Consider the following 491,479-nt stretch of genomic DNA (forward strand, 5'->3'; position numbering starts at 1 on the left):
GTAGACTCTCCCGAAAGCACCTCTGTATGTTATTACGACAAAGACATACGTTGCATTTATAAAAATACAATACACATCTAATTATCCTTTCGACTACAACACAACTCAAAATCAGTAAGTGTGATCTTTACATCAGAAGGGTAACACTATCGAGAATATGAAATCAAGACGACTGTCTTCACAAGCAACTGACTGGAACCGTCGACATAGTATTAATTCGTCAATTTGAAATCACTTAATGCAATCTCGGACTGAAAATTATTCATTTATCTTGATTAGCAGTCGTCCATATATGACCTCAGATCCTAAGGGGGGGAGGGGATCTGATATAACGTGATGATTTGTGTGTATAATGAAATATACTGAGAATAAAATATTCCGTGACAACATTTCACCATTTAAGAGTATGTCGATAGAGAGCTGTCATATTGTTGGAATTAACGGATTCTGAATAGTGTTGCCCTTGCTATTTTTCTAATGTTTTAAATATTAATTTTATTTCAACTAAATAAATGTGTTTCAAGTAAAAAAAAAAAACAAATTTATTATTCAGAATTACATGTGCGAATTATTTTTCGTTTATTGCTCAGATAAACTAACCTATAATACGGTTAGGTAGTTTTAACGGTTCCACCCGACGGTATTGTTACAAAAAAATAGAATATTTACAAATTCATTCGTAACCCGCAGCTCAGTGTCGTATGAAATAGTTGCCATTACGCAATATAATATTATAATCTCTGGACATACACAATATTTTCATTACCAACGGTAAAATATTCACAAATATGTCACAAATGCCAAATTTAGTTTTCCAGGTTTTACAAAAAAAAATGTCAATTATTTAAAATATAATATTTAAGTATTACTTTTTCCACATAATTTAAAAATAATCAGCGAAGCTATTCTATAAACAAGGCGGCTATCGGCGGTAGCTTATCATATTTAAGTATTGAGGCGGTTAATTGTTACAATAAGTTAACCGTCTAAACTTCCCCCCTCTTCGCTGTGTTCACAGTTTAACGGTTAACTTATTGTAACAATAATAATAATACCTCAATATGTATATAAATATGATAAACTACCATCGATACCGCCTTGTGTATAGAATAGACCCACAGGAATTGTTTTGTATGATTCAGGGATATCTTTTACTCCCAATTATGTTGATGACTATTAAATTAATATACCTCCACACAGTGGCGAAGGGTTATGGTAGACCATGGAGATCAGACATAAATAGTGGACAATAAACTTTGTCAGTCATGCTAGTCATTGTACTAAGAATACAATCTTAATTGACGATGGTATTGGTTAGTTTTAAAAATTCAATTGAACCCTGTCTAATGGCTTAATTACATTGGCAGACGTGCAGACCCAACCCGATCCAACGATCCACGCCAACCGTTGTCGCCAACGTGTTTACACTATTTGCAATTACACGCAACGATTCAATCGCGTTGTCCTTGCTTTTGATTGGTTTAAAATAAACATAGTGTTGCTATTATTAAAAATATAGGTTGACCGAAAACTAGATATTTCTTAGATTGGTGGCTACACTGAACGCATTCCCGCGCAATTTTACGTCAAAAAAATTGAGCTGTCAGCTGTCAAACCTAGCGAGCATGTTAAAATTTACGCAGCCGTTTGACATTTATAGAAAGTTTGTATACTTATTGTTAATTTACATCATGAATAACTGGGCGAGCTTGAATCTGCAAACCAATTGAGTAATTCGAATATCGAAATCGAATAATCCAAAGACTAATTTATTGTAGCGAGTATGGCTATATTTCAACTGGCTCAGGTGGTCAGGACTCGCCGTAAACGAAAACACTGGGTCAAAAGTTGGCTAACTGAAGAACAGCGTGATTGCCATTGAATATAGCGGGTTTTTTACGTTCCACACTATATCTTTGGCGTGTATTAATTCGACGAGGACTGTGTCCTCGGTGATACTCCATATATATTTTTTGAGTTTTCGCCATCTTGTAGTTGTTCAATTGAAATCGACCAGTAGAATGAAATGAACCACCGTTTGCATGACTTGCGAGCAGGCGCGTATTCGGCTATTTTCATACGCTTTCGCACGATGGAATAATAGAAAATTTTCCACTTTCGTCCCGATCGCTCACGATCCTTGAAAACCATAGAGAATAGAGTTTGACAGTCGTGGCAGACGATCGGGCCAGACGCAATCTGCCAATGGAATTTGGGCTTTAAGCAAACCACAATGGATATTAGATAAAATATTCTTCCATCTATTATGATTTAGTTTAGACAGGGTTTAATTGAATTTTAAAAACTAACCAACATCATCTACAATTTGTATTCTTAGTTCGATGAAAACAAATAAGTATGGCTGATAAAGTGTGCATTATTTTTATCGGATCTCCACAGCCTAGGCTCCCACCTTTCACCACCGCACCCGCCTCTGCATTTGTGTTGATTACATTAGATTCAATTATAAACCGATCCTGTTCATTATTAAATAAATTATGTAACGAATAAATACTACAATTTGTGTTTTATTTCAATTAATATTTATGTTTAATATATTAACGGAGGTCCAGTTTTCATTGTCGTCTATAGAATTTGGCATTTGACAGATAAAATATATTTGTACAACCGGCAACGATTTGATATATTATATATTTATCTCAACACATTTATTCGATGATAGTAGAATCACAATGTAATAGGGTATAAATTATCAAATGTGACAACTGTTAGGTACGTTTCATATTTTTAAAGAAATCTACAAACTTGAATGAAAATATAATCAATGTTACATAAATTGTTAATCATCAAACGTCATTCAAATAATCAATCGATCGATCGATATTATTTTATTATATGCAATATTCTACAGCTCAATATGAGCATTTAATATGATACAAATCAAAATCATTTGACATACACTTGCGTCTCACTTCACCGTCGAGATATATAAGGAGGACTTGTGCACGCTTTCGCCGCTCTAGCGCAAGAAGAGAACATCAGATAAAACTCAATAATTCGAAATTATGAATTTTACCAATTCGAATTAACAATGTTGTTATTCATTCCAATTGAATCGTTATTTGACCTGTCTCTTTCATCTTAGAAACTAGACATTTTAATATCTTATAATCGCTGATTGTGTGTTATGACAGCAATGAAAGTACAAAAGCAATTTCATTTTAGCGACAAACTTTCGGCAAAAGCTAGCACACGTCCATTGTCAAGTCATAATTAGTGAATTACATAACTGATAGTCCAAACATTGAAAATAAACAAAGCCTTCGTTTAAATAACCCCTTAATTCCAAACACGAGTCATAATAACAATTATTGATTCCAAATTATCTTTCACCAAGAAAGACCAACGATTTGTAAAACCTTTGGACTTTACAAGTTAAGATTAAGAACATAAAAAGGTGGAAAAATTAATAACGCTATTGACATGATTTTTTTTACGCCCTTGTATATAGCCGTTGTATCTATGATTTAACAAACAAACTGTTGGTCTTATTTGGAATTTTTTCATGGTATAAACTCGATACTGTATTGAAATTAATCTTCATTATTCAGTCTTGCGTTAAGTGTTACAATTTTTCGCACACGCTGATTTTACCGTAATTGGTCATTCATAATTTGTGAAAAACTAAGACTCCATCTTTTATTGTTACCATTATATTAACTGACAATACAAGCACTTTTAAATCACATTCCAAATTGTTAAATGTCTTTACAATTTTTTGCCATTTTCTTCTAATAATATGGACAATGTCATTAGCTATTAAATGATTTTTTTAACTTGAAATTTATATTATACAAAGCAACAGCGTTGCAGATTATACATTTTGAAAACAGAATACTATAACATTTTTACATGATGTATCTAGGCTTCATGTAACACATGCCTCTTTCCTTCGAAAATACTGTTTTGCGAACTCATTTCACAATAAGAAATCCAGAGCTTGTCTGTGTTTGGCAGATGCATAGATGCACAAAGCATATTTCTACAAAAACATAACATTCCATAATGAATAAAATCACAGATAACAATGTAAAGAAAGATGCATCACAGTGAAATTAACGTATGCTTAGATTCCGTTAGAAAAAACGAGTTTGCAGAGTCGTAACTATTTTCTAAGATGCCTAACGATAGAAAAACTATCCGTATAAAAGTTTGAAATCAAAAATGATAATTCATTACTACTGTTTAGTACATTTTGAATCATTGTGGTAGAGTAAAACCATATAATTCTAAATTTATCATAATTCAGTGTTCCAAATTTTGACCTAATGAGGTTTTACTGTACATTGAATTGAAGAAAAAAACAAATGAACATGAATACATATTACGAACACAACGGAGTGAAGCGGCATCCATATTTATCAATGCTATTCTTTAATGCTGTTTGTTTATACACCAAATCATGTTAACAAGAAACGTTGTGTAAACTAACAGAGAAACGTATATCATCTTGTCTCACAAGTCAAATATATTATAAACGTTACAAATGGACAGTTTTATTCATTCACAATTGCGAAACTGGGTTACAAACGCAATCTGTTAGTAAAACCTTTATTGTAAGTTTTAAATTAAGTTGCATTACACAGACAGTGTAAACATTTCAATATTCACGTTTACGTAATTATCTACGTTATATGGTGTGTAAAAATGCAATTTTTTCTAATTAATTTTTACCTTTTAAATTAGTTGCTATAGAAGCAAAAACAAACAGTATCGACATTTAAATTCAGCTTTGTCGCAGACAGTCGATCGGTAAACAGCTGTACGAATTGCACGCTTCGCAGGGTTGTGTTCTTTACACAATTTTTTTAAATCGTAATACGGTTAAGTTTGCACCCTGTCGAATTGAATACAGACTCTGTTTGGGTCGTGGTATCAGTATTATGTACGGGAGGGGGGTTTGTTAGCAGCCTGGAACAACTGGTAGAAGGGCATCAGGTGATCGGCGGTGTCGTGAGAGCGACTGATGACAGAGTCTAGTTGGAGGCGGCAGTCACCTGTGACGAGTTCGTCAATTTCTGTTCTCCCGTTACCTGCTTGCAGTATTCGCTCAAATGCCTTACCTGGAAGGTAAACAAAGAATTATTTAAGTTCTTCATGATATTAGACTTTGTTAACTCTGCTCTACAGCATGAAAAGGAGGCTGTATAAGTTACTAAAACTAATAATTAAATTGGAAAAATCACAAATAGCACTGCACACGCAGAGTAATACTCCTTGATTCATAGTGAACTAATATTGATATTATGTAAACTAAATACAATACGCCGTGATTTTCGCTATAGCGTCACCTACTAAATTTTGAGTTGTGAACATATGACCATTACATGTAGTCGCTAAGCTCTCATTGTCATGAAATATCGTACTGCTAAAATTACAGTAAACTTATCGCCCGTTTACCGTGTATGGATTTACTGCTGACAGGATGTATTATCGCGGTCATAACAAGAAAATGAACGAGTAAACACGTATTATCGTGCAAATTGCATTCCATGCATGGACTAAAAAAGTTCAGCGGCTTCTGAATTTTTATGCAATAGAACGATAGTGGCGAACCTGCCGGAAAAATATGAACTACACCGTGCATAGCATTTTGATGTTTACCAATTGTCCCAATCAAATAGCACCGCACCCTACAATGATAGCAATTACGCTTAAAGAATGAGATTAGTGAGACAGTCAGCACTTTTACAAGTAAACTGTTATTAATCATGATAGTTTAATTTAAACACTGTTGGTGCCAGTCAATGACATTAATATGGACGAAGCATCTAGAAAATAAAATGACACTCACTTTGTGTCGGGTCTGCTGGATGGCGAAATTCATATTTTAATATCAGTATCCTACGCTCAAATGAACATTCTGCTTGCAAGCGGTCTGGCGACACCGCTGGGTCTGCCCATACAAAATTTCTGACTGTCAAGTTTCGACTCCATCGTTATTATTGTGTTACAAAATGCCAATGTGCCTAGTTAAAAATTGTAAAAAAATCTACTTAACCCTTTCCCGGCGACCGTATTCCAGTAGGATACAGCTAGTACGTAACACATGGGCGACCGTATAGCAGTCAGATACGCAAACCTTGACCTGTGGATAACGCAAGAAATATTTTTCATGCGGCATTGAGAATTTTATTAAAAAATAGCCCGATCCATCCGCCTACTTCCACCTATTTAACTTTGTCAAAAATATGTTGTTTTAATTTCATAAACATCGATCTTTCGAACCCTCTCGATCTATTGAGATTCGCCGGTATGATTGCATCAGTTCAAATCTACGCGGTATTTTTCAGCGCCTGCGCACTAGGTATACAAAATATTTTCATTCGAGTTGAGTGTGCGCCGAGTGATTTATCGTGTCAAGTTGAATATTCACCGCGATCTTTACAACACCATGTTTGCGGGAATAAAATACAACCAAAAAACCGAACCTGTGTTGTCGAAATATTTATAAATATGTACTTGAACTTGTGTTCTGGATTATGTCATTTATTTTTATTACTCATGGTCATGTCGTCATGTGTCACCCCAATTGTTTGAAAGTCATAAATCGAGCTCATTATTGAAAGTCGTAAATATGTCGTAAAGATACGTCCACACGGAATGAAAAAATATAATATATTATTATATTTTAGTTAGGACGATTGCGAGTTTTACCAATAAATTACGAACTACTATGAAGGAATATATAAAACGTATAAATAAACGTAAGTATAAAAAAAAACACACGGGTATACAACATAATATAAAATGTAAATCATGGAATATTGACTCTTCAACTATATTACATATTATCTTTGTATGCAATTTAATGTTTATAAAATTTTAAAACCTCTCGCAATAAATGTTTTTATAGCACTTTTACAAGCACGCAGCAGATTTTACAAAATAAATATTGTTTTTTTTATAAAACATAAAACGACAATCACTAACATAACACAATGCTCAATAAAACTGAAAAGTTTAATCTAGTAAAAATCCAAATTACACTAAAAAAAGAACATAAGGAATTATTACCATATTTCAACCACTGTGGACTCAACTTTACGCGACCCATAAAACTTGTAATAATATGCGACACAATAAAAGCTATTATTTTCAATATTTTTAACGGCATTTTTAAGTGTTTCTAACATGACTAAAATAAAATTAGTGTCAGTGATTTATTTCTTTTCATAGGCGCACAATCTCAATGACGCGTTTTTACGTCACAAACATGGCTGCGTATTTTTTCGGTACAAGGGACTATGGACGATTTTATTCAAGTATTCACAGCTAAATTCAACAATCGATTCTATTTTTTAGTGTGGCACTTCGAACCTTATGTATCTAGGCATGATAACAGTAATACCAGCTATTTTTAATTGCCGTATTTATCATAATATAGCGAAGCATAGCATTTAGAAAAATGGTACCGCAGAGAGAGCCCCTTTCATATTGAAACTGACGCGGCGGCCGGGTTAACACTCCAAGAAAGATGGGATATCACTTTGCATGTGTTAGTATTATTTATTATTTATAAAATGCCATTTTAAGATATTGATGAATGTTTATTCAATGCAATTGAATGACAGGAACCATTGGACAGTCAGTCGCCTGTGATTCGCTGGGCTCACTTGCGTCTAATCTCCGAGAAGTCGTAAGTAACCGAGAATCTGTTTCTAACGCGATGAGTCATGACACTAATACGCCATTACAATAAAGGTTATATTATTATAAATTCTCGAAGCTTGTATCGCATAATGGAAACGGATACGTCAATGGTCACGTGACATCTACCTATACATCTGTGAATGACTTTCATGCACAATTTCTCGTGCGCGCCGGGTATGAAGTGAGTCGTCCATTTAATATGTCATTGGTGCCAGTAAATCCATATACGTGCAGGTGCAAATCCAAAAAAATTAATATAAACAATATTCATAATAAATTGTAGTATCGCACCAAGCATACATCTGATGCTTCTGGCAAACTTTTTGGAGAGTAACGATTTTAGGTCCAGATTAGGTCGACATACATTTCTTGATGTAGAACTGCAGTCAAAAACGAGTATTAAAATACACAAACCTCTGTAGGATTAGCATGATTATTAGAGTTAGCAGGTAATGAGGAATGTCTGCTCCGGGCCCCACCCTGGGACTGGGACTTCAAGCTAGTGGATTGCTCCATTCTGGACATTCTGTGAAAAATAACATGAAGACATTTTAGAAAATGTAGAAATATCAAAATTGGATTGCATTATACATTCGTAGGTCAAACGACATCTTTGCAAAGTCGAGTGTTATCTTCTCATATGTTTCATTTAAAAAATGATGGTTTATCATATTAATACATTTGAAATTTTTATCATAATTTAATGATTATACATCTCTATCTGTTATGTGAGGTTGTGGTGTAACAAACATTTAAGCATTCTTCAAACTTATGTTTCTTGGAGCTTTGGTTGGCGTGCACAGGAGTGTGCATGATGCAACAGCATTTTTAACTTCTTTTCAGAGCTTTTCCTCCCAAAATATCTATTCAGAATTGAGGTTTAGAGCTTTTTTTAGTCCAATTTACTCTACTCGACTAATCACCTTTTCAAAATCCCCTCGGGATATTCGGGACTTTTTTTCCGTCCATACTGTCCCCACACCCCCCTGAAACATTATTCCCCTCGTCGTCAGATTTAGTTTTCGTTTTCAATTTTCAACTACCAGTTATATCAGTGGCTTCTAAAATTCCAGGACTTCATGAAAAGCCTTTACCGGTTTAGAGAACTTTTCGCTTGTCACCGCAAACTTTTAGAAAGCCGATTTTTCAACTTCATTTGGTTTATGATAACTTGATGATAACTGAAGGTCGAGCAGTCCTTTATAAAAACTGAACGACCGACCTCTTCCCTGCCTCCTGCGCAGTGTCACCCATACTATAATTATAGTAGTTGTACTATAATTTTGGCCTGCGCCCGCGTATGGGTACGATATACAAGTCTGAAAATACTATAATTTTTAAATTTCGGAAAAAATACATGAAACATGAAAGTAAAGTTTGCTTGAGAGAGCTAAAAAAAAAGCTCTCGACCGTGAGTCAAAACGGAATTACTTAACTTTGCCTGTAAGAACTTTTTAAAAAAAAAACTCTTGTTAATTACCTTAAGTGTAATTTTTGTAAGAATTTGCTCTATAAAAAACTTTGGTGACAAAAATATGGCAAAACTGCCCATGCGTGATTGGATGGCCACGCTTCGCATTACATTCCCTAGTTAAATTAAAGTATTGTCACCTTTCTTCGGCTGTGAGTGGGGGCGCTAAGGAGGCGAAGCACTCTGCGCAGACACGAACGGGACTGTACAACTGTTCGTTAGGAAGAGGCGTTGTGTTTTCAGAACACTCGGCGCAGAAAATCCGCCCGCAACTTCTGGAAATAAAATAGAAACAAACAGTTAATAATTACCACTTATGGAGTGTTTAATCTACGAAAAATAGGTTATGATAGGAATCCTTGTCATTCAAAACCGGTGTTTTGGGAATTGTTTCCTAGGACAATCCTAGCACAATTTCTCATTCGTTACATTACACAATGTAAAATGACTGAAAAGGGTTCGATATATGTTGCAGGAGGTTAGGTTATTAGAGCATCATTATGTCAATTATCTACTACTCCAATGAAGAGGGTTAAATTCTGGTCGTTGGACTATCATGCCGTGGGTCTCAGGTTCGAATCCTGAGTCTGGCAAGTACACAATATATTGTTTTTCAATTTGTGTGTGAGTCAGGGTATGGACCTATTAGGTTGAGCAAGTGGCTGACATCCATTTCTCGTAAAAAAAAAAAAAATCTGTTAATACAAACCTCTACTATGTGGAGGCCCATATGATCCTATTAGGATCGGACATGGTCGAAAAAAAAAAAAAAAAAAAAAATTATCTAAGGCAGAGGTGAGCTATTTTTTACCAATGGTGGTGACGACTCCTTACTATGCGATTACCTAGTGCTTACGTTAAAAATATCAGTGACTTGATAGCAAAAGATTATTTGTCATTTAATGTTTAACTTGACTTATAAAGATTTAATTTCTCGTAATCGGTAAATTGTAATTAGTGATTGAAAAAAATAATACAGTAGAACCTCGCTTATCTTGACTAATTGGGGACGAAGATAATCCGGACGATTCCGCTTAATTGGGCCAAATCTCAAAGAATGGAAACTAAACTAAGGAACCAACTGTAATTTGGATCGCTTAATTGGGACAGTAAATATGCGAAACAATGGTAAAGTACGAAAATTCCTACTTTTTTGTCGAGAATTTTTACAATGTTAATGAAACTGGCCTCAATTATTGTGCAATGAGGACATGTTGTAAATTCCTCTTGTTAATACTAAGGAGTTTTACACAACAAATAACAACTTACCATGTTACAATAACAAAAGACAGATTACACTACTTGATGCATTTTTGCAGAATTAAATTCTTATGTACCTAAGTACTTATTATTTTATTGTAGAATTTATTATTCACCTGCCTATTTGTATAGAAATAAATAATTTTTTTCGAAAGAAAAATTAAATGGACCAAAATGCGAAAAGCCTCAATTACATTTAGCGAGTGAGCTGACAAGCTGCTAGCCGGCGAGTTTAAAAGCGGGCGAGTCAGCTAGTGTGATAGTGATGATGAGACACAAAACTTTCCACTCGCTCGGTAGCCAACAAGCTAGCGAGTTGAAATCATGTATAGTTTCATAATTTGCTTGTACTCCAACTACTAGTTCACTAGCAACTATGACACACGGCTAGTTAACTAGCTAACAAGCCCACACGCCAGCGAGTAGTGAGTAAAGAAGCCCGGCTTTCAACTCTTCTTGTAGATTGTTTATAATCTGCTAGTTAGCTAGTTGGATGACTACACTGGGTGACTTTACTAGCAGATAGTTAATTCGCCGGCTAGTGGCTTGTAAACTCGTTGAATGTCATCGAGCCTTTAATCCCGATGCGTCCCAATTACCAGAATCGACTGTATTCTTATAATCTCACGAAATTGGTGATCAAAAAGAAATCCAGATACATAATCAAAAACCCCGGTAACCGTCGTTCTAATGTATTTACTTCTGTGTTAAAAATACACCATCGACGTCACCATCTGTTTATTCAAATCTAGCTGCGAGAATAATTTTGTTGTGTTAAAAGTGAGAAAATTGTAACGATTGCATCTAAATCGGTGCTTCAGTGCTAACTTCAGAGTAAATACTGTGCATGGAAGATTTGAAATTTGAAACTGAATAATTTTACAAACAATATTTAACAAAGAAGTGATACGTGGTCAAAGCATTATTAATAAAAACCTATGAAGTACTAGTCAAGAGTTTAATTCATTATTTAACATAACTGGTATACATACGAGTGATATAATTCTAATCAATGACATCTGTTACGAATCAGTACAGTACAGCTTCTGTAAATATCTTATTAATAATTTGTAAATTCCGAAATTCCAAATTAGTTGTTTTAAGTAAAACTTTTTGTCAGTTAATTCGTAATTTATAATGTGAAATTTCGATCCCATTACGTGACCATGGAATTCCATAAAAAAAAACACAGAAGATTATGAATATAAGCCATTTATGCTTTAAAATCATCACGTTATGTGCTGTCATGGTAAGCTATCGATACGGGAAAAAAAATGTGTAATTAATAATACAGTAAAACCTCATTAATACGAATTCCACGGTACCGAAAATCGAAAAAAAAATTCGAATTACAAATTATTATGGTATGGGAGAAAAATATTAAAATTTAGAATTTTTTTTTTTTTTGATTTTCATCAATATCACTTACGATCATAGATGTGCCTACCAAATTTCCGGTTCGGTGTGGGTTAATGGGTCATAAAATGTCAGGATTATATTTATTACCTTCTTAAAATAAGTAATTTATGATGTCACAATTTTTAATGACTGGCTCATGAAATAGTGTACTTTATTACGATTAATTGAATATTTTTATATGAAAATAATGTTCAAGGGACTTTTTTTTGTGAAAATTTCGAATTACAGCGAATTTCGAATTATCCGTGTTCTTATTACTGTAGTCGTTTTTTTTGTATTGAAAATATGCTCCCATCCCGTAGCACATTAAACACGATTGTCAGTTAGTAAAATCTGCCGAAATCGCCAGAACAATGTGGTCACCTGATGCACACCGCGTTACATCATGAACCACACAAGTCAGTGAATGTTTTTTACATTTTCGACGCATGTCAAAATCATGTGTTCTTTGTTTTTAGTGGTTTCCTATTATTATCTATATCAGCGCATCTATTCTATACACAAGACTGCTTTCGGCCGCTACGGCAGCTATCTAGGGTAGGTATGTTTCGAAGTATTAACACTTATTGTAACAATTACAATAAGTTAGTCGTCTAAACAGTTAAAACTGTCTTATCTCGCTCTAAAATTTACCACAGCCAAAAGAGGTGCTGTTAAAACATAGCACTTATTGTAACAATTACAACTAACTTATTGTAATTGTTACAATAAGTGCTAATACTTCGATAGAAACCTATCCTAGATAGCTACCATAGCGGCCGAAAGCAGTCTGGTGTATAGAATAGATGCGCTGGTGTTTCCGTCTATTATCTATGGTCGGCTGGTTGAGTTCTGTTTAAAATATTATCTATGGATGCAATATCGCAAGTTATTTTAACGTAAGCACACGTAGAAACTGTTAAAATTAATTGAAATTACCATTAATAAATGAATAATAATTCAAAGTACTAATAAATTAGAGTTGGCATCTTCCATAATTGAAATTATAGAGATAGTGATCATTCAAAATATTCTGCGGAATGACGAAACCATAGACTAAATTTGTCGCCATGACAGCGCATAACGTGATGATAATGTATTTGACGCATTACTGTTATTTGAATTATGCACTGATGTGAAGTTAGCATATTATATTATAGAGGGCTCGCACATCAGAACTCGCCGCATGCGTCTTACGACGAATTCGTCGATGTGACGTCATCGTAAACCAAGAAACAAATGTTATCAAATGGAGCTTCGCAGATTGGCCGATGCAACTGCAACTCTGCGACATTCGTCTAGTTGCATTGGCCAAAGCCTGCATGTCGATGTCCGGCCAATATCGACTCCGCGCATGCATACAGCTGCAGAATCGGGCGAATCGGCCATTTCTCTCCAGACTGTCGCTGCGTTTGGTAGAGCTAGAGCTAGCAGCGCTAGGCAGATGTGCGAGGTTGTGATCGTGCAACATTCGCCGGCAGTCTCGAAGGTTTTAATTTATGGCCGTCAGGCACACAAGGCGAGTTGTGATGTGCGAGCCGGCATAGTGATACATAATATTATAATTTTATATTATAACATTATATTAAAATTACCGTAAATACACCCTACGACTGATATCAGTAACATCAATTAGTATGCCAAGATTCCTGATTGAAAATTTATTAAAATATACACGACGTGTTCTATGTGTGGAAAAAAAACAATAATGCAATGCAATATTATATGCAAGCCAAAATTGTATTTAGGATTGCACAAACTTTTCGCACCTGCAATGGTGCTTGCGCTTGCCGAGCCAGAAGTGTGTTGCGCAGCGCGTACAGCGTGACACGGCGTGGTCGGGCACCCACAGCACGCCATTGCGGGTCATGCCCTCCGGCCACGCGCCTCCTCCGCCTCCCCCCTCTCCCGTAACGGACGACGACGATTCGGAAGGCGGGTAATAGTCCTGCAACACGAGCAAATCATTAGAATTGATACTCACAAATTGGCTGCGTTGATACAAAAATCAAATAACTCTTCTAGGATACGCCAATATGATAAAGCTACATTCGGAGATATCACCCTTGTATGTTTATTTTTTCAAAACCAATACAGCATAATTCTAATTTAGATTCGTGCAATCTGTAATTTTAAAATTTGTAATTCTAAATTATTTTTTCATCGAGAGTACAAAAAATATTTTATAATATAAGTAAAAATTTGATATAACGAGCCGCGGTAAAAGTAGTGCTACGGATATCTAGTGACGAAATTTCGAAATATACAAATAAACACATTTTATTGAAAATCGAATTTTTAAAATGTACAACTTACAAAACTTACTATTTTTTTATTTTATTATATTTGTTTAATTGTTAAACACCACAACAGGCCGTGAAGCCTAATTACATTGGCAAAATTCCCAAGTTTGAGGAATTTACATATTGGATTATGTAAATATATTTTGACCTTACCGGCATCGAGCCCGGACCTCCCGGATTGAAGGCCACTGCACGACGAGAGCAGCCAAAATGATTATTTAAATCATTGAAATGTAAGTCATTGAAGGTGTAGATATTAGAAGTAAATTTTTTTCTATTTATTTCATTTAATTTTAAAAAGATACATTTAAAAAAAAAAAAAACGTGAGCTTCAGTGTTGTCAGTTAATAAATTGTAACACTACATTCCGTCTTAAGATTGGTAAATAGCACATTTATTTTCTATACACCCATTGTGAAAAATTTTTAATTTTTAAAATTGTATTCATTTTGTAATTCGTAATTCGATTTTTTTTTAAATCAGTACCTTCAGTTTAAAATTAATTTTAGTCTTTTTTTGTATTGAATTGTAACTTATTGAAGCTGAAATATTTTATTTAAAATTAAAAGGCGATATCTCCAATGTTGCCGAGATAAATAATATTCTATTAAAAGACAGTTTATTATAACAACCATATTATTTTTCATGCATAGGAAACCATGAGCAGTCAAAACGGATGATATTGCCTACGGATAAAAATCGACAATATCATGCATTTTTATAATTATACCCACAGACAACAAACATAGGTTCGTTTGCAAAAATGTGACCAAACCATTCGTCCAATCATCATGACAATAACAAAGATTTCATGGGTCCAGCCAACGGTAAACAAAAAAATAAATCAACAAAACAAAAACAAACACAGAACAATATACAAAACAATAACAACACGGCGATTTAAAGCAGTGAGTTTAAAAATGAACAATCATGACCTAATAAATTTCTGTCCAAAAATATTGGATTTCTGCTTGCGGGATCTTAGGGGTATGGGCTCACACTTTGAGATATGCCAGATTGAAAATTAGCACTTTATCGACCGCTCCCGCCAATGTGGCGTGTTATTATAGCCAAGCGTTACGAATCACAGACGCCATGTTTAGTAACGTGCAGAAACTTTGCTATATGAAAAATGAATTCAATATTTACTAGAAAGATTTATCAACACACAAACCAACATATTATTTTTTAATCACATAAAATGTCAAATCGTTTGCGTTGAATAATTCTAAGTATCATTTTGATAGTTGTAACAGAAAACTATACATAGCCGATTGGGCGCCAAGTGAAAGAAAGCGAAGCATTATTGTTTGAACACGTATATGCAGTCCACAATAGCAATTGTAACAGTTTTCCTCTGTAATTACTATCTAGGCATTAGAAAAAATCGCATCTGCTCATATTCAAGGTTAAATTGTTCCACTATAGTATATAATATTATAGTGGATAAAAACCTATTTAAATATTGTGAAATATATCGCTAGGTTCAAAAGTTGTACACGTAATTTAAATTGAAATTTGCCAATTTTAATCAAATATTGGAGGAATGTATTTGGCATTGTGAAGATACTTGCGATATGTATTGCATTAATAATAGGTAATATTTAAAATGAGCCATAGTAATTTTTATAAATATAAACTGTGTATTCATGCATGAGTTTTTGAAACAAAATGACACAGACGAAGAGAGTATTGTATACTGGATAATGAAGCCATATTGGATATTAAAGCCATCTATACCCATTAGTAACAAAAACAGAACCATAAATAATATGAATGTTGCCACAATAAATAATAAACATGGTAATGGGACGATTGACACAATAGGTCAGAAAAGGGAAAAAAAACAAAGCGAAAAGAAAAAACAAACAAGTAAATAATAAAATATATATAATGTTAACACCAAAAAGATGTCGCCATGTTATTATTATTCACCGAAAGCGAAGATTATAACAGCCAACAGATCGGCAGATTTTTCTGAATATAACATAAAACATCTGCCCCCTTTTAAAATTTGAAATATTTGTTTTTGTTAATGTCGATGAGATGATGGATGACGTGGATAGATTATTGATTTATTATTGCCTATTGATGATTTGGTTTGTCCCATTATATTTGTGGTTTGCAAACTAACCCAGTAGTTGTCTATGGAGGCCTGCCGCCTAAAATTTTCCATGTACGAGTCGTCAAAGTTTGCCATGGAGCTGCGCGCGGCGGCGGCCATTGCCGGATTGTTCCAATCGAACGGGGAATCGACGGATTCCGGGGAATTATCCTGATTAGAAGTACCCTCCTGCAAATAATTCTTCAAATTTATATTTATTTTTCCTTCGGCCGTTGATAATGTACCCTTTTCTGTCATGTCAAATCTTTTAAACTATTTTTCACATTAGTTTTATTCACAAATATTTAACGATTTCGAACTGAGCATATCTTAAGCCTAGCGCATATATAATTACTTGTGGCTTAGTGGAACAGCTACAAGTCAAAATATGTACATGTTCACTCCATTGCCAAGGGATAACATATCAGCATTTAATGTCATGGGTCACTTTTCAATGTGTGTTTACACCCAGAGTATAGACTTGATAGTTAGAGCAAATGGCTAATATCCATTTCTGGTAAATAACATCCACTCTTCAGATCGAACATGGTGATGTAATGTAATATAATATGTTTGACGTAGCGATGCTGTATGTGCGAACTTATCATACGAACAGTACGAGGAATGTAATCTATATTGTGTAGCAACCACAGCGGCTGTGGTTAATGTTTTCGAGTCTGCGTGTGGATGTAAAACACGATTTCATTTACGATTTTTAAAATACTATCCGATTTCGTTTTTGTAAAATATAAAAACCGTTCACAGTGACTAAAATATAATTTATAATAAAAAACATTCAATTTAAAAATAAACAGTGCATTCATTCACCAGAAGAAGAGAAAAATGAGCAAACAGGAAGCGGTGAAAATGAACAAGGTGAAAACAAAATGGTAGCAGGGAATGGATGCACATTCAAACAATCGACCAATTTTATTAACGGTTTTTAGAAATGGTCGACATTCCTCAACATTCTCTGCTACACCAGTAGATTTATCAAGTCTGTATCAGAGCTATATCTTTAGATCTCTAGTTATATTAGTTTAGAATAGATTTGATGTAAGTTTGTTAAAATAATAAAGAGGATGAATATCGATAATTATACAACGTTACAATATGAATTAAATGCACCCTTGATTTTACATATACAATTATAGTAACATCAACATAATTCGTAATTTATTGTAATTCGAATTTTGCTATATTAAATTCAAATTAAAAACATAACTTGTTTTTTAATTCTACTATTCACTTTCAAAATGAGACTGAAATTAATTTATTTGGAGACACGTTAACATGGTAATCATTCATCACTATTTGTACTTGAAAAAGTATAATAGGAAGCAATACTTAATTATTATCCGTAGATGAAATTTCAATGCAATTAAATTATATAATTTTTGGATATTGTCGATAGAGTTCATTCTGGAAAGATTATGAATCTTCCACGATGCCAAGAATTGCCATGACAACTAAACCAGAGATCGAACGTTCTCAGATGTGAGGTCTGAAAAGGTTGAACTAATGCACAATGTCGTAAAATAGAAGAAAAAAAATATTGGAAACATACATTCTGGGCTAAAAAGGAAGAAGATTTAATGGAAATTTAAAACGGATACTAACTGTGTGATCCGGGGTAAGGCGCGCTGTCCGGCATGCTCTTTGTAAAAGTTCTACTCTGGCCGAGTGCAAGTCTCGCATCAATTTCTCTTCTCTCATCTGAAAACAATCGTATACAAACGTATTACTATTAATAATCACCATTGTAATGTTATGAGTATTGTTAGTATCGACAGTATGAACAATGTGAGGAAGGACGCAAGGACGGTCTACTGGAGGACACCAGCAGAGAGGACTGAGAGTCGTGCAATGGTTCAATTTAGCGCAATAATTTATTTAGAGTGGCTACACTGAGTAGGGTGGAATGGCATTTATCCTCAGCGTCTTCCCCATTTCCACAGCTCCCATTATCGGCTTATTTGCAGAATAATTACTGTTGACAAGGCTTCCGTCATTCGCAGCTATTTACGATCTGTAACCGTACACGTGTATCGAACATAGATCCAATATAGATTCTCAGTGTTTATAATAACTGAACTTAAACTGCCAAATGAATCATAATAAAATACCTTGTGGTCTAAAATGATCTGGTGCAGTCTGTGTTGTACGGGGCTCTGTGGACAGACCAGTCCATCCACAGGGTCCAGGCTTCCCCCGGCACTCTCCGCTAAGCTGCTATTGCCGCATTGTCTACTACAATCAAAAACAGACAAAAGGTCAATATGCAAATAAACATGTACAGAAGTCACAGATTTTGTGGGCATACATATTCATGATTAAAGATAACTTAAATTTGCAAGAAATAAACTTATTCAAAAATTGTACCATCTTTGTGACCGTAATATTTTTGTTTTAAGTCGGTGAAAATAATTTTCAACTATAGGTGCGACGAAATTTCAGACTGGCTGGCAATCGGAGAGCGAAAGTCGAGCTGTGAATACGTCAATTTGTTTTGTAATGGCGACAGGGGAATTAATTCTTAAACCGTGTAAAGATGACTAAAAAACGTAATCCATTTACTTGAAAAAGAAAACATGTCAATGAATATATTATTATTATTATTAATAATAGAACAATAAACATAACATTAAATGGAGGCATGTTGACTTTTTATGACAAATTATGTTTTGTTCTGCACGCGTCATTTGCACATTCTTCGCGTCGCGCAGTCATGATCGTTTTAGACCGTGCCCCAGCTGAAGTATAGCCTTCATAACAAATAAATATTCTCAACCGCGTTATCTAGCTAAGTTTTATGCAAGTCAGCCGATTTTAAATAGAGTGGGGTTGTGTGGAGTACTCCAAATCCATGGATTTTAAGTCCACAAACTGGAGTCTGCTGTATTTAAACATACTTCAAAACGATTATAATAGAGTTTGAACATGTAAACGGCGATTCAATTGATATTTGATATTTTACTCGTCTAGTTGCCAGAATGAGTCCGTTAACTACATTGGAATCATTGTAATGATAATAAATTTTTTCAGATGGTTCTTAAAAGACAATGCAAAACTGTGTTGTCCTTCGCTCCTATATTATTTTAGTGACTAAATTGATAATGCATATTGGCCAGAATCCGATGGATAGAGATTCGAATCCTGGGTAATGGGTGTGTTTCCAAATTTTGTATTTACATCTACATGTAAATAACACAATACGTATTAAACAGGTCAATCAGATGACTGTGCGATATGTTTGACTATTACACCGGCCAAAGCTTGACTTTTATTATCTACTGGTCGATTGACTCAGGCGACCGATTGCCTGCAGAATTTTGGCTCGTTAATGGAGCATCTGCATTGAATGTGTTTTTTTTTAGAATTATCAATAATGCGTCGATTAGATTGAGCTACTTTACGAGCTGTTTGTTGGCGAATTTACAATCTGCCTGTAAAGTCGCCCAGTGTTATCATTGAACAAGCTAACAAACAGATTGTAAACAATATACAGAGAAAAGTTGAAAGCCGGTCAACTTTACACGCAACACGCCGGCGTGTGGGACTACTGCGTCTGCGCAGTAGAGCGTAATACCAACCTCCCGGTAAAAAAACGAACTAAGTTCTGTCAAAATAGTCACTGGCTTGTGGCTTCTCAGCGAATGGAAAGTTTTGTGTCATCATCACAATCGCAGTAGCTGAATCGCCCGCTTTTAAATTCGCCGACAAACAGCTCGTAAAGCAGCTCAATGTAATTGACGCTTATCCATGTCCTTGCTTTTTCGTACAAGGTGGTTGATAGTAATTTTGAACAATAACAAACACCGAGGCTTTGAGTAAAACACATACATAAATATTGTGTCCTCACCGTGAATCAAATCGAGAATTCTCAGGTGGAAAGCCAGCGGCTTACGTACTGCACCACGAGAGCCGCACCGCATTGAATGTGATTGAAATATTGTCAATCTCCAAAATATTTCAGTAAAAAAAGCAACTGTCGCGAGATCCATTTAAGAAACGCTGCATCAGGGTAAAAATTAAAAAGTTGATTGAAGACACCTCCTATGGCCGGCTAATATTTTCATGTACAAAATATAGACAATCAAACTTTAATAACCTGTGAACGCAATCTGAGACTCTCCTGCAGTGGTGTGGGTGGTGAGGCCAACCCAATCTTTCGTGATGGTGCTGAAGGTCGCAAGCGCATCCCCTCCAGCTGTCATCCCCTTCAGTGCACCTCGCTGCTCCGACACCCCCCATCAGGGACGCTCTGTCCAAAGGTTTGTCGGGGATGCCGTCCGCAGGTGCTGAACAGGATGCTGGCGCTGAACGACCGTGCCACCGACCCATGCCGTTTGAGGCTGCGACAAAGAATTAGGATATTAATTAACCAATAACGTTTGAAACAATCACAGAACGTTTCGTTTAGTTTATGACTTAATGACAGTCAGGTCATAAAATACTAGAAATAACAAGTCCGCTGAGTGACCTCAAATATTATCAAAATTGATTGCATGTTTTGTTTACAAACTTTAATGTATATTACGATACAGACAAAACTATTGAACTATGTGTTTAAATTTATCCAAATTTTTCCACACTCGACAATTGTACTTTCTTACAGCCACATCTGGAAGGTAACCTACTTTCCTTATTATTGTGTTCCCTGAAAACAATATCATCTAATTCTATTAGAATGGAAATTTTAAAATCAATGTGTGTCATGGACGTAATAGATTGGTTGAGTACGTGATTTCTATTCGGGTTCCGCAAAGTGTATCAAGGAATTCAGGAGAATTCACAAAAGAAACGTGTGTACAGCGCATGCATGGCAAAAGTGAATCTACTCGATTACAGGGGGCGGAATGAACAAATGGTTTTCATTAAAATAATGCAACATAAGTTTCAATCAGCGATATCTATCTGTTATTGTTAAAATTTACATTGTTGCCGCGTTGGGCATTTGAGTTTTTTACACTGTTGGCAGGCTGACCTTTTTTTTTCATTCATGTTGAATATGAAGATGATTATCAAACAAAACATGAGTTTTAATCAGCGATTTCTGTGAGCGCTGAGTTTTTGCATAGTTGGCCAGGTGACGCGAATAAGGTAAGACATGTAAGACACGTAGAAAGTATGTTCCCTAAAATTTTCATTTTTGCTGCAGCCTTCGTGACGCAATGACCGGTGGTATTATTGAAGCAGTGAGGGTTTTACTAGAAAGCTGATTTTCATAAGGTATGATGTGAATTATTATACAGGTACAAGTAACATATCATTAACCAGAGCACTTGAATTCATTCAATCCTCAGAACTTAAAAATTATATTTTAATAACTCTACTGCATTGTCATCCCGTGTGGTTAGGCAGGTATGAGGTGGTATATTCATTGGGGTCGGCAAATTAAGGACAGTATGCGAAAAATACAACCTTTTATGGTAGAGTTGATTCTGTCAAAGTGACAAATGATTCGCCAGTTAATCTAAAAGACAGAAGTAAAATTCACCTCCGGCAGACTGTGTCCGGTGGTATGCCCTGAGCGGTGAATTTGGGCACAGTGTCATATCGGAGTGTGTCAATAAATCATCCGCCATATTGGTGCAGGCCGGCAGCGGGGGGAAATGCTCAAAATGGCCTCCGCCATCAGACCGCTGCCTCCGGTGGACGGGGACAAATGACCCGGCGGGCGGCAAACAACTCCGCTTCTCCACCATATTCTGTTGCTGTTGTTCAAGACGGTTGGCAGCTGATTCCTCAGATATTAGATTGCCTGGAAGTAGACGGGATACAGTATTATCGATCTGTGTTTGAATATTGGGAATAGCTGGGGTAGCATTTACCTCAATGCAGAATGTTTGGTACTTCCAGTTGAACTTATTCAGAACTAATTGTCGCTTGTGCATTGCTTGCGTTATAACGGTAATGAATTATGGTACCTTAAGAAAACTCAAAGCAACCATACTCGCTCCAAGAATGAATGCTTGTGGTGGAAATATACAAGAGTGAAAACCATGCAACTTCTTGTTACTCTATCGGCACATAAGCCGTAAGAGAACATCGATATACTAAATACTAAAAAATCATAACTGAATGATAGAAAAAAAAAAATAGGTAATATAAAAATAATAATCTATCGAAAGCTGTTATGTTTTTCTGGTCGGCTATTGACCACTTAACTTGGAACTTGTGTGCACTCACTGGAAAAGGTAAGGATTTGACATACTACGAATGTCTAGTCAATTGGATTTCGGCATCCTGAAAAGCCACTAAAACCATTCCCAGGGCATATGACATAAATATCTTTATTACAAAGTTTATGCTGCATTCTCACATGGTGAGTTTTGCCGTTCAACTGTACAGTTGAAAGGTAACTGATGGGTTGAGATCCTTTCTTTTCTTGCCGATTCAACAGCGAATCATCATTCGAGTCAACTGGTTACCGAGGCAAGTAACCAAGGTGATAACAACTTGCGACAACATGTCAAACTTGTCTTGACTTGCACACATTGTTTGACACTATTTTAGTTAATAAATAAGGTGTTTTATTTCATTTTCAGCAATTAATAGTTGCTTTAGTTTGTCATTTATAATAACAGAAATTACAAAGCACACAAACTAACAAATTCACTCAACGTCATCTTAATTACAACTTTCGATTCAACTTGTATTGATACGTGGGAACAATCCTTTCGATTACTTGTTCGACATTAAACATTTACACAGACAATTGAATGACAAAAATAGCCACGTGAGAATGCAGTGTTACAGGTCATTATTTATTTTCAAGCTATCTAGAGCACTCGCTCCCCTGAGTATTCTTTGAAATTATCGAAGATAAGCAAAACAACAAACTCACCGATTTCTGTCTCAAGCAAAATAGCTGCCGTATCGTTGAGTCCTCCATTCTGCACCGAATCGAACCGCTGCCTTCTCGTACTCCTCACAGCAATACCGCCTACATCAGCACCAGAATTATTCAACTCGGCCCCCAAATCCACGCACCCGCTGCTCGAATCGGTCTGCTGACTACACTCGGAGATACTCCGCCACGTGAGGCTTTCATTTCTCACTCTACCGACACTGACGGAATCACCGGACTCTGAAAAGTTACCGTCCAAAAAGACAGCAGCGTCTTCTGTAGGAGTTAATCCTAACACTACGCCGCCGGATTTGAAGGCGACTGCGCCCGTGACGATTCTGGCCGGCCGTTCTTCAAGGTAATCGGCGGGTGATGATGGACTATCGTCAGGTATCGTCTCGATAGCTTGCTCCGCGTATTCTGTATTTGGTCCATCGATCTGATCTGGCGAATCGAGTAATAATCTGTCTTCGTTAACTAATGGCGTATTACCGTTTTCATAAATACCGTTACTGTCTAGTTTGTTAATTATATCAGCTTCGTAATCATCTTCGCTCTTATTGTTCGAGTTCGGATCTATCGATGAGCCATTATGTGTAGGAACTATGTTACCGTTAGCTTTCGGTGAATAACCGTTCAGGACCTGTTTTGGTATCATTGTATTAATTAGCGAGTCACTTGTGTTTAGTAAGTTCTGCATTTGGATATAGTTTGTTTGCCCGTTTGGCGTGGCGCCTTTTCCGTTGGTGACCGGCTGGTGTTGCTGCTGGCCGAGGATGCTGTCGGAGTCGACGCTGTCGTCCGAGTACTCATCTAAGAGTTGCTGATGATGGTCGGACGAAATGTTGTTGGCCGGTTGGCCGTTCGTGCCAGGGACACTCAGCGAATTGAGTTTTCTGTAATTGTTAATGGGGACTAAATAAATTTTATTAGTTGGTGATCGATTTCTCCAAATTAAAGTGATTTTAGAAATAATATTTTGCATCTGGCTTTGACGCCATGAGTTGCTTGTTCAAATCCTGTGTCTTACAACAATCGACTCGTCATTTTTTCATCATCCAGAGCAAAGAACCAATGTACATAATTATTGTGAGCCACCAATATACAGAAAATAGAAAATACTAATTGTATTAGAACAGTTGATAGCGATTTTATAATGATTTTAGTATAGTTGATTTGGCACTAGAGAAAAATTAATATTTTTTGCATCAGCTGTGATAAAAAAAATGGATACTCACAGAGGGTCAACGGATATACTGGGGTCACTCGATCTCCGCCCGTAGTTTGTGAAATCTGGTTCAGAATGAGACAGAAGATCTCCGTATGACCTGGTCTTTGTCATGCCACCTGGACACACAGCAAAACACAGCAATTAAGGATAATATGTAATAAAATAGTCTGCAAATAGCCTCAAATGGAAATGGGCAGGATACATAGCTCGAACTCCAGTCCACATCCAGTGGTACCCAAGAGGTAGAAGACGTCTAAAGCGGGGTAACTTATTAGCAAGCCGTAACTGTAACTGTTCCAGATGCTGTAGCCAACTCTAGGTGCAAAATAATTTATTATTAAGCCAGCTAACTAATTATTTGGCATCCTAATGCTAGTAAAACTAGTTACTGTATCTGCAACAGTCACAGTAATGGCTTGCTAATGAGTACCCGCCATAATATGTAGCAGCCGGAGTGATGTGATAGTTAAATTATGTGGAAGTATGTGGTATTGAAGTATTAGTCACATAACCGAGAAGAATGAAATCAACTTAGAGAGGTTCTGATCCAAAATTGGAATGAAGTTATTTGATTGGTTTTCCTCTGTAACAACCATCATTTTCCAGTGTCACTATTTTATAAGATTTAGACTTACCGTATGAAGGCTGTGAATGAAGCGTTGGCGTGTGATTAGAGGTGGGGGCGGAGGGAGCCGGCGGCTGCAAGGGTGCTGGGGTGTCAGGGGCGGCTCCCAAATAAACTGCCGCCCAGACCACTAGAGCACGAGCTGAGTGGGCCGGGTACAATACCTAGAAACAAACAAAAACATAATATTATCAATTAATAATCCTCAATAGATTAATTAATTCTCAGGCATAAACAACTGAAGATGCCTCTTATCAAAATTTTTTGTTGAAAAATAGCCAAATTCGTGTGACATCATAACGTCTCTGTTCTGGCAGAACACACTAACTGGAGAATACTAGTTTTGAGTAATTTAACTTTGAAGTTGTTAAAATGTTTGAAATAATGGACTATCATGTCAGTTTATTAAGTAATCGTAAAAAGGATGACTTTAAAATAAAGACTGTTTATTTATTAAGAAGGTTTCCAGTTGGTAAAGTTTGAAATAAGGAACATTTTGGTACTAACTCAATATGTCATTTTTTCGAATTAGTGTTTTCTGCCAGAACAGTGACGATAATATATGCTAAGTGGAAAAAGTTGCCAGAGCGGATTATGTGACTCGAAGACATAATACATGATGAGGCCCGATGAGGGAGAAAATCTTTTACGGGAATATTAAAAACTACATACTATTTTAGGAGCTGAGAATTAAAAAGAACCAAGTTGAGAAAATCGACTTCAAAGCTAAATATGAGATTGTAAATTTAACGTAACTGTTTTTAGCATTCTGTAAATGACGTCTGGTTCTCAAATGATACACCTTAGTTATTCCCAGAAAAAATATTGATATTTCGTTTTAGATCTGTGTATGGAATAATATTTTATACATGATAGTTCATGTGATGTAATCCAATGCTGGGAATAAAATGCCTGTCACTTTTCACACGGTTGAATTCTTTTACAAGCATAAAGTATGTGGTGGTGTGAATGAAAACTGCTACCCTAATTTGTACTCCCTTTAGGGTTTCCATGGAAATAAGCCGAACCGAATGGTTTATGACGGTCTCACCTTACGCCGAAACCGTTTATTGCCGTAATAAAACTTGTCGAGTGTTCACCCACTAAACTTCGGATTTGTATATACGGGCGCCGCCGTGTTCCATTATGCTCTATGCAAATAACGGTGTTTGTACATGCGCGCCTATTTGAAACAAGTATTCCTTATATTAAAACAGAAAAATATTTTTTCTCTATGGTCAGTTTTTGATGTCTATGGGCACTTAACTGTCAAATAAATGACAATTTCTCACATTTTGCCACTAGATATCCCTAGTGGTCCATATATTTTGAACTCGCTATTACATTTACTTTCATATTATTTCTTTTATTTTTCGATTAATACTACATTATGGCCGGATAATCCGAATGCCGAATAAACGTTATTGAATAAATAATCATTACAATATAAACAAATGAAAGTAAATGGTTATCGTGATAGTATACCTACCTACCATATAATTATTATGCATAAATCGATTCCAGCATAATCATGTGAATTGAGTTGTTCAAAATATTATATTACTTGTATTTATTTGATTTCATGAATCTGCGTCTGATGTGTATTTACTAACGAGACTCTTAAATTTGAAAGCGTCGCCTCTTTTACGAAATTTGCGGCATTGTAGATTAGCTTTATCTACGAAAGCAAAGTTTACTACCTATAAATAAAGCATTCATGATTGAATAAAATAAGCACCAATTATAGAATCAATTGTAAAATAGATAGTACCATTAGACAATAATCAAAATAATACACTGAATCATAATGAAATACGGAAGAAAACAAGAACCTATGACAATTATCAACAAACGCGGGCTGTCAGTTGCGATCTGTCAAAAATGGACTCTGCCGAATTTAGCAATCGGTTTCGCTAAACTTATGGTAGAGGGGCATTAGGTGTTCGGGGGAACGCAATTATACGGGCGTATTATATATCTGGCGTAAAATCGCATTCGAAAATTTTGGATGAACACCCTATTAGCTCCCCAATTATTCGATTCCTTCATCTTATTGTCATGCAGCGAACATACCTCTTCCTTGTTAGGCTCGTAGAGATGATTTAGATAAGCTGGTCCTCGCAAGAATTGCCATACGCTGAAAGTTCTCTCGGCCACTCTCTGCACGGTTCTTTCTCGTCTGCTGTTGCACAGGAACGTGCCGAAGAGGCAAGAGTACGCGTGCTGTGCCAGTTTTATCTGAAAGCATTCAAATATTATGTTAGGTAGGAAGTTATTTCTAGATTTAATAAAAAAAAAATAGTCTTTGTCATTTCGATAGACGGATCGGTATAATACATATTGATTTCAATTGATTTATAATACGAGGGTGGGTCAATAAGTCCTTAGAAAAGCCGACAGGTGGCGCGACTAGTACTGTAAGCGGTTTGTTTTCATGCAGCGGCACTACCGATTCAGTATGCTGCGAAGTTTCAATCAGATTGGTCGGGTTTTTGTGTGTTTCTCGTACATTTAAAAAAAAAATTTGCTTGTGGAAAATGGAAAAATGGAAAATGGAGAAAATTGAGTTTAGAGCTGTTATTAAACATTTTAATATAAAAGGGTTAACAGCAAACGAAATAAAAAATGAGTTGGATTTAGTTCACGGCATATCTGCTCCTTCACTTGCAACTATTTATAACTGGTTAAATGAATTTAAACGTGGTCGTACATCAACAAAGGATGAACCACGCTCAGGACGTCCTGTAGAGGTGACTACACCAGAAATGATCAATAAAATCCACGATATGGTGTTAAGTGACCGAAGATTAAAGTTGAGTGAGATAATTGAGGTTACAGGGATCTCAAAAGGTAGCGTCATTTCTATTTTACATGACAAATTGGGCATGAAAAATATTTCTGCAAGATGGGTGCCGCGTTTGCTCACAGTCGACAATAAACGCAATAGGGTGGTGGCCTCTAAAGCCCTGTTGTCGCTCATGCAACGCAATCCGGATGAATTTTTTCGTCGCTTTGTGACTGTAGATGAAACATGGATACACCACTATACTCCCGAGATGAAAGAACAGTCAAAGCAGTGGATTGCGAAGGCAAACCATGTCCAAAGAAGGCGAAAACCGTAAAATCAGCTGGTAAGGTTACGGCTACTGTATTTTGGGATGCACGTGAAATTATTTTCGTTGACTATTTGGAAAAAGGAAAAACAATAACAGGGGATTATTATGCATCTTTATTGGACCAGCTAAAAAACAAAATTGAAGAAAAACGGCCTCATTTAAACAGGAAAAAAATCCTCTTTCATCAGGACAATGCCCGTGTTCACACATGTTTACGATCAATGGCTAAAATTGAAGAATTGAAGTTCGAATTGGTCGACCACCCACCGTATTCGCCAGATTTAGCCCCCAGTGACTTTTTCCTTTTCCCAAACTTAAAAAAATGGCTAAGTGGACAACGTTTTTTTTCAAATGAAGAAGTCATCGATCGGACAAATGCTTATTTTGAGGACCTTCCGAAAACTTATTTTTCTGACGGTTTAAAAAAAATTGAGAAACGTCTAACCAAGTGTATTGAGCTCCAAGGAGATTATGTTGAGAAATAAAAAAAAAATACAAAAATAAAAACTGTTTTAATGCTTTTTTCTAAGGAATTATTGACCCACCCTCGTATTACAATGAGAATTGGTTTACTTACTAAATATGCTTGTGAGAATTCAAAACTGCACGGGTACTGGACCAATATTTGATGGACGCAATCCAGCCATTGCAAAAACACCGGACATCTGTAAGAATTACACAACAAAGTTACAAGGTATCAAAGTATGTTATATTATTAAACAGTTTTGTAATTTTAGATGGTAATTTTAGTACCTTTCGTTGACGTTGTCAGCGCCGACAGTGTGTCCGCACCTGTCGGCGAACTTGTGGCCGAAATCTAGCCACTCTCGTTCAACTAGTACTCGGAAACCCTGCAATAACAAAAGAAAATATTCAATAATGTGGACAATTGTAAACAACTAAAGAATTTGGACTCTAGATAGAAGAAGTCTACGCACTTCACATAAAAATTTTTGAAGGCAATTCGATTTTCGAATCCAACGATTATACATGTTATGGTATTGGTAATAAGTTCAGTATTTTCTTCTTCTATTGGCAGTCCTAAAAGCAAAATGGCGACACACGATTGGATTTAAAATCTGTTTGTTTACATAACCTACATACGCATTTCTCAGTGTTATATATGATTATTCATTTTAAAAATAATTATTAATGCATTGCTTTTGACGCTTACATAAAATTGACAAGGAACCCCATTTAAATTTTATACTGAGATGTTTGCTTTGATAAGGCAATATGTGGGATGTGTGAAATGTCACAAATATACACTATCCAATCCTATGAATTTAAGGCCATGCATTAGTTGAGACACGGTCTAAAAAGATCGTCGCTAGGCGATGCGCGGTTTGCGGGTCGCGGGTGCAAATGAGGCATGTCAAACCAAATATTATTTGTCTTATAAATCCAACATGTGTCCATTTAATGTTCTGTTTATTGTTTTATCAGTAAAATATATTCATTGACATGTTTTCTTTTTAAAGTAAATGGGTAACGTTTTAAGTCATCTTTACACGATTTAGGAATTATTACGGCCGTCGCCATCACGAAACAAAATGACGTCCTTCCAGCTCTACATGCTCTCTCAGAATGGGAGCGAGTGCAAAATTTCGTCGCGCCTATGGTAGAAAATTATTTGGCGTTTCACTGATGAATCACCTTAAGTATTCAAGGGTTATTTTTGCAATATTCGCACATAAAATAATGTAATTGACTAATTGGGCGAATCTGAAATTATAGTGAAATGACGTAGTGGAAGTGTGAAGTTCTCTACATATTATGAAACTGTGATATGAAGTCACTTGTAGCTAATTAAATCAGTACACAAGAAGTCCTATTTTTTGAATCGGATTGAGGAACTTATCAAGTTCTAAGGATGTACGTGGTGAAGAACTAATGACTAAAAAGAGTGGAAGGAGTTTGGTCTGCATCCAGCAGTGAGTCGACCATGGCTGACTCAGATGATGACAACCGAAGCAGGGATTTGACAACAATTAAACAAATCGCTACTTTTAAAAACAGGTGTAGTAATAATGAGGGTCTTCACAAACCTCGCATGTCCTGTAGTAGGGATCCAGAAGGAGTTGTGCCGTGGCCACGATCTGCGGGGTTCTGTCCCACCCGTCCGAGCAGTGGACCAGAGTTGGCCGCGCGGCCACATGGACGGCACGCGCCACGAGACACGCAGCCCTCAGAAGTCCACCGACCGCTTGCAACCAGAGAGATCGCTCCAGGACAGAGTGCCAACTGGAATGGAAGAAAATACATTTTAAATAGCTAGAACGAGCAATACAAAGTTTTTGGTTAGCTTTAGAAAAAATACCATTATGTAAAGCATTTTAGCCCTAATTTTAAGCCAACATCTTTGGCAGTTTACGTTAATGATTTTTTGTGATTATTCTTCTAAATATTCTAAATAATGGTTTCGGTGTATTTGGCTACAACAATCAATGTACATTAAATAATTAACTCAGCCTGTCCTTTTATAGTTGTTATAGGTATACTCATATCTTCCTCTTCATCAGCTTCAAACTGTCACTCCAGCAAAAGCAACACTATGTTCTTCAGCTTGTAGGATCTCATTGAAATTACATTTTGCTTATGTATTCCATGCTTGACATTTCACCACACTTCTACTTGTCTTAGTCATCTACACAACAACAATTATAATAATGCTCCTTCAGGCCCTTGCGCCTATACCAATAAAAAATACTATAGACGAAGAGGTGTTGCGCGGGACGCGGTGTGTGATTTCTGGCGAGAATACGTCGCTTAACGCACTTCGGCCACGAGTGCCTCGATCCGCTTATTTTGATGGGCAAATTTGTGATGTATGTTTATCTCAGTTATCAGTCAGTAATTACTAAGCTGGAGCCTTGTCAGTCCCCCATCCGGGGCATCTTAGCACTCTCGAGGTTATGAGGTTGTTCAAAAATTATGTAGTAATTTTCATTGAGGTATATAATATTGAGTCACAGAAAGTTTTTAAAGGCTTCTGAAAACTTAGATTGAACAAAATAAAACACTCCTACTCACTTGGCATGATCTGGTGGTTCTGCGGCTAGTGCCCTCAAAGCCTGGAAGCTTTTCCTCACGCTGTGGATGTTAGGTAAGCACATGAACTGGATCTCAGCGCAAGGGTAATACTGCGGACACTCGCATCCGCCTCCTCTAGCTCTGTTGGTGACCGCCGACGTGTATGATCTGGCGTCCACGATGAGGACTTTTGGACCGGCTCTGGAGCCGGGGCCTGAAGTGGTGACGGTGTTGGCGGAGGCCGTGGGCCCGCGGTCGAAGTTGCAGGCCGCCCACATCGAAGCGATGAGTTGCTCGTCTTCGTTGGAACGCCAGCCTAGCCAACCGACTTCCGGTTGAGAGCATCTGGCGATCACAGCTCCATTGCCTCTATGCCTAAGTAAAAGAAATAGAACATAGATATAGAATCAGAGAAAATAGTATTCAATGGGATGCTTTCTATTTTGAGTGAAAGCATAGAGTTTCAAATAATGTTTTTGTGATTATCATACTGACGTGACGTGCTACCGTTAAGTTAGGCATATCTTTATTGACAGTGACACATCTGACAAAATTCACAAGTAGGAAAACTTTAAAATGGTCTGGTCAAATTGCAATTACAATTTATATACATATTCGTCTAGATTTATCTGTCTGTAATGAAGCGCAACACAGCACAGCACACGCGTAGACACACACACACACTATCTATTGACAAGAATGTTGACGGACGGCACTGCCACATGATAATTTTTTCATAAGTAAATCAAAAAACGAAATAGTTATTTAATATTATTATGATGGAGTAGGTATAAAAAAAATTTACTATTGTCTGACAACAAGAAATCGGCGATAACAGTAAGTCGCTGTAATCACATGTAGAAGTCTTCTAGTGATGTACTTGTTATGGCGGCAACGGGTGCTAGAGCCTTTTTTAAATAATTTATCAGCTCTTCTTTTAGATACTACTCTTTTTCTTCTTCGCAATAAATCAAGAGTTTACTAATAATAATTCTAACATCACTCTCCTGATCGTTTTAGATATATTTTTATTATAAAAAGCTTCAAAGTATTGATACACCCCTGGGGCGTTGGTCTTCCACTAACGTCCTCCATGGAACAACTGCAAGACCTAAGCATATTGTAACCTCATCGAATAGTCACTTGAGTAAACGAACCGTATGCCCAAATTCCTTGATTGGTTAAAACGATTATTTTCACGAAAGCCCTAGTAAGGAGTATAAATGACGACGAATGCGTATGGCCTTAAGACGATACATCAGTGAAACGGCAAATAGTTTTCAACTATAGGCGCGACGAAATTTTGGACTCGCTGGCATTCGGAGAGAGAACGTCGAGGTGTGGATACGTCAATTTGTATCGTGATGGCGACAGGGGTATTAATTCTTAAATCGTGTAAAGATGACTAAAAACGTTACCCATTTATTTGAAAAAGAAAACATGTCAATGAATATATTATTATTGTTACTAAAAGAACAATAAACAGAACATTAAATGGACGCATGTTGGATTTATATGACAAATTATATTTCGTTCGGCATGCGTCATTTGCACCCGCGACCCGCAATCCGCGTATCGCCTAGCCACAATCTTTTTAGACCGTGCCTCAACTGAGGTATAGCCTTAATGTAACCAAATTATATAAATTAGAATGTAAGCCTGTATTTTACGTATAAATAATTATAAGTAATAGTGTGTAAGGATAGATTGGAAATGTTCTTAAGAGTATACAATGCGTATGTGTAATTCTTAGGAGAGAGTTATAGTGTTGTCATGTGGCTTAAAATAAAACAAAGGGGAGGAGGGGGAAACTTCGCCAGCGATTGACGCTGAATAGTCAGTCGGAAATTGTCAAGCGGACCCGAAGTCACAGTCTGTACAACGCCACATTTGCGGGACAGTTTTTCTCATTTTAATTTGGCGTCTATCTGTCGATCACGCGGTATCTCTCGACAAGTGATTGTTAATTATTGTGTTCGATAACACAAACCATAGGCTTCAACGGAAGACCCTTGGCCCCCAACTCACGATTGTTTAAAAATAACTCTGACTCTCTCCGATTACGATAAAACATGTTCTGTAAACTATTTTCTGTTGTACACAAGTGTAATCAATAAACAAGAAACAATATATAACTGCGCTAGTGCACAAAATCCCATCTTAAATTACTGTCGACATACTGTGTACCTGCTCCGATCCCGAGAAAAAATCTTGATAATACAAGCATTTATATTTTTTTTTACTTTAATCTTTAATAACCACACTACTGAGCTAGCAACATAAAGTGTCTGTGTATTAGCATGTATATTGACAGATCCGTACACCACGGTAGCGTAAATTGAAACGATACATTTGGGGGCGTTCGTCATTTGAAAAGTGTGATTAGCTGCACTGGACGGGATTGTTAGTTCACGATTCTAACACGTGGACAAGAAGTTCTTGTTCGACAGTCGGTAAGTACATTATTTCTTCAATATATCGATCGACCCATATGTTTAATACTTCCTATCACGCACTAAAAAAACTTCCAACAGTTTTAATTTGGTGGGCAAGTTAAACAACATGTTATGTGACAATATTCACAAGCATGTTAATTAAAATACATCAAAATGCATTCAGTCATCGTAAAGGAGTTAGCTTCCCAACAAACTGATTAAACGTGTTTGTTGTTTATGATTTTCAAAAACCTTTTTCTTCTTCCTCGTAGCCACTGTCAGAGGATCGTGATCATAGATTTACGGAATTTTGGATGATCTCGACGTTCTCTTTTACTTGGTACACTGCCCAAAACAATAAACCTTTCAAGTCTTTCTGCGGCTCGAAAGGATTGCATAGTACCATGATGCAGGCAAATTTAAAAGCTGATCTCGCTGATAGATGTACAGCTAGTTGTAGTATATAAAAGCTTTATTGTTTCCTAAATATAATCGGTTGATAATATTGATATCTTGCCTCCACACAACGGCCGGTATTCTTCTGGAGCTCCTGAACTTGGCAACAGTTTCCAGTTCATCGTCGGAAACGCAGGCGGGAACCAGAAGAAGAGGCGGGTAGGAGGGGCACAGTCGGAATTCGGAATTCGCACACGACACCCTCCACGCTCCGTGCAGGTCAAACTGGAGACGGGAAACCTAAAAAGACAAATTAAAATGTTTTATCACGATGTGGAAATATAAGAAATAATTGGTTGAATTTGTCATGGTCGAGAGATAATTCGATATTAACATCTCGCCCATCGACTTACTAATGAAACGTCGTAAATGTTTGGTGTTCTTATTAAAGTGAAATATTCTTATGCGCACCCTAGAGGAATTGCAATGATTAAAATGAATATGGCTGATATGCAATGACTAAAAATCGTCATAACCGATTCTGAAAACAAAATATGACCATGGTAGATATTCATGGTCAGCTTCGAACTACCAACCATTCGATTGATTGTATTGAAGCATGCTATTAATTCCAAATGTGAATTTTTGAGAACAGTTTATAAAAACTATCAATCTCGCGATGACCAGAATAGCGTAATTGGCATCGTACATGCCTGTTAATTGAAAGGTTTAAAAGTCCTGATTGCTGCCAACACTTTATTTTTCAAATTTCATTTACGATGACTAAAAAAATTTTACTTCAAAAGTGACAGAGTAAACACCGACGATTGAATAAAATAAAACATTACCTCTCTCTTAAAATCGGCAAGAGGATCTTGATTCAGCTGTGCGAACAGTCTCCTGGCGACTTCGGCTCCTCCAGGCTCGGCAGCCCACGCGTGGTAAGGGAAGGCAAATAGCTCCTCAAGTTGCGACGGGGGCTGGATGGCTGTCTCGATGCGCCGGAGCCATTCTGCACAGCGCTCCCCGCTCGCAAATGTGCATCTGAAAACAAAATTCATATTAAATAAGGTCACATGCAAAACAAATTACATATTAGTTAGTTTACATACCTGTTTTTAATTATATTTAACTAACAATGTTTTTAAAAACAAAATAAAGTTCAAAATTTATAAAAATCCATTTTCATGGTAGAACATTGGTTGGCATGAGTTAACACTGCTGCAGAAAGTCACGCACGCGACATGACAACAGAATCAATTACTGTGCAAAATCAAAAAGATTCTTAATTTAAGCGGCGAATGCTGACAATGAACCCATGGCTGTCACTTCGACAGCAATCCGCCATGTTGGAGTTTCGTACAAATCTTTATGTGTGTACGTGATATCAATGATTCCATTCCCTATTCGACGGTTAAATAGCTAATAGTGATTTGTGTCATTATATCAGTGTTTCAAAAATTTTACCCAAAGGCTTTGAAATATACTGGATCGCGGCAATGTTACAGTTAAAAATGGAAGCAACGTGACTGACCTTAAGCTCCTAGCGTCTTTACACATGATGTGAAGATAAAAAATGTCTCTGATGTCGGCGCTCTCCACCAGCATGAGGGGGATGATGGTGGCGGCACCCTGCGCCCCTCGGTGGTACACCCTGTAGTTCGAGAGGGCTAGGACGCCATCTTGGGTGCGGCCCAGATACTGCAAATCGACAACATTACAGTCTAATAGCTTTAGAACAAGTTAAACAGTATAGGTGACAGCGTACACTCTTGTAGGACACCAGTGACAAAATGATGTCCCCTCACTGATTTCGTTTAGATACAGGTTAGCTATAAGTTGTGTTGGTGTAATAAATTTCTAGATGTTTTACTTTGTCGAGTGAATTTTTGTAACCAACACAAAAATAATGTATAAATTATCAACTGCTTAATCCGCAAACCAGCCAACTGCACTTTTGACCAAAAGTGAATTTTTGATGGCATTTTGTTATAAAGCATGTTTTCTATGCTCACACAAAAATTCAAATTACCAGTAAATATTGCGTTATCATTCTTCAAACAAAACAGCCAACTAACTGCAGGTGGCAAATTTCCAATATCATAAATGGAACAACCCACTCTTTAAATACATTTTCTTTATAATATATAAAAGAGAAGCTAAAATAGTGTATTAATTCATAATGCATCTTAATTGTAAAAAAAAATTTCCATCTGCCTTATGGAATCGTTAAATTCCGCTCCACAGTGAAATTATTGTTTTTTTTTCCTTTCTGAACAATTTCCCCAAATGGAGTTCAATATGTATGGGTAAACCCACGATAGCCGCGTGGCTTAAGCACTGGCGTATAGTGTCGTGGGTCCCAGGTTCGAATCCTGGACCTGGCCAGTACACATGTTGTTTTTCAATTTGTGTATGAGTAGGAGTATGGACATAATAGGTTGAGCAAGTGACTGACATCCATTTCTTGTAAATACAAAATGTGTTAATACAAACCTCCACCCTGTGGAGGCCCATATGAATGATCTTATTAGGATAGGACATGGTCGAAAAAAAAAAAAACATCCAGGCTTCTTTGTACTATGGCAGCGGTGGCAAAAATCACAAAACCTGCCGTAATTGAAAAATTCTGCTGGCATGCGAAAGAATTATTGAAGTTTAAAGTGGAGAATGACTGCCCAAGATTGCGTATGAACCTCAATCTCAAATTTCAGAGGCCAATCAACCTGATTTTTTTAAAACTGATATATGTCTTGACAATTATTTTCAGACGTAAAATTTAAAAAAAAAACACAACCTGGATTTTGGGATGTCCGATCCTAATAAAATCATATGGACCTCCGCAGAGTGGAGGTTTGTATTGACAGTTTTTTTTTAAATTAAAATTTAAAAATCCAAAATACCGATATTTTCGGTACACGTATAATATTATTTTTTCATTACTTACTACTGTATTGTATGTTAAATTAAGTTGTATGCTGCCAAAACGCAAATATACTAACTGGAAACCAACAAAAGTTAAATAAAATTAAAACAAAATCCCTCAAATATACTAAATAAAGAATTGTGGAGATAAATTAACATATTTCGAAAAAGAAAACATTCATGGCAAATATTTCCAATTATTCTATAACTATTGATACAACGTTTATAGAACATCCAACGAATGTTGAATTTCAGAGATTTTTCTGTACCCGGGACTTATAATATTTGTAAAAATTAGCAGTTCTAAAATATTATGATCTATACATATTTACAAAGGTCAACATAATAAATGTAGGTAGGTACTTTAGGTTGCTATAAAATAATGTTTTAAATATATTTCAATAGTTATGTTTATCTGCTGTTATTTATGTACTTCTTTTTTCTGTATTATGTCTTGACGAATACTGGTAGGTATTCAATAAGAAATACCGAAATATCGGTATTCATTCGGTATTGTAATCCCTAACCTAAACATAAAGTGATCTACGACCCCTGTACTGAAACAATTTATGTTGAAAGATACTCCACAAATGCTCAAAACATTGTTGAAACCAAAACCACGCCGCATAATCAGTTGTTTTTTCTCCCAGGATGTAACCAACCTGCCATTGGTGATGTCAGTTGGGAGAGAGAAGGCTATGTTCTATTCCATTTATGAAGACAGACCCACCGGCATAAGAGTATTAACTAGAAGAAGCGCGGCAGTTGGAGAGAGGGGAGGTGCGTGCTAAATGGTGACAAATTGAAATGCCTGGATCCTTTCTGCCCCCGCTATGCCTCTTCGTGTAAGTATTCATACGCCGATTGATTTCCAGCAGTGAAAAAATAGACAAATAAAATTGCTTTATCTACCTGAACAGCTTCCCCGCATATAGGCACAAAAGGGACCGCCAGACACGGCTCTTCTGCTTCCAGCTCTTTCTTGGGGAACAACTCTGCCGCTCTTAGATGGCAAAGTGAGTTGTGATCCTGGGGTGGAGACGCGGGTCTTGGTTGGTTCTCCAGAGGCTGGGCGACGATGGATGGAGGGCCCCCACACTCACTCATGAGTAGTGAGGATGTGAGTGAGATTGCTGAGGCTGAAGATGGCAGCCCCACGTTGGGCGCCAGACTAGGCGCCGCGGGAGACCCGTTGGTTGACGCTCTGGACGGTGTTGACATGGCTGCTATCTGGAAAGAAGAAGAGAATGATTTGGTTAATTTCATGTCACAATTTAAGGATTGAGGTGCACTGAGCATGTCGGTGAGATAATTATCATATAACAAGAAAAAATATAAAATCTGTAAATCTGGTCCCAGTTTTGACTATATCTAGAGCTAGAGGTAAGTAGTCGTATTATGATGATTCTGTATGGTAACGAAGATTCCAGAGCCTTAGAAAATTTTATAAGTATTTAATGGGTTGGCGCAATTAAGTGTAGTGGCTGATTTTGACATTCTGTTATACTAGATTAGAGACTGTTATTTGTGATAGTTTATTTAAATAATCTAAATAATGTTATAGGTAGGTACCTAAAGCTTTTATGCTTGCTATATAATTAATGTAAGGCGTTTTTATCTTAGTGTAGATCTGGTAAATAAATACCACAGCAATAAATGCTATTATTGCTACAAATGCAATGCGAAATGACTTGCAAATAATTGAAATATTGAAAATTTAGTAGCCTTCATTCATATCATATTTAGGCTCTGTCTAATTCAGTGATGGGCAACTTTGGAAAATAAATACCAAAAACGTGTAATTAATTATTTGATTAGATTATTTTTACAAAATAATAAACCCTTATTCATACGTCGACATAAGTATTATAAAAAAATATTTCCGGGTCCGCAGGTTGCCCATCGCTGGGTCTAGTTAGAAAAAAGTTGTCTTCAACGTTATAATCACAAAAAAAAAAAAATGGCAGTGCCACCTGTCAACATTCTTGGATGTGGCGTTATGGTAGTAGTGCACTGTAGCATCTGTCAAACTGTTATGACAGTATCATATTATCATTTGTTTTTTTACGACCTAGTTAAAATAAACGATTCCCTTTCATTTTCGTGTCAGTTTATTTTCAAATTTAGAACATGCTTTCATGTGCACGTTTTCTCTCACCTTGACTCTTTTAAAATACGTCTTCTCCCTGTCTCGCTCTCTCCTACACATCTGCACAATGTTTTTTCTCATGCGTTACAGACAGACAGATACATATTGTAATACTGTGATTATGCCATTGCGAAATTCTCACAAGGCACGTGTACAAAAGAAATTAATGTAATAAACTATTTCTTTTATTCAATGAAGAACACACAAGATTTATTACACACTAGAAAAAATCCTTTTGTAGAAAAAATACGACACCTGTATCTGCTGGATTCGCGCCAGTATGCTTTTCCAATTAAGCTACGGCTATCTTACTAAATTACGACGAATTAAGCTAGTAGCGGTTACATGAAATGCTTATCGAATTTTTCCTACAAAATGATTTTTTCTAGTGTGTATATGCATGAGATGTTTTCAAATTATGTATATTCAGAAAATAATATATTAAAAAGAACACACACAATAAAAAGCAAAAGGCCATGCAGTCGCCTATCTAGAACGTCACAGTACATTCGCGATGGCAACACCGATTCAGCCTCGTTCAAGAAAATCAAAATAACAATGAAATAGGGAATTTATTATTCGCATTGCCCAACTGCCATTATGCTGTTGCACAGGGGAATAAATTTATTATTAAAAAAATTGCAAATTGCCGCGGCAATCAGAGCGGAAAGTCTGCGAGGGGCAAGACGGCGCCCGTTGCATAAATGAACACTGTTCGCAGGTACAGGGGTCTCGTCTCGCAAGATCCGGTATTTTGACATTCATCGAACACGCATCGGATCGGGATTCGGTCAAAAAATACAGAATTGAAAATCGAAAAATGAACATTTATTATTAATTTGTAACACAGGAGACATGATCGTCCGTCCACCTGTCCCGATCAATATATTGCCAGCAGACGAAAAACAAAGCTATAATTTGATGATAGTATTAATACTTTCGACCGAAGGTACTTGATGGAATTTGAATTTAAATTCTAATGGATTCAAGCTCTGTACTATTTAAATGGAATAATAGTACAGAGCTTGAATCCATTAGAATTTAAAGCTATAATTATTTCAACTGAAGGGTTTCTTTTATCATATCACAACTTGTTTACTTTATTGTTGCTGCATTATTCAGAAATCGATCAAAAGAAAAACATCTTTTATTGTGTTAACTGACATTCATGGTGGAAATGCATTGTATTATCAATTTAAATCAATCGCAAATTTTATAGTACTGATTCTGCTTTTATTAAATATAAAATGTCCCTCTGAGGCGGACGAAACTGGTCCAGCGCATCTATTTATATATACAAGGCTGCTATCGAGGGTAGTTTATCATATTTACGTATTGAGTATTATAATTCTTACAATAAATTAGTCGTTTAAACTGTCAAAACTGTCTATCTCGCTCGAAAAGTTAAGACAGCCAATAGAGGTGATGTTAAAACATAGCACTTAATCTAACAATTACAACTAACTTATTGTAAAATTATAACACCTCAACACATAAATATGATAAACTACTCTCGATAGCCGCCGATAGCAGCCTCGTGTCTATAGAATAGATGCGCAGTTATATTTAAATTATTAATTATTCAAAATTGTAAAGGGAACCTCTAATCCGCATCATCAAAATAATGTTATTGATGTAGAAATTATAATTGTAATGTAATGAAATAGTGAAGAATAATTTTCATAAATATCAAAATATAGTATGTAATAGTTTTTGTAATAATCTTGTAAATCTATCCACGCGTGTTAGTTATCCGCGGCGGTAAACCGTGTACATGGGCCTCCAAAGCAGATTCGAGGTAATTACAGGCAACATTTGTTTTATGAGAAATGGCTGTTGGCCAATCAACCAATCCATTAGGTTCTTGCTGTAGAATCCAGACTACAAATATATGTTAACATATCAACCTGACGTATTGTTTTATTGAGACATTTTGATTCAAACCAGCTCCCATATAGATAGGTGTCGTCAAATACGAAGTCCGAAACGCTCTATCTATCTATTATTAATCCCAACTACTGACAATTAGTAAAGTAAATATTCATGAAGTCGTCTTCAATATCCTCGATTCGAAATTGAAAATTCATAAAATTCGAAAAGTACTAAAAATTCGAATTAAGAGCAACCCTAACAACGAGAACGTCTTCGCAAGATGGAGTTTTTCCAGTTTAATCTCACGCGAGACGAAATAAAATACAGAGTTTTTAATCGCAGTCAGGCACTAGATTAGATGTTTCAATTAATTGGTGAATACAATTTATGAACGAAATGAATCATAATAATTACTAATATGGAAAAATTAACAATACGATTTGCATATTATTTTCATATGTGAGCCATGGAGCAAAACCAATAATCCATATTGCCTACTACTAATTGAAATTCGGTTCAACAAGCCCCAAAGTTAATAATTATTACTGCTGCACATACGATATAAGAAATATTACTATATTATACCTGTATAATATTGTCTAAAACCATTTATCAAACCAGTGGTCTCCAACCAGGGGCGGGTCACTCTGGTGATTCCGCTGGAGTTCGCAAATACTAGAGTAAAAAGGTTTAATTTTTGACACTACAGCCCAGAGTGGACCTTGGCCGCCCCAAGCACTCGTAAGTCTCTTTTTAGGCCCAATCAAACTATCTAAATCATGATCCTCTTGTAGGTAGTCCGTTTTAGTTGTTAATCCATACGTGTCACGTGGCCGGTCCATCAATGAAGTCGGGTTTTGGTAAATCTGACGACGTCTGGCTCATCAAAGAGATTGTAGAGCCCGTGTTTATAACGATGTCATCAGATGCCATCTGCGCAGAATGAGATGAAGATATATCCTATATTTTCGTATAATAAGTAAATAGAATGTAATTCATGAGTAATCTTGAAGTGATGTACCTATTTTATAATGAATACAATATGTGTTTTTGGATTCAGAGCAGGGGGTTTCGATTCGATAGGTTTCGCGAATGGGTAACAAACAACCCCTGTAAAACTAAGTCAAGGTAAGTCCGCACTGCGGAGTTCCACAGTTACGTATGCTCCGCCGTCTCGGAGCGGAAACGGTCATGTGCCATTTCCGTCACCGGGTAATTTAAATCCGATGGAATAGAATTACATTTCTTATTTCGAAAATAAGACATGTGGCGCCAGGCGGAGCGGATTATTACTAGACTAACCGGATTACGCGTGTTCGCGAAGGCTCTCATTGTCTGTGTTCTGTTATGCGATACATTTCTTTACCCCAAAATGCCAAGGTCGCTGAAAAAACCGTAGCAGAAAATAATAATAATAAATTGTATTACTTGTCAATTTAGTTTCGTTTTATCCTTTATTTTACCTACATATGGATGAGTGTCATATCCACAGAAGGTGTGCCCCACAATTTACAAACATCTTACGAAGGTTTGTATTTCGTTCATAATTTGAACACCTCTACACCTTGTAGTGACTTTCGTAAATGTCGTAAAAAAGTCGTAAATGTTTTATAAAGACATACCTACTAGGTACATACTATTCCATTTTTAATATATTATGTACAATAATAATGAACAGTGTTGTGTTGCAAGGAACATAAAAAAAAGAAAAACACTGCTGTTCTTAGACAATAAATACAGATACTGCTGTTGAATATGAAAATAAATAGATAAATAAATATTTATACAGCAGAGAAATTAGTATTAAATAAATTTAATAATGGGAATTAATTGTTTTAAAAATATTATCTTGATAAGCATATTATGTTATACATTAACATGTCAAATTAAGTACAATAAAAAAAATATTTCAAAATAATTGATATTACGACTCAACAATTAACTTATTTTTGATTGTCAGAATCACCAATTTCTATAGAAGCCACCTGGCAATACAAAATGAATTCAATTAAATGTATTTTGTATTACCGGTTTACAATTTAGAATAAAATAAACAAAACGATTTAAAATACCACAAAATGTTAATTTGTCAACAGTAATTTTATTGTAGAAAGCAGTTCTTTTATTAAGTCAAAATGGCATTACAATAATTATTATAAAATGTTAATGCATGTAATAAAATTTATACTTACGAGAATTCTATAGGAAAATAATAGTTATTGCTTTATGTTATGACTGTTATGAGTATACTGCAAATCTGTCATAATAAATTAGTCTATATGTAGTGTTACACCCCCGTATTGTCCCCATTTGGGGATGTCTCTGTGTATTTGGAGAGGCCCGAGTCGGTATCAAATCCAACAAATAGTAAAGCGCTGATTACGAAAATAAATAATAATAATAGAGCCGAGCCGGCAATGCCGTAGATTATGACCGTTGAAAATATTGCAACGCTTTCGTTGAAAGCAAAACACAAGATGGCGGGCAGAACGCTGCATCAGCCAAATCGCGAACACGTACATTTCGTCCTCCGTAAAATAAATTATTAAAAATGTAACTATTATATAATATTAACTTAAATATACTTTGCCGTTTCCAAAACAATTCCGGTGTGTTATTTGTTCACCTCCAAATCCTAAAATCCAGACGAAAAACCATACTAAAAATAAAAGTGACAGCTTGTTTTTCACTTTCGAAAATGGGGGGAAATGATAGTAGGTACATTCAATGATTTGTATCAGTTATAAAGAGTAATTGTATATACATGTTTATATAGGGGCATTCAAGAGATAATCGATAGGGTGCATAATAATGTTATGTCGTGCTAGTTCGAACAATTATAGTGCAATAACATATGTCTCGATACTGATTTCCCTCTGATTTTTGACAGATGTAAATGCCTGGGTGTACATATCACATCATATGGCAATCTCTATGAATAGCTGGAGCAACATTCGACTCGATGCGGAATGTCTGGGAATCACGGCTGCACTCGATTACAACAGAATGACGCTTGTAATCTGGTGATGATGCACTTTATGAAGGCTCATATCAAACCAATAACGAGCTTCGAAAATATATGTTTATTGCACATGCTAAGAGTTTAAATGAAATGACAAGAGGGTGGACAACATATCAGCTTAATAAACATAATTCCGATAGGTTATAACTATATATTATATATTATGTGTGAGTGTCCTACGAAAATGAAACACACATTATAGACGTGCAATAGTGTGTTGCAACTTTCAAATACACCAAAATTGAATGAGAGTAAGTGCATAAACCGAGGGCAGTTGTCAGAACAAAGGACAAGCGTACTCTTCACACTTGTTTAAGCTTATTCTATGTTCTTCTCCACTCGATATCGATTGCCAGTTACTCCACACCCGTTAGATATTTCAGTTCCAATTATTTCCTTGGGCTTGGGGTGGACTATGTATGAGACATCTTAACATATTGATAGTGCAGCTAAATACCATCCACATGGTGTGCTGGTATGGCCTGGGAAAAATGCACGACTGACAATGATTCTTGGTGTCCATATGCTCAACTCAAACCAAAGACCGGACATGGAATATAATGGTACAAACTGTATAAACGTTCGAATTTTGAAATGCAACATGCAATGAATTCCATGTAGGTAACTCCGAATACATCATTTAAAAATTGCCAGTCATCTAAATATGTCTTTCATAAATCACAATGCATACTTGTACAATAATTCAGTATCTTGTCCTTGAAAAGAACGTATGTAATATGACGTATTCTATTTTCGAAATGTCATACTCACATACCTACTCGTTATGTTCATGTGTCCGTTATATACTATATTATCTTATCCATCGAAGTTGACATCGCCATTCATCGTCGTGTTAGGTTAGGTTTGTTTACAATGTGTTTGCATAGCTGTCAAAGTGACACGCCGCTGCCGGCATATTGCGAGAAGTGGGTAAACGTAGTGACACCATCCTGCCGGTATCAAAATAATATTATTTTACTATGCGACAAGCTATAATAATACTCATGTAACGTCTACCTGTTGCATTGTCGCGATGTACGTTTATTATAACATCATCAACCTCGATCTATCCGCTGCTAGATGAAGTGTCTCCAAGCAAATTCCATTACTATCGTCCATGAGCGTTGCGCATCGCTACGTGCTTCCACATAACTTATTTATTTCGTTGACCTAGCGACCTCTATGTTTGTCTACCCTCTTGGGTAACAAACAATACATGACTTGGTTTGTCCAGCGTTTGTCTCTTCTTCGAGCAACCTGCCCTACCCATTTTTAATTCGGGATTTTAGCCAACTCTATTATATACCGTATGATTTTAAGCCACGACGGCTAAAGTAGAGACTGTGATTGAGAATTATCGAGAAATCATGAATGATATTTTCGAGAATTCTAGAAATTAAGTCGAGAAGTCACAAGCTCTAGACCTAAATGCTCAAACCAATGAGATTTGATTTTGTCGCTGCGCTTATGGAGACGTTCTTGGTAACGAAAATCGTACATTGGCCCACCGTAAGTTTGGGCAAACCCGATAAAAAATCTTATTGGTTGAAAACCACTCTATACTAATCAGGCAATACCTCATTGGCTTCATACCAATATGCCGACCAATGAATGGCTCCAAATACTTTCAAACAATCAGAATCTGTATGCATAAAATCTACGTGAATTTAGCTAAAGCCTATTCCTATAAGTATATAGTAAATCAATGGATCAAACATTAATATAAGTAGGTACCTACGTGGTCAAAATTGCGAAATTGCAACGCAAACAAGATTATTATTTTGTCAATGGCTATTGATTTAAAATATATATATATAATTATTTACCAAGTAACCATAATGAAAATGACAAACAACACTAATAAGCAAAAATATTTTTACCAGCATAAAAGATTTTGTATGTACACATTATTTCAACAGCTGCTAAAAATACGGCCGTGTTGCTTTTTTGTCAAGTGCGTTAACCCATATTAGAACGAATATTATTTTGCAAAGAAACAAATTTCTATGACATATTTTTACGATGACAGTGTTGCTATAAATCACTATTAAAACATCAATATGACAAGGTTGTCTTTAACATTATTTATAAGTTTTTTCAACAGCTGTTATAACACATCAATAATATGTAAGAATGATATTCAGGGGTGTGTTTACTTAAAACTTAAAACACACAATTTTCACAGTGATATTACGAATCGAAACTAGACGCCTTTGGATAAAAAAAAACTTTCAGGACTCTAAAACCTATACGTTGGACACGGCTAGCTCATTTAGTCGTGAATTTTTTGATGCCTCGGACAGTGACGTCACGTGGGGTAGGCGGGCAAAGCATTGCTTAGGGTGGAAAATGAAAGAACACATTTAATATGAATATCTTAGCGCTTGTCCAGATGACTCGTCTCGTCGCGATACGCGGAAGGTATATGTGGACGTCTCAATGAGGTCGTATGTACCTGGAATGCGCGAGTTTTTACGCGCGAGTCAAATCGCAAAAACGCGTTTATAAAAAATCCCGTCAACCCATCCTATTTGTCTATTGTAATACTCAATGGCAATTAATCGCGGAGGCAAACTCTTCACAATGGGTCTCCAAAACTACCGGAGCCTCATAGCTACCTGCATGCACTTAAAAACACAGCTGTTTGAGTTGTATGTTTCGTGGAAATAATCTAATATTCAGTAAATAATGTGTGTGATAATTTTTGATGCATTTTTAAGATAGCCGAAAATAAATATTAAAATGGGTAGATAGTAGATACGAGGGTGGGTCAATAATTCCTTAGAAAAAAGCATTAAAACAGTTTTTATTTTTGTATTTTTTTTTTATTTCTCAACATAATCTCCTTGGAGCTCAATACACTTGGTTAGACGTTTCTCAATTTTTTTTAAACCGTCAGAAAAATAAGTTTTCGGAAGGTCCTCAAAATAAGCATTTGTCTGATCGACGACTTCTTCATTTGAAAAAAAACGTTGTCCACTTAGCCATTTTTTTAAGTTTGGGAAAAGGAAAAAGTTACTGGGGGCTAAATCTGGCGAATACGGTGGGTGGTCGACCAATTCGAACTTCAATTCTTCAATTTTAGCCATTGATCGTAAACATGTGTGAACACGGGCATTGTCCTGATGAAAGAGGATTTTTTTCCTGTTTAAATGAGGCCGTTTTTCTTCAATTTCGTTTTTTAGCTGGTCCAATAAAAATGCATAATAATCCCCTGTTATTGTTTTTCCTTTTTCCAAATAGTCAACGAAAATAATTCCACGTGCATCCCAAAATACAGTAGCCATAACCTTACCAGCTGATTTTACGGTTTTCGCCTTCTTTGGACATGGTTCGCCTTTCGCAATCCACTGCTTTGACTGTTCTTTCGTCTCGGGAGTATAGTGGTGTATCCATGTTTCATCTACAGTCACAAAGCGACGAAAAAATTCATCCGGATTGCGTTGCATGAGCGACAACAGGGCTTTAGAGGCCACCACCCTATTGCGTTTATTGTCGACTGTGAGCAAACGCGGCACCCATCTTGCAGAAACTTTTTTCATGCCCAATTTGTCATGTAAAATAGAAATGACGCTACCTTTTGAGATCCCTGTAACCTCAATTATCTCACTCAACTTTAATCTTCGGTCACTTAACACCATATCGTGGATTTTATTGATCATTTCTGGTGTAGTCACCTCTACAGGACGTCCTGAGCGTGGTTCATCCTTTGTTGATGTACGACCACGTTTAAATTCATTTAACCAGTTATAAATAGTTGCAAGTGAAGGAGCAGATATGCCGTGAACTAAATCCAACTCATTTTTTATTTCCTTTGCTGTTAACCCTTTTATATTAAAATGTTTAATAACAGCTCTAAACTCAATTTTCTCCATTTTTGTAAACAAGCAAATTTTTTTTTTAAATGTACGAAAATAAAAAACAACAACCCGACCAATCTGATTGAAACTTCGCAGCATACTAAATCGGTAGTGCCGCTGCATGAAAACAAACCGCTTACAGTACTAGTCGCGCCACCTGTCGGCTTTTCTAAGGACTTATTGACCCACCCTCGTATGTATGCACCTAAGAAATTTGCATACAATTCAAGACTAAAAATGAAAGTGGATGACATTCTCAGTCTGCCTCAGCTGCACTTTGACTAGGAAAATCTCTGGCCTTGAATTGCAATATGTTAGGTTAACCAACTCCCTAGCAGTTGTGTAATTGTAATAAATAATAGTCATATTAGAAGAATATTATAACCCCTTACGAGGAATTAAATTATCCTAAAGGGAAGACTTTACATATTATGCATAGTACCTACTAGTGCCCGATAATAAGTTAATAACATACCTACCACAAATCAACAGTCGCGTTTCGTGTCTCGTACATGCCGCCATCTTGGAAAATGGCAGTCGATTTTTATCTCACTAATGGTTTTAGAAATATCGATAAATCAATAAAAATTGAGGATAATTGAAAAAAAACACATATTCTCAACACGAATAATGTTGTCGCATCTGTAAGCTCTCACATATAAGCTCGCCTCGTCTGCCGCAAAGCCAGGAACAGGAACCTTCTTCTCCATATGAAGATCGCGCACATCTACCTAGCGACAGTCCACGTAACATCTCGAAACGTATAGATATTTGGATGCGGCGAGGCGGTATAGGAATGACCAATTCGTAGACGTGTGTATTCGTTCTGGCGTCTTCGACTCGATGCATACGATTTGTTGATAGCAGCACTAGATGTTTTTTTTTCAAACTAAAAAGTCGCATTCGACCATCCGATTCCATTTGGCAACGTGTGTTTTGTGAATAACGATGACGTCACATCGACGTATTCGACACGTTGCAGACGAGACGAGTTTTGATGTGCGAGCCGGCTTACGGTTGCAGCAGAACATTGTAACCCACACTACTTTCAATTATTATTATCCAAGAAGTTAAATTTTTGTGTGTTTTATATATCGACGAACTGCAAAACTTAAAATTTGATGAATTATATAATTTGACTGAGAAATCTATCTCCATAATTGGTTTGTTAACGTAAAAAAATCCATTATAAGTATAAATTTAAAATCAAAATGTCGGATCATTGAATGACAATATTGGCTGATATCGCATGCCTACAGTCTAAAACTCTACATAGTGAAAACAAAAATGTCGTGAACTGTCAGAAAGGTTAATCGAATTCAAAAATCGAACGAAAAATGCAAACGGAGAATGTGGCCAGCAAATAAAAATATAAAATCTTTTATTCAATGCTTACGTGTGTTTATGTAAATTAGACTACGTGTCATCGGCATATATGAATGCTAAAATACTTTAAAAGTTCGGTATATAAAATTTAAAACTATACGAAAAACCAGTATTTTATATTACATAGTCTTCTGATGTGAGAATTTTGTCAACCTTTTTTATTGATCGAGTTAGCAATTATTTGTAGAATTCTAAAATTAAAATATAAATTATATTTTATTGTACAGGATGGCTTATTAGTTGATATGTATTTCGGTTGTCATACCTTTTCAAGACTACAAACACAATTCACAGAACAGAATATAATAAAAAGAATTCCGATAGGCTATATATATACCAACAAAGTACACTTTGAAGCAGGGTTTTGAATGTGTGAGTATCCTACGAAAATGAACCACACATTATAGACATGCGTCTGTGTAATACACCAATATTAAATGAGCGTCAATGCATAGACCGAGAGAAGTTGTCAGTATTCGACGTAGGTATGACATATTCTTGACAAGTGTTTAAATTTATCACGTATGCTTCCTTACTCGAGATCGGTTGCCTTCTTCTCCTTACCCGTTATGCCAGCGCTCCATTGGCGAGCCAAAAGTCCGAGTACAATAAATCGTCCGATTTGTCTATGCTCTGCTACTGATCAACGAACGAATAAAAAAGTAGAGCCGTCAAAAGTGAAAAGTTACGATTCTCGTAATGTCTTCTGATAATCCTATAATTTTGTGTGATTTATATGTAAGACTTGCATAAAATAATATAGCAGTGAAAACAACACAAGTTTTACGTTTTCTTTTATGAATTTCATAATTACAAATAAAAAAAAATAATTGGTAAATCTCTCATTTTATAATGTGTAAATTAACAAATTAATCAATGAAAGTGGTTAAAACAATTACAGATTTTTTTCGGTCCGAATGATTGCGTGAATTTGCATAGTGATCGACTGACGAAGTCTGACAATTCGGAGAGTAAAATATCAAACATGTTTGAAATCCAAAGAGCCTGGTCTGCGGATTAAAAAGTCCGCAGATCTGGGGTGCTCCACGCGAAAAAAAAGTCCGAAGCCTGTAAATCGTCTGACTTGCGTGGAGCGCATAGGTATTTCAGTTCCCATTATTTCTGATTTCCCTGACACAAAGATATACGATTTCACGAAAAACGACGATATCACCCTCTCTCTCTTATGGACCTTATGGTAATATAATAATACTTATCAGTGGCCATATTAAATGAAAAAATGATGGTGGAGAACAAAACACCAGGATGTAGAAGAGCTGAAAGACTCTTTCAGCAGTGGTTTGATGCTGACCGAATAATGGTGAAATACAATAGTCGAATTTGCTGTCAAAATTGAAAGGTTGTAAAATCCCAAACAATTTGGATTATGGAAAGAAAGTGCCTTATATATTATTTCTGTTATGGCATTTAAAATTATTTAAAACGCACCAAGCATGGTTAGGTTGGTAACTCCACAAATATTAATATCTGTCAGTCGTCATACCGATTTTCTTATATACGCCATTTTTATGTGCATCGTGATTACTTATTCGAGTGAAGTTATAAACGATTTTATACAACTTTTACACGATTTGTCAATTAAATAATAATAATGTAGTATTATTGGCTGCTTTCATAAGCCTTGTAAATGACAAACAAATGTCATAGCAGTAGTGTGAAGTTCTCTGCAAATGAACATGCAATGCGAAGTCACTTGTAGCTATTTTCACGTGTGGAACAGGAGTCTTTTTTTTTGCTTCAATTTCTTACATTGAGGTTCTAATATCTTCGTATCGTGGACAAACTGTATTTATATACATGTATGGACAAATATATTTAGTTGGGCCAATTAGGGTTGCCCTCATCCCAATGTTTCCAACCTACCTATAATCCACGTTATTGCCGCAAGTCCAGGTCATCGTATTCGTAGACCACGACCGGGTCAACTTGATACAGTGTGACCGTCGTCCAAGCAATTCAATTCGAGTCTCATTAAGAAGTCAGACAATTAGACCACCTATCAAGCCGTGTTACCGGCACATGGTGTCTCATACAAACTTGTCATCATCGTTTATAATTATAAAATTTAATTAAATCAATCAAATCACAACAAATTACATTGTAAGGCCACATATTTTATAATGTCATTATCGCATAAGTAAAATAGCGCCGCAGGCGACTTTTTACTGTTAAGAGTAAATGTGTGGTGTGTATTTATTTCACTTGCCTGATTCATCCACCTCACCGGGGCCCATCCTAAGTCTGGGTCCCCAAGCTTGAGCCCTGTCAGCCCTCTTCTTATGGGGGCCATGATTCAGATATAGGGTTGGGTTATATATGCGAAAATTAATATGTTAAGTAGTCATATTTATTTACCAATAATAAGTCAATGCTCCACTGTTACACAAATAACGAAAGAAAACAATAATTCATTTTAAATATTTAAAAAATACATGAGTATTGCTGAAAATGCGAAGAGAAATCAATCGGTGTTGCAATTGAATATACGGTGCAACCGTTTGACCGCACCCGAGGCAGTCAAAATACGTAACATTCCGAATTATTTATAAGAAACGCGTAGACACGCCTAGTGAATATTAACCATCTATCGTCTGTGGTCTGGCACGTGCAGAACAAAACATCGACACGTGTTGTAGTGTTCTTTGACTTTTGGAGAGAGAAAAGTAAAAGTAAAATTCTTACGCCGACAGGTGACAGAAAACGTGCAGTGCCCGCTCTGCTTTCATTTCGAGCAAAGAGAGTGCACGCATTTAGAAAATAAAATGGTGTTCAATACACCTTGTGATTTACCTGTCACAGTTAGGGATTGCAATACTGAATGAAAATGCCAATACCGGTTTTTCGGTATTTTTTATTGAATACCGGTATTTCTTAAACATTAAAAAAACAGAAGTAGGTGCATGTCAATAAATATAGCTATTAAAATCTCTTTAAAATATTATTTTAGGTATAGCAAAAACCTACATACTAACCTACATTTATGTTGACATTTAAAAATATGTATTGGTCATAATTGTAGAACTAGTAATTTTTTTTACAAATAATTTGAATATAAAGATAATTTTAACTAAAACTCCTCAAAAGTTCATCAAGTGCAAATAAGCTTCATAAATTCAACGCTTGCACCGTCATCAATAATTATAGAATAATTGAACATTTTTGTCACGGATGTTTTCTATTTTGAAATAATATTATGATAATTCATCGCGAAAATTACTTATATAAATATATTTCATGAAATTTGTTTTATTTTTTCACCTCTGTTGGATTCACTCAATATATTTGCATTTTAGCAGAATATAACCTCAAAAACGTAAACGAATGTGCGCTTTCTTAATACCGGAAATTTCGGTATTTTGAATTTTTAAAACCGGTATTTCAGTATTGATGAATACTGGAATACCGGTATTGTAATCCCTAGTCACAGAATAGAAAAATATATTGCTATGACATCTACCGTTAATTCTGTTCAGAAATAGTAACTCAATTTGGAAAGCGCTTCAGAGAGTATTAAGAGCCATTAGTAAAAATTTGTCGCAATCAAGTATGACGCCTATATCATAGTGGTCCATGTGCATGGGCGCGAAACTCGGGAGATGCAGGTTCGATAAATAACCACATTGTAAAATAGTCAATAGATTATCTAATTAATGTAAGTGTGAACGTGTTTAATAGTCCTTTCTTAAAACAGGTAAAACACAACCCAAAGATATTTCAAGTCCGTGGAAGTAAATCTTTATATTATTTAAGTAAACAAAAATATATGATGTTAATGAAACTACGCCATTTTTGTGTGAAGGGAAGAGATATGTCAACACTATACATTCTCCCTGCTTCTCATGATTTAGTTAGGAGTTGCAAAGGTTCAATTTCAATTAGTTAGTTACGGGCAATGTTAATAATGTCATTGGTTACGGGTATCAAGCCGTAAACAGTTAACAATCAACATACTACATGTCTTTATAACGTATACAATGCGAGGTTTTACCACGAAAACACCAATTAAAAGAACAAAATAATTCAAATTAATTACAAGATAAAAAGAACTTTTTATATACTTAAAACGTTTTTAAATTTTCTGTTGAATCATATAAACTTGACTTGACTAGCTTAAACGATCATAGAATATTGAAATGTCATATTGACATTTCATTTTAATTTTCATAGTAACGCACGTATATATTAATAATTTAGTTGCTAGGACCATCCGCTTAGCAACCAATAATGGTGTCAATTGTGTCAATGTCTTTTCATACAAAACAGAAATAACTAAAAATGAATTCAATTCTACTTAAAGATGGCTAAAAGTATTAAAAAAAGCATTGGCATCGTGTTCCGATACATTCTAAAAGTTTCAAATGTCTAGCTAGTCGGGAAATTAGTTAAAAATCGATTGCAAGATTTGTACTGGACAAAGAACCACCGGACAAATAAGAATATGAGCTAAGAAAAACGTTGTAATAAAAAATGGCTTCTCGGATAAAAAGAATATTATATAATACCTAGATAACGAAATATCGTTAATTTAAACAAGAGCCAGACAAGGCCTTTGTTAGATCGATAATGAAGGGAGAAAGGTAAGTACCCAAATGTATTTAATTTTATGCAAATATAATTCAAGACAGGAACCAAAGTCAAACAAAAGAATTTAGACGGCTAACGAAGACATCTTTTCCGTTCATAATATTTATAGATACGTACTGAAGGTGAATTCGGTTTAAATTTTAGATAATTATAAAGGGGTACCTAATTATATTTGGACCCGAGACGCGCGGTGGGTTAAGAGTAGGGATTCCAATCCCGGGATCCCGAGCTATTTTCGATACATATGAATCCCGGGATTGATAAAACATAATCCCGAAACTTTCAAGATTGATTTTTTTTATCAATATTTATGGAAAATAAAATAAAAACGAAAATATAACAGAAAAAAACTTTTAATAACAAATAACTACATTAGAAATAAACTGAGTTTGAATGAAGTTTGATTTATACCCATGTGTAAGTTGCCGATTCATTTTATGTTTTACATAAATTAATAAAAATGAGAAAGATTGGAAAAAACAATGCTTCGCACGTTTAACGAAGTAATTCCACCATGATCTCATACGTTTTACGGCAGTTTCATATTTGGCTAATTAGATTTATGAAGCGGAAAGGCCATAAATACACCATGATTTGCTTTACTATTTTAAATCTCGCTAACCCATTCATACGTCTTTACTATCAGAAACAGCAATCTCATATTATTATTATTTATATTACAATATTCTTTACTCCATTAAACTTATGTATTTCCAAGATTGAAAGTATACAATAGTAACAATAAATGTCTTATTAAATTATACTAGATTTATTTTTGACCGATTTTATCAATGTTATTTGTAAATATAAATTTTTTATATTAACAATGGAACAAAATTCCAATCCCGGGACCAGTCCCGGGATTGTCAAATTGTAATCCCGAAATCCCGGGATCAGAATTTTGGCTCGGGATTGGATTCCCCAGTTACGAGCAAAACGCACGCGTGAGCAATATGTGCATGTGATGGGGACGAGCGACAATGCGACACCACATCGCATGACCATAAAGTTTTAATTGAATTTAAAAACTCGTTGTTTGTATAGTGTGTCGAAGAGTTTCGGCTAATTCAGAATGGATTCATAATAATATTATCTTTTTATAATAAGCGACAAATAAAAACACGGAGAACACAAAGATTTCGGAAAGATTTTAGTTCACATTTTGTTATACAGTTGTCTAAATATTTTAAATACATTCATCGTATAAAAAAGATTGGTATACGCTTGAGGTGTTTTATAAATCTGCACTGGCATAATACTGCCCACACAAGCAAAAGGCAGTTATTTGCCTAAGTCACATTTTTAGATAATGAGACGTTCACGTTTATTCAACTTTTCTTCAGAATGTTTCCAATAATGTGGATGAATCTTATGACTTATGGTTTAGGCAAAAAACCACTATATTTTCAATCGATGCTGTGTTTTTGCTTATGAATCTCGTTATACTGTCTTTTTGTTTAGAAATTCTGCAGTTTTCATGAAAAAAACGAAAAACAATATGTCGATTTTTATACTTACTGAAATTAATTTTATACTGCTTTTGACTTTATGTCAAATGGTTCAGAATTTCACGTAGAGCATTATCCGTACTAGCTCAGTTTGTGATGATTTTTAGAAAATTTTCTTTCTTTCTTAAGGGGGGACATGCTCAGCGTAGGTCAAAATGGACCTTTTGTTCTATTTTCAAAGCATGATCCTGGACATTCCTTAAACGTTGTAGATAATCCATTTATATAATTTTGAAGCCTTATTATCCTTTATATTTATTTTAAACATTTGATGACTGCATAACGTATTTTTATTACATAAAACAGTATTTTTTTAAACCTCTCGCTCTAATGTTTTAGAATATAGTCATATTTCAGTACATAAAATGTGCAGTGGTGTTAAGATTTTTTACATTTATTAATTTTTAAACGCATTTATAAAACCATCAGTATAATTTATATCGACATTATTATAGTGAAATATTTACGATAAAAAATTATATTGATAATCTCTGTGATTCCAAATTTGACAAGAATTGGGCATTTTATTATTCAAAAAATGGGCAAGATTAACACATTTGAAGATAATTCTAAAGATACTGATTATAAGCTATGTCTTTGACCATTCAAGTGTGATAAACATCCTACGAATAATGATTGCTTTATAATAATTATTGACCTAAGGTAGTGTTTTTTTAAATACGCCATTTCTTTTGGCATTCCCCAGTGGTTAAGCTACAACATACGGCTCCATTTTGCTCCATTTTGACCCACGCTGAGCACGTCCGCCCTTAAGGGTATAGATCTCAGAACACAAACATATTGCGTACAAATGTCCGACAAAATAGTGTACACTACTTTGTCTGCTGTTGGTGATTAGTTTTTTCATGTTAACCAAACCAAACCATAACAGATGGACGAATATTTTTAGACTATTATCTATTATGGCAGGGTTTGGTTTAAGTTTAAAAACTAAATAATTGTCTGCAATTTGTAGTCTTACTTAAATGAAAACAAACACGTATTACTGATAAAGTTTAGTGAGCACGATTCACGTTGGATCTTAACAGCCTACCTCCACCCTTCGCCACTGAGTGGGGGAAAGGTAACACTATATAGATACATGAAAACAGCGTAAAAATGCACAATTAAATAAATACAATAAAATTCATAAAAAATAACAAAAAAAAACCTTTTGTGACAGCTTCCTGCTGACTTCATCAGCGAACATGGAGTTGCTTCTCTTCCTTCCGCCGAACTCTCCAGCTAACTCCAGCTCTAGCTCCAATTCAAGTTCGAGATCCATGTCCAGATGGACGAAATCCTCACCTGGGTCAGCCACAGCACGCGACACACCACACTCGTTTAATGCTGGCATATTTTTTTATATTTTAATTTATTTAACTATTTTTTTGTTCACTAACTATTATTTGATGTTGTAGTAAATATATTCCGATTTACACTTACACTCTACAGACTCGTCATCCGCCAAAGGACTAAGCCTTTGGTTCATATTAAATATGGATATATGACAATATTGTATTACTTATTTATTATCTAAGTAAAATTCTGCTAAATAATGTGAAATAACAAAACCATTATAGGTATATATATTATTTTTTCCTCACGAGACTTAAGATTGTTTTTTTTTTATATCAATCATTATTGAAAACATATGGAATTAATTTGATACAGGTAATCGACTTATACGAGAAAGGTATTCAAAGCTGATCCAGAGTTCCGCAATACTTATTCCAGAATGAACGAGGGTGACAAGGAGAAAGAATGAAGCTTTAGAAAAACACATTTTTCAGTTTTATTAGAAAGTTAAATCTACTTTTAATACATTTATGGTTAAATCCTTTAGTACTTTAAATGGATTTTGATGTATTTAACGTAATATAGAGATGTCTTATGGTTATTGTCAAATGACATGCTGTTTAGCTGTGGGGCTAATTAAAACTGTGAAGGTTTTTTAAGCGCATCAGATGAAATATTAAACGTATGGGTTGAAATATTGAAGAAATATAGCATTTTTTTTGACCATGTCCGTTTCTAATACTTGTAAAATCATATGTGCCTCCACAGAGTGGAGATTTGTATTAAACCAAGGCCTGAACAAAAAAGGAACCACAAGTGCGAGTGAGTACGCATTCGGCACGATTATAAATATCCGCACTATGCGTTAGAGTAAGACAGAATTACTACGGCTGAATTAAATATTTTTTGGAAACGTCGCCGGTAAATATAGATTTGACTGATTACATTCTGACATTTATTGCTGACATTTATTGTTTTTGTCTTAAATATAAAGTTAGTGGTGATTATTTTCAGTTGTTTTATTAGAACATACTAATATGGTTAACTATGTTGTGTTTAAATTTGGTAGCCGTGCTGAGAAGCAACACGATGGTATAACGTTGCATAATTAAGTTGATAATAATAAAATCGAGGCAAGAAACAAGGCTTCATTTTGCCGAACAATAAGCGCTCTTTATATATCATTTTTGATTTGTTTTTACGAGAAATGGATATAAACCACTTGCTCAACCTATTAGGTCCATACTCTGACTCAAGACACATATTTAAAAACAATACGTTACCACCATACAATATCAGACCCATGATTCGAACCTGGAACCCATGGTATTGTAATCCGACGCGTAACCCGCTTGGCCATCATGGGTTTTGTAAATAACACACGATTGAAAGATATTATGAAAAAGCCCGACACACTACATTCGAAACTAACCATTAAATACCATATTTAGGGGGGTGTAAATGTCGTCTAATTTATTTAAATTAAACTAATAATCACAAACGGACGTCATAAATTAGTCATGTTGATTCTGTTCTTTATGCGGGTTAGAAAATTGAAGGATTGTACACACAGATAAAAGATATTTTTTGACAGCATAAGTAAATTATTGTTTAAACGGTTGTTGAGCGAACTCGGCCACTTTTTCTGATGTCAACTTCATCCACAGAGCGGAAATAAATGGCAACGATTAATTTTATCGTTTTTCCAAGATTTAATTGGCAAATTGAGTCGAATTACCGATTTTATAAAGTTGCCAATTCGAACCAGGCATTTTAAAGCATTCCATCGCATCTATTCTATACCTACACAAGGCTGCTATCGATTGTAGTTTATCATATTTATGTATTGAGGCGGTTAATTATTGTTACAATAAGTTAACCGTCTGAACTGTCAAAAAGTGCTATGTTTTAACGGCACCTCTCTTGTCTGTGTTAACTTTTAGTTAAGAGCGAGATACAGTTTTTGACAGTTTAGAATGCCAACTTATTGCCAATATATAATAACTCAATACATAAATATCGACTGTGTTTAGGAAAAAGGGAGTAACCCACGATTTTTCGAAAAGTGCTTTTATTAGATATTAACAATGGATACAACTAAATACACGTTCTATAAAAAGGAAGTAAGCCGCAAATGCCGAATTATTATCTAAATTCAGGTTTTAATTGAGATTAATTAAGTTTTAATTTAAGGAAAAAAGCATTTACCCTCAATTTTAATGATTTTTCTATAATAACTTATTTAATTATTATTAGATCGAAAATATATTGCACCAAATTATCAATAATCATGCACCCAATGTCTGTGCCTAATTTAAAAAAAAATATTAAACTAAAATCATTCAAAAAACTTTTTTTCCCTCCTGTGAATTTTGTTATGTGTGGGTTACGCCTTTTTTCCTAAACACGGTCGATATGATAAACTACCCTCGATAGCCGCCGATTGCAGCCTTGTGTATAGAATAGATGCGCAGGAATAATATCGGAACGAATTCAGGAACGCGCTTTGCATTATCATAAATTGACTATTTCGTACTATGAAAGAGAATTCCGTCCAGAAACCGTTTTAACCCTTGACAAATTTCGCCCAAAACCAAATTCGAGAACTTTCCAGCCCAAAATGAATATCGTCACCTGAATACTACAACTAGATAACTCTGATTTGGTCATTGTTAGGAAAATGAAATTTAAACTTTACTTGATTAACATAAATTTAGGCTACAATTATTATTGAAAATAAAAATGCAAAATTGTGCTCGTCTAATTAGGAACAATTAAAAAATGTTCAATTGTATGAAAAAATATTGTAGATATATTATTATTTTATTTATTTAATGCATTTGTGGTTTTAAAGTTATCTAATAATTTCAAACACAAAATTAATAGAGTTCCCATTAACTTCTGACTTACCTAGTTATATCATTTTGTAGAGAATGAAATAATGTAGAATTATATTCAATAACTATCTCAAAAACAGTGAAAATAAAGTTTTCTAGTTGTGGTATTGAGGTGACGATAATACATATTTATTTACCCAGTCATTTTTTTTTTTGTTATTTCATTTTTGTCGGATGTTTCGGTATCGATGAAAACCGGGATTCCGGTTTTTATAATACCGGCATCGCGATCCTTGGTTACGATGATCGGCACGATTTCTACAGACAACAATATTTTATCAATATTTTGCTGACTCTAAGCGATAGTGCCCATAGAACGCGTCGAGCGGGCGAAGTCGGCGTATGAAGCGTTTATTCATAACCATAATCACACGTCTCTTGCCGCGCATTACCCTTCACCTATGTAATAAGCGGCCCAAGCAGCACAAAATAATTATTATTACAGCGTCTCTCATAACAAAGCAATAAAAATATTATATTATTTCGGAGCTTGTAATTAATATTTACGACGACATTATTCAACCAGCGAAATATAGGACACGGAATAAAATTAAACAATGACTTCTCTGTTATTAAATAATGACTTCTCGCCCGTCGAACGACGACGCTTCGAGCAGCGTGATTTTGGTAGCCGTGTTCAATGAATGGACTTCTTTGTATTTTCATTAAATCGCATCGCCGAGAAGCGAAAAACGGTGACTCATGCGGCAGGCGGGGCACAAGGCATCGTCAAGTTTAGTGTGCGCTGGCGTATTTGATTACGTTGTATTTTCGATGATTTACGCGCCACTTGTAGAAATTTTGCGCGAGCGCCGCACTCGCTGCGTCAATGGGCTTTATGCCAAACTGTTTGAAACTCCTGCCCTAAAGAGGCCGACTTATAATTATTATGATACTGTTTTTTCCCACAGTACGATGAGTGAACGAGTAAGTGATACTTAATTAAAGCCCATGTGTTTCAATTCGGTATCAAAATATCGTAGTGAGCGAGTAAGATGATAAGTATATTATTGTATTCAGATGTCATGGAGTAGGTACAAATAGCATTCACGCGAAGACAATCTTCCCACATTACATTGTGATTACTGATTATACAGTGACATTACAAATTTATTTGTTTTTATTGTATGGCATCTGGTGCATGTTCGTACCCATCACGTCATGTGGCTATTTTTGAAGACGTTCGACTATGCACTCTACAACAAACCTCTTTGATACAATGTTACTATAAATAAATCGTATAGACATCAGTAAAAATAATAATACCCTTACATTTTATTAGTGAACTAAGATGCTCTTTTAAAAATAATGAAATATAATATCTCCGTACATCAAGACATAATAAATATGTAAGTCTGGCCACAGAGTCGCATAAATATAATTTTATTAGACTATACAGTAATATACTATATCATTTTAATAGACCTAGATGTGTAGCAATCAGGTGAAAGATGTCATAAGCCCTGTCCACATTCGGGCTTTTTTTGGTTCGCTAGATGAATGCACCAGTGCATGCACAGCCTGCGCTTTACCTGCTTCAAACCGGTTTCAAAATGGGCGTTTTCGCGATGAAAGTGCATCTTTTCAATATCACGCCAGTGTTGCCAACCGAATGATTCCGAAATATAAGCTAAAAATACTGAAGGATTAAACGAGAAATAATGTTCTCTGTAGGTGCTAAAGTTTTTTTCAAAATAATCGAAATACGGGAAGCAGACGTGAAAATTTCAAAACTATTTTACGTAAAAGTGTAGATAGGCTTTCAACCTATTAGTGTAAATTAAACTATCGCGACAATAACTGCTTAAACACGAAAGTGCTGACTGCCTCCCAATTTCACAAGCATTAGTGAACGCGTTTACTTTCGTTGTGTGGTGCCATTTGACAGGTTCGGACGGGTTGTGAAAATCGCTAAACGTCAAAATGCTCTGCGCGGTGTAGTTCGTATTATTTCCGTTCGTTGCACCACTATATTTCTATTGCACATGCACAGATATGGAGCAAGTTGCAACCATCGCGTGGGAATTCAGAAGCCGCTAATACGTGTTTACACGTGCATTTTCTTTATCATCTAATAGTCTTATACGCGGAGTAAATGAGAATTCTACCATTTTTGTTAGTATTGACCTGTGCGTACCTGATAACCATCCGAGAAAGCAGGAGCATCAGTTGTTTATTTTGCCAAGGTGCAGAACTAACCTGCCATTGGTGATGCCAATTGGAACTGCAATAACTCTGTTCAGCCAAATCGCTTCGGATGTCGATATATTCCACCTACGCGAGGATGAGTAGGTATAGGTGGGCATTGTTTTATAAATCTTAAAATATGGTCTACTTTGCTCATTCGGTGTTCTTCCTTGAAACTAATTTATAATTTTTGTATTTACAACTTTTTTTTTACTATTTATTTGTTTTAACGCCTTATAATTTGTAAAGTTCACTATAAGTAAAAATAAATAAAATTTTATTGATTGATTGACTGATAAAATGCTGAAAAAAGCATGCGGAAATCTGCTGCGTTAAAACCAGAATTAAAAAGTTGAAGTGAAGTGGAAGATGAAACGATCGAAATGTAGACAACTATTAATTGGAAAACCGTTAGCATCTGCCTCGAGGCTGACAGAAGGCAGATTAAAACGGATACTAATAATGCAGAGTGAGAAGAAAGAAAAAAAAACGATGAACTGAAGATTGATTGCAAATGTAAAAAAATAACGTAATTAAAAACGCGATATTTAATCAACGCAAATAAAAAAATACTGATACACTTATCAGAATGTTTTTTCAAAACACCTGACGGGACAAATTAATTTTTTTGATAAATTGTGCGCGAAATTAGCATATCTATCTGGTAGCAATAAAATACACACATTAAATGCAATCACCACATACTTATCTATCGGAGGTGACAATGGAAGGTCACCTCCAGGCGAAATTCGTGATTATGCAATATAGTCAAGTGTTTGATATAAAACAAACATCGGATGGAAGTACCAATAATGCTGTGCACATATCTGCTTCTTTAAGTGCAGTCTCCTCTGCGAAGGTTGGCAAACGTCAAGGTTATCTTCGCGTTTAACGAAGCTGTGATACTGTGAATCCGTGTCCTTGGCAATATGCGAATGCATCATGCGTTTTTTGGTGAGCCAGTGACGTATCAGATTAATAATTGAAAAAAAAGTATGGGTTACCACGTGATACGTATTTCTAGATAGAGGTTAGGCAGTGTAGATTCGATATAATTAGAGCACACTAAACTTTGTCGTTCATACTTATTTATTTTTAGTGAACTAAGAATATAAATTGCAAATTATGGTTTAGTTTTTAAAATTCAATTAAACCCCGCTTAGACCAAACCATAATAGTCAAAGTAGGCTGTGGAGATTCGACAAAAATAGTGCACACTTCTTCAGTCATACTTATTTGTTTTCATAGAATAAAAGAATAGATACATAATATTATAGATGGTGTTGGTTAGTTTTTTTTAATTCATAAACCAAGCCACAATAGATAATAGTCAAACAATATTCGTATATCTATAAATTATCTAAAATTATGCCATAAAACATACATTAATTGAATTTCAGTAATTACTATCCAACATTCTCTACAATCAATAACTACTATTAGTTAAATGAAAACAAATACGTATGACTGACAAAGTTTAGTGTGCACTATTTATGTTGGATCTTAAAAGCCTACCTCCACCCTTCGCCACCGATAGATGGACGATCAGGGATTGGCAACGCTCCTCAAGTGCAGCGGCGTTGTTGCACGACACAGACGAGGAGTTCGCTTCGCCAATTAGTTTGAACAACTTGAAACACATCCCTATGTTTCAGTCTGAGTGTAAAAAATCATCATCACCGGCAACACTACTGTTATTCATTGAATTGGATATTACATAGTAAAAGTCCATTATAATGGTACTCAATTGAACAAAAAACTTTGTTTTAAAACCAACGTATGTTGCACTCAATGGTGGTTCATCACATAAGATTTTTTTATATGGGGGGGTCCAAACCAGTCGGCACTTTACGCCTTGACTAGCAACAGCTGGAGAAAGAGAACGGAAGACCGACCCGAATGGAAGTGTCTGGTTGTGACGGCTAATGCCTACCCAGGGCTGTGCCGCAGGAAAAGACGAAGCATTTGATCCAGAAAAACTGTGTAAATAACAATCATTTCGCGTAGGTAACAAAAACCCATTAATGATAGCTTTCACTCTGTGGAGGCCAATATCTTCGACTTAGGAGGGAACATGGCTGATTACCTTTAAATGTATTAGGTGTGCGACGTACCCTGAAATCAACTGATACATTCGCAATCAAATTGATTCGTGGGGGGAAAATTTAAAATAAAAAAAAAAAACGAAACGGCAAACAAACAAACGAAACAAATATAGCACCAGATCGTTTGGCAAAAGCACACGAAATCTGATGCCAAAAAAAAGAAATAATATTGGAGGAGGCGGTAAGAGATAATATAAAGGAAAGTCCAGAAGACCATAATGAATTAGGGACAAAGAGAAGATGCTGAGTAAACAAATTTGGTTGTTTTCGTTATTTGGGAGTAGGTACTTCTTTCTGCGTAAATCAAAAATAACACTGATTCCAACGACATCAAAACTTCTTCGACATTGGACGGAAATAGTCATGCAGTCAGACATGAGGAAGACATCACTTCATCAAAGCCATGCAGAACAAAAAAAAGTGCTTCATTAGAGAGTATGGTATGACAGACCTTCACCTTCAAATCCACTCGTATTCAAATCAAATTCTTCCGGATGAACAGTTTTTAAATACCAACAATTTTACTGATTTTGAAACAAAGTTTTTGTTAATACAATATTATTAATTGAACATACATAACTTGAAAACACCTCAGATATACCCACTAGAAAAAAAACATATTTGAAAAAAAATACGAAACTCGACGGGATTTGAACCCGTATAACCGCGGGTATAATTGGTGTCGCGCGAATAGTCTATGTGTGTTTCATTTTCGTAGGACACTCACACATTCAAAACCCTGCTTCAAATGTAGTGTATTGGGGGTATAGACTATCTGCATGGCCCCCACATCCTGAATCGGGCCCCCAGGCCAAGATCTTTGGCGGCCCCCCTACCTATCGCTAAGGATAAAGGCAGTGTGACGCTCTACACTAGCGTTTTCCAAATGGTGCGTCACGCGGTAAAATTAATGTGTATATTTAATGTTTTTTGTATATTTTGATACATCCATTTGAATTATGGAGTTGTCGAGTACAGGATACACAATTAAAATAATCGTACAACCACATAATTTTAAATAATAATATTATTGAAGGAAACTAGCGAAAACTTTTTTTACTATTAAAGCAAATTTGTGATGTGTATGTATCTCAATTACTGGTCGAATCGCCTCGCCGGGCCCCTCCTGAGCCCGGGCCCCCAAGCTAGAGCCTTGTCAGCTCCCCCCCCTCGTGGGGGCCATGCCTATCTGAATTATATTTGTTAATGTTCTGTGAGCTGAAGATTGACAATGAAATAGTGTGACAGTCAGGGCCTACTTAAAGTTGGACATGCCTGCGCATAGTATTATTTCTCTTTATTTTCTCAGTGTCAACTCGTTGTACTTAGTGATTGCAATAGGTACCGAATGAACATATCAATACCGATATTTCGGTATTTCCTATTGAATACCGGTATTCGTCAAAACATATAGAAAAAAAAGAAGTAGGTACCTATTAATAAATATAACTATTAAAATATATTTAAAACACTATTATTATAGCAACCTAAAAGTGCCTACCTTCCATTGGCGGCTTAATCCGGAAAAAACTAGCATGTCAATTTTGAATATATTATTTTAATTTGCCTTTTCGTTGTATACTGAAAAGACGTATTGCAAATTGACTTTTTATACATTATAGAATAAGTGCTAGAAATTGTTATAGGTAAGTACCTACTTACCCTTCAAAAAATGTCCGTTTTTCATAACGCCAACCCATCGTTAACCGAAATTGCACACAACGCGTTATAATTTTTTGTAAATTAGGTCCACTTTTCTTTCTTCGCTTTTTGAAAAATCATCAATCACACGATTATAAAAATTGTCTATTTTTCCCACATATTTTTTTTCAATACTGAGCATTGCAAGAGCGGTCAGTCTATCCTGGCCCTATTGCGTAGAAAGGTTTTTATTATTTTGAGAGTGGAAAAACATCTTTCACTTTCAACTGTTGTCATTGGTATGACGCAAATAAATTGGAGAACTTTGATCGACTCGGAAAATGTTTCGTTGAAATTATTGCTGAGTAAAAAATGTAGAAGAGAAACTGCACTATTAGCGCCATGCAAATCATCTCGTTGATAAAACACCAATAATTCATTTTTTAACTTGATTATGTTTATTTCTTCAAACAGTTTTACCAAATTTACTTGACGTGTGGGAAAATTATTTTTGAAATCAGTGTAATTTTCTTTATTGAACAAATCGGATATAATGAGATGATCGTTGGATGCGAATCGTGCTTCCATTTCCATTATAATTGTATCACAGACTTCAATTGCTACTGCGTGCGTACTAACTGCTTCACAAAAATGTTATAAATCACTAAAAACCAAACGTTGTGTGTATATGCAATAACTGCACCAAAAACTGCTTACATATGATTAAAATAACCAAAGGCATTCGTCAAAACCTGTCAACGAATCCGAACCAGTCAGTCAGTGTTATCATTCTGTTTCATTTAATTAGGTGAAAAAATCTTTTGTCTCACACTCGGGCATTGCCGATATTACAGTAATTCGTGCACCGTTACAAGCTTCGATCTCGTATTTTGTATTATATCGATCTCTGTCTTATGTATGAGAAACGAGATAGAAAATTTTATAAAAATATTCAATTTGGGTCAATTTTCAGACTGCCGGCGAACACAATATTTTTGTTCGGGGAATTATCGCCCAAACAAAAAAAAAAGCCCAATAGACTGGGTCGACACAATATCGCGCGCCCTATAATTTCAAATCCACCGATTATTATTAATATTATTATATATGACGTTGCACATATTATTAATATTATTATGTCGATTGTAAGGTATTTATTTTGGCAGGTCAATGACCGAATGACCTAAGCAGGGAGCCGCCAGTGCTACCTTCATTAATTTATTATGTTGATTATGAGAACAATCTCTCTCAAATTCAACGTTTGTTCAACTATCAACGTTGGATCAATAGTTATAGAATAATTGGAAATATTTGCCACGAATGTTTTCTTTTTCAAAATATGTTAATCCATCGCGACAATTCTGTAAGTATATTCGAGGGATTTTGTTTTAATGTTATTAAACTTTTTTTGGTTTCAGTCAACATATTTGCATTTTGGAAGCATCAAACTTATATACCAAATTTAATATAGAATACAAGTAGTAAGAAAAGAATACATAATGAAAAAATAACATATGCGTGCGTGTATGCTTTCTTAAGGCCATACCTCAGTTGAGACACGGTCTAACTAAAAAGATCGTCGCTAGACGATGCGCGGATTGCGGGTCGCGGGTGCAAATGAGTGTTTTAAGTCATCTTTACACGATTTAAGAATTATTACGGCCGTCGCCATCACGAAGCAAAATGACGTGCTTCCAGCTCTACATTCTCTCTCCGAATGGGAGCGAGTGCAAAATTTCGTCGCGCCTATGGTTGAAAATTATTTGTCGTTTCACTGATGAATCACATTAATACGAAAATACCGGTAGTTTATTTTATTTTTGAAACCGGTATTGCAATCCCTAGTTGTACTATGAACGAATGCACAGAACTTTCATTGGATTATTTCGCGCACAGAAACAAAACATTTCGGCTAATTTTGAATTGTTCAACAAAGAAAAAGACATACTTAATATATTAATTATTATTGTCTTAACCTCGGGCGACATTGTGAGCGAACGGATAAATACATATTATAAATATTAACAGGAAATGACTTGGAAATATAATGAATAGTAATTATAATAGGTAAAGTGATTGTCATACTATATTCTAGTACTTCCGTCACTGTGAAAATTTTACCCGCGAACAAACTGGTTACCAGTTCGACTTCCTTATCATATCAGAAATCTACCATTTCTACTTGCTATGTTTTATCTATCTGCCATGGTATGCAGTTTATTACTTTATCACGACAGAGGAATGTCATATGACATATCTACATAATTATTATTTCATATACAAAAAAACAACTGATTACGTGATAAGATAATGATATTATAATATCTTGAAATTTCAGTCGAGATAAAATATGGGCCAACACTTTGTTGTGATCTGAGCAAAGCCTTTCGATAAATTGATGGTGGACTTGGCGCATCATCAACACACAACTAATCGGAAGTGGGTTGCCGCCGTCTGGGTGAGGCTGTAAAAAATTCTCGAGTGAGGATAAATATGTGATAAACTTAAGACACGTATTAATATTGTTAATTTTAATTGTTAATGTCCCTCCCCGGCACACATATACGTTTTTTCCAAACATACAGTGGCGAATGGAGATAACCAAATATCTGACTCCAGATCATTACACCAGTCAATTTGTGACTGGTCATGGTGGATTCGCTGGCAAGCTCTTCGAGCTTGGACTTGTAAGCCGTCCGACATGTCCATGCGGAGGGGAAATACAGGATGCCAACCACATCCTATGGGAGTGTCTGAGTATGTGCTCCGAACGGGAGGAAATGCTCAGGTCGGTCCAACCAGCTGTTGGACCCATCGGCCCGTCCGACCTGGTTGCTACTAAGGCCAATTATCTTGCTTTCAAAAAATTTGCGGCGTCTTACTACGGGCGTGAAGATCTCTTCACATAAATTTTGCTGCCTGTATGATTAGCTTCGTTCTTTAATTTAATAAACAAGTAGGTTCATTTTCTTTTTAGTAATTTCCATGTGCTTTTTCTCTCCCTGGCACTTTGCATTAGAGTAAACTCAGTAAACTCAGTCAGAGCTCACTTTGAGCGTAGCAATCTAAGTCTTGGGCATCTTCTCCCAGGACACTCCCAGGCCAATTCTTAGATGCTTCACATCACCAATTGATGGGTCCCGTGATACTCTCGATTAAGACCGAGGGTGGTACGGGGCGGGTTTGGTGGAGGGACTTTAACTTCAATGTTAATGTCCCTCTGTGGCGGACGAAACGCTATTTAAATTAATAATACAATGCATTTCCACCATGAATTGACAGGCAACACCATAAATAGAACGTACCTATTATAATATATCCTATTTTCAATAGCGACATCTGTGTCGTAACATTAAAGTTTGTCACATAAAGGATACGTGCATTTGGTAAATTTTCAGGACATTCTATGTATTATGGACATACTACAATATTTCGCGGGTACACTGGACCTCACTTTCTTTCTAGAGTCAGTCTTAAGAACCGAGATGCATAGTTGCAAATAATCGGTCCCGCGCGGCTCCGTTCGGGACGAAATGTGAGCAATTAAAATATTCATTATGTCGCAATACAGCGCTGTGGAAGGCGGCCGTGGATAATACACGGCTGTACAGACACGGCGGGTGGAGGAGGGTGTATCGTATACTACAATATTTCTTCCGTTTTATGACATGACAGGAATACATACACATTATCTGGCTTCAAAGCCTTGGTCCATGGCGACTGGTTTTCACATCTTAAGGGGGGACATGCTCGTCGAAGGTCAAAATTGAGTTTTTATTGTATTTTCAAACCATGATCCTGGACACTCCTTAAACGTTCTAGATAATCTATTTATATAATTTTGAAGCCTTACTATCCTTTATAGTTATTTTAAACATTTGATGACTGCATAAAGTATTTTTGTTACATAAAATAGTATTCTTTTAAACCTCTCGCTCTAATGTTTTAGAATATAGTCGTATTTCGGTACATAACTGTGCAGTGGTGTTAAGATTTTTTACATTTATTAATTTTTAAACGCATTTATAAAACCATTAGTATAATTTATTACGAGATAATTTTTGTAAAATATTCACGATAAAAAATTATATTGATAATCTCTGTGATCCCAAATTTGACAAGAATTAGACATTTTATTATTCAAAAAATCGGCAAGATTAACACTTTTGAAGATAATTCTAAAGATATTTATTATAAGCTATGTCTTTGACCATTCAAGTGTGATAAACATCCTACGAATAATGATTGCTTTATAATAATTATTGACCTAAGAATAAGGCAGTGTTTTTTTGAAATACGCCATTTCTTTTATCATTCCCCAGCGGTTAAGCTACAACATACGGCCGAAGCCATAAATTGACAAACTATAATTGAAGTAGGGAGTAAAATTATGTTAACGCGCGTGTTTGAACATGTACCTAACCGAATTTTTTTTTATTTTTTTTTAAACGGTACATGTTCAAACACGCGCGTCAATATCATTTTACTCCCTACTTCAAGTATAGTTTATCAATTTATGGCTACGGCCGTATGTTGTAGCTTAACCACTAGGGAATGACAAAAGAAATGGCGTATTTCAAAAAAACACTACCTTATTCTTAGGTCAATAATTATTATAAAGCAATCATTATTCATAAGATGTTTATCACACTTGAATGGTCAAAGACATAGCTTATAATAAATATCTTTAGAATCATCTTCAAATGTGTTAATCTTGCCGATTTTTTGAATAATAAAATGCCTAATTCTTGTCAAATTTGGGATCACAGAGATTATCAATATAATTTTTTATCGTGAATATTTTACAAAAATTATCTCGTAATAAATTATACTAATGGTTTTATAAATGCGTTTAAAAATTAATAAATGTAAAAAATCTTAACACCACTGCACAGTTATGTACCGAAATACGACTATATTCTAAAACATTAGAGCGAGAGGTTTAAAAGAATACTATTTTATGTAACAAAAATACTTTATGCAGTCATCAAATGTTTAAAATAACTATAAAGGATAATAAGGCTTCAAAATTATATAAATAGATTATCTACAACGTTTAAGGAGTGTCCAGGATCATGGTTTGAAAATACAATAAAAACTCAATTTTGACCTTCGACGAGCATGTCCCCCCTTAACAATCTGTTTTACACACCGACTTCATCAATTTTTACAATTTCGTTCATTATTAACGGTGTTAACTTTCAAGTTGTTAGTGGAAAAACATCGTATTAATTGAGTCAGCATTTACTTGGTAGAATTCCACTTTATTTTATAATATAATTTATATTATATTATATGGACATTGTTTAACTCATTTAGTGCTAACACCGCGACTGGCGCGTATGGAGCAGTTGGCCGTTAGATATAATTAACGTGTTATTTAAATGTGGCAATTAAAAGGTCAGCAGTGATTGTGTTAATAATAATCAGGACCCGTTTCGTCCGCTTCAGTGGGATAGTGTTAATCAATACAAAATAATGCTCATTCAATATTAAAGACACATTGTTTATTTAATACATAGAAAAAAATAGAGGAAATTCCAAGAAATTCTCTATTCAAAAATATTAATTAAAATTCAAAAATATTTCTAGCATATTAGGTAGTACGACATGTTTTTGTAATTAAAATAAATTACAAGGTAAATATTAATACAATGTAAATATTATTATTACCTAGAAGTATTTAAAAAAAAAAAAGGTAGATATGTACCTCAGTATTCGATAAGCCACTCGTGACTTGGTGCGTTTTACCTGCTGTGGTGATATTAATAATTTATCTTCTCAGGTCTCGACCGCGCAATCGTGACCGGATAATGGTACAAGGTCGCCAGGCCTCACTGGATGCGCTTCGACCTTCAACCTCTGCAATCAACCAGCGCCCGCCTGATCATTCTCACCGCGAAGGCCCCCGTTTGAGTTTTAATTCAAACACCTATTTCCACAACGGGCGAATTTAATTATGACAATAATCATCATAACCAATCGAAAATATCGAGGATTGTGAAACGGAGTTGGGCGGAATGTCGAAAGGAATCAACTCGAAGTAATCGCATTTCAGATAACGATATGATACAAACAAAAAATGGATATTTCCATTCTGCCATTAAACATTATGCATTATGTCATTAAACCATATAAAACAGTGATTATTTTTTATAGTTTTTTTTTCAGATTTTCTTCAATACAATTTAAGATTATGTTATAAAATATAGTCTTATGTGCTCTATCGACACATTTTAATCGTTGCAAACCACTTTCCATCATAATTAAGAAATATTGTCCAACTTTTCTTTGACTTTTTCCATATTTTCAATATAAAATATTTTTTAATTAGGGGGAGGGGTAATTTTGGACTGGCCGGCAGACACCCTTGGTTCGTTCCTGATAACGCTCGAAAATTAATCAATGAAATCCATTAATAGCTAAGTTGACGTATAATAATCTATATTGACGCCAACGATGGCCGAACGGCATACGCGTCGGTTTATATAATGTGGTGGGTCTAGTTGGGTATTTCCCGAGAAAATCTCAATCTTGAGATTCGGGATTTCCCGAAATGATGTAATTTTGAATTCTCGAGATTCGGGATTTCCAGAAAAGACTTCTCGATATCAGGAAATTTAAAAAAACCTGTAAAAATCCTGAAATCAATGTAAAAACAGACAAATTCGACAAAAAATATGTTTGGAGACAAACAAAATAGATGTAGAAAAACAAAAATCAAAACATTATTTATTAAAATAGAATTTCAGAACACAGACTGTCAATCGCTGTGTCTGACAGTCGAGTAAGCTTTTGAGACACAAAATTCCCCGATGTTGCAAACATTGCGCTCATTTTGAGTTGACGTTGGCTTAATTGTGTTAAATGTCTGTCTTTGAAGTTTTGTGTTTTCTGTCCACTTTTTTCATATAGAAAATCGTTTTTTCAATAAATATTTGATAATAAAGAAATCCCGAATCCCGAGAAAAGATTCTCGAGATCCGGATTTCCTGAAATGTTAAAAAATTCAATTCTCGGGATTCGGGATGGAAAATCTCGAAAATTTCTCGAGAATTCCCGAAACCAAACTCTAGTCGTGGGTAGGTTTGGATTATTGTCGTTCTGTCAAATACACATATTGTTTTTCAATTTGTGTTTGGAGAGTGTGGGCCAAATAGCTTGAGCAAGTGGCCAACATCCATTTATCGTACAAACAAAAAAATGTTATAACAAACCTCCACTCTGTGGAGTGTGATCTTATTAGGATCGGATATGGTCAAAAAATTTAATCTAAGATCATTTTGTAATTTACACACGTACAAATTTCCGGACACGAATATTAGGTACCGGAGTGGAGCAACTCCCAAAAGGGTCCGCTCCAACCCTGTGTTTTCAACACTTTTACTCAATACAGTCCGTTAAAAATTATAAAATTACCAAATTGGCCCTTCTTTCAAATATGTTGTGCACCACTGATCTAAGCACGCTCTACCGGTAAAACAAATCTGTCTAATAAGCGAAATTAGAAAAAAAATGTAAAAAAAGCCATTATGCAAATACCTCAATAAATAGTTGACTTTGAATACATAATTGTTGGATAATAATATTTGTATGCAAATATGTGCGCGCGCAAGAAGAGGTGATCAAACGACCCAATCCTGCAATCACATAGTTCAGATTCCAATGTCATTTTACCGAACCGACGGTATTTCGTGTGCTAAAAAAACTATTTGCATATTTATTGCGAGAGGTCGGTAAAACAATATGCAAATACACTATGTAAACTTGTAAACGGACAGAATAGAATTCAGATAGGCTATACCCATGGCCCCTACAAGGGGGGGGGGGGGGGGGGGTGACAGGACTCCAGCCTGGGGGCCCGGCGTTACAGGTCAAACAGTGAAGTGAGATAAACAAACATCACAAATTTTCTCTAACAGTAAAAAAAGTCGCTACGATGCAACTTGCTGTCATATAATATTATGATTTTATGTTATAATTATTTTTAGTATGTTTCCTGAATAAAATAAAAATGGTTATTTATCCAATATGGCGAAGGGTCGCATGTTACTTGACTACAACAGAAGGGAGTCGCAATCAGTGCTTCGTAATAAGATGATGACGAGTGCCGAGCACTCAATAATTCAAGTGAATTTATTTAAAAATACAAAAAAAACATTAATAATTACAAGATAAAAAGAACTTTTTATATACAACGTTTTTAAATTTTCTGTTGAATTATTATGCTCAATATGCTCAAACTTGTACTTGATTTATGAAGTAAATAAAAAACAAACAAACAAATATAGAATACTGAAATGTCATTTTGACATTTCATTTTGATTTCCATAGTAACGCACGTATATATTAATAATTTTGTTGCTAGGACTAACCACTTAGCAACCGATAATAGTGGATAGGATTACGGACTTCTTCCGAAATAACTTTTCATACAAAACAGAATTAATTGAAAATGAATTCAATTCTATTTAAAGATGGCTAAAAGTATTAAAAGAATGCATTGGCATCGTCTTCTGATATATAAGTATTCTAAAAGTTTCAATGTCTAGCTAGTCGGGAAGTTAGTTAAAAATCGATTGCAAGATTTGTACTGGATAAACAACCACCGTACAAAATAAGAATACGAGCTAAGAAAAACGTTGTAAAAATACTCTTCATTTCACCTCGTGGAACCGCGGGGTTCCGCGTAACACTATAAACTGTGTTCTACAGATCACACTGCCCTTAACCCCAGCGATAGGTAGGGGGGGCATGCATCTTGATTTGTAGACCCGCTTCTGGATGTGGGGCCCATGGGCATCTTTATTCTAGCAATACGTACGTGTCACTCACTAAAGTCAGTGTGTTAATTCGTTAAACGCCTGTGAATGTTTACACAGCTGATTTTAACCGGCTATGATAATTTGTATATCCTGGTTTAGTATTATTTCATATATTATATAAAATTTTATTTGATTTTCATATTTTAAATTAAATTTGATTGTTCAAGGACAGCTAAATTCACGATTATTCAAACAAATACAAATTAGACGTTTAGGACAAAAGAACACAGGTTTCGAAAGTATAGAAAATGCGATGTTTATGTTAAATTTGGCTGGAGAAGTAGATATGGACCTGATGTATGAATAATTCAATTCGCTGAAAACTTGATGCGATTGATTCGAAAGACTCAGATGCACAGAAATTGCATCAGATAGTCAAGTTATTCCCGAAAAAAGAGAATAAAAATATTTGCAAGCCAATTTAATTTATTTTGAGTACACCAACATTTATTTGCGATAATATCGAACGGGTATATTCTCAGATGAATTTAAAATGGTCAGATGCAAGAAAAATATGTTCTATCGGGTTGATTGGAAATTGGAATCACTTGTTCAATTTAACATGATAAACTCACGTGCTGAATTTTATCAATACATTAAGCAGCAGAAAGAAATTCTTCAGGAATTAAAAAGGCGAATGTCAGTTAAATAGTTTTGAAGATTTTGCTGTGTCATTTATGATTGATATTATAGAAATAAACAATAGAAATATTCAATCCTGCGATTTTAGGGTGTCTTGCTTTTTGCTCCTAAATCCCGATTATTTTTTAATTTCACACGGTAAAAATCCTGATTTGGTAAAATAATCAACGCTGACGTTTTTGTCCATTCTAATATTGATGACGTATAAGACGATCCCTTGAAATCAATTTATAACATAGAAACAGTTCCATAATATTATAAACAATCCAAAACTATGCACCATGATTTTTTTAAGATTTAATTGTCAGTCTGTTCAGTTTCACTAATATACAAATATATATATAGGTGCAGATTATTTCCTAGATAAATGCATCACTGTACGTTTATTTGAATTCTGTAAGTTAAATATAAACACCATTGCATGCAGCATGCAAATACTATGCGCATTATAAATTCTCGGAAGATTAAAATAATATACAAATAAATACAGACAGTATAAATATTGAATGTCATTACATGCATGTTTTATCGCGTCTTCTTACTGGGAAAATAACTCATTATTGTTTTAAGTTTCATGACAAAATAAAATTGCAATAAGTACACAGAGTAGTATTAAATTTCAGTCATTTTATCTGGTTGCTTATCTAATGCTAAAAAATCATTTTCGTGGTAATTGAAGGATCGATATAGATATCTCAATGACCACGAAACTAAGAATATTTCGAATGCCATATGGTGAATTCTTAGTAGAACATGATGATAGTTGCATATTTAAATAAATGGTAATAATTTAGACGAAAAAGTCAGAATGATTATTTGCGAGAAAATTTGGTATAATATTCCAACCTTTAAATGATTTTTTTTAATTAGTTTACGAAATCGAAAAATGTTAAATTTAAATTTAACACCATAGGGTAAGATATTGTGTGTTTTACAAACCGATTAAAAATGCTATAGGTATATATATGGCAGAAAAAACGCACAAGCCGACAACGCCGCTTGCCATCTTATTTTTTGCTAGACACAAGAGTGAAATGATATAACCAGTGTTATGAAAAAAAAATCGACAAGAGCATTGTATACATTTTTTATAGTTTGTTGTGACTGCTTCGTCCGTAACAGATAAGTGGAGGTATATATAAAAAAAAAATCACGCTTCGTCGAGCTAATATTGACAGTTCATGCCGACATCACACTAGACTTGCATAATCGAGAGAATGAAATAAATTCTGATTGATAATAATAAATTCAGAATCTTTACTAGCACCAGCACTAGCGATGAGAGATCATAACTAATCTTAAAAAACAGATAGGAATTTGTGGCGGATGCTGGTCGAGTCAGAAATGAGGATTGGGTAGGTGAATGGAATATTACATCTTTCAGAGTCAGGAGTTCATGACTGAGGATAGCAGTAGCGAATGGTGGAGGTAGGCTGTTAAGATCCGCCATAAATAGTGCACATTAAACTTTATTAGTCATACGTATTTGTTTTTATTGAACTTAGATGTTATTGGTTAGTTTTTCAAAATCAATTATACCCTGCCTAAACCAAACCATAACAGTATTGGTATATTTTGGGCGATACGACAAAATTGAGCACACTTTTCATTCATAATTATTATTGTTTTACATAATATTACACGTATTGCAGGTTCATTTTTTTTTTAAATTCATTAAGTCCCGTCTAAACCAAACTATTAATAGATGCAAAAAAATATTCTATCTATAAAATATTAAAAGTTATATATGGTTTAATTGCATAATTTTAATATTTTATGGATATACGAGTATTTTTTAACAATTATTTATTATGGCTAGGTTTTCGCAGGGTTAACTTGAAATTTAAAAACTAACCAACACCATCTGTAGATTGTAGTCTAAAACAAATACGTATGACAGTCAAAGTTTGGTGTCCACTATTTATGTCGAATATTAACAGCCCACCTCCACCCTTCGCCACTGGATGATAGTGCCCCGGATAATTTGGCCGTCGAACATACCTCTTAATTAGTTAACCCCACGTGAAGAAGTGACACGGGCCCGGTTTGACCACGTGCTACGAATGCATCAAGATAATCTCAACCTCCAAAATCCATAAAAAATGAATATGTTATGTCGTATTCCGACAGTTAAAATTATCCCGGGATACGAACTGTCAGGCGTAATCTTTGTTAACGCGGGTTAACTGATTTAGAGCGAAATAGGGTACGACAATTATTACATATTGTGAATTGAGATTTTATAACTTAAAACTAATTTCCGACACTAGCGCAATGATCGCTGCCTCAAGTCCATATATTAGATATGCATGCACGAAGATCAACACAGATAGATGTGGTTCACAAGGCTTATTCGCTTATCACGGTGTTATTAACTATTGTAGATAACCGTTTGTATATTATGGAATTCCCCTGAGTAATATCCGTGTTATTTTGGATTAAGAAAAATAACGGAAACGTGTTTAACTAGTTAGAATAGCCCGGATTCAAGAGTCATAAAAGGCTACTAATTAAATACCACACAGAGTCAGATGTTGGTGAAACCTGGTAATACAAAAGTAAACTAGCGAGCGAGAGATTCTAATTAAATTAATTATTAATGTATCTATTATTTTTAAAATACTGTCACTAAAACAGATAAATGCACGACCCTGTCACCAGATCCTATGATGTGTGAAGGCCGCAATCGCAACGATGAGTGTACAATAAAACTCACAGCAGAGCAGAAATAAATATAAAATAATTCCAAGCGTTTCGATTTATTTAAATTTGCATTGAAAACTGTCAAGGTCAGATAACAAATACATTTATTTATTAATGATGTGCATCACATTATTTACCGATGCATCGATGCAATATCGTTCACTGCAAGCAGGAAGTAAATACCTACGGCATTTTCCTGAATAATATTATTTTTGAATATAGTTATTCATAATGTTATGTTTATTTATGGGTTATCTGCAAGTTTATCTGTATTAACTGAATCACCGCAGTGTACCTAGTGGTTCGTTTTCCTCCTTTGTAAAGTTAGTTCATTTCTTATAATGACGAAACTGTCCAATTTCAAGTAAGCTGTGGGCGACTACGTAGTATGAAAGATCATTGATCTACTACAGCAGACATGGGCCCCACATGCCGAAGCGGGCCCCCAGGCTAGGATCTTTGGCGGCCCCCCCTACCTATCGCTAAGGATAAAGGTAGTGCGACGCTCTACAGTAGCGTTTTCCAAACGGTGTACGCGGTAAAATTAATGTGTACATTTAGTGACTTTTTGTATATTTTAATTTTTAATACATCCATTTGAATTATGGACGTGTCGAGTACACAATTAAAAATTGTATTGTACAATCACATATTTTTAAATAATAATACATTTTTGCTGTTAAAGCTAATTTGTGATGTGTGTTTACCTCACTTATCTGGTCGATTAGCCACGCCGGGCCCCCAGGCTAGAGCCCTGTCAGACCCCCCCTTGTGGGGGCCATGACAGTAGATATCAGTGACATTCTTCAACTTGAACAAACGTATTATAGTATATTGAGGTGTTGCAAATTAAACAACACTCAATATGAGGCCTCAGTGCCAGCGTTCGGCGCAGCGTTAAGCGTTGTGCGCAACACAAACGTATAACCGTATAAATGTATAACCAAAAAAATACATTGTCTACGAACATTTTCACACACGGTTATACGTTTGAGTTGAGCAAAACGCTCAACGCTGCGCCGAACGCTGCCACCCACGACGTACACACAAATTCCCAATCGTCTTGAAAATTATAAGCTTTGGACGTCATATGGGCACTCAGTCCACTTACCGTCAAATTATTATTGTACTGTGCAAAGAGCGTACTGCGCAACGGTAAAGAGAAACTACGCCTCAGTTTAACACTTCAAGTGACACGAAAGCTTTTGTGTCATAAGCGAATTAATTCGCGAGATCTTCGTCGACGTCATCATGTAAATTTTCAAAACAATATTGTTTTAGTGTGAAAATGTTGACGAATAATTAATATAGAAACGTGTCAATTTGGTAAGGCTCGACTTGCAACTGTGTTTTTTTCTTAAATAAGAGAAAAGACCCTTTCCACAGTGTTTTTCCATCGAATTTTTGAGTTTTCGCGCCCTTCCTTGAAATTGTTACCGTAGGCTGATCTCTATCTGAAAACGGGACAACGGGATAGGCTACCTAAAAACGGGACGTATGGTAACGATAGAGTATATTTCTATATAGGGAATCCAATCCCGAGCCAAAATTCTGATCCCGGGATTTCGGGATTACAATTTGACAATCCCGGGACTGGTTCCGGGATTGGCATTTTTATATTCACAAATTACATTGATAAAATCGGTCAAAAATAAATCTAGTATAATTTATACTATTTAAGACATTTATTGTTAATATTGAATACGTTCAATCTTGGAAATACATAAGTTTAATGGAGTTAATAATATTGTAATATAAATAATACTGTGAATTTAATATGAGATTGCTGTTTCTGATAGTAAAGACTTAATGAATGGGTTAGCGAGATTTAAAACAGTAACGCAAATCATGGTGTACTTATGGCCTTTCCGCTTCATAAATCTAATTAGTCAGCCAAATATGAAACTGCCGTAAAACGTATGAGATCATGGTGGAATTACTTTGTTAATAGTGCTTAGCATTGTTTTTTTGTAATCTATCTCATTTTTATTAATTTATGTGAAAAAATAAAATGAATCGGCAACTTACACATGGGTATAAATCAAACTTCATTCAAAATCAGTTTATTTTTTAATGTAGTTATTTGTTATTAAAAGTATTTTTCTGTTATATTTTATTTTCCATAAAAATTGATAAAAAAAAATCAATTCCGAAAGTTTCGGGATTATGTTTATCAATCCCGGGATTCATAGGTATCGAAAATAGCTCGGGATCCCGGGATTGGAATCCCTATTTCTATACAATATCCTGCCACGTAGGCGCCAGTCCAATCGATACGTCATTATGACATCCAATCTTTAAATTTCAATCAATGAATGCTAGGCAATTATTGTAGACTTGTATACATAGTAAGTTATATAACAGGTAGGTTAGTAAGGCATTGCCGCATGTACTTATCACAGGCGCCTGCAAAAAATAGCCCGAGTCGCAATAATTGATCATTCAACATTTGACATTGAAACGACCCCGGAGCCGCGATATATGAGATTTGCGAATAACTCGAAATTTTAATACACAAACACAACATAATATTATATTATGAACAAATAATAACAAAATCAAAACGATTGCATATTATATCGTCCCTGTTGTACACTAACTGGAGAATACTAGTTTTGAGTAATTTGACTTTGAAGTTGTTAAAATGTTTGAAATGGTCTATCATGTGAGTTTTTCAAGTAATCGTAAAAAGGATGACTTTAAAATAAAGACTGTATACGAGGCTGCTTTCGGTCCGCTACGGCAGCTGAATAGGGTAGGAAAGTATCAAATTATTAAGAGCGTATTTCAGTGAAACGGAAAATAATTTTCAACAGTAGGTGCGACGAAATTTGTCACTAGTCGCCAATCGGAGACAGACAGGGAGGTGTACGCATGTCGATTTGTTTTGTCATGGCGTTGGATGAAAATATTCTTAAATCGTGTAAAGATGACTAAAAAAACTGTACGTATGTAGGTTATAAAAGAAAACAAGTCAATGAATATACTATTATTATTAGTAATATAACAATAAACATAACATTAAATGGACGCATGTTGGATTTTTATGACAAGTTACATTTCGTTCGGCACGCGTTATTTTCAACTGAAGTATAGCCTTAACAGTTATTGTGACAATTACAATAATTTAGTTATAATTGTTACAATAAGTACTATGTTCAGCACCTCTCTTAGCTGTGATAAATTATAGACTGAGATAGACAGTTTTGACAGTTCAGACGGTTAACTTATTGTAATTGTTACAATAAGTGTTAATTATTCGATACTTTCCTACCCTATTTAGCTGCCGTAGCGGACCGAAAGCAGGCTTGTGTATATAATAGACCCGCAGAAATACCTAACGGGTTTGGAGTAGACTATATGCTTCATAACTTTGCACTCCGGCTCTAGGATGAAAATGGTGAAATATATTCTAAAAATATTTTTTTACATATATTATCTATTTATTTCTACATAATATATTAATACAAGTGAATGTCATTTGATCTAATTTTATGTGACGTAATCAGGCAAAAAGGCGTATCAGTGTAGTCAAAAGTGCAAATTTATAAAACGTATACCTACTCTAAAAGGCAACCGATCTCGAATTTGAAAGAATATGGAATAAACTTAAACACGTGTCAAGAATACATCATTCTAAGCTTATCCTTCGTTCTGACAACTGCTCTCGGTTTATGCACTGACGCTCGTTCAATATTGGTGTATTTGAAAGTTGCAACACACGATTGTACGTACATGTGTGTTCATATCCGTAGGACACTCACACAATATTCAAAACCCTGTTTCAAAATGCAGTATATTGGGGTATAGTGAGAAAACGCACCATGTGGACAAGGCTAACTTAGCCTTAGCTCGTTCGGCGTACTTCCATGTTATTTAATCTAATAAAACGCAATTTGCTTTTTTTTTTTGTAGTATTTATTCCACTTTTAATCAATAAATTAGGACCGGTTTCGTCCGCCTCAGAGGGACAATTTCAACTGGATACATTTTTTTAAAAACAATATTTATCAAACAAAATCCAAAGCGACAGAAATAATATAATAATAGTGGATTTTGTTTGATATTGTTTAAAAAAAATGTTTTCAGTTGAAATTGTCCCTCTGAGGCGGACGAAACCGGTCCTAATTTATTGATTAAAAGTGGAATAAGTACTAAAAAAAAAAAAAAAATTGCGTTTTACTAAATTAAACAACAATACAATGCAGTTCCACCATGAATAATTGACAGTTAACAAAATAAAACTACTTCTATGTATCTACTTTACATATTATATATTATATTCAGTTTTTATACTATTTCTTTGTTTGTCGTGTCATGTTGTGAACGTCTTGAATTTGTAAATAAGTAAATTTGAATTTAAAAAAACAGTTGAAAGAATTTACAGTCATATAATTAATTTTGAAGTCAATTAAACAACTCGGTCACCTGTGCGCACTTGAATATGTTGAATCCTCGGCACATCAGTTAAATTCGTGGTGAAATAAACTTACGGCAAGACGTCATGTCGTCTGTATCAGTAAGTGACGTCGTGAGAGAAATTCAAAGTTATTCATAAGCCGTTCTCAATATTACAGACATACAATACATTATTAAGTACGTACCTATCTACATACAGGTAAATTAAAGGTATAATGTGAAATGCAAATTGAAACAAGTCCAATTTTGGCAAAGATGTCCAACGGGGAGGGGCACACCAAGAGGTGGACGGTCACGCGACGGTGGAACACCAGCGTGGCACGAAGTCACGAGACTTAAATATAGAAGACAAATGTATCATCCGATCAAAAAGGGTTAGGTAGCGACATAGAGTCATCGACAAACCCACGGATAAACAAGATACGAGGATAAACAACATTGTTCACCTTGGTAACTTAATTGGTGTTTTAATCGTATTATTTTGGAGCCTTATAACGGGTCTCCCATACATAACTCGTCGTACGTTTTTGGGTATTTTCATACATTCGTTAAAAATTAACAATGAGTAGGTATGTATTTTATTGGTTTTCTGACGTCAATCAGTGGCGAAGGTTGGACGTAGGCTGTTTAGATTCAACATAAATAGTGCACACTAAACGTTGTCAGATATACTTATTTGTTTTCATTAAACTAAGAACACAATTTGAAGACGGTGCTGGTTAGTTTTTAAAATTCAATTAAACCCTGCCTTAACCAAACCATAATGGTAAAGGTAATTGTGGACACTTTTTCACTCATATTTATTATTTTACAAATGGTGTTTGGTTAGTTTTTCAAAATTCATAAGGCCTAATCAAACCATAATCGATTAAAAATATTCTTCCATCTACAAAATATCTAAAATTATTCCATTAAATAAACTTAATAAACCATACATAAACGAATATTTTCTTAGTATTATCTACTATAGCTTGGATTACAATGTTTAATTGAATTTAAAAAAAAAAACTAACAAACACTACTTATACAATGTAGTCATAGTTCAATGAAAACAAATACGGTTGACTGACAATGTTTAGTGTGCACTATTTATGTCGGATTTTGACAGCCTATGTCCACCGTTCGCCAATGTATAGTGGAATGTCATGCACCAAAGTAGAAGTGTGAAATTCTCTTCAAATGGACCACCTGTAGCGCGAAGTCACTTGTAGCAAACTTAATCAAAGGTCTAATTTTTGCTTACTTCAATTTCAACCATTTATCTCAATAAAAAAAGTTTTTTTTTCAAGGTCTAATCTAGATAAAGGACAATTTTTGTTATTATTCGTATGTAGTGTGGATCGATAGATTTAATAACGGAAATGTAAAAATAAATGTCTACAGGAGAAGGAGTATCAAAAGACGCATAGATAAGCGATGTCCTTGCGCGCAATGGACAGTCGCGATTGACTCCCGCGAATCGATTCGGCGAGTCAGCTGACGACGTAAACAAGGCGCGACCACGTGACGACGCCGCTCGAAACAATAACAAAGCCCCGGAGCCGACGAATGAACTGGCCCCACGCAAGTGCAATTACTGTAAACGCGTAAACATAATTATGCATCAAAATCGTCCATATATATATATATATGTTACGCCGAATGTGCGAAATTGACTATTACATGAAATGGGCTAAATTTTGCCTAAATCATGAAAAATGCAAGCCCGTTGCCTTATTCATGAATTAGACAAAATATCTGGTGAGTGCGTGAATTCGCCAGTAATTTTTCTGCCTTGTTCATGCATTGGACAAATTAGATAGTAGCGCTACGGTGGTATTTTTTGCAACTAAACTAAATGTGTGAAATGCTCGTGGATTGGTCAAAATGTACGTATATTATCTATGGTCAAAATAGATGGTCGCGCTACGGTGGTGTTTTTTGCAACTAATCAAACTAACCAAATGTGTCAAATGTCATTGATATAAAAATATACCAATCAATAACTACAATGACGTTCATATCCATTTACTATGCGCAAAAAAACTAGAACTATAATAAGATAACGGATGAATTTTATTAAAAGGTATTTTCGCGATTTGATTCGTGCTTGGGTATCGATCGTGCAATGGTCGATTGTATGTTTTTGATAGTTTGTTGACACTTGTTAGCTAACCTCAAAATGGACATTCAGTTGAATAATTCAGAATTTCAAAACCTAACCTAACCTAATAATAATAATATTATATTATGTCCAATTATAACTAATAAAACCATCCGTATTAAATTTACTTTTTCTACTGTCATGTTGACAGTTTAAGAATTCCATGCCCTGGCGAATTCATGTACTCGGCAGAAAATTTACCTAATTCATGAATAAGGCAACAGGCTTGACTATTACATGAATTAGCCAAAATTTAACCCATTTTATGTAATAGTCAATTTCGCACATTTGGCGTAACATATATATATATTATAATATGTACAAAGTGGATAATAAATTAATTTATTGTATTGCACTAATAAAAGTTAAAAACGGAGAGATGAGGCTTTTAATATGTGGATGTATAGTATATAGACGCATCCTCATAATCAGAGCGTCGGAGCGAACATCGGAGGAGGAGCACGGAGCAGTGGAGCAATGGGGTTTTACCCAGAGCACCGAAAATTTGTAGTACCTACTCCGCTTCTACGGGTGTTTTTTATTATTAAATTTTCGTCCTAAAATACAATGAAAATATTATAATATTACACTTAGCAACACTGGAATTTCTTTTAATGTGTTAACTGTCAACGTCATGGTAAAAATGTATTGTATTATTGATTTAATTTAATAAAGCACATTTTTTTGTACTTATTCCACTTTAACAATAAATCTGGAGCGGTTACGTCCGCCTCATAGGGACATTTATTTTACAACACAAAGTTGAAGTTGTAAAGCGGAATAAGTACTAAAAATAAATCAATAAAACAATTAAATTATTTGAAATACGGCAACACTGCCGAGTGACTTATTTTGACAAATAATGAAAGACGATTTGCTGACGGTAAATTTGTTTAATAGAATTATTAATGACAATGACGATTATTTTAAAACTACTTCGCTATTTTTAAACATTAATATACCTACATACAATAGCTATTAAAACTTTTTACCCGGAGCGGAGCAGACCCTGGAGCGGAGCTGGAGCAAGTATTAGGTCCCGGAGCGGAGCAACTAAAAAACGGGCCCGCTTCAACCCTCTGCAGTCAAAATTCCTTGGCTGACCGGGTGACAAATTTAATGTTGACGTCCTCAAACGAATGGAAAATGACCGAGAAGTCCAGCGTAGTATCAAAACCAGAAGACCACAGTACCTCGGCCATGTTATGAGGACAAAAGTACAGCATTCATTATCTTGTCATCCAAGTAAAGATCAATGGTAAACGTGGCAGAGGCAGAGTACGATGCCTCCTACGACGAAGAACCTCCGTAATTTGGTATGAGTGTGGAGTACAGTGTTGCCATCTTTTCAAAGTGAAATTATAGTACAGAGCCTCCAAAATTATAGTATTTGGGGAGAAAATATAGTACGCGTTGTCATCTGTTGAAAATGTGTAGGTTTTTTGTTTCTCAGAAAAGAAATAACGGAGAATTTGAGAAACTCCGAGACCCCTATTTATTTAATTCTTGAATTCATGAATTTTTCATGAAATTGAATTAATGTTCGTATGTTCGCATAATAATATATGGTCATCTCTTTCCGATAGAAAGCTCACGGCGAACTGTGCCACAGTGAAATGTTTTACGTACAATTTACATATTAAAAAAACAACATCGATTTTTCTTTGTAATTACGATATAATATGTATGTAATTATATAATATTATGTACTAGCGTACATTTTGTCTGAAACGCAATACGCGAGCCGGCAGGCTGGGCATAGATCGTTATGCAATATTCGTAACAATGCCCGATCCAATGTCCGTCTGCGGACCATTCTGAAAAGAGTCTCAATAGGACAATGGACACTGAAAAAAAGAAAACTGGACGTCCATTAAGGCGAAGCCACCACTAATCGTCAAGAGACGCAGCATTAAGTAATTAATCATTATCAATAGGGAGGAAAATAACGAAGATTCTAAGCTAGAAATATACAGATAAGTAATAAATCGTTTAATTGAATCAATGCTTAACGCTCGATTTTGCATCCATTTTGCTTCCGGGCGGGGCAAATGGATTTACACAAAGGGAGTATTATTTTGTCATCCTTTTGAACCCTCCCTTTACGATGCTAATACATTCCATCTGTTCCGGCGGTGTCACTTTGTTTACCGTACGAGATTGACAATATTACAGTAAGTAAAAGTGGCTATTTTGGCAACATACATTATTTGGTATCTGTTTTATCTAGAAAATGATCAAAAATAATCAAACCTAATTATAATCATACGAGGATTTATATACATACTTACAGCCTGCAAGTCAGATTCTATCTTGATCTCATCGCTTACTCTCATAACTCGTATCACAATAATTGAGTATGTCTATCTTTGTCTATATATGTAATTTTAGATCTATCTCTTTTGTTCGTAATGTAATGTGACGCTCTGTTTGTAATGAATGTGGATTTATAATTATTTATGACAAGGTGTAATAATGGACGACCTAAATGCAAAAATAGGCCAACCCAGACAAGACGAATACTTAGCTACGACATCAAACGGGTATGGAGAAAGAAACCAGATAGGCCAGAGATTAACACTTTGGAGGAGGCCTTCACCCGAAGAGGGGTTCTTACAAACCAAACAAACTAATTACATACCATTATTCAATTTATAAACATTATCTAATAGTATTATATACAAAAATTAAAAATCTTAATATATATATATGTATTATACAAAAAATATAAAAAAATAATAATTAATATTATATAAACTAGAAAATAAGTAGATAATACAACCATAGATATATATATATACACAATAGATATATTCATAGGTTATATATATATTCATTAGATATAGTCATTTTAACTGTCATTTACTTTTGTTTGTAAGAAATAAAAAGGCTTTTTATTTATTTATTTATATGACAAGGTGAATGAAATCCAATGGACATCCATCAATTATTATATGTATTTACCGGACAATGTTATCGATTTTGAAAATTATAACATTTTAATTATTATATAACATTGATGATTTTGGGAATAGCTAAAATACGAAGATGACGAAGTGCATATTAACTGAAATAATTGCAGTCTAATGGTCTGGGTAACCTAAGGTTACATTACTGATTACAGTAACGGGTGTGTTTTAAGGGTGGATTGTTGTCAGTTATTACCCCAATACAGTTATCTCCCTCAGCCTTAAAAAGCGCCGTATTTAACTAGAACTAAAATACCGCCCCCTGCTATTAATATTCTCAAATTGTATGCATATATATAAAATCATCGTATTGTATGTTCTTCTAAGATACATACATTACGCATTAAATATATTATACACGCTTATTTAACGCATGTCTAGATGTTATATAAGGGAATAGAATAAGCAGATTTTTCTAGCGATGCAGGCGAAAACATACAATTTTCACGAAACCTAAATAGTTGTAATTATTTTTATCGAAAATTTAAGTGGGCCTGAGTGGTGGATGATCTACAATTCTACCTAATCACGGGTCCAAAATAATACAACAAAGAAAACCATCAGAGGGGTCTCGCTCACTCTGTGTATAGGATTAGTAAAAACAGCGCAATTAAATGGAATAAAAACAGTTTTTAGTTGCTGTGTATGAATTAATTATTAATATAACTTGTATTTTTTAAGCTTATTATGAAGACTTCGAAGCGATGTGAATGGACCGCCATACGTCGTAATATAATATTATTGATCCCTAAAACGTCATAAGACTCGTAAGCGCAAAGTGCAAGAATCGATCTTCGGACACTGGCCTATTAATAGTAATACTAGTCGTTATTACAGAGCGATAATGGCGTGCAACCCGGTGTCATTTGTAACACTTTATGGATGTTATAATTATTGTTTTATAAGACTGGTCTATCGGTTAGTATTTTCTGTAGAAACACATTTTTTTCTTCATATTACAACATGTGTTTCGTTAACATAGTAAACATTAGTACACCTTTCAGTACGAACATTATTACTAGGGATTAATAAATAAATTAGGATTTTCTCTAATGCAATGATACTCAACCTTTTTTTTCTTCGGGCCAAATACATATATTTGTAAAGTAACGCGGGCCGCATCACTACTGATGTAACGAAAAAAATCATGAAACCCCCCTTTTTTTACAAAACATTGAGATTTTAAAAATTATGCGTGTTTTTTAAATTAATCGTGTGCAATAGCAACACTCTTATACCAGATCTGATGTGGACCATAATGACAATCCTCTTCGGGTGTCACTATCTGTGCGTCAAAGTCGAAACGAATCTCAAGATATACGAAATTCCTGATAATAAATGTGTTTCGGGCCGCACATAAAAGCTTAAAGGGCCGCAGGTTGAGTATCGCTGCTCTAATGTAACCACAGCTATGTTTATGACAGCTTTTTTCTAATTTATTAATTGGGCGACTTTTTACAAATACATAAAAAAATTAACCGCAAATACTCCGAATTTTTATGTACACATTCCTCAAGATTGTTCCATAAAAAGCCATAATACAGCAGTGGTAATTGATAATGTTTATTATGTGACCGAAATACGTGTCAAATAATTGTATCAAAAGTATCTCGATTTTATAGGTATCTAAGTAAATTCTGAGATGTAAGGAAAGAGTCTCTATTGACAATTTACCCACGCATCGTGAAATAAGGAATACCGCTTTGTCGCGAGATCGAATCTATATGTATTATTTTTTAACTTAAACTCCAATGGACGACAGATAGTTCTGAGTTGGAATTTGATTTCCAGGAACGGTGCAGTAACTGATAACGAATTAAACATACACTTAATTTTAGAAGGGGGCCAGGAGGGTGGTAGAATATTTCTCCTAGCCCACAAAACAAGCAAAATGGCGGGATTCGCGTCTGAGGACCCAATAATAAATAAACCCAATAGTAAATCGCCCCACATGCATTGACGATGCACTTGGTAACATTGCCCATGTGTGTTTAGATCAGATCATAGAGGTATTAAATATAAAGAGGGGCAACGAATCTGAATGAAGCAGGCCAACAATATCCGACAACTTACGAGAAATAGCGACCCGATAAAAAAAATGCAGGGCATCACGGAGGATTTACTTTGGTCATTATAACGTAATCATATGATATAATGTTAATGTGGAAATCTTGCCGCAAATTGATTACCAGCCTGCCTCACTATACTTTCCCCCCATACTTGCCTGCTTCACCATACTTTTATTTAACCTGCCGCCCCTAGGATCAGATGGATTTAGCCACACAGTAGATTAATAAGGTAGAAAAATACGAAAGTCAGTCAACATAGCCAAAGACTTTGAAGTTAGTTTTGGTCCGATGACTTTATGACAGTCGGGTCTTTATATCGTCTCTGTTCTGGCAGAACACACTAACTGGAGAATACTAGTTTTGAGTAATTTGACTTTGAAGTTGTTAAAATGTTTGAAATGGTCTATCATGTGAGTTTATTAAGTAATCGTAAAAAGGATGACTTTAAAATAAAGACTGTTTATTTATTAAGGTTTCCAGACGGTAAAGTTTGAAATAAGGAACATTTTGGTACTAACTCAATATGTAATTTTTTCGAATTAGTGTCTTCTGCCAGAACAATGACGATATGATGGTTTATTACCACGTTTTTCTCAGCTCGTATTCTTGTTTGTCCGGTGGTTGTTTATCCAGTACAAATCTTGAGATCGATTTTTAACAAACTTCCCGACTAGCTAGACATTTGAAACTTTTAGAATATATCAGAACACGATGCCAATGCATTATTTTAATACTTTTAGCCATCTTTAAGTAGAATTGAATTCATTTTCAGTTAATTCTGTTTTGTATGAAAACTTATTTCGGAAGAAATCCGTAAAAAGTAAAATACTATTATTGGTTGCTAAGGGATGGTCCTAGCAACAAAATTATTAATATATACGTGCGTTACTATGGAAATCAATATGAAATGTCAAAATGACATTTCAGTATTCTATAATATTTATTCAGTACCTATTTCTATCAAGTACAAAAAAAAGTATTTATTAATACATATAAATGTCAAGTTTATATGATTTAACAGAAAATTTAAAAACGTGGTAAGTATATAAAAAGTTCTTTTTATCTTGTAATTATTTATTAAATAGAGACAATCCCGATTTTTGTATTTATTCAGAGTTCACAGAAATTAATCAATAATAACAGTGAATACTTTAAACGGTACACGAATATAGATTGACAAGAAAAGATGACTCGCTCGACCAAATAACCAGATGAACTTGCCAAAGAATTAGTTCAGTTCAGGTCGGTATCATATTTGATTACTAGATAACCACACTTACGTAACACTAGAAACGAAACTCGATAGTATAAGAAGGTGGTTAGTTTCAAAATAGAGGACCTGTATGATCAAAAGGGTCAGAGCTAATCAGACTAAGCTGACTGGCTGTAAGACTGTGAGATAAAAAAATACTGAGTTAACATAGGGTTAAATCCTGATCCGTCTACATAGCGCTTGCGGCGTCCAGTCAATATACCGAGTGTCCTCAAATATTATCAATATTCAATGCTACTACAACAACACCAGAAGAACAACCTTTTCCCTATTTTTGTGTTACTGGATTTAGCAAATGGCATAACACGGATACTCATAACCTGTAGGGATACATCCCCACGGCGGAAGTAAACATTACAAAATTATTCATCGTGAAGCGAAAGGGGTGATATACCTTTCAGGTAGTGCAAGTGATTAATACCGGTTGCTAAGTAGATTTCACGTACCTACGTTAAAAGAAAACTGAATCATAAAATAATAAAATCAATCAATCAAACGAGAAAGAGTTCCCTACTGCCGTCATCACGATATGATTATATTGTTGCAAGAAAACCCACGCCTAAACAAAAAACCTACACAGTTAAAAAAAAATATAATATGAATAATGCATGTCGTGATTGAGTTTAAAACCTGTAGGCTTTGAAGTATAAACAAGCTTTCGACACACTGTGGTCAAAAATTTTATTAGCTAAATATAAAAATATTACATTTTTATATAAATTCAATTCAATTTATTTATTTTACATATTGTGGACATTACAAATTATAAGTTTAAAACGTTCACAACATGATATGAAACATTATTATAAAGAAGAAAGAAAAAGAAAAGTAATAAAAGGGATAAAAATGAAAATATAAAAAGAGAACATAATATAAACATACAAACGCAGTGAAAATACAAGGGAGACCCTATTTTAAGAATTTATAAAATAGCGTCCACCTAAACTTCCCTCACGCAAGTGGAATATATCAACACCCGAAGCAATCTGGTTGAACATAGTTATCGCCCTCCCAATTGGCATTACCAGTGGCAGGTTGGTTCTGCACCTTGGGAGAATGAACAACTGATGCTTCCTATTTCTAAGATAGTTATCAGGGACACACAGGAGGTCAACACTGCCCAGAATGGCAGAGTTCTCATTTATACTTCGTATAAGTCGAAAAAAAACGTAGCTAAATAAAAAATTCTCTTCAAATTGATTCCCGATACGGCCAAACGTACCGAACGGTCATGATATACCAGTACGAAGGGTGGAAATAGGCTGTTAAGATCCGACATAAATAGTCCACAATGAACTTTGTCAGTCATACGTAGGTATATTATGTTTTTATTAAACGAAGTCTACGATGTTCAGATGGTGTTTGTTATGTTTTTTAAACTCAATTAAATACTGCGAAACCAAACCATAATAGATAATAGTGGAAAAATAATCGTCTATCTATAAAATATCTAAAATTATGCCATTGATACATAATTTAGGACATTTTATGGATAGAATAATATTTTTTATCTACTATGGTTTGATTTAGGTAAGGATTAATGAATTTAAAAAACTAACCAACAATTTATTTTATTTTGTTAACTGTCAATTCATGGTGGAACAGCATTGTATTGTTGTTTAATTTAATAAAACGCAATTTTTTTTGTAGTACTTATTCCACTTTTAATCAATAAATTAGGATTGGTTTCGTCCGCCTCAGAGGGACATTTTCAACTGTTGAAAATGTCCCTCTGAGGCGGACGAAACCGGTCCTAATTTATTTATTTAAAAATGGAATAAGTACTACAAAAAAATGCGTTTTATTAAATTAAACAACAACTAACCAACAACATGATGTGTAATGTAATATGTATTCTTAATCGTTCGTTAAAATCTTCGTTCAATAAAAACAAATACGAATGACTGACAAAGTTTAATGTGCACTATGTCTATGTCGAATCTTATCGGCCTACTTCCACCCTTCGCTACTGTAATATACCTACTCTGATTTTTAGACATTCCTTCCGCAGCACTGCCAGAAATCTGTACGCTGGCAAGTAAAAAGTTGAGAAACTAGAATGCCCACAAGCAGGTAATGAATGAATCGACGTCAAACAATAATTCCCAATACCACAATAACAATAGACAATATCTGCATGTCTAAAATAAACTGTCCGATTGAACGATAAAAATTTTCCGTGCCATTCTATACACGGATTCATCATCTCTCTCACACCCGCTCAGTGCATCGCAGTCGAAAGAAACTATGAATCAAAAGTAGTAATTCCTCATTGTGTTGATTTTAACAATGGGCGACCTAGGTGTGGATGTGTGCGTTTGTCTACAGCTCGTCCAATGCAAAGTAGATAGGCATTTACTATTGCATTTCATAGAGCCGTAACTTACTATATCCACTTCCTGCCGTAGGGGTTTATTAAGATCAAAATGACGTTAGTCGATGTCATATTCATGTCAGGCGAGTTTATGAAATCTGTATTACAATAGTATTTCCGTAAGGTAGCGGATGTCATATTCATATCAGGCAGGTGTGTGAAATTTGTATTACGATACAATTTCAGCAAGGTAGCAGCGCGGCAGGCGAATTTTTCACTAACAATACACATAACTTGTTCAGAATACGTTATAAACCGGCGAACGAGAGCAATTAAGGACTTTAAAGGTCATTGAATTGAATTCAATTTCTTTATTTTACATATTGTGGACACTACAAATTATAAGTTCACAACATGACATGAAACATTATTATAAAGAAGAAAGAAAAAGAAAAGTAATATATTGGATATAAATGAAAATATAAAAAGAGAACATAATATAAACATACAAACGCAGTGAAAATGCAATTATACATTCATAGTAGTTCAAAGAAATACACAGAGTTTGCTAGGGAGACCCTATTTTAAGAATTTATAAAATAGCGTCCACCTAAACTCACCTCACGCAAGTGGAATATATCAACACCCGAAGCAATTTGGTTAAACATAGTTATCGCCATAAAACATCCAGTAAATAGGTTAGGTTAGCACTAACTTAGCAGAACCTCGGAAGCACGGTTGTCAGAAAATTTCGGCGTGATTATTATGGTGCAGATTGCTTAACTGGTAGAGCACATTGGCTAGAATCCGACGAAACCACTTGGAAACAATATCTTTTACGAATAGTTAAATAATAAAAACATAAAATTTGTTTCTGGGGTGTTCGAAATCTGTTAGGGGTGTTTTTGTAGAAAAATATTTTTAATAATACTTATCGTCGGCTTAACTAGAAAACTGCATATCTACAGTTTAGCAAAATGTTCAGGAGAGCATAAAAACTGAATAAAATCGAACGCAATTTTTTTGTAGTACTTATTCACTTTTAATCAATCGATTAGGACCGGTTTCGTCCGCCTCAGAGGGACATTTTCAACTCTGAGTTGTGAGTCCCTCTGAGGCGGACAAAACCGGTCCTAATCTATTGATTAAAAGTGGAATAAGTACCTACTACAAAAAAAAAATGCGTTTTATTAAATAAAAACAACAATACAATGCAGTTCTACCATGAATTGACAGTTAACAAAATAAAAGAAAAAAAATATGAATAAAATCAGTTTTAACCTATATCGTAGTTGTCGATAAGAACAAAATTCTCTACAAAATAGCGTTCTTAACCTTTTTCGACCAAATACGTAGATAAGCAGTTTTCTAGTTAAGTCGAAGTTATGTATGTTTGCTGAAGAATGTTACATTCTTAAATCTTGCGTGTTAACAAACTCAATAAATCTAAAATCGTTCTAAAATTGCTGTTAAATGTTGTAAAAATTTGCATTGTTCTCTCGATTTCTGTAAATTGAATTATGATGTTATTATTTCTTAAAAATAATTTAAATAAATCAAATCGGCCGTAAACAATGTCATATATCAAAAATACGGAGAGGAAAAAAAACTAAAATAAAAAAGATGCAGGCGTCACGAGAAAAACGACTGTAGGATGACGTGTGTATGCGTTATTTATTATTCTTTGTCGTCATCCCATGACGTTAATGCAGGTATTGTCTATAGAAGCGGTTGCCAACTAGCTGTACGCGTACAACTGGCTGTTTGCAATATATGACAATACGTGACAACGTAGAACAAGCAACCGACAAGATTGGATAGAGCTTGAGGAGCCCTTCATCCAGCAATGGAATGAAATGGGCTGATGATAATGACAGACAGCAGCGTTCATCAAAATGTAATGTTGTTACAAATAATAAATGTTTATAAATGAAATCTGTGGTTACCTACCACAAGTAAGAGATTCGACCATACGACTGGCCCGATCGAGAATCGTCACTGCAAATATTTCTATTAAATAGCCCGGATCCAATTCCACGACCCACGACTATGGTGAAAGATTGCCTCGAAGGCGTTAGCCCGTGAGCTAAGTTATTGCTGTCATGTTGACGTTTACCTACCTTTTTAATATTAATAATAGTCACCGGACATTATTCATTTTAACGAAACAAAAATAAAAATTTGCTAGTAAATACAATCTCCAATAGTTTGCGGAAAAATTTTAAGTTTGAACATAATATGAATAAAGACTGTTTTAGTCCACCGAGCTGAACAATATATCGATACCCGAATTGAACAACTCATAAAACCTTGTTCCAAGATAATGGCGTTTGAATTTTTTGCAGTATTTCTCATTTTAATTTTAAAGCCTTGATTTCGTTGAAAGTGTATGTTTTTTTATATTTAATTTAGTGGAATTCATCAATACACAATGAAATTGTACATTTTAATAAGGAATTAACCAATAAATTTGATTATATAACGGAATTACTAATTAATCTCAGAAAGGGTTACGATTTTATGACACATTGAAGACATTTTTGACTATTTTTTTTTGCTGAATTACAAAGAGAAGACTTTTTTACATCGAATGACATTCTTAACTCAAAACCTTTAAATTTTGAGTTGTTCCACTATTGAACTGTAGTATCGATATATTTTAGTGGTTAAAATAGATACATGTAATTGTTATGAATGATTATGAATCAAACACAGCAAACATACTGACTAATATGACTAATGAGAATCCAATTGATATCTGAATTGTTTGTTGTAATAATTGTTATTGCTATCAAAGGTCGATAATTTATTGCGCATGAGAATCGTCCATTTATTTGTACGTAAGGCCGGTAACCTGATCCGTTTGGTGATCTTTTACGTAAAACATTTTATAAAATCTTTTAATATAAATTTTATCAAATATGTCCCATAAAAGAACTTTTATAAAAGTTACCTAACAAACAACACGATTTTACTTTTTATCAAAGATTAGAATATGGCAGTGTTGTCAGATGTAACTTTCACAATTCAGTAGATTGATGTTATTTTTTATAAAAATTGATAATTTTTCAAAATGGACACAACCCAAAGCCCTGAACCATTTTTTGTGTGCGCTCGCGCCTGGTTAAATATCTTATTTGTGGGGTTACTGCCAAAAGTTGGTAATACCTAAGTCTCGAAATCATGTTATGGAGTAATTGCAATTTTAAGTTTGACATACCCTCTGAAATCAGGCATAATGCTAATGTCTTTGTGCTTTATGGATATGTTATATATATCGGACTGTCTTACTTACATATTTATAGACATATAATCAGTTGTTAACTCTAAATACCTAAATTATCGACTTACAAACTTTTGGCAGCAACCAACGATAATATATTCTAAGGCACGGTATTTTAAAGGCGCTGTTGTCAGCTGTTGTAATTAAATTTGGTAGTACGAATTAATAAAAAGGTTGATAACCTCTAGTAGCTAGTATATCGCGGCTAACCGTACCGAATGCAAATGTGACATGCGTTGATAATAACAATTATTAAACAGAATGTCTACCTGCCAGGTGACATTAGGTAGAAAGTTACAATGGGCGATAAGACAATAACGAAATAAATTCGTACGCCACATTTGCCGGATGCGATACAGGAAATAAGTACCCACCTAGACTCGATATGTATATATTATACAATTTATTATAATATTTCGCTATTGTAAAATCTTGCGCCTACTGCCAGGTTTAAAGTGAGTTAAACATTAAAAATGTAAACACCGTGGCCGAGATAATAAAAATTCGTGTTAATAAGTACGAAATTCTCAAGATATGGAGAGTCGTTATTTCATAGTCCTGTCATTTTGTTTGTAATTGACAAATATTTCGCGCGCATTTTTTACATAATATGTAAAATAATATTATTATTATAGTCAGTTGTAATCTCAGAGCAGTGTTGCCATCTTTTCAAAGTGGAATTATAGTACAGAGCCTCCAAAATTATAGTATTTAGGGAAAAAATATAGTACGTATTATCATCTGTTGAAAATATATAGGTTTTTTGTTTCTCAGAAAAAAATAACGGAGAATTTGAGAAACTCCGAGACCCCCCTTTTTATTTAGGTACCTCTTCCGACCAAAAATGCTTACCGAAGAATTTAGGAAATTTCATTTTAAACCAGTCAAGGGTTTTTTTACGTTTTTCGATCAATTTTTGTTCCTAGTTCTCCAAATCTTCTTATATTACGCAATTATAGTACTTTGCACCAATTTATAGAACGAAAATATCGAAATTTTAGTACTTTTTACATATTTTTTCCGATATTCAAAATTATAGTATTTTTGGCGTATTATATCTGTTTTATATCGTACATAGTACGCGGACCAAAATTATAGTACAACTAGTATACTTATAGTACGGTTGGCAACACTGTCTCAGAGTAATAATATAAAGAGAGTGGGTATTGTTCGGTCAAGAAGCCTCTCGCGTATAACGCACAGTAGAAACTCAAATTTTATTATTATTAGCTTAACTACGAAACCTTATACTACCATGTTGCTTCTCAGTGCCTACAGCTATTAAATTTAAGCACCCATGGTTAACCTTATTTTATACTATATTAACTAAAAATAATTTACCACTAATTTGATATTTAACACAAAAACAATAAATAAAAAACACGTGCTCGCAGTTAAATGAATGTAATCATTGAAATCAATATTTACTGCCGATGTTTACAAAAAATATTTAATTCAGCCGTATAAATTCTATCTTACTCTAAAGCATATTGCGGAGATATAAGGGTGTCGAATGCTTTCTCATTTGCACTTATGGTTCGTTTTTGTTCATTTTAGTTGAAATACATACAAATCGCATAATTATACTGCGAAAATTGCATATCTTCGACGATCGTACTGCGACAATTAAGGTCAGACTTCGGTAGAAATCATCGCCTAATCTAACTAAAGGCTGTATTCGAAAGCGTATCTTCGTCCAGCCCGTTGCACGCGAAAGTGTAGCCGAAGAGCCAGAAATGTCGATCCCAAGAAGATCGCAGCAACTTGGCTTCTCATACGGATCTTTATGGCGAATTTTGCATAAAGACCTTCACCTAGACCAGGGGGGGCAAACTTTTTGGATGGAGGGCCAAATTCAATAATTCAAAGTGAGCAGCGGGCCGCAAGTAAAATACCATTTTTAGATAATAAACATTATTTATTATCACGAAAAATAAACATTACAAAAAAATTAATGAGAAGAATGAAACTGTTGGCCATTTTTTAACATTTTTTTTTAAATTTAGGTGTTAATTTTGTAGTTGATATTCTCAAAACTGCTTTTAAATGGGCATCGGAGATATTTGATCGTAAAGAATTTTTATTGAGGTTCATGATCGAAAATTGTTGTCCACATATATAGGTTGATCCAACAATAACGAAAATATTTCTTGCATAATCTTTAAGTTGGTCGAATTTGTCTGAATTAAGGGCATTGTAAAATTTGGAGATTTCTTCACGACGATGCAATTCTCTTAAATCAGTGTCACACTGCAAATCAATAATCTCAAGTTGTAGCTCTGTCGGTACACTATCAATATCTATTGAAAATGGATCGCGTACTATTGCTAAACAAATTTTAATCTATTGTCAATATTTTTTAAAAAATTATAAAAAAGTTATTCGTAGTCAGAAGTACAATTAATGATGGCGGGCCGCAAAAAAATACCCGGCGGGCCGCAGTTTGCCCTCCCCTGACCTAGACCCAGATCCAGCTCATGCAAGAATGTAAAGCCAATTAATGATAGGTAGCATCGTAGGTTCGCCGTTTGGGTCTTTAAAGACCAGATAACCTATGACAATTTAAGTAACATCATCATCTTTAGTGATAGGGAATATTTTCATCTCAATGGGTACGTTAGGTAAGAATAATTGCCGTATTTTGGCGAGGAAACCACGAGTGATTCAAGAGGCTGTTACATGCTGCGAGAGATACTGTTTGGTGCAGTTATTGGGTGCTACGGTCCGCTATAGGCAAATGATAACCGACTTCCCGGAATTGGAGAATTTCGATTTGTAAAACATGGGGTTTCAACAAGATGGGGCGACATGACATCGGGATCGTGAAACACTGTCTTTATTACGTATTTAATATACGCCATTTAATTTCAATACTTAGCGACTTTGGTCATCAAAAGAGCGATTTGACACCGTTGGATTTATTTTTGTGGTGTTACGTGAAAGAACAATTCGCAAACTCCTGATGCGCTAAAGCAGGGTTTCCCAAACTTTTCTGCAATGGAACACTTCGCAAACCCGGAAATTTTAACGGAACACTTAGTTTATTTTGTAGGTTATTTATTAGCACAGCTAACCGTTCTGCCAATTTTGGCAACTGTCGTTAAACTGACAAGCCTTGTCAGCCGGTCAGTTAAAAACAATATACCCCATCTTTTTCATACGCACGATGTGAGAAAAGATGGTCGTCCGCCTGTATCTAGATCATGGCCCCCACATCCCGAAGCGGACCCCCAGGCTAGGATCTTTGGCGGGCCCCCTACTTATCGCTAATGTTAAAGGCAATGTGACGATCTACAGTTGCATATTCCAGTGTTCGAGGTAAAATTAAGGGTATTTTTAGCGATTTTTTTGTATTTTGAATACACCCACTTTTATGTTGATACGTGCAATTATGGACATGTCAAATATTGACAATAATCAAAAATTGTAAGTATGGCAAAACCACATAATATTATAAAATTTTAGTAGACATTTTTTTACTATTCCTGCATGTTTGTGATGTGTGTTTATCTCACATGGCTGGTCGATTTCTCACGCCGGGCCCCCCGTAAGCCCAGGCCCCCAGGCTAGAGGCCTGTCAGCCCCCCTTTGGGAGCCATGACATATCTAGATACTTGACGTCATAAACATCAGTGGAGATTGATCATCACTCGCCTTTCAATATGAAGTAGAATCTTTAATTACTTTAGTTTTACTTATTTTACTTTTACTTAGTAGAAGATCTTTAAATATGTTGCAGTGTATAAAACCTTTCCAAATGGTCGCGGAACACCTATTCAGGTTCGGCGGAACATAGTTTGGAAACCCCTGCGCTAAAGAATAACATCCGTAACGTTACGACCGAAATGTCATCAAATATTACTTTAAGCGGATCTTGAGTTGCAAGATGGCCTGGGAGGTCATTTTAATGATATTGTACAGATTGAAATTAATATACATATTCACAAAAAATCACCGATATGTCTTTAACACTTGTAATGGTACGTATGTGGTAATGTGAAAATTGTTTTTAACTAATTATCCGTCACCTCTAATTATTTAATTTTCTGCACAAGTGAAGAAGCCGGTCTATAAAATAACGAATTTAGAATAATTATCAGTCGATAAAATTTCACCTCTAAATATAAAATAACATTTTTTAATTAAATGACAAAATTTTAAGCCAAGGTGAAAAAAATATGATAACCTATTTGCCTCAGAGTCGGACAACCCGCTTCAATACTGCTGAAATCAATACACCGGACTTACCTATCTGAGTATAATATAATTATCATTTCGTTTTGACGTAGGGCATTAATAATTTAACACATTTTTCTCACAGTTTAAAAATAAATTAATCGATTAACGTTAGGTCGCAAAAAATGCAAGAGTCATTTTATTTATACATTTTATGAATATTATTATGTAACAGACAGGATCGATAGAAAAGTATTGAAATATCGGTCAAAAAGCAAAGTTGATGGATCTATTTGCGTGGTCAAGGTGAAAGGTTATTTTTTAGGAGATATACTCATATGTCAGATGAACGACGGTCACTTTAGGTCGGTCCTGGGGCCTTATGTTACAACTTGCTAGTCCCAGTCGCCCGGTCGACGTGAAGTCATATGACATCATTGTGAAGTACTACCGGAGTGATGATAGCATTCGAGAAATTAACGCTGCTCAAACACTGGCATTGTCCCCATACACAAATAGGTGTTTCAGCATGTTTAGGCCGTGTGCGTTGGGCGGCTTGCCTCGACCGTGTATTGGCTTACGTCACAATTACGTCATGTCGTCGGGTGACTTAATGTCACAAGTTAGAACATAAGGCCCCTGAACTGGGATTTTCGTGTCGGGTATCACCGCTCCTGGGTAATGAGATCCGATATAATATGGTAACCATGACCCCCACATCCTGAAGCGGGCCCCCAGGCTAGGATCTTTGACGGCCCCCCTACCTATCGCTAAAGATAAAGGCAGTGTGACGCTCTACAGTATAGTTTTCCAAATGGTGTACGCGGTAAAATTAATGTGTACCTACCTATATTTAGTGTTTTTGTATATTTAAATTCATCTATTTGAATTATGGAGTTGTCGAGTATCGATACACAATCAAAAATTGTATCGTACAACTACATAATTTTAAATAATACTAATATTGAAGATAAATAGCGCCGCAGGCGACTTTCTTTTTACTGTTCGAGAGAATTTGTGATGTGGTCGATTCGCCACGCTGGGCCCAAAGGCTAGAGCCCTGTCAGCCCCCCCCCCCCCCTATGTGGGGACCATGATGGTAACGATTAAGGAATGTAAGGTGGGTGTTTGCTTCAGAAGGAAGAAAAATGCATCTTATCCAATTACTTGCGATCAGCAACTATAGTATTTATTGACGCATGCAACAATTGACTACTGCGCTGAATGTAGATTAATAGCGCCAGTACACGTGCATGGATTTACTTGCACCAATAATGTGTATTTTAAACTATCGCGATAATAACTGTTTACACGTAAAGAGCTGACTGTCTCGCCAATCTCGTTCTTCAAGAATAAGCGAGACACCATGTTATTTTATGGTACTATTATTGACATGTCGTCAAAACCGATTTACCTAAAAACGAGGTGTAATTCGTTTTTTTACCGGCAGGTTCGCCACTAACGTTCTACTGCGCAGACACAGATATCGTATATCCCAATAATTGTTGCGTGAAACTTCAGAAGCTTCTGAAATTTTTAAATCCATGCAAGCAATCTTGCAATTTGCACCATAATACGTGTTTACACGTACATTTTTTGTTATGGTCGCGATAGTACGTAGGTACTGTCAGCAGTAAATCTATGCATGTGTAAGCGGGGTATAAATGAATATTCAACCGATTGCGATTAGCTATTTCAGTGGTTATTTTTCAAAACTGGACATGTCCACTATTCACTACTCAAAGATAAATGAACTTTTCAAATAACAACACAGAGCGAAAACACGCACGCGACAACAATCATACTTGGTCATGTGATTCAATACAGTCCCGCCATTATCCGATAGTGACGTGTCCCTATTTGAATGTCAACCTACTTTTTGAAACCGCTTTTCAATATGAAATTGGTGTTTTGTGGCTATTTTTGAAAGTCAACAAAGTGTGTATGAGGTTATAGAATGATATTCCGATAATAACTCATTTTCGGCATATATGGGACATGTCTAGTTTTGAAAGATAATCACTGATTTATTTATGTATGCTACAATTGAATAGTGTTTGACTGTCACATGTCTGCGGTCTCGTAGCGTTGGCTCATTGCATTCCAGTATGTGGCTTGCGTTCCTTACCTCATAAGGTAATGTCCGAATTCATTCGCCCCTATATAGCTATGCACGCAGTTCGATTGGCGTTTGTTTGAACCTTGTCAAGGTTTGAGTTATATAACATAATATAAAAAAAAAATGCTTATAAGTACCAAAGGGGTAGTTGTTGAGTTGCGAGTTTTGCTCTCTGAAACACGGACACAATAACGCAAAACCTACAAAGAAAATGCGCAATTAAAACTTTTAATTAATAAAAAAAATGATTATGAAAACAATTTTGAAAGCGTTTTTTGCTAGTAAACAGGAAACAAAGCGGTACCGGCTGGCTTCCCACGTGCCGGACACGTGCCCCGCGCACAGGTGAGTGATAATTAGCAAGTAACTAGTCTACAAGTTACGCACTCCATTCGACATTGTAACTGAATGAATGTCATCGAAGTATTAATTTGTAAATAATCGATGTAAAATCAACACAACGATCAACAGAGGATAAGCTACATTATAACGCAAAAAAACCGTAGCATTTCAATAGTATTGTCTATTCGGCGGACATCGAATCAAAACAAACAAATAATATAATATAAATATGTATAGAAAAAGGATATAATATGACGTTTAACATAGAAAAAATCAACGAGGTAATCGTATAAGTACATATTTAGCCTACACTTATTTATATTTGACGTCCCATCATAATATTATCATCACATGGAATGGACAGTGCAAAAACAAGGGTAGGTATCGGTACATCGTCACCCCAATACTGCAACTAGATAACTTGATTTTCACTGTTTATGGGATAGCTATTGAATATGATTCTACATTTCCTTCTCTAGAAAATGATAAAACTAGGTACTTAAGTCGGAAGTTAATGGGAACTGTTTTTGTGTTTGAAATTATTAGATACCTAACTTTAAAACCATAGATGGATTAAATAAATAAAATAATATACCTATCTACAATATTTTTTAATACAATTGAAAAATATTTAAGTAATTGTTCCCAATTCATCACAATTTTGCATTTTTATTTTAAATAATAATATTATAGCCTCGATTTATGTTATGAAGTTTAAATTTAATTTTCTCAACAATGACCAAATCAGAGTTATCTAGCTATAGTATCGAGGTGATGATATTATTTATTTTGAGATATCTTCTTCTTATTGTACCATCCCCTAGCGGAGGTCGGCCACCATCAAGGCGATCTTAGATTTGTCATCTGCTACCCGGAACAGTTCAGTGGAGCTGCACTCGTACAAATTACGGAGGTTCTTGAGCCACGAAATGCGGCGCCGTCCTCTGCTACGCTTACCATTGATCTTTCCTTGAATGACAAGTTGGGTATTGCTGTACTTTTGTCCTCTCATAATGCGGCCGAGGTACTGTAGTTTCCTGGTTTTGATACTACGCAGAACTTCTCGGTCATTTCCCATTCGATTGAGAACTTCAACATTTGTCACCCGGTCAGTCCAAGTTGAGATATCTACCCAACATTATTTTACAATATTGTTTCCAATTTAAATTTTGTGCTATTTTAAGCTTTGTCAAAAAAAAAAAAAAAACAAAATTCTAACGTACTTATAACGTTACGTATAGCATAACAATAAATGTGATTTTTACAACGTTTTTATTAGGTCGTATTCTTATTTGTCCGGTACAAATCTTGCAATCGATTTTTAATTAACTTCCCGACTAGCCAGATATTTGAAACTTTTAGAATATACCAGAACACGATGCCAATGCAAATTAAATTCATTTTCAGTTAATTCTGTTTTGTATGAAAAGTTATTTCGGAAGAAATCCGTAATCCAATCCACTATTATTGGTTGCTAGGAAATTATTAATAAATATACGTGCGTTACTATGGAAAACAATATGAGTGTCAAAATGACATTTCAGTATTATTTCTATCAAGTACCTACATTATTTTTTTGATCGTTTAAGCTAGTCAAGTCAAGTTTATATGATTAACAGAAAATTTAAAAATGTTCTTTTTATCTTGTACTTAATTACTTTATTTTAATATATCTCTCTGTTTATTGGTTACATTGATTGAGTGAATTAAGTTCGGCTTTATATGAATAAAAAAAAATCAATTGACAAATTTAGCAACCGCATGTGTACTCTCAAATTATCAATTTATTCTCCGGCTGAATTGGCACTTGGAATAGACGACCTTGTATCACTTAATTCCGAAAATTTGGCCTGCCATTTGTTTGATTTAATTCACCAGTCAATAATTATTTATATGTTTTTATTTCGTTTTCACCTACACACGCCGGAACGCGATCGGCCTCGCAACGTCACTAAACTTGCATGGTGCGATGAACTCGGGGAGAAGATGAAGCAGCAACCTCGGAGAGGCCTCACTGATAATAATGCATCGGGTACAAATAAACGGTTCCATGACAAAACAGAACAGGGACAAAACAAAACAGTGACAAAACAGAACAACGATAAATATAACTACGACCTTTCAGGAAAAATATAAATTTCATATTGAAATTATCCTATCTCTATTATGTTGACAGATTTTCAAAACGCAATAATAAATCAAATTATATACCTAAAGAAAGCCTCAAATAAACGGGACTTAAATCTGTGTTGCCGTCAAGCTTAGGATATCTCATCTTAATCAATTTAATATGTTCAAAATGATTGGGTGACTAGGTACAACGAAATAATGACCTAACCTAACCTAACCTAACCTAAATATATTCCACAAAAAATAATGTTTCATTTTTCCCCTGGCCGTTCTGTTTTGTCCGGTTACCCAAATAAAGACATGTGATGGGTTTTAATTCGTTTAGCGTTTCCCACGTGAAACACAAAAAAAATCACCATAAAGATTCTACGAACGTCACAGAATCTCTGACCAGCTTCGCAATAATGCCACACGGTTACTCAAATAAATTAGAAAGGTTGAACGTCGAGAGTAACACGATCTATAGCAGAGATTCTCAAAGATATTTATTAGTAATATAACAATAAACATAATATTAAATGGACGCAAGTTTTTTATGACAAATTATATTTCGTTCGGCACGCGTCATTTGCACAATCCGCGCCTAGCCACGATCTTTTTAGACCATGCCTCAACTGAGGTATAGCCTTAATGTTGATCAACACCTGAAACTGAACGTTTGCCAACAGGTAAAGAGAGGGTAGTCGAACAAGTAAGAACATTACAATTAATTCTACGTACGTTTATTTTGTTATTGTAAAATATATAAACAGACCACAGAAAATTTAACCAACAAATTCGTGCCGCTGACCGACATTCTGAGATGTAAATAAAAACATGTTTACAAAATGGCAACATTAGGAACGGATAATATTTTTGTTTGTAATTAATAATTATTGTTTGTGTTTGTTTACCTTGGGCAAAAGTCATTAAAATAAAAGTATTGAAAGTTATTGAACCCAATACAAAAAAAAACGTAATTTAATCCAAATACTCAATTTGAAGAATTTATATTATTAATAATTATAGATCTCCTTCAGTTTATCGTTATTTTTGAACGTCTGTCAACCTGTGAACTCTTTAATTATTTGCATATAATAAATAATATATATTGTGCAGTATGGTCCCCAGTGGCGAAGGGTGGAGGTAGGCTGTTAAGATCCGCCATAAACAGTGCACATTAAACTTTTTCAGACATGCATATTTGTTTTCATTGAAATAAGACTACAATTTACAGATAGTGTTGGTTAGTTTTTAAAATTCAATTAAACCCTGAGAAACCAAGCCATAATAGATAATAGTCAAAAAATACATGTCTATCTACAAAATATCTAAAATTATGCAATTAAATCATACATAACTGTGAATATTTTATAAATAGAATAATATTTTTTATTTATTTTAGTTTGGTTTAGTCAGGGCTTAATGAATTAAAAAAAATAACCAACAATATGTGTAATATGTATTTTTAATCCAACGAAAACGAATAACTATGAATGAAAAAGTGTGCACAATTTTGTCGTATTGCCCAAATTAGACCAAAACTATTATGGTTTCGTTTAGGCATAGTTTAATTTATTTTTAAAAACTAACTAACACCATCTGTAAATTGTAGTCTTAGTTCAATAAAAACAAATACATATGACTAAAAAAGTTTAGTGTGCACTATTTATAGCGAATTTTAACAGCCTACCTCCACCCTTCGCCACTGATGGTCCCAGACACCAAAAGACCATGAAATTCATTTGAGATTACGATGAATTCGCAAATCATATTTCCTTGTAGTTCTTGACTTTCTGTCAGGATCACTATTTGTAATTAGCTTGTCGGTATTTTAATTTGGTGTAACGTCCAAGTACAAAGCTTAATTTTATATTGATATACCTACAATTGATTAAAAAACGCAGAACTGTTTTTATGGTTGTGTTAGGCCCGTTTCAGACGGGACACCGGTCTCGATATACATTGTGGACATAACAAATCTAAATTCAAGACGTACACAACATGAGATTTACATTATAAGTCAAACATTACCCTCACAAGAGAGAAGAGAATATAGAAAAAGAAATATATATATATAATAACAATAATAATAAAAAAAAAAATCAAAACATACTTAAGTACAATTTAATACAGAAAAAAATAATTTTTGAGAACGAAAAACATACAATTTTAAACAGAAAAATACAGTTTCAAAAACAAAATGCAAAGTACATCACTGAAAATGTCTATGTCTTTAGGGAGCGCATTTACTAGTCTTGCACCCCTAGCTAATGGTGCCTGATAGGCTTGACACGAGGAAACGGTTCCAATCCAGAATAAATCATGGCTGCGACCACGTAGGTAATTGACAGGCGCATGGAAATTCAAATTCATTAGGACACCAGGATTGGAAATCATCCCTCGCGATAACAGGCAAAAGTGTTTTTACAGCAGAAGAGACCGACGAGATTCAAGAGAGTGAACACCAGAGCTAATGACTCAACTACATTCTCAGGCCGCCGATACACTTGTTTTTATTACCGCAGCCAGTTTTATGTTCTAATTTATAACGCGAAATTATGCGTTGACTCATTAGCTCTGCGCGTTCATAAACATAATACAAATGCCCCTTTATTCGAATACAAAGACCTGCTATATTATATCGAGCGCGACACCGGTGTCCCGTCTGAAACGGGCCTTATTGTATGAATAATTTGTACACTGTATTAAATTTTTAGGATGTATATTATATTTAGATAATATTATATGTGAATTTAGTAGATATTTAATAGTTTTACGTAATTGTCGGACAAACACAGTAAGTATGCGAGGAACGATTATTCAATTTGGATGTTTTTTGAACTGCGTGATTGAAAGGTTTGATATCGACTAATCATTATATCTAATACAATGAAACATGATAAGTTCGAGTGACGAATATTTAATTATCGTCTGAGATATGTACCTAGTTAGTTGTATTTTATGTTGATATGTTACTATATCACATGCCAAGAAGGAAGTCGCTCAAAACGAAGCCCCGGGCGTATTTTGTTTTTGATCAGAAGGGAAATTGAAATGTGTTTAGAAAAATACAGGTATCGTAATACTGGGTTGACTTGAATAATAAACGATTTTAATTTACCTTTCACCCACATAAAAAAAATGATAGCATAGCCAGTGAGTACTTTCACCGCCTATCTAATTAGTAACCGCTATCACGATAACGAATTTCACACAGGTAACATGTTCACTTTAAATGTAGAATTTATTCAAATGAGCACAATATTATCGTGTAGTCAAAATTTAAACAGCAAATCACAACTAAAATAATAAAAAAGGCAATACCTTCCAACTGACATTTCTGGTATTCTGACAAGGCTTATCATGGAACATGAATGGAAATCACAACAGGGATTCTATCATTGGAAATACACAAACGTAGATTCTTTAAATTAACCGACCCGCACTGCACTCGGTCTTAATTGGGCGTATCACGATGCCCTACGTTTGGGAGTCTGGGAAGCATCAGAAGTTTCTACACATGTGAATATCTCAGGAGCAGACACACAAGACTAAGGTCGCCACACACTCAAAGTATGATTAATAAATATATAGTATTAAAAAAAAAATACTGACAAACAAGACTAAAGAGACTGAAGAGATATTTACAGCCGCAATTTTTTTTTTAAGTAATAAAATTACCTTTTGTGGCGACTAACTCGGACGGCCCAATGAGCATCTCTTCTCTTTCCGTACACATTTTCCGACGTACATTCTAGGTGTTCTCCCAAGGAGCAAAAATAACCTGCCATTGGTGATGCCAATTGGGAGGTCAATAACTCTGTTCAACAAAATCACTAACGGATGTTGATATACTCCACCTACGTGAGGATGAGTATAGATGGGCGTTGTTTTATAAATTATTAAAATACGGTCCACTTAGCTCATTCGGTATGCTTCCGTGTTTTATAATTTTTGTACCTTTTACTTTACTTTTCATACATACTGTTTTTGTGATACTGCATATATTTAGGTATTTATTTTTTACACTGTTTAATACGAGGGTGGGTCAATAATTCCTTAGAAAAAAGCATTAAAAAAGTTTTTATTTTTGTATTTTTTTTTTATTTCTCAACATAATCTCCTTGGAGCTCAATACACTTGGTTAGACGTTTCTCAATTTTTTTTAAACCGTCAGAAAAATAAGTTTTCGGAAGGTCCTCAAAATAAGCATTTGTCCGATCGATGACTTCTTCATTTGAAAAAAAACGTTGTCCACTTAGCCATTTTTTTAAGTTTGGGAAAAGGAAAAAGTCACTGGGGGCTAAATCTGGCGAATACGGTGGGTGGTCGACCAATTCGAACTTCAATTCTTCAATTTTAACCATTGATCGTAAACATGTGTGAACACGGGCATTGTCCTGATGAAAGAGAATTTTTTTCCTGTTTAAATGAGGCCGTTTTTCTTCAATTTTGTTTTTTAGCTGGTCCAATAAAGATGCATAATAATCCCCTGTTATTGTTTTTCCTTTTTCCAAATAGCCAACGAAAATAATTCCACGTGCATCCCAAAATACAGTAGCCATAACCTTACCAGCTGATTTTACGGTTTTCGCCTTCTTTGGACATGGTTCGCCTTTCGCAATCCACTGCTTTGACTGTTCTTTCGTCTCGGGAGTATAGTGGTGTAGCCATGTTTCATCTACAGTCACAAAGCGACGAAAAAATTCATCCCGATTGCGTTGCATGAGCGACAACAGGGCTTTAGAGGCCACCACCCTATTGCGTTTGTTGTCGACTATGAGCAAACGCGGCACCCATCTTGCAGAACTTTTTTCATGCCCAATTTGTCATGTAAAATAGAAATGACCTTTTGAGATCCCTGTAACCTCAATTATCTCACTCAACTTTAATCTTCGGTCACTTAACACCATATCGTGGATTTTATTGATCATTTCTGGTGTAGTCACCTCTACAGGACGTCCTGAGCGTGGTTCATCCTTTGTTGATGTACGACCACGTTTAAATTCATTTAACCAGTTATAAATAGTTGCAAGTGAAGGAGCAGATATGTCGTGAACTAAATCCAACTCATTTTTTATTTCCTTTGCTGTTAACCCTTTTATATTAAAATGTTTAATAACAGCTCTAAACTCAATTTTCTCCATTTTTTGTAAACACGCAATTTTTTTTTTTTAAATGTACGAGAAACACACAACAACCCGACCAATCTGATTGAAACTTAGCAGCATACTGAATCGGTAGTGCCGCTGCATGAAAACAAACCGCTTTTAGTACTAGTCGCGCCACCTGTCGGCTTTTCTAAGGACTTATTGACCCACCCTCGTACTATTACTTTGTTTTTAAATGTCACGATGTGAACGTCTTAAATTTATAATTTGTAATGTTCACCGTATGTACAAATAAATAAATTTGAAATTTGAAACCTAAGTTTTCATTTCAATAATAACTAGTATCTATCATCGTTCCAGTTTCTCTCGCGTACATAATTAACTACTTTTATTTAGTAACGGTTTGTTTCTTGCCACCCTGTTGGCCGGTAAGTATAACGCAGTAAAAAAAAACATATTATATATCATCATCATCATCATCTAGAATCTATCCACTGCTGGATGAAGGCCTCTTCAAGTTGCTTCCACTTCTCTCGGTCCTGTGCATTGCGTTGCCACGTACTTCCGCAGAACTTTATCATTTCATCGATCCAGCGGCCTCTAGGTCTACCTTGTGGACGTTTTGTACTTCTTGGATACCACTGGATGACTAGATTTGTCCAACGATTGTCTCTTCTTCGAGCTATGTGTCCAGCCCATCTCCATTTGAGGCTTTTAATAAACTCTATTACATCGCAAACCCTTGTCTGCTTCCTTATCCACTCATTCCTCTTTTTGTCCTTTCGCGTTATGCCCAGCATGCACCTCTCCATACCACGTTGTGCTACTCTAAGTTTCTGGATCTCTCTTTTACTTAGGGTCCATGTTTCACACGCATATGTCATCACGGGAAGCACACACTGGTTGAACACTTTGCGCTTTAGGCACAGTGGAAGGTCACTTTTGAAGACATTATTCAGGCGGCCAAAAGCACTCCAGCCTAGCTTTACTCTGCGAACAATTTCATCAAATATACATCCATCTATAGATACTTGTTGTCCCAGATAGATGTAGCTTTTCACCTGTTCGAGCTGAGTGCCATTGATGAGGATCTCTTTTTGGCCTGCAAAGCAGTTGAACATGACTTTCGTCTTTGTTACATTTATTTTCAAACCTACTTTGTTGCTTACTTCAGCGAGTTCCTGCATTCTGCATTGGAGGTCTTCTGAGTCTTGCGAGAAAATTACTATGTCATCGGCAAAGCGCAGATGACTCAGGTATTCTCCATTTATGGGGATCCCTTTGTCATTCCAGTCAAGTTGCCTGAATAAGTCTTCAAGGGTAGCTGTAAATAGTTTAGGTGAGATTGTATCACCTTGTCGGACTCCTTTGCTGATAGGAAATCTGCGCGATGGTTTATGGAGATTTACAGATGCTGTTGCGCTACTGTATATATTATTGAAAATATTTATATAGCGTCCAGGGATTCCTTGTTTTCTGAGTGCGTCGAGTATTGAACATTTCTTTATCGAATCAAACGCCTTCTCATAGTCTATAAAACCCATGCATAGTGGCAGTTTGTATTCCTGGTACCGCTCTATGATTTCTCTGACGACTTGGATATGGTCCATAGTGCTGTATCCTCCTCTAAATCCGGCTTGTTCTCTCGGTTGGTTCTCGTCTAGTACATTTTGCAGACGGTTTGAGAGAATTTTTGTGAACGTCTTGTAGAGAATAGGGAGTAGACTTATTGGACGATAATTTGCTAGGTCTTCTCTGTCACCTTTTTTGTGAAGAATGACAATGCTGGCATTTTTCCATACCTCTGGGACATCCTCTTTGCATATGCAGGCTGTGAACAATAGTGCAAGTACTTCATTTGCATCCTTTCCTGCTTTTTTGAGGATATCTATCGTTAAACCGTCTTCCCCGGGGGCTTTCCCACTTTTCATGTAATTTAAAGCATGGGTTACTTCCCAGGATGTAATTTCGGGAGTATGGTCTTCCGAATTTCCATTTCTCTGAAGATCTAAGTCTATAGTCGTATTGTCAGTGTCATCACTGTAGAGATCGCTGTAGAACTCTTCAACTCGGCTTAACAAGTGTTCCCAATTTCTGACGATAGAACCATCTTTTGCTTTTAGTGCTGTCATTTGACGTTTTCCTATCGACAAGCATTGCTTGTTTTTGTTTAAACTTCTGCCTGCTTTCACAATTGCTTGTATGAGGTTTACATTGAATTTACGAAGGTCTTCTCTAATCTTCCTTCGGAGGGTTTTGCAAAGTGATGAAAACTCCATATCGTTTTGCGCCTGTCTATCGCTCTTGGTTTTCCTTCTCTGCTCCATAAGATTCAATGTTGCCTTCGAAAGCTTGGTGGAAGGTGTAACTTCTGAGCTTTTTACGCCTGTTTTTTCTGCACATTGTAGAATAATATTCGTTATATCCTCCGCGTTGGATAGGGAAACGGTTTCGTTCTCATCTAAGAAAGCCGATAGTGCATTTTTGAGTTCATTTTGGAATTCAGTATTGTTCTGCAGGTATACGCGAGCATTTGACTTCTTCTGCAGTTTGGATCTTTCTGATTTGACGTTCAATCTTATCTTACATCTCACCATCCGGTGATCACTGCCGGTGTTAAACTGATTGATCACCTTACAGTTTAAAAATGTATATTTTCTGTCAGTGAGGATGTAATCGATTTCGCTGGTCCTTCCTGTCGGGCTTCTCCACGTCCAATTACGTGTAGGTTTATGTTGAAAACAGGAATTCATGATGTGAAGATTGTTGGTTTCAGCAAACTCCACAAGCATGTCCCCTCTACCATCCCTTGAGCCATGTCCGAAATGTCCGACCGCTACGTCATCTCTTTGGTATGATCCAATACGTGCATTGAAATCTCCCATTATGATGTTGAAGTGGCATTTACTTTTATTTTTCAAGGATGTTATTTCCTCGTAAAACTCTTCCACTTTTTCATCAGGATAGCTCTGTGTCGGAGCATATACTTGCAAAATCTGAATGCGGTACCTAGCATTGATTTTAAGTATCACGCTTGCGACCCTGTCAGAAATGCAGTTGAACTCGACTATGCGGTCCCTCCAGGCTTTGTTGACAACAAATCCAACACCGCTCGTGCGTCCTTCATCGGTTCCTTTGGAGTACAGCACATGCGGCATATTATATATACATTGAGGAAATTATGTATTTAAAAAAAATGTTTGCGAAATTTAAGGAAAACAAGTCGAATTATATGAATCGGCAGGACGACTCCGAACATGGCCACGCCGCCGTGGGTTTACGGTTCTACAGTAAATCGCGAGTGAGTAATGCTTTTATAATTTCGTCCGTGGGACTTGCCGAACGCGCGAGCGATCGACTTTTTTAGAATATGGTAATTATAACATTCGGGTTGTGGGATGCCGATTTGGAATGTAGATATCTGATTCATTCATTATGTACGCGGCAATAGTAAATTGTTCCACGTTGTAATGAAATATTTAATAAACATGAGAAAAAATGTAATCTCGCAGCTGGCGTGGAATAAAATAAAGGTAATTCATGTAGGTATATCTGCAACTGGATGAATATCGCATAGGACATAGGGCATAGATGATCCTTCAATTACTTTCAATCCTTAACTACTTGTTTGCTGTCACGTATCTATGTCCGCCCGACTGTTACCAATTCATAGATCCAGCGGCTTTGAGGGCGTCCCCGTAGGCGTTTAGTTTCATTAGCGGTCAAATAATCTAACTCGAAGATATTCTATCGGTGCCTCACTAGCGACCCTTTAGCTCTTAGTATATTTTATGCTATGACTATTTCTCTTTGCAAGCTATTGACTAACGAGCCACCCGTTTGCAATGTGCGAACAGAGAAGTATTTTTTTTTTAAATTTTATGTACGAATGTCGGCACTGGATTTCATGCATTTTCACAAAGACTGAATCACATTCGAGTTCATCCATAGACTCCATTGAAATTATATCGATGTCACTATTTGGTTACGCTGTGATTAATTTATTTCACTAAATACATATTTGTGGTCATCTGCGGAATCTGCTGCCTGCAAGAATAATCCAAGTGCTCTCTTCCGCATCACCAGCGCAATTTGCGGTAAGAAATGTCCAGTGGTCACTGCATTACGCAACTCTGACGGAGTGACAGTCACCGAACCTGTAAAGGTCCAGGAGCTATGGCGCCAACATTTCAGTGATGTCCTGAATCGCCCACCTCCATTGCATCCCTTCGATATTCCGTCGGAGTTCACTGCCCTCGGAATCACTACTGCATCGGGATTCTGCGAAGATCCTCCGACAACTGCTGAAGTTTAAGAGGCTGTCAAAAGACTGAAGCGCAGGAAAGCTCCTGGAGATGATGGCATCCATGCAGAATTTCTGCTCTGCGGACTGAGCGCTGTATTGCCGTCCTTGTGTGACCTTCTGCACGAGGTGTGGGAAAGGGAGCAGTGCCCCAAAGCCTGGAGGGATGGTACCGTTGTTACTCTGCACAAAAAAGGTAACCCACAAGACTGTAATAATTACAGAGGAATCACTCTCCTCAGCGTTCCCGGGAAGGTGTTGGCGCAGATTCTCCTGTACAGGATTAGAAGTCCCATGCTGGACGTTTTGCGTGCGCAGCAGAGTGGATTTGTCCCGGGGAAGTCCTGATCAGAGCATATTTCAACTCTCCGAAGCCTTCTGCAACAGTACCAAGAGATGAATATACCTGTCGCCTGCTGCTTCGTGGACTATGAAAAGGCATTTGACAGTCCTCATCGTGAATCTCTGTGGCAAATTCTGCTAGGATATGGTGTCCCACGGAAACTGGTCGCCGTGATAAGTGCTCTCTACACCAATACAGAGTGTCGCGTGAGAGCAGCCGGAACATCCTCTGACCTCTTTGAAATCACGTCAGGAGTCAAGCAAGGATGTGTACTTGCGCCCTTTCTTTTTATCATCATGATGGATTTCATAATGCGTAAGACGGTTTGCCCCGACAGTGGGATACGCCTACATCATGATGACACAAGCGATCTATGCGAAGAAAGACTGTGCGACTTGGAGTATGCAGACGACGCAGTCGTGTTTGACTCGACGATCGAGAGGTTGGAGGTGACCGTGAACAGGCTAGCCGCGAACTCGATGCGTGTGGGTCTTCATCTGAATGCCGCCAAGACCAAATCCATGTGCAGTGCTGCTTGCATCGACGCCGACACTCCTCTGCGGGTTTCTGGTCTGCCCGTCGAGCTGGTGTCCAGATTCAAGTACTTGGGTGCCACGGTTGCCGATGATGGTGGTATTTCTAGTGAGCTTGGAATCCGCATGGGTGTGGCGGGCTCTGCGTTCAACCAACTTGGAGTCGCATGGAGGTCAAGGCTGTATTCTGTGAGGACCAAATGTCGTTTGTTTAACGCGTGCGTGCTACCTGTGCTCCTGTATGGCTGTGAGACATGGCATCTTACTAAGCTTCAAGAGTCACGGCTTTTGAGCTTTGAGAATCGATGTCTCCGCAGAATCTTAGGGGTACATTGGTACGACCGCGTTACAAATATCCGAGTTCGTGAGCAGACACAACAGCCTTCGGTGATTGAAGTTATCACGAAGAGACGATTCCCGTGGCTGGGACATGTATTCCGGATGCCGCCAAAGAGTGCGGCACTTCGTACCCTTGTGGCACAGCCTCAAGGGTTCCGTCGCCGTGGCCGGCCCTCCCTCACCCTGCAGCGATGCTACAAAAGCGACCTACGTGCTGCAGGTCTGACATGGCGGGAGGCACAGGAGTTGGCGATGGACCGAGGGAAGTGGCGCCACAACTTGTGCTTGCCCTATGCCCCAATGTTGGGACGTGACAGGGTGAAAGAAGAAGAAGAAGAAAGAGTGTTGTACATGAAGCACCCTCAAAAGTGAACACTGCAGAATATGTCAAAGATATTTGACGATTTTTATAAATCAGCATTATTGTAAAACAGGCGAAGTTTTTTTTTTAATCATATATCATAATATTAAAAATTTGGCAGTACAGCTGTATATAAGTTAGGACAATACTGACCCATATAATTGAACGGAGATTTTCAAATCGACCCTTATTACAACGTGGATAGAGCTAATTTTTTAACCACTTACATTTGCATAAATAATTATCTGTCTCAGGCCGACGAATATTGTATGAGAACGCTAGTATATCGATAGCTACAACCCAAAAGAGGGTAAGTAACATTTTGGTGATTTTGAGTTAAATATGAGGTTAGGATTACAAGAAAAAATATCTACAGACTAGCAATGATTGCAAACAGAGTTAAGATTTTCCAATTTAAGCGTGTAAGTGTAAGTAACCACAAAAGTAACGTAACAAAATTAAAACGATTATAATAAACAATAAATATAACAGAAATAAAAAAAAACACGATTATTAATAATTAATAATCAAAAAAATCGTGTTTTCTTTGTGAATGTATTTTTTCTTGGACAGCCAAAAGGAATTAAATGATTTAAAAAATCTTTTAAATAAATAAATAAAGACAACATACTTCAAAACAATATTATTCTACCATAAATAAAAGCAGAACAAACTCTTGAAAAAGAAACGAATTTTTTGCTCTCCCGAGTCATTTGTCACTAACGCCTTTTTGGCTTGGAAAGTCGATATTATGAAAGTCGATTAACTTTTACACACCACATCCATTTAATACGACGTTTGTGACATTAATCAGATATTGTGGTTATTAAATTATTCTTTACATGTCTGGTAAATTGTGAACAATCGTTTACTATACGAGATAGGCCAGTCAGGATAGAAGATTGAAAAACTGTAACGTAACGACGTTAACAGTGTTAACACATTGCATTAGCAAGTGGGTTCGTTGACTTGGCTAAAAATTTTAAACATTATTTGACCCTCTCTGCGTTTGCACTATCTCACATACAAAATGACATCGCGTGACCCACAAATTTAATATACAGTCACGCCTACTTAGTTTCATTTGCCAAAATTTTAAATCAAGATATTATCAGAATAATATCAAGAGGGTATACAAACACCAAATTCGTTATCTAAAAAAACACTAAAAAAATACACATATTTATACTTAATAAAATTATGTAACATAACATTATTCTTTAATTAAAAAAATAAATAAAAATCAGTGTGTGGTGAGCATTCGCGACAGAGGCGAAAGATTTTGATAATTTCTCTATTATCTGAGACGCTATCAATTCGCATGTTTTTGCGGCTGATTTGAACGTTATTACGCGAGGCGTAATGTAGTTTCTGACAGTAATCGGGAATTCTAATTGTTTCGGCTTTAGAATGACCTGGGCCCCGGGTTCGAATCCCGGATCTGGAATATTGTTTTTCAACGTGTGTTTTGGACCCAAAGTATGGACCTGATAAGTTGAGCTAGTGGCTAACGTCCATTTTTCGTAGAAACAAAGATCTGTTAATAGAACTCCCACTGTGTGGACGCCCTTTTGATCCACTAGAATCGAAGATGGAGAACATGGTATTTCGGTTATACCTACTATACCTACATCAGCGGTCAGAAGTCACTCTACCGCACATAAAAATGGATCAAACCACACTCGGTCTTAATCTGGCTTTTCACGGGACCCTACGTTTGGTGTTAGGCATCATTTTATAACGATTGGGAATGTGTCAGGAGCAGTCACCCAAGACTAAGGTCACCATGCACTCAAATGTGCTTTGACTAAATTTACAATTGTGTTTTCCCATATCCAGTTAATTCTGTTTTTTGTCTTGACGCATTATCCCCAGCGCATGAGATTTTTTTCACAGGTGCATGCGCTGCTTATAAACAAATAATTTACCTCTCCATGTGTATTGATCAACGATTATTGAATAATATTATCATAATATCGATAATCTTGATAGAGTACCTAGTAGTTTTTTTTTTAATTGATGAGATTGGGTAAATAATCGAATTATATCTGACGGCACGTGTAACGATAAAAAAAAACAAAAATACACCTCATGCTTGTAAAACCAGGTAAAACAAGTCACGAAAACTATTGATATTTAACTATTGCATTGAACTATTGATATTTAACTATTGCATATTTAATTGGGTAAATATTTTTTGACTGAGTTTTGTACCTATGCACCTATGCACGGGTGATTAGTAGAACAAGTCAAAGTTTGAAATCGTCTTTGGTAAGTAATTGATAATGAAATATCTACACTAGTGATTTATGTCGGATTTTTCTACGTTATGACAACTTTAGATAATATAAAATTTTCGTACTATAAAATTAGATATATTTTTATGCCAATCACCTTTTCAGACTCTTAAATTAATAATTATTATATTTGCGTAGATCAAGGAGGGATTTTTTGTATACCATTTAATGCAAACGGGTACAAAAAAGGGAGGGGGGAGGTTTCGGTTCGGACCCCTCCCAAGAACGAAAAAATACAAATTATCTAATAGAATATTACTGCATCTTCCTCTTCAGACCGAATCTCATGACTAAGGATCGTGACCCGGATCGTTTGGTTGTCAAACAGCCTTCTCAAAGGGTCGTCCTACTCCTTTCGCCATTTTACGACACGCAAGGCCTGTGGCAACTGCAAGACTAGTGGCATTCATGGATTATTGTTGCAACCGATTACAATATATCACCAGGCTACACTCTTTAGAGGTGTATTTAAGCGTCAATTACATTGAGCTTCTTTATGAGCTGTTTGTTGGCGAATTCAAAAGCGGGCGATTCAGATACTGCGATTTGATGATTACACACAAAACTTTCCATTCGCTGAGAAGCCACAAGCCAGCGACTATTTTGACAGAACGTAGTTCGTTTTTTTACCGGGAGGTTGCTACTGCCCTCTACTGCGCATACGCAGTAGGCCCACACGCCGGCGTGTAGCGTGTAAAGTTGACCGGCTTTCAACTTTTCTCGGTAGAGTGTTTACAATCTGCTTGTTAGCTTGTTCGATGATTACACTGGGCGACTTTACAAGGCAGATTATAAATTCGCCAACGAACAGCTCGTAAAGAAGCTCAATATAATTGACGCTTTAGACCAAGCGAGCGAATGTTCATTCTTCCCCCACTCCTCGCCAAAACGCGTTTACGTCGAGAGAATTTCGCTGGAGTGGGAGAAGAACGAACATTCGCTCGCTTGGTCTAAATCAGGCTTAAGAAAACCACTAGAACGACAATAATCAATTCGCATTCACGATTGTATTGTATTTCAAGGTTCAGCTGACGTGTAAACGCAGCTTAATACTAACCAAATATACAATGATATTTCAAAACTTTTAGCGGTACATAATAATATATAAGCACATATAATATTCTATAGACTCAGCCTTCAGAATGTACTAAGTAAACATGCTTATTTACTTCTAAGAAAATTAGCAAAACTGGTTTCGCACTGGTTACTACGAGAATGTCCATATAAATCGCAAAATATATATTAAGACATAATTATATGAAAACAAACGTTTACTCACGCTCGTTCGTATATATATATATATATATATATTACGAAGATATATAGGTATATAATACACAATTAATATGTCAAGGTGTTTAATTGTATAGGTATGGTACATACCGTTTGTCCTCACATAAGTGGAATAATATGTCAATGTCCAAAAGCATTTTTTTAATCATCTCACAGACAATGATGATTGAATATCGGATGGAAGGAAATTATATTATAACTAAAAATATAGCAACACACACTACTAAGACAATGACCAATGCGTTATCGTTATAATATACACGTAATAGGTACCTAGTATGAACACATCAAAGCAATTTGTTCTATCATATTCCGCCAAACTAAAGATTTTCGACAGCACCAGCACCCTAAAGAATTCTATAAGTATATCCATAATCCATTGCAAATATTCCGGAAAGAACACATGGCGGATCATAATATTATGTTTTAGTGGCCGTCAATGAATTAAAAAAAAAACTAAACAACTGAACAAAACCAAACCAATCATGTCTTGAAGGCAGTGTTGCCATCTTTTCAAAGTGGAATTATAGTACAGAGCTTACAAAATTATAGTATTTGGGGGGAAAATATAGTACGCGTTGTCATCTGTTGAAAATATAAAGGTTTTTTGTTTGTCAGGAAAAAAATAACGTAAAATTTGAGAAGCTCCGAGACCCTTTTTTATTTAGGTACCTTTCCGATCAAAAATGCTTACCGAAGAATTCAAGAAATTTCATTTTAAACCAAAGTCAAGGGATTTTTTTACGTTTTTCGAGCATTTTTTTCCCAAGCTCTCCTAATCTTCTTATATTGCGAAATTATAGTACTTTGCACCAATTTATCGAACGGAAATATCGAAATTTTAGTACTTTTTACATATTTTTTTCCATATTCAAAATTATAGTATTTTGGGCGTACTATACCTGTTTTATATCGTATATAGTACGCGGACCAAAATTATAGTACAAATACTATACACTGCTTGAAGGCGAGATCACGATAAAAATACCAATATGATTTTCATAAAACATATGTGTTCTCTGATTTGTTCTGTAATTGTTTCGCTGCTACAACCACACAACACCACTAGGCCTCTGTTGTAGTGGTGAAATTAAGAAAAAGAGTGCACTATTTATTAAAAAAAATGGTATTATGGAAGGTAAGTGCAGGGGATTCTGGAGAATGGGCATAGAAAAAGACAAATCCACCAGTATTGGTGGTTAAATATCTCCCATTTTCTCATCTTATCAAATACGCGCGCAATTGGATGCGTCAGTGGCGTGGGGTGGAGGTAGGCTGTTAAGATTCGACATAAATAATGCAGACTAAACATTGTCAATTATACGTATTGATTGTCATTGAACTAAGACTACAATTATTTGCAGTTGCCATTAAAACATACATAATTTTGGATAGTTTATAGATAAAAAAATCTTTTTTATATACATTATGGTCTGACTTGGGCAGAGCAGAGAAAAAAGCTAACCAACATTATTTATATAATGATATGTATACTGAAAAGCGTGCACTATTGTTGTCGGATCGCCCATAGCACATGGTTTGGTTTACGTAGGATTTAATTGATTAAAACAAACTAACTAACACTATCTGCAAATTGTAGTCTTATGCGTCAATTACATTTACTACTTTACGAGCTGCCTGTTGGCGAATTTATAATCTGCCTGTAAAGTCGCCCAGTGTCATCATCGAACAAGCTAACAAGCAGATTGTAAACAATCTACCGAGAAAAGTTGAAAGCCGGTAAACTTAACACTCTACACGCCGGCGTGTGGGCCTACTGCGTCTGCGCAGTAGAGCGTAGTAGCGACCTGCTGGTAAAAAACGAACTACGTTCTATCAAAATAGTCGCTAGCTTGTTGGCTTCTCAGTGAATGGAAAGTTTTGTGTGTCATCATCACAATCGCAGTAGCTGACTCGCCCGCTTTTAAATTTGCCAACAAACAGCTAAACAAATACGTATGTATGACAAAGTTTAGTGTGCACTATTTATGTCGGATCGTAACAGCCTACCTCGACCTTTCGCCATTGACCTAAGTATTAAAGATGTATTTATATATTTTTCTTTCGATATGATGGCCCTACTCGGAAGGCAACCCGCTTTATATTATTTTTGTGCTACATTAATTCAACAAAACAGCAAAGCAATGCGAACTAGGCATTAGTGATAGGTGTATCGTAAACAGTTTGCATTGAAGCAAAGCACTAAGAGGTAATATCGGAGAAAAATCCATTTTTATGATCATTGGTTAAGTTTTAACGACTCGATTCGATCATTGAACTGCATATCGATTAGATTGCACATTATAAAATAAACATCCGACTGTCTATAAAATTTTATTGCTTTTTAATTAGAAATAAAATTACTTTGGGATTACAAAAAAGATGTATCTCATAATTTATAGCGGATAATGTTGCAATCTTTTTTTTATAATGAGAAAAGATCAAGCGAAATATGCAAACCTCTTTCTAAAATCTAAATAGACAGAGCATCTATGAAAATTAAGTTGTCACCAAGGCTAATAGCTTTAAGTTTGGTGACATGTAAATTGTACATAAAACATTTCATCGTGGCACAGTTCGCCGTGAGCTTTCTTATCGGAGAGAGATGACCGTACACTATACGGTCTCCAATATGAACATTAATTTTTAATGCCAAAATTCAAGAATGAAAACCTAACCTAACCTAACAAATAATCTAGTATATCGGCTATTTTCATAATTTGTTTGCTGCTGGCTTCCTGTAAAAGTGTAAGCCGTCTAAATCCGTGTTTTATTTAGACATGAATTTTATGTCAGTACTATACGACCCAAAGAGGTTGGACTGTCTTTAATATACGGTCATATATTTCACGGTGAAGACAGTACTGTAATACAGCAAACTGCATACGTACAAGTTTCCGGAGACGTTAAATTTCCCCGCAATGCAGATTCATTTGTACCAAACTTCAAGCAGTCAAAAGCCGCAAAAATTTAACACAATTTTAGATAATGAATGTGATAAGTTATCACTGATAACCGGTCGCCGTAGACCAAGGTTTTAAAGTCGGGGTCTGGCATTACTGTATGACGGTCAGGTTATAAACCCCAAAACCATGAAACACAAAGCGCGTCGAGTGTCCTCAAATATTACCAACGTTGAATGCGCGTTTCGTTTACGTGACAAATTTTTAACGCATATTATGATACATACGTAACTAACTACTCGCTCGCTCCACCATAAGGTTGTATTTAAATTGATGCAGGGTCCAAACAATCGATTTACTCACAAGTATATTTTTTTTAATAGATACAATAACATCCGAAACGACCCGGAAGTAGGTAAAACGAAGCGCCTTTTGCATGGATGCAGGCATGCAACCTCGAGTAAAGAAATCTTAAATATATCTTCCGACACCCTCCCTCACCACAATGTGATTATGACGCTCTTGGTATACGTATTATCGTCAGGAATGGTAGAATACATCACGCATCATCAAATGACCATTCTTGGTCTAGGTTCAAATCAATCACAGTTCAAAACAAAGATAACAGAATATGCGATAATATTATACGACAAAAATGATAAAACTATTATAAACAAATAAATTGTTATTTATGTGATGTAATATTTTAAAAGTTTGTATTTTATAGCGTTCAAAATGTTTATTTACTTGCCATTTACGGAGGCTTTTGAATCCCTACATTATTAATATTAGGGCTTCTAATGTTTGATTCGTCCGTAAAGAAGGCATATTATGCATAGTTGCTAATTATTCGTCAATATTCATATAAGTAGGTACTATTATTTAAATATATTCACAAAAAAAACTGAGATTCATTCATAATACTAAAAGAATACAAAACGTCGTGCATTTCGGCATACATACATACCTAGCACTTGTCGAGAAGGCGCGTCAAAACTCGCGCGCATTCCAAGTACATGTGACCTCATTGAGCCGTCCAAATGTAATCGCCGCGAGTCACTACTTTTATTCAAACATATTCGCAAAAAAACTGACATTCGTTCATAATACTAAGAGAATACAAAACGTCGTGCATTTCGGTATAGGTACATGCATACTTAGGACTTGTTGAGAAGGCGCGTCAAAATTCGCGTACAAACATGTGACCTCATTGAGCCGTCCACATGTAATCGCCGCGAGTCACTTCTCGCGCGCGGTCGAAATACAGGTGACCTCATTGAGCTGTCCACATGTACTCGCGCCGTATGGCGGCGAGACACGAGAGATCTGGACGAGCTCTAAACGGTGCTAAGGGCGTACTTCGATTAGACCAGAGACGATACATCGTTTGAAAGTTACGGTAAGGAAACGTAAATACGTTGGAAAGATGGCCTATGCCCTGCACTATAAAAAAACTGCCAAAATGTCAACCATGTCAAAATCACTTCCACACTTCTAAAACACTTAATATCCCGTGAATCAATCTGGTAATGTATATATACAATAACAGACGGTAATGTATAAATACTTGATACAAAACTCGAATAATTACAGGCTGACTGCCGCACAAAAGCAAGAAAACTACCGGAAGCGGAAGAAAGCTGTAGAAAAGGGACACAGGCGGAAGAAAAATTCTACAACAGTCAACATATTGCTGTCTTTAATTCGCCCTTCCTTCACAGAAACGGCTATAATTGAACACCCGTAAAAATAGATCGCCAACATTAAATTTGTCAGCGTGACGTTTTACATAAACTGTAAATACTGTTAAGCCGTAGTTTTTGAGCCTTGGTGTTTTAAAATCTTTACTTGGCAATTTATAATAATTAAAATAAACATATGGTATTCATTTATACCCCCCCCCCCCCTCGCGGCTGGTGCGTACTAAACTTTGTCAGTGATACTTCTTATTTGTTTACATTGAACTAAGAATACAAATTGTAGACAGTACATATTGGTTAATTTAACTTTCGCGCGGAGAATGTTCCGCGTTGACACCGATAATACCCCGTATTCGGATTTCGAGTTAACAGCTGTCAAAACTGCATATAAAAAGGTGTAGAGACAATTATACTGATTGAGAACCGATTTCACTCTCACCTTTAAAAACTACAAAGGTATGTTGCCATATGTTAGTTTCGGGGACCGAACAAAATGTCAAATTGTGGAGAAGACAACTAAGAAACATAATATTACATATTACTTACTATCGTGGAGTTCTGTTATCTAAATCTAAATAACAGCGTAATCACGAGAGTAAATAACATAGAATAATTAAACGTAATTTTACATCGTATGTGTGGTCTCTCAACTGTCAAATTATTATATTCGCGGAGGAAAGAGATTGTAGTGATCTTAATTAAATATTTTTTAATAATTTTAGAATGAACACAGGTACCTACATAATATAGAAAAAACATCAGATATTAAATTTGGATAAACCTTATAAAACATGTGGTTGCTGGGTAAAAGTTTATATCGATATTCGATTTAAATGCCAATGTGTGTAAATAATTGTTCACTTTTTGTGTATCGTAAATTTTGTCACATGCAAGCAAAATAAATAGATATTTTAATTTGTAGAAATAGCATTGAGAAAATTATTTTTAAGAAATCTTAGTAAAATTACTTATTCAAAACATTGAATATAACCCACTTAATTGTACATAAATAATATAAAAGAAATAAAAAAAGATACACCGATTAACTTCTAAGCAAGAGTATTTTAAAAACGGGTTATTTCAAAACCGATTACCTATCTCAGCTCCGAACAAACTGACATAAGCACTTTTACCCGAAAACTTAAGAAATATTGTTGACTTTATTGTCAAAATTTGAAGGACACCTACTCAACATGCATGGAATAGTTATGTATCCTACATGAGTCGGTACCTTAATTACTGACATTTGCCAACCTTGGAGCAATTATGCGAAATCAAGCCCCAGTCAGTTCAAAATAATTGTACCTATAATTAATTTTCTAATAATATATTGTATATTTTTGAGACTGTCCCAATTTATAATATTATATTTATATTATATTATAGTACAAATTAATCGGCTTGATTTAATATCACGACACCGGTCCTGATCTTTATCAAATTTAGATTTACATTTTTATCAATAACATACTTTACGTTTATGTGCATTTTACTTGCACAACAATATTATAAGTCGATACCAGCAAGTTAATTCCATCTGAATAAATGAATAAGTAAACGATTGTATTATTGATTTACTATACAGCATTTTTTCAGTATTTACTTTGAGTTAAAACCATTTTTACATACCGTTAAGTAGACACTATGTACATATTTTATTTTAGATTTTAAACGGTCAGAATATTCCTTTTCTGACCTAAATATTGTACACTTAGGAACACTTCACGTAAATTATAATTTAAACCACACTGTATTAATCGAATAACTCCACAACAACACGGAATTAACATCACTTGTCAAGTATTGAAAACTTGGCAAAAATATTGGATTAAAAAAAAAACGACGCCTGATATCGAAGAGCGTCGCCGCGAAATAAAATAGACACCTCGTGGCGTCGGACACAGCCTCCCGAAGAAAATTAAGGCTTTAGAATGACGTATTAAAGACAACCGTCTCACCGGATTAAAGAACGCGTATTATATTACATTTTTAAGCAATCAGTCATTCAAACACTGTATTTAATTGTAAAGGGTAAATCGGTGAGATTGGAACACCGGTGGTTTTCATTCAGTAAAACGTTGTAACTCGTTTGAGGTTAGGAAGCGTGCAAAAAACGCGTAAGTCGAGATGCGTCCTTTCGTCGGCATGGCGGTACACCCACTGACGTGGAATTCTGTTTTTAGCGGAGGAGGGAAACGGCGCGGCGTACGCGATTGTAACGGAGGAGGGAGAGGTAGGTATCGTGCAGTGCAAGGCAACTCGCAGTATCTGATAGTAATAAAAAAATGAAGGAAGTAATGAATTTATTATGATTGTATTGTAAGTCAGATTCTATGAACGACGCAAGGAGACGAGAGATAGGGAACTTTGGAGGTGGCGTACGTGTGCTCCATCCAGGATAGGAAGACAAATTAGTATTTCCTCGACTCATAACTCCCAAGCATTCGTTGTTGACAACTTACTGCTATTGGCAAATATAAATTTCGTAAAGAATAAGAAAATAAGCGAGTTTTTTAAATGTCTAGATTCTAGAAACTAGGACTTTCAATTTTTTTTTTATTATTTTGGTTATCGAAATTTTAAAGAAAAGACCTTCCTACATCCATGTTCGATCCTAATAACATCATATGGGCCTCCACGTGGTGGAGGTTTGTATTAACAGATTTTGTTTTTACGAGAAATGGATGTCCGCCACTAGCTCAACCTATTAGGTCCAAACACAAATTGAAAAACAATATGTGTATTTGTCATACCCAGGATTCGAACCTGGGACCCACGACGCAATAGGCCGACGCTTAAGCCGCGCGGCCATCGTCGGAATGGCATTATTAAATCAAAACCTTGAAATTTTGTGTTGTTTCCCTATGTCTATCGTGTCTTTTTCGTCACAATTTTCTCTCCAGATCTTTTTTTTTCTGCCTACAAAACGAATTTTCTTTTCCGACTCACTCGCAGAGGATTCTTTCTCGTGTCAGTCATCATCACAAAACGGATTAATTAGATATAAACATGTCAATGGGTTTCATGGTGATTAGAATTTTTTATGATTTTATTAAAACCCTAGACTTATTTCTATTAGATTAGGATGCTAAGAGACGTGAAATTTAACATTTGCAACACGTGACACACGATAATGAATATTATGATGCCTACAGATGAAACAATTAAAAATAACATACCTATACTTTAGCCACGTGTTTAAGTTTATGCCATATGTCTGCACACACGAGATTTACATTTGTACAGCCATCGGTAACCTAACCCACTTCCCTTATGTTTGCAATCTCTAGTACTATCCTACCTATCTAAACGCAATGTTTTATTTTATCATATAATGTATACTCTTTTCAAAAATATAGTATTTTCGAAATAAAAAAATAGTCTTTTGGTATACCTACTTAGGAGTCATTTATATTTGGTGTCACACCTATTATACAGAGGGAGTGTGATATTATGATGTGATGATTTTTGGGAGATAGGGGGAATGTCATGTCGCAAAAACAACCCTTATTACGCTAATATTGATATTTATTAGTATGGTATTGGCATAATTAAAATACAGGTTAGCGTCGTCAGCCTGTGTGCCAAAAACAGGCCTGATTGCAAAAAGTCCGCCATCCCTGCGGCAGAGGCACTACCACAGCCGAGCCTACTTTACTACCCACAACGCCGACGAGCGGCGGGTATCAGTGTTGCCAGGCGGGGAAAGAAAAGAAGCTGATTGACAGAAAAAAAGTGCTAGATCTCGTCGAGGAATTAAAAAAAAATACACAAAATAGGTTTTCTCCCCCACCTGTCCGGATTCGTCAACATCGCAAATTTCTTGGATTCGATAACATTGTGCACCTTGATCTCTTAGGTTGTTTTTTGCATACGATGTATGCATCTGAGTGTCCTCATTTAATTCTACATACTTTTGGATAATATGGTATGTTGCAGACTGCAGGCAACTCCGGGTGACCTATCGCACAAGAAGTCCAACTATCGAAACTGTTGATTTTTTGCGCAAGTGCAATTCCCGGATCGGTGCATATTATCTTTTTTGTGAAATATCTTTAAAAAGGTAAAATATAATTTTATGTTTTACGTCCTCGATGGCCGAGGAGCTTAGCTTAGTTTGGAGTCAGATTATCGACCTAATAGGTTGAGAAAAGTGGCTAACATCGATTACTCCGAAAAACGAAAGCTGTTAATACAAACCTCCACCCTGTGGAGGCCCATATGTTCCAATTAGCATCAGACAAGGTCACAAGAAAAAATCAATAAAATACTTCAGACGAAAATTCAAGTCTGGTAAACACCTGTTTTAAGATTTTTTTTCAGTTACCTACCACATCCTACAGAGGCACCATTCGTTATTGATACGTGGAGAAATATACCCAGTAATTTTATTTATCACACCAACAAAAAAAATGTAGTTTTATGAAGACTTAACGCTAAATGCCAGATGCGATTTTTGCGCGTTAGTTGACTAGGTACTCAAAAAGGTTAGCTATGGGATGAAAGACGACAACCTGGCAACGCTGGCTGGAACTACGAGAATTGTACACGTCAGAAGCGCCGGCGTCTACCCCCCTGCAAAAAGTTCCACCGCCTTGCCCTGCAACCCTCCCGCCCCCCTGCGTCGCGCGCCCCACGGAAAGGAAAAATCTAGACTGCGAGGGAAAATTCGAGGCCGGCTGTCTTCCATTGTGGATGTGGAACGTAGTTACAGGCCCATATTAATAGCGCCGTAGTAAATCGACGGCCGTAGCGAGTAGGGAATGTGTTTATCTATGCAAGAATAGATTAATTGATAGTTATTTCGGATAGATTGAGAAGGATGCTAATCTTATATTATATAAAACATTCATATTATTGGAACACATCGAAAGCGTACATTGTCGCGGCGAAATCGCTCACCCGGAAAGTGAAGGACGTAGGTTCGAGTCCCACTCAGTCTAAATAATTATCTAAGACTAGCCTGGGGTCTAGCGTGGCGGGTCGACGAGCTAAGTGAGATAAACACCACATCCGGCTCTCGTGGCGCAGTGCGTAAGGCGCTGGCCTTCGGCCCAAGAGTTCTGGGTTTGATTCCCGGTGAGGACACAATATTTATGTGTTTTTCCCGAAGCCTAGGTCTTTATAAATGTTCAAAATTACCAACAACCACCTTGTACGAAAAAGCAAGGACCTAGTTATTAATGATTCTACAAAAAATATATGGCGAGGGGTCCCATGTTAATTGGCAAACACAAAAAGGGGTCGCGATCAGTGCTTCATACGATGATGGCGAGTGCCGAATAATAATTAAAATAGATTTATTTAAAAATACAAAACAAGCTAAAAATACACGGAATACCATTTGGGAAACACTACCCTTAACATTAGTGATAGGGGGCCTGCCACAGATCCTTTAAAGGGCCCCGCCTAGGGATGTGGGGCACAGAGTAATGATACATAGAGAGCGCCTATTTTAGGCAAAATGAAGCCGTGTTTCTTGCGTATAACGCACAATAGAACCTCGATTTTATTATTATCAATACCGGTACGGCTACCAAATTTCAACACAACATAGTTAACTATATTATGTTCCGCTAAAATAACTAAAAATAATTACCACTAACTTTACATTAACCACAAAAACAATAAATTTCAGCAACACGTGCTCGCAGTTTTTAAATGAATGTACCTAATCAGTCAAATCCATTTTTACCGGCGATGCATACACAAAATATTTAATTCAGCCGTAGAAATTCTATCTTACCTATAAGCGTGCCGAATGATTACTCACTCGCACTTATGGTTCGTTTTTGTTCAAGCCTTGATGTGGGGCCATGCATTTTGTCATAATACAACGTGTAAATTAACCTTACAACCCCTTACAGTTACACATTCTTAGTGAGTATTAAAATGATATGAGACAGAATAATGAATGGCAATAAAACTTCGCATATGGGGAAAATGTGAAATTTAGCAGTCGGGAGGCATATGAGGAAATTACGTGGTTCAGAGGAAAACTCTTATCGCTTTTGAAACTAAGAAAAATCCGAAAAAAATAACTTTTTTCTCGGTTAAGTATGCGTTTTGGCCTGTAAAACTGAAACTCGATATCTTGTTTTAGTTTAGAGAAGTTTAGACTGAGCTTACATTCTCCAACCTCTTCCATGAATACATTTATTTTGTGAATTATTAGCAAGTGCATATACGTTATAACTAAGTAATCCCGACACCGGGTAGTAACTAATGAACCTAATTGATATTTTAATTTAAAATACAAAAGCCGACTGTCAAAATGAGCGCAATTTGTGAAGCGCTTCAGATATGTAAAGACTTCTAGTTAATGTCGGCGCAATTCGATAAGTACATAAATAACGTAGTTGGCAGAGCACAATAGCGCGAATCCAGTGAACGCGAGTTCGACCCCGCTGGGCGTTGTATTTTGGTTATTTTAAAATGTTGGTACGACTCTGATGGGCGAACAATGTAATAAGAATGGATACTGCCGAATCTGCGAGAGGAATCCAGGATACCAGACAGGACAGTCGGAGGTCTAGACTCCAGCGGTTGGACGGTGTCAAAAAAGGTGCTAGAGCGGCCGGCGCAGGCGTCTGGAGAACACTGTCACAAGATAGGGTGAAATAGAGGAAGCTGGTGGAGTAGGCTAGCACCTGCCCAGGGTTGATAGGTCACCGATGATGATATGAGCCTAGTGATAGCCGGCGACTACTTTCGCGCAAAACACACAATAAAAAAGCAGACAGGATGCTTGCTGCTTTTTGTTGATTTTTTCCAAATCAATCAGATAGATAACGGTTAGATGTGGGCGTGCATTCATTTACTCGCACCTCACCCCACCACTCCACCGCTGCTATCCGATTCGATAATAAGTTTCGTTTTAACTTGGGAATGAATATCGATGTATTGAAACACTACTAAATTCGTACATACTACAAATAGATATTACTTGCGAATCTGTAACGCAAAACTATTATTGAAAAATAATAAACATTTTTTCACAAAAAGCATGAACATTATTATTCTAAAAAAAGAAAGAAAACATAAAAAAACAATCAACGAGTGTTACGCAGGTTTTCTCTCTGGGTGAAGTTTTCTTGTTACGTTTTTTGCGAAATAATTATTTTTAGATTTTTTTTGTTCCCTTGTTTTGTTTTGTTTTAAAGAAGACCTTCAACATTCGTTGGTTTACGTCAACAATTGATTGAATAACACAAAAATATTGATTTCATAATATTATTTTGAAATAAATATCACAACAATTATCTTTGGGTAGGTACCTACCAGAGAGCCAGTGTATCGAATGTACAAAAATAAAACTTTTTGAAAAACGTAAGTTAAAATTTTCCAGCCTCTTTCTGCTTCTTGGTTTTAGGAATTACAGGTTTCCGTTATGAACGTAATCAAAAAGGTAACTTGGCTCTGTAATACAAAGAAAAAGAAGAATACAAAGATGTAATACATCGAATTTTCGTTTAGTTGTCAAATGTTCATAAGTACCTAAGGGTATGTATTCGTTTGTTTTTATACCCACCATCACGTAATAATATTAAACAATTCATGGACCCACTAAGAGCCCTATGCAGAATCCAAGATTTCGATCCTAAGGATAAGTTGCCGAAAAACATGACTTAACTATAGAGTATAGAGTTAAGGAATCCTTAATCATAGACTTATTTTGTTATGAACACGCCCCCTTCTGTATTACCATTTACCACTGACAGCTGCTGTCAAAATAAATTCGCATGTCTATAAAACAGTCCATACACTCAAATTCATTGAACAATGTATCTCAATATGGATATTGATAGTGTTAATTCGTTTGGCATGTACTTGCAGAATATTATTTTACTTTTATACGCCAGCCCGAAGAAATACAAGATGCCAGGTGATAGAATGACACTTGACACTAGTGTTACCATGTTAAAATAATATCTTGCGGTGCCTGTGGAATCACGTATAATGACTTATAACGGAAACATAAGAGTATTATAATTAAATATTAATATATATTTATAGTTATTGCATTTATAAAATTTTTGTCATTGTTTAACAATTATAAAATAATTTACCTAAACTATAGGAAAAAGAATTTTTAAATATGGTATTATTTTCAATAGAAATGATCTTAACTAAGGACAATGTTTTCTGCATAGTGTTTACTGCTAAGGAAATTTTAGTTATGACAAATGTTTCTGCATTCCGCTCCAAGTATATTGATTCATTTAGAAATTCTAAATAAGACATTGATTATGGCTACCTCACGGAACTGTTTACCATGGCGTTCCATTGGTCCACTTGAGGTTAGTCAGATGTCAGTTTAAGAGGCAGTACATTAAACCCGTGCCCCTATTACCTTGTAAATAAACTTATAAAAACATGACATGCTTGCACTCGAAAGAGAAAGTATTCCAATGAATATTGTCGTGCTTCGTGATTCTGCAGCAGGACACCCACATGTCGTCCTGTTCGAGCATCACCGCAAACCACGGTACAGTGGGTAAGCAACGAGCCCTGAACAAAAATTAAGTGCGAGTAAGAAAGCATTCGGCATGCATATAATCTTTGCAATATGCGTTAGAGTAAGATAGAAGACATATTATGAATAATCGAATTGAAACCAGAAGTGAAGCCTGTAAATAATATTGGGTTGACTTATGTGGTTTGGGCAAAATCGGGAGTATGTGTTGCTAAAATATATTGTTTTTTGAGAGAAATATAAGGTTATTGATAAATATTTTTAGTTAATTTGGTAGAAAATATGGCTGACTGTAGGTATGTAGTATAACTTCGGTAGCTGTTCTGAGAAGATATAGTGGCGAAGGGTGGAGGTAGGTCGTCACACTAAAATTTGTCGTCATACTTATTTGTTTTAATTGAATTAAAAAAAAACTAACAAACACTATCTCCACATTATAGTCTTAGGACGCAGACACACGGCATTGCAGTCGACGTGCGTCGACGCAGGGCCGTATAGTATACGATCATCTCTTTCCGATAAAAAGCTCACGGCGAACTGTGCCAAGGTGAAATGTTTTACGTATAATTTACATGTAACTAGAGTTGGGTTTCGGGAATTTCCCGAGGGGGAATTCTCGAGATTATCCATCCTGAATCTCGAGAATTGAAATTTTTAACATATCTTTATTATCAAATATTAATTGAAAAAAAAAACGATTTTCTATATGAAGAAAGTGGACAGAAAACACAAAACGTTCAAAGACTGATCGGGGCATTTAACACAATTAAGCCAACGTCGACTCAAAATGAGCGCAATTTTTGCAACATCAGGGAATTTTGTAAGATCTAAAAAGCGTACGCGATTGTCAGACGCAGCGATTGACATTTTGTGTTTTTTGAAATTCCACTTAATTCCACTTAAATTCCACAAGTAATGTTTTGAATTATATTTGTTTTCCTACTTCTATTTTGTCTGTCTTCTTACATAGATTAAAAAAAAAATATTTTTTTTGAATTTGTCTGTTTTTACACTGATTTTAGGATTTTTAAAGGTTTTTTTTTTTAAATTTTCCGATATCTCGAGAATTCTTTTCTGGAAATACCCAACTCTACATGTAACCATATCTATCGTATTATTGCTCTGAGGTAAATACTATTGCACAAGCAGTGTTGTGAATCGAAATTCAGCGGTGCCTAGTATCACCAATGTGGAAGGGCTCTTACGTTATGTTAGTCAGTTAGTGTTATCCGGCTATGTAATATGTACCTCAAATGCCTTTCATTTTTTTTAAATAACAAAAATAAGCAATTACTTATGTTTGGTTGCCCAAAAAAAATCAGCACTGGAATGCCGCATACCGAACAAGTATGTATTGCGTAACATATCAGTCAATACGGCAAGTACCCACGAGCATTATTAGAAAGTAAATATTTTGTGTGTCAGACAGTATCGAATTTTACCGCCGAAATTAAAACTATACTTATTACGTATTACTATTATTTCACACGCGGAAGTCTAATATGTAGAACCGAGCAGACAATCTTATATAACACATGTGGGAAGAAGAAACGCTGAACAACAGTTTAATCGTATTTTCTATTTAGAGTAGATTTCAAGCCAACGAATAAAATAAGTCAATACGTATCGTTTGTAGTTGTGGTTACTAATGTATATTGTATGCAGTGTTGCCATCTTTTTCTATGGTGATTATAGTACAAAGACGTACAAATTATAGTATTTCTGAAAAAAATATAGTACAGGAACATTTTTCGTCTTGAATCCCTTAAAATTATAGTATTTTGGCATATTTGGCGTAAAACTATAGTATTTTATATTTTTCGCCAAATCAAAATTATAGTATTGTACTATTATTATAGTACGGTTGGCAACACTGATGGTATGGGATATTTACAGACATCGGTCAACGGCAAGTCGTATCAGTCTAATCAAGATTAGATCTGTGATTAGATCAACTCGAAGTTATATAATATTGTTATCAATTCTATTAAATTTATATTATACCTACATGCATGACCCCCACAACATGAAGCGGGCCCCTAGGCCAGGATGTTGAGGGCGGCCCCCCCTACCTATCGCAAAGGTTAATGGTAGTGTGATGTTCTACAGTAACATTCCCCAACTGGCATTCCGTGTATTTGAGCGATTTTCTATATTTTTAAATAAATCGGTATCATTTTTCGAACCACTGATCGCGACCCCCTCTTGCGGTAGCTAAGTAACATTCGACCCTTCTATATTGGATAAATAGCCATTTTTATTATTCAGGAAACACTAAAAATAATCATAATATAAAATGATACAGGTGAATTAACATGTAGTTATATTTTAATATAACAAATTTCGGGTGTGTTTATCTCACAACTAGTCGACCCGCCACGCCGGGCCCCCAGGCTAGAGCCCTGTCAGCCCCCCCTATGTGGGGGCCATGCCTACAGGTTGTCTGGAATTATTACGTTTTCAATCAGCTCGCGACGAACCATAACGCAAAACGTAAAAACGTAGGTGGAAAATCCTTTTATGCAGTTAATATGACCAGAAAAACCTTAAGCGGTGTGATTTTTGGACGCCATCTTGGTATTTTATAGACTTCCATAATTGAAAAATGCCAGGTTTAATTTCGAATTGACCATAAAATATACGTCTAACCCTAACCTGAAAATCAACCAACTCAGACGGTAATTATTAGATATAGAGTAAAAAAAAAAGCAATCATGTATTAAATATAATACCTATGCACGCTGATCCAATACGATACTACATCACTCAACATCAGTAACAAAGTCTAATAATGATGTGTCAGACGTCAGTGTTGCAATACGATATTATTATTGACATGTTTGCATTGGTGGCGAGAAAATGTCGAGCGAAGGTGTCCTTATCGCGTTCGCTCTCGAATTCAGAGTTGCCAACTTTGCGCTTTTTTGCCAGATCTAGCATTTTTTTTAAAAATAGAACTTTGACTGTTGACACCGCAAATAAAATGATAATTGATAACATATTGAATGTAAATTCCTACACCAGATTTGATTAACATACACATAATGAAAATGTGGTGTTGAGGATTTAATTTAACTAATACAAATGCACTTGTAATCAACTCGAATTAATCAGTTTCAAAGTTAAATATGTAATTACATATTCTACACAACAGCTTTCAACTTTCTGTAAATGAGGTAGGTAGGTCTACTAATAACACGATCCTTTAATGCTAGTCCACGAAAAAAAAATGTACTTATGTTTTTTTGTGTTTGAAGTGGTACAAGTCAAGCCAAAACATTCAAATTATATACGGTTAGGTATTCTTATTCATCCGCCATATCCGCCCCTTAGCTAGAGCATATGGACACCACGCGGCTCCTACCATGAATCCCTATCGCCGGAATCCGTTTGCCTTGAAGAACTGTCAAGCCAGGTCTAGGTTCTCATCTGGCATCCGCAGCACGTGGTTGAGCTAGGTTCAACGTCGCTTCTTCACTCTCACCGCGATGACAGGCTGCTTGGTGCGTTCTTTCATCTCTTCGAATATCCAGAATCCGTCGCAAAATATATGTTTTCGAAGCTCAGTATATGGTTGCATTGAGCCTTCGTAAAATGCCATGATTCGCTATCGTAACGCAACACCGCCAAAATGCAAGCGCCGAATAGGCGAATACAAAATTAATGGAAACTGGCTTACCCTACTTGGTGAATTTTGATTTCGAATACTTGGGATATCTTTCTCGTGTTTCTCCGTTAGACTCCAGCGTATCTATTATAAACGCAATCTACTGCTATCGGCGGCTATCGAGTATTTTATCATATTTATGTATTGAGGTATTATAATTGTTACAGTAAAACTGTAAAAACTGTCTATCTTAATAAAATAAAAATTAACACAGACGAGGTGCTGTTAAAACATAACATAACCGCCTCAGTAAATAAATATGATAAACTAAACTCAATAACCGCCGATACAGCTTTGTGTATGGAATGGATGCGCAGGTTCCATACCGATTCGTCTAGAAAACTTTCAACAATGGCGTTTGGCAACATTGGCCAGCATAATAAAGAAGTCGTTCATTTGTTACAAGTGGGTCAACAGACTTTTCGCTAATGACCGACTGCATTTCATTAGTCCCTTTGGTTCGTACTACAATGTGCATAACACGCATGTCAAAAGTAGGCGTAGGTATGTATTTTCTGTACGATACCTGTGATTCTAAATTCTTTATAATTCCTTAGTGAGAAGCCGGCTTGAGAGTGGGTCGATTGTTTGGGCCCCGCATCAGTTGAAATATGACCTTATGGTGGAGCGAGTTCAAAAGAAATTTTTGAGACTCCTTTATTTGAGGTTATATGGGTTATATGGATACTATCCGTGGCTTTATCCAACTGACTTTCTCTTAGGTATGCTTACATACTGTAGTCTAAGTGCTAGAAGATATCAATATTTGGCCACGTATTTTTTTCGACTTACACGTGGTGTGAATGAGAACTCTGCCATTCTTGGTAGTATTGACTTGTGTGTCCCTGATAACTATCTTAGAAATCGGGAGCATCAGTTGTTTGTTCTCCCGAGGAGCAGAACTAACCTGCCATTGGTGATACCAATTGGGAGGGCAATAACTCTGTTCAACCAAATCGCTTCGGATGTTGATATATTCCTTCTACGTGAGGATGAATATAGGTGGACGTTATTTTATAAATTCTTAAAATAGGGTCTGCTTAAATCATCCGGTGTACTTCCTTGTACCTATATAATTTTTTGTATTTACACATTTATACTGTGGAATAACTTAATACTGATCTATCTCTTTTGTTATGTACCTATTATTTTTATAATAATATTTCGTTGTTTCTAAATGTCATGTTGTGAACGTCTTAAACTTATAATTTGCAATGTCCACAATATGTAAAATAAATGAATAGAATTGAAAAAAATGAATTGAATTGACACAAATAATAGGCACACTGATAATAATTGTAAGTTTTGATTAAGGCCATGCATTAGTTGAGGCACGGTCTAAAAAGATCGTTGCTAGGTGATGCGCGGACTGCGGGTCGCGGGTGCAAATGACACCTGTCAAACGAAATATTATTTTTCATATAAATCCAACATACGTTCATTTTATGTTCTGTTTATTGTTCTATTAGTAACAATAATAATATATTCATTGACATGTTTTCTTTTTAAAGTAAATGGGTAACGTTTTTAGTCATCTTTACACGATTTTAGAATTAATTGCCCCGTCGCCATCACGCAGCAAAGTGACGTGCTTCTGGCTCGAGATTCTCTCAGTGAATGGCAGCGAGTCCAAAATTTCGTCGCGCCTACAGTTGGAAATTATTTGGCGTTTCACTGATGCGTCACCTTAATGACGCTGGCAGTGGCAAAGACTCCTTACTTTTAAAGCCTACCTGAATAAATTTTATAGTCCATTTCATCAGAAGAGAGAACAAGGGGTATCGATGCGTAATAAATATAATACAATAGTTGTAGCAATATATACTCGTGCGGCGTTCAAAGGCTGTAATAACCCGTACGTAAATTTATTATGTTTCTGTACGCAGTATCGTGACATCTAATGGTAAATTACAGTAACAGATCCGAAAACTGCATTAAATTTGAAGGCTTTTCATTACCAGCCTTCATAAATAATTTTAAACAAGTTATTTCTACACCGTCAAATCATATTTATCTATTAAGTATGTTTTTTATTCAGGTGTTGAACATACATAATTTGAAAACATCTCACGCATAAACCATAAACATAACTTATAAAAAAAAAATACGACACCTGTCGGCACGTGAACCTGTAACCGCTGGATTCGCGCAGTGTGCTTTTCCAATTATTAAGCTACGGTGTATTTTTTCTAAAAAGGATTTTTTCTAGTGGGTATACCTATATATATGCATGTTATATTTTCAAATTATGTATGTTGAATATAATAAATTATAGAATGTTACATTCTCAAATTTTGTGATTTATTCGTTGAACAAAAGAATTAGTTTAGAGACTTGCCTTATCTTTAATAAACTAACCAACGCCATTATATTATCTTAATTCTAGTCATCTAGTGCAGTGGTCGGAAACCTTTTGATAGACTGGGTAAAAAAATCAAATTTGAAATAAATATTTGGTTAGTGGGTAAAAGTTCTAAACAAATTTTTAATATAAAAAAAAAAAAATCTTTTGATAAAATAAAAAAATATATAGATTCAAACATTTCATTTGAGAAAATGTTTGCTCACAAGAATATGTTGAACCAAATGTTGGTAATAGAGCAAATGCAATTTTTTAAGCATGAAAATTTTTGCGGTAATGACGCCCAGCATAATGGTATTACAGTCATGTGATCGTATTCTGTGTTTTCAAGATGTTGGCGAAGATATTTAAATTTATCAGTCCATTTGAACTGAACATTTGAATTCAATGTATTCTAGTTCCAGATTATTTATTCCAAGATATTCAAAATATTTAAGCTTAAGCTCTCGTTAAGGTCTCATCCGGTTTTATAATAAAGCTAAACATTGGAACATACGTCTTCAAATCATCAAATCTCGCGTCAAATTCCGTTTTTATAGTGCTGATATAGGTATTTTACAATTATCTTCAAATCTACATCTTCAACGCCTTCGTGTGTTTTTCAAATACAGATAATTTCAAACAAAAACCTTTCCAACACATTTTCATATTTACTTGGTGGATAACTCAAAATGTTTTAGTGGGTAATTCAATTACCCGCGGGTAGTCGGTTGCCGACCACTGACTGATCTAGTGTGTACCCATTCATCAGCAGTAACATTATGTTAATATTATTATTTTCGTATATCCGGTAATTGTGTAATTGACAATTTATTATTATTACTTACCTATGTACTATGACCCCCATATCATTCGTATTTCTAAAAGTAACTTATCGACTCTGGCACCTTGGTCATTCTGGCGCCATGTCGGGAACCGTCGAGTTAATTATTATGTAGCAGGTACGATTGAATGACTTACCTGAAACAAACAAAGAAAGAAAATATTACACAGTGATAAAGAAAAAATCAATGTAGGTACATAGTAAACACGTGCAATAGAAGTGATTTTTTTTACTTAGGTAAACATTTTTAATAACAAACACAAGCGACGAAATAATAAATCGCCGGATCACCCTCGCCAACAGATGCTATTTTAGTCTTCAAATGCTTCTAAAGAACGAGGCACTCTCAAGGAAAACCAAAACAACATTATATAAAACTCTCCTGCGCCCAGAATTAAACATATGGATCAGAATGCTGGGCACTCAGCAAACAGGATGAGAGAAATATGGTTATATTATTTTGAAAGAAGAGTTTTGAGAAGAATTTTTGGGGGTGTTCAAGAAAGTGGCAAGGTACAAGTATTAACGAGTAGCTGTACACACTTTATAAGGGCGAAAAGATCACGTGGCATATGAAAATGCAGAGACTGCTCTGGATCGGCCACGTGCATACAATGCCGGAGGATATACCAGCTAGGGATTGCAATACCGAATGAAAATGTCAATACCGATTTTTCGGTATTTCTTAAACATTAAAAAAACCGAAGTAGGTGCTTATCAATAAATATAGCTGTTAAAATCTTTTTAAAATATAATTTTATAGCAAAAACCTACATACGAGGGTGGGTCAATAAGTCCTTAGAAAAGCCGACAGGTGGCGCGACTAGTACTGTAAGCGGTTTGTTTTCATGCAGCGGCACTACCGATTCAGTATGCTGCGAAGTTTCAATCAGATTGGTCGGGTTGTTGTGTGTTTCTCGTACATTTAAAAAAAAATTTGCTTGTGGAAAATGGAAAAATGAAAAATGGAGAAAATTGAGTTTAGAGCTGTTATTAAACATTTTAATATAAAAGGGTTAACAGCAAAGGAAATAAAAAATGAGTTGGATTAAGTTCACGGCATATCTGCTCCTTCACTTGCAACTATTTATAACTGGTTAAATGAATTTAAACGTGGTCGTACATCAACAAAGGATGAACCACGCCCAGGACGTCCTGTAGAGGTGACTACACCAGAAATGATCAATAAAATCCACGAAATGGTGTTAAGTGACCGAAGATTAAAGTTGAGTGAGATAATTGAGGTTACAGGGATCTCAAAAGGTAGCGTCATTTCTATTTTACATGACAAATTGGGCATGAAAAATATTTCTGCAAGATGGGTGCCACGTTTGCTCACAGTCGACAATAAACGCAATAGGGTGGTGGCCTCTAAAGCCCTGTTGTCGCTCATGCAACGCAATCCGGATGAATTTTTTCATCGCTTTGTGACTGTAGATGAAACATGGACACACCACTATACTCCCGAGACGAAAGAACAGTCAAAGCAGTGGATTGCGAAGGCAAACCATGTCCAAAGAAGGCGAAAACCGTAAAATCAGCTGGTAAGGTTATGGCTACTGTATTTTGGGATGCACGTGAAATTATTTTCGTTGACTATTTGGAAAAAGGAAAAACAATAACAGGGGATTATTATGCATCTTTACTGGACCAGCTAAAAAACAAAATTGAAGAAAAACGGCTTCATTTAAACAGGAAAAAAATCCTCTTTCATCAGGACAATGCCCGTGTTCACACATGTTTACGATCAATGGCTAAAATTGAAGAATTGAAGTTCGAATTGGTCGACCACCCACCGTATTCGCCAGATTTAGCCCCCAGTGACTTTTTCCTTTTCCCAAACTTAAAAAAATGGCTAAGTGGACAACGTTTTTTTTCAAATGAAGAAGTCATCGATCGGACAAATGCTTATTTTGAGGACCTTCCGAAAATTTATTTTTCTGACGGTTTAAAAAAAATTGAGAAACGTCTAACCAAGTGTATTGAGCTCCAAGGAGATTATGTTGAGAAATAAAAAAAAAATACAAAAATAAAAACTGTTTTAATCCTTTTTTCTAAGGAATTATTGACCCACCCTCGTACCTACATTTATTATGTTGACATTAAAAAATATGTACTAATAATTTTAACTGAAGCCCTCAAAAGTTCATCAAGTGCAAATAAGTCCCGGCTGCAGGCAAAACTTCTTAAATTCAACGCTTGTACAGTTATCAATAATTATAGAATAATTGAACATTTTTGTCACGGATGTTTTCGGGTTCGAAATAATATTAAGTATGATAATTCATCGCGACAATTACTTATATAAATATATGTGATGCAATTTGTTTAATTATTTTTTCACCTCTGTTGGATTCACTCAATATATTTGCATTTTAGCAACACATAGCTTATAATTCATTTTCAAAAACGCAAATGAGTGTACTTTCTTAATACCGAAAATTCCGGTATTTTGGATTTTTAAAACCGGTATTTCGGTATTGATAAATACTGGAATACCGGTATTGAAATCCCTAATACCAGCATGACGGACTATGCACACTACCCCCGAGGGCAAGAGAAGACCTGGACGGCCGAAATTTAGATGGTTGGACTGCGCCACAGGAGATTTAATAAAGCTCAATGAAGAAGTTTTTGAAGGAGGCCAAGATCCGCCAAGGGTTGTAGTGCCATATGATGATCAATTGTTATAATACTAAACATCGTCACGGTCAATTGTGCACGTCACTCTTGTCACCGCACTGTAAACCATAGGTGTTAAGCCTTTTAAATTCGCTGGGCCACATTCGAGTGAAGAGAAATTGTCTGGAGCTTTTTAACTTAGAACATTAAATAGGAATAAGTATGATCTTAAAAACAAGAACTACCTTAAATTCTAATGGATTTAAGCTTTGTACTATTCCATTTAAATCCATTAGAATTTAAATGCAAATTCCACCAAGTACCTTCGGTCGATAGTATTAATATTAAAAACTGGCTTCTTGGGCTAGGCATGGTGTAAGTAAACCATTTTTATCTAGACTTCACTCAGAAAGTAAACTCTTCAGTTATAGTTATATCATGTCTTGTTATTCGTGATCGATGCGTTGGACATGCTTTGTGTATACAATTTAAGGCTATACTTTCGCTGAGGCATAGTCTAAAAAGATCGTGACTATGCGACGCCCAGATTATGCAAACGATGCGTGACAAACAATACATAATTTTTCACAAAAATTCAACATGCGTCCATTTAATGTTATGTTTATTGTTATATCAATAATCATAATAATATATTCGTTGACATGTTTTCTTTGTCGAGTAAATGGGTAACGTTTTTCAGTCATCATTAAACGATGTAAGAATATATTCCTCTGACACCATCACAAAACAAATTGACGTGCTCGCAGCCTGACTATCGCTCTCTGATTGGCAACGAGTGCGAAATTACGTCCCACCTATTGTTGAAAATTATTTGCCGTTTCGCTGATGTATGCTCTTAAGTGTCAACCGGCGATTTTTGTCATTGTTCAAATTTCACGCGTGAACATCGAGCAATTTACGCGGTTGCCAACCTCTGAGCTATTTTTAATCAAACGATTATTCATTCATAAAACTAGCTCTAGTCACAAAATCAGGAAAAGGTTTTGGATTCGCGCATGCGCAAATAAATATGTCAAACTGTTCCAAAACAGCTTATTATCGATGCTCGCCATGTAGTTAGTGGAAACCGAGCTTGAGTAATAACTGGAATTGTTTTCCTTGCATGTAAATATTATATTTACATGTCAAATTGTATTGTTATCTCGAAAGTATGCGATAAGAGACAACATTGTGAAGCAAAACAAACGTTGCAATAATTGGAATGAGTATACGTCAGTTTACAGTGAGTATGTTACTATTATGTACCTAATTATGCCGCGTAAACAATAATGCAAAATACCAACGGTTACTTGGAAACTAAACATTGTAAGTAACATTGGGAGCATACGGACATACGATGTTTAGAATAATTATTGTCTACATTCTGTACCTTGAAGGTAAAAAGTTGTACATCACATTTTACAAATCGCTTAGAAAAATAACTGATGATTGCGACTAGTATCCAGCCCTTCCAAGGAAGAAGGCAGTAACTCGCAAAATTTGTGAAATAGAGTTATGAATACCATCCGTTAGGTAATTTTGAAAGCTATATATTCTGTTCGCTTTAAAATCAGAATTATCACTAAAATACCGTTCAAATCCTTAGTGAAAAAATGGACATCTGCTAAAATAATACAAATTTCTTAGCAAAAAGCCAGTAATTTATTGCATTTTTTTTATTGCCTATTTATTGCAGTTATTTCTTGTTTATTATTACTTTATTAGTATTTTTACATCTTACTAATAAAAATTATCACCGTTTTTTATTAATTCACAGTACTAAAGTTGGAAAAAAAACCACATTATGTCATTTATCTCGAAAGTGTGTGAGAGTCAGTTACTGCCTTCTTCCTTAGAAAGGCAGTATAATCTGCATGAAATAGCCTTTTCCATTACGGCATCGTAACAATAAAATTTGCGATCATATTTCGCAAACCACACGACGTGTATTAAATACAGCTGACCCCTATTGCGACCCCGGTGAGTGCGAATTCCTTATATCGCGATAGATTTATTTGTCGTATACGTATTTTGACATAATATGCCATGTAGACTCAGTACAAATTTATAAGACGGTTTTGTGTAGCTTTTTGTTCTCAAAAATAATAGTTTGAACTAAAAGATTATATACAATAAAATTTAATTAAAATAACTGATAATACTGACTATTTATATCGGCCAATGGGTATCCATATAAAACAAATTCTATCGGATAACAAATATTATGTTGATGTTATTGACCGTCTTAAATATTAAATTCACCTCTACCCAATGATTGTTATTCGACAGTTTCAATAAATTTTACATAATTAATGAAGACAACATATTTATTGGAAATAACTTTTATTCTATGTTGACGACTATTTTGTGTGTTTCCTTAATTGGTTCTACAATCCGGTGTGGATCATGGCAGCCTCACGAAGAAGTTTCGTAACATTTTTTTAAGAGAACTGAATGTTAGCCACTTGCTCGATATATTACGTCAATGCTCTGTATTAAAACACACATTCAAAAACAATATGTGAATTTTGTCAGACCCTGGATTTGAACCAGAGACACTCAGCCTATCAAGCGAATACGTTACCACTCGGCTGTTACGGGAAAGGCAGATCATGATATCGCGTTGTGTCGCTAAGCATTATGCGAAAGGATAAATAGCTCAAAAAAGGGACAAGCCTTATCATCAAATGGTAAGATATAGAAAAAAATCAAAGTGGTGTAAACCTATAAACCGCTGAATTGACGAGATAGTGACCTCCTGCGAAACTAAGCGGCAATACAACGCGCAGAATCGAGATGTATGGAATCAAGGCAGCGAGGTCTCCATCCTCAGGATTAATGAATATTTGAAAGAAATGAAATATGCAAGCAAACTATTGGAAGATTCACAAAAAATAACAATAATTTGAACGCGAGATAATTTTAACATAAATTATATGCACGAAGCACTAACAGAGCGAAAATAATCCATATAAAATTCGCGATTATACACTGTACGTACCAATAAAACATTTTTATTGTGAGAATAAAATATTCCGTGAGAATATTATACAGAAATCGATCATTTTTAACGAAATTGATTTCTATCAAACATTAAAAAATGTGACTTAAATATTTTGTGACTCATTAATAATACCGAAAATCCTATGAAGCCATTTATCGATAACCCATTAGCAGACTGTAAGTCGTCTTTGTTTTTTGGTGCCGTCTACCATCAAAGATTTGCCACCAACTCGCAGAAGGTACATCTCCCTGTCCCGCAACAGTCGTACCAGATCCTCAACGCACTGGACATTTAAACATTAAGGTTTCGTAACCGAGAGGATCTCCTTCTACCTTCCCAGGGAACTAATGGGAACTGAAATACCTAACGGGTAAGGAAAAGCAGGCAACCGATCTCGAGTACGGAAGATTACGGGATAGATTTAAACACGTGTCAAGAATACGTCATACGTCGAATACTAACAACAGCTTTCGGTTTATGCATTGGCGCTCATTTAATATTGTTGTATTACACACATTATTGCACGTCTATAATGGGTGGTTCATTTTCATAGGACACTCACATATTCAAAACCCTTCGTCAAAATTTACTGTATTGGTATATAGCCTATCGGAATTCTATTTATTATCTGTTATGTGTATATTCCCCTGCATTATGAGTTGGAATAAATCATACTTCTTGATTGCAGCTGTAAGTGTTCTCTTGTCTGATTGACTCGATCTTAAAACCCCCTCATCGCTAAAGTAGTCACCCCAGAATATCACCATGGTAAGCCGAAATAGACACATCAGTCTTCTTATAGTCGATTCCTTTAACGTCCAGGATTCGTCTCCGTAGACCAGGACGGGGATGGTGTAGCATCTGATTGCCCTCCATCGGGCCCCAGACCCAGAGCTATGTCTAGATTGCAGACGAGAAGTTTCATTTTTTCGAAATTGATTGCAAGTATATAATTTACTTTCGTGAAAAGTGGACATCCGGCCTCATTTTATTGAGGTACAGAAATAGCCTAACTTTGAAAAGTTAATAAGATAAGAGGCGATATAAGGTATGTACATATAAAATAACTTAAATTATTGATAAGATAACACACTGATAAGAGTATTATTGTGTATTTTTATAAATAAATAAATAAGTAAGATAATGTTGCCGAGATAAGCAACAACCACACAGAAAAAAGAATTATTGTTGTTTGTATCACACCTGTATCAACATACAGGTATTAAAAAGTATACACAAATAGATAAAAATCGGCGCCAAATATAAGACGATTATGCATTGATAAAGATAAACATTTTTCTGTCAGATTAATTTTGTATGTAATTCGAACAGACACTTTATTAGCCCGGTCGCACATGGAAAGTCGTCACGATATCAACACGTCGAATTTGTCGATGTGATTTTTTTCTTCTAGATGCCTTTATGGATACCTCACATTTACTATCGAGGTTTATTTAAGGACTTTGCCACGCAAACTACTCTAATTGATGCTAGTCAAATGAAAATTGTGCAGGCTGAGAGAATATGCCTTATTGAAAACTATTATTTTACCCGCATCGGGTATTGCTAATTTGAATTAGGCCAGGACCTATGAATCCGCCTTGTAAAAACCCTGGAAAATTCTTTGTAGCGCAAGGCGGTGGTGATTCTGATGAATATTTTGTCGTATTCATTGGAAACTGAGGACTGCGATTTGTAGCCGAGTTTTTCCCGTGGTAAAAGAAATGTCGCATAGGACTGATATCCTGAGCATACCTACTTATCCTATCTTATATGACTGCAGTCACTGGATCTAAAAGGCATGAATCATCATTACATGTCACCATTTATTATTTGTTGTCATTCATAAAACGCATGTAACTTAATGTGCGTCCGTACATATCGATATCGTACACGATCCTAATAAGATCATAATATGGGTTTGCATTATAAACAGATTTAGTTTTTAAGAGAAATGGATGTCAGTCACTTGCTCAACCAATTAGGTCCATACTCTGACTCTTACACAAATTGAAGAACAATATGTGAACTTGCCAGAGCCAGGTTTCGACCCAGGGACCCACGACGCTATAGGCCGAGGCTTAAACCGCCGACATTAATGCGTAAAAAAAAACATTTGCACGTCACGTATAATAAATTTCGCTCGACATGGTGCTATGGTGGAATAGCAAAATGTCGCATTGGCGCATGTGCAGAAGTTGTTTTTCATTAGTTTCGGGTAACCGCGTGACGTCGGCGTCCCAGCATGATCTCGCAAGTACGCGCGGGAAGAGTTGTGACATTGCGCCCGGTTTTAATTTTTGCCTGATATAAGAATGTTACGATTTGATTTGATTAGCGACAGACAAAACATCCTGAGTGTCGGAAGCTTTAAATATGGGGGGAGGGGGGGGGGGGGTGCACATCACGGAAGATGGCTATGGGAATGGCTGAATAGGAATGGCTGGAGCAACTTTCTGAGTGTCTGGTACTCACACACTGTACTCGCAGAAAATCAAATGCCGCCACTGAGCATCGAGAACAGACGTTTGCGGATGATACTGGGAAGTTATACGAGCTACGGGGTTATGGCATGAATTAAAGACGCAAGAGGACAGGCGAGCGACAGGGATTCTTGAAATGTCGTATGGTGTCCATATGCTAAAATTAAGGGGCGGGCATGATTAAAGAAAACGAAGATTTCACGCGGACCGAGTCGCGAACGATCGCTAGTAAAAATATACGTATTAATTATAAAAGAGTTTCAGAAAAAATGTCTCATTGTATTTTAACTAAGGGGGTATTTGCAAAAAAGTATGTACCAACACAGATACGAGATTTCGCATTAACACCGCGTTGGCATGCCGACGTTGTGGCGCCCAACGTAGGGCTTCGCAACTTAACATGAACTTAGAATATCGCTCGCCGACACTGAAACGGGAAAATAAATACATCATGCCTACAGTGTGAATACTTTAAAAGAAGTCTATTTCTTAGATGGCTTTTCCTTAAGGCCATGCATTAGTTGAGACACGGTCTAAAAAGATCGTCGCTAGGCGATGCGCGGTTTGCGGGTCGCGGGTGCAAATGAGGCATGTCAAACCAAATATTATTTGTCTTATAAATCCAACATGTCTCCATTTAATGTTCTTTTTATTGTTTTATCAGTGACAATAATAATATATTCATTGACATGTTTTCTTTTTAAAGTAAATGGGTAACGTTTTAAGTCATCTTTACACGATTTAGGAATTATTACGGCCGTCGCCATCACGAAGCAAAATGACGTCCTTCCAGCTCTACATGCTCTCTCAGAATGGGAGCGAGTGCAAAATTTCGTCGCGCCTATGGTAGAAAATTATTTGGCGTTTCACTGATGAATCACCTTAAACGGTTCGTGTCGATTTGGTGAAAAGAAATATGGAAAAGTATAATTAATTGATGAAACATTGCATTGTATGCATTTATTACGGTTGCATGGCTCGCATGGCGAGGGGTTGAGGTAGAATGTTAACAACCGTCATACATAGTGGACGCTAAACGTTATCAATCATACTTATTTGTTTTCATTGAAATAAGACTACAATTTACATAATATGGTGTTTGTTAGTTTCTAAAATTCAATTAAGCCCTGCATAATCCAAGCCATAGTTGATATTAGCCAAAAGATATTCAGTTACCTATGCAATTAATGCATACATAACTTTGGATATTTTATAGATACAATAATACGTTTTTCTCTTGGTTAAGGCAGGGCTTAATGAATTAAAAATATAAACCAACAATATGTGTAATAATATGTATTCTTAATCCAACGAAAACAGATAAGTATGAATGAAAAAGTATGGACAATTTTGTCGTATCACCCAAAATATACCAATACTATTATGGTTTATTATAATTTAAACATTTAAAGTTTTCAACTAATGTGTGCTATCAGTGCTCACGTATGCATATAAATCATGGATCCTTAATGTAAGAGAAATAAACAATGATCGGGAAAGACCACAAAATAATACCTACACAATGTGATCAGCAGACGAATTGGCAAAGGGCCGGACATGTCTCTCGGTGAATGGACAGCCGCTGGACAATTCCGTCATACAGCGGTACGCAGGGGCACTAAACGAACGCAAATACCCGCTAGATAGATGAACTCAGTAAGTTCGGTGGAAGTAAGTGGCAGCGAAGAACTATGGATCGAAGAGTGGAAAGAGATATGGAAGGCTTTCATCCAGCAGTGAATTGACACCGGCTGATGATGATGAATTTACTACGTACCAACTGCATTTTCATCTAAGTTCTGAGCTGGACGGCTAAAAAAATGAAATGTCACTTGTAATTTTGTTCCCAGATCGAACCGGTTACATGTAAGTTGTCGGTATGCAGTTCACCGTGGGACACTTATTCGTGCGCCGCAGTACGTGAAACATGAGTTCGTATAACATTTTAGCAAATGACGAGTTCTTCGTTGAACATTTCACCGTGGAATACATTTGTACGTATCTTACAAAATGCGGCGATAGTTTGCAAATAGTACTGTTCCAATTAGATCAACCCTAAAATTCGCCATATGTTGTAGCATACGTACAAATTTAATATACTCCACGAATAAGTGTCCTGCGGTGAAATGTTTACGTACAAATTTCCGGATACGGATCGAACCATCAGTTAGCAGGTTAGCACACATTAGGATGGTAGATGAATTTTCGACGATGCAGACAAGAAAGTAATAATACAAATGTAAGGAAGCAGACATGAGTAGCCTAGACATAAACTGATTAAATGCAAATGGTCATTGGATAACCAAATACTAGACAAAAATAGTGTCATTCAGTGGTATCCAACACCGGCGAAGGGTGGAGGTAGGCTGTTAAGATTCGACATAAAAAGTGCACACTAAACTTTGTCAATCATACTTATTTGTTTTCATCGAACTAAGAATATAATTTACAGATGGTGCTGGTTAGTTTTTAAAATTTAGTTAAACCATATCTAAGGCAAACCACTCACACCCACGGTGGCCGCGCGGCTTAAGCGTTGGACTATAACGCCGTGGGACCCAGGTTCGAATCCTGGGACTGGCAAGTACACACATTGTTTTTCAATTTGTGTGTGTCAGGGTATAGACCTAATAGGTTGAGCAAGTGGCTGACATCCATTTCTCGTAAAAAACAAAATCTGTTAATACAAACCTCTACTCTGTGGAGGCCCATATGATCCTATTAGGATCGGACATGGTCGAAAGAAGAAGGCAAACCATAATAGTTTAGGAATACTATGGGCGATCTGACAAAATTTTGAACGCTTTTTCATCCATACTTCATTTGTTTTACTACAGATGGTGTAAGTTTGTTTTTTTTTTAAATTCATTAAGCCCTATCTTAGCCAAACCATAATCGTTAAAAAATATTCTTCTATTAAATAATTTTATGACTATTATCTACTATGGCTTGAATTAAGCAGGGTTTAATTGAATTTTAAAATCTAACAAACTACACACAATAAATACGTTTGACTGACAAAGTTTAGTACTATGCACTATTTATTTCAATTCTTAACAGCCTACCTCAACCCTTCGCCACTGCATCGGGATGCATTCATCCAACGGTACATCGACACAGATGACCATAGCGATGAAACTTGATTAATTATGTACGACGAAAGTCTCCCAAAAGCTTTACATCACGAGCCACTTAAATTTCAAAATTAAAAAGTATTAGGCTGGCAGAATTGTTGGGAGTAACTTCGCTCTTAGCAACGAGCTGTTGGTTGCAATTTGCAGCGAGGTGCATTCCGTAGATCGGTATCGAATGAAGTCGCGGGCAGAGAGTGCAACGCGTCGCCTGGGGGCAAGCGCGAAACCTGTTATTGTAGGCACGTAGGCATTCTCTCACTAGCCCGGCATATAATTTTTAATCTGACGTGAAAATCGTGGAATGTTCATTGAGCACAGACGTCATGTAAATTATATGGATTGAAATCAATTGAAAATAATTCCTAACATAATATCAGTGGCGAGGGGTGGACGTAGGCTGTTAAGATTCGACATAAATAGTGCACACTCAACTGACTAAACTTTGTTAGTCATACATATTACAGGTGGTATTGGTTAGTTTTTTTTTTAATTCAGGAGCACTGTCTGACCAAACTGTAATCGATAAAAAATATTCTTATATCTATAAAATTTCTAAAACTATGTATGGTACACACTTTCCAGGCATACTTGTTTTCGTTGAATTAAGAATACATATTATATTACACGTGGCATGGCCCCCACATCCTAAAGCGGGCCCCAAGGCTAGGATCTTTATCCCCCCCTACCTATCACCAATGCTAAAGGCAGTGTGACGCTCTACAGTAGCGTTTTCAAAATGGCGTTCACGGTAAAATTAAAGGTATTTAGTGAATTTTTAATAATACTTACATCCACTTGAATTATGGAGTTAACAAGTAATGACACAATTAAAAATTACATTGCACAACCACATACTTTAATATCGTCTCTGTTCTGACAGAACACACTAACTGGAGAATACTAGTTTTGAGTAATTTGACTTTGAAGTTGTTAAAATGTTTGAAATGGACTATCATGTTTATTAGAGTTTATTAAGTAATCGTTAAAAGGATGACATTAAAATAAAGAATGTTTAATTATTAAGAAGGTTTCCAGACGGTAAAGTTTGAAATAAGGAACATTTTGGTATAACTAACTCAATATGTCATTTTTTCGAATTAGTGTCTTCTGGCAGAACAGTGACGATGTATAACCATTATTAAAGGAAAATAGCGCCGCAGGCGACTTTTTCACTATTAGAGCGAATTAGTGATGTGTGTTTATCTCACTTATTCGGTCGACTCGCCACGCCGGGCCCCCCATGAGCCTGGGCCCCCAGGCTAGAGCCCTTTCAGCCCCCCCTTTGTGGGGGGCATGACACGTGGTATTGGTTAGCCTTTTTTATTCATTAAGCTCTGCCTAACCAAACCGTAATAGCAAAAAATATTCTTCGATATTCTTCTAGATAAAACGAATATTTTTTGACTATTATCTATTATGGCTTAGATTAGACATGGAATTTAACTGAATTTTAAAAACGAACAAATACTAACTACCCATTGTTGTCTTCGTTCAGTGGTGCACAAGATTTTTGAAAGAAAGGCAAATTTATCCATTGTCTAATTTTTCACGGGCCGCAAAGGGTAAAAGTGTTGAAAAATAATGATATATAATACTAGATGAGATATACATTTTATGTTTTAATTTTATAATTAGCAACTTCAATCATTCTCCACTCCGCATTACATGCATATTTGCACGAAGAAAATTAGTTCAGACACGATTAATTTGTTAGAAAAAATAAAAGTACAATATAAAGAACTTTATACACGCACTATACATACACATGTGCACAGACAAATGTTTTATAATCGAACTGTATTTTTTCTATTAAGACAAGCGATTTTTTTTAAATATCGATTCACAAACGTCGTGCACAGACAAAATTGCTGGAGAACTAACACTAAAATGCGCGTTTTGAAAACAATAACACAAAAACATACTGCACCTGCACCACAGACGGTGGCACTCATTGTAAAAAGATGAATTTCGGTCGTAAATCTGTACCCGTGAAAATATAATCATATTAAATAATAAAAAAGTACATTAAGTTTTCTATCAGTGACGATTCAGATTATATACCGTTGCTACTGTATAATTTGTTCACATATCGAACACATATTTTTATCATATTCAATAAAAAATTTAATGATGAAGTACTTCGTCTGAAGTACTAGTCGCGTTTGTGCACCACTGTCTTAGTTCAATGAAAACAAATAAGTTTGATTGGCAAAGTTTAGTGTGCACTATTTATATCGGATCATAACAGCCCACCTATACCCCCTCCGCCACTGGATAATATACTAGGGCTGCTGTTTATAAAACTGTTAAATTTAGTGTATATATATTTAAACCAACTACCCTAGCCTGATTTGACTGACTGACCTAACCTGACTACCCTACCCTATACCTGAAATATATACCTCAGTTAAAAGTTAAAATCGTAGTTAGAAGAAATAATTTAGATGAATCAATAGCTTAAAAATTTTAAAAGGAGAGAACACCCACTCACAAAAGTGAAAGACGCGAAATCGAGTCCCACTCAATTTGTGCATTTTTTTCGTATGTTCGTTTCTGAGGTTTTTCAAAAGTATTTATTTTTTATCAAAATAGTAAAAATATTCATAAAAAACCAACTAATAAAAACAGGCCAATAAACGCCCACATAAAATGAGATTTTTGAAAATTGTAAGTTTACCCACGATGGCCGAGCGGTTACACACTAGGCCTATAATGGGTCCTGGGTTCGAATACCGGGTCTGGTAAATAAATTTTGACCGAGAGTATGTATCTCATAGGTTGAGCAAGTAGCTAACGTTCATGTACCGTGAAAAACAAAAAATCTTTTAATACAAACTCCACTCTGTGGATTGCTCGCTCATATTATTATCTTCATAAGATCGGAAATGGTTTAAAAAATATATATTTCAGATAGACAGATATCAAGAAAAAATATTCTCAAAATCGAGAATTCTTGATTATTGAGAAAAGAAATCTTTATTCACAGAGGCACAACAGTTACCCTTCGTAGAATACATTGCTACAAAAGGCCATATCCGAAAAAATGTACGGATGAAGTTGGCCGTATCACACTTCACCGTGAGATGTTGTATCGGACACCGATGGCCATATAGCATAGAGATCAAATCCATATCTAAATAAATCTTATCGTATACCATTTATACTTATAAATGAGAATTAATGTTCTTATTGAATCTAATAAAATTGGAACAATATTATCTGCAGTGCTCAACGAACAATGCGTCATTTTTTGATCCGGTACAACTAATACGGACAATTTACATGTAACCACAAAATTCATGCGTGTGATGAAAAGTGTTACATGTAAATTGTACGTGAAACATTTCACCGTGGCACAGTTCGCAGTGAGCTTTCTTATCGGAAAGAGATGACCGTATACCTACTATACGGTCTCCAATTCTATTAGATTCAATATGAACATTGATTCAATTTTCATAATTTGTTTGCTGCTGCCTTCCTGTAAAGTGTAAACCGACAAGAACCGTGCATTATTTAGACATTAATTTTATGTCATTACTATACGACCCAAAGAGATTGGACGGTCTTTAATATACGGCCATATATTTCCGATACAACATTAGTTCACGGTGAAGTGTGATACGGCGAACTGCATACGTACAAGTATACGGACACGGATAGTTGTAGGCCCTATATCTGTGTATGAAGCCGTTTTCTTTGCGTATATGACAGAGTAAAATTTAAATTTCATTATTATTAACCTTATCTATGAAACGTTAAACCAGCATATTGCTTGTCTGTCACAGTGGCGAAGGGCGGAGGTAGGCTGTTAAGATCCGACATAAATGGTGCATAATTAACCTTGTCAGTCAAAAATGTATTGAACTAAGTATGCAGACACGTCACGGCATTGCAGTCGACGTACGTATAAGTGCGTCGACGCAGGGTTTAATTTGATTCCAATTGCATCCGATTAGGTGTGTTTAACCAATTGGTGATTTCAACCGGACACGTTTGAAAAGTTGTCTGTAATAATTCACGCTCTCGGCGGTGAAGAGCCGCTTCCGACCCCTGCTGCAGCGGATGACGCCCACTCCATCCGCCTGTCCTTGGGCGAGCGTCGGCTAACTGCAGAATTGCACGTTAACTACTAAAATAGCTGCACGGCTAAAAATAGACCGCGACAGATCGCGGGGGCAAAAGCCCTGCGGCACACTACAGAGAGACGTGTTGCGCTGTCGCCTTTGCAGAGCAGTGGATAGGTACTAACCACACTTTGCACCAATTATTAATTATAACTAGACTATTAAGGGCAATGACTCAAGTAATAAACTTGTGCTGTAAGTTTTCGTTTTTGGACTTAGGGGTGTCAAACAATATCGTCCATTCATCATCACCAAGATAAAGACAAGAATTCTTTCCAGGATGAGCTTATAAGTCATAGAATTACGTGATTTTCTTAAATCCTGGGTATTTCTTCGATTGTATCCCTGCTACTAATTACTACACTCACAAAATCATCCAATAGTAAAAAAGTCGCCTGCATGTCACTTCAGAAATCATCAAGTTTACAAGAATTCAATTAAGAATACACAATTACAAGATAAAAAGAACTTTTTATATACAACGTTTTTAAATTTTCTGTTGAATCATATAAACTTGACTTGACTAGCTTAAACGAGCAAAAAAAATGTACTTGATAGAAATAATACTGAAATGTCATATTGATTTCCATAATAACGCACGTATATATTAATAATTTAGTTGCTAGGACCCTCTTAGCAACCAACAATAATAACTTTCCATACAAAGCAGAATTAACTGAAAATTAATTCAATTCTACTGAAAGATGGCTAAAAGTATTAAAAAAATGCATTGGCATCGTGTTCTGATATATTCTAAAAGTTTCAAATGTCTAGCTAGTCGGGAAGTTAGTTAAAAATCGATTGCAAGATTTGTACCGGACAAATAAGAATACGAGCTAAGAAAAACGTTGTAAAAAATTGCTAAAATACACTGAATACTCTTCATAAACACTATTTGGAGCGTCACACTGACTTTAAGCTTAGCGATAGATAGGGGGGACCGCCAAAGATTCTGGCATGGAGATCCCGCTTCAGCATGTGGGGTCGATGCCCACAGCAACACATTTTAAACGCGTAGAGAATAACGATAGATCGAGATAATCGTAGCTGTAGTACCAAGAGACATTTGAAGACATTATGAAATTTTACGATTTTACATAAAATAGTGCACACTAAACTTTGTCAGTCATACTTATTTGTTTTCGTTGAACCAAGAATACAATTTGCAGATGGCGGTGGTTAGATTTTTAAACTCAATTAAACCCCTCCTAAACCAGACCATAATACATAGTTTAGGGCTATGGGCGATCCAACAAAAATAGTACACACCTTTTCAGTCGTACTTAATTGTTTTCGTTGAATTAAGAATACATAATATTATAACAGATGTTGTTGGTTAGTTTTTTTTTTTTAAATTTATTAAGCCTTGTCTATACCACCAAACCGTAATATATAAAAAAATATTCTTCTATTTATATTTAAAATATCTAAAATTAGGTATTTATGTTTTAATGACACAATTTTTTGGCTCGATTCCCGGTCAGGACATTGTGTCCTGTTTATGTGTTTTTCTCAAAGCCTGGGTGTTTGTGATTGTTCAAAGTTACTAACAACCACCTTGTACGAAAAAACAAGGACATGGTTATTAATAATTAAAAAAAAAAAATGACACAATTTTAGATATTTTATGGATAAACGAATATTTTTTGTCTATTATCTTGGACTTAGACTTAGGACTTGGGCAGGGATTAATGATTAATTGAATTTTAAAAACTAACTAAAACAAATACGTTTGAATGACAAAGTTTAGTGTACACTATTTATGTCCGATCTTAATAGCCTACCTCCACCCTTCGCCACTGTTATGTCCCCACATATAAAAATTTGGAAGACAAGAGATCTTATTAGATGCACTGTGATCGCTTTGGTAGAGTTTTTACTCTTCCCATTTGAATGCACTTTTTTGCAGAATAATATTATTGTGCAAATAGTTCTTAAGTCAGTTACGCTATTTAGCGAGGAAACAAAACGACCTAACAAAACATACTACAAAATGATCAGCTGTTAATCATATCAAAAGTGGCTTGTAGTAATTAATAGTAATATATCAAGTAGAAATAGTAAAATATATTATGCAGGCAGTTAATAACAAAAAATTAGAGCACATGTGTCGGCGGCATTGTTAAATTTGATTAGAAAAACAATGTGTGTCGTCGAACAATAAGCATTTGCATTGTTAATGAGCTCAGGTAAAACCACATACTTGTATAACATATTAATATCACACCACCGCAAACAGACAGTGGGCGACGTCCACATTAAAAAAATTATAAATCGCCAGATATTTCTGTATTTTTAGGTTAAATGCTAAATAAACAATTTGCCCCTTAACGGTGGTCTCATCAAATACGCGCGCAAAGGGGTGCAATTCAGTGTCGAAGGGTTTCGGTAGGCTGTGGAAATCCAACATATATAATACACACTGAACTTTGTCAGTAAGCGCCGGCTAGACGCCCATGCTTTACCACAAGCTTATCTGCGCAAACCAGTTTGTATCGGGAAGCCCGTGTGTATGGACGGGAAAACTGTGGCTTGCGCAAACCGAAAAGCGCTGTAAAAGTGTTCCGTATTTTTTGCACAAGGCCGCTGCCCTTAAGCCGGCGCATTATACGTATTTGTTTTCAATTAATTACTTTTTTATTCAACGAATAATTCACAAGATTTAGGAATGTAACATTCTGATTAAAGAACCTACATAATTAGACGGTGCTTCAGAGAGAATTATAAGAGCCATTAGTTGAAATTTGTCGTAATTAAGCTAGGGGCGGCAGGTTATATGAAAGTATGGTGAAGCAGGCTAGTATGGCGAAAAAGTATGGTGGGGCGGGCTGGTAATCAATTTGTGGCAAAATTTGAATGTTAACATTATATTATATGGATACGTTGTAATGACCAAAGTAAATCATCCGTGATGCCTTAATTTTTTTTTATCGCGTCGCTATTTCTCGTAAGTTATCGGCTATTGTTGGCCTGCTTCATTCGGCTGTATGAGAAAACCGATTTCTTGCCCCTCTTTTAATTTAATACCTCTATGTAATTAAGTATGGTACCTACCTTTAGCATAGTGGTATATGTGCGTGAGTGCGAAACCCAAGATGCATGTTCGATTCCTTAATAGTCTTACCTTTTTCAAAAAGATTTTTTCTATTGGTTATAATATATTTTCTCAGAAGCGTCTTCAAAATAATGCATGTATTTGTTTTCATTTAACTAAGAATACAAATTGCATACATTATGGTATTGGTTAGTTTTGAAAATTCAATTAATCCTTGCCTCAAGCAAACCATATACCTACCTATATTAATTTTAGATAACATATAGATAGAAGAATATTTTACATCTAATGCCGTGTCCACACTGGCAACATGTGCTGGCAACCTCATTAAATTTCGTTTAAAATCAATTTCGGTCAAACAAATTTGTGAAATTTAATGAGGTTGCCAGCAACTTGTTGCCAGTGTGAACACGGCATAATATCAATCATGGTTTGCTGCGGTTTGGGTAGGCAGGGCTTATGAATTTTAAAAACTAACTTTTATTAATTAATTTATCGGATTTTATCGGATCTCTACAGAGTTTAGACATGGTTTAATTGAATTTCAAAAACTAACTAATACAATCTGCAATAATCTGTATTATTAGTTCAATAAAAACAAATACGTCTGATAAAGTTTAGTGTGCACTATCTACGACTAATCTGCACAGTCTACCTCCACCCTTCGCCACATAAAAGCTGTCGGTTAATTTCGTAGTAATAAGATAGGACACTCGTCCACTATAAAGAATGTTACATTCACAAATCTTGTAAATTATTCGTTAAATAAAAAAAAAAGTTTATTTTAATATAATAATAGGTATGTTCATCATTCGTGCAACACCTCAGTTGTCGTGAATCGGTGAATACAGTAAACAGCCTGGCTATTATCGTATGGGGTCACAATTTCAGGTATTCCCCGCATCATTATGCAAGTAACGACAATAAACTATGCAATCGCGTTTAAAAAAACTGGGTACACTTAGAGAAAACCCCGATAACACCTATTATTATAAGTTACTATCATTTAACTTTTAATATTAAAAATGGGTTAATGGGTATGTTTAAAAAGGCCCTTCAAATAAGTGGCACAGATCAAGTCATTCATCGTTGTAAAGAGCGAGATAATCTGGTGTGGGTCTTGATTTCCACTAACAATTTTCTCCAATTCATCATCATCCACTGCTGCGTGAAGGCCACTTTCCTTGGTCCATAATTCTTCGCTGCAACGTACATCCATCCACCTAACTCTAAGAGTTCGTCTATCCAGCGAATTCTGGGGCGTTCCTGTGGTCGTTTAGTGACTTTTGGGAACCACTGTATGACGGCATTTGTCAACTCGCCGAGCGAAATTCCAGCCCATCGCCATTTCATCTGCTTATCGACCTCTATCACATCGCTATCACATTATCCGTTGGTGTCTTTCGTGGTCTTTACGCGTTATGCACCTTTCCAGGCCCCTTTACTCGCATTTCTCTTACATTAAGACTCCATGTTTCACGCGCATGCGTGAGCACTGGTTGCACACGTTGGGAGAACACTTTACGCTTAAGACACAAGCGGTGCCAGTTTCAATTTCGTCAGTTGATATTTGTTGTCAAAGATAGACGTGGTTGTTGACTCGCTCTTTTTGAGTGCCACCTACTATATATCTACTACCCTTATCCCTTATTTTAAGTGGACGCATTCAAATTTGGTACCCCAAACAAACTTGTTCCATCTAAGAAAATATTTTTTTTCTTTTATCTTCCTCTACACAGCCCCGTACCGGATTACTCTACATTTATCCATTTTGCCACTTCATAATATGAGGGACATAACCTAAACAACACAGTCTCTCAATCTTAATCGAGTTAATTGAACTGCAATCTTCGTACAACGTAGGTGCGCACAGATTTTAAAAATGAGATGCAGATACAATACAAATATTCTCAATAGAGATTGTGTATCTTTTAATGTTCTAATGTCCACCATTTTGTAGCCTGCCACCTGCCGTAGCGCAGCATGTACGAGTCCCATGGCCCCCACAAGGGGGGGGGAGCTGACAGGGCTCTAGCCTGGGGGCCCGGCGTGTCGGGTCGACTTGATAATTGAAATAAACACACATCACAAATTTGCTCTAATCGGGAAAAAAATCGCCTGCGGGGCTATTTTATTTATAGAGATGTATACTGCAATTTTTGATTATTGTATGTCATTATTCGACAACTCCACAATTCGAGTGGATTTATTCAACAATACAAAAAAATCGCTAAAAATACACCGAATACCCTTAATTTTACCTGAAAACCAATTAGAAAACGTTTCTGTAGAGCGTACCACTTCCTTTAATTATTCTAGCGATAGGTAGGGGAGGCCTCTAAAAATCCTGGCCTGGGGGCCCGCTTCAGGATGTGGGGCCATGACGAGTCCTCTTTAGAAGAATTATTTCTTATTTCTGGTCTGGCCAATTCACATGGTATTGTTTCAACGTCTGTTTAGGGCTTAGGCCCAGAGTGCCAACCTAATATGTTGAGCATGTGGCTAATATTTATGTATCATAAAAACAAAAATCTGCTAATACAACCTCCACCTTCTGGCAGTGGCGAAGGGTGGAGGTGGGCTGTTATGATCCGCCACACATAGTGCACACTAAATTTTGTCTGTCATACGTATTTGTTTTAATCGAAATAAGAGTACAATTTACAGATGGTGTTGGTTAGTTTTTAAAATTCAATTAAACACTGCGAAAACCAAGCCATAAAAGATAATAGTCAAAAAATACTCGTCTGTCAATAAAATATATATTATTATGCAATTAAATCATACATAACTTTGGATATTTTATAGACAGAATAATATTTTCTATCTATTATAGTTTGGTTAGGCAGGGCAAATGAATTAAAAAAACGGCAATATGTGTAATATGTATTCTTAATCCAACGAAAACAAATAAGTATGAATGAAAAAGTGTGGACGATTTTATCGTATCGCCCAAAGAATACCAAAACTATTATGGTTTGGTTTAGGCAGGGTTTAATTGATTTTTAAAAACTAACCTACACCATCTGTAAATTATCACAACGTTACAACGTTTTTATTAGCTCTTATTCTTATTTGTCCGGTTGTTCTTTATCCAGTACAAATCTTGTAATCGATTTTTTACTAGCTAGACCGACTAGCTAGACATTTGAAACTTTTAGAATATATCAGAACACGATGCCAATGAATTCTTTTAATACTTTTAGCCATCTTTAAGTAGAATTGAATTCATTTTCAGTTAATTCTGTTTTGTATGAAAAGTTATTTCGGAAGAAATCCGTAATCCAATCCACTATTATTGGTTGCTAAGTGGGTGGTCCTAGCAACTAAATTATTAATATAGACGTGCGTTACCATGGAAATCAAAATGACATTTCAGTATTCTATATTTGTTTGTTTGTTTTTTTATTTACTTTATATCAAGTACAAGTTTGAGCATAATAATAGAACAGAAAATTTAAAAACGTTGTATATAAAAAGTTCTTTTTATCTTGTAATTGTTGTAGTCTTAGTTCAATAAAAACAAATACGTTTGACTAACAAAGTTTAACGCACACTATTTATGGCGCATCTTTACACTCTACCTCCAACCTACGCTACTGCCTTTTGGAGTCCCATAGGATCGTTTTCGAACATTGTGATACAATGTAACATGAACTTGTAATATGGCCGGACTGTAAAACATAAACTCTACCTATGACCATATTACAATTTACATACGTGCATTAAAATCAATTTATTGTTATTTGTTTTAATAATAATTGTATCATTTATGTGAATCAGTAGATGTCATTAACCTTACGCGTGATGCAACCGATTATTTCTATATTAAATTTACATTTTTTAAATGTCATCCTGATAAGGTGTAAAAACATCTTAACATATCAGAGCTTCTATCACAAAAATTTTCCAAACATAAATTTTATTATAAAAATGAAGTATTTGTGCACTTTCAACTAATTGCAAATAATAAGTATGTTTTTTATGATTTTACCGAGGCTTTGACTGCCACTCGGTGTCATGTCGCCTCTTCTCATCTAGGAGAGGATCCGCCGATCAGGCCCTCATTCCATTTCTGTTCAAGTCTTCAAAAAACTGGCCTGAAATTGGACGTTCAGAATGTGCTTCATCAAGAACAACCGCGGTGGCCATATACCCAAAATCATTTTCAAACGTTAGTGCCATCTTCCGATATATTTTTTTTTATTAAAAGTCATTTTATTGTGTTATTTTTACAATTTAAAGATCTATCCTGTTTTAAAAAAACGCGCACTGTGCCAGGCAGATTATTATTGGTTTCGTTGTCTTTTATACCAATGTAAATACTATAAGGTGCATGCACCAAGATCTTGTCCAGGTGACGAGTGTTTCGCCGCGATATGACGCGAGTGCATGTGGACGGCTCAATGAGGTCACATGTACCTCGACTGCGCGCGATAAGTGACACGCGGCGATTGCATGTGGGCGGTTCAATGAGTCACGTGTACGTGGAATTCGCGCGAGTCAAATCGCGCCACCTGGACAAGGCCAAAATTAAGAACATCATATGTAGGTACTAGTATTTTGGATAAGAAGCGAATATGTATTCAGATCGAGTGAGGCGACTACCTACTTCATGTTATATGCAACAAATCAAAAGATAACATCATATTATATATTATCTATAATGAATTACATGTTAAAAAAAAACAGGTATAATTAAATACTAATTTGTTTCTTCTTAACTTGTGGTGTATTAGAAATCCTCACATGACTGTTATTCTTGCAAACAAGGGATCAAAGTTTGTTTGATAATAATAATTAGTATGTGCAGCAAGTTATTTAAACCAAACAGTAGATAAACACCTCTTCCATACACAAACAGTGATGCAACAGATAATGCGAAAACAACAAACCTAACACACTATTAATACTATAAGAATACTTCTATTTATAGATTGACCAAGACGAGAAAAACAAGATGTAAACAGATTCCAGTATAAATAACCAACATTTCCTACTAGAATTAGATAAACACGCAAATGTAGGTACACAATAATACGACTTGATTATATTATAGTAAACATTAAAAAACATGCAAACAAGCTAATTTTAACAAAATAATTAAGTAAACACTTATCATGTTTATTATGGAAATTTTATTGTCAATCTTATGTAATCAAATTCTTTCCCATTCCGCCATTCCGATTTTCTTACTCAAGCAACGGCAAGACATTTTATGTTCATTGTGATTACTCGAGTGCAGTGTTGCCAACTGTCGTTGACAAAAACATACCAGACGGGGTACGAAAACAAGCTATTTGGCAGGAAAAACGCTAGATTTTGAGAAAATCAATTTTCAATATATTTTTTATACTATACTAGGGAGTGGAACCCCGATAATCGTCGATCCGATGCCACATACCTAAGCACACGTTTTATTATAATACCTGATACCAACATAACGCCAAGAATGCTCCTATTGTTTCATTGTGTTGTTTTATTTCTCGAGCCTGATGGTCTTAAAGTCTTAAACCTGATACCAACATAACGCCAAGAATGCTCCTATTGTTTCATTGTGTTGTTTTATTTCTCGAGCCTGATGGTCTTAAAGTCTTAAGAGCGTACTTCCGTGAAACGGCAAATAATTTTCAACAGTAGGTGCGACGAAATTTCTCACTCGTCGCCTGAAATCGCCAATCGGATACCGACAGTAGAAGTGTGCGCACGTCGATTTGTTTTGTCATGGCGTCGGATGAAAATATTCTTAAAAGAAAACTTGTCAATGAATGTACTATTATTATTAGTAAGATAACAATAAACATAACATTAAATGGACGCATGTTGCATTTTTATGACAAATTATATTTCGTTCGGCACGCGTCGTTTGCACAATCCGCGCGTCGCCTAGCCACGATCTTTTTAGACCATGCCTCAACAGAAGCCTTAAAATGGCCATAAGCTAGATGGATTTTTTGCAAGCTAGATGTCTATCGAAGGATGCTAGATGTGGCAAGAAAAACGCTAAGTTGGCAACGCTGCTCGAGTAGTTATATAAACGGTCTTACACAAATCGCGAGTAGAAAACTACAAGGTTCTAAGTGGTTATCCTTGGCGAAACAAAAGTAACAATGTGTCAGCTTAGAATACTACTTCATTGTTGGGTTTGCTTTCTCAAGGATGAACACTTAGAACCTTGTAGTATTAGGCTCGCGAAATTTTACGACTTTCCAACTACATAAAATGCTGAAATGTAGTTGGTATCATTCGCCGCTTATATACTCCTCATCGTGACAGAGTCTGTTTATATACATACGCCCTACAAATTGGCAAATACATGTCATTACAGTAGTGTGAAGCTGTCTGCAAAAGAATACATAGTAACTTGTGACTAACTTTAACAGTGAACCAGTGGTCCTTTTTTGCGTCAAGTTCATACGTTTAGACTCCATCTCGCTTAAAATACGTTATTTTTTCTACTCTCCAATATCTTCAAAATCACTTCCAGTGAAGCGTTTACCTCGGGGCGTTTATCTTTAAAACCAATCATTCAGCCAGGCGCCAGCCAGTGAGTATTGCAATAAACAATACAAAACTATTGCATTTGATTACATAATAGATCGCAGTAGCAAACATAACCGCGGTAATGATATAAAATTACAGATAATCACACTCAACAAGCAACAAGTTACAAATGTACTTAAGTACTAGGGATTCCAATCCCGGGATTGATAAACATAATCCCGAAACTTTCGGGATTGATTTTTTTATCAATTTTTATGGAAAATAAAATAAAAACGAAAATATGCATGCTTAAACAATGCTTTGCACTATTAACAAAGTAATTCCACCATGATCTCATACGTTTTACGGCAGTTTCATATTTGGCTGACTAATTAGATTTATGAAGCGGAAAGGCCTTACGTACACCATGATTTGCTTTACTATTTTAAATCTCGCTAACCCATTCATTAAGTCTTTACTATCAGAAACAGCAATCTCATATTAAATTCACATTATTATTTATAATTTTAAAATATTATTTACTCCATTAAACTTACGTATTTCCATGATTGAACGTATATAATATTAACAATAAATGTAAATTATACTAGATTTATTTTTGACCGATTTTATCAATGTTATTTGTAAATATAAAATTTTTATAATAACAATGGAAAAAATGCCAATCCCGGGTTTGTCAAATTGTAATCCCGAAATCCCGGGATCAGAATTTTGGCTAGGGATTGGATTCCCTATTAAGTACTAATAACGGATAGACTCATCATATTCCTTAGCATTAAAATCAATATGATTTAAAACAATTTTATACGAATATAATATTATCACGTTTCCACGTCCTCAGTTCTTTGAACACGATGATACACTACGAACCAGTGTTGCCAATTGTCGTTGACAAAAGCATGCAATAAGGGGTACGAAAACAAGCTATTTGACAGAAAAACACGCTAGATTTTGTGAAAATACTAACCATTTTTGCCCATCGAAAAAAAATACTTTTACTTTTCATTTTATTATAAATAGCATATGATTTTGTGGGATTACTTCACTCTACTACAATCGTTTATCTTTATTTAATTTTATTTAGCATGTTGGTAAATTCCACTGGTTGGGCCATTTATCTTCCCATTCCACTCCTTATCTCCTCACCCACCTCCTAATCCCCAGTGTTTTTGTCACCAGACAATGTATAAGCAATTATGCGTCATGAGAGACCGTGTTGCAAAGAGACATTCAGTTGCATCTCGATAGGGGACGCGTGCAGGCTTCTAATAGCTTTCCGTCGCTTAAGTGATTGACTCAATAGATACAGACTTATTCATAATCTATCATCATTGTTCATACACCCTCACATATAATCCATACAACTGTGTCACAAAGTGCGTGAGTGTACGAGCCGGGTGACCCAAAACAACGATACCGCCCGAGTGACAGTTGAAACCAGACCACGGAGCCATCAAATATCATCACAAAGGTCAGTGTCTGGCATTCTGTTCCATCGCCCCCACCTCTAGATCCGACCTCCTCGTCATCCCTTAAAATAATTACAGTCCACTTAAAACGCTCAACCATCCACAAATATTAACGTCGCTCAGTTGTCATTCTGGTTTTATTACTCACACAATGGCAGCCATGTTTATGTTCATTGCAGTGGCGAAGGGTGGAGGTAGGCTGTTAAGATCCGCCATAAATAGTGCACAATAAACTTTTTCAGACATACATATTTTTTGTCATTGAAATAAGACTACAATTCACAGAAAGTGTTGGTTAGTTTTTAAAATTAAATTAAACCCTGAGAAACCAAGCGATATTAGATAATAGTCAAAAAATACATGTCTATCTATAAAATATCTAAAATTATGCAATTAAATCATACATAACTTTGAATATTTTATAGATAGAATAATATTTTTTATTTATTATAGTTTGGTTTAGGCAGGGCTTAATGAAATAAAAAAAATGAACCAACAATATGTGTAATATGTATTTTTAATCCAACGAAAACAAATAACTATGAATGAAAAAGTGTGCACAATTTTGACGTATCGCCCAAATTAGGCCAAAACTATAATGGTTTCGTTTGGGCAGGGTTTAATTGATTTTCAAAAACTAACTAACACCATCTGTAAATTGTAGTCTTAGTTCAATAAAAACAAATACATATGACTAACAAAGTTTAGTGTGCACTATTTATAGCGAATCTTAACAGCCTACCTCCACCCTTCGCCACTGGTTCATTGTGATTACTGATTACGTTCGAATTGTTTCTCATGTGCAAATAGGCAAAAAATGACAAAGTTCTCTGCAAACGAACATGTAATCAAATGTGAAGAAGTCACTTGTAGCCAATGACATTATTAATGGACAACGCACTCAGTACAGTAACTAGCAAGTAAATTCGCGCATAGCGACATTCGCACACGTCTGGTAGACGTGACGCAATTTCCATTACGCCATATTACGCATCGGGTATTTATAGCAATATCACCTTTGTTGGAATGGCGTTAGAACAGTGTTTCTAGTGTCAATGTTCATTTGAGCGAACCCGTTCGAACCGAACCATTCGGCAGACCCGACAAAAAGCATCGGGAATTTATAGTAATATCACCTTTACAGTAATGGCGTTAGAACAGATTATGCCATTCGGCAAACCCGACAAAAAAGTAAGTGTCATTTTTTTCCCCAGATGCTTCGTCCATATCAATGTCATTGCTTGTTGCTAACTTAATCAGTGAGAAGAGGTCTTTTTTTTGTTCAATTTAATACATGTAGGTTAAGTTAAGAATGCATATTTTTTTTTGACACTCATCGTTTACCTCCTTCCACCAACCACCACTGGCCAATTGTAATACAAACTGTGTATCGGTTAAATGGCACTGAGTCGATGATAATGTATGCGTTGCGATAATTCGACGCTATCACGTAAAGCCACACGAATTAAGTTCATTGGACTGGTGTATTGGTATTTTTAGAAACATGGATGCGGCTAAAGTACGAGGTTTAAATGTCAACAGATGTGGAGTGGTAGCTCTAAAATGCGTCAACTGTCTCTGGTCATTTCTAATTGGTACAATATATTCCTCAGAAATATAGACCATAACAACAGGATAATAATTAATAATATAAACATTTGAAGCAAAGAGCGGTTGATACGCGCGCGCGGTTCTTTAGAAATATAGCTACATAACAATATTCAGTGAAATGGAGCAGTTCAGTGAAATTGCACCCGCACCGATCACGGTTAAGAGCCTGTCCACATGGGGCGTTTTTACGCGCGAGTGACAAATCGCGCGTTCCCCAGATATATGTGACCCAACTCAGCTGTCCACAAGCGCTCACGTGACGACTCTCGCGCGGAATGCGCCAGGCAAACGCCAGACTCTCGACCTCGCGCGTATTGTGCGCGAGTCGAGGTACTATGCCGCCAATTATTGCGCCCAGTAACAACGCGATCGCCAACGTGCGCGGAAGTGATTTGTCGGCTAGTTTTAAAATATACATTTTTTTTCCAAAATGGAGTGTGAATACTTCGATACAGAATTATTTATTGATGAAATGGAAATAAAGGAAGGCTATATGGGACATGGAATCTTCTGATTGTTCTAGTATAAATATAAAACGCACAAGCTGGGAAGAGCACGTAGAAATATTTTGTAAACCTGGTGATTCGGAAGAACAAAAAAAAATTCTAGGAAACTGAAAAACTTTACTTAGAAAAATTTAGGTGCTCTAACAATGAATTATTGTTAATTACATAGTAATAGTAACTCTCAGTACCTAGAGCTGTATTTCAATTAAATTTACTTATTATTATTATCATCTTTCATTATTATTATCCTAAGAGATTTTGGAAAATTCACTAACGGCTCATTTAAGCGGCATTTTATTGTTATTTTTACATCTTCACTTCGAAATGTGCGCTACCGATTCATCTACCGTTTGAATTGACCACATTTCACAAATTTTCAATGATTTCACAGGTACTTGACGTTTATATCCGATATTTTCTTACACACCGTATACGATCGCCATATTTACCGTCCACGCCTGTCAGAATGACGTCTTCGTCGCTTAAGACCTTCTAATCCTTTATTTGACAAACGAATTCGATTATTTTTATTCAAATATCGTAATGTAGGCATTGGCGTACTTTTTTCCGGTGAAAAAACCATAATTTTGGTACAATTTACTACGTATAATATCTTTTGACAGCGGGGTACGCCACTGACGGCCACTTCATAGATAACGTGATATTCCAAATTTGATTTTTTTAAAATACTTTGTGGCTGTTCACCCACTATTTTTGTTATTGAATAATTACCTAGGCTATTAATTTCCATACTAAAAAAGTTGCCATTGCAAACAATGAAAGAAATTAATACGAATTGTTATAGTTATCAAAATGTGTGATATTGTATAATATCTACCTATTTTTTTCGTCCCTATCATCATCAATCTTGACCTATACACTGCTGGATGAAGGCCTCCTCAGCCTTATTCTACTCCTTACTTACACATGAATTGTTATATTTATCAAAATCAGTGATATAATATTATTATCTACCTATCTATATATAATGCCATTATTATCACGAGCCTCAATAAATCCACTGCTGGATGAAGGCCCTCTACGTTGATTGTATTCTTGACAGTATTGAATTTCTAATGTTATTTATCTACATATTCATATCGTCATCATAATCATCATCATCATCAACTAGGATCAATCCACTACTGGATGAAGGGTTCCGCAACCTGATTCTACTACTATCGGTTTAACGAATTTGCGATATTATACCTATTTCTATCATTCTTATATCATCGACCTGAACCAATCCACTGCTGGATAATGGCCTCCCTAGCCCGGTTCTACTCCTTTCTGTCATATGAATTGCTGTATTTATCAAAATCGGTGATATTATATTTAAAAACATATTCATATCGTCATCATCATCATCAACCAGGATCCATCCACTGCTTAATAAAGACCTCCCTAGCCTGATTCTACTCCTTTTGTCATATGAATGTATGTATTTATCAAAATCTGTGATATTATATGTATCTACACATTCATATCGTCACCATCATCATCATCATTATCATATACCTGAACCAATCCACTGCTTAATAAAGACCCCCTTAGCCTAATTCTCCTCCTTTCTGTCATATGAATTTCTGTATTTATCAAAATCGGTGATATTATATTTATCTACATATTCATATCGTCATCATCATCATCATCATCGACCTGAACCAATCCACTGCTTAATAAAGACCTCCCTAGCCAGATTCTACTCCTTTCTGTCATATGAATTTCTGTATTTATCAAAATCGGTGATATTATATTTATTTAAATATTCATATCGTCATCATCATCATCATCATCAACCAGGATCCATCCACTGCTTAATAAAGACCTCCCTAGCCTGATTCTACTCCTTTTGTCATATGAATGTATGTATTTATCAAAATCTGTGATATTATATGTATCTACACATTCATATCGTCACCATCATCATCATCATTATCATATACCTGAACCAATCCACTGCTTAATAAAGACCCCCTTAGCCTAATTCTCCTCCTTTCTGTCATATGAATTTCTGTATTTATCAAAATCGGTGATATTATATTTATCTACATATTCATATCGTCATCATCATCATCATCATCGACCTGAACCAATCCACTGCTTAATAAAGACCTCCCTAGCCAGATTCCACTCCTTTCTGTCATATGAATTTCTGTATTTATCAAAATCGGTGATATTAAATATTTATTTACATATTCATATCGTCATCATCATCATCATTGACCTGAACCAATCCACTACTTAAGGACCTCCTTAGCTTGATTCTACTCCTTTCTGTCATATGCATTGCTGTATTTATCAAAATCGGTGATATTATATTTATCTACATATTCATATGGTCATTATCATTATCATCATCATTGACCTGAACCAATCCACTGCTTAATAAAGACCTCCCTAGCCAGATTCTACTCCTTTCTGTCATATGAATTGCTGTATTTATCAAAATCGGTGAAATAAAGACCTCCCTAGCTTGATTCTACTCCTTTCTGACATATGAATTGCTGTATTTATCAAAATCGGTGATATTATATTTATTTACATATTCATATCGTCATCATCATCATCATCGACCTAAACCAACCCACTACTTAAAGACCTCCTTAGCCTGATTCTACTCCTTTCTGTGATATGAATTTCTGTATTTATCACAATCGGTGATATTACATTTATCTACATATTCATATCGCCATCATCATCAACCAGGATCAATTCACTGCTGGATGAAGAGTTCCGCAACCTGATTCTACTACTATATTATACCTATTTCTATCGTCCTTATCATCATTGACCTGAACCCATCTATTGCTGGATAAAGGCCTCCCATGCCTGATTCTACTCCTTTCTGTCATTTGAATTGCTGTATTTATCAAAATCGGTGATAATATATTATATCTATTTATATTTCCATTATCATTATGAACCTGAATCAATCCACCGGTGGATGAAGGCCTCTCTAAGTTGTTTGAATTTCTTTCGGTCATATGAATTACTATATTTATCAAAATTGCTGATATTATATTTTCCCATTCATAATATCGTCATTATCATCATCAACCAAGATTAATCCACTGCTGGATGAAGGTTATCCCAACCTAATTCTACTCTTCTTGGTCGTATAAACTGCAATATTTTTTTAAATTTGTGATTTTATATACCTACCCATTTATATCGTCATTATCGTCATCAACCTGTATCAATCTACTGCTGGATGAAGGCCTTTTTAAGCTGATTTCACATCTTTAGGTCTTATAAATTCCTATTCTTATCAGATATAATATGTATTACTTCATTATTTATCAACATTTGTCTCGATATGAATGTCCCGCACCGGGAAACTATATTGTTTAAGGTTAATTTTTAAAACAAAATATGATTTTTAAAATATTATTCTGTGGCTCCAAGCATTTATTTTTTATAGACAATGAAACAAAATAATGTTTAAATTTATTTTTTATGCTGCTAACTTTTTTCTATTATGTAAATGGGATTGAGATGTATAACTATTTATCATATTTAAATGCACATACCTACACATATATTGTATTAAAATTAAAATGACAGTGGTAGCAATCGGCGATTGCCAGCTGTTTTGCTAGGCTTAACAGCCTGAAATGGTGTCAGATGATATTGAGAAGGCCAGACTCCAGAATAGACTACGCACATGACTCCAAATTTGTATTGGCAGTGACGACATGCATATCGTAAAACTGACAAATCAGATAAATTTTCAATTGTCTGACGTGAATGAAAATCCATCCCGAAGGGAAAACTATGGCGCCGTCTATACACACTTTACAATTATTATATAAAAATCCAACACCAAGTCACTATGACGAAAAGCTGTCTGCAAGACCTAGCGAGACAGACTGGCGAGAGCCAGCTGGCTCAGCTAGTCTCCTATATATTATTATCCTAAGAGATTTTGGAAAATACGTCAACTTTTTTATTTAAATACCACTTTGTTGATTATTAAAGGAATTCACTTCAATTTTTGGAATCCCGAATCTACTTCCATTTGAATCGGGCACAATCTGATAAAACTCGACACAATCACAGATACTATCGTTTTTAAATCGCGTTTTACATCCGTCACCATACATTTTCGCATCTTGCTAGCCATCTACGGCAAATTGATTATATTGTCACTTAATACTTTTTATATAATCGATATTTCACAAATCAGAATTAATATTCCACCAAACTATTCAAATCTGTAGGTAGCACATTGGCGTGCTACAAGAAATAAATACATCTTTCCTCACTAATTACTACGAAAATATAATCTAAAACCATGTCACTGCTTTTTATCTGTCAAACTAATAGACTTAGATTGTCATTTGTTTTCTTTCGCAAAACAAGTTCATTTGACGTGTCAGAATTCAAATTACAATTTGCAGAATTAATCGAAAAATGTGACATTTCTATTAGCATGTTAAATAATCAATATCAATCAAGATGAGTTTTCTATTAATTAATAACAAATTTGTTTTTTTTTTAAATACTTCTTTGTGGCTGTTTACGCACTATTTTTTATTGAATAATTACCTAGGCTACTAATTTCCATAGATATAGTCATATTAAGTTGCCATTGCAAACAATGAAATAAATTAATACGAATTGTTGTAGTTGAAAAAATGTGTAATATTGTATAATATCTACCTATTTTTACCATCCTTATCATCATCAATCTGGACATATCCACTGCTGCATAAAAGCCTCCTCAGCCTTATTCTACTCCTTACTTACACATGAATTATTATATTCATCAAAATCAGTGATATTATACTATCTACCTATCTATATTTATAATGACATTATTATCACGAGCCTAATTAAATCCACTGCTAGATGAAGGCCTCTCTACGTTGATTGTATTCTTGACAGTATTGAATTTCATAATCATCATCATCAATCCACTGCTGGATGAAGGGTTCCGAAACGTGATTCTACTACTATCGGTTTAACGAATTTGTGTATTATACCTATTTCTATCATCCTTATCATCATCGACCTGAACTAATCCACTGCTGGATAAAAGCCTCCCATGCCTGATTCTACTCCTTAAAGTCATTTGAATTGCTGTATTTATCAAAATCGGTGATATTATATCTATTTATATTGCCATTACCATCATGAGCCTGAATCAATCCACTGGTGGATGAAGGCCTTTCTAAGTTGTTTGTATTTCTGTCGATCATATGAATTGCTATATTTATCAAAATTGCTGATATTATATTTACCCATTCATAATATCGTCATTATCATCATCAACTAAGTTCAATCCACTGCTGGATGAAGGTTATTCCAACCTAATTCTACACTTCTTAGTCATATAAACTGCTACATTTTTTTTAAATTTGTGATTTTATATACCTACCTATTTATATCGTCATTATCGTCATCAACCTGTATCAATCCACTGCAGGATGAAGGCCTCTTTAAGCTGATTCCACATTTTTAGGTTTTATAAATTCCTATTATTATCAAAATTGGTCTATTCCTCTCAGATATAATATGTATTGCTTTCTTATTTATCAACATTTGTCTCGATATAAATGTCCCGCACAGGGAAACTATATTGGTTAAGGTTAATTTTGAATTAAAAATTTGATTTTTAAATATTATTCTATGGCTGCAAGCATTTATTTTTTATAGACAATGAAACAAAACAATGTTACAATTTGTTTTTAAAGCTACTAACCTTTTTTTATTATGTAAATGGTACCCGAAAGGGATTAATATTTGGATATATGGGATCGCTTTTAATGATATACACATAATATTGCTGTATATTCGAATGAATGAGATGTATAATTATTTATCATATTTAAATGCACATGCCTACACATATATTGTATTAAAATTAAAATGTCATTGGTAGCAATCGGCAATTGCCAGCTGTTCTGCTAGGCCTAGCAGCCTGAAGTGGTGTCAGGTGATATTGTGAAGGCCTAACTCCAGAATAGACTACGCATATGACTCCAAATTTGTATTGGCAGTGACGACATGCAAATCGTAAAACTGACAAATCAGCGAAATGTCAAAATGTCTGACGTAAATGAAAATCCATCCCAAAGGAAAAACTATGGCGCTGCCTATACATACTTTACAATTATATTAAAATCCAACATCATGTCATTATGACGAAAAGCTGTCTGCAAGACCTAGCGAGACAGACTGGCGAGAGCCAGCTGGTTCAGCTAGTTACTATTATTATTATTAAAATAACAGTTTGTTCAATATATTGGTGACTGTATTTTTTGCTTGTTATTTAAGTAGGCTCGGTAGGTGCATAAATATCCTAGATTTTTGGACCGAATGGCCTAAAATATTTCTTACATGTTGACGTTAGGCAAGCCTCAGTTTCCTCGGTTTCCATGTTGAATACTGAGCGTAAAGCTTTTTTGCTACTCGCGCAAAAACGCGCCATGTGGACAGAGCCACGAAATGCGGCGCCGTCCTCTGCTACGCATACCGTTGAGCTTTCTCTCTAATTTTGCCCTCTCATAAGGTGGTTATCAACATTAATTTTATTTTCACCCGGTCAGTCAGAGGAATTTTGAAGATGCGTCTATACAGCTACATGTCGAAAGCCTCAACTCACCGTGACATAATATCTTGGTTTAGCGCCCATACTTCCCATACCATAGAAAATAATTGAGAGAACATAACAACGTACCTCTCACATGTACAATCTCAGACCTAGCTTAAGGTCTCGATTGCTAAGGAGGCGTCTCATATTGAGAAATGCACTCCTTGCGATCTCAATAATTCTAGTTTATATTTCCTGAGACTGGTCCCGTTTCTCATTGACCCATGTCCCTAATAATGGTTCACACGTTCAATTGGTTCACTGTTGTAATAACAGAACATAAACATAAATAATAATTTAATTATATACTTAATAAAAATAATAATAAAAAAAAATTAAAAATCTGACACCTTTTTTAAACCCACCCACTTCAAACGAAAACATCGGGGTCATCAATGTGGGATTGGTCTGTTTGTTGACCATCAAAACACGTGTGAAAATTTTTAATACCAGTTTATTTGAGTTGATTATAATGTATGTACGTTCGCGTTGCAACCCTGTGACTGTGTTATTAACAGTGCCGAGGCCTGCCACGGACTTACTTAACCCGGGACGCTACAAATGTCTAAAGCTTTGGATATTTATCTGCAAATATCGGTCAAGCTAGATGAAATAAGAATTTATCCCTCGCTGCTCACCTACACTTTCCAGTCACCATGGGTTAATTTTAAATAAATATCATTTTCTGACCTAAACTGGCGCCCTATCCGCCTCTGAATACTACAAAGTATGCCACTGCAAGTGCTTGGTAACACATTTGCATACAATTACAAAATATCGTCACCGTTTTAGCAAAACCATCTATGTGCACTTTCTCAAATTGTGCAGGAGAAGGATAAAACTGAATAAAAAAATAATGTTACATTTAAACATTAAAATTATGAAGAATGCTTTATTATAATCAGAAAATGGTCTAAGATTATTATTTTGTTTACAAAAATCTTTTATTTTTAATACAAAAATAATAAATATACAGTTTGTGATGTCACATAAGTTGTTTTGACCGTTTTGTAAATACACATAGTTTAATTTATTCATCAACATGTGAATAATAATAAATTCATGAAAAACTGTTACATAAATAATAGTTGAAATATACATAGTGCGTTAGTGATAAATTGCAATATCATTTTATTAATTATTAATGCAATAGTGAGATGATATTATATTTATAAGTTCGTTTACTTTCTATTAGCAGGTTTAAATGTTAGGTTATCGTAGAAATAGTGGTGATCTTTCTCTATTACACTTTTTAATTCCTGAAGATGTATGTATTTCGACTGCGATGTTGGCAATGATTCATTATATATATATTACAAAGGCAGTCAAACGGTTGCACTGATAAAGTTGAGTTTGTAAAAGATTGTTCCATCTGGTAGATACTGTAACATTTTAATATCATATACAACAGGATCTCCGATTCGTTTTCCTGGTCTGATTGAACTTAATCCAGATTTAATCTTATCCATAATTCTTAAAAATTTAAAATCAATGACATTAATTTTATAAGGTTGTTTTGGTCTTGCTATATAATCAGATGGTGAATATATTGGAGGCTTAAAATACTTTTCTTAGGTGGCATGTGCACTATCGGCCTCTATCATGGTGTGGCCTTTTTCCAGAAAAAGCTGTTGAATCTCGATGTTTTTTTTCTCTAAAGATATAACTTAGAGCAGTAGCGAATAATTTATTTCGGTTTTGATATCCACACCCATCCGATATTAGAATTATTTCATTGTATTGTCCTGCTTTCGATGAGATGAGACAAATTCATTAGAAGATACATTATGAAGAATGTATATGGTGAAATTGTGTAGTTGCAGCTTTTGTTTATAATACATGTGTGCCTGTGTTTTGGACATAGCAGCATACTTTGGAGATCCATTGTGATTACTAACCGTCCAGTAATACTTATGGTACTCTCCTTCATTTCATTTTTGGTCTTCTAGCATCTTTTTTTTTTTTAATAATGTGGCTATTGTATTTCATTTCTGAAACATTCTTCATTTTATAACTACAGCAGATGGCAGTGATGGCACACTGATCTTTACGTGGTTGGTGGATACTGATTTTTTGGTGGTAAATATACTGGAGTATATTCTGCTGCTTTATGACCATTTCCAGAGACCATTTTTTATATTCATCATGCATTTGTATTTTGGATCGGAAACACGATTCCACATACACCCTGGAGGTATTTTCTCTGCAATAATGGCTGGGAACTTTGGAATTAGATCCAACCATAATGTAACATTTTTCCACAAATCTCTCCGTTTTGATTTTTGGTTGCACTACAAATTATTTATCTTCAGTCAGATTCTTATTACCTGTCATTGTTGCTTTCAATTGGCCACTGTCATCGAGACGTTTGTAGTTATTTATCCAACTTTTAAATTAATTCTCGCCTATACCCTATTGACCATGTAGGCATCTTCCAGAAATTATTGAATATTTCCTCTCTTTTTGAGAAAGCATCTTTCAAACCGTCATGCAAGACCATAATGCATAGCATATAACATAGAAACAAACTATGTGTAGCCAAACTGTAAAAAAACATTACACTCTCGATATCAAAATACCATCTATATGTTACTATAATGTACACATAGTTGTTTTTGTGAACCGTGGTTTTTGAACCTTACACATAGCTGTTTTTTATTTTTTGAAATAACTTCGGAGCGAGTTTACCCAACACATAGATCATTTTACTGGCCTATAGAGAAAAAAATAAGGAATGACTTGGTATTTAAAAGTCATTTTTGATAAAAGTGACACATAGATGGTTTTGCTAAAACGGTGACGATATAATGATGTCTCTATTTGTGTAAAAGACAACCGGCAAGGACATCTGCGGTTGAGATAGGTAATTTTAAATATGTAAATATCCCAGTAGCTAAGTACCTCATATACCCCGTTATTATTTTGCCGTCCAGACACATATCATGGTATACTCTGCAGTGCCGAAGGGTGGGGATAGGCTGTTAAGATCCGCCATAAATAGTGCACATTAAACTTTGTTAGTCATATTATATGTATTTATTTTTATTGACCTAAGATTACAATTTATTATATGGTGTTGGTTAGTTTTTAAAAATCAATTAAGCCCTGCCTAACCAAACCATAATAGTTTTTGGTATATTTTGGGCTATAGGTACATCTTCATTCCTCATTAATACTTATTCGTTTTCGTTGAATTAAGAATACGTCATATTACAAATATTGTTGGTTTATTTTTTTAAATAATAAATTTTTTAATAGATAAAAAATATTGTTATATCTATAAAATATCCAAAGTTATGTATGGAATTGCATAGTTTTAGATATTTAATAAATAAACGAGTACTTTTTGACTATTATCTATTATGGCTTGTTTTTTGCAGGGTTTAATTGAATTTTAAAAACTAACCAACACCATCTGTAAATTATAGTATGTATTATTTCAATGAAAACAAATACGTACGACTGACAAAATTTAGTGTGCACTATTCATAGCGGATCTTAACAGCCTACCTCCACCCTTCGCCACTGTGGCATAGGTATAAAGAGAATCTAAAGATCTTAGCCTCACAAAATCACGTCATTTTATATATGTATCACAATGAATAGAGTAATCACTAATCAGTAAAAATCTAATTTGGTAAAATAAAAAAAAATAGAAACAACCAGTTCAGAAACTACGCTGTTGGAACTGACGTCTGACAGTTGTGTAGGAGTGGCAAGTTAAAAGTAATGTTTTGAGTCACGGCTAAACTATAGTACTTACCTAAGTATCGTACGCGTAACAAAGTTTTTTGTCAGGTCTGATTATATAGAAACAACTGAGACTGTTATTAGTGTAAGAATGTAACATATTTTTCGTACCCATGTATTTAGTTAAAGATAGCAAAAGGTAAGGCCCAGATGCACAGAATGTAGAGTTACGTTAAATCAAAATAACATCATTGAAGTTAAATTCCCTCCACCAAAACCCGCCCCGTACCACCCTCGGTCTTAATCGAGAGTATCACGGGACCCATCAATTGGTGATGTGAAGCATCTAAAAATTGGCCTGGGAGTGTCCTGGGAGAAGATGCCCAAGACTTAGGTTGCTACGCTCAAAGTGAGCTCTGACTGAGTTTACTGAGTTTACTCTAGTGCAAAGTGCCAGGGAGAGAAAAAGCACATGGAATTTACTTTAAAGAAAAAGAAGCTACTATTTTAATATAACAAAGAACGAAGCTAATCATACAGGCAGCAAAATTTATGTGAAGAGATCTTCACGCCCGTAGTAAGACGCCGCAAATTTTTTGAATGCAAGATAGTTGGCCTTAGTAGCAACCAGGTCGGACGGACCGATGGGTCCAACAGCTGGTTGGACCGACCTGAGCATTTCCTCCCGTTCGGAGCACATACTCAGACACTCCCATAGGATGTGATTGGCATCCTGTACCTCCCATCCGCATGGACATGTCGGATGGCTTACAAGTCCAAGCTCAAAGAGCCTGCCAGCGAAACCACCATGACCAGTCACAAATTGACTGGTGTAATGGTCTGGAGTCAAATACTTGGTTATCTCCATTCGCCACTGAATGTCTGGAAAAAAGCTGTATGTGTGCCGGCCCTTGGTGGATTCGTCCCACTTTCGCTGCCAGGTCTTAATGGCCGCATCTAGCGACATGAGTCTAATTTTGCGCTTCAGTAGTGCTAATCCCTCGCCGGCTCGTCGAGGGGGGGGGACGAGATGAAAATCACCAACGTCGGCCTCCTCACCTTTGAGGAGCAACACTGAAGCGCCGCTGACCTGAATGTGCAGGTCAAGTGGGAGAATACCGGCCAGGACCGGGAGCGCGTCGGTTGATGTCGTACGGTAGGCCTTGGTAATGGACAGGAGCGCGCTGCGCTGTCCTCTTAAAAGAGAGATTCTAAGTTTGACACTCTTGGGAATGCGCGGGCACCAGGCACTGGCGCCATAAGCCGCTATTCCCATAAAAATGGCGCCGTAGGCGATCTTGAGCGCCCTTACTTTTAAGCCCCATCCTTCACCAGCCATGCGGCCGATCCTCTGGAAGGCCACCCCAGCCTTGTGGACTTGGGTTTCGGCATGGTGTAGGAAATTTAACATTGTGTCCATTTTGACGCCTAGATAGGTGACGATCTTCGACACTTTCACTCTCGTGTCACCGAATCGGACTGTGGGTAGTCTCGAACAGCTAAGTCGTCTCGGTCCTTTAAGGACAATGGCTTCTGTCTTGGAAGGTGCGAATGATAGTCTAGTTAATCTACCCCAAGCCAAAATAACATCAATACAGCATGCGTAAACCAAATATTATGCTGTCATACATTGGTACCCGAGGGGCACTAAACACTCACAGGGACGTCCTAAAACCCGCTGGACAGACGAACCCATATATTTCGGTGGATGTACGTGGCAACGAAGAATTAGGGACGGATAATAGTGGATGGAGCTAGGGGAGGCCTTCATCCAGCAACGGATCGACTACGGCTGTTGATCAAAATGATGAAACCAAAGTACAATGACAGTTATCAAACTATGAATTATTAGTCTCGTCAAATCGCGTTACGTCATCACCGTCGTACCCATTTTTAACATTTTGATTTCCAGTAATTATTATTTTTTAAATGTCAAAAATGATAATAGCGTGCAAAGGGCACAATATAACTTGAATAACTAATGATTAATTGTTAATATAAACTTTAAATAAATTTATGGCACCTTCCTCAGTGGTTAAGGGCACACATGCTTACCTAGAGTTTCTGTTTTTTCATTTAAAGTTGAACTATGACATTGAATACTAGGTATGATTTTTAAAGTGAAAGTGATATTATGTTACATCTCTTTTACGCATGCTAATATGATTAAAAAGTTATTCTTTCTCTTTCTGTCACATTCGAATTTGATTACCGAAGTTTAAACATTTACTATGCGTATTAGCTGACGTGCTTCGTCGTTTACAAATTATAACATAAATTTAAAAAATATATGTATTTATAATATTAAATATATTTAATAATGTACACAGATTTTTTTAACAACTATATTATATATACTTTTATTTATTTGTCGCATATTTAAAATGTTCTTGCTATATTAAAATCTTTTTTTTAGCCGGCCAAATAAATCCGTATTTTTGGCCATAGACTAATATAAAAATCTCTCTGCTGTCAAATATTATGTTTGCAAATTGCAAGGTACCTAAAACAATTGTGTTTTATATCAGGAATAAGAAACACTATCTGTAAGTACAATATTATGTTATTTATTACTATCGTAGTATTCTGTGTGTTTTGCATATATTATTCAAGTGTTTATTTATTGTTTTCTTAGTCTATACATGCTTTCAATGTTTCATAATTCCGACGTAATACAATCCTTTTTTTGAGGTTAGTTACATTCATTCCAGAATTATATAAAACCTGTGATTTCATATATATTTGTTTGATATAATCTAAGGCGTTCTAGTTGTTATTAAACATGTTACCTACCTGATTACTTTATTTTAGTTAATCAATCTTTTTTGATGCTTTGTATTATCACTAATCCGTTTAAATTACCACTCTTCAAACAGTCGCCAACTATAAAAGATTAAAAATCACACTATTAACAGTTCCTATGTTATGTTTTTTGCAGATGGAGAAAATGTCTACCGAGATCTTTGCTTGTCGACGGTTTCATATGAATAAGATGGAATGAAATAAATCTTTTAATTAATAATGAAATAAATCCGACTTTCGGCATACGTTTCGAACATGGCGTAATTTATGACGTCGACCATCAAGCATATACACCCATTTTATAGATTTAATAGTACAATTACACAAGGTAAATATAAAGTGACTAATGTTTAAAAAATAAAACAATTTTATAAAAACATTTTTGCACTAAATTTATTATCGATAATGATATAAAAGTTGCTATTTTGATTCGTCATATAAAATATAATATAATTGTGCATATCAGTTACTTGTATCATATTAGGTATGTCATTTGGTAGAGCTTACTCTCCAAGTCTTGTCTTTTTCAGCCTCAATATCACTTTGATATTAGAAAAATTGTCTTTCCAACACCAATGAAAGGTGCATGTATCTATACACACACATTTCAAAGGCTTTAAGTTTTCTAGATGCTGTATATTACTTCTTCTCTTCGGCTATATCCGCATCTTAGTTGCAGCATATGGATACAATGCGGCGCCTCCAAGAATGTCTGTCACTCTAGTTTTTTTGCATCGTTCCAGGTCATACTAGCAGCCCGTAACTCCGCCAGATATGCTATATAGATAGTATTCAGCGGCCATCCAGGACGCCGGAATCCGGTTGGCTTGAAGAACAGGCAAACCAGATTGGGATTCTCTTCAGGCACTCGCAGCACGTGGCCGGGCCAGGTACAAAGTTGCGTATTCACTCTCAGCGTGATGGGAGGCTATTTGGTGCGTTCTTTTATCTCCCGTTACTTCTAAAATTACCGCACACCCAGTATCCGTCGTAAACATCTGTTCTCGAAGCTCAGTATACGGTTGCTCGGAGCCTTTGTAAGGTGCCATGACATAAAAACTAGTAAGATATTTAAAATAGCTGCTAGAATGAATACATTGTTGAAAGGAAATGAAAACTGATAATATGATATATCAATTAATTTGTCCATCTGAAGTTGTAGATATCAGTTAATAATTATGTGTTATACCAGTAATTAAATGCTGACTTCAAATGAAAATTGACAATTAAATATTGAAATAATATATTACCAGTTTTGATTTTTTTAAGTACTATACTATATCCATGGTTCATATTACAATGTCATAGTAAAACTTAGAAGAATAAAATATGTCGTAAGACGAAATCAATCTTGGGGTTTTAATATAAGTTAAATAAATAGTACACGGCTAATTTGTTATTACTTTGAATACATGCCATGTCTTTACATCAATAAAAAACAGAAAAACAATTTAATAATGTATAAATATTTGTATAAGACTTAACAACGGCTGACATCTAGTTAGACACGATGACCTCCATTTAATTTCCTCTTATTTTAAAATTCACCAAGATATATCCTAATAAGTAGGTAAGTATATTACATTTGTACATATAATAAGTAAATCAAGTACTTAACATAAATAATTATACTGTAAAATTAAATTACAATTGAAGCAGTATATATGGACCCCACAGAGTAATTAACAATATAATAATTTATATAATTATATCGGGTATATACTATATTGACACATTTTAATGAAGTCTATTTTTCTTGGTACCTACGTTCAATGATAAATGTTGTTTTATATTGTAACATAAACAATGGTAATAGGCATTGATCTTTCTGATTTTTAAACTGTGATATCTATTTTATATATCTATTGATTTCTATGTGTATTATTGATACATTATTTATTTCAAATACAATAATTTCAAAACTAACAGTAAATAATATATAGAAAGCGTCATGTTGTTTAGTTGGAAAATCTACTAGGAAATTCCATCCAATCCAAATCCAATTTTTACCAGGTGGGTACTTGTAGGTCAGTTATTTTTGGAATAAAATGAATCCCTTAAAAAATATGAAATAAGAATAGAATGATAAATATTTGTCAAAATTTACCAAATCAACATGTTTAACGTGGATATTTTCACACTAAAATGATAAATATTGTTAAGAAAATATACACAAACAGTTCATTCAGAAGTTATGACGTTTAAAAAATCCCGCGAGTTAACTCGTGCGTGGCACTGATCAGTTATGAGGTGATATCAGTTATAATCATTTATGAGGAATGGTTATAAGCCATTGGCACAACCAATTTGGTTTTTGACCTTGAGAACAAAATGTACTTTTTACACGGAACCAAACCCCACGGCTGCAGAGACGAATGCTTATACAAAATATGGCACAGTGGAATCGCCAGCAAGATCTGTAGGTATCATTATTTAGATGTAAGTATACATATTATTTTGAATTTCATAAAATTACACTCGTTCTGGGTGTCTCGTAACAGTAAACTATATTAGTAAATTAGATATATCTTGATGAACTATAAAATAGTGATGTAATATAGACTTGTTGAAAATATATTAAGCATAATAAAATTTAAAATAAAAATTTAGAAATTCAGCCTTTCTGGTTCTCTAATATTCATAGATCTACTGGTTCTGGGATCTACTATTTCTGGCAGTAGACAATTCATATAAAAGTGATATATCTTTTTTTCAATCTTTTCAATCCAAAATGTCTCGTCTTTTTTGATTAATTCTATTTTAACAGGAAAATTATGTCCCGTCCAAACTCCAAATAAACAGACATCTTTCTTAGTAATATGAAGCTGCCCCTGAATCTGGAAGTACCAATCGTGATTTTTATCTATTACCATATTCCTGTCTTTATCTACTTTCCAAAATTTCATTTTTTTCTGTACAATAGCTTCATCTGCACTTATTCCAGCAGCTGAGAAAGGACATTTTATTTCAATAATTGTATCATCATCGCTGATGCCATCTGGCGTTGCACCGATAAAATCATACACATCATCGATAAACAATCCACATCTCTCAATCTTAATTCGTTCTTGTACACTAAGCTGTTGTAAAGCTATTGATTCATTTTCTTTACCATATTTTACCGCTTTCACGTTGGCTAATGATTGGCTATATAATAAACGTTTTACCAAAGGCCCAAATTTTGTATTTTCTCGCCGCTTACACACCTTTCCAAAAACAGAGGCAGTAAGAAGGTTTCGTCGCCTTTCTAGCCATTCTGCACATTCAGATTGTAATACAGTGCGTCTTTCTATATCCCTCTTCTCACAGTTTGTCAGTTTGAGTTTTTTCAAAAAAGTTTCTTTTAACAATTGATATTGATTTTTGTCCATATCAGGTTTTTGGCAACTCTCTCCATAATCTGGATTAGATAAAGGAACAGAATGTATTGGTTTTCGCCAAGATTTTCCTATTTTTTTTTTTATTTATTTTCAACCTTCTTGATTCTAAGCGATTTATAAAGGCTTTTGGGCTATTTTTATAAACTTGTTTTTGAATTGTGCAATGTAACTTATTTGTATTAAATGCGATTACCGCCGCTGCACATCGTCCCATGTACGATTGTCTTTGAGAGTAGTTAATTCTCTTGCCGCCTACAAATTTTGCAATCATGTTATTAAAAGATTCTGAAATATTAGTAGAAAAATTATAAATTAAACTTTTTGAATTTAGCACCAAACGAGAATTATATTTCATTAATTGAGAAAATAGACTGTATTCTTTTAATGCTGGTACATAATTTACATCAAGCATGTCCTCTGTATTTGGTTCATTTGTACAAAAATATGGTAGACAAGAAGTATGGTCTCCAAAAACATGGTGCGGTCCATTAATTAAATCTTTTTTCAAAGCGATAACCTTTTCTTCGAAAGTACTATCTTGTAGTTTTCTATACTTGATTGCACCTATGACGGCTTTCCGCAGACGTCTTTTTCTTGACGCAATGATTTTTCTTACATTCAAGGGATATCTTGTGTCTTTGGTTAATGCCTCTATTTTGCCACAATAATTTCTAATTAAATGGTTTTTACATTCAACTTTCTCGACAGTGTACATGTGTATTAATAGATTCTTTAAAGCCTTCTAATATTTCTGTAGATTCCATTCCAGCTGACGGACCGGTGTAATTTAAAAAGCATTTATGTTGTTGAGCAGGGATATTTTTATTTTTAGCTTTGGCGCACAAATCGCAATATTTATTTTTCACTGACATGTACAAAATCTTTCCGGTTCTTTGACCAATGATCGTGGCAGCGCCAGATGCTGCGGAATAATTGCATCTGTATGAACGTTTCGACCAACAGCCGTCTGCAACAACTGATATCATGGGAATACCAGAAGAATCGACGTCACCATTTTCGATTGCAAGTTGTCGCTCTTCTTTCGCAGCGTTTTCCATACTCTTATTTTTGGTTTCTTCAAACCACTCGTACACCTTCTGTTGACTCTTTCTGTATGTTCTTGCTGTAATCGATGGTACGTCAATTGCTGAACACATTTCTTCCAGATTTGAAAATCCACTGCCGATACTGATTATACTGGATACAAATGCGTCACACAGATTCATTTTGTTTTTGTTCATTTCAGTGGTATATAATTTTAATTTTTTACCACAAAGTTTACATTGGATAAAAAATGTACTACTAAAGTTATCCCGATTTTCCCCAAAAATTTCTAAATGTGATAAATTACAATTAAATGGAGAATCATGGTGGCTAATTAATTGAAGTTGTTGGAAAAAATATGAAAAGTCTATAATTCTACGGCCTTCTACACGGAATTTAGGGCTTGAATCTTCAATTTCATTTTCTATAATAAATTCTTCGTGTTCGTGTTCAAATGTGGGATGAAATTCTGGTTCAGGTAGTATGCTTTGAGGATTTCCATGCTCAGGCATAGTCTTCGGCAATATATCAATACTATAATACATTCAAAAATATTAGTTTAGTAGATAGTTAACAGAAAACAAAATGTATAGCTGCTATTAATTATTGTACCAGATTATAATTTTTGTCACAGACACACTAATTTCGAATAAGACATGGCACAAACATAATATAAGTACAAATGATCATTATACTTAATTGTGTGTATTAATAAGTAATACGCAAAACTTCCTTTTGCAAGATAAATAAATATTGTGAACCAAAATTTTCTGTGAAATGTGGTTTTTTCAACTATGTATAATTATGTAAAATTATAAAATAATAATTTCAAACCTTTGTGTTTTTAATGTATTAATATTTCCATCTTTTCTCCTACGTCTTTTTTTGGAACTTCCAGCCATCGGATAGTGAGTTCGTGGCATTTTTTGTAAGTACAATCGATATAAATAATTGTGATAATATTGTTAGGTACCTATGTCAAAAACCGAGGATGAAAATTTCGCATTCCCGCTGAAATAAATGACGTTCATAGTATTGCCAGGCTAAACTTTCGAAATTAAAGTTAATTTAAAAGAAAAAAATATTTCATTGGAAAATATTATGTAAGTACAGGCATCCATTATTATGTTATTATTTGATGAAAGTATTCTTTAAAATCATCTGTATTATTATAATCTCGCAAATTCATAATTTAGTAAAAGTTAAATTTTCTGTAATATAAATATCAGTAGGTACCTAACCTAGGTAGATTCATAATTTGGCTAAGTAAAAAATATAGATATTTTTACTTCGCGATGTGTTTGGGGTGTTCTAAATTATGTAAGTATGTTTAATAACAAATGTGAAATTCGTAAAACCTCATGTGTATTATTTATTTAATAAAAATAGTAAAACTAATAGTAGATACAAATGGTGAAAAACTTCATTCACTTATTTACTAAAATATCAATCCAATAATATTTTAGTAGATATGGCAATACTGGACGACCCGATATATTTCACTGAAATAAAATAAAATCTATCACAATTTATAAAATACATACCTACTACAATCATAATTATTTTGAATGTAGAGGGAGATAGTTGTAGAAAGGGACAGAAAACTAACTGCTATGTTGCAATATTAGGCAAAATAGATTGCAACAGTGTTAAAAATTAGAATGTATGATTTAGTATGACATTACGTAGAATTTACGCAAACACAAATTTCTTCAGATTTTTTTTGCTTTCCGATCCTTCTGTCAAAATGATTTTACGTTTGCTATAATACGCTTGAATATCCGTTTATTTAACCTATTTTTGTGCTCAATTTGTAGCATTTAGTGTTACAAACAAATTTGTGTACAATACTAGTGTGTTGGCGTATTTTTTTGGACATATAAAGTGAAAATAATACGAGCTATAAATACTAGACATCATGCGCCAGTTCGTAGGCGATTCTAATGGAAGATTAGCTTGTCGAAAATTTCACGGAAATTGTCGTTTAAAATATTTCACTATTTAGTATTATAAATTTATAATTAACAAGATGTTTCATCATTTATTCAATGATTAATGATAACCCTTCTGATACGTAGCTTTAGATTATTTGGAATGTCTATAATTATAGCATATTTTAATAACAAAATGTCTAGTCGATTCCGTTAGATTTAGAGGGAACAGAAACTGCAAATATTATAATTATACTGAATATATTTTACTACATTATGTTTGATAACATTAAAGCTATCTATAATAAACGTTTTGACATAATATTTAGTGGAAAAAACGGTTATCAACACAGTCTATTAATGTCACAAAAATATGGCTTCGTTATCAATTATTACATTTCAAGGTTCCAAAGAATATTATTTTACGTCATAAAAATACTTTATGCAGTTATCAAATGTTTAACATAAATATTTGCCGATGAATAAGCTTCATAATTATATAAATAGTTTTTCTATAAATCTTACGTAAGATTCAGGCTTAACCTCCGAAAATACCAGAAAATAGCTGACATGGAACACCTTCCCCCTTAACTCAATTAATTAACAAATTGCTGATAGAGTATACCTAGTAAGGTATATTTATACTTGATCCATTTTCACATGGCAATCAAATTAGTAGATATTTTAAAAATGGAACTTTTGTTTTGAGATAGCTATTGAATATGATTCTACATTTCCTTCTCTACAAAATGATAAAATTAGATAAGTCAGACGTTAATGGGAACTGCGTTAATTTTGTGTTTGAAAATCTCTATATATCTCTATATATATAAAAATCTCGTGTCACGATGTTTGTGGTCGAACTCCTCCGAAATGGCTCGACCGATTTTTATGTTTTTTTTTATGTATATTTGTTAGGTATGAGAATAGGTATACAAGTATATTTCATACCGCTAGGTGATTAGGGTATCTCTATCCAGAAAAATTTTCTTTTATTTTTTTGACAATTTTTTTTTTGTATTTTTTTTATTATTTGGCATAAAAAAATACCTATAACCTCAAATTTTCACTTTCCTACCCCCATCCTCCCATTTTTTAATCGCGATTTTATTATTTTTGTATGAACAAATTTAACCGTCGTTCGTATTTCAAACAGAACGAAATTATTTATGTGGTTGAATGACAGATGGCACTACGTCCGAGAAGAATTCAAGAGAAGCGTCGCGTCATTTTGACATTTCATTCGGCAAATCACAACGCAGTGCGTGCAAAATTTTGTACGATTTATTTTAATTTATCTATTTTTATGTGCGTGTATTACAGTGCACAATGCCAACAAGACGCAAGGGGGCCATTTGGGCCGTCGAACGAATAAAGCAACAAACATGCGAAATAGTAGAGTAGAAAGAACAGACGAACAAATCCAACAAGATAACAAAAACGTGCGTGTAAGCATGTCGCAATTGCGTGCATCTCAATCACAAGAGGCACGAGCTGAACGAAATCAACAACGACAATTGGAACGGAGCCAAGCGCGCCGGTTCGTAGTTAACACACGCAGAGCAAATGACCGACAACGCCAACAAGTACATCGAACATTTACATCCGCTTCGTTCCTTCTTCTCGCATTCGACTACGAGCCAGATATTGAATATTCCGCTCATCCGAAAGTGCTGATTGGTGCTATGGACAAAGAATGTTCCCATTGTCATGCGCTCAAATTCAAACATGAGTCAGCCGGGATGTGTTGCGCATCAGGAAAAGTGCAACTACCAGAAATTGAGATACCACCAGAACCATTGAACAGCTTGCTCATTGGCACGGTTCCAGATTCAAACCTGTTCCTGAAGTCCATTCGCACATTCAATGCATGCTTCCAAATGACTTCGTCCGGAGCAACAGAAATAGTTCACAATACTGCGGCAAATGGTCAACAATTCCATTCTACGTTCAAAATCAAAGGTCAAGTATACCACAAAGTAGGCTCATTGCTGCTAATGCCAAACGAACCACATACATTTTTACAAATCTACTTCATGGGCGCGGCGGTGAGGACATCAATCATGTGGATGCACGTTGCGGCTACAATAGCCTCAATTCGCCTAATGCCAGGCGCATCGTCGGCGAACTGGACGCCCTGTTGAATGAGCACAACGAATTATTGAAATTCTTCAAAGCACACATGCACGAATTGCAAAGTGACAATCACGCTATTGTCATCAATACTGATAAAACACCAGCTGGAGAGCACGTGCGTCGATTCTGGTGCCTGTTGTTGACGACATTGCTGGAATCATGGTTGGCGACCGCACATCGACGCGAGAAATCGTGATTCGAAGAAGAAACAATAATCTGGAGTTCATCGCTGACACACACCGTTCATACGATGCTCTCCAATATCCGCTAATTTTCTGGAAGGGACAAGACGGATATTGCATAAACATTAAACAACCAGATCCTGTCACAGGTAATTCATTCATTATGAACATCATTACTCATTTTGAATTGAGAAAATGAATGGTTGATGTTTTTTTGTTTTTATCGGCGGTCATCGTCTACAGTGCTCTATTTCTCTTTCTGTCATAGATCCCATCCCCACACACTTACGATACATTCGTTACTTTTTATTTAATAAACCAAAATATTCACTAGAAATAATTTATATGGCAGAACAACGTTTGCCTGGTCAGCTAGTATTATATAACTTTTAAACGATAAATGCATTAAATATGCAAATAAAATAATATACGAGGGTGGGTCAATAAGTCCTTAGAAAAGCCGACAGGTGGCGCGACTAGTACTGTAAGCGGTTTGTTTTCATGCAGCGGCACTACCGATTCAGTATGCTGCGAAGTTTCAATCAGATTGGTCGGGTTGTTGTTTTTTATTTTCGTACATTTAAAAAAAAAATTTGCTTGTTTACAAAAATGGAGAAAATTGAGTTTAGAGCTGTTATTAAACATTTTAATATAAAAGGGTTAACAGCAAAGGAAATAAAAAATGAGTTGGATTTAGTTCACGGCATATCTGCTTCTTCACTTGCAACTATTTATAACTGGTTAAATGAATTTAAACGTGGTCGTACATCAACAAAGGATGAACCACGCTCAGGACGTCCTGTAGAGGTGACTACACCAGAAATGATCAATAAAATCCACGATATGGTGTTAGGTGACCGAAGATTAAAGTTGAGTGAGATAATTGAGGTTACAGGGATCTCAAAAGGTAGCGTCATTTCTATTTTACATGACAAATTGGGCATGAAAAAAGTTTCTGCAAGATGGGTGCCGCGTTTGCTCACAGTCGACAATAAACGCAATAGGGTGGTGGCCTCTAAAGCCCTGTTGTCGCTCATGCAACGCAATCCGGATGATTTTTTTCGTCGCTTTGTGACTGTAGATGAAACATGGATACACCACTATACTCCCGAGACGAAAGAACAGTCAAAGCAGTGGATTGCGAAAGGCGAACCATGTCCAAAGAAGGCGAAAACCGTAAAATCAGCTGGTAAGGTTATGGCTACTGTATTTTGGGATGCACGTGGAATTATTTTCGTTGACTATTTGGAAAAAGGAAAAACAATAACAGGGGATTATTATGCATCTTTATTGGACCAGCTAAAAAACGAAATTGAAGAAAAACGGCCTCATTTAAACAGGAAAAAAATCCTCTTTCATCAGGACAATGCCCGTGTTCACACATGTTTACGATCAATGGCTAAAATTGAAGAATTGAAGTTCGAATTGGTCGACCACCCACCGTATTCGCCAGATTTAGCCCCCAGTGACTTTTTCCTTTTCCCAAATTTAAAAAAATGGCCAAGTGGACAACGTTTTTTTTCAAATGAAGAAGTCATCGATCGGACAAATGCTTATTTTGAGGACCTTCCGAAAACTTATTTTTCTGACGGTTTAAAAAAAATTGAGAAACGTCTAACCACAGAAAAGAAAAATAAATAGAACTCTGATCCAAGGTCCTGCAAACGCTGCAAATTGAAGCAGGATTTTAGAAGTGTGCGTTAATAGGGTGGGTGGACAAAAAATGACCTTCACAGCGCACACAGAGCCGCATCATTGATGTCTACTTTTTATTAGAAATATTTCATACGAAACAATGTAATATTATAAATACATATTATTAATATTGGTGTTTTAACGCGTTTTTTAAATTAACATACTTTTCACACACAGTTAGGAATATACTTTATAGACATTGAAAAAAGGATATTAATTGTATTTTGTAGTAAGTATATTTCTATGTTTGTACATTGTACAGAATAATTATGAAAAATATTAAATATAATTATTAAAACCTCATCAAACTTATACGTGACATAATATATAAGATTAAGTAATAACAAGATAAGTACATAAATATTTACATACAAAGGTAATTCTAAATAGGCATAACATTAATCGCATTTATAATTATATATTAACAGAAAATATCATTATATAACATATAAATCAAATATCAAGTTTTTTGACTATTCTGTCGCATGTATAATGGAAGATCTCTCTAAACATGGCATCATCACTTCCCTTCCGATGGGTCGGTACAAAAAGAAATTTTAAATAATTGCTTACTTGATGACAAAACGGTATCTAAATACACTACATTAACGGTGAGCAATAATTAATAACTGAAACATTTAATCACTTGATTTTATTTTTTTTATTTTATAATTAAAATGAATATTGACAGTAAATAAATGCACATTTACCTATGCATATTGCATATGCAACAATAAATCATTATGATAAACGAAAACAGTTATCCCTTATTGATTATTATAAATATTGTCTAATATTCCCTGTCTGAAATGCGGCCCTGTTATTCAAACAAAATACACGCATTATATGCATTACCGTGGTGTGCGTCGCACTCGTCAATAACGTTTAAGGGGACGCTCTACAGAATTGCCCTTGAGAATTGAAAATATGATTTTTTTACATGTGGTCCGGAATTGTTGCTCTACTGGTAATATGCAAAGGTCGCCGACAATGCTTTGGTCTAAAGTAATAATAATGATCTCTTATTTAATTTAAATCATAACACTGTCAAAGTGTATAAAATATGGGGTGACCAAAAAATGATATCTTCTAATATACGTAAATGTTACTAAATTCAATTTGTTAATCAGGTGTTTGGTGGAAAACATTGCAACCAATATGATGGATAGCCACGATATAAACTTAATAATAATATATTAATAACGTTTTAACCTGAAATTGTCCGAGAGCTAAACATACGAAGGATGTTGAAATACATATCTACCTACATTTTTATTTCATGTGCTATCCAAAAAACATTATTAATGAATAGTATTTATTTTGAATATGTAAGACCTATTACATAACTATTTAAAAAAAATGGGTACATATTGTTTAATTCTAATGCATATTTAAAAAAAAATTAATATAGTGATGTCTGTTTATTATAAAAGAAAGTGACTTTTTATTAAAAGAAATGAAAATATAATTAATTATATTTTCATTTCTTTTAAAATGGAATTCTACCAAGTAAATGCTAACTCAATTAATGACTTTTTATTACTTACCCGATTAGTTTAATTAATTTAGTCTGACACTTTTACAAACAAGTAACGCAACTTTACTTTTAGTTGGTAGGTACAATAATTATTAATTAATAAAAGCCAATGCAAGAAATAATTTATACTCATAAAAAATGGTCACCCATAGATTTTTTTTATTCAAAGCTAGCGATCGCAGAGAACAAGACAAACAAAACTGCCGACTTTATCGAATCAATCACCCAGGGCTGTCGAAGACGTCTTACTTGTTTTTATGATAAATTGTTTTTAATTGTGTGCAATTTGGCGGGAAAATATAATATATACAGTTGCTTACCATTCGGTTATCCCATGAGCTGGGTTTTGTTTACTCTTTTGCTGACATCCTACAGTTTTATCTGATATTATAAAAGTCACACAGTACAACAGTGTTTAAATCTAATATGTAATTGCACCGGTTTAATTAAAAACTATAACGAAATTAACATTTTAATGATTTACAGATTTTCCTATGTTATATCAACTTAATAGCAATTTTAATGAGACCAGATACATATGACGATATATCCAAAATACACATCATCAGATAATATGTGAAATATTTTGATAAGCAAAAAAATAAGAACAATACAAAAATAACATAACATAATCAGCTAGTCTTTTCATAATTATTTTAGATGAATGTTGTATGCCGTTTGACGCTTGGAAGTATGTAATTATTCCATCGGTACAGTAAGCTATTTTTAACTTTAAATTTGTAACTCTTTAAAACGTAAAATTAGATTGATATTATTTTGACAGCCCTGTATTCGTTCGGCCGGTTTCAGATTACGTCGCATACATGTTATGTTTGAAGGGAATAATAATAATGATATTCGTTCAACCGAGAATTGTAATTAATAATTATTGCGTTTCTTAAAATAAATCCCCGATGGTTAGAGGTTTTTGAGGTTAGACTGAATTAAAATGACGTCCTTTCAACGCTGAGGTTTATTTCTGACTAAACTATGAATGACCTTGTTCCTGTTCAGCTGAGTCTTAAGAGGACGTTCTACAGAATTGGCCTTGAGAATTGAAAATATGATTTTTTAACATGTGGTCCATAATATCTGGTCTACTAGTTAATATAAAAAGGTCGTGTCAAAGTTGTTTGTGTTAATAAATTTGCTCTGTGACTGATCCGACTCATATTTCACATTTATTTCATCAGGGCTGTCGAAGACATAAATCATAATATATATTTATAATTTTAAATTTTTATTTATAATATATATTATTTAAGTTTTGTGCACCTAATGCCGGGTCCACACTGGCAACAAGTTAATTTGCTGGCAACCTCGTTAGATTTTACGATAATTATTGTAAAATTTCTTAAGCAATTACGGTAAGTATCGTAAAATTTAATGAGGTTGCCAGCAACTTGTTGCCAGTGTGGAAATGGCTTAATATCCACTGTGGTTCACGTAGTGGCATGGACCTGGGGTTAGCTAATTCAGGAAGTCAACACTCATGATAGAATTTTTTCCAGTTTTGGTTGCATTATATTCCAAAACTCTTCTGTAAAAATCGTTTCCGAGTTTATAAATGGAAATTTCTCGGTGTACATAGTAAACAAACCTACGAATAAAAAAAGACAAAAAGGAACATACTGATTCATCGCAGTAAAATCTGGTAATCAAATTCGCCATTTTGAAAAGCGACGATTTTGCGTAAACAAATATCACGTGGTCTGTACGTGTGCGGCAAACTTCGAATGTGTTTGTAATTTTGTGCAAAGTGCGAATGTAATGTTTTCAAATAATTGATATGGATTAATTATACCATCGTATTATTTTCTCGAAATCATAAACATACTATAATAGTATTTGAGTATCAACCTATGTTCAATTTGAATTGGGTTATAATAATAATATACCCGTATATATATCAATAGTATGTTTGCTACAAAATCCACCCAAGTTATCAGTACGTACTTGCACAGGTTTGATTAAAAACCATGATGAAATTAACATTTAAAAAAAATGAATGCTTAATATTATTTTGACAGCCCTGTTTTCTGATCGGCTTCATCTCGCAGGTGTTCATAAAATAATAATAATTCTCCGCGCGGCAGAAATTATCAGTAATAATAATAATATTTCTTGAAATAAAATCTCCGATGATTAGTGATTTTTGCGAAAAGATCGATTTAAATTGACGTAGTTACGACGCCGAGGTCCTTTTTATACTGAATTATATTTGAACGGCGGGCTCTTCAGCGGGCCCTTAACGTTGTTTGTGCGTGAACGTCAAATGCCATGCAGAAAATAAATTTTAATGCATGTTACGATATTGACATAAATATTCAAAATAACAATGAAAATATGCTTACTTGTGAAATGTAGTTGCACTATTTGTTTTATTTTTCATATTTGTATCATTACCACAACTTTTTACTGAGCAGATTGCTATTTTCAATTTTAAATGAACATAAAACCGACAGTAGTTGTCAGGGCAACGCACAAGTTTAGAATAACGTTTTATTAACACGCGTTTAATGTTATCCTTACCCGAGATCGGTTGCCTGCGTAGCCTTACCAGTTGGGTATTTCAGTTCCAATTATTTCTGAGTTCCCTGCGTCTAACCAAGTGTATTGAGCTCCAAGGAGATTATGTTGAGAAATAAAAAAAAATACAAAAATAAAAACTGTTTTAATGCTTTTTTCTAAGGAATTATTGACCCACCCTCGTAACTTCAATATTTTTTCATACAATTGAACATTATTTCATTGTTTCCAATTAGACAAGCACAATTTTTATTTTGAATTATAGCCTAGCTAGATTTATGTTAATCATGTAAAGTTTAATTTCATTTCCCCAACAATGACCAAATCAGAGTTATCTAGTTGTAGTATTGAGGTGACGATATTATAGATAGAATATAGTTTAACTTGTGTTATATCACTCTTAACTCACCGCAGCTGTCGTGAATATAGTGTGAAGTCGATCGCATTTTATTTAAAGTTAAGGGAACCCGCCTAGACAGCGTGGTGTGTATTTTTGTCCACTTTCACGGTCACTGCATGGAAACAAATGCCTTCTTTTATAAAATGTTACTTTTAGTTGCCACCGAACGCCATATGTCAGGTACCTACGTCTAAATACGAATGTTTATTTCGATTTTAACTGACATCCGCTGGTCGTATAATAAAGATATTATAACATTGTAGTGGACAGGAAAAAAGTAGAAAACGATAACATGTTGCCAGGATGAAGTATTCAAAAAATATTTCAGTAAAATTAAACCAAAACATGACAAATCTATGGGAAAAAACGCAACTATCTGTGTGATAATTATTCCTGTTTTCCAAATATGTATTTAATACTGTGCAAGAACCCAACGGGTTAGGCAAAAGTCCAACAACTATTCATATTAAAAAAATCAGTTAATACAACCTCGGCTCAAAATGAGATAATCCTTATTTATATGCTGTGCCGCGTTCTCGCGTGATGATTTTGGTTGTTCAACTGTCTGTTGAATGTTGAACAAGAAATTATCGAAAGAGATGTTCCCACGTATAGATTTAATTTGAAGCGATCGTCATTATCAAGATGGCGTGAAGTGAAACAAACAAGTTTGATGTACTTGCCTAGGCAACCAGTACACTCGAATGGTGACTAACTGTTAAATCGACAAATGTAGAAAGGACGTCATCCTCGTTCAATTCAACTTACAAGTTGATCAACTTTGTTGAAATATGGTTCCCACATATCAATTGACTCGACACATATCAATCGACGAACAGTTCAACGACAAAAATCGTCACGCGAGAACGCGGCATAGCAAATAAATAAGGACTATCGCATTTTGTTTAAAACAACAATATCAAGTCCAAACAATAATTAATTCATTCGGATGATCACCTCAGCGGGCTAGTCGGCGTTTTGAATGCAACTGGATTTTGTGGTGAAAAAATCTCACCTCGAGAACTCTCAAGAAATAATCAGAAAAGGTGAATCTCGAGAAATAAATTTGTTACTAGGAAAAAGAACAAAAGGGATTTGAAACGGAAAAAATAGCCGCCGACCGTGATCTATGGAAACTCTGAGATTCCCCAGGGAGGGATGGCACTAAACTTTGAACTTGAACGGAATTTCTTATTCCCCAGCAAAAAAAATAATACCTAGTACAAGAAAAACAAAAACAAACCATTCGACTTTGAAACGGAAAAGAATTTATGAAATTCGTTGCTTAACTTAACATGTTGTACCGAATGAGTTAAAAAAAACGATTAAAACATAATATTCCTCGAAATTTCTCTACAAATCAATACACCAATCTCGTATTATCGAGAAATCAAAAGCTCCAATTGCAGTCGCTCCGATTATTTTGGCGCGAAAATTTCACTTGGGCGATGCCGCCGGAAGTCTCCTTCGGGCCCGTCTTTTATTCATGCCTCTAGTTCGCCAGTCTGCCGTATACTAATACGCACACATACTGACGAAAACCTTGCATAATGTTGCGGTAGGCGGCCATTATGTATGCAATTTTGGACCGGCGCATACGATTGACCCGCCGGTCGCTTACGTTTTGCCACTTTGGCCTTACATACTCGAGTGTAATGCATCGGAAACCGGCTATTTCTGGCTATTATCGTTTTTGTTTCGTAGATAGCGTCTACAATAGTCACGGCTAGAGGTAGTGATCGGCAATTGTGCCACCTAGAGTCATAACTCACATTCTCTAAAAGTCAAGTTTTGAATAAATCGAAAAATAAACACTAATTTTCGTAATCATAAAATAGTAATGATATATCATGAATATTAATGAGTGACATTGTCGATTTCATTTTTTTTTTAAAGTATAATGAATCAACTAATTTTTTATTCAACGAATGTAACATTCTAAAAATATACCTAATATAACCAATGGAAAAAATCTTTTTTTGAAAAAAATATGACACCCAAGAGGAATCTAACCTGCATCTTTTAGGTATCGCGCACAAATACATAGACCAATATGCTATAGGGATCATACTTAATTGCGAGAAATTTTAACTAATGGCCCTTAATACTCTCTGAAACTTCTATTTATGGTTACTATTGGCGATCGGATATTCTGTGTTTTTAAATCAAAGTAGGTATTATTTTAATTATTAACTGACGTCACGGATCACTCGATCACGCGATATGTATTTTTTTTACGACATTCCTGTTTACTCTTCTAATTAATCTTCCTCCCCCCCTCCTTTGGGGGTTGTTCATGTTGTGAATGAATGTCCGAACGTCTATATTTTGGAGCAATCAGAAACATATTTTTCATTTTTTTTTCTTTCTAAAAGGTATATTTCTCATTTGTAACACATTGTATTGGTACATTCAAAAACAAATTCTACATTCATCTTGTCAATTACTAGTTCAATAAAAAAATAGTTTATTAATTTTTTTTTTGAGTGCAAGTACGATCCCGACACCGGTTAGTAATTAAGGTAAACAATAAATTCATACTTTGGTTTAAAATACAAAGGTCGATTGCCAAAACAATAACACCAATTCAGAAAGCGCTACAGTGAGGACAATTATTGTAAGAAACGTTAGTAAATTTCGCCACAATTAGATAGGACACACGTAGCTTAGCGGGCATAGAACACAGGCGCGAATCACAGGGGGCGTTCGAAACCGCTGGGGTTTTTCTAGTAGTTATATCTTCTCAAAGGTGTTTTCAATTTATGTATGTTCAATAAAAAAAAAAGTAAATAAATTAATACACTGTAAATTACCAAGAATTTTAAGTAAAAACCATTAAGTGATATAATATTCGGTAAGTATACAACATTCTAAACACAGAGTATTAGTAAATTTAAAAAAAATAATATACACTTACTACGGAAATTCTTACAGAAAATATAATTGATATTTAGATATGTTTCATTATTGCAACATTTCCGATTCTAAACACACTGATAATAGCGAAAAGAAGTAGTAACCTTAAGTAGTTAATATATTTTTAAACATTATTATGTAACGTAATGGGAAATGGAAAATAGACGGTGATGTAAAGCCAATCAGGAAAAGTGCGTCATAAATTCAAGCGATTTTATCATTAAACTATGACATTGACTGGAAGAATGTCATAAAATATTTACGATATTAATTTATAATCTAATAAATGGAAAACCAACAAGTTTCCTTGTTGTGATTGGCCAATCACTGGAGCGGGAAATTTAGATTTTGGAATATAAATATTTTATATAGGTAAGTAATTATAATTCCTAATAAAACATTTATTTTCCTTCATTCAAAGAATATTTCACAAGATTTGAGAATGGAACATTCTATATTATATTGAACATACCTACATAACTTGAAAAAACCTCAGGTATTTGTGAATTAATTATTTTTTGAATAAAAGAAATGGTTTATTAAAAAATATTAGCAAGTTCAAACAGACGTTATAACTAAATATTTGGCGAGAGCCGGGTGTCAGTTAGTAATTAAGACGACACATCAGTGAAACGGCAAATAATTTTCAACTATAGGCGCGACGAAATTTTGGACTTGCTGGCATTCGGAGAACGAACGTCGAGGTGTGAATACGTCAATTTGTTTCGTGATGGCGACGGGGGTATTAATTCTTAAATCGTGTAAAAATGACTAAAAACGTTACCCATTTACTTGAAAAAGAAAACATGCCAATGAATATATTATTATTGTCACTAATAGAACACGTTAAAGTGCCCACCACCACCCGTCATATATGCACAACCGTGGATATGCACGGCCGCTTTCTATGACGCTTTAAACGTGTCTGAAAGAAGTGATTTTAAGTGCTCATTCCGTCCCGAGACGGAGCCGCACGGGACTGATGCTGCAACCATGCACCGTAGTGCTTAAAGTTAAGAAAGAAAATGTCTATTTTTGGACTGGCTCTGCTGTCCGCTGACGTTAAGCGCTTTGTGTACCCGCACACTGAGTGTAACGAATTGAAATGGATGAGTCTACAGAAGAGTCGGGACTATCCCGCTCCCCATACGACGATTACAATAAACAGAATATTAAATGGACGCATGTTGGATTTATATGACAAATTATATTTCGGTCGGCATGCGTCATTTGCACCCGCGACCCGCAATCCGCGCATCGCCTAGCCACGATCTTTTTAGTTTTAGACCATGCCTCAACTGAGGTATAGCCTTAAGGGAATAATTAATGATTCCTTAATTTAAAACAGAGAAACCGATAGTAAAAAATAACGCAATTTGATAAGCACTTCATGTAAGACCTACTAGTTAAAATTATCTTAATTCTTAATTGGTTAAAGCATATTGGCGCGATACCAGCTGATTTACGGGTTGATATCCCGTCGGGCATCGTAATTTTTTTCAAAATGTGATTTTTTCTAGTAGGTAAATATATTATAATATTATCTTGTTGCTCCAGCAATTTCTAATAAGATAGCGAGCATTCTTTGCAACGCGCCATCTCCTGTGATGTGTGCATTGCCAGATATTTATAGCTTCCAATACTCTTGATGTCTTGCCCGTCGCTAATCACAGGGAGATCTGGATCGAGGACTTCGCATTTGAAAATCAATGTTAAAGTACAATACAGAATTATAATTGAAAATGCCTGAGATATATATGTACTAACTATGCTCCCCCCAGACCAGGATCGTTGGCCAGTCCCTCTACCTATCGCTAAGGTTAAGGATAGCGTAATGCACATCAGTATTTTTCAAATGGCGTTCGACGGAACACAAGGTTTCGTCGACGTAAAATTAAGGACAGTTCGAATATTTTCACATTTTTATAAGCTCTCGTCAGTGGTCACGGTCATTTACATGTAGGCAGCGACGGTGGTATGAATCAACCAAGGGCCAGCACACATATATGTTTTTTCCAAATATTAAATGGCGATTGGAGATAACCAAATATCTGACTCCTGATCATCACACCAGTCAACCAGGCAAGCTCTTTGAGCTAGGACTTGTAAGCCGTCCGACATGTCCATGCGGAGGGGAAATTCAGGATGCCAACCACATCCTCTGGGAATGTCTTAGAATGTGCTCCGAACGGGAGGAGATTCTCGGTCGGTCCAACCAGCTGTTGGGTCCATCGGGCCGTCCGACTTGGTTGCTACTAAGGCCAATTATCTTGCATTTAAAAAAATTGCGGCGTCTTACTGCGGGCGTGAAGATCTCTTCACATAATTTTTGCTGTCCGTATGATTAGTTTCATTATTTTTGTTATATATAGGTACCTACACTAGAATCATTTTTATTTTTATAATTTCCCTGTGCTCTTCTCTCCCCGGCACTTTGCATTAGAAAGTAACTTTAAACTCATCAGAGCTCACTTTGAGCGTAGCAACCTTAGTCCTGGGTATCTACTCCTAGGGCATTTCCGGCATAAAACTGAACTAGATGCTTCACATCGCCAATGTAGGGCCACGTGATACGCTCGATTAAGACCGGGTGTGGTGCGTGGCGGGTTTTGGTTTGGAGGGATTAACTTCAATCCGCACATCATCCCCCTAGTTTGCATCCCCTAAATTCAGGGTTAAGCTAACGGACGAAAAACACTCTTAAAAAGGTTATCAAGATGCGTAAAATTAAGTTGTGTCCTTTTGCGATTGTTTTGCTGAACATGTAGACAAATAAAACATTTAAGGAAATCTAATTGTATTCATTTATCTATGAATAATAATAAATAACCGCGAATTTAAAACAAACCACAGTGAATTGCCACATCCGTTTGGAGATTATTCTAAAAATATAATATAAAAGTTTACCGTAATGTTTTATTGTGTCTGAATATTGGCACATAAAATAAGCATTGGGTAAACATTAAGTACCCTCGCACTTAAATGTGTTTCTTTCCTTTTCCGGCTTCGTGTCCGGAATTTTGTACATATGCAGTTCGCCGTATCACACTTAACCGTGAAATGTTGTATCGGAAATATATTATTATGGTCGTATATTAAAGACCGTCGAACCTCTTTGGGTCGTATTATAGTGCTGAGATAAAATCCATGTCTAAATAAAACACGGTTCTTGTCGGTTTACAGATGCCAGCGGCAAATAAAATTTTAAAGTAGCCGATATACTGGATTATTTGTTAGGTTAGGGTTTTCATTTTTGAATTCATGAATTTTGTCAAAATCATCTATGAAAATTGAATGACCTAAAGAGGTTGGACGGTCTTTAATATACGGCCATATATTTCTGATACAACATTTCGGCAAACTGCATACGTATAAATTTCCGGATACGCTCATTTCTCCCATTAGTACTATTAAGTTAAAGTCGTGTAAATTCAGTCAAAGCACATTATAGTGCATAGCAGCCTCAGTCTCAAGTAACTGCTCCTGAGACATTCCCAGTCAATAAAATAAATAATGCTTCACATCCAAACGTAGGGACCCGTGATACGCCCGCCTAAGACTGGGTGTGGTTTGGTGGAACCATTAACTTCAATGACAGTTAATACCTAGTTAGTTAACAGATAGTTAACTCTTGGAATATGTCATAGCATTTTTATCATTATTTTTAATTGATTTTGGGGTTATGCGTTATTTCGGAATGGAGCTGCAGATAACAACAAAATAATTACAAGATAAAAAGAACTTTTTATATACAACGTTTTTAAATTTTCTGTTGCATTATTATACTCAATATGCTCAAACTTGCACTTGATATGAAGTAAATAAAAACCAAACAAACAAACAAATATAGAATACCGAAATGTCAACTTGATATTTCATGTTGATTTCCATAGTAACGCACGTATATATTAATGATGTAGTTGCTAGGACCACCACCTTAGCAACCAATAATAAATAGTCTTTTACTTTTTACGGATTTTTCCGAAATAACTTTCCATACAAAACAGAATTAACTGAAAATGAATTCAATTCTGCTTAAAGATGGCTAAAAGTATTAGAAGAATGCATCGGCGTCGTGTTATTATACATTCTAAAAGGTTCAAATGTCTAGCTAGTCGGGAAGTTAGTTAAAAATTGATTGCAAGATTTGTACTGGACAAACAACCACCGGACAAACAAGAATACGAACTAATAAAAACGTAGTAAAAATGGTGCCTTGGCGTCGACACTTTACTCTTTTGAGCAGAGTAGTGTTGTAGACAGTGATGCCAACCGTACTATAATCATAGTACAATACTATAATTTTGATTTCGCGAAAAATGTAAAATACTATAAATTTACGCCAATCATACCGAAATACTATAATTTTAAAGGATTCAAGACGAAAAATGTTCCTGTACGATATATTTTTCAGAAATGCTATAATTTTTACGCCTTTGTACTATAATCAGCATAGAAAAATATGGCAACACTGGTTGTAGACAAAGAACGCTCAGCCGTGATCGCGAGCTCATAGTCGGTCCGAGAGTGATGTCACGCAACCAAGGTTTCCTGATGCAGCCGTATCTATTTACTTCCTCGTTCGGAAGTCACGCGCGTGTCACTCACCCATAATTAAAGTGACGGTGTATGCAAGATAATATTAAACGTGAGAATGTAGTCATCAATTTTATCCAGAATCTTGTAATTGATTTTAATTACATTGGCGTATAGAAAAATATAAAGACAAACAAAAAGATGATATTATCTTATATTAATAATTTAACATTTTCCATGTCTGAGACGCGCACGTCTATCGTCCAGTTTAAGACGATACTTCAGTGAAACGGCAAATAATTTTCAACTATAGGCCCGCGGAAATGTTGGACTCGCTGGTAGTCGGAGAGCGAACGTCGAGGTGTAAATACGTCAATTTGTTTCGTGATAGTGACGGGGGTATTAATTCTTAAATCGTGTAAAGATGACTAAAAAAACGTTCCGCATGTACTTGAAAAAGAAAACATGTCAATGAATATACTATTATTATTACGAATATAATAATAAACATAACATTAAAAGGACGCATGTTGAATTTTTATGACAAATTATATTTTGTTCGTCTCGCGTCATTTGCACAATCCGCGCATCGCCTAGTCACGATCTTTTTAGACCATGCCTCAGCTAAGTATAGCTCTAAGTCGAGTGTGAATCCTGGACAATTATTAATGTTAGAGAAATAAAAAATACGAGTAGCGCAACGCGGCATGGAAAAGTGCATGTTGGGCATAACGCGGAAAAACCACAAAATAAACCAATGAACAAGAAGGCAGACAAGAGTAGGCGATGTGATAGATGTCGAAAAGCAGATGAAATGACAATGGGCAGGACAAATGCTGTCATAAAGTGGTACCCGATAGGCACTAAACGATCACAGGAACATCCTAAAACTCGCAGAATATACGGAAAGTTCGGTGGATGTAGATGACAGTGAAGGACTAAGGAGCGAGAATAGTGGAAAAGGAGATGATGACAATGAATCGTCGATCACTAAAGAAAAGTACCACATGTCAACATTCTTATAATTTTATTTATTTATTATCCCCTCTCTCTCATATGTTTATGTGTAAGATCCTGCCTTGCTGTCTTTGTTGAGCTGCTGCATCAGCCTGGCGGAGTCTTTGTAGTCTCATGACTTTGCCGAGCACACCATCGCTTAACTTGTCCATTTGCCGCTTACCTGATGGTTCTTCTTTATCTATAATGTTTATATTTCTCGATTAACAGTGTACGTTGTATAAGGTTACAATAGGTTACAACGCCCTACCCCTATTATAATTACCCTTAAATCCCTTAGAAAACGCACTAATCTCTCGACATGCTATATCCACACTGTAAGCATCTGTCAAATTATTATAAGTATCAAAAAAAAGTTTTCTTTCACGACCCGATTTAAATAAACGGTTCCTCAGATTTTCAAAATTAGAATTTTCGTTTACACGTATATGTTTAATACGTCTTCTCATTGACTCGCTCTCTCTTACAGTGTTCTCTCAAGCGTTACAAATAATTCAAGACATTTACCTTATTCTGTCCTGCGCGGAGATTTATATTAAGAGATTTATTTTACGAGAAATGGATATCGGCCACTTGCTTAATTTATTGGGTCCATACTCTAACTCCAAACACATCCAGGATTCGAACAAGGAACCCACGACATTATAAGTTAGGCCATCGTGGGCGTTCATAATATTATAAGGTAATAAAAACATTTTGACTAAATTGTCACATTGGAGGTTTTAACAACTCAACGATGATAATGCTAGTTTCTGCTCGTAAGCCATGTCCTCAATGAAACTATTTACTTCACTACACTTGTCTCTTAAGTTTTTTTCATGCCGAAACAAATTAAACGGGTAAGCAGACAGTAAGCTACTAGTTCCGAACGAAGGTTAAATAATCTACAATTCGCGAGTGCTAATGGCCAAATTCACGGCCAGCGGCCGCACCACGTAGGGATTGCAATACCGGTATTTCAAAACCGGTATCTCAGTAGTTGTCGCTACAGAAATACCGGTTTTAAAAATCGGACAATACCGATATCTTCGGCAGTGGCGAAGGGTTGATGTAGGCTGTTATCCAACATAAATAGTGAACATAAAACTTTGTTAGACACACGTATTTGTTTTAATTGAATTAAGACTAGAATAAAATTTACAGATGGTGTTGATTAGTTTTTAAAAATCAATTAAAGCCTGCCTAAATAGGGCGATAAAATTGAGCACATTTTACATACATACTTCTTTGTTTTCGTTGAATTAGAAATAGGTACATATTACAGAATATGTTGTTGCTTCATTTTTTAAATTCATTGAACCCTGCCTAAACCAAACTATAATAGACAAAAAATATTATTGTATATATAAAATAGCCAAAGTTATGTATGATTTAATTGCATAATTTTAGATATTTTATAGATAGACGAGTATTTTTTTGACTATTATCTATTATGGCATGGTTTTCGCAGGGTTTCATTGGATTTTAAAAACTAACCAAAACCATCTGTAAATTATAGTTTTATTTCAATGAAAACAAATACGTATGACTGACAAAGTTTAGTGTGCACTATTTATTGCGAATCATAACAGCCTACCTCCACCCTTCGCCACTGATCTCTACCATATCTTACCTTTACCTATTTTAAAAAGTTTACATATGAAATATGTATTGATGGGTAGGGGTTTACGTAAGGTGTTGATTTATAATTTTCACTTATTAAAAACACTGATTCAGGGACATTAAGTATTACGTCAGTATATTTCGCTTGGCAAGTAACATTATTTTATAAACGCACGCTTTGGCGCGAAAAAGGTAGCAAATCGTATTTAGAGGCGACTTAAGAGGCTCAACGGTAGGTAACCGACTGACCGTACCTACTCTCGACCCTTCGTCCGCCCAGAAACAGATAACGGTCACTTTATTTTTCGTTGTTTCGCTGTGCATCCTGGTCTAGCCTTGACTCATTTACAATTACAATAATATCATTATATTCCCAACTCTGTCGATTGGAGGATTTAGGAATTATGATAATAATATAATAAATATTATTTGGTATCAGTATGTACCTACCTATTTAGATATTTTTGCTATAAATTATTAATATTTTAAAGATAATTATATACCTATGTAATATATTGGTAGATACTTCTGATTTTTCCATATATTTCATATAGAAATACCGGTATTTGCATTTTCATTCGGTATTGCGATCCCTAGCACCACGTGACTGATTGCAGTCCGCAGTTCATTTCGATATCGGAAGACAATAATTAGGAGTAAATAATCATTTCATTGGTGGCTCAGCAGTCGGACGAAATCCTTGGGGCAGCATGAAAAACGTCTGCACACTTTATTAACTGCAGGAAGTGCCAGTCTGTCTGTCCGCGACTCCCGGAAATGAAATGATTTTTTCTGCAGTGTGTTTACTGTTTACTTTTCAATGTCATGTAAATGTGTATTGCTATTATTAATGGTTCTACAGTCCGGTGTGGACACTGGCAGTCATCTCCATTCCCTAGTGGAGAGTCATTTGGACACGCCGAGAGTCTTAATTCCTGGTCTCTCCCGTTTAGACATCCATATCCATCATCATACTAAGCCCGATAAGCGTAGAATGTAGTCACAATCAAATCAGAATAATAAGTATTAAAATATATTTTAATTGTCATATAATCGTAATACTATGGATCATGGCCTCACAACGGGGGGGCTGACAGGGCTCTAGCCTGGGGGCCCGGCGTGGCGAGTCGGCCAGATAAGTGATATAAACACACATCACAAAAACTCTCTAATAGTAAAAAAGCCGCCTGCGGCGCTACTTTTCTTCGATAATGTTATTATTTAAAATGTTGTATGATACAATTTTTTATTGTGTAAAAAAACACTAAATATACACATTAATTTTACAGCGTAGAAAACGCTACTGCAGAGCGTCACACTGCCTTTATCTTAAACGATGGGTAGGGGGGCCTGCCAAAAATCATAGCCTGGGGGCCGCTTTAGGATGTGGGGGGCATGGTATGGACTATATACAAGGTAATTGCAGCGACTTAAAAGCTACATTCATGCTCTCTCGAAGTTTCATTCCAACCAAAATTACATATTATGTTTTGTGGGTGCCAACAAAATCACATCGTCATGTTCGACGTGTTGCAGCCGAGACGAGTTTGTATGTGCCAACCGACTTAGAGAGATTCAAACCATTCGACCAAAGCATACCGTAAATAACTGAACTCGAGTAGAAAATGACTCACGTTCTGATAGTAATAATAAAAATTGCAAAGGCCGCTTTCTGCCGGTGAGATAAAATCGAAAAGGGAAAGTCATCCACGTGTCCGCCGGTGGTGAATGGAGAAAGCCTTCAATGTCTAGACTAGACTACAGCAATCAAGCATCATACAATTCGCACGACTTGATCGATCACTACCAGAAATAATGGTAACTGAAATACCTAACGGGTGTAGAGAAACAGACAACCGATCTCGAGTGTGGAAGACGCTTGTATTTGATGTTGAATTGTATTGTTGTATTTGAAATTGCAACACACACTATTGCACGTCTATAATGTGTGGTCCATTTTCGTAGGACACTCACATAGTGACGTCCCTTGGGGGTAGGCAGATTAAGCGTCACTTGGGGGCGGCAGTTACTTGAAGGGCGGCAAATCGAGGAGAATCATTTGGTATATATAGAAATAGCCACTTAAACTGGGTACTTAATAACGAAAATATCTTTCCTTAAAAAAATTCAGCTCACTGGTTGGAAACAAAATGTATTAATAATTAGCATATAAAACAGGGCAGTATTTTTTGTGGGGTTCGCGATGTCTACTTTACTTCCGTTGTTATTATACGTCCTTGGTGAGCAGAAACGACACGAGCACAGATGATAAAAAATATTATATAAAATAATATTGTGGCATTACGGCGCTGCCCAAGGGCGGCATTTTGTCCAGGGAAGTCACTGTACTCACACATTCAAAACCCTGCGTCAAAATGTAGAGTTATTATAGCATATCGTCACTCTATTTATTAAGCCGCTCTGTGATCACTACATAATAGTTCATATTGATTAGAATGATGTATTTGTGTTTTCTATGCTCTCATCAGACAATCAGTAAAATGTTTAATACATTTAGCGGACGGAACGCATTCTATGGACTCTGGAGTGCCCTCGACCGATAACCAGCTTAATATATCTGATGGGAGAATATATGCCTGTTTGTTTGCATGTCGAGGAAAGAAGGAAGAAGAACACATGGTGATAACTCAAAAACCAAACGTGCGATAGGAAAATGCTTACCACTCAACCGACGGTTGTAACTTCAAACTATTATTTTATCGGGTAGTTAAGAGCAGTCAAAAATGATTCTCGGCTTACCTGAAACAAAATAAGAGATACTATTACAATCACGATATTATTCTTAGTTCAATGAAAACAAAGATTAGTGTGCACTATTTATGACATTTATTATGGAATAAAATCATACATCATTTTAGATATCTTATAAATCATATAATCGTCGGCTTAAGCGTCGGCTTATAGTGTCGTGGGTCCCAGGAAAACAAATAAGTGTGACTGAAAAAGTATGCATTATTTTTGTCAGATAGCCCATAGCATAACTATTATGGTTTGAACACACATAATTTTGAAAACATATCTGAGAAAATTAATTATAACCAATAGATTTTTTTTTTTTTTGAAAAAAGTAAGAATCGAACATGCATCTATTGCAGGGGGGGGGCAAACTTTTTGGATGGAGGGCCAGATTCAACAATTCAAAATGAGCGGCGGGCCGCAAGTAAAATACCATTTTTAGATATACACTATTTATTATGACGAAAAATAAACATTACAAAAAAATTAATGAGAAGAATGAAACTGTTGTACATTTTTTTTAAATTCAGGTGTTAATTTTGTAGTTGATATTCTCAAAACTCATCGGAGATATTTGATCGTAAAGAATTTTTATTGAGGTTCATGATCGAAAATGTTTGTTCACATATATTATAGGTTGATCCAAAAATAACGAACATTTTTCTTGCATAATCTTTAAGTTGGTCGAATTTGTCTGAATTAAGGGCATTGTGAAATTTGGAGATTTCTTCACGACGCGTCGCGATGATGCAATTTGCTTAAATCAGTGTCACACTGCAGATCAATAATCTCAAGTTGTAGCTCCAGAGCGAGATTACAATCCGAAATTTCTTTCCATTCATTCCCAATCGATGTTCAACGCAGAAAATAATGGTTACATAATGTGAGACGAGACGCAAGGAAGACGTACTGAGATGATAAATTTACGAAACAACAAATTCTTCAAATTTTAATCTATTGTCAATATTTTTTAAAAAATTATAAAGAAGTTATTCGTAATCAGAAGTACAATTAATGATGGCGGGCCGCAAAAAAATACCGCGGGCTGCAGTTTACCCCCCCCCCCCCTGATCTATTGGGTTTCGCGCCCGTGCACATTGACATTGACCACAATGCTAAAGGCGCCGTACTGAATTGCGACAAATTTAACCAATGGCTCTTTGAAGCGATTTTCAAAATTGGGATACATTGGCAATCAGCTAATAATTTTTAATTAAGTAATTATTTTTTTTATTCAACGAATAATTAACAAGATTTAAGAATGTAATATTCTAAGTATTGAACATGCATAATTTTGAAAACACATCTGAGAAAATATATTATAACCAAAAGAAAAAATCTTTTTGAAAATCACGGTTTGGTTTAGTCATGGTTTACTTGCATTTTAAAAACTAACCAGCACCATCTGCAAATTGTAGTCTTAGTTTAATGAAACCAAATAACTATGACTGACAAAGTTTAGAGAACACTATTTATGTCGAATCTTAATAGCCTATCTCCACCCCTCGCCACTGATACCTACATATAAACCGAATTGTATATTACTGTAATGTCTGAATCCTAAAAGAGAGATCCAGAAACTTAAGAGTAGAACAATGTGGTATGGAGAGGTGCATGCTGGGGATAACGCGAAAGGACAAGAAGAGGAATAAGTGGATAAGAAAACAGACAAGGGTTTGCGATGTAATAGTTTGCTAAAAACTTCAAATGGGTTGGACACATAGCTCGAAGGGACAAATTTATTTATCCAGTGATATCCAAGAGGTACAAAACGTCCGCAAGGTAGACGCAGAGGCCGTTGGATCGATTAAATGATGAAGTTCTGAGGAAGTACGTTATAACGCAACGCATAGGACCGAGAGAAGTGGAATCAGCTTGGAGAGGCCTTCATCCAGCAGTGGATAGATTCAGGCTGATGATTTATGTCGAATCTTATCGAAATCGAATATACCCCCACCCCTCGCCACTGATACCTACATATAAATCGAATTGTATTATTACTGTGGTTAATAAAATTCACGTACTTAACTGGCACGCCCTGGTAACGCCCACGGTGGCCGCGCGGCTTAAGCGTTGGACTATAATGCCGTGGGTCCCAGGTTCGAATCCTGGGTCTGTCAAGTACACATATTGTTTTTCAATTTGTGTGTGTCAGGGTATGGACCTAATAGGTTGAGCACGTGGCTGTCATCCATTTCTCGTAAATAACAAAATCTGTTAATAGGTACAAACCTCTACTCTGTGGAGGCGCATATGATCCTATTAGGATCGGACATTGTCGAAAGAAAGACTGAACTACGTGATTTATTTACATGGTACATACTTAGTCAAATGAACGTTTGCTATCGACAGAGAGGAAGCGAAGGAAAAATTCCCACTTGCTCTCACGTCTCTTGTCTGACATGTACATATCGTAATTCCAATTATCCCAAGTCAAACTCTGTAACGTCGGTAACCATTCGATACATTAAACGCGACCTTCCGTCTTACGCCCAGTTTCCGCAGCACGAACCGAAATAACTCCGAAATCGACGGCAAAAAGTAAAAATTGACGCCTGCCCCCCACCCCGAGAGTAGGCGTCCAGACGGCTGTGCGCTATGCCTACGTGCCGGTTGTTCCGTCGGCGACGCCTTGACCCCGTTCGTCTCGCATCCTTGGGACCGGAGCGACAACTAGTAATCAAATAAACATCGAAATAATCCTGTTGTTATCTCGACGTGCAAAGACTTTAACTAAATCGACATAGTCAATACGGCACTTTGACAGATCAGCTAAAAGTATGCTATAGTCGCAGGACTGCATATATTACGTAAAAGTCATATGCAGAGATAGAAAAATGATACGGGGAGTCCACAAAATCTACATAATAATTTATTATTAATGTTTAAGCCTTAAATATTAAGTGGTTTCCAAACTTTATGTTACTACGCACCCCCCTTTAAAAAAATCTTATCTTTGCGTTCCCTCTTATTTCATAAAATAATACACACATTTTTAAATGATAAAAAATGTATTAATACAAAAAAAATCGTAATTGACAGAATAATAACAAGAATTTTAGAATTAAAGAATAATAAGTATTTAATTAGTTATATAATGTATTAATTTTTAATGCAATGGATGTGCTTGTTATTATATTAGCACAAAGTTTATCTAATTGCAGATAATTCAGCAAATCCCGTTTCGCAAAAATATTATGTTACAAATGGCAATATTACTTGCATTGCTTTGCTTAACAGAGTTATTGTTATTAATTATTATATTCTTCACTTCGATTCAACTAAAATTGAATAATGGTTTCACTCTGAATTGTTTGTTTCAATTTTAAGTATCGCATGATAATTCTATCATTTTTTTTCTTTTCAATAGTAGTCAATCGAAATCGGGCCTCCTTTTGCCCTAGTCTGCCGCTCCCTCCCTTTAGGCCACCCAGGGGAGCCGCGCCTCCCAGTTTGGAAATCGCTGATTTAAGGCGACGTGAAGGGCGAGGTTAACAAAATCTAGCACGTGGCTCTATGCTATGACTTCCGCATTTACCCCGTCTGCAACAATAACTACAGAGATGCTCACTTATGCGACTATCACATCTAAGCTTGTCTCGTCTGCAACGCGTCGAATACATCAATGTGACGTCATCGTTATACACAAAACGCACGTTATCTTATGAACGTACGCACACTGCTGGAATAAAACGTTTTGGTTTGAAAAAAACATCTGGAGGCACATGCAACTATTTTCAGCCGATAGGTAGATACTCGTATAATCCCGAAATGTTGCACTTCGTCATTCATCTTGGCTTGCCGAGTGACGTCACTGTCCCCCCCCCCGCACCGCTTTGCTATACGCATATTATAAGAAAGTTGCATGTTGCACTCATTTTTAATTCATGACTTATCCCAGTCGAGACGATTTTCAATGGGCGACTGGGCTTACGAGTTATTGCGACCGGTCGCTTCCACGAATGGTTATCGAACGCACGTGATATAACGGTCATATTATTACGATCATTAGTGTCCGTTTGTGTCGTCTGCGTTGGACATTGGATACCCACCGATAGTTGCATCAATTTCTGTGTGACACGGGTCTTCCAGTGCCAGGCCTTGCGTGTCGTATAATGCCGAAAGGAGTGGGCCCAATCCGTTCAGACGGCCAAATTATCCGAGTCACGATACTAGGGTCCTGACGAAGAATAAGAAGACGTAACATTCCATTCAACAAATAATTATTTAATTAATTAATTAATAAGTCCACCAAACCCCCCCCCCCCGCCCCTTGTGTGGGCTCCGGCCTACAACATACATAAACTTTGTTATAACTAGACTTAAATTTCGAAATATCTGGGTATGTATAATAATATATAATTATAGAAAGTACGTTATTCCACGGTTGAAGCGATGAGAAGCAATGTTTAGTAGGCGGGATAAATGTGAAAGTCAGTGGGTGGCACCTGCTGGATTTTCTAAACCCCACCCCTTCCCGCTGCTTTGAAAATCAATAAAAAAAACAATATATTTAAAAATGACCCCCCTCCATTTTTATGTGTGGGCGGGCGCCTATTTGTAGATGGCTACTTATGAATGATATCAATCCTGTAGCATATTTCGGGTTAACCTCAGTAACGGAAACGGATGTTGATATCCGCAACAAATGAATAATTGGGATATAAATTGATATTGTATGTCCTACTTTCTATATTATTATTATTATTTTCTATTATTAAGTACTAAACGTGCAGTGACGTCCCGTGGGGGTAGGCAGATTGAGCGTCGCTTGGGGGCGGCAGTTACTTGAAGGGCGGCAAACCGGGAGAATCATTTGGTATATAAAGAAATAACTACATAAACTGAATACTTAATAACGAAAATATCTTTCCTTTCAAAAATTCAGCTCACTGGTTCGAAAAAAATGTATCAATTAGCACAAAAGGTTTAACAAGACTTAAATTTCAGGTTCGCGATGTCTAGTTTACTTCCGTTGCCCTTCGACGTCCTTGGTGACCAAAAACGACACGACCACGGGTGATAAAAAATATTGTATAAAAAATGGGGCGGCATTATGGGGCTGCCCAGGGGCGGCATTTTGTCTAGGGACGTCACTGTAAACGTGTGTATCAGTGGCGAAGAGTGGAAGTAGACTGGTATTAAGATCCAACATAAATAGTGCGCACTAAGCTTTGTAAGCAGGGAACTCAAGAAATAATGGGAACTGAAATACCTAACGGCCCTAACGGGTAAGGAGTAGCAGGTAAGCGATCTCGAGTAAGGAAGAACCGGGATAAACTTAAGCACGAGCCAATAATACGTCATACGTCGAATACTAACAACTGCTCTCGGTTTATGCATTGGCGCTCATTTAATATTGGCGTATTACACACACAATTGAACATGCATAATGTGTGTTTTGCGTAGGACACTCACACTTTCAAAACCCTGCATCAAAATATAGCCTACTGTAATGATATTTATTATATGCTCTACGTTTGTCAGTCACGCGTATTTGTTTTGATTGAACTAATACTACAAATTGCAGGTTAGTTTTTTTAAATCCACTAAAACCCTGAGTACAACAAACTCATTTTGAAAATGCTCTAACTGAATCAAAGTCGAGCAAAGTCGAGATTGTTTATACAAAATAGTGTTTAATGAAATTTATTATTTGCATTCTAATCGAACTTGCGCTAATGCCACAAATGTTTACTACCGACCGCGTAAAAATGAACACGCATAGAGTGAGCTGCCACAATCAGCTAATATTAATTTGTTGAGTTAATAAAATTATATAAAACAAATTAATCACTTAAAAGTCCTTCTCGATCGGTGATTTATTTAAAAACTAACATAACTAAGAACTTAAAAATATAAATGTCACTGCTCTCCAACGAAATTCTACAAATCCTAATAAATACTACTGACATCTCGTATTTTTTTCCGATCTGAGCTATCGTATTGCAGAGACGTCTTTGATAACTGCTTCACGTACATTAAATATCCACTTTTTTGATAATGCCCGATCCTAAAAAGATCATATATGGGCCTTCATAAAGTGGATGTTTGTATTAACAGATTTTTGATTTTACGATAGATGGATGTTAGTCACCTGCTCAACCTATTAGGTCCATACTCTGACTCCTATTAAAAAACAATGTGTATTTACCAGACCCAGGATTCGAATCTGGGAACCCACGACATCCCGCGCTTATGATAATATCTCGTATGTTAATTAGAACTATAAAAATAAGCATGTAGGTACACAAAAAAATGAATTTTCAGTGGAATAAAAGTTATTAAACAAAATGTAAATCTTTCTAAACTCACAGCATTGAATAAAGTATACAAATTTCTCTCGATTTATTGGTAATGCATGATATAAAATATATGTAAATGTGTATGAGAGAGCGAGACAGGAAGAGGACGCATTAAATGGTGTAAGGTGAAAGAAAAGATACACGTAAACGCAAATTCTAAATTTGAAAAATAAACTGACACGAAAATAAATTTATTTTTATCGAATCGTGAGAGAAAAGAAATGATAGGATTCTGTATAGTTTGGCAGATACTTACAGCGCAGTACTAGCATATTGAGTATTATATAAAAAGTATTAAACGTCCAATCTGTCACAAATATTAATTTGTGTTTAAATGTGATTTTAATCAAAATAATTTATGTTGCAGAACTAAGCCACGTCTATGAATGTTGATAGTTGGCACCGCCACCTTATATTTATATTATTATATATGAATCATACGCTGCTTTCCCTTACGCGGCGGTTCTTCTTTAAGATTTCTTTTCGTTCTCATTGTATTAAGGCTATACTTCAGCTGAGGCATGGTCTAAAATGATCGTGACTAGGCGATGCGCGGATTGTGCGAATAACGCGAGCCGAACGAAATATAATTTGTCATAAAAATTCAACATGCGTCCTTTTAATGTTATATTCGTAATAATAATAGTATATTCATTGACATGTTTCCTTTTTCAAGTACATGCGGAACGTTTTTTAGTCATCTTTACACGATTTAAGAATATATTCCTCCGACGCCATCACAAAACAAATTGACGTGCTCACACCTCGACTACCAGTCTCCGATTGGCGACGACTGCGAATTTGCGTTCCACCTACTGTTGAAAATTATTTGCTGTTTCACTGATGTATGGTCTTAAGCATTTTTTGTGTGAGGTCAGTAATACTAAAAAATATATACTTTTAATAAGTACTATTAATAGTATTTATCAATTTGATTTCATACAGTAGTAAACTATGGTTAGGTTAAGTATAGAATTCCAAATGAGATTGTAAGGTTGTATTTTTGATTCAATTTGTAGCGTGTATTTTTTTCGTACGATTGTTGCATAGTGGTTTTTCATACATATTCAGCGGCAAAACGTTGGCTAAAAACTGATATACTGCAATATTTTATTAATAATAATAAACCTTCATCATCACAGCTCCAGTTTGGTAATGAGAGCTATCAGATAAGCAAGATTGTATACCTGAAGCGAGATAGAATATGCGTGGAAGGTCGCACGTCGTTATCGGGAAATAGGTTAATACAAAAATAATGGAAAGCCACCACTCCACTCTACTTGACTATTTATAAAACGTTTAATCGATTTGATAATAAATACGACCGGAAGAAAATAATTATGTACCTATATTAAAATGGTTTATATAATATATCACTAATCACTAAACACTATTTAGCCATTAAAGTAAACTGACAACAGTCACATTTGAATCAAAAATTAAAAATAGTTCACTTGTTTCCGACAAAGGAAAACTTTTTCGACTATCGATTTCACGCAAATAGGAAAGACTAGTAGTATTAAATACGAATGCGTGATAGTCAATGACATCAACATGGACGAATCATCTGGAAAAGAAAATGGCACTCACTTTTATTGTCGGGTCTGCCGAATGGCATAATCTGTTCTAACGCCATTACAATAAAGGTGATATTGCTATAAATTCCTGATGCTTTTTGTTGGGTCTGCCGAATGGTTCGGTTCCAACGGGTTCGCTCAAATGAACATTGACATTAGAAACACTGCTCTAACGCCATTACAATAAAGGTCATATTGCTATAAATTCCCGATGCGTGATATCGCATAATGGAGATTGCGTGACGTCTACCTATACATGCGAATTTACTTGCTAGCTACTGTATTGAGTGCGTCGTCCATTAATAATGTCATTGATTAAAACATACAAAGAATCGCTAAAAAGAATACCCTTAATTTTACATCGAACATCGTTTGGGAATCGATACTGTCGAGCATCATCCTGCCTTTAACCTTAGCGATAGATAGGGAAAGATCCTGGCCTGGGGACCTGCTTCAGGATATGGGGGCCATGAGTGATATTACATTATTATAAACATCATTGACATAAATTATATATATGTAAAAATACCCCATCTTGGTACGATATACGAATTTCTAGCCATGTCAATATAAATATACGAATAAAAATATGTATAATCAATCACACTATGTCATTTATACTCAATCACCGTGCGTGCATTTAATTTTTTTTTAAAACACTTAAAAGTGTAAAGTAACCGTTACATTATTGAAATTATTATAAGGTAAGTACATAAATCAATTAATTTATTAATTTTTGTGGTGTTTTTATAGTTTACAAAATCTAATCTTATCTTTTCAACGAACCTGGCATGAAACCACAGTTTTTAGGATCCGTGGACGGGCGTTGGATCTAGATCTGCGAGTCTATTCTATACACAAGACTGCTTGAAGGCCTCTACGGCAGCTATATAGGGTAAGTTTGTATCGACTTATTAGCACTTATTGTAACAATTACAATACATTATGTAGTTATAATTGTTACAATATGTGCTATGTTTAAATAGCACCTCTCTTGGCTGTGTTAACTTTAGAGCGAGATAGACAGTTTTGACTGTTTAGACGGCTAACCTATTGCAACAATTATAATACCTCAATACATAAAATATATGATAAAGTGATAATATTTATCATCTTTACTTTGTGTATAGAATAGACCCGCTGGAGTCAGAAAATGAGTCTACCCTCAATGTCAGTAGAAGTGTTATTATATAAAACAATTAGATGAATTTATTCATCGAGCGCACATTTTAAAAAGTTGTTTTTTTAATAATTGTTTCATTTAAAACACTTTAAAATGTAAATTATCAGAAAACTGTATAACATTTTATCTTTAGGGATTACCCATTTTGTAAGTTTACTTGCTATGTTACCTATTTACGTCGGTTGATATGATTGGAATGGTAATTGTAATAAAATATCTATTAATTTCCGTATATTGTAAAAAACCACATACGCCAACCGGCCACCTGACGGTTTGATAGTAGGATATGAGTAAACAGCTGACACTTCGCGCGCCAAAAATGCAGGCATAGTAGCACCGGGTATAATTATTAGAATTTTATAGATCGACAGAAGTTTGCAACCTTCTAGTCTGGTCGCCAGCCCATACAAGCGTAGCATTATCTCGTATTGTTTCGAGGGACAAAGAAACCCTACTTCGGTTTAGAGACACAGATCGAGACTCCTCTCAAAGAAAACTAAAATAAATCTATATAGAATAATCATTAGGCCAATAGTTTACCTATGGATAGGAATGCTGAAACTATATAAACTTCGTTACCTAAGGCCGACTGTATACAGGCCGTGGCACTGAACCGCGAATTACGGTGGTAGTAACAGTTATTGGCAATCTTCGAATGTAATCCTGTTCACAATAAATGAAGATTTTCGATTGGTTACAATTTATTTAAATATGCAACAATCATCATTTTCTGCAGTCTGGGCAATAACTAGCACTATGATCGAAGTTTAAATACAATTTCGTGTCACGGCCTGACTATAGTGAAGGTACGGTACAATCACAAACTATACTAATACGTTGTGCAATGCTCCCCTGTCATCATATAAGTGAGAGTTGGGCGACTCCGTTGGGAAGGGCATTGCCTCAAGAATGGAAGATACACAATAACTGAAGAGGCTCTTCAAACTAACATGAGATCAGACGGTCGGGGGACCTAAACTGCGGTGGTTGAACTTCACAGTTATCAGCTCCATCAAACCACACCCGGTCTTGACCGGGAGTTAACGGGACCCCACGTTTGGTGTGAAGCAATATTTTTTTAGAACCGAGAATGTCTCAGGAGCAGTAACCCAAGACTGAGGTTGCAATTACACTCAAGTGCGCTTTGGCTAAATTTAAATGACTTTAAAAATATCCACGTGGGAGAGAAGCACGTAGAGGCAAAATTTAAAATTGTACTAAGAATATGTGAAAAGCAATTAAAAAATCGCCGAACAATATAAGTGAAGGTCTGATAGGCCCATTCTCCGCCACGTGGAAATGATGAACGGGTAACAAGACCAAGCGCATAGAGCCTGCCAGCGAAGCTACCATGCCCAGTCAATAATTGACTTAAGGCCATGCATTAGTTGAGGCACGGTCTAAAAAGATCGTTGCTAGGCGATGCGCGGATTGCGGGTGGCGGGTGAAAATGACGCCTGTCAAACGAAATATTATTTGTCATATAAATCCAACATACGTCCATTTTATGTTCTGTTTATTGTCCTATTAGTAACAATAATAATATATTCATTGACATGTTTTCTTTTTAAAGTAAATGGGTAACGTTTTTAGTCATCTTTACACGATTTTAGAATTAATTGACCCGTCGCCATCACGCAGCAAAGTGACGTGCTTCTGACTCGAGATTCTCTCACTGAATGGCAGCGAGTCCAAAATTTCGTCGCGCGTACAGTTGAAAATTATTTGGCGTTTCACTGATGCGTCACCTTAAGGCCATGCATTAGTTGAGGCACGGTCTAAAAAGATCGTTGCTAGGCGATGCGCGGACTGCGGGTCGCGGGTGCAAATGACACCTGTCAAACGAAATATTATTTTTCATATAAATCCAACATACGTTAATTTTATGTTCTGTTTATTGTTCTATTAGTAACAATAATAATATATTCATTGACATGTTTTCTTTTTAAAGTAAATGGGTAACGTTTTTAGTCATCTTTACACGATTTTAGAATTAATTGACCCGTCGCCATCACGCAGCAAAGTGACGTGCTTCTGACTCGAGATTCTCTCACTGAATGGCAGCGAGTCCAAAATTTCGTCGCGCGTACAGTTGAAAATTATTTGGCGTTTCACTGATGCGTCACCTTAAGGCCATGCATTAGTTGAGGCACGGTCTAAAAAGATCGTTGCTAGGCGATGCGCGGATTGCGGGTCGCGGGTGCAAATGACACCTGTCAAACGAAATATTTTTTTTCATATAAATCCAACATACGTTCATTTTATGTTCTGTTTATTGTTCTATTAGTAACAATAATAATATATTCATTGACATGTTTTCTTTTTAAAGTAAATGGGTAACGTTTTTAGTCATCTTTACACGATTTTAGAATTAATTGACCCGTCGCCATCACGCAGCAAAGTGACGTGCTTCTGACTCGAGATTCTCTCACTGAATGGCAGCGAGTCCAAAATTTCGTCGCGCGTACAGTTGAAAATTATTTGGCGTTTCACTGATGCGTCACCTTAAGGCCATGCATTAGTTGAGGCACGGTCTAAAAAGATCGTTGCTAGGCGATGCGCGGACTGCGGGTCGCGGGTGCAAATGACACCTGTCAAACGAAATATTTTTTTTCATATAAATCCAACATACGTTCATTTTATGTTCTGTTTATTGTTCTATTAGTAACAATAATAATATATTCATTGACATGTTTTCTTTTTAAAGTAAATGGGTAACGTTTTTAGTCATCTTTACACGATTTTAGAATTAATTGACCCGTCGCCATCACGCAGCAAAGTGACGTGTTGTTCCTGGGTCAACATTCTCCCACTGAATGGCAGCGAGTCCAAAATTTCGTCGCGCGTACAGTTGAAAATTATTTGGCGTTTCACTGATGCGTCACCTTAATGATCAGGAGCCAAAGCGGTTATCTCCATTCGCCATTATTTGAAACAGTTCCGGCAAATAGCTGACGACGAATGGACTGGTAAAAAAGACAGAGCATACATCATTCCTGAAGCTAACATTGTAGACAGCGCTTGCGGCAGACAGAGGGAAGTGGAGACGTTTTCCGGAGATGGACAAGATCAACGTTGGGTAGTAGTGTCGTGACAATGGTGATCACGACACATAATACGAGTATTATTAACCTATATCCCAATAGCTACGTGTGACCTTCCACGCACACTCCATCTCACTTCAGGTAGGTACCTATACATACAATCTTACTTATTGTCACCTTGATTACATACAACTGTAATTATGAAGTAATCACCAGCTGATATAAAAAAAATAGTTTCAGTAACTTGATGATTTTTATCAAGTTTAGTGTGAGTACCGAAATTTACGTTTGAGTTTATGTAATGTCTTAGTTATTATGTTAAATACTGTGGGATAAAAGGACCCATGTACTGACCTATGAACCACAAGTGCGAGTGAGAAAGCATTCGGCACGCTTACATCTCATCACTATGCGTTGGAGTAAGATAGAATTTCTACGGCTGAATTAAATATTTGTTGCACGCGTCTCAGGTAAATATTGATTAGAATGACTACATTCATTTAAAAACTGCGAGCATGAGTTGCTGAAATTTATTACAACGTTTTTCTTAGCTCGTATTATTATTTGTAGGGTACAAATCATGCAATCGATTTTTAATTAACTTCCGACTAGCTATACATTTGAAACTTTTAGAATACATCAGAACACGATGCCAATGCATTTTTTTAATACGTTTAGCCATCTTTAAGTAGAATTGAATTCATTTTCAGTTAATTCTGTTTTGTATGAAAAATTATTTCAGAAAAACCCGTAAAAAGTAAGACTATTATTGGTTGCTAAGGGGGTGGTCCTAACAACTAAATTATTAATATATACGTGCGTTACTATGGAGATCAAAATGAAATGCCAAAATGACATTTCAGTATTCTATATTTGTTTGTTTGTTTGTTTGTTTTTTTATTTACTTCGTATCAAGTATCGACACCATTATTGGTTGGTAGGGGTCTGGGCTCCTAGCAACTAAATTATTAATATATACGTGCGTTACTATGGAAATCAATATTTCTACCATTACATTTTTTTTTGATCGTTTAAGCTAGTCAAGTCAAGTTTATATAATTCAACAGAAAATTTTAAAACGTTGTACATAAAAAGTTCTTTTTATCTTGTAATTTTTTATTGTTTTTGTATTACCTAAATATAAAGTTAGTGGTAATTATTTATTATATTGAGTTTCAATTTGATAGTCGTACTGAATAGCATCATGCTGGTATAACGTTTTATAGTTAAAAGTTAATAATAATAAAATTGAAGTTCTACTGTGCGTTATACGCAAGAAACACGGCTTCATCTGGCCGAACAATACCCAATCTCTTCACATTATTACTCTAAGGTTGTAATTGAGTAGAGTGTTTGGGAATTTATATTGGGAGAATCGTAAGCAGTGCCGAGCAATTAGGGTTTTAAAATATTCTTGTGATGAAGTATTATATTAAAATTAATAACTATCATCATTAACAAAAGTGTGACCACTTTAAATAAATTAGAGGTTGTGATCGAAAAATCTCGTCTATTCCCGAGTATTCGAGAAATTGCCACAAGGCAAAAATATTGGCCAAACTGTCGACTTTAAAATGTAGTAAAATTTCTTAAAATCGCCAATGAAAAAACAATAGCAAGAAAGTTAATTAAATAAATTATCGAGAAAAAAGATGAGAATACACAAGACAAATTGAATGCAAGTCCTGAAAAATTGTTACTTTTTAGACATCTGATAAAATGTTCATTAAGCAGGTTCGCTATATTTTTATTGGTTTGTTGTTGAAGGTGTATCTAAGTAGGTATACACCTACTCAACAAAGAATGCCAAATTTTAGGTCGCGTGCATTATTCATTTGAATATTAAATAATTACAAGACAAAAAGAACTTTTTATATACCACGTTTTTAAATTTTCTGTTGAATCATATAAACTTGACAATTATATGTATTAATAATTTAGGACAAATAAGGCAATTGTCAACAAATCATTTTTTTTTTGCTATTTTGCAACAAACAAATATAGAATACTGAAATGTCATTTTGATGTCCATAGTAACGCGCGTATATATTAATAATTTAGTTCCTAGGACCACTCCCTTAGCAACCAATAATAGTGGATTGGATTACGGATTTCTTCCGAAATAACTTTTCATACAAAACAGAATTAACTGAAAATTAATCCAATTCTACTTAAAGATGGCTAAAAGTATTAAAAGAATGCATTGGCATCGTGTTCTAATCATTCTAAAAGTTTAAAATGTGTAGCTAGTCGGGAAGTTAGTTAAAAATCGATTGCAAGATTTGTACTGGATAAGCAACCACCTGATAAACAAGACTACGAGCTAAGAAAAACGTGGTAAAAATACTACATGTCATGATTGATGAGTGAATCATTTGTTTCATACAAATTTCAGCCCGAAAACCGTATGTCGGTTCTAGACTGCCAAATTCAAGAGCCAGCGACGCAGGGGTCAAACTGGAAGCGAGGGTGTAGGACATACTCCGCCCGCAACATAAAACTGACTGAAAACGCAATCGCGTGACCGCTGCGGCGATAGCAATAATTATAATTGGCAACGGGCCAAAATAAAATCACAGAACATACCCACCTAGGTACCAACGATATCACTGCATACTAAATGATCAAACCCCGTATCTGCAAACTGGTGTATATTGCCCCTTATGCAAATATCCTATCCGCGGAATGGATTTTGGTCTTATCTCACCAGAGTATATAGTAGATAGACCCATAGAAATTAGTGGCAAATAGTGAAAGTACTGCGGTGTCGAGGTAGGCTGTTAAGATCCGACATAAATAGTGCACACTAAAATTTGGCAGTCATATAATGTTTGAGGCTACTACGATTTGTCAGTCATACTTATTTGTTTTCATTGAACTTATAAATACACATTGCAGGTGGTGCTAGTTAGTTTTTTTTTTAAATCAATTAAGCCCTGACTAAAGCAAACCATAATATATTGTACGACAACATCTTCTTGGCTACGTAAAGGAGGGCGCTGTTTTCACAGTTTTAACACGTAGCCAAGAAGATGTTGTCATAGAGTAGTTTAGGTATCCTATGGGCGATCCGACAAAAATAGTGCAAACTTTTTCAGTCATACTTTTATTTGTTTTCGTTAAATTACGAATACATAATATTATTACAGATGGTGTTAGCTAGCTTTTTAAAATACGTATTTCTTTTCCCTGAACTAAGAATATAAATTGCAGATGGTGCCGGTTAGTTTTTAAAATTCAATTAAACCCTGCCTGAACCAAACCACAACAGAAATTTGTTATAATTTCATTAGAATCAATAAGAGCATTAATCTGAAATTTAATTTGATCAAATTAATATCTAATAATAACACTGTAATTATCATTAGATATTTGATGGGTAGGTACGACTTGAAAATTACGAGCACCAACTTGCTAACCTACTTTGAATTATTCATAATTTACCTACTAGCTACCAATTTCTTTTGTTCAGGATTTTATTTAGACATGAATTTGATCTCAATACTATGCGGTCAGCAATTGACGATACAGCAGCACACGATGAACCGAAGCGCCTAGTTTCAAAACACCTTAAAACGATTTTAGGTAGTTTTGAGAAAAATGAGAAAAACTCATACTTATCTATTAAAACTGTGAACTTTTGTATGTGAGTATTTAATATTTACTTAATTCGTACATTCTAAAGAGTATTTTTGCTTATCCCCATTTAAGGGGTATTTGAAAATCACACCCAACCATTTTAGCGGGTTTTGAAATTTACCCTAATTTTTGATCATACGTATTGACGGTTTTTGGCGTTTTTTAAAGTTCATTTTTTGGTCATCATATAGGTAACAAAAATAACCATTTAAATACATATCTAACTCAAACATTTTCAAAAGGGCGTTTTAAGGGGATTAGAAACTAGGCGCTTCCCGTGAACACGACGGCCAACTGCATTACGTACAAATTTCCGGACATGAAAAATACTATGACAGCATTGGGGGAGGAATATCGAACTTGTCCTCTGGTATTTGAAGAGCCTTTTATTCAAGTTGTGTAAATGTGATATTTTTTGCAGATACGAGATTTTTAAATTCCGAATACGAAGTAAGTATGTACCTATATATACCAATGTACTACATTTGAATAAAAATAACAAAATAGAACGCCAGAAGGAGACAAAAAAGTGTACACAGTGCCAGCGATGAGGCCGCATGAAATATGGAAATAAAAAGTCAAATAGCGGACACGTGTGTGAAATAATCCAAACTATTATCATAGCGAGCTGTTCAAAAACGAGCGGGTACAATGACATCAAACGTCCGCAGACTTTGCACGAGACGTTGGACCCGGTGCACCGGTCACATTTCGTGCCGGCCATTTTATCAGATACCGGTAGGTTTAATATTGCAGCGCTCCCAAATATGAGACACTGACGTTTTTGTGTTCATATTTTACCCGAGGGGGAGGGTGGGTTAAGTGAAAAAGGCTACCGAATATTGGTTAACCCGAAAAGCTACTGGGATTTCGGTAGTCACTGATGAAACTAAATTATTATCGCATGAAACTCGACGCGCAGGGCAATTCGATATTTTTCTTGATATGACGTAAAACGGAAAGAACTCGGGTAAAATCTGTATACAAAACGAACATCTAAATTGCAAGTTTACACTTAAAAACCTGCACCACGCTACTGACATTTTTAAATAAAATATTAAGAGCATACTTCAATGAAACGAAATTTCGGACTGGCTGCCAATCGGAGATCGAAAGTCGAGCTGTGAACAAGTCAATTTGTTTTGTGATGGCGTCGGGGGAATTAATTCTTAAATCGCGTAAAGATGACTAAAAAACGTTACCCAATTACTTGAAAAGGAAAACATGTCAATGAATATATTATTATTATTACTAATAGAACAATAAACATAACATTAATGGACGCATGTTGAATTTTTATGACAAATTATGTTTTGTTTTGCACGCGCGTTTACACAATCTTTGCGTCGCGCAGTCACGATCGTTATAGAGTAATTCTCTAGAGTTTTAGACCGTGCCCCAGCTGAAGTATAGCCTTAAGTATGACACTTTGACGCTTGTTAAATAGACTGGAATTAAGGATGCACCACAATATCTCGGACAGTTTTATTGTTGTATTATATATGGCGTTTATAATATATATAAAGTTACATTGCCTTTGCAGTTTGTTGGAAATATTTCACGCAATCAAAAAAAAAAATCACAGCTAAAGGTGACGCTAGTTGGTTAGTTGGTAATATTTTTCCAAATCGCCGCATCTCAAAATAAAATTGTGGTCCTCTATTTCGCTCTAAGCAGTAAACTCGGCTGTCCAGACGAGTGTAAAGTTTTTTAGTCATCTTTACACGATTTAAGAATATATACATCCGACGCCATGACAAAAGAAATCGACGTGCGCACACCTCGACTGACGGTCTCCGATTGGTGACGAGCGCCAAATTTCGTCGCACCTACTGTTGAAAATTATTTGCCGTTTCACTGAAGTACGCTCTTAAGTGATATGTCGGAATAACCCTGGTAACTAACTTACTAACAGGAAATGGTAAGCAGCCACGTGCGCCCCCATAGATGCTGCAGATGCAGAGCATCCTTAAGCCTCAATTACATTGAGCTTCTTTACGAGCTGTGTGTTGACGAATTTATAATCTGCCTGTAAAGTCGACCAGTGTAATCATCCAACAAGCTAACATGTTCGATGATTACACTGGGCGTAATTTGGTGATACATAACAAAGTATCACCAAATATATTTTATTTATCGTGCCACTGTATGGTAGATTTTACTTAACTATAACTACATACTTTTAATGCTTCTATTTATTGTACAACATATTATTACTTTGTAGGTCACCTGCCAATATTTAATTAGTTACAGAGCTCTACTCTAATATAATACGTAATATTAGTTGGTATACCGACGATCATGTTTTTACTATTATCTATTATGGTTTGGTTAGGCAGGGTTTAATTGAATTTTAAAAACTAACCAGCACCACCTGCAAATTGTATTATTAGTTCAATGAAAATAAATACGTACGACTAACAAAGTTTATTGCGGACTATTTATGTCGGATCTTAACAGCCTATCTCCACCCTTCGCCACTGATATGAATGCACAATGGTAAACTCAATCCAAGTCCCTGAGATTCTTGAGCCAGTGCGTCATTCTTCGTTTATAGAAAACCTTCTCTTGAGTGATAAAAATGATAAGATGATGAACCTGAACCCCTCACGAGGTGCTTCATGATGTCGCCAAAGTAAGATAACTTTATAGTTTATACTTTCGTCCTCGATATCACCTCGGCGTTCGTAACATGGCTTTTTCCAGCTAGTGCGGAGCCAATGTTTGAACATCTACATTTCGAAAGCTTCTGAAAGAGTTGCTATATTGTGTATCTAAACTTCCACCTCGTATGCGTATTCAGGAAGACCAAAAAGTCATGGCATTTTAAAATTCTGTTCAATTCACGTTATGTTTAGGTCATGGATACATAACATCATTTTTTTCTTACAGATAATTATAGATACTTGTACCTACACAATATCGACCCTTAATCGGCAGAACAACGTAAGCGACACTTTTTGGTAAATTGCGTTTTAAATGGAGAACTGTTCAATATCACCTAGCGCATAAGTGACAAAAATATTAGAGCCCGATCTCAATCGCGTGACATTTTTTTAGGGTCTGTGCCTTTTAGCGTTTTAACTTGTATCGCATTATAAAGTAGAGCAAAACAACGTAACCGACGTTATTTGATAGTGTAAGCTACGGTACGGTTTATTCGGTGATCCGTCTGGTAGTAGGTTGTGCGAAAACCGATTTGGGAGCAAAGCTCGCGCCGTCCAGTAAAACTGGCTGAGATAAAATAAACCTGGTAATAGAGTTTATTAAACAATAATTACCCGCCGTTACATCTCACTACTGTCGGAATAATCTACGAAGAATAGTATCTTCCTATAGATTTTTGAAATGTTAAAAATGTATAAGTATAAAATTTATACTGAAAATTTGGATTCTTTGAATGAATCCACTAATGTCGTGATTCGGAATGTTTTCAGAAACGTATTTAATAGACAGTAAGTTCAACTTGGGTTTTCATCTACCAAAAAAGATAATAGTGTTCTTTTTGCGAGAAAGTAACAAATATGTCTGGTGACGAGAGACTTCGGCTAATTGAAACGGATACTTACAAATGTCCCCTTACCGTAAAGGATAAATGCAAAGAGATGTTCTTTAATGATCTGGCCAAAAGTAAAAATCACAATGACATTTTGTGCGCAAGTTTTGACCTCGAGAAGGTGCTAAACACTCCCTAGTCGAAATACGCATACTATAATGAAAGTATCTACGAAAGTGGAACAAATAATGGATACTGCTTTTTATGGGGTGAAACTGATGGTAAACGTGGCAGTAATGAGATCTCAGCAATCATGCACAAATCTTTGGACAGGACTGACAAAGCGGGAAAAAATCAAGGAATTATTATACTGTGATTGGTCAGAATAAGAACCGGGCAACACTGGGTATGCTATCTTATTTTATGAAAAATTCAACTTTCATTGAATTGATAGAAATACATTTTCTATTACCAGTGGGTCTATTCTGTATTTATCGACCGCTAAAGTGATAAAGTGATAAATATTATCAAACTTAGGGTAGGTTTGTATTATAGAATTAGCACTTATTGTAGCAATTACAATACGTTGATTATAATTGTTGCAATAAGTACTAACACTTTTATATAAACCTACCCTAAGTTTGATAATATCTATCACTTTAGCGGTCGATAAGACAAGTATAGAATAGACCCACTGGTCGTACTACGATGCCGGTCGATTCCATTCATGCGACAATTGAGTCATTTATATAGTAGTTTGGGCACTATCAAAATGACCCACCATCATTTCCAACGCTAGGTCATCATGTCATATGCAGAATTCCGTGACTGGAAATCTTTCGCTGCTACTTGCATTCCTTCAAAGTTCAAAATTAAATTTGGTGAATTATGAAAGGCATAATTTAAAAAACTTACCAAATATTGTACCTACTCTGGTGACAGTAGGACTAAACTGTTAGACCTAGAAAATGTCATCAGATCCCGATCAAGTGCTGTGATGCTTTAAGCGCAGTCACCCTTGCTGTATAGTGCTAAATCACCAATATTGGAAATCCAGTATAACGAGTAACAGTATAAAAGTCTCTGTGTTAAATGTAATATCCCTCAGAGATGACGGATGAGTTTATGAAACTGCCACATGGATTATCAGTGGAAGATACTTTACCGGAATCCGATCAGGAAGATGTGAATGAGGATAATACAGCGATTACTGCTTAAAAAATGTGGGACAATATTTTTTTTGTAAAACTGAATAGTTGATTACAATTTTATTTTATCATAATTAGTAGGTCCCCATATTTAATTATGTACGAGTAGATACGTACCTATTTCATTTTGAAAAATAACAATACCTGATAATATTAATAATATAAGCGAAACCTTAAAAATACCAATCATTTATTTTTATTTTACCTATATGTGATTAAGTATCTACAAGCAAAAATATTAATTTAAAAAGTCAAAGTATTTTTAATTTATTTAACAACGTCCCTTTTCGTAAAATAAATGGGTGCTTATGTTATTTATTTTAATACTTAATTAGTAATGCCCTGTGATGATAATTAGCATGAAATTTATAAATAAAAACGACTACGCCAAATAGCGTAAGCGACATGCCTGGAAAAAATATCGTGTCATAGACATAAGCAAAACAGCGTTACCGCCACTATCTCGAAAACTAAAAGCACTAATGCAATTGTTTTATAATTTCCGTATAGGCAATAACCAATTATTATTAACCACATTAACAGAATTCATTTTTGGAACTAATTACAGAAATAATTTAAAAAAAACCGTCTCCTGTAAAATTTATGAATTGTCGCTTACGTTGATCTGCCGATTAAGGGTCGATATTATAAATTAATATTAAGGGCACACATGCTTACCTAGAGTTTCTGTTTTTTCATTTAAAGTTGAACTATGACATTGAATACTAGGTATGATTTTTAAAGTGAAAGTGATATTATGTTACATCTCTTTTACGCATGCTAATATGATTAAAAAGTTATTCTTTCTCTTTCTGTCACATTCGAATTTGATTACCGAAGTTTAAACATTTACTATGCGTATTAGCTGACGTGCTTCGTCGTTTACAAATTATAACATAAATTTAAAAAATATATGTATTTATAATATTAAATATATTTTATAATGTACACAGATTTTTTTAACAACTATATTATATATACTTTTATTTATTTGTCGCATATTTAAAATGTTCTTGCTATATTAAAATCTTTTTTTTAGCCGGCCAAATAAATCCGTATTTTTGGCCATAGACTAATATAAAAATCTCTCTCCTGTCAAATATTATGTTTGCAAATTGCAAGGTACCTAAAACAATTGTGTTTTATATCAGGAATAAGAAACACTATCTGTAAGTACAATATTATGTTATTTATTACTATCGTAGTATTCTGTGTGTTTTGCATATATTATTCAAGTGTTTATTTATTGTTTTCTTAGTCTATACATACTTTCAATGTTTCATAATTCCGACGTAATACAATCCTTTTTTTGAGGTTAGTTACATTCATTCCAGAATTATATAAAACCTGTGATTTCATATATATTTGTTTGATATAATCTAAGGCGTTCTAGTTGTTATTAAACATGTTACCTACCTGATTACTTTATTTTAGTTAATCAATCTTTTTTGATGCTTTGTATTATCACTAATCCGTTTTAATTACCACTCTTCAAACAGTCGCCAACTATAAAAGATTAAAAATCACACTATTAACAGTTCCTATGTTATGTTTTTTGCAGATGGAGAAAATGTCTACCGAGATCTTTGCTTGTCGACGGTTTCATATGAATAAGATGGAATGAAATAAATCTTTTAATTAATAATGAAATAAATCCAACTTTCGGCGTACGTTTCGAACATGGCGTGATTTATGACGTCGACCATCAAGCATATACACCCATTTTATAGATTTAATAGTACAATTACACAAGGTAAATATAAAGTGACTAATGTTTAAAAAATAAAACAATTTTATAAAAACATTTTTGCACTAAATTTATTATCGATAATGATATAAAAGTTGCTATTTTGATTCGTCATATAAAATATAATATAATTGTGCATATCAGTTACTTGTATCATATTAGGTATGTCATTTGGTAGAGCTTACTCTCCAAGTCTTGTCTTTTTCAGCCTCAATATCACTTTGATATTAGAAAAATTGTCTTTCCAACACCAATGAAAGGTGCATGTATCTATACACACACATTTCAAAGGCTTTAAGTTTTCTAGATGCTGTATATTAATTACTTCTTCTCTTCGGCTATATCCGCATCTTAGTTGCAGCATATGGATACAATGCGGCGCCTCCAAGAATGTCTGTCACTCTAGTTTTTTTGCATCGTTCCAGGTCATACTAGCAGCCCGTAACTCCGCCAGATATGCTATATAGATAGTATTCAGCGGCCATCCAGGACGCCGGAATCCGGTTGGCTTGAAGAACAGGCAAACCAGATTGGGATTCTCTTCAGGCACTCGCAGCACGTGGCCGGGCCAGGTACAAAGTTGCGTATTCACTCTCAGCGTGATGGGAGGCTATTTGGTGCGTTCTTTTATCTCCCGTTACTTCTAAAATTACCGCACACCCAGTATCCGTCGTAAACATCTGTTCTCGAAGCTCAGTATACGGTTGCTCGGAGCCTTTGTAAGGTGCCATGACATAAAAACTAGTAAGATATTTAAAATAGCTGCTAGAATGAATACATTGTTGAAAGGAAATGAAAACTGATAATATGATATATCAATTAATTTGTCCATCTGAAGTTGTAGATATCAGTTAATAATTATGTGTTATACCAGTAATTAAATGCTGACTTCAAATGAAAATTGACAATTAAATATTGAAATAATATATTACCAGTTTTGATTTTTTTAAGTACTATACTATATCCATGGTTCATATTACAATGTCATAGTAAAACTTAGAAGAATAAAATATGTCGTAAGACGAAATCAATCTTGGGGTTTTAATATAAGTTAAATAAATAGTACACGGCTAATTTGTTATTACTTTGAATACATGCCATGTCTTTACATCAATAAAAAACAGAAAAACAATTTAATAATGTATAAATATTTGTATAAGACTTAACAACGGCTGACATCTAGTTAGACACGATGACCTCCATTTAATTTCCTCTTATTTTAAAATTCACCAAGATATATCCTAATAAGTAGGTAAGTATATTACATTTGTACATATAATAAGTAAATCAAGTACTTAACATAAATAATTATACTGTAAAATTAAATTACAATTGAAGCAGTATATATGGACCCCACAGAGTAATTAACAATATAATAATTTATATAATTATATCGGGTATATACTATATTGACACATTTTAATGAAGTCTATTTTTCTTGGTACCTACGTTCAATGATAAATGTTGTTTTATATTGTAACATAAACAATGGTAATAGGCATTGATCTTTCTGATTTTTAAACTGTGATATCTATTTTATATATCTATTGATTTCTATGTGTATTATTGATACATTATTTATTTCAAATACAATAATTTCAAAACTAACAGTAAATAATATATAGAAAGCGTCATGTTGTTTAGTTGGAAAATCTACTAGGAAATTCCATCCAATCCAAATCCAATTTTTACCAGGTGGGTACTTGTAGGTCAGTTATTTTTGGAATAAAATGAATCCCTTAAAAAATATGAAATAAGAATAGAATGATAAATATTTGTCAAAATTTACCAAATCAACATGTTTAACGTGGATATTTTCACACTAAAATGATAAATATTGTTAAGAAAATATACACAAACAGTTCATTCAGAAGTTATGACGTTTAAAAAATCCCGCGAGTTAACTCGTGCGTGGCACTGATCAGTTATGAGGTGATATCAGTTATAATCATTTATGAGGAATGGTTATAAGCCATTGGCACAACCAATTTGGTTTTTGACCTTGAGAACAAAATGTACTTTTTACACGGAACCAAACCCCACGGCTGCAGAGACGAATGCTTATACAAAATATGGCACAGTGGAATCGCCAGCAAGATCTGTAGGTATCATTATTTAGATGTAAGTATACATATTATTTTGAATTTCATAAAATTACACTCGTTCTGGGTGTCTCGTAACAGTAAACTATATTAGTAAATTAGATATATCTTGATGAACTATAAAATAGTGATGTAATATAGACTTGTTGAAAATATATTAAGCATAATAAAATTTAAAATAAAAATTTAGAAATTCAGCCTTTCTGGTTCTCTAATATTCATAGATCTACTGGTTCTGGGATCTACTATTTCTGGCAGTAGACAATTCATATAAAAGTGATATATCTTTTTTTCAATCTTTTCAATCCAAAATGTCTCGTCTTTTTTGATTAATTCTATTTTAACAGGAAAATTATGTCCCGTCCAAACTCCAAATAAACAGACATCTTTCTTAGTAATATGAAGCTGCCCCTGAATCTGGAAGTACCAATCGTGATTTTTATCTATTACCATATTCCTGTCTTTATCTACTTTCCAAAATTTCATTTTTTTCTGTACAATAGCTTCATCTGCACTTATTCCAGCAGCTGAGAAAGGACATTTTATTTCAATAATTGTATCATCATCGCTGATGCCATCTGGCGTTGCACCGATAAAATCATACACATCATCGATAAACAATCCACATCTCTCAATCTTAATTCGTTCTTGTACACTAAGCTGTTGTAAAGCTATTGATTCATTTTCTTTACCATATTTTACCGCTTTCACGTTGGCTAATGATTGGCTATATAATAAACGTTTTACCAAAGGCCCAAATTTTGTATTTTCTCACCGCTTACACACCTTTCCAAAAACAGAGGCAGTAAGAAGGTTTCGTCGCCTTTCTAGCCATTCTGCACATTCAGATTGTAATACAGTGCGTCTTTCTATATCCCTCCTCTCACAGTTTGTCAGTTTGAGTTTTTTCAAAAAAGTTTCTTTTAACAATTGATATTGATTTTTGTCCATATCAGGTTTTTGGCAACTCTCTCCATAATCTGGATTAGATAAAGGAACAGAATGTATTGGTTTTCGCCAAGATTTTCCTATTTTTTTTTTTATTTATTTTCAACCTTCTTGATTCTAAGCGATTTATAAAGGCTTTTGGGCTATTTTTATAAACTTGTTTTTGAATTGTGCAATGTAACTTATTTGTATTAAATGCGATTACCGCCGCTGCACATCGTCCCATGTACGATTGTCTTTGAGAGTAGTTAATTCTCTTGCCGCCTACAAATTTTGCAATCATGTTATTAAAAGATTCTGAAATATTAGTAGAAAAATTATAAATTAAACTTTTTGAATTTAGCACCAAACGAGAATTATATATCATTAATTGAGAAAATAGACTGTATTCTTTTAATGCTGGTACATAATTTACATCAAGCATGTCCTCTGTATTTGGTTCATTTGTACAAAAATATGGTAGACAAGAAGTATGGTCTCCAAAAACATGGTGCGGTCCATTAATTAAATCTTTTTTCAAAGCGATAACCTTTTCTTCGAAAGTACTATCTTGTAGTTTTCTATACTTGATTGCACCTATGACGGCTTTCCGCAGACGTCTTTTTCTTGACGCAATGATTTTTCTTACATTCAAGGGATATCTTGTGTCTTTGGTTAATGCCTCTATTTTGCCACAATAATTTCTAATTAAATGGTTTTTACATTCAACTTTCTCGACAGTGTACATGTGTATTAATAGATTCTTTAAAGCCTTCTAATATTTCTGTAGATTCCATTCCAGCTGACGGACCGGTGTAATTTAAAAAGCATTTATGTTGTTGAGCAGGGATATTTTTATTTTTAGCTTTGGCGCACAAATCGCAATATTTATTTTTCACTGACATGTACAAAATCTTTCCGGTTCTTTGACCAATGATCGTGGCAGCGCCAGATGCTGCGGAATAATTGCATCTGTATGAACGTTTCGACCAACAGCCGTCTGCAACAACTGATATCATGGGAATACCAGAAGAATCGACGTCACCATTTTCGATTGCAAGTTGTCGCTCTTCTTTCGCAGCGTTTTCCATACTCTTATTTTTGGTTTCTTCAAACCACTCGTACACCTTCTGTTGACTCTTTCTGTATGTTCTTGCTGTAATCGATGGTACGTCAATTGCTGAACACATTTCTTCCAGATTTGAAAATCCACTGCCGATACTGATTATACTGGATACAAATGCGTCACACAGATTCATTTTGTTTTTGTTCATTTCAGTGGTATATAATTTTAATTTTTTACCACAAAGTTTACATTGGATAAAAAATGTACTACTAAAGTTATCCCGATTTTCCCCAAAAATTTCTAAATGTGATAAATTACAATTAAATGGAGGATCATGGTGGCTAATTAATTGAAGTTGTTGGAAAAAATATGAAAAGTCTATAATTCTACGGCCTTCTACACGGAATTTAGGGCTTGAATCTTCAATTTCATTTTCTATAATAAATTCTTCGTGTTCGTGTTCAAATGTGGGATGAAATTCTGGTTCAGGTAGTATGCTTTGAGGATTTACATGCTCAGGCATAGTCTTCGGCAATATATCAATACTATAATACATTCAAAAATATTAGTTTAGTAGATAGTTAACAGAAAACAAAATGTATAGCTGCTATTAATTATTGTACCAGATTATAATTTTTGTCACAGACACACTAATTTCGAATAAGACATGCCACAAACATAATATAAGTACAAATGATCATTATACTTAATTGTGTGTATTAATAAGTAATACGCAAAACTTCCTTTTGCAAGATAAATAAATATTGTGAACCAAAATTTTCTGTGAAATGTGGTTTTTTCAACTATGTATAATTATGGCAAATTATAAAATAATAATTTCAAACCTTTGTGTTTTTAATGTATTAATATTTCCATCTTTTCTCCTACGTCTTTTTTTGGAACTTCCAGCCATCGGATAGTGAGTTCGTGGCATTTTTTGTAAGTACAATCGATATAAATAATTGTGATAATATTGTTAGGTACCTATGTCAAAAACCGAGGATGAAAATTTCGCATTCCCGCTGAAATAAATGACGTTCATAGTATTGCCAGGCTAAACTTTCAAAATTAAAGTTAATTTAAAAGAAAAAAATATTTCATTGGAAAATATTATGTAAGTACAGGCATCCATTATTATGTTATTATTTGATGAAAGTATTCTTTAAAATCATCTGTATTATTATAATCTCGCAAATTCATAATTTAGTAAAAGTTAAATTTTCTGTAATATAAATATCAGTAGGTACCTAACCTAGGTAGATTCATAATTTGGCTAAGTAAACAATATAGATATTTTTACTTCGCGATGTGTTTGGGGTGTTCTAAATTATGTAAGTATGTTTAATAACAAATGTGAAATTCATAAAACCTCATGTGTATTATTTATTAAATAAAAATAGTAAAACTAATAGTAGATACAAATGGTGAAAAACTTCATTCACTTATTTACTAAAATATCAATCCAATAATATTTTAGTAGATATGGCAATACTGGACGACCCGATATATTTCACTGAAATAAAATAAAATCTATCACAATTTATAAAATAAATACCTACTACAATCATAATTATTTTGAATGTAGAGGGAAATAGTTGTAGAAAGGGACAGAAAACTAATTGCTATGTTGCAATATTAGGCAAAATAGATTGCAACAGTGTTAAAAATTAGAATGTATGATTTAGTATGACATTACGTAGAATTTACGCAAATACAAATTTCTTCAGATTTTTTTTGCTTTCCGATCCTTCTGTCAAAATGATTTTACGTTTGCTATAATACGCTTGAATATCCGTTTGTTTAACCTATTTTTGTGCTCAATTTGTAGCATTTAGTGTTACAAACAAATTTGTGTACAATACTAGTGTGTTGGCGTATTTTTTTGGACATATAAAGTGAAAATAATACGAGCTATAAATACTAGACATCATGCGCCAGTTCGTAGGCGATTCTAATGGAAGATTAGCTTGTCGAAAATTTCACGGAAATTGTCGTTTAAAATATTTCACTATTTAGTATTATAAATTTATAATTAACAAGATGTTTCATCATTTATTCAATGATTAATGATAACCCTTCTGATACGTAGCTTTAGATTATTTGGAATGTCTATAATTATAGCATATTTTAATAACAAAATGTCTAGTCGATTCCGTTAGATTTAGAGGGAACAGAAACTGCAAATATTATAATTATACTGAATATATTTTACTACATTATGTTTGATAACATTAAAGCTATCTATAATAAACGTTTTGACATAATATTTAGTGGAAAAAACGGTTATCAACACAGTCTATTAATGTCACAAAAATATGGCTTCGTTATCAATTATTACATTTCAAGGTTCCAAAGAATATTATTTTACGTCATAAAAATACTTTATGCAGTTATCAAATGTTTAACATAAATATTTGCCGATGAATAAGCTTCATAATTATATAAATAGTTTTTCTATAAATCTTACGTAAGATTCAGGCTTAACCTCCGAAAATACCAGAAAATAGCTGACATGGAACACCTTCCCCCTTAACAAAACAACCGCTTGATATTAATTATTACTACACGCGAGCCATCTATCGGATCGCGTGATTAAAAACTACCGAAGTATAGATTACATGGCAACACTTTTTTTTCGCAACGCCAATTTATTTCCATGTTGGTCAAACTGCATACCGTAAACATGGCGACAGCAGGGTGTTGCCAAGCGAACACAGCATTTCGCAATAAATATAGCATAAAATAAAATATAATAACAAATAAAATAATAATAAAAGCGTATTGCAATAATAAAACACGGCATCACGTCGGCCACAAACACGTGCTTGGGTATTTTAAAGCGTCTCGCACACAGGCAATCGAAGCGACACCAACTAAATTTGAACTACAAAAAAACAAGATTTCAAATTAAAGCTTCATCTCAAAATAGTTATGCATATATTTCAGAGGCGAAGGGTGGAGGTAGGTTGTTAAGATCTGACCTAAATAGTGCAGGTCAAACGTATTTGTTAGTTTTTAAAATTCAATTAAACCCTGCTTAATCCAAGTCATAGTAGATAATTGTAAAAAAAATGGTTTATCTACAAGATATCTAAAATTATGCAATTAAACCATACACAATTTTAGATATTTTATAGAATTGATACAACATGTTGAAACATTGTTTTTTTATCGATTATGGTTTGGTTTAGGTAGGACTTAATGAATTTAAAAAAAATTAACCAATAAAATCTGTAAAATGTATTCTTAATTCAACGAAAACAAATATGTATGATAAACTATTTCTTTTATTCAACGAATAACCCACACGACTTGAGAATGTAACATTCTATGTACCTACTGAATATACATGAAAAACATCGATAAGCATATCATGCAATAACTACTAGTTAAAATCGTCGTGATTCAATAAGATGCCCATAGCTTAATTGGATAAGCATACTGGCGCGAATCCAGCAGATACAGGTTCAAGTCCTGTCGGGTGTCATATTTTTTCTACAAAATGATTTTTTCTAGTGTGTATAATATGTATGCGATGCTTTCAAACTATGTATATTCAAAATATGACTGAAAAAGAATGCACTATTTTGTAGAATTGCCCATTGCATACCTATTATAGTTTGGTTTAGGCAGGGTTTAATTGGTTTTTAAAAAGTAACCAGCATCATCTGCAGTTTGTATTCTTAGTTCAATTAAAACAAATAAGTATGACTGACAAAGTTTAGTGTGCACTATTCATGTCGGATTTAAACAGTTTATCTCCACCCCTCGCCGCTGATTTCCATATTGTGTTTTGTGAATGGCAACTAAATTGCATTGTGTACATTATTGAGTTGACGATCGAGTCAGGTTTGTGTGTACGAGGCCGCAGGACAAACAGCTGATAAAAGAAAACAGTGATGACGTAATGTAAAGTGGCGCCAGTGGATTTTTAGTAACAATGATAATATGGTGTGATTGGTGATGATTATTTTGTTAGATATATTATAGTAACTATACAGCAGTGGCGAAGACTCATCATAATAGGCGATTATTTAAAGCCTACATTTTAAAGAAAAATATTTTTTTAAATTGCATATTGACATATTTATATAATGATCAGTATGATCACTTGATTATTTCAGAGGTAGGAGTGGACCCTTTTTTGTGTTGCTCCGCTCCGGGACCTAATACTTGCTCCAGCTCCGCTCCAGGGTCTGCTCCACTGTTTTAATCGGTTTTACAATGTAAGTATATATACAAATGTTCAAAATTAAAAAAATATGTAGTTTTATAAGGTCTATCATTCGTCATTTTCATTATTAATTCTGTTATACAAAATCAAGCAGCAAATCGTCTTTCAATATCTGCCTCTTTTGTCAAAAAATGAGGTTACTTATCACTCGGCAGTGTTGGCGTATTTCAAATAATTCCACTGTTGCAGTGTCAAAAATATAATATTTTCATTGAATTTTAGGACGGAAATTTAGCAATAATAAAAAAACACGTCCGGAGCAGTGGAGCACTAGAAATTTTCGGTGCTCCAGCTCCGGGTAAAACTCCATTGCTCTACTGCTCCTGCTCCGAGCTCCGGTCCAATTTTATATTCTATTATCATAATATAATTTGCCAACGACAAATTTCGTATATGTAGGAATGTATTATACAGATTACAAAACAATCTGCAAAGGTTTACAAATTTAATATATTGTATACCACAGCGCGCCGTCTGTCTTGACGCAAATAAATGTCGATTATTTGACAAGGAATTGTGATATTTATTCGTATGGACTTTACGTCACGTAACCTCAGTCAGTCTATCGAATTGTATGAAATATGGTAGGCTACTATGTACAGCCTAAAACCTACGCGCATATTATTGTTGTCATGGCTGCACTTTGTCCAAAACAATTATTAATAAGATAATTTAAAAAAAAATTCTATAGCGTTTAATCGCACATAAATAAATATAGATTGTTTCTAAAAATACGTAATTTAAACTCATTGCTCAACTTTATGCCGTCAGTTAGTTTTTGAAATTTCATCGTATTAGTATATCGTTATCATTATTCATCAGTAGTAATATCGTATTATCTTCTTATTTCCCGTACCTGACAAAAAATGTGTTCTTTTTCTCTGATCTCCACAGTCTACCTCTTTCCAAAAGTCACCCTTCGCCACTGCTATATAGGTATTCTTATAATATAATAACAATTGTTTGCATTAATTCTTACAACCACGAAGTCTCAGAGGCATCGGGGAACCGAACATAATCTAAATTCTAAACTAAACCATAAAAAAATTCTGACTAAAATGGGCTAGTAATGTTAAAGCCCGGAAAGTTTTTGATGAGAAGCCTTCTGGGCGGAATGGAGTTGGGAGACCCAAATTGCGGTGGTTGGATGTTGAGATATGAGAGCTATGATATGATATATGAGAGCGGTCGGAATTCCGAATCAGAGGCTTGCGGACGATACACAAGGCTGGAGACGACGGCTTCGAGAGGCCAAGACCCACGGCTGTTGCACCACGAGTCAAATGTCGTCAAATGCAATAACAATAAAAGCTATAGCTCCCTCTAAATTGATGATTGGGAAAGTCGTTTTCCAGATTGCCATAAACATACCGCATAAGCCGTGAATTTCGATAGACTTAACAGAAAATGTGACGTGTTGTCCAACAACAAGATTTCGTCGATAACCGGAAGTCGCTGTAGTCTCATATGGAAGACTTATCAGTGATGTACGTGTCATTGCGGCAACGCGTGTTTAAATAATGTATCGGCTCTCTTTTTAGATGCGACCCCTTTTCTTCTTCGCAATAAGCCCAAAGTTTACTAATAATAATTTTAATATCACTCCTGATCATTTTATATATAAATTTATTATAAAAAGCATCAACTTACGTAAATTGATGGATCCGTACACCACGGGAGCGTAAAATGAAATGATAAATTTGGGGGCAAACCTCATTTGGAAATGGAAGTGCGATTAGCTGCATTGGAGGGGATTGTTAGTTCAGAGTTTTAACACGTAGACAAGTTCTTGTTCGACAATAATAAGCGCGACGCCGAGCGAGAAAAAACGATGCAATAGGCTTCATGTAAGAGCAGTAGGAAAGAATCACAGTAAAAATAATTAATTTTACCCTATGTAATACATGCACAGAAGAAGAAATCGCGATCTGTAGGGCAGAGCGGGGTCATTTGAGCCACGGGGTCACCTGAGCCACCCTTAGTATCACTCTTATGCTGCATTATAAATACAAGCGGTGGATTCCAAACAAAGCGGGAGGGGTAGACAGCCAATCCGCAATTGCATCAGTCACCGTCCGGTGTTCGATGTGACTGTGAACGTGCGATGTTACTATTTTCACGCCAAAAGTAAAGAAAGCAGTTCCTCATACTTTTTGGTCTCAAGACTCTCAAGCACATGTCTGTGGTGTTACGGCAATCAAGTAAATGTATTTTGATTTAAAAATAATGTGTTTATGCGATGACAGTATCAAAAATAATCTATTTTCAATAGTCTTTGGGTGGCTCAATCCAATTAGTAATAATTTGGGGAAGGGGTCATTTGAGCCATAACAAACGTACACCTGAAAGTAACAGATACACCTGAGAAGGACCAGCTTGCTGCAGAAAAAAGTAAACGGAAAAGTGAGGGTAGCAAGAAGATAGTAAAGTCGAAGAAACTGACAGTGAAGAAAGCTATTTTGAATAGTTCCTCTGAATCTGATGAAGAGACACGACCTGTTAAGAAAACTAAAAATCTCCAAAAGAAGAAAAAAGTACAGACAAGTATAACTATATGTTCCTATTGTTTTCTAATAACTTGGATTAAGGATTTAAGAAAGATTTTGTTTGTATTTTATATTGCTCTGATGAAAAAAACCTTTCTACGCCCACTGGCTCAACTGACCCCATTGGGTGGCTCAGTTGACCCCACCTAGTGGGGTCAACTGAGCCATCTGACATTTGTGACATTAATGTAAATTTAGTCTTGTAAACATCGTCTTTGTTACAGTTTTTTGATGAAGTTACATGACCAAATAAACAACTTAACTGGTTTAAAAGATATCATTTCTTATTTCTTCATTAATTAGAAGCTATACTGCTTTGAGCAAAATCATGATCAAGTGACCCCGCTCTGCCCTACTATAGATAGTTATTCCACTATAGATTATCGATTATATTCACATCTTACAAAATCATGTGATTTTTCGAACAAAAAAAGCAATAAAATCATTGAAAAAATGATATGTTTTAATATTATTTCTTAGCTTCAACACGACGCAAAAGCTTGTGGGTGAGCATAACCAGTGCATCTATTCTATACACGAGACTGCTGTCGGCCGCTATCATTTTTTTTTCAATATAATTGCTACAATAAGTTAATGTTAAATTATTAAATGTAGGCTTTTTGAGATATTACACTTTTCTACAAAAATATTAAAAAAATAATTGACTAGTGTAGTTAATTTTTAAGGGGTATACATATTTTGTAGTAAGTATTAAAAAAGAAAAACTATTTAGCCATAATTGAAAGATCTCTTACATAAGATATTCGGGAGAGAACTCTGCCATGCATCGAGTATAAGAAAAATAATACTCTTACTCCTGTAGTAAACGACGAAGGATTGCATGATCAATATTTAAGTCCAGTTTGTTACGCCTGTCCCAATCTAATAAAAAAACAATATAATATCTAGTTGGAGTTAACGACAATAGTTTATAACAGGGTTGACGAACATTTTTTCGTGTAATTTGTTGTGGATTGAATATTTTATTTTTAATTGCCCGATCAATAAATTATTTTTGCTCGTCTTTGATTTTCTCTAGGAGTGATTTATGGTTTGTCTCATAATACCGTTTTACTGTCGAGGTTCCGCATACAACTGTCCCAGAATACAAAATACACACTGCTTCATTGCCTTCATTAACCATGCCATACTCCTCAGTTGACCAACCTTGCAAGTCTCCGCTACTTGATTCTAATATTTTTTGTTTATTATTTTATTTTCACTAGTCATGTTAAATAGGACTTACTAAATTAAATAAAATGCATGCATTTATCTTCACCGATACTTGCTATGGCTAACATAAGCTGGATATATTATTTGTAATTATTGTAACCAAAAACAAACATAACCTCCAATCAGTGTTGCCAACTTTACTGTCGTTGACAAAAAAACATACCAGACGGGGTATGAAAACAAGCCATTTGGTAGGAAAAAATGCTAGATTTCGTAAAAATAAAAGTGCAAGTAAATTTACTTATTCCACCAAAAACGATGTCATTGTTTTCTCGTATCGAAAAAAAGTGCAAAAATCGAAAACATTTTAACAGAAATATATTTCAAAATTGATAAAAACATTAAATAATGCATGAAATTATTTAATCGTGTTATTAATAATCTGATCAGAAATTTAAATTAAAAGCTGTTGGAGGCATCAGAAAATGCTAGTAAAAACGCCACAAGCCAGATGCGATTTATGCAAGCTAGATGCCTATCGAAAAATGCTAGATCTGGCAAGAAAAACGCTGGCAATTGTTTGAAAATGGACCAAAAATGGCAACGCTGCCTCCCAATGATAACAAAATATGTAGGCTACACTGCCATTGCCATTAAAAAATATATAGATGTACGTAAAGATGAAATATAAATGAATGAGTCCCGAAATACTATGCATAAAAAATTGAATTTGTAAATCGATACCACAGAACAGATTAATAAATAGAATTCCGGTTGGCTATAATCCCAATACAGTACGTTTTGACACAGGCATTTACAAAAATGAACCACGCATTATATACATGCAATAGTGTGTGTTGCAACCTTTAATACACCAATATTAAATGAGCGTGAGTGCATAAACCGAGAGCAGTCGTCAGTAGGTAATCGACGTATGACGCATTCTTGACGTAATGACCGTGAATAACCCATTCTGGGATTAAATCATTATTTTAATATATAAACGGGAATATCTGGGTTGATTGTTTGTTAAACTGTAAAATGTCATTGTGTATTGCTAAGTTAATTTGAATTAAGTACCTATATAAAATACATTTACTTCAAAAATCAAGGCTTCAACGTTGAAATAAGAATTTGTGGATAATTTTCAAACACCATTATCTTAAGAACGAGGAAACGTAGAAATAAACTATTGAAATTGTGCCAACTAAATTTTCGTACATAGCATAAGTTCGTCAACCCTGGTTTATAAGGTGACAACCTTTCAATAAGAGTTTTAAGTCATCTTCTTCGGCCATATCCGCCCCTAAGTTGGAGCATATTATGGACACCACGCGGCGCCTCCAAGAATTCCATTAGCTCGCCAGTCTTCTTGCTTCGTTCCGTAGTTCCGCCGTATACACTCTGTAGATTGTATTTAGCGGCCTTTCAGGACGCCGGAATCCGGTCGGCTTGAAGAACAGGCAAGCCAGGTTGAGGTTCTCTTCTGGCATCCGCAGCACGTGGCCGAGCCAAGTCCAACGTCGCCTCTTCACTTTCAGCGTAATGAGAGGCTGCTTGGTGCGTTCTCCTATCTCCTCTATGCTCTAAAAGGCATACCCAGTGTCCGTCGCAAACATCTGTTTTCTAAGCTCAGTATAAGTAAGTCACCACCGAACAGCAAATGGATTCAAGTTTAAGCCTTGAGGTACACCAGAAAAGGTTTTAAATGTCTGCGACTGATGGAGATGCATGCTTTCATCCAAGAGCAGATTGACCCGAGAATATTATAATGCATGTAAGTGACCCGTTAGTTTTAGATTACGTTGCCTCGGCCCAATCAACTTTTGCATTGTTTACTTTTTAATTAACCACTAGACATTCCACATAATAACAAATAATATGTCAATATACAGCGCATTCCAATCAATTTATTATTCCCGACACATCATAATTATTTTATTATATATCTTATTACGCCAATTAACAACAAATTTCTAAAACGTGATTTTGGTGCTAAAGTCTGTTTTGATAAACTCCATCTGGTATGCTGGGATTGTGGAATACTTGGCAAAATAAAAATATGTAATTTAAATGTAGGTACTTATACATTCTTTTAAATGTCATCATTGTTAGTCGAAAACGTCCGGTGGTTATCGGCCAGTAAAGAAGGGTGGAGGTAGACTGGATCCATCATAAATGGTGGACATTAAGCTTTGTAAGTCATACGCATGGCCCCCGCAAGGGGCGGCTGACAGGGCTCTAGCCTGGGGACCCGATGAAGCGAGTCTACCAGATAAGTGAGATAAACACACATCACAAACTTACTTTAATGGTTAAAAAAGCCGCCTGCGGGCGCTATTTTCCTCCGATATGTTTATATTAAACTATTTAGTTGTACGATACAATTTTTAATTGTGTATCGATACTCGACAATTCCATAATTCAAATGATGTATTAAAATGTACAAAAAATCCATAATAGGTATATATTTTATACATTAATTTTATCGCGTAGGTACACCATTAAATTTGGAAAATGCTACTGTAGAGCGTCACACTCCCTTTATACTTAGCGATAGGTAGGGGGGTCCGCCAAAAATCCCAGTGGACTAATCCCACTTCAGGATGTGGGGGCCATGGTCACTCGTATTTGTTTTTATTGAACTGATACTAGGTACAATTTACCAGTGACGAAGACTCCATACTAGGCGTTTATTTAAAGCCTACCTTCTTAAGAAAAATAGTGTTTATTTTCATATTGACGTATATATATAATCACAAATAATAATATATTCAATATGCCCCAAAGACATCTATCGTATAATTGTCATAATGTTACGATATTTTCCCATATTTCAATAAGCACCATCTATGGCATCTCTTGAAACATTAAAAAAATAAAACACGCCGCGTTTCGTTTCACATATTGTATAGGATTATTTTTGCGTTAATCGACGGGTTTTTCAATATGAAGTTTTTTTCTCATAATTTCAAAATGTCTGGCGTCCCGCATACAAATCTACAGGCTGTTTCGTTAGCGCTTACATCGCTAGAGCGCATTTATTCAAAATAATTAATAAGAAGATAATTTAAAAAATAATTTCTATGGGATTCAATCACATAAATATGTATTGATTGTTGTTAAAAATATAACATAATTTATCTTGTGATTTTTATTTATCTATTAATTCACTCATTAGACGATTTATATATCTGATATTGTACCTACCTAAGTCTTTGTTTTAAATATAGAAGCATTTTAAAATGTCTAGTTTCACGGGTTAAATTATAAATTGTTATGGAGCATAATAGGTATATACACAACAACGAATATTTTCAAAGATGATAGGTAATATATTTTGAGCGATAAATGTTTAGGAAGTAATTCAAACCGATTGCTTACTTTTATAAACTAATTATAACAAACCAATTAAGCTTTTGAAATTTCATCGATTTAGCGTACCTATTCATCAGTAATATTGCGTTATCTTCTTATTTCCCGTAAATATACCTAACAAGCATGGTTACTCCCACAGCCTACCTCTTTCAAAAAGTCACCCTTCGCCACTGCAATTTACAGCTGATAGAGTCAATCAGTTTTTATAAATTAATGAAACCCTATCCACCAAACCATAATAGTTTAGGTATGCCATGGGCGATAACACAACACAATTGTGCATACTTTTCATTCTGACCTATTTGTTTTCGTTGGATTAAGAATACATATTATTATTACACATTTATTGTTGGTTCATTTTTTTTTAAATTCATCAAGTCCTGTTTAAACCAAACTAAAATCGATAAAAATATTATACACATATTTACATACATATTTTAAAAGACTTTCAATTGAAATAGCGACTTTTTTAGCTATTAAAGCAGGTTTGTGATGTGTGTTTATCTCACTTTACTGATCGACCCGCGACACCGGGCCCCCAGGCTAGAGTCCTGTCGCAAATGTCACAAATAATTTATAGAAATAAAATAATATGTATTAACAATTTGTTACGATGAATATAAAATATTCCATGCGTTTGTTATTTTGACGAAATAAAATGTTAATCCTAATCACGTTAATTATTATTAATTAAAAAAAACATGACAAAATAATATCGTCGTTCCGAAAATCTTGCGTGTGTCCAAAGATGATAGATAACAAGTTGTCGTCAGCTGTGCTACGTTGAAAAAACCAGTTTCGATTGAACGTAATATCAGATAAATTACTATCATTGAATTACGAAATTAAACTAGAAAAACTAGCGCATCTTTTAATGGACAAGTTGTTTAATTTATGAGTTTCACCGTAATTAAGCGTCATTAAATAAATGTTACTTAACACTGTTAAAGACTGGCAAGGTGTTGTAATAGATTTTTTTTATGAATACTATACTCGCTACAAAGAACTACAAAGGAATTTGCTTGAAGGAAGGAAGTACTATGTGTGTGTATAAGATGTAAAGATCATAGGTATGTAATGAGTACAAGAAATCGATTTTTCCGTACAAATCCGATTGTGGATTGTATTATTTGTATTGCAAAATGCGTAGTTAACATTTAAAACGCCATTTACTGGTGGTTATCCATCGCTGTGCGGAGTAAAACGCGATCGAATTCGTGTGTTGTGATTTTCACTTTCAGCTGATTTTAACATGTCACATGACGATCAAAATTCCGAGCGATACAACTTGGCTGCATCACAACAAAGAAGTGGATTGCTACAAACGGTCGATAAAGAAAGAAATCACACACACGTACCCAATTAAAGTCATTTGCGTGAAATAAGACGAGCATTTCAATATGTTAGGTGTGGTACTGCAGTATTTTCTGTTGTTACATCTGACCTCAATAAAAAAATAATAAATACTATCATACGTAACCTAAAAAGTATACTGTCTTCAGACTGGTAGATTAGGGCACGGGAATAATGGAAAGATAAGGCTAATAAACAAAGGGAAATGGGTTTTATCGCGGTCCAAGGCTGTTGTAAACAACAGTTGTCCGCAATCTCCCAGCCAAGTGTCAAAATGTATGGATGCCATAGATGCGCAATTTACGGACTCACCTATTTGTAGCTATCGGCTGAGTATTAAATATGCAGAACGGGTGATGTCTCCATTATTTAATCCATAAAAAAGGGTAAGCACTGCACAAATCGGTTCACTTTAGAAGATATTTGCACAAAAATTCATGTCATCAAGACAGGCAGGCAAGACACGAGTACTAAGTACGTAAGAACTAGTATTGCCACCACACAAAAATTAATTGTATTTTGGCGGCCATTTTGATTTTTATTCGAAGCTTCGAACGGAATCGCTCTCAGCTGCGCCACTTTGCCGGGGTTTACAAAATATTAAAGTGGGTAACATGAAATTAGGCTAATTTGCTATAGGAACCAAAGCGTTTGAAGGCCTGATTATTAAAAGTATAATATGACTTATTTAGTTATTATACGTATATTGAATTGGGTAAGAATGTGGAGACAAAATTGTTATGAAATTAAAGTCCATCAAAAAATTACCAAATTAATGTTACTAGGAATCCGAATAAAATGACACATAAGTTTGTAACAATACCCACAGAAATGATTTTTTCTTTCGACGATGTCCGATCCTAATAGGATCATATGGGCCTCCGCAGAGTGGAAGGTTTGTATTAACAGATTTTGTTTTTACGAGAAATGGATGCCAGCCACTTGCTCAACCTATTAGGTCCATACTCTGACTCATACACAAATTGAAAAACAATATGTATTGTGTACTTGCCAGACCCAGGATTCGAAACTGGGATCCATGACGCAATAGGCCGACGCTTAAACTGCGCGGCCATAAATGATTAGTAAGATAAAAATGCAAAAGCCAGTTTTGGTTTTATAACTAAAGCTCAGTAATAAATAAATGTCTTCAAATATTACCAAAATTGATGGGCATTCTGTTTATGTGACAAACTTTAATTTATATTTTGATACAGACGTAAATATTGAAAATAGCATATTCTTTAATAAGTTTCTCGCATATTACTTGACACTCGAGAATCGTACATTCTTACAGCCACACCCAGAAAGAAATCGATATTTGGGAACAATATTTTTCTGGGTTCCACATCACAACCATAGTTTTATGAATACCTAATTCAAACTATCATGCTTTAGCTTTTAGGCAATATTATGTCAACCCTGTATTGGGAATTATCTCATTCTCGTAGGATAGCAGCAGGGCAAGGATTTATATTATAATGATGTTACCGTATAGCATATTAAATATTATATTGTGCAAGCCCATACTTACAGACAGGCGCGCCACACCACGAAGCCAGGTTTTCGGGTCCAAACCCCTCCCCAGGAACGGAAGAAATACAAATTATTTCGTTAAATGGAAAAAATTACTTCTTCATCAGGACCTTATAACTGAAGATTGCGTCTCGAGAAATTTGGCCATAGTACAGCTGTGACCACTGGAAGACCTGTGGCACTCATGAATTGGTGCAACCATCTGAGGCATCCAATGTTTGTTTTAATATTCTGATGCAGCATGTCTAAACGACAAAACAGCGCGGATAATACAAACGGTCACTAACAATCCTAATAACTATGACAGCTCTAAAATAACTCATAGGCGAGCACCCTTAGTTATATATATATGCAGGTCATGTGTTTATCGCTGGACTCAAGTGTGGAATGTCTGAGGATGTAAAACATTTAAAATCTTTTAATCTCATGTTTATTCACTTTTTACTTACAAACAAATGTGGCCACATTCATATCGGATAGGTACACATGACTATATAAAATTGGTTTTCTATAATTTTTATCGATTATCAAGAATATATTGCATTTTTGTATTAAAGTTTCGATACATTTTTTCTATATACCAGTATCGATGCGATACTGATACCTAAGTATCAGTGGCGAAAGATGGAGGTAGGTTCTCAAGATCCAACATAAATAGTGCACACTAAACTTTGTCAGTCCAAACGTATTTATTTTCATTGACTACAATGTGTAGATAATTTGCGTTTGTTAGTTTTTAAAATTCAATTTTTTATTGATTATGTTTTAATGAATTTAAAAAAACTAACCAACACCATCTGTGATATGTATTGTTAATTCAACGAAAACAAATAAGTTTGACTGAAAAAGTGTGCACTAATTTTGTCAGATCGCCCACAACGTACCTAAACTATTATGGTTTGGTTTGGGCGAGGTTCAATTAAATTTTAAAACTAACAACACTATCTGCAAATTGTAATGTTAGTTCAATGAAAACAGATGTGTATGACTGACAAAGTTTAGTGTGCACTATTCATATTGAATCTTTAAGAGCCTACCTCCGCCCCTAGCCACTGCCTAGTATCGATACTTCTTCATTCAATATGACAGCCCTACGCCCTACCCATACTCATTTAGCGCAGTTTTTCCATTTTTATATGCTACATGATCTCTTTTTGTTTAACGTCTTTAAATTTAGAACAATACAAACATAGCCATAGACAAATAAAACAAAATAAATTCATTTTTATATTACCTTTATTTCGGGTAATTGTTGATCTTCATCACATATAATAATTTATGTTACATAACAATATCTTAAATATATAATATTTTATTACTTAGAGAATTTATAATATTGATTTACAACCTATAAACATTTAATCCTTATGAAGATATTTATGTACAGAAAAAAAAATCATAAAATGACAGTGCGGAGTTGTGCCTTTCGCGCGACTTTATGCCATTATCACCCCTGTGGATAGCGTTATTAAGCACGTATTAGGCCACTGTAGTAATTATAATGGATTTAGATCTTTATATACAAAGTTAAGAGGTACTAGGTGCCAAATCTAACTAAATCGCGCGGCTAACACAACACCAACGTTTCATGATGACTTATAAACTAAAAAAAAAAACATTAAATGCTAAATATACAAATCTTATTTTACAGTTTTTAAACGTATTAATCTAACTAACGTTAACAGTAGAAAAAGGATAATTAAGAGATCACACTCTTTTCTATATGATAAAATGATTTATATAATATAATATGTGATCAACTGGCATGTGGCATATATAAAAATAATTAAGCTTATAATATATTTCGTGTATTTAATAAAAAAAAATTATTAAAAACATTATTCCTTGACACAAGATCATTAACAACATAAGGCTGACGCTTCACATGCGATTTAAATAGGACACATGATTTCATAATATGGACAACCGCCCTAATAAAAATCATAAGCATTGATTCGACCCGACTTTACAGTATTGGTCATAGATTATGTATCCAAATACCGTTGCGAATTAATACAAATGGTAATTAGTCTGATAAATGATATGCTGGTTCAAAATTACAAACATGTAGTACAGTAGAACCTCGATATAACATTTATTGACTATTCGTCAGATAGCGAAATTCAATTATATTACACGCATTTTCGTAATTTTAGAGTTGATTATAAAAAAAACAGCCGACTTAAAAAGTGCAAACAAAACGTAATTCTTTTTTCAAAGCAGATTACCGAAAGCAAGAACGTCGATATCGAACATTAACGTCACTCCACAATCTTTGTTTGGATATATCATTTGATGTTGAATAAATAGGATTTTGCTTGTGTTTTTGTACAAGACTTTCGGCTTTAACGGACACCCCTCACCTGCATTAAGTCAAGTGTGTCCAGAAAAATGTACGTATGCAGTTCACCGTGAAATGTTGTATCGGAAATGTCTAACTGTGCTACAGTGAAATGTAATACATACGTACAATTTAGATGTAACCATTAGTCAGTTATATTGAGGTTCTGTTCTACTGTATTTTGATTTGTTTATTAAATCCTTCCTCAAAATTCTTTGGATTGACCGGGTACCAAAGGTTGATGTTCTCAATTGAATGCGAAAGAATCGAGAAGTTGTGCGTAGTGTAAAAATCAGAAAACTACAGTACCTCGGCCACATTATGAAAGGACAAAAGCACAGCTGCTGCTTGGTGGCCGACCTTCATAAGGGGTTGGCACGATAAGAAGAAGACTGATTCAATTGGCTGCTAGTGATTTCAAATTGCAGATTTATTGTAGCGAACTTTACATTATCATCATCAAGTGTTTTAAGACAGTTTAAGATTCACTCAATCAATTTCATAAATCATTTAACGACACTTGAATCTGTTATGAATGGATTTGTTTTAGTAAGTACTTCAACCACACTAAAAACGTTGAGAAATTACAATGAAGTGCTGTAATAAAAAAACTTCATAAAGAATCCCTCTAGTTACAGATCTGGAAGAGTGTGTGTGCGCTTTGGAGCGATCGAGTGAAGGAGTTTACTGGGGGCAGCCATGACTTGTCCTGAGAAAAGTAGGGGACAGTAAGGGGTGGAGAGTTTTGGTCACACCGAAGATGGCTGCATTACAGAGTGGTCACTATCCTCAGCCATGAGGGTACGACCAAGAAGTTTGACTTATATGGATTTATGTTTATACTGAAATATAATATATTCAGCAAAGAAAAGAATCTGCATAAGGAAATTAATATTGAGCAGTTACCAGTAAGGAGGGCTATGTATGCAATCATTAAGGGTAAGAGACATAGACGGCCGAAACTGAGATGACTGGACTGCGCCACAGGAAATTTAAGAATGCTCGGCCAGAGCAACTGGAGAATGTGAGCGCTGGATCGTTCAGGATGGAGGAAGGGTTTGAAAGAGGCCATAACCCGCCAAGGGTTGTAGTGCCATAAATGATAATGATGAATATAATATAGAAGTGTGGTAACATTGAAGTCGCAAAATGTACACAAACTTTTGTTTGTTTTTTTATTAATTCAATGAAACAACACAATAATAAATACTATAGCGAACTAAATACAATTGCATCGGGTAGTTCATGGGTACACAGTTGTGCTCCCGATTTTTAGTGTCGGTATATAATATAATTTAAACACAATTTAATAAAATTTCATCAATCAACAGGATATAGTTTGCCAAAGGTAGAAAAGTTATTAAGAGGTGTAGTTTTATTGAACTTTATAAGGCATATATGTATTAATTGCATTATTTGAAGGAATATAACCATATATATATTATATTTGTCGAATGAACACATGAATTAATATAAAAAGTTACATTTTAACATAAGGATGACTGCGTTTGTAAATACATTCTTATAAAAAATGATTGCAAAAATCTTTGAACGGTTTTTGAGACGTGGCTGTGTTGGTAAACGTTGAGGATTTCGTGGGCTGATCACGTCACCAATGAGGAGGTTTTAAGACAGGTCATGAGGATTTATAGCTACTGTCAAATGCAGAAAAGCCCATAATGCAGGGAAAAACATAAAGAGATACTCTTGGCTACGAAATCCTTGTCTCAATGTCCAAGCTGTTGTAAATTACAGTGGCCCACATAAAAGTTAGTTTGAAGATAGAACCATTGGAATTGGTATCAACACATGATATACATAAATGTATTGTAAAAATGAACTGAAAATTATCTCTTTTGAGTGTGACCCAATACCAAAGGGTGGAGGTAGGCTGTTAAGATGCGCCATAAATAGTGCACATTAAACTTTCTTAAGGCCATGCATTAGTTGAGGCACGGTCTAAAAAGATCGTTGCTAGGCGATGTGCGGATTGCGGGTCGCGGGTGAAAATGACGCCTGTCAAACGAAATATTATTTCTCATATAAATCCAACATACGTCCATTTTATGTTCTGTTTATTATTCTATTAGTAACAATAATAATATATTCATTGACATGTTTTCTTTTTAAAGTAAATGGGTAAAGTTTTTAGTCATCTTTACACGATTTTAGAATTAATTGGCCCGTCGCCATCACGCAGCAAAGTGACGTGTGTCTGACTCCACGTTCTCTCAATGAATGCGAAGCAAGTACAAAATTTCGACGCGCGTACAGTTGACAATTATTTGGCGTTTCACTGATGCGTCACCTTAATCATACACAATTGTTTTTATTGAACTAAGACTACAATTTACAGATGGTGTTAGTTAGTTTTTAAATATCAATTAAACCCTGCCTAAACAAAACCATAATAGTTTTTAATATTAATACTATCGACCGAAGGTACTTGATGGAATTTGAATCCATTAGAACATAATAGTTTTTGTATACTTTGGTCAATACAACAAACTTGCGCAGACTTTTTCATTCATACTTGTTTTCGTAGGATTAAGTATACGTATTACACAAATTGTTGGTTCATTTTACTAAACCAAACTATAATAGATAAAAAATATTATTCTACCAATAAAATATATAAAATTATGTATCATTTAATTGCATAATTTTAGATATTTTATAGATAGATAAATATTTTTTGACTATTTGATATTATATTATGGCTTGGTTTCGCAGGGTTTAATTCAATTTTAAAGACTAACCAACACCATCTGTAAATTGTAGTATTATTTCAATGAAAAAAAATACGTATGGCTGACAAAGTTTAGTGTGCACTATTTATGGCGGATCTTAATAGTCTACCTCCACCCTTCGCCACTGGTGTGACCTATGTACTGCTTCATAAGAAATTAAACCGAAACATATCGGATTGCTGCTATGGTAAGTTTGAGAAACGCTGTAATACAGATCACACCGATTTGCAGTAATAATTTTAAATATAAATAAGTGACGGTAAAAGTGTTTTATTGGATTTTTAAAATTACATTACATTATATAAAGGATAACAAATTAAAAATGGTTTAGGAAAGGTACAACGGGAAAAATCTTCTGTTCTCTCTCTTAATAAATTAAAACCTTTTAAAGAAAATATAAGAATGAATACCTAATTGAATTAATGATTTTAAAAAGACACAAAAACTTTATTTCAACGTTAACCACCCTAACTCCAAAATTGGGATAAATTTACCATCACATATTCCATGAGCTACATAACCCACAGTACTATTCCAACTACATAATTTATATGATAACACTTTACGAAAACTTCTCGATTTGAAATACACGGATAACTCTCAGATCATTCTGTATAAAAGGCGTCCGTGCGACTGTAATTGCTTCATTATGTCACTCTGACGTTTGGTTAATTTTACTGTATTATATATAGCATTTCGTCGCTTAAGAAAAAGTCAATTAATTAAAATTTTCAGAGGAAACAAAAAAACGTCTCAAAAAATTGATACCTTTTAACTTATTTTTTTTTGTTTTTTGTTAAAAAAAAAACATTTTTTCATTCAAAAAGAATTTTTACATAGAAGGAACACAGTGTAGGATTTTTTTACCTACCGAATGTTATTCAAAATTCAAAACCGCCAAATGGGGACTTACGCGGTGTTGTTTCTTAAGCGACAATTTATATTATATTATACATTGTACAAAACTACTGTCTTCGCAATACAGCTTGGTTGCTTAGCAACGGGTGATAGTAACATGAGTTTTAATTTTCTGAAACGCTGCATCTCAATATAATATATTTGTTGTCCTGTATCTCGCTCTATACAGTTGGCGCAGCAGTCCCTGTGGGGCCTGTGTTAAAAAAATGTTACGCCTGACAGTTCATACCTTGAGATAATTAACTATTGGAATACAACATGGTATATTTATCACTTTTGGTGTTAAGTATTTTGTTGGAATAATCTTCTCAGAATATCTCTGGTTACCATGTTACCAATATTTTTTGTGTGCGAGCTGTCATTGTGGAATTATAATCTTATTAACTAGCTGACTTATATAACAGGAGAATAGCGAAGGAAAAAAATACAGCCGGGTGTCGTACCTTTTTCGAAAACAGATTTTTTCTCTTGAGTGTTTTCAGAATTATGCATGTTTAATTAAATCAAACTCAACTTTAATGTAAAATTAAATTAAACGTAATTAGAATGGTACATTCTTAAATCGTGTTAATTATTCGTTGAATAAAAGAAATAGTTACAGTAAAACCTCGTTAATACGAATTCCATGAGACCGAAAATCGAAAAAAAATTCGAATTACGAAATATATAGAGGAAAAATATTAAAATTTTGAATAATTTTTTTTTTTTCATTTCATTAATTTTGTTCATGTCATTAATTTTGTTTTGTGCCTACGAAATTTTCGATTCCGTGTGTGTTAATTTGTCTTAAAATGTCAGGATTATTTATATTACCTTCTGAAAATAAGTAATTTATGATGTTTTAAGGCCGTACATCAGTTGAGGCACGGTCTAAAAAGATCGTTGCTAGGCGATGAGCGGATTGCGGGTCGCGGGTGCAAATGACGCCTGTCAAACGAAATATTATTTGTCATATAAATCCAACATACGTCCATTTTATGTTCTGTTTATTGTTCTATTAGTAACAATAATAATATATTCATTGACATGTTTTCTTTTTAAAGTAAATGGGTAACGTTTTTAGTCATCTTTACACGATTTAAGAATTAATTGGCCCGTCGCCATCACGAAGCAGAGTAGAGTGACGTGTTTCTAGCTCGACGTTCTCTCACTGAATGCGAGCGAGTCCAAAATTTCGTCGCGCCTACAGTTGAAAATTATTTGCCGTTTCACTGATGCGTCACCTTAAGAAAAAATTGTTACAATTTTCAATGACTGGCTCATGAAATAGTCTACTTTATTACGATTTATCGAATATTTTTGTATGACAGGAGTCTGAAATCATTTCGAATTACGAAATTCGAATTAAAGGTATGGTTTTATATGAAAATAATGTTCAAGGGACCATTTTTTGGGAAAATTTCGAAATTAAGCCGAATTTCGAATTACCCATGTTCTCATTAACGAGGTTTTACTGTAATTAAAAAATACAATGTCGAAACTGCAACGAATTTGGTTGATCAAACATATTACCAAAATGACTAAAGTGCATTTGGTAAAAATGCGAGACACCACACTGAAAACGATAATCATCAACGTATGGGAATGGGGAGTTATTGTATCCAAATCAAAGATTAATTTAAAAAAATCAAATGGATATCTGAAAATATTTCCAATTATCCATAACTTCACCTCACGACAGAAAAATATCTCACCGTGGATTCAGGCACGCATGGCCATCTTGAGGTTGAACGACTGTCTTGTGGGAAGGAATACTGTCTATTCCCATTTGAAAAAAAATTACATTTGTATATATTAATTATGTATCCATTCATAGCGTAACATATTTTGAGTGTAGGCCGTTCATTTAAATAATATATTATATATATGTAACATGATTTAGGGATATAAGGGAAAGGCCCCTTGTGAAATATCAAAGACTAGAAAAATCTTTTATTTTTAAGAAATAGTTAAAACGTTTTGCACGCTTCATTTTATTGTTTATTTTTCTATTACTTTTTATTTACAATAATTTATTTATTTATCTAGTAAATATAGACACATATTCGAAAAAAAAAATGATTCAGAATTCAAAGTTACATAAAAAATATTATTTATCAAAAGATACTGGCTATACAATTTTATTATTTATTTGAAATCCCAGACCAAAAGTGGCACAACTTGAAATAATTGAGGAGTTGAGGATTAAAGGAATAAAACTGCACCGGTGACTAAGTCAAGTGAATTGACATCAAAGTTAAATATTTTCAGCATTTAATAAATGAGGTTTCATTCTCAAATGATCCAATAATGTTATAAGAAAAAATACAGTAAATCCTCGATATTTGCAGACTAATAATTTACATGTTATATGTAAAATAGTTCACATATTTAAATCAGAGTCACTACTCGTAAACAGTATTCGGCGACGATTAGCACGCGATCACACAATATTATTATTTCATATTAGAAAATTGATTCTGTTGTTGTGTAGTGACTTTCTGCAGTTGTTTTAAATGCGTGGCGGATGTTATGATTTTAAATGGGTTTTTTGTAGTTTTTTAACTTTGTTTTCTTTACAGAACCTTCCGGCACAGATCAACCTAATCTGTGCCAGAAGGTTCTGTATGGCGGCAAATGAGAGGCTGCAAATTATTTAGCAAAAACAAACCTTATTATTTTTTTAAATATATTCAAAGTTTATCATAAACACTTACCAATCATATGCTAAATGTCTCATAATTGGACCAGTATTCTTCCGAATTTTAAATTATTCAAAACAAACGCCTAAGACTGGCATTGTCTTCAAAGACAGGCGAATAAGTTCACGTTTTTTGTATGGCCGGCACTGTACGCCCGGCCATATCCGCGAACTAGTTTGCTTTGGCAGAGAACCGGATTTATACAGTAAAACCCCGTTCATATGAACACAGTTAATTCAAAATTTTCTGTAAATCAAAATATTTGCTAAAATTCATTGAATCTATTTACACAATATTTATATTGGAAAACTGCAGTATAAAAAACTTTTTTTTCATAGTTTTACTGTTTTTTTTTTTGCACACATTTTATATTTTGTAATTCGATTTTCGGTCACGTTGATTTCAAATTAACAGGGTTTTACTGTAATTAACAACAGGTGAACAAAGCGACTGTCCAATTTTTTAACATGCGGATTCGGAAAACCTACTTTAATATAAAACAGACACTCTTTTGCCTGAATTACCACCATTGCATCGAAGATTTACTGTATTGATATTTTATTTCTTTGTGTTTATTAATGTTTTTAGTGTTTAAAGGAAGATAAGTCATGTTGAAACATTCAAATTAGGTAAGTTGCTGCCAAAAGTTGGTAAGTCGATAATTTAGATATTTAGAGATAACAACGAATTATGTATATATATATATATAAATATGTATGCTGGAACAAAAATTCAAGGTTATCCGATATATGGAACACGCACAAAAAGCACAAATAAATTAATGTTTTGCTTGATTTTAGAAGGCATGTCAAACTTCAAATTCCAATTACTCTATAACATGACCTCGAGACTTAATAACTTTTGGCAGTTTCTATAAAAATAATAATGAACAATCAATGTTCAGAATAAAATGCTTAAAACTTTTGTTACAAAGCAGTTACATGTTTGAATATGAAAATGTTATTTTTTTTACTAATTTGTCACGTGTACTCCTTTAATCCTGAGCACCTTAATTATATACAATATAAAATACACTAAGCATTATCATGTAACACTGCGTTCAAAATCGATTCGAGCTGTAAAAATTTTTACAGCATTTTTACAGTGGATTTCCCCTTTTAATTTCACTAGAACAATATATTACATGGACAGTATTGTTTAATAGACATTTATGTTCAAATTTTTTTACAATAATTTTCAAAAATATAAAGATAAAAATACTTCCATGGTTGAATACACATTGCCACTGGCGGTTACAATAGTGACACATTTACAAAAAAATACCTAGTTGAATCATTTGTTACTTATATCAGGGCTCGAAATGGACCGGACCGCCGTTCTTGTTCATAAAATCCCCAAAATTATCACTCTGTCTCGTAGAAAAAATAATTTGACCGCAGAACTAGATATATAGCAATATTATAACAAAAAAATCCAACACACTTTTTTTGTAAAATACAAAAAAAGTGCTCCGGTTCGTAGAAATGTCCATTTCGAGCGCTTATATTAAAGACAGGATGAAGATATCTTGAACCCTTTGGAAAAAACTCTAGAAAGTAATTTGATCAAGGAGGCTTCAAATTCACATATTTCACTGTCCAATTGATTGCTCTCATTCATGGAGCTATCGATCTTCGGTCAATTCAAATTAATTGTTTCAAATTCTATCAAGAATTGGTATTTCTGAAATGATTTTTCTATTCGTCAAGGGGCGAAGCCGATTCACAGCCTTACGATGTGACTGCCCACAAGTTGTTACAATACCCTAAATTTGAGTAACTAATGGTAGAGCTGCGATTTGCAGATGTCTGCCGAAAGCCGTAATTACACCAATTAACTATGTAATTACGGCATAGAAAGGATTAAAGAACACGGAAGATCTCTGTAACATTGTAAAGTTTTTGTAATAGAATATGTAGGAGAAGAGTCGATATAACAGCGGGTCACGGTCGAAGCCTCGGTAAAATTATAGTTGGCAGTCTCCTCCTGACGTATTTGAATGAATGACAGGCGGATCGTTAGCTTAATGTTAAAGAGCAATCTGGATAGTGAAATCTTTCTTTTTTAAAAAAAAAACCATAGTGAAATAATAATTCATGTATCGGTTAACCTCCTGATACAATATACAATTTTAATAGTACTGTACATCATCGATTATAAGATGCATGTTTTTTTCTAATTTTACTGTCTGTTAATCCTGGAATGACCTAGATAAAGACACAAGAGAATTGGCGGCTGAAAGAGGTCCATATGGTTAACCCAAGGAACAGACGTTGATGAAAAATAATAAAGGTTCATCTTATAAATGATGCAGTACGGTATTTATATGGAGTATAATTGGAGATGTGCCATTATTATAACCGCGGATGCAACATCTTATTTAATAATTTATTTATTTATTACAAATCGAATGGTGTCGGCAACACCATGTTAAGCGCACAATCTACACGGAAAAGATTTTTTTTTTAAATATCTATAATACAGTAATTATTTTAAGTCATTAGAATAGGCACTAAATTGAACGAGTTTCTATGAAGAAAAATTGTTTTGTACTTGTATTTTTAGATTTTTTTCGTTTTTAAAAATAGCATTTTTCAAAGACTCAAAACAATGAATGAAACAAAAAATAGTCCAAATAAATAAAACAGTGAAATAAGACAATGGTGAACTAGTTTAAAAAATATATATTGACTAAAGGCAGTTAAAAAAAATCTTTTTAATTCAGAAGCTGAGGATTGAAAGAATACAAATACACAAAACCGTGTTGCAGTGGCTAAGGGTGGAGGTAGGGTGTTAAGATTCGCCATAAATATCGCCCATCGCTACTGCCGTGTTCAATAAATTGATTTTATAATTAAATATGCAATCGTACGTGTTTTTAACAATCTGTAAATTATGTCTTCTTCTCAAATAATCAGTTATTACTATTCCAAGAAAAAACTGTTAATATTTCTATATTATGAAAAACAGATGAGTCTACAATTCGACATTAATGGTAAATGACTTTGTGCGTCAAACGAAACAGGTTACTTTTTCACCAGGGCCGTGAGGTCGTTTTATGAGTGAGAAGCATTCAAAATTCGATATGTAGAAATAAAAACAATTTTTAATACAAAGCAGGTACATGGCTTCATTATTCACGCATAAATAGACACCTGTTATATCTCACTTGCACTCCTTTAATCCTCAGTGTCTCGAATATTTTTAAGTTACAATTTCAATGTTGGTAAGAGGCAGAATGAAAATAAGCAAAATATAAATAAAATGCAAAATCCACATTAGTCTGAAAGTGAGATTCTGGATTAATTATGACAATTCACTGTATCATTTTACAACAGTTTTAGAAGCACTTGAGTTGTTAACAATATTGTATGTAGTAGGAAAAATGTTAAGTCACTTGTGTTATGAGTAATAAAATATTCATATATAAAAAAATGGATTCCATAAAATGAAACGAGATTTTGACATACTTTCATATTATGAATTTTTGACATTTTTTATTGCAACATTTTAAACAATAAATACAAAATCTTAATTATAAACATACTGCATTACCAAAAGGTTCAATAGTTTTGCCACGAAACAAGACATAGTCAGAGGCGCCAAGCGAGAGAAAGCGATGAAATAAACTTATTGTAAGTATAATCGATTATACCAACTATAACAATCATAACCTTTTCTATGCCTCACGATATTACTATGATAGTATCTGACAGACTGCAGATTTTTAACGACACACGTTGAATGTAGAGCAAAGTTCTTACTAAAATTGCTGTAATACCGATAATTTGTGGCTTAGTATTTCATAATTATTCAAACGGATGTCAGTTTGATTTTTTAGATTATGCAAATCAATCGACAGTGGCTAGTAATTTGAGTTTGAAATTTGTATGTGGGGCCTCATAGAGCGAGAAAACTAGCTGAAGGCATAGAATGAGTTAATAATTATTACGCAAAAAAAGAAATCATACCTGCTCATTCAAGTCACTTGAAATAATGTCAAAAATTCATATACATAATATTATGTACAAAAGAAATTGTCAAGACGGGTGAAAAATACAATACATATTAAATATCTTATACTTAAAAAAAACTTAAAAATAATTATGTGCAGAATGTAAAAGCAGGTATTTTTAAAATCGTATAATTTAAATAATTTAATCTCACCCGAGCATACGTCAACATATTTTTCCGAGACACGAAATTCATATCAAAACACATTCATATAGAAATCGAAAAATCGAAAATTTCCTATCAAAATAAAAACAAAAGCTCCGCCAGTACGTGCACGTGTCTCAAACGTGGTACCCGACGACATTAGAGACGCGTAGAAAAAATATCAATTCATTCATCGCAACATTATCAAATAATTGAGACGGCCGTTAAATGTATAATATATTTTGAATGATCAAACAAGACTCTTTTAACTCAATACATCAAATTGCATTATTAATGGAATATTATTAAGTTATCGTTAATGTCTGACGAAAGCTCAAAGGTTCTGCCTTTTAAAGTGTTGAGAATCAATGTCCACAGTGACAGAGCTAACAGCGTGACCACATAACAGATTATTAAATAAAAATATAAAAGCCATCACCATGGACCAAGATTTTGAAACAGATTACATTTATGACAGTCAAGCCATAAAACCCAAGTATAAAAAGTAGGTAAAATTTACATGACAAACTTTAATGCATATCGTCACCTCAATACTACAACTAGATAACTTGATTTTCACTGTTTTTGAGATAGCTATTGAATATAATTCAACATTTCTTTCTCTACAAAGTGATAAAACTAGGTAAGTCAGAAGTTAATGGGAAATGAATTAATTTTGTGTTTGAAAATATTAGATAACTTTAAAACCATAAATGCATTAAATAAATAAATTTATGTGTCTACAATGCATATTTTTTTATACAATTGAACATTATTTAATTGTTCCCAATTAGACAAACACAATTTTCCATTTATATTTTAAATAATAATTAGTCTAGATTTATGTTAATACTTTGGACGCGGAAGACGCACACGGTGCGTAATGACCAGGCGGCCGATCGATGTAATTAACGTGCATTTTAAAGGGGGCAATTAAAATCTCATTATCTATTCAGCAGCGAAAGCGTTAATCAAGTAAAGTTTAAATTTCATTTTCCCAACAATGACCAAACCAAAGTTATCTAGTTGTAGTATTGAAGTGACGATATTATTATCATAGAAACTATTGACATTATTGAATACATGTTTATGTTCATCCCATATTTTTCCACACTCAACAGCCATAGCCTGTTATACCACACCCAGTAGGGTAAGACAGATCCCATTCATTTTCAGTTTCCCGAGGGTAATACATGCTATGTGAGCGATCTACATGGTACAGGGTTGAAATGGCAAAGGGCATGAGACGTGGCAACTTACGCTCTGGGGAAAAGTTTATACTTTAAAGGAAGTGCTTGTGGAAGTGGAAGTGTAGTAATTTTGACCATAATACATTACACATTTACGGCGTCACTTATAAACGTACCAATTCGCGTTAACCTACGGCTGGACGCCGAAATTAAAATACAACAGTGAACGGAGCAGTTTTTAAGATAATGATCATCACTATGATAATTAAGTTTGTTCACTAAAGAGTTTTCTTGCTTTTATTATTAGGAGTTTGATATTGTTGTTGGTGTTGGTTGGGGCTGCGATCGGGCACTAAGAGCCCGTCGACGGCGGGTTGAGGCCGTTGCCGGTGCTGACCACAACGACGGGTTTGACTAAGGTCGTCGCTCCCAGGTATTGAGCGTTCACCGACAGCGGGATCTGCTGGCCTGTCTTGATTAGTGGGCCGGTCATAACCTGAAAAATATTGAATTAGTTAGGTTAGGTGGCAATACTAATTCAATATTAAACAATTACGTAGCATCTACCTTTACATTATACAATTACCACGATTAATACACAAAATGATTTATTCATTCATTCGCAAGTGTTGTAATTACAACACATGGAACTACAGGCGTATAGAAATTATGAAATTATTGGTTCCATAATATAAATTAAAATTTGTATCAGTCTTGTGGAAAGATTTAAAGATAACAATAAAAAAAATACATGATTATATTGTTTTTAACCATGTTCGATGCTAAGAATATCATATAGGCAATGACATTATTAATGGACAACGCACTCAATACAGTAGCTAGCAAGTAAATTCGCGCATAGCGATATTCGCACATGTATAGGTAGACGTCACGCAATTTCCATTATGCGATATCACGCATCGGGAATTTATAGCAATATCACCTTTATTGTAATGGCGTTAGAACAGTGTTTCTAGTGTCAATGTTCATTTGAGCGAACCCGTTCAAACCGAACCATTCGGCAGACCCGACGAAAAGCATCGGGAAATTATAGCAATATCACCTTTATTGTAATGGCGTTAGAACAGATTATGCCATTCGGCAGACCCTACAAAAAAGTGACTGTCATTTTTTTTCTAGATGCTTCGTCCATATTAATGTCATTGCATATAGGCCTCCACAGAATAGAGGCTGTATCAATAGATTTTTTTTTTTTTAATATGAAATGGATATTGGCCACTTGTTAATCTTATTAGGTCCACACTCTGTGTCCAAACACACATTGAAAAATAACGAATTTTGACAGATCCGGGTTTCAAACCAGCGTTGCCAACTGGCATTCACAAAAATATGCCAGATAGGGTAAGAAAATAAGCTAGATGGCAGAAAAAAATGCTAGAATTTCTCAAAATATTTAAAGTGTCTAGAAACATTCAAAAATTTATGACATAATTATTGACAAGATATTTACATTGTTTTTACAAGAAGAATTTTGTATTTAAACTAAATAAAATAAATTACTTATACAATTAAAAGTTAATCCAGGTAAGAAATTTACTCATCATTGCTACTTCTGTAAGATTTATTTTATTTATAAGACAAAATGTACAAAAGATCAAAATATTGATTTTCAAGCAAATCTGGTATAACATTCTAACTTTATTATGGAAAGTTTTAACCTGCTTGCGTTGACAAAAAATACTAGATTTAATGTCATATGCGAATTTTTCAAGTAAGATGCGTATTCAAAAATACTGGATCTGGCAAGAAAATCGTTAAAGTTGGCAACGCTGATACGAACCCGACGCAGTAACCGCTCGGAAATCGTGGGCGGTAATATTTAAATATACTCTACAATTCGGCATGGATTTTGGCTACTTTCCCAAAGGAATTACTAAACAGATCTTTTCGTTGAACTGGTTAATAGCGACACACAGCCCACTATGGATTTAAAAGTGAATATTTTGCCACTCACTCTGAGGGCTCCAAAGCCAAATAAATGCTGCATGTTACTTGGTGTTATTATCTACTGTAAACACAGTGACTCATTGTCCAAGGGTGTATGATACTTTTCATTTACTAATCGTTCACCTCCATCCAAACAGTCCTCGCCACTGCATAAGAATATTTTGAAATTGGACTATTTGTTTCTGCATGTTGTACACGGATTCAGTTACAGGTAAACCCCCCCTGTTGATCGCAGGGGATATGTTTTGGATACGGTTGCGATAAGCGAAATTTCATAATCAATGTGGGATTTAAAAAACAAGACAATATGAAAATACTTAGAGACCGACAAGTTTAACGTGAGGCTCCACTACATAGCTTCTGCATTGCCATGGAGCCTCATGTTAAACTTGACGGTCTCTAGTAAATTAATAACAAAAACCCCGTTGATACTATTGTCACGTGCCCTTTGCGTGCTGACGTGTCATAACAAATTCTCTATCTCTGGCACTATTGAGAGGAATTAAAAGCTTTATTTTCTGTTTCTCCTCCCCACAATACTTATTACATTCGCAATAATGTTCTTGGTCTGTTTCCACAACGGTTTAGGCATTTTAATGTTAATAAAACTCCATGTGATATCGAACACACACTGAATTATAGGCGCGGCGAATGTAGTAGCGTGAAAGTAAATGCGGGGTGAATTTTAGTCCCAGAAACGATTGTGGTGACGTAGTAGGCACACTGTAGTTTACCGCTTGACCTGTCTTCAGTTATTGTGCAAAATTCATCAATAATTGTCAAATGATCTGATCCTATGGGTTATGTCACTCATTATCACGATTAATGGCACGTGGCATTGTGGTCCTGTACATTGAATATTAGAAGTATAGATTTAATTTTATAAGAATCGAATGGACTTATATATGTGGCATTGTGGTCCTGTACATTGAATATTAGAAGTATAGATTTAATTTTATAAGAATCGAATGGACTTATATATGTATTTACTACTAAGCTGTGACAGGTCGACTATAAACTGATCAACATTTCTTTTTCTGCTGTCAGTAATTGACGCTTCTACTCTACATTGCCGATGTCTCTATAAATAAACCACTAGTCATGGGAAATGAGTCACATAATTTTGAACATAAGACATGCTTTCCATCTTCAGAGCGTTCGCTATGTATGGTATGACTCACTCCTGACTTTACAGCGTTCACAAACTGCTCATTCCTATCTTCAGAGCGTTCACGAAAGACATTGGCTGGATGGTAACATAGACATCTGAATCAGTCATGACTGTTTCACAGGCAGCCTTTGACTCAGGTGATTTAAGTCAGTCATGCATGAATGACGCATGTCTATTAACCACGTGTTCTGGAAAGAAATCTGTAATAAATGAATTTATTATACCTTTCCTGTGAGATGTGGTGAAGTGGTTATGATGTGCGTACCTCCCTGGGAGACCACCAACGGAGTTAGACCATTCATCATGTGAATACCACTTTTACTATCTGTAACAACACATGAAAGATTGCAATCAATATTTGGAAAGGATAGCAATAAGCTGAAAGATTTTCCCTTTAAAACCGTGGAGCGCAATGGACTGACACGGAACTGAAGGAACACACGTGCAACTGAAGGTGCACTGGTTAAGAATGGACATCTGTTAAAATATTTACAAATCTTTGAAGCGATTTTACATACAGGATAATTACAGGGAACAGTTTTATTAAAAATTATCATTTGTATTTTGAAGTATCGAAACAAGAAATCATAACTTTTGAAACTTCTTCGGAATAAGTTTGCAAAATTACACTAATTACTAGAAATGCGAAAAGTACGGCATTTGTCAATAATTTTCAGATATTTTATGTGTTATAGATTACACTTTATAATACAAGCAGTTTTTAAAAATCTTTAGGACGTATTTGGTTTTTTATTGAACACTTAGCTTAAAATTCTGAAGAAAAATAAATGAACGTTTTTACGGTACAAGTCGGTTATGTGGAATACAGCGGCAAACACATTTTGAAAATAGTCGATATACTGGATTATTTGTTAGGTTAACCTAACCAAATCTAACCTAACCCAAACTAACACAGTATGTAGGGTATTTTCAGCATGTGTTTGCCGGTGTATTCCACATAACCGACTAGAACCATTTTCACTTATTGAACTTTGTACCTCCTTATATCACTTTAAATATTTTTGTTTTCTTTTCTGTCTTTATATAAATACTTTTTGAGTTATAAATATTTGATTGTTGGAAGTCAATTTAGTATTCTATATACAAAAATAAAGTCGGGCGCCTATGAATAAGGTAACAATTTTTTTTTACGAGAAATGAATGTTAGCCACTTGCTCAACCCATTAGGTTGACACTCTGACTCCAAACACAAATTGAATAACAATGTGTATTTGCCAGACCCAGGATTTGAAACTGAATCACATAAATATACCGTGACTCACCGGGATCGAACCTGGAACCCGCGGATGAAAGGCCAGTATGTTATGCACAGGACTATGAGGACCGCACCGTTTACCAAGTTGAGTAAATCAATTCCAAGTTAAATAAGTGATTATAAATTTTACATACTATATTATAATATGTAAGCGATTTTTACATTTTCGTATATGACATATCGCTCCCAAACGATCCATTATTACTACAAAATAAAATACATTGAAATCTCTCTATTGAACTAATTTTTTTTTCAAGAAATTCATTACTTTACTTACTTAATTTGGAAACACTTCAGAAACATATAATATTATGTACATATGTATTGTATTACTATTTTATTACACCGTTTTTCTTAGCTCGTATTCTTATTTGTCCGGTACAAATCTTGCAATCGATTTTTAACTAACTTCCCGACTAGCTAGACATTTGAAACTTTTAGAATATATCAGAACACGATGCCAATGCATTTTTTAAATACTTTTAGCCATCTTTAAGTAGAGTTTAATTCATTTTCAGCTAATTCTGTTTTGTATGAAAAGTTATTTCGATACCATTATTGGTTGCTAGGGGGTCCTAGCAACTAAATTATTTATATATACGTGCGTTACTACGGAAATCAATATGAAATGACATTTCATTATTCAGTATTTCTATCAAGTACAAATTTTTTGATCGTTTAAGCTAGTAAAGTCAAGTTTATATGATTCAACAGAAAATTTAAAAACGTTGTATTTAAAAAGTTCTTTTTATCTTGTAATTATTTTTGATATTGAAGAAAATGGAAGGCCTTATATAAAATTAACATGAAGTAGTCAAGTAAAAAAACCCACTCATTGAGTGAAGTGTGGTTCCTGGTTGAGGTTTGATGGCGATGTGATGATGATGCCGAGGGATTTCAGCTCCTGACCGTCCCAATCCTGAGCCGATAGCACCCGAATTCACCTCGCCTAGCTTCTGAACCTCGCGGATCTTTTGGATTGGACTGTTGGCAGCTGAAAGCATAATAGTAAAGAATGATATTGAGTATCTTTGTGATTTGAGGATACCACAATGAAATCGCTAATAAACGGTGGTGGTTAAGTGCCAGATGCGTATATGTACATAAGTGGCCGAAGTGTGTTTTAACCTTAGGCGGCTGAAATCGGCTTTTTAGTAACGGGAAATAAATTACTTGCAGCTCGCGTCAGGCTTCCCAGTCAGATTAATGCGTGTGCAGCACCTTCAGGTGTCCTACATAATATCCACATGTCAAACCGTCTCCGTGATGAACGTCGGGTCTGCGACTTTCTGCTACTTAACGCAACGTCTTTTGGTTCTCTTGTTTAGTAATGGCTGGAAGGAACGGATCTTGACAAAATTGACACCTCCTATGTATAAGGTCAGAGCTGTAAAATGGTAGCTTTTCAGTAGTACGATTTCAATCAATTTTAATGACAATACGTTAATTTAAGTACAGAAATTGTAATCTTTTAGTTATGCCTATAAAGTATCGATTGAATTTTTATTTTTCATTGAACATTATCGTTTTTTAATCTTTAAAATTATTGAATAAGACAATTAAGAGCATACTTCAGTGAAATAGCAAATAATTTTCAACTATAGGTGCGACGAAATTTCAGTCTCGCTGGCAATCGGAGAGCGAAAGTCGAGCTGTGAACACGTCTCAATTTGTTTTGTGATGGCGACAGGGGAATTAATTCTTAAATCGTGTAAAGATGACGAAAAAACGTTATCCATTTACTTGAAAAAGAAAACATGTCAATGAATATTTTATTATTATTACTAATAGAACAATAAACATAACATTAAATGGACGCATGTTGACTTTTTATGACAAATTCACATGTTTTCTTTTTCAAGTAAATGGGTAACGTTTTTAGTCATCTTTACACGATTTAAGAATTAGTACCCCCGTCGCCATCACGAAACAAATTGACGTGTTCCCAGCTTAACGTTCTCTCTCCGAATGCCAGCGAGTCCAAAACTTCGTCGCGCCTATAGTTGAAAAATATTTGCCGTTTCACTGATGTCTTCTCGTCTTAAGTCAAAATAGCTATGAACGCAGTTCTGACCTTTTATACAGGAGGTGTCGATATGTCCGAGATGCATTTTGCAGTTTTTTGGACATATTATACGGCGTGGATCGGATAACCTGGAGACACTGGTGGTTTTGGGTGGCCTCCATGGAAGGCGAAGACAGAAATAGTGCCAATTAAACTTTATCTAATATGGTTGCTATAGGCAGTTTGATTAAATTTAAAAAACTAACCCATACCATCTGCAATTTGTGTCAAGTGTGCATTAATTTTTTCAGATCTTCACGGCAAGGTTTAATTGAATTTTCATAACTAACCAATACTCTCTGCAATTGGCATTATTAATTCAGTGAAAACATATAAATATAACTGACAAAGTTTAGTGTGCACTATTCATGTCGAATCTCTACAGCCTACCTCCACCGATCGCCACTGGTGGAGAGTCTTGGTCGCTCAGATGACTGAATTTCAGTGCGGTCACGATCCTCAGCCATGAGGGAACGACCAAGAAGAAGTACAGTAGTGACTAGTGGCGCCACATCTGGTGGCATAAATAATCAAGTATGTATATTGTACACAGAATTCTAGCAAATATTGTATTGTAGGTTGTCTATGGATGTGAGGCACTGCAAGTTTATGTACACGGGTAAGACTTAGCATCTGGCCTTAGGTTAATGGCGACATCTCTGCATATAGCCCTGAATGTAATAACGCTGCATATTTGATGAATTATTTTCTGCGCTTAGATGGCTGCCGATCCTTGAAGGGACGCTGGTGACACCTCTGTCATTTTATACTGCCAATTCCAGCGACAAAGAAAGTCAAAAATATATTTTTTTTAATATTCTGCAATGATTGATTACCAGTGCTTGGAAGATCTATGGGGGCCAACGCTCCACCCTGGCCCTGGATGACTCTGATGGTGTGTGGACTTGAAAACAATTGGATGGCTGGACTCACCACCACGCTGTTACCATTCATCATCTGAAAAAGAATATATGGGGATAATTAATTAATTAATTAAAAAAATAGATGTATAAACCTTTTATCCAAGCATAATAAATGATAATAACAAACCTGAGTCAAATGTAACTGCGTTGGATGAACCAGAGCTGTCTGACCGTTGATACTAGTCGAAACAGGTGTAATCATCTTCCTCTCCTGCCCCTGACCATGATTCACAGCCATAACCTGACCGTGATTCACTGTGGTCACCGTTAATGTTGGCAAATTGGTCTTCTGAGCTCTAATAAGCGCTTTAGCTGGTGCAACGCTTAGGTTTAGAGTTCCGGGAGTAGCTATTAGGCCGTTTGTTGGAATACGGTTATTGGCAGGTTGATGGGCGAACGCAGTGATTATTTGACTCCTCGGCGCTTGGTGGTGAGACCCATTCGGTGAGCAATTAGGGGGGGATGGAGGGGTTCTAGGGTGGATGGTTGCCGAGCCATTGTGCGAGTGCAGGTTTAGGACCTAGAATATAATGGAGAAATAGACAATTCAAATGAATAATTAACACAAGTATCAAATATCTATGGAAATTTTGCTACTATTGGCCTTTTAATAATACCTGTCTGTAACCTCGTAAATTCAAAAACAGTAAAAAAAAAATTGTCTAATAGCCCATTTACACGCATGGATTTACTTCTGGCAGTACATATTATCGTGGAAGTTGTAAGACTGTATGCATGAATCAAAAAAGATGAATTTTCACGCAATCGTTGCAACTTGCACAATATCTGTGTGCATTAGAAATATATGGACGAACCTGACGGAAAAAATATGAACTACACCGTGCAGAGCATTTTGTGGTTAACCGATTTTCACAACCTGTTCAAACCTGTCAAACAGAACCACACAACGACAACAAACGCTTTCACTAACGCTTGAAGAATGAGATTTGCGAGACACGCTATTGGCGCCAGTAAATCCATACAAGTACATGTACAGGTGCTATTAGTTTCATTTACGTATAATTTATAAAAAGAAAAATATGAAACAAAGGACCAAGCTCTGCACAAAATGACGATTCTTGGTATTAATGGGGTTTCCACATTTTTCCGTTGTATGGACATGAATTATGAGATTTTTGTGAAGTGATTAAACGTATGTTGTGAAAATCTTACGCAGAGGTTAAGACGCCAGGCTGTCTGCAAGGTCTAGCTAGATAGCTGGCTCTACCCTATCAGTAATAATAAGCTCAAATTCCATCCAACAAATATTGTCCAAATAAGTGATAAAAGTTTCATCACTGGTTATTAGTAGGGCCCGGATTTATATGCTAGTGCATGTTTTGTTAGGGTGTATGCACAGTTATGGGACTTGCACAGAAATCTGTTTCGAAAGACGCATAATCCAAAAATAAAATTTTATTGTGCATATAAATGCACATTTGAGACGCTAGAGCATATTTGAGACATAAGTGCATATTTCATTAACCCGGCACCTGCCTCAAAAATCGTATGACCCACCATAACTACGCATGAATTTCATTATCGTCTTTGTTCTATACTAAAAAAAGCAATAAAAAATATGTCACAGCTCCAGTCGAGAACCCAAAGCCATTAAGATAATTTCGACACACTAAAAAACCGTAATAAATCAGTTATAATATCAGAAACACTCGAACAAACGAATGCTATCCAAATTTGAAAGAACTTACCGAAGTCGCCATTTTGTAGCAAATAGTTAGAGCTCTGCGCGGTGTGTAATATTTCGACACTTGTGCATACGTTCCCACGAATCGAGCGTTACTAATTTTCAAGTGCATATCGATAAATCACATATTAATGTCTTCGGGTTGAGTCGTAAACAAATATAAAGGGGACCCTTTTAATATATTTAAACTACACAAACACTTCACTTATTGAATATTATTGATAAATTAACACAAACTCACATATTAAAAAAAAAAACAAATACAATAATAAACCTATTTTAAAATTCTTTAGATGTGTGATATATTTTAAAGCAAGGTGACAGACATAACGCAACATCACACGTTGGGCACATATAGCGAGAGAGTTTTGTTTTTTTCGGATTTTTTTTAGAATTCCCGCATACGAAACATCTTCTTCTAGGCTTATCGGTATTTTGTGTCGGTAAAATGTATTCTGGCAAATGTCCCGTTGCACTTTTGGGCAATAATCGTACGGGATTATCGCTAGTTGACGCTGTCGGCTTAGGCAGGGGTGCATTTGAAATTCTCACACAATATTTGTCCACTAGTTGTTTTATTACACAGAGTTGAAAATCGCCCAATGTTTTTTTGTCAGATTTAATAAATTTATATAAATAAAAAGCATTTAATAAATATAAGTCGATCATGTGGAATGCGACCTTTTTATACCACTTGATCGATTTTCTCATACACGACAAGTTGCTAAGCATCATGTCGGACTTATCTACCGTACCCATATTTTTGTTATAATCTATAACACATTTTGGTTTTTCAATGTTTTCGCCAGTTCTATAGTTCACTTTTCCCGTTGGTCCAAATGATGCATCGTGGAGGGTGGATAGCATGTGAACATCCCTCCTATCGTGCCATTTCAGAGCCAAAAGTGGACTATTGTACTTAGCCTCGGTATCTCCCTTTTTCAGTTTGCTGAACTCTGGCATATCTTTACGATTTTTTCTCACTGTACCGCAAGCATTCGTTTTGTGAGAGTGAAGGTATTTAAAGAGCGCCGGACTCGAATACCAGTTATCACACCATAAGGTGTGACCTTTCCCGATATAGTCTTTCATTAGCGTTGTCACTACCGCACCGGAAATACCGAGATTTTCATTGTCTTGTATGTCAGTCCCTTCCCCACAATAAATTATAAAGTCAATAATATATCCTGTCATTACGTCACACATCACAAACATTTTTATTCCAAATCGATGTCTTTTGGAAGGAATGAATTGTTTAAAAATTAATCTACCCTTAAACACGATTATGCTCTCATCTATGCAAAGATTCTGATACGGTATCATCGTTTCCCTAAAAATTGTTCTTGTGTGTTCTAACAGTAATCTAATTTTAGCTAGTCTATCATTTGAGGCGGTCACACTAGGATCAGAAAAATGAAGCATTTGTAAAATAAGTTGGTATCGATTTCTAGCCATTATTTTCCCAAAAATGTCTGCATGCAGGTAAGGATCGGTACTCCAATGTTCCTCTATCGACGTGTGCTTATTTCGAGTCATCAGCATTGATACGGCAAAAAATGTATACAACTCCGGCACTGACGTGTCTGTCCAATTGTGTGACCGCGATTTCGGTCCGAGGTCACCCGCACTGTACGAATGGTTAAAAAATGTATTCGTTTGGTTCACTATTTCCGACATTATATTTTTATTCAAAAAATGTTCAAAGAAAAGACATTCGGGAGAGGATTCGTCCAAGTCGTTCGATGTCACGCCAGATCGACAATCATTGAATTCGTGAACTATTGGAATATACGGACCAGTTCTCCATGACCGCAAAAATTCAATTGGCTCGTCAGAGTCCGTATCGTCAACATCATGATCAGTCTCATGTTGTTCCAATTCCTCTTCCGACATGTCATAATCTGAGTCCAATTCCTCATTAGTACGCACATTTTCTTCCTCCATATTTACGCACTATAAAACTATGAAATGTTTTTAAAATGTTTAACTACAGTATTAAGAAACGCCAAATCACAGAAACCATTAAACTCACACACCATAGTTATTGATATCAGTATTAATTTTCACATTCACTAAAATGGGACACGGTAGACAGTACAAAAAGTATTTTAAAAATCGCGATAAAATAAAATCATACGTTCAATAGTTTATCATGCCAGTTTTAATGTGATAAGTACACCAGACAGCAAAAAAAGTATTTATCAACGATTGCGGTAAATATTCAACTTGTATGCGATAAATACAATCCCGCGCAATGGCCCGCTCGGTTGAAAGTCTGTCGTATACTGCGCAGACGCGGCGCGCAGTTCAAACTGATTTCTGTCGACCGGCAAAACTTGGCCGTACGAATTGGTTCGAAACTTTGGTGATTATTTTATATTTAGAACCAATGCTTTTAAAATATGTCATAGGTGGCAGGAGAAGGACAAATCAGGCCAAATTTACGTGAAAAAATCAGTCCCGTATGATAAATATGGACGCGGTGGCATCGATTTATACACATGCGCATTGCGAATTTGGCCGATTTGTACAAGGTGTGTGACATCGGCGCCGGCCGGGTTAATAAATGCATATTTTAGGGCTTTTGCATTTATAATTTTATCGAAACATAACTAAATCAGGTAGATGCACTTGCATTTTTAATGGCATCCCCGAGCATTTCATTAATTTATCAGAAAAAGTGAAGTCAACTCGGGCACCTTTATTTAAATTTTGCGCAATCACCTCCGTGGACTTTGAGAGATCATTTTCTGCATAAAAACAAAATACTGACAGATATGTGGAAAATTTAATGCCAGAGAATATTGAAAAAAATATTGTAACTTATTTTTTCAGACAAAAAAAAACAGCAAATAGTATTTATGAATAGTTAAGTGTCATTTTTGTTTTTTTAAGTTGTGTTTAGTTTCCACAGTTTACATTTACATTTTGCATTTCTTGTTCAATTATTTGTACATACTTGTAAACAAACTATTTTGAAAATTGTAATTGATTAACTTTATATTGATTATTTGTGTTTTTTTTGTTATTGTATTATATTGCTTAAGATTATTAATTTGTTATTCGATTTTTTATCAGTAAATATTGGGTGAAGTGGGTATTTACAATATTTTTCCATAAAAATGTCAATTTTTGACTGCATATTTCTTTGGTTTTAAGTGCATATGTGCATGCATACAACCATGTTTTTTGTTGCATATAAATCCGCTCCCTAGTTATTAGCTATTCACTCTATCCAAATCCACATATTCATCATATCCCACAGAGCAAGAGATTGGTTTACTAGCTTCTATTCCACTATTGGCGCAATATTGTTTATGAAGGTTGGTTATAGAAGACAGATACTGACCTGCGCATGAGTGGATGTATTGAAGATGCGCGCCGTCCTGGTGGAGAGGTCTAGAGAGGTGGCGGCCGTGGCTGGAGGACTTAACCGAGTTATCGGAGATCCCCCGCCCATCAATTCTGAACTGCTGTTTAGCGATAAGGAAATCTGTAAAAAGGATAGTATCGTTAAGGACTAATCATAATTATTTGTTGATATTAATGTTATTGTAAGTGTAGATTGTTTCATATTTTGTGGTTTATTAATATTTAAAATTAATTTGTTTAATGCCCCTGACGTAGTATGAACTATTAATGTCCAACCTCGTTAGTTTTAAATTAATCTGTTATTGGGAAGGTATTATTGGACGGATAATTATTTATGTACCTATTGTTATATTATTTCTATCGCTTTGGATTTTGTTTGATAAATATTGTTTTATTTATTATTGTATTCAGTTGAAAATGTCCCTCTGAGGCGTACGAAACCGGTCCTAATCTTTTGATTAAAAGTGGAATAAGTACTACAAAAAAAAAATTGCGTTTTATTAAATAAAAACAACAAGGATAGTATCGATTTATAGAAAATTAGAACACCGAGCCCGTTAAAAGTATAATTATCATTCTGCAGCAAAAATACTGAAGATACATAATTTGAAAATACTTCTGAGAAATATAATATAACCAATAGAAAAAATCTGTTTTGAAAAAAAACATGACACCCAGCACGATTGAACCTGTGTCTCTCGGGATTAAAGACGTCGGTTAGTAATTAAGGTGATTAATACCTACTGTGATTTAAAATACAAAAGCTGTTTGCCAATACAATAAAACCTCGTTAATAAGAACACTGATAATTCGAAATTCGCCGTCATTTGAAATTTTCGCAAAATAAAGTCCCTTGAACATTATTTTCATGTAAAACCATGCCTTTAATTCGAATTTCGTAATTCGAAATGATTTCAGAGTCCTGGCATACAAAAATATTCAATAAATCGTAATAAAGTACACTATTTTATGAGCCATTCATTAAAAATTGTGGCAGATTTTTCTTGAAAATCATAACTTACTTAATTTAAGAAGGTAATATAAATAATACTGACATTTTATGACCCATTAACACACACGGAATCGGAAATTTCGTAGGAACATCTATGACCACTGGCGGCTCCCTCTATAGGTCATTCGGTCATTGACCTGCCAAAATAAATACCTAAAAGTGCGGCCACACCGGCAACAAGTCGCGCGACAACTCGTTAAATTTTACGATAATTATCATAATTGCTTAAGAAATTTTACGATAATTATCATGCTTATCGTAAAATTTAACGAGTTGTCGCGCGACTTGTTTTCGGTGTGGACCCGGCATTACAATCGACATAATAATATTAATAATATGTGCAATGTCATATATAATAATATTAATAATAATCGGTGGATTTGAAATTATAGGGCGCGCGATATTGTGTCAACCCAGTCTATTGGGCTTTTTTTGTTTGGGCGATAATTCCCCGAACAAAAATATTGTGTTCGCCGGCAGTCTGAAAATTGACCCAAATTGAATATTTTTATAAAATTTTCTCTCTCGTTTCTCATACATAAGACAGAGATCGATATAACACAAAATACGAGATCGAAGCTTGTAACGGTGCGTGAATTACTGTAATATCGGCAATGCCCGAGTGTGAGACAAAAGATTTTTTCACCTAATTAAATGAAACAGAATGATAACACTGACTAGATAATTGGTCTCAAGACGCAACTGTGTATGCGGTTCGGATTCGTTGACAGGTTTTGACGAATGCCTTTGGTTATTTTAATAATATATAAGGAGTTTTTGGTGATTTATAACATTTTTGTGAAGCAGTTAGTACGCACGCAGTAGCAATTGAAGTCTGTGATACAATTATAATGGAAATGGAAGCACGATTTGCATCCAACGATCATCTCATTATATCCGATTTGTTCAATAAAGAAAATTACACTGATTTTAAAAATAATTTTCCCACACGTCAAGTAAATTTGGTAAAACTGTTAGAAGAAATAAACATAATCAAGTTAAAAAATGAATTATTGGTGTTTTATCAACGAGATGATTTGCATGGCGCTATTAGTGCAGTTTCTCTTCTACATTTTTTACTCAGCAATAATTTCAACGAAACATTTTCCGAGTCGATCAAAGTTCTCCAATTTATTTGCGTCATACCAATGACAACAGTTGAAAGTGAAAGATGTTTTTCCACTCTCAAAAGAATAAAAACCTTTCTACGCAATAGGGCCAGGATAGACTGACCGCTCTTGCAATGCTCAGTATTGAAAAAAAATATGTGGGAAAAATAGACAATTTTTATAATCGTGTGATTGATGATTTTTCAAAAAGCAAAGAAAGAAAAGTGGACCTGATTTACAAAAAATTATAACGCGTTGTGTGCAATTTCGGTTAACGATGGGTTGGCGTTATGAAAAACGGACATTTTTTGAAGGGTTAGTAGGTACCGACCTATAACAATTTCTAGCACTTATTCTATAATGTATAAAAAGTCAATTTGCAATACGTCTTTTCAGTAAGGCAAATTAAAATAATATATTCAAAATTGACCTGCTAGGTTTTTCCGGATTAAGCCGCCAATGTCTATGACCGTAAACAAAATTAATGAAAATCAATTTTTTTTTTTTCAAAATTTTAATATTTCGTAATTAGAATTATTTTTCCATTTTTGGTCCTGTGGAATTCGTATTAAGGAAGTTTTACTGTAGTAACGCAATTTAGAAAGTGTCGCAATTAAATAAGATGCCTGCATTGTGGTCAATGCTCATGGCCGCGAATCCTGGGAGAATTTGAATACCTGAAAGAGACATTCCTTTTGAATTACTTCCAATATTACGAACAACTGTTTCATTTCAATAAACAATGTTACATAAACTCCGGTGTGCATCAGTATATTAATTTACTTTCGAATGCCAACTAAATAGTGTGCTGCAGTCGTGCCGAATGTAATTGTGTGATCCTACCTGGAAGAGATGTACGCAATATTTTCTGTTGAGACCACAAATAAACTACTTCAACAACCTTCATGATAGAACTGATACAATAGTCGAAATTGTACCACATGTATAGTTTACATTTTTCCACATTGCATTTTGATTGCGGGAGAGACTCACGTTGCTTGTACGTCGTAAAGCTAGGTACAACAGTGGCGGAGGGTGACTTTTGGAAAGAGGTAGGCTGTGGAGATCTGATAAAAACAGCACACTTGTCAGGTATACTTACGAGAATAGTACGATATTTACTACTAATGAATTAGGTACACACTAATAAATGACAACGACACAATAATTCAATGAAACTTCAAAAACTCATTGACGACATAAAAATGAGAGATGTGTTTAAATTACGTATTTTTCAAAACATTTATACCCATCAAAAATCATTAGATAAAATTTATTTTTATTTTTAAAAACAACATATACTTACTTATTTATTAATATTCGATTAAACGACGTTGAAGTTATTTTTTTAATTATCTAATTATTAATGATTTTGGACAAAGTGCGCAGTCGTGACAACAATATTATGCGCAAATGTTTTAGGCTCTGCGATAGGAGCTTACTTTATTTCATACAAATCAACAGACATGCTGAGGTTACGAGACGTGAAGTCCATACGAAAAAAATTCAGAATTATTTCACATAATCGGAAATTTATTTACGTCAAGATAAGATGGCGCGCGCTGTGGTATATTTTTTAATACCATTGTTTTGTAAACTGTGTAATACTGTAATACATTCCTACATATACGACATCTCTCGTTGGCAAAATAAATTATTTTTATAGAACATGAAATAATGAAGTGATTAAGTATATAAATATGTCAATATGCAATTTAAAAATATTTTTCTTAAGAAGGTAGGCTTTAAATAATCGCCTAGTATGGAGTCTTCACCACTGAGGTACGATGATTGGATTAACTTACGGATGCATTTGAGCCTGGCGAGGCCAGTAGTAGAGGACTGATTCTCGATGAAAGGGTTTCTTCCCCTTCACTGCAGTTATCCCGATCTGGAATATAAGAAAGAACGATATTAAAAAACAAAGCATTAATAAAAACGAGTTACACACGTAGATTATCTTTTTACTCATTCCAAATTTTTTTTTGTTGACCCGATAACTCACATAGTGCATATTGATAATAACAATCCGTGCGAGACAATGCCCGACACGCCATGAACGTGATTGAAAATGGAAGAATGACACTCGCCTGAGTTATTAGTTTACTGACTTTGACTTACAAGGTACATGAAAAATAAACGGTTACACGTAAATGACATACATCGCAACTAAACTGCCACAATCCAAATAAAGTCAAACAGAGAAAATCAGCTTTGAAGTTTTTACCTTTCGCATTTTTGTACTGGGTTTTTGAAATATGTTTAGATATTGAATGAAGTTTTGACTTGAATTGATGACTTAGAGATATGAAATTTTCGGTACATGTACTATGAACGATAGACAATGAAACGTAGTAATTAACTCAAAACACGTTTAGTTGCGAGGGTGCGATATATTCAATCTTTCGTAAATAAATAAGCACAAATGAGTAGTTGAAAAATGAGCTCCACCTACTAACATGAGCGAGGGGGTGACGATGAGAAATCGTTACATGCCTTGCCGCTCACCTGTCGTAGGTGAGGGTAGTCGGATCCAGTCTTTCGCCGAAAACGTTTGACTAATGTCAACAGTTGCTTACTTAAATTAATCTACTTGACTATTGTAAACTGTGAGCTGTCTGTAATTATCCTTTGTAAAATATAAACTGATTTCCGACCTTCAGTGCCATTATGGAAAATCCATATTGCAGCATCAATGTTTCTATTCTACTAACACGTTTACAACTGAGTCATCTATTTCCAAATGTTTTTGATGACTTTTGGTAAATATAGATCATTACCTACTATGTGAAATTACATAAAGAATATGTTAGGGGTGAGTTGGAAATACTGTCACCAGTTTGTGTACTACTAACAGAAAAACAACTCATAAATTTAAAATGTGTTTAAAATATTATAATAAATGGGACTTTTCGACAAGCGGAGCTCAGCGTATTTTTAGCGATTCTATTGAAGCCGATACACAGTCTGAGTTCCCTGAGCCGATACGTATTTCAAATACTAATATGGAGGTGGTTTTATTTTCAGTTGAGTATGAAATTTTTGTCGCATACGCACGCTAAACGCTCAAAATAGTATTCCAAATACTAGTAAGTATTTTGGAACAAGTTTCTTTACTAAGAATTTTTTTATACTGGTAGTAAGTATACTTAGTCTTCAAAATCGACCAGTTTTCCCATCTCTAGAATATGTACATATTTTTAGATACATTTTTACCAAAAGGACAGGCGGTTTTTGGAAATAGACATCTCAACTGTCTGTATATTGTATTGTAAAAATAGTAGTTAAAAGTAATTCTTTGTACATTGCAATAAAGGCTATCATTGCAGATTGTTCACTACAATATTGAAATTGTGCATGTAAAGGAGAACAGGCAGCCCTCGAATTTTGTACGTTCTACTTTCGTACAATTCACTATTTCGTACATTTCATGCGCTTCCATGCGGTCGCAATTGATAAAGATACAGAATGTTAGGTATAGAACTCTCTATCAAGAAAAGAAAAAAAGGATGGTATCCAAAATCGTTTGACAAGTTTACAGAGAAAACACCTGATTGCTAATACGCCTCGTTAACATTATTATATCTATCGATAAATAAATATTTTTTGTTGTACTCTTTTTGATGTTTTTTTACATTACTCTACTTCTCCACATTCAACATTCCTACACATTTTCAGGAACCAATTACGTATGAGGCCATCTATCCAATCTGGAAGCTCTGGTATCCACAATTGAAAAAGGAGAGATAAGAATCGATCAGAACTGAGGAGTTGATTTGAGGTAGTTAAGGTTCAAAGAAGATGTAATATGATCGTGCTTACCATGGTTGGTGGCATGGTGTACCCTAGGAATGAGACATGAAGGGGAATCCCTCCGGAGTGCTGCCAGTCTCTGCTGTGAGGCTATCTTCTCCCGGGCCAGACGCTCCATCTCGTGCTCGCATTCTCTCTCCCGCCTCTTCAGCACCTACAAATAAACATGCCATCAAAATAGGTTGGTATCGCGCTATAAAGAGACCAGCATAATAACCTGTTGATTCAAACATGTGTTATAGTATTTGATTTATTTATATGCGTGAACATAGCAGATTCAGCGCTCGAAATGGAACTGAACGCACCGGAGCGCAGCTCCTGTTCGTGAAACCCCCAAAATTATCGCTCCGTCTCGTGGAAAAAGTGAAGTATTAAAAAGCCATAAAATTAATTACTTCATATATTTTTTTAAAAGTTTATACGCTACATGTCGGATTTAGAGTAAAAAAAAATATTTATGACGTAAACCTCAATTTTTGGCTGTGGCGTCGATAACATTATGCCCTAATCTTGCATGCCACAATTTTCAAGACAGTCACTTCATTTGACCGGCTGAGCTTGGCAGGTATCTAAGATATTATGATATAATTCGTCTCTGTTCTGGCAGAACACACTAACTGGAGAATACTAGTTTTGAGTAATTTGACTTTGAAGTTGTTAAAATATTTGAAATGATTTATCATGTGAGTTTATTAAGTAATCATAAAAAGGATGACTTTAAAATAAAGACTGTTAATAAATAAAGAAGGTTTCCAGACAGTAAAGTTTGAAATAAGGAACATTTTGGTATAACTAACTCAATATGTAATTTTTTCGAATTAGTGTCTTCTGCCAGAACAGTGACGAACATAATTATTACATAAATAATATGGAAATATTTTCGGAAAATTATCAAGCGCTCCGGTTCGTGAAATCTTCCATTTCGAGCGCTGAACAGATTAATACATAGTCCAGACCAAGACCCGTCGGTTGAGTGAGCATTGAACACTGTATGACCTGTTGTATCAAAATTGTTTTCTAACTTCCTTATCCGAACATTTAATATGTTCTGATACAATTGTCCATGTATTATTTTCCGACGTCGATAGAAAATATTGTTCATATACACCAGTGGCGAAGGATGGAGGTGGGCTATTAAGATCCGACATAAATTGTGCATACTAAACTTCAACATAAGTCAGTCATAAATATTTGTTTTCATTGAACTAACACTACAAATTGTAGATAGTGATGGTTAGTTTTTAAAATTCATTTAAAACCTGCCCAAACCAGTCAGTCGTACATGAACGACACACATCTAATGCATAGTACCCATACAACCTTGAGTAAGATAGTCTAAGAAATTTCTTCAGACCTCTTTCCAACACGCATGCCATGACCGACCGACCACTGTAGGGGTTTGCCATAGATCAGCTCGGCTGAGGTAGTTTTGAGATCTTCTCGCCAAGCTGCCCTGATTCCCATCAAGACTGTGGGTAGTGTCTCTGTCCAACACGTGTTTTGATGGCATTTGATAGCTGCTTTCATTTGACGATGTAATCTCTCAACCATGCCATTTGCTGCGGGATGGTAGGCGGTGGTGTGAATGTGAGTTGTACCTGCCAGACGATTTAGTCTCAAACTGTCTTCCTTGGTCCGTGGTGATTCGGACTGGAGTTCCAAGCCGCGTGATCCATCCGGAGTAAAATGCTCGTGCCACAGTCTCTGCTTCTTGGTCTTTCAACGGGAAGGCTTCTGGCCATCTAGTAAAGCGGTCTACACATGTTAAACAGTATCGATATCCCTCCGACGGTGGTAGGATGACAATGTCGATGTGGACGTGCTCAAATCGGGTTGACGGTGGCTGTTTGTTTTTACGAGAAATGGATATTAGCCACTTGCTCATCCTATTAGGTCCATACTCTGACTCAAACACAAATTGAGAAATAATATGACGTGTACTTGCCATACCCAGGATTCGAACGAAGTTATAGGCCGACGCTTGAGCCGCTCGCAATACATCATTATTATAATAATAGTAAAACCTCGATGTGACAAACTAATTCAGGAGCGATGGCACCTGTTGAAACCGAATTATAATAAAGTAGGTTTTCTGAATGCGCATGTTAAAAAATTTATAAATTAATTAGTTAGCCTGTTTTTAATAACATGTTCTTAAAAAAAACAATAAACAATGTTTTTAAAAACAAAACAAAAGACAATAATTTACCAGGCATAATGATGTGTCACATGCAAATCATATTGTTTACAAGCTGAATAAAGACTGGCAATTTCGTCAGTTAAATTGAGTCTGCAAAATGGAGGTTGTACTGTATAGAAATTACATAAATGAAAAGAAAGGACGCTTTGTTACTGGCTGACAACTATTCAAACTGACTGAATTTGACACAGAGAAACGGTAACAAATTTAGAATTCAATATCAAGTTGAAATACATAAACTATTGCTATTCCTGAATGTTTATTATTCAACAAACAACTATTACGTACTCTGTTGGAATATTTCAATAGAAAATAATACATATACGGATTTAGTAATTCAGTTCCAACGGTTATACAATATATCTGGAACTTTCTAAGGTTCAATTGACACAAATTCCGTAATCAATTGTGCCACGATTATATAAAATAATATATCTTTTAATGATAGAACATATTTATGTTTTCATTTGATAATTGAAAGGTTGATAAAGTGACACAGATGTGAAAGGCAGGGATACCAAATAAGTTATAATACAACTTGCTGCCAAAAGTTGGTAAGTCGATAATTTAAGTAATTAGAGCTATAGATAAAACACTTTACAGAGTCACTGTTGTACGCTAAAATTGCTTCGCATCTGTTTGGTATTATTTGTGTGTATGCATTAAGGCCTGTAATAAAACCCTACTTAGAATCGCCTGCAATTATTACCGTATCACCAATTGGTTAGGCGTACAGTGGAGGGGCGTAAAGGGCGGAGTTTCTATTGTTACTGAGAGTAACCTGGTCATAAACATGCCATAAACTCATTCTTTGCAATCGTCTACAGTGTGTTCATTATAGTGATTGTAAAAAATAAAAACGAAATGTGTAGTGAAAGTAGTGTTGTGACAGAAGTTTCTGATGCATCAGGAGTTGGTTTAAGAACGGTTTGGCGTGTTTTAAGAGAAAAACAAAAAACAGGGACTTTTCGAGTCCTAAAAAAAGGTTAGTTAAAAATAAAAAATTGTATATTCCCAATCCTAAGTAAATAAATAATAATACACAATTAAATTATGTTCTTCCTATTATTTATTTTACTTTAACAGCATTATACTTATAAGTTGAAAATGCCATTTGTAATTGTTCTCCGAAGTCCTAATGATTGTATGTATAATTTTGTCTTTAATTGTTTAGTTCTCTATAAATTTATAACTCATCTGTTAAATAATGATAATGATTAAGGCTAATTCATAAATTCCAAAACATTGTATATTCCTAATCCCAACTAAATAAATAATAATACATGATGTTTTCATTGAATTGTAACCATCATATAAGTAAATAATATATAGGTACCTATGTTCTAATGTATGCATTTTTATTCCATATTTTATTAAAACAATAAGTTATAAAAATATGCTTATTTACCATAATTCTTCATGCACACAATGTGTCAATACTACCAAAGAACACCAACACAACTGCAAATAGTTTTTAGCTTACAACAGTGTCCCTGTAGAATGAAACACCTATAACCATGGCTTATGTGTCTATATATTATATAAATATATATGCTAGAAATAAAAATCAAGGTCATCCGATATATAGAACATGCACACAAAGCACAAAGAAATCGGACATGTCAAACTTAAAATTGCAATTACCTACTCCATAACATGATTCCGAGACTTCGCAACGTTTGGCAGTAACCCCACGATTAGACTTTAACAAAAATAAGCTTCGCTTTGCTGACAATATGAGTTACAGGGGATACAATATGTAAATTGTACGTATACAGTTTACCATGAGCTGTCATACTGGAAACAGATGACCATATAGCATCAATAGGGATGCTGTTTGAAAAGTATATATTAACCTATTATTTTCTAAATAAATTCACCACTTTAGATTATGTAATTGATTGGAGCATGCGATATTTTAAAAGTTTTGCATAATATTAATTTATATATAATGTCAACAATCAATCAAGAAATTATAGAACCATTCCAAGCTATAAATGATATTGATAGAGGTTAATCGAATGAAGGGCAATTCACGAACGAAGCAGTAAAAAACACCGCTTAACTGAAGCATGTAAAATTTTTAGTTTTATAGGAGATATTGAGTGTGTAGAGCTTCGAACGACATCAATACGTGCGAGTGAGAAAGCATTCAGCATGCTTATACCTCATGTCCATGCGTTAGAGTAAGATAGAAAGTAAACATGCCAAAACGGATCGTTTGTGAATGTCATAGAAATTAAATAACATTTTTATCCATTTTGGTAATGACTTCAAATTTAATCAGTACTTACTGTTAACGTTGCATGATTAAATCATTCATTGTTGAAGTACGTAGCCAATTTATCTTTAAACAGGCTAGTTACGTCTACAATATAACAATATTACAATACGGTGTATTTTGCAAACAAACATGTGTGTTTCTGTATTACAAAATCACAATAAATATTTAAGTGAGAATTTAAACTCAAAATAATACTTTCAGCGGTAATAGAAAAAATAGAATAACAGCCTGCCCACTACGTACAAATTTTTGACGTTTAATAATATGTCAAAGTCAAACGGATAGTTACTAGCGCCTCTACCGGCAAAGCGTGTATACTAAATTGCAAACTGTACCCGACACCACCGGTTCACATTTAATATACTTCGTTGTAGTAGGTTTGCGCTTAGGTTGTGCAACCGGCAATACTGCTTCATTCAAGAATTGGCCTTCTGGGGATGCTCCGCACCTACAGGCTGTTGTATACCGATACAACAGCAACAGCTCACCATGCAGGATACAGTTAAAGGGGGACAAAGCCCGAAGACCTTTAATGTTTACTAACCAAAGTGAACAATGAACAATTAGAAGAAAACTCATTTTGAATCTAATTGATGGATCGTGAGCGAAATATATATAATTCAATTAAAGACCGATCTTGCGTTTGGTTTCACCTCGGCCTCTAAAGAGGTCTTGATTTGGATTGGATTTTTCAATGAAAAAAACTGCCCTAGCACGCCACCTATTATTTATTACAAATTGTTTTTTGGGCACATGAGGTTCGCCATCTGTTTTAGACCACCTCCTAAAGAAAAAAAAACTGCAGGAAACATACATTTAATCGCAATTTTGGCATAGTTTGATACCTACTGGTAGGTCAGCGTTAATAGTAAATTGGATTTGCATGTCTCATAGCCAGACCAATGGCTCAATGAATATGAGCAGTCATCCGGATAGTGAAAGATGTTAAGCTCAAATCCCACCCGGTCTACTTTTTTCCTAATAGGTATGTTTCTAAGCTAAGGTTTGCAAAATGATGTACTTTCAAAAATAAGAATTTTTCTTTTTTGTATCTGGTGTATATTCAGTACAGTACACTCTCAATAATCAACCGCTTGATTATCCGACAACTACAATAATCCGCTGTTATTTTTACTAGTTGAAAGGACAAAATCAAGCTCTATAATTCGATTCGTCAAATTCAGCAGTCCGCCGCGTACAAGTATACAACGCAGATGAGACGGGTTTATTTAGGAAACTTCTCCTTCGTAAAACGTACATTCATCACGAAGAAAGTAATGTACCAGGGAGGAAAGTGTCCAAGGACCGCGACCGCATCACAATTATGCCGTGCTCCACACACAAAATGAAGCTTTTGGCCATAGAGAAGGGAAAGCCAGGGAAAGTCATTCAAGAATATCCTCCTCACTGGTTGTGTCAAGTGATTTAATGTTTAATATTTAGTTAATTAACCTAATTTATAAATATGTATAATTTAGTAAATACTTGATTTTGATTATAAATAAAACCATATGTTGGTAGTACAAATTTATCAAAAAAACTATTTTTACGAAATACCTGTTTTAATTTTTACCATATTTTGTATGTATGCACTATAAATCCGCCCACTGTAAAATAAATATGACATATTATTAACTCGGCTTCAACCCTGCACCAATGCAAAATGCAATATTGTACAAAACAAATTTACGTTAGCTTAAAATGCTGTACATAATATACAATAGTAATTCTATGGATTGGGCAAACAGATTATGAAACGGGAACAATTATTCAACACTGACTTCAATGCTAATAATAATTGCATTTATAACTATTTCACATAATAGGTATGTTCATTGTCTTCTTTTGGTACTGTCTTCTATCGAAGGTTTGTGATGAAGTGCAGTAAACCTCCCTATCTGGGGCCAATCGTATCAGATCAACCAACGCCTTAGACATTGAGCCACTTGCGGAGGTTGAGTGGTTAAGAATCTCCTTCTACATACGCTTCTGCTGCCCTCTATCTTCCCGTTTTATTATGAATTGGAGTAAAACAAACTTATCATTGCGGAAAATATTGCTGTACTTTCGCCATATTTCGAGGAAGACAAAAACCCTTAGAAAGGTATTTTTAATCTGATTATGTATTGTTTATTTAAAATGAGATTTCAATTTAGTGCGTATACTGATGAACTAAATGCTGTCAATTAAGACTCCATTTGATAATAATCTGTAATGCGAAATGGCTTGTAGTGAATTTAATCATTTGTCTTCTTCTTTTTGCGGTGGTCCTTCATCGAAGGTTGGCAACAGGGAACTCAGAAATAATAGGAACTGAAATACCCAACGGGCAAGGCGATAGCAGGTAACCGTCTCGAGTAAGAAAGAATCCGGGTTAAGCTTACACACATGTCAAGAATACGTTGTACGTCTAATACTGAAAACTGCTCTCGGTTTATGGATTTACGCTCATTTAATGTTGGTGTATTACACACACTATTGCATATGCATAATGCGTGCTTCATTTTCGTAGGACACTCACACATTCAAAAACCCTGCTTCAACGTGTGGCGTATTGAATATAGCCAATTGGTATTTTATTTATTATCTGTTCTGTGATTGGCAAGCAAATTGTAATGCATCTTCCTATACTGGGTCAATCATATTAGATCAACAGTGCCTTACAAATTACGTAACCAGGAGAATTTTATTCTACCCATGCCTCTGCTGCCCTCTATGTTCCCAATATTACATACAACTCATATTTATTATTGTGGAAAATATGGCTGATATATAGGTACACCTTTTATGTGTATTATGTCTTCAACTTTTTCCATCTTAACTTTCATCCTAATATAAAGATGGTTTTCTTCAGCGTCTTATGTTTTAGTTTCACCCTAGATATAAATACGGCAGATGGTGGACACTGATGAGGTGGAGTGACCATGGGGAGGGGTTCACTGGAAAACCGATAGCTACCACCACATGCAGTTTCAGAAGACTGATCTAAAGTTCCACAATAATTATTCCAGAGTGATAATGATCATTGAGTCATGATGGTTATGATAAGAAAGAGATATATAAAGACAGTAATATTGTGCACAAACCTGTATATATCTAATGGCGGAATCCAGAATGGAGAGGTTGGAAGACTTCTTGTCATCGGGCGAGCCAGGAAGCTGTCGCTTGAGGAGTTCGAAGCAGTCTTTGAGGTGCGCTCTCCGATTCTTTTCTAGCTTGTTGTGGACTTCTCTCGTGCCAGCTCGTGGACCACCCGATCTGAAACGTAATCATTTCATTTATAAAACGTGTTTATCTCTGGGTATTCACCGCCTATAAAAATTGTTTTATGAGACATGTTTCACTGACTTAGAGAGCTTTATCTAGTATGAATACATAATTTTATACTTCAGTTTATTATGTAATGTTAGAATACTTGACAAATAATACTGTTTGGTGAGAGTAGAAAAGGAGCAATATAATGTAGGAAAGAGACACAAGATAAAATTCCCAGTTTTAATCAGTCGAAATGAAAAGAATATAAAATATATACATACATATATTATTAATAGCAATAAGACACAGTGACGTCCCGTGAGGGTAGGCAGATTGAGCGTCGCTTAGGGGCGGCAGTTACCCAAAGGGCGGCAATTCGAAGATTATCATTAGGTACCTTTCCATTAAAAAATTCAACTCACTTGTTGGAAACAAAATGTATTAATTATGTAGGTGCTATAAAAGTTTTAACAGGACTTTTTTTTGTCGGGTTCGAGATGTCTAGTTTACTTCCGTTGTCATTAGACGTCACCTACTTGTTGAACAGCAATGACACGTGCATACCTAATTCAAAATTTATCCAAATATATTTTCCAGTCAGTTGAAAGTTCAAGTTTGAAGTTCAGTGAGTTTTGGAAGTTGTCTAGTGTATTTTTAAATGTACCTATCTGAAACCGTAGACTCGCAATGTTGTCTATTGAACCAGAGATGGCATTTAAATTAGATTTAGTGGTATATAATATTCTGTTAGTAATGTATCCATACAACACATTTCTTAGATATTGGAGTCGTGAAAGGATAATAAAAAGTACCGTATAAATAAGAACGTGGCGGCATTTTGGCACTGCCTAGGGGCGGCATTTTGTCTAGGGACGTCACTGTAAGACAAAGTTAATGGTTATGGGCTAACTTCTTACAAGCAGCAGGTATAATCCAAAATCTAGAAACAGTGAATGAGTGTGTATATCTGAGATCGACCATTAGTGGAAAAGCGGATGTGAAGCAGAAATTAGGCTGCAGACACACGGCATTGCAGTTGACGTACGTCGACGCAGGTCTTATTTGATTCCAATTACATCCGATTAGAATCACCAATTAGATAAAATAAGCCCAACTGGTGATTCTAATCGAATGCAATTGGAATCAAATAAGACTTGCGTCAACGCACGTCTACTGCAATGCCGTGTGTTTGTAGCCCAAGAAGGCGAATACAGAATGTCAAAAATGAAATGACACCACTATATGGAAGGATTGGGAATTTCAATTGCCAAGAAAATTATGCTTGTGCAAACATTAGCCATGGTCATGGACCCTGAGGGCAAAGGAGTGGAAAGCAATTGATGCCATCAAAATGTGGCTGGTGTTAGGCCGAATGCTTCATATTTCTTGGAAGGAGCACAGAACGAACCAGTCAATCATCCAAAGACTACACGTAAAGGTATGGCTCACGACAACAAGTCTTTTTTTGGACATATTATTCGGTGCGGACTACTGAATGAGTACCCGTTGCCTTACACACTGGACTACGGGGCTGCCGAGAATAGAGGGGTAGGTTTTTTACGAAAATTATGAGTGGAGAACAATAATTGTGGGTTTTTAAAAGTTAATGAAGGATGTTATTACTAATTTATGCAAATTTCTATGAAAAAGTTTCAGCGTACTTAAAAATAGTTAGCATCCAACATACCCATTACTATCACTCCTGGCCCTGGGCGGATCGGACGCGTGATCAACCAACAGGGCCTGGTGGTGAGCGGGGATGGTGATGGGAGCGCTGGCGGCTGGCAGCAGCGACCTCTGCAAGATGGGCTGCTGCAGGTGCTGGAACTGCTGCGTCGGCTGAACGGACTGGGCCAAGGTCACCTGCTGCTGCACCGCCTGCGCTGGGTGCTGCTGGATGACGAAGCCGTTGCTCCGGGGCGTCGACAACACCGGGGGTGTGCATTCTGGTTCTTCTTCTGTGAAAGAGGAAATAATAAATTAATACTAGAGTTTTCATTGGTAGCGATGACGCAAGTCGTAATTGTGACAAATCCTAACTGTTGTTTTTTGTTAATAAGTGTGTTTCTGATGTGTTAAAAAAAAATTGTGCTTGAGTAAAATTAATACGTATAATTTTCATAGTATGATAGATCTTTTGGGTCCACAATAATTATTATGATTTGGCCTGAAATGCGCACAGGTCTTCATTTGCCAGTGGCGAAGGCTCCATAGTAGGCGATTATTTAAAGTCTACCTACTAAGAAAAATAGATCTTCAAGCAAATAATTTAATAATACACTGAAAAATCCAAGATAATTGATAGTCATCTATCGTCAAAATTCAGAAATACATAGCTTTATTTTATAAATTAGTAAGGTTTATAACCGTAACTACTGCCGCATGGATTGAACCAATGTTACAAAACAATGTTATGAAATATTCGATGGGAATTTAAGATGTGGTTTGTATGCGTTTTTAGTTACGTGACGCCACTGACGCCAGTCTCTGTCTGGCTTTTTATTCCAAAATCATAGGCTGTTTAGTTAGCGCTTACATCCGCACATTTATTCAAAATAAGTAATAAGAAGATAATTTAAAAAATAATTTCTATGGGATTCAATCACATATAAATATTGATTGTTGTTAAAAATATAAAATAATTTATACCTAAGTCTGTATTTTAAATATAGAAGTATTTAAAAATGTCTCTAGCTTTACGGGTTAAATACAAATTGTTATGAAACATATTATACACAACAGCGGATATTTTCAAAGATGATACTCGTAGATAATATATTTTGAGCGTATGTTACCTTTATAAATGTTTAGGAAAATACGTCATAATTCAATCGAATTGCTTATTTATAAACTAATTATATCAAACTAATTGAGATTTTGAAATTTCATTGATTTAGTGTACCTATTCATCAGTAGTAATATAGGGTTATCTTCTTATTTCCCGTAAATATATCTGATAAGCTTGGTTACTCCACAGCCTACCTCTTTCCAAAAGTCACCCTTCGCCACTACTATTTGCTAATTACACACTGATTAATTAAATCATGCATATTATATTATATTGTGGTGGTTCTTAAAAATAATGGGGAATATTTTTTAAAGCATGATTTTTTTTTCGCCTAAGGTTTTAGCCATTTGGATGACATCATTAATAATTATTAATTGCGTGACATTTTCTTTGGCAGTGGTAAAAAAAATGATGATGGTATTAGATACCAACTATATAGGGAGAGTGACTTTCGGTCATGTTACATGAGACATGTTCCTACAATCATTATTTATTAACAATAATTTAAATATTTTTTCGGACACCCATGAATGGGCTTTCCATCGAGTATTGTATAAAATGTGCCAATGTACATACATAATGCCACAACACCTTTGGACAAATAACGAACAAAATAAATATTATTTTAAATGTTTTAATTTATGTTATTATTGAGTTGAAAGAAAATTAAAAAAAACAGCGTAAATATTATTAATATCTATATTATCTTTTGACTTGCGTCATTGATTTTTAATTTGCATAATTACTGCAATAAAATGAATATAAAATTTATATACTTATTTAAATTTCATAACAGGTGCATTTAAAGTACCTATTAAATTAAAACAACTGAGGATGTAAATGAAATGTCAAACAAAAGACATACGGTAATAAATTGATTTATTCCTACATGTATGACCTACTAGTTAACTTGTTTAAATTATCGCAATTAGGTAGGAGGCTCGTAGCTTAATTTGTTAAGGCATATTGGCGGGATACCAGTGGATATACGGGTTCAAATCCCGTCGAGCATCGTATTTTTTTGTGTTTTGAAATGTGATTTTTTCTAGTGGGTATTATAAATATCTGGGGTGTTTTCAAGTTATGTAAGTTCAATAATATATGGAATGTTACATTCTCAAATATCGTGAATTATTCTTTGAATAAAAGAAATGGTTAATTAATAATTTACTTAATGTTCTATTAAAAAAAAAACATTTATTTAATATTTCATTTGACCTACTTAATAGTTTATGGTTTAGAGATTATACAAAAAAAGATATTTTTAATTATATTATAGCCAAACACACGCAGGAATTAACTAAATTAATTGAACTAACCGAGCCTTTGCGGATATAATAAAAAAAATGTTTGCAATACAATTTTTAATAAGTAAGTAGGTAAGTCAGCTGGTTGATATCATACGGAAAGTAACATGCCAGCGGGTGGGGCGAGCTGCACTGGTAAGGTCAACGACTGAGCGAGCGGCCTTGGCGTGTATGCATTGAAAAATTTCTTTAATAATAATTTACTATGCATGCATCCACGGACCACGCACACACATGTAAACCACAGACGGCAGTGGCTACGCACACATGCATAGCTCACATAGGAGAACGATAAGAATACTATACTTCTTTTGCATTGAATGTCGAGTGTCTGTATAATCAATAAATTAATAAATCTCTCCAATACATGCATTAGTAAGGCGTGGCCAATTACTGGGGGGATTTATTCGTATTTTAATTGCGAGGAGTACGGCCTTGCCGCTAACAAGGACGATCCAAATTGAAAAAATATTCAAATCTTTGGCGACAATATGGACAGGATGGAATAATTTAAAAAAAGTTTTATTAAGTATTTCAGAGGTTGAACACAAGGCCTGAACAAAAACGATGCATAAGTGCGAGTGAGAAAGTATTCGATACTCTTATAATCTCTGCGACACGCGAGAGTAAGATAAAAGGTTTACAGACGTGGGAGATGATTTGCTACGGTGTCGCCGCCAAATCTTACTTTATTGCTTAACTAAGCATCGATAACCGTGTTGATAAAATTGTTATTTTTTGTGTTAAACATAAAGTCAGAAATATTTTTAGTTAATTAAGTAGAAAAGATGGTTCTGTGTGTTGTATTAAAATGTGGTAGCCGTACTGATAAGCAAGAAGATGGTATTACGTTTCATAGGTAAGTTGATACATGTTCGTGATAATGTATTGTATATTATTATATATTTTAATATCAAGTGACCTAGTGTTTCTTTAAAATAACTTAAATTATGGATATTTTTACCTGATGGTTGCATTTTGACCGCTTAAAAATACTATATAACGTAAAAAAAATAGAAAATTATATTTTAATTCTGAACCCACAAACCAAACGTACGATATGCAGCTTCATTTAGCAATGCAATGGGTGGCGTGTCTAGATGTATCTATAGTCTAAGGTTGAACACAATCACAATTAGGAAATCTCTGCGGACAAAATACATTTTAATTAGTGGCGTCTGGCCCATAGATGCCTTTGATGAGGAGCATCCCCAGAAAAATGATATCCATTTCGAAAAAAATATCCATAATTTATTATTGACTTTACAAAGCAGGGGCCACTGACTTTTGAACGCATTTGCCGTCGCTTCAACCGCGGACTATCGCACTTTTCGTGTAAATTCCCCATACCCAGACACTCCGCACTTGAGGCATAACGATGAAGATGTCATTTCCCTCCATTTTCGAAAGTGAAAACACGCTGTCACTTTTGTTCTTTTTTTGTTTTTCGTCTGGGTTCGGGACTTGGAGGTGGACAAATAACACACCGGAATTGTTGTGGAAACGACGAGATTTATTTACGTTAATATATACTAATGGTTACATTTTTTTCACAGTTACAATTTCTTTTATACGTAGCGCGAGTTAACAATGTTTACTGTCTGGCCGTCTGCCGCGTATTGTCCGCCATTTTATGTTTTGCTCCCAGCGAGAAGCGTTGTCGAAAACGGCGACAATGGCGACGTTGCAGATATTTTTAAACGGCCGGGATTTACAGCATTGCCGGCTTTATTATTATTTATTTTCGTAATCAACCCTTACTATTCGTTGGCTTGGTACCGATTAGGGCCTCTCCAGATTCACAGAGACATCCCCAAATGGGGACCATTTGGGAATGTAACAAAGATCTAGCCTGCAGCTGCCTAACGACCATAATTATTAACAATGTTCGTGTCCGTTTGTATCGTCCGCGTTGTTTTGTATTTTAGACACACCGTGATAGAATATTAAAGTAAACGATGTCCGAGATGGTTGAACCAATTCATGCTTGCGACGTGTCTTTCAGTGGTCAGTCCTTACGTGTCGTAGAATGCCGAGAGGAGTAAGGTCAACCCGTACGACAGCTTAATTGTCTGGGTCAAAGTCTTCAGTCATGAGATCCAGGCGAAGAGGAAGAAGAAGTGATATTCCATTAATTCAAATTATGTATGTTAATTTGTAATACTAGAGCGGGCATTTTTCAGGTTTCACTTGTGATAACTGTATTGCCAAACAATAAAGTGTTGCTTGAAATACTGTTCACAATGTCCCATTGAAGTGGACGAAACCGGTCATGATGACTAATACTACCCCGTTTATACGTGCATGGATTTACTGTTGAAAGTAAATATTATCGCGGCCATAACAAGAAAATGAATGGGTAAACATGTATTATCCTGCAGTTGCAAGTTTGCATGTATGAATCAAAAAAGTTTGGAAGCTTCTGAATTTTCATGCGACAGTAGGGATTTTTTCGGTCTGCGCCTGCGCAGTAGAACCAGTGGCGAACATGCCGGCAAAAAAACGAACTATACTCATTTGAGGTTAACCGATTTTTACTTCCTGTCAAATAGTACCGTAAAATGGCAACATCGCGCCTCGCTTACTCTTGAAGAATGAGATTGGAGAGACGGTCAGCATTTTTTGGTGTAAACAGTTATTGACACGATAGTTTAAAGTACGCACTATTGCTGCCTATTAAACTATGTGGAATAAAGACTACATTACTCTGTTTTACAATACATTGTTCTTTTTTATTTTAATTAATACAATGTCTTTTCACAAAGAATTTTAAGTTAAGTGAAACCATTATGTATAGAAACTTAATATTATGTATTTCGATTTTAAGCTGACATTTAATAACTAACGTTACAAGAAACGGAACAGCAGCTCGCTTTTAAGTCAATTAACTAAACTTGGTTCGTCGGTGGTGGGCTGGATACCAGGGAACTCAGAAATAATGGTAACTGAAATACATAACGGGTAAGGAGTAGCAGGTAACCGATATCGAGTAAGGAAGAATACGGAATAAACTTAAAGAAGTGTCAAGAATACGTCATACGTCGAATACTGAGAACTGCTCTCGGTTTATGCATTTACGCTCATTTAATATTGGTATATTACACACACTATTGCACGCATGTACCCCACATTCTGAAGCAGGCCCCCTGGCCAGGATCTTTGGCGGGCCCCCCTACCAATCGCTAGGCTTAAAGGCAGTGGGACATCCTACAGGAGCGGTTTCTTTTTAATGGTGTTTTAGGTAAAATTAAGGGTATTTGGTGTATTTTTAGCGATCATTTGGTATTTGGTATTATTGAATAAATTCACTTGAATAATGGAGTTGTCAAATATCAACATACAATAATCGAAAATTATTGTACTTATCACAGAACTAGATATTTTAAAATGTTAATACTCCCCAATTAAATCAAGTTTCTGATCAGAGCAAATTTTGATGAATATTTATCTCACTTATCGGACGATCCGCCACGCCGGGCCCCCAGGCTAGAGCCCTGTCAGCCCCCCCCCCCTGTGGTGACCATGATTGCACGTGCATAATGCGTGTTTAATTTTCGTATGACACTCACACATTCAAAACCATGCATCAAAATGCAGCGTATTGAATATAGCCTATCGGAATTCTATTTATTATCTGTTCTGTGTTGGATACCGTGTGTCCGATCCCTAAAACTATTTACCTATCAGTGACGTAATCTGACATTTCCCAATGCAGTATTATTCGCGCGAAAACTGTACCGTGCTAGTAACCGCGTTAAAAATAGTCGAGAAAAACAAAATATTACGTGAGATGTCGGACACGCCTCCGCGGGATAATTTTAGAAGACCGAATTCTATTTTCGGCGCCAACTAAGGAAAACCAGCTCGTCTTATAATATATTATGTTTGTCTATGTTTATTGGCTGGAAAAACAAACAGAGCCATATATTATTATGCAACACTGTGGAAAAATACGTAGAGGAGATGAGCGTCGTTGACTTTCACTTGACGCCGCCTCCCTATTTGACCGGCTAGGCGGCGTTGCCAACTTATCGTTTTTCTTTGTCAGTAGGCATTTTTATCCATCTTGCACCTGGCAATTGCCCACTGAAGAAGGATGCCGATACATTACACGACTGGTCCTAATTTTCGCCCCTCCCGTTGTCTAAGGGTAACCTGTCATTGTCTATAGAGTGCTCATACTGACGCGTCTATCGTGTTCACTTGTCGGAGTATTCTTAGTTTCAGATTTCTTTCAGATTATTTTAACGTATCTTGGAGACTTTGGAGTTCATCTGATTTAGTGGTTATGTCTTATTAATAATTGGAAGTGACGATCAAAGTAAGTAAACTTCTTCTGTGTATAATAATATCATAATACACTACGACGTTTGTGAATGTGACAGTCGATTCTAAGCGACAATAACTAATAACTTATTTATACTCTTCAGTCATTATAGAATACCAAACTCTGCTTGCAAGTACGTTATCAATAAATAGTATGGCAGTGGACCACTCGTTGCTTGCGCAAAAAGTTATGCTCAGGCTTTATTAATCTATAGATGGCGGTGATCTGGCATATTACGTTAAATCTAGTGTTTTCCGACACTGCAACCAGCTTAAAATCTCTTATGAAAAAGATAGAATATTAATTACACTGGATTTGCTTGAAAATCAAGATACCGTCGAACTTGGTTATTACGAGGAAGTTGGGACCGACTGAATTTGCTCGTTATAAGCGTTACTCGTTATATCAGAGAAAATGTATTTTAAATGAGCGATCACATAACACAAAAAGTCAAAAATAAAAAAAATCTGAAAACCATAGTAAAAAATCCCGAAACAAGCATGGCATTCATAAACTACAAAAGAAGTTGTTTATTGTAATGAGCACTGGTAAGTACCTACGGACTTCACAAACCTTGGATTTTTCAACCATATGCGTGGATACTTTTCATTATTGTCGACGAAAACACCAATTAGGTAGGTACTTAGACACCTAACTAGTGTCATAAACGTAATCCGACCCCGGCGGCATTCTGTCCGATCGGATTTTATTGCATAGGTCGAAATGTTTTTAAACAATCGACACATTAACAGTATTTTAGCTCGGTATATCCGATTGTTAATAAATGTATGGAGAAAAGCATAAATCAAAATGTCAACTACTAATGTTTCTTCATTACATCCGAGATCGTAATAACCGAGTTCGACTGTAGTTTGTTTTTATACCTTACCAATATATTAATAATTATATCACCAATAAAATAAATGTAACATGCTATTAGTGATTTCGTATAGGAGATTTCACGGCTGAGAAAAATGCCTTATTGAAAACAAATTCATCTACCCACATTGGATATTGCTCATTTGAATTCTGCCAGGGTCTATAAAACCACTTTGCAAAAACCCTGGAAAATTCTTTGTAGCGCAAGGCGGTGGTGATTCTTAGGAATATTCCATTTCGTCGTATTCATTAGGCGGCTATAGACGGACAGTTCTCGTAACAGGTTGAACATGGCACAGAGAATAACTGTTCAATAACTGTACGTTAGTGGCCACACCACAGATCAGTATAACTACCCCATTTAAATCTGTCGAACTGTCAACAGACGTGCCCATATACGTACAGTTATTGTCTGTGGCAGATCAAGTGTCAAAAACTGTGGAGGTTATGTTCGCGGAGATCATACACAGGGGTACCTACCTAGTGTTAAATTAGTTTTAAGTAAAGGTATATTGAACGATATTGATTTTGTTAGATTTATTATGATTACAATTTATTGTTTGTGTAAATATATGTCCAGATTCTTTTATTTTGAATAAATTATTCATAGTATTAGCCATCATCGCCCTGTCATGGACATACATTGCACAACATGCAATTGCAAGTTGGCGTCTGTTTCCATGATACCTAGACATATTTTTGTATTTAAGTAGTGGAAAATATTGTTTGCGGTACCTAGTTGACACTTCACAATATTCGTAATCAGCGGCGGCTCCTCTAACACCATGCATGTGCGCTGCACTGCTTTTTCCTAAACATCACTCAATGTGCAACAATGCTATTCATAAGTCATCACTCGTTTATCGCAATTTAATCCATGTAAATTTATACCAAAAGTATATACTCAGTAAACAGTCACCGAATTCGTGCGCTCGTCGGAACGCACAAATATGGATCTTAGTTTGCCGTTCATATTACATTGGGTAATAACAGTTCAAGCCGACACGTGAAAACGATAAATAACTCATTAATAGACAAAATTTTATGACCATTAGGGACGCAGCTCAAAAGTTACGCGGAAAAATGTAGTAACTGAGATTTAGCAGGATTGATAAAAAAATAGATTTTTTTTTATTTAAATCTCATATAAATTCATTGAAAATAGGCTGATATTGAATAAAAATTGATTATCAACATAAATATTTTGGATCGATCCTTTATTCCTTCTATATTTGCAAATATTTGAATATGATTTATAAAAAATTAAAATCAAAGTTACCATGTTCTTTCTCATAGTGAGTGAATATGTATAACATGATGTCATATTTTTAACAATGCAGGCATTTTGCTGGAGTTTTATTGTTTTTTGTAGACGAAGAAACTGACGATTTGTCGAGAGTCGAAAAATACGTACCTACCTATTCAAAACAATCGATAGTTTTGTTTTTTTAATATTTTCTTCAAATATTATTTCTTACATACAATTCAGTATGATTTCTGCGGTCGTCGTTATAGTCGGCCTTTTTAGGTGTTTTGTCACGTTATTTCGATAGTTTTGTTCATAAAAATAAATTCATAACAATATATATACTTATTGTTTAATCAGGGAAGTGTATGTGTTTTAAAATGATAAATTTTGAATAAAAGATTTATAATACTTATAATTATAGTTCAATCAGTGAAGTGTATGTGTTTTAAAATGATGTCGGTAAACGAAGACTTTATAAATAATAATAATAAGAGTCAGAATAAAAAAAGGATGGTCCGATGACATCTGTGGAAATTGAAAAGTGTTTTTCAACCATTAAAAGAATTAAATCGTCTTTCAGAAATACTTACCATGAATCAGGACTGACTTAACATGTCTACCTGTGTTAAGCATTGAGAAAAAACTTTTACAAACAGTTCAAGACTTTAATGAGAAGTGATTGAGGTGTTCGCTAAACAGAAACAACGCTGAATTGATATGCTTTTTAAATAAGGTAAGAAAATTTTGAGTGCACCCCCAATGAAAGCAATTTTGGAAACCACCGGCCGCCACTGTTCGTAATTATATAATATGAGTAGCAAAAGAATACGCAACAAAAATATTATACTTCTTATCGAACGAACTTAGAAGATTATGACTGAACTGTCAAAATTTGCCGCCAAATCGCGCCAGCTACTCCTACTTTATAACACAGCTAGCTAACGTCACCCGAAAACTTTCGGTGTGTTGAAATTCCAACAGTTTTACAAAAACACGGGAGTGGTGGGTCGCTGGCAGTTTGAACATGGCACACATCTGACAGGTCGAAAACTATCCGTCTATGGGCGCAGCAGATTATCTACCAAAGATAACTGTATTGCCGCCATTACGTATTAACTGGCATGTTCAAATGTTCAACCTCTTACGAAAATTGTACGTATATGGCCGCCTATGGGGAACTGAGAACTGCGATTTATAACCGCATTAAAGAAATGTCGCATATGACTGATCTCCTGAGAATATGTTTATCCTAACTTATATGACTGCAATCACTGGATCTAAAAGGCATGAATCATTCACATTGTTAGGGTATAATATCTACTCTACATGTCACCGTTTATTGTTTAGATCAAGGGTAGTCAACTTGGTCCCTACCGCCCACTAGTGGGCGTTTCAGCTTTCATGGTGGGCGATAGGGGTTTTAAAAACATTTTCATTATGTTTTCATAAAATTCCCCGTGACAATTTTATAATAAAAAAAATATATAAATAATGATGCCTTTTATTTGGCAGATATTAAGAGATTTAATGATGTCAATTTGCAGCTAATAAAACTCTTACAGGTTGCCAAACTATTGTATTGACAAACTTGAACTACTTCGTTATCTACTGAAGAGAGAATTTTATCACTTTCCTGAATTGACATCTATAAAAGATGATGTAACTCCAGATGATATTGACAGATTCAGTAGCCACATAATATAAAGTAAAGTTACTTCCCTACTTTATAAATCACCATTACTGTGGAACCAGTGGGCGGTTATAAAACTTTACTACTAACAGAGATACAGAAGTGGGCGGTACGTATAAAAAGGTTGACTACCCCTGATTTAGACGCTAAACGCTGGTTGTATTGCGTCCTCTATGAGGAAAGGTTGCCGACCTCTGCCAACAGAATTCTCGCCCTGATAATTTGAACACTGGAAGGCCGACTATCGATTTGGCATTTTGCATTTGCTGAAGAAGAATGATATTCTCATCTTGTAGTCCGCATGTAGTGGGCACGTTATCTAAAATATAGCGACTGGTGGGCAAATCAAGACTTCTCGTGTGGTTCATAAAGTTACAGCTAGTATTGGGCGTGGGAAAGCATGTCATCTTGTTCACGTGGTTGTTGTTTGCGAATATTTTGGCAAGCCTTTGGCGTGCTGGTGTTAGGTACGTGCCCGACAGCACGTCCGCGTGCGCGCACTTTCACTGTGCAACGCAGAGCAGGAAAACATTTTCTAATTGAACTGGCTCTTTCCGTATGTTTATCCTCGATCTGTCTTTATATTCCACGTATATTCGGCGAAGACTTCCACGTGTGATCTGGTGGCGCCACAGTTGCGATTTTTGGTACGCGGCGGCCTACGCAACAATTCATCAATACAGTAATAGCTACATTGACAGATTATTTTACACTTTCTAATAAGTATGGTATTGACATTGAAACAAGACGTAACCACACACAGTACGTGTTAGGGAATCCAATCCCGAGCCAAAATTCTGATCCCGGGATTGGCATTTTTTTCCATTGTTAATATAAAATTTTTATATTTACAAATAACATTGATAAAATCGGTCAAAAATAAATCTAGTATAATGTATACTATTTAAGACATTTATTGTTAATATTGTATACGTTCAATCTTGGAAATACATATAATACAATATTGCAATACAAATAATAATGTGAATTTAATATGAGATTGCTGTTTCTGATAGTAAAGACTTAATGAATGGGTTAGCGAGATTTAGAATAGTAAATCAAATCATAGTGTACTTATGTCCTTTCCGCTTCATAAATCTAATTAGTCAGCCAAATATGAAATTGCCGTAAAACGTATGAGATCATGGTGGAATTACTTGTTAATAGTGCGAAGCATTGTTTTTTCCAATCTTTCTCATTTATATTAATTTATGTGAAAAATAAAATGAATCGGCAACTTACAGATGGGTATAAATCAAACTTCATTCAAACTCAGTTTATTTCTAATGTAGTCATTTGTTATTAAAGGTATTTTTTCTGTTATATTTTCGTTTTTCTTTTATTTTCCATAAAAATTGATAAAAAAATCAATCCCGAAAGTTTCGGGATTCTGTTTATCAATCCCGGGATTCATAGGTATCGAAAATAACTCGGGATCCCGGGATTCCGGATCCCGGGATTGGAATCCCTAGTCCGTGTAGGTAGATTGTGTAGTGTCTGGGTACGGACATGAAGTTTTCACGTAGTTTTGAATGCCTGTATTGTTTTTTATACGTATGGGGATAAACAACTACATCCATGTCAGCATATTGATCGGCGATATTATATAACTGACCACAATTATAAATTCCTTAATATCCATTTTAGTCATCCATATCCAATGACGTAAACTACATATAGTGTAGCTGACTAAATTATAATAATTATTTCGTAAATATTCTTTTCAATATATTATTTTCATTGAGTACGTCAATAAATAGCGGATCATAATTCATTGGGCATGTCACTCGAGTATACGTTCCTGCAGCCCTATGTTCTAACTAGTGATATCAAGTCACCCGACGACATGACGTAATTGGGACGTCAGCCAATACACGCTCGAGTCAAGCCGCCCAACACACACTGCTCACCATAGATATTATTACGCTGAAACACCTATTTGTGTATGGGGACAATGAATAACGCCAGCATTTGAATAGCGTTATTTTCTCGAATGCTATTATCATTCCGGTAGTACGTCACAATGATGTCATATGACGTCATGTCGACCGGGCGACTACAACTCGTAAGTTCTAACATAAGGCCCCTGGTCTGTTAGTATCTCAGTCTCTGTATCGCTCCACACAACATCTCATTCTACCGAGACTCGGACCTCGGAACAATAGTACCATAAGTATTGTAACACACTCTTGTACCGTCTGTTTACGCTGCAAATAAAACTCGCTCTTCTATTCATTGGAACAACCATCAAATTTCGACATCTTCATCCACAATACCAAGCATATATATTTAATAATTAGTATTATTTATTTTATTTTATATAATTTATTAAATAGGGAATCACTGTGCGTCGAAAACGTCTGGTTGGTCCACCCATCAGCCGTTGCGTCAAGTTGCATCGGTTGGCCGACGTAATGGACGGAATACTCTTATGATGAAAAGTCTGTACCTAGATTTACTTTCTGATTTGTTCAAATTTATTAGTTTCGACACAGTTTTGAGGTCTCGCAGTGAGCGAGGGGGATTACTTGATTGACGAATTAAGAAATATTTATTTCTTTTACTATGTTACGAGAACAACTATTGAAAATTTTCCTTTCGTGGTGGGCGAAGGATGGAAAATCATCGTACAATAGTTGTAGAAGCTTGAGTTGGCCACACCTGTCGCGATTGTGAATACCCAATTCACCTGCCAAGGCGCCACGCTTGCATTCCATAGGGTCGACACAATTAATTTGCTAATCAAATATTGACTCGAATGATGCGTAGACAGGGAGAGCTTGCCAGATCAATTGGGGACGGATTGCAGGACCATCTGTCTGTCTGCACTATTTATTTTTAGTGAAGATTATGCTGCGGGAGACGGCAGCGTTGTCTTATCTGGTGTAGAGCTATTATAGTGTAGCAAAACGGTTGGTACCCAGGGATTTTCATCGGAGTTGAAATCTCTGATACTTTCAATTAAAAGAAAATACATAAGACAGTCATTATACGTATGGGTACATTATAGCAGTGGCGAAGGGTGGTGGTAGGCTGTAAAGATCCGCCATAAATAGTGCACGTCAAGCTTTGCCAGTCACACGTATTTGTTTTAATTGAAATAAGACTATAATTTGCAGACGGTGTTGGTTAGTTTTATAAATTCAATTAAGCCATGCGAAAACCAAGCCATATATCTACATAATATCTAAAATTATGCAATTAAATCATACATAAATTTGGATAGATTCATATTTAAATCTATTATAGTGTGGTTTAGACAGGGATTAAGGGCGGACGTGCTCAGTGTGGGTCAAAATGGGGCCTTTTTCTATTTTCAAAGCATGATCCTGGACATACCTTAAACGTTGTGGATAATCTATTTATATAATTTTGAAGCCTTATTACCCTTTATATTTATTTTAAACATTTGATGACTGCATAAAGTATTTTTATTACATAAAATAGTATTCTTTTAAACCTCTCGTTCTAATGTCTTAGAATATAGTCATATTTCAGTACATGCATGTGCAGTGGTGTTAAGATTTTTTACATTTATTAATTTTTAAACGCATTTATAAAACCATTAGTATAATTTATGTCAACATTATTATAGTGAAATATTTACGATACAAAATTATATTGATAATCTCTCTGATCCCAAATTTGACAAGAATTAGGCATTTTATTATTCAAAAAATGGGCAAGATTAACACATTCGAAGATAATTCTAAAGATACTAATTATAATCTATGTCTTTGACCATTCAAGTGTGATAAACATCCTACGAATAATGATTGCTTTATAATAATTATTGACCAAGAATAAGGTAGTGTTTTTTTGAAATACGCCATTTCCTTTGGCATTCCCCGGTGGTTAAGCTACAACATACGGCCGTAGCCATAAATTGACAAACTATAATTGAAGTAGGGAGTAAAATGATGTTAACGCGCGTGTTTGAACATGTACCTAACCATTTTTTTTTTAAAACGGTTCATGTTTTTAGTCTTATAGTCGTGAACATTATTTACTCAGATAATTATACAAGACAGATACCCGATGACAACTATTAATTGTCACGTTCTTCGTCGAGCATTTCACCGTGAGAAAGTTGTTACGCATTTTAAAAACACCTGCATCTGTATGAAATGCAATAGTAAACAGATGTTTTTGAAATGATGAAAATGCACGATTCTTTTTCCATCCGTTATTTGAATACATGTCATGTCCACGGCCATAATGTATACGTACAATTTACACGTGACCACATAAGCTAAGCAATGAAAAACGACCCGCAATCTGCAATTACGATGTTAAATTGTACAACCTTCAAATAAAGTCTATGGTTCCGGAGCAAAGGTAGTTTTAACTAAAGGATGTGATTGAGAATTTTCCAAAAATAATGAGATCAATTGATTCTTGTTCGTCGATTATTTTTCCATAAATTTCTCGAGAAATCATCAATGAGAGAGACTATCTCGAAAATTTGAGAAATTTTAACCAAGAATTTACACCCACGATGGCCGCGCGGCTTAAGCGTCAGCCTATCGCGACGTGGGTCCCGGGTTCGAATCCTGGGTCTGGAAACTACACATATATTGTTTTTCAATCAGTGTATGAGTCCGAGTATGGACTTAACAGATTGAGCAAGTGGCTGACATCAATTTCTCGTAAAAACAAAAGCTGCTAATACAAACCTCCACTCTGTGGATGCCCATAATATGATCTTATTAGGATCGGACATGGTCGGAATATAATAATTATAATACATTTATTGAGATTCGGAAGTTCGCATTGAATGTAAGTTTTTTGTGTCAAAAGGAAAGTCAGAAAAATATGCTAGCGTAATAAATATAGGTATTATGTATCTATATTAACTATAAAACTTTAAAAAAAGATAAATCAATCACGAATTCTCAGGAATCAAATTTTCATCAATTATTTGAGAATTCTCGAGAATCGAAAAAAAGTTAAGAATTCACAAGCTCTACTTTAGACAAAAATAAGATTTTTAATTCTCTATTATATGCAAAAAAATGCTGCTATTGTAACTTTCCTATTAACGGCCCACATGCTCAGCGTACCTACGTCAAAATGGAGCTTTTACGCTATTTTTAAAGCATGATACTGGACATTCCTTAAACGTTGTAGATAATCTATTTACATAATTTTGAAGCCTTATTATTCTTTATATTTATTTTTAACATTTGATGACTGCATAAAGTATTTTTATTACATAAAATAGTATTCTTTTAAACCTCTCGCTCTAATGTTTTAGAATATAGGCATATTTCAGTACGTCCATGTGAAGTGGTGTTAAGATTTTTTATGTTTATTAATTTTTAAAAGCATTTATAAAACCATTAGTTAAATTTATGTCGACATTATTACAGTGAAATATTTACAATAACAAAATTATATTGATAATCTCTGTGATCCCAAATTTGACAAGAATTAGGCATTTTATTATTCAAAAAATGGACAAGATTTACACATTTAAACATACTAATTATAAGCTATGTCTTTGACCATTCAAACGTGATAAACATTCTACGAACAATGTTTGCTTTATAATAATTATTGACCTAATAATAGGGTAGTATTTTTTTGAAATACGCCATTTCTATTGGCATTTCCCAGTGGCTAAGCTACATCGGTGGTAGCCATAAATTGACAAACGATTAATGAAGTAGGGAGTAAGATCATGTTAACGCGCGTGTTTGGAAATGTACCTAACCGTTTTTTTTAATGGTTTATTCTAAAACGTTAGAGCGAGAGGTTTAAAAGAATACTATTTTATGTAATAAAAAAACTTTATGCAGTCATCAAATGTTTAAAATAAATATAAAGGATAATAAGGCTTCAAAATTATGTAAATAGATTGTCTACAACGTTTAAGGAATGTCCAGGATCATGCTTTGAAAATAGCATAAAAGCTCCATTTAAACGTACGCTGAGCATGTCCCCCCTTAATAATTATTGATGTTGTCAATATGTTTTATTGAACATACCTAGATAATTTGAAAATATCTCATATATACGAGTATATATACACACTAGAAAAAAGCAGATACAGGTTCAAGTCCAGTCGGGTGTAGTATTTTCTCCTACAAAAATATTTTTTTCAAGTGTGTATATTGTATATTCATGAGATGTTTTCAAATCACGCATGTTCAATATATTATAGAATGTTACATTCTTAAATCTCGTGTCTTATTCGTTGAATAAAAGAAATATATTATTAAAATGTCTTATGTCGGGACCAGTGATGCCAACCGTAGGTACTATAATTATAGTAGGTATAATACTATAATTTTGATTCCGCGAAAAATGTAAAATACTATAATTTTACGCCAAATCTACCAAAATACTATAATTCTAAAGGATTCAAGACGAAAAATGTTCCTGTACTATATATTTTTCCGAAATACTATATTTTTTACGCCTTTGTACTATAATCAGCATATAAAAAGATGGCAAAACTGGTCGAGACAATTAAATTTAAATGTGGGATATTAATATTTTAAATTTTCAATAATCAAAAAAATATTCATACATAAGAAATAAGAAATTTACTTCAATCAAGTACATACGATTTTACAACAAAATCGGAATTAATGTAATTAAAAGTTTAAAAAAACTGTTCATCCCAATTTATCAAAACTGATAATTCTAATTAAAGTTTGCACTTAAGAGCATAGAGAGGTACTGGAGTAGATATTTTGATGTTGGAGCAAAGCAATCAAGAAAAATGGTCTGCTCCAAATCCACGGCTCTCTTCAAATTTTACAAAAGAAAATTGGCCGAACGCATTCAAACCTAACGTAATTTAAATCGACCAGCCCTTTTTCACGTATGCAAAGCCAACGACCTTGACGTTGTTTTGAATGTCAGCGTTCAAACCTACCCCCTGTACGCCACCCTATGAGGTGTTCCACTACAGCTACATTGTGTAAATCTGTAATTAAAACCTGACGCCCACGCTAGAGGAAAAGTCCCGAGTAAACAAACGGGAAAAACATTGCGGGTAAAATAGCGCGGGCAGATAACTATTAACCAAATAATGGTTTATTTTTGGTAACAGGCATAATTATCGCAATATTATGTTAGTGGTCAGCTGGATTCAGGAGAAATGCGAACCAACGCGAAAACCGTTAATTCAGAAGAAAATCAACTTTCTCATAATATAATGATATTTTTTCTGAAACACTGGCCGGTCTGAACTGTGTGACCATAGAACAGATAATAAATAGATTTCCGATAGGCTATATACCAATATGTACAGTAAATTTTGATGCAGGGTTTTGAATGTGTGAGTGACCTACGAAAATGAACCACGAATTAGACGTGCAATTAATAGTGTGTGACGTGTGTAATACACCAATGTTAAATGAGCGTCAATGCATCAACCGAGAGCAGTTGTCAGTATTCGACGTATGACGTGTTTAAATTTATCCCGTATTTTTCCTTATTCGAGATCGGCTGCCTGCTTCTCCTTACACGTAAGGTATTTCAGTTCCCATTGTTGCTGAGTTCCCTGGTTTATACTTTTGTCCATGCAGGCAGCAGCCTGCCGGAAGCCCAATGGAGACAGATTCTGGCTATGACGAAACTAGAAAAGAAAACGCTCAACCAAGAAGAGCGCATCAAACAGCTTGAAGGAATGTTGCGCGACAGGAGCATTTGGCTCAACAGCCAAAATAAAGCAATTAAGGAACTGCGCACACAAGCCAAGACTCTTCAGGTCCAACCACCTCAAACGCACATTACTGCTGCAGCACCAACCCTGGCGCCCACCTCATGGGCCACTGTACTAGGGCGACAACATCGCCCTACTATCCCTTCAACAGCTCCACTTCCTCAAGCACCAAACAATCCAAGCCACTTCCCGTCCCTCCTGCCACTGGCGCCAAGGCCAAGGGTATTATTCTTCCCGACGAGCGAAGGAGAAAAAAAATCCGAGCAGACGATTGGGGTCCAGATAACCGGAATAAGGAATGTGCGTTCCGAAGACGAGGCCAAGCGCCTCTTCAAGGCCTTGGAGACTGCCCTACGAGTCGAACTTGCTGGGAAAAAGCAACCTCGGATAAATTACAATCAATTTTCCGCCGTCATTAACTGAAACACAACTCCGGGATGCCCTGAATGCTCTAAAATACTACAAGCTGAGCTGCGTGAAAGGGCTATGGTGGATTACACTGCCGCGCAATGATCATCTTCGCTCAGCTGAGCGTTAAGGTGATTCATCAGTGAAACGGCAAATAATTTTCAACCATAGGCGCAACGAAATTTTGCACTCGCTCCCATTCGGAGAGAGAATGCAGAGCTGGAAACACGTCATTTTGCTTCGTGATGGCGACGGCCGTAATAATTCTTAAATCGTGTAAAGATGACTTAAAACGTTACCCATTTACTTTAAAAAGAAAACATGTCGATGAATATATTATTATTGTTACTGATAAAACAATAAACAGAACATTAAATGGACACATGTTGGATTTACAAGACAAATTATATTTGGTTTGACATGCCTCATTTGTACCCGCGACCCGCAATCCGCGCATCGCCTATCGACGATCTTTTTAGACAGTGTCTCAAATGAGGTATGGCCTTAAGATGTGACGGCCTGACTATAGTGGGTCTTGGGTGCCACTGTAGAATGTTTCCAGTAAATGATATCAGGAGTCAACGCGGCTATCTCTATTCGCCATTTAAAATTTGGAAAGAACATAGGTACCTACATAGAATAATAATTCATATAGTAAATAAAATAAATCTTGGAATGCATACACCCGAGTGACATCTCGCGAGTCATTCACCTGTCACGTTATTCGACGCACGACCGCCGGCCATATTTGGAGCGAGATGCTCAACAAAATGTTATCAACACACACGAATCCAGTTAGGCCGGCGGCCATTTTGAATGCATCCAATTATGCACCTATCGCGGGCCGAATTTGGAAATCGAAGCATTGTTCTGCTCGACGCGCCATTTTGACCGTGTCGGAAAATTGAACACAGCAATTTGGATTCTACGGATTTGTTTCACTAAAGGGGAATTTAGGTTATGCGATGATTTAATTGCTGATTGTAATCGGTTCTAATTAGGTGAGACGCCATTTTGAGTGCATGCAATTTCGAATTATATGGGTATAGGACAGGTAAAAGTGCGTATCACGTTTTAACAATGGGACGCATGTGCTATAATTAGGATAGTGTCATGTATGCAGGCGTGCACACAAAACATAGTCTGGGGTTAAGTTTTAAAAATTATCCATAATAGTTTAGATATTATTAATTTTTAAGGCGGGGTTAACAATCTAGCAGTACTGACTGACCGTACGATTTTCCGCTTACTTTCCCCATACCCAGACACTTCGCACACTGCAGCTATAACTACGGACACGTGGATAGTGAATATGATCATTAGTGAATTAGGAAATTCCGTTGAGAAGGTTGATGACAGAAAAATTATCCTAGTCGCAATCCTCGGTCACGAGGTCCTGACGAAGAAAGAATAGAAGTAATGAACCATTCGCTGAAATATTTTGTATTTTATTCGTTTCTGGGGGGGGGGTCTCAGACACGAAAACTCCCGTGTGCATGCTTGCATATTGTACGTAGGTACCCACTACCTCCATTTCAATATAGTCTCGAGACGTTATTATAATATTATAGAATATATACCATCATAAATCGTAAGGTGTTGGAATTTAGAACTAAGCTCACCACCGTATAAAAATTAATGAATGATATGTCAAATGCTAGCATATTGTGGCGCCCTCACTCAGCGGACAACTTATACTGGTGGATCTATAGTACGTATCTATTTGGGTGGTAATGTTATAGATCAGGGGTAGTCAACCTTTTTATACCTACCGCCCACTTTTCTATCTCTGTTAGTAGTAAAATTTGCTAACCGCCCGCCGGTTCCACAGTAATGGTGATTTATAAAGTAGGGAAGTAACTTTACTTTCTAACATTTATAAAGCAGAGTTAAGTTACAACAAGTTAAAGCATATAATAATAATTACTTACCAAACACTTTATGTGAGACTTTCGCTAAGTTTGGCAGAATAAATCTTTATAAAACAACTTACTGTAGTTTAATATATATTTTTATTTATACTTTGCATACAAAGAAGCAAGTCTGATGAAATTACATTTAATTAATTAAATTATTAATGAGATTCCTGAGGTATCAGGAGTATTTTTGTGAGGAACAAACGAAGGTTCCTCTTTCGGAAATATTCAGGCGGTTTCTTTCTTTAGTCATAATATGATTAACAGCACTAAAGCCTGATTCCACAAGATATGAGGTAGGGAAAGGTATCATTATACAGAATTTCATTTTCCACATATTTGGATATCATCATCATCAGCCGGGGTCAATCCACTGCTGGATGAAGGCCTCCCCAAGCTTTCTCCAACTCTCTCGGTCCTGTGTCGTTCGCTGCCACGTATTTCCGCCGAACTTTACCAGTTCGTCAATCCAGCGGCTTTTAGGGCGACCCTGTGGCCGTTTCGTACCCCTTGGGTACCATTGGATGACGGCATTCGTCCTGCGGCCGTCCTTTTGGCGAGCAATGTGCCCCGCCCATCTCCATTTCAGCTGTTTGGCAACGTCTATTACATCGCGTACTCTTGTCTGCTTCCCAACCCATTCGTTTCTCTTACGGTCCTTTCGCGTGACGCCCAACATGCACCTCTCCATGCCTCGCTGTGTGACTCTTAGCCTTTGGACATCTCTCGTGTTGAGGGTCCACATCTCGCAGCCATACGTGAGCACGGGTAGCACACATTGGTTGAACACCCTACGCTTAAGACATAATGGTAGGTCACTCTTAAAGATACTATTCAGACGTCCGAAAGCACTCCATCCCAGCTTTGTTCTTCGAGCAATTTCATCGTGCATGCTTCCGTCTATGGACATCTGCTGTCCGAGATAGATGTAGCTGCTGACTTGCTCGAGTTGGGTGCCAGAAATACAGATAATCGCAGGGTCCGATAAACAGTTCCTCATCACTTTTGTCTTTGAGACGGACATTTTTTTTAACCCTACCGCCCGCCATGATAGCTGGAACGCCCACTAGTGGGCGGTAGGGACCAGGTTGACTAACCCTATAGATATAGGCCCTTTTGATATTAGTTTAGAGATTATGCATTACACTATAGGCAATATCGAAAAAATTACATATTGAGTTAGTTATACCAAAATGTTCCTTATTTCAAACTTTACCGTCTGGAAACCTTTTCAGTAAATAAACAGTCTTTATTTTAAAGTCATCCTTTTTACGATTACTTAATAAACTCACATGATAGACCATTTCAAACATTTTAACAACTTCAAAGTCAAATTACTCAAAACTAGTATTCTCCAGTTCAGTGGCGAAGGGTGGAGGTAGGCTGTTAAGATTCGCTATAAATAGTGCACACTAAACTTTGTTAGTCATATGTATTTGTTTTTATTGAACTAAGACTACAATTTACAGATGGTGTTAGTTAGTTTTTTAAAATCAATTAAACCCTGCCTAAACGAAACCATAATAGTTTTGGCCTAATTTGGGCGATGCGACAAAATTGTGCACACTTTTTCATTCATAGTTATTTGTTTTCGTTGGATTAAAGATACATATTACACATATTGTTGGTTCATTTTTTAAATTCATTAAGCCCTGCCTGAACCAAACTATAATAAATAAAAAATATTATTCTATCTATAAAATATTCAAAGTTATGTATGATTTAATTGCATAATTTTAAATATTTTATAGATAGACATGTATTTTTTTACTATTATCTATTATGGCTTGGTTTCTCAGGGTTTAATTGAATTTTAAAAACTAACCAACACTTTCTGTAAATTGTAGTCTTATTTCAATGAAAACATATACGTATGTCTGAAAAAGTTTAATGTGCACTATTTATGGCGGATCTTAACAGCCTACCTCCACCCTTCGCCACTGCTCCAGTTAGTGTGTTCTGCCAGAACAGAGACGATATTAATAAGTCGAGAGGGTGGGGTGTCGGGTTCAAAAGTTAAACAGCCGCAGCTCATCGCGCTCCGGTCTTCCGTCGGGCGGCGCGTGGGTGAACGTAAATAATATATTATCACTTCCCTCCGGAGGCGTCGCAGATTTTCACGGGCGGCCATGACCTTTGTGCGTTGCCTACGGTTACCAGGGGGAGGGCGCGTGGTGCCGATGGCAAGGTTGTGGGGGCGCCGTCATGTTATCGACCTGCTTCCGTACAAAATAATAAGAATATATTTTTTACACAACAATGTTGTTTCGCTGAACCCCCCCCCCCCCCCTCGGGCGACGGCAGTCAGCCGCCATGTTTGTTTTGAAAGTTGGCAAGTAATATTATTATGCATTTTTTTCGAGTCAATCAATCACGCCACTGGTTGCGTGTTGCCACATCCTATATGCATAAATTAGAGTTGTGTAATTTTGACAATAACCTACCCCATGAAAACAGAGATTTGGAAACGAGGGCGACTAGTAATGATTACATCAACGGCGAAGAATTTTTGTTCGAGAAGTAGTACTTAGTTCGGTGATTCTCAACCTTTTTTTGTATGGCGGAACCCTTGAAGATTTTTGTAAAATCTCGCAGGACCTAGCTGGTTTAGAAATATATAAAGAATAATAGTTATGTCATTTTCAATAGTTACATATATATTAATAAAGTTTGTAAATTAAACGACGCGTATTCAATATTGGCAATATTTGAGAATACTCTGCGGGCTTTGTATTTCATGCGTTTTATGACATGAGTCATAAACCAAAATTGGCTTCTTCGAATCTGTTCTGCGGAGGCAACTGAGTAAACCCGACGTCACATGATAATATATTTACAATCATAAGGGAATAATGATAAGAGTGTAGGTACTTCAGTGAAACGGCAAATAATTTTCAACAGTAGGTGCTACGAAATTTTGAACTCGTCGCCAATCGAAAACCGATAAATAAGGTGTGCGCACGTCGATTTGTTTTGTCATGGCGTCGGATGAATATATTCTTAAATCGTGTAAAGATGACTAAAAAACTTTACGTATGTACTTGAAAAAGAAAACATGTCAATGAATATACTATTATTATTAGTAATATATCAATAAACATAACATTAAATAGACGCATGTTGAATTTTTATGACAAATTATATTTCGTTCGGCACTCGTCATTTGCACAATCCGCGCATTGCCTAGCCACGATCTTTTTAGAATGCCTCATCTGAAGTACAGCCTTAAACACGACTAATATGCCGACCTTCGCTGATGATGATATTATACATCAATCTAGAATCAAATAATATTGTCGAAAAGCCTCTGTGAACCGAAGACACGATTATTATTATTTGTATTGCGAATACAAACTACAACAAAAAAAAACGTGCCTACTATAACTGCCCTGACCTTGGCCCAGTGCGAAACATCAAATCCAAAACTGGGCCACATGGTCGACAAAGATCGGTGAAATATCACAGACGGGTAACGCAGAGTAGGTACATTACCTATGTATGTGTTACGCCGAATGTGCGAAATTGAATATTCCTATACATGAAATGGGCAAAATTTTGCCTAAATCATGAAAAATGCAAGCCTGTTGCCTTATTCATGAATTAGACAAAACATCTGCCGAGTGCGTGAATTCGGCAGTAATTTTTCAGTTCATGCATTGGGGAAATTAGATAGTGGCGCTACGGTGGTGTTTTTTTGCAACTAAACCAAATGTGTCAAATGCTCATGCATTGGTCAAAATAGATGGTCGCGCTCCGGTGGTGTTTTTTGTAACTAATCAAACTAACCAAATGTGTCAAATGTAATTGATTATATAAAAATATACCAATCAATAACTACAATGACACAATGACGTTCATATACATTTACTATGCCCAAAAAAAATCTAGAACTATAATATGATAACGGAAGAATTTTATTAAAAGGTATTTTCGCGATTTGATTCGTGCTTGGGTTTATAGTTTGTTGACACTTGTTAGCTAACTTCAAAATGGACATTCAGTTGAATTCAGAATTACAAAACCTAACCTAACCTAACCTAATAATAATAATATTATGTCCGATTATAACTAATAAAACCGTCCGTATTAAATTTACGTTTTCTACTGTCAAGTTGACAGTTTAAGAATTCCATACCCTGGCGAATTCACGCACTCGGCAGATAATCTACCTAATTCATGAATAAGGCAACGGGCTCGACTATTACATGAATTAGCCAAAATTTAGCCTATTTCATGTAATAGTCAATTTCGCACATTCGGCGTAACATAATACCTATGTACTAAATAACTAAATTTTAAATAATATACCATCATGGAACACTGAATCTGTTCCGTGCAAAACACCAAGTATGTGATCATATATTATGTGTTATTTTGTGACTTCTCAACGTTTTTCGTCACCTACTCGAGATAATAATATTATAAATCCATTTTATCGAAATATTTCCTTCGCACAAAAACTGAGAGCTTTTTTCCTTGTATTTCGAGCATTCAGGTGTATTGTTAGAAAAATATGTGAGAGCTTTGTTTTTTTCCGGTGAAAAATAATAATTCCATGTATTTTGCTTGCTCTGAATGAATATTTCAATAATGGAGGTGTCCCTCGAAAAGGGGTCTACTATATGAAACAACCAAAATTTTACAGGAGCAGGGAACATTTAAATAAATAAATAAGAATTTCAGTGATGTACCTACACGGTTATATTTTTAATCATTCACATTGAGACGATACATCAGTGAAACGGCAAATAATTTTCAACTATAGGCGCGACGAAATTTTGGACTCGCTGGTATTCGGAGAGAGAACGTCGAGCTGGGAACACGTCAATTTGTTTCGTGATGGCGACGGGGGTATTAATTCTTAAATCGTGTACAGATGACTAAAAACTTTACCCATTTACTTGAAAAAGAAAACATGTCAATGAATTTATTATTATTGTTACTAATAGAACAATAAACAGAACATTAAATGGACGCATGTTGGATTCATATGACAAATTATATTTCGGTCGGCATGCGTTATTTGCAACCGCGACCCGCAATCCGCGCATCGCCTAGCCACGATCTTTTTAGACCATACCTCAACTGAGGTATAAGCCTTAATTGCATTAAAATCATAGGTAGGTTACCTACTAAAAATCACTGAGATTCTTGTATATTTTGTTTTCCTTTCTACTAAGCATAACATTTATTATTTGCTAAGGGACACCTTCAATTATTGTTCTTTCCACGTTGGATTAGTAGACAGGGTATTTTTGTAATTGCGAAGCCTTGAAATGCAGGTACGAATCCGCGACTTGTCAAAAAATTGATTCAATGCAAGGATCCAATGGGTGTGTTAAAAAACAAACTTTAACTACCTAAATACTGTTTAGCAACCCTCATCTCCTGTTTTTATGGGGGGATTAAAATAATCGCGCCCCCCTAGAGGCCTCGCATACGTACTACAATCGGGCCCCGGACTTCCTAGGATCAGCCCTGATTACATTGGTCATTTTATAAACATATTTCAAGTGGTAAAAAGTAAAGTAACTCAGGCCGCGGTATTGAAATCGAGTTTCCGATGGTAGTGCTAGTTATTGGGTAACTTCGATTCGAATGCAATGCGATAACATGTTCGCAGTGGATGAAGATTTTCGATTGCATATTTCGTTAATATTAATTAACGTAAGAACATTTTTTTTCAATATGACACACCTAATCACCATTTTCTACAAACAGTTTACCGCACGGAACACAAAATTAATGGGGACTGGTTTACTCCACCGGGTATGGTCAAATATAAGATAAACTTAAACAAACACGTGACAAAGAATGTCTCTTTCATAATATTCATTAAAATATTGCATGTTAACATAACGCGCGTTCAATATTTGAGGATAGTCGGCCGTGCTGTGTCCCTTGGTTTTATGGCCTTAATACAACAAAAGCTTACTTCAAATCTGCTACCACACCCTGTAGGGCAGGGGTTCCCAACCTTTTTGTACTCTAGAGCACATTCTAAAATATCGGTAGGGTGGCGGGCACCACCTATTTTTAACCGACAAACTCCTTCCATAACTTCTCATTTAAGTGGATAATTCACATCAAAAGTGGCAAGAATTGTCTGAAAGTGTCGTTCAACATTATGTTTTTTCGGCACTGCAATACTACTACCACACAACAAACAGACGCATTTATTTTTCACGTTAAAGAAACAATATGATTCCTCCCAGTCAGTGTTAAAATTATAGGTTCGTTGTCTTTTACTCGGTCCACTCATTTTAGAACTATATAGAAGGAATATCAAAACTCCTAATTCGTGTTTCGTCAGACGAAGATGTCTCCTAGCTAACTGTCGCGACCCGAACGGGGCAGAAATCGCAATCACAATGATAACAACGCGGTTCCAGGCGGGGAATGCTATTTGCACATCACTCCTTACAATCGGGACGGTACGAGCACGTGACTACTGTCACGTCCTTCGGCGTTCATCGGCTCAGTTGGTGGCGTTCGTTCACTTCGGGTTTTCTGCGTGTGTCAGGCTAGCGTGAAAATTCTGTCTCTGTCGAATAGTGGCGGGCACATAGTTGGAACACACGAACGGGGTTGGGAACCCCTGCTGTAGGGTAAAGCCAGTTCCTAGAAATATTGCAACTAGACATATAGGTACTAGAAATTTAGAATTTCGTGCTGCGGCCCATGTCCGAAAATTTTTACGTATGCAGTTCGTGATATCACACTTTAGCGAGTTAATTTATGTATTTATTTATTTATTTAAGAATACAAAACATTGTGGACATAACAAATCTAAATTCAAGACGTACACAACATGAGATTTACATTATAAGTCAAACATTACCCTCACAAGAGAGAAGAGAATATAGAAAAAGAAATATATATATAATAACAATAATAATAACAAAAAAAAAATCAAAACATACTTAAGTACAATTTAATACAGAAAAATATAATTTTTGAGAATGAAAAATATACAATTTTATACAGAAAAATACAGGTTTCAAAAATAAAATGCAAAGTCCATCATTGAAAATGTCTATGTCTTTAGGGAGCGCATTTACTAGTCTTGCACCCCTCGCTAATGGTGCCTGATAGGCTTGACACGAGGAAACGGTTCCAATCCAGAATAAATCATGACTGCGACCACGTAGGTAATTGATCGTTGTATCGGAAATATATGGCCATCCTCTTCGGGTCGTATAGTACCTACGTAGTATGAGATAAAATTCATGACTAAATAAAACACGGTTCTTGTCGGTTTACACTGTTTACAGGAAGGAGCCAGCGGCAAACAAACTTTGAAAATAGCTGATATACTGGATTATTTGTTAGGTTTTCATTGATTGATTGACAAAATTGGCTATGAAAATTGAATTAATGTTCATATTGAATCTAATAAATTGGAGACCGTTGGAGACGGTGATCTCTTTCCGATAGAAAGCTCACGGCGAACTATGCTACGGTGACATATTTTACGTACAATTTATTTGTAATCATAAGCAATTTATAGCACTACAGTTCCGTGCTGCGGCCTACCTAAATGGAAAAAGTATAAGCTGACAAATTCAAACCAAAGCCACGACTCGCATGATCGGCCTTGCCCCAAACCAAATGTGGACCGCAAGGATCATTGCAATAATGACATGCCGAGTGTTCACATCGGACCGCGTGACTCGGTGTTATTTTTTGCGTGTTTGCTCTGCGAAGCGCGTGGGCAGGCACATCACCGCGAGAGCCTGACTCACCGACTCGCCAGGCTACGTCTATAATACGTCTATGTCAAATTAAATTATCTGTGACCTTCGTGCAGCTGTGTCGGCCGTAGTGGATTGATAGTAAATTCGCGAGAGGAATAATTTCGCGCGCGAGTCAATGAGACGGCATTGAAGGCTAGACACCCAAAATTATAAGATGGCATAATTACCACAGTGGTGGATCTCACGTATTGTGAATAATGATGGCAAGATTTTTGCAAGCGGGATCATTTCGACATGGTGACAAGGTGACAACAGAAACATAGACCCCTTGTGTTTTTCACACTTATTTTCAACGTAACTTTGCATTCCGGCTCTAGGATAAAAATGATATAATATTTCCAAATAAATACTTTTTTTTATATCGTCACTGTCCACGCCAATTATTGTCATAACCCTCAAATATCAAATTGTTCAGGAAGAGAAAAAAACTGTGGGCATATTATTACAAATTGAGAATTTTCTTTTATTGACACACATGTGGCTTACGTTTAGGGTTTACAACATTTGGCAGGAATATTTTTTTGTCAAATTATAAATGGCTTAAAAATAGTTTTGAATTATTTTGATATGAAATATTTTCTTGGATTTATGATACTTCGTGTAAGAGTATGCAATAAGCCCATTGCTATCAAAATGTCGCTTCGGTGAAAAGTGAGGATTATGACAATTGGCCTGTTACGATATATTATATTATTATCTATTTATTTATTACTACTTATATTAAGGTTATACTTTAGCTGGGGCACGGTCTAAAACGATCGTGACTACGCGACGCGAAGATTGTGCAAATGACGCGTGCAGAACAAAACATAATTTGTCATAAAAAGTCGACATGCGCCCATTTAAAGTTATGTTTACTGTTCTATTACTAATAATAATAATATATTCATTGACATGTTTTTTTTTCAAGTAAATGGTAACGTTTTTTAGTCATTTTTACACGATTTAAGAATTAATTCCCACGTCGCCATCACAAAACAAATTTACGTGTTCACAGCTCGACTTTCGCTCTCCGATTGCCAGCCAGTCCGAAATTTCATCGCACCTACTGTTGAAAATTATTTGCCGTTTCACTGAAGTACATACCGTCTTAATACAAGTGAATATCATTTGATCTAATTTTATACAAGGTAATCAGGCAAAGAGGCGTATCAGTGCAGTAAAAAGTGCAGTTATAAAACGTATACTTTATCTACCTACCAGTGGCGAAGGTTGGAGGTAGGCTGTTAAGATCAGCCATAAATAGCACACACGCTTATAATGTCGTGGGTCCCAGGTTCGAATCCTGGATTTGGCAAGGTTTTCAATGTGTTTGGAGTCAGAGTATGGACCAAATAGGTTGAGCAAGTGGCTACATCCATTTCTCGTAAAAACAAACGTCCACTCTTTGGAGGATTATAAATTAGGATCGGACTTGGTCAATATATTATATATAATCTGTAATAATGTAACCAGTGAGCCAAATGTACTGGCGTGAATACAGTTAGGTTCCATCCATATGACTTTTCAGCCTGGTAGTAGTTCTGAGATATTACAAAATATTTTCAAAGCTCCCAATCAAAAATGTTGGGAAACGCTAGTATACCTTTAACTAAAGACAAACAAATGACCGCGAAATCTTCCTATTTGATTAAATAAACCATATACAGTTACCTATTTAGTTGTTATTATTAAAACATCGCGTCACATAATTATCATTCTGTAAGCAACTAGGTCAATAGTGAATAGACAAGACAATCATAGGCCACAGTCAATGCTTTCTATATCGAAAAAAACCATAGACAATTTATTTTTTGTTCTAGTCATAATACACCATGATGTCAGAGGGCCATTGTGAATTTAATGCCAACACCTATGTGACGTGCAATTTATTCTAATATGGATAGCCGATGGGAGATAGATAACAATCACCAATGAGATGCCAAAAATAGTGGACAATGTCAGTCGTTAATCTGTTATAAACTCGATTAGAACAGTGCTTCTCAAACTGTTCTCCAAAGAACAAATCAATAAACTAATAGTTTGAACACTTTAAAGTTTACGAGCACCTACCAGAATTTTATATAAGTAAATATATATGATATACCTAATTGCATTGTTAATTTACTATCTACATATTTTCTTTTGTTTTACCCTAGTATTCCGTATTAGTATTTGCAAGTGTTTTATTTAGACGTGAATTTGATTTCAATACTATACGGCCATCTATTTCCGATACAATACCTCATCATGTACCCGTGGCGAAGGGTGGTGGTAGGCTGTTAAGATCGGCAATAAATAGTGCACACTAAACTTCGTCAGTCATACGTATTTGTTTTCATTGCAATAAGACTACCATTTACAGATGGTGTTGGTTAGTTTTTAAAATTCAATTAAACCCTGCGAAACCAAGCCACAATAATTACAAGATAAAAAGAACTTTTTATATAGGTACAGCGTTTTTCAATTTTCTGATGAATTATTATGCTCAATTTGCTCAAATTTGTACTTGATATGAAGTAAATAAAAAACAAACAAATATAGAATACTGAAATCTCATTACGACATTTCATTTTGATTTCTATAGTAACGCACGTATATTGGTATTAATAATTTAGTTGCTAGGACCACCCCCTTAGCAACCAATAATAGTCTTTTACTTTTTACGGATTTTTCTGAAATAACTTTCCATACAAAACAGAATTAACTGAAAATGAATTCAATTCTGCTTAAAGATGGCTAAAAGTATTAAAAGAACGCATTGGCATCGTGTTCTGATATATTCTAAAAGTTTCAAATGTCTAGCTAGTCGGGAAGTTAGTTAAAAATAGATTGCGAGATTTGTACTGGACAAACAAGAATACGAGCTAATAAAAACGTTGTAAAATACTCATCTATCTATAAAAAAATCTAAAATTATATGTACAACATACAAAACTTTGGAATTTTTATATATAGAATAATATTGTTTATCTATTATAGTTTGGCTTAGGCAGGGCTAAATGATTTAAAAAAAATGACCCAACAATATGTGTAATAGGTGTGGTATTAAGACAACAAAATATGAATGAAAAAGTGTCCACAATTTTGTCGTTTCGGCCAAAGTATACCAAAACTATTATGGTTTGGTAGGTGGTTTAGGCATGGTTTGATTGATTTTTAAAAACTAACCAACACCATATGTAAATTGTAGTCTTAGTTCAATAAAAACATAATACGTATAACTAACTAAGTTTAATGTGGACTATTTATGGCGGATCTTAACAGCCTCCACCCTTCGCTACTGCTATGAACTATGACACGCAAAAAGGGTTCTCAAAATGCAAGATGTTTTCGCGTTTCACTGTACTCTTAATGACCAACTCACACACTCTCGATACAATAAACAGAACCAAACATATTATTATATTAATTGATGGACACCATCTGTAGTTAATTAGGTAAATAATGAATAGTAGACGTTGTTGAACGCACAAGGTCCATAAATGAGTGAGTGCGATTGGTTTGGGCCGAGGTCGATTGAGAGCGATGCCGTCAGCTGTGGTGACCTGCCATTTTTTAAATTTCGCATTCACTTGTTTTTGTTTTAAAATTGATAGCATCTGTCAGTTTTAAATTCAACATAAGGCTTTGTTACAAGTTATAATAATTAGATAGTGTGGGCGGATTGTCATTGTACCAATAAATTCGTCGCTAGTACAAATTTAATTATTATACTCGTATGGGTCGACATCAGCGTTGCCAATTTAGTGTTTTTATTACCAGATCTATCTAGCTTTTTCGATAGGCATCTAGCTTGCAAAAAGCACATCTGGCTTGCGGCGTTTTTACTAGCGTTTTTTATGCCTTTAAATGTGTTGAAAAACGCTATATATTAAGTTTATTTATTTTCATTTGCATCAAATTTCTGACTATCAAATACTTAATGCAGGTAGGTCGGTACCTATTTTAGTCAGAAATAAAACTCGATGAAACATTTTCATGCATTATTTAATGTTTTTGTACATTACTCCGAATTTCCGCGTAGGTATATAAAATAATAATTTACCAATTATTCATCTAAAACGTGTGTTCTTTAATTCTCTATGACTATCCTACAAGAAATAAGCTCTTGTCTGCAAACATGATACGAAACTCGAATGACAATATAGGTATGAAACTAACAATCTCATGCATTATTTAATGTTTTTGTATATTACTCCGAATTTCCGCGTACCTATATAAAATAATAATTTAACAATTATTCATCTAAGATGTGTGTTTATTTTCTCTATGTCTGTCCTACAAGAAAGAAGCTCTCGTCTGCAAAAACATGAAAGGAAACTTTAAAATGCCGTTGACCACCGCCATCTTTAGATTAGGCAATAACCATGTTTAATGAAATCGCTTCGGATATTGATATATTCCACTTACGTGAGGGTAAATTTAGGTGGACGTTGTTTTATAAGTTTTTAAGATAGGGCCTATCAAAGTTCACTCTGTGTGCTTCCATCTACTTTTATTTTGTTATTTACTTTATTTCTTTTCTTATTTTACTTCTTATTTTATTACTTATTGTATTATTAACTCACACTTCTCTGTATTTCTATTTTTTAAAATTATTAACACTTATTTTATGTCATGTCGTGAACGCTTTGAATTTATAATTTGTTATGTTCATTATATGTAAAATACATTTGATTTGATTAATAAAGCCTGAGCATAACTTTTTGTACAAGCAACGAGTGGTCCACTTTTCAGCTGTGAAAATCAGATCCCAGATTGCTTGACATATTGATTCGCCCTTTCTCGTTTCAAATTGAATTATAAAAAATTCTCACATAAAATAATATATTAACTATCAGTGTTATTTATACTTAAATAATATACATTCCTGTTATTCATCAGCTGTCAAAGTCAGACTAGTCCTTCACACAAAAAGCCGGTGGTAATATCGATTTCCAAAAAATATGTAGCATTGATTCATGCATTACATTGTTTGTAGGTGTGTTAATGCTAGTGTATTATTTATCATGTAACGCATCTATCCAAATCAAACCATTCCCTGTGTGAACACGACAGACGCGTCAGTATGAGCACTCTATAGAACAATGACAGGTCATCCGTAGACAACAACGGGAGGGGTGGAAAAAGTAGGACCAGTCGTTGTGAATGTATCGGCAATGCGTTGACACAATATAGGTATTTGTTGTTAATTTTGAAATATATTATGTCTGTTAGAATGTGTGGTTTTTTTCGTATCGACATTTTTTCGATATTTGCACTTTTTTCGATAAGCGAAAGCGAAGGTATTGACTTCGTTCTTGGTAGAATAAGTAAATTTACTTGTAATTTTATTTTCACAAAATCTAGCGTTTTTTCTGCCAAATAGCTTGTTTTCATACTCCGTCTGGCATGTTTTTGTTAACAGTTGGCGACACTGGTCGACATGGATTAACGTTGTTCTGCTAATGATATTGTGCTCTGATATTATTAATATGGACGAAGCATCTGGAAAATAAAATGACACTCACTTTGTGTCGGGTCGGCCGAATGGCGAAATTCATATTTTAATATCGGTATCCTACGCTCAAATGAACATTCTGCTTGCAAGCGGTCTGGCGACACCGCTGGGTCTGCCCATACAAAATTTCTGACTGTCGGCTTTCGACTCCGCCGTTATTATTGTGTTACAAAATGCCAATGTGCCTAGTTAAAAATTGTAAAAAAAATCTACTAAACACTCCAAGAAAGATGGGATATCACTTTTCATGTGTTAGTATTATTTATTATTGATAAAATGCCATTTTAAGATGTTGATGAATGTTTATTCAATGCAATTGAATGACAGAAACCATTGGACAGACGCCTGTGATGCGCTGGGCCATGCGCGATGCGCCATTACAATAAAGGTTATATTACTATAAATTCTCGAAACTTGTATCGCATAATGGAAATGGATACGTCTATGGTCACGTGACGTCTACCTATACATCTGTGAATGACTTTCATGTACAATTTCTCGTGCGCGCCGATATGAAGTGAATTGTCCATTTAATATGTCATTGCTGATATTGGTTTCGGCGGGAGTTCTGTCTAAGCAGGAGCCTCTTGGACCTTGGCCAGGCAATAAGTACGCAGAACGTAAATATTGCAAATTAAACTTTCGGAATGTCAATTCTTCGCAAAGTATCAACGCGATCATTATTCCATGCACCAGGAGTCAGGAGACCTTCATTCTGCATTATTATTAATAGTATAATGTTGACAAGGCCGATGACATCACGAAATGCGCGAATGACACATTTTGTCGAATAGAAAAATTCAACGCAAGGCTTTTGCGACTCTATAAATCAAGCCCATGTTTTATTCTGTAAAGCACGTGGTACAGAAAACATATTTTTTATTTACTACGTAAGTGTGATAAACATTATAATTTTTAATTTAAGACAAACATAATAATTTCTGCTTCAGTGACCGAAAAAATATCCTCACTAACGGCACTCAGATCGAACAGGTGAATCTTTTAACCGATCACACCACAGGTGCACGGGAATTGGTTCGTGAAAATTTAAAAAGCATTTACGTACAGTTGTAATATAACATGTTTTCATTGGGAATTTTTAAGGGAAGCAACCTTTGATATTTCTTATTGTCAGCTTAAACCAGCAGGTAAGATTTATGACTGCCAGAATATTGGCACAGCTCACATGTAACTTGGTTGTGAAGTTTCCATATTTTTGTAACACGTGGCTATCCTTAAGATGCTTTTAAACACTTCCGTTACTGTACTGTCACTCAGTGGCGAAGGGTGGAGGTAGGCTGTTAAGTTCCGCCATAAATAGTGCATATTAAACTTTGTCAGTCACGTATATGTTTTCGTTGAAATAAGACTACAAATTATAGATGGTGTTGGTTAGTTTTTTTTTTAATTCAATCAAATCCTGCGAAAAACACTAAATGGGCCTTAAGTGCGGATTGACTAAATTAAACAAAAAAAATAAAACTGCAAACGCGGACACAGAAATAGTTCAGCTGTTGGTTTCAGTTGTTTTGTTTTGTATGTCCCGTCGTGGCAAGGTTGGCCGGCGGCTTCCATGGTCGACTGCAATAAAATTATTCGATGTTTTTGCACGTCCACAGGGTCGACCGCCAACTACCAACGCAAGTTATTTGCACTTTTTTTGCAGACAACTTCAATAGTGCAGTATACAAACAGGATGTATAAAACTGCCTACAAGAACACGGCAGCTATAAATGCCAAAAACAATGAGAGAAGCCAGCTTTCACTATACAATATGTACTATTATCATCATGGCCCCCACATCCTGAACCGGGCCCCCATGCTAGGATCTTTGGCGGGCCCCCCTACCTATCTCTACGGATAAAGGCAGGGTGATGCTATACAGTAGCGTTTTCCAAATGGTGTACGCGGGAAAATTAATGCGTATGGTGTTTTTTGTTGTATATTTTAATACATCCATTTGAACTAAGGAGTTGTCGGGTGTCGATAAAAATTTTACCGTACAACCATATAATTTTATGTAATAACATTATTGAAGGAAAATAGCGCAAATAATTTTACTATTAAAGCAAATTTGTGTTTGACTTTTTTTATTAAGGCAAATTTGTGATGTGTGTTTATCTCACTTATCTCGTCGACTGGCCTCGCCGGGCCCCCAGGCTACAGCCCTGTCAGCCCCCCCCCCTTGTGGGGGCCATGATTATCATATTGTCACCCACTTCGGTTCTAACCTCAAAGGCCTATGTTTAGACCTTGGGCATTGCCAACAAATCAACTTAATAATATTACACATTTGAAACCATAATTTTCCGAACTATTTTATACTAATATTGTCATTGTTGTCAAACACAATTATTAATTTCTTTAATGGTATTAAATTAACCTATTAACTGTCAATTCTCGGTGAATTCAAAACAATACTAGGTAACTTACATTTAAAATTTTTGGGGAGAGTTTTTTGAAGCAACTTACTGAAATTATTTATTATTTTTATGTATAAATGTACATAAATTCATATTATTATCATATTTTAGTAGGATTATTGATGAAAAAATGTTGCATACCCTAATTGTCTACATAAATAATAAATAACTGAAGTAGGCTGTTTCAAAAAACTCTCCTGCAAAATATTTCAAATGTGAGTTAGGTAGAATTCGAGTGCTTAAAGTCAAACAACATTATCTACAAAAAAGTGTTTTTTTTGGTTGAGATAACGTTATTTTACATTTCCGGCTACATGATAGTCAAACAACGTTATGTCAATCTTTTCTAATTTCTTCTTAAATCGTCAGTTAAGTTTAACGTTAACTACATAAGTTACCCTTGTTTTCATATTTTTTTAAAACTATTCCTATAATTTTTAACATCATCATAAGCAAGATAAATGTACAATACCCAATAAATTATAAAATATGAACATTATGCCGGGTCCACACTGGCAACATGTCGCGCGACAACTTCGTTAAATTTTACGATAATTATCATACTTATCGTAAAATTTAACGAGGTTGTCGGGCGACATGTTGCCAGTGTGGAACAGGCATTAAAGTGGGGCCACACCGAAAACAAGTCGCGCGACAACTCGTTAAATTTTACGATAAGCATGATAATTATCGTAAAATTTCTTAAGCAATTACGATAATTATCGTAAAATGTAACGAGTTGTCGCGCGACTTGTTGCCGGTGTGGACCCACTTTTAGGTTTTAAATACACATTGAGTTACAAGAATCTAAAATAACGATTTTTGGCTCTCCTGTAAAGTTGCACTTTTGTAGATAGTGTTGTTTGACATTAAGACCTCGAGTTCTGCATTAAGCTTAATATAATACCTACCTATAATAATATTTAATATGCATAGATATTATTTTTAACGTTAATAATTATTCCTCATTAATAACGTTTATATTTTTCGATTGATTGTGTATGTTGCCTAAGGCGACAGTAGGTTACACGCAGGGTTTCCCAAACAATGTTCCGCGAATTTATCAGAAAATTATCCCAATGTGTCAAAACACATTATTGTTTTACTTTCGTTTACTATGCAGGTATCATATATTAATAGACTGGATGCCACACCAGACATAAGAATTCAACTTTCTAATATTGTGGCTGATATCAAGAGAATTACCTACCCAAAAACATCGAAGACATTAAGAAAACTGTTATGCGTTGTGTGATAAAAATAATTAAGTACTAAATAAATAATCAAGTAATGAGGGAAGTGTTCCATCACAGGAAATGTTTGGGAAACCGTTACAGAGCCATATCTCTATATAATTACCATTAAATCTCGTAGATAACACACCAATTTCTTAATATACCATTACCGCACCGTAAGTATATTATGATAGTATCATTTATTTTCTTTCACGACCCGATCAATATAAACCTAGAAAGGTATAAACGATTCCTCCGATTTTTCAAATTTAGAATTTGCTTTTATACGTTTTCTCCCTGTTTCGCTCCCTTTTACACAATACATTATTTTCTCACATGCATTACAGATAATTCAAGGCAAATACCTATATACCTAAGTAATCATAAAAAAAATTGTTTTTGTCGGAACGGAAAAAATCCACCGGCGATTGTCTGGTATTGACGCGGTGTTTACCTAATTTATTCTGCGGTTGTGTGCGTGGCTCAAATCGGCGAGTGCGTTGGGATGCGCGCGCACCTCGGCCCACGCGCTCCGGTGACGTCACACGCAGGGCCACGTGCGACTGCCACGTGCTATCACACGTCCTCTGCACTTCCCCCCCTTCCTAACATCATACGACTGGCGCCGCGACCAAAAGAGATAGCGCGAGTCTGGTGTTCCATTTCGCAGAGCTATTTTTCCGAGTGTTGTGAAGAGTTTGTGTTTTTATTGACTTATTTATGTTTTCAGTATTGCCATATTAAATCGATTAATTTAAGAAGATAATTTACTTTACATACTGAAATATCCTTCACAATATTATCATATTATTACCTACGTAATATGATAAAAAAAATGTGTGGTGTGTAGCATATTATTGTCTTGATATTCAGTGACATCCCGGTGGGGTAGGCAGAGAACAGTGGTGAGGGGTAGAGCTAGGCCAGGGGTAGTCAACCTGATCCCTACCGCCCACTAGTGGGCGTTCCAGCTTTCACGGTGGCCGGTAGGGGTTTTAAAAAGATTTTCGTTATGATTATTTTCTTTATAAATCATCATTACTGTCGAACCGGTGGGCGGTTAGAAAATTTTACTACTAACAGAGATACAAAAGTGGGCGGTAAGTATAAAAAGGTTGACTACCTAGCTGCTAGGCTGTGGAGATTCGACATAAATAATGCACACTAATTTTTTTCAGTCATACGTATTTGGTGGTATTAAATCTAAAAAAAAATTCTAATGCAAACCATATTTACCAAGTCCTGCACTTTTCCGGCTACATACCCCATACCCAGACAATCCATACCTCCAGTCTAGTTACGAACACCTAGATGCAGCTGTAACTAACGGTGCTCACTTACGAGTTATTGCGACCTTACCGCATCGAGTGGTTATTGAATGCGTTTGGTCCAACGGTCATAATTATTATAAGGATAGTTACGGTCCGTTTGTGTCGTCCCGCAGTCTTGTTTTTTAGAAATATTCAGATAATTGTACCAATTCACGAGAGCCATAAAATACCGAAAGGAGTGGGGCTAACCGTTTGAGATGACTGTACGACAGCCAAGGTCGCAATCCTCAGTCATGAGGTCCTCTGACGAAGTAGAAAAAGAAAATTTAAATTCCATTCGCTTAAATTATTTGTATTTATTCGTTTCAGGGGCGGGTCCGGACGCGAAAACCCCCCTTTGTGTGCGCGACTGAGGAATATAAAATTGCAATCGCTTGCATAATTAAATACAATTATTATACCTACATTACAAAACATTGCTAGGGTAATTACATAATTTTATTTATTTATTCCTCTGCCACAAGCGTGGCAATTATTGGCATGTGTAACATTTATAAAAATGTAATAATAACAACATGAAACAGCATTAATTGTTAATGTCAGGTGCCATTTTAATTGTTACTAAGTTACATAATGATTATATTATTAACAATCATGTAACACTCATGCTCAGCCTGAAAACATCGGGAAATCCTTGAAAGCAATAAATACTTAATTACTATTGAATAACCGGTAAATAATAGATAAATGATATAACCAAGTAATTACATTAACCAAAAACGAAATAGTGTTGAAACAACGTTGCGCATGATATGAGCGGAATGAGCGCGTGGCAGCGTTCGCGCCAAAGGTGATGTCGATAGATTACTGATAGGTTTGGAGCCGTAGCCTGATGGGTGACGTGAATTAATGCGATCGCCAAAAGCTACATCCGATCTAGGTACGAAAATTGGGTATGCCTTGCTTTCTAATAAGTAAGGTTTGACAAGACGCCGTCGGGCATGGCTCCCACAAGGGGCTGACAGGGCTCTATTCTGTGGGCCCGGCGTGGCAGGTCGTCCTGATAATATTGAGATAAACATTCATAACAAATTTGCTCTAGTGGGAAAAAAGTCGCCTGCGGGGCTATTTTACTTGAAGAGTATTAACAATTAAAAATATCTAGTTTTGTAATAAAAAAAATGATTATTGCATGTTGATATTTGACAAAACTCAAGTGAATTTATTCAACAATAGAAAATAATTTCTAAAAATACACCGAATACCCTGAAACACCATTAAGAAAACGCTTCTGTAAACACTATCTTTAAGCCTGGCGATGGGTAGGGGGTCCACCAAAGACGCTGGCCTGGGGGCCCGCTTCAGGATGTGGGGGCATGCCGCCGGGACAAGGAAACAGTGTGAAAATCACTGGACTGCACAATAATTAAAAACAAGTACTTTTATCGTTTTACTTAGCCTACGCCTTATAGAGTATAGGACGCTGGCACCAGTTCTGGCATCAATGGGGGGGGGGATGCACAAAAATATCCGCCGCGAGTGTTTTAATTCATGATTGTATTCAGCGACAAATGTTAATAATTATAATTTATAATAATAACTTCTCGCGGGTAATTTTTAATCGCGGGTCTTTTCCGTGACCTCTGCAGCCTGCGATAGCATTTATTTGCAGAGGTACACATCTTACCGTCAATTAGTAGGTATTATACAAATCGTATTACTTACACTGCGAATGAATTGTTTAAAAGTTACTTACGAATCCATACAATTTGTTTCATAAAGGTTTCGTCTAGAATTGCGTAGGTAATTAGGTTGTTGTTAAGTCTAATGCCTAATGTCAAATATTCAAGCAAGTTCTTTCATTTTAATACAATAACAGTATCATTTTAATTATATTAACATCGCTGTCTGAAAACTACGGTAAGAAACGTGTGGAGATAATATCACTGTAGTAAATCAAAACTGCAAAAATCCATTGTTTACTTTATAATTTGAAGTAAATAGTTGCGATACTGTTATTATCCAATGATATTTTTGGTTTTCTCTAGTGGACATGCGCGGAAATATTTTGTTAAAATGAGCATGCGAGAAACAAACTGTCGGAAATATCACATAAGTTTCGCGGTAAATTGTACGTAAAACATTTCACTGTGGCACAGTTCGCCGTGAGCTTTCTTATCGGAATGAGATAACCGTATTAGATTAAATATGATCATCAATTCAATTTTCATGGCTGATTTTGGTAAAATTCATGAATTAAATTCACCTAACCTAACCTAACAAATAATCCAGTATATCGGCTATTTTCGAAATTTGTTTGCTGCTGGCTTCCTGTGAAGTGTAAACCGACAAAAACCGTATTTTAATTAGACATGAATTTTATGTCAGAAGGTACTATACGACCCAAAGAGGTTGGAAGGTCTTTAATATACGGCCATATCGTCGGTGTTTAGTAAAAAGGGCGAATTAACCAAAATGCTATTTTACAGGAGGAGGATTTTTAACGTTTGATATTTATTTGTTTATTACCTGTAGATGATTATAAATATCTAACAAGTTTATAATAAAGCTTAGAAAGAATACTGTCATTATAATAGGTATCATTATATAATATTTTAAAAGGCCTAATATGTCACATTTGCTTTTTATTTCGTAATTTTAATTAAATTAATTTTAGTCGATCCTACTTTCCTGTGGAGATACAAATTCGCCGTTTTTTACACAACAAAGATAGTGGGGTACATGTTGTATTTTCATTAAAATCTCGAAATCGTCAAAATGGTTGATTCGCCCTTTTTACAAAACAGCGACGATATATTTCCGATACAACATTTCGCGGTGAAGTGTGATACGGCGAACTGCATACGTTCAAGTTTCCGGACAAGAAGTTGCGCAACCAATTAATTTACTCTGTTGGGCATTAGGTTTATCCTCCCGCGATAGATAACTGCGCACGGATTCGAGTTTCCTATAGTATCCAAAGTCGTAATTACTAGAGAATCACAGCGCAATATTTACATTGCTCACGCGGTGGGCAAATAGAATAAAGCTCTCGGTGCCTCAGGTAAATGGAACATAATGATTATGTTTACGATCTTAGAATAAGTTAAATCAAGATTAACAGATTAAGACCGCAATGACTCAGCTGCGAGGATTATGTATGTGTACATTTATTATTGCATACGAAATAGTTTGGCATGGTGGTTCGTTGACAAGATAAGCGATTCGCTTTCGACTCTCGGCCGAAAATAATCTGTTGGCGCCCCCCACTGAACGGAATCCGATAAAAATAATGAACATTATTACTTCACATTTTATAATTAAATTTATTTGGCAATTTATTTATCGAGCGAAGTCGTTGAACCCGCGTCTCGTGGGAATTCACATAAACATAACGCGAAAACACATGACGAGAGTCGTAATTGAAAAACCTCCATCTAAATCTAAATTCTAAGCTAAAAAGATTTACGAAATATGTAGTTTAGACTTCAAACCATTTATTTTAATATAGCGGATATACGGACGCTAGTAGGAGGCTAAAACGAAGGTCGCTTACTCCATGAACCGGTCAAGGGTTCAATGAGGCCTGTTACAACTTTAGAGCTCCCAGTTCTAAAGGAAAGTTTGAAGTAAAACAGGACAAGTCGACCAAAATCTGCTGATATGGATTGAAAGCTCTTGACAATGTGATTCATTGTGTATTTTAATTTATTTAAATGATATCGCCTACCTACAGCATGTGTGTCTAATACCCTATTTTTACGTGCATGTAGGTATTTACTGCTGACAGTACGTATTATCGCGGCCATAACAAGAAAATGCACGTGTAAGCATGTACAGACCTACAAACTTATCTAAAGGCTCGATGACACTTTACAAGCTACAAGCGGGCGAATTTACAATTGGCTTGTAAACTCGCCCAGTGTCATCATATAACTATCTAACAAGCAGATTGTAAACAATCTACCGTGAATTAAAAGCCGGGCTACTTTACTCGGTACTCGCTGGCGTGTGGGCCGATCTGCGTAGTATAGCGATAGTGGCGAACCTGCCGGTAAAAAAACGAATTACTCAATACCTACGACCTGTCAAATAGTACCAAAAATGACGGTTTCAACTCTCTACCTTGTTGGCTTCTGAGGAAAGTTTTGTATGTCATCATCACAATCGCACTAGCTGACTCGTCCGCTTTTAAGCTCGCCGACTAGCAGCTTGTAAAGTAGCTCAATGTAATCGACGCTTAAAGAATGGATGGGGGAGCCACTGTCGAAAACTATCCAATCAAGACTCGCAACTGGACAGAATCTGACATTCGAATAACGTTTTCAAAATAGCGTCCATGTGGTAGTTCGTAGTTCCATTTTTGACCGTTTTTTAGATAATTTTGTAGGACTGTATTATCATCTCTGCTCTTTCTCTCATTCCTGCAGCAGGCCAGGGCGCAAGTGATGCAATTCGAACCAAGTGATGTGACGAGGTCACGTGGGATACCTCGGGTTTAATTTGAAAACGACTTTCACATAAGCTGGTAAGGGATATCGCAATGAATTTTATATTGCGACCGAATGTACACAGGTTTTACATTTTCACGACTCGTCCGTTGAGTATGGTGCCGATCGACTGAAATCTATCTCACAATCCACGCGTTAGAATCGTTCGATATTGCTCTGTCTCTATAAACCATTTTTTTTTTGCATGTAAAATTTTGCGCCGTCTTATTGCGGTCGTGAAGATCTCTTCACAGAGTTTTGTTTGTCCGTATTGTTTTTTTTTTGTATCTTATATAGTATACTTATATAATTAAATTAATTAATTTCTTCCTTTCTCTCGCATGGCATTTTTTTTTATTAAATTACGTCTTTCATCAAACTCAGTCAAAGCTCACTTGAGAGCGTCGCACATCCCAGGCGTAAACTACTGATGCTACACATCCAAACGTAAATCTTCGTGATACGCTCGATTAAAACCGAATTCAATTCAAATTATATATTGTGAAATATTTTTGAAAAAAGAGGCGATAGGCGCTTTGAATCTGGAATCGAGAATTTCTTGCAGAATGGCGTGGGCATTTCGATCGCTTTTCTATTTGTGAATGGACAGCCTATGGGCGATGCGAATGCTCCAATAAAAAAGTAGATTAAAACGTGTTACGTGCCTCGGCGGTCTATCAATAAATTATTTCGAGTGTAAATAAGTAAAACGCGCGCGATCTAGAGCCAAGACAACAAAAAAAAAACGATGGGCGACCAGTGTGGCAGGCTGCCAGCAATAGTTCCGATTCACTTTCACCAGTAAGTACACTTCGGAAATAATGGATAGGCAGTGTTAACCTTGTGTGTAACTGATGTGTCGCTCTACAATTGAAGGGTTGTTGCAAGACAATGATATGCCACAGAAACATAGTTTGGAGATATAAGCAATTTAATGTTCTTGTTCTTTGTTCATATATTCTTCTTGATCAACATCACTATTGTAAACATTAATATCGACCGATGGTACTTGGTGGAATTTGGATTTTTAATTCTAATGGATTTAAGTTTTGCACTATTCCATTTGAGTCGTTTCTTGCGAACCGGGTTTCGCCTTCTTTCCTTCCCTTGGGCATCTTCATGCACTGTGTACACTCACCAAAAGGCAAATAAACACTGACCATGAATACTATTAATTATAACTTATATAACCAATCAATATCTACAATAAAGTAGGTAAAAACTCCATTACCTACACCTATCAAGTCAAGGGTCACAATAAAAAATAACAAACAAATTATGAATAGTTGAAGTGTTAGTAAAAAAACTTCTATCGTATTAATAATAATACACTCGATAAAAATACAGTGTATACAGTGGCTGAAGATGCCGAAAGGCGAAACCCGCGTCGCCAACAACGACTCAAATGAAATAGTACAAAACTTAAATCCATTAAACGTCATGTAAAATCACTATCCTCATTTAAAATGTTCGATATAGGTACGTATCGCACAAATAATTATTTTGTTTGGAGCAAGAAGGCGTAGATGACTGACCGGTGCCCATTTCGACTGGTGTGACATATCATGTTATAACCATAACCATTTTTAGAGCAACATTTTAATTTGCAACATATACCATATTGGGATATCTGTGTAATTCTTTTAAAAGTGTCTTTAGTAAAATCTGAGAATTGGTTTTATTTAAAATCGACAAATTCGTATTTATGTGGCATAACATTGTCTTGCGATAACCCCTTCAATTACAGCTTTCGGGGCGAAATCGATATCAGCTAAATATCACAGATAAAGGAACGGACAATAAAAATACTGTAGGCTTTCGAGATGTGACTTTATCGGTCAATGGCGAAGATTGGAGGTTGGCTGTAAAGATCCGATATAAAATAGTGCACACTAAACTTTTTCAGACAAATGTACTTACTTATTTGTTTTCATTGAACTAAGATTTCAAATTGCAGATAGTGGTAGTTAGTTTTTAAAATTTAATTAAACCCTGCCTAAACCAATGTCAATTAACATATTTTAATGGCATTATTTTTGATTTATTAAGGTTTGGTTTATGCATGGTTTAATGGATTTTTAAAAACTAATCCCATCTGCAAATTATATTATTGGTTGAATGAAAATAAATGAGTACCTGTGTCTGAAAAAGTTTAATGTGTACTATTCATGTCGGATCTTTTCACAGCCTACCTCCATCATTCGTCACCGGTATCGGTTTATCATGAAGATATATAAAAGGCGAAAAGGGGTCTATAATGCAATGGTTCCATGAATAAACAGAACAGTGACAAAACAGCGATAAATAGAACTATGACCTTTCAAGTTAATACAATATAATATTGAAATTGTCGTATCTTTATATTATGTTGTATATATTTTTAATAACACAGGTTTTCAATACGCCGTAAAAAAAATCAAGTAATACCTATAATATCTGCATTCCTAATCGCTTTACAGCCTCAATTCAACGGGACTCAACTCTGTATTACCGGCAAGCTAGGTATATCTCTTCGTCTTAATCAATCTAATATGTTCAAAATGATAGGTACAACGAAATAATGAGTTTAATAATTCTGTGGAGTTGTGCATGATTATCAAAATCAAGCAGATAAATTGAGGTTTTTACGCCGAATGGCCAACATGCAGTACAATACATTATAATACATAAAAACAATAAATAGATACGTCAAAAATTAATGTTTTACTTTTCCATGGGTCTGTTTTGTCACCGTCTGTTTCTTCATGTTCTGTGATACCATGTTCTGTGTTCTTCGGTTACCATATTATACAATAACTACAATTTTATAGCAGCGGAAACACACTAAAATAAATACATAGATAACAATAATTTCAGTAATGTATGGTTATATTTTTAATCATTGACGGTTGCTTAACATACAAATCCAATCATAAAGCACTGTAAAACATAAATATGTCCCAACTGTTTTCCTTAAGTTAATTTTTTATAAACCCCCTTTTTGAGGGACGCCTTCATATTATATCCGGGCTGTTCGTATTACCAAATGAAAAGGTTTTAAGACGAGCCAATAAATAAGTCGCGAGAATCACATTCTTCGGGCTTATTTATACAGTGGTGTACCCATAAGAGGTATTAAATAAAAAGAGGGGCAAGGAATCCGCTTTCTCATACAACTGAATGAAGCAGGCCAACAATAGCCGACAACTTACGAGGAATAGCGACGCTAATAATTCAGGGCATCAAGGGGATTTACTTTGGTCATTATAATGTACCCATATAATATAATGTTAACGTGGAAATTTTGCCGCAACTTGATTACCAGCCCGCCTCACCATACTTTTTCACCATACCAGCCTGCTTCACCATACTTTCATATAACCTGCCGCCCCTAGGGTGTACCTAACTAACGAGAAAAACGTTCTTTAAATTCAGTGATAGAATTATCTCAGAAAGAACGCCTCAAGGTTGTGAATGGTGAGCATTTAGTGGGCAACATTCCTGGTTTGACCCCATCCATTGTTATTGGACAGATTTAATCTAAAATGAAAGAACCTTACCTTACACTCTTACTGCATTTATCGATACCACGACACCACCAGAAATATTGTCATATAACTCAGAAGCTTACCTGAAAAGAAAGAAAACAGCATTATTAGAAATAGAATTTAAATGATTATTATTATAATACAAGGATTGCAATCAAGGTGTGTAGGTAGGCTACGGCCTACAGGTCTAGCATGGCGGTATGTGGTACTGTGTTTTTAGCATAACCATAACGTCACGTGAGCTCACATTGTAGATTGTATCGATATAATCATGACAAACCTTGCCGTCGTACTAAAAGGACAGGATTCGACTGACTTCTGATCTGCGAGACCTCAGTTGAACGGCAAGTGACAATTTCTAATCGTCTATATCCTGCTTTCTATTCTATCCAAAGTCATCGCATCGCTGAGTTGCTTAAAGCTGGTTTTAACACATAATAATTAATTAAATATGTACAACGTAATATTAGTAATCTGAGATCAATTGCAAGACCGCCAGAAGCCAGTTCCGGCATAGCCCCTGAGGAGGGGGTCAATCAAGTGGATGTTACGTAACTAGGTACATAGGTGTATGAAGCTTTACAAAATGTATTGACTTATTTTTTTTCAAAATGGTCACAGGTGAAGATATGTAGGTAGGTAGGTACCTACTTGTTTTCGTTGCTCTCACTCGTACGCCTGATATAATTCAAATGAAATACCTACCACAATTTATATAAATGTTATATAACAAACCAAACACGCAGTAAGTATATTATTACCTCGTTATTCTTAGCTCGTATTCTTGTTTGTCCGGTGGTTTTTTATCCAGTAGAAATCTTGCAATCGATTTTTAACTAACTTCCCGACTAGCTAGACATTTGAAACTTTTAGAATATATCAGAACACGATGCCAATGCATTCTTTCAATACTTTTAGCCATCTTTAAGTAGAATTAATTCATTTTCAGTTAATTCTGTTTTGTATGAAAAGTTATTTCGGAAGAAATCCGTAATCCAATCTACTATTATTGGTTGCTAATGGGGTGGTCCTAGCAACAAAATTATTAATATATACATGCGTTACTATGGAAATCAAAATGACATTTCAGTATTCTATATTTGTTTGTTTGTTGCAAAATAGCTAAATTATTAATAGGTACATAGAATTGTCAGATTTAAATGATTAAACAGAAAATTTAAAAACGTGGTATATAAAAAGTTATTTTTATCTTGTAATTATTATCTATACATCATATTTAATAGATTCCATGACAATAACACCATAAAAATAGTTATGTGAAATAGTTGAAATTCTAGGTTTCATAACCAAGGACGACATTATTGAAGAACTTTAAATAACATCTAAATTCAAAACAATGTCTGGTTACAATAATAATAATTCAAAGGACCCACCCCACAGCCCTTACAAATTAAATTATTAGAATGTATATTGTTTCTCTCGCCCTGAGGGTGTCTAATAGTTGAATAAGAGAATAGTTATATAATATAATAATTATTATATTCAGTTTAGAAGATCTACACAAATTTAAAACGTATTACCTCAAAGACGTAAACATAATACGGAGTGGCATAATGTTAACAGCTTATTATATATATTTTTTTAATTATTCTTAGCAGACAAATCCGGCATTGTATATATTACGGGTTTCCAACTCATTGGACGCGAGCTCCATATGGGGTTGGCGATAACTAATAAGAGAAAAGCTGTTTCAGTATTAAATTAATAAAAATCGAAGAACAATATGCATGTACGCAAAAATAGTCAGGTTACCGCTGGAATGGATATAAATTAGCCTGGGCACACTGCACAGCCCCATGCGCCATGTGCGCATCGCACGGGTTCTTGCAGTGTGCTCCGTAACTAAGAGATTAGAATGTGTACGATTGCCAATTTAAAAGTGGAAGCAACTCGAGAAAGTGTAATGTTTGACAGTGAACAGATACTAGTAATTAAGCATGTATTAAAATCTTCACTCTTTTAATGTTTTTTATGCTAATATGACGCGGGCCTGGGTATCGATTAATGTTACTTGGGTATTATAATGATGGAACTCTAAAAGTGTTGGGAGCTCATGGTCCTTTGCTGGAAACATCGGAAATGCAATTTTCTCTACACCGCATAGGAGCTAAGTTGGTGCTTTGGCTAATTCACAAATTTCCCTAATCCTAATATGGGTGAATACAAAAAAATACGATTCAATTGCAAATTGCGAAAGGATTTTGATGATAGGTACATGTCCTACTGACCATGTCACATTTTCACTCACCACACCTTAGTGCAACCCGCACGTCCATGGACAAAATAGTCCCAAATGATAAAATACACGTAGGTTTTCAACAAGAATGCGTACAGATAACATTTGTGATAATATTATGTTAATAAAAATAGCACATAACTGTCGCTCATTTTTTTCCCATCACCTACATACAATATTATGGGCAATTTAATTTAAGTATTTATAGCTGATTTCGAAGTTGCAGTATCTGGTGTCACAGGTAATACATCCCAGCCTCGAAAGAGCATTGAGTGTCATTATCTCTTTGCCAAGGCAGTTGGCAAACGTTTTGAAGATACGGGTTATTATACAATGAAAACACAGTATTTGGCACGGCCGCCTTATTCTATAATTCAATCAGTCACTGGAGATACAAAAAAAAATATTGACCTAAACAGATTACGACAAATTATTTATCTCTGGTTGGGAATCATTGAAACCTATAATATTTATTGGGGTCTCAATATAATTTGACAATTGTGCTTAAATATAGAAATGAATAATATTATTACGAAAGGGGATGATTTAAATAACATCCGATTTGGATTTCGTACAGTTATGAAACTGATTTTATATTGTGATTGTATAATAACAGAGTATAGAGGGGAGGATGGGACATACTATATAAGTTTCTGGTTGTATAAGACCTCTGGGGAAAACAATGACAATGAAAAACATGAATATGTAATCGTACTATTTAGGTTAATAATAATTTTAATTGGAAACAGAACAGTTAAATGTGATTTAAATGGACTTAAGGATTATACAACGAGTAATAGGTAATTATTGTAATACGTGTATTATATTTAACAACATTACTAGACCAATATGACTAAAAATCCCTTTCTTTGTATCAGTGAAGTATATAGGCAAGATCTACAGTAAACGTAGCACAGGACGACGCCGTATTTAAAACCTCCGTGATTGGTACGTGTGCAGCGTTCCGGGTAGCATAAGATAAGGTAAAGATCGCCCTGATGGTGGATGGCACTATAAGAAGATAATAGAATCAAAACATTCCGTTTATAATCTCGGAAATCGTGTGCCGAACCGGAACAGCCATAGACAAGAAATATTGTAGAATTTAATATTGAAAATACGTGATTTTGAAAGAAATATGTGTGTAGTAAGTAATTAATTAATATCTACTGTTTCTTTCTTCAGTGAATGATTCACCAGAATCAAAAATGTTGCATTATTAATTGAGCGATTGATTCCAAGGTGTTATTTAACTCAGATACCTATTTAACGAAATTTGATAACACCTTGTACGCATTATTATGAATAAATTTGTAAAGCGAATTGACTGGAATTCGATGGTTGCGGGTTTGAGTCCCGCCCGGAACCAATATTTTACGAAACGATGGCAGATGACGAGTTACGTGTTTGTTTATCTAATCTATTTTTCTCACTAATAACACTATTATCTATATTACACGGTTCTTGTTGATTTAAGGGAAGCCAGCGGCAAACAAATTTTGAAAATAGCCGATTATACTGGATTATTTGTCAGAGTAGGTTAGGTTTTCATTCCCGTATTCATTAATTTTGCCAAAATCGGCTATGAAAATTAGCGCGGTTCCCGCCTGGCTTCCCTAAACCGAAAATATTTTAGTGTTACGTAACTAAACAAAGATTTTTGTTATGAGTTGTTTGGGGGATTGTTATTTAGTGTACTGTCAGTCAAGTAGAAAAGTTTGGCAGACACTGATCTCGGCCGTAGCCACTGGTATGTAGGTTCCATCCACTAGTGTCCAGCTCAGTTACTGAGGCAATAACGACTCCCCCCATAAGGTCAGTGGTCGCGCAATCTCCTCCTCTCCAACCTACCCATCCAGCGGTCGATACTTCGCCTTTCCAGAAGCCCGTCAAACGCGTGGGCGCATTATAATATTACCACATTTTTCTTGACAAGGTCGTCAGTTCTCCTGCTCATGTTGCGTAATACAGTAAATAGCCAGGGGAGAAAGCTTTAGAAATGAACAATAATGTGAAATCATAGCTAATGCTAATTGGACAGTAGACGAAAATGCTGTAGTATCGACTGCTGAGGTAGGTTTGCAAACCTAAACTTGATTCAAGATTGCGTAACCTTCGGATTGAAACTTTCGTTGTTTTTTGTTGTGAAAAATAACGTATTTTCGTGGGTTACATATAAATAGTTGTACGTAAAATATTTCACCGTAAGCTTTCTTATCGGAAAGAGATGACCGTATACTATACGGTTTCCGATTTTATTAGATTCACTATGAACATTAATTCAATTTTCATAGCCGATTTTGGTAAAATTCATGAATTCAAGAATGAAAACCTAACAAATAATCAAATATATATTTTCAAAATCTGTTTAAAATTTCAAAAGCTGCTGGCTTCTTGTAAAGCAGGGGAGGGCAAACTGCGGCCCGCCATCATTAATTGTAATTCTAATTACGAATAACTTGTTATATATTTTTTTTAAAAACATTGACAATAGATTAAAATTTGAAGAATTTGTTGTTTCGCAAATGTATTATCTCAGTACGTCTTCCTTGCGACTCGTCTCATACTATGTCACCACTATTTTCTACGTTGAACATCGATTTCAATCACAGAAAAGAAAATAAAAATTTCTGAGTTCCCTGATTTCAATAGATATTGATAGTGTACCGACAGAGCTACAACTTGAGATTATTGATCTGCAGTGTGACACTGATTTGAGAATTGCATCGTCGTGAAGAAATCTCCAAATTTTACAATGTCCTTAATTCAGACAAATTCGACCAACTTAAAGATTATGCAAGAAAAATGTTCATTATTTTTGGCTCAACCAATATATGTGAACAAACATTTTCGATCATGAACCTCAATAAAAATTCTTTACGATCAAATATCTCCGATGCCCATTTACAAGCAGTTTTGAGAATATCAACTACAAAATTAACAACTGATTTTTTTTCTTTCAAAAATGTAGGTACTACAGTTTCATTCTTCTCATTAATTTTTTGTAATGTTTATTTTTCGTGCTAATAAAGTGAATAGTGTATATCTAAAAATGGTATTTTACTTGCGGCCCGCCGCTCATTTTGAATTCTTGAATTTGGCCCTCCATCCAAAAAGTGTGCCCCCCCCTATTGTAAAGTGTAAACCGGCAAGTACCGTGTTTTATTTAGACATGGATTTTATGTTAGTACTATACGACCCAAAGAGGTAGAACGATCTTAAAAATATGGCCAAATATTTCCGATACAACATTTCAAGGTGGAGTGTGATACGGCGAACTGCATACATACAAGTTTCCGGACACGATGTTCGTGTACTACAACAGTGCTTCCCAACCGCCGGTCCGCCAATAGTACCTATTATCCTCCATTGTAAAATGCATATTGACTGCTTAATCTTCAAATCGGCTAACTCCATTTGGGCAAATTGTTCAGGAAGGAGAGAAAACTTAATAATTTAACAATTCCAAAAGTACATTCGGAATTTATTTTTTAGAAATAAGCTGCACTATAAATTAATACACTATTTTAGCTTCCCTTTTAAATATATGAATAAAGAAAATTTAGGTAAAGAGCGGAGTTGTTCCATTTATGATATTGGAAATTTGGCACCTGCAATTGGCTGTTTTGTGTGAAAAACGCTAACGGATTTATTTATAGGTTTAAGAGTGAAATTTTGTGTGAGCATAGAAAACTTGCATTTTAACAAAATGCCATCAAAACTAATTTTTTGGTCACAAGTGCAGTTGGCTGGTTTGCAGAAAGCAGTCAATGAGCTGTACACACTTTATGGAGGCGAAAAGATCACGTGGCATATGAAAATGCGGGTACCTACTGCGCTGGATCGGCCACGTGCATAGAATGAAATAGAATGCAGCTCCCGATGGCGAGAGGGACACCTTGACAGCCGAAATTGAGATGGCTGGACTGCGCCAAGGGAGATGATGATTACGGGAGATTATGGTTTGGTTTACGCAGGGTTTAATTGATTTTCAAAAACTAACCGATACCATCTGTAAATTGTAGTCTTCGTTCAATAAAAACAAATACCTACGCACGACTAACAAAGTTTAATGTGCACTATTTATGGCGGATCTTAACATCCTACCTCCACTCTTCGCCACTGGGCAATATTGTTAATATATAACGGAATCACAATATACTCTGGTAGGTAAAATACCGAAAATTACGTGAATATTATAAAAATAGAAGAGAAAGTAACTTGATTATTGCAAATGTTTTGTATAATTTTTTTAATGTCAGTAACACTCATAGATCTTGTCAATCTCGTGAAATTTATAAACGAAAAATACGGGCTAAACATTATAAAATTTTATCCATTGTCTTGCGGGGGCTTACGTAAAATATGAAGAAATACAAATTCCGCTGATACCTCATTATTACGTTACGTAAGGATTATGTCAGTCAAGAATTCGTAATACGGATTTAAACAATCCAGAGTCAACCTTTGCTCTTTTAATACATTCGGCTCCAATTACTGACCTTTTGCAATACATATCTATCGTAAATAATAATACTTACAATGATTTTTACTTATTGAATTTATTTATGTAGGGAGCAGCGGCGAAGGGTGGAGGTAGGCCGACTCTAAAAATCATATTGCGGAGATATAAGCGTGCCGAATGCTTTCTCACCTATGGATCATTTTCATAGGCCCCACATCGTGAAGCGGGCTTCCGGGCTAGGATCTTTGGCGCCCCCCCTACCTATCGCTAAGGATAATGGCAGTGTGACGCTCTACAGTAGCGTTTTCCAAATGGTGTAGGTACGCGGTAAAATTAATGTGTATGTTTAGCGTTTTATTGTATATTTTAATACATACATCCATTTGAATTATGGAGATGTCCACAATTAAAAATTGTATCGTACAACCACATAACTTTAAACAATAATAGCATTGAAGGAAAATAGCCTTTTTTATAATTAAACCAAATTTGTAATGTGTTTATCTCACTTATCTGGTCGACTCGCCTTGCCGGGCCCCTCCTAAGCCCGGGCCTCCAGGCTAGGGCCCTGTCAGCTCCGCTGTTGTGGGGGCCATGATCATTCTTGTTCAGGCCTTTGGCCAATCCGTTGAGAAGGCTGGCGATAGCCAAATCATGACGAAGAAGAAGTAATATACTTTCCACCTAAATACTTTGTATTTAGTGATGATAACACTGATGCAGCCTTTAATAAATTTAAACCTGGAGCCTGATAGAGAAAGAAGATTATTTGGCCTTCCAAGTATCCGAAAATAATATTCTCCAAAGAATATTATGTCAAAGAAATGGTGGATTCACGGTCAATTAACTACGTGGTCCACGACTTCTTCTGGATCAGAACTGTTTCTTTGTGCCAGCACCGCGATTTTCTAACTATCGACTCGTGTGTCATCAGACGACATGACGTAATTGTGACGTCAGCCAATACACGCTCGAGGCATGCCGCCCAGCGCACAGTGCTCACCATAGATATCATCATGATGAAACACCTATATGTGTATGGTGACAATGAATAACGCCGCTGTCTGACCAGCGTTATTTTCTTGAATGCTATTATCACTCCGGTAGTACGTCACAATGATGTCATGTCGACCGGGAAGCTTGCACTCGCAAGTTCAAACATAGGGCCGCAGGACTGCCAGGCTTATCAAGCACCATTAGTGAGGGGTGCGAGACTGATCAATGCACTCCCCAAGCAATATTTTTTTTGCATATTACTACTAGCGAAATGGATGGATGGACGCGATGGATGCGGGTTTGATTCCCACCCGGCATTGTATGGCTATAATATTATTCGAAATTATGTAGGCATGTTCTTATCAAAAAATATTATATTGACAATGAGATATTCATTATGGGTATTCGTACCCGAGCACAACTTGTGACCCACAATAAGGACAATCTGACACGTGAGGTGTGGATGTCCGGATATTATGGTGATTCTGAATACGTGAGTAGTTTCACGTAGCGACCAGCCCTTTGATATCGCGCAATAAATACAGCGGGCCAAAACAACTTTAGAAATTTGCCAATACCAAAGAGTCAGTCAGACATAAATATCTTCATTCATTAGTAGGTACCTACCAAGTCTTTATATAAAGTGTTGCAATATGAAACAAAAATAACTCGCCAAGTCAGGAGAGGAGTATTTTGTTTTTTTTTAGTATTCCAGTTGTGTTGGCACAACACCAAGTGTTACGAAATACGATTGAAGTTAAATCCGTTAATAATACGACACCTCAGATAAACATAAAACAAGATACTTCTTTAATTGAGCATGTATTTATAGTATAAATTTTATAGATACTATCCGCAGATTTGTACGACTGACTTTTTAGGAATTCTTACATAATATTGTCGACTTCAAGTCAGAAGTGTAGTAATTCATCATTATAAGTTGTCGGCTGAGTGAGGACGCCACATACCTATTAAAATTTGACATACGATGTAATACTTTTTATACTGTGATGTGCTTAGTTCTAAATTCGAACACCGGACAAAGTATGATGGTACTTATAATAAGTATATTCCTCCTATGTGAAAATGAGCTTAGATGGACGTTGTTTTATAAATTATTAAAATAGGGTCTATAATACTTAGCTTAGCCCATTTGGCGTACTTACAAGTACCTACGCATTTACAATCTTTATATGTACCTATGTCTTTTTCTAATACTTACTGCTTTGTTTATTAATATGTACTACATCTGTCTTTATTTTATCCATGCCATGTTGTGAACGTCTTGAATTTGAATAAACGAATAAAACACTTCATTGCAGATTACCGACAGATCAACTTCTTCACAGTCGTTGCTTCGTTATGAGGATCGTCTTCCTCATGAGCAGTTCAAATTCTCCAATTCTCAAGGTTTTCTTCCAATTACTCTAGAATCCAGATACTACACAACTACAAATGTACACACAAACATCATTTTAAAACACCTAAAAATTTTGAAAGAGTTAATAAAAAGCTCGTAACTAGAGGCACGATTCTGGAGGGAATTTTCTATGTAGGCAAACAAGAATTCAAGTGGAGCAATGGGGCTTTACCAGGAGCACCGAAAATTTGTAGTGCTCCACTGCTCCGGATGTTTTTTTTTTATTATTAAATTTTCGTCCTAAAATACAATGAAAATATTATATTTGACACATTGCAACACAGGAGTTATTTGAAATAGGGCAACACTGCCGAGTGATAAATAAACTCACTTTTTTAAAAGAAGTGGCAGATAATGAAAGACTATTTGCTATCGGGAATTTTGTTTAATAGAAGTAATAATGAAAAGGACGAATAATAAACCGTATTTCAAAACTATTTATTTAACATTTGTATAAGTACATATAATTATTTTACCCGGAGCGGAGCTGGAGCAAGTATTAGATCCCGGAGCGGAGCAACTCAAAAAACGGGTTCGCTCCAAGCTTCTGCTAAATGACTTTAACTTTGGAGGGAAATTTTGTTTTCTTCGATCGCGAAAATAAATCTTTACATTAATCCGGGTGGTGGCTCAACAAGTATAAAGAAACCCTGTGTTATATCTAGGAAAACCTCTTGCTATTTAGAGATATATAATTATTATCATACTAACACTACCTAGTACCATTTGATGTGCAGTAATTCCATACCATTAATTACTTCGTCACGCAGTTATAATAAAACAGCTAAGTTATAGACGCCGCACCCAAACGAAAATCGCAACGGCACCCAGCAGGAGGTCGACGGAACCCTGCACAAATTTGCACTCAGCGAGCACTCAGAATGAGGTGGGAGTCAGACGGTCGCGAGGCAGCGCCGACCGCCGGGGGGACAAGGGGGCAGTCCACGTGACTCCGAGAGAGTGAGTGAACCGAACGGGTAAAAGTACGACGCGGCAGGGTGAGGAGGGGGAGAGGGATCTCACCTCGAGACCGCGTGTCAGGCGGCGCGCGCACATGCCAATACGCACACACACATAACTGCATGTGTTTTCCTAGCGTGGCCGCACATTACCGTATTGATGTGGCAAGACGACCGCCAGCCGATGTGACATTTGACTTGTGTTACGTTTCGCGATTATGCTTTTTGATAAGGGGGATTAGTGGAAAAGTACGGCGCAGTACCTACTGCTTGTTATGCAAAATACAATCGATTTTCACGACACAATAACATTTTTGTTGGACAAGTCACACCACACCAGTGGCTCATTTAAAATCAGTTTTCTTTGGCTGCATTTCACACCTTTAGGGCCGTTTCAGACGGAAAACCGGTGTCGCGCTAGTATATAATAAGGAGGCCTTTGTATTATGTTTATGAACGCTCCAGAGCTAACGAGTCAACGCGGTCCGGTACACTTTTTCGTCGGCCGCTACATTCTCAAGCCGCCGATACACTTGTTTTTATTACCAGTTTTATGTTCTAATTTATAACGCGAAATTATGCGTTGACTCATGCTCTGGGGCGTTCAGAACATAATACAAAGGCCTCCTATATTATATCGAGCGCGACACAGGTGTCCCGTCTGAAACGGCTCCTAGGCTTCATTCTATGCATAATTATTTCATCATCATTATTGACGTCCCGTGGGGGTTAGTTAGGCAGGTCATGCGTTGCATAGGGGCGGTACATTATAAATGGCGATGAATGAATGAACGAATATGTACAATTAATATTTTCCATTTTTGAGAGTAAAGGTTTTCTATGAAGCAGACGATGCGGTCGCTTCATTAGAAAGTATCTTGGTATAAAAATAGCCAAATCATAAAAAAAATATAGCAACAAACCATAATAAGTGTTAAATACATTCTAATGACTATCGCGCATGCAAAATTTTCACAAGGGTGCCTCCAAACCTGTCAGCGCCACAGACCTCCACGTACCTAAAACTACCATAGTTTCGGTGGAAAATGGTCTAATTATCATTAGATGGTGTGTATGTCAATTTAAAGGTATTTGGAGGACTTATTTGAATGTTTAAAAATATAAATACAAAAACCAATTTTCAGACTATTTGAAACTAATAATGAAAACGGGTGGTATTCTACACTTCATTCTGTAGACCTATTAATTGCTGGATGAAGGTCTCCCCTAGCTCCCTCCACTCTTCTCGGTCATTAGTTCTTCGCTGCCACGTACATCCACCGAACTTTATGAGGTTTTAGGGCGTTAAGTGCCTCTGGGGTGCCACTGTATGACGACCAGCGATTGTCCACTCGCCGAGCGACATGTCCCGCTCATTCCCAGTGTATCTGCTTAGCGCCCTCTTGTCCGTTTCCTTATCCGGTGTTTTCTTTTGTGATCTTTACCTTTACGTAGGTGGTTACGTGGTTTAATTTTGATCCGATACGATAGACCAACAGGACAGGTAGACATGTAGATAGGTACGTACTGAAATTTGGTCGCCGACCGTCAACATAAGCCGAGTCGCAGATTGAAAATCGTCTCGACTGGGATAAATCAAAACTGAGCGCAACATGCAATTTTCTCATGTGCGTATAGCAAGGCCGTGCGAGGTTAGTAACGTCACTACTTGGCAAGCCAAAATGAATGACAAAGTACGACATTTCGGAATTATACCTGCGCTGCATGTGCCTCCAGATGTTTGTTTCAAACTAAAATGTTTTATTCCAGCAGTGTGCGAAGGTCCGTTAAAGTGCCCACCACCACCCGTCATATATGCACAACCGTGGATATGCACGGCCGCTTTCTATGACGCTTTAAACGTGTCTGAAAGAAGTGATTTTACGTGCTCATTCCGTCCCGAGACGGAGCCGCACGGGACTGATGCTTCAACCATGCACCGTAGTGCTTAAAGAAGAAAGTTAAGAGAGAAAATGTTTGTTTTTTGGACTGGCTCTGCTGTCCGCTGACGTTAAGCGCTTTGTGTACCCGCATACTGAGTGTCACGAATTGAAATGGATGAGTCTAAAATGAATGACGAAGTACGACATTTCGGAATTATACCTGCGCTGCATGTGCCTGCAGATGTTTGTTTCAAACTAAAATGTTTTATTCCAGTATTGTGCGAAGGTCCATAAGATAATGTGTTTTGTGAAAAACGATGACGTCACATAGACGTAATCGACACGACGTTGCAAACGAGATGAGCTTATATGTGAGAGCCGGCAAAGACGGTGACGGAGAGATATTATCTTCCTTCTAAACCAGCGATACTCAACCTGCGGCCCGCGGGCCGCAATCGGCCCTTTAAGCTTTTATGTGCTGCCCGAAGCACATTTATTATCAGGAATTTCGTATATCTTGTATTCTATTATTTTCGACTTTGACGCACAGATAGTGACACGTCAGATCTGGTATAAGAGTGTTGCTATTGCACACGATTAATTTAAAAAACACGCATAATTTATAAAATCTCAAAAATGTTTTGTAAAAAAGGGGGGGTTTCACGATTTTTTTCGTCACACCAGTAGTGACGCGGCCCGCGTTACTTTACAAATATATGTATTTGGCCCGAAGAAAAAAAAGGTTGATTATCATTGTTCTAAACCATCTCTGGTTCAGCAGAATGCAGAATAAAACTAATAAATATAATATTGTGACATCCGTGATACTAGGATGTCCATAAATAAAAATGAAATCGATTAAATGTAGGAACCGAAGTATTTTTTTACCATTCCCCACCGAGGTTACAATGACGTTTATTGCAGTCATTAAACTGGTAGAAAAACTTCCGAGAACATTAGATTGAAAAAAATCAACACTCGTGTTACAATAATGATCAAGGCAAACCAGCTTATCGATTTGCTATGCGGCCGAAACGGATATCATCCCAAAACAATTCGTGATGCATTTCGAGAGATAATCAGCCTCAATTTATACATTCATTGATGAAGGCCACTCTAAGCTGATTACACTCCACACAGTCCTGCAAGTAGGTTCGTTGCATTGCCACGAAATTCCTTATCAATGAACTTTAAAACATCTGCACTGTGCTATGTATCTAAAATAAATGAGTGTTTAATAAACAATTTCATCTTTTATTTAAGATGTGTGAATTTAACATTCCATTTGTTACACATACATCTACTAAGCATTTCATGTAGGACCTAGTTTAAATAATTATCGTAATTAAGTAGGAGGCATGTGGCTTAATTGGTTAAAGCATATTGCATTCAATATTGGTAAAATTTGAGGACAATCAGCGTATTTTGTATTTTTTGCGTTTTTAGGCCTGCAAGTCAAGACACGTCTAACTAAGTATAGTTAAATTAGCAACTCTGGATGGTGTTTATTGCCAAGTTAATTCAGACGGTTCAGCATTGCGCAGTAAGATCATGGCCCCCACTCCCTGAAGCGGGTCCCCCTTCTTCTTCGATGGCGCTACAGCTAAAGTCGAGCCCTGGCCTCCTACACCGCCGTCCTCTAGCCGGAACGATCCTCCGCACGTCTTTTCCAGTTCTTGATTTTTAGCACCTGGTTGGCATCTTTTGTAATGATATCACCCCATCGTGTGCGTGGCTTTCCCACTGACCTTTTTCCCCCTGGGTTTCCTTCGAGGATCCTCGGTATCCGAGATTCAGGCATGCGGTGGACATGGCCTGCCCAGTTTAGCCTCTGGAGTTTTATGAATGTGAAGAGTTTTGAATCTTGGTATAAGCGGTATAGTTCCGTGTTGTACCTAATTCTCCACTCCCCACCATCATTCATGGGTCCGTATATCCACCTCAGGATCTTTCTCTCAAAGCAGTCCACCATTTCAGCTGCTTTGATATTTAGCGTCCATGACTCGCACCCGTATGCAACGACTGTGCGTATGACGGTTTTATAGAGCCGGGTCTTAGTTTTTCTGTGGACATTTCGGGATTTGAATATGGGCAGCAATGGGAAGTACGATTTATTTGCATCGGTTATTCGGGCTTTTATTTCTTCCTGAAGCGTGTCCCCCCCTACTTACCTCTAAGATTAAAGCCAGTATGGCACTCTACAGTAACCCAAATGGTGTTCGAGGTAAAATTAAGAGTAGGTATTTAGTATATTTTAGCGATTTTTTAATACATCCATTTGAATTATTTTGTATCGTAGTATCGACACACATCAAAAATTAAAAACTATATGTTTTAAAAGCATAATCAAAATTAATATTTTAACTAAATTAGCTCCGCAGACAACTTTTTTACATTAGGGTCAATTTGTGATGTGTTTATCTCACTTATCTGGTTGACCCAACATGCCGGGTCCCTCCTGACCCCGGGCCCCTAGGCTAGAGCCTTGACAGCATGCCTAATACAAAGCGATTTTTAAGAGCGTACATAAGTGAAACGGCAAATAATTTTCAACACTATGTGGGACGTAATTTCGGCCGCGTTGCCATTCGGAGAGTGATAGTCGACTTGTGAGCACGTCAATTTGTTGTGTGATGGCGTCGGAAGAATATATTCTTAAATCGTGTGAAGATGACTAAAAAACGTTCCGCATGTACTTGAAAAAGAAAGCATGTCAATGAATATACTATTATTATTAGAAATATAACAATAACTTTAAATCGACGCATGTTGGATTTTTATGACAAATTATATTTCGTTTGGCTCACGTCATTTGCACAATCCGCGCATCGCCTAGTCACGACCTTTTTAGACCATGCCTCAGCTTGAGGTATAGCCTTAAGGTGATCAGTGAAACGGCAAATATTTTCCAACTCTAGGCGCGACGTAATTTTGGATTCGCTGCCATTTCGAGAGAGAACGTCGAGCTGGAAACACGTCAATTTGTTTCGTGATGGCGACGGGCGTATTAATTCTTAAATCGTGTAAAGATGACTAAAAACGTTACCCATTTACTTCAAAAAGAAAACATGTCAATGAATATATTATTATCTATTGTTACTAATAGAAAAATAAACAGAACATAAAATAGACGTATGTTGGATTTATATGACAAATTATATTTCGTTTGGCATGCGTCATTTGCACTCGCGACCCGCAATCCGCGCATCGCCTAGCCACGATCTTTTTAGACCGTGCCTCAACTGAGGTACAGCCTTAACATGATCTTACTCCCTACTCCCTATGTTGTAGCTTAGCCACTGGGAAATAGCGTATTTCAAAAAAATACTACCTTATTCTTAGGTCAATAATTATTATAAAGCAAACATTATTCGTAACACCACTTCACATGGACGTACTGAAATATGACTATATTCTAAAACATTAGAGCGAGAGGTTTAAAAGAATACTATTTTATGTAATAAAAATACTTTATGCAGTCAACAAATGTTTAAAATATATAAATAAAGGATAATAAGGCTTCAAAATTATGTAAATAGATTATCTACAACGTTTAAGGAATGTCCAGGATCATGCATTGAAAATAGCATTTCCAGTTCCATTTTGACGTACGCTGAGCATGTGGGCAATGTGGGCAAAAATTTCCCTAATTATCTAGTCCTAGAAGAGCACGGTCCCCGAAGGCCTTGGCAAAACGAGCACCAAGGTGCATAAACCCCGCATTTTACGATTCGAGAAATACTTTACCGGTATAATTAAATCTCTGCAACGATTATGATAAACAACTTGTTGTTGCAGAGCTCGCGAAAATACACGCGAGGCCGAGGCCCGTCCACCTAGTCATTTTTTTTCGTGACTAGTTTTTTTTTGAATAACTTTTAATTGGGTGAAGCAGGAAAAAAACTGAATCAGATTCTGCCGCCCACCGGGGCTAGATATGTATTGTTTTTTTTTTGCCCATTGGTTTTCAATATTTTCAATGTGGGTTTACGAATAGGTTCTTATAATTAGAAAAAAAGCATTGTCTATCTTTAGGCATTGTCAAGGTTACGTTGGCGTCAGATTGGATTAACTTTGAGGTTAAGATTTCGTTATAAAAAGTACATATTATTAATCCCATTATTTTTTATGTTGTTTGAAATTAGATAATTAAAAAAAGGTTATATTGTCAACGTAACGAAGTGGGTGGGTAATCGTCACCAGTGGCGACGACTTCCCGAAGGACGTAGGTACCTAAACGAAAATAATAATATTAAATTTATCCATCAGTGGCCATTGATGGTGTCGATCAATGTTTTCCAACCGTTTTACATGTCCTGATGACCAGTAAAGCAAAAAACAATTATTTAAGTATAACTATTATAGTATTACGCCCTTGATGGCTGAGCGGCTTACGCGTCGGATTATAATGTTGTGGGGCTCATGTTCGAATCCTGGGTTTGAAAAGTAAGCAAAATGTTTTTCAATTTGGGTTTAGAGTCAGAGTATGGACCATGGATCCCACATCCTGAAACGGGCCCCCATGCCTGAATCTTTCATGGGGTCTTTTAGATACCTATAGCTAGGGTTAAGGGCAGTGTGACGCTCTACAGAAGCGTTTTCCAAATGGTGTTCCAGGTAAAATTAAGGGCATTAAGTATATTTTTTGTAATTTTGAATAAATCCACTTGAATGAAGTTTTCGAATATCGATACACAATAATCAAAATTTGCATCACACAACCACGTATTTTAAAATGTTAATATTCAAAGTAAAATGGCAATTTTTTACCATTAGAGAAAATTTGCGATGTGTTTATCTCATTTTTGTTAGGTCGACCCCAGACCCCAGGCCAACAGGCTAGAGCCCTGCCAGCCCCCCCCCCCCTCTTGTGGGGGCCATGGTATGGAGCTAATATGTTGCCACTTGCTGCAAGAGGCTGACATCAATTTCATGTACAAAACAAAATACAAACCACAAACCTCCACTCTGTAGAGGCCCATACTATCCATCTTGTTAGGATCGGACATGGTTGAAAATAAAAATACTTTAATCGGACTAGGGATTGGATAGGAACAATGACTGGGAAAGACTGCGGTATATGTAGAATTGTAGATGATGCGCATCCCCAGGTACATGTGCTATGTAATATTGCATTCATAGGTGGTGTGGCATTTCGCGATTAGTATATTATATTCATTAGTGAATTAAACGGTATACAGAGGAAAGCCAGTATTACATTACATTCCACGTCGAAATCCAACAGCGTGATCAATCATGAGGAGTCATTACCCGAGCCATAGAAACTGCGGCAGGGAAAGGTGCGATAAAAAGTGGCTGGCAGCGGCGGTGTGAGGTCGCAGACGACCGACGATCTTTGCACGATACCAACTTCAACTACCAAATAATTAGAGATGTTATTCCGAAAGGGAAAGCACTGATACCTGGTATGTCGGTAATCATATTGAAGTATTGATTCTACATACTGTTACCAGTACCAGCGCATCTATTCCATACGCAAGGTTACTATCGGCGGCTATCGAGGGTAATTCATCATATTTATGCATTGTTGGCGGTTACATTCAATTTATTTATTTTTACATATTGTGGACATTACAAATTATAAGTTTAAGACGTTCACAACATGACATAAAAAAAGAGATAAATAGTATGTTATTAAACAGTAGAAATATGTACATACAAAAATATTAATTATATAGGTACATGGAAATACACCGGATGAGTTAAGCAGACCCTATTATTATAAAATAACGTCCACCTATACTCATCCTCACGTAAGTGGAATATATCAACACCCGAAGCAATTTCGTTGAACATAGTTATCGCCCTCTCAATTGGCATTACCAGTGGCAGGTTGGTTCTGCACCTTGGGAGAATAAACAACCGATGTCCTCTATTTCTAAGATAGTTATCAGGGACACACAGGCCAACACTGCCCAGAATGGCAGAGTTCTCATGTATACCTCGTATAAGTCGAAAAAAATACATAGCTAAATAAAGATTTCTTCTAAATTGCAAACTGCAGTATGTAAGCATGCCTAAGAGAAAGTCAATTGGATAAAGCCACGGATAGTATCCGTACAACCTCAAATAAAGGAGTCTCAAGAATTTCTTCTGAATCCTCTCCACCATAAGGCCATGCTTCAACTGTTTGTTACAATAAGTTAACCAACCGTCTGGACATGAATTTCTTGGTGTTATTTAATTAATTAGGTATTTAAAAAAACTAAACATGTAAGCCTTGTTGTATCTTATCTGCATACGTCAATTATTGTAGTGCAGTCAAATACATCAAACTACCATTCCCTCACTAACACGCTTGTCAAAAAAGCCAGGATTTTATCACCAACAGAATTACACCATGGTAAACGCATGTCCTTGCAATCCTTCCATGCTAAATGCACCACCGTAGTACCCCTTCACACCCCGTCTCTGTCGACAAAATTGGTAACATCTAGGATTTTGTTCTTTCGACGTCAGTGGGTCTATTCTATATCATAAAGCGGCTATTGACGGTAGTTTATTATATGTATGTATTGAGGAGGTTAATTATTACAATAGCTAAACAGTCTGAACTGTCAAAACGTGCTAAGTTTTAACAGCTAATCTCTTGGCTGTGTTAGAGCGAGGTAGACAGTTTTTACAGCTAACTTATTGTAACAATTATAATACCTCACTACATAAATATGATAAACTACAGTGGCTAACATCCATTTCTAGTAAAAACAAAAATCGGGTCTTGTCTATTCAGTGGAAGCCAGCGGCAAACAAATTTTGACTGGATTATTTGTTAGGTTAGGTTATCATTCTTGAATTTTGTCGAAATCAGCTATTAAAATTGCCGCTGTTCCCGCATGGCTTCCAGTAAACAGACTTGTACCCAAACATCTGTTAATAAAAACCTACACTCTGTGGAAGCCCATCGGACATGGTTGAAAGAAAAAAGAGGATATTATGTCCACAAGAACTTTGCTTTTATCCATTCAAAAACATTAATTTGTAGACTCCCACGACTAGAGTATCGGTGTAGTATTGATTCTTTTCCCACATCCCTAAACTCAGCACGTCTTGTTTACGATTTACCTACACAAAGATGGCGGCCGGCGCGCCAATTACGTGGAAAAATGCGCATGCAGGTAACGATTGTTTTTCACATCGCGGTCGACGGTAGGATGTTTTGAATTTAGCGTGTATGTTTGCATTCAACACGTAGATTCGAATAATAGAAACGCTACGTGACTCAAACATCACAGCCTGGTAAATGTCAAAACTTATGAATTTATGGATTAACGACGCAGAAGAGGTGCGTCTGATTAAATGACTAAACTGAAACCCCGTTTACACGTGCAAGGATTTACTGCTGATTATCGCGGCCGTAACAAATAATATAACCCCGAAGAATATAGATACTAGATAGACTATCCGCATGTGAAGCGAACCTAGCCTCTGAGGGTCTCAAAGATTGGGTAAAGCCAGCAGAGCATCTCCGACCCGGAGCCAGTCTCGCGTACCGTAAATACATGGAAAGCCCTAAACAGACTGAGAAGCATGGTAGAGCGCACTCGAGACAACGTGGTGAAGTAGGGATTCTCTGACGACCAAACCTGCGAGTGCGGTGAAATGTAAAGCATGGAGCACCTCTTTTCATGCAAGGCTTACCCAGTAAGCGGCAATTTCAATGAGCTCTTACAAGCCGAGGAAAATGGTGTTGCCTTCGCCAACTTCTGGAGCGACACATTGTAGCTATTGAAGATCCGATACGACGAAGAAGAAGACCGTGCAAGCTGCAAGATTGCATTTATGTATCAAAAAAAGTTCAGAAGCTTCTGAATTTTCACGCAATAATTGGTACTTGCGTACGCGTGCGCAGTAGAACGATAGTGGCGAACCTTGCGAAAGAAATACGAACTACACCGAACAGAATATTTTGACGTCTATCGGTTATCTAAGAACTTGTGCGAACCTGTCCGAATCTGTCAAATAGCACCAATACGATGACAACATAGCGTCTAGCTTACGCTTGAAGAATGAGATTGGAGACAATCAGCACTTTTACGTGTAAACAGTTATTATCTATTGCTGCTATGACTGCTGGGTCTTCTGCACAGTCAAACGATCCGACGATTAAATAATTGGTTCTCCTTCGATCGAATGTCCAATTTTTTGGGCATATTACCCGTAGGGTGATAAAAATATGGATAATCTCGTTATATTTGGTAAGATCGGAAGTCAGAGAGGAAGAGATGGCCAAATCAAATTAATATTGCTACGGGGCTTCCACTGACACATGCCGCTGAATTCCACGAAGGACGCAGACCGAGGAAGAATTTATTATTATTCGAGACAATGCTTAATTTAAAAGGTGTGAAACGACAAATACAGCTAATTACATACAAAAAAGAAATTCAATAGCCCGTATTAAAAAAAGCACGTTCCTTAAAGTCAATAGATATTAAAAGCTATTAAGACACGAGCTAATTAAAAAAAAATGTGTAGGTACAAATTTGAACTAGAAACAGTTTTTAAAATACGCACAAAGAGATTTATTAAATTCAAGGCTAGGCTGTTATGTGGTGGAATATACCGTGAAATGCCTTCAAAGCTAATAGTGCAGTGATGTCCAACTAGGTGGAAGAAAGCTAAGTATTTCTCTTGCTAGAATATACAATACTTTTTATTGATTTAAGTTTTGTACTAGTCCATTTGAGTCGAGTTTTTCAACTCCTTTCGGTATCTTTAATTAGACCAGCGGTTTCCAAACTTAATGTTACTACGCCTCCCTTTAAAAAAAATCTAATCTTGGTGCCCCCCCCCCGTTTATTTCATTAAATAATACAGACACCTTTTTAATACAAAAATGAAAAAAAAAAAAAAAATAAACAAGGTTTTACTACTTATTTATATTCATTTTTAAATTAATTTGTTTTTCATGCGATGAATGTGCTTTTTTATTAGCACAATCAATTTCAATAGTAGTCAATCCAAATTCATCATCGTTCATTGACAAATGGATTTTATCATGGGCCTCACTCCTGAAATGGGCCGCCAGGCCAGAATCGTTGGCGGGCACACCTACCTATCGCTGAGATTAAGGTCAGTGTGGTGCTCTAATGGGTTCTCTAAATTATACACGGGAGTTACCATTTAAGTATATCAATCATCATTTATAGGTACCTATCACATTATTTATATCATATATTTTTATGAATGCCTTCACTTTCTTTTTTTAATTCAGTGAATGCATTATTGGTCCTTGCATTGATTTATTCACTCATTTTTTTTTTTTAATTTCAACCAAATAGATAACAAAATTTTCGTTCCTAAACAAATTTGCCTCAAATTTCAACATTATGATTTAACCCTTTTATTTCATTTTTTACGAGATAGCTAGCGCGCTTCACAATTGCCGGCCACAGACGGACAGTTCTCGTAACAGGTTGAACATGCCAGTTAATAACTCTACAGTTATCTTTGGTAGATAATCTGCGGCGCCCATAGACGGACACTTTTCGACCTTTCAGATTTGTGCCATGTTCAAACTGCCAGCGACCCCCCACTCCCGTGTTTTTGTAAAACTGTTGGAATTTCAACTAGCCGAAAGTTCTCGACTGACATTAGATGGCGGTAACGTAAAGTAGAATATACCGCACGATACAACTACGGCTGGTGTTGCTTGTTATAAAATACAAATTCATTTATTATTAAAAATATAATAATATTATGTACGCGGAGATCGCAAATATTATATTTTATTTATTTTTACGAGAGTAAAACAAAGTAATAGTTATTTATGTAAACATATTATTTTATACAATATAATATAAATGTTAAAATTTTAGAGAGCATTATAAATATTAAGTTATTGTGAAAATATAGACTAATTTTATTTATTGTATGTAGTGAATATTACAAATTATTAATTTAAGACGTTCACAACATAAATTAATATACCTAATTGTGAATGACAATGTCGCTAAATCTAAATAAAATCTAAGTATATATTTTAATAATATCATAGTAATTAATTATTATACTGATGATTGATGTAAATATAATTTTGTGGCTTATTGTATATAAAATCAATACCTTTATAAATATTACCGTTTTCTTACTTAATTAATACTGTCCATTAAAGGGAATAATTTATTCAAAAGAAAAGATTATATTTTATATTTACACGAATGTGTATAATATTGTTTCGGTGAATCGATAAAATACACAATCCACTAGCGAAATCATGATTCATTTTACCAACGTCATAGGTGTGTATTTATGTCAATTTGTTTCTAATAAAAACAATTATAACCATAATAAATTCAAAGTTAAATTATTCGTGTATCATCGTTCAAGTATACCCTACCTAAAACTAATTTAAACAATACCCCTGTGTATTTTCTCCGCGAACATAACCTCCATAGTTTTTGACACTTGCTCTGCCACGGACAATAACTGTACGTATATGGGCACGTCTGTTGACAGTTCGACAGATTTAAATGGGGTAGTTAAACTGATCTGTGGTGTGTCCACTAACGTACAGTTATTGAACAGTTATTGTCTGTGCCATGTTCAAACTGCTACGAGAACTGTCCGTCTATGGGGGCCTAATAGTATTGAAGTGAGGTATTATAAAATTAGTCCATATTTTCAGACAGGTTTGCAAACAACCTTTTATAGGACTGTTTTTTATGTAGTTTATAACTAGCGGCCGTTTTCTTACATTTATTATGCATTTGCAAACTGCAAACCTGTGGCTACATTAAATTGTGTTAAACTGTCCGCACCTCCCAGTTTGGAAATCGCTGCTATAGATATAGTCGTTTTTGCAACCTCTTTCGGTATCTTTGGCGTCGTGTTCTGATATATTCTAAAAGTTTCAAATGTTCGATTGTAAGATTTGTACTGGACAAACAACCACCGGACAAACAAGAATACGAGCTAATAAAAACGTTGTAAAATAAAACAACCCTCTTCTCGTTGGAACTTAAACATATTAGGCAGAATTAAATCAGTATTTACGTGTTCATATTTAAATTCTCACCGAGTATTAAAAATAATACTATAATAATTAATATCTAATATTAAATATTTCATTTTATTGCGTGAGGCTCAGTTCTCCCGGCGCCGAATCATCCTATACCCCACATCTAGATTAAGGTTTAGATTGCTGAGGTGTCTCATTTTGAACAAGGCAGTCCTTTCCATCTAAATTCTGGTTTGACCCATGTTCCTAAATCCATTTCTTCGCCCGACAGTGCGTGGCCATTCCGCGTACGAGTCCCGCAGATGCGCGACATGCGAAGACCTTACATCTCGCCCGCCTGACACGTGCCAAAAACTCGTCAAACTCATTTGTAAAGCCCGCCCACGCGGTCAAACATGAAAAAATTACACAGGCCGCAAATAAATCAGCGTCTTCCGGTAAATGTTTTTGTCTTCGTCCGTAAGGCGGACAGACGTCGTGTCCTCAATTCATCTTTCACGGCCGCCGCGACCTGGATAGTCTGCGGGCGGTCAGGGATTTGGTCAAAGGTGTCATCCTTACTCATCGCGAAAATATTCTTACGAAGATGGATGACGATCACTATTATTGATTAGGAATAAGATACGTAAAATAAGCACCAGTCTGGTACATGGAACGGCATTAAAAGAATGATATGATAAGGACGAGACGTTTGTCACAAAAAGGAGATGAGACAATACATGGAAAAAGAAGACCATTAGCATTGTAGCAGACATTACCTATATATATATTAAAAATACGAACTTTAAGAATATTTTTTGTAGCTACAGTCGAACGCATGATAACATAATAAATTGCTTACGCCTCAATGACATTGAGCTACTTTACAAGCTGCTTGTAAACTCGCCCAGTGTCATCATCGAACAAGCTAACAAGCAGATTGTAAACAATCTACCGAGAAAAAGTTGAAAGCCGGTCAACTTAACACGCTACACGCTGGCGTGTGGGTATACTACGCCTGCGCAGTAGATAGGATAGGAAAAATATTAATTATTTAGATTTAGGTGAATAGAATATTACTTCATTATCGCCAACAGCCGGAATCGATCCACTGCTTCATGAATGCCTCCCTTAGCTACTTCCACTCTTCTCGCTCCCTAGTATTTTGCTGCCACGTAGGTAGGTGCATCTACCGAACTCTACCAGTGGGTACGACAGCACTTCGTACCATCGGTAGTCCACTCGCCGCGCGATATGTACAACTCGCCGCCATTTCATCTGCTTAGCGACCTCCATCATACCTTGTCTGCTTCCTTATCCGTTCGTTTCTTTTGCGATATTTACGCGTTATGCGCAACATGCACCTTTCAGCGCCATGTTGCGCTGATCGTAATTTTTTGATATATCTTACATTAATAATCCATGTTTAACAGGCATACGTGAACGTTAGTAACACAATCTGTTGAACACTTTACACTTATTACACAATGGGAGGTCATCACTTTTGAAGATACTATTCCGGCGCCCAAATGCACTCCATGCCGGTTTGGTTCTGCGAGCAATCTCATCATACATACCACGTCAAGTCCCTATAATCAAAGATTAATTAATTTTAATTGTCTGGCCGCATCACAATACGTGGATGCAAACATAGCACCGCCATATTGTGTGTGGGTACATCTAGTCTAGCACGGTGTGCCGAAGTGTCGCGTGCAGCCGTGACCTAAAAATAAAGTATGTGGAGCCCGCGTGCGTCGGCGTCCTTGTGCCATGTGGCCTCTCCCTTATATCCCCCCTCCCCAGCCCCCGCTCACTTCATAATAAATTGCTACTCCATTCCACCACTCGCCATGGCGGCTCGTTAAAAGGGAAAAGCGATCAAAAACCTTCGAAGTATGCATGGCAATAAAGTGACCTCAAAGGATTATTCCAGGAATGGAATTAACAACCGGACGGGGAAGTCCTTGACGCACTTTACATAAGTACATACTGGCACAGAAATACAGACATAAAATGAGATTAACTTCATCGAAGGATAGCTTGCTATAAAATGACATCAAAGAAATTTAATTGAGAATGTAATACTGATGATATTAATTACTCCTCTCATTTTGAAGGTCCGGTAAAAAAGAGAGAACGATTACCAATCTTTGTAGCATAATAAAAATTATACTAAATTTATAGCAATATCAAGGTTATTCCAGTGGTGTTTAAAGTGTAAGCCGCAGCGCAAAGGGAAGCTGTAAGCAATACAATTTAATGCGTGATGCGCAATGTTTGATTTGCACAGGGACAATTGGACGCCAGGGCAAGTGGGTGCTACACTGTCGTAAGAAATAAATATACGTTCGTTACAATTTACATTTACGCAGAATGTAGACGAGAAATTTTAATAAGTTTCCATCTACTACAATCGAACTCGGTTATTACGATCTCGGATGTAATAAGGAAACATTCGTTGACATTTGGTTTATGATTCTCTCCATACATTTATTCACTGTTACAACGAGCAACGTATCGGATATACCGAGCTAAAATACTGTTAATGGGTCGATTGTTTAAAAATATTTCGACCCTAGGCAATAAAATCCGATCGGACAGGATGCCGCCGGGGACGGATTAAGTTTATGACACTAGTTAAGTGTCTAATTGTTGTTTTCGCCGACAATAATGAAAAAGTATCCACGAACATGGTTGAAAAATTCAAGGTTTGTGAAGTCCGTAGGTACCTACTACCTACCAGCGTTCATTACAATAAACAACTTCTTTTGTAATTTATGAAGGCCATGCTTGTTTCGGGGATTTTTACGATAGTTTCCGATCTTTCACTTTCGACTTTTTTTGGTATGTGACCACCCCGCCGCTCATTTAAAAAAAACACGTATTATCTAATATAACGAGCAAATTCAGTCGGTCCCATTTTCCTCGTAATAACCAAGTACCTGTACTTAGTAGTTTTAATTCATTTTGCTCTTAATGTGTTTTTTTTTATTGCCGATTGAGATTTATTATGCCTAACGCTTTATATAAAAATCGATGAAACCTAAACATAATATGCACAATTAATTAACATAATATGAACTATCACGCCGTGTGTCTCAGGTTCGAATCCTGGGTCTGGCAAGTACACATATTGTTTTTCAATTTGTGTGAGTCAGGGTATGGACTTAATAGATTGAGCAAGTGGCTGACATCCATTTCTCGTAAAAAACAAAAATCTGTTAATACAAACCTCTACTCTGTGGATGCCTATATGATCCTATTAGGATCGGACATGGTCGAAAAAAAATATTAAATAATAATATCTAAGTATCAGATATATATTTTTAAAATAGGTACCTACATATTATTATTCATTAAGAATTTACGAATTTTATTCGTTTGCTAGTAGCGCCCACCAGTTGTCCCAGCGCCTAATCGTTATTTACCCGATTGATTTGTATGCTGCGGTGGCAGTTTTATTCATGTTATAACAGCAACTAAACTGCTCTTCCCTTATTGCTACAGTGACAATTCGTCGTCAATTAAAAAAAAAACATCGGATTATACTGTGCATAGAAATTTCTTACAAATCTGAATCTGATACGAACACTTTCAATGTTCACTGAAGATATGTCAGCACTAAACTACATCTCCACGCACCACACCCCGTCGTAATCGGGAGTTTCACCCCCTAAATCCTTGTGTGCGCGCCTGGCCCAACAGCTGATTGGACTGAAGCCGGGAAACCCTCTCGAATTTTTCGAGTATGAGAAAAGTATTGTACATTTTTTAGAACTTCATAGGCACCGGAAACGTCGTATAGGAGTCAATTAATAATGTAGAGGCAATCTAATATACTGACATCCAGTTTATGACCTCTGGATTAAACGCAGAAACATGTGCGATGAGTTGGCCATTTTGGTTTTGCCACGAGGCGAAAGAGGGAGGGAGAAAGAGGTAAACAAGGTGGGAGGGAAAGGGGACGAAGGTCGAACGACCCGACACTTGCTCCGGCAGACAGAGACGGGGATAGAACAGATAAAGATAAAACTTCACCAGCCGCCAAGGAACTCATAACTGGAAAAGACGATCATTCTCGATTTTGTCAAATTTGTATATTATTTATGAACTCTGTAGAATGTAGATAGGTACTTAAGGCCATGCATTAGTTGAGGCACGGACTAAAAAGATCGTCGCTAGGCGATGCGCGGATTGCGGGTGGCGGGTGAAAATGACGCCTGTCAAACGAAATATTAATTGTCATATAAATCCAACATACGTCCATTTTATGTTCTGTTTATTGTTCTATTAGTAACAATAATAATATATTCATTGACATGTTTTCTTTTTAAAGTAAATGGGTAACGTTTTTAGTCATCTTTACACGATTTTAGAATTAATTGACCCGTCGCCATCACGCAGCAAAGTGACGTGTTCCCGGGTCAACATTCTCTCAGTGAATGGCAGCGAGTCCAAAATTTCGTCGCGCGTACAGTTGAAAATTATTTGGCGTTTCACTGATGCGTCACCTTAACTAGCAAACACTGTTGGATATATGAGTAGGCCGAACTCCCTAGATAGGTATAAGGGCCCTCGTTGTCCAGTGTGTAAGACACGACTTTTATTAAAGAGTTCTGGGTTCGACCCGGTGAGGCCACGATTTATTTATGTAATTTTATCAAAGCCTGGGGTCTTCATTTGATTGATTGTTTCACTTCTACGACGGCAATACTGTTTCACTTCACTGTATAGGGCCACAATCTAATACAATATAATAATAATATAGTCAAGCACATTTCGCATTGCAGATTAATTACAGCAAATAACACTGTTATCGCCACCGCATCTGTCAATAATCGCAAGCATTTCAACAGATTTCTAAATTCACTCAATCATCAATCAATTATATAAATTAAATTTAATTTAGAGATAGATACAGCCATAATGAATCCCTGAACATGAATGAACATGAGTAATTTAAACAAGCATTTCAACAGATTTCTAGATTCAACTAAACACGTTCGCTCTGTTGTACATATAGGAACCAACGTATTCACATTATATTATAGGTACATGAGGTTATATATCTGCATGTGAAGGGACATATCGAGTCAATTATTATAGGTGTGCAGTTAAATACACGAACCACCATTTCCTCACCAACACGCTGTCAAAAAAGCTACGATTATATCACTACATAATATCATAATTCCACCATCGTAGTACCCCTTCACCCCGCCCGTGTCGACCAAATTGATAACATCTAGTATTTTGTTCTTTCGACACCAGTCTATTCTATACACAAGGTGGCTATCGACGGTAGTTTTATCATATTTATGTGTTGAAGCGGTTAATTGTTACAATGAGTTAACCGACGAAACTGTCAAAAAGTGCTATTTTAAACAGCCCATCTCTTGGCTGTGTTAACTTTTAGAGCGAGATAGACATTTTGGACGGCTAAATTATTGTAACAATTATATACATCAATTTGATAAACATTGGCAATGTCACATTTCCTCAGAGATTTGAGTAAGTATGACTGTCATCCAAGGAGATTTCGGAGCCGCATGCGGTGGAAAGAATGGCGTTATGGCGAACATGCGTCCTGGGGACACGCAGGACTTCGCAGATTGAAAGTGGATGAATCGGCTACGAACCAACGATATGAAGAAAAGGGAGACTCCGGCGAAACAGCAGAGTTCGTTGAATCCTGCTGTATCATCGATGATTATTTATTCATTAGTCAAGATGTGACTAGCAAGAGACTAGGCGCATCTCTCGCATGGACACGGGAGAAGAAGAGATTCGAGTTTAGCACCAACGAAATCATAGAAAGCTAACACGTAACACTATTCATATATAGATGGAAAAGGTTGCTACCGCTAACCACTAACTTAATGACGTCACGCAGTCTCTGTAGAAAATTACTTTGCAGGAATCAACATTACCTTTGTCTCATTTTCTCACTACATGCAACAGTCAAAGACAGAGCGAGAGATGCGTTGTTTGGTCGTGTCTATTCGGAAACACTTTACATTACTTCCTGTCAAAGGGGGTGAATGACGTCATGCGGTCTGGTTAACCGGAATAGGAACATCTGACACCCTTCCTCTGAGGATTACAAATCGAGGAACCATTTAATACCAATTAAATGAAGTAACAAAATTATTATTCTATTCACTCCCACATCACGAATTCAGGTGTGAAAGGGATGATAGTATTAAGTAAGGACTACTTTTGTGACAAGCCCTCTTGCTTACTCTTTCATACATCAACTTAATTTAGTGTCTCACCGAAAGAGATGGATACTGTATTTCCTGTCGCCTTTATTCGGCTTCATATCGACCAGTCTGTCGCACTCGCCCCTGTTCAAGGGAGGTTAAGAGGGAAAAGGACAAGGCGATATGAGTCAAGCCGTCTGGCCCACTGGGGTGGCGCGGGAGGAACGCTGGAAACGGGGTATGACCGGAAGAAGGGTGCGTTGGTACGTGGCTATGTTATGGAGGTCGCATTGTTACGTATGTAGATGGTATTTGAACCTCTCCCCATAATTTCCTGCTGTGATATAATGACATGTGCCATGCAATGAATATTATGTTAGTTATGAAACTGGAATGGGTTGTGGAATTATTGCTAACAAGTGAAACAAACACGAAGGTCACATTCGTTTCGTATTTAAAAATTAGACATGAAATGTCGATAGATTGACACACATTCTAGGGTTATATTATGTAAAGTGTACGAATAACATTTCGCCGTAGCAAAGTTCAGTAAAAAAATGGCGGTATAGCATTTTGATAAAAAAAAATACGCGTTGTCTGTCGAGCATTGCAAATATTAATGTTCCAATTTCTATATTAAGAGCGTACATAAGTGATTCGAGAAATAATTTTGAACAGTATGTGGAACGACATTTCGCAGTACTCGCCAATCGGATACCGACCGTAGAGGTGTCGGCACGTCGATTTGTTTTGTCATGGCGTCGGATGAAAATATTCTTAAATTGTGTAAAGATGACTAAAAAACTTTACGTATGTACTTTAAAAAGAAAACATGTCAATGAATATACTATTATTATTAGTAATATAACAATAAACAACATTAAATGGACGCATGTTGAATTTTTACGACAAATTATATTTCGTTCTCAATGATATACGGTCATCTATTTACGGTACAAAAGCTCACGGTTGAACTGAGCAACGGCCAACTGCATACGTAGAATTTTCCGGTCATATTATTGTGAATAATTATTGCTGCCAACTACGCTATCTTCTTCTTCTCGTAGGTACTATTCCCTATTCGAGGTCAGCCTTCACAACAGTTCGGTAGATCTGCACTAGTATTGATAACATGTTCGCAAGCCGCGAATTACCAGGTACCAATTTAATTTCGAATTGGTACATTTTAAATTTTTTTTTAATTAGCTCGTGAGCAATTTTAATGGGAAATTTAAACCATAAACATTTTCTAATGGATTCAAGCTCTGTACTATTCCATTTAAGTCGTTTTTTGCGACCCGGATTACGCCTTTCGGCACCTTCAGGCGCCGTGTACACTCACCAAAGGTAAACACACACTGACAACGAACAAAAACGACTTAAATGGAATAGTACAGAGCTTGAATCCATTAGAATTTAAATTCAAATTCCATCAAAGTAGGTACCTTCGGTCGATAGTATTAATATTATAAACATTTTCTCTTCAAAGTTTTTCAACAAGAAATTTTTTCTATTTTTTTTTATTTGAATATTAATATAGGTACTATCATTTCCCTCCATTTTGGTAAGGTGATTATAAACTGTCACTTTTATTTCGTTGTCTAATCTGGAGAATTCGTCTGGATTCGGGATGTGGAGGTGAACAGATAACACACCGGAATTGTTTTGGAAACGGCAAGGTATATTTACATTAATATATTCTAAACGGTTACATTTTTATACCAATTCTTTTCGATTTAATTTTGACGGATAGCGAGGTTAACACTGCTTACAGCGTTGCTGTCAAAAACGCTTCTCTTTTCTAAAACCAACGGTCACTTGAGAGCCGTACAAAAATGCGGCGTTGCCATTCGTATTTTTTTTAACGCTATTCAGACAATGTTGCCGGCAGATATTTAACATTATTTAATTATTTTCGCAATCAGCCGTTACTATTTGTTGGATTCGACACCGATTCGGGCCTCAACAGATACACAAAGACATCCCAAATGGGGACCATACGGGGTGTCACAGTACTTATTATTAGGTTTTCTAAAAAATTTAAGTTTCAGGAAATCCAACATTTCCCCAGCTGAAATAGCATATTTTCTTACCTCGTCTGGCATATTATATTAATTCTTGACGAGTATTGGCAACACCGATTCCTGCATGCTCGAAAGGAAGTTTGTGAATTCGTTGACACTATTATCGGCAGCAGGAAAGCAGCGAGTGGAAGTCATAATATGAAAATGTATCATCAGATATAATATTTTTATCATAATAATTGGTCAAGCCAACTTCAAACTAAATATGATTATGTAAGGAAGTGGCCAAGACTCACTGGTGTGATCGATCGCAACATGAAAGAGGCTGAACATGAATCGCGGGAGGCTGAAAATATTTTCAGATTTAGTTCAGAGACATCGTGATGAACACCGTTCGGTATTATGTGAATAAGTTGGGCGTGTCGCTATTAATTTGGCGACTTTGAGAGTATAACAATAACTGCTATATTCCTAACAATATGACTAGGGATTCCAATCCCGGGATCCCGTGCTATTTTCGATACCTATAAATCCCGGGATTGATAAACATAATCCCGAAACTTTCGGGATTGATTTTTTAATCATTTTTTATGGAAAATAAAATAATAACAGAAAAAATACTTAATACCTAACAAATAACTACATTAGAAATAAACTGAGTTTGAATGAAGTTTTATAACTTGCCGATTCATTATATTTTTTCACATAAATTGATAAAAATGAGAAAGTATGGAAAAAAAATGCTTCGCATTATTAACAAAGTAATTCCACCATGATCTCATACGTTTTACGGCAGTTTCATATTTGGCTATTTAGACTAATTTATGACGTAATTCGATTTATGAAGCAGAAAGACCATAAGTAGGTACACCATGATTTGCTTTACTATTTTAAATCTCGCTAACCCATTCATTAAGTCTTTACTGTCAGAAACAGCAATCTCATATTAAATTCACATTATTATTTATATTACAATATTATTTACTCCATTAAACTTATGTATTCCCAAGATTGAACGTATACAATATTACCAATAAATGTCTTAAATAGTATAAATTATACTAGATTTATTTTTGACCGATTTAATCAATGTTATTTTGTAAATACAATTTTTTTATATTAACAATGGAAAAAAATTCCAATCCCGGAATCCCGGGAGATAAATTGTAATCCCGAAATCCCGGGATCGGAATTTTGGCTCGGGATTGGATTCACTAAATATGACACAAGCCTCTAATGAAATTGAAACAAAAGCGACAGCTGTTACATAAATACGTATCTATACTCATTTTGGTAATATGAAATTTTTATCAAGTTACCGATTATCTACGCAAACATCAACTAAAAATTTGAATTAACACTTTCCACACATTTTTAAAACGTGTTACCATTTCAATAATAAATAAAACGAATGACATAATATGGACACTGTATGCTGTTTTTACTGTGAATGCATTTATTATTATATGGTCGAGCGGTGATGTGTCGGCATATAATGGAGTCCCGGGTTCGAACCTCAAGAGTATGAATCAAATATTATGTAAGTATAATCAATTTCTTGTAAAAACAAAAATCTGTTTATACGGATTCGAACATTGTGATGTAATATAAACGTATTGTATGTAGGTAACTGTTAATTTTAAATAAATATTTTGATTCTTCAAGATTTGAGAGTGTAACATTTGTTAATGAACAATAATTATTTTTTATGATGTCCGATCATTAGAAGGCCTTTACAGAGTGTAGGTTTGTATTAACAGATTTATGTTTTTACGAGAAATTGTTATTTTTGCCACTTGCTCCATCGAAAAACAATATGTGAATATTGCCAGACGCAGGGACTCGGGACCTTCGACATTACAAATGGGGTTGGTTAGTTTTTAAAATTCAACTAAACACTGCCCAGCGATTTCCAAACTGGGAGGCGCGGAGTGTTGCAAAGGGAGGCGCGAAAAGTTCAACACAAAAAATGTAGCCAAAGGTTTGCAGTTTGTAAATGCATAGTTTATAAAGAGCCTGGGAGCCCGGGCATAACGGACATCACAAATTTACTCTAATAGTTAAAAAAAAAAGTCGCCAAAAGGCGCTATTTTGTTTCAAGACTATTAAAAATTTAAATAGTTGTGCGTTGTAATTTGATGTAATACCTATATGATGATTGTTATAGGTACTTAAATGATAACTCCCGTGTATAATTTAGGAAACACTACTTTAGAGCACCACACTGCCCTTAACCTCAGCGATAGGTAGGTGAGCCCGCCAAACATCTTGGTCTGGGGGCCCGCTTCAGGATAGAATCCATAGAAATCTAGAATAAACATAGAATCCATTTGTCAATGAACGATGATGAATTTGGATTGACTACTATTGAAATTGATTGTGCTGTTGTGTGTGTAGTACATTCATAGCATGAAAAACAAATTAATTTAAAAATGAAAATAATATAAGTAGTAAAACCTTTTTTTTTTTTTTTCATTTTTGTATTAGTACATTGTTGACTATTTAAAAGGTGTCTGTATTATTTAATGAAATAAAGGGGGGAGACGATTAGATTTTTTATAGGCAAGATTAGATTTTTTTTAAAAAGGGAGGCGTAGTAACATAATTTTTGGAAACCACTGGCCTAAGCCAAACCATAATAGTTTTTGTATGTTATGGGTGATCCGACAAACTAGTGCACACGTTTTTCAGCCATACTTTTTATTTTCGTTGAATTAAGAATACATATTGCATAATATATTTATGGTGGTTATTTTTTTTTCATTCATTAAGCTTTGCCTATTCCAAACCATTAACGATAAAAAATATTCTTATATCTAAGAAAATATCCAAAATTATGTATGATTTAATGGCAAATTATAGATATTTTATAGATAGACGAATATTTTTTTGACTTTTAATTATTATGGCTTGGTTTAGCAGGGGTTGATTAAATTTTAAAATCTAACCAACACAATCTGTAAATTGTAGTTTTAATTCAATGAAAACCAATACGTAAGTTTAGTGCGCACTATTTCTGTCTGATATTAACAGCCGCCTCTGGGCAAGATTGATGGAAGTAGAATGCGTCTATGGATACATGTATGGTATGTTCTAATTCTAGATTACATTTAGACTTTACATAATTATCCGAAAGGTGAAAGAAAGCTCATCAAAAATATGTGAATTCTTACCCATATAATTCTTAATCCACTTCTTCTTCGGTGGCGGCATAGGAGCTCCATGCACATGGTCCGCCGCCACGCCGAGTTCAAATATCAGCGGAGGAGTCTCTGGCGCAATGAAGTTTTCCCCATCGATCGCATACCCAGCAATCGCTCCGGGAGACGCGAAGTCCCCGTCGTCAGAGAAGCCATCAGTCTGCTGCTGCTGCGGTATTGACGATGGCATACCGTACTTGTTGATGTTGATGAAGGGTTCGTAACATGCGCCCATGGACTGCATGGGGCGGTGGTGCTCGCCACGCGCGTGGATGTTTATCTGGCTCGATTCCATTAGGACTCCCATTCTATTCACAATACCGTCTCGCAACGTTTATTTATCCTGTTTACTTTCTGCCACCTTGATACTTCCGAATTGCATATGTATTTTTATTATTAAACACAAAACACTTATTACTTTATTACACTCGTGACGTGTCACTTGATCACCACAGTTTTATTTTCAAATACCCTGGTAATCAGTTTCTTTTTAGAACAAAAATATTTTCTATCTTCTGCTCGCCTAATACTTAGGTATTGTTTATATAACAAATTCTTCTTTGATAACATCTACACATTTCTGTTTCCCGGATACTTTTACATTGTCAATAACAAACATTCTTTTATATTGTTTTAATTTGATAATATTTTTATTATCTCTCCATGTTTATACCTCCCTAATACTTTTCCACTTTCAAACTCACATAATTTGATTGTTTTATCACAGTCAATAAAAACGGAATCAGAATATGTTTAGAATATTCAAGGAGATACCTAGAGTAATAAATAAAACAATAATTATATTACTGTTCATTGAACTTCATAAATAAATATATTTATTCCAGTATCGTTTATGACAGCCTGTTACTTTGAAATGTCAATTTGTTACAATGTTGCAGTAGGCATTATCCAAAGTTGGTAGGCCGCATTCATATTATTGACTTTTTGATAGGTACGTGAAAGTGATGATAAGACAAAAGCTGGCCACGATGACTATTCGACGCAAAAGATAAACCTATTTAACAATAAAATGAGGCGACCATACGCGACAGAAGTGACATAAATTTTATTCTCCATTTTCATAATATTGATGAATATAATATGGCAATCGTGAACCGTCACTGTAATCTACACCTTCACTAAAGTTGCCTACAAAGTTACCCGAAGCACGTAAAAGACAACAAAACCAAGGTAGGTACTGTACTTATACTTAACTGCTTCGAATGCATGATGTTCTAAATGTATTTAAAAAAGTAGGTACTATTCTGCCCTTCTAAGGAAGAAAGCAGTAACCAGTGACGTCCCTAAACATAATGCCGCCCCATTTTTTATACAATATTTTTTATCATTCGTGCTCGTGTCGTTTCTGGTCACCAAGGACGTCTAATGACAATGGAAGTAAACTAAACATCGCGAACCCGACAAAAAATACAGTCCTGTTTAACCTTTTATGTTAATTAATACATTTTGTTTCCAACCAGTGAGCTGATTTTTTTAAAGAAAGATATTTTCATTATTAATTACCCAGTTTAGGTAGCTATTTCTATATATGCAAAATGATTCTCTTCGATTTGCCGCCCCCGAGTAACTGCCGCCCCGAATCGACACTCAATCTGCCTACCCCCACGGGACGTCACTGGCAGTAACACGCAAAAATTGTGAAATTGAGTTATGAATGCCATCCGTTAGGTAATTTTGAAATCTATATATTCTGTTCACTTTAAAATCAGTATTATCACTAAAATACCGTTAAAATCCTTAGTGAAAAAATAGACATCTTCTAAAGTAATACATTTTTTTAGCAAAAAGGCAGCAATTGCACCTATTCACTGCAGTTACTTCTTGTTTATTATTACTTTGTTTGTATTTTAACATCTTACTAATAAAAATTACCACCGTTTTTTATTAATTCACAGTACTAAAGTTTGAGAAAAACACATTATGTCATTTATCTCGAAAGTGTGTGAGAGTCAGTTACTTGCTTTTCCCTCCACCACCCGCCACGTCTCCACACCCGTTATGCAGGCGTATACCGTGGCGTAACGAACGATAGGCGCTGTTCAAATTTGTGCCGAAAGTGTCCCAGGAGCAACTTCCCAAGACCTTGGTTGGCGTGCACTAGAGTGTGCGTGATCCCTACTTCCATATAATGTATTACGGTCAATTCTCGATGAGAAAAGACCTTCTCGCTCGCCGTATAAAGCCGCAAACTTTTTAAAAGCTGAGAAATTTTCCCTCGTAGATACCAAGTCGCAATGGCCGACCGGTCCAACTGAGGGTCGGACCGACTTGAGAAGCTCTTCCCTTTCAACCGACATATGGGGACACTCCCAGAGGATGTGATCGGCATCCTGCAATTCGCCACATAAGCAAGTCGGAGATTCTATTAGGCCAAGCTGACAGAGCTTGGAGGCAAAACCACCGTGTCCGGTTAAGAACTGAGAAGTCCAATGGTCTGGAGTCAATCTGGTTATCTCCATGCGCCATTTTATATTAGGAAAAAACAAATGCGTTTGTCTGCCCTTGGAAGAAGTGGTCCATCGCCCCTGCCACGCACGCAGCGCCGTGTCATACACCATATCGCGTACAATAAGTTTTCGAGCGCAGAGTCAGTAACTGCCTTCTTCCTAAGAAAGGCAGTATTATAGAGATACCTAGCTATATTTTTGCATGAATTTGCATGAGAGTTCATTCACGCGGTTGACCGGTCAAATCTAACTGTTCGTAATATCTTTCACATGTTCAACGGCATCAATGGTTTTAGCTGTCAAACGAAAGGTTGGTGCCTATTACGCCGTCTCGTTGTTGCGTTTTATGTATATATGACGCTACTATGCCCCGCGCGGGCGTACCTCATTAAGAGCATTTCCAGATGACGAGTGTCTCACCCCGAGTGTATGTGTACAGCTCAATAAGGTCACCTGCACGCCGACCGCGCGCGAGAAGTGACACGCGGCGATTACATGTGAACGGCTCAAGGAGGTCACATCTACCTGGAATGCGCGCGAGTTTTTACAGCGTTGCGTTTGGTATTTCATGTTTGCGGATAGCATTAGATTCACTCCACGGCGAAAAAAATGTACAACGCTTGAAAGAAAAAAAGGCATTCGCGTTGCAATTTTTTTTAAATGAAAATAATAAATACTTGTCCATATGGAGTTATTAGTAATTAGACTAAATTTTAAATTCAATGTAAATAAATGGCCGGAAGTGATAGCATTTAGCTTATCCGGCAGATTGAACATTTCTTATCACGAAAGAATAAAAAAATGCACATATTTAAGTGACATTTAATTTACTATCTGATAAAAAAATAAACTTAGGTTTCCTGTCAAATTTTGACCGCAATATGCGAAAGTAGATAAAGTGATATTATCATTGTGATAATAAAAAAAATACGGGAAAGGATGCAGTTATAGAAGTTAGTCACAATCATAGAGAAAAAAGCACTCTTTACAAGACACTTGTAAAGCCCGTGCTCACCTACGCATCGGAAACCTGGACATTAACTCTGCGAAATGAACGAGCCCTGAACATCTTTGAAAGAAAAATTCTCCGCCGTATATATGGACCGATCAGAGATGGCACCAATTGGAGGAGAAGATATAATGCTGAGCTCTACGGGCTGTACGAAGATTGCAGCGCAGTTCAATCAATTAAGATTGGGAGACTGCGATGGCTATGTCATGTGCACCGTATGAATGACAATGAACCAGCAAAGAGAGTGATGTCCAGCAATCCAATAGGACGTAGAAGAAGAGGGAGGCCAAAGATTCGCTGGTTAGATGGAGCTGCCAGTGACTGCCGTATTCTGGGGGTACCAAATTGGAAAGCGGCCACACTGGATTGGCTACGAACTATAATGTTATGCACTCCAGCTCTAAGTGGACGAAACCGGTCCTGAAAGACCTATTCGAACATATTATCACTTAATAACGCCAAGTGTCATGTTGTGAACATCTTGAATTAATAATTTGTTATGTGCTCAATGTGTTTTTTTTAAATAAATAATCAATAAAAAAGCGATAAATATGATACGTCGTATTCAGGCAGTTAGTTATCCCTGGAAGATAACTGTCGGGCATAATTAACCGGAAATAACACAGTTAACTTGTCTTGCTTGATTCCAAATGCATCATCTCATTAGAATCAAGTAAGATGTGTTAACTGCGCTAACAGTTTTATTATTGTAGATAACCGCGTTGTTTATGGAATTTCTCCGAGTGATATCCATGTCAACTATTTGGAATAACCCTGCCCTGCTGATTGATATTAAAATACGTGGATCATGTAAAATATATTTAGTTTATTTTAATTAACAATAATAACGGTTATCTCATAGTTTTATTGTGAGTGCGCACACATGATGGAAATAAAATTATTAGGCAATTGTAAATAACTATTTATCAATGACGTGTGTGTAAACAGAGATACGTGAAAAATGCGTAAAAAGAGTAAAGGTTATCACGAGGGGTCCACATGGAGAGTCGGTAAATCTGAAGCCAAAAATATTGGCAATCTGCCAGCTGTTTATAAACCACTTAGGTACATGGAAATAAGAAGAAAATAATATGTTTTTTGTGGACAGGTCAATATGTCAAAAGACGAAAATATTTTTTTAAAACATTTTATTTTGATCATGTCCAATCCTAATAATATCATATTACTATGGGCCTCCACAGGGTGTAGGTTTGTATGTTTTTTTAAGAGAAATACATGATAGCTATTTGCTTAGCATATTAGGTCCATACTCTGATTCCAAACACATATATAAAAAAACAATATGTGCCAGATCCAGGATTCGAACCTGAGACTCGGCGTGACTAAGCCGCTCAGCCATCGTGGGCGTTCAAACGAATAAAATATATAATCGGTTGAATTCATTAGATTATAAAAATTAAATTAATATTAAAAAATCCGATCGGTATTGCAACCATCCCCCACCTTGTAGCGGGCCCCCCTACCCATCGCTAGGGTTAAAGGCAGTGGGACTTTTTACAGAACCGTTTTCTAGATGTTGGTTAAGGTAAAATTAAGGATATTCAGTGTATTTTTAGCGATTGTTTTGTATTGTTGAATAAATCCATTTGAATTATGGAGTTGTCGAATATCGACACACATTAATCATAAATTTTAAAATGTTAAGACTTTACAGACTTTTTTCTCTATTACGGCAAACTTGTGATGTGTTTATCTCACTTATCAGGTCAACTCGCCACGCCAGGCCCCCAGGCTAGAGCCCTGTTAGCCCCCCCTTGTGGGGGCCATGATTGCAACACTTAATAGCGATTCGATAACGTTCTTAGTGCAGTCACTATTCGTCCAGAGAGTAGAAGGAAGTTTGATACTATGTAGTTACTACGAGTACCTACTGGGTAACGATTTTGGATACACGTCATGTTCAACACCTGTGATACGGCTTACTATTAAAACAGACACCTACCTTCTTATATATTTATTAAAAAAAAAACAGATAGAGTACAGATTATTAATTTCAAACGTTCATAACATGACATTGTAAATCAAATCAGTAGAAAAACAGTCCAAAAATAATCTTATAGCAAAAAGAAACTAGTTAAATAATAAAGTAGAAAAACAAAATACACAGCGCATCACTAAAAATCTCAATGTCTCGTGGGAGCACGTTGTATTATTTTATTGGTATGTAACCAAGGCCGTCTATTATAGAAACTATAATATTTATAATACTGCCCTACTAAGTAAAAAGACAGTGCTTTTAAGGGGGGGCATTGCTCAGCGTAGGTCAAAATGGAGCTTTTGTGCAATTTTCAAAGCATGATCCTGGACATACATTAAACGTAGTAGATAATCTATTTATATAATTTTGAAGCCTTATTATCCTTTATATTTATTTTAAACATTTGATGACTGCATAAAGTATTTTTATTACATAAAATAGTATTCTTTTAAACCTCTCGCTCTAATGTTTCAAAATATAGTCATATTCCAGTACATAAATGTGCAGTGGTGTTAAGATTTTTTACATTTATTAATTTTTAAACGCATTTATAAAACCATCAGTTAATTTATATCGACATTATTATAGTGAAATAATAACGTTAAAAAATTATATTGATAATCTCTGTGATCCCAAATTTGACAAGAATTAGGCATTTTATTATTCAAAAAATGGGCAAGATTAACACATTTGAAGATAATTCTAAAGATACTCATTATAAGCTATGTCTTTGACCATTCAAGTGTGATAAACATCCTACGAATAATGATTGCTTTATAATAATTATCGACCTAAGAATAAGGTAGTGTTTTTTTGAAATACGCCATTTCTTTTGGCATTCCCCAGTGGTTAAGCTACAACATACGGCCGTAGCCATTATTGACAAACTAAATCTGAAGTAGGGAGTAAGATCATGATAACGCACGTGTTTGAACATGTACCGTTTAAAAAAAGGGTTTTTTTTTCGGTTAGGTAATCAAATGTTTAAAATACATATAAAGGATAATAAGGCTTCTAAATTATATAAATAGATTATCTACAACGTTTAAGGTATGTCCAGGATCATGCTTTGAAAATAGAAAAAAACCTCCATTTTGACCCACGCTGAGCACGTCCGCCCTTAAAAATAAACCATCTCTTTTATTCATCGAATAATTCACAAGATTTTGAGAATGCAACATTCCATATATTGAACATACCTACATAACTTTAAAACACGATCCCACTAGAAAAATCATATTTGGAAAAATACGATGCTCGGCGGGATTTGAACCCGTATAACCACTGGTATTACGCCAACTGTGCATTAACCAATTATGCTACGAGCTTCCCATATAATTATGACACTTTAAACTAATAGGTCCTTAACATGAAATGTTTATCAAATCGCGTTATTATTGACTATCGGTTTCTGTGTATTAAGTCAATGAATATTAGATTTAGATATTAGATTTTTTTAGTGGGTATAACGTACCTGATGTGTTTTCAAGTTATGTATGTTCAAAAAGACAGTGGTTTTGGATTTAGTGAAATGACAACCCAAGTTTTAAACTATTTTCTCCTGACCTGTAAAATTATTCGATTGCTTTGATATAGTTACGCATGGAGTGTTAAATTTAGAGATTATATCAAAACAATCCAATAAGTTTACATAATATAAGAGAAAAGGCAGTTTAAAACTGTGGTTCCAATTTCACTAAAACCAAAACCACTGTCTTTTTACTTAGCAGGGCAAAATAGTGGTCATATCGGGGGATGAACGTAGTGTTATTCTTACCCCCGATGTTAAGTTTAAGTTCAGATGGTTGCTTGAGTGTGTATTACATAAGGCTGCAGACACACGGCATTGCTGTAGACGTGCGTCAACGCAGGTCTTATTTGATTCCAATTGGATCCGATTAGAATTACCTTATTTAGATTGATTATATCCAATTGGTGATTCTAATCAGATGTAATTGGAATCAAATAAGACCTGCGTCAACGCACGTCAACTGCAATGAGTGTGTCTGCAGCCTACTATGTTCGGGCAGTGCAGAATATCACACGAGTTGCTATTTTATTGGTTTTATTTTATGATAATAAAGTTCGGTAGGTAACAAGGCGCTAAGAAATGACTGTTATATTGATTTTAGTTTGAGTTGAAGGGTTTAAATTATATACTTTGGAATTTAGATATGATGAGAGACACGGAACAGTGACGAGTGTCAACTACATTATAGGAAGGCTCAATGACAACTGTGTTTTCGTTGCGTCATTGTCTATGGTCTATCAATGACCATATAAAACTACATGACAAGTTATAGGGTTATATACAAAACCTCTACAGTACTTTGGCATGCAATTTAGCAAATTTGACTGCAATAATATTAAATCAGCTATCTTTTCTAAGTGCTCATTTTAAAAATGTGTATAAAATGATAATAACATGACACGACCTGTGGCTTGCGTCCGATATGAAAAGAACCATAATCTGAAATACTTATTCAAAACTACAATATTAATTTATTTTACAAGCAAACCATGTTATCGTTCAATGCTCACAACAGCATATGATTAACTTTCGCGCATATGCGATAAGAATATTATTATTTCTATGAAAAATTATTAGTTGTATGATACATAAAATAACATTGAATGAAGCAATCGATAGAACATATTCGCCATGAAATTAAATATATATTGATGAGGTCATGACAATTTCGATATTACTTATTTGGAAATGTACATTCGCAGTATGTGGAATATGTCGGCGCCTGCCTTGTTACCGAATGTATGGTGTGTAGTGTATACCTACTACAGCGGCGAAGGGTGGAGGTAGGCAGGATCCGACATAGATAGTGCACACCAAACTTAGTAAGTCTTTTTTTTCCTAGATGCCTTTATGGATACCTCGCATTTACTATCGAGGTTAAAACTTTGGTAGTCATACGTTATTTCATTGAACTAAGAGTACAAATTGCAGATAGTGTTGGTTAGATTTTAAAATTCAATTAAACCCTGCGAAGTCCAAAAATATACGCCTATCTATAAAATATCTAAAATTATGCCTTTAACTCATAGGTACACGATGATAGAAGAATATTTTGTGTCCTTTAAGTATGGTTAGAGTTAGACAGAGCTTAAGGTTATACCTCAGTTGAGGCACGGTCTAAAAAGATCGTGGCTAGGCGATGCGCGGATTGCGGGTGCAAATGACGTATGTCTAACGAAATATAATTTGTCATATAAATCCAACATGTGTCCATTTAATGTTCTGTTTATTGTTCTATCAGTAACAATAATAATATATTCATTCACATGTTTTCTTTTTAAAGTAAATGGGTAACGTTTTTAGTCATCTTTACACGATTTAAGAATTAATACGCCCGTCGCCATCACGAAACAAATTGACGCGCTTTCGGCTCGACGTTCTCTCTCCGAATGGCAGCGAGTCCAAAATTTCGTCGCGCCTATAGCTGAAAATTAATTGCCGTTTCACTGATGTATCACCTTAATGAATTTAATTAAACTAACCAACACCATCTGTACCTAATATGTATTCTTAATTCAACTAAAACATGATTGAAAAAGTATGCACTATTTTTGTCGGAAGGCCCATATCATATTTTTAAACCATTGTAATTGGGTTAAGGCAGGGCTTTAATTGATCTTTAAAAACTAACCAGCACCATCTGCAATTTGTATGACTGACAAAGTTTACTGTGCACCTTATTACAGTCCAGTTATATTTAATAAACTTGGAATAAGTAGGTACAATAAAATTGCGTTTTATGAAAAACTCCATGAATTGACAGTTGACACCATAAAAGAAATTAATGAAGTTGTATGTATACCTAATTTAATATATATTTATATAACAGTATCCCCCCCGCAAGTAGAAGTCACCGCAATCTACCGCTACATAATTTAAGAGTTTTAAGACGGTACTTCGGAAATGAAATTTCGGACTGGCTGGCATCGGAGAGCGAAAGTCGAGCTGTGAGCACGTAAATTTGTTTTGTGATGGCGACGGGGGAATTAATTCTTAAATCGTGTAAAGATGACTAAAAAACGTTACCCTTTTACTTGAAAAAGAAAACATATTATTAATATTAGTAATATAACAATAAACATAACATTAAATGGACGCATGTTGACTTTTTATGACAAATTATGTTTTGTTCTGCACGCGTTATTTGCACAAACTTCGCGTCGCGTAGTCACGATCGTTTTAGACGGTGCCCCAGCTGAAGTATAGCCATAATATTATGAATCTAAAATGTTTATGGTTTTCGACATATTATGGCGACGAAAGCTTACTACTGCAAATAAATGCCCCAAAACCAAATGAATTGCAGCAAATTTAAACAATGGACCACGAATCTTTTTTTTCAGATTCGCCTTCATATATTTAGGCTCCGTTTACTAGTAGGGGACACATCATTGATTATATTATGACACTGTATTATATCATGTCCAAAAATATAATAAAAGAACACATATTTTAATGCGATTTAATGTTAAAATAAGGGTGCTCTGTGTTTTATCTAAACCAGTGGCATGCAATGTGATTTAAAAATGGGAGGTATAATATTATGCAAGATATGATAGCGAAAATAGGAGAAATACGCTTAATACAATTTATTTGAGAGTGTTTTTGACAGCTGAATGGGCTGTTATTTCACAATACGAATAGAACTGGACAGTTACATATTATTATTATCTACCTATTCAAATATTTCAGAAATAATAATAGAAAAACAAAGAAAAATATTTTTAGATACTTATTTAGTTATGCAATGACAGCGATGGTCAAGCGGAAACTCGCTCGCCTCCCCAATTTGCGTGCGGTAATGGGCATAATATAATATTATTGTATCATTACCTACTTAGCTTCCGAAAAAGTACGGAGGCAACCGCAGAATAGATTAATAAATATAATTCGGATAGGCTATACCAAAATACACTACATTTTGAAGGAGGGTTTTGAATATGTGAGTGTTCTACGAAAATGAATCAACAGTATAGACGTGTAATAGTGTGTGTTGCAACTTTCAAATACACCAATATTGAATGAGCGTTAGTGCATAAACCGAGAGGTGTTATCAGAACGAAAGACAAGCTTAAAATGACGTATGCTTGACACGGGTTTAACATTATTCCATATTATTCCACACTTGCGATCAGTTGCCAGTTACTCCACACCCATTGGGTATTTCAGTTCCCATTAATTGTGTTCCCTGTGGGTTACTGCCGGGAGGACAGGGAAATGAAAGATACAAGCATAACACAATATTATAATACTCATTTCAAATAATTGAATGACAATCCGAACAAGTTTCGTCGGTTGAAATACAGTTAAAAATACAAAATCGTCACGGTTGTTACATGGTCATAAATGAAATCGGTCGGCAATGTTGCAACTCTCCCGCGCACACAGAAGGCATCATGGCGGGACGGTGACGTCACGCGGCTAGCCGAAACGAATAACTGTCCGCGAGAAGCAGCATCTGTGCCGATGCATGTTGTAATTCTACTAGCAGCCCATTTCGAGAGTCACATGTGACAAGCAGACGTTTTTGACCTATCAAAAACACATTGACAAATTTGACTTGTTGCAGTCGAGAATGGTTGAGGCGGTCAGAGCAGAAGTGACGTAACCCACAAAAATGGTTAACTCCGTTTGGACATTTTTGTGGGTTACGCCACTTCTGCTCTGACCGCCTCAGTTAGCAAGTACGACTGGGCTTAAAGCGAACGAAACAGGTCGTCAACGTTGTAAAATTAAGTAGAATACGTATTATTATATAATATATACTGTGTTTTATTTTAAGATAATAATTTTATTTTCGTCAATTCGACAAATTGTTTTTCTACAATGTATTTATTTAGAGAAGACTGTGCAGGAGTAGATATATACATATTGACCGTGTTTTGAATCGGTAACATAACATGCCAACTACCACGCTGACAGGTGAAATATATATCACGCTGGCGATAACGACCGCGATAAGAACCGCTTATCTGACAGTTAAAGCTTTATTAGAATCGCTACACGTGTAAACGTAAATGGTCGATACAAAAATAAGAAAAACGGATACTTAAGTTGGTATGTAGATATTCATTAAATTTTTAATATCCATTTTAAATGGTTGTTTGGTGGTTTTATTATAATTATTACGATAAGAAAACGAACATCGGGGTATGTTTAACTCCTAAGTAGTCTGTGATTAACCATTCAGTAGATAACATGACACCGATACGCTGTTACAAATTAAAGAACAATATTATGTATTACAATATTTGTTTTTCTTTTATCATAGCAAAAAACTAAAAGTATTCAATTACTCATTCGTCGTGAAAATCGAATGTTTTAATTAATAAGTAACTTAATACTATCGACCGAGGGTAGGTACGTGATGGACTTTGAATTTAAATTCTAATGTATTTAAGTTTTGTACTATCTCATTTGAGCTGTTTTTTGCGACCCGGGTTTTAATTTATCCAATAAGTTATAATTAACTATAATTGTTGTCAGTATGTATTTACCTTTTGGTGAGTGCACATACTGCCTGAAGATGCCGAAAGGCGAAACCCGGGTCGCGAAAAAATTACTCAAAAGGAATAGCACCTACAAAACTTAAATCCGTTAGAATTTAATACGTAACTATTCTCCTATTGCGCAAAGAGCATGCTGACAGACGGTAAGAGAAAACTATGCCTCGGTTTAAAGCGTGAGTATTCAAATCTTCTCTTTCTCTCACTCATGCGGTAGGGCGTGGTGAGTAATACGATACAAATTAAGTGACACGGTGAGGTCACGCAGGATTCCTCGTGATTCATTTGAAAAACCCACATAGACTGATTAAGAAAATAAAAATATAATTTATATTTTATCACAACTTAATACTTATATCTGCACGCTTTTACATTTTTACTACTCAATTCCCGTGGGCCTATGGTGCGATCGACTTTGTCAAGCATTCTTATTTGTTTTCATTGATCGTTAGTTTTTTTTTTTTTAAATCAATTAAACCCTGCCTAAACCAAACCATAATAGTTTTGGTTTGCTACAAAAAGGAGTGCACACTTTTTCCAGTCATACTCATTTATTTTCGTTGAATTAAGAATACATATTACGTGTTAGTTTTTTAAAATTCATTAAACCATGCTCAAACCAAACCATAATAGATTAAAATACTCTTCCATCTAGAAAATATCTGAAATTATGTATATTTTAATGTTATAATTTAAAAAAGACGAATATTTTTTAGAATTATCGGTACTGTTCGGTTATACGGAATACAGCGGAAAACGCATTTTGAAAATAGCCGATAAACTGGATTATTTGTTAGTTTGGGTTAGTTTAGGTTAGGTTAACCTAACAAATAATCCAGTTTATCGGCTATTTTCAAAATGCGTTTTCCGCTGTATTCCGTATAACCGAACAGTACCGAATTATCTATTACGGCTTGGGTTAAATCGAAATTTAAAAACTAATCGGCAATTAACTGTAGTCTTAGTTTAATGAAAATAAATACGTATGACCGACAAAGTTATATGAGCACTATATGTATACATATTATGTCAGATCTTAACAGACTGACTACTACCTCCACCATTTGCCACACTGGGATTTAGGTACATTATTGCGGATTATTTCTCGAAAATTCTGGAGTGCAAACGTCTTTGTATATTATTACATTGGACGTTAAAACTACGCGTGCATTTAATTTGACACAGTCGCTGTATTCGAATCAGACAAACCCACGTAGCGAGTAGTGTGTAGTCTTACAATAATTATATTCGTTCAGCACCGAGTCTTCGCCGCTGATAATGTTGTCGGCAAGCGCCCAAGTGAAGGTGGAAGAGAAGCAGACACGTGGAACCAGCCAGACCGACCCAGACGTGTCGTTGCAACCTGCGAGATCGGAAAGACGTGATAGTCGAGTTGTATTAATATGCCACATCGCGTATGTTTGTGTGTCGTGGTACTTGATCACTCTGCGGTAACGACACAAACCGGTATTCGAACCGGCGCGGTGCCGATTCGATGCACCCCGCGCATTCCTCTGCGTTTCGACAGAACAAAAGCGACTGACCGGTTACCAGCGGCGAAGACTTAGTACTGAAAGATTATTTAACGTTCTTTGTCCGGTTACAATATGTCAATTGTACGAAAAATATTTCACCGAAGGAGAGTTCGCCGTGAGCTTTCTTATCGGAAAGAGATAACCGTATACTATACGGTGTCCAATTTTATTAGATACAATATGAACATTAATTCAATTTTCATAGATGATTTTGGCAAAATTCATGATTTCAAGCACGAAAACCTAACTTAACAAATAATCCAGTAAATCGGCTATTTTCAACATTTTTTTGCTGCTGGCTTCCTTTAACGTAAAGTGTAAACCAACAAGAATCGTCTATTGTTTAGACATGAATTTTATGTCTGTAGATACTATACGCCCACGGTGGCCGCGCGGCATAAGCGTTGGGCTATCATGGCGTGGGTCCCAGGTTCGAATCCCGGGTCTGGCAAGTACACATATTGTTTTTCAATATGTGTGTGGGTCAGGGTATGGACCTAATAGGTTGAGCAAGTGGCTGACATCCATTTCTCGTAAAAACAAAATCTGTTAATACAAACTTCTACTGTGTGGAGGCCCTTATGATCCTATTAGGATCGGACATGGTCGAAGAGATACTATACGACCAAAATAGGTTGGACGGTTTTTAATATACGGCCATATATTTCCGATACAAGATTTCACGGTGAAGTGTGATACGGCGAACTGCATACCGAGTGACACTGGCGAAGGAAGACTGCTAAGATCCGACATCAATAGTGCACACTAAACTCTGTCAGTCATACGTATTTCTTTTCAGTGAACAAAGACTACAACTTACAGATAGTGTCGGTTAGTTTTTAAAATTTAATTAAACCCTGCGTAGATCAAGCCATAATAGATACTAAATACCAGTGGCGAAGGGTGGAGGTAGGCTGTTAAGATCCGCCATAAATAGTGCACATTAAACTTTTTCAGACATACATATTTGTTTTCATTGAAATAAGACTACAATTTACAGATAGTGTAGGTTAGATTTTAAAATTCAATTAAACCCTGAGAAACCAAGCCATAATAGATATTAGTCAAAAAATACATGTCTATCTATAAAAATTCTAAAATCTAAAATTATGCAATTAAATCATACATAACTTTAAGTATTTTATAGATAGAATAATATTTTTTATTTATTATAGTTTGGTTTACGCAGGGCTTAATGAATCAAAAAAATGAACCAAAAATATGTGTAATATCGTTACCTTACTTTGAAAAGGTTCTAACTGACTTTTTGGTGTGAAAAGGTTCCATTAGCCATATTCTATCATATACGTTCATTTCAGAGTCATCTATTGTCAAATATGGGAATTAGCAGTATGCCGAAGTTCTATCTACATGTCTTTTTATATTGAAAATATGACCATTCCAAATTTCAAACGCTCATAGCTCATAGCTCAAACGTGGTCAAGTGCAATTAGAACCTTTTCAAAATAAGGTAACGATATGTAGTTTTAATCCAACGAAAACAAATAACTATGAATGGAAAATTGTACACAATTTTGTCGTATTGCCCAAATTAGACCAAATCTATTATGGTTTCGTATAGGCAGGGTTTAATTGATTTAAAAACTAACTAATACCATCTGTAAATTGTAGTCTTAGTTCAATAAAAACAAATACATATGACTAACAAAGTTTAGCGTGCACTATTTATAGCGAATCTTAACAGCCTACCTCCACCCTTCGCCACTGCAGTAAATACATATTCAAAAAATATTTGTCTATAGATAGAAGAATATTTTTTATATATTTTGGTTTGGTAAGTATAAGCAGGGCATAATGAATCTCAAACAACTAACCAACACCTTCTGTAATATGTAGGTACCTATTCTGAATTTAATGAAAACCAGTAAGTAAGTATGACTATGAATTAATAATAATTAATTAATTGCATTAATTTTGAGGGATCGCCCATAGCATACTTAAACTATTATGGTTTGGTTTAGGCATGGTTTAATTTAATTGATTTAAAAAAATATTATTAGTTCACTGAAAACAAATAAGTATGACAGACAAAGTGTAGTGTGGATTATTTATGTTGGATCTTAACAATCTACCTCCACCCTTCTCGTTGATGACGCCTTAAAGAATCTCCGTCGCTTCACTTCAAACACACACTTCATACACTTCAAAACTAATTAATTTGAATGAAAAAGTTTAAATTTAAATTATAAGAAAAAAATCGTTAAAAATGAATCCTGCCGACACACCAGTTGGGAAGCACTGCGAGTGAAACTATTTAACAATGAGTAGGTGCAGTTGTGATTTCTTATCGTACATCAAGCCTAGTTTGCATAGTGTTTTCTCGCTCGGCGTCCCTCGGATTATGCCTTGTTTTATGTCAAAACTGTGGAACCTCACGCTAATGTTGAATGTTTATTTTGATAAAATATTCGTAATTATTCCGTTTAACACAATACCCACATTCATTGAAAATTATTATCACAATTTAGGAGAGCGTACCGATTAAGTTACATAATATACAAATATCTACTAAATCACGTGGAAATTACATACGGGGTTGCTTCAAACTACGTATACTTATTCAATAAAGAATGTGTCATTCATTATTAAATCACGTAAGTATATATAATATGTATTAGTTTATTCATGAATACAATAAATATTTATACCTGTTGTCCTATTTTCAGGTAGGTACTCGAGGCTGATTTGATAAACAGCTGTATGACTCCGTCCCTACGCTGATCGCATTTTAAAATGACGTTTTCGAATGGAACAAAATGAAGAATTCAAATTTGAAATGGCCGAAGAAACGCGGCATAGTTACATCAGCTGTTACTATCTATTATTCAAAATAAGAAAAAAATATTATGTTAATTGGTTGACGTAAACTGCAAGGCAGTAGGATCTTTGATGTATAAAAATAACTCACATCCATTTAAGTTCTTATGAAATGTTTGCATAAATATCAAATGGAAAAGAATTTCGCGAAGGACATACGCTGTTACTGACCTACGCAAATACTATTTTATTACTGCCATACCTCGTGATTATACGTCATTCGTAAGTATTATAGAAAATGGATTGCAATTGCGATAGGTGAGCTATGTATGTATAGATACACCACTTTATATTGCACAACAAATCTTGCAGCATGGTCGAAACAATGAGCCACGAATAACAACGTTTACTATTAAAATATGCCTAATTCTTGAACATATGGCCCTCTAGTGGGGAGTACGTAACTAATGGGAACTGGCTTAGCCTACAGGTGTGTCATAACAGGGTACGGATCTCGAGTGTGGTAAAAAATGGCATAAATCTAAACACGTATTAATTAAAATTCGTCTCTGTTCTGGCAGAACACACTAACTGGAGAATACTAGTTTTGAGTAATTTGACTTTGAAGTTGTTAAAATGTTTGAAATGGTCTATCATGTGAGTTTATTAAGTAATCGTAAGAAGGATGACTTTAAAATAAAGACTGTTTATTTATTAAGAAGGTTTCCAGATGGTAAATGTTTGAAATAAGGAACATTTTGGTTACTCAATATGTCATTTTTCGAATTAGTGTTTTCTGCCAGAACAGTGACGTAATGTATTATTTTCAACATTAATGCCTGTCTCATAATGCCGGGTCCACACTGGCAACATGTCGCCGGCAACCTCGTTAAATTTTACGATAATTATCATATCGTAAAATTTAACGAGGTTGCCGGCATAATATGCATCAAAGTTTGCCACGTAAATCAATCTCATCATAGTTGAGAAAGGCTCGCTTTGTGTCTATTTATTTAATTAAAGTCTTAAAGCGAACAAACTGCTACCTACCACAATCGGTAGTATAAGGCAGTTCCCATTAATTTTGTGTTCCCTGGCCTCTACAGAGTGGAGGATAAATATTAAATTATTACTTCTATAATTATTTAGGATGAATGATCGTCCAATCCATCCGGTCATTGATGTAGATCAACAAACACATATTGTAATTGAAACCATGTTTAAATTGATAAACCCCAAGAAATTGACAATGACTAGTATCAATCAACCGACTTAACATAAATATATTCTGTAGTTCCATGGCTGTTTACGTTTACAAGCTATACATAATAGTATGCTAAAACTATAACGTAATGCAATGCGTACTGGAGTTGTGTCATTAATGAACTGAAAATAACATTATTAACATAAGAATATTAAGTACTTACCTAATCGAAATATACAGATTTTGGTAGAATAATGGCCTGAAATCTTTACGACATAAATTTACCAATGCTATAAAGAGCTCGACCTTCGCGATCTGCATTATAATATTTGAATTACGGGAAGCGGATACACATTCCAAAATGCATTCGATTTTTAAAAACAAAATTTGGAATAACCCAGTTCCAAATTTGAATAAAATTGAAACTGGCACTAACCTGTTCGAATCTTTTTAATGAAATGTTACACGTTACAATATTATCTACTAGATAGTTTTTTTTAGGAGTAGAAATAAATGAATTTGGAGAATCGAAATCGACTGGTGTAGAATGGGAAAGGACTCGATGCCAGGCACCAAAGAACAGGCGACAAAGAAACGACGAAAAATTAAAAAAAAAACTTGTTTACATTTTTTACATCGCATTATCTACCTGTATTGCGACATTGGGTAGATAAACAAAATGAATTGTTTATTAATTGATTATATATAATTAGAAAGTATTGAAAAGACAATGATAATATGGTAGAATGACTGCTAACGATAATATAATTCACTGCATCACACGTCGTTGACTTTTTACGTAAGACGTGGAATTTTTTTGGCAGTTACGTGTTATTAAATAACAGAAAATTATTTCCTTCAGTAAACCAGCTAATTCATTATATTAATATAGGTTATGATTATGTTATAACAATTAATGAGACTATGTATGCAGCAGTGGCGAAAGGAGAAGGCTGTTAAGGTATAATTAAATTGGGCACACTAAACCTTGTCAGACTTACGTATTTGTTTTCATTGAACCAAAGGCTAAATTGCAGATATGGTTAATTAGTTTAAAAAAAAAACATAGAAAGTCTAGAGACATTCTTCGTATTGTCGAAATCGAAAGTCGAAAGCATTCAGAAAATAATTAGCATTACGTGTATTATAGTGAATCTGTTTGCAAGTTTCTCTGCTTTCTTAATACCGAAATACTGGTAATTCAGTATCGTTAAATAACCGGGTTCCGGTTATAAATACCGGTATTGCAATCCCTAGTTCAATCCTCAATTATTTTCAATACTTATCTCATCGATTCAACGTCTTTGCTAAGTTTTATAATCATTATAAATTGATTCAATGTTGACAAAAGACACAATATGTTCAATTGGCATTAGGTACCAGAGGCGAAGGGTGGGGGTAGACTGTTAAGATCCGACATAAATAGTGCACATTAAAGTTTGTTAGTCATACGTATTTATTTTTTATTGAAGTAAGACTAAAATAATTATAGATGGTGTTGGTTGTTTTTAAAAATCAATTAAACCCTACCTAAACCAAACCATTATAGTTCTGGTATACTTTGGGCGATACGACAAAATTGTGCACACTTTTTCATTCATACTTATTTGTTTACGTTGTATTAGAAATCCTATTACACATTTTGTTTGTTATTTCCTTTTAATCCATTAATCCCTGTCTAAACCTAACAATAATAGATAAAAAAAATATTGTATATATAAAACATTAAAAATTATGTAAGATTTAATGGCAAAATAAAATTGTAGATAATCTATAGATAGACGAGTATTTTTTTCTTGACGATTATTATCACCTATGGCTTGGTTTTGCAGGGTTTAATTGAATTTCAAAAACTAACACCATTTGCAAATTGTGGTCCTTAGTTGAATGAAAACAAATACGTATGACTGACAAAGTTCAGTGTGCACTATTTATGGAAGATCTTAACAGTCTACCTCCACCCTTCGCCACATATGTTCAATTGGCATTAGGTACCTACATATTATTTAATTTAATTTTGACTATGAATACTTGGACAATCCATCCAGAATGTCGAATAATCGGGGACTCCACCGTGCCCGACTATATTATTGCAATATATGTACTTAATTATATTTCTTTTTCTTAGAAATATCTTTTTATTTTTTATAAGTGAGAAGTTTTTTTGCTTTTCGGTTGTGTTGTCCGCATCTTCCTTATCTTATTGCCTTTGTACTAACGGTTGGCTATAAATAGACCTCATTGATGAGGCGAAAATGAATACGATAACCCCCGCGAAATACAGTGACTTACAAAAAGCGACACATCCACACGTACTACAGAGATATTAATAACAAAGTTATAAATATTTTTAATTAAGCACACATTTAAGTTACGTCATAGTATTATTATTTATTACATTATGATTCCGGATGCAAAAATCGCATCCTATTATGATAATGGTGAACAAGACGCGGATATAACCGGACAACTGGAAAATATTAACAACAATTCACTTGAAATAAATGCATAATGTGCAACGTCATAGCACTCGTAGGATAACCTAGTATGTACATATTACGAGCGGCGATTTTTTTTTTGACGCAATTGATTCGTTATGTATTTTTAAAAGGGGCCTCGAAACAGTTCAAACCATTCACGCATTAATTAAATTATACGAAATTATTTAAAAAAAAAAAAAATGCGTATTTCTCACAAATTGAACGCATGTGATGCGTAAAGCGCAGGCCTCTCATCCGGGAGCTCAGGGTTTGATCTCCGGCGATAACAATATATAAATAAAGAACAAGACGTGTATTGCATCGCTTTCTCTTGTTTTCTGTCAGAACTATTGAGGTCTGGGTACGTTTATAGTTATTTTATTTATTTCAGATATCAAATCAATAAAGTACCCAAGTAATACTAATAATGAATGCGGTGACGATAACTTCTATAAAAAAGGGGGCGGTCCTGTAACCAAGTCTCATTACAAGGTTTAAAAAGAAACTAATTTTTTTAATGAACGTACCGTGTCTGAAACCTGCACTTATAGATTCCTCGTGGGCGATTTCCAGATTGAAATGTAAAAAAATTGGTGTTGTCTACATACAGTCTACTCTACTACAGCAAGCGAGAAGATCCACTATAATCAATGTTACCCATGCCTCAGCTGCCCTCTACCATCCCCTGTAATACTGCGCCATAATTCGTCTCTCATTTCAGAAAAATATAGATGAAGTATTTTATATAGCGTTGAATGTTATTAAGTAACATAGTTTAATTATTTATTTATTAGTAATTATTATTACCCATTTATTTAAATGTACACATTGAGTATAAATTTCTGTATAGAAGGAATAAGGGATGATTTCAAAATCACCACTCTTCAGGAGAACCAGAAGAATATTGAGTTTGAGCTGACGGTTGTCTACTAGTCATGTAAACTAATCACAGTGCCCTAGACCAGTGGTCGGCAAACCGCGGCTCGAGAGCCACGTGCGGATCTTTGGCCCCTTGAGTGCGGCTCCGCTGCCCTCTGCCCTATTTGACATGGCGACAAAGAAGAAGCAAAGAAAAGGAAGACGAAAACCGTGAATTTAAACTTAAATGGCCACCGACCTGTATTATTTGTCGGGAAAACTTGGCGCATTCAAATTTGGAGAGACACTATACAACTAAACACGCGTCATTTCGCACTAAATATCCTGTCGGTGATGCAAGGAAGAAAGCAGTTGAGGAACTTTAGAAGAGTCAAGAAAAATCAAGTTCTGTATTTTATTACTGAATACAATCTTCCAATAATGTTAATATAGCAAGTTTTGTGGTTAGTAAAGAGATTTCTAGAGAGGAAATCAGGAGTAAATTGAGAAGTCGTCTTATTGATGAGAACCCAGAATCGTGCTTTAACTTAAAAACAACAATATACTAACCTGACTTACCCAACTTTTCCAAGGATATGCAAAACCATTATTCACATTGAGTGTTTGTCAGTCATTGTTATGATTTAATTTTATGGATACCTTACTTACAATTTAATTTGTATCAATACATAAGATCATTATTACGTATGCTATCAATTTTTATTCAGTGTACCTATAGTTTAATTAAGACTTAAAACTGCAACTAAAGTTTATTAAGTCAATAAACAGTGTACCTACATATATAATTTAAGTTTAAGAAATTTGGCTCTCCAAAGAAATCTCAATCGTTGTACTATTGATATTTGGCTCTGTTGACTAATGAGTTTGCCGACCACTGCCCTAGACAAACATATCAAGTACAAGTTTAAGGATAATAATTCAACAGAAAATATAAAAACGTATATAAAAAGTTCTTATTATCTTGTAATTATTTGTTGTATTTTTAAAGTGTGGGTGGGTAGAATTTAATACTATCTATATTCTATAGTCTGTCACTATCTATAATCTATACCTACCTATAGCGTAAAATGCGCTCCGAAAAAATACGACGCTCCGGAGGTCATTGGTAGAAGCGACGAGATTGTTATTATGTACCGCCGCTTTGAAAACTCGGGAAACAAACGGAATAAAATCTACATTTTAGCGGTGCTCTGCTCTGCAGGTTTTGTCATTCGGCAAACTGCGCAGCGGAATGTCGCAAACTATTCCAAGAAGTCGAGTCGACACTATTACAATCGATAATTCATTTTCAACACGAGCTCTTTCGCAACATATGGATAATACAACGATAACATTATTAATAATTAACAACTATCTAATGTCTAATGTAGCCCACGATGGCCGAGCGGCTTCCGCATCGACTTATAATGTCGTGGGTCCCAGTCCCAGATTCGAATTCTGGGCCTGGCAAATGCACACATATTGTTTTTCTAGTCAGAGTATGAACCTTGTAGGTTGAGCAAGTGGCTAAAAATTCATTTAACGTAAAAACAAAAATCTGTTATCCACTCTGTGGAGTAGAATCGGACACGGTCAAATAATAATGTCTAATGCCGGGTCCACACTAGCAACATATAGGGGCAATAACCATGTTTAATGAAATCGCTTCGGATAATGATATATTCCACTTACGTGGGGGTGAATTTAGGTGGACGTTGTTTTTTAAATTCTTAAAATAGGGTCTGCTTAACTCATCCGGTGTACTTCCTTGTACCTATATACTTAATATTTTTTTGTATTTACACATTTATACTGTAGAATAACTTAATAGTGATGTATCTCTTGTGTTATGTACATAAAACTGTTTTAATAATATTTATTTGTTTCTAAATGTCATGTTGTGAACGTCTTAAACTTATAATTTGTAATGTTCACAATATGTAAAATAAATAAATTGAAATTGAAACATGTCGCGCGACAACCTCGTTAAACTTTACGATAATTATCATAATTGCTTAAGAAATTTTACGATAATTATCATACTTATCGTAAAATTTATCGAGGTTGTCGCGCGACATGTTGCCAGTGTGGACCCGGCATAATATAAATACTACTAATTTTATTCAAAGAATACCTAATTCAAAAGATTTGAAACTTACTTTACCTATTGAGCATAGGTAGGTACATAATTTGAAAACAACTCAGATAAGTGTGTATGCATCCTATTCATACTTACCTATAGCGAATTTTCAAAGCCATCTGCATTTATACCTATTCTGAGTTCAATGAAAACAATGACTGACAAAGTTTTAGTGCGCATTATTTATGTCGGATCTCCACAGCCTATTTCCACCCTTCGTCACTGATACCTACCCAGATGAAAAAATCTTTGAAAAAATACGACGTCCGGCGGGACTTGTTTTTGGAAATTTATACGTATGCAGTTGGCCGTATCACAGTTCACCGTGGAATGTTGCATCGTGGAAAAAAAAACACTATAAGTACCGTTGAGATCAAATTCATATCGAGTCGTACCTATCTGCTAATAATAACAACGTACGATATTTGATACCAATCGGTATCAAATTAATGTTCTTATAGAACGTAATAAAATTGGATCATATTAAGGGGGGACATGCTCGTCGAAGGTCAAAATTAAGTTTTTATTGTATTTTCAAACCATGATCCTGGACACTCCTTAAACGTTGTAGATAATCTATTTATATAATTTTGAAGCCTTATTATCCTTTATAGTTATTTTAAACATTTGATGACTGCATGAAGTATTTTTGTTACATAAAATAGTATTCTTTTAAACCTCTCGCTCTAATGTTTTAGAATATAGTCATATTTCGGTACAGAACTGTGCAGTGGTGTTAAGATTTTTTACATTTATTAATTTTTAAACGCATTTATAAAACACTTAGTATAATTTATTACGAGATAATTTTTGTAAAATATTCACGATAAAAAATTATTTTGATAATCTCTGTGATCCCAAATTTGACAAGAATTAGGCATTTTATTATTCAAAAAATCGGCAAGATTAACACATTTGAAGATGATTCTAAAGATATTTATTATAAGCTATGTCCTTGACCATTCAAGTGTGATAAAAATCTTATGAATAATGATTGCTTTATAATAATTATTGACCTAAGAATAAGGTAGTGTTTTTTTGAAATACGCCATTTCTTTTGTCATTCCCTAGTGGTTAAGCTACAACATACGGCCGTAGCCATAAAATGACAAACTATAATTAAAGTAGGGAGTAAAATTATGTTAACGCGCGTGTTTGAACATGTACTTAACCGAATTTATTTTTTATTTTTTTTAAACAGTACATGTTCAAACACGCGCGTCAATATCATTTTACTCTTTACTTCAATTATAGTTTGTCAATTTATGGCTACGGCCGTATGTTGTAGCTTAACTACTGGGGAATGACAAAAGAAATGGCGTATTTCAAAAAAACACTACCTTATTCTTAGGTCAATAATTATTATAAAGCAATCATTATTCATAAGATGTTTATCACACTTGAATGATCAAGGACATAGCTTATAATAAATATCTTTAGAATCATCTTGAAATGTGTTAATCTTGCCGATTTTTTGAATAAAATTCCTAATTCTTGTCAAATTTGGGATCACAGAGATTATCAATATAATTTTTTATCGTGAATATTTTACAAAAATTATCTCGTAATAAATTATGCTAATGGTTTTATAAATGCGTTTAAAAATTAATAAATGTAAAAAATCTTAACACCACTGCACAGTTATGTACCGAAATATGACTATATTCTAAAACATTAGAGCGAGAGGTTTAAAAGAATACTATTTTATGTAACAAAAATACTTCATGCAGTCATCAAATGTTTAAAATAACTATAAAGGATAATAAGGCTTCAAAAGTATATAAATAGATCATCTACAACGTTTAAGGAGTGTCCAGGATCATGGTTTGAATATACAATAAAAACTCAATTTTGACCTTCGACGAGCATGTCCCCCCTTAAGGCTATACTTCAGTTGAGGCACGGTCTAAAAAGATCGTGGCTAGGCGATGCGCGGATTGCGGGTCGCGGGTGCAAATGACGCATGCCAAACGAAATATAATTTGTAATAAAAATCCAAAATGCGTCCATTTAATGTTCTATTAGTAACAATAATAATATATTCATTGACATGTTTTCTTTTTAAAGTAAATGGGTAACGTTTTTAGTCATCTTTACACGATTTAAGAATTAATACCCCCGTCGCCATCACGAAACAAATTGACGTGTTCAAAGCTCGACGTTCTCTCTCCGAATGGCAGCGAGTCCAAAATTTCGTCGCGCCTATAGTTGAAAATTATTTGCCGTTTCACTGATGTATCGCCTTAACAGGCGGCAATGCTTCACGAATAACGCTTCTTTATCCCAGTGTTATACCTACTGCCATCTCTTTCCGGTAAGGCAGCTCAGCACCGCGATTTCCTAACTATCGACTTGTGTGTCACCCGACGACATAACGTAATTGTGACGTCAGCCAATACACGCTTGAGGCATGCCGCCCAACACAGTGCTCACCATAGACATTATTATGATGAAACACCTATTTGTGTATGGTGACAATGAATAACGCCACTGTTTGACTAGCGTTATTTTCTCGAATGCTATTATCACTCCGGTAGTACGTCACAATGATGTCATATGACGTCATGTCGACCAGGCGGCTTGGACTCGCAAGTTCTAACATAGGGCCCCTGGTGATACGGCGAAATGTAATAATACCTATGTAGGTACAGTTTACAACTATACATGTTACCGATCCCACATCCACTTGATTCGTCCTATTGTGCTTTACCAATAGACTACACTAAGAAGTAGGTAGGTAGTATTGACATGAAATAAGCTAATTTTGTAAAAGTAAGCCCTGACGGGACAAAAGTTTTTGTCTGAAAAGGGTTGGTAATCCCGTAATTCCAAGATTTTTAGCTTAGTTTGAGAATCCTAGAATAATCCTCAAACTACAATCCATAGGATGCCGAGCAGGTAATAATTAATAACGTGATACTGAAGACACGAAGGTTCCGGGTTTGAACTACTACAAGCTGGTGAATATTCATTTTAATGGTGGCTGTTAATCAGTGACGTACCCTGGGGGTAGGCAGATTGAGCGTCGCTTGGGGGCGGCAGTTACCAAAAGGGCGGCAAATCGAGATTAAATCATTAGGCATATATAGAAATAGCTACATAAACTTAGTAACAACGGAAATATTTTTCTAATAAAAATCAGCTCACTGGTTGGAAATAAAATATACTTATTATTTTCTATAAAAATTTAACAGCATTTTTTTTTGTCGGGTTCTCGATGTCTAGTTTACTTCCGTTGACTCCATGGACGTCACGTTCTTGGTGAATGCAAATGTGCGAATTATATTTGAATCATAGGTTGGTACATACTTAAGTACCTAATTTAAAAATTATCCAAATATGTTTGCCAATCACTCGCGATTTTTGGAAGTTGTCAGATGTATTTTTAAATGTACCTATCTGAAACAGTGGACTCGTAATATTGTCTATTGAAGCAGAGATGGGATTTAAATTAGATTTAGTGGTGTAGGTATATCTTGTTATTAATATAAGCATACAACACATAATATATTAGATATTGAATTAATGAAAGGATGATAAAAAGTATTGTATAAAAAATGTGGCGGCATTTTGTCTAGGGACATCACTGCTGTTAATAAAACAGTTTCATTTAAATTTCAAGCAATGCAACGCCCAACATTTTTCAGCCTCAAATTGCATTATAGGGACGTAAATTCAATAATTATTAGACACTACCATATTATTTAAACTGCTAATAATATCGTTGAATTATGTATATGTATGATTTGATGGTACCGCAGGCGAAAAAAACATAATTTACAAAGAAAACTACTGTCAAAAGTTGTACGTAGGTAATTTTCGTGTCTTCAATGATTTGCCGACCTTAATTAAATTAGAGCACGACCATAGGAGATCTAGGGTAAAAGAAAATCGGAAAGACGACTAATTCGTTAAAGCAGTAGTTTCAGCTCAGCACCCTTGTTCTGAAACGTTGTATAGGTATATATATATATGTGGTGAATGTGTCACTGATGATAATAACCAATCAATTTTCATAGAAACGACACGCGAAGAAAAATAGTATGCCATAACAACGGATGTACTATATTAATTGTATACCCAACCCAATGGGTAGTAGATAATCTGTTGAATGCATTCGGTAGGTGGAGTTCTATGATGTTTTAGGGTGCACTGACGAACTATACAAGGGATAAAACTCAATTTAAACACACCATAAGTAGGTGGAGCACTCTTATATATATTTTGTTATATTATTAGATTGTCAGTGACAATGTCCTACTGCAAATAATAGACAAATCATTTCACAAGATGTCCGATTCCCGACACAACATAACAAGCATTCGTATTTTTCCGCGACACTTCGCCACGGGAAATCGAACGTTTTTATTTCAAATTTTCTCGGAAAACGCGCAAGCCATGAGGAGCACGAACTGGAATAATATTATTAATTTGAATTAAAAAAAAAAAAACAATTGTATTCTATATGCACCAACCACTAAAATTTAAAAATAGAACACTAATTTAAATTTTAAATTAACTATTGGAATTATTATCACAGGTTTAAAAACTGAAACGAAATGAACGTCGTTCGTTGCATTGTCAAAAGGTCATCGTCATTGAATACATTACATAAACTGTTTTGATATTTTCATACAAGGCTAGTTTAGTTGTAAGCGAATACACGCGTCAGTTGAGGAAAACTTCCATACCGAAACTTTATAACGGACGCACACAACCGAAACATGCGGCTGCTCGGCGCGGACTGGCGGAATTTTATTTTGCTTCTGTCAATTTCCCTTCCCCCGTCTCATTTTCCCCCGCGCGGGAGGTTCACAGCCCTCCCGCCGCCACCCGCGCGCGCTGCCTGACAAAACAAGACCTGCAGAATATGAAGCCTGTTGACGTAAACGCGCCAATACCAAGGACGTTGCCATGCGTAACCGACCCGTCGCCGGCGCAGACCGAATTTTCAAATAAGGAACAAATTCGAAAATAGAAGACTCACCTATCGAAATTGTACTTTCAGTGGTGTCCCCCTCGTTTTGAGGGTGGCAGTTTTCGGAAAACAAATTAATGATCTGTCATTATTTTTCGGGTAGTCGGGATTAGTAAAGTTTAATAGAATTGACTTATTTACTTGGAAATCAATATAGGACCCTACACCGTAGAGGAGAGAATGTCAAAATAAAAACACTAAAGAGTACAATACATATGTAGGTAGGTATATAAAAAATATTAATTTGACATTTATTTTTTGCTTCTTCTAAATCTAAACTGTAGACACATCAACGTGAATTAAAAACATTCTGGACCAGTGGTGTATATTTTAAAGGAAGATAATATTATTATGTAAAAAAACAAACGAAATCAGTTCAAATAGTTATTTAAATATATGGATATATAATAGATACCAGTCAAAAAACACTCGTTTATCTATAAAACTAAATTATGCAATTAAATCATACATAACGTTTGATAGTTTATGGAGGGAGTAATATTTTTATCTATTCTAGTTTGGTTTAGGCAGGGCTTAAGGCTATACTTCAGCTGAGGCATGGTCTAAAAAGATCGTGACTAGGCGATGCGCGGATTATGCAAATGACGCGAGCCGAACGAAATATAATTTGTCATACAAATTCAAAATGCGTCCTTTTAATGTTATGTTTATTATTATATTCGTAATAATAATAGTATATTCATTGACATGTATTCTTTTACAAGTACATGCGGAACGTTTTTTAGTCATCTTTACACGATTTAAGAATATATTCCTCCGACGCCATCACAAAACAAATTGACATGCTCACACCTCGACTTACAGTCTCCGATTGGCGACGACTGCGAAAATTAGTTCCAAATACTGTTGAAAATTGTTTGCCGTTCCACTTATGTACGCTCTTAATGAATTTAAAAAAATGAACCAACAATATGTGCAGTATGTACCTTTTCTTAATCCAACGAAAACAAATAAGTATGAATGAAAAAGTGTGCATAATTTCATCGTGTCGCGCAAAATATACCAAAACTATGGTTTAGTTTAGGCAGGGTTTAATTGATTTTAAAAACTAGCCAACACCATCTGTAAATAATTGTAGTCTTATGTCAATGAAAACAAATACGCACGACTGAGAAAGTTTAGTGTGCACTATTTATGTCGGATCATAACGGCGGCCTACCTCGACCCTTCGCCACTGGGATAAACTAATATAAGAGTGAAAACAACGCAAATTTTACGTTGTTCAAATAAAAAATAATTGATACATTTCTCATTTTCTAATATGTAAATTAGAAAAATGTTTAGAACAGTAATTACAGGTTTATTTTCGGTCCAAATGATTTGTGTATTAATTAATGTCAAATCGAATTAAAGTAACTACTGATCGACGGACGAATTCTGGCAACTCGAAGAGTAAATTAATATCAAACATGTTTGAAATCGAATGAACCTGGTCTACGGACTTAAAAGACAGCAGATTTGGGATGCTACACGCGAAAAAAAACCCAAAGACTGTTGATCGTCTGATTTGCGTGCCAATGGAACACGAGCATAATGATTAACAACTTAATACTTATGATTATATCTGACAGTAGCGTGATCTAATAATTATATATTAAAATGTAATTAATTTTCAGAGGCGTTTCTATGAAAATACTTTGCATAATTAAATGAAATGAAGAAATCGATTCAGCGAGTCATATTAACGAGACTGCCTTCCGTGAGGTGCCACGGTTAGGTGAAAACTTAATTTAATACATAGTTTCTATAGCGCTTTAAAGACTGTTATATTGAATGCTTTATTACTCGTTTACTCCATTGCAGAGGTGGGCAAGGAAAGTAGCATGGCTACAACCAATGACATTAATAATATGGACGAAGCATCTGAAAAAAAAATGACACTCACTTTTTTGTTGGGTCTGCCGAATGGCATAATCTGTTCTAACGCCATTACAATAAAGGTGATATTGCTATAAATTTCCGATGCTTTTTGTCAGGTCTGCCGAATGGCATAATTCATATTTTAATATCAATATCGTTCGCTCAAATGAACATTGACACTAGAAACACTGTTCTAACGCCATTACAACAAAGGTGATATTGCTATAAATTCCCGATGCGTGATATCGCATAATGGAAATTGTGAAATTTTGTCACGTGACGTCTACCTATTCATGTGCGAATGTCGATATGCGCGAATTTACTTGCTAGCTACTGTACTGAGTGCGTTGTCCATTAATAATGGCATTGGCTACAACACACAAAAAGAGACATGTATTATAACTTATAACATTACAAAATGTATCCAAAGGTGGTTTAAGACATTTGAAGGCTCCGGGCACAGTGACTTAAAAACCCCCTGTTACATATCTAATAAGTTAGCCCTAGGGAACTCAGAAATAATAGGAACTGAAATGCACAACAGGTATGGAGAAGCAGGCATCCGATATCGAGTGCGGAAGAATACGGGATAAACTTAACCACGTGCCAAGAATACGTCATACGTCGAACACTGAAAAATGCTCTCGGTTTATGCAATGACGCTCATTTAATATTGGTGTATTGAAGTTGCAACACACACTAGTGCAAGTCTTATAATACGTGGTTTATTTTCGTAGGACACCACACATTCAAAACCCTGCGTCAAAATGTAAATACCTACTGTACCGAGATATAGTTTATCGGAATTCTATTTATTAATCTGTTTTGTGGTCAAAACTGTCTATCTCGCTCTAAAAGTTAACACAGCCAAGAGGGGCTGTTAAAACATAGCATTATTTTGTTGACAGTTTAGACCAGGGGTTCACAAAGTGTGTCCCGCGAGAATTATGTTAAATCTGCATTATTTATTATTCTTCATGTCGAATATTTAAAATTATATTTCAAATCAAATATGCTCTGGCAAGAATGAATGGTTCAGAAAATTTAAGCCTAGATTGCACGATTTAGTTTCAAACAAACAATTGCATAAATCACATGGTAAGTAATTAATATTATAATTTTTTCCCTTATGTTTTTTAGAAACAAAAAAAGATATTTACAAAAGGGCGGCCCGCCAAATATTTTAGATTTCAAAATTGTCCCTTTGATGAAACAGTTTGTGAACCCCTCGTTTAGACGATTAACTTATTGTAACAATTAACCGCCTCAATAGGTATATACATATTATAAACTACAGTCGATAGTAGCCTTGTGTGTGGAATAGACTCAGTGAAGGCAAATAAATACTAGCCACTCTGATTTTTAAAGCTCTTTAATTATGTCCTGAACGGACCAAAAACAAAATTTACGAATATTCAAATATCGAGCATCGAAAAAAAAAATATCTACTATGGTGGCATAGCTGTCTACTGTTACGTACCTAGTCTATGGAACGGTAAATCGAGATATTCTGACGTCTTAAATTAACTAACGTACTTGGGTGAATCAGCATAGACAAAATGGCGGTGTTTTCTGTCATTCTCCGCACAATCATCGATGGAAATCGTGACCGGAGTTGTGACAGACATTATTACGATTACCCAAGATGTCTGACAAGAGTCGCAACGGCCGCATTACAACCGAAGATTCAAATCTTTCGAACCTAGCAAGACGATACACACTATTATTTAGTGAATTAGGAAATCATATTAACCTTAGGGGTTACATGTAAGGCCATCCTCCCACGGCGCAACTTATGTCCGTCGGAACTGAAACTAAAATTCCAGCCAGTATCTAGCTAATGTATTTCAATGGCCGCTCGCTGACGGCGAGACTGGAATCTCTCGGCATCAAAACGGTCGCGAAGAGATGCGACATGCTAGTCGCGCGGTCTCTCAAGTTTCCAGTCACCGTAACAGTGGTACCAACATCATTAGATTCGGTGAAAAATCATATTTTCTTACCAAAATTGGTAGCACTGCGAACAAGTGTCATGCTATAAAAACCATTTACAACCCAAGACGTCAAAAGTACAAGACAAGCAAAATTGAAATAACCTAATTTTATTCAAGTAAACGCGGCAGCGTGCGTGTTGTTGGTTTTTGTACAAAACAGCTGATGGTCCAGTTTGACAGTTTGAGGTTATGTGATTATTATTTCAAGTGGTTTCAGTAGCTCCGTGTGCGAATCATCACATTTGTCAGTTTATGAGTACCATCACCAACCAGTATCACCAGATTTCAGTTGCGCCGTGGGAGGAGGGCCTAAATTGTACGTAAAACATTTCACCGTGGCACAGTTCGCCGTGAGCTTTCTTATCGGAAAGAGATGACCGTACGGCGTACACTATACGGTCTCCAATTTTATTAGATTCAATTTGAACATTAATTAAGTCATTTTTAAGTTTGTTTCTATAGATTCCTGGTATTTATCCAAAATTTCTTCATCCCTCAATTTTTCAGCTTTCCGTTTAATTCTTCTCTGGCCTTCTTTTTAGCGCAAAATACTCCGCAAAATCTTTGGACTCACGTTGGAAAATGGGAACTACAGAATAAAAATGAACCACGAGTTGGAAGAGCTGATTGAACAGCAAACAATCATAAGATATTGTAAGTCCCAAAGACTACGATGGGCGGGGCATGTGGAGAGAATGTCTGAAGTTAGAGCGCCAAGGATCATGACAAAGTGGCTACCCCAACGGAAGAGACCCAGAGGCCGTCCAAGAAGGAGATGGGCTGACGCCGTAGGAGTGGACTGGCTTCATATAGGAAGACCCAGTAACTGGAGAAGTGTGGCGAGAGACCGGAGTGAGTGGAGAGCGGTTGTGGAGGAGGCCAATGGGATGTAGCGCCGTGGAAGAAGAAGAAGCTGAACATTAATTCAATTTTCATAGCTGATTTTGGCAAAATTCATGAATTCAAGAATGAAAACTTAACCTAACTAATAATCTAGTATATCGGCTATTTTAAAAATTTGGTTCCTGCTGGCTTCCTGTAAAGTATAAACCGACAAGAACCGTGTTTAATTCAGACATGAATTTTATGTCACTACTATACGATCCAAAGAGGACGGTCTTTAATATATGGCCATATGTTTCCGATACAACATTTCACGGTGAAGTGTGATACGGCAAACTGCATACGTACAAGTTTCCGGACATGCAGCTTTGGTCATTTTAGAATTGACGATAGACCCTCAATTCGAGTGATTACTATACAGGCACATATGGCATTATAGCATTGAAATACCAAGTTAACATAATAATGTTAATTCCAAATTATTCGACTTCACATACCTATCTAAGTAGCACCACAACAACGAGTTGCGTTAACTACCTATATTTGCAACAAATGAATCAGCAATATAAAATAACTTAGGTACATATCACTTCCCTCCATTTTGAATGGCATTTTCAAACTGTCACTTTTATTTTTAGTATGGTTTTTTCGTCTGGATTCGGGATGGAAGGTGGATAATTAACACACCGGAATTGTGATCAGATACGGCGAGTTTATTTAACGTTAATATTATAATCGTTACATTTTTTTATAATTTAATTTTGCGGAGGACGAAATCGGCGTGTTGGCGATTTAGCTGTTTGTAGCGTTCTGCGCGCCATCTTGTGTCAACGAAAGCCGTCGTCGAAAAAAAAGCGACGTTGCAAATCTCCAACGGTTATAATCTACTCTACGGCATTGCCGGTTCGGCTCTGTTATTATTATTTAATTATTTTCGCAATCAGCCGTTATTATTTGTTGGCTTCGATACCGATTCGGGCCTCTTCAGATACATAAAGACATCCCCAAATGGGGACCATACGGGGGTGTCACATACACCTAATTTAATCATTCTCATTAGTAACTATTTTATTTGTCTTAGTTTCATATATTTGAGCTCCGCCGCATTACAAGAAGGTTTTCTTCAACACCTTTGATTGTTGTCAATTACATTGTAGTCGCCTTCGAGTCCGATTTCGTCGAGTCAGATCGTAGACCGTGATATTGATATCACAACCCCAACAAAAAACTCGAATGATTTTTATTCAAAGTACGAAATGTGCCGCCGCGCACGTGCGTGATTTTTACTTCCACGTAACGGCTCGGCGAGTCGCTTAGCGACCACGCACACCTGAAAAATCGGCTCGACTGCAACTCGTCGGCCATAATATGCAACTTCATAATAAGACACAGTGTCGACACAGCATTGGTCGTTTGAATGAATAAACAATCGTTCGCGCTTGCAATAAAGAAATAAGGCACTCAGCATGCATGTCACTTTTGGTTGTAGGTCAGGCGGCGACATGCCGGCCTTTCTTGCTTACGAAATTGAGAAATTAGTAACTATCCTTTAAACTGAGTTTAAACAATAATTGAAACATTGTGCATCGGTATATTATGTTTAATTGAGGAGCTACAGTAAAGCAGAAAAGCAGTTTTAAAGTGACCACATATCAATTTATGTGTGAAACAAGATTGAAAAATGAAACTGTATTTTATGAAAAGTTATAATTATGTTATGTTGGGACATGGACTCCGAGGGCAATTGATTTATTCAAAATGTGGTGTTAGCGCCGAATTATTAGTATATTTATTGAATCGAATCAGTCGATCATCCAAAGTCTCCAGATAACGGAACGGCTCTCAACAATATGCCTGTGATGCATTCTGAAATCTTTTGGATATATTATTCGGCGTGGACCAGATAACCTGGAGGTACTGGTGGTTGAGGGTAGTCTCTAGGGAAGGCGTAGCAGAGGGAGGGAGTATTCGTAATGGAGCTGACTGGGGACAGCCTTAACTGTGCCCCGAGAGAAGCAGAGATCCGTGAGGGGGGAACAGTCTTAATCCCTCAGAAGATGATTGCATTTTTTCAGGGTGGTTACGATACTAACCCACGAGGAAACGACCGAGATGAGATAAGCATTATATGTATAAAATGTCATTATTGTTTTCGTAATCGTATTTTGTGATTTGAGTGCCTAACTCGAAAAGAAGACTTAGTTTACAGAAGAATGAAAACAGTTTTAAAGAATATACAAACATAATTTAATTTTGAAGTCGAAATACTCGACTCGTTACTGGTGACCTTGAATTCTTTCATTCTTTAGCTTTTCAACTATACAATTATTATTAATCCAAAGAATTTAAAAATCACTACATACATCTTCACCTGATGACAAATTATGTTCAATGAAGATAAAAGTCCATGGCCTCCATATCCTGAAACGGGCCCTCAGGCTACAATCTTTGGCGGGGCCTATCGCTAAAAGGCAATGTGACACTATACGAGCATTTTCCAAACGGTGTTCGAGGTAAAATTATGGGAATTAAGTGTAATTTTAGCGATTTTTTGTATTTTTGAAAACATCTACTTGAATTATGGAATTATCGAGTATAGACACATAATAATAAAAAAATGTCTCGCATAATCACATATTTTAGAATGTTAAAAATCTGGAATTAAAAGAGCGCTTTTTATTTTACTATTAGAGCACATTTTTAATGTGCGTTCATCTCACTTATTTGATCCACTCGCCACTCACTTCCTGACCCTGGGCGCCCAGACCTGAGCCCTGTTAGCCCCCCCACCTCTTGTGGGAGCCATGGATAAGTCGGTTTGAATATGTGACAATTGTGATATTTTGACGTTTAAATTCAAGTTTATGGCTTTTCTGAGTTTGGATAATGTTGGTGTCGAGTCGAATGCCTGTGTGGAAGACGCTTAAAAAGCGAAGGCACGGCGCCGAGCGTGAAATCCGCCAGTAGTTCTTTCGACGCGGTTTTTTATTACTTCCACGGAAACATTATTGTGGTTCTTACGTGTTCGTCATACTTACGTGAAGTAGTTTACAGCCGAGTCACGTGCGGCTGTTTTTCGACCACTGACATATTACAACACTGAAATGGACAGAACGTCTGAACATTACAGAGTATTCGATTTTTCAACATACATTCTGGCAGTGGCGGATTAAGACCCTCTGGGGTCTTCAGGATCCCAGCAGAGCTCGAAATGGACCGGAGCGCCGTTCCTGTTTAAGAAATCGGTAAAATTATCTCTCCGTCTCGTGGAAAAAATAATTTGACCGTCTGAGCTAGATAGGTCATGTATTAGAAAATCTAACACACTTATTTTTATAATATATATATAAATATATAAAATATGATAACTATGTCTTCTAACTATGATAACTATGTATTGTTCTTCAGAAAACTGTCGAGCGCTCCGGTTCGTAAACTTTTTCATTTCGAGCACTGGATCCCAGACAACTTTTTATGGGTATTATACCCTACTCTATACCAGTACTTCTCAAACGGGGCCGCGAAATATTTCAGTACCTATTTGAAAAAGAAATATAAAAACGTTATAAACTTAAATGAAAACCAAAGTACTATATACCAGTACTTCTCAAACGGGGCCGCGAAATATTTCAGTACCTATTTGAAAAAGAAATATAAAAACGTTATAAACTTAAATGAAAACCAAAGTACTATATACCAGTACTTCTCAAACGGGGCCGCGAAATATTTCAGTACCTATTTGAAAAAGAAATATAAAAACGTTATAAACTTAAATGAAAACCAAAGTACTATTTCGTAAGAACACCATTTGCTAAATCCTCAAAATATGATCATATTACGTGGGCAGCTCAAGAAGAATTGATTGATATTAGATCAGATAATTTCCGAATTTAATGAAAGAAGTCTTGCAGAATTTTGGATAAGGCGACAGCAAGAATAGCCGTCAATCGCAAAAGCAGCATTGTTAATCATAATTCCTTTTGCGACAACATACCTATGCGAAAGAGCATTATTATAAATGTGCCTACAATAATAATTAAAGGTAAGTAAAGTACTGTTGGTCACTTAAGACTAAATTTTTTGGAGAGGGGAGCCTAGGTTTTTTTTTACTGATTTCGGGGGCCGTGGTATGAAAAAGTTTGAGAAGCACTGCTCTATACAATCAAAACAGTGTAACCAAAACATAAGCACTGTTCACACTTGTGCGCTTTCATCCCCAATTTCAATATCTTTACCTTCAAACCCGCTTTTTAACACTGAGTAGTTAAAGTTAAACGAACACTTTCATTCTGACGCAATACGCGTTGGTTACTTACATGTAAATTCTACGTAAAACATTTCACCGTGGCACAGTTCGCCGTGAGCTTTCTTATCGGAAAGAGATGACCGTGTTCTATATGGTCTCCAATTTTAGATTCAATATGAACATTAATTTAATTTTCATGGCTAATTTTGGAAAAATTCACGAATTCAAGAATGAAAACCTAATCTAACCTAACAAATAATAATCCAGTATATCGGCTATTTTCAAAAAGTCGTAGTGGAAAGTGTAAACCGACAAGACAAGATAATATATTCAGACAAGGCGGCTCTTGTGGTGTAGTGGGTAAGGCGCTGGCCTTCCACCCGAGAGTTCTGGGTTCGATTCCCGGTCATGACAAAAACATTTATGTGTTTTTCTCAAAGCCTGGGTGTTTGTGATTGTTCAAAATTACTAACAACCACCTTGTACGAAAAAGCAAGGATATGGTTATTAATAATTCTAAAAAAAATAAAAAATATATTCAGACATGGATTGTATGTCAGTACTCAGTACTATACGAGTTATACGACCCACAGAGGTTGGACGGTCTCTAATATCGGCCATATATTTCTGATACAACATTTCACGTTGAAGTGTGATAGGGCGAACTGCATACGTACAAGTTTCCGGCCACGGTACGCGTTATGGTAGCGAAACTTGGCACCTTACGAAGGCTCAGAGCAACCGTGTACTGGGCTTAGAAAACAGATGTTTGCGAAGGATACTGGGAGTGCGGTAGTATGACTTTTGGAGTAACAAAGGGATGAGAGAGCGGACGAAGCAGCCTCACATCACGCTGACAGTGAAGGGGCAACGTTGTAACGGTATGCTGGCGTCCTAGAAGGCCGCCACAATCAGAGTGAATATGGCGGGAGCTATGAGATGACTGGCGAGTGACTGGGATTATTGGAGGCGCAGTGTGGTGTCCATATGCTTCAACTACGGGGTGGACATGGTTAAAGGATAGTTTACCGTATGGATGCATTCCTCTGTATACATCTGGTGCGTTAAATAGTTCGACAATTTTCACTTGAGGCAGGGTTGCCATCTATTTCAATAGGTACTGAATATAATACCTCACTACAAACCTCTACTCTATGGAGGCCCATATGATCCTATTAGGATCGGGCAATGACATATTAAATGGACGACTCACTTCATACCCGGCGCGCACGAGAAATTGTGCATGAAAGTCATTCAAAGATGTATAGGTAGATGTCACGTGACCATTGACGTATCCGTTTCCATTATGCGATACAAGCTTCGAGAATTTATAGTAATATAACCTTTATTGTAATGGCGTATTAGTGTCATGACTCATTGCGTTAGAAACAGATTCTCGGTTACTTACGACTTCTCGGAGATTAGACGCAAGTGAGCCCAGCGAATCACAGGCGACTGACTGTCCAATGGTTCCTGTCATTCAATTGCATTGAATAAACATTCATCAATATCTTAAAATGGCATTTTATAAATAATAAATAATACTAACACATGCAAAGTGATATCCCATCTTTCTTGGAGTGTTTAGTAGATTTTTTTACAATTTTTAACTAGGCACATTGGCATTTTGTAACACAATAATAACGGTGGAGTCGAAACCTGACAGTCAGAAATTTTGTATGGGCAGACCCAGCGGTGTCGCCAGACCGCTTGCAAGCAGAATGTTCATTTGAGCGTAGGATACCGATATTAAAATATGAATTTCGCCATCCGGCAGACCCGACACAAAGTGAGTGTCATTTTATTTTCTAGATGCTTCGTCCATATTAATGTCATTGTTTCAATACTACACATTTTATTTAGGGCATGTTATGCTGGGCTTGATTTAAAAATGCATACACTCGTACAACCAATCAGATATTTAAAAATAATCCAGAGGCGCGCTAGCACGTGTCACGGTGCGCGGACAGCGTGCGTGTCCTGCCAGATATTTTGACACAAATAGATTAACCGACGCCCCCACCCCAGACACTGCACTGCAACTTTGCTGTGTTATGCAGTATCAGATTAGGAGTAGATAAACGGCACAGGGCGGTTAAAAACGAGAGTACAATCTATACAGTCATACTTACTAATAATTATTCAATTATTGCAGTGTGTTTTCGAAATTTATTCAGCGTTTTGACTATTTCCATGATACCGTGTACCGGTTCGAGTAGGTATTCAGATAGCAACGGTGGAGTGGTGTGGTGAGTTGAGAATGCACCGGAGTACAGAAATAAAATCAGTTTGTCAGTCAGTCAATCAGTAACTTCAGAACTATAGCAGTTCCCTTGCTTTTTATTCGGTATCTGTCTCTTCTTGCACTAAGCCGGCTCTCACATCTAAACTCGCGTCGTCTGCCGCACAGCCATAAATCAAACCTTCTAGGAACGTCGATCCGATGTTGCATATGAAGACCGCGCACATCGACCTAGCTACGTAACCTCTCGAAACGTAGATATAATAGGTATTATTTGGATGTGGCGACCGGCGAGCCGCTGTAGGAATGACCAATGCGAAGGTGTACGTATGCGTTCTGGCTTCTCCGACTCGGGAGCCCGAGACGCATACGATTTGTTGATAGCAGCACTACATGTTTTTTTTTCAAACTAAAAAGTCGCATTCGACCAATCTGCAAAGCTGCATTTGGCAACGTGTGTTTTGTGAATAACGATGACGTCACATCGACGTATTTGATACGAGTTTTGAAGCGCGGGACGGTTAAGAAAACAAATTGAAGATGGTGCTGGTTAGTTTTTAAAATTTAATTACAGCCTGCCTAAGCCAAACTATCATGGTGGAGATAGGCTGTGGAAATCCGATAAAAATAGTGCATGTATACTTTTTCAGACATACCTACTATATTACAATACATAATTGTTTTCATCGAATTAAGAGTAGGTACAAACTGCACATGGTGTCATCCGCTGCCTTAAAAAACGATAGGTAATAGATGCATGATTTAATGACATACTTTTAAATAGTTTATAGATAGACGCGTATTTTACAACGTTTTTATTAGTTCGTATTCTTGTTTGTCCGGTGGTTGTTTGTCCAGTGCAAATCTTGCAATCGATTTTAACTAACTTCCCGACTAGCTAGACATTTGATAATTTTAGAGTACATCAGAAGACGATGTCAGTTCATTCTTTTAATACTTTTAGCCATCTTAAAGCAGAATTGAATTCATGTTTAGTTAATTCTGTTCTGTATGGAAAGTTATTTCAGAAAAATCCGTAAAAAGTAAAAGATTACTATTGGTTGCTAAGGGGGTGGTCCTAGCAACTAAATTATTAATATATACGTGCGTTACTATGGAAATCAAAATGAAATGTCAAAATGACATTTCAGTATTCTATATTTGTTACGTTTGATTTTCATTTACTTCATATCAAGTACAAGTTTGACCATATTGAGCATAATAATTCAACAGAAAATTTAAAAATGTTGTATATAAAAAAATCTTTTTGTCTTGTAATTATTTTAACTATTATCTATCATGGCTGGTATACGCACGATTTAATTAGGTAAAAAAAAACAAACAACAACACTCAGCAATTTATAGTCTTCGTTCAATGATAACATAATACGTATGACTGACAAAGATTAGTGTGCACTATTTATGTTAACAGCCCACATTCACCCTTCGCCACTGCTCGACGTACAGTTAGAATGTGCTATCTCTGGGAAATCCCAGAGGCGATTGTCTTTAATCATACTGTGGTTACCACAACGATATCAGTGGGCGTCCAGTGATTTAGTGACTAATGTCTACTTCGCCAGCCACCGGTCACGCCGCATGCTACTTGTCACGCCAAAGACTTGGCCCTCTTCACTAAATGCAGCATGCAACGTTTACTATGCACCAATGGGCAGTGCTTTACTGCAGTGGTTCACAAGCTTCTTGGCATCGCAACCACTTGACAACAAAACGGTATATTGGGTATAGGTAGATAGTAAATTTTCCAACTTCCTGTGTAAATATATACTTGACAATATTTACATATTAACTAACCGCCACCTGGCTCGTGACAAATATGAAGGGGAATGTAACATTAAATTTCAAAACTGATTTGGTATGACTGACAGCAGTGGTGAAGGGTGGAGGTAGGCTGTTAAGATCCGCCATATATAGTGCACACTAAACTTTGTCAGTCACACTTATTTGTTTTCAATGAACTAAGAATACAATTTGCAGATGGTGCCGGCCAGTTTTTTAAATTTCAATTAAACCCTGCTTAAACCGAACCATAATAGTTTATGTGTGCTATGGGCGATCCAACAAAAATAGTGTACATTTTTTCAGTCATATTTATTATTCGTTTTCGTTGAATTAAAGATCGTTTATTAGTTTTTTTTTTAATTCATTAAGCCGTTACTTATAAATAAAACAAAATATACTTATATCTATAAAATATCTATACACTATAAAATACTTATGAAATGTTTGACTATTATCTACTACGGCTTGGATTAGGCAGGGTTTAATTGAATTAAAAAAAAACTGTCACAGACTATCTACACATTGTAGTCTTAGTTCCATGAAAACAAATACGTTTGACTGACAAAGTTTAGTGTGCACTATTTATGTCGAATCTTAACAGCCTACCTCCACTGTATGGTATAGGCCTAAGTAATGATACTCAAACACATGAAGAAGACGATTAAAAACAATCCTACAACACGACGTATAAGAATAATGCTTTTTGTACAACGTTATGAATTTAGTTGTCGAGGCAACTAGCGCCCATCGTGAGTAGAAAAATCACAAAACACCTTCATAATATTATACAGTATCAAAAGAGATCACCTGTTCCAAATTGGCAAACAACATCTGCGGCAAAAAAAACCGGTAACACCCAACAACTAAATACCCGGTGGCGCCAAACGAACTAGGAAAAAACCGGTTCGGTAACATGACACAGTATTAACTACATAATAATAAGCTAATAGATAATACAATCTAGTCTGACTTACGTATAACAGCACTGATGATAGTTTAGTTTAGATCATACATGTCCAACTTCAAGTGGGGTGTGATGGAGATGGATTATCCAGTATCAAAACTGGCAGTGACCTACCACCTTCCATTGCCATTCTTCAACTTAAATGAATGTATTACATTTGGCTGAGGACACCATCACAGGTAGGTACTCATTACACTCGTCGTCACACTATTATCATACTGTGCAAAGAGCCTACTGCGCGACGGTAAGGATAAATTAGGTATCAGTTTAATGCGCGGAGATTAACAGCTATTTTTCCCTCACTCCTGTGGCAGGACGTAAGTGATGTAATACGAATCATATGACACGATGATTATCTCTCACAGTTTGACGGCCAGTCAGCTTATAGGCCATCCATGGACTGAAACCGTATGCGGTTTCGAACCGTTTGCCATACTAAAGCTTATCTTTTCTGTTCATGGAAATATATTTTCACAAAGTATATTATAAGCATCTGATCGTATCCGTTTATACCATACACTTACACTTACAAATTTAGTGAAAATATATTTTCATGGACAAAAATCATAAGTTTAGTATGGCACACGGATCTAAACCGGATACGGTTTCAGTCCATGGATGGGCCCCTATTAGTCTGATTAGCTCTGACCCTTTTGATCATACAGGTCCTCTATTTTGAAACTAAGCATTTTACACTATCGAGATTCTTTTCTAGTGATGAGTGTGGTTTCTAGTAGTCAAATGTGATACCTACAACTGAACTTTGGCACTGGTTATTTGGTCGAGCGAGTCATCTTATCATGTTAATCTGTTTTCGTGTACCGTTTGAAGTATTCTGTTATTATTGATTAATCTCTGTGAACTCTGAATAAATAAGTACTAAAACCCGAAGTGTTTCTATTTTATAAAAAAAAATACTATAAAGGTGCAATGTACAGAACAGATATCACATTTAAATAATTTTTATTTTATTTGTTTTTAAGTAGGTTAACACAAACAATTGGTGCTCGCTCTATTATAGTTTCCAATGGAGAATTTTGGTAGACTGACCTTTGACAACGACGGAGGGTGGTAAATGCGGAGTCAGATCCTGATGTTCGTCCAGCTGTTCAATGAACCTCGCCGCCTCCAGCAAGGTGGCCAGACTCATGGCAGACACCACCGAGCCTCAGCCGACGCCTAGCTGAGAGCGAGCAATGGTCTCCAGATATCTGGAACAATAATTGAGACGACACATTAATTTAGATTCTTGATTTTTGTTACACTTGTTACCCGAAACACATTGGTGGACCAATATTCAGTCAAGTGCAGGTAAAATATTTTAATACGTACCTAATACAACACAAAGATATTATAATATCAAGTGTTTTATAACATTTATTTTATAAAACACGAGAGCATATTAAAATGCGTAGGTACTTAAAATATTTTATAAAAGTTAGGTGAGTTTAAAAAATGGACAACGAATGTATGTTGGCATGTAGCATTTTATATGTTTCGCGTTCTACAATAAGTGACGTCCCGTAGGGGTAGGTAAATAAAGAATCATATACAAATTCGTGTTGTCGCTTCATTATACAGCAATGATACTCAACTTTTTTTTTCTTCGGGCCAAATACATATATTTGTAAAGTAACGCGGGCCGCATCGCTACTGGTGTGACGAAAAAAATGATGAAACCCCCTTTTTTACAAAACATTTTTGAGATTTTAAAAATTATGCGTGTTTTTTAAATTAATCGTGTGCAATAGCAACAATCTTATACCAGATCTGATGTGGACCATAATGACAATCCTCTTCAGGTGTCACTATCTGTGCGTCAAAGTCGAAACGAATCTCAAGATATACGAAATTCTTGATAATAAATATGTTTCGGGCCGCACATAAAAGCATAAAGGGCCGCAGATTGAGTATCGCTGTTATACAGTATCGCCATCATCGAGGCTATCCATGGACTAAAACCGTATACGGTATACGGTTTAGAATCGTGTGCCATACTAAACTTATGATTTCTGTTCATGGAAATATATTTTCACAGAGTGCATCTCATTGTATCCATTTATACCATACACTTACACAAACTTAAAGAAAATATAGTTTCATGAATAGAATTCATAAGTTTAGTATGGCATACGGTTCTAATCCGCATGCGGTTTTGGTCCATGGATGGCCTAGTTGGATGGATTAGTTTAAAACATAATCGAAGTATAAAAAGTCCTAACCCATTGTAATACAATATTATTGCAATGGCGGTTTATTGCACAGAGAAAATTCAGTGCCTCCAAACCTGCCAGCGACATAGACTTCCACATAGTTAGGTATATATATGTAAGAAAATCACCGCTTTTTGAAATTAGGTATCGTGAAAATGCTCTAATTCACAATACAGCTGAACATAATAGGTAGGTAGGTAAAGCGTCAATTACATTGAGCTACTTTACGAGCTGTTTGTTGGCGAATTTACAATCTGCCTGTAAAGTCGCCCGATGTAATCATCGAACAAGCTAACAAGCAGATTGTAAACACTCTACCGAAAAAAGTTGAAAGCCGGTCAACTTTACGCGCTACACGCCGGCGTGTGGGCCTACTGCGTCTGCGAAGTAGAGCGCAGTAGCGAACTCCCGGTAAAAAAAAACGAACTACGTTCTGTCAAAATAGTCGCTAGCTTGTGGCTTCTCAGCGAATGGAAAGTTTCGTTTGTCATCATCATAATCGCAGTAGCTGAATCGTCCGCTATTAAATTCGCCAACAAACAGCTCGTAAAGTAGCTCAATCTAATTGACGCTTAACCTAACGAATTTGCAGCCAAAACGAAATTGAAGGGATACCATTCTAAGTTTGCTTAAAGACGACACTTTGTCTAGGGACATCACTGTTTAAAATCAATATTTTGTTGATTAATTTTTTGCCGTCTTCCATTTTACAATGAGCTGTCAAAAAACAGTGCACCAGTGTTGACATGTTTATTGTAATTTCGATAGATAGAAATAATAATATTATGAATGAATATGTATTGGATTAAAGGTCACATTTGGGTGATTTTTTAAAAGATACTTATGGAATCATAACTGGTTGGGCCAATTATGGTCGGCCTCATCCCAATATTTCCCTCCTACCTATAATCCAAACTAATGTCGCAAGTCCAGGCGCAACTCAGTTACGGGTCATCAGTCGACCGTGATTGATAAACAGGCAATTATCTGTATACCACGACCGGGCCAACGTGCTATAGTGTGACCGTCGTCTAAATGAGTATTCAATTCGAGTCTCATTAAGAACTCAGTCGATTAGATCACCTATCAATCAGTGTCACCGGCACAGTGTGTCTCATACAAACTTGTCATCATCATTCATATTCATAAGCGTGTACCGTGCGAGTGATAACCAGAACCATTTGCTTACTAGTGCATGAGTGCATGGCCCGGGACCTGCGCCAGCCATAAAGCCGAACAACACCAAGGTTGGTGCCTGGATCAACTCCCGTTTAAACTACCCCCCCCCTCAGATCCAGAATCCACAATCATCCCAACTTACAGTCCACTAAAAAGCTCCATTTTGAAGGCCTTTCATCAATTCGAAATCATGTAAAATCATTGATTTTTACACATTTTTTTAAATTACTGAATTTTGAAAGTGTCATATTATGGCAACACTGCAAAACAATTTTTACGATAGACTATCTTTGATAAAAAAAAGGTAATGTCATGCTATTAAAATTTATAAAATATACATTTCTTTTTGTGCAATATTCGTTATCGGACGTCGACGATGAGTTTGGCCATTCTCTCCCTGTCCATCGCAGCTCTAAATAGGGATGGAATGTAGAGCTCAAATCAGTATCTGAGGTTCTTTAGCCAGGACGTTCATCTTCTACCAGGGGCTCGTAGCTTCAATGATAAGATGCAGAAATTGATATCTCTCGGGATGCCATGCCGCATGGTGTGGCCTAAGTATGCCAATTTACATGTTTTTATTTCTCTGATTATTTTGACTTAGGTCTTTTTCATCATAGAGGTTTGTAACTTTGCCTTTCCAGCTGAGACGGAGCATGTATCTGAATACACCCACATTTAAAAAGCTTCAAGTTTCCTAAGTGTTCACGCCTCCACTCCATGTAACTAAATTCACACTAGTACTCTGTAAAGATTTTATAAAAAGTATTGTTGATAAAAAAATATTTATCAAAGATCTTCGCTAGTGTAAAACAGACGTTACCCAAAATAATATTTTTTCACGTTTACAACGATTTAACTCACCCGAGTGGTAATTATAAATATAACACTTTAAAACTTAGATTAAACAGAATTCGGTGAACCCAAAAAGCTTTTAAATTCAAAATAGTTTATTGAATGCATTTGTGAGAGAATGCGAATGCATCCATACATGGGCATTTTCGCCAAAGTTTGTACATTGCGTTTTTGGCATGTCCCATGACTTTGATTGATTTTTTCATAGTTATTATATTATAAAATGTTGGAAAGTTATGTACTTTTAACATGCAAATTTATTAATTTACTCTATTCAATCAGTTAAATACAACTATCTGACCTGTATATATTTTTAATTGATTATTTAGATCGAAAGGTAGTGCGTTTTTACCATGTCCCACCCATAAATTCAAATAAACAAAGTCTGATTTCGTCATTAATTTTGAGTGTGTAAAATTAAATTCGTAGTGTTTTCAACAGCTTACATTATATATTTTTGGAAAATATATAGTTTTTTCGTAAATTTGTACCAATATTGAAAAAAAATCACGTTTAAAGTGTGTCCCAGGATATTTGAAAAAGTGGAACTCCACATTCCGTTACCACGATTTTAGCATGAAGGCGAAAAATTTTCACTATAAATATGTTTTTTTTTAATGTAGCAACATTTTTGTATAACACTGATCGCCATGTACACTTTAAATTGTTGGTGTGTGTCGGTATCGCTATCGGAACAGGTTGCTTTCTGGGTTGGTCATTTAAGAAGTTCCACTACTGTTACCACGATTTATAAGGTAAGAAAACACATATTTCTATTTCACATACTACACATATGGAGCTTATCTTTCATACTACAGATATAATAAAACATATCGCAGGTTTAACAATAAAACTAAGCTAAATTTTGGCTTCAAACACTTCTGAAACAGAATCCGTTACTTCCACTCCGAAACTATATTGGTGGTAACGTATATGTGGAATGTAAAAGTAACGAAATGGCATGCATAAAGTTGGGTTTACAGTGTGTGTTTAGTTCTTCATAGATTATAAAAAAAATTATTTTGTCTGTTCGTATGAAAAACAAAAATATTTTCATTAAAAAATATAAAAAATAACCTGACTATAATATAATAATATAATAAAGATTAAAAAAGTATGTGATATGTCTGAATACGCAAAAATAGCGCACATAAAAGTATGGAGATAAAAAAAAACAACAGAAGGAAAAGAAAAAACACCAGACTGAAATAATTGCGAGACAGGCACTGGCTCTGTCATACTCTTTCTGTTATACGCCACCAAAATTTTAAAACTTCTCCATACATTTTAGGCATAGAAATTTATAAAAATGTATGAAAAAGTATTTTTTTGTCACGTTTAACAGAAATGTGTACTCGATTAGATTTAATACCTAGAACTGTAGGTATTCACGAAATGTCAGAAAAGTACGTCTTGATTACAATCAACCTGTATAGCTACATTTTATGTTGATGAATACAATTAAATTTCAAGACAACATAAAGTCGAACTTGGTTATTACGAGGAAGATGGGACCGACTGAATTTGCTTGTTATAAGCGTTACTCGTTATATCAGAGAATAGGTATTTTTAAATGAGCATGTCACATTACACAAAAAGCCGAAAATAAAAAATTTGGAAACCATCGTAAAAATCCCCGAAACGAGCATGGCATTCATAAACTACAAAAGAAGTTGTTTATTGTAATTAACGCTGGTAGGTACCTACGGACTTCACAAACCTTGGATTTTTCAACCATATGCGTGGATACTTTTTTATTATTGTCGGTGAAACACCAATAAGGTAGGTACTTAGACACTTTACTAGTGTCATAAACGTAATCCGACCCCGGCGGCATCCTGTCCAATCGGATTTTATTGCTTAGGGTCGAAATGTTTTAAAACGGTCGACACATTAACAGTATTTTAGCTCGGTATATCCGATAAGTTGCTCGTTATAACAGTGAAAGAATTAAATGTATGGCGAAAATCATAAACCAATTGTCAACAAATGTTTCGTTATTACATCCGAGATCTCGCTATGTCAGAGATCGTAATAACCGAGTTTGACTATAATTATTTTCGTAAAAGTTATATACTCCGTGCCGCGCTAGGAACTCGCGTCTGAATCCCTTGCTGATTTTTTTTTTCATATATTGTTAATTTGCTTAAAAATATTTTTTATCTGAGTTACAAATAATATAAATGCCAAATAAAGTTATGGTAATGTATAGTGTGTCAAAATTATTACCTACCTTATTTTACAAGTATTGTGAAATTTATTATAAAATATGTCTATTTTAGTGATTAAGTTTGATTTGTTTTGTTATTTTGACGCACGTTGAATATTTATCTGTCTATCAAAAAATTCAAATAAATTTCATAAAACAAAAATTTGTTTTTATGGTAACATGTAACTTAAGCTTTACAAATTACACTCCGTTACCATTTCGTTCCATTCCGAAAATGTCCCCAAAAAAGTTGAACGTTAACTATTTTTCATTTGATTATTAAATAACGAAACTTATTTATTTTTCCAATAAAATTTAGTAAAAGTGATTATTGTCTTTAAAAAAATAGCAGAACGAACATTGATTGGTTTTTTCAAATACTAAAGGAAAAATGCTCTGCCATTATAGACATAGGGTAACGGAGGGGAACGAAATGTGCCCAAGAATTAAAATTCAATAATATTTTTTGACTATTTGTAGTTTTATTTTGAAGTGTATGGTTTTTTTAATCTAATAGAGCTCTTTTAAGTGATAAAAAGTGTTTCATTCATGTTTTAAAAGCTAAGTTTCGTAGTCACGGAACGGAAACTTATTATGCCCAATTTCATAATAAAAATGATATAAATATTGTATTAATCAATATTTTGCTGAAAAATTGCTATCACCAATTCAGCAATAGAACAAGGAATCTGCTAGCTATATAAAAATGGTTAATTTGAGTGAAAAAATAATATTACCCAAATTTCAAACATGTACAAACTTTGGCGAAAATGCCCACATACATAATATGAAAAGTAGGTATTACTCAATGTACGACAAACTTTATGAATAAATCACAAGAGTCGTTCAAATTAAAAATAAACTACACTGAATAAAAAAATAATGTTCAAACTGCCAGCCAATATTTTGCAGTGTTAGTTTAGTATGTACACATTTTTTTAAATAATAATAAAAGCTAGCGATTTTTCCTGCCAACTAGGTTATTTTATTATCCTATCTGGCTAATTCTGTTTGGTACACACTATCAAAATTTGTGAATGTTGCTGTCAGCAATTCTGATAATGTCTTCAGTTGATTTATGTATTCATGAGAACGAAAAATCTTTGTTGGAAAACGACAGCAGCATTTTTATGGCTTTCTGGCGTGCAGTTCTTGGCATCCAGTGCAGGTACAGCGGCGCGCACTTAGAGCCAACCGTTGCCTATTTCATAGACTTGAAAAATTCAAAGCTATTCAGTCTATATTTTATTCGTTCTGTATATTCAGTGAATTCCAATGGGGGCAGGCAGGTAATGCGTTGCATTGGCGCGGCATATTATAAAGGGCGGCGAATGAAGAAATGAATACAAATATTACAAAGTTTCAGAGCAGTGGCGGTTTTCCATGAAGCAGACGATGCTGCCGCTTCATTATAAAGTACATAAGTATTATAGTTTTTAAAAAAATATCATAAAAAATCATGACAACAGAAATATTGTTGTGCTGTACCCATTGTAATATATCAATATCGCAGTGACAAGATTTTTACAGGTGTACCTTCAAACCTGTCAGCGTCACATATAATACGGATCTAAAACCGCCACTATTTTTTGAGTATGTTTTGTGGAAATACTCTTAATTCTCAGTACTTAGGTAGATTGTGTGTACATCAATAGATTTTTGATGTTTTTGTCTAAGGTAGCCAAAAATAAATAATAAAATATATAAATAGGTTTTAATGGATTGCTTAGTTATCTAATGATCTATTATGTAGGGTTTTGAATGTACTATTATTATTAGTGATTAGGTATCTAATGATCTATTGGTAGAGTTTTTTTTTATGAATATTTATAATAAATTATAATACTTCAGTATTCATAATTTGTTTGTTATATTTTTAATTGTGATCCTTGACTTAATAGGGAGGTGGTAAATTTATTACCTATTTTATTGCATTAATTTATTATATGTATACATTAGAATTAACTGTACGTATTCGTTGTCAGTGTGTATTTACCATTGGTGAGAGCGCATAGTGTCTGAAGATGTCGAAAGGCGAAACCCGGACGCAAAAAATGAAATAGTACAAAAGTTAAATCCATTAGAATTTAAATTCCATCGAGTACCCTTGGGTCGATAGTATTAATATAAATAGGTACCTAGAAAATCTGCGGGCGGAACTTTGCCCGGTGGGTCTATTGTATATACAAGGCGGCTATCGACTGTAGTTTATCATATTTATGTATTATTGTTAAAATAAATTAGCCGTCTAAACACTCTAAACTGTCTATCTCGCTATAAAAGTTAACACAGCCAAGAGGTAATGTTAAAACTTAGAACTTTTTGACAGTTTAGGTAGACGGTTAACTTATTGTAACAATTAGCCGCCCCAATACATAAATATGATACAACCTCCGTCGATAACCGCATTGTGTATATAATAGACCCACTGATGTCAAAAGAACAAAATCCTAGATGTTACCAATTTAGTTGGCAGAGACGCGATGAAGGGGTACTACGATGGTGCATATATCATGCAAAGATGAAGAACAAGGTGGAATTATGACGGTGATAAAATCCTGGCTTTTTTGACAGAGCGTGGTTAGTGAGGGACTTGTGTTCTGTGTATTTAACTTCACAGGTATTTAACCTATCAGTGGTGAACGGTGACTTTTGGAAAGAGGTAGGCTGTGGAGATCTGATAAAAAGAGCACACTTGTCAGGTATACTTAGGTATGAGAAATAAGAAGATAATACGATATTACTACTAATGAATAGGTACACACTAATGACAACGACACACTAATTAAATGAAACTTCAAAAACTCACTGACGACATAAAATTAAGCGATCACTTTAAATAAAGTACGTATATATTTTTTTAAATATTTCACATCAATAATCATTAAATAAAAGTTATTTTTATTTTTAAAAACAGTCTATTAAACACCATAGAAATTATTTTTTTAAATTATCTAATTATTTAGTTTTAGGCTCTGCGATCGGAGCTTAGCTTAGTTCATACAGTTCGATAGACTTGGTGGGGCTAGGTGACGTAAAGACCATATGAAAAAAATTGAGAATTATTTGAAACATAATCCGACCTTTATTTACGTCAAGACAGATGGCGCGCTGTGGTATATTTTTATACATTCCTACACATACGGCATCTCTCGTTGGTAAAATAAATTATTTTATAGAATATTATATAATCAAGTGATTATATAAATAAGTCAATAGGTATGCAATTAAAAAATATTTTTCTCAAGAAGGTAGGCTTCAAATAATCGCCACTGATACCTATAATAATTGACGCGCTATGTCCCTTAACATGCAGATAGAATAACCTCATATGAGGCGTCTAATTCCAAAAAGCGATAAGTCTACATTTGGTCAAAATCGAGAAAAAAAATACGCACGTATTCTTTGTATAATTTTACACAATATGTATTGATCTATAAATTCCAAAACGCGACATAACCATACGAAAAAAAATATTTTTAGTCTCGATTTATTACAAAAAGCCCGTGTTTCATATTATTTAAAGCTTAGTTGATTTCGTACGTGTTTAAGTCAACCAATAAGGGAACGTTCAATATTGAAAAGGGCGCTCCCATGCTGTAGCATCTGGTAAACTCATGACAGTGCCACGGAAATATGTGCCTTATGCGGAATAAATTAAGAAGTGAGGTACAAGTAGCGCTACGTCCAATTTTATTTTGCCTATATTTATTACATTTAAGAGTTTAACGGCCATTTGGTTCTAATTTCGACATAGAATACAACGGAAAAAATAATCTCACGTTAAAACAAATAATTGAAGCTTGAAACATAAAAACGTTGTTTCCCTAAAATATTGAATTGTGGACTAGTCGCTTTTTGTAATTGGACAACTCATATATACTTAACAATTAACCGCCTCAATACATAAATACGGTAAACTACTGTCGATAGCCGCCTTGTATATTGAATAGACCCGCAAATACGTCAATGTGTATATTGCCTACTATTTATTTCCGAATTTCTCGCGGACAAAGTCATGGGCTATCTATCGACAGAGTACCTACATAATAAGAAGATAAAATTTATCATTTTGTAGAAATTAACTTGCAGACATTTGGCTGATAACAAATACTTGGTAAAATTCCACAATGAGTAAGTAAGCAACGATTGGCATCGTTGCGATATAAATTCTGTTATTTTTATTTGAAATCGTGCACGGACAAAATAATGCAATGAACAGAATCGTGATAAGTAGGTATAGTTACTTCTATATGCCAGGTTTCTATTTGTTTTACTTTTAATAAAGTACATTTCGGCTGATCAAATTAAAGCTCGAATTATTTTATTTTTTTTTATTTTTTATTTTATTTATTAAGGAAAACAAACAGTTACATATTGATTACAGAAATTTATAATATAATAATAAAAAGTTAATGCAACCAGCAAAGTTTCCATATATACATTATAATATAGTTAAGCCTAACAAGATAGAGAGTAAAATAACATAAATATAAAGAAATTACATGAGAAGATTACATAAGAAAAAATGAGAAAAATGAGGAAGAATAATGAATAATTAAATAATACACAAAAGATAAATAAAAAAGTAACATAAAAAATAAAAGAATTAATATATATGTATAAGTAAATACATTATATATCTATTTATACAAAATTTTTGAGATAGCATGTTTAAATGAAACAGGTGAATTATTAAAAGGGTCAACGGTGGAGAAATACATATTATAATTTATAATCTGACATTCCATGCATTTGGACATTGGCTGACCAGTACTGGCGTAATATTATAAAATACTACACAGAACAGATTAAGTGGAGGTAGGCTGTTAAAATTCGATATAAATATTGGACACTAAACAAAATGTACTGCAAATTGTACTCTTCGCCCAATGAATACGAAAAAGTATGTAAGTTCAGTGTGCACTTTTTATGTCGAATCATAGCAGTCTACCTCCCTTAACCCTTCCCACTGCCCAATATGACGTCCAGTCTCCCCTCAAGCGTTAATCCAGCCCTGATCGTTCGAGCAGTCAGTTGGAATACACATATTTACACTGTTCATTAATTTGTTCGCGAACCGATGTATCTGGAGTAGGGAATCCAATCTCGAGTCAAAATCTTGATCCCGGGATTAAAGTTGACGATCCCGGGACTGGTCCCGGGATTGACATTTTTTTCAATAGTTAATATACAATTTCTATATATACAAATAACGTTGATAAAATTGGTCAAAAATAAATTTAATATAATTTATAGGTACTATTTAAGACATTTATTGTTAATATTGTGTACGTTCAATTTTGGAAATACATAGGTTTAATGGACTAAATAATATTGTCATATGTATAAATAATAATGTGAAAGTAAGAGTTTTATTTATTTATGAAAAGATAACAAATACAAGTTCAATTAAAATAAAAAAAAATGACAAATGCTTTAAAAAACATGGTGGAATCACTTTGTTAAAAGTGCGAAGCTTTGTTTTTTCCAATCTTTCTCTTTTTTACCACGTTTTCCTTAGCTCGTATTCTTGTTTGTCCGGTGGTTGCTTATCCAGTACAAATCTTGCAATCGATTTATAACTAACTTCCCGACTAGCTAGACATTTGAAACTTTTAGAATGTATCAGAACACGATGCCAATGCATTCTTTTAATACTTTTAGCCATTTTTAAGTAAAATTGAATTCATTTTCAGTTAATTCTGTTTTGTATGAAAAGTTATTTCGGAAGAAATCCGTAATCCAATCCACTATTATTGGTTGCAAGGGGGTGGTCCTAGCAACTAAATTATTAATATATATGTGCGTTACTATGGAAATCAAAATGACATTTCAGTATTCTATATTTGTTTGCTTGTTGCAAAATAGCAAAAAAATGATTTGTTGACAATAATTGCTTTATGTGTCCTAAATTAATAATAGATAGAATTGTCAAATTTATATGACTCAACCAATGACAATAATGAAATTGGATTCAACAGAAAATTTAAAAACGTGGTATATAAAAAGTTCTTTTTATCTTGTAATTATTATTAATTTATGTGAAAAAATTAACTGAATTGGCAACACATGGGTAATAAATCAAACTTCATACAAACTCAGTGTATTTCTAATGTATCTGTATGTTATTCAAAGTATTTTTTCTGTCATATTTTCGTTTTTATTTTATTTTCCATAAAGATTGATAAAAAACTCAATCCCGAAAATTTCGGGATTATGTTTACCAATCCCGGGATTCATAGATATCGAAAATAGTTCGGGATCCCGGGATCCAGAGATTGGAATCCCTAGTCTGGAGGCATTATTATATAAAGAAAATTTAGTCGTATGATTTATTATCTATATAGGTCTTTTTATATAAGCACACTATTTAAATAAACAAAGTTGCATTTTATTGATAACAACCTCAGTATTTATAAACATTACAGATTGCAGGTAGGTATATAATCGCTTCATCAGTATTACGAAATTCTAAGACACGGAAAACCATCGTACCTGGACAATATTGCACGGACGGATAGCTTCACAAGCGTATTAAAAAAAACGGTTCTTGTCTGTTTACTGGAAGCCAGCGGCAAACAAATTTTGAAAATAGCCGATATACTGCATTATTTGTTAGGTTACGTTATCATCCTTGAATTATTCATGAATTTTGCCGAAATCGGCCATGAATATTGCCGCTGTTCCCGCCTGACTTCCAGAAAACAAACTTACCAAAAAAACTATTTTTAGAATGTCATTGAAGGAAATTCATAAAATTGACAATACTTCGATTTAACAGTCAATCAAATGAGCCCTGGATTGACACTTTCATGAGGAATGGGCAGCAGGCACAGACACAAAGAAATGGTTTGGGGGACACTTTAAAAAATATCCATAGTTTTTTTTTTATTGATTATTAAATGTCAATTAATTGATTGTCAAAATCCATAAAGTGCCACTGACACATTTACCCCGTCTACTAGTATAGCTTATCAAATATAAGATATATAGGTATCATATGATAAAACACCTGGCCTGCAGGTTCACCAAACGGTGTTTACCTACGAATTATTGCTAGTGTTGTCGGGTCTGAATGCATTTCTGACATTTGCGTGTTGTTAATTGTGTTAGCATTTACTTGGTAGAATTATTTTCATTTCTTGTATTTGCGTGTTGGCCTGATGGCTTCGGTTAATTTTCCTTCGCACGAGTGTTTTCGTGCAAATCACCGACACTATTTACAGACCATGCGAGACAGTGCAGAGTACACAGTCGTCTCGCTTCATCATTATTACAGTATTCGCATTTATTGCCACCGATCCACAACAGGGTGAAGGCCTCCCCTAGTCTCTTTAAGCAGGCTTGAATGCTGTTCCCTTTTATTTTTAGTAACAAAACATCGTTTGTTCGGCACCTACTTAGGTACCTACCTATTTCATTATTTATTTCCGTGTATTTTGCACATCCAAATAAACAAACAATTTTTAAATTTACACATAATCTATTGTTAATTAGAGAATTTCAAGGAAATCTACTGTTAAACAGTGGCGGTTTTAGGTACGTGGAAGCCTGTGGCGTTGTGGTACCCTTGTGAAAGTTTTGCCTGTGCGATAAAACCACTATTAAGAACAATATGTAGGTATTACAATCATGGCCCCCACATCCTGGAGTGGGCCCCCAGGCTAGAATCTATGGCGGCCCTCCTACCTATCGCTACAGGCAGTGTGACTACAGTCGTGTATTCCAATTAGTGTTCGAGGTAAAAATTAGGGTATTTTTAGGGTATTTTTAGGGTATTTTTAGCGATTTTTTTTATATTTCTGATACACCCACTTGAATTATGGAGTTATCGAATATTGACAAACAATAATAAAAAAATGCATTGCACAACCTTATGTTTTTAATTTTGCAAGCGATATTTTTTTACTATTGGTGCAATTTTGTGATGTGTTTATCTCACTTGGCTGGTCAATTTGCCAGGCCGGGTCCCCAGGCTGGAGCCCTGTCAGCCCCCCCTTGTGGGGGCCATGATTACAATACAAAATACTTATGCTGTATTTATTATTGTTTTTGAACTAATGTGTCAATAATGTACTTTCTTATGAATTGACCCCACCGTCTGCTTCATGGAAAACCGAACCGTCACTGCTATCAAAAGTTGTAATTTGTATATTCGTCCCTTCATTCGCCGCTCTATGCAACGTATGACCTGCCTACTCCCACGGGATGTCACTGAATCTATGTATTTTCACGGAACTCGATCAATCCATCGATTCAGCGAGTTTTCACAGCATTTTCGGTACCTATCTCAGATTGATGATAGGTATCTGACGTGTTTCCTTCAATAACACCTGTTCTAATATTACGTTGTAAAAGGGTTGTATTTTGGTTATATTCGTAGTTATTCAATTGCCACGGATACAAAATGGAAAACTGAATATATTTCTGTATTATTGGGACCGACTTTGGTCGATTCGCGGCCAGGGAAAGTCGCCACATATAACATGACGTTGTATTTTGTATTATATTTTCTCAAAATGAAGTTTAGTTTCAGTATTTTGTATGCGTGAAGGAACTCGCGCACACACACATTCACACACCCAGCTGCCGTTGTTTTGAGTTCGATATTATTATACATTGTAATCATAATATGACGTATATTGTACAAATACAGCTTTGTTTTTGTATGAATTGTTGAGATAATACAGTTTATAAGCGTCCCACGTATGATGGTCGGTTATAAAATGTAATTTTGTAATTGTAAAACATTGATTCAAAATACATGGGCGTAAAGCGGGTCGAGAACAATAAACCAGATATACGCTGTCACGAGCCGCAGAATCAAACACGTAAACATTACGCGGAGGGAAAAGGAGAGGACATAAATCCGACCAATGGGGACGCCGCGATTCCGTGACGTCACAGCGATCGGCCTCCCCATTGGCCGAGCGGCTGTCGCGACACCGCAAGCCACGCACAGGATTCACACATGGTATAAATACAGAATTTTAATTATTTACACGGTCAACTTTCACGGAGATAATGGTGTTATACTAACGGGTCGGGCGGCGAAGCGGTGACCCCTGCGAAGGACGAGCTCGGCTGCGCTGCCGCTATCCGACTCGCGGAGAGACGCGCGGTCTATTTATAAACTTTCACTGCTTGCAATTAATTGCCCAACTTTACGTCATTGCGATCGACGCATCCCCGATTATGTCGGCGCGAGCGAACAGCCCACCGCACCCTCGACGCGGCGGACTTACAGCATTTTCACGTATTCGCGTATATGACAAAGGAAAACACGGCGAATCGATTTATGGACGCGAGCAACAAGCCGGTCGGTACGCGGGCTACGAGCGAACAACCACTGCGCACAAGAATGATCAAGTGACATGCTAAGCAAAACACTGCGAAGGGTGGGGGGAAAACGCAATAATTTCACGCAGAACACGGCTCGTTTGTTATTCTGACGGTTTTTTAACCCGGAAAAAGAGTCCCATTGCATCAGAGATTCACTTACGAGTCCCCGGATGACGTACGGTCCGCGCATTCGTACACTGGACAAATAACTCGCGTCATTTCTTCTCTCGCCACAATGTATGACTAGGCCATGCTTGCAGGCGCACGGCTCACGTGTCTCATACTAATATAGCGGCCAATCGCGAGGCGCGGCGCAGTCACGTGGATTTCTCGGCCAATGGCCGCGCAGCATGTGACGTAAATTACATAGGGCGTTGATAGTGGTGTAGTTGCACAAAATACTACGCAATATTATCGAAACCTTTTTACAGCTTCTTATACGGGCACCGCCATTATTTTTTCATCATAAATCACCGCCTCACACAATATAATCATTTTCAGCCGTCTTTCAAAGCATTACCAATTAAAAATCATTGTTTTTGTGCAGTATTATTATGTTGGCCAATGTCCACACCTGGCATAATAGCATGGCAGGCCTGACTTTTCCATTGTGACACCTTTCTATTTGACATTTGCGGTCGATCCACTTTGTGTACGATTCGCGAGTTTTTCGCGCCATAAAAAATACGATACAAATTTGTATTTGGATGATTGAAACTAGGAAAATTAAATTTAAATTACTGGGCATACTTGTATTAATGACAATCAATTTCGAATATAAATAGAATTACCTACCTACCTATATATTAATATTTTATTTTATAATAAGAGCGATGAAAAATTAATTAAAGTCAATTAATTGTATGCACTCTCATAATAAATAAACTTCACACCATTCTCATAAAATGCAATTGGAAAAATAATAGGTTCTTTTATTGTTGATAATATGTAATACATATAAGTAGGTACCGACATTTTCCATTTTAATAGGTACCTACCTAATTAAATAGAAAACTATTCAAAAGTTATTTTCTTCAATTTACAATTCTAGTAAAACCAATAAAAGAGTGATTAACGTTTGAAAATAATTTTAATCAAAGTAATTATTATAATTCATTATACTATTGTATTTTATAATATTCATGTACTATACAATAAGGGGGTAAAATAAATATTATTTTTTGTACAAGAACAAACTTAACTAAGGGTTTTTATTTGGTCACAAAAATATTCCATTTTCATAATAATTCAAGTGTCGCACACAATAATAATTATTAACATTACCTACTTATACTAATTTTACTCAAATTAATGCTTTTAAAATTGCTAAAATATTTCACTAATAAAAATAGTTCTTAATGGCGAAAATTTATATAATATTGATATTTCAATTAAATTAATTTTATGTGATTTTATGGCCATATAGTTTTTGGCAGGAAAAAATTCTAATAAATAGGTAAAAATATGTGCCTTGCAAATTTCATTTTGAATTTTGTTGAAATGGAGGTTTTTTATCGTGCCCATCTAAGTAATAAAATATTGCTTCAATTTTTCAAAAAAATAAATTGAATTTTTAATTTCCAATTATTCACAAGCTTTTCGAGTAATAAATTTATTAATTAATATCATTCAATACATCAAAACATTATAGGCAGTAAAAAAGATTAACACAACCTTTTTAGCTTTTTCTCAATATTCAAAAACAACAAGCAGTAAATAATATAAGTTATGTATTAATATTATTAGGTATTAGGTTTTTCACAAAAATATTTGTGACAGGTAAATAGACATTTAAATATGTTTCGAAAATACATCAAAAATCTTTAAAAATACACAACAATATAATTATGTATCTACAATCATATTTAAAGTCATAATTTTGCTATTGCGATATGTGTAAAATAGCAGCCGCGTTAACTGTATACATTCATACACAGTTATTTAGACTTAATATATGGACTGTACGCATATAAACTATCGCTACATTTTAAACGTGCGTAGATCAGTGGCGAAGGGTGGAGGTAGGCTATCAAGATCCGATATAAATAGTGCACACTAAACTTTGTCAGTCATATTTTTGTTTTCTTGTATGCTATGGGCGATCTGACAAAAATAGTGCACCCCTTTTCAGTCATACTTATTTGTTTTCGTTGAATTAAGAATACATATTACCGACAGTATTGGTTAGTTTTTAAAATTCATTAAGCCCTGCTTAACCAAACCATAATCAATAAAAAATATTCTTCGATCTATCTAAATGAATATTTTTTGATTATTATCTACTACGGCTTGGATCAGGCAGGGTTTAATTGCATTTTAAAAATAACAAACACTATCTACACACTGTAGTTTAGTTCAATGAAAACAAATACGTTTGACTGACAAAGTTTAGTGTGCACTATTTATGTCGGATCCAATCTACATCCACCATTCGCTACCGGCGAAAACGGTATGCGTTGAACGCAATAGGGAAATTGTGACTTTTACAAAATAACACTCAAAAATCTTTCTTACTGTCTAATAAGCGAAATCTGCCATTTATTTTTCTCATATTATAATGGTTATACAATGTAATGGGCCTCTCGATACCTTCAGCCATGCGAAATGAAGAGATCTCTGGAGGGATGTAAAGAGGGAAGTCTTTTGGATGGAGTCACGATCCTCAGCAGTAAGGAAAACAATAAAGACGAGGAATGTGGTGGCAATCAAACGGTGACCAATCCGACAATCCCCAGTCACACTTGCTAGATATTAATTACACAGTTAGGTTTTTCATATTTAGGCATATGTGCAAATTTTCCTGCAAGGAACATATACCCGTCTCAAAGGTCTACTATACAAGTGAAACATGATGACTTGTTAAATATAGATTTGTTAATGTTCAGAAAAGAGTTACTTGTCACACCTCAGCTCATAAGTTTTAGGAAATTTTTTGATAAAATGGCAAGAATTTTATCACTGCAATTTGATTGGTATGTACAATTTTGACAGTTAACAGTTCGGTCTATTTCAATTCTCTCGTGAACCGACATAATGAATCACAGAAGGCCTTAACAAGAATAAATGCCGCTTCAATTTATCAAGACATTTTAACTCCTGCCTGCTGACTACAGATAACCCTAAATCTTCATTATAATATTGCGATCGATTTTTAATATTTTTTTTGCCACGCGCCAGGAATCGTCATAAGTGAAATCACGCACATACAATCGTCCTTGCTTGCCCACATTTAATAAAGTTACGAGCTCGAGTGAAATAAAAGTTAGCCGATACATTGCAACGCAATGTTTTTGTAACGTGTAACAAAATGAATTTAGTTTATTACAAGGTTACATTGCTTTTATTTAATCGCAGAATTTTGCTGTATCGTAACCGTCTCCAAAACATGTCCCTTGCAATCAATCTACTTTACCTGTATCTCTGCAAACAAATACTTTGGGTGGCACTTATGACGCAAATGTTAACAAGCCATAGAATCTTGTAACTATTAACCCTGGGAAATAAATGAACCTGAAAAAACTTAATAAGTCAATCAAGGACGGCAGTAATTAGAAGTGAACTTACAGAACCGAGGACTGTACTCTGTATGAAGATTCCTGCCTAGTTCAATCAAATATAATAAGATTGCGGTGGCTAGGTCATGTGTGTTGTATGAACGATAACGTACTAGCAAAAAGACTCAAGGCAAGCCAAATACTAGCTGGCTACACAGAGCTGCTGATTATTGCCATATCTTTGGGGCATCGAATTGGAAAGCAACCAGTTTGGAGGACAGGTGGAACCGTTGGAGAAAGCCATGAGCCACCTTGGGTAATTATGCTTCTAATGATGATGATGATGATGATTACTCAATAATAAGGTGTTTAGTAACCTCTTCCTTACTCTGATAATAGAAACCGTTCCATACTGTGCCGTCACATTGGGTTACGATACGATATGGTAGTATTTTAACATGGAAATCCCAGTTTTAACAACATTTATAAATATTTATATAGATGTATTTATAAATTAGTCTTGATAACTATCCTCTAAATGTTTGATGATTCTAGGAATAGGTAGCTGAAATATGAAAAACATGAAGTGCACGTTAATCGAAATGTAAAATGTGTAACGTGACTTGACATTAAAGAATGTGATAGGTTAATTAACATAATGAAAAATTTGTCGATACTGATTATTGTACAGAATTAAATAGAAGTGTTGTATGTATTAATAATTACAGTAGACGTGACGTACCGTCGAAAGCTCATAATACCGTAACAAAATAGTTACGTCTAAGGATCGATATGTACATTGGCCGAATGCCATAGACGCCATTGAGAAAAAACACACTTTCTCACTCAACTTTCAAGGTTAAAAACATAGGGAGAACACATTTAGAATTTTTTGGCTTGTGATTGACATTTTGACTACACTGTCATGAGAAAATTGTTTCAAATAATAATAATTAAAACACGCTAACTAATAATACCTAATGATAAATTAATTAATCAAGCATTCTTCTCAAGGAAACCCTACTTATATCATGCGACTTAATCGAAATAATAAATCAATAAATTAGACATACCATAATATGGCAATGGCGAAGGGTGGAGGTAGGCAGTTAAGATCCAACATAAATAGTGCACAGTAAACTTTGTCAGTCAAATGTATTTGTTTTCATTGAACTAAAACTGTGTAGAATTGTAGAATTTTTAAAATTACATTAAATTCTTCCTAGAAAAAATAGTTTATAGATAGAAGAATATTTTTTATCAATTAGGTATAGTTTGGGATTAATGAATTTAAAAAAAATAACCAACACCATCTGAAATATGTATCCATAATTCAACGAAAACAAATAAGTATGATAGAAAAAGGTGCACTATTTTTGTTACATCGCTATTAACTAAACTACTATGGTTTGATTTAAGAAGGGTTTAATTGAATTTAAAAAAACTAACCAGCACCATCTGTAAGTTGTATTCTTAGTTCAATAAAAACAATTACGTATGACTGACAAAGTTTAGTGTGCACTATTTATGTCGGATCCAGCCTACCTCCACCCTTCGTCACTGCGTTATGGAGTTTAACAACTTTGAAACAAAGAGCCACATGTTATATAATTATCATGCCACCCAACAAAAAAACTCACCAAGTTTAGTAATGATCAATGTCACCAATTAGGTTGAGTGCAAAGGAAAAGTCTAAAATCCAAAGAAAAGCCAAAAGAAGATTGAGTTTTGGACATATTAATTTTGTGAAGTCGATTGGACTTTACCCTTTTTCACTTTGACGTTTCACGATTTTCTGTATTTTTTGACAATTAAATCGTCCCTGTGTAAATTATGTCACATTTTCTAAATCCCCATTTGATAAAAAAGATCGTTAAAAACGATTGATTTCATGAAATATTTTATTCTCTGGAAAAAATGGGTATATTAAAATATTTTGGTTTTGTGACATTACAATTTTACAACACCCCCTCAATTCACAAATTATTACATTATATTATCAGGAGCCCTTCCCCTCCTAGTATGCATTATGGATAATTTGGCATATTCATTTTAAATATTATATTCAAACTCATCTCCCCTTTCTTTTGACACAAACATATTATAGTCTTAATGATCAATGATCTGAAAGCCTTAATATCCATCGACATTTAAAAAAAAATCGAATTGAATTCAGACCACTGTCAAATGAATGTTAAATTATAAAGAAAAAATGTTTAGACAAAATAATAGAAGAGTGATCTACGCTCTTCATGGCTGATAAGGCGAAAAACACAGCATTGGACTGAGAGACATGCATAATAGTATGACATAATTAATTTATAAGTGGTGTGCATCAAACAACTTGGACAGGGGCCATTTTTACGGGCTGCGTGACCTCAGTTGAATGTTGTAATGTATAATTATTGTACTGGAAAATGGCAAGACCCTGTGCTTGCCCTACACTCAGAGGCACGGGGTAAGTGATTTATATTTGGTGAGTTTTCGCATGTGAGGCGATGACATACAGACAGTTTCATAATTATCATACTAATAATAGGGCCACTTAATTGCCGCCTAACATTAGGAGGGTGAATTTAGCCGTTTCGTGAACACTAAATAGCGGCAGAATTGTCAAACACAAGTGACAGCTGTCAAATTACTAGAATAATTCAAGCAAATATAATAATATATTTCATAGGGGCCGATAATTAAGTGAGGTGTCGTGGTTTGTAGAACCAATAGCTCACAGTACACCGGCAATACTCACAATGTGACACTAGCACCAAAGCCACGTCTCGGTCTCGAATAGATTTTCATTGACCCTATAATTTGATGTCTAACTTTGCTGCCTCACAGAGAGGTTTCTTAACAGATTTGTTTACGAGAACTAAGGGCCGTTTCAGACGGGACACCGGTGTCGCGCTCGTATATTATATAATAAGGAGGCCTTTGTATTCGAATAAAGGGGCCTCTTTGTATTATGTGTATGAACGCCTCAGAGCTAATGAGTCAACGCGTGTCATACTCGACTATTTTGACAGATGCCACATGCGTTTTACAAGTGTGGTATATCACAATGGTGGCGGCACTTATATATTATGTTAGTTAGGTTAATTTAACGGTGACATCTCTGCATCTGGACCATAGGCAACGAAGCAAATGATAAAAATCAATAACATAGGTAAGAACAAAACTCAAAACGTAAATATTATTATTCCTAAAGGTAAATTTAAATACTTATTTCTAAATGAGATGCAACATTTATTACGATAAATTTAGTTACGACTGAATTGAAACATGTATGGCACATACATTTTAAGAAACAGCGTGATGAATATACATTGGTGACGTATATTTGTTATAAGAAATCTAAGCTTATGAATCTGTCCACGGTGGTCAATCGTTCAAGTATGACTTTACTTGTGAGTTGAAGTATTATAGTGTACAGTATAAATTGACAAACGACAAAATCGTAGTTGATAATGCAAAATGACGTAATTATTTACTGGCAATATTAAATTATGCATAGTGACTATTATGACATGACGTCATAAATGAATGTTCCTTGGTGGTAAAACCTGGTGGTCGGGCAGGCAGTGGCGCGGCTGCGGCAACTCAAATGTATAATCGTGTGTGAAATGTTTATAGACAGTGTCTCTTTTTTGGGCATATCAAGCAGGGTTATACGTTTGAGTTGTACACGCCGCTGCCGTCTCGCTGCCTGCCCGACCACCGTGGCGAAGCCTGCAATTACATTATGATCACGTCGCATACTGACAAATTTAGTCTATGGTTTCGTCATTCCGCAGAATATTTTGGATGATTATTATCTCTATAAATTCAATGATTGTCAGGTTGGGTTCTGTTCAAAATATTACCTATGGATATAATATTGCAAGTAATTTTAACATACGCACACGTATAAACTGTTAAAATTAATTTAAATTAGCATGAATAATGAATAATAATTCAAAATACTAATACATTAGAGTTGGCACTCATCATCATTGAATTTACAGAGGTGGTGATCACTCAAAATATTCTGCAAAATGATGAAAGCATAGACTAAATTTGCCACCGTGGCAGTACGCGACGTGCACCTCAATATAATCACAACTTTAGTCGCACAGAAGATGATTCCATTTCAAGGTGGTCACGATCCTCAGCCAAGAGGGAACGACCAACAAGAGGGGAGATTGTATAAACTATTATTTCTAAATGACAAATTTACGCAATATTGCGTATTCAAATTTTACAAGATCACTGCTTCTTTGTCTGATGATATTTTGGACGCAAAATTGACGCATCGAATTTATTTAATTAATCGTGTCTGTTTGTGATATCGGGTTACCAGAATTGTTAACTTTCTGAGTTAAAATCAAGCAGAGGTTACATCGATTGCCTGTCTTTAAATGCCACTATCTTCAAGCTCACTTTTTGACGTTAGGTTACTGCAGAATTTGTGACCTCATTTGATGCCGTGCGGCAGAATCATAAGAAAAAAATAAGAGAATTTTTATAATGTTATCATTATAAACATTAATCGATGTATATATCGAAAATCACAAAGTTTCTTTGAGAAAAAAACATAACTATTTTGATGGGATATTGTATGTCCAGTTTTTAAACACAAAACGCTTGTCTGCTTATACGTTTATGCCGTAAAAATATTGTACATCCAAATGGAGTAGGTATAACAGACGATGCCTCATTCAAATCTCATATCTCATCATCTATCTCATATAACATCGTCGGTGTTTGTAAAAAGAGCGAATTGCTATTTTACAGGAGGAGTAATTTTAACTTTTGACATTTCACGAGTGGAGAACTACAAGGTTCTAATAGGGTGTTCATCCAAAATTTTCGAATGCGATTTTACGCCAGATATATAATACGCCCGTATAATTGCGTTCATCCAAATTTAGTACATAAGCATCTCGCCGAACCCGAACACCTAATGCCCCTCTACCATAAGTTTAGCGAACCGATTGCTAAATTCGGCAGAGTCCATTTTTGACAGATCGCAACTGACAGCCCGTGTTTGTTGATAATTGTCATAGGTACTTGTTTTCTTCCGTATTTCATTATGATTCAGTGTATTATTTTGATTATTGTCTAATGGTACTATCTATTTTACAATTGATTCTATAATTGGTGCTTCGTTTTATTCAATCATGAATTCTTTATTTATAGGTACTAAACTTTGCTTTCGTAGATAAAGCTAATCTACAATGCCGCAAATTTCGTAAAAGCGGCGACGTCTCGATTAGTCAAGTTAACGAGATAGAGTCTCGTTAGTAAATACACATCAGACGCAGATTCATGAAATCAAATAAATACAAGTAATATAATATTTTCAACAACTCAATTCACATGATTATGCTGGAATCGATTTATGCATAATAATTATATGGTAGGTAGGTATACTATCACGATAACCATTTACTTTCATTTGTTTATATTGTAATGATTATTTATTCAATATTGTTTATTCGGCATTCGGATTATCCGGCCATAATGTAGTATTAATCGAAAAATAAAAGAAATAATATGAAAGTAAATGTAATAGCGAGTTCAAAATATATGGACCACTAGGGATATCTAGCGGCAAAATGTGAAAAATTGTCATTTATTTGACAGTTAAGTGCCCATAGACATCAAAAACTGACCATAGAGAAAAAATATTTTTCTGTTTTAATATAAGGAATACTTGTTTCAAATAGACGGGCATGTACAAAAACCGTTATTTGAATGGAGCATAATGGAACAGGGCGGCACTTGTATATACAATTCCGAAGATAAGTGGGTGAACACTCGACAAGTTTTATTACGGCAATAAACAGTTTCGGCGTAAGGTGAGACCGTCATAAACCATTCGGTTCGGCTTATTTCCATGGAAACCCTATAAGTGTTTGTCCTTGGAGAAACAAAAGTAACAATGAGGCAGCTTAGAATACTACTTCATTGTTGGGTTTGTTTTTTCAAGGACGAACACTTAGAACCTTGTAGTATTCGGCTCGCGATTTATTTATTAATTACCTGTGGATGATTATAAATGTCTAACTAGTTTATAATAACGCTTAGAAAGAATACTGTCTTTATAATAGGCTTAACATGTCACATTCACTTTTTATCCGTAACACTAAGTGACTAGGTATTCACCCTTACGATTATCATTTTTAAGTATTAGATACAAATCCGTTATTTTTACACAACAAAGCTAGTGTGGGTGATACATATTGTTTTGCATTAAAATCTCAGTTTCGCCAAAATGGTTGATTCGTCCTTTATACAAAACACCGACGATAATATGATCAAAATACAACAAAAAAAATATATACAATTCATAAAATTATCTATAACTTGACATGTCCCAGAAAACCAGCCAGAACTATACAATTTCCAGAATAATTAAAATGGTAGTAATAAATGCCGATAATAAATTTATTTTGTTTATTTTTAATGTAATGAAGTATTATGACTGCCTGTCATCAAATTGTATCGTCTCGTTCCCAGGCAGTGGGGAGCAAGATGTTGGAAAAAAAATCTGACCAGAAAAAAAGGACCACTGCTCGACTGGTTAAGTAATCTACTGGTGGAAAAGTACTGTAAAATTTGCGTAAAACCGTTGATGACTGCAGTCGAGTAAGATAAAAAATGGCAGCCATTGCGTGTGTCAGAAAATCAGAACGGCAATTGAGCAATGTTAATATTTGTGAAGTTTACCAACTTAACAATGCTTGGTAAATAATAAAATGTCAAGACTCCTTCTATTTATGTATAATCCAAATTCTTTAGTGGGGACCCTCTGCTTTGAAAATGGTGGCTGATATCAATTGTCGCTTGGCTGATACAACGGGTGAATGCCGCTCAACTGAGTAACTGAGACAGTGAATAAGCATAGGAATCCAAAGAGGTAATGCAGTCACAGTTTTGGGGATTGAAGGAGATATTTTATATACTGGAAGACACCTAGGATATTAAGAGTTTTTATAAATACCTATTAATTGTACACCGTTGATATTTAGTTTTACTCTTCATTGGTTATTATTGTGTATATATTAATTCTTTACAATATGTATGCCCAACGCATACATTCATAAGGATTGCAATGGAAAAAAGACAATAATTTGAAACCCAAAATTGAATTGCAAACTTGGAAATGGACACCTCGTTGTGTCACTTCCGCCTGCGATTTACAATCGGTCTGAATCATTTAAACAGAATTTTTTGAATACATGCAAAACAGGACATACAACAACCCATCTATTTATTCTTCTAACATATTACAATCGTATCTTTTTGGATTACGCAGTCGTTGATCTGACAATAATTTACACCGTGGTCTACGAACACGAAAACCTGATAGAGGGCTTCACCTTGTTCCCCTCCCCGGACATGCTCATGGATATGTGATACAACCCGATAGCCCTGATGAGCATCCGCCTCTCTGTGGAGAGGCTGGGAATGGATCGGCACTGCTCTCTGGTGTAGTGTCCGGTGCAGAGGACCAGGGATATCTTGCAGATGGCGACCGCCGCGGAGTCCTTGATGGAGTCCAGCAGGCGGCGGACGGAGGGCCAGCGCTATCGGCTCAGGTTCGTCACGTACAGGTTCTTCAGTTCAGTCTTGGGTGTGTTCTCGAAGAGTGCGGCGCGGTTCTGGCCCTCGCCCTTCTTCACCCAGTGGCCGTACACGCGGAAGGCACAACCGTCGATTATCTGCAACGTAAAAGAAGCTTAGAATTCCGCTTTCATATTTAATATTCCGTAACAATAACAAGGCACACTCATTTTTTTATACACCAAACTAAAAACCTATCAGACATTAATCCCCTGTACAATATAATAACCCCTCAGAAATTGTCTCCCAATGTAAAAACCCCAGAGTGGCCAAGGACTGAATGAATTGTGACCTTATTGTGAATCGAATAAGGAACCTATGAATATGAATTTAAAAAAACTAACCGACACCATCTGTATTAATAATATGTATTCTTAATTCAACGAAAACAAATATTACTGAAAGTATTACTGAAAAAGTGTGCACTATTTTTGTGAGATCGCCCATAGCATACTTAAATGATTATGATTTGGTATAGACAAGGTTATATTGAATTTAAAAAAAAACCAGCACAAATTGTATTTTTAGTTCAATGAAGTATGACTGACAAAGTTTACTGTGCACATACAATGTCGAATTTTAATCGCCTAAATTGGTTTTTACAGTGTGTTTATTATACGGAAAAACCATATGGAATAGTGTTACCTTTCTGAGCATCTTGAGTCTATAGGGGTCCATCCTTGCGATGCTGAGATCGAGGGCTTCGGGAGTGAAGCGGAGGCGCCTGATACGCACTGCGGCGCGTACCACCATCATCGCAAAGCGGAACTTCTTACGCGCGTTGAATGACGCCGCTTTCAATTGCTGAAATTGTTTATCATATTTTTAAATATACGTATAGATTTTACATTGAATTAGAAGTCAAAAGGGTGGTGTAAGGAATTTTTTGGAAGAAAAAATTATCTATGGGGTTAAATCAATGGTGCTCAGCCCACGATCGGCCATGTCATTTATTGCAACCCATCGAATAAATGAAATATGTGAAAAAGAGGTCTATCATATCGTAATAATTTTATACCGAATTGACCTTATCACTGCCAGCCAATTTTTACTAGGTGGACAATTGTAGGCCAGCTATTTTTGAAATAAAATAAATCCCTTAAAAAATATGAAATAGGAACAGAATGATAAATATTTGTGAAAACTTACCAAATCAACATGTTTCTAGAGTTTATCGTGAATATTTTTACACTAAAACCAGGAATATCGTTTAGAAAATATAAACGAATAGTTAATTCAGAAGTTACGACGTTTTGGAGCAAAAGAAATAATTGTTTTTATTTTACAACAAGCAATATGGGTATAAGAGTTCTTTAAAGGGGCTCATGGAACCCCGCTGTGAAAGGTGGATAAAAAAAACACAGAAAGCATTGATAGGCGGGCGGGAATAGTGTCACCGGATAACATATTGCCAATATTTATAAGAAGTTGGACAGATATCGAGGATTTGGACGATACAAGATCATGCAAGCAAGAAAAGGAGAATAGAAAGACACAGTTTACTATAAGAAGATTGAGTTTCAGGAAATTTTAGTATTAATACACTTGATGGCATTTCTGGAACGATTTAGGAAGGTATGACGGTTATGGAACAAAGTATTTTTGTTAATTCTATGATATCTGGGTAGTTTACTGACAGTTGTTTAGGGCGGTTTGAACCCATCTTCAGAATGGTATATATATAGTGACTAAACAGCTGTAAATAAATAATTCACATATCGTAAAATTAACATAAAAAGTTGTTTCAAAACCATTATAATAGAGTTCTACCACTTAAACACCAGTGCAATTAATGATTTAGGTGTGGTTCATTTCGTAGCCAGAGCAAAAGTAATATTGTGAACGTTGGCAAGTTATACATTGTATAACATATTTCATATTATGTTCATCTAACAATTTTATAAATTTCTTTAATGGTGTTAACTATCAATTCTTGGTGGAAATATATAGTAGTATCAAAAAATCAAACAATGTGTCGTTATACTAGTTCAACTAATTAGTCCGGATTGGTTTTGTCTACTACAAAGGGACATTGTCAACTGGTAAAGAATACACATAAGTAAATACATAATATTGTGTTGTAGTTTATTATTTTTTATTATTAAATACCTGCTGAATTCGTAAATTTACTGTATTAAGTGTTAATAAGTGAAAAATTATGATTCAATTCCATTACTGAGTAGCCATCTGATAATTCATCTTTCAGGATAGCCTATTTCGAACTAAAATTACACGGTTCGCCAAATTAAAAATAATTTATAGAATTGACTGTTTCAGTGAATCTAAAATTATGTTGGAATGCTTACAGTTTTTGACAGATGCGGGCGAAAATAGTGAAGTTGTGAAATGAACTCCGGCTAAATTAAACAGTAGTACATGACAACTGTGTCCTTTTTATCATATTCAATGTCATATATTTAAACTATGTCTAGTTCTTGAACGTCTTTGGATAGAATAAAATGTTATTTAACTAACAATGGTACATCAATACTTAAGGAATGTTTAACTTTTGCATAATTCATTAAATTCAGACAATAGACAATATTACAGAATAAAAATAGATGCAATGTGTGTAAGCTGGGTTAGTAAACAGACAGTATGGGGTTAGCATGTTGTAGCAAATTGTAACAATGGAGTAGGTATTATGCACACACAATGTGATTATGACCAATAGGCGGGTACCACACACAACAGCAATAAAACCAACGATGAAAACACAAAACGCTGGCAACGCCGGAGGTGTACATAAAGAATAATGTAAAAATTTTATAATTCGAAATTTGTCATAATTCAAAATTTGATGTACTAATTCGAAATTTGTCATAATTTGAATTTTTTGTATAATTTCTCTTATAATTCGAAATCGCTTTAGACATTAGTAATTATAAAATCTGATGGAATAAGCCATTTGATTCTTGGTAGAATGTTAGAGATTCTTGAGAATTGTGAAAAGACGAGTCTGAATCACAGGCTATTATAGTCAGGTAATTCTTATTTATTTAAATAAAGAAGCAAAATTCTTTATAACGTCGATGGCTGATTACAAAAGAGTAACAACTCAAAAAATCTTATTCCACAATAATCTACTTTTTGTACAAGAGTGTATTATCGATTTATGTATTCCCCCATTTGCGCCAGAGTTGTCGTTGTTCGTAACAACGGTGACAAATGATGCGATGCGTCTGTAGAGATATGTTGGGTTACCGATGCCAATTGGTCAATCCTGGAAATCCTTCGTCCCTGGGCTGAAAAGCTTTGCTTTAGAGGCGCCAACTCTTGATCCCACAGCTACGTGGTGTGGTGGGGGGATGGTGATGGTAGAAGAAGTTGTGGTAAAGAGAAGAGAACAGAAAAAAAACAAAAAAAAATAAAAGTAGTAAAATAATAATGTCATAACCCCTACTTTAATTGTATTATTAGAAATGTGATATATAATTTATTATTTATTATTTACAATTTGTGCTAATAGTGTACTGAAGATTGACCAATGAGTATATTGACGATATTTGGGCAAAACGTGAAAACTCTTAATTGAACAAGTAGCCAATCCAAGTTACTACCGCAGAACAACGTGTGCAAATTGCAACTTGATAGTTTGTACATATGACTGGAGACATTCCACTTTCTGAACGAGTTATTGATGCAATACTGCCATTCAATGCTCTTCATAGGGTCTAGACCAGGCGAAATTATGTCATGCGACTAGAGCCGTCGAAAAAGTGTCGATACTTTGAAGTACCTATCAATACTATTTGACTGATATATTTTTTCCAGTATCGAATCATTTGATGTTCCTTCCCTAGTTAGAATATTTAAATGCCGATTGGTGATTACGATGTATTCGAATATTTTCAATATTCTCTTCTTGGTCGTGCATTCATGGCTGAGGATCGTGACCACATTTAAATTTCACCATCTTTTGAGCGACCAAGACTTTCCATCCTTCTCGATCTTCCGCTTCTCTTAGGGCAGAATGGATGGTGCCCCCAGTCAGCTCTTTCATTTGGTCGCTCCATCGCGCAGACGCTCTTCCTCTGCTTCGCCTTCCCTGGAGGCTACCCAAAACTACCAGTTTCTCCAGGTTGTTTGGTCCGCGCCTGACAATATGTCCAAACAACTGCAGAATTCTTCTCAGACATATCGTCGAGAGCCGTTCCTTTATCTTCAGTCTCTGGATGATTGACTGGTTCGTCCTGTGCTCCGTCCAAGAAATGCGAAGCATTCGGCGCCAACACATCTCAAAGGCATCAATTGCCTTCCGTTCTCTTGCTTTCAGGGTCCACGACTCGACTCCGTATAGAAATATCGAGAACACTAATGTTTGCACAAGCATCATTTTTGTGGCAATCGAAATTCCCCGATCCTTCCATATAGTGGTAAGGCGTGTCATCGCATTTTTTGCAATCTGTGTGCGCCTTCTTATTTCCGCGTCGCATCCGCCCTTTCCACTGATGGTCGATCCCAGATATACAAACTCGTTGACTGTTTCAAGGTTTTGGAGTGTACTTGGTGTTGGTAGAAGGTTGGCCTGATCAACAACCATTAACTTGGTCTTATTCCTATTAATAAGGAGGCCGTATTTGCGACTCTCTTCCTCTACCCGGTGTAGCAGTTCTGTGAGTTCTCTTTCATCAGCAGCGATTAGTTTGGTATCATCTGCGAATCTTAAGTTGTTGATTTTCTGGCCACCAATTGTTATTCTGCTTTGCCAATGATCTAGGGCTCTTTGTATTATATGCTCTCCATATATATAATATTATAGTGATTATTTTTAACATAGTTTTTTGATATTTCAGCTCCAGCGCATCTATTCTATACACAAGGCTGCTATCGGCGGCTATCGAGGGTAATTTGTCATATCTATGTATTGAGGCAGTTAATTACTGCAATAACTTAACCGTCTGAACTGTCAAAAAGTGCTATGTTTTAACAGCACCTCTCTCGGCTTTGTTAACTTTTAGAGCGACATAGACAGTTTTGACGGCTAACTTATTGTAACAATTATAATACCTCAATAGCCATCGATAGCAGTTTTGTGCATAGAATAGATGCGCAGATGGAGCATAGAGATATGAGATAGAAAGTGTGTTATTTTAATATTGTTTGCCAATAAATATCGTATTCGTATTAATAAATACACTATTGTAAAGTTAATAAGTAGACAGTATGATTAGTAACACAAAATATTTTTTATTACGTAATGAAATAAATATGTGCCGTAAAATGGGGTGAGATTAAACGAATGCTATTTTGAAAACTTTTGTACCTAATTACCCAATATAACACCGCAAGTGGAATGTGTCACGCTGGGATTATTGAGCGGTTATTACCTCGGTTATTCTAGGAACTTGGATACAGTAACCAAGGTAATATATTTCGTGATATATTTCACTTACAATGGGTACAATCGAATAAAGTAGGGATTGCAATATCGATTGAAAATATCAATATCGGTATTTCAGTATTTCCCCATCATTATTATCTACCAATAAATATCTTTAACATACTAATGTTTTATACCAAACATATCTAAATAGGTACATATTATGTAAACCTTTAAAAATGTGTAAAGGTAATATGTTGATGTTTACAAATACATAATAGTTGAACAATTGCCACATTCTTCGTCCTTTTAATAACTTTATATTATGAAGTGTTCTTCTAGTAGATGTGCATGTGACCTGAAAATTAATTGGTAATTTCACCTAATCTTGTATTAGTTTATTGCACCTTTTTTAGAAATAAAAATTTCTTTACTTTTATCCTGTAATCCAAACACAATGTTACTCACTTTTTTGGTCAACAAAATTAAATTTCTCCACTATTGTATAAGCTACTCTTTAGTACAGGGGAGGGCAAACTTTTTGGATGGAGGGCCAAATTCAAGAATTCAAAATGAGCGGCGGGCCGCAAGTAAAATACCATTTTTAGCTATACACTATTTATTATCACGAAAAATAAATATTACAAAAAAAAATAATGAGAAGAATGAAACTGTTGTACATTTTTTAACTTTTTTTTAAATTCAGGTGTTAATTATGTAGTTGATATTCTCAAAACACTGCTTGTAAATCGGCATCAGCGATTTTTGATCGTAAAGAATTTTTATTGAGGTTCATGATCGAAAATGTTTGTTCACTTATATAGGTTGATCCAAAAATAACGAACGTTTTTCGTGCATAATCTTTACATTGGTCGAATTTGTCTGAATTAAGAGCATTGTAAAATTTGGAGATTTCTTCACGACGATGCAAATCTCTTAAATCAGTGTCACACTGCAGATCAATAATCTCAAGTTGTACCTCTATCGGTACACTATCAATATCTAATGAAAATGGATCGCGTACTATTGCTAAACAAATTTTAATCTATTGTCAATATTTTAAAAAAAATATATAAAAAAGTTATAAGTTATAAGAATGGCGGGCCGCAAAAAAATACCCGGCGGGCCACATGCGCAGTTTGCCCTCCCCTGCTTTAGTAGATTAACATGAAATAAATAAAATGACACCCACGATGGCCGAGTGGCTTAAATGCCGGCCTATAGAGTCGAGGGTCCCAGGTTCGAATCCTGGGTCCTGCTAGTACACATATTGTTTTTCAATTTGTGTATGAGTCAGAGTATGGACCTAATAGGTTGAGCAAGTGGCTGACATCCATTTCTCGTAAAAACAAAAATCTGTCAATACAAACCTCCACTCTGTGGAGGCCCATATGATCCTATTAGGATCGGACATGGTTGAAAGAAAAAAAGAGAAGAAATAAAATGAGGTTACTAATGATTATACCTATAAACGAATAGTATTTAACCGCAATTTCAGATAAGTACGTCTAAAAAGCTAAACCTTTTATGTCAATTAATACATTTTGTTTCTTCTTTCAATACCGAATATATCGGTATTGTCTGATTTTTAAAACCGGTATTTCGGTATCAAAAAATACTGGGATACCGATTTTGAAATCCCTAGAATAAAGACGCTGGCCCCAGACCCTACGTGGGAGTTTTCGCATAATATACTAAACTAAATCTTCTGCAAGTAAAAGGGTTAAATCAGGATTGTCAAAACTATCGTAAAATTACAATTTTCCAGTTGTCACGTTTAGCCCAAATGACACCAATATTTTTATTACCCGTCGTCTTTTTAAACATCCATTATTTACATACATTGTGTTAATAATTATTTCATACATTCCATATTTGTTGCTCTATGGCTTTATATAGTCATATCGAACAATTTAATAATTAAGTTTAACAATTATTGTGCCCCATTTAAAAATAGTTTGTAAAAATAAAATATAATGCCTAAACTCTACGATGTGAATACTTAATTGAATAAAAATAGAAATTACTTCATATGATGTACAGTAAAAAACTACATACATACTATGAAATACTATATAAGTTAGTTTTAGTTTTGATTATATCTAAAACCATTACCCATTATTTTATAACTAAATATTATAATGAAAAAAAACTATAATTATAAATTAAATAGGTAAAAATAAAAAATAAATTGCACTAATGCATCCAGTTCTAGCAATTGCTAAGTAGCCATATAAATATTTAAAAAATATATACATTGAATAGTGATTAATGATATTGTGAATGAATGAATGAATTCTTACAATGGTATTGAAGAACGGATGGTTAAGAGCATCGTCCAGCGATATTCTGTTCTCCGGTTCTACGACCAGTAGTCGTCTGATCAGGTCTTTCGGTTCCTCTGAAAAAAAATAAAAATAATATGTTATCTGAACAATATCCCCAACACTAAACCAATGGTAAAGATCATTTTTTTGAACGATTATTTGTTGATTTGATAAAAAAAGTCTAATTGTAAGTAAAACATTTCACCGTGAGCTTTCTATCGGAAAGAGATGACATATACTATATGGTCTCCAATTTTATTAGATTCAAATTAGAATTAGATTAGAAAATTGAATTAATTTTCATAGCTGATTTTGGCAAAATTCATGAATTCAAGAATGAAAACTTAACCTAACCTAACAAATAATCCAGTTATCGGCTATTTTCAAAATTTCTTTGCCGCTGGCTTCCTGTACAGTAAAAACCGACTAGAACTGTGTTTTATTTAGACATGAATTTTATGTCAGTACTATCCGACCCACAGAGGTTGGACGGCCTTTAATATACGGCCATATATTTCCGATACAACATTTCACGGTGAAGTGTGATACGGCAAACTGCATATGTACAAGTATCCAGACACGATCGAGCTGTGTCCCTAGATTAGAGTACCTAATTAAAATTTATATAAAACATAATATGCTGCTAACGCAATAGTCAGTGTAACCAGGTTGCATCATAATACAAGAACACGATCTGAAAGTATTGCCAGATACAAACGGGGCGTTTTACGTGGGCGAAGTCGCGCGAAGCGTTGAGCGGCACGCGCAACTCAAACGTATAACCGTGGGTGAAAATGTTCTTAAACAGTCTTTTTTTGGTTGTACGTTTACACGTTTGAGTTGCGCGCGCCGTTCATCACTTCGCCGACGTCGCTCATGTAAGACGAGCCGTAATACATACATACAGTGTGTGGGCAGTGGGCACAATAAATTTTACCAAAAGTTGTGACTTTCGACGTCGCAGTAGCTTGAAAGGTACTTAAAACAATTTTTATACATTTGTAACATATCGAGAAATTTTATTGGTAATATTTTAGAATCCACCCAATATGGCAATTGACAAAATTTTGGATTTTGACCTATTGGTTTTATTTTTTTTAAATAACCATGCACTTACTTTTTCGTACATGGTGGTTGAGAGGGTTAGTTACATTGATGTGCAGTTAATTATCTTCCTCCATTTATATCTTTAAGTTTCTTTAGGGCCAGAATTAAATATTTTGTGTAGTGTTGTTCTTTTGTTGTAAGGTTTTCGGAGGTCAATTTCATAGCTATGCTGTCTAAATAGTGTTCTGAGACTCCATCGCTCCTTTTCTAGTATAGGGCAGTCGTTTATGACATGCCACAGTTTGAGATGAGTAGTCTTCACATGGACAACAGTCATCATCCCTCAATTTATATAACCTATTTGTTAAGAACCACTTGTCTACACTGATACAAGTAGTATACAAACAACCCTCACCTATGACCAATGGCGGCTGCTCCTTTAGGTCAATTGGTCAATGACCCTCCAAAAATAAATATCTTACAATCTATGTAGGTTATAATCTAAGATGTAGGTACAATTTCTTATAATTATCGGCTAACTCGTCAACTCGGGACGCACGCTAACCGTGTGTATAAAATTTAAACAGAAGGAAACACGATTGGTCGCTGTATAGTGTATACCTCGGGTCATTTCAGAATTTGCCGGGATAAAATATTTCTAAATATTTCTCTTTCTTTCTCATTTTTCATATGTCAGACGGAGAGAAGCACAAAGCCCTTTTTTTCCCTTCATATTATTTTGTCGCCGCATTAGGCGTCATTTAGGTCATTGCCAAAAATGAAAGAGATGTATATTTTCAATGTGTCAAAATGAAACAGGTATAAAATGTTGTACTGATAGCCTAACCTAAAGTTACCTTCTAATAAAATCAGTGGAAATATAAAAAGTGTTTAATATATATAAATGATCCCGCCGTTCCATAACAGTACACAACACTTGTTCTGACAGTGACAGTTAAATGAATCTAAAAAGCTACGGAGTTTTCATTAAATGTGTTTGATTGTTTGATGTGAAAATGAACATTTTTTTTTAAAGGGTAAGTAGGTACCTATCTATAACAATTTCTAGCACTTCCTTTATAATGTATAAAAACCCAATTTGCAATACGTTTTTTAAGTATACAACGAAAAGCCAAGTTAAAATAATATAATTTTTTAAAATTGACCCACTAAATTTTCAAGCCTAGGGCCGCCAATGCCTATGACTATGGCATATTTATGATGGAATAATCATTAGTGTATACAAAGCGTACCGTACACTTATTCTTAAATCGTTATTCATTAATGAATGTCAAAGTGGCAATGACATTTTTACGTTTTCGTAATATTATAAAGGTGGTTTGATATATTACCTGAGATATCGGCCCACTCGGGGCTCGTAAATGAATATTTTCCTTCCATGATGTTCCGTAACATGACCATCTGCTTCCGATGCCAAAATGGTGGACAACCGACCAGCCTACAAATGAATTCAGTGAAAATTAATAGATAGGAAATAATACAATAATTGAGTAACGATAAGACACAGATATTTTTCCTTTAAATAACTCGTATGATGGCGGGTTGCCGATGACAGGAATATGTAATTCCTTAACTTCATTTAAAAATTAAATGCAGCACTTTCGTAAAGTAAAAAATCTATACATTGATAAACTTTGCCAAATGACTGGATATGATGTTCGGTGATCAGATAATTGTTGCTATCTAGTGGTCTCCAAGAGTCCCAAAAGGTCATAGCAGTTGGCTGAATTTCAGGATTTTTTTGCGATTTTGTTTTCATACCTACTACAGTATAACCTCGTTTTTACGTGCCCGGAATTCACGTTTTCCCGGCAATTCGCGAGTGGAGAACTACAAGGTTCTAAGTGTTTGTCCTTCGAGAAACAAAAGTAACAATGAGGCAGCTTAGAATACTACTTCATTGTTGGGTTTGTTTTTTCAAGGACGAACACTTAGAACCTTGTAGTATTCGGCTCGCGAATTGCGTGTATTTTTTTCAGTCCCGATGTATTTCAGTACATTTAATACCCGCATTTACGTTTTTCTTTCCCGCGATTTACGTCGGAAATATTCAAAATATGCGAGTTACGCGCGCTTGACAATAATTGGGTCGTGACATTCGAACGATTTTTCAATAAAAATTTTAATTGAATGTTTTAATAAAACGTTAGTTTTTTAGAAACATTAAATTTAAATGTTCTTTTTTTCAATACCCCCCTTTTACATTTTCCCTCCAATTAGGTTTTTTTTTTCAGTCACGTAAAATAGGGGTTATACTGTATATTGTAATAATATTTATATCGCTACAGTTTTTAATTCACTTTAAATTCTCGAAATAAGATTGATGATACATGAATTATTGCAATTTTCCTGGACTGCTTACAATTAATTCCTCATAAATAAAATCACGCAACTGATCCAACTGATCGCAACCACAATAGTAGAATTACAAAAACATGACTTCTATTGCACTCGAAAAAGAAAACATTTTAATAAATATTTGTCCCAGCACGAAAATAATGATAAAAAACAATGATAACTTTAAATTTAATACACGAAAAATTTAAGAAACCGTAATATTATATAGGTATTGTATTTGATGGTCGTTCCTTTGGATCGGCGGTGGATTATAGATCATTTTGTGACTATCGTATAGTTTGAACATTAAACATAACTGCTAGAAAAGGGCTGTTGAGACAGACGTAACGATACTGGCAAAGGGTGGAAGTAGGCTGTTAAGATCAGACATAAATAGTGCACACTAAACTTTGTCAGTCAAATAAATTTGTTTTCATTAAACGTGTAGATAGTATTTGTTAGTTTTTAAAATTAAATTAAATCCTGCCAAATCCAAGCCTTTGTAGATAATAGTCAAAAATTATTCGTTTATCTATAAAATATCTAAAATCATGCCATTAAACCATACATAAATTCACATGTTTTATAGATAGAAGAATATTTTTTATCGATTATGGTTTGGTTAGGCAGGGCTTAATGAATTTAAAAAAATTAACCAACACCACTTGTAATATGACATATTCATAATTCTATGAAAGCAAATAAATATGACTAAAGAAGTGTGCACTATTTTTGTTGGATCGCCCATAGCACACCTAAACTATTATGGTTTAGTTTAGCAGGGTTTAATCGAATTTTAAAAACTAACCAGTACCATCTGCAAATTGTATTCTTAGTTCAATGAACACAAATAAGTCTGACTGACAAAGTTTAGTGTACACTATTTATGTCAAATCAGCCTACCTCCACCCCCCGCATTGTATCGACATAAGTATGTATATATTATAAGTGTAGGTTCAATCAATAAAAGTTACTTACTTATATATGCTATATACTTATGATATTTACTTTAATACAGTAATTTGAACATGTAAGATACATAATTATTGAATGATACCATATATATATATAATCCATGGCTTGTTATAATAGATAGGATGATTCATGAGACATATAGGTATATTGCAAAAGAGGATTCATAAAATATTAATATATATAATATATATTATAGTAATTACTTACAATGTAAACATGATGACACCACAAGCCCATCTAGTGACAGAAAATGGTAAGAATAATTATTAGAAAAAACATTATGAAAACAGTATTGTGAAATTGAAATACATAATAATATATCGTCGCTTAAGAAACAACACCGCGGAAGTCAATTAATAAAAATTTTCAGGGGAAACAAAAAACGTCTCAAAAAATTGAAAATTGATACCTTTTAACTTATTTTTTTTTTGTGTTTAGTTAAAAGAAACATTTTTTTAACTAAACACAAAAAAAAATAAGTTAAAAGGTATCAATTTTCAATTTTTTGAGACGTTTTTTGTTTCCCCTGAAAATTTTTATTAATTGACTTCCGCGGTGTTGTTTCTTAAGCGACGATATGAAGTGAAAAATTATAAGGAAAAGTGATGTTATATTATAATATTAAATTTAAATGTTCTTGTGGTCACTCAAAAACGACAAATATTATATATTATTATTTTGTATTTTAATATTGTATTAAAATAAATAGGTACAAGATAAATACATTAATTAAAATATTTTTATTTAATTATATTAGATTCTCATTATTAAAAACACACAATTTTGAAATACCTCAGAAAAATAAAAGAAAATGATAGACATAGTACGATTCAACCTCACATCTGTGAAATGTGAATAACGTTATCCGAGGTGTTTCAAATTCCGACAATGGAATGACAATAAAAGCATTTACTCAAGACAGTGAAATATGTGAGATTGAATTCCATTTAGTCCAACAATTTTTCTTATACGAGGTTTCCGGTAAAAATATTTTCATCTCACATTCCGATGATATGGTGAAGCCAAACCATCGCTATTTCAAAAACATTTTTGGGACTTAATTGTAAAACCGATTTGCAGTAACTTACATGTCAACTTCCATCCCATATCCGGGAGCGTCGTCGAACATATTGGCTCTGAGGGTCTCGGGAGCTAGGTAACCAGGAGTTCCGCATAATTCTGCATCACAGCAACAACGCACGAAGGACAGAGAGAGGAATGTCAGCATTGTGAATCGTAATAAACTTCAAAAATAACCAGCAACTATTTATTGTGACTAATGATTTCATGAAATTATAAAGGTATGAGGCGGCGGTAGAAAGAGTCTCTTGGTCACGGCGTTGGTGAACCGATTATAGCCGGACCAAAGTAGTGAGATATATCACAAATTGTTCACCAACCTCCGACGGTATCAAGAGACGAAGACGTTGAATAATAAAATTTAACTGAGTTTCTTATTTTTAAGTTGGGCTGAGATGCATAGACTGTCAAGTTATGTTAAATTGAAGTAACGCCAAATTGTCATGCATATATCAAAATCACAGCTGCGAGAGTAATGAGTTAGTATGGCAACGTTGCATTCTCCTAACACAATTGTTGCCATTTTTTTTTTAAATTCAATTTCCTGTTAGTTATTCAAATATTTTTTTATTAACGTACAATGGTAAAAGTGTGAAAACAGCACAATATAAATATGACATTATTTTATCACAGTATATGAAATGTAAATGCACGCACGGCGTACCGTACAGTATTCATTCATTCATATATTTTTTTACTGACATGACAAGAAATTCATATTATGCCAATGGTGTCTGTTTATGAATGCATATATCAACAATATTGTTAAGTTTAATATTTTTAGTCTTTTGTATTTGCATATATAAGAATTGATACTCAAAATAATTTGTCTTTATTGGAAACAAGTAAATGAGTTTAAAAACTATTCCTGGTTATGTGGCAACGAATTTCCCCGATAAACTGCCGATTGGTCTTCCGTGACATTCTATGCATCTAGGCCTTAATCCATTTCAGTTGTAACCCAACGAATTACACACAGTGTACGGCAAAGCAATTTCACTAAGTTATTAAAACAATCAACACTTTGTACAAAATAGTACAAAAAAATCGCGCATGCAAAAATATAGTACAGTAATATAAAACTGAATAGCTCTTCTTGAAGATAACACTTTGTTTAAATGAATAATGTCACATGAACTTTGTTAAGTTGGCAACTGACTCGACTCCCCGCTCCTCATGAAGAGATAAGTAAAATGACACTGGCAGAACTTATATTGTTTCGCAAGTAACTCGACACTTGCTTTGTCCTAGAGTTTTATCTTTGTATTAAATAACTGGTCCATACAATATTGTACACATGGCAGTGAAACTAACCTGTATATATTATGTGAGTATTTAAAGGAGGCTTGACTAAAGAGAAAATGAGCTTTCATGTTATTGTGACTTATATTGTGGATTTTAGAATTATGAACAAAAACGGAAAAGGGTGAATTGATCATCACAATCAATATTACTGGTTATTTCCTTTTGTGAAAATGACTTTCACATGACAATTAAATAACCATACAAAAATACAACACTAATAGGAAGCACTCGAAATGGAAAATTTTACAAACCGGAGCGCTCGTTAATTTTCTGAAAATAGTAACATAGTTATCTACTTTTATATGTGTTTTGTAAAAATAAGTGTGTTAATTTGTTGTTATAATGTGGCCATTTTTAGCTTAACGGCCCACGTGCTCGTCGTAGGTCAAAATTGAGTTTTTATTGTATTTTCAAACCATGATCCTGGACACTCCTTAAACGTTGTAGATAATCTATTTATATAATTTTGAAGCCTTATTATCCTTTATAGTTATTTTAAACATTTGATGACTGCATAAAGTATTTTTATTACATAAAATAGTATTCTTTTAAACCTCTCGCTCTAATGTTTTAGAATATAGTCATATTTCGGTACATAACTGTGCAGTGGTGTTAAGATTTTTTACGTTTATTAATTTTTAAACGCATTTATGAAACCATTAGTATAATTTATTATGAGATAATTTTTGTAAAATATTCACGATAAAAAATTATATTGATAATCTCTGTGATCCCAAATTTGACAAGAATTAAGCATTTTATTATTCAAAAAATCGGCAAGACTAACACATTTGAAGATGATTTTAAAGATACTTATTATAAGCTATGTATTTGACCATTCAAGTGTGATAAACATCTTATGAATAATGATTGCTTTATAATAATTATTGACCTAAGAATAAGGTAGTGTTTTTTTGAAATACGCCATTTCTTTTGTCATTCCCCAGTGGTAAAGCTACAACATACGGCCGTAGCCATAAATTGACAAACTATAATTGAAGTAGGTAGTAAAATGATATTGACGCGCGTGTTTGAACATGCACCGTTTGAAAAAAAATAAAAAATAAATCGGTTAGGTACATGTTCAAACACGCGCGTTAACATAATTTTACTCCCTACTTTAATTATAGTTTGTCAATTTATGGCTACAGCCGTATGTTTTAGCTTAACCACTGGGGAATGACAAAAGAAATGGCGTATTTCAACAAAACACTACCTTATTCTTAGGTCAATAATTATTATAAAGCAATCATTATTCATAAGATGTTTATCACACTTGAATGGTCAAATACATAGCTTATAATAAGTATCTTTAGAATCATCATCAAATGTGTTAATCTTGCCGATTTTTTGAATAATAAAATGCCTAATTCTTGTCAAATTTGGGATCACAGAGATTATCAATATAATTTTTTATCGTGAATATTTTACAAAAATTATCTCGTAATAAATTATACTAATGGTTTTATAAATGCGTTTAAAAATTAATAAACGTAAAAAATCTTAACACCACTGAACAGTTATGTACCGAAATATGACTATATTCTAAAACATTAGAGCGAGAGGTTTAAAAGAATACTATTTTATGTAACAAAAATACTTTATGCAGTCATCAAATGTTTAAAATAACTATAAAGGATAATAAGGCTTCAAAATTATATAAATAGATTATCTACAACGTTTAAGGAGTGTCCGGGATCATGGTTTGAAAATACAATAAAAACTCAATTTTGACCTTCGACGAGCATGTCCCCCCTTAAGTAGTAAAATTATTTCTTCCACAAGACGGAACGACAGTGTTGCTGATTTTACGACCCGGAACGACACTCCGGTGCGCTCTTGTCCATTTCGAGCCCTGCTAATAGGTCGCTTTACGGCCCAGATAATATGTCACTAGAAAGCAGTGTCGAAGAGTGGAGGAGTTTGGCTGTTAAGATCCAACATAAATAGTGCACACTAAACTTTGTCAGTAAATCTTATTTGTTTTCATTGAACTCAGACTACAATGTGTAGATATTGTTAATTTTTAAAATTTAATTAAACCCTGTCTAATCCAAGCCATTGTAGATAATAATAGTCAAAAAATAATCATCTATAAAATATCTAAGACTATGCCATTATTGAATTATATATCATGAATAATTTTTATCTATTATGGTTTGGTTTAGGCAGGGTTTAATTGAAATTTAAAAAACTAACCAGCACTATCTGTAAATTGTAGTATTATTTCATCGAAAACAAATAAGTATGACTGAAAAACTGTGCACTATTTTTGTCGGATTGCCCGTAGCATATCTAAACCGTTATAATTTGATTTAAGCAGGGTTTAATTGAAATTTAAAAACCAACCAGCACCATCTGCAAATTGTATTCCTAGTTCAATGAAAACAGATAAGTGTGACTGACAAAGTTTAGTGTGTACTATTCATGTCGCATCTTAATAGACTACCTCCACCCCTCGCCACTGCTAGAAAGTCAGCCGTATAATAAATTATTTATTTTAATACAAGCCCATTCAATTTTCATACTATCGCTTCCAAAATTATTAGTTTGAAAATGCATTTGAATATGCATTCTTCATCGGGAGCAATTCGAAGTGTGATGTTCGAAATGAAAAAGCATTTTCGAGGCCAACTGAGTCGTTGTTGTTAGGTATCATTTACCGAATTTCACAATACAAGTCTTTTAATGACTTATCTCCTATTTTAAACGGCATAATATTTTTTCCTACCGCCAAAACCACGGTGGCCGCGCGGCTCAAGCGTTGGACTATAACGCCGTGGGTCCCAGGTTCGAATCCTGGGTCTGGCTAGTACACGTATTGTTTTTCAATTTGTGTGTGAGTCAGGGTATGGACCTAATAGGTTGAGCAAGTGGCTGACATCCATTTCTCGTAAAAAAGAAAATCTGTTAATACAAAACTCTACTCTGTGGAGTCCCGTATGATCCTATTAGGATCGGACATGGTCGAAAGAAAGAAGAAAAAAAGAAAAAGTATTGCAGTACCAATATTGAATATAAATGCGCCATAATTAAAGGTGGAAAGTCGTACAATTAAGTAAAAATGCATTACCGAATAGTTTCTCTCCGGGGTTGAGGAGTCTGGCGAACCCAAAGTCTGTGATTTTGACATTGAGCTGGTCGTCCAGCAGGATATTCTCCGGTTTGAGGTCTCTGTGTACAATCTTCTTGTTGTGCACGAACTGCATACCCTCGAATACTTGCCTTGAAAAATAACAAATTTATATTATTTTTATTATCATCAGCACTGGAGATACGCCTATCATCGCTAGTCGTGTTAATCCACTGCTGCACGAAGGTAACTATATATCTATTTCTGCCGAACTGATAAATACAACTTTAACATCAATAAAAACGTCATTAACTTGATGATTTATGAAACAAAGTATTTTACAATATTTGCGTTATTTATATTAACAGTTGTTTCAGGTTATAGATCCATCGTCAGAGTGATCCAAAGATAACCAATCTTAAAAATTCAAGCAGTGAAGAATGAAAAAGACATTAGGAGTTTTGAAAGCAGTTTGATTTTCGAATCAAACAATATTATGTGTTCATATTGGTAACACATTCATTACTTTTTTCCATTGGCAGCCCCAAAAACAAAATGGCGGCTCACGTTTTGGTTTGAAGTCCGTTGCTATATAGCCTACTTTACGAGATTATTCATCTTAAAAATTATGGTCAATGTATCACTTTTGGTTGCCTACATAAATATAGAAATTACGATGCTCAGGAAGATGCTTTTTCTACCGCGAAATAACATTCATAAATTATTTCGATATCCTTCTACATTCTCCATGGCTTTAATCAAAAGGCTATCAGTGGGTCTATTCAATACACAAGGCGGCTATCTACGGTAGTTTATCATATTTATGTATTGAAGTATTATAATTATTACAATAAGTTAGCCGTCTAAACTGTCAAAACTGTCTATCTCCCTCTAAAAGTTAACACAGCCAAGAGGGGCTGTTAAAACATATAACTTTTTGACAGTTTAGACTTTAGACGGTTAACTTATAGTAACAATTAACCGCCTCAATACAAAATATGATAAACTACCCTAGATAGCCGACTTGTGACCCACTGACATGCACACTTTATTACAAATTCAATAAATTGTAATCACATTTGTACACGTATTTCGTCTGTTTTTCATTACATTCTGAAAAAAATATTATTTCATTATTTAATAACTCACAAACATAAAGTATACTCGCACAAACAATTGCAATTGGGTAGCTACAATTTTATTTTTAACTGTCGATGTGAACAAAGGTTAATGCAATTTTAGTTGACTAACAAATTGTGAGAGCATGTCTCAAGAAAGTAATACCTCATAATGTATCTAGTTTTCTTCTCCGACAGGGTGACAACTGACGTCAGGTAATCGAAGAGCTCTCCATTCTTACACAGTTCGAAGACCAGAAAGATGAAAGTCTCCGATTCAAACACATCCTGGAGTTCAACTACAACATAAACAATAATTCAATTAGTATGATTCAACATGTTGCAATTATTTTTCCAAATGCCAAATAGTGTTGGGCAAAGTGATGCCCTGGTATGCCTGTTGTTTAAAAGAGATACTGCATTGGAAAAGAGCATATGGGATGTACACATCAATGCTAATGCGTCAAATACATTATAATCACGTGCTGTCCACAGTAAGCTGCCGCCATGGAAAAAAAAAATTATAATTTCGTTTTTCTTGGTACCTATTTAAAATGTTATCAGATTGATGTTTTGACCTGTAGTACATTTTGAACCTTTAAACGAACATTGTCAGTAAGGTTAGAAAAGTCTGCCGAAATGGTCAGAACAACAACGAGGTCACCTCACGCGTACCGCACTACATTGGCAACCGCATGACTCAATGAACATTTTTTATTATGTTCTGCATGCTTACACATTTTCGATTCACATTCACATGCGCCCTCTATTTTTATTTTTTCTCTCTATGGATTTTCTATTAAATTATTATCTGTTTGGTTTTTACATCTATTATCTATAGTCTGCTGGTTTGGTTCTGCACAAAATATTATCTATGGATGCAATATCGCAAGTTATTTTAACGTACGCACACGTAAAAACTGTTAGAATTAATTGAAATTACCATGAAAAATGAATAAGAATTCAATAATAAAATACTAATAAATTAGAGTTGGCACTTTCCATAATTGAATTTATAGAGATAGTGGTCATTCAAATTCTGCGGAATGACGTGATCGTAATGTAATCGGTAGTGTTTGCCGGCATGGATAAGTAAATTTAGATTATTACCAGTTATTTTTATTGTACACGCTGTGATCGCCCATTTTTGTTAAAATAAATACGTCTCCGCCGACAAAATCTTGTTAATTATTAGTTTCGCCCACACCTCAACTGTAACACTAGGTATTTAATTATTAGTTTCGCCCACACCTCAACTGTAACACTAGGTATTTAAAAAAACACATGAATGGAGTATTGAGAATCAAATAGTTTGATTTTTTTGAATATCAACTTACTGTTACTAGTTAGTATAGATTTTAATTTATTAAACAGCATTTTATTTATTACAGCTCCAATTTTGACTAAAATAATTTTGTAGTCGATGACTAAATTTGAAATTAAGACAGTTAAAACTATACAAAGGTTAAGTAAAGTTAAATTGGAATATAAACCAAAGGTGACACGTGAAATAAAACTGATAATCACAACAAATATTCTCCTACAATAATAGAGGTAATATACTTAAGAGGGGGAGGCTCTCGTGGTGCAGTGCGTAAGGCGCTGGCTTTTCAGAAAAATGCGACTCTGTTCTTTTATTATTTTTGTTTTAACACTACAGCATGTCGTGAGGCCCAATAGGCAATGATAGAGACCTAGTGGCACAGTAGTAGAAGTGGAACAATCACAAAAACATCCAACCTTTGAGAAATTACCATATATGTATTGTGACCTCACCGTGATCGAACCCGAATCCCCGGGATGTGAAACCAGTGCTTTACGCATTGAACTACGAGAGCCGCTTTTACACGGATGGAGACTCATGCTTCCAAATCACAAACTGATTCATACAGGTGAAGATATCGATTTGTATTCTTTGCCCTCTTTGAGCAGCCCAGCGCAAATACGCCCACTTCTAGAATCACTGACTTTCCACAGAACAGATTAATAAATACAATTCCGATAGGCAATACCCCAATACACTACATTTTGAAGCAGGGTTTGAAATGTGAGTGTCCTACTAAAATGATCCACACATTACAGACATGCAATAGTATCTTTTGCAACCTTTAAATACACCAATATTGAAGGAGCGTCAGTGCATAAAACGAGAGCAGTTGTCAGAACGAAGGACAATGTTAGAATGGCATATTCTTGACACCTTGAGATCGGTTGCCTGTTACTCCACACCCATTAGGTTCCCTTTAATTCTGTGTTCCCTGCTTTTATCTCACTGTCAGAAAGTAGTGAAGGGTGGAAGTAGGCTGTTAAGATCCATCATAAATAGTGCACATTAAACTTCATTAGTCATAAGTATTGTTTTCATTGAAATAAGCCTACAATTTACAGATGGTGTTGGTTAATTTTTAAAAATCTATTAAACCCTGCCTAAACCAAACCATAATAGTTTTGGTACTCTGGGCGATACGACAACATTGTGCACACTTTATCATTCATACTTATTTGTTTTCGTTAGATTAAGAATACATATTACACATATTGTTGGTTTATTTCTTGAAAACTCATCACTCCCTGCCTAACCAAACTATAATAGATAAAAATATTATTCTATCTATAAAATATGTATCTATATAATTATATTATCTATATCTAATGACTTGGTTATTTGCAGGGTTCAATTGAATTTTAAAAACTAACCAATATCATCTATTAATTATTGTAAACTTATTTAAATGAAAATAAATACGTACGACTGAGAAAGTTTAATGTGCATTATTTATGGCAGATCTTGACAGCCTACCTCCACCCTTCGCCACTGCAGTGTCAGGCATATAATATATAAGCCGGAAGATGCCGATAAATATAAAAAAAAAATAAGATTTTTTTTTAATTGAATTTAATAATGATATTATTATGACAGATTTATTACGAGCTGTCACTGAAAACGTACGTGCTAGATGCTGTTCCAACAAACAAATTTAATGACATAAATTGGCAAATATTTAGTATTGTCTTCTTTACAATCAGTCGAAATGCTTGTGCGTATTTATTGTATCTACGAGATAAATGAAAATTTCAATAGATAAAATACATCGGAAGTTACGACAGGCACCATTCAATTGCTTCGTTTTGGAACAGAGACAATTTTATCGGTATTTTTATAATCTATGAAAATAATTATTTGAAATTCGAATGAAAATAGATCACATTATTATTAACAATGTAGGTACCTACCTATTTAAATTTCGAACGAAAACGAAGTTTGCCGATTTGTATAATATAGCTAAAGCGTCAATTACCATTGAGCTTCTTTACGAGCTGTTTGTTGGCGAATTTATAATCTGCCTGTAAAGTCGCATAGTGTAATCATCGAACAAGCTAACATGTTCGATGATTACACTGGGCGACTTTACAGGCAGATTATAAATTCGCCAACAAACAGCTCGTAAAGAAGCTCATTGAAGTTAAAGTCCCTCCACCAAACCCGCCCCGTACCACCCTCGGTCTTAATCGAGAGTATCACGGGACCCGTCAATTGGTGATGTGAAGCATCTAAGAATTGGCCTGGGAGTGTCCTGGGAGAAGATGCCCAAGACTTAGATTGCTACGCTCAAAGTGAGCTCTGACTGAGTTTACTCTAATCTAATGCAAAGTGCCAGGGAGAGAAAAAGCACATGGAAATTACTAAAAAGAAAATGAAGCTACTTGTTTATTAAATTAAAGAACGAAGCTAATCATACAGGCAGCAAAATTTATGTGAAGAGATCTTCACGCCCGTAGTAAGACGCCGCAAATTTAGCAAGAAAGAAGCTCAATGTAATTGAAGCTTAACCCGATTAACGTAATAAATAATTGTTTAATTTTTAATGCATAATAATATTATAAACACACCCACGAAGGCCGCGCGGCTTAAGCGTCGGCCTATAGCAGGGATGGCCAGTGCGTCGATCGCGAATGTATTTTTTGTCGATCGCCGACATAATGATAATATTGTACTATTTCTTGTTAAAACGAGTCAAAACTACTCGATGTTCCAGCTTTTAAAATCCGCTAGTTCTTATCTCTTCTCTTACAAATCATTATCAAGAAATACACTCATGCGAAGAACACAAGTGCCGAGAACTTGGAAGAAATTCTACAGGAAAACATTAATAAAATAAATGTAAATTCCTATCCTTGCAATTTGACGAGTCGGTAGATTACACGGATATTGCACAACTATGCGTTTTTATTCGATTGGTTTTTAAAGACATGTTTGCTTCAGAAGCATTATTGGTACTGTTCGGGTATGAGGAATACAGCGGAAAACACATTTTGAAAATACCCGATATACTGGATTATTTGTTAGTTTGGGTTAGGTTAGGTTAGGTTTGGTTAGGTTAACTTAACAAATAATCTAGTTTATCGGCTATTTTCAAAATGTGTTTGCCGCTGTATTCCTGATAACCGAACAGTACCGAATTATTAACACTTTTACCAATGGAGGAACGATCCAAAAGAGAAGATATATTTAATGCATTTAAGTCGAAAAGTAATCGTACTCGATTTCCTATTCATAAACTAGTATCGGTAACGACTGATGGAGTTCCTGCTATGGTTGGGAATCATGTTGGGTTTATTACTTTATGTAAAAATGTACAAGATAGAAACAGAACAGACAAAAACAGTACCCACTTTTATCAGTTATCATTGTGTTATACACCAGCAGGCATGGCTCCCACAAGGGGGGGGTCTGACAGGGCTCTAGCCTGAAGGGAGCCCGGCGTAGCGGGTCGACCAGTTAAGTAAGAAAAACACAAGCCACAAATTTGCTCGAATAGTAAAAAAGTCGCCTGCGGCACTATTTTCCTCAAGGAATATTTAAATTTTAAAATACATGGCTATGCGATGCAATCAGATGTGTTATGATTATTAATATTATTAAATCATAATTCGTATTGTATAGAATTTATTTTAAGTATGTTTCCTGGCGAAGGGTTGCATCTTTGCTACTACGAAATTTCCAATATTCGATATACAGTTATGTTTACCTACTTAATTTTTTTAGAAGTGAAAGACATAATAATATCACTTAAGTTCATATATTATTGTCGTTAATTCGACGTTTCTGTATCGTTATTATTTTTTTATAAAATATCTGTTTTCAAAATACATACAATTTGAATTATAAAAAATGGGTTTATAATGTTCTCGCATGATATAATTACAAGTGATATCAGTAGATCGCCATAAATATTTTTTCAACTAGTCGATCCTAGAAAACAAAAGTGTGGCCATCCCTGGCCTATAGCATCGCGGGTCCCGGGTTCGAATCCTGGGTCTGGCAAGTACGCAATATTGTTTTTCAATTTGTGTATGAGTCAGAGTGTGGCCTTAATAGGTTGAGCAAGTGGCTGACATCCATTTAACGTAAAAACAAAATCTGTTAATAAAAACCTCCACTCTGTGGAGGCCTGTATGATCTTATGGGATCGGACATGATCGAAAAAAAATATTATAAAACGTACATAACTAAAGACGCAGAAGACAAATAAAATATGTCATCTTCTACAGCTACACAAAGGGAGCCCAAATAGTAAATCAAATAAACGGCTATGAAAGCTTAAAGCAAATCTTCTATGGAGACTATATGCATTATTCAAGTAAAAAAGGACTCGTTCACCAGTGGCGAGGGGTGGAGGTTGGCTGTTGCGATTCGACATAAATAGTGCACACTAAACTTTGTCAGTAATACTTATTTGTTGAAAATGATTCTGCGCGGTGTAGTTCGTTTTTTTTTCCGGCAGGCTATCGTTCTACTGCGCAGGCATCCAACAAATCCAAACTGTCACGTGAAAATTCAGAAGCTTCCGACCATTTTTGATTCATGCATGCAATCTTGCAACTTGCAAGATAATACAAGTTTACACGTGCATTTTCTTGTTAAGGCCGCAATAATACGTACTGTCAGCAGTAAATCCGTGCACGTGTAAACAGGGTATACCTAATAGGTACCTAATATAACCGTCGAGCTAACTGTCATCGATTATTGATTGAGTTATGCACGAAAAATATGAATTTTATTATTCTGTTTGGTCATGACTCTAGGGAACGATCCAAAAGACATTTCATGATCGGGAAGGCGATCGGCTGGAGAGTCTGCCGGTATAATTTTAGCAAGGCTATACCTCAGTTGAGGACGTATCCGGAAATTTGTACGTAAACAGTTCACCGCAGGACACTTATTCGTGCGCCGCAGTACGTGAAACATGAGTTTGTGTAACATTTAATCAAATAACGATTTCTTCGTTGAACATTTCACCGTGGAGTATATTTGTACGTATGCTACAACATGTGGCGAATTTTATGATATGTCTTTACTAGGTTAAGTAAGGTTAGGGTTAATCTGATTGGAACAGTACTATTTGCAAACTATCGCCGCATTTTGTAAGATACGTACAAATGTATTCCACGGTGAAATGTTCAACGAAGAACTCGTCATTTGATAACATGTTATACGAACTCATGTTTCACGTACTGCGGCGCACGAATAAGTGTCCCACGATGAACTGCATACGTACAACATACATGTAAACGGTTGAGGCATGGTTTAAAAAGATCGTGGCTAGGCGATGCGCGGATTGTGCAAATGACACGTGCCGAACGAAATATAATTTGTCATATAAATCCAACATGCGTCCATTTATTGTTCTGTTAGTAACAATAATAATATATTCATTGACATGTTTTCTTTTTCAAGTAAATGTGTAACGTTTTTTAGTCATCTTTACACGATTTAAGAATTAATACCCCCGTCGCCATCACGAAACAAATTGACGTGTTCACAGCTGGACGTTCGCTCTCCGATTGCCAGCGAGACAGTGTTGCCAACCGTACATAATTATAGTATTTGTACTATAATTTTGGTCCGCGTAATATGTACGATATAAAACAGGTATAGTACGCCCGACATACTATAATTTTGAATATCGGAAAAAATATGTAAAAAGTACTAAACTTTCGATATTTCCGTTCGATAAATTGGCGCAAAGTAGGCTAGATTTCGCAATATAAGAAAATTTAGAGAACTTGGAAAAAAAATTGCTCGAAAAATGTAAAAAAATCCCTTGAATGGTTTAAAATGAAATTTCTTGAATTCTTCGGTAAGCTTTTTTGGTCGGAAGAGGTAGGTACCTAAATAAAAAGGGGTCTCGGAGTTTCTCAAATTCTCCGTTATTATTTTTCTGAGAAACAAAAAACCTACACATTTTCAACAGATGACAATGCGTACTATATATTTGTAGTACTCTGTACTATAATTCCACAATGAAAAGATGGCAACACTGCAGAGAGTCCAAAATTTCGTCGCACCTATAGTTGAAAATTATTTGCCGTTTCACTGAAGTACAGTCTTAATACGCAACTCCCCTAGAGTTCAAATTCTTTGGTTACAAGTGCAGATTCATAAGAATCATAAGCAAAGATGGCCATCAATGTTTCTTTGCCATTAGAATAACAAAATTGTACAATCAGCCTGAGTGAGTCATAATGAATTAGCGCCAATTCGTTTTGTGTCTGACAATTGACACAAATTACTCATTAAAGATCGAACGATGTTTTTTTGGAGCACCACAAATTGCATAATACAATAAAATAACAACAGTTTGTTGAAAAAACAAAAATGTTAACGAGGTCAGGAAAATGAAACATAAAAATAAACAACAAAAACATCACCAGAAATGCAACAACGGCGCATTGTTGACTGGAATATTGACTTGACTTTGGATCATCCTTCGGTATTTATGGGGCTCACATACGTTTAGCATTATCCCCTTCGTCTCTATTTTTGGTCTCTGGTGAAGGTTTCTCTGAGTTTACGTGTGCGCTTTTACTACGGGTCTTGAGGAGGCCCGTTTGTTTTTGGGTCTTGAGGAGGCCCGTTCGGGTCTAGAAGAGACTCGGGTGAGGTTTTTAGATCCTCTCTATTGCAATGGGTGTTGTTTTCATAATGATCTTAGTTAAACGAGAAAGATTTTAACTAAAACTAAAAAGAAGAGAGCAAAAGGAAAGCTTAGAGAAAACTCCCCTTCCCCCCCTTAATTCATTCAATTCCCCCGGCCACTTGGACCCGAGACACCGCCCGAAACACCCACACACCCGATCCATCCACACCCCCCCAGCATCGCACACCCAATCACCGACCATCATCCGTCGAGACCCTTCGGCATCTGACAGTTTTGTTCGACTCTGAGGGAGGAGGAGTGAGAGCCCAGCTTCAGGGCGTTGTTCCCGAATATTTGTTTACCTTTGTGATATTTTACCTTTGTGATATGTACTGTTACCTCTCCTCCCAGGCACCTAAGAGGAGGGAGGACCGACACGCTGAATAATAATAATAAGAAATAGACACAGATCAATGTCAAAGGAAAAAACACAGGTAGATAATGTTAGGTGACTGCAGCACACGTTTTTTTATACACAATTTATTATACAATTACATGAAAACAATTAAAAATTGTATAAATACTGATATGCCCCGCACTACACTCGGTCTTAAACGAGCGAATCACGAGGCCCTACGTTTGTTTGGTTGTGAAGCGTCAGTAGTTTTTTTCGCATGGGAATGTCTCAGCAGCAGATACCCGAGACTAGAGTTGGGTTTCGGGAATTTCCTGACGGGAATTCTCGAGAAATTTTCGAGATTTTCCATCCCGAATCTCGAGAATCTTTTCTCGGGATTCGGGATTTCTTTGTTATCAAATATTAATTGAAATCACGATTTTCAATATGAAAAAAGTGGACAGAAAACACAAATCATTCAAAGACTGATCGGGGCATCACAATTAAGCCAACGTAGACTCAAAATGAGCGCAATTTTTGCAACATCAGGGAATTTTGTGTTTCACAAGCGTACGCGATTGTCAGACGCAGCGATTGGCAGTCTGTGTTTTTTGTAATTCTATTTTAATAAGTAGGTACTTATGTTTTGAATTATTTTTGTTTTCCTACATCTATTTTGTTTGTCTTCTTACATAAATAAAGAAAATCATATGGTTTTCGAATTTATCTGTTTTTTCACTGATTTTAGGATTTTTTTTTTTTTTTTTTAATTTCCGGATATCTCGAGAATTCTTTTCTGGAAATCCCGAATCTCGAGAATTCAAAATTACATCATTTCGGGAAATCCCGAATTTCGAGATTGAGATTTTCTCGGGAAATACCCAACTCTACCCGAGACTGAAGTCGCCACGCATTCAAGTGTGGTTTGACGTGACTTCACTATTTCTTCTATGTTCCTCTGAGGCGGACGAAACCGGTCCAGATTTATTAAATAATACAAGTGGAATAAGTACCTACTAAAAAAATTGCGTTTTATTAAATTAATCAATGATAACTTTATTATGACTCATTCAAACAGAGATGCCCATGGGAGAGGGGAGCACGATGATCTAACAAAACATACCTAAATGCCTCCAATTAATAAATATATAAGTACATATTATAAAAAAAAAACTAAGTTAAAACAATACTGGCAGACTATGTGAAGAGTTGTAGATTGTACTCGGTCAAAACCAAATGCCGCCTATTCGACGCTTGCATTCTGACGGTGCTGCTTTACGGTAGCGAATCATGGTACCTTACGAAGGTTCAGAGAAACCGTATACTGAGCTTCGAAAACAGATGTTTGCGACGAATACTGGCTTGAATACTGTGTATGACTTTAGGAGCAACGAGGAGATAAGAGAACGCACCAAGCAGCCTCTCATCACGCTGAAAGTGAAGAGGCGACGTTGGACCTGGCTCGGCCATGTGCTGCGGATGCCAGAAGAGAACTTCAACCTGGCTTGCCTGTTTTCAAGCCGACCAAATTCCAGCGTCCTGGAAGGCTGCTGAATACAATCTACAGAGTGTATACGGCGGAGCTACGGGATGCTGGTTTGACCTGGAACGAAGCAAGAAGACTGTCGAGCGACAGGGATTCTTGGAGGCACCGCGTGGTGTCCATATGCTCCAGTTAATGGGCGGATATGGCCAAAGAAGAAGAAGAAGGCGAAGAGATCTTCACGTCAAGAGTCGTCTTCAGACGAAGCAAATTTGACGACCAAGTCGTACGGTCCGGTGTTTTTTTTTTGAATCACTATTATTTCTCGAAAATAACACACATGCCATAATAATACGAGTCACAAAATCAGTCAGTACCTCGGGCTTTCAAGCTATTGATAAAAATCGAAACAGTACCTAACATATAAAAATGTTCGAGGTCGATAAAAGCATTTCATAATATATTGTAAGCATTAAGCACTAGGGATGTTTCCTTTACTCCTGACATTTCTGGCTCGTTACAGAGTCCATTGTAAAGAGATAACTTGTACAAAATGTGCTGTTATATGGATAGAGGCACCGCCATCTTTAGATTAATAAAGCCTGAGCATAACTTTTTGCGCAAGCAACGAGTGGTCCACAGCCATACTATTTATTGATAACGTACCTGCAGGCAGAGTTTGGTATTCTATAATGACTGAAGAGAATAAGGCCCGGCGTGTGAGATCGACCAGCCAAGTGAGATAAACACACATCACAAACATGCACTAATAGTAAAAAATGTCGCCTGCGGAGCTGTTTCACTTCAAACATACTAACATTTAATAATATATGGTTTTGTCATATTTACAATTTTTGATTATTTTCGATATTTGACATGTCCATTTGTGCATATCAACATAAAAGTGGGTGTATTAAAAATACGAAAAATCGCTAAAAAATACCCTTAATTTTACCTCGAACACCGTTTGGTATATTATGCAACTGTAGATCGTCACATTGCCTTTAACCTTAGCGATAAGTAGGGGGCCCGCCAAAGACCCTAGCCTGGGGGCCTGCTCCGGGATGTGTAACGACAGTTTCCAAAATTGGCAGAACGGTTAACTGCGCTAATAAATAACCTACACAATAAACTAGTGTTCCGTTGAAATTTCCGGGTTTGCGAAGTGTTCCATTGCAGAAAAAGTTTGGGAAACCCTGCTATAGACAATGACAGATCATATATTTATAATAGACAACGGGAGGGGCGAAAAGTAGGACCCAGTCGTGTAATGTATCGGCTTCATTCTTCAGTGGGCAATGATAGAGGACAAACATGGTGACAAATCAAATACCAAAAAATAATATTGAAAAAATATTAATAGAATAAAAATGTTCACCACCGAGGTTGATTGATTTCGACATCACGGTATCCAAAGCAAGACTACTCATCAAAAAATATGTTTACAGTTTTGAAGTAAAAATACGATTGTCAAATTCCAAGTAGGTGAGTGAACAATCGCCCCTCTAATGTATCTTTTTCAATAGCTGTATGCTTTCTCAGGTAGGGGTACAGGTGTGTATTGCCGTAATACGACGAAATTTGAACAATATTATTGAAGTATAACAGGTATATTGTACGTACATTTTTGACGAAAAATAAAATTGACAAAAAATGTTGTTTTTAATGGATTTGTAATAGCCATTTTCAAGATAGTGTGTATAAAAAAGTTTTTCAAAACTCTACACTCCTGTTCAACACTCCCATGATGCCTCCAGGCGCACACACATAGGTTCATAGGTACAATGGTTGGGGAAGGGCTCCATTAAAAAAAATATCCATAATATTCTTTAATTGATTAAGGTGGTGGGTGGGTATAATAAAATCTATCCGTCGCGACTGACTTCCATATTTAATTCGCCTACTATGCATAGCATCTCGTCGCTTCAATCGCGGAATACAACACTTTTGTAAGTACATTCCCCATATCCAGATACTCCGCACTTTAAATCTAGCGATAAACACACGGCCGGCAGGTATAACCAAGGGTATACAATTCAGCCCTGCAAGACCAAACCATAATCTATAAAAATATTCTTCTATTCTCTGCCGATTAGGCAGGGGAGGGGTTTAATTGAATTTTAAAAACTAACAAACAGTGGAAGGCGTTTTTATCTCAGACAGTGTTGCCATCTTTACAAAGTGAAATTATAGTACAGAGCCTCCAAAATTATAGTATTTGGGGAAAACATATAAGTAGTACACATTGTCATCTGTTGAAAATGTACCAGGTTTTTTGTTTCTCATAAAAAAATAACAGATAATTTGACAAACTTCGAGACCCCTTTTAATTAAGATACCTCTTATGACCAAAAATGCTACCGAAGAATTCAAGAAATTTCAATTTAAACCAAAGTCGAGGGATTTTTTTACGTTTTTCGAGCAATTTTTTTTCAAGTTCTCCAAATCTTTTTATATTGCGAAATTATAGCACTTTTTACCAATTTATCGAACGGAAATATCGAAATTTTAGTGCTTTTTACATATTTTATCCGATATTCAAAATTATAGTATTTTGGGCGTACTATACCTGTTTTATATCGTACATAGTACGCGGACCAAAATTATAGTACAAATACTATAATTATAGTACGGTTGGCAACACTGATTCTCAGAGCAGCCTTGGCAAATAAATCTCAGGATCTAGAATGCATTTAAAGCTAATTCACTCACTTTCAGCTCACTCTTTTGGACATATTGTTCGGCGCAGACCTGACAACCTGGAGAGACCGGTGGTTTTGAATAGCCTCCAACGCGACGTAGAGGAAGCACGTCAGTGCGCTGGAGCGACCAAGTGAAAGAGCTTACTGGGGGAGCCATCACTCTGCCCTGAGAGAAGCAGATGACTGAGAGAGGTAGAAGGTCTTGGTCGCTCAGAAGATGACGGAATTTCAAGGTGGTCACGATCCTCAGCCACGAGGGAACGACCAGAAAGAGATTTAATTATTAGTTTTAATATTCCTTCTTTTTTCACTTTCACTTTAGAGAAGGTTTACGTCGTTGACTCAGAAATAGAGAACGGTTATAAGTAAGTTATAAGTTTCAGTCATTTCGTCAATTTCAATTATGTTTTTTTTTATATTAATAACCATGCCCTTGCTTTTTCGTATACGGTGGTTGGGTGGGTTAGTTGCATTGATGTGGGGCTAATTAGGTTCCTCCATTTATGTCTTTAATTTTCTTTATGGCCAGGATTAAATATTTTGTATAGTGTTCTTGAGTTGTTCTATTGCTTAGTACTTCGTGAGGCTTTTGGAGGTCAATTTCATAATTATGCTGTCTACATCGAGTCCTGAGAGTCCATCGCCCCTTTTCTAGTATAGGGCAGTCGTTGATGACATGCCACACAGTTTGAGATGTGTTGCCATCACACGGACAACAGTCATCATCCCTCAATTTAAATCTTTTTAGATAAGCTCGCACCGCTCCGTGGCCTGTTGGTATCTGTGTGAGTTCGTGTGATATTTTTTAAGTTCCTGGCAAGAGTGATGGCACAGTTTATGTTTGGAATAAATTTATGTTATATTACCGCTTTGGAAGATAAAAAAACGTTTGACTAGCCCAGGAGTATTTTGCTATGTGAAATCGAAAACTACTGAACTAAATCAGAATAGATTATCAATTAAAATTTATGAATGGTGACAAGTTTGTATTGTATTTGATTTCAATTAAATGCCTATAAAACAATACATTAGTAGGTATTGGTTCAATATTATGAACAGAACAATGATGCCATCAACATAAAAAATAATATAAGTATGTAATAAAAATTACTTTTATAAGATTCTATTTTCAAATAAAATTGTTTTTAATTTGCCAAGAAAATAATTTTACGGCTATAAATTCACTTACTTTCGTAGGTGTCTAATAATGTTTTGCCTATGGCGCCTAATAATAAATTTACAATTTATCGTTATTATAGATAGTAGCTAATTTATCAATTAACGGTTATCTATGTTAAGTCATTATTCATCATAATTATGAATGGAGCCTATTATTTTTACTTATCAAAAAAAATATATATTATTTTAAATTTAAATAGAAAAATTCCCAATGTAGTGAAGTGTGAGCAAAAGGGTATACAAACATAATGGGAAGTGCGTTACCTTCTAGACGAGGTTGTAAGAAGGTACTATTCTCGAGTGTGGAGAAATACGGGATAAACTTAAACGTTAAAGAATTTATGTTATTTTCATTATTTACATCTATATTCATAATGTACATTAAAGTTTTTCATGTTAACGAAAGGCACTGGTAATATTTGATGTTACTACTTAAAATTGCATTCAAAGTATTGGTCTATGGCAACTGGCTTCCGCATTGATTTATGATTTAATGAAGGTATGTCTATTAAATGCATTAATTGCAATGTCCTCAAATATTATCAATATTGAATGCGTATTTTGTTTACGTGACATACTTATGCATATTATGATACAGATTTAAATATTGAGAATAACAAAAATCCTTCAGCATGAGTTTAAGTTTATCCCTACGCTCAAGAAGTGTACCTTCTAACAGTCACACCCAGAAGGTAACCGACCTATTTCTCTTATTTTTGTGTTCCCCGATTGTTATTTTTAATTCCTATCATGCTGTGGAAGTCTTAAACTTATAATTTGTAATGTCCTCTCATCTAAATAAATAATTTTTAATTGAATTATACCTACAGGTCTATTCTTAATACCATTCACTTTAGCACGTTTCCGTTATTTTCATTGGTCCAAATTAACATGGAAGGCATTCCATAAACAAAACAGTTATAGGCGGTTATCTCCAATTCATAATACGGCAAAAATTTAGATTGGTAGACATGTCAGTCAAATTCGGATATGTTTGTGTTGCCGAACCCAAGTGGATAAGTGAACACAAGCGTCTAAAGCCGAACCAGCGCCATCTAGTTGGTAATGAGCCGAACACAAGAATTTTGTATTGACACGTCAGATATATCCACATAATCTACAATTTTATTAGTCATGTCATTGTGATTGCAGTACAACAGTCGGATCTTGCATCTCAATTTTCAATATGTAAAATGACAAACTCAGTCTCATTCTCAAAGTTAGCACGGCCAAGAGAGGGGCTGTTAAAACCAGGGAACTCAGAAATAATGGGAACTGAAATACACAACGGGTAAGGCGATAGCAGGTAACCGACTCGAGTAAGGAATAATCCGGGATAAACTTATACACGTGTTAAGAATACGTTTTACGTCGAATACTAAAAACTGCTCTCGGTTTATGCATTTACGCTCATTTAATGTTGGTGTATTACACACACTATTCCACGTGCATAACGCGTGCTTCATTTTCGTAGGACACTCACACATTCAAAAGCCTGCTTCACCATGCGGCGTATTGAATATTGCCTATCGGTATTCTATTTATTATCTGTTCTGTGGTTAAAACCTTTTGACAGTTCAGACGGTTAACTTTTTTACATAATTAACCGCCAGAATATGTAAAGTGATATTGTGATATATAGTTATATCACAATTAGCTCTTTTTGGATGTTAAGTGGTATGTTAGAATAGGCCTGCTAGTTCAAAGCAAATGTTAAATTGTGTTATCGAATTAGTTTCCCAATTTATTATTATGCAAGCATTAGAAATGTTTACATTTTAGAATTTTTGATGACGGGTTCATACATTAATCACAGATGAAAACAAAATTAAGAGTAAATTTAAAAAAATATTTTACATAGCTATTCTATGAATGATTTCAATATTATTATTGATAAGAAGAAATAATTCTTTTCAATTCTTTTTAATAAAATTATTTTAATACCTACTCGATAATGATAACAATACCTACATAAAATGAGAACAATGTAACCATGTTTTGTATTATTTACAAAAAAAACCAGGCAAAAATATTGACGATGAATGCATCTTTGAGAACTTTATGACACGTTGACCTGAAGTCAGTAGCGAAGAGTAGAGGGAGGCTGTGAAGATCCACGATAAATAGTGCACACCAAACTTTGTTAGTCATATGTATTTGTTTTTATTGAACTTAGATTACAATTTACAGATTGTGTCGGATAGTTTTTAAAAATCAATTAAACCTTGCCTAAACCAAACCATAACAGTTTTGGTATACTTTGCGCGATAAGACAAAATTCTGCACACTTTTACATTCATACTTATTTGTTTTCGTGGGATTAAGAATACATATTACACATATTGTTGGTTATTTTTTTAAAATTCATTTCAAAAATATTATTCTATCTATAAAATATCCAAAGTTATGTATGATTTATTACATAATTTTAGATATTTTATATAGATAGACAAGTATTTTTTGACTATTATTTATTTAGCAGGGTTTAATTGAATTTAAAAAACTAACCAATACCGTCTGTAAATTGTAGTCTTATTTCAATGAAAACAAATACGTATGACTGACAAAGTTTAGTGTGCACTATTTATGACTGCTCTTAACAGCCTACCTCTACCCTCGCCACTGCCTGAAGTACACCGATGGCGCTGTCTTAGTCGAAATGTCTATCGAGGGCATTCAAGTGACAATCAACAGGCTACATGAAAGCTAACATGTGCAGAAAGCATCTAACTCGATACTGATTCTCCTCTGACCAGCAATGGACAGAACCATCATAGTGTGTCAACAGCTTTAGATACTTGAAAGCGCATAGCCAAGGTTGTCTATAGTCAGGTCGCGGCACTAAATGACGAATTGCAATGATAGTGCTATACTTAGTTGTTGCGTAACTTCAAATGCAATGTGATCATCTGTTCACAGTAAGTGAAGATTTGCGATCATATTAATTAACGTATTGCCATTTTTATCAATACGTTTTCAAAACAGTTTACCAAAGTATAAGCAATGACTAGCAGTACAATGGAAATTCAGTTTTGTGCTGTAGCCTGAATATAGTGGTCCTTGTGCATAGAAAAGACTGCTCCTCATCTGATTGGGATTGGTCGGAGCGGCATTCAACTCAATGCAGAATGTCTGGGACCCAAAGTTGTATTCGGTTAAAATCAAATCCCGCCTGTTAATGCTTGCAGTGGTGTTTTAGGGTAGCAAGTCTTGATACAGTAGGAAGACTCAAAGAAATATGCCAAGCTTTGAGAATGTATGCTTGCAACAGATAGTGGGTGTACAGTATGACTGCTGCGAGGAGATATTTGAGAGGATAATACAGCCTCTCATCACATCTGAGAAGAAGATGTGACAACTACAGATAGTTTATCTAGTCTGCCCTTTCCAACGTTCTGGACGACTGCTAATAACGTACACAGGTTTTATACGGCGGAGTTACAAAATATTGGCATGACCTGAGAAGACGTCAGAAGACTGGCAAACGATATGGATTCTTAAAGGTGCTGCATAGTCTCTATATGCTACACCTAAGAAGCGGCCGTGGACAAAGAATCAAGAAGACTATTATTTAATAGAAGTATAAGTGTGGCTTTGTATGACTGTCGGTAAGATATAAATGTAGAAGGTGGACTCACTGATATAAGGGTGTGCCATGACAAGCCTCAAGATGGCTACCTCTTGCTTGGTGGCGTCCCGCATGGTGTGGCACTCCACCGAGTCGAGCGCCTCGCTGCTGCTTAGGTCTATGATCTTCGCCGCGTACTCCCGCCCTGTCTCTTTCTCCACGCATCTTCTTACCGTGGAGCTTATTCCTCTACAAAAAGAAAAAAAAACTGTAATTATAAAGTGAGACTGATAATAGAACAGTGAGCATGGAGTCTCATTTCGCTGTAAAGAATATAATATCGTTACTTGCAGGCGTACATGAAAAGAGAAAGATCTTCACAGATGTCAAATATCTTGCAATAACAACGAAACTTGGATGAATTTAAGAGCTGAAGAATAAAGGGATACAAGTGCACTGGTGACTAACTGGCGTATGCGTAGAACAGCAAACTACATTCAAGCAAATTTGCATGCATAAACCTAAACAGAGTCTGTTGAATAGTGACGTCACATCTCTGACGTAATACGCGTCATGCTGAGACTAATGTTACCAATTTTTAAATTTTGATTCCCCGATAATTAATTTAAAATATTGAAATTGTGAATTGGTGTAAAAATGTGCAAACGGTACCATATAAATTTAATAATTATAAATGAATAATTATCATGTACTTTAAATAATTTATTAGTTATGACATCATATTTATTTTATACTTCTAACAATATAAATATTTATTTAGGAATCGAGTGGCCACCCTTTTGTCTCGCAGCTAACTTCATTTATGTTATGAGATGACGTTTATTGACTGCGAGAATTTCGTCCTAATGTACCATACAGAGATGAAAAAGGATATAATTATTATCATATACGAATCAGCCTATGACTTATCTTACCAGTGTGTTTAAGATTTTAATCTTGTTTATTACAGTTTAGGTGATATTTTGAAACTATGCAGACTGCTTCCAATTGCATATAGGTATAATATCTTAAATAAAGCAGTAACTACCTAGTAGGCTCATATTATTATGTAGTACCTATTTTATCGTAATGTTACGTAAATCCAGGGGAAATACTGCATTTTTTATGATGTCTTTAGTGAGTAATCGAACCACGGGAGCATTGTATCTAGACTATGGATTAAAGTTCATGATGTGTTTTCTAAACGGCACAATTACTGTTTAAAGTTCGCAAATGCTCTACCGAATCAACAAAATTGATGGGTTCTCAATTATAATTATATGTCATCATCATCATCATCATCAGCCTGAATCTATCCACTGCTGGATGAAGGCCTCTTCAAGTTGCTTCCACTTCTCTCGGTCCTGTGCATTGCGTTGCCACGTACTTCCGCAGAACTTTATCATTTCATCGATCCAGCGGCCTCTAGGTCTACCTTGTGGACGTTTTGTACTTCTTGGATACCACTGGATGACTAGATTTGTCCAACGATTGTCTCTTCTTCGAGCTATGTGTACAGCCCATCTCCATTTAAGGCTTTTAATAAACTCTATTACATCGCAAACCCTTGTCTGCTTCCTTATCCACTCATTCCTCTTTTTGTCCTTTCGCGTTATGCCCAGCATGCACCTCTCCATACCACGTTGTGCTACTCTAAGTTTCTGGATCTCTCTTTTACTTAGGGTCCATGTTTCACACGCATATGTCATCACGGGAAGCACACACTGGTTGAACACTTTGCGCTTTAGGCACAGTGGAAGGTCACTTTTGAAGACATTATTCAGGCGGCCAAAAGCACTCCAGCCTAGCTTTACTCTGCGAACAATTTCATCAAATATACATCCATCTATAGATACTTGTTGTCCCAGATAGATGTAGCTTTTCACCTGTTCGAGCTGAGTGCCATTGATGAGGATCTCTTTTTGGCCTGCAAAGCAGTTGAACATGACTTTTGTCTTTGTTATATTTATTTTCAAACCTACTTTGTTGCTTACTTCAGCGAGTTCCTGCATTCTGCTTTGGAGGTCTTCTGAGTCTTGCGAGAAAATTACTATGTCATCGGCAAAGCGCAGATGACTCAGGTATTCTCCATTTATGGGGATCCCTTTGTCATTCCAGTCAAGTTGCCTGAATAAGTCTTCAAGGGTAGCTGTAAATAGTTTAGGTGAGATTGTATCACCTTGTCGGACTCCTTTGCTGATAGGAAATCTGCGCGATGGTTTATGGAGATTTACAGATGCTGTTGCGCTACTGTATATATTATTGAAAATATTTATATAGCGTCCAGGGATTCCTTGTTTTCTGAGTGCGTCGAGTATTGAACATTTTTTTATCGAATCAAACGCCTTCTCATAGTCTATAAAACCCATGCATAGTGGCAGTTTGTATTCTTGGTACCGCTCTATGATTTCTCTGACGACTTGGATATGGTCCATAGTGCTGTATCCTCCTCTAAATCCGGCTTGTTCTCTCGGTTGGTTCTCGTCTAGTACATTTTGCAGACGGTTTGAGAGAATTTTTGTGAACGTCTTGTAGAGAATAGGGAGTAGACTTATTGGACGATAATTTGCTAGGTTTTCTCTGTCACCTTTTTTGTGAAGAATGACAATGCTGGCATTTTTCCATACCTCTGGGACATCCTCTTTGCATATGCAGGCTGTGAACAATTGTGCAAGTACTTCATTTGCTTCCTTTCCTGCTTTTTTGAGGATATCTATCGTTAAACCGTCTTCCCCGGGGGCTTTCCCACTTTTCATGTAATTTAAAGCATGGGTTACTTCCCAGGATGTAATTTCGGGAGTATGGTCTTCCGAATTTCCATTTCTCTGAAGATCTAAGTCTATAGTCGTATTGTCAGTGTCATCACTGTAGAGATCGCTGTAGAACTCTTCAACTCGGCTTAACAAGTGTTCCCAATTTCTGACGATAGAACCATCTTTTGCTTTTAGTGCTGTGATTTGACGTTTTCCTATCGACAAGCATTGCTTGTTTTTGTTTAAACTTCTGCCTGCTTTCACAATTGCTTGTATGAGGCTTACATTGAATTTACGAAGGTCTTCTCTAATCTTCCTTCGGAGGGTTTTTCAAAGTGATGAAAACTCCATATCGTTTTGTGCCTGTCTATCGCTCTTGGTTTTCCTTCTCTGCTCCATAAGATTCAATGTTGCCTTCGAAAGCTTGGTGGAAGGTGTAACTTCTGAGCTTTTTACGCCTGTTTTTTCTGCACATTGTAGAATAATATTTGTTATATCCTCCGCGTTAGATAGGGAAACGGTTTCGTTCTCATCTAAGAAAGCGGATAGTGCATTTTTGAGTTCATTTTGGAATTCAGTATTGTTCTGCAGGTATACGCGAGCATTTGACTTCTTCTGCAGTTTGGATCTTTCTGATTTGACGTTCAATCTTATCTTACATCTCACCATCCGGTGATCACTGCCGGTGTTAAACTGATTGATCACCTTACAGTTTAAAAATGTATATTTTCTGTCAGTGAGGATGTAATCGATTTCGCTGGTCCTTCCTGTCGGGCTTCTCCACGTCCATTTACGTGTAGGTTTATGTTGAAAAAAGGAATTCATGATGTGAAGATTGTTGGTTTCAGCAAACTCCACAAGCATGTCCCCTCTACCATCCCTTGAGCCATGTCCGAAATGTCCGACCGCTACGTCATCTCTTTGGTATGATCCAATACGTGCATTGAAATCTCCCATTATGATGTTGAAGTGGCATTTACTTTTATTTTTCAAGGATGTTATTTCCTCGTAAAACTCTTCCACTTTTTCATCAGGATAGCTCTGTGTCGGAGCATATACTTGCAAAATCTGAATCCGGTACCTAGCATTGATTTTAAGTATCACGCTTGCGACCCTGTCAGAAATGCAGTTGAACTCGACTATGCGGTCCCTCCAGGCTTTGTTGACAACAAATCCAACACCGCTCGTGCGTCCTTCATCGGTTCCTTTGGAGTACAGCACATGTCCGCTTTGTAAAGTAATAATACTCTCACCTTTACGCCTTACTTCGCTGAGTCCGACAACATCCCAGTGGATATTCCGGAGCTCTTCTTGAAACTCTACAAGTTTGGCATCGCTGGACAATGTTCTTGCGTTATATGTAGCAATGGTCATCTGTTGGCAGCCTTTTCCGGGTCTCCGGGGATTGTTAGCACCCTCTGCCTTCCTTCGCTGATCGCTGCCGTGATCAGTATCAGGTTGGCCTCCGGAGAATGAGGGCCGGGTTCTAGAAGTTTTTGTTTTCATATGAAGGTTTTGGACATAACACACCACGCTGTCCAGACGGGTTGGTGTGTGGTTTTTCTGTCCGGGTGATCCTTCCCGTAGCCAAAGGTCTCTCGTTTTAAGGCGCCAGAGTTTCGCCTTGCACCCTTCTCTATTAGCTACAGATATTATGTTGCGTTATACAGCACATTATCTGCATTGCCCGGGGGACGCCACGCGGAGGCTAGAGATAGGATTTGCTGACTTTCTTGGACAGTGGCGTCTCAACATTTTTTAGAAGTATACCTATTGGCATCAGTATACATCATTGAGGCCATATATTATAGTATAATGACAATAATGCTAACCAACAAAAAACTTGTAATGAATTCATTTTTGGCGACTCTTTGTATATGTATATAAGTATGCTCCTGTCATGTATCAGACTGACAGGAGGTGGACGGCCGCCATGTTTCATTTTCGTGCGCATTCCTGTTCACATCTCATTTTTTATAGCTTTCTTATTCGGCCGATAAACCACTGACTGCGTTGAGCGTGCTTCAAAACTGTATGAATACAGCTGTAAGATAATTAAATCAACTTCAAAATCATATTGTTAATTCTACACAACTGTTTTTAACATTCTGTAAGTAATCCTTCTGTAAAATAATATTACATGTGGATGTTAATATAATTGTAAACATTTTTATTACAATTGTCGGTTAAAAGATAATAAAATATACTTCATAGGTAGGTAATCAATTAAAATAATCAGATACTATACATAGTAGAGATGGTGGCACTTTGCCTTTGGGTGTATTAAGCCTCAATGACATTGACCTACTTTACAAGCTGCTTGTTGGCGAAGAAGCGGGCGAGTCAGCTAGTGCGATTATGATGATGACACACAAAACTTTTCACTCGCTCGGAAGCCAACAAGCTAGCGAGTTGAAACCGTCATTTTTGGTACTATTTTGACAGGACGTATTGAGTAGTTCGTTTTTTTACCGGAAGGTCGCTCTACTGCGCAGACGCAGTAGGCCCACACGCCAGCGTGTAGCGTTTAAAGTTGACCGGCTTTCAACTTTTCTCGGTAGATTGTTTACAATCTGCTTGTTAGCTTGTTCGATGATGACACTGGGTGAGTTTACAAGCAGATTGTACAGTAGCTCATTGTCATTGAGGCTTTATGCGTCAATTACATTGAGCTATTTTACGACCTGCTTGTTGGCGAATTTACGATCTGCCTGTAAAGTCGCCCAGTGTCATCATTGAACAAGATTGTAAACAATCTACTGAGAAAAATTGAAAGCCGGTCAACTTTACACGCTACACGCCGGCGTGTGGGCCTACTGCGTCTGCGCAGTAGCAACCTCCCGGTAAAAAAACTAACTACGTTCTGTCAAAATAGTTGCTGGCTTATGGCTTCTCAGCGAATGGAAAGTTTTCTGTGTCATCATCACAATTGCAGTAGCTGAATCACCCGCTTTTATTATTATTATTCCATGTCCGATCCTAATAGGATCATATGGGCCTCCACGGAGTGGAGGTTTGTATTAACAGATTTTATTTTTACGAGAAATGGATGTCAGCCACTTGCTCAACCTATTAGGACCATACTCTGACTCATGCACAAATTGAAAAACAATATGTGAACTTGCCAGACCCAGGATTCGAACCTGGGACGCTCGACACTATAGACCGGCGCTTAATCCACGCGGTCATCGGGGGCTTTTAAATTCGCCAACAAACAGCTCGTAAAGTAGCTCAATGTCATTGAGGCTTTAGTAATTGCTCAGTCCACGGCTTTTTATAATTTAATTTTCCTTTGAATAGTAATCAGGACAAAACCTAATTTACAGAATATAAATTAGAATTTGATTTACACAAATTGGTTACCTTGAATCCTCTACTCAATTACAACACAATTACATTGCTAAACTGCATCAAAGGGGCTCTTATTCCTACTATCTGTGCAGTACCTACCTACTGCATGAAATTTGACAACATATTTCAGACTCAATCTATGCTGCGTATGTACTAATATATAGATAGATATACAACTAGCAAAAATAAAACCCAATTTTACATTTACAAAATACCATATAAGTTTCAGTTTCGTTTTTATTTTAAATATTCAGTAGGTAACAGGAATTTTTTACGATGCAACAGGAGTAATACATATTATAATGTAATAAATGTGAATAATAAATACAATTACAAGGAATTTTTTCATTGTCTTCATTTGATTGATTGATTATAAATACATATTCACTTCTTTTTTCCCTTCTTTGCTTTACGCCCCTTACGCTTGGGTTTCTTTATCGCGGGTCCAGTTCCTGATGCGGCTGGTCCAGCCTTTCCTTTCTTACCTTTCTTCCTTTTTCCACCTTTCTTTGCCTGGATGATATGTTTTTCTATCTTTCTCATCGCTTGATTTTCCTCGGCTCTGGCTTCTACTGGAGCCTCATTCGGCATATTTTTCCGGTTATTCACATCGCGAAGCTCGCGTTCCACCATTGTATTTGACATAGTTATATTTTATTTAGTTTGTAATAAATTCTCGTTGTATATTATAAATGACAATTAATTTTTATTCAGCCTACTGTTTCGTGATCAAGAGTTGATTAAATTATACCACACTTTTGTTTTCTTTTCCTAGCTGATTCTTTTGTTTTTTCATTCCAGAAACAAAATATTTTTTTAAAAAATGGAATCAAAACATATTTAAATTATGACAACATTTAGGTTGGTAGGTAGGTAAAGAATAAAATTAAATAAACACTATTTAAATTATCACAACAGACCGGTGGCGAAGGGTGGAGGTAGGCTGTTAAGATCCACCATAAATAGTGCATACTAAACTTTGTCAGTCATATGTATTTTTTTTCATTGAAATAAGACTACAATTTACAGATGGCGTTGGTTAGTTGTTAAATTCAATTAAGCCCTACCTAAACCGAACCATAATAGTTTAGTTGTGCTATGGGCGATCCAAAAAAAAGTGTACAGTTTTTTCAGTCATACTTATTTGTTTCAATTGAATGAAGAATACATATTATTATTACAGATGGTGTTGATTTGTTTTTTTGATTCATTAAGCCCTGCCACTCCAAACCATAATCAATAAATAATATTGTTCTAACTATAAAATAGGTAAGACCTAAAATTATGTAAGGTTTAATGGCATAGTTTTAGATATTTTATAAATAAACTAATATTTTTTGATTATTATTTAATATGTCTTGGATTAGGTAGGGTTTAATTGAATTTTGAAGTCTGTTGCTTTGTTTATGTTATCTATATACATATTTTTTGGTGTTTTGCGTGATTGATTATTCATCATATAATGTATTGCTTTTGGCTGTCCGCATAAAATGGACAAGGGACCTTCCACATGTAATTTATAGCTGAATGTTTGTTTTGACATCGCAATGTGAGATGTGTGAAATGTCAAATTGAAGTAAGATTTAATTAAAGACTGTCAAATCACAAGAACACATTCGCGGACACGACGTCTATAAATGTCGTATTCTGTGCGATGTGATATGACAGGACGTCCATTGGCGTCCTCTATTGTGGAACGGAATACGACATGACGTTTATAGAAGTCTTATTTTGGATTAAAACAATATGTTCCCTGTCTACTTGTGTCAAAGTGCGAACATATTTTCATTAGATAATGTCGTATCTTAATACCCCGTCTACACGTGCATGGATGTACTGTGCACAGTAAGATGGGGAAACATGTATTATCCTGCAGTTGGCAAAATTGTGTGCATAAATCACACAAGATTGGAAGATTCCAAATTGTGATGATTTATTGCGCGCAAGTAAGATTATTTTAGATCTGCGCCTGTGCAGTAGAGATAGGGGCGAACATGCCGGTAAAAAAATGAACTACTCATTTTGAGCTCCGATTTTCAATACGATCTGTCAGATAGTAGTATAAAATGACAACATCGCGCCTCGCTTACTCATGAAGAATGAGATTGGAGAAACAGTCGGTACTTTTACGTGTAAACAGTTATTGTCATGACAGTTTAAAATAAGCCCAATTGCCGACAGTAATTCCATGCATGTATACAGGCGCTATAAGACTTCATTTCTATACATGTATTTAAATCGAAAAGTTAGAAAAAGTAGGTTTCTAAATCGATGTTTTTTAAATTTGAAAAAAAAGATATAACGATATAATAAATTCCAATTTCCGTTTAGCGTTTTCCTAGTTAATAGATTTACGTACATTTTTATCGTAATTTTGATAATACAATCGTCATTCATTGTTGCCACCCGATTCAAATGTACCGAATTTGACACGTATTTTTGGAATACGGAACTCCATGATAACTTATAATTATTTATTTTATTTTTCTCATTAATTTTGAATATATACCTATTTACCGGTTAATAAAATTTTCTAGCTATTTTTCGATAACAACTTTACCTAGAGACATCTCCTTAATACGATAATTTCAATGTGTCATATCGCTAACATGTGTCTGCGAATGTGTTAATTAAGATATGTAGGTATTCAAGACTTATTAATGTAATTACCTAATTGGGTGAATCTGAAATTATAGTGGAATGTCATATTAGAAGTGTGAAGTTTGCTTCAAATAAATATTCAGTGCAAAGTCACTTGCAGCTAACTTAATCAGTAGACTGGAGGTGCTTCAATTTCATATAGGTATATGGGCTCCATCTCTATAGGTTTTGTTTAACATACTGGCATATAGTTTTTATACAACTTTCGAGCATAAGCGATTTATTTTTAATGACGTACGACACAAAACAATATCATGTCATGTCATGACCTACCGTAATTCGATCGTCGATTCTAATCAAGTGTAAACAAACAGGATTTTTTACGAGAATCCATATTGGCATGTTAAAAACGAACCATGTCGAAAGACATACGCACGAATCGTAATGTGCACTTATTTATTTATTACTATGACTCTACCATAGTCAAACGTATCCATTAGGACAGTCGTCACTGAACGAGATAATAATACTTCAAAATCGAAAATATTTTGAGGTTAGAAAATTGAAATCGATATGTCAAGGACTTTATTCATCAAGCTAGGAAAATAAGATAACACACCACAATATTATAACATTCGCCTCGTAATAGCGTAATTATTCCAGAGCTTACAGAAATTCTGGCATCGATGTCAGATATTATTAGATAATTTGACAAATTAAAAAACCCACCTTCCTATTATTTCTTTCGGTTCATACTTGGCGTAGAACTCTTTCGCCGCATCCTTGTCAGGCAAATTATCATCGTCCTCTTCCTTTGCCATTGTGGCCACGGTAAGTTGTTTATTTCAAAATCACAACAATAAAAAAATAATATACCACTGACTGTCTTCAATGTCGAAAGGTTATTTTAGAACACACACCGAAAGACAGCTCTACAAATTAAACAGATTAAGAAAATACACTGATCATTTTTAATTTACTAATAAAATCGTATAAACCCTTTGTTCCTATTAATTTTGTTGAAATGCACTGTCAATATTTTATTGTAATTCAGACGTCCGCGAATTTTTTCTTCCGCAAATTTGTGCATTTCAAAATTAGAATGAAGTTAGCAGCAATACAAAATTGCGCCCAAGGACAACCACATGCAGCCAACTATCTTTTGTATGCTTCAGATGGTATTACCGAATTGTCATATAAAACCTCCATAATCGAAAAATGAAATAAAAATGACCGAAATTATTTTATTTATCTCACTAATGATAATAAAAGTATTTATTTTATAGAAAAATATATCATAAACCAATGAAACATCTTAAAAATTGTATAGGTAGATAATTACAACTATGTAATATCGTCTTCAGTCCCTATATTATTTTTGTTTGATTGATCTACAGTATTGAATAGATCTCCTTAAGAGAAGAAATAGTAAAGTTGTTAATTAATATTCGCTCAACCTATCGAGTAGTCTATCCATTGGATCCAAAGACAGGGAGCCAAAATAATGACGTACATAACAATATATAATCTGGAGTTCTACCGACTCTTTCAAGAAGAATTTTTGTCCACATCAAGTTAATTTAGAAAACTCCGATGGTCGATAACAATAATTAAGATTAATTTTTATTAAGGTAGGTAGTCTTTAAATAATCGCCTAGTAAGGAGTCTTCGCCATTGCTATAGCAGCCGGTGCAGAGATCTGGAGAACTCACACTTCTTGTTTAGGGTGGAGGCAGTTCTTAGAGGAGGCTAGAACTAACCCTGGATGATGATGAGACAGGAGAAAATATGCAGATGGATTAAATAAAACAAGTTGGTGTGTTTGGCAACAGCAAAGTTATTTTATTGTAGAGCAAATTTGATGATCATGAAAACAGTACGTTCTTAGTTCCATTAAATTAATTACACATTCATTGCAAACCTTTTCCTAAAGAACATGTTGAAAAGACAATAATATTGTCATCACTGAAATGCACAAACCCCTCACCATATTACGTTCTATAATGTTGTAAAAATATAATATTTTTTAAAACATTGTTTCTTATCACCTCGCTTATGCCGTGTTCTCATCTGGAGATTTTTGTCATTCAACTGTCTATTCAGTGTTAAAATTGAACGGGAGATAATATTATGTTCCCACGTACGGATGGCTTTAGTGATACAAATAAGTTTGACGTGGCAATGTGACTTGTTATCACTTTGGTTACTCTAAGTAACCGATTAATGATTCACAGTTGAATTGACTAAAAGTAAAAACGAACTTCATTCAATTCAACTTTGTTGAAATATGTTTCCTACTTTCAACAAACTGACTTTCCACAAGAATGTGGCTTTACTTTCCAAATCTTCTAAGTTTGCTTTTGTTACCAAAAGTACTTTTAGACATGAATTTAAATTGGAATAATCCATTACAATGTTGTCACGTCGCAGTAGATACGTGGTAGAATACTAATCTTCATAGCTCACGGGTTACAGTACCGCATCTGACTCAAATTCACATGTTGTTTTTCCAACTTGACTTTGATTCAGAGCAAATAGATGACGGGTTAAGCGTATGGCTAACATTCAATGTAAAAAGTCTTTTAAAACTCCTTTGCTCCAACTCGGAGTGATTAATATGTTTCATTCCCTTTATTGTAAGTACAAAATCTTTTGGCAAGATTTAACCATGTTTCTACTTTGTCAATTTGCACAAAGAAGGTTTAGAAATTAAGAATTTGAAGAGTTAGTAGCCATCGTTCTGTATTATTACTTCTATTCCAGAACACCAGTCTTTAAAGAATCTATTAGACAGTTCGATATTCTGCTTTTTGCAATTATTAATCAAGCATATTATTTAAAAAAAATCAATGCGTCATGTACGTACAGCGAGAGATATGTATAAATCAATGAATATTATTTTTTTATAACGTTCATAGTTTCAAATAACATAAAAACACAATATTTTAGTCAACCCTCTATATCACGCAATCAATGTCACAAGGTTGTATGTTACCCTTTCTTTGAAGCGTTGTAAAAATGATTGTATATGTACTATGAATTATGTTATTGATTATTAATTTTTGACAACACAGGCTAGGGATTTTTCCTATATTTGTGGGAGAATCAGATAAAAATGCAATACGTTTCTCGAGTGGCGCCCACCGGCAATGTCAATATTTATGTTTTATTGAGGTCCATATTATTATAAAACCAAAGAGTTTGGACTTTTTATAGTAGTTCTTTTTTATTATTTCGATTATGACATTTGAAATTATTTTGCAAGTGCATGAAGTATGGTTAAGTTGGTATACTCCATAAATATTAAGATTGGTTAGATGCCATGCCAACTTCAAGGGTTGTGCCATAACCCGTAACCAGCCCTCTCTTGTTTTGCAGCGGTGCTACAAAAGTGATCTAAGCGCTGTAGGTGGTCTGACATTGTGGGAGGCACAAGAGTTGACAGGGGACTGATGGAGGTGGCACAAATTTGAGGTTTCCCTATGCCCCAATGCTGGGGTGTGACAGGGTGAAGTAAGTTTATAGTATTATTAGCTATTTATCCACTCGAGACGTAAGTATTGTCTTTTTATATGCCCTGCAAATTGGCAAATAAATGTCATAGCAGTAGTGTGAAATTCTCTGCAAATGAATGTGCAATGCAAAATCACTTGTAACTAATTGTCACTATAGGATTGGTTAGCCGAATATCCGTTTTTGTCGAAATCGACTTTTTAATGCAGAATGTTTTTTTGTATCTAATTGGACTAGAACCATCCCTTTCTTTAAATTACTTTGTAATGGTGATGAATACATCATTCATATGCTGTAAAAATAACAATTTAAATATCTCCATGTATTTAAATATAGGATTATGAAATTTGTTTTTCGTCTCCTGAACATTTGGTCTATTCAGGAAACCAATCCTACAGCGACGTAATGTCACACGTGGACCAGTGGTCCTTTTTTGCTTCAATTTCATACATTTAGGCTCCGTCTCTATAGAAGAAGGTTAATTCAATAACTTTGTATAAATCTCATATACCGCAACTTTTTTTAAATGATACATACAACCTTGTTACATTGAAACAATGATATAAGACATATTAAATCCATGATGTATCTAGGTGTGGACATACCTGAATGCTTGTTCACGCACACTAATTGTGTCTACTCGAACATAGTGGTGACTATGCAAATTACATGGTTCTCGTGTCGGAATGTTTTATATTAATGTATAACATTTTATTGTAATAATATTCTACACCCAAAATGGACAAGTATTATGAATTAAAAAATGCCTAATAACCTACATTTTTTTTTATATAACCCGACTCACTTCACACCATACGTTAAAGTAACATTTTAAAAGTGATTCACTAATTCACAGTAAATATTGTTAACATTCATTAAAAAAAAAACATACAGTTTATTATATTATATTATCATTTTACTTCACAATATTATCTTAATCAAATATTATTAATTTTATTATACCTTAAAATGTTAACTGTTATTATTTCTAAATGATTAGTTTTCAACAATTCCTATTATTTACGTGATATTCAATTTAACATTGAGTGTTGATTCAATGTTTAATGAGCAACTGAATCTAAATATTTTAAATACTTTGGATAATAATATATCAGATTATGAGAATGTTATAAATGGATTTAACTTTCGATTAACGATGCTAGTGAATTCTGTCCGTTTCGGTGAAGTCACCTTAGGTTACCATACGAGATTGACAATATTATAGCGCCTGTACACATGCATGGATTTATTGGAGACAATAGTGCGCATTTTAAATAATCATGACAATAACTGTTTACATGTAAAAGTACTGACTGTCTCTCCAATCTCATTATTCAAGAGTAAGCGAAGCGCGATGTTATCATTTTGTAGTACTAATTTTGACAGCTTGTAGTGAAAATCGGTTAACCTAAATGTAGTAGTTCGTTTTTTTACCGCAGTTTCAGCATTATCGTTCTACTGCTCAGGCGCATGATCGTGATTATTTTACTGTCACTGGAAAATTTGGAATCTTCCAATCTTGTTTGATCATGCACGCAATCGTACCAACTGCAAGATAATACGTGTTTACCCGTACTTTTTATTACTGTCCACTTTAAATCCATGCACGTGTCAACGGGGTATAACACTAAGTAAAAGGAAAATGCTTTCATCATCAATATTTGCAATTTTGTTTTATCTATAAATGCATTGTCAAATTATCAAAACGGCATGGAAGCTAAATTATAATCATACAAGTATATCTATACATTCGTACAGCTCTCACACCTTATTTTCATATTTATTTATCATGTCTCTCTTGTTCTCTTATACTTTTAGATCTATCACTTTTGTTCGTAAAGGAATGCGAGGTGCATTTATAATTTATGACAGATACATGAAATCTGACAGATATCTATCAATTATTATGTATTTATTGGATAATGCTGTCGATTTTGAAAATAATAACATTTTAATTAGATATAATATTGATGATTGTTGGAATAGCCAAAATATGAAGATGACAAAGTGTGTATTTACTGAAATATTTGCAGTTTATTGTGGTGGGTAACCTAAGGTGGCATTACAGTTACGGAAGTGTTAATAAATAAAAACAATTTAATGAATTAATATTCTGTAATACATAATATAATTAGGTGTGGTTCAAGTATTATTTGATTTGGTATTTTATAAACACTTCTAGTTACATTATACTGCCGTTAGCTTTATGATGACTCATCTCAAAAAGTTATTTTGTAATAAAGATACTTTTAAAGCAGGGGGGGGGGGGGGCAAACTGCGGCCCGCCGGGTATTTTTTTGCGGCCCGCCATCATTAATTGTACTTCTGATTACGAATAACTTTTTATATATTTTTTTGAAAATATTGACAACAGATTAAAATTTGAAGAATTTGTTGTTTCATATATGTATTATCTCAGTAGGTCTTCCTTGCGTCTCGTCTCACACTATGTAACCACTATTTTCTACGTTGAACATCGTGACACATTTAAATACTTTTAACTCCGCGTTGCAAGGAAAAAAAT

At 35.4% G+C, this 491,479-nt stretch overlaps 3 protein-coding genes and 2 long non-coding RNA genes across 9 annotated transcripts; 2 read left to right on the forward strand and 3 right to left on the reverse strand.

Moving 5' to 3' along the window:
• Positions 1-3,456: 3,456 nt before the first annotated feature.
• LOC147069428 (phosphatidylinositol-3,5-bisphosphate 3-phosphatase MTMR3) lies at positions 3,457-247,993 on the reverse strand. 2 transcript variants are annotated; one of them, XM_085950119.1, is made up of 22 exons: positions 247,810-247,993; positions 37,737-38,054; positions 35,434-35,600; positions 34,748-34,943; positions 34,021-34,199; positions 31,069-31,443; positions 30,084-30,279; positions 28,789-28,886; positions 28,613-28,700; positions 26,993-27,157; positions 24,930-25,083; positions 24,302-24,410; positions 23,061-23,959; positions 21,711-21,974; positions 20,322-20,565; positions 18,337-18,460; positions 17,831-17,926; positions 16,241-16,399; positions 13,573-13,751; positions 9,286-9,420; positions 8,089-8,200; positions 3,457-5,084 (listed from the first exon to the last, which is right to left on the reverse strand). In XM_085950119.1, exons 2-22 carry the CDS (start codon positions 38,043-38,045, stop codon positions 4,998-5,000), a joined length of 4,335 nt encoding a protein of 1,444 aa, XP_085806245.1. In that variant the 5' UTR covers positions 38,046-38,054; positions 247,810-247,993; the 3' UTR covers positions 3,457-4,997. The 2 variants fall into 2 exon arrangements, with proteins under 2 accessions (XP_085806245.1, XP_085806244.1); XM_085950118.1 differs by lacking the exon at positions 247,810-247,993 and adding an exon at positions 56,398-56,707.
• On the forward strand, positions 180,527-182,206 carry LOC147069429 (uncharacterized). The gene is made up of 3 exons (XR_015071174.1): positions 180,527-180,601; positions 180,994-181,185; positions 181,601-182,206. It is a non-coding gene; the product is annotated as an uncharacterized LOC147069429 (long non-coding RNA).
• Positions 229,627-231,749, forward strand: LOC147069430 (uncharacterized). Of its 2 annotated transcripts, XR_015071172.1 has the most exons (4): positions 229,627-229,700; positions 230,011-230,140; positions 230,533-230,724; positions 231,144-231,749. It is a non-coding gene; the product is annotated as an uncharacterized LOC147069430 (long non-coding RNA). The 2 variants fall into 2 exon arrangements; XR_015071171.1 differs by having other exon boundaries at positions 229,637-230,140.
• Positions 247,994-262,877: 14,884 nt separating the features above from the next.
• On the reverse strand, positions 262,878-430,066 carry LOC147069431 (uncharacterized). Of its 2 annotated transcripts, XM_085950124.1 has the most exons (12): positions 429,480-430,066; positions 415,031-415,191; positions 290,912-291,182; positions 289,056-289,227; positions 281,495-281,639; positions 279,478-279,563; positions 275,529-275,672; positions 270,602-270,994; positions 270,388-270,508; positions 268,319-268,480; positions 266,435-266,535; positions 262,878-263,567 (listed from the first exon to the last, which is right to left on the reverse strand). In XM_085950124.1, the coding sequence occupies exons 2-12, from the start codon at positions 415,128-415,130 to the stop codon at positions 263,424-263,426; spliced, it is 1,839 nt and encodes a 612-aa protein (XP_085806250.1). In that variant the 5' UTR covers positions 415,131-415,191; positions 429,480-430,066; the 3' UTR covers positions 262,878-263,423. The 2 variants fall into 2 exon arrangements, with proteins under 2 accessions (XP_085806250.1, XP_085806249.1); XM_085950123.1 differs by lacking the exons at positions 415,031-415,191; positions 429,480-430,066 and adding an exon at positions 371,992-372,770 and having other exon boundaries at positions 263,280-263,567.
• Positions 430,067-439,721: 9,655 nt separating this feature from the next.
• PhKgamma (phosphorylase kinase gamma) lies at positions 439,722-486,585 on the reverse strand. Of its 2 annotated transcripts, XM_085950128.1 has the most exons (11): positions 486,172-486,585; positions 476,808-476,986; positions 459,653-459,785; positions 458,369-458,520; positions 453,999-454,089; positions 453,118-453,147; positions 450,930-451,036; positions 448,507-448,604; positions 444,085-444,168; positions 441,526-441,684; positions 439,722-440,978 (listed from the first exon to the last, which is right to left on the reverse strand). In XM_085950128.1, the coding sequence occupies exons 1-11, from the start codon at positions 486,261-486,263 to the stop codon at positions 440,844-440,846; spliced, it is 1,260 nt and encodes a 419-aa protein (XP_085806254.1). In that variant the 5' UTR covers positions 486,264-486,585; the 3' UTR covers positions 439,722-440,843. The 2 variants fall into 2 exon arrangements, with proteins under 2 accessions (XP_085806254.1, XP_085806255.1); XM_085950129.1 differs by lacking the exon at positions 444,085-444,168 and having other exon boundaries at positions 440,820-440,978; positions 486,172-486,530.
• Between the last annotated feature and the right edge of the window lie 4,894 nt (positions 486,586-491,479).

Source organism: Rhyacophila brunnea, unplaced genomic scaffold (assembly GCF_057557595.1).
Source record: "Rhyacophila brunnea isolate RB1 unplaced genomic scaffold, BYU_Rbru_1.0 scaffold_23, whole genome shotgun sequence".
NCBI classification, from domain to species: domain Eukaryota; kingdom Metazoa; phylum Arthropoda; class Insecta; order Trichoptera; family Rhyacophilidae; genus Rhyacophila; species Rhyacophila brunnea.

Excerpts from the sequence above, each read along its gene's own strand:
- LOC147069428 (XM_085950118.1), bottom strand. The coding sequence starts at position 56,583 with ATGCCAGCATTAAACGAGTGTGGTGTGTCGCGTGCTGTGGCTGACCCA. Across the intron at positions 31,444-34,020 it reads ATACCGGCCGTTGTGTGGAG|GCATAGAGGCAATGGAGCTG; the intron begins GCAAGATATCAA and ends TCTTTTACTTAG. Across the intron at positions 9,421-13,572 it reads AAGCGCAAGCACCATTGCAG|AAGTTGCGGGCGGATTTTCT; the intron begins GTGCGAAAAGTT and ends TTTTATTTCCAG.
- LOC147069431 (XM_085950123.1), bottom strand. The coding sequence starts at position 372,325 with ATGGGAGTCCTAATGGAATCGAGCCAGATAAACATCCACGCGCGTGGC. Across the intron at positions 289,228-290,911 it reads GCCAGGAGTGATAGTAATGG|ATCGGGTGGTCCACGAGCTG; the intron begins GTATGTTGGATG and ends ATTACGTTTCAG. Across the intron at positions 268,481-270,387 it reads CATAGATCTTCCAAGCACTG|CTGCCAACAGTCCAATCCAA; the intron begins GTAATCAATCAT and ends TTATGCTTTCAG.
- PhKgamma (XM_085950128.1), bottom strand. The coding sequence starts at position 486,263 with ATGGCAAAGGAAGAGGACGATGATAATTTGCCTGACAAGGATGCGGCG. Across the intron at positions 451,037-453,117 it reads GGTGTCATCATGTTTACATT|GCTGGTCGGTTGTCCACCAT; the intron begins GTAAGTAATTAC and ends ATTCATTTGTAG. Across the intron at positions 448,605-450,929 it reads CGAGTGGGCCGATATCTCAG|AGGAACCGAAAGACCTGATC; the intron begins GTAATATATCAA and ends ATTTTTTTTCAG.